At 43.2% G+C, this 440,254-nt stretch overlaps 2 protein-coding genes across 6 annotated transcripts; one reads left to right on the top strand and one right to left on the bottom strand.

Annotated features, from left to right (window-relative positions):
• Nucleotides 1-23,681: 23,681 nt before the first annotated feature.
• CCKAR (cholecystokinin A receptor) lies at nucleotides 23,682-95,611 on the bottom strand. Of its 2 annotated transcripts, none has more exons than XM_033948031.1 (5): nucleotides 95,534-95,611; nucleotides 48,728-49,017; nucleotides 31,965-32,226; nucleotides 24,943-25,070; nucleotides 23,682-24,720 (listed from the first exon to the last, which is right to left on the bottom strand). In XM_033948031.1, exons 1-5 carry the CDS (start codon nucleotides 95,545-95,547, stop codon nucleotides 24,173-24,175), a joined length of 1,242 nt encoding a protein of 413 aa, XP_033803922.1. In that variant the 5' UTR covers nucleotides 95,548-95,611; the 3' UTR covers nucleotides 23,682-24,172. The 2 variants fall into 2 exon arrangements, with proteins under 2 accessions (XP_033803922.1, XP_033803912.1); XM_033948021.1 differs by lacking the exon at nucleotides 95,534-95,611 and adding an exon at nucleotides 49,917-50,305 and having other exon boundaries at nucleotides 48,728-48,979.
• On the top strand, nucleotides 95,608-414,557 carry TBC1D19 (TBC1 domain family member 19). Of its 4 annotated transcripts, XM_033948011.1 has the most exons (22): nucleotides 95,609-95,910; nucleotides 109,488-109,560; nucleotides 121,988-122,033; nucleotides 142,911-142,986; nucleotides 143,428-143,502; nucleotides 170,472-170,546; nucleotides 171,723-171,786; nucleotides 212,915-212,961; nucleotides 233,747-233,857; nucleotides 249,406-249,478; nucleotides 260,506-260,544; nucleotides 265,951-266,063; nucleotides 275,083-275,157; nucleotides 278,550-278,612; nucleotides 333,208-333,292; nucleotides 347,339-347,383; nucleotides 350,406-350,438; nucleotides 364,721-364,830; nucleotides 395,141-395,232; nucleotides 405,658-405,773; nucleotides 409,161-409,231; nucleotides 414,108-414,557. In XM_033948011.1, exons 5-22 carry the CDS (start codon nucleotides 143,500-143,502, stop codon nucleotides 414,183-414,185), a joined length of 1,293 nt encoding a protein of 430 aa, XP_033803902.1. In that variant the 5' UTR covers nucleotides 95,609-95,910; nucleotides 109,488-109,560; nucleotides 121,988-122,033; nucleotides 142,911-142,986; nucleotides 143,428-143,499; the 3' UTR covers nucleotides 414,186-414,557. The 4 variants fall into 4 exon arrangements, with proteins under 4 accessions (XP_033803885.1, XP_033803902.1, XP_033803876.1 ...); XM_033947985.1 differs by lacking the exon at nucleotides 143,428-143,502 and having other exon boundaries at nucleotides 95,609-95,933; XM_033948001.1 differs by lacking the exon at nucleotides 143,428-143,502 and having other exon boundaries at nucleotides 95,611-95,910.
• Nucleotides 414,558-440,254: the final 25,697 nt, after the last annotated feature.

The following is a 440,254-nucleotide window of genomic DNA, read 5'->3' as shown; positions in this document are numbered from 1 at the left end:
GGACTTTATAGAATCAGGGCCTAAATGGCCCATATGTATAAAGTAGAACACGCAGCATTTAGGGTGTGCTAGTGTTCATTAGCACATGCTAAGTTTTAGTAAATATGGCCCTTAAAGTTGGAATATACAATTACTTCCACCTACTTATTTTGATATTTTCTTTGTCCTTTTTTTAAGAGGGTGTTATAACAAAAGTAAACTTCTAATCTGGAGTAACTGAAACCCTACACACCACCATCATCATGATCATATATGATAATATAGTTATGCACTCATGGTATTCATCTGTCTGTAGAGTTTCATTTCAGCAATGGCTACAAGGTGACAAATCCTTTTATTTAATAGATTGACATCTTGTGGCTAGTGCAGGTATTGCAGCCTCTTGTGCTTTTCTGCACAAACACAAAAGTATTATCAAGCACTGTTAGAAAGTATATGGCTTTGGAAAGGTTAAGGAAATAGATATTTAGTCTTTGTGCTTTGTGGAAACTGAATTGTCCCTATTAAAGCTCTTTGTCCTTCCATTAGTGCATTATTCCATCCTATGCCTAAATGTGAAGACTCTCTTGTTCCCTCTCAAAGGAAGGAGCAATCCTGAGCTACTCCTACTCCACTGACAGTACCAATCTCATGCTAACAGCACATTATGGCAGAGCAGGGATGCATCCAGTGTGTCCCAGTGACAATATTTTTATATAAAAAGAGAGTTGGCTTGCATGTATTTGCTTGCAATACTATACAAGTATTTCTTGTACAACCCCACTCTGTTCCTGAACTCTCAGGTTATGTACCCCTTCTCACAAGATCTTTGTAGGAAACTTCATTTGCATACTTTTTCTCCTTCATCTCTGCACTACCCACCAGCTCCTCAGTTTGTCTTCCTGCAAGCGAGATAGTAGAAGCTTGTCTTTTCTGCCTGTATTTATTCTTTTCTTCAGTGTTTTTCTGATAATTTGCATTACTTTTATGTGCTGCAGAGGATCCCCTTTTGGGGACAGCTCTGGCTACAGAAGACTGCAGACTCTGTGGCAAAGAGTCTGCTTCCAAAGGGGTTGGCTGCTTTGCAGTGCACCTACTTGGTCAGCCTGCATTTCCAGATTGGGAGCTTGGAGACTGTTCCCTTGGTTACTTAACTCACCCCAGGTTCATCCACTAATGGGTTGAGCACAAGCTTCGTGTCAGTTTATCCAGGATTGGAGCCAACTCCGTTCTTCCCCCCCATTTGTGCTTGCGGTGTCCGAGGGGGTCGAGGTCTCCAGCTGGGAAGTCATAACCCAAGAGGCAGTCAGAAGAAATGGACAGTTCACTTTTCAGGCTTGTTGAGGTAGAGGATCTCCCTGTAAGCTATATCAGCTTTTATTTTGCAGCTCCCAGCACGGCACAGTGAGTGACAGGCTGACAGCCTGTAAGATAGATTTGTTTTGAGAGGGTTTATGAATAGTGCTAGGTCCCCCCACCTCGAAAATCGCTGTTTTATTTTTTTTTTGTTTTCCTTTCCTGGGCTGTTTATGGTGCTGAAATTTCTGATGCAGCGGCCATCTTGGATTTCCCAATCTGATTTAAAAAGCTTATATCTGCCTCAAAACACCTCATTTTTGACAGAAAAAGGTTTGGATGGACTCCTCAGGGCAGGATACTTTGGATTCATCCCTATTTATGGTGTATGGCAGTTGGAAGAGTATCTGTGTTCCACATACTGCATGGCACATGAGGTGGGCATGGGAGGCGCTATTTCAGCCCCTCCTGTCTCTTTGAATTCGGGGTCCCAGACCACCCAAGGGAAGCTCTAGAAAATGAAATTTGAGTCCAAAAGCAGTGCAAGCGCTACCCCGTTGAAATGCAGCCGCAATTTGGTGCCTAAATCCTACAAACGTGCCAAGCAGGGGCTGCAAGGGCATTCTGCCCCCAGGGACAGGGATTCATTCCTCCCTAAATTTGTTAATATGCTGTTTGAAAACGTTCGCAACTGGTTCCAGGGATTCCTCAGGAACAGATCCTATCAGGTATTCAAAGATGACAAACTTTCCCATAGCTGGAATAACAACTGCGGGTTACCTCAGGGTCCCCCCTATCCCCTACCCTCTTCAATATCTACCTCATCTCATTAGGAAATCTGTTACAAAGCCTAGGGCTCAACTTTTACATTTATGCAGATGACATTACGGTAGTGATTCCTCTAACCTCCCTATCGTCATTTTTTATTAATTACTTATCCAACATCCTAAATCAAATAGAGCTCTGGATGATGACCTTCAAACTGAAACTCAACATAGATAAAATCAAATTCTTCCTGGTATCCCCCAATGAAAGGATAAAAGAAAACACAATCCACTTGAACAGTCGAGAATACAAAATTGACCAAACCATAAAACTACTAGGGGGAAACCCTTGACAAGCACCTGACCCTGGAAAACCACACAAACCTATTGTTTAAAAAAAAGTATAGTGGTCCTATGGAAACTCCGCACCATTAAAAAATTCTTCGACAAAACGTCCTTCCGTTTACTAGTACAATCATCCATCTTAAGCACTCTGGATTACTGTAATATCATATACCTAGGAGCTTATAAAACGAACCTTAACAAGCTGAGATTAATCCAGAACACCGCGGTCCGTCTAATCTATGGTTAAAAAAAATGGGAACACATTACCCCTTTCTATCAGAAATTCCACTGGCTACCTGTAGAATCCAGAGTCCTTTTCAAATTCATCTGCATTTGCTTTAAAGCTCTCTTTGGGATGCTTCTAGCTTACCTTGTCTCCCAGTTCTCTCTTAACAACTCTAACAAGAGCACCCGCAGAACAAACCTATTTAACTAACCCTCCCTGAAATCTTGCGAATACAAAAAGTTTCTAGATAGAACGCTACCATTCCAGACTGCTAAACTGAACACATGGCTTGGAAAACCCATACTTGAGGCCACTACGTACGCTAACTTTAGAAAATCCCTAAAGAACCGATTGTTTGACAAATTCTAAATTCCTAACCCCTCACCCACTCTAGCGGCCCTCATCTTATTCTCGCCACCGTCCCAACTCAATATTTTTGACTAACTTATAATCGCCTTCAACCATAATTGAATTTCCAGATCAAATGTTCCTTCACCTAACATCACAAACTGTATGTTCTTCATCTTGCATCTCAAGCACGGTCTGTTTGCTCTTCACCTTGTATCTTAAACACTGACCGCATATATCTCTCACCTTGTATCTCATGTACTGACTAAATGTACCTTTACAGTAAACCGCTTTGAACTTCACAGTATAGTGGTATATAAGAAATAAATTATTATTATTATTATTATATGATATATACTAGTCTTATAGCCCGTTACATTAACGGGTGCTAGAATATATGTGTGTGTGTCTCTCTTTATTTCTTTATCTCTCTCTCTCTCCTTAGTCGCTTTCTTTCTTTCTTTCTGTCTTTCTTTTTCCTTGGCTGTCCATCACCACCCCTTGCCTGCTCCCCCTGTCCATTCTCCCTTCCTTTTACCTCCCCTGTGTCCACCACCACCCCTTTACAGCTCTCCTTATGCAGCAGCAGCCCTTCTCCCTTTGTTTTACCTCCCCCCTGTCCAGCAGCACCTTCCTTCTCCCCCTGTCCAACATTAGGCCTCCGTTCCTTTTTCTTCACCCCCCCCTGTCCATCAGCACCTCTTTCCTTCTCCCCCTGTCCAGCAGTAGGTGTCCCTTCCTTTTTCTCCCCCCCCTCCTCCTTCTTATCCCTATGATACACTTACCTTGCTCTGCCCCTGATCAGAGGCTCCTAGTTGCACCCATTGGAAAAGTTCCCTCTGCGGCATCCCGCACCCCTCCTGACGCGATTCCCTCTGTCTTTCTTTCTGTCTGTCTCTGTCCCTGGCCCCCTTTGTCTGTTTGTCTTTCTGTATATCTCCCTGCCCCTGTGTCTTTATTCTTTTCTTTCTGTCTCCCTTTCTCCCTCTGTCTGTCTGTCCGAAGCAGCATTCCCTCCCCCTCCATTTCCCTCCCCCCACACCAGTTCCCTGTGCACCTGCCCCTGTGTCTTTCTTCTTGTCTTTCTGTCTCCCTTCCTCCCTCTGTCTGTCTGTGCAAAGCAGCATTCGCTCCCCCTTCCATTTCCCTCCCCACCACACCAGTTCCCTGTGCAGCAGCATTACCGTTTCCTCTACCCCCTTTCCCTTCCCACAGTCGCGACTACAAACGCGGGCCCGAGTCCTTTGCCGCCGCCCCCCTTCCCTTCCCGCGGGCCCGACTACACATGGCGATTCAAGCAGCGTGTGCAGCAGTCTTCACACGCTGCTTCGGGTCCTTCTACTGCCCTGATTTACTCTGGCACGCCCGGAGCAAATCAGGGCAGTAGAAGGGCCCGAAGCAGCGTGTGAAGACTGCTGCACACGCTGCTTAAATCGGCAGTCAGGCCCGCAGTAAGGGAAGAGGGGGGCGGCAAATAACTCGGGTCCCGGGCACTGGAAAGTTGCTGGGCTCCTCGTTGGGGGCGCTGAGTGGCCGCGATGCCTCTCCTCCCAGATCTCCCCCCCCCCCCCGGAGGAACGGAGATAGAGTTGCCGCCATTTTGATAATCGTTCTGCCCTGCTCCTTGCCTTAGTATATTTTTAAGTTGAAAGACACGGTGGCGGCGGCTCCTCTCAAGATCCCCGACTGCATTGGACTTCCGACGCAGGTGGGGATCCTGAGAGGAGCCGCTGCCTCGTCTTTCAACTTAAAAATATAGTAAGGCAAGGAGCAGGACAGACCGAAGAACAGCACGGCTGACAGCCGCCACATCCGACATCCGCCTCGGGGGAGGAGAGAGAGTGTTTCGGGCGCATGCGCACTCCTATCTGAGATGCTCTACATCTCACGGAAAACGGACGCACGTGATGGGAATGCGCATGCACGGCCTAGCATCTATATAATAAAACCGTAGGCGGCGCATGCGCAGTCTTATCAGCGTGCTTCCATGATCCGTATGTCCGTGGCCGCCAAGACTGCAGCATGCCCCGCGCTTACTACGGCCCCACGCGCAGCTCAGTTCGGCACGGCGGTTTCCCCAGATAGGGGAAGCCGAAAAACTCAATCCCGCCTCATGGTCCTGCCGCCGCTCACTAATTCCCCCCCCCCAATCCTCCTGCAACAGCCGCTACCGCTCCTGTTCAAAGCGGCTTGCTGAGGTTCGCGGCCGCTGTAACGAACCTCGCAGGCCGCTCTCCACATGGTAGCACGTTCCCTCTGACGCAATCGCGTCAGAGGGAACATGCTACCGAGTTGGAGAGCGGCCTGCGAGGTTCGTTACAGCGGCCGCGAACCTCAGCAGGCCGTTTTGAACAGGAGCGGTTGCGGGAGGAGGAGGGGGGGGGTTTAACAGGAGGAGTCGCCGAAAAAAACCTTCAGCCGCAGCAGGCCAGCACACGGGAAGGGAAGGGGGAGGGGCCGAACGGAGCAGGGCAGCTCAAGGTAAGAAGGGAATGGGGGGTGGGGGAAAATGTTTCTACTACTCAGCAGGGACCTGGAGGGGAAGGGAAAACCGCTGCTGCTTCTGCAAAGGAAAGTGGTGGTAGGGGAGAGAAGGGAATGGGGGGTGGGTGGGGGAAAATGCTGCTACTACTTCACAGGGATCTGGAGGGGAAGGGAAATATCACAGCTGCTTCTGCAAAATAAAGTGGGGGGGAGAGAAGGGAATGGGGGGTGGGGGAAAATGCTGCTACTGCTTCAGCAAGGACCTGGAGGGAAAGAGAAATACCGTTGCTGCTTCTGCAAAGGAAAGTGGGGGGGGGGAGAGAAGGTAATGGGGGGGTGGGTGGGGGGAAATGCTGCTACTACTTCACAGGGATCTGGAGGGGAAGGGAAATAGCACTGCTGCTTCTGCAAAGGAAAGTGTGGGGGGGAGAGAAGGGAATGGGGGGTGGGTGGGGGGGAAATGCTGCTACTACTTCTCAGAGATCTGGAGGGGAAGGGAAATATCACAGCTGCTTCTGCAAAGGAAAGTGGGGGGGGGGAGAGAAGGGAATGGGGGGTGGGTGGGGGGGAAATGCTGCTACTACTTCTCAGAGATCTGGAGGGGAAGGGAAATATCACAGCTGCTTCTGCAAAATAAAGTGGGGGGGGAGAGAAGGGAATGGGGGGTGGGGGAAAATGCTGCCACTGCTTCAGCAAGGACCTGGAGGGAAAGAGAAATACCGCTGCTGCTTCTGCAAAGGAAAGTGGGGGGGAGAGAGAAGGGAATGGGGGGTGGGTGGGGGGAAATGCTGCTACTACTACACAGGGATCTGGAGGGGAAGGGAAATAGCACTGCTGCTTCTGCAAAGGAAAGTGGGGGGGGGGGGAGACACAGAAAGAAATACAGACAGACAAAGGAGGCTAGGGAGAGAGACAGACAGAAATAAAGACAGACAGGGGACCAGAGAGACACAGAAATAAAGACAGACAGGCAAAGGGTGCCAGGGAGAGAGAGAAAAAAATTGCAGGAGGGAGAAAGACAGAAAGAAAGGAAGAAAGAAACAGGAGCAGGGAGAGAGACATAAAGAAAGAAAGACAGACAGCCATATATTCTAGCACCCGTTAATGTAACGGGCTTAAACACTAGTTTTATTATATTAGATAACTCAGCAGTAAGATGGCAAAAATAGAGCATCACATCAAAGCAATGGTGCCTGAAACATTGTCCCGAGTAGCCAATTGACACTGTTCACGCTATTCAAATGATACCATCAGTCAATTATCACACAAATTGCAATTATCAATAGCTCAAAGTTCACTTATCTGTAATCACCAAACTTGCTGGTAAATTCAAAAACATGTAATCCCAACGGGAGACCCCATTTCGCTAGAGCGTCTTCAAGGGAACAAACTCTTCACAGCATATTCATAGCTGCGAAGTGTTTGCTCTCCTGAAGATGCTCTAGTGGAATGGGGTCTTCTGTTTGGATTACAACTTTTTGAAGACTTGTTTAACCAGGCCCAAATTCTGTATATACTGCCATAAGAAGTGCACGCAAATCGGTGCACACAACCAATTTGCACATACAACTTAATTGTTTAACAAGAACTGATAACTGGCAATTAACACTTCATAACTGATGCTAATTGACACTAATTAGAAGCTATGTGCACAACACAGCACATTTTATAAAGACCCAGATTTACTAACCTATCCGGGCAGGTTCAACGAATTCAGGAATGAAAAATATGCAGATGGGGCTGATCAGAGGAACACCCCCATCTGCCTGCACGGATCGCTGTTTTAGATGGTCTCTGCATGCCCGTCCGAGAACTTTTTTTTTTTTTTTTTTAACTTAAAAATTTTTTTTGTTAGTTTTTAGCCCTGCGAGCCCGTGGTTTTAACCCGCTTTAAACCTACGGGTTAAAACCACACGCTCGCAGGGCAGAAGAACGGTGATGCAGCAGGAGAGATTTGGGGAAGATTGAAGCAGAGCAGGGTGAGCAGCAGGAGATAAGAAGTAGGGCGGCATTCGGGGTGAGCAGGTACGAGAGATTGCAGGGCAGAAAGCATGGCTTCCAGTCTGAAAGACATTTTTGACTGGTCCCCAGCAGTCGCTTCTTCAGGTGATCGACCAGCCCAGTTGGATCTGAAATATGGTGTTGTGAATCATGTCCCAGCCTACTTTGCATGCGTTTCACCTCATTTGAATGAACGGATTCGAAGCGGATCACAGGAGCGGTAAGTGAATCAGGCCGGAGGGAAATTTGATAGTAAAAGGGTCGCAAACCGATCGGTACACAATCGGTTTGCTTTGTGAATCTAGCCCAAAGTCATGTGTGTCAGTTCTAGTGCATTAATCTGAAAAGGCGGTATGACCAGGGAAGGAACATGGGTGGATCATGGGCCTTCCTAAAAGTTACGTGCATTGTTATAGAATACACCCGAGCTGCACACAGCTTAGGTGTGTGTATTTAGGCCTGGTTTTCCTTGGCCTAAATGGGGGCACCTAAATGTTATGCCATGTACATCTGATAAGTATGATTGTAGATATGATGTGTGCCTTTTATAGAATTGCTCTAAGCACCATAAACATGATGGACAAAGTTAAAAGCATGGATGTCTCTAGTATAGATAGTACCATGTGCATTTGAAACATCCTTGAGAGCAGATGCAGTATAAACAAATAATATACAATTAAAAATAGGGGTGATATCGGCACCAAGCCATGAAAACAGCATGAGACAGATATTACAATTGTTTGGACCAACTAACTTGCAGGTTTTTGTGAATATTGCTAAGCAACTGCTTCCAATCATTACGAGGAGCTGCTGAAAAGCTCTCAGCCCAACCAAGAAGAGAATGATGTGGAGCCATGAAAATGATATCAAATGAAAGGTGTCAAGAATAGTGTGGAATAACGTGTAAGTTTCATGGCTCCACATCATTTTCTTCTTGGTTGGGCTGAGAGTTTTTCAGAGGCCCCTTGAATGCTTATCCTACCAAAAAAACAAACAATATCTTTGTGTTCCGTTTGTCCACTTATTGCATAAAAGCAGTCTTTTGTTTAATTTGAATATCTGCCTTACGCCACAAGAAGTCTTTAAAAAAAGAATTCTATTTAATCATATTTGTCCTTGCACACTACTGTGTAAAAATATATCTACCTTTGTGCTTTTTCATGCTGTTCCAGTATGTGTGTGATTCTGTACACCTGTGTGACCTTCAAACATTTATCTTTATCTAATGCAGGTCGGCACTTTCAGTAGAACATGCCAGACTTCATTAGGTAATGCAGTTCACAAAAAAAAAAACCTGGCAAACTACCACAGGCCTGTAAATCTTGTATAAAATAGTGCAGCACTTCATTTTAAAATAAACAGTTTCTTCTCATATGGATTGTGTGATTCAGTGATAGCAATAAGGTCTGAAGCACAGAATGATGGTTTTTCATGAGCTCCACTGCTTCCTTAAGTTTTTGCCAATAAGATTTCTAACTGCAAGGAAACAAAGCAGGAGAAATAATGCCCCATGTAAGAAACAAGAAAACAAAAAGAAATGGGACACTTGAAAGTCCAGGATTCACACAAAAACTGAAAGGGGACAGATTCAAAACAAATGCTAGGAAGTTCTTCTTTACCCAGTGTGTGGTGGACACCTGGAATGCGCTTCCAGAGGACGTAATAGGGCAGAGTACGGTATTGGGGTTTAAGAAAGGATTGGACAATTTCATGCTGGAAAGGGGGATAGAAGGGTATAAATAGAGGATCACTGCACAGGTCCTGGACCTGTTGGGCCGCCGCGTGAGTGGGCTGCTGGGCACGATGGACCTCAGGTCTGACCCAGCAGAGGCATTGCTAATGTTCTTATGTTCTTATTAAGAAATGTTCACATATCGAAGTCAAATCTTTTTTTAATTTATCTCTGGAAATGAAAGTGATGTAATTGCAGGTAAACAACAAAACTTTTCCTTGATTTACTCATCAAACAAAAGATATCTACAAAAATGTGTGTTCTAACTGAGGAATAAATTAGGACACCCCCACATATCCTCCCACTTAAAGTGGCTCAGATCACACACCGGTGTATCACATCAGGTGCACATGATTAGAACATTGTTACTCAGCATTTTGAAGGAGGTTTGCCCTACTTAGTTTGGTGTGCTCATCGCTGTGGTGAGAGTGAACACCATGGTGAGATCATAAGAGCTGTCTGAGGCCTTCAGAAAGAAAATTGTAGCAGTTTATAAGTCTGGTAAGTGATTTAAAAAGATCTTGAAAGAATTTAACATTAGTCATTCTATGATCCGGAAAAGAGTGTACAAGTGGAGGACTTTCCAAACAACTACCAACATGCCCAGGTCTGGCCTTCCAAGCACGTTGACCTCCAGCTAAAATAAGTCTCCCAAAACCCTAAAATATCATCACAGGCTCTTGCTACTGTTGATGTGAAAGTGCATGCCTCTACAATCAGAAAGAGACTGCACAAATTTAACTTGCATGGGAGGTGTGCCAGGAGGAAACCTATGTAATGAAACAATGTAGATCCTTGAAGCGGTGTTTAAATGGTATGCAATGTTCAATGAGCAGTGCCTTTAAAAGTGCCCTTTTAATAATGAAGTGATGTTCACGTAGGCGCACTCTAACGGCCTCTTTTACAAAGCCGCGCTGCAACAGCCCCGAAGCCCTTTAAATCTCTATGGGCTTCGGGGCCGTTAGCGCGGCTTTGTAAAAGAGGCCGTAAATTCTCATTCAGTCTTTCCAACATACAACTTGTTACAAGGGCATGATACTATGTAGACGACAAATTTACTGTTGTAGTTACTAAAATGATTGATCTTATAAATCTTGCCATCAACTGGATTCACAAAAGAGGTCAGTTGTAAAGTGACATTGCAATTGACACAATGTCCGCATTTAAAGTGACCCAACAGTAGGTCTGAATGTGGTTTTTTCTTAAATGTATCAGATGGACTTAAGATTTCTTTAATATTCCTACCAATGCTCAATTTTGTGTCCTTAAAAACACGGGTGTGTTTGAACTATTCCCAAGTGTGCAGATGTAAGGGACTGGCATTATTATACTTCAAGACTGCAGTCTGTATGTTGTCTATCTTCTTTTGTATTTTTGTCCTCATAAGTAATGTTTCGAGGATCTACATTTTCATTATTGATTTCATAACCAATACTAAGAAGAGGTGGTGACTCTTGCTCCACAAAGAACAACGCTAGATACACAAACTTAAATCTGTGCAGCCAATGGGATTGAATAGTGATATTGATTGGCATGTGGGGTTTTTTTTTATGATCAGCTGTTTCTTGCACTGCCTTTTTTTGCTGTTTAATCTCTTGATTGGTTTGTTTATTGTTTTTGTCAATGACGTACTCTATCCATTGAGCTTCAGAGTGGATGTGTTCCAATGTGATTGGCTATTGCTGGCGGCATCCTGGTTAAAACCGAGGTGCCATTTTTAAATTTGTTAAACATGCAAGCCAGAACTTGGCTTGAAAAAGTAAGTGCTTAATGGCTTTTGAATTCCTTCAATCTCGTGTGGGTTACACTGTGTCTTTTTCCAGACAATCTGGTTTTAATGATTTTTCACCTTGTATTTTCAGAATTGTGCAAATTGGGTGGTTTTTCAAAATAAGAAATGCTATACAGTATCCATCAATATCTGTTTATCAGGTCAAAGAAACACTAACCCCTGATGAAGCAATACATGAAATGGATGACTCTCTGTCGGGAGTATTAAGTGTTTCTTTTCATCAATATTTTGCAATTTTATCAGCTATCCACACTTTTTGGGTGTAGAATTAACACTTAAATTAAAATATAAAAAAATTAATCCTTAAGTTTAGGGTGAAGTTGGAGGACCAGTGATAATATTCATGACTCCAGCAAGACGTGGGGTGTGTTTCCACGTTTGGGTGTTTGAGGTCCCCCTTCTTCTTGATATACATTAATCTAGCTACATTAGATTGTTCTATTCACATATATTTGTGGAGATCATTTGAGTTGTGTATAGAACTCTTTTGGCTTCTACTTTATTCTTTTGAAACTAAAATCTAACAACACATTCATTTTTTAGATGCCAGAAATTCTTTTGTACGTAAAATTAACCTCAGCTGTTTTAAAAATCTAAACACCATTAAAACACATTGACAGGAGCCACAAAAGGACCAAATGCCTCTGATCATTAAGAAGGCCTTCCTCAAAGAAGATGAGAACAGCCTTTCAATCCCAACAGCATGGTAAGTATACTAAATCAAAAAGGTGCTTTCATACTTTAAACATCTGTGGATGCTCCATGCAATAGGTAAAGAATAGCATACATAAAATGTGGTGCATGCTATGCACATTTATATAGGGTCATTTTCTGTGCAGTCAAAAGCCTAATGATAAATATGTACAAAAATAATGGATAAAAATGAAAGCACTGAAAAAGAGGGGCATCCACAAAGTAACCTATTTATATCTGAGTTTGTATCGGTGCTTCAAATATTAAAACTTGACTGCCAAATTTAGGGGTCCTGTTACTAAGCTATGGTAAATGGTTTCAAGTTTATTAAAATTTTGCTATCACTCAACAAGGGAAATACCATCTGGGTGGCTAAAAACATATATCAATAAAAACAAATACACAGTCACATGAAATTAAAGTAAAGTGAAGAACTTCCAAAGAAAGGGAAGAAATTCCAAAGAAAGAGTTTAAGGGTAACACATTTGGGATGTTTTGTATTCTGCATAATACCACCAGTATAAATAATGGCCTTAGCACACACCCTGATGCAGATTTTTCCTAAGCGCTAAGGCCATTTTTTACCAAAACCATAAAATGGACAATTTTTGACTTTTTGTAATAACGGCCATGTGTTAATGTTGCCGTTAGCACGAGGCCATTACAAAAGTTACCACATGAGCACTTAACACCACCCATTTTGTAGACACCCAAGATTTTCAACTGATAAACAGTAATGTGAGTAACTTAGTATTTTTTTCCTTTTAACCTGTACCATTTATCTAATCTTAACTAATAGCATTTTTTTCATAGTCTATTAGTTTGTTATTCTTCTTTTTTTAATGAACCGTAAACCGAATCGAGCTCCTTAAGGAGATGATCCGGTATATAAATTGAAGTTTAGATTAGATGATCCCTGTGTAACCAGTTTTTGTGTGCTAATGTAGAGGCACTAACCTTTTATGCAGGAGCACCCACTCTCACCCCACCCCCCAACATGTCCCCTCAAAAAATTTAAAATAGTTTTTTAGCGCATGGTGTGTACACATTTAGCAGTTGCTGCAGATGCTTGCGCATGTCCTGTGGAATGCCATTTTAAACTGCACTAGGTGCACATTAGTACCTAACATAGCTTAATAAAAGGGCCTGTTAGTGACATTATTTATGAGTACTCTCCTAATTGTAAAAAAATAATAATAATAATGGTATGAATAAAAGGTCTTATGTGGACCCAGGCTGAATATTATTCAGGACCCACGTAAGCTCTGGCAGCCAGTCCCACTCAATTCAGCCCCCCCCCTCCCTCCCTGATTTTCAGTGCTGGTGCCTAGGCATGGACCGACACTGAATATCCAGGGCTAATCTAGCTGGTAACAGTGTTTTAAAAAAAATAAAACGCTGACCGCCGCTGACTGAATATCGGCTAGGATGAGTCTATGTTGAGTTTGACTATGTTGATTATAACACCTGAAAGGTCACTATCATATTTGTTTAGCTTCTACAGTATATCATAAAGGTAGGGTCTCTCACATATGAATCTATCTTTGGTACAAACAATCTTAGGTAAGTGTCTTCAAAGAGATTCTAAAATAGAGCCATTACCCAATATGATAGATCTTCCTGGAGGGTTAATATTGATTTGTGAAAGGATTTTTAACCATGAGAATATCTTTTTCTTTCTGTAGTATAGCTAGCTTAAGAAGTGGAATCAGCAACCTCATAAATCTTTCTTAAGTGCCTCTGTAGGATTTTTACCTAAAGGTAGGCAATATTCCTTCTTACTGATTTGTATCTCTGTTTTCTTAATGACTCTCTTTTTTTAATGTGTACGTCTGCTAGCACTCTAGACATAATTAATAATAGTACTGTATTTGTAAGTCTTCATGATTACGATACCACTTCCCTTATCTATCACTATCTCTGTTTTGAGATAATGTGTAGATGGTCTTGTTCTCTTCACTTCAGTTGAAAAATCTCTGGCTGTTTTTTTGTTCTAAACTCAAATGCATTAGTTAAATGTATGTACTGTATAAGGACATCTTTCAGTCCCAGGGAACCCATTTTAAGGTTTTTTTTTCTCACTATTCATAGATCTAGTTGTAGTTTTATGGTGAAATTATGTATTCTCTAGTTTTTGATAAAAACAAAATAAATCTGCCCTTGTTTGAAATACATTATTGCAAGCTGAGGGATCAAAGGATAGACTTTTCTTAAGTAGACTCTCTGATTTCAATAATATAGTACTTGATAAATTGACTATAGGTATGTTTGTCTCCATTGAGTCCTTTGTGAATGACCTCTGTCTCTCCCTCTAAACCTAAATGTATAATGCTGTCTTTGATATCTACTACTGGTAATAATTTGTTATTATTTGTAGATATCTGACTTTTTGCTCTCATTGCCATACCAAACAGCACAGTATCATATGATAATGCTACAGGGTTATCTAATAAACAGTTAATTTGGTCCCAAATTGATTTCCAAAAATTCATAATGAATGGACAATAGAATAATAAATGATCTAAAGTCCCTGCTTCGAGATGACAGTGCCAACATTCATTAGACTTAGAGCTATCCAATTTTTGTAAACAAACAGGGGTCCATAAAGCTCTATGTAACAGAAAAAACCAAGTTTGTCTCATGGATGCCGACACTGTACATCTCATCCTCCAAGACCAAATTCGTGGCCATTGAGACGCATTGATGCTTAATCTGAATGCTCCAAATGTCTCTCAGACCTGTATTTGGTTTTTTCTTAATAAGTCCAGTTAATAATTTATACCACTGAGCGGCCTGGTGACCCAAGAAGTCTGTCTGAAAACATAGGAACTCCAGACTATATTGATTATTAAGGTTTTTCCAGTCAGGGAACCCCGCCTGAATGGCATGCTTCAGTTGCAACCATCTAAAACTTTCATATTTCTTCAAATAATAACAAATTATTACTTATAATGACTGGGGTTGCCATTCAACAAATTACATATAATTGGGAAAATTGGAATAGATTAAATTATAATTTTTGGTGGAACTCCTTATGTCATATTTATAAAATGGAGAGACTTATTGCAATACAACAGGGTTGTTTCAGGAAATTTCAAGATATTTGGGAGCCATTAACAAAGTATTGTAATGATTAGAAAAATCTTGTTTCCCTTAAATTTACAAGTTCAATTATGGGGTGGGAGGGAGGGTATTTTTATTGTTACATGTTGTATTTTTCTTCTTCTTACCAGCTTTGATAAAGCGACCCCGCCCCCTATGTTCTATCCTAAACCCACTATCCCCTTTTTCTTCTCAAATATGTAACTCTTCCCCTCCTCTCCCCTCCACCCTCACTTTCAAGTTTGTCCTGTAATGTTATTCATGTTCACATTATACTATTGATACACCTATTTTATTTTAGTCTTCCTATCTTTTAAATTTATTGTTAACCGGCCAGATATTAATTTGATGGTCGGTATATTAAAATTAATAAAACTTGGAACTTGAAACTTATGGTTATTTGTATGGATATGTTATCACATTTATTATAAGTTTAAAAATGAATAAAGATTTAAAAAAAAAAAAGAAAAGATATCTACTACTGGAATATTTTCTCTGAATTTTTCTTCCATATCTTTTCTGAAAACATAAAATTATTAAAATTAAAAAATTATTATCCAACAATTGTAGTATTTCATTGGTATCGCCAAGTTACTGCTTCTTTAAATCAAATAAGCTTGCATAAACAACAGTGTTTTCAACTGCTTACGAAATTATAAAAGTTCTGGTAATTTCCTTAGTTCCAAAGGTAGATCATTCTATGCTCCTTCAATATATAACATTGAATCTCAGTAAAACAAAGAAGAACTGCAGACAAACGTACAAGATGCAGGCTATGTTTATTATATCAATTAATGATTGTGGTTAATGTTACCACCTTTACACAAACCTAGGGACCCGACACGGTCCGTGTTTTGGTTAACACGCCTTCATCAGGGGTCCTAGGTTGGCACACTATCTAATTACACCGCAAACAGAAAAAGAACAATAGCCTGTATAGATAGAAGGTAAACACTGATCCAAAATCTCTGTGTGAGCCGGGTACGAAGTGAAAATGTTCACTGAATCTAATCTAGAAGGAATAGAAGAAGAAGGAATCTATATATATAAAATTGGAGGTATGTATGTGTGTATGTATGTGTGTGTGTATGTGCCGCGATCACGCAAAAACGGCTTGACCGATTTGAACGAAACTTGGTATGCAGATCCCTCACTACCTGGGGCCCACCTGCACACAAGAATGTATATGTTCTTGCTCCTGGAGGTGAAACTAAAAATGTTGTTTATAATCAAGTTTTGTGTTAGTTGTATTGTATTCATTTTGTCAAATATTTCACATTATAATTTGAATATTGTACTTTTTATAAAGCTGTAAAAAAATATTTTCATTCACCACTATAAAGTATCTTTATTTGAATCCATTTACAGTGTTATTGCTATAATTAAATACCCGTGCAATGCCGGGGCATCAGCTAGTATCCAATAATAGTTTGTCCACTGACCGTAAATTACATAAAGGTTTATATAGGTGAAGTGAGGTGGCTAGAGTCACAGGATCTTCATTATTCAAAATTTTATAAACTAAACATAGGGCTCCTTTTACTAAGGTGCGCTAGAGTTTTTAGCGCACGCAGGAAATTACCGCGCGCTACACTTCTATAACTAAAGATGCACTTCTCTTTATGAGAAGCTTGGAGCGATATGGGGACCAAAACTATGCCAGGGTACACCTGGCGGGGCCTCCGCGTGTGCGGATCGCCGGACTTGATGGACCTAGGGTCTGTTCCGGAGATGGCGCTTCTTATGTTCTTATGTTAAAGACAGCTCAATGCTGGCATTAATATATTGCGTACACGGCAATGTAGCGTGCGCTATTCCACACGTTAAAGCCCTAATGCGGCTTAGTAAAAGGAGCCCATAGTATCTTAAAACTGATTCTTGACTCAGTTGGTAACTAGTGAAGACCTTGAAAAGTAGAATAATATGTTCTCTTCTAGAAACACTGGTCACTAAACAAGTTGCAGCATTTTGAACAATTTGCAAAGTTTGCAACACATATTTAGAAAGTCCCAAATATACACTGGGTTTTACTAAATGATGCTAGAAGTTTTTAGCGCAGGCTGGCGAGGTAAAAGCTCTGACACTCATAGGAATTAACCTCGCTGGCCCACACTAGAAACCTCTAGTGGAATTTAGTAAAAGGAGCCCATAATGAGTTACAATAATCCAGAATTAAAGAAATTATCACTTGTATTATAGATTGAAAGTTATCAAATGACAAAAAGCCCTTCAACTTCCCCAATAAACTCAGTTGGGAGAAGGCTTTCTGACAACACTCTTTATATGTGATTTCAAAGACAAGTAGAATCTAAAACTACTCCTAAATGTTTACATTCCTTAAGAATGGGAATACAATCATCACCAAGGTCAATCATCAATAACAGTACCTGGGTCTTGGTAATATTCAATTTCAAATATTAGCCTTCATCCAACTATCAATTATTTGAAAACACAACTTAAGAAATTTTATTGCATCTGATACTGACTTTCCTATAAGAAAATAAAAGTGGATATTGTCTGTCTGTCTCTCTCTATCAAGCTATCTAATATGAACATCCAACTGTACCAGCACACAACTATGAGGAGATAGATATTAAACCAGTATATCGAAAACTGTGTGCCACGGCACACTAGTGTGCTTTTTATTTTTATTTTTTTTCATAATCTTTATTCATTTTTACATCTTATAACAAGTGTATCAATAAATTGTGCTTTTTGAGATTTTAAGTGTGCCGCGACTCACAGGGCAGGAAGAGATGCTCCGGCGCCTATGTCAGCTGACTTCTACCGTCGCTTTGCGCGTATCTATCTCCCTCGTCTCCACACCCCCGGACCAGCAGCAGCAGCTCTGTGTGCTTTTAACTTTGGCACACAGCTGCCACTAGCAGTAGTTTAACCCGGTTTCATCAGGCAGCCTTGGGGCCTTTGCTATGCCTGCCCGCTTCAATGATGTGATGCGGGCTGGTCTAGCAAAGGCCCCGAGGCTGACTGATGAAACCAGACACAGTGAGCTGCCACTAGCAGTGACAGGAGAGGTTGGACAGGGAAGGGAGAAAGGGATACTACTGAACATGGGGAGCAAGGAAGGGGGAAGTAGTACTGAAGGACGGGGGAGGATGGAAGGGATAAGTGGTAATGTTGGATGGGGGAGGGAAGGGAGAAGGGGTGCTGCTGCACATTGGGAGCAGGGAAGGGAGAAGGGGTATTGCTGCAAATTGGGAGCAGGGAAGGGAGAATGGGTACTGCTGGACAGGGGGGAGGTAAAAGGAAGGGAGAAGAGGTGCTGCTGGACCTGGAAGAAAGGGAGGGAAAGGAAAGGTGCTATATACACTGGAGGGGAGGGTGAGATGGTGCATGGGGAGAGAACATGTTGGGTTGGGGGGGTGGGAAGGAGGGATGCCACTTGAGGAAAGAGGCAAGGACAGAAAGAGAGGCGAAAAGTGTTGGACTCATGGAGAGGGAGAGATGGATGGGGAGGACAGATAGAAGGGAAAGAGAAATGTTACAATGGGGAAGGGGAGAGGGCAGAGAGTGAAAAGTTGGACTCAAGGAGAGAGAGAGAGAGAGAGAGAGATGTTGTTTGGTTGAAGGACGGAGGACCAGAGGAGAAGCATGCAGGAGGAAGAGAGAAAAAAATGTTGGACTGATGGAAAGGAGGGAGAAATGTTGGACTGGGAGGGGGGCCAGAAAGGAGGAAGGGAAGGGAGAAAAGAAGAAGGGAAATAGAAATGTTACACTGAAGGTGGGGGGAAATGACTAAAGGAAGGGAGAGATATCAGACCAGGGAATAGAAGGGAAGGAGCGGAGTCTGGTAGCGCTATAGAAATAATAATAGTAGTACTGTAGTAAAGAGAGATGCCAGACAGGGAAGGGGGGAAAGGAAGGACAGAGATGTCAGACCATGGAAATAGGGAAGGAAGGAGAGAGAGATAGTAGATTTTGAGAAGAAAGCAGAAAAATGGAAATATTGAATGTTAAGTTAATGCCAAAGATGGATGCAAGCTGAAGAAAAGAACTGACTCTGTGTATTAACACACCTCAAGAGCAGAAACTGCTATGCAAAAATTTGCTCAGAGAAATGTAACTCTAAAGAGGGAGAGGAAACCCCCTCTTGGACGAAAGAGTTTTATCTTCCAATCATTGCTTAATAAATGCAAAAGCAATTCCCACTCAAGGGTGCGAGTAAGTAAAAAACTGAACTGAATAAAGCTCTTAATAGTAATGTATGCTTTCAAAAACTTCCAAAAACTTTCAAACAACTTCAATTCTTGCATTTAGGTTGACACTGGACACTTTACAATCATGAGGTTGAAAAATGAAGATACTTATCAGGGTAAAGTGTCCAGTGTCAACCTAAATGCAAGAATTGAAGTTGTTTGAAAGTTTTTGGAAGTTTTTGAAAGCATACATTACTATTAAGAGCTTTATTCAGTTCAGTTTTTTACTTACTCGCACCCTTGAGTGGGAATTGCTTTTGCATTTATTAAGCAATGATTGGAAGATAAAACTCTTTCGTCCAAGAGGGGGTTTCCTCTCCCTCTTTAGAGTTACATTTCTCTGAGCAAATTTTTGCATAGCAGTTTCTGCTCTTGAGGTGTGTTAATACACAGAGTCAGTTCTTTTCTTCAGCTAAAAATTTTTCTGACTCCTTGGTTACTTTGTCCCTGCCATAGTGGAAACAAAGATGGATGCAAGGCAGAAAGTGAACACGGAGAGAAAAAGAGTCAGTGGACAAGAAGGCCCTGGAAACATAGTTAAAAGCACAGAAAAATAAAGTCACCAGACAACAAAGGTAGGGAAAATGATTTTATATAATGATTGAAATGTGTCAGTTTTGAGAATTTATATCCTGCTGTGTATATTGTGTGTATATGAAAAATGAATGGAAAAAATTGCATTACAATTAGTAAAAGGGGTGGGATCTGGGGAAGAGCTTAGGTGGATCTAGGGTGGAGTTTGGGAGGTCTGTGGTTGGGGGTACTCAGTTATTTGTAGGCTTCCCTGATGGCATGCCCTACTAGCATTTCAGGGCCTGTCTGGAGGGCCTCTGCGCATGCGTGGATGTCGCCGTGATGATGTCACGCTTGCGCGTGATATCATCACGGTGACGTCTATGCACTTCTGGGTGCCTCAAGCCATAACCACTACCTTTGGTGTGCCCCGGCTCGAGAGACACTGTATTAAACAATACAGCTAACAAAGGCGATCCCTGAGGCACTCCAACAGATGTTGATTTCCATTCTGAACATTCAGATCCGCTGTAAACCTCCAAAAAATCTGATCACTTAAAAAAAAGACTTAAACCATGCCAATAACATCTCCTGAATGCCAAGAGATTTCAATTGTTCTACAAGAATCCTGTGATGAATCATATCAAAGGTGATAGATATATCAAAAATCACCATTAAAAAACTCTCCCCTATCAAAGCCTGCTCAAACAGAATCCAAAATTGACAATAACAGGGTTTCAGTTGAGTGTTTTGGTCCAAAACTTAATTGTGAACTGTCCAAAATATCAAACTCATCAAAAAATTCCTACTGTCTTTTCTAAACTTTTTACCACAAGTCAGGCTATTTAACCACAGGGTCCCATTTTATGCAATGCAATTCTGTGGTAAAATAACCCAATTTAACAGTAGCCTACGCGTTGATAACAACCCCCCACTCCCACCCCTGTCCTTCCCCTATATAAGTACTATCACAAAGATCTTATTATCCTAAGTAGCCGAACCTTGTTCACACAACACATCTGGAATTGATTTCCTATGACTCTTTGCAAAACCTGTTCAGATTGTAACATGTATTTGCTGAATGTAATCAAACCATTTTTATCTTTGTATTTTTGTTTTTAAAAATCATGGCTAGGTAACAAAAGCATAATTTCTTCTATCAAAGACTATTTATGCCTTTATTAATATGTTAGAACAAGAAAGAAAGTGGGGAAGGGACTGTACACATCAATCAGCCTTAGAAACAACAAGGTTTATTAAGTAGAATTATATATTAAAACATATCATGTGTATGAATATAAAGTCCATTCTTTTGCTGCTGGACCCAATACGGTCCATGTTTCGGCTTCAGATGAAGAACCTTACCTCAGGAGTGAAGGTATCAATCCAGTAGATGGCGTTGAGGCTTTGAACCATCTAAAAGAAATGCTCCATGCTCATATTAAAATGCACAAGAACTGGGAACAGTGTTTATAATTAAAAGATTCTCACCAAATAAATTATGTGGCTGTGCTAGTGCAAACAGCATGGAAGCACCAGCACAGCCTTGTAGCTTTTTTGGTGAGAATCTTTTAATTATAAACACTGTTCCCAGTTCTTGTGCATTTTAATATGAGCATGGAGCATTTCTTTTAGATGGTTCAAAGCCTCAACGCCATCTACTGGATTGATACCTTCACCCCTGAGGTGAGGCTCTTCATCTGAAGCCGAAACATGGACCGTATTGGGTCCAGCAGCAAAAGAATGGACTTTATATTCATACACATGATATGTTTTAATATATAATTCTACTTAATAAACCTTGTTGTTTCTAAGGCTGATTGATGTGTACAGTCCCTTCTCCACTTTCTTTCTTGGTGCAGTTAGGCGATGTTTGTAGAACCTGGCCTTAGGTACGAATAACTATCAATTTTGGCACCTCTCATGGATGAAAATGGCATGTAAATTTAGGTGATACTAATCTATTTAAAAAGGTGGAAGTGGGTAAATAAATAATAATAAATATGAGTGCTCCACTTGTTAATTTTAAGAGCACTATCTCAATGGCTAAAACATTGTATCACTTATACCTACACATAAAAAGGCAGCTAGCTATCTCAATCCTGCATTGAAGAGTAGTGGTAATGGCACCTTCTCTTTGGAAATTTTTTGTCGATGATGTGGGTGAAGGAGGTCTGAGCATTTATGCTCTACCAAAATAATACCTGAGGCTTTGTCTTCTGTTGATAGTGCTCTTAAAATTAACAAGTGGAGCACTCATATTTATTATTATGCAAATGTAGGTGCCAAATGATAATATTGCCTTTAAAGTCTTATGGAATCTTTTATCATCACTAATTCCAAACATTCTAGGAAATATCATGCGCTATTCTCTTTTCTATCTGCAAAGGGTTGTAAATTTAAAAAAATTCCAGGAGCATCTCTTGTCTTATCAAGCAGCTTTATGGGCTAAGGACCTGAATCACGTACTTACATCTTCCAACTCCTACCAACAGTTTCGACGTGCTTTAAAAACGCATCTTTTTATAGAATCTTTTGGAAGCTAGATCTCTGTTGCTGTATTCACCTGTATTCTTTATCTTTTGTGAACCGCATAGCAGTGAGTTTTATGTTCTATTTTTATCATTCCTCATGAATAAAAACTGAAAGTTATGCTTTCTAAGATTTATCGTCATATCTGTTAAGAGTCTCTGATATTCAACCAATTTAACCCCCTCCCCCCGTCGGCTGTTGTTCTGGATAGAGAATGACACGGTGGTTGTTACTCGCAGCTAGCCGTGAGTAGCTGCGGGTAACCCGCCGAAACGGGGAAAGAAAAATAGTAGTCGCTACGGGGACAAGGCCATTCACCGCCCCGTGGAGCGGTGAATGGTCTTGTCTCTGCCGTGAGGCATCAACGATCGCGCGGTCCAGCAGCCCCCACCCGCCCAATCACAGCGTTTAGCCAGCTCCCTCCCTCCACCTCACCTTATATGCCGAGTTTGCTGGCTTTCTTTTTCCCGAGCCATACGCATTCAAAAAGCCACACACGGGTGGCTGTGCGAGTTGATCAATCTTCTCCTCTGACGCAACCAGAAACAGGAAGTTGCAGGAGAGGAGAAGATTGATCAACTCGCGCAGCCACGCGTGCGGCTCGGGAAAAAGAAAGCCGGCAAATTCGGCATATAAGGTGAGGTGGAGGGAGGGAGCTGGCTAAATGCTGCGATCAGGCGGGTGGGGGCTGCTGGACCGCGCAATCGCGCGTGTTCCCGGCTCACACTAGGAAGAAGGGAGTGAAAGGGAAAAAGATTCTGGGCCAAGGGGATGAAGAGGGAAAGAAAGAAACCCACAACAGGAAAGAAAGGGGAGGACAGGCAGGTGAGCCAGATGCTGGAAGCAGGTGGGGGGGAAGAAAGAGGGAGAGAAGCTAGATGGGGTTGAAAAGAAGAGACACACTGGTATGGAAGAGGAAGATAGGGGAAATCTTGACACAGGAAGGTAACAGAAAGAGGGGAAATTATGTGCATGGGGCATAGGGACAGGGACCGAGCTCGCAGGCTCCAGCGGCTTGCACAAATTACATTGTAACGTGCCACGAAAATAAGAGGGAGGGAGACAGATAGATAAGCCATGTGAGGGCAGCTGAAGGGTGGTAGAAAGGAGTGGATGGTGAAGGAGGGAGGGAAGGGTAGTGGTAGAAAGGAATAGAACAGACATTGAAAGAGGGTAGAGAGGAACAGGCCCTGAAGGGAAATGTGGAAGACAGAGTGGGGAGAAGACGCTGGAAGGGAAGAAGACAGATGCCAGACTATGGGGGAACGGAGGGAAGAAGATGGGTGCTAGACCAATTGGGGGGGGTGAAGGGAGAGGCATAGTAACAGCAAATGGAAGACGCAGAGAGAAGACACACAGTGGATAGAAGGAATTGAATGAGAAGATGTGGAAAGCAGAAACCAGACAACAAAGGTAGAAAAAAATATATATATTTATTTATTTATTTTTTGCTTTAGGATAAAGTAGTATATTAGTTGTGTTGATAAAAATTTATAAACAAAGCCCTGCTAGCTTAACATCTCTTTCTCTAGTTCAGCAGCCAGAACTTTGATTTATAAGAAAGGAATATGCTAAATATTGCAGTACTAAGGCTTATATGGATGCTGTGGGGACGGTGACGGGGCCAGATTTTTTTCCCCGTGTCATTCTCTAGTTCTGGATGCTCTGCTCTAATGGTCATAGGAACTCTTTGACCATTGGAGCAGCGCAGAGCATTCAGCTCGTCGGCCGACGCTAAAAACCTCTTGTGCAGTTTTGTAAAAGGGGAAGTAAATTAATACAGTATTTGCAGAAAATACATATGAATCTTGACTTTGTGGGTCTAAGTTGTTCATTCAAAGGACACTGTGTCAGCCTAGAGAGCTTAGAAATTCTAGGATTCCCAGTAAGACATGAGGATTTTCTTAATAGTTGCCAAGAAATGACCAGCAAATGGGGAACAAAACAATGAGGCAAAAGTCCGAACTGAACCCAAGGCAGAGAACCCACATCTTCACTGATCCTCTGACTCTCTGTCTCCATCAATCAGACCTGCTTTGGCTCTTTGGAAAAAAAGGTAATCTTCCAAGCAAAACCAGGTTCCACTTTCATAACAGAATCTGCCTCATGTGGAACTATGAACTCGAGCCTCTTGCTTCGTGCTCTCTCTCATGTGGGAGCAGTAGCATGAGCAGCACCAGTCATACTGACATTTGTGTACAGGTACCTGGAGAACGTGGCCCCTGTGGCTCTGCTCTCTTCCTCTGCCACCCCCGCTGCCATTGCTCGAGCTTGAGTGTGGTGCTTTGAGCAACACGTAAACGTGGCCAGGAAGCCCAGGCGGAAGCGTTTGTTCATGAAACAGTAGATGATGGGGTTCACACAGGCAGAGGTATAGGACAGTAAATGAATAAAAGAGATTGGGGCCCCTGAGAGCCGCAGGTCTGCTGATGTCGTATCAAAGGCTCTCCAAGCGTTTACGCTGAATATAGGAGTCCAGCAGAGGAAAAACAAAATCACAATGACGATCAGCATCCGAATTACTCGCTTCTTAGCCAGTAAGTTTGCAGATGAGCTGTTGCTTCTCACTCGGTTGATCTTTGTGCTGCTCCTGGTGGATAGCTGTTGCATTTCCAGTCTTTTTCTCCTCTTGCTTCTCTGCAGGTAGCATCCATCACCGTCTTCGTATCTATTGCTACTGATGCTGTTTTTTCTCTCTGCAGACACAAGGAACAGATTTGTTGTGCACTTGCAACAGTTTTCAGCAGCTTGATCTCCGTAAATAGAAATATTAAAAGGTAAAATTAATCAAAAGCAAGCAATCACATCCAGAATCCTTCCTCCACCCCACCAAATCCTCTATCCTTATGACTTCCATGTGAACTGTTAAAAAAAACCAAAACTAAAACATAAACTAGAAAAAGAAAAAACATTTTTACCTGGAGAAAATGTCCTCTGACTGACTTCAAATTGTATTCCTTGGTACAGCTCCAGAGAAATTAAACCATAGGCAACCATCATTACAATCCCAGGCACCAGGAAAAGAATCAGTAACAGGAAAATGTACCTGAAAAGCGAAATATATGTGTTGAGTCCAGGAAGCAAAGGAAATGTTGGCTTCAAGGTGCACTTTTGTACATTTTTAATTAGTTTTCTATTGAAGGGCAATGTAATAATGTGGGTTGTAGAAGGCACAGCAAGAGAACATTTTAATCTAACTAAAATATTTATCATTTCAAGTTATTATGTAACACTTCAAGACACAGAATTGTTGTAATTAATTGTGTTCTCAATGATGTGTTGTCTCTTTTCACCTACTGAAACATATCATTTTCATTTTCCTTTTTACTTATGTTCCTTTTAAACAGTAAATATGCCTTAGGGGGTCAACATTTCCAATAAGGTAAGCAAAGCTCTGCTAAATCAATGGGCTTATATTGATGAAAATAATTTGTGCTAAACTAAATACTGCTCACATGGTTTAAAGATCACAGCAGTCAAGAAAGGCAAATGATTTAACAACCAATAAATAAGAATACAGAGGTGTACCTAGTACAAAGTGGCAAAGTCATAAATATATAAGGTTTCCTATACTGGGACAAACCAAGATCCACCAAGCCCAGTATTCTGCTTCTAACAGTAATCACAAGTACCTGGCAAGATCCCAAAAGAGTAAAATAGATTTCATGATGCTTATCTGGAGAATAAGCAGTGGATTTTACCAAGTCAATCTTAATAATGGCTTATGAACTATTCTTTTAGGATCTCATCGAAACCTTTTAAAACCCTGCTAAGTTAACTCCTATTATCACATTCTCTGGCAACAAATTTCAGAGCTTAATAACACATCAAATGATGAAATATTTTCTCTCATTTGTTTTAAATGTATTACATAGTAGCTTCATTGTGTGTCCCCTAGTCCTTGTATTTTTAGTAAGAGGTAATGAAAGGAAATGTTTTAAATTTTAAGTGAACATCTGTCTACAAACTGTACGATTTGTTGTTGGACTTTTGATTAATAAAAACAAAACAAGGAAAACTGCAGAAACACGTACAATGATGCAGGCTAAATTTATTATATCAAATGATTGAGTGCGGTTAATAATGCCACCTTTAAACAAACCAAGGGACCCAATACAGTCCGTGTTTCAGTTAACATGCCTTCAGCAGGGGTCCCAGGTCTATAGGGGATCAAATGAAACCACAAACAAAAAACTATAACCTGTGCAAAAGCAAACACCGAAGAGTAAAACCTGGAGTCATATGGTCACCCTAGGTGGGGGGCTCTAAAGTTCTTAAACTGGTGGAGATTAGAGATCCCCACAAGGTACAAATAAGCTTTTCCTGGTTGCTGGGCAGGCCTGAAGCAAAATGGATGGGCCCAGGACAGCCCAAGACCACCTGTGACTGTGCTCCTTACTTCTAATGACCAAAGTAGGCAGCATGGAGCACTGCAGTTCTTGCCTGCCAGCTGCCCACTTGTGTTTTCTCATTGTAGGGCCTTGGTGCAAATATATCATCTGCTGTCTTCTCTGTATTTTGGTCTATGTGAGTGGGTTGCTTCTTTTTATTTGACACCACCTGGGCTAACTCAGCTGAGGAATATTGGTGGAGAAATGACTCTCCACACACCAAAACTCCACTTATGCCTATCTTCTTTCCACATCTTCTGTCCTCCCTTCCTCCAGTCCTCCCTTAGCTGTTCTTTCTCATGCAGTCTCCTCTTTCTCTTATGCTGTCTTTGCTCTCTGGTTCTGCTAACTTTCTCATACCTCCCTCCAAGATCAGCAGCCCTGCAACAACTCTGAAAGAATGCCAGATCCTGAGAATCATACTACTAGAAAAAAAACAACAACTCTTCATAATGTTCATGTCCTAGAAACATGATAAAGGCCAAATGGCCCATCTAGTCTGTGTATGTTATTATTTTCTAGGGCTGAACAATTAACATGTTAATAACATGATTAATGCGTTAATCATTTGGTTGAGGATGGGCTGGAGTGAGCTTTGACGGAGACTTCAGTAGGAACCTAAGCACAGTACTGGGCAGAGCTTTGGATTCTTGTTCAGAAATAGCTAAGAAGAAGAAACTTAAATTGAATCAGGTTGGGCAGACTGGATGGATCATTCAGGTCTTTATCTGCCGTCATCTAGTATGTTACTATGTTAATTGTTTTACAGCGACAAAAAATTTAATGGGATTAACAGGGCTGGCTGAATATGACATTGGAGGAACATTGCCATTACTGACCATCCCTGGAGAGTTGCCTTGCCATTGCTGCCCCTCCCCCCCTGAATTACCTTGCCGCCATCCATTCCTGTTGAGCTGCCATCTCTGGGGTCAATTCCTTTTGTTTTTTTGTGAGCTGCCATCTCTGCCATATCCCACCCCTGGAGAGTTGCCTTGCTGTCACTGCCACTACTGCCTATCGTGATCCGCTATAGTCCCTCCTTCCCTCTCACTAATCTTTTATAGCCTGCCAGCAATGCTAATGATTAAAGCAGAGCACTACCAGTAAGTTTGCTGGCTCCAGTCTCTCTCAATTTCTTCAGCCCCTGCTACACTGGAACTGGAAGTTACATCAGCTGTTCAAGTGTAAGCCAGGACTGAAGAGACTGCTTGAGGCTGTGGAGCTGGCAAGCTAGCCAGCAGTGCTCTGCTTTAATCGCTAGCACTGTGGCAGGCTATAAAAGGTTAGTTAGAGGGAGGGAAGGAGAGCCTGGGGGTGAGGGAGGAGAGAGAGAGACAGAGACCCAACCACAGGGGGAAGAGGGAGAGGCAGGAGAGACATGGAGGGTGAGAGAAAAATACCCAACCACGGGAAGATGGAGTGAGGGAAGGAGAGAGAGAAAGACCCAACCACAGAGGGAGGAAGGAAAGAGAGAGAAGAGGGTAGGATCACAGGAAGATTTGCTGGGAGAAAGAGGTGCAGATGGGGGAGATAGGATGATGTTTTAGAGGACTAGATTCTGGAAATAGGGGTGGAAAAAAAATAAAAGAAATGGTAGCAGAGGAGGGAAGGAGAAAAATGTTGAGCACAGAGTGGTGGGCAGAGGGAAGAGAGAATACCCAAGGAAGGGGAGGAGAGGGAGATAATGATGCACATGAGTGGTAGAGAAGAGAAGAGACGTAAACTAGACAGATTTGAAAAGGAGGAAGAAAAAGTTGACCATGAAAGATGGATATAGGACAGAAAGTAAAGAGGAGTAAAAAAATAAATAAATAAAGAGTAAATAGACAGAGCACAGTGAGGCAGAACCAGAGATGTGGAATGAGATGATTAGAAAGATAAAATCTTCAGACAACAAAGATAAATGATTTTGGGCTCCTTTTACGAAGGTGCGTTAGCGTTTTTAGCGCACGCACCGGATTAGCTCTTTATATTTAGTTTAGTAAGGGGGTAATAGGATTTGACATATTTCCTTTCTATGGGACAAATGAATTGAAGTGTCTGCTATGTATATATTGCACTATACAGGAGGAAATGTGAGGGGGTGCTTTATGAGATTAATAGTGCGATTAACAATTTTAATCGATGTACAACCCTATTATTTTCCTATATTTGTAATAAAATAATACTTAATGTTTGCTAATATTTTGCACAAAGATTTCAGGGTTTAGTTTCAAAATGGCACCAGAAACGACAACAAAAAGAGAACAACTTCAGACAGTCATTAACACAGTAAATAAATAACAAGAGTTTTGAAAATTCTAATTAATTTTCTGATAAGTTCTAAAAATAGTTTTAGAAGCAAAATGTATTTATTCAGCATCTTTTGATTTATATAGTTTTGTTTCAGTGTTCTGTGTCTGTTTCTAGCCAATTTACTGCTTCAGAATTGGTCAAAGAAAAACCACACTATAGTGCTCAACTCCTTCCTGTGTTGGGCTTCTGACCCAGTTTCATTGTAAAAGTGTGAGCAGTCATACAGCAAACCTCCAGCAGCTACCTGGAAGTTTGCTGTATGACTGCTCATACAAATGACAAATTTAGCTATGCAGACTACTGTGCTATCACCATTCAAGACCTGGCGAGAGGAGTGACGGGAGCCTGTTGTGCTAGAATTGCAAACATTTTAAAAATTCATGGGTCACTGCTTCCTGGCAGCTGATTATAATGTCCTTAAGAGACCTATCCAAGTAGTAATTAACAAGATTTGTTTGTACTTCTATGAGTTCAGTTCTGCTTATGCTCCATCCCAGGTTTTCAGGACAGTGCCATCTACTTTCCAGGAGTCAAACATTCAAGCTCCACACACAGGCAGACTAAAAGATCTTGAGAGCAGCTACCCTGATTGCAGGCTGTACAGCATTTGTTTAAAAATGGGTTCAGTTCACTCTCAAACCTTGGTTTTGATTTCTGGGATACTGTACTTATCTTGATTACTTATCAAGATTTGAAAATACTTGCCATGCTGATACAGAGTGCCAAATCCTATAAACGGCATCCTAAATGTAGGCGATGGTAGGCATCCTACCGCTGTCGAACCAGCCAATCGGGATGCACGTTTTAATTTTTTTTAAAACACCCTGAGGCAGGCCTACACTGCCTACACTGTAGGCATCTGTCGTGGTTGAGGAAGATGTGTAGGGACGCTTAAGCTGGGCATGGTTTCACCTGGAAGTGGACTTGGGCAAGCTTAAATGGCCCTAGATTTCTCCCTAGGGCTGTGATAGGTGCCTTAAATGTAGGCCATTGAAATGCTGGCCTACATTTCAATTAGACGTGGCTGCTAAACTGATTGCAGCAAGGAAATATCACTGCCACAATCTGCTGAGTGGCTGTGGCAAGGAACCCGCCCTACCCCACAAAGTTGGCTGTCAGGAGGGATGCCCACTCCCTCCTGCCGCCAACCCTTGAAGCATTACACCCCCTGAAGCATCCCCCAGCAGGAGGAATGCCCAATTCCTCCTGTCTCAGCACCTTTCCCCCCCCACCCCCCCCGAAGCATCTTCCGGCAGGAGAAGTGCCCAATTCCTCCTGCCACCACCCACTCCTCCTCCCTGTACCTTTTAAAGTGAAGGTCCAACTAGAGGAAGGCATAAATCCTCCAGCCAGCAGGTCCCCTACTGCAAAATAACAGGCCTTTCCCTTCCCGGTGCACTGCTTTGAATGGTTCAGGCGGTCGAGGAAGTAAAATCTCTTTCAGTACTTACCCTCCTCTTTACTTATTCATATATTTTCATTGAACAGATCTCTTTACAAGTGAGGACATACAATATATCTGAAAGATCTTATACAGAGGGGGTTTGGCTCCTGAAGAAGACAGCAAAACAGAGCTCTGTCGGGTATATCACGGACTTTCCTTCATGCACAGATAAGTGTGAAACTTTCCTGTGTTGAACTTTTAACTTTGGATTTTTCTTATTGTTACATTGTGCTTGGATATTTTTGATTAGCCGTTTCTTACTGAACTTTGAGGACTTTACTCGTGAAAGAGGGAGATGGATGAGTGTGATATTTTCACTTTTTTACACATTTATGTTTGTTTTGATTTTTTATTCACTATTTTACAGGCAGAGACGTTATGATGTATCGGGCGAACTCACCTGGGCTATAATTAGTCTTCATTGGAGTTGTCAGCTCAGGGGACATTGGTGGAAGCTTTACAACTGCTTCTTAAGTCCCTGATACTGAAGTCTCTTCCCTATTCACAATTATTTATTAAGATTGAGTGAAATAGATTGTTCCCTTTGTTGTTTTGTCTCCTTCTCTCCCTCTCTCTCAAGTTTTATGGTGTGAGGTGTCCTCCTCTCTCCATATTATTAGCCATATTTTTTCTTGGTAGTAAGGAAGATTGGAAGCAGAGATGCCAAATGACACAGTTCAGGGCTGAGGATTTTGGGACAGTCCTGGATTTCTGATCACCCGATCCTGATGCAGCACTGATTTCAATGGGTAGGATCATGTACTACAAATCTCACATTGCTTTGGGATGCAAGTTCATAATCCGGGCTGTCCCAAAATCTTCAGCCTGGAACTGAGTAACTTGAATCACTGAGCAATCTGAATCTCTCTGGAAGGTGATAATAGAAAGATGGAGTAAATGAGAGTGAAAGGAATAGAGAAGACAAAGCTCAAGTTCCTGGTGGCAGCAGTGGTATAAATAAAGGAAAAACAGTAGTATTGTTCCACTGTCCTCACTGAAACATATGTACTGTACCTTTAAGAATACTATAGTATTCTTCTAAACTGGAGAAATTTACAAGCGTTTTAAGAACAGATTTAAACCATATGCATCAAATTCTCATTTTCCCCAAATTGGATATTCTTTTCAAGCTTGATTATTATATATAGTCTAACCCAGTGGTTCCCAACCTTGTCCTGGAGGACCACCAGGCCAATCGGGTTTTTGGGATAGCCCTAATGAATATGCATGAGAGATTTGCATATAATGGAGGTCACAGGCATACAAATCTGCCTCATGCATATTCATTAAGGCTATCTAACCAGCCAAAAAATCAGCACCGACTAGTATAGTACTAAGCGCAATTCTATAAAATAGAATCACACTTAGTGCTGTCTAAATGGGCTTAGGTGTTGTTAGGCATCCTAACTTTATGCAGACCCAATTTATGCTAGAGCTTTTGTTCACCTAAATACCTGCACCTAAGTTAGGCACTGAAAACATGCTCACGATCTACCCCTAACCATGACCACTTTTAATTAGGCGCCTAGTTTTTTCAGTTAGGTGCCTAACTTTCAATTAAGTCCAATTAAAACCAATTATGAGGTGTTAGGTACCAATCATCAGTACCAATTAAGCCTATTAATTAAATTAGGTGCCTACATTGGCTAGGCATGCTGATATAAGCCAGTTCCCCTCTTCATACCTCCAGGGGCTGCCAAAGTCTGTGTCCCTGCCTGCAATGACTGAGTCATAGTCATAAATTCTAGCAAATAACATTGAAATTTGTAAAATGATACTTCATAAAATAAAGTCACCTGAAATATCTTACCATGACTGCTGGGTGACATCGCTTGGCCAGAGAAGGCGGCACATGTTGCCAGTGCTGTTGTGAGATTTTGTAAAAGGTACCAAAGTGCTGTAAATTGGATAGGGTACCATGATAGTAAAGGAGCAACACCAGGTAGCAGCTATCACTTTCAGAGCATGGCTCTTTGTCTGCCACGCTCTGGACTGCAAAGGTTTGCAGATAGCACTGTATCTCTCCAAAGATATGGCAACCAGGTTGAAGGTGGATACACTTACAGAAATGCCTGTGTGCATTAAAACAGACATAGCATGGTTATATTTTTAGCTGTTAAAAAAAAAACTAGCAGCCAACATTTTTACTATGACCACTAATGAATTTATAGTCTCAGATGGTATCAAATTAACATTGCTATAATTCTGCATTTGCTCACTAAATAGATCTTGCTAAAAGCCTCAGCAGTCCAAATATATCCACAGAAGTGCTCTGGTTTGCAACATCTTCTCTTGAAGCAATCACTTAAAGTGATGAATCTCTGCTTTTTTTCATGACTCATCAGATCCCAATCTGTCTACTCCAGCAGCAAATGGGATAGGAATTCCCATGCAAAGGTGCCTGCCTAGGGGAAATTGGACTAAGACCACCAATAAACTGAAGACATAGGTCCTCTGGTTTGGAAACTACAACTCCTTGCTTTATACAGAATTGGTGCATGTAATCAGAGAAAACCTCAAAATCAAGAGAGCTTCAAAGGTGCTGGGTTTGTTATAGACTCAGATCTTACCTTTGCTGACCAGATTAATTCACTGGTTAGGAAATTTTTCTGCAAATTGAAGCAACTGAGAGCAATTAGATCAGTTCTGAGTCAGTCCAACTTCAGGACAATAGCGTAAGTGCTCTTGCTCCCTTACTTAGACTACTGCAATTCCTTGTATTGTGGTATTACTAATAAAGAATGTGGGAGATTGCAGCTATTCCAAAATACGGCTGCCAGACTAACCTACCAGTGGAGCAAATTTGAGTTACCTACTCTTAAGGAAACTACACTGGCTGCCCATAAGGAAATGAATTCAGTACAAAATCACTTGCATGACCCACAAAGCCATTTATGGGGAAATTCCTAAGGACTAATCTCAGACATCACTGTTACAAACTCTTTTCTTGAGTTTCACATGTTTTAAACTGACCTTCCCCTCACCTTTACATGTGCTCCGAAAGAAATTACATGAATTCACCATCGCATTCCAAGGGCCCAAAATTTGGAATGACCTCCCATAGCATCTAAATCAACTGGACACATATTACAACTTTAGGAAAATGCTAAAGACTCATTTCTTCTCTTAGAACCAATAACTCAAAATGCAAAGACATTCTACCTCTTCAATCTGATTAGAAGTCTTATTGTAAATTGCACTGAATCCATGTTGAAACTTGTGGTATAAAAGAAAATGTTTGGTAAGTAATTTGCTCTAGGACATTAAGGGTAATCAAGCAACTGAAGGGGTTATAGCTGAACTGCTCCAACTAATAGCCAATCTGTCGATCAAATCGGGAAAGATTACGGAAGACTGGAAAGTGGCGAATGTTATGCCGATCTTCAAGAAAGGTTCAAAGGGAGATCCGGGAAACTACAGACCAGCGAGTCTGACTTCAGTACCAGGAAAGATGGTAGAGGCGCTGATAAAGGACCGCATCATCGATCACTTGACGGACACGGTCTGATGAGGACCAGCCAGCACGGCTTCAGCAAAGGAAGATCTTGCTTACATAAGAATATAAGAATTTCCGCTGCTGGGTAAGATCGGTGGTCCATCATGCCTAGCAGTCTGCTCACGCGGTGGCCCCTAGGTCAAAGACCAGTGCTCTAAAAGAACCCAATCTCATCTGCGTACTTTCCAGTTGAGCAGGAACTTGTCCAACTTTGTCTTGAATCCCTGGAGGGTGTTTTCCCCTACGACAGACTCCGGAAGAGTATTCCAGTTTTCTACCACTCTCTGGGTGAAGAAGAACTTCCTTATGTTCATATGGAATCTATCTCCTTTCAACTTTAGAGAGTGCCCTCTCGTTCTCCCTTCCTTGGAGAGGGTGAACAACCTGTCTTTATCTACTAAGTCTATTCCCTTCAGTATCTTGAATGTTTTGATCATGTCTCCTCTCAATCTCCTCTTTTCGAGGGAGAAGAGGCCCAGTTTCCTCAAAGTTCTGGGCATCATCATTGACTACACTTTTCCTTCAACGACCACCTCAACTCCTTGGTAAAAAAAATGCATTTTTAGCCTTCACATGCTGAGGAAAGTGAGATCCTGCTTCCACCCACAACACTTTGCTGTCCTTGTACAATCCATCATCCTTTCCAGATTGGACTATTGTAACTCCATCTACTTAAGTCTAACCAAGAAAAGCCTTCAAAGACTTCAGCGGATTCAGAACACTGCGGCTAAGCTAATCTTCACAAAAAGTAAATTTGACCATGTCTCCCTGCTTCTGTCCAAACTTCACTGGCTTCCAGTAATCCCCAGGGTTCACTTTAAATGTGCCTGCTTAACTTTTAAGATCCTTTACGGCATCCTTCCTCCCCTAATTCCACTATCTTGAAATTCCTCGAATCCTGATACCACCAGATCGACCCAAAAATTCAAACTATTCTTCCCTTGTTAAAAGGCATATCCCATGCAGGAAAACTAGGGACATCCCTCTCCTTCAAGACAAATATCAGGAAGTTCTGCTTCACGCAACGAGTGGTGGACACCTGGAATGCTCTCCCAGAGGAGGTAATTGCGGAATCCACCATTCTAGGATTTAAGGGTAAGTTAGATGTTCATCTCCTTATGAGTGGAAGTGACATGGGTAGGGGTAGGCTAGATGCACTTCTCTTTACGAGAAGCTTGGAGCGATATGGGGACCAAAACTATGCCAGGGTACACCTGGCGGGGCCTCCGCATGTGCGGATCGCCGGACTTGATGGACCTAGGGTCTGTTCCGGAGATGGCGCTTCTTATGTTCTTATGTTCAGAATCACAGAGCTCTGGAATAACCTTACTATCCCACTTTGGAATCTGGGCTCCCTCCAACTATTCCAAAAACATCTGAAAACTTGGCTATTCTCAAAAATGTAATACTTCCTCCCTCTATGGTATTTCATCTTTATACTAAGTCCCTCTAAACCTTCTTTATACTAACCCTTACTTTGGAGTTCCTTCTTTATACCAGTTCCTGTAAACCGTGCCGAGCTCTACAATAGTGGAGATGATGCTATATACAAACTTAAGGTTTAGTTTAGTTTAGTTTCTCTAATCTTTCGATGTATGGCAACTCCTCCAGCCCCTTAACCATTTTAGTCGCTCTTCACCGCCGCCACACATTATGTGGATGGCTTCATCGACTTGTCGATCAGAACTCCCAAGTTTCTTTCCTGGGAGGTCTCTACAAGTACCGCCCCAGACATCCTGTATTTGTGCATGAGATTTTTTGTTACCAACATGCATCACTTTACACTTATCCATGTTGAACCATTTCTTAAGCGTGATTATGTCACGTTGCAGATCTTCACAATCCCCCTGTGTCTTCACTACTCTGAATAACTTCGTATTGTCCTCAAATTTAATCACCTCACTCATTGTACCAATGTCCAGATTGTTTATAAAGATGTTGAAGAGCACAGGTCTAAGCACCGAACCCTGCAGCACCCCACTGGTGACGCTCTTCTAGTCCGAGTATTGTCCATTTACCCCACTCTGTTTCCTAAGCTCCAGCCAGTTTTTAATCCACATGAGTATTTCACCCTCGATTCCATGGCTTGCAATTTTCCGAAGTAGTCGTTCATGTGGAACCATGTCGAATGCCTTCTGAAAATCCAGATATACAATGTCGACCAGGTCGCCCTTGTCTATCCTCCTGTTTACTCCCTTGAAAAAGTGCAGCAAGTTCGTCAAACAAGATCTGCCTTTGCTGAAACCGTACAGGCTGGTCCTCATCAGCCCATATTTGTCAAGGTGATCAACGATGCAGTCCTTTATCAGCGCCTCTGCCATCTTTCCTGGTACCGAGGTCAGACTCGGATGGATGCCATCTGGTCCTGGGGATTTATCGCTTGACAAACTTACTGCACTCCTTCAAAGGAGTAAATGGGCACATAGACAAGGGTGACCCAGTCGACATCGTATATCTAGATTTTCAGAAGGCATCTGACAAGGTTCTGCATGAATGTCTACTTTGAAAAATTGCAAGCCATGGTATCGAGGGTGATATACTCACATGGATTAAAAACTGGTTGGTAGATAGGAAACAGAGAGTGGGAGCAAATGGACAATACTCGGACTGGAAAAGCATCACGAGTGGAGTGCTGCAGGGTTCGGTGCTCAGGCCTGTGCTCTTTAACGTGTATTTATAAACGTGTATTTAACGTGTATTTAACGTGTATTTATAAACGACCTAGAAATTGTCACGACGAGTGAGGTGACTAAATTTGCGGACAATACAAAGTTATTCAGAGTAGTGAAGACACAGAAGGATTACGAAGACCTACAGAGACATAAATACGCTCTAGGAATGGGCCACGAAATGGCAAATGAGGTTCAACGTGGATAAGTGCAAGGTGATGCATGTCGGTAACAAAAATCATATGCACGAATACAGGATGTCCGGTGCTATACTCGGAGAGAGCCCCTAGGAAAGAGACTTGAGAGTACTTGTAGACAAGTCAATGAAACCGTCCACGCAATGCACGGCAGAGGCGAAAAGGGCAAAGAGAATGCTAGGAATGATTAAGAAGAAGAGGATCACAAACAGATCTGAAAGGGTTATCATGCCATTATACTTGGAATACTGCGTCCAACATTGGTTGCCATTCATGAAAAAGGACATTTTACTAGGTTTCAGATTTATTTAAAAATTTGATATACCGCTTTATCAAAAGGGTCCAGAGAAGAGCGACAAAAATGGTTAAGGGACTGGGAGAGTTGCCATACAACGAGAGGCAAGAGAAACTGGGCCTCTTCTCCCTTGAAAAGAGAAGACTGAGAGGGGACATGATCGAAACATTCAAGTTATTGAAGGGAATTGACTTAGTAGAGAAAGAGAGATTGTTCACCCTCTCCAAAGAAAGAGACAAACTACACTACATTCAGAAAAAACCTGAAGACTCTCTTTTTGATAATTATCTATCTCAGTTCCCTTACGTCTAAGATCCTCCTTTTATCTCTCCATGTCCTCTTCCCCTCCTTCTTTCCCCTTCCATTTGTGCGACTCACAAATGGAAGATTAGATTAGATTAGAATGAGAGGGCACTCGCTAAAGTTAGAATGGAAAAGATTCTGTACAAATGTAAGGAAGTTCTTCTTCACCCAGAGAGTGGTAGAAATCTGGAACGCTCTTCCGGAGGCTGTTATAGGGGAAAGCACCCTTCAGGGATTCAAGACAAGGTTGGATACTACTGGAAAAGGACATATGCAAGTAAGGCTAGGCTCAAATAGAGGTCTTTGACCTAAGGGCCACCGCATTAGCTAGTCTGACCCAGCAGCGGCAATTCTTATGTTTTTATGGTTATTAAAGCTTAGCATGTGCTAATTGCCACATGATCCCTCATAAGAACATAAGAGTTGCCATACTGGGACAAACTGAAGGTCCATTAAGCCCAGTATCCTGTTTCTTAGAGTGGCTAATCCAGGACACAGGTACCTAGCAAGATCCCAAAAGAGTATTCCTATGAGCAATGCAGCCCATTAGTGCCTGCTACACTTTAGTATACATGGCCCTAAATGACTTGGAAATACATAAGTCCTCACCTGCCCAAGATTTGAATTGGTTGGACGCTTTCTCTATACCTATCCTCTGATTCGTCACAATGTAAATAAACTGGATAGGTTTTCTCACATATGCAGTGATTAAAGTATATAGTGGAATATATCTACAGGTAATACTTATAGCATTTATTCTCTATGCATGTATTTGATGATTTTACATTGTGACTATTTCTCTGATTGTCCAGCACTTATTGTAAACCGCCTTGAACTATTATGGCTTTAGCGGTATATAAGAATAAATTATTATTATTATTATAGCGTACATACATTAATAAAAATAAATAAACTCACCATGATGATAAAAATGTTCCTATTATATCACAGAAAGTGAGAAGGTAAGATTAACAATTTGTACAATAAGAACAATTGTTTAAATTGTCATCCTCTAATGTAATGGGAAAAAAATGAGAATGGGATTGTTAGATTTGTTTTAACTCATGTCTACATTATAGTAAAATTGGAAGGCTGTCAATTAGTGGAATGAACACTGTGCTAAAAGCTAAAAATGTTTCCATACAACGGCTTGTGTGTGTGTTGCGTACTTTAAAAGCCCTCAGTGTGTTTCCTTTAAAAGCACATTTTTTCCAATTGGCTTTCTCAACTTAGAACAGAGTTTGGGACTGTGATCTGTGTTTATGTAATGATTAATTTTGTAATGGAAAAATTTTAGCTGTATGTATTAATTATGGTTCATTGAGATTTGATTGTTTTATTGTTTTACCATTAGAATTGTTATTGTTGAGATGTTTGCTATGATATTTTATGAAAAAAAAATTTTTTAACTTTTGCTCTTAATCTTTCCTTTTCTATTTTAATGGAGTTCTTTTTGTGATGAATATAAACTATGTATTGTAAACCGCTTGGATCCTGTTAGGCTGTTATCTCTATAATAAAACCCTAAGCCGCGCATGCGCACTTCCACTTGCATGTTCCGTATGTCCGTGGTCTGAAGAAGTGCGCATGTGCGACTACAACTGCTCCACACTCGCGGCCCTGTGGGGCAGTGGCAGCAATCGAGTGGTGGAGAGCAGCCCCGCTGCACCCGTTGACCCTCCACAAACCTCCCGGCTGCAGCGGCATAGGCAGCACTATAAACATGCTGCTTCGTGCCCTTCTACTGCCGATTTCCTCTGCCGCATCTCTGATGACATCAGAGACAGACGCAGGAGAGGAAATCGGCAGTAGAAGGCCGCGAAGCAGCGTGTTTAAAGTGCTGCCTATGCGGCTGGAGCCCGGAGGTTTGTCGGCGGTGGGAGGGTCAGGAGCAGGCCAGATCAGCAGAACAACGACAGTAAAAGAAGGGGGAGGGGCCGAACAGAGCAGGTAAGAGAAGAGCAGATCGCGGTAAGAGAAAGGAAAGGGGGGTGGGGGAAAATGCTGCTACTGCTATACAGGGACTTGGAGGGGAAGGGAAATACCGCTGCTGCTTCTGCACAGGAAAGGGGGGGGATAGGAGGAAAGTGGGATGGAAATGCTGCTGCACAGGGAAATGAGGAAAAATGACAGACAGACAGCGGGAGGGAGGGAGACAGAAAGAAAGAAAGACACAGGGGCAGGGAGAGGGACAGAAAGACAGACAGAGAAAGGGGGCTAGGGAGAGAGAGAGTCAGTGGGAGGGAGACAGACAGACATTAATGTAACGGGCTTAATGACTACATAATAAAACCCTAAGCGGCGCATGCGCACTCCTACCTGCGTGTTCCGTATGTTCATGGCCGGAAGTAGTGTGCTTGTGCGCCTACAACTGCCCCACACTCACGAAGGGAGAAGATACAGAAACAAAGAAAGTCTGACAGACAGCCAGGAAGAGAGACAGTAAGACAGGGGGGCCAGGGAAGAGACAGAGACACACAGGGGGACAGAGACAGAAAGAAAGGGTGGCAGGGAGAGAGATAAAAAACATAAAGTAAGAAAGAAAGAAACGCCTCAGCGACCCATTGTGCTAAAAGTCTACACATCTATTCTAGCACCCGTTAATGTAACGGGCTTAAATATTAGTGTGGTATATAAACTTCTTAATAAACATAAGCATGTGCATAACCTGGCATTTAGACATGTACATTGCATATACAGCTAAACCCCAATTTTGCAAAGTCTTAAACTCAAACATGCCAATGACAAGGGGGCGATGGAGGGGGAACAGGACTGGATTAAGGCTACATGATGCCCTAAGCACATGCTAACAATGGTGCTCCATGGCCTTTTCATTGCTTAACTGACAACGTACTATGACTCAGTAATTGCCGAGAAATATTGTAGTACGAAACAAAACATTTTTGTATCTATAATAATAAAACCCTAAGCTCACATGCGCACTCCCACTTGCGTGTTCCGTGATCAGTAGGTCCCTGGCAGGTAGGAGTGCGCATGCACACCTAGGGTTCTGCTTTCCTGTAACCCAGTTTGTCGTCATCGCCCCCCCGCGCACCCGTTGACCTCCCACCGTGAGACAACCACAAACCTCCCAGCTCTAACAGCGTGCACAGCACTCCAAACACGCTGCTTCACGGCCCTCCACCACCCCGATTTCTTCTGCCGTGTCCCTGATGACATCATCAGAGACAGAGAGTGGCAGAGGAAATCAGGGTAGCAGAAGGCTGCGAAGCAGCGCACCCAGAGCACTGCGGACGCTGCCGCAGCTGGGAGGCCCATCGGTCGTCTTGCGGTGGGAGGGTCAGTGGGGTCGGCTGCATGGCAGCGGTAGTGGCAGGGGGGAGATGGAAACATGCTGCTCAAGGGTTATAATTGCACAGGGGGATGGGAAGGAGGCAAGCAGGCAGGCTGGCTTCGGAGGGTGGGGGTGGGACAAAGTTTGGAAGGCAGTGAGGGCACTAAGGACATAGGAAGAGGCAGTGAGGGCACTAAGGACATAGGAGGCACTGAGGGCACTAAGGACACAAGACAGAGGCACTAAGGACATGGGAAGGAGGCACTGGGAGCACTAAGGACACGGGATGGAGACAATGGGGCACTAAGGACACAGGACAGAGGCACTGGGGGCACTAAGGACATGGGAAGGAGGCACTGGGGGAACTAAGGACATGGGAAAGAGGCATTGGGGGCACTATGGACACAGGACGGAGGCACTGGGGGCACTAAGGACATGGGAAGGAGGCACTAAGGACATAGTAAGGGGCACTAAGGACATAGGAAGCACTAAGGGCAATAAGGACATAGGAAGGAGGCACTGAGGGCACTAAGGACATAGGATGGGACACTATGGACATAGGAAGGGGGCCACGGAGAGACAGGCAGGCATGCCGCAACAGAGAAATACAAGCAGGTAGGGGACCAGGGAGACAGAGTCAGAAAGAAAGACAGACAGACAGGGGGCCAGAGAGAGACACAGACAGAAAGAATTACAGACAGACAGCGTCCAAGAAGAGAAAAAGACAAAGAAAAAAACAAACAGACAGACAGACATCTACTCTAGCACCTGTTAATGTAACGGGCTTAAACACTAGTATATTTATAATGATTAGAAAAACACTGAAATTCATGTTGAATAAGGGTTTGGCAGACAGCAGTGTAAGAGATAAGGTCTTGATAGCTAGGAGAAAAAATCCCTCTGGTGCCCCCTTTCCTTTGGTGTCCTAAGCACATGCTTATTTTGCTTAATGGTTAAGTTGTGGTTAAGGGGGGAGGTCAAAAAACATGCAGGGGAATGCATGCCTAAGGTTACCATTAGAGAGTTGCGCGGGGACAGAAATCCCACCCGTCCCCGCCAAAGTCCCACCCGTCCCCGTGAGGACTCCCACCCGTCCCCACCCGTCCCCGCGAGGAATCCCTCCGTCCCCACCCGTCCCCGCGAGGAATCCTCTACGTCCCCGCCTGTCCCTATAAACTACAGAAATAGTTATTTCATTTAATTATGCTACTGAATTAAAGGCTCTGGTAGAAACCCATTTAAAAATAAGCAAAAAGACTTTATTAATTTGGAAATATTAATTGGGAAGAATACATACTTTGTAAACGGGTTTCTACCAGAGCCTCTAATGTTTATAAATTTTTATCAACACAACTAATATACTACTTTATCCTTAAGCAAAAAAAAAAAATAATAATAATTTTTTTCCTACCTTTATTGCCTGGTTTCTGCTTTCTTCATGTTCTCATTCAATTCCTTCCATCCACTGCCTCTCTTCTCTCTGTGTCTTCCATTTGCTCTGTTACTGTGCCTCTCCCTTTCTCCCCCCTCCCAAATTGGTCTGGCACCCATCTTTTTCCCTCCGCTCCCCCCATAGTCTGGCACCTCTGTCTTCTTCCCTGCCAGCGTCTTCTTCCCATTCCCTCTTCCCCATTTCCTTTCAGTGTCCTTCTCCCCCACCATCTTTCCCATGTCCTGTCAGGCAGCATCCTTCTCCCCTCTCTGCCTTCCCCATGTCCTTTCAGCAGCCTTCTCCCCCCTCTGTCTTCCCCATGTCCTTTCAGTGGCATTCTCCACCCCTTTGTCTTCCCCAGTGCTTTCAGGGTCCTTCCCCCCCTTTCTCCCGTTTACCCCATGTCCTTTCAGCGTTCTTTTCCACCCCTTTGTCTTCCCCAGTACTTTTAGCGGCCTTCTCCCCCCTTAAGCGTCTTTTCTTCTCCACTCCACCTTTCCTCCCTCCCTGCCTCCACCTTTGTGGCGCTTTTGCATCCGACCGACAACAGAACAGGCCCGGTCGGACAAATCTCCCTGTCCTGTAGCCGCGAATCTAAATTACCTTCTTACAGCAGCTGGAGTAGTGAAGCTGCTGTAAGAGGTAATTTAGATTCGCGGCTACAGGGCAGGGAGATTTGTCGGCCGGGCCTGTTGTCGGTCGATCGGGGGATCTGACCGGCTGTGCACATTCTCCGGGGCGGTCCGCCCCCTCCTCCTTCTTTTGTACGCCATTGCCTTCTCCCTACCTGCCCTGCCGCACACAGCCGACCGGAAGTCTTCCTGATGTCAGCGCTGACGTCGGAGGAAGGGAGGGCTTTGCTTAAGCCCTCCCTCCGACGTCAGCGCTGACATCGGGAAGATTTCCGTTCGGATGTGTGCTGCGACAGGGCAGGTAAGGAGAAGGAGACTACCCTCGCGGCTCGACCAACCCCGCTGCGATCCAACCCCGCAGGAACCCCGCGACCCTCGGAGGCGTCCCCACGGGATCCCCGCGACCCTAGGGGGCGTCCCCACGGGATCCCCGTGACCCAAAGGGGGAACCCGCGGGATCCCCGCGGGTCCCGCGGGATTCCCGTCATCCCCGTTCCCGTGCAGCTCTCTAGTTACCATATGGCTCCAGAAAAAGGAGGATGGATTGAGGTATCCAGGTTTTACTTCCATTACTTTCAAAGGATGTAAAACCCAGATGTCTCAATCTGTCCTCTTTTTTTCTGGAGCCATATGGTAACCCTTTGCGTGTCTATGTCCGCAAAGATCAACATCAGAATTTATCCTTGCTCCCTAAGTTGTCTAGGTTTTAGAAAAAAAATTTCTTTATGTAGTTCTTCACTGGAGAGCTTAGGAGAAGTAATCTCCATAGTCTCTCCCTGTCTCGCTACCACCACCCCTCCCATAGCCAAGGTCTGGTAGCGCTACAGAAATAATTAATAGTAGTAGTAGTAGTAGTTATTGGGCTTTGTGACAGTGTCAGAAAATGTAGACATATATGTTTCTAAAATGGCTAACATACATGTGCCAGCATTTAAACAAGTATAATCTGATAGGGTAAACCAAAATCAGTAGTAAACAGGTATGGAAACGCTCTTGTACTGCGTGCTGCAATCTGTAGATCAGATAGACCAAAAGCAATCTGGTTTTCTGATACTCTGTGTACTATCATAGGGACCCCTGGGGAAGGAGTGTTTCTTCGAAGCACGGACCATGTCAGGTTCGGTCCACAGGATTATTGGGACCAGTTATTTTGGATATATTTTTGATGTAGTCTACACACTTTGGGCTCCTTTTAACTAAGGTGCGCTAGCGTTTTTAGTGCACGCAGGAAATTACCGCGCACTACGCTTCTAGAACTAACTCCAGCTCAATGCTGGCGTTAAGGTCTAGTGTGTGCGGCAATGTAGCACGAGCTATTCTGCGCGTTAAAGCCCTAACGCGGCTTAGTAAAAGGATCCCTTTGTTTTCAGTCTTTTGTTTTTGTGATTTTAATAAATTCCTGTACCCTGTACATTTTTTTGCAGTATTGTTTTTGTTTGTTTTACAGAACAGCACCATTTCTGTGTCCAAATGCCATGAGTTAGGCACCCAAATTGATCAAATGTAAGACTTTATCTCACAATTATGCCGTGCTTCATTCTCTAGATTTTACTAATCTTACTGGTCCTCAGCGGGCCACCATGCACTCAAACTGCTCTCATTGTGCTGGGCTTTATGCTCCCACTCGTCATCAGATCCAGTGCAATAAATATTTTAACTATTTTTGATAGTTATAATTTAACTCATTTAAATAAATATGCACTAAAAGTACTTAGCTGTGCAAAAGACGCTACTCAACGGGGGTAGAATCACCAAATCACCAACATGTTTCGCCCGTGTAGTTCTAAGGGCTTTCTCAAGGTTCCCAATCCCTCTTTATACCATTCACTCCGACCATTGCGTCTGAAACGAAATGCGTCTGAAACGAGTGTTCTTCATTCAAATTTATCTAACTAGTGCCTATGGTTACATTACATGAGTTAGGCACCGGCATTTATACTAAATTTCCGCTGGCGAAAATACCCAAATTTGGATGCAAGAATCAGCTCTGTTATTCTTCAGTCTAAAGAGCATTCAACTGGAGTGCCCTTTATAGAATAGCAGTTAGCGCTGATCTGTAGCTTCTTTTATCATCAAATATATTTTATTGAGCTCAATAGAAAAAAGACAAAATGGGCATACAAGACAGCAATACAAGCTCAAAGATTATATAAAATACCCTACTACAACCAACTACCTAAACCCATAACAACAGTACCCCTCCACCCCCACCCCAGGTCCTCCTTCCAAAAATAAACCCTAGAAGAAACTATAATACATCAGTACATGGGAGCCAACATATACAGAAATAAAAATAAAAGCAATAGGAAGACAGGAACAATTAAGCAGGCGGCTACGTGCCACTGGTGTCAGGGTATTCCAAAAAGGTTCCCAAGTACACTGAAATGTAGCTTCTTTTATAAAATCCACCCCTCCTATTGAGCTCTCTGTTGCTCAGTAAATCATTACCTTATAATCAAAGAGTCTCTGCATTATGAGCTAAAGGCAGTGTTTAAAACTGGTGAGCGAGAGGGTCTGCAGCGTTACCATAAGTAATAAAAATGGGTTCTCTAGGTATCTCCAGTATTTTTATTTCCTGCTAATTTCTATGGGGACATTTGTGAGGTGAGAACAACATATGTGCTTTTTTTTTTTTTTTAAATTCAATTTCATGCTAGTTTTTTCTCTTTGAATATACACATCCAAGAGGGGGTTGGGGATGATTCATTGTTTTCTTATAATTGAAGTTAATTGTTTGGGTACTAGAGGGGGGGGGTGGAATATTGGAGTTGAATTAGTTTCTGATAGAATATTAAGTGATCTTAAAATATAAACTGTTTTTATCTTATATTGCACTTATTGAAAGTTTTTCAAAATGAATAAAGAATTAAATAAATAAATTTCATGCCAGATAAAGGATACGTTTGAATCAGACAGCTCAGTGGAAGTCCAAAATGTATCTGCACAGGATGAGGCTGAGCCAAGGGTGATCTGGGGGCTGGACAAAATAAAACAACAGCATTTCTGGCACTGCTGTGGAGAGGAGGGAATGGAGACTGGAGTGATACTTGGATAGCATGCATTTTTGTAGTGTGCTGCAGGTGCTGAAATAGCTCATTGTGGCACTGGAAAGAGCTGCCGAATATCAAGCAATAAATAATCCAATTGTCTTTTACATATGGAAGCCCTGGTTATGAATTGCAGTCCCCTATAATTCTGTATTTGTGTAATGCATGGTTGTATAATACCTAAGAGTTTGCATTATTATTTTTTAAATTACCTAATAATGAACATACATAAGCACATTGAGATACATTACAAGGGGGGGTGATGACAAGTTCTCAGCCCAAGCAAGAAGGGAATGACATGAAGCCATGAAACTTACAAGTTATTCCACATATTCAGCCCTAAGTTAAACACATTTGGCACATTATGTCTGAAGTTTCTGTAACCCTTCCAAAAAAATATTCTAATGTCCAGCCACTTCTTCGCTTCTGCAATCACCTCCAAATCACTAAAAAATTGTCCTTTCAAACTCTTTTTTTTAAGGGTTTGGAAACAGAAAATAGTCTGATGGAGCAAGGTCTGGTGAGTAGGGTGGATGCCATTGTTTTGCCAGGCTCCTGATCAGGTGCATTGTCTTGCAAAAAGAGAACCCCTTTCCGCAGCTTCCCTGTCCTTTTTTCTTTCAATGCCTCCATTAATCAGCACAGCAACTTACAGTAGTATTCTGCATTAATTTTGGTCCCTTGGAAGATAGTCAGTCATTACAACACCTTCCTGATCCCAAATACTATCAGCAAGTCACCGGTACAGCCATGGGTTCAACCATGGCTCCAGATGTGGCCAATCTTTATTCATACCTTAACAAGACGCTGCTGCTGAGTCTAGATGGTGTTTTGAACAGAGCACTCATAATTATTTCACTCTAGTGTTGTATCTCATTTATTGTATTTTGTTTCATTTTTTTATGTTTTATTCTTTATTGAATCTTTATGTAGCCATTTTGAATCAACATACCTTAGAGAACATGTTTTTAAGGAAAATATCCGTTTGTACAAGCCCTATATATATTTTCATTTTGTGGCAGGGTGATTGTGTACAATTAGAAATCCGTTTTGAATGGCTCAATACTAGAGACCCCAACTTGACATTTCAAATTAATGTGGATTCCCAAGAAATTAATTTCTTTGATCTGCTCATCCGTAAAATTGGTTATCATCTCACTACTAGTTTATTTCACAAACCTACAGATCAAAACGCATATTTACACTACACCAGTTACCATAATCCATCCTTGAAGAAGAGTTTACCATTTTCACAATTTGTGAGAGTCATGAAGATTCAGACTTGGAAAATAACGCTTAACAGGTGGCTGAAAGGTTTGAGAAACGAGGCTACCCATCAGCCATCAGTACTCTCTCTGTGGGGGGGGGGGGGTTCTTTTGCCGACTTTCAATCTGTGTTCACCATTTGTAACTAGCAATTGACAAAGGAATCACTGCTCATATTTGGATTGCCTGGGCTTTCTATTCTCTTGGTTTCTCCTATTTTGAGAGGTTTCCTTGTTTTTTTTAATGCTTGCTTTTAATTTAGGTTTACTATCTGTCACTAGCAATGTATAAAGGTTTTACAGTTTCTGGTCTTTACTATTTCATACTTGACACATCCCTATTTTCAGAGCATTTTGTTTCTATCTTGGGCTTCTTTCTCCAGTTCACGCACACTATCTTCCTTATTTGCATTTCACTTTGCTCTACCCAGTTCAATCTGCCATCGGCTCCTTCATCATGCCACATGGTTAATTTTAATTTTCTTTATTTTTTTTTAACATTTGCTGTTCTATGTTTTATGGCTATCACATGCATTATTGGTCTTATGATAATATGATTGTATTGCCGTTTTAGGCTCCTGTTTTTAATGTTTCCTTTTTTTAACTTTTATTTTAATATTAGGTGCTTTATGTGTTATTGCTATTTACATGCACTATGAAACATAACTGAGTATAGGATTTAAAATGTAATATTAGCAATTATTATTACTACTACTACTCATTTCTGTATTGGTACTAGTTGTAAACTGCACACATTATATGTCTCTAGTAGGCTCACAATCTAAGGACTCCTTTTACAAAGGCATGCTAGCAGTTTAACGCGCGTAATACCGCGCGCTAAACCGCCAGCCGCGCTAGCCGCTACTGCCTCCTCTTGAGCAGATGGTAGTTTTTAGGCCAGTGTGGGGGTTAGCGCGTGATGAAACGTCAACCGCGTTAACCCCGCTAGCGTGGCTTAATAAAAGGAGCCCTAAGTTGTGTACCTGGGGCAATGGAAGGTTAAGTGACTTGCCCAAGGTCAAACAGCATACATACCAAAAGTCTAACGTAAAATTATTTTTGTACTTTGGAACACTTAGAACGATTAGGTTACCTTGGCTTAAAATAAGATCCATGCAAAATTCATTTCATTTTCCCCAAGATTTAGGGCTCCTTTTACAAAGCCGCGCTAGCGGGGTTAACACGCGTGACTTTTCATCATGCGCTAACCCCCGCACTGGCCAAAAACTACCACCTGCTCAAGAGGAGGCAGTAGTGGCTAGCGTGTCTGGCGGTTTAGCGCGCCTTTGTAAAAGCAGCCCTTAGTAATAACCAGCAGAAACCTTATTTCTTAATTCACAATCCAGCAGTACTGATCAGTCACCTAGGTCTGTTACCACATTCCCACCACAAAACGTTAAGACCTTATTTTCTTGTCTTTCTCACCCTTCTAAAGGGGCCACTGAAAAGTTTTCAGTCTAACCAAGAAAAGAATGAGGTGGAGCCATGAAACCTACACGTTATTCCACACTTTTCGTTTCAATGCTATGAAATGAAACAGAAAGTGTGGAATAACTTGTAAGTGTCATGGCTCCACATCATTCTCTTCTTGGTTGGGCTGAGACCTTTTCAGTGGCTGAACAATGTATAAGCCACCTATATAACCTTTTCTTTCTTACACATTAGCCGAACACAAATGTAAAGGATGGTAGCTGCCCTTAGGATATGTGACTTCTAGAAGCTATCTCTGCGCACACCACTTCACCTCGTGCATGAGGAGATGGAGATAACTTTATAACTAGCAAAGTCGTTGCTAGAAGCCGCAAACTGATACTAACAAAACTTCCTGGATGCTAGGTAACAACTTAGAAAGGGGTTCTTTATTTTTCTAGTACTGTTGAACAATTTACTCCAGGCGGTTTTGTCATTAGCATTTGTGGGATACGGAAATAGTAAGACTTACCCATGAAGTATGTGGCTGTTTTGCAAACGGCGCTGCCAAAAATGAAATCTTTCAGCAGGTTGGGGATGAGGGTAAAAGGCATACAGAAGAGGGAAAGCATCAAATCACTGACAGCCAGGGAGAGCAGGAATATGTTGGTGACCGTCCGCATCCTTGCATTCCGGATCAGTACTGTGATGACCAGGGTATTCCCCAGGATGCTGAGGCAGAAGATCAAGGAATAGAGCAGGATCCGGACCGTCTGGTGCAAATCTGCAAAGCAGTAGAATGAAGAACCAGGAAGCGAGGACCTCCAAGTGGACATTTATGTGCGATTGTTTTGTATCAATCTAAGGGAGCAAAACGCTCTCAGGTGTGACATTTTGGGCTCCTTTTACAAAGCCACATTAGCGGCTTTATCGCACGCACCTTTTTAGCACGCGCTAACTCCCGCGCTAGCCGAAAAACTGCCGCCTGATCAAGAGGAGGCAGTAGCAGCTAGCGCGGCTGGCAAATTAGCACATGCTATTACGTGCGTTAAACCGCTAACGCAGCTTCATACAAGGAGCCCTTAACTTACTGTACTGTCCAATGAAGGGGAAAACATGAATATATATATATTCACTACAATTCAGAGATGATTCAGTAAATATATATTTTTTTAAATAACCTTTTCTTCAAACGTTTCCTGGAATGTATAAATGAATTTTAAAAAATTCTGCTCCAGTTCATTTATTCAATTTTCTATACCGTTCTCCCAGGAGAGCTCAGAAGGATTTACATGAATTTATTCAGGTACTCAAGCATTTTTCCCTGTCTATCCAGATGGACTCACAATCTATTTAATATACCTGGGCAATGGGGGGATTAAGTGACTTGCCCAGGGTCACAAGGAACAGCGTAGGATTGAACCCACAACCCCAGGGTGCTGAGGCTGTAGCTTTAACCACTGCGCCACACTCTCCCACCTTTCTTAAGCTTGCAAATACCCCCCCCCTCCTCCACTGCCTTTCCTCTGAGCGTGTTCTAGTCTCTCCTACCCCCCAAAAAAAGTGTTTTATTAATTTTGCGAGCCTCACACCTGTCTTCCAGGTATAATCTCACAAGAGAGGATCCCGGTATGAACAATTCATCATGATAAATATGCACTAACAAGTGACCTTTCCCATAAGGCTTTGCCTTTTATTCGGCGTGCAAATCCTATTTCTACCTGCATAAGGAAGCGCCGTGTTACGGTGAGAGTTCTCCAGACAGGTGAAAGTTCCGTTTTCCGTGACGATTTCGCACAGCAGATCGGAATAGTCGGTCTCGTTCGAGGGCAGATAGTCGTAAGTGGCTTCTGTTCTCTGCATTTTGACAGCTGCTCTCTAAGCAGAAACCCGCAAGGCTCACGTTCTCCCGTCTGTTCATTCAAAGTTTTCAAACGAAGCCTGGGGTGGAAAAAGCTTGGCAGAGGTCTTTCTCTAGCAGTTCAGGAGTATATTCTGTTCCCAACGTGCAGTGCCATAAGGAGCGTGTTCAATCCGGCAGCATACAGAAGCCCGCGAAAATACACACACTCACATACAGGCGTCTTTTTTTTCTTCTTCTTGCACCTTCTAGCTCCACCCATCTCTGGAACTAGGCGAGTGATAGGGCTATAAACGGGATTTACGTATTCCTGCGTTACATACTGGCAGCGTTTATTCCTTTTCCACAGGCACGTACAACTTGAGGTGCTCTATGAGCTACCACCTAATCTAATGCTATAGTATTCCATGCTACTCAAACTAGCTAGAACATAAATAGACAAAGTGCAAAACATGTATCCTAGCCTCAGAAAGGAGATTCCTGTTTCAACTTTCCTATATGACAACTTGCCTAAGGTCTTGTGATTTTGCAGGGTAAAAAGCTGAGGTTTACAAAATTATTACTTCCCTAACCTGGGCAATTTGTGAAGGAATATACCACAAACACTCCATGGGGCTCATCAGATGTCTAAGGGGTCCTTTTATATCAGGTGTACTAAAGATTTAGCATGCACTAAAGAAATTAATGTGATTTAAGTGCCTTGCAGCCTATAAGTATGCAATAGGTCGTAAAAGGACCCCCTAAACCTGCCAATTAGTACTCTACATTTTTTTTCCAGATATAACCAGTTATAAGGGAAAATAAAAACTTAATGGGGGGGGGAATGATTGTTTTATGTATTTAAAGTGCCTTTTTTGTAGTGTTTATATCTAAATTAATTGTATGGCACTGTCAAAGTTTGAAAATCAATAAAGATTAATAATTTAAAAAACAACAAAAAAAAAACCTTCAACCCTTTGCAGAACCCCTCAAGATCCAAAGGCAGCAGCTTCTAGTAGGCACATTAATTGTTCAAAAACACACAGTATATTATCCACTTATGGGCAGTATATCAAACTCTATTAAACTTGAAAATATTAAAAAGATATGCATAGCATCCAGGCATTCTTCTTTTCAAAAATACACAAAAAATATTTTTTTTGCTATATTTTAAAGGAAACACATGGGGTCCTTTTACTAAAGCTGTAGCAAAAGTGGCCTGGAAAAGACCTGGAAAAATTACTTAGGCATACAAACAACTATGGTGAATTTAGGAAACACCTAAAAACATATCTGTTCTTGAATTACCTAGGTAGCTGATCCACACAATCTCTCCCACAACAACTGCTCACATATATTGTTAGTCACTAATCTCCAACTATGTGAGTTCTACTCAATTGTAGCATTCTTTTTAATCATTGTAAACCACATAGAACTTCAAGGTCCTGCGGTATATAAACTGCTATTATTATCATTATTAACGTGGCACTTACGCATGGCTTTCCTGCACTAAGACCACTTATGCTGTGGTTGGAAAATGGCCAATTTCCCATTTTCCTAATTAATGGCCACGCGCTAATCTCACCATTGATGCACAGTCATTAAACATGAGCCCTGACCGACACTTATTTTATAGGCAGTAAGGCCCTGTTTCTGGAAGTGGTGCATGCCAAGTATCGATCACCACTTGCAGAATCACGGCTCCCAAGGACCATAGGCATGGGAAATGTAGGCCGGTTTACAGGCCTACATTTCTGGCGCCCAGGGTCCTTCCTGAATCACAGCCAGTGGTGCATAGTGACACTGAAGTCCAGCACTGCAACTAAACATGCCCACTTCCAGGCTTTGGCATTACTATGTGCCACTAGCTGCTATTGACCTAGGATGAGTTTAATTGGGTTAATTATTTAAACCAATTAAGTTAGGCAGCTTAGGATGGCTAAAGCTACCAAATTTTCAGTGACTTTTGTAAAATCTGGCCCTAAAGGCCCATGCGCTAATGCCTGACATGTTGATTAATGCTGTAATGCTGACTATCCACCCCCAAATGCACCCCGTTAGAGAAAATTCAGAAACATTATGTTAGTGTGTGGTGTACATTTTTTTATTTTTTAAATTTATTCAATTTTCTATACCATTCTCCCAAGGGAGCTCAGAACGGTTTACATGAATTTATTCAGATACTCAAGCATTTTTCCCTGTCTGTCCCGGTGAGCTCACAATCTATCTAATGTACCTGGGGCAATGGGGGGATTAAGTGCCTTACCCAGGGTCATAAGGAGCAGCGTGGGAAAGTTACTGTGGAATGGAAGCACACATCGCTCTGAAAAGAGAAGATGGAACTTCTATCTACATGGGTGTAGTCTACAGACCTCCGACTCAATTGCATCAAACTGATAAGGATCTGATTGTGGATATCCAAAAGTTTGGAAGGAAAGAGGAGGTGCTGCTGTTGGGAGATTTCAACCTGCCGGATGCGTATTGGAATGTTCCGTCCGTGGAATCGGAAAGAAGTAGGAAGATTGTGGATGCCTTTCAAGAGGCTCTGTTCAGACAAATGGTAATGGAACCCACGAGGGAAAAAGCGATATTGGATCTGGCCCTCACAAATGGAGAGAGTATCTCTAATGTCCGAGTGGGTGCTCACCTGGGAAGTAGCGATCATCAAATGGTTTGGTTTGATATAACGGCTAAAGTGGAGAGTGGCTGCACGATACTTAAAGTCCTAGATTTCAAACGTAAGGACTTTAATGCAATGGGAGAGTACCTGAAGAAAGAGTTGTTAGGATGGGAGGACATAAGAGAAGTGGAAAGACAGTGGTCTAAGCTGAAAGGAGTGATAAAAATGGCTACGGACCTTTATGTGAAGAAAATAAATAAAAACAAGCCGATATGGTTCTCCAAACTAGTGGTGGAGAAAATAAAGGCGAAAGAGTTGGCGTTCGTGAAATATAAAAACCCCCAAGAAGAGGAGTGCAGAAAGGACTACAGGGTGAAACTGAAAGAAGCCAAGAAAGAGATACATCTGGCGAAAGCACAGGCGGAAGAACAAATGGCTAAAAATGTAAAAAAGGGAGACAAAAATTTTTTCTGATATATTAGTGAAAGGAGGAAGATGAAAAATGGAATTGCTAAACTAAAAGATGCAGGGAACCGATATGTTGAGAGTGATGAGGAAAAGCAAATGTGCTAAACAAATACTTCTGTTCTGTGTTCACAGAAGAAAATCCTGGAGAAGGACCGAGATTGTCTGGCAAAGTTACACGAGAAAATGGAATAGATTCTGCGCCGTTCACATAGGAGAGTGTTTATGAGCAACTTGAAAAACTGAATGTGGACAAAGCGATGGGACCAGACGGGATCCATCCCAGGATACTAACGGAGCTCAGAGAGGTTCTGGCGAGTCCTATTAAAGACTTGTTCAACAAATCTCTGGAGACGGGAGTGGTTCTTGGGGATTGGAGGAGAGCGGATGTGGTCCCTATTCACAAAAGTGGTCACAAGGATGAAGCAGGAAACTACAGGCCGGTGAGCCTCACTTCGGTTGTTGGAAAAATATTGGAAGTATTGCTGAAAGAAAGGATAGTGTACTCCTTGAATCTAATGGGTTACAGGATCCGAGGCAACATGGCTTTACAAAAGGTAAATCGTGCCAAACGAACCTGATTGAATTTTTTGATTGGGTGACCAGAGAGCTGGATCGAGGACATATGCTAAATGTAATTTACTTAGATTTCAGCAAAGCCTTTGATATGGTTCCTCATAGGAGACTGTTGAACAAACTTGAAGGGCTGAAGTTAGGACCCAAAGTGGTGAACTGGGTTAGAAACTGACTGTCGGACAGATGCCAGAGGGTGGTGGTTAATGGAAGTTGAGTCCCTCAGGGTTCGGTGCTGGGGCCGATCCTGTTCAATACGTTTGTGAGTGATATCGCTGAAGGGTTAGAAGGAAAAGTGTGCCTTTTTGCAGATGATACCAAGATTTGTAACAGAGTAGACACCGAAGAGGGAGTGGAAAATATTAAAAAGGATCTGCAAAAGTTAGAGGAATGGTCTAATGCCTGGCAACTAAAATTCAATGCAAAGAAATGTAGAGTAATGCATTTGAGGATTAATAATTGGAAGGAACCATATATGCTGGGAGGTGAGAAGCTGATATGCATGGACGTGGAGAGGGACCTTGAGGTGATAGTGTCCGAAGATCTAAAGGTGAAAAAACAGTGTGACAAGGCAGTGGCTGCTGTCAGAAGGATGCTGGGCTGTATAAAGATAGGCGTAGCCAGTAAAAGGAAAAAGGTGTTGATGCCCCTATACAGGTCATTGGTAAGGCCCCACTTGGAGTATTGTGTTTAGTTTTGGAGACCGTATCTGGCGAAGGACTTAAGAAGACTTGAAGCGGTCCAGAGGAGGGCGACGAAAATGATAGGAGGCTTGCACCAGAAGACGTATGAGGAGAGACTGGAAGCCCTGAATATGTATACTAGTCTAGAGGAAAGGAGGGACAGGGGAGATATGATTCAGACGTTCAAATACTTGAAGGGTATTAACGTAGAACAAAATCTTTTTCAAAGAAAGGAAAATGGTAAAACCAGAGGACATAATTTGAGGTTGAGGGGTGGTAGATTCAAAGGCAATGTTAGGAAATTCTACTTTATGGAGAGGGTGGTGGATGCCTGGAATGCGCTCCCGAGAGAGGTAGTGGAGAGTAAAACTGTGACTGAGTTCAAAGAAGCGTGGGATGAACACAGAGGATCTAGAATCAGAAAATAATATTAAATATTGAACTAATAGACTTGCACGATCTGTGTCTGTATATGGCCGTTTGGGGGAGGATGAGCTGGAAAGGGCTTCAATGGCTGTGAGGGTGTAGATGGGATGGAGTAGGTTTTAACAGAGATTTTGGCAGTTGGAACCCAAGCACAGTACCGGGTAGAGCTTTGGATTCTTGCCCAGAAATAGCTAAGAAGAAAAATTTAAAAAATTTAAATTGAATCAAGTTGGGCAGACTGGATGGACCATTCGGGTCTTTATCTGCCGTCATCTACTATGTTTTACTATGTTTTTAGTATCCCACAGCAAGCCCTTTTAATGTGCAGTAAGCATGCACAAGTACTTACTACAGTACAGTAAAAGGACCCCATAGATTTCTATACCCTTTTTTACTACCTCATAATGCTTAATAGAAAAAAAATATATTCTATATATGGTATCTAAAAAACCTGCACTAATGAGTATGGTGCGAAACTCAATTCTATAAAAGTTAGAGAATGAATGTCCCTATCCCATCCCTGCGAGTTTTGTCACTGTTCCTGTTCCATTCCTGTAAGCTCTGCCTTAACCGCGCAAGCCTCGAACACTTATGATTTGAAAGCGTTTGAAGCATGTGCATATGAGGTCAGAGCTTGCAGGAATGGGGCAGGGACAGAAAGAGAATGCACTGGAATGTGACGGGAAAATGAGTTCCTGTGAGGACAGGGAACAATTTGTTCCCGTGTCATTCTCTATTGTGCACACCTTACAGAATCATGCTTTTAGTTGCACCCATTTAGGCCAGCTAAAATCAGGCCTTCTTTTCAAATTCACACACTGCATCTGGTGCGTACTTTTTATAGAATCACGTTTTCCGAGTTGTGTGCCTAACTTTTAATTAGTCCCAATTAGTGTAAATTATTTATTTATTAAAAAATGTATATACCGCATACAACTATGCGGTTTCCAAATGACATACATAGAATCTTGTTTCCCTCCGATTGTCACGTATAACAGACATATCAAAACAATATCGTTATTCATCCTGTTATAATAGGGATAGAGCACAAATTCGATCAGTTCAGAAGTACAAACAAGCTTTAAATCATGCTTCGATGTCAGAAAAATTCTAGAAGGCGATTATCAACTGAAATACATTTTAGCATAAGAAGGCATTAGCAAACAATTGAGTTTTCAGCATTTTCTTAAAATTCATCCTTCCCATACAAAACCGCAGGATGCCAAGCAAGGCATTCCACAGATATCATTGATGCTCCGATCCTAGCATAGTCGACATTCTCCCCTCCAAACTTAATTTCATCCCATTTACATCTCTATGCTCTCTTCTCGGTTTATAGATCTGAAAAAATTCTTGTAAGGTCTTTGGTGAAGCATGATACAATGTCTGATGTATAATCGTAACAATCTTAAATTATGAGCTGTTAATTGCCAATTAATCAATTATATGCACACACTTCTATTTAAGTAGAATTGGATTACTACATATATTTTAACTCCTGAGGCAGGTGGACTTCCAGTGAAACACTGCTACATGTCGAGTCAAAGAGATTTTTGTCTCCTTTGAATAAAAGTTTATTGGCTGGATAAGCTATTTGGTTGACCCCCCTACTTTTGTTTGATTTAGCATAGAAGTTAAAAAGCTGTCAACATCTGACACCTATAAATAAAAGAAAATAAGAAACACTTTTCACTATTATATCATGGCAGCAGAATAGTAAGGCAAAATGTGAACAAAAAGCTGTGCTGATCTAATGAGTTGTCCAAAATTAATCTTGAGCCAGCAGCTGAATGGGTCACTGGGCATGGTGTCATGGTTTTATCCATTCATGTCTAGTTAATATTCAATGCTGCATATAGAAATAACATAGTCACTGCTGTCCTCCAGAGGATGCAATATCCCAACAGAACATGGAAATACAATACTGTAGACCAGGGGTGCCCAATACGTCGATCGCGATCGACCAGTAGCTCAGGAAGGCAACGTGAGTCGATCGCGGAGCCCATCCCGGGCTCCGTGATAGACTCGTGTTGTCGTCCTGATCTACGGGCCGATCAGCCTTCCTCTCCAGTGTTCTCCCTAGGACCTTTTAGCTGGGCGGTCCGCCCAGCTGTCATCTGCCGCTGCTGAACATTAAAAAACCCCCACAAAAAACCGGCTTGGAGATTTCAGTCCGTAGCGAACTTATGCTCCGGGCTCTAACGTGTGCGTGCCGGCTTCTCTTCTCTTCCCTCCGAAACCGTAAGTTATGTCCAGGAGGGGAGGGGGGGAGAAGGGAAGCCGGCACGCACATGTTGAGAGCCCTGAAGCAAGCGTTCGCTACGGGCTAATGCGGGAGACAGGTTAGTGAAGCATTTGTTCTTCTTCCTGCTGGGTCCTGCCTACTTTCTGTTTCCGCGAAGGCAGGACCCGGCAGCATTTCCCCCAATAGGTTGATCACGATCTTGGGCTGATCAGCCTTCCTCTTCTCGACGGCAGAATTGACGTCGGGGAGAGGAATTCTGGTTGGCCGAAGCAGGGAGAGCTTGGGGCCTGTTATTGGTGGCGTTTGGGTCCTGGTCCCCGATGGCAATGGCAGTGGCAGTGTCTTTGGGGAGGGCAGGGAGAAAGAAAGAAAAAGGGCAGGCAGGGAGACAGAAGGAAAGAAGAGAAACAGAAAAAAAAAGAAAGGGAGGCAGAGAGAAAGAAAGGGCAGGGAAGAGGAAGGAAAAGTTGGGGGAAGGAATGAGGTCTGGAGGAGAGGAAGCATACAGGCTAAAAGAAGGGAAGAAAGATTGTATGCACAGTCAGAAGAAGAAAGTGCAACCAGAGACTCATGAAATCACCAGACAAGGTAGGAAAAATGATTTTATTTTAAATTTAGTGATCAAAATGTGTCTGAATTTATATCTGCTGTCTATATTTTACACTAAGGTCCCCTTTTACTAAACTGCAATAGAAGTTTTTAGTGCAGGGAGCCTCTGAGTGTCTAGAGCAGCGCTGGGCATTCAGCGCAGCTCCCTGCGCTAAAAACTGCTATCGTGGTTTAGTAAAAAGGGAGGGGGGTATATTTGTCAATTTTTTATGGTTGTTACTGAGGTGATAGTGCATAGAGTCATCTGCTTTGACCTCTTTGAAAAACCCTGGAATAGGAATGATAATTAACATTTTCTATGCGTACAGTGTGCTTTGTGTTTTTTTTTTATTTTATTGTTGGTAGATCATTTTGACTTGGTCATTTAAAAAGTAGCTTGCAAGCCCAAAAAGTGTGGGCACCCCTGCTGTAGACTATCTGTTAACTGGATCTCATAGCAACCAGCAAAAAAAATCAAAGAAATACTGTAATACTTTAAATAAAAATGAAAACAAAATCAATTTCTGGTGCACCACACCTGAGTATGCGCAAGCTATGCCTACCACACATCTGGTAGCTTGTCTGGAACAGTTTATTGTATGGTATAGTATGGGGTATATTATTAGTTAGGCCTATTTTTAATAGTAACTCTCAAGCAACCTGAAACTACATATATCCGGCATCTACCAATCCCCATGGGTGCCGGCTAACTGAGAGTCTACTGTAATATACCCTTTCCATGAGAACAGTCTGTGTCTGCTCAGGATATACAAAATAAATCCAGAAGAGGGAGTAAATGTTCCAGAGACTGATCTGATTTACAGTCTACTAGTGTGAGAGTAGAGACTAGCAAAATAGTGGATTAGCCTCCTAATCTAAACCTTTGTCTTCACAAATGTTATCAAAATCACTTTGCTACGTGGCACAGGAATTTCAGTATATCACTTGAGAATGAACGTGTAAATATTATATGAAGAGACATTATAATTGTAAACCTTTCACATACAATGACATGCTTACCCACTGCTATTTGGCCAACACTTCCTGCTTCCAGCTGTTCAAATTGCTCAGCTTTTATTATTGCAGAAATATCTCTGTCTTTTCTCTTGTGTCCTTTGCATACAAATTCTGCATAATTAAGGAAAACTGTTCCTGTATTGCGGAAGCTGAGGCAAGCCTTTCCTATATTTTGGAAGCTCTATATAAGAGGTCGCCTCTGTCATTGTTAATGTTCACAATGTGTTACACCTGATGCTTTCTAAGTTTAAATACTAAAGAGGTCAATATTCAAAATGATTTAACAGGCCAGGAGAGGATCCTATTGGGTTAAATTGCTCTGATGAGCCAGAACCGGATATTCAGCAGCACTTAAGCAGACAGTGCTGCTGAATATCTGCTCTGACTACAACGGCACTCTCTTGTTAGTGCCAGTCTGGGGGTGGAGTCTGATGGAGCTGGGAGTTATGCAATCACTAGCAATATTCAGTGCTGGTGCACGAATAGCTAACTAGGCATGTTGGACCATATAAATAGTACTGCACTGAATATTGGCTGTACCTGCATAGCTTCTGGGCATCGCCCCAAACTTGGCGGTGCTGGTGCTTGGATAGATCCCAGTACTCAGCGATGTAGTAAGGGGGGGAGGGGTAGTCCGCCCCAGGCGCCATCTTGGTGAGGGTGCATCTGACTGGGCTGGCCAATCAACTGAAGAAGCGACTGCTGGGGACCAGTCAAAAACGTCTTTCCAACTCTGGAAGCCCTGCTCTCTGCCCTGCTCGCTGTCCTCTCCTGCTTGTTCGCCCTGAATCACCACATCGCTGCCCCAGTTTTCTCCTGCCCTTCTTCCCCGAATCACTCCTGCCCTTCCCCGCCCTGCGAGCCCGTGGTTTTAACTGTGGGTTAAAACCACAGGCTCGCAGGGCTAAAAATTAATAAGAAAAGTTAAAGTTAAAAAAAAAAAAGATTGCAGCTCCAACGGGCATGCACAGACCATCTACAGATGCACATGCGTGGGGATCACAGAAAAATGATCCATGCTGGCAGATGTTCCTCTGATTGGACTTGCCCGGATCGGGCAGGTTGGTGAATTTGGCCCTTATTTTGTACCTGAGGTAGGTAATTAATTGTTAAGTAATTTGCCCAGTCACAAGGAGCTACAGTGGGAATTGAACTCAAAACCCCCTCTCCACTGCCGCGGCGTGTGCATGCTGCTTCCCTTCTCCGTACCTCTGTAGCGTTCCTGGCGCAGGCAGCAACCTCCAACCTGCTGTCCTACGCCAGTGTTGGCTCTTCCTGAGGTCATTTCTTGGACCCGTACCTAGGAAGTGACATCAGAGGAAGAGCAGACGCTGGTGTGACAGCAGTTTGGGGGTTGCTGCTTGCGCCAGGAATGTTACAGAGGTATGGGGAAGGGAAACAGCGTGGCAGAAGGGGGCATGAAAGGAGTGTGTGGAGGTAGGAGTGGGCGCCACTGCCCTGGGTGCTTCTCAACCTTGCTACTTAATATCTGGATTTAATTTAGCTGACCATTACTGGCTGAATATTGACCCTTATCAGCTTTTTATTACCTCTTTCATGGTATCTTTGTTACGTTTGTACTCCAGATCTTGGGTTACTAGTCAATCTAATGTTGTCCAAAGGAAATTTAACTCCTCCAACATTCTTTTGGATCTTCATGTTTGCTGTTATCTCTGATATTTCTTCTCTGAGTGACTCTGTTTCTTTATTTTTTTTTTCCTACCTACTAATGAATCCAGAGAGGCCCAGAGGCCCAGTAGAAAGGTATAGAGAAGGTAGAAAGGGACAGATTCTTCAGCCTATTGGGAACCACAAGAACAAGGGGGCACTCAGAGGGTGGTAGACACCTGGAATGCGCTTCCAGAGGATATAATAGGACAAAGTACCCTACCGGGCTTCAAGGAAGGATTGGATAATTTCCTGAAGGACACGGGGGTTGAGGGATTCAGATAGAGGTAGAGATAAGGCTAAGGAGATTAAAAGGACTTAGACGCCAGTCACCTTACAGGTCATGGACCTGATGGGCCGCCGTGGGAGTGGACTGCTGGGCGCGATGAACCTCTGGTCTGAACCAGCGGAGGCAACTTCTTATGTTCACGTCCCCCCTCCCCACTTCTATCTTCCCTGTAGTGAATACTGTTATTGCACTTTTAACACATCAATCAAAACATCTTTCTTGTTCTGCATCGAGTATACATAAATTTCCTAAGGTATAATTTACTACTCTTATTTGTATACTAGTCTTATAGCCCGTTACATTAACGGGTGCTAGAATATATGTGTGTGTGTCTGTCTTTAATTCTTTCTCTCTCTCTGTCTCTCCTTTGCGCTTTCTGTCTTTCTTTTTCCTTGGCTGTCCACCACCACCCCTTGCCTGCTCCCCCTGTCCATTCTCCCTTCCTTTTACCTACCCTGTCATGCAGTAGGCCTCCCTTCCTTTTCCCCCCTGCTCTGGAGCACTGGGACACTGAATGGTACATCTTTATGTAAATACTTGAAACTTGATTTCTCATTCCCTGCAGCCCTCCCCTGTCTGTCCAGTCTAGTCTCTCTATTTTCTTCCCTTCACCTATTCCCTTCCTTCTACCTTGCAGATCCGGCATCTTTCTCTACCTCCTTCTTCCTCTCCCTAGCCCACAGTCAGTTTGGTACTTCTCTGAAATATCCTGCTCGGATGCCGGTGGTACCGCTCCCCACCCGCCACACCCGCGCTCGGTCCTCCTTGTGGGGGGTGCAGCGGAGAATGCGGAAGTCATAAGGGCAGAGTGGGGGGGAAGAGAAGGCTCTGAACGGGAGAGCCGGCGTCGGTTTGCGTTTGTTCCTTTAGGCAGCCTCGGTCAGCATTAGGGTTTCGCCGGCCGCCAGCGCTCAGGCGCACCGTGAGAGCCGGGTGAGGAAGGCCGCTGCAGCTTTGCGGCTGCCCCCCAGCTGTGTAACTTCATTTTTTAGTTCAAAGCCGCTGCCGCAGCTCCTCTCTCAATCCCCGCCTGGTGCGGTTCGAGAGAGGAGCCGTGGCGGCGGCTTGAGAATAAGCCCGATGCGCGCAGAACCCTGCACAGTATTTCATAGACCTTGGCTGGCTGCAGCGGTGTTAAGCCCAATGCGTGGTAAGCGTGCATGCGCACTCTCATGGCTGCGACGGATTAGGGAACACGGCTTTAGAGTGCGCATGCGCGGCTAGCATTTTATTATTATAGATTTGCAAATATCCGCCTTGTTTTTTAGGTAGCATTGCAGTGAGGCATTGGAAAAAATATACAACAGGATAGATACCTAAAAAGTACTTATGTATAGCTATTCAGATAGTAAGATGAAGAAGCAGTCTAAGGCAGGAATTGCCTGTGGTTATTCTGATGATTTTCTGTAAGAACAGGGAAAATGTTGGGAATGGAAAAGAGGAAAGAAGTTTATCTATCTGGTAGAACTTTGGATATATTTGTATTTAGGTATTTCTAGAATGACTTTTCAATTTTATGTTAATGTAATTTACAATATTTTTAATGTATTGCAAGTCCTTTTTCCAAAGAGCCTATGATCTGAAACCTGAGGCAATGAGAGATAAAATAAACTTGTCTAAGATCAGAAAGAATGAAGTGGAATTCAAACCCCAATCTCCCTGTTTCATAGTCTAATGGTTTGATCAGCAGGCCTGTGAATATTTCTTCTGTAAGACTTTATTTTTTGAATTATGATTTAAAACAAGATAAAAACTCAGAAAATACTGCCAAAATGAAAATTCAAGGAACAAAAATATGTGTAATGTCAGGACCCTATATTAAGCAGCAAAAATGTGGGGTGAAATAACTATTTAAACTTTTTACAAAAAAAGAATTATTATTTTTCAAACAATGCTTTAATTTAAATATTGATTAAAAACATTACAGTCAATATATCATACAAACTCATAAACACAGGATGCCTAGAATTTTCCAGCAGTACTCCTAAGCTGAAATAAGCAATCATGTGAAAGTTCTAACAGTCCATCACAATGAAAGAGTACTTATCTCTTAAAAGTTCTTATCCGGAATTCTTATTTTCTGAAGTCATCAGATCATCCTGGGCTCAGCTGCATCTTCCAACGTGCTCAGTGCTCTCCCACAAAATCACAAATGAAAAAAAACACAAGTGAAAAAAAGTTCATTCAAAAAAGCTCAATTTTAAAACAGTCATAATCCAAAATAATCAATCTAACGCATCTTATTCATAAATCCAGGAAGTCAATATAATTAAAAAAACCTCAAAACTTCCTCAACACAGTATGCAGTCTCTGGTAGTTCTTTGACATCATACGTGTTTCCCTTCCAGCTTTTTCAAGAGGAAGATATATGTAACACTCTGAAAAAAACAGCCATATATCAATATACATTCAAACTTTAAAACAGCAATATCAAATATTATAAAACACATACTTAGAAAACAGCAGACAGCCTCACATTGGGACAGAGTCCCCTGCAGAACTCCACGGCGGCACAGCCATCTCTAAACACTCTCAAAGCAGTCAACTACACTCCCATACTGCAGTACTTATACCACATGATCACCATGTGTTATAAGCTGATTGGCTACCTACTAGCAACCCAGAGGCCATTCAACCGCTTTATTTAGCCCCCTTGGGGCCACAGTATCCCAAGTAAAAATAAATCTCTGTTCACAATTCACTAAATGTCTGGAAATATTCCCCCCATGAGCAGCATGAAATTGCCTTAATACTACAAATTTCAAATCAGACTCTTGATGTTTAGCCATCCAGTGCTCTACCAGAGCAACATCAATATTTAAATTATGTTTAAATGATTTTTATTATTCCAGCAGTAAGAAGCAAATACAAAGAGTAGTACCATTCAGGAAATAACATTTTCAACAATATAATCAGTTCCCCTCCCATCCCCAAGAATCCATGGCCAGTCCAACAGCTGAGAGTAGGAATAAAATCTTAAAGATTCAAAAGTCTACTGCGAGCACGCGGTGTGAGGTCCTGTCAGAAGTGCTCCCACACCTGACAAAATTTGCGACCCGGGCCAAGAGTCAAGTCTCCCACCATGCGTCTCTCCAGTGTTGCGTGCACTATCATTAGGGATCTCCATTGTGCATATGACGGGGAATCACGGGAGAACCAGTTGGTGAGGATGGATTTTTTTCCCATCAAAAGGGCTCTGGAGATAAATGCTGACATTTCCCTGGGTTTGGGCGAGGCTATATTATAAAATCCAAATAACGTCCTCGGTTGTGGAAGCCATCGCCTTCCCCAAAGCGATGTGGTATATAGGCCAAGATGTCTCCGAAACTGTTGGATTGCGGGGCAGGCCCAAAACATGTGACTCAAAGATGCGTGAGCCTGATTGCATTTCGGGCAAGAATGCGACGCAGTAATCCCCATCCGGGCTGCACGTTCCGGTGGAATGTAAAGTCTAAGAACAATTTTGAATTGCATTTCCCAGTGAGTAATATTGGGTGACACCTTCTGAATGTTATTCAGGACCCGTTGTAACTGTTGAGCAGTCAACTGGCAATGCAAGTCCTCAGCCCACGCTGTCGCTAATATACCCAGATTCGTACTTGGTTGGCAATCCCAGATCCCCACAATATGAAATCGTAGAGGAATCCTCTGTTGGGCTGAAAGGCTGAAGAGTTCCGAAAGCGCCTCCCTGCAGACTTCAGTAAGGGCAGCCACTGGGAGGGACTGAACATAGTGACGGATCTGGTAATAGGCGAAGAGATCATTACTCTGTAGGTCAAAAGTTCGTTGCAGCTCAGCAAATGTGACCAGGCTCCCCTCCTCCGAAAACAGGTGAAAAAGATATTGTAGACCTTGTGCTTGCCACCTAAGAAAGGTGGCATTTTGCATGCCCGGCTGGAAAGCTCCATTGCCCAGTATAGGCAAATATAAAGACACCCTAGAAGACAATTTGGCTGTTTTACAGACCCATCTCCATGTCCTTCTGGCCGGCGTAAAAATGGGGTAATGAGACACCAAAGGACGCATCCTCGGATCCGCCACATGTAGAAAATAGCTCACATGGAACGGAGCCAGCAAAGATAACTCCAGTGGTGTAGCAGAAAAATCAGATGTTCCTCTAAACCAATCATTAATATGTCTCATCTGACAAGCCATAGCATACTAACGTACATTTAATAAACCATAGCCCTCCCTATCCCTGGGCAGACACATCCGTAGCAAGGGCATACGTGGTCGCTTACCACCCCATAGAAAACGCTGTAGCTCTTTCGTTAAACGAATGTTATGGGCATGGGACAGCAGCAGAGGTAAAACCTGAAAGCGATATAACCATTTGGGAAAGAGCACCATATTAAAAAGGGCTACCCGGCCCGCCACCGATAAGGGAAAAGTGGACCAATTCTGTAGATGTTGTGAGGTGTCTTGAAGCAATGGGGTGATATTGCTGGAGTACAGGGTCGTAAGGTTTCGGGGGATTTGTACCCCCAAATAGCGAATTGAAGTCTGAGCCCACGTAAATGGAAAGTGATCACTCCATGTCTGTTGTAGTGTCAGGGGGCTAGCTAGGGCCATAGATTTCTGGTAGTTCAACGTAAATCCCGAATAAAATTTGAATTCATCAAGCGCTTGCAATAAATATCGAACAGAGTGAGCGGGGTCAGTTAGAAAAATAATAGGTCATCTGCAAAGGCCAACACTTTGAGTGAATGAGTCCCGAAGTCCACACCCACTATGTCGGGATCCTGAGACACTGTGCGAAGAAAGGGTTCGAGGTACAATAGAAATAAGAGGGGTGACAGAGGACAGCCCTGTCGAGGTCCCCTCTCAATAGGTATTGGGTCAGTAATAATATCATTGGCAAGTCATCTTGCTGTTGGAGTGGAATATAAATAATAATTTTTTTTTATTTTTTTATTCTTATATACCACCATACCCAACGAGTTCTAGGCAGTTTACATCAATTAGGTTAGGATCCGCATTGACATACAGATTTACAACAATATATCAGGTTTAAAACATAATTAGCCGAGTTTGGCAGATGAAGAAGGAGGAGGGTAGAAGAGAGGGGGGAAAGAAGTGATCAAGAAGGAGGAGCTGAGCCGGGCAAAGGTCAGGCGATTACCGGAAGGGGGCGGTTAGGGGTCTTATTTGCTGAATAGGTGGGTTTTGAGTAGTTTTCTAAAGCCGAGGTAGGTGGAGGCCTCCAGTATCATTTGGGCTAGCCATGGGTTCAGCTTGGCTGCTTGGAATGTGAAAGTTTTGTCTAGGAATCTTTTGAGGTGACACAGCTTTAGCGAAGGGAAGGCGAACAGCTGAATTCTGCGGGATTTCTTGTAGGAGCAGTAGAGGTTAAAGTGGGGATTGATGTATCTTGGTGAATAGCCATTTACCGATTTGTAACAGAAGCATGCGAACTTGAAGGGCACTCTGGATTCGAAAGGCAGCCAGTGGAGTTGGTGGTAGAACGGGGTGATATGTTCCCATTTCTTTAGGCCATAGATGAGGCGAACGGCGGTGTTCTGGATCATTTTTAGTCTCCTGGTAATTAAGTACGTAATAAAGTGCGTAATTCCGAAGCGAACCAGCCAGATATCCCCATACAATTTAGCACTTCAAAGAGGTATGTCCAATTGACCTGGTTGAACGCCTGTGCTGCATCCAAACTGAGTAGAAGCATAGGAGTGTGATGGAATTGCGTGTACGCTAAGGCTTTACGTATGTTGTGTATTGCTTGTCTACCCTGTACAAAGCCGACTTGTGTGGATGCAATCACATCGGGGAGAAGGGTCAATATTTAAATTAAAGCATTGTTTGAAAAATAATAATTCTTTTTTTTGTAAAAAGTTTAGAAAGTTTTTGAAAGAATTAAGTATTATGAAGTAATACTCCTGTTATAGTGTGTGTGAAATAACTATTGCCAAAGATCATAAATAATTCATTAATCAATACTCAAAGGGTGTTCACCAGCAAAAAAGATCAGAAATAGTCAATAGATAAATAAATATGAGATGCTTCAGTATGGGCCTAAATCTGCAATATCGATAACCTTTCCCGGCCCCGGACAAAAGCTCATAGGTGACCAGCACCAGGTTTTAGAAAAAAACTAAATAAGCTTTGCCGCATGATCACCCTAAGCTACTGTGAATTATTTGAGTTCCTATTAGTGGAGCTTTGAAAACCAACAAAAATACAAGACTACAGAATTATAGAGACACACTCAAGAAAATCATCCAAGTTCTGATGCCTGATGACTCAAAATTTGATACCTTATGGTATATGTTCCATAAAATATAGAAAGAAAGAAACCTAGAGTGACTCATTATCCCTGGAATTTAAACACCAAGAGTATCTCTGGCTGGGTAGGGAAACATTCTTAAACTACTGTTAAAGTTGACTATGGAAGCAAAGCTTGGACAGACCAGCTAAAACAAAACAAAGCATGTATTAGCCTAATAAGGATTTTATCCATAGAACAATTTTTGTTCATTCCTTGTGTTTGAGGATGGTGACAGAGGAATTAGGTCGCTTCTATGTCAAACAGACACTTTCCAGACATTCCCCTAATTGCATACAGTTTGAAAGAGCTTGAGAAAGAATTGCAGGCACTTATAATGTGGTGTTCCTGTGAACTTTGTTGACTGTAGCAAAGAATATTAGGAGGAAATATGTACAGTATATCTTTTTGTTTCTTGCCAGATTTCTAAATCATGCATTAAATTTTGACAGAAGATCCCTTTTGTACTGTCCGGTTCCTCATAAACTCCTAATATTTTATTCAAATGTCAGACAATATCATTATTTTTCATATCATAAAAACACATAATTCTTGCCCACAATTTATTTGTCTGATTTTTGAGTCAGTAGAGGCAATCATTGCTTTTATTTGTTTTGACCATTTAAAGCAGCATTATTAACAACTCTCTTAGATAATTCAGTCTGCAATTAAATCAACAAGATCATTCAAGATCCTGATTTTTGTAATGATTATTATATTTCCTTTAAGAAAAGACACTAATATTTAAAATTGCTGGACATTATTCCTATTTAGTAACATTCACCACTATGATTTATATTAAACTGAAGTGCTATTGTGCTGGTTTTTGTCAAGACACTGGTGCAGGTAAAACAGTAACATACCACCAACAGCTGAAAAATGACCTTGGAAAAAGAGATTTTTAAACGTAAACCAATATGAAAAGGTTACATCGGTGATTACTAAGGATAGAAGATCAAGAACAAGATTACAGAAGGCAGAAAAAGCAAAAGGGATTTTTATATTTTGAAGAATCATCTGGAGACAAATATGCTTCCACCAAGGTCAGCCAATCTCTAGTCAACTTGTCTGTCAGTGTTTTTAGACATTATAAATATCAGTAATGATAGCAGTACATTGATTTACTTAAATTCATAATAGTAGGTGGGGGGTCAAAACACAATAAGTTTTCAAAAACTTTAAACCTTTATTTATAAATCATGGTTTGAAAACAAGAAAGAAACAAAAAAGATGCAATTCTTTATCTATTCAATAGAACTGAGAATGTTGAATTTTATGGACACAAAATAGCTGTTTTTCCTGATGTTTTAAAGTGGACGCAATCGCGGTGAAAATTTTTTTTTTGATTTACTGTCAATCTGTATATTAAAATTAGGTGCTATCTTTCTGCTTCGCTTTCCCTGTAAATATTGTATTACATACCAATCAAATAGATATGTTTTCTATGATCTAGATCAATTACAATTTTTTCTGGAGGCAAAGTGGTCTCAGTAGTCCCGGAGATGCCTACTGATCTCACTAACCAGACCATTTAAATGATTCAACTGAGCTCTGTACTTGTGATATTTATGATAAGTTTTCCTTAAATTTAACTACCCTGGAAGTGATTCTCCTCTCTATCAGATGTGGAGTACAATCATAGTAGATTATTGCTGAATATTATGTTTATTATTTCCTTATTATAATATTTTCTTTCTTTATCAAAGTTGTATTCTTTGATGTAAATAAAATATAAAAAAATAATAAAAATAAAAAAAATTCATAATATCTGAGGCCATTGAAGAGCCCATGGCTGCACCTTTGACTTGGAAAAAATTGTCCTGAAAACAGAAATATAATTGTATCAAAGCTATAGTTGCAATTATTAATAATAATAATAATAATAATAACAACTTTATTTTATATACCGCAATACCACAAACAGTTCAGAGCGGTATACAGACAGCAATATTACAAAAAACTTTCAAAATTACATTAGCATATAAAATGGTTAGGAACCCTGTAGTGTGAAGTCCTGTTTTTTAATGCATTCTCATTTATGGCACTTGTATTAGTTTTGAAATTAATAAAGATTTAAAAAATAAAAAAAAGAGTGCCTCTACCTGCAGAATGTTAGTAAAAAAAAGATCCATCTCACATAAAGATTATTTTCTAAATTACCATCAAACTCTTCTAACAGGTTTATAAACTGTAGAATCTCTCATGTAAGATTCAATCTGTGACACATAAGTTCTAAGAAAGAAATCTACAAATTTAGACAATGGTTCAAGAATAAAGCCATTCCCTGAAAGAAATCAGTCTACCAGGAGGATCTGTCAGACTTACTTTATGTATGTGGGCTAAGACATAAATTGTAGGGCTAGAAAGGGATTTAAGAATTTAGAATTCTCTCTCTATGTAATGTAACTAGCACTATGTGCTGCATTAATTACCTGGTTGAAGGGAACGTATAGGGTTATCATCAAGACAAAGATAGTATTCTGGATCATTAATGTATCTCTCTATTTCTCTAACATATTTATCCCTATCCTTAATGATGATACCTCCACCCTTGCTTGCAAGTTTATAACTATTTCAGAGTTCTGTGACAGAGTATCGCATGAAAGACTTTTGAAGAAATAACTAGTGAGATAATTAAATTTGCTGATGACAAAGGATTGTGAGAAATCGCAAGAGAACCTTGGGAGACTGGGAGACTGTGCATCAAAATGGTAGATGATGTTTAATGAGAGCAAGTGCAAAGTGATGCATGTGGGAAAGAGGAACCCAAACTATAGCTACATGATGCTGGGTTGTAAGTTAGGAGTCACTGCCCAGGAAAAGGATCTAAGTGTCATTGTTGAGGATACGTTGAAACTCTCAGCTCAATGTGTGGCAGTGGCTAAGAAAGCAAACAGAATCTTAGGAATTATCAGGAAAGGAATGGAAAACAAAAATGAAAATGTTATAATGGCCTTGTATCGCTCTATGGTATGGCCTCACCTCGAATACTGTGTGCAATTCTGGTTATCGAATCTCAAAAAAGATATAGCAGAATTAGAAAAGGTGCAGAGAAGGGTGACGAAAATGTTAAAAGGAATGGGCTGACTTTCCTAAGTGGAAAGAATAAAATGTTTTGGAAATATTTTTCTAATAATTGTTTTTATACATACAGCATATTTGTTTGAATCAAAAACCAAAGAAGCCATGCACAGTAACTTAACACACAAACCCCCTCTTTTACTAAGGTGTGCTAGCTGTTTTAGCACGTGGTAAACGCTAACGCGTCCATAGAATGTAATGGACACGTTACTGTTTAGCAAGCGCTAAAATGGCTAGCACGCCTTAGTAAAAGGACCCCAAAATTCTGTAAATGCATGTAATTACCGGTAAATCCATTTTAAAGATGATTTCCATGTAAGCAATCAAGTCTACATCAAGAGTGACTTTCAGGTATATTTTATTTAATATGTAAGCAGAATTAAAGGTCAACAAACAAGCTGTAGGTGATACCTTTTCACTGGACTTAATATGTTGCTGACAAGCTCTCAAGAGCTATACTCAATGGGGAACAATTTTCCAGGCCAGATCGCTGCATCAATGACCTTATGCCTATGCTACTACAAGAAACTACAGAGCTATCCATGAACATAATGTATTTGAAATTAAAATGATCAGACACTTCAAAGGTAGCATTAAAGGACTTCATAGTGATAAAGATTTCCTCAGCTTTTACCACATACAATCCTGCTACCTGTCAGTTTACTCACCGCTCTCTTAACAAATCATCCCCTATTCTAGTCTTCCCCTCTTATGCTTCTAATTTATACTACCATTGTAATCCAATAGTCAGCAACATTGAGGCCGATATTAAAAGGGTTCATGCAGCTAAGTTTGGAATCAGCCAAACAAACCCACAGATGCCATTCAAGGGGCTACCCTCATGGATGTATCCAGAGAAACTATAACAGTAGAGACAGCGAAGAACTACTAACAAAGAACACATGTAAAACAGCGCCTGACATTGTCTGTACTTTAAGATTCCCTTATTTAGCAATGTATACAAAACTTATTTGGATACATTGGCATATTTTGGAAAATCATGAATGTTTCAAAGATAAACAATAGTTGTATACACAAGAGAGAACTTCTTGAAAGACATATTGGTTCATTCACCGTTACCTAGTCTCTCAATCCAACAAGATTGTCTGTTCCCTGGGTTCAATAACCAATGTTTTTATCCATCCACAAAATAAAAAAAATATGTTCTTAGACATAGCTTTGACTAATACTAGCATGGTGCATGGGGGGAGAGAAAGAAATGTTACACATGTTAATGGAGTGGAGGAAGATAGAGATGCTGCATAGAGGGGAATAGAGATGTTTGATCCAGGGCAAAAAGAGAGAAAGAGAGATGATAGACAGTGGAAAAGAAACAGAAATATTGGATGTGGCAGTGGATGGGAAGGTACAGGGATGGAAGATGGATGGTGAGCACAGAAAAAGAAAACATCAAATAGGCAGGAGTTAATGTCAAACAGAAAACAAACAGAAACCAGAGCCGAGGACCAACATGATTTGAATGATAAAATGATGAGACAACAAAAGGTAGAAAAAAATAATTTTATTTTCTATTTTGTGATTACAACATGTCAGATATGAAATGTGTATCCTGCCAGAGCTGGTGTTAGACAACAAGCATGAGCTGGGACCTATAAGAGAAAGGAAAATTATTTTTGTGTCTACACCATAGCACCGCCATGGGATTGTAGAGGGTAAATGGGGGTAAGGTGGCTGAAGAGCGTACAAAATAAACCTGCCAGGATATTTGAAAAAAACAAAACAAAATACCCAACTGGGAGAACATAAGAACATAATTGCCACTGTTGGGTTAGACCAGTAGTCCATCATGCCCAGCAGTCCGCTCACACGGTGGCCCCCAAGTCAAAGACCAGTGCTCTAAATGAGTCCAGCCTCATCTGCGTATGTTCCAGTTTAGCAGGAACTTGTCCAACTTTGTCTTGAATCCCTGGAGGGTGTTTTCCCTTATAACAGACTCCGGAAGAGCGTTCCAGTTTTCTACCACTCTCTGGGTGAATAAGAACTTCCTTACTTTTGTACGGAATCTATCCCCTTTCAACTTTACAGAGTACCCTCTCATTCTCCCTACCTTGGAGAGGGTGAACAATCTGTCTTTATCTGCTAAGTCTATTCCCTTCAGTATTTTGAATATTTCGATCATATCCCCTCTCAGTCTTCTCTTTTCAAAGGAGAAGAGGCCCAGTTTCTCTAATCTCTTACTGTACGGCAACTCCTCCAGCCCCTTAACCATTTTAGTCGCTCTCCTCTGGACCCTTTCAAGTAGTACCGTGTCCTTCTTCATGTATGGCAACCCATGCTGGACACAGTACTCCAGCACCATGGCCCTGTACAGCGCCATGATAACCTTCTCTGATCTGTTCATGACCCCTTTCTTTATCATTCCTAGCATTCTGTTTGTCCTTTTCACCGCTGCTGCACATTGCACGGACAGTTTCATTGACTTGTTGATCAGAATTCCCAAGTCTCTTTCCTGGGAGGTCTCTCCAAGTACCGCCCCAGACATCCTGTATTCGTGCATGAGATTTTTGTTACCTACATGTATCACTTTATACTTATCCATGTTGAACCTCATTTGCCATGTCGATGCCCATTTCTCAAGCCTGATTATGTCACGTTGCAGATCTTCGCAATCCCCCTGTGTCTTCACTACTCTGAATAATTTCATATCGTCCGCAAATTTAATCACCTCACTCATCATACCAATGTCCAGATCGTTTATAAAGATATTGAAGAGCACGGGTCCAAGCACCGAGCCCTGCGACACCCCACTGGTGATGCTCTTCCAGTCCGAGTATTGTCTATTTACTCCCTCTCTCTGTTTCCTATGCTCCAGCCAGTTTTTAATCCACATGAGTATTCCACCCTTGATTCCATGGCTTGCAATTTTCCAAAGTAGTTGTTAATGGGGAATCTTGTTGAATGCCTTCTGAAAATCTAGATATACAATGTCGACCGCGTCACCCTTGTCTATCTGCCTGTTTATTCCCTCGAAGAAGTGCAGCAAGTTCATCAAACAAGATCTGCCTTTGCTGAAACCGTGCTGGCTGGTCCTCATCAGACCGTGTCCGTCAAGGTGATCAATGATGAGGTCCTTTATCAGCGCCTCTACCATCTTTCCCAGTACCGAGGTCAGACTCACCGGTCTGTAGTTTCCCGGATCTCCCCTCGAACCTTTTTTGAACATCGGTGTAACATTTGCCACCTTCCAGTCTTCCGGAATCTTTCCCGATTTGATCGACAGATTGGCTATTAGTTGAAGCAGTTCAGTTATGGTCCCTTTCAGTTCCTTGATGACCCTCGGGTGGATGCCATCCGGTCCTGGGGATTTATCGCTCTTAAGCCTATCGATCTGCCTGCATACCTCTTCTAGACTGACCGTTAACCCTGTCAGTTTCCCATTTTCGTTTCCAGCATATAGCCTGATGGGTTACGGATGCTATCTATATCCTCTTCAGTAAATACATATGCAAAAAATGTGTTCAGTTTGTCGACGATTGCTTTGTCCTCCTTTAGCACTCCTTTTATTCCATGGTCATCCAACGGTCCCACCGCTTCCTGCGCAGGTTGTTTCCCCTTAATATATCAAAAGAACGGCTTGAAGTTTTTTGCCTCCTTGGCTATTTTTTCTTCACAGTCTCTTTTGGCCCTTTTTACCACCTGAATCAAATAAATTTTTTTGCCCTGAATCAAGAAGCACTAGTGCCTACTGCCTCTTATGGGCAAGCACAAGGCATGTTCTTCTCACATTACTACTGATGCTCAACACTAACAGTGAGAATATAATTAACATAGTAACATAGTAGATGACGGCAGATAAAGACCCGAATGGTCCATCTAGTCTGTCCAACCTGATTCAATCTAAAAATTTTTGGTTTTTCTTTCCTTCTTCTTCTTAGCTATTTCTGGACAAGAATCCAAAGCTCTGTCTGTTACTGTTCTTAGGTTCTAACTACTGAATTCTCTGTCAAAGCTCACTCCAGTCCATCTACACCCTCCCAGCCATTGAAGTCCTCCCCAGCCCATCCTCCACCATACGGCCACATACAGACACAGACCATGCAAGTCTGCCCGATACTGGCCTTAGTTCTTCAATATTTACTATTATTTTCTGATTCTAGATCCTCTGTGTTCATCCCACTCTTTTTTGAACTCCGTCACAGTTTTCCTCTCCACCACCTCTCTCGGGAGCACATTCCAGGCTTCCACCACCCTCTCCATAAAGAAGCATTTCCTTACATTGCTCTTGAGTCTCCCACCCCTCAACCTCAAATTATGTCCTCTGGTTTTACCATTTTCCTTTCTCTGGAAAAGATTTTGTTCTACGTTAATTCCTTTCCTCCAAGGGATACATATTCAGGGCTTCCAGTCTCTCCTCATACATCTTTTGGCGCAAACCTCCTATCATTTTTGTCATTCTCTTCTCCGCTTCAAGCCTTTTTGTGTCCTTCGCCAGATACGGTCTCCAAAACTGAACACAATGCTCCAAGTGGGGCCTCACCAAAGACCTGTACAGGGGCATCAACACCTTCGTTCTTCTACTAGTTATGCCTCTCTTTATACAGCCCAGCATCCTTCTGGCAGCAGTCACGGCCTTGTCGCACTGTTTTTTCGCCTTTATATTTTCGGACACTATCACCCCAAGGTCCCTCTCCCCATCTGTGCATATCAGCCTCTCCTCTCCCAGCATATATGGCTCTTCCGATTATTAATCTCCAAATGCTTTACTCTGCATTTCTTTGCATTGAATTTTAGTTTCCAGATATTAGACCATTCCTCTAACTTTTGTAGATCCTTTTTCATGTTTTCCATGCCCTCCTCGGTGACTACTCTGTTACAAATCTTGGTATCTTGGGACAAAAAAGACAAACTTTTCCTTCTAACCCTTCAGCAATGTCACTCACAAACATATTGAACAGGATCGGCCCCAGCACCGAATCCTGAGGGACTCCACTACTCACCTTTCCTTCCTCCAAGTGACTTCCATTAACCACCACCCTCTGGCATCTGTCCTTCAACCAGTTTCTAATCCAGTTCTCCACTTTGGGTCCTAACTTCAGCCCTTCAAGTTGTGTGCTATTAGCATTGGGCATCAATCAATATTTTAGAATCGCTGGAAAAGCCAGTGTTTTACAACACAGGGCTGGAGTTCTATGCATCAGGACCTGAGGCTTGTGGTTTCCTGTCCCTTTCTCTCTATTTCCATCTTCCCCTCTGTGTTGCCCCTTTCTTTCTGCTTCCTACCTCAAGGAAATATTTCCTTTAAATTCCTATGAGAACTACATAACAGCTAACATAGCTATCAGGTACTGCCAGCAATCCAGAGCACTCCTAATTAATGCAGCTGCTAACTGCTGAATCAGTAGGCTTTCTCCAGGCTTCACTCAAGTCTGATCCTACTGACTTCACTGTCAATTGCCTTCTTAAAAGGAAAAGCCACCTTTTCTATCTTCCATTGCAAGAGAGAACGAGTGTCATAGGGCTTTAATCTTTTTGCCATGTAGTATCTTGTCACAGTATGTTATAGTAACATAAAACCAGGACTGTGGAGTCGGTAGATAAATTCTTCAACTCTGCATACTCAGTTTCTGGTACCCACAACTCTAACTCCAGGTACTCAAAATTGTCTCCGATTCCTCAACTCCAACTCCGACTCCGAAGCCCTGCATAAAACTCATTTGTGCCTTTTAACATGTGTTAAGGAGCAAATTATGCACATTAAGGACATAACACACCTTAATAATTACCCCCCTCAGCATCATGTGGGAGGGAAAGAACTGACTGGATTACTAAGATAAATCACAGTTACTTACCATAACAGGTGTTATCCAGGGACAGCAGGCAGATATTCTCACATATGGGTGACGTCATCCATGGAGCCACGGTACGGACAGCTGCTAAAGTGCTCTTCCACTTTAAGAATTTTAGAAAGTTCGCAACTGACCGCACCGCACATGCGCGAGTGCCTTCCCACCCGACGTAGGCACACAGCTCCTCAGTTCAGATAGCCAACTAAGGAGCCAACTAGGAGAGGTGGGTGGGTGGGTTGTGAGAATATCTGCCTGCTGTCCCTGGATAACACCTGTTACGGTAAGTAACTGTGCTTTATCCCCCTATTCTCACATATGGGTGATCTCCAAGCTAACCGAAAATGGGATGGTGGGAGAGTTGGCCATTAAGAAAATTAATTTTGTAATACTGCTTGGCCGAAGTGACCATCCCGTCTGGAATAGGATTCCAGAAAATAGTGAAAAGTGAAAGTGTGAACCGAGGACCAAATAGCAGCTTTGCATATTTCACCTATAGGAGTAGAACGTAGAAAAGCTACTGAAGCTGCCATGGATCGAACTTTCTGGGCTGTGACACGACTCTCCAGTTGCAGCCCAGCCTTAGCATAACAGAACAAGATGCATGCAGCCAACCAGTTGGAAATTGTCCACTTGGAAACAAGATGCTCCAACTTGTTTGGATTAAAGGAAACAAAAAGTTGTGGAAAAGATCTGTGAGATTTAGTTCATGGCCAATGCTCGTTTGCAGTCCAGAGTATGAAGAGCTTGAGGATGAGAATGAGGCTTGGGAAAAAATACTGAATGAACAATCGATTGATTGAGATGAAACTCAGTAACAACTTTGGGTAAGAACTTTGGATGAGTGCGGAATTCCACCTTATCATGATGAAATACTGTAAAAGGTGGCTCCGCCACTAATGCTTGAAGTTCACTAACTCTGCAAGCAGATACCACTACTACTATTAATTATTTCTATTGCGCTACCAGATGCACACAACACTGTACAGAGTTACAAAGAAGACAGTCCCTGCTCATAAGAGCTTACAATCTAAACAATATGAGAGAAATAAGGAAAACTAATTTCCAAGTAAGGTATTTAAGATGAGCCGAAGACATTGGTTCAAATGGAGGCTTCATCAGTTTAGCAAATATAGCATTAAGATGGTTTGAGAGGTGGTTTAACCTTGAATATTCCTTTCATATACTGTATTTGGAAACCACAGGATGAGCAGCAATAGCACTAAGGTGGACTCTAATGGAAGTGGATTTGAGGCCATACTGAGATAATTGGAGAAGATAATCAAGACTCGAAGATAAGGAGGTGGATTGTGGCTCCTGATGATGAAGATTGCACCAAGCAGAAAACCAAGTCCATTTTTGAGTATAACATTGTCTAGTGGCTGGTTTTCTGGAAGCATTCACGATGTCTCTGACAGGTTGAGAAAACTGAAGGTCAGGTGAAGTCAGCCCGAGAGATACCATGCTGTCAGGTGTACAGTCTGCAGGTTGGGATGAAGAAGAGAACCTTGACTCTGTATAAGAAGAAATAGAAAAACTGGCAGAAGAAGAGGTTCCCTGATGCTGAGTTGAAGTAGAAGGGAGAACCATGGTTATCTGAGCCACCAAGGAGCTATCAGAATCATGGTGGCTCATTGAGTTTGAGAAGCGTCCTGAGAATAAGTGGAAATGGAAGAAACGCATAGAGGAACTTGTTTGTCCAGTCCAGGAGAAAAGCATCTGCTTCCAGGTGATAAGGAGAGTACAGTCTGGAACAGAACTGGGGCAGCTTGCTGTTGTGGGGAGATGCAAAAAGGTCTACCTGAGGGGTTCCCTACTGAGAAAAAATTTGACAGCGAGTTGCTGAGTTCAGCATCCATTCGTGAGGCTTAATTTGTCTACCAATGAATATTTCGCTCCTTGAATGTAAACAATCTTCAGAAAAATATGGAGAATTGCTCAATCCCAAATCTTTTGAGCTTCCTGGCAAAGGAGAAGAGACCCTGTTCCTCCCTGCTTGTTTAAATAGTACATTGCTACTTGATTGTCTGTACGAATGAGAATGACCTGATCTTGAAGAAGATGCTGAAAAGCCTTGAGAGCATTGAAAATCGCTCTAAGATCCAACAGATATATGTGATGGCGATGATCTGTGGCGGACTAATGTCTTTGAGTATGGAGGCCAACCAGGCGAGCTCCCCAAGTGTAGGTTGATGAATCTGTCGTGCTAACCTTCTGGTGAAGGGGTGTTTGAAATAGCAAACCTCTGGAAAGATTGGAATAGAACATTCACCACTGAAGAGATTGTTGTAGAGAAGATGTTACTGTAAAAATGCTGGGACAGCAGATCTAGAGCCAGTGACCACTGAGAAGCCAGTGACTACTGAGGGATCTGTAGGTGAAGTCTGGCAAAAAGAGTCTTGTGAACTGTAGAGGCCATGTGATTTAGGAGAACCATCAAATGCCTCACTGAGAGTGAAGAAAGGAGGGACACATGATGGCAAAGTTGTATCAAAGCATTTTGATGTTATTGAGGAATGAACGCCTTGAGCTGAATAGTATCTAGGAGAGCTCCGATAAACTGAAGAGTCTGAGAAGGCTGCAATTGAGATTTGGGGAAGTTGATTTTGAATCCCAAATTTTGCAGGAACAATATATAGTCTGTTGTGTCACTACAAGAAAACCTTGAGACAAATGATCTTTTATGAGCTTTTCATCCAGATAGGGAAAGACTTGGAAACCATGAGTTCGCAAGGCTGCTGCCGCCACCACCACCACCAGACACTTAGTAAAAACTCTGGGAGATGAAGGGAGACTGAAAGGCAGAACGTTGTATTGGTAAAGATGATTTTCCACCCGAAATCTGAGGAACTTGAGAGAGGCTAGGTGAATGGAGATGTAAGTGTAAGCCTCCTTGAGATCCAGAGAGCATAACCAATCATTGTGATCCAGCAGGAGATTCAGTGATGCTAGAGACAGCATCCAAAATTTTTTCTTGACAAGAAATTTGTTGAGATCTCCGAGGTCCAACATCGGTCGAAGACCTCCCGTCTTCTTCAGGATGAGGAAATATCAGGAATGAAACCCTGTATTCTGCTGGTCCATAGAACCTTTGATGGCACTGAGAAGGAGCAGAGATTCAACTTCCTGGAGAAGAAGAGAGGACTGCAGAGTGTTGGAAGGAAACTCTCTTAGAGGATGATATGAAGGAATGTTGAGAAAATGAAGAGAATAACTTTCTTGAATAATATTGAGAACCCAGAGATCGGAGGTGATTAGCTGCCAATGATGATGGTAATGTTAAAGATGACCTCCAATGGGGAGAGGAAGAGGCAAAGTTACATTGATTGAAATGATGCTGTCGAGTAATCAGTCAAAAAGGCTGATTTGACTTAGGAGTAGCAGAGATCTGAGGATTTTGAGGACATTGTTGACGCTGTTTTTTCTGCTGTGGCCTGGAAACAGGAGTAGACTTTGGTGTACAGCATAGTGCCTCTGATATGAAGAAGATGGCTTGAAAGAAACCAACCAAGAGGCAGATGAATCACACAGTTCAAAGAGTGGCAACTTAATGACCAAACCAGCTGTGCACACACGCTAAAGAGCGTGAATAATTTAAGATATAATAGAATTATATATATAGCACCACTGTGGAGTTTAAGGTGCAAGCTAAATTATTATCCCAACGCTTCAAAGCCCGCGGTTATCCCGACTGGACTATCAAACGTGCCTACCTGAGGGCCCGGTATGCCAATCCTGATTCTCTACTCACTCCAGTGCCAAGGTCTCCTTCTCAGCAATCAGTATGTGTGATTTCTTTTTCTAATCAGGCCCATCAGGTGGCTGATGTCATCAGGAGACATTGGCATGTTTTGGACTGCCATTCTATTTTCAAGGACTCTCCACGGATTGCATTCTCGAGACCCAAGAATTTGAGGAACCTTTTAACTTCTGCAATTTTTCCGTCTGATTCCTCAGGCAGTCATACTGCATGCGGTCACTGCAGCATGTGCAGTAATACCCTGTCCATTTCCTGCTGGTGCCACCCCAAGACCCACCGTAATTACCAATTGAGACAACATACTACCTGTGAGTCTTGCTGGGTCGTATATGTCATCATTTGCCCCTGTGAACTCATTTATGTGGGCCGCACCAGCAGGAAAATTAGGACAAGATTAACTGAACATAAGAGCAGGATCCATACTGCAACAAGATCTGCTCCTCTTGTTCCTCACTGCCTTGAAAAGGGCCATGATTTTTTCGATCTATTATGGTTTGTGCTGGAGCAGTTACCGCATGATTTTAGAGGGGATAAGATGTCTTATCTCACCCTCCGAGAACAGTCCTGGATTTTCCATCTACAGACAGTGCAACCATACGGATTAAATGACAGTATGGAGTGGCATACTATAGTATGACAGTTCCCACCCCTCTCTTGCTGATTGGTGGGTTGTGCATGACGTTTCTGTTCTCGTCTTTTTAGCGTGCCAGTGTGCTCCCCTCTGTTAGCTCCGCCCTCCCCCATCTGTAGCGATTGATGCTTCAACTATGGGTTCCTGAAGAAGGGGATTTTGGGTTACCGAAACCAGGCTTGGTTGGACCTGGTATCCAGTGGTCCCTCATTGTGGGCAGCCGATTCTGTGACAACTGTTTAAGAACATCTTCAGTTAAGTCGGCGCTTTGATTTTGGGAGTTGTTTGGGGGAGGTTCTCTGAGTGGCTCCTTTATTGACCTCATCTGTGTTCACTGGTCTGGTGATTTATTTTTTCACTTTTAATTTTGATTTATTGCACACAAGGAGGTACCCTATGATGGTGTGGGGGCAGGGACTTGTTGGTCTCTGTCTCATGTTGTAAAGCGCTGGAGAATTTCTCCCCTCGCTGCTCTGTCACACTGAGGGTACCCCAACACTAAATTCTATTATATCTTAAATTATTCACGCTCTTTAGCGTGTATGCACAGCTGGTTTGGTCATTAAGTTGCCACTCTTTGACCCGTGTGATCCATCTGCTTCTTGGTTGGTTTCTTTCTAAGGTTCTCGGGAAGACCTTTGGCATATCTATAACTGGTTGAAAGATTTTGAGGCAGAGGATTTAGGTTTAGGTCTAAGTAGTGAGTTGAAAGACTTTTCATGCTCCAAAAGCTTTTTAGTTGCATTTTCAATAGTGTCCTCAAAAAGCTCATCTCCAAGGCAGGGAATATTAGCTAAGCAATCCTGGAGGTTAGCATCCATATCTGCTATCCTTAATCATGCAAGCCTCTTCATGGCCACAGACATTAGAGAAACTCAAGAAGACAGCTCAAAGGTAACATTCTGCTCTCTTGCTCCCTAAAGCGCAAAGCGGCGGCGCTGACGACTCCGCCCACAAACCTCCTCCGGTAGTCTTCCCTTTAAATTCACCTCCTTTGCAGCGCACGCGTCCTGCTCCTTTATGCGCTCCTTCATGCAGCTACTTCAAGCCTCAGTTGTTCACTCTTCCAACATCATTTTTAACAAATTTACAGGTAAATTTTCATTACTGCTCTTAATTATATCCTCTATCTATGCCCTTTTAATTCCTTTTCCCTCATATATTATTACTTTTACATCCTCTTCTCTTCCACATTACAACATTACATTTTTGGCTTCCATCCCGGTTATATGGGGCCACCAACCCCTCTCTCGAACCCACCCTCTCATCTCCACAGAAATTCGACCTAGATGTTATCTTATTATTCCTACCACCTTAGTCCTTACTCCTCCTCTTTTACCATCACAAGTTTCATCCAGTTTCAATATAGGACTTGTAAATGTGCGTTCCATTAAAAACAAACACCATTTAATCCATGATTTAATTCTTCAACACAACCTTCACATTTTATGCCTTACTGAGATCTGGCTAACTCAGGGGGAAGAGGCCTATTTGACCCAAGCCTGCCCCAACAATTACAAAGTGAAATTTCAACTACGCTCAAACAAAAAGGGAGGAGGTCTTGCAGTGATATATCATACTACTATCCCCCTTCATTCTGATTCTTTCACTTCTTACTCCAACTTTCCGGTTGAAACTCTTCAATTCTCTATAAAAAAAACCCTCACCTTTTAACTACCTGTTGACTTATCTTCCCCCCCCCCAGTTACAAAAGCCTCTCTAACTGCCCTCATTTCTACTATTTCGGACTTCAATATCTCCTACCCCAATTCCATTATTCTTGGAGATTTCAATACACACTTTAACCTTCCTAATCTAATCTAATCTAATCCTTAGGTTTGTATACCGCATCATCTCCACGTTCGTAGAGCTCGACGCGGTTTACAGTAGGAGAAATAGGAAGGAACTACAACAGAGGGTTAGAGGTAGAAGTGTGAAGAAAATTTAGAGGATTTGGGATGCCAAGATATAAGAGTTTCCTTGATTCCTAAATTGGAGGGAGACTTACATTTTTTGAGAAAAGCCAGGTTTTCAGATGTTTGCGGAAAACTTGGAGAGAGCTCAAATTCCGAAGAGGGGAGGTAAGGTTGTTCCAGAGCTCAGTGATTTTGAAGTGGAGGGAGGTCCCTATCTTTCCTGTGTGGGAAATGCCTTTTAGCGAGGCATAATACAGCAGAATTCTTGACTCTAATTTCTGATCTATTTCTAACCCCGCTTTTTTCTATGCCCACCCATTCTGCAGGACATACCATTGACATGATTTTTAGCTCAACTACTATTAGCCATCTCTTCCAAAACTTTCAAACCCATTCTCTTCCTTGGTCTGATCATGTTCTCATTAATTGTCAGTTAAATTCTCTCTCCCAATCACTCTCTCCTCGGCAGAACTCCTATATCACCAGAAATATTAATAAAATTACACATTCAGCTATTCAGAATTCCTTCCAACTGAAATTACAAGATTTCACAACCCTCCCAATAGAAGAACAATCTTCCCTCTGGGACACTTCGACAAAATCCTTAATGGACCTTCTTGCCCCCCCTCAGAATAGATCATCAAAACTAGACTCCAAAAAGAAACCTTGGTACAACGACAAACTTACCCTCCTTCGTCGACAACTACGCTCCATCGAACATAAATAGTGCAATACTCAATCAAATAATTCTCTTCTCCTATTCAAGGAAAAGGCCACTCATTACAAAACTGCTATTCAACAAGCCAAAAAAGAGTATTATTCTAAATACATTACTACAACCCATAACAACTCAGCTCTTTTTAGCATAGTTCAATCTTTATCTCCTTATTCCAATAAGAAATCTCCACCACTACTTACACAGCCTCCTGCTTCTTTTTTGACAAGAAAATTAAGGACATCAGATTTCACCTAGGACCTCCCATTCCTGCTTCACTCCCTGACGTCCCTGACGATACTACCCACTTACCATTTAGTACTTGTTCTAACTTTAAGCCCCCCTCTCTAGTCAATCTTATAATCTATTAACACGTCCAACAATCCTACAGAGAGTATTCCCCCTCTGCTTCTTAAGAAATTCTTCTCTTTTTTCGGACCATTTCTTTTGGAAATGGTATCTAAAAGTCTTTCCGACAGTCTCGTCCTTATAGCTTGGAAATCGGCTCTTGTCTTTCCTAAATTAAAAAACAAGAACTTAGATTCCACCCTGCCAGTCAATTTCCTTCCCATCGCCAATCTTCCTCTTATCTCAAAATTGACAGAGAAAATCATTTATAATCAACTTGCCGAATTTATTGACAAAACTCATGCCCTTCACCCACATCAAACTGGTTTTCGTTCTTCTTACTCCACTGAACTATCATTATTAGGTCTCATCTCAACTATTGACCACCAGAAATCTGTACTTCTTATCTCCCTAGATCTGTCTGCAGCATTTGATACTGTTGACCACTCTCTCCTCATCAACCGACTCAAAGACTGTGGCCTTACAGGTTCTGCTCTTTTATGGTTTGCCTCATATTTCAATGAATGCAGTTTCAAAGTTCATTCGAAAGAGGAAACCTCATCTCCCGTAGCACAACCTTACGGTGTCCCACAGGGTTCGATTCTTTCTCCCTTGCTATTCAACATCTTTATGTCACCTCTCCTTACTCTAGCCCAGTCAATTGGCTTCATAATCTTCGCTTACGCGGATGATATTAAATTACTTCACCCCCTTGATACTTCAAATATCTCAGAAATCCAAGAAATTAACAATAAACTAGACAAAATTAGTGACTGGCTTTATGCAAATAAACTCTCTCTTCACCTCGATAAATCATGTGGTCTACTTTTTCCAATCAAAAATAACGAAACAATAACAGGAAAGATTTCCATCAAATCCCACCCCATAAAAATGAAAACTAAAATAAAATTACTTGGAGTAATCATCAATAAAGATTTAATGTTTCAGGACCAAATCAGCTCAGTGGTAAAAACCTGTTTTTATAAGCTTCGTCTCATACGTTCCCTTACTTCTATTCTTGACACGAAAGCAATCACAACCCTAGTCCACTCTTTAGTTATCTCTCACCTTGACTATTGCAATTCTCTCTATAATGGACTCCCTCAAAAAGAATCGCGACGTTTACAGCTAATTCAAAACACGGCAATAAAACTAATATACAAGCTAGGGAAATACGATCATGTGACTCCTCTCTTGAAAGAAGCTCACTGGCTTCCCATCACACATCGCATCACTTACAAAACCATCATGTTGGCCTTCAAAATTAAACTCTCCCACCAACCTTCCTTCCTCGATAACCTTCTCATCCCTTTGCACCCTACACGGACTCTTAGGTCAGCTGACCAAAACTTACTCTCCATCCCTTCAATAAAGGAATTTTTCTATACTAGGAAATCAAATTTTTAAGTAGTAGCCCCAACCCTATGGAATGCTTTACCATTTCAATTCCGTCAGGAAAAATTAATCGATAAATTTAAGACTAACTTAAAAACTTTCTTATTTCAAGACACATTCAACTACTCTTGAATCTTCCCATCTTCAATCAACCAACTGCTTTAATGAAGTGATCCTATCCATATTGTATTTTCCCTTTCCCTCCCTTTCCTTTCAACCCTTCTTTTTTTTTTTTCCTTCATCTCTAATAATGTAACTTTACCCCTTCCCTCCTTTTTAACTCTCACTTTCAAGTTCGTCTCATCAATGTTCTTAATGTACACCTCCCCTCCTCTCTAAAAACATCACTTTTACAAGCGTTACTTTTATCTCTATTTTTAGCATTTTATTGTAAACCGGCTAGATACTCGTTGATGGTCGGTATATCAAAAATTAATAAACTTGAAACTTGCTAGAACTCTGACTTCCTATGAGATGGAAAATTATTGTAATAGTTTGGCATTTGTTTTACACAATGTTTAAGATAACAGGTAAAATAAAAATTGTAATTGATGACTCTATTAGCCAGCATAGAATTCTGGTAGAGATGTCTCCCAAATCTGTCCATCGTCCGACCTTCTCGCCCTAGAGGAACAGTAGCATAGACTTTAGAAGGCAAAGATCTTTTGAGAGTAGACTCCTCAACTAGAGATTGATGCGAGAGTTGTGGTTTATCAAAACAGGAATGGAAATGATTATGTACTGAGAATCAAGGATTTTGAGAAGCAGCTGGAACAGAGAAAGGAGATACCCAATGGTAATAGAAGCTTGAGAAGCTCCTTAGAAGGATGTTTGTAGTCCATAGTTTCTATAAACTCCTTTGAATACTAGGAGTCTGCTTCCAATTATACAGCCATGTCTTTACTCATCTGCCTGATAAATCAAGTAAATGAGACTGGCTCAGAAGGAGAAGGTTCTCTATGAGAAATGATGTGAGGAGAATACTCTGCCTGAGAATCATAAGTTTCTGTAGAAGATGGAGATGTGCCCTGGGTAGAATCAAGGCGAAGGTCTGAATCTATGGGAATTGAAGGAGAACGGTACTGGTGTTTGGCTCAGTACTGGTCCGATGGAGTAGGCAAGACAGAATTCTTATGCTTGTCTGAGCGCATGGGAGAAATATGCCTGGACTTTGAAGAATGCTTGCCAGACTCAGTAGAAGGAAGACGTGGAGCTGAATGCCTGGAATGATGAATGATTTTCAGAAGAATGAAGCTTCTTGTGTTGACACCTTGGCGAAGGAGATTGATGTCTTGAAGATCGATGCTTTGTAAGAGACCAGTACCTTGAAGAACGGTGTCTGGAAGCATGACTCGATGATGATGATGATGATGATGATCAGTGCCGATAATGATGCGGTACTGATGAAGCAGTGGTGGTACCTGCATCTTGCATGGTGCGATACTCAGGCTGGGCTGGTACCAGAGGAGCCGACATGGGGGTGACAAGTTGGAACATATCCCCAAACTTCAACTGAAAGAGAGCTTCTCTTTAAAAGCCTGCACCGACACCTGTGGCTTGGATGCTGGTATTAATGGTGCCATGGCTCGCTCTGGAGAGGATGACATGGATGAAAATGAACCCCTCAAATTTGAAACAAGTCGCATTAATGGTCTCTGCTTGGCTGGTACGAGTAGACTTGATACTTTAGTGGCCTGAGACACTGTCTGGGAAGCTGGTGACTTCTTAGCTGGCTTACCTGATGGAGCTATAGCCTGCGACACCGACATGGAAGCTGGTAACTCAGACGATGGCAATGCTTTCAACATCAATGGCTTGGACAGTGTCGAAGGTACCTTTGATATATCCATGGTACCGAAGAGAAGTCTTTGTTGTAAAAAGCGTTTTTTAATGGAACACTTCTGAAGCGTCAAACAGCGTGTATTCTATGCGATGGTCTGGGCCAAGGCACTGGATATACCACTTATGTGGGTCAGTTAGGGAAATAGTGTGCTGGCACTTGCTACACTTTTTTAAGCCAGTTAATGGGTGGTACATGGGAGGAAATACTGCCTCAGCCAAATCAAAACCCAAAGGCTGAGGCGGAGACAAAGGTCCCGCCATCAAAAATGGCTATGGCAAAAAATAAAGAAAAAAAGTAAATCTTTTTTTTTTTTTAAATTTATGTTAAACAAGAAGAAAAGAAGAATAAGAGAAAAAAGCAAAATCAGTGAACAAGTAAGCAGGAAGGCAAAATAAAATGGAGACTGTTTCATATACGACTTCGTAGCTCCGTAGAAAACTGAGAACTGAGGAGCTGCGCACCTACATCGGGCGGGAAGGCACTCGTGTATGTGCAGTATAGTCAGTCGCAAACTTTCTAAAGTTCTTAAAGTGCAAGAGCGCTTTAGCAGTTGTCCTTATTGGGGCTCCGTGGATGACATCACGCAAATGTGAGAATATGCTGCCTGCTTGTCCTGGGATAAAAGGATAGATCTCTCTATGTAAGTCCCACTCAAAATAGAGCAAAACTGAACAAAGACTTTTGATACATGAATGTAGCCTTGTCCTTTATGAAATCACTGTCAATATTTGAACTGAGAGGTTTCCTGTAACCTGCCCAGTTCAATAGCATAATTCAACTGCCAGATAAAGTAATTCAGGGCAAGCAACTTGCAATTACTAAATGGGGAAGTAGAAATGGAAAAAAATTAAAAGGGTCTTTTCTTTTTGTACATTTACTACTGCTATTGCTGATAATTCACAAAAATCATTTAGCAACTAAAATATTTATCATAGCAACAATGATACACAGTATTTAGAAAAGGCCATGTTTTTCTTTATACTCTATTTTCTGATGTCCTTGAAGTTGTCAGAAAGATATGGTGATTTTCTGGCTTGCCAACTCTATTGTCCTTATTTTAAAATGGCCTTTTCTCAATCTGTAAATGTTTATTCAATAAAGCTCTGTATCTGTTTTCCGTGATATATCCCTACCAGGACATAGCTTTCATGCTAATCGGTTACCTTGAAAACACAGAACCATCTCTAAAACTCTGAGATGATGAGAGATTTAGAAAGTAAATAGTCAAATTCTACTCTATACATAGTATAATGCACCAAAAAAAGGAAAACTGAATATAATTCATTAAAGAATTTACTTTCCCCCCTTCTTTTATGAAGCTACATTAGGCATTTTTATCACCGTCCATAGCGGTATTAGCTCCAATGCTCATAGAATTCCTTTCAGTGTCGGAGCTAATACTGCTGCGGCCGGCAATAAAAATGCCTAATGTGGCTTCGTAAAAGGGGGGTGGGTGGGTTAGATAGTTCAAGTTCAAATTCAATTTATTTGATATACCGCAAAATATAAACAGAAGTTTAGTCTAAGTGGTTTACAATAATATCAAAAGGGTGGGGGGGAAATAATTTCTAAAATAATAAAAATAATAGAACTACAAGACAAAAGACAAACACAAGAGGGTAGAGGATCAGGTATGATTACAATTTTTTTATTCAAGGAAAAGAATGGGAAGGAAAAAACACAAAAGGGAAATGGGACTTAGAAAAATTCTAAACCAGTAAAATAAACTATAATATTTATGATGATGTGGATCCAAATACTAAGATACTGTGAAAGAAAAGAGGAATGCATCCTTTAAAATTAAATCTATTTATATTGACATTTATTAAGAGATATATTAATATATTTGTTGTTAACCAAAGATATAGGCAGTTGTATTAAAATAAATGCAACTTTTAGGAATAGGTTTGATAACTAGAAGAGATCACAGAAATAGGAAGAGTGGCAAGAATAGCTAGGAAAGCTAAGAGCAGTTGGTAAGGTAGTTAGGAAAGCACAGATGCAAATGAAAGGAAAACATAGCTGATTTAGTAAAATGGAGGGACAGTATTTTTTTAAAAAATATGTTAGAGATAGGAGGAAGTGCAAAAGTGGTATTGTGCGAGTCGAGGAATATGTAGAAGCATATAAGGTAGAATTACTTAAATATTTGCATGGATGGCAGACCATATAGGAGACAACAAACACAGTGTAGATCAGTGGTCTCAAACTCATGGCCCGGGGGCCACATGCGGCCCGCCAGGTACTATTTTGAGGCCCCCGATATGTTTATCATAATCACAAAAGTAAAATAAAACAGTTGCTTGATCATATGTCTCTTTAGCTATAAATGACAATATTATTATTAAGACTTAGCCAAAGGAAAGATTTATAAACTCATGCACAATTGTCATTTCTTTAATAAGACATTATTTTTTTCTGAGACTCTCCAAGTACCTACAAATCCAAAATGTGGCCCTGCAAAGGGTTTGAGTTTGAGACCACTGGTGTAGATAACCATAAGGTGGTGGGGAAATCTTTTATTTGAATACTTTAAGCAAGATTTAAGGTCACGTTTCAACCTCGTGGCCTGCAAATGGAGTCTTAATAGTACTCATACATATACATAAATCAAGTTATCTGGATGTTACACAGCTTACAATAAAATCTGAGTAGCTGTCTTTTCCAGTTTCTCTTTCCTCTGATACAAGCTCATGCTTGATATTAAGTCCCTTCCCTCCCCTTGTTCAATGAAGGACATGGTACAGCAACACCTCACATACTGTGTGCAATTCTAGTCACCATATCTCAAAAAAGATATAGCAGAATTAGAAAAGGTACAGAGAAGGGCAACAAAAATGATAAAGGGATGGGATGAATTCCCTATAAGGAAAGGCTAAAGCCACTAGGGTTCTTCAGCTTGGAGAAGAGACACCTCAGGGGTGATATGATAGAGGTCTATAAAATACTGAGTTAAGTGGAAAGGGTAGATGTGAATCGCATGTTTACTCTTTGCAAAAATACTAGGACTAGGGGTGCATGTGATGGAGCTATTAAGTAGTAGATTTAAAACAAACCAGATAAAATATTTCTTCACACAATGTGTAATTAAACTCTGGAATTTGTTGCCAGAGAATGTGGTGAAATCAGCTTAGCAGGGTTTTAAATAGGTTTGGATAATAAAGAGAAGTCCATAGGCCATTATTGGGATGGCTTGGGGAAATCCACTGCATACTTGTACTACTGTCCTTGGAAAACACCTGCTGCAGGTAAGTAACTTTGCTCTTTCCGAGAATAAGCAGGACACTGTTTTGTCATGTGGGAATCCTTAGCTACTAGGCTCACTGAAAACAACAAATAATGGTAAATAGGGACTTGTAAAGGCACTGCTAACCAGAACCAATATACTATCAATAAAATATTCCTGCTGTGAAAATGTAGCCTGGAAAGAAAATAAATGGGCCTTAGGAGGGTGGAGTTGGATTCTAAACTCCAAACAAATTCTGCAGAACTGTCTGACCAAATCAGCCGCTGCATCAGGTATTCTGCTCAAGGTAGTGATGTTATGTGCAATCTATATCCCGCCAAATCCTCATTAATTAGAGTTCTAGGTGGGTTACAAGCAGCATATTGCTACATAGAATTCTGTATAGTTAAACAGGTCACAAAGATTTATACATGCTATAAATAATTATATATGCTACATAAAGGTATCAAATTGTGCATACAGAATGAGGTAATATAATAAAAGATACCATCTGACCATTAACATAGACCAGTGTTTCTCAACTTCTTCAAGCCACGTACCCCCTAAGTCTAACAAATATCAACCGAGTACCCTGCCCAAGCTTCACCCCTGACCCCATCCCCATAATATTAGTATTAATTGTAATGCAATTTATTCCATTCATTTTTCATATACACCATAAAATAAAATAAAAACACAAAGCACACTGTACTCAGAGAAAATGTTAATTATCATTTATATTCAGGTTTTTCCCCAAAGAGGTCAAGGCAGATGACCTTAAAATATGCAATATCACCTCAGCAACAACTATTGAAAAATAGACAAATATAGTGCAAAATATAGACAGCAGATATAAATTTGGACACATTTTGATCTCTAAATTTTAAATAAAATCTTTTTTCCTATCTTTGTTGGCTGATGATTTCATGAGTCTCTGGTTGCAATTCCTTCTGACTGTGCATCCAATATTTCTTTCTTTCTGCCTCCTGCACACTTCCTCTCCTCCAGACCTCATTCCCTTCCCCAACCAACATCTCTCTCTGTCCCTCCATGAGTCCAACTTTTCTTCCTCTCCCCTACTGGCAACATGTCTCTTTCTCTCTCTCACTGTCCATCTGTCTTTCTCTCATTCTCTTCCTTGCTGCAAAGGGAGGAGAGAGAGAGAGAGAGAAAGGGAGGAGAGAGAGAGAAAGGGAGGAGAGAGAGAGAGGAGAGAGAGAGAGAGGGAGGAGAGAGAGAGGGAGGAGAGAGAGAGGAGAGAGAGAGAGAGATTCAGAGTGCATTTCTCCAACTCCTTCTATTGCCATATCCAACATTTCTCTCTCTCATCCCCTGGATCATGTGCAGCATCTTTCACCACTGCTCCTTCTATCACCCCTCTCCAGCACCATGACACATCTCTCCCGCCATCACTATGTCCAACATTCCTCCCCCTTGAATCCCCTTCAATCTGTCCCTCTGTTCCCTCCCCATCACCATATCCAACATTTTCCCCTCTCATCCCTCTATTCCCCATGCATCTCTATCTCTCTCCTCTCTCTCTCTATGCCCAATTTTCCTTTCCCCGTGTGCACCATCTCTTTCCCTCTCTCTCACATACTCATGCTCAACAATTCTCCCTTTCTATTCTCTCCCTCCCTCCTATGACCCAAGTTAGTACCCCTTCCTTCCTCCCTTCTGTGTCCCATGTTCATGCCCCTCCCTTCCTTCTGTGTCCTGAGTTTGTGCCCCCCTCCCTGCCTTTGTCCCTGCCTTGTGCCCCTCACATATCCCAATGCCCTCCTTTCTCCCATGATCATGTCCCCTCTCTCTCTTACTTTCTCACTCCAGGGCTGCACTCGCTCCCTTCAGGGCCATCCAGCTGGGATGCTCCTTCCTGCCTTCAGTTGCACAGGGACTTGGGCAGCAGTTCTTACACGCTTCACGTGGCTGACTCACAAGCCTTCCCTCTGATGTCAGCTCTGACATCAGAGAGAAGACTTCCGGGTCAGCCATGTGTAGCATGCAAGAGCTGCTGCCCATGTCTCTGTTTGGCTGAAGGTAGGAAAGAGCAACCGAGCTGGACGGCCCTGAAAGAGGTAACTGGGATCGCTCACTGACCTGAAAGGCTTCCTTCTGATGTCAATTCTGACATCGGAGGGAAGCCTTTCGGGTCGGCTTCGGCAGAGGGGGGACTGCAGTTAGAGGGCAGGAAGGAGGACATGGGATCTCTAGCAGCAGTGGTATCCATTAAGGAGACCTGCACAGTGCCACATACCCCCAACAAGTGGCTCGTGTACCCCTAAGGGTACACATACCACGTGTTGTAAAATTCTGACAGACTAATAATACAATTCACCTGAAATAAAGACAGAGTCACTTTGGACCCCTGGTAGGAATTTCTTAAATAAACATATTTTTAGATTTTTGTGAAACAGTGTATATACTATGGTTGTGTGAATTACAATGGGAAGTGAGTTCCACACTTTTGCTATTTGGTAGATTAATGATTTGCTGTGAGATGTCTTGTATCTTTCAGAGTTGGGAATGATAGGATCAGGCTTTTAGAGTTACGCCGATCAGTGAATCTACCCAATAGTTCAGTAAATCTGGGGAAGCTATTAGGGACATCACCATATAGCATTTTAAATGCTAAGCAGCATAGTTTGAATTCAGTTATTTTTTGTATCGGTACCTAGTGTAATTCTATAAGCAGTGATGAATGTGTGGACTGAAAAACACATAGCAGGTCAGCAAATCTCCTCAATGGAGGCAGACCTTAAGTGGGCTACCGATGCAACCATGGCTCTGACATTCTGAGCTGTGACATGGCCCTCAGCCTGGGAACAAGTGAAAGAGATGCATATTGCATTTACTGATGGCTGCCCCCTTCCTCTTTGGATCATAAGAAACAAAAAGCTGGATGGACTGTGTTTCTCATACATGTATTTACATAGAGTAGTCCAAATAATATCTATGGGAGTTCTGTATACAGTTTAATAATAAATTAGTTGAAAATTCACATGAATAATGTACTTGATAGCAGTATCTGTCATTCAGCAGGATGTGAGCCCTGTCTGTGAACAAAATTGGTATAGAGAGAAGAGAATTGGAGGAAATATCTTGAAAATAATTAGATCTCAGCAGTAAACTGAAAACATCTTGATATGTGGTGAAGAATATTGGTGTATGATGCAGATCTGGGAGCACATGTGTTAGTTATTGCTATTTAAATACTCTCCCAAGATGAGCAAGAAGGAAGATTGGATGCATATTAATATATACATCAGGCAGCCAAGTGGTATAAATTAATATCTGAATAAAAAACCTAAAACTAGTCTAAGAGACATTTGGAGCATTGAGATAAAGCAACAAATTTCTGCTACATAATGGCCACGGATTTGGACTTGGAGGATGAGATGTACGGCATCAGCATCTATGAGACAAACATGTTTTTTTTTGTTGCACATAAATTTTTGTACCCGTTAGATTACAAAAGTTAGATAGTTCAAAATCTAATAGATGCTGGCACTGTCAACTAGACATAGGGACACTGGATCATCTGTTGTTCTATTGTCCTTTGATACTCAACTTTTGGAAGTCTATATGGGGACATATTAATTTAATTCTGGAGATTGCGGCTCCGCTGTCGTATGAAGCGGTAATCTGTGGGACATTGTTATCTCCTACACCTCCACTAGATAAGACATAAAAGCAGATTACTTGGTATAATGACTGGGGTAGCCATGCAAATAAATGGTCACCAAAAATTGGAAGAATTTTGACAGATTAAATTTCACTTTTTGGTAGAATTCATTATGGTTGTGTTATAAATACGAGAAAATGAATTTTGAACAAATGGGTAATAATAAGTTGTTTAAACTGACGTGGGGTCCATTGACCAATTTTATTAATTTTAATTAAATGGTTTATTCCCCGGTTACCAGTTTGATTTGCACATCCAGGGAAGGGGTGGGTGGGTGGGAGGGAGAGGGATATTATATTTGGATTTGTTTATTAATTACATGTATGTACTGTATGATTTATAGAATACATTGGAATTAGGGTGGTTTCTCATATATTTATTGATTGATGTAAGTGCTGTTTTTCAAATTACTGGTATGTATTCCTTTATGCACTGTTTTTAGACTGAAAAATTAATAAAGATATACTATATATATATATATATACATATTATAGTAGATCTAAATTATATGTTATCTTTTAGCTAATAATTAAAAAAAGAGCCTTAGCTACTGAGATTTCAGAATTAGATGCATTCCTTCAATGAATGCAAACTTTTTCGTTAGATAAATGTGGAAAGATAAGTCAGAAGAAGAAAAGGTGTATGTTAAATTTCAAACTTTTCTTGTTAAACCTCTTCTTTGAAAACCTGCTAAGAGATTTAACTGCTGAAATGATTTTCAAAATCTCTAAAGTTTCCTTATCACTGTTGTATCCTACATCTATTAACTAGAAAGGAGGCCAATATAACAGCAAGGCAAACAGCAAATTTATCTGAATTTAATTAATGGAATAAAAATATCTGGTTAATTTTAGGACTGACTTGGCTGGTACCAGTATTATTCAGTGAAGTTTATTCAGACATTGATATTCAGAGCTGCCTGACTAAACTTGAACCATGCCCCAGAACACCTCCAATTCTGCCTCTTTAGTGGCAACTACATTTTGTTAGCTGGAAAAATTTTAATTTGTCAGCAGGGTGGAAAATTGGTGATGAATTTTCAAAAGCAAAGATGTGTCAGATCAATCTTTTGAATATTAACCTCAGGGTTACAGTATTAAGAGACTGACGCAGAAAGCTGCACAGTAGAGCTGCAATGGCCAATTCTGAGTGGGCCTAAGCTCCAAATGGGTGAGCACTAAATTTTCTCTCTGCCCCCCACCCTCCCCTCCCTCCTCCTCCCCTCCCTGTAGTCTGGCATTTCTCCCTCTCTGTTCTAGTCCTCACTGCGCTAGTGATTAATATCTCTCCCTGTACTCCTCTGCTGGCAATCTAGCATCTCATCCCATCTCTCAATATTCTATCCTGGTATATCTTTTAAAGCTTAGTGATGTGTAGACAGTAACTCCAGCACTTGGGAGGTAAGGCCAGTACCAGGCAGACTTTACAGTCTGTGCCCTGATTATGGCTAGACATAATAGGCTGAAGTGAGCTTCAATGGCACAGGCATTTACTTGAAAAACTTGGTGAGCAGCATACTCTAGTTTGTGGACACTCTCCCTTCAGAGCAGGCTATAGAACTTCACCAGACAGTTACTATGCAGGAGTATAAAAAGCACTCAGCTCAGGCCACTTTTGATACTTCTGCTGTGGCGTCCAGACTTTCTGCTATAGGTATTGATATGCACAGACTCTAATAGTTGCATATCTCAGACATGGAAAACCAGCGTTTAAACAGCTGAACGTAGATGCAGGCCATTATAAAAAAACAAACAAACAAACAACCTCCTTTTGGATGTTTTTTTTGGACATTTTCCCTGATTCTACTTTCAACGTTTAAGGTCTTAGGCCAAAAGGGGACTTAGACGTGTTTTTTTTTATTATTATGGCCCTCCACGAGTCTAGAAAAATGTAAGTGTTCCATTGGTTTGCAAATAAAAATCAAATAGTATGAAATGGTATTGGCTGTTCTGGGGTATTTCTGAAAGGATGGAGACTATATGAATTTGTTCAGTAAACTAACTAGTTACCTAGGTAAATTGGCCACAAAATGCTCTCTCATTCACCCCACAATTTTATGCTTAACATGTGAAGTTAGGGCATGCAAGCTATAGTAACAGTTTTTGGGTAACTTAATATCTTAATCAGGGCCAGCTGAGCTGATATTGGTTCCCTGAGTTTACTTGCTTTGGTGGTGGTGCTGCGCTCCCCCCCCTCCCATCGCATCACCTTTGGAGCCCCCCTGCAGATTCAGCATCTTCCATTACCAAGGGTCTAGCATTGCTCTCTTACTCCCCTGTAAAGTTTGTTGGGCACTGGCCACTATCCTCGGTACCTTGATAGCCTCTCCCTCCTCTCCTCTCCGTTTTGGCGCCTGACAGCAATAATGCAGTTGACTAGAGACTAGTTAGGTGTTCGAGGCTTGCCCCGCCCCTCTGTCCGCGCGCGTGCGCTCTCACTCTTTGCTCTTCCTTGCTTTGGTGAAGCGGGAGAGGCCGATTGAACCGCCCTTCGGTTGCTCAGCAACAGGAAGCTGCCGATTCTGGGAGGTGAAAGCAGCGTTCCGGCATGCTACACAGCGAAGGGGAGCTGCCGTTTGTTATCGCGCACATGGTGCAGAAGCTAAGGGGCTCCGCTTTGCACAGTCAGTTGGAGCGGCAGGCCCGGGTGAGTGCGGCCTGGCCCGATTCGTTGTGCTTCAGTTGCTGGGTGGCGGTGGGGGAGGAGATGCTACAAGCGGTGCTAAGAGCTGAGGAGAATGTTTTTGTATTTGAAAGAAGAAGAGCTGGGGCTGCATTGTTATAATCCTTATGCCAGGCAGCTCTTTTCTTTCCCAAAGGTGACTTCTTGCTGAAGTCTGACTTTGCCTGGCACGATTGCAATTGTTAAATAATGTGTCTAAGAAGGTGTATTAGAAAATGTTTTTTAAAAGGGTTGGCATTGGTCTAAGTATGTCCTAGGCAACCCTTCAGCCTTGTGTCCTCCACGTTAATATGCTTTGGAGCTTCTAGCCCCTCAGATATAGGTAATGATTTCAACAATTATGATGACCCAATGCCACCCTTTCCAGAACATTCCTCTACAAGTTTAATTCATACTTTTAAATATTAAGCTTTGTGTGTATGTGTTGTGTATATTTTATGCAGCATTCCCCAATCTTTTTTGCACTAGGGACCGTTTTCATGCAAGACGATTTATCCACGGATTTGGGGGTGGTGAGGATGGTGGAATTCAAGTGCATAATCAATATAGTGCATAATATATAATCTAATTATTACATTTTATATTATGCACTTTGTTTCTATTATCATGTGCAGCTTAATAACATAAGAATTGCCATACTTGAACAGACTTAAGGTCCATCAAGCCCAGTATCCTGTTTACAACAGTGGCCAAACCAGGTTCCAAGTAGTAAAACTGATTTTATACTGCTTATCCTAGGAATAAGCAGTAGATTTCCCCAAGCCATCTCAATAATGGCCTATGGATTTCTCTTTTAGGAAATTATCCAAGCCTTTTTTAACTACATCCACTAAGCTAACTAATTTCGCCACATTCTCCGGCAGTGAATTCCAGAGTTTAATTACACGTGTTAAGAAATATTTTATCCGGTTTGTTTTAAATCTACTATTTGATAGCTTCTTGCATGCCCCCTAGTCCTAGTATTTTTGAAAAGAGTGAACAAGCAATTCACTTCTACCTTTCCACTCCATTCAGTATTTTATAGACCTCTTCATATCACCCCTGAACCATCTCTTCTCCAAGCTGAAGACCCCTAGCCAATTTAGCCTCTCCTCATAAGGAAGTCATCCCAAACCTTTTATTATTTTCGTTGCCTTTCTCTGTACCTTTTCTAATTTCGATATATCTTTTTGAGATACAGCAACTAGAATTGCACACAGTATTCAAGTTGTGGCCGTACCATAGAGCAATACAAGGGCATTATAATATTTTCATCTTTGTTTTCCATTCCTCTTCTGATAATTCCTAACATTCTATTTGCTTTCTTAGCCATCACCACACATTGAGCTGAGGGTTTCAATGTATCCTCAACAATGACACCTAGATCCTTTTCCTGAGCAGTGACTCTTAACATAGAACCCAGCATCATGTAGCTATAGTTCAGATTTTTATTTCCTACATGCATCACTTTGCACTTGCTCACATTAAACGTCATCTGCCATTTTGATGCCCAGTCTTCAAAGTCACACAGACAGCTTTGTAGCATTTAGGCAGGAGACAGCAAATTCTGGTTCTCAAAGATGAACTCAGTCCAAAACTGAGATGGTATTTAACAGAGAAAGCATAGCAGTTTTACACTCAGAGATTTTCAATACGTTTCTGAGAAGCATGCAGGCTAACTGCAACTAACAGGTTGCTATAGTAACCACTAACAGCTAGTGTTCTCACATGGAGATCTGTGCACAGTGAATCAGAGTAGAGAATGACACGGGGAAAATATCTGTGTCCGTCACTGCCCCGTCCCCGTACCACCGTCCCCTTCACTGCCCTGTCCCCGCCATCCCCTTCACCGCCCCGTCTCCGCCCCGCCATCCCCTTCACCGCCCCGTCCCCGCAACATCCATACAAGCCTCAGTACTGCAATATTTAGCTTATTCCTTCCTTATAAATCAAAGTCCTGGCTGCTGAACTAGAGAAAGAGATGTTCAGCTGGCAGGGCTTTGTTTATAAATTTTTATCAACACAACTAATATACTACTTTATCCTAAAGCAAAAATAAATAAATAAATAAATAGAATTTTTTTTCTACCTTTGTTGTCTGGTTTCTGCTTTCCTCATCTTCTCATTCAGTTCCTTCCATCCACTGTCTCTCTTCTCTCTGCGTCTTCTATTTACTCTGTTACTGTGCCTTTCCCTTTCCTCCCCCCCCAAATTGGTCTGGCACCCATCTTCTTCCCTCTCCTCCCCCCATAGTCTGGTATCTCTGTCTTCTTCCCTGCCAGCATCTTCTCCCCACTCTCTCTTCCCCATTTCCCTTCAGCGTCTTTTCCCCACTCTCTGTTCCCCATTTCCCTTCAGCGTCTTCTCCCCACTGTCTTCCCCATGTCCTTTCAGCATCTTCTCCCCACTGTCTTCCCCATGTCCTTTCAGCGTCTTTTCCCCACTCTCTGTTCCCCATGTCCCTTCAGCGTCTTTTCCCCACTCTCTGTTCCCCATGTCCCTTCAGCGTCTTCTCCCCACTCTGTCTTCCCCATGTCCCTTCAGCGTCTTCTCCCCACTCTCCGTTCCCCATTTCCCTTCAGCGTCTTCTCCCCACTCTGTCTTCCCCATGTCCTTTCAGCGTTTTCTCCCCACTCTGTCTTCCCCATGTCCTTTCAGCGTCTTCTCCCCACTCTGTCTTCCCCATGTCCCTTCAGCGTCTTCTCCCCACTCTCCGTTCCCCATTTCCCTTTATCTTATCCCCACTCTCCGTTCCCCATTTCCCTTTATCTTCTCTCCACTCTCTGTTCCCCATTTCCCTTCAGCGTCTTCTCCCCACTCTCCGTTCCTCATTTCCCTTCAGTGTCTTCTCCCCACTCTCCGTTCCCCATTTCCCTTCAGCGTCTTCTCCCCACTCTATCTTCCCCATTTCCCTTCAGTGTCTTCTCCCCACTGTCTTCCCCATGTCCTTTCAGCGTATTCTCCCCACTCTGTCTTCCCCATGTCCTTTCAGCGTATTCTCCCCACTCTGTCTTCCCCATGTCCCTTCAGCGTATTCTCCCCACTCTGTCTTCCCCATGTCCCTTCAGCGTATTCTCCCCACTCTGTCTTCCCCATGTCCCTTCAGCGTCTTCTCTCCATTCTGTCTTCCCCATTTCCCTTCAGCGTCTTCACCCCACTGTCTTCCCGATGTCCTTTCAGCGTCTTCTCCCCACTCTGTCTTCCCCATTTCCCTTCAGCGTCTGTTCCTTTCCACCCCACCTTTTCTCCCTTTCTCCTCCCTACCCCTTACCTTTGTGGCGCTTTCACCCCCCCGAAGCGAGAACACCTCTTAGCACCCCTCCCCGGACAACAGGTCCCGATCCGACAGGCAGAAGGAGTGTTTCCTGCTTGCAGCGCAGTGAGCACACAACTGTGCCGACAAACCTCCCTGCCCTTTACCTTCGGCTGGCGATTTCTAAATTGCTCTCCTACAGAGCAACCGGAGCATTGAAGTTGCATATGGCTGCCAGAAAGGTCGTCTCTGATGCAACTTCCGGTTGAGTCAGAGATGACCTTACGGCAGCCACAAGCAGCTTCAACGCTCCGGCTGCTCTGTAGGAAAGCAATTTAGAAATTGCCGGCCGAAGGTAAGGGGCAAGGAGGGAATAAGGAGATATTTGGATTGGGGGGCTGCAGTGGCAGCAGTGATCAGTAAGGAGGGAGGGAGCGTGATAGGTGACTGTGTGCGTTTCCTCCCTTAACTGCGGGGATAAGGCCATTCACCGCTCCGCAGGACGGTGGCCTTGTCCCCGTAGCCACGGTGAACACAGTTTTCCTCCCACTGTTTTGGCGTGTTAGCCGCAGCTAGCCGTGGGTAACAGCCACCGTGTCATTTTCTAAATCGAGCTCCACACAGGCTGATTTTCCTGCCCAGTGTTTGGCTCAATTTAATCACTGTTTTATACAGTGAAGGATACTGTCCCTTTGCTTAAAGCACAGGAAAAAATGTAGAAAAAACTTTACAATCCAAAAATTACCCTCTTTGGTAGCCCACACAGTCTGCTTACCAGAGGAAAAAAAAAAAACAGCCATGGAAAACATCCAAAAGACACAAGTTTGTTTCAAGCCACTTCCATTTGTTCTGGCCAAACTTCAGCTGCAGCACTGTTGTCTTCCAATATCATAGCCTCACCCGGCTCTGAAGACAGGTTTTCTTCAGCCTGCTCCTCTTTCATCTCCCAGTCAGGGCTGCCTGCCTGGTCTGTGGTAAGCTCAGTTCCGTTCTGAGCTTCCTGTCTCTCCTCCTGTCCTTATCTGCTGAGCCTCGCTTTAAGCTGAGGGAAAAAACCACATCTCCTTGGCATTAGTGGGGGGAAGGGCTTTCCTTCCTCAGCCTGGGATGTTTCTCTGAGGGAAAATTGTCTGTTTTCTGCCTTACAGGAACTGGATAATAGTAGGGCAGAGATTTCCTGTTTTGCTTTGGCACTGCCTTAGGTAAGGAAGACCTCATCTGTTAGATGCAGACCACAGTCTGCTTCTTCTCTATGCAGGCAGAGCTCCCAGTGAAGTAGGAGGGACACAGACAAAATCCAGAGTGGATCCATCTGCATATGACTTGTTGCTACATGGAAGATAACCCACTTGTCTAGAATGACACACCTATTGCACTGGAAATAGTATTTACTGTATAATAATTTCTTTATATTTTATATCAGTATTTTTTTTTTATGTTTAGACTCCTGAAGCAGGCTCCATATCAGTGTGTCGCAAACTTTTTAAGCTGCTGGCATACTAATCTCGGGGCTGCAGGAGGGCATACGGAAATACACCGACATACATATGTGACATCATCACGTCGACATCCACACATGCATGGATGTCCTCCAGCCGCGGCCCTGAGCCTATTACCACCGGTGGGGGGTGCTGCAGAAGAGGTGAGGAGAAGGAGCAGAGGTACCGGCGAGGAGAGGCGCAGACACTTACTGACTACAGGACATGCCTCTCGCCGCAAGAGGCACGTACTGTAAGCAGTCAGAAGGCTTCAGTACCTCTCCTCCTTGTCAGCATCTTGGGGTACACCTGGAATCCTCCAGGGTACACTAGTGTGCCGCAGCACACAGTTTGCAATACACCGTTCTATACCCAAAACACTCATCCGGATGTGGTTCATTTTTTAAAGAGCACATTACGTCTCTGTCCTCTGCTGCATCAGCCATTTCCAACTTGGAATCTTTCCTGGCTTTCAGAGCGCTTGCGAATGAGCCCTACAAGCTAATGAACCAAACTTCTCTGATGGATCTCTCTGTCAAGACGGTTTTCCTGGTGGCCCTTACCTCCGCCCAGAGAGTGTCCAACCTTTAGGCTTTGTCCTGCAGAGATCCCTTTCTTTTTATCATGGATTCCAGCATGACCCCCTATGCACATTTCCTTGTTAATGCTGAAAGTAGTTTCGGCTTTCCACATCAATCTGGAGGTGCATTTGCCAACCTATGCTCCATCAGGTTCGAGCATGCACGACAGAGTGTTGAAATCTTTAGATATGTCTAGGCTTTTGCTGAGTTTCTCGGAGGTCACAAACAAATTTCGTTTGTCAGATCATCTGTTTGTGCTAGTTGGTGTTGGCCGAAGGGCAGGCCAGCGTCAGAGACCACTATTTCCAGATGGATTCAGTTGGCTATTTCATCCGCCTACATTGTAGCTGGCAAGGCCTTCTATTTTGGTGATGGCCCATTCCACGTGAGGCATTTCTTCCTCATGGGTTAAATCCTCAGCAGTTTCCCCAGAAGAGATTGGTAGAGCCTCCACTTGGTCCTTTCTGCATACATTCTCCAAGTTTTACAGGATATATGTGGCAGCCAAGCGGAATTACATATTTGGAAATTCGATCCTGTCAGCCGACTCACCAGTCCTACCCTAAGTTTGAAGGACTGCAGTGTTGCATCTCGGTTGTTCAGGAATAGAGTGGGATTGTACAAGAAGGAAAGATTAGGTCTTACCTTGCTAATCTTCTTTCTTGTAAATCCACCCTCTATTCCTGAAGCCTGCCTTGAAAGATGCTGATTCGCTGATTGTCTGCCTCCATAAGTACCAGTAAATTGGACTTCTTATCTATTTGACCAGCCTTATTAAGAATACCATCTGAGTCTCCTTGTTTCATTATTTATTTTGTTTCCATAAAACTGATTGATTGTTTATTATGTTGGTATCGATATGAGCAGATTTGTCTTGTTTCTTGGGGAATTTCCTCACTCTTAGATGTCCTCTACAGGGATTACTGTCTGATTTACCACACATTGGAACTTGGAGGGCAGTCTAGAGGTAAGAGAGGAGGAGCAAAACTAATCAAATGAAACTTTACAAGAGATCTCATGAGATGGGATTGACTACCCAGTTGTTCAGGAATAGAGTGTGGATTTACAAAAAAGAAGATTAGCAAAGTAAGAACTTAATCTTTCCTAGCATACCATTTAATTTCTGCAATTCACTCTTCAAAGCAATTAGTACACATTTTGGTAGTATCATATTTATGTATTCTTTTACTTAGTATCATGGGAGACATCGCCATTTTTTAGCAGTTTTTGCAACTCCTCCAGAATGGGCTTCAGATTACCTCATATAGTTGTCCTGTTTTAGAGAGGATAAAAACTTCCAAATATTTTAAGAGAATTGTGGGCCCTTTGTAAAAGAAACTCTCCCTGCAAACTCACTTGCATCTTGTTGAGCAATGCTAACACTGCTGATTTATCTTTATTGACATGCAAACCTGTGATTTTCTGAAAATTTTAAAGATATTCCAGCACCTTCCTCAAAATGTTTCATGGCTTATTCAGTAAAGGCAAAGAAAAGGACTTCAGACAGGTGTACAAGATGCAAGCAAAATTTATTATAAACTAATACTGCTCGCACACTACACTGTACACAGATCAGGCATTTTTTTGCGCTTATGTGTTACCACCTTTATATGGGACCTCTGAGGAAAACAGTGTTGATCGAAACACAGACTGTGTCGGGTCCCATGTTACTATGAGTGGTTTATTTGTACGCAACAATTTGTTTATTAGTTTATAATAAATTTTGCCTGCATCTTGTAGACCTGTCTGCAGTCCTTTTCTATGTCCTTGGTGTATCATTTTAGACTGCAGTTCTGTTGGATCTTCTTTTTTGTCATGGCTTATTCAGTGCCATCAAGAGATCATCTGCAAAAGAGATCATCTGCAAAATTGGGGGGCATGAACATATGCCCCCCAATTTAATCTCTTGCATTGTGAGGATCTAGATTCAATTTTTGCACCAAGGGCTCCATGCAAAGAACAAACAAGGCTGGCAACAAAGGGCAGCCCTGGAACTTCATGTATTTTAATGGAACACTTTTAATTTGCTGTATTCTTTATAAAGTTACTGTTGAGATACACAGTATAAGTCTGTTTTTATTCTAGTAGTCAAGGTGATAAGATTTTTCAAAAAACTTTGGAATTTTTGAAGAATTTATTATTTTATCTGTATATAAATTCAAATAATTGGCAGTTTATGTAAGTTTAAAAACCCTGTTTAAAAAAAGATATTTAAAGCCTTTTGCTTATGATTTCTTATCTTGTCATAAATGCCAGTTGGTTAAACACTGCCTAAGGAAAGAGGGGATTGTGAAAAACTTTCAGAAGTGGCTTAATTTTTCAAGCTAGCAAAGATACTTAATATTTCAAGCTAAATATTTCAAGCTAGCAAAGACACTATTTTATGCATGTGGAGTTTAGTCAAACTGTTAGTATAAAGAGGTTTTATTTAAGAGGATTATTTTGTAAGCCCCCACTTCAGTAAATTAAGTAGAAAGATAATTCAGGCATCTTGGGGCTGTACTTCTATGAAAGATAAAAGACCATGTGTGTTACTTGTACTTCAGTATTTACATTTCATGACTATCTTTTGGGGAAAATATTTAGACTGTTTGATATATATTTACAGTATTTGCATATAGACATGTTTACTTTATTATCCTTAGCCAATGGGCATGTTTACTGTCCAGTATGCTATATCATTTGGCACTATGAAAAACATTATTTCTTTCAACTCATCCAGGCAGCAAATAGGTTGTAATATTTGGCTATCTTTTGTACTGTTGCCATTACAGTGATTGAAGTAATATCTTATTAGGAATTCGCCATTGATTTCAGTAGTTGTTTTTAGCATGTTAAAATACATCAGTAGCTAGCCTGATGTACAGTAGTTGTAAAATCTTTATGGTATTAAACATGTCTAGTGCGCCATTCCTGAACCTATGGTTAGTCAACTCCTTCTCATGAGAATTCCTGTAGAGAGCTTCAATTGCATTCTTTTGCTCTGCTTCCCATGCTCCTGGGCAGTCCTTCAAATCTTCAGTTGTCTTCCTACAAGCCCCTTTTCTCTTATCTGCTCGTGTTTCTTTTCATTTATATTCAGTCTTGTTCGCGTTCCATATGTGAGGCTTTTTGGTGCTGCAGAGGATCCCTCTTGAAGGATAGCTCTGGCTGTGGCAGAGCACAGACACTGAGGTTGAGAGTCTGCTTCCAAGGAGCAGACTGCTTTGCAGTGCCCCCATTTGGACAGCCTGAACTAATAGTTCGGGGACTTAGTAACCATTTCCTTGGGAGCAAGGCTCACCCCAGGTTTGTCTGCAGTGGGCTTGAGCGCAGGCTTAGTGGCTCCATGACAGCCTTTTCAGGATTGGGGTTGACTGCTTTCCTCCCCCGTTTGCGGGTGTGTGATCTGGTGGGGGTTGAGGTCTCCGGCTGGTACATTGGGCCTGAGAGGCAGTCAGAAGACATAAACATTTCAAATTCCAGGCTTGTTGAGGCAGAGGTTCTCACTGTAAGCTGTTTGCAGCTTCCATACTTACAGCTCCCAGCACACAGCATGGCACAGTGATTAACAGGCTGACAACTCGACAAACAAAATTAGGGAGAAGGAGGGAGGGTATCTGTAAAATCAGTTGTTTTTTTTTTGGGGGGGGGTTCTGAGGAGAGTATGGTGCAGTGATTAAAACACCAGATAAACAGAGAAAAGTCCACTCTACACAAATCCAAAGGAGTCTTAAAGAGGAAGCAGAGAGTTTTCAAACCAGGCCCTCTCTGCTTCTTCTTTTGGACTGCAGTGGTTAAAGCTACAGCCTCAGCACCCTGAGGTTGTGGGTTTAAACCCATGCAGCTCCCTGTCAAGTCACTTTATCCCCCATTGCCCCAGGTAGACCAGGGGTTCTTAATCTAGGGTTCATAGATGGGTTTCAGGGGGTCCGTGGGGGTCAGATAAAAATTAACATTTATATTCACTATACAGCCTGGTACTGTTGATTTTTCTCGCAGATAACAAGAGAGAAGATATTGTAGTAGTAGATCTGTTGTAATTTGCACAAGAGGATTGTATTTCATAATTATAATAAGTGACCATTACTTTTTGCATAAAAGGAGTGTTTTTTAATAGATTGTTTACTTTAAAATTTGATAATACTTTGTATATGTCATGTATGAGACAATAAAATCACGATAAGTAAAGTATATTATATTCATTGCATGCAAAGTTGGGTTTATGTGAATATTTCTGGGGAAGGGGGTCCGTAGCTTAAAGGGGTCCGTGACTCTGAAAATGTTAAGAATCACTGAGATAGACTGGTAGCCTGCCGGGGCAGACAGGGAAAAATGTTTCAGTACCTGAATAAATTCATGTTCAAGTTTCAAGTTTATTAGGATTTTATATACCGCCTATCAAGGTTATCTAAGCGGTTTTTACAATCAGGTACTCAAGCATTTTTCCCTCTCTGTCCCGGTGGGCTCACAATCTATCTAACATACCTGGGGCTATGGAGGACTGAGTGACTTGCCTAGGGTCACAAGGAGCAGCGCGGGGTTTGAACCCACAACTCCAGGGTGCTGAGGCTGTAGCTCCAACCACTGCGCCACACACTCCAAACCATTCTGAGCTCCCCTGGGAGAGCAGTATAGAAAATTGAATAAATAAATCTAGTTTCCCCCACCTCTGAAATCCTAAAGTTGCTATTTTTTATTCCCTAGGCTGTTGCTATTTTTTATTCCCTAACTCCCTAGGCCGTTTTGATGCTAAAATCACTGCTGTGGTGGCCATCTTGGATATCCTGATTTTAAAATAAAAGTCTCTATCCGCCTCAAAACACATCAAATTTGCTTTAAAACAGGTGTGATAGACTCTTCAGACCAGGATACCTTGGATTCATACTAAATTTGTGATGGATGGCTAACTGATGATTGTCCGTATTCTAAGTGCCATGCGGTACTTGAGGGAAGGGCGAGAGCCAGTGGCTTACTCTTCCCTAGTCTTTCGGGAGAGGGGGGGAAGGGGTGTGTCTTGGAACCCAGATAGTACGAGGGCCAAGAAAAAGTGCATCTTCGGCGAAGCATAGCAATGATTCGGCTGCAAAATTCTCAGAAAGGAGTTTGTGAGCGTCACTGTAGCGGTGAAGGAAGCGATCAGAGACAAGAAGACTTCATTTAAGGAATGGAAAAGGTCAAAAATGGACGAAAACTGGAAAAAGCACAAACAGCATCAAAGCAGGTGCCATAAGGCGGTAAGAGGAGCCAAAAGAGACTATGAGGAAAAAATAGCCAAGGAAGCGAAAAACTTCAAGCCGTTCTTTCGATATATCAAGGGGAAACGACTCGCGAAGGAAGTGGTGGGGCCACTAGATGACCATGGAATAAAGGAAGTGCTAAAGGAAGACACATTTTTTGCGTCTGTATTTACCGAAGAGGCTATACACAACATACTGGAAGCTGACAGGCTATATGCAGGAAACGAAGATGAGAAACTGACTGGGTTGACAGTCAGTCTAGAAGAGGTATGCAGGCAGATTGATAGGCTTAAAAACGATAAATCCCCGGGACCAGATGGCATCCATCCAAGGGTAATCAAGGAACTGAAAGGGGCTATAGCTGAACTGCTTCAACTAATAGCCAATCTGTCGATCAAATCGGGAAGGATTCCGGAAGACTGGAACTTGGCGAATGTTACGCCGACCTCGGTACCGGGACAGATGGTAGAAGCGCTAATAAAGGACCGCATCAATGATCACCTTGACAGACATGGTCTGATGGGGACCAGCCAGTACGGCTTCAGCAAAGGAAGATCTTGCTTGACGAACTTGCTGCAGTTCTTCGAGGGAGTAAAGAGGCAGATAGATAAGGGTGGCCCGGTCAACATTGTATATTTGGCTTTTCAGAAGGCGTTCGACAAGGTTCCGCATGAATGACTACTTCGGAAAATTGCAAGCCATGGAATCGAGGCTGAAATACTCACGTGGATTAAAAACTGGCTGGCAGGTAGGAAACAGAGAGTGAGGGTGAATGGACAATACTCAGACTGGAAAAACATCACGAGTGGAGTGCCGCAGGGTTCGGTGCTTGGACCTATGCTCTTCAACATATTTATAAATGATCTGGAAATTGGTATGACGAGTGAGGTGATTAAATTTGCAGATGATACAAAGTTATTCAGAGTAGTGAAGACGCAGGGGGATTGCAAAGACCTGCAACGTGGTATAAACATGGCTAGTGAGGTTTAACATGGATAAGTGTAAAGTGATGCATGTCGGTAAGAAAAATCTTATACATGCCTATAGGATGTCCGGTGCGGTACTTGGAGAGATCTCCCAGGAAAGAGACTTGGGAGTAAAGGTCGACAAGTCGATGAAGCTGTCCACGCAATGTGCGGTGGTGGTGAAAAGGGCGAACAGAATGCTAGGAATGATTAAGAAGGGGATCACGAATAGATTGGAGAAGATTATCATGCTGTTGTACCGGGCCATGGTACGCCCTCACCTGGAATACTGCGTCCAGCACTGGTCGCCTTACATGAAGAAGGACATGGTACTACTTGAAAGGGTCCAGAGAAGAGCGACTAAAATGGTTAAGGGGCTTAAGGAGTTGCCATACAGTGAGAGATTAGAGAAACTGGGCCTCTTCTCCCTTGAAAAGAGGAGATTGAGAGGGGACATGATCAAAACATTCAAGATAATGAAGGGAATAGACTTAGTAGATAAAGACAGGTTGTTCACTCTCTCCAATGTAGAGAGAACGAGAGGACACTCTCTAAAGTTAAAAGGGGATAGATTCCATACAAACGTAAGAAAGATCTTCACCCAGAGAGTGGTGGAAAGCTGGAGTGCTCTACCTGAGGCTGTTATAGGGGAAAACACCCTCCAGGGATTCAAGACAAAGTTAGACAAGTTCCTGCTAAACCGGAATGTACGCAGGTAAGGCTAGTCTCAGTTAGGGCACTGGTCTTTGACCTAGGGGCTGACGTGTGAGCGGACCGCTGGGCACGATGGACTGCTGGTCTGACCCAGCAGCGGCAATTATTATGTTCTTGTTATCCTAATTAGGTGTTTCCCCCTGAATTCATCAATATGATGTTTGAAGTTTACATGATTAACTAGGGCTGCATGGAACCCTCGGGGATCATGGCACTTTGGCTCCAGTGGTTCCCCCACCAGCAACAGTGCCATGTGCAAGTTGGGGACGTTCAGTCTGAGGAAGATTGGGATGAAATGGGCTCTGTTTCAATGCTTTTACTCTTCCAGTCAGGGTCCTCTGTAGCAGGAAATGCTGCTTCATCTCTGTGGGGGCTAGATCTGATGGAAGCCCCTGATCTCGGGGAGGACCTGTGTGCAGGCTATCTAAGCCTTCAACGTTTTGTAGATGATCACGGAATCCCTCCAAGAATTAAATATAGATACTCCGCAGTTCTCTGCTACACAGTGCTTGCTGATGAGCAGCAAAAAGGCACAAACCACTTGTTTTCCCTCTCATTAAGACATTACCAAAGTGCTCACAGACCATCAGGAGGTCCCAGAGGGGCCCCTTTGGATGGCCACAGCCATGGCAAATCTCTATCCGATGGATGTGGAATTTAACCAACTTGTTCTCCAAAAAGTGGATGCACTGGTGGCACAGGTTACAAAGAATACCTCCCTTCCCAGGAAAGGCAGTATGGTATTAAAGATGTCTGGAATTGCAGACTGGATTTTGTTCATAAGAAGCTCTTTGAGGCCATGGCATCAGGTTTGAAAGCAGCATCTTTTGCCATCCAAGTTTGCTATTTCAAGTGTGCGCCATGATTTGGAGACTATTGGGAGGAATATCCAGTTTTTCCTATCTGGCATGGTTAAGCTGACTAGATAGGTCTGGTCTTTATCTGGTCTTTATCTGCCTTCATTTTTCTCTGTTTCTATTCTTATTTTTGCAGAAAACAAAGTTACTTACCTTTTAGCAGATGTTTTTCTTAGGAGGATACATATTCTCCCCTTGAGTTCTGTTAGCTAGAGACTTGACAGGTAAGGTCCTGTGTGACAACGGCAGGTGGTAAGGCACACAAATGTGCGGTAGAATGCTCTCAAAAGTTTAAGTAGAGCTGGAGAACTTTTCTTGCGCAGGGCCCTATTGCATGACATCACCCATATATGAGGATATGTATCCTACTATTCTTGGAGAATATATGCTTCCTGGTAAGTAGCTTCGTTTTCAGAGTAATGTGTATAAAAACAATGGACTGAATAGTTTTTTTTCTTTATTTTTGCTTCAGATTAGTCTGCACAGATCAGAAATTAAACTTGAATCGTTAAAAGAAGACATTAAGGAGTTCTTGAAAATATCTGGTGAGTATGGATTTCTTTAATAGTTTTACGTTACATTGTTGCATGATGTTAGTTGTAATTTTAAGGCTCCCTTCCAAGCAATTCAGAAATCTATAGGATTGTAGAGGGATTATGGCTAAGTTTGACAAAGGATATTTTATCCAGATTTAAAAGGAAGCTTTAAAACAGGGGTGCCTTTTGGCTTCCCTGGGCTGCATTGGCCCAAAAAAATGTTCCTGGGGCTGCGCAAACGCTGCAGCAAGACAGAGGAGGGAGCCGGTAAGACGGTAAACACCCGGGGGCAGCAGAGGAAAACACTGCATCGCCCTCAACCGTGGCCGCACAAAATACTTCACGGGGCCGCATGCGGCCCTCGGGCCACAGGTTGGACACCCCTGCTTTAAAAGGAGGTCCTGGTGCTGCTGCTTGTCCGCCACTGTTGGGAGGAGGCTGCCAGTCTACTGTTAAGAGTAGCCACTCTGGACTGAAATTGATTTAAGTAGATTTGTGCAAAATAAAAATCTAGCAAAAGGAAAAAAAATAAAAGGAAGCAAATTAATAAGCTAAATGAAATAAATATGCTTGTATAAGGTTCCCTAGAAGTCCATTGTCTGCAATAGTTAGAACATAAGAATTGCCATACTGGGACAGACGAAAGGTCCATCAAGTTCAGTATCCTGTTTCCAACAGTGGCCAACCCAAGTCTCAAGTACCTAGCTATATCCCAAGTAGTAAAGCAGATTTTATGCTGCTTATCTTAGGAATAAGCAGTGGATTTCCTCAAGCCCATCTCAATAAAGGCCTGTGGACTTCTTTTTTAAGAAATCATCCAAGCCTTTTTTAAACCCGCTAAACTAATTGATTTCACTGCATTCTACTGCAACAAATTCCAGAATTTAATTACACGTTATGTGAAGAAATATTTTCTATGGTTTGTCTTAAATCTACTACTTAGTAGCTTCATCGCATGCCCCCTAGTCCTAGTATTTTTGGAAAGAGTGAACAAGCGACTCACATCAATCCTTTCCACTTCATTCATTATTTTAAAGACTTCTATCATATCCCCTCTAAGCCATCTCTTCTCCAAGCTGAAGAGACCCTAGTGGCTTTAGCCTTTTCTCATAGGGAAGTCATCCCATCCCTTTTATCATTTTCATTGCCCTCTGTACCTTTTCTAATTACGCTGTATCTTTTTTGAGATACGGTGGCCAGAATCGAACACAGTGTTCAAGGTGCATCTATCTGTACCATAGGGCGGTACACGGGCTTTATAACATTTTCATCTTTGTTTTCCATTCCTTTCCTGTTAATTCCTAACGTTCTATTTGCTTTCTTAGCCACCACCGCCGCACATTGAAGTGAGAATTTCAATGTATCCTCAACAATGACACCTAGATTCTTTTCCTGGGCAGAGACTTCTAAAATAGAACCCAGCATCATGTAGCTATAGTTTGGGTTCCGCTTTCCCACATGTATCACTTTGCACTTGCTCATATTAAACGTCATCTGCAATTTTAATGCCCAGTCTTCCAGCCTCACAAGGTCCTTTTGCAATCTTTCACAATCCAGTCATGATTAGTTGAACAAGCACTTTCAGAAGCCCAGCATTCTGTTTCCAAAATTGGGCAGTTTTGGTCACATAGAAATATCTAATCCTAGGAACAGAAGAAGGGGTTGAATAAAAACTTGCCCACTAAAAACACTCAATCAGTATAGAAATAAGGGCAAAATACATCATACTCAAAAAATGAACTTGACTCATGCATCAATATGATATCAAAATCTTATCATTTTAAGGAATTTCAATCCAGTTCAAAAATATTTTGTTTATGAGCAATTATTTCCACAGATAACCATCAAATAACATGGTGGGTATATCACAATGTATAGTATACTCAGATCATAGGATCTCTTATAACATGTTATTTCAGATCCCCGTCTTGGGATCTTAGCTCTAATCATATATATTCCACCCTGAGTCTCAATTTTCAACCTGAATCCTATAACTCACAATGGCAAGAATTTGACACAGTGAAAAATATCATAGCAGAGCACAAAGTATCAAGAATATCTATCTCAAAAATTAGCAACATTTATCTTTGAAGGTAGACACCAGCTTCAGCGCTGAAAGAGTTTACACCACTTCCCAACACACACTTGCACTTCAGTGTTTCAATCACATAGATCTTCATCAGGGGAGACCTTTGCTGTTCATTGCCAAACTGAAAATACAACAGCACAAATTCAATATATCAATGTGTCGCCACTCAGCGTCTCCTTTATTCTAAACACCTCTGCTTGACTGCCCAATATTGCATATACAAATACCAAGGACCCAAGCATTCAAAAGTGTAAAACCATAGAAGAGGGGAGAGAGAAAAAGAAGAATTGAAGAATGAAAAAGGAGTGAACACACCCACCCCTTAATCACCATTTAACACTACTACTGCAACCCTGCAATGGCTGAGAAGCCTAACAGAAAAACACATGCTGATGCCATACAGATTTTTAAACAATAAGAATTACGGGAATTACATATTATCCCATCTCACACCAACAACTTCCTTTGTACCCCATTTGCAAGAAATTATAAAAAGTTATAATGTCTCGCATAACCACTCAAACACAATCAAAATCACTCACACTCTCACATTTCACTCACACACATACTCACACCCTCATGCCGAGCGCGGTTCATCAAACTCCCAATCAAGAGGTCGTCAGAAGATACTGGCAGTCCAGGTTCCTGGCTTCTTGAGGCAGAGGATCTCCCTGTAAGTTTTTGCAGCTTCCATCTTGCATATCCGAGCACAGCATGGCACAGTGAGTAACAGGCTAACAGCCTGTGAGATTGAATCAGATGGGAGGGGGCTCTCAAAAATCATGTTTTTAGAGGTTTGGTGGTTAGTCCTGGGTTCTCGCAAACGAAAAATCCTAAAAATGCCGGTGTTTGTTTGCTGTTCCTGGGCTGTTTTTGGTGCTAAAATCACTTCCATGGCAGCCATCTTGAATTTTCCAATTTGAATTAAAATAGTTTATCTGCCTCAAAACACAGTGTTTTTGTTAAAAAATGGTTGGGATGGATGCCTCAGGGTACAATACTGTTTGTGGCGGGTTGCTATAGGAGGAGTATTCATGTTCCACGTGATGCATGGTACGTGAGGAGGAAGATAGCAAATGCTTTGCAGAGAGAAGGCCCGCTTAGGCTGGCCATAAGCAGCCTGTTTATGGTGCTGCTTCTGTTCACCAGCTGCTGCTGCTGCTTTGGGGGCCGGAGGGAGGGAGGGGGTTGTAAGGACTGCCTCTGCTTCTTTGGGTAAGTGAGGGAGGGAGGGGGGGTTGTCAGGACTGGCTGCTTTTTGCTTCGGGGACTGGAGGGAGGGAGATTTGTGGCTGCCGCAGATGCATAGGAAGCTGGAGGAAGGGAGGGGGGTTGTTGGGTCAGGAGCATAACTTTGGAGGTTGTCTGAGGAGCATGGGAGACTTTTTTTTTTTGCTGATTGAGAGTGCCGGTTTTTGCCGGTTGAGAGTGCTAGTTAGTTGAATACTGGTTAACTGGGATTCTACTGTATCTTTGTTAAATTCTAAACATTTATGTACGTAACTGGGGTATAAATGCCCCTGTGTTATAGAATTAACCCCTTAACAACCATCTAGACCAGGGGCGTCAAAGTCCCTCCTCGAGGGCTGCAGTCCAGTCAGGTTTTCAGCATTTCCCCAATGAATATGCATGAGATCTATTTGCATGTACTGCTTTCATTGTATGCTAATAGATCTCATACATATTCATTGGGGAAATCCTGAAAACCCGACTGGATTGCGGTCCTCGAGGAAGGACTTTGACACCCCTGGTCTAGACTTTCCCAGATATTCAAAAGAAGGTGTTTTTTCTGGTTTTCTCTTGGTTTACATACCAACTTTTCTTTTTTAGGTTGTTATATTTTCCTTTCACATGTACTTTGGATCTTATTCAAATCTTCTTGTAAGCCATGCTTTTCCCAAATTTAAGGGCTCCTTTTATCAAGCCCCGCTTGCGGGGTTAACGCGTGCAACTTTTCATAACACATTAACCCCTGCGCTGGTCAAAAACTATCGCCTGCTCAGGAGGAGGCGGTAGTGGCTAGCGCGGCCAGCGGTTTAGCGCGCGCTATTGCGCACATTAAACCGCTAGCGCGGCTTAATAGAAGGAGCCCTAAGTGTTAGTGTGATGGCAAACATGGGTGCTGTTTTCTATGTAAGTTAACATTGTGAGAGAAAGCAAGCTAATGCAAGTGAAACTGAAAAAGAAGTGTAAAGTAACATAAGCTAGCTTACTACTGTAAAATGATTTCACTCCATTTTGGTTTTTCTTTAAAAAAAAAAATTTATTTATGCAATTTTTATTTTACAATGACAGATCAGTCAACAGAAAGTAGCTCCCGACTGCACTACCTGAGACCCTAATAACAAAAATTGCTTTCTTCTCTTTTGAGTTAACCTAGTTACGTCTGGATATACAGTATTCTTATTTTATGTTTCATAAGCAATATCTCTATGCTTAAAAACAATTTAAGCAACCATTTGCTCTGTCAGAATCAATAGCAAATTGCACCAAAAGGGTAGCTGGAACTAGTGCCTCAGTATCTGATCTTTCTAGGAAATTTAAGTCCTATCTGCAGACAAAATCTGTTGGTTAGGATTCTGTTTCTTTTTCTTCTCAGGCAAATAGTAAATTTTTGAGAGAGGTGGATATGAGACCTCTGGAATCTTCAAAATTTCTGATACATATCCTGAGCATTAACTGAAAATGCTTCAGGGAAATTTATAATCCTGAGATTACACCTGACAGCATTCTCCAACATCTCCTGTTTTAAATGTAAACTCCCACTTTCACCTATGTCAAAGCTTGAGTCTTCCAACGAATTCAGCCTGGTCTCCTAATCAGAAGATCTATTTTCCAAAGTTGAAAGTCTGTTTTTAATATCTACGTTTTCTGAGAGGAGGGAGGAGAATGTTTATATCTGATTGCCCAAGGAAAGTTACATAGTAGAAATAGCTTCCCAAATAGACTCAAAATTAAAGACCTTTGGTCTTTGTAGTGGAGTAACATCCATTCTGGCACCTTCTGTGGAAATCTTGAGTACCGACAATTCAGCTGATTCAACTCTGTTCCAACACAGCTGCAGGCTTCTCTCTGGCCCTGCAGCATTGGTGCATGGGTGGAACTCTTTGGTTCGGCTTTTCTTCCAAAATAGCCCCTATCCATCAAGGTTGTGTCGGCGGGCTCTGCTCCTCCGGGGATAAGGTGACTCCTTCAAGGAAGATGTGCATGCCTTTGCCAATGTGCTTCCTTCTACTGAAGCTCCTCTGGTTTCTGCACACCAAAACTGCGCTCAACCAAGGCAACCATTGGACCTGTACATGAGGAAACATTTGCAGAATTGTTCAGGAAAACCCTGATCTTTGATTTCCTCTTCACCATCGGTAAAAAGGAAAGGAAATCTTGACAGCATCTCTGTGAGCATTTCAGGGACCATCTTAGGTAAGCTCCTGTATTACTATTTAAAAAAAGGCAATAAAAGGCCTTCGGTCACTGTCCTCACTGGGAAGAATACCAGGAGATCAAAATAGTATACAAATTAAGTTTTATTACATAAATACAATATTTCTAGCCATAATCATTGATTAAGTACAGAGTTTGAATCAATACGTTACCGGTTATTGCATCATCACTCTGTCGGGGGACCACGAACAAGAGGCTTAATCAATATATCATCACACAGCTCGTCAGCAGTGGAAACGTCCCTGCCTTATTCTAGGGGAAGCACTATTTATATCCATCCTCTCCTTGTGGATTGAGCTTCATGAGCTGACTACCCATCCCCTCCTTGTGGATTGAGTTAACTGAATGCCGGGGGGGGGGATGTTTACCAATCCGTATGTGTTAGAAACTCCTAACCTGTCTGACTACACATCCCCTCCTTGTGGATTGAGCTAACTGAATGCCGGGGGGGATGTTTACCAATCCTGACTACACATCCCCTCCTTGTGGATTGAGCTAACTGAATGCCGGGGGTGGGGGGGGGAATGTTTACCAATCAGTATGTGCTAGAAACTCTTAGCCTGCCTCGTGATTACGACTTGTTTTCATAGTACCTGTTCTTTTAACGTCTGCCCCGGATCCAAGGCAGTGTCATTCAATATTAATAATTCTCTCATACCATCCGTTTCACATTTGTATCACATTCGGTCCTTATTGAATGATACTGCCATAGGATACCATCGTGGGCCGTGTTGATTTACAGTATAGTCCATAAACCACATAACAATTCCACAAGGACAGAACAAGTACTATTATGGTTAGTATAATTAAAGGGTGAATTAACCAATTCAAAGTGATCCTAGTATTAGCTTTTAACTTTCCCAACTTTAAATCCCAATTTGGAACGGAAAAGTTGTTCCCCCAGAATACATTTGTTCTAAATCCTATATCAGGTGTTAAAACATAAGTTTGATTCTGCCAAAGAAGTGTTGACATATTGTGTAAGCATCCTGCAAAGGGTACTATCATTTTTGGTATTATTGGCTCATTAGTCACCTCACATATTACGCGTGGTGCTATTTCAATAATATAGTCCATTCACACACATTCACAGTATTTTGTAATAAACATGGTTCATATATTATTGATTGTAATTTACAAATTCGCCCTTGCAATGTGGAGTCACAAAATGTTGCTTGAAATTGTATCCAAAAGGTTTTTGGTATAGTTTTATTAAACACGGTCCTCCATATCTGCTCATTAATATTACTTCCCGCCTTATGTAATCTATTGGCCAATGTTTCAATATCAAATGTGATTAAAGTACCTGTGATGGTACCATATCCCCCCATTAACGTATCATACCATGCTCTCCTTCCTCGGTATGAACACTGAGAAGAGGGAGGAAATTATATTTCAAGCATCACATTAAATTTTTGTGCATGTTGACCTACCATTTCACATGTGGATGGTAATCTCTTTATTTGTCCCGGATCTACCTTTGCCGTATCATTTTTTATGAATACCACATATTCTACCCACATTGATCTATTATAAATTTCCGTGGCATTAGTACATACTACATAAGTCCTATTCACAGTAATATTCATTTGTGTTCCATTATATGTAGTACAATTGTTTGTAACAGAATACCTCTGGGTCGAACTGTTCCATGTCATAAATTCTTCTGTTTGACAACACATGACTAGCACTTCTGCAGTTATATTCAAGGTAGTGTTTAGTCCCTCATATAATACGTATTGGGCGATTGGTCTAGTGTGTTCATTGCTTTTAATTTCTGTAATCCATGTACGGTCTTTTATTGTCACATTTGCAATGATACATCTGGAGTTAGCACTGCAAGTGAAGTTATCTTGCTTCCGATTCATTGAAGAATGCTTCCATCTCCATGACGTAACGACCCCTTCTTTAATTGTAATACGTCGCCCGGGGGCAGCACCTCTTACCCCATACCATATTCCAAGGATTCCAAGGCACACGTATATCTGCAAGTTTCAGAAAACATTATTACTCTCTCAAATAACATTTCTCCTGAGGGACATATTCCCATTTTTACACTCCCGGTTTCATTACAAGGAGAGCCTTATCTTTCCCGATTGCAATCACCTCCGCTGGTTCCGAAGGTCCTTTAGGATTGCTAATCCAGATTTTGGCTCCTACGTTTACGGTATTTGTAGCTCCAAACCCCCCTTCCCCTCTTACAGTCAACTGAGAAGGAGGGGGTTATTTCCCTAATTGGCACGATATAGATTGGTATCAATAACAATTGAGCTACTCGTTCCCCCTAGCAAAACTGGAACGGGTAGCTAATTGCCCATAATGCCCTGTGGGAATTTTTTACTCCTACTCCGGTAGGAATAACTTTTACCGATTGGGGATTTATAACCAATGTATCCAGACTGTACATATCTAATCCCGCAGCCAATGGCGTGGCCTGGTAAGGAATATTGGCTTCAAGGTGTATTTTCCAATATTCCATGGCAGCTATGGACAGTTTCCCAATCGTCAAATTGGGGGTTACATTATCCCTCCACTGCCCATATTTGCCATCTGTAGTTAGTTTTTTAAGGGCCTCCTTCAAAAGTCCATTCATCCGTTCAATTAATCCCGCTGCCTGGGGATAATAGGGCATGTGATATACCCATTCAATATTATTTTCCTTAGCATATTCTTTTATCTGCCCTCCCGCAAAATGTGATCCATTATCAGTTTGTATTTGTAAGGGCATACCATAATACTGAATAATCATGTCTAAAGTCTTTAGAGTGCTCCATTGTGACGCAGAAACACAAGGGAATGCTAGTAATAATCTACAGCAGTACACATATATTTACATTTACGACTTTCGGGTAACGGTCCTATGAAATCCATTTGCCAAATCTGGGCTGGCAAATCGCCCCCTGCCTATGTGCCCCATTACCTTATGTGGTACTTCCCGTTCTTGATATGTTGACACACCAGACATTTTCCGATCACATGTTTGATCACCTCTATCGTCAAAGGAATCCCTTGTTCCTGAGCCCACCTGTAAGTAGCTTTTTCTCCAAGATGTCCACTTTTCTGATGTGCCCAAATGGCTGTACCTTCCAACCATTCTTCCACCTTAGGAATTTCATTAGTAGTTGTTACAGAAATGGTAGCTGCAGCATCTGCTTGGGAATTAAACAATCGTTCCATTGAATCAACAGGCATATGTGCATCTACATGAAATACTGACACTATTGTCTCCTGTACAATTTTTTCTATGTCTTGCCACAATTCTTTACCCCACAGTTCCTTACCATGAATTAACCAATTATGGGACTTCCACCCCATTAACCATGTAGCAAGACCATTAGCGACCAACCAGGAGTCAGTAAAAAGATGACATTCCCCTCCTCTTTCTTTCCTTAAAGCAGTGACTACCGCCATCAATTCAGCGTATTGACTGCTCATTCCTTTTCCCTCCATCACCAGGGTAGTATCAGTTTTAGGGTTATAGGCCACACTTTTCCATTTCCGCTCTCCCCCCACATATTTGGCAGACCCATCTGTGAACCAAGCACGTTTTTTGTTGTTCTGACGTGAGATTATCAAATCCCACTCCCCATTTTACTGGGGATTCATGAGCATATACTGGCTTTATGATTTCCAGCTCTCCGTTAGGAATAGCTACCCCATGCTCACCTATTTTAGCTCTTTGGGAAATGTACCATTTCCATTTAATAATACTTTGTTCTGTCTCAGCCAGCGCCCAATAACATGCTAAAAGTTGTTTTTTCGAAGGGAATATATTTTTCACCTGCTTCCGGGAATTTCCTGTTCCAGAATCCTAATGGTACCCGTTTCCCACTTTGTTTTTGCCATAATGACCAGTTAGCATGCATTTGATTAATAGATACATGTAATTCATCTAAATGTTCTGCTACTATTTGAGGACAAATGGTAGGACTATGTAAACATCCCTGTGGTAGCCTAGTAAAAGTAAATTGCCTCCCTTGCCATGTGAATGCAAATTGAGATTGGGCACATTCAAACAAACCCGAAACCTTACTTACAGGAATATACATTAACATTTTATAACATTTCCAATATTCTTTTATCGTTCTTAAAAAACTTATTTCAGACAATTTATCTATGTATCAATCAAACTGCTGAAAAGTTCGCAGCCGGCCTACAAACAGTGCTGAAAATTAGTCAGCCTGTTTGTCACTACAACAAAGGGCAAGGAGGGGCTCTCCTCCTCCTCTGCTGCCCAATTCCCACTTAAAATATCCCTTATAATCAGGTCATAATTCATAGCACATCCTTTCTTAACACGTCTCACAAAGCTTTCCTCCACATTCTTATACGTTCGTTCTACAGATTATCTCCCTACTTTGAACCATCTCTTTTAAATATCACTTTCCAATCCCTTCTAATCCTATATTTCTTTTCTTTCACCACTCTTAAACAAGGAGAAAGAAAAAAAATTCAGGCTACATCAGGCAAACAGCTCCTAAATTACCTCCATTGTTCTTAACAGCATAGATCTACCCTGCAAAAACTCTTTCAAACTTAAATCAACATACGCAAACTTTCTTTGTTTCCTGAACAGCAAAACAATTTTCAATTAACTTCAAGTACCTTATATTAGCTGATCGGAACTCCAAATAGCATAAGGCTGGTAAAGTTTTATCCATAAACCCTTTGGTTCCTTGCTTACATTATTAATTTCATTACAAGTTCCTACATTTAAATCCATAATTTGTTAATATTTAAGCATATTTTAAATATCGATACCTGTTTTTGCAACATTCGTAGAATTGCAGACAGACTCCATGCTGTCTCTTTCCTCCCCCTTCCCCCTCCCCTCTGCCTGGTAGTGAACAAAGGAGAAACTCAAAAAGCCCGCCGTCAAGCTCACATGATAGCATCGAAGGAGGAAAAAGGTGGGGGTGAAAACCCCCCCTTTGTAGTTCGCTCTTTCAAACAAAAGGAACTTTTACTCCAACGAGACGCCATTAACTTTTCTTTCGCAGAGACCAAAAAAGTCAATTCAGAGAGACAGAGAGACAGAAACTGGAGTTTAGAAAGACAAAACTACCAGTTAGCTTTACTTCAGACAGGCATGGAAAATGCACTGAGGGAGAAGGTGGAGGAGGGGATCTATTTCTGGGTCAGGACACTGAGGTCCTCCTGGACAATCGTCCCAATCCCACCCATCATCTGAATCAATACTATCCTAAACATCCCCATTCCACTTACTAGGGTCCCATTTTACTGTAGCGGCCGCCATATGTTTCTGCACCTTTATCCTATTTACTCGACCGCGCCTTTTCTTATATTTTGTGGCAGCAATATGAACTGCAGATTCCTCAGCTATCTTTTGATAGTGATCTAACTTATCTCTTCAAAGTTTACCACTACATTCCAGCATAAGACATCGCCTCTCTACTTCCTCCTGCCCCTGTTCTGTTTTAATTTGTTCCTGAACTGCTGTTTGCAACCGCATGTGCACTATACGGTATGCTGAAGTTAATACCCAGCTCCTTCGAGCCAAAGCAACTACATCACCCGATTTATCGGGGCATTTTTCTAAACTACATCACCCGATTTATCGGGGCATTTTTCTAAACTTGTACAAGATCAAGTGGTTCTGCCCTTCCCAGAACCCAGAGCAACTACATCACCCGATTTATCGGGGCATTTTTCTAAAGCTTGTACAAGATCAAGTGGTTCTGCCCTTCCCAGAACCCACAGCAACTACATCACCCGATTTATCGGGGCATTTTTCTAAAGCTTGTACAAGATCAAGTGGTTCTGCCCTTCCCAGAACCTTTTCCCATGACTCTGCTAATCCATGATTATTGGCTAGTTCTTGTGCTATCAAATTATACGGTGCCTCAGTCCAGCTGGGCACCTCTATAGGTTCTTTTGAGGATTTCTCTTTTTTTTTCTTGAACATTCCTGTATCACAAGAGCGTTCAAGTTTTCTTTAGAGAAATCCTGCCGACTACGCCAATTAATGTATTACTATTTAAAAAAAGGCAATAAAAGGCCTTCGGTCACTGTCCTCACTGGGAAAAATACCAGGAGATCAAAATAGTATACAAATTAAGTTTTATTACATAAATACAATATTTCTAGCCATAATCATTGATTAAGTACAGAGTTTGAATCAATACGTTACCGGTTATTGCATCATCACTCTGTCGGGGGACCACGAACAAGAGGCTTAATCAATATATCATCACACAGCTCGTCAGCAGTGGAAACGTCCCTGCCTTATTCTAGGGGAAGCACTATTTATATCCATCCTCTCCTTGTGGATTGAGCTTCGTGAGCTGACTTCCCATCCCCTCCTTGTGGATTGAGTTAACTGAATGCCGGGGGGGATGTTTACCAATCCGTATGTGTTAGAAACTCCTAACCTGTCTGACTACACATCCCCTCCTTGTGGATTGAGCTAACTGAATGCCGGGGGGGATGTTTACCAATCTGACTACACATCCCCTCCTTGTGGATTGAGCTAACTGAATGCCGGGGGGGGGGGGGAATGTTTACCAATCAGTATGTGCTAGAAACTCTTAGCCTGCCTCGTGATTACGACTTGTTTTCATAGTACCTGTTCTTTTAACGTCTGCCCCGGATCCAAGGCAGTGTCATTCAATATTAATAATTCTCTCATACCATCCGTTTCACATTTGTATCACAGCTCCTCCCCTCAAAACGCCATCCTAGTTTTTCTTATTTGCATACATAATTCTATAGATGAGAGACAAGGTGGTTACTGGGTGAAGGCAGTTCTTATTGATCTATTGCTTTGATTAAACTTAAATCCTGGTTAATTCAATGAAAAAAAAGGTTAATAAAAGGGCATATTTCAGAAGCTCTGAATTGAGTCTTTGCTTTTGCTGTTTATTCTAATAATTTTTTTTTAAATAGGGTGGGAGAAGAAACTACAGAATGCAGTTTATCGTGAACTGAATGTGTGAGTTATATTTTTTTATGTACTAATAGCTTTAGTAAATTTTGTGATTTGTCTTTTACACTAATGTGCAATTTTGAGTTAGTAGTATTGTGCTTTGTTACACAAGATTTCTTAACAATGCGCATAAGAGACTAACAGAATGGGCTATGATTAAGAAGAATATGGGCCAGATCAAAAGTCCATCAAGCACAGCATCCTGTCTCTAATAGGATCCAATCCAGGTCACAAGTTACCTGACAGGATCTGAAGGTGTAGATCCATTCATTATCCCAGGACAAGCAGGCAAGTATTCTCACTAGTGGGTGATGTCATCCGACAGAGCTCCGATGCGGACGTCTCACAAGCATACTTGCTTGAAGAAACTTCAGAAGTTTCGAGATGCCCGCACCGCACATGCGCGAGTGCCTTCCCGCCCGATGCACCAGGCGTGTCTCCTCAGTTCTTTTCTTTCCACGGAGCTGAGAAGTTTTGCTTCAACTCTCTGCGCTGAGTGAACCCTTGTTCTTGCCTTCTAGTGCTCACGGTTTTGAGTTTTTTTCTCTTATCGTGTGTTCTATTCTGTCGTTTTATTGTTTAAAAAAAAAAAAAAAATTCCGTAGATTTGACAGGGTCGGCCGCGTGGCTGGGGCCCCGCAGCTTTGATCTAGCAGCGGAGATTTTTCGGCCTATGTCCTGGCCTATTACCGGTTTTAAAAAGTGTATCAAGCGCGCAATTTCGTTGACGGACCCGCATCGACGCTGTTTATAGTGTCTCGGGCCTCAACATCTTCCAAAATCGTGCCGGCCTTGTTCCACTGTAACAGCACGTGCTTTCAAGCGTCGCTGTTTCCTGTGGGAGTCGATGTTCGCTATGGAGGCTTCCAAGGAACCTTTGGCTTCGACCAGCGCTTCGCCTTCGATGTCGGCGTCTGCTCCTGCTACATCGAGTCTTTTGAAACCGGCTTCCTTCGTTCCGGTTTCAACTCCGCCTCCTGCCCCAGTGCCTGCTTTGATCTCCTCAGGTCAGGTAACTCCACAGACCGTTCCCCCGGTGGTTCTTAAGGTGCCTAAGGCTTCTAAGGCCAAGCACTCGGCTACCCGGGACCGCGAAGACCATGCAGGGGGTCCCACTTCGGATGCGGCTCCACCCTTGTCGGCTTCGATGCGGTCGCTCATGGAAGCCCACTTCCTTGAGCTCATGACTACCATGGGGCCCAAGTGGCTTGCCACAATCCAGCATGGGCATGCGGAACCTCCTCGTGGGGTCGAGCCGCCTCCTCCTCCTCGCTGCTCGCTCTCACTGTTGGGCGAGGAAGCTTGGCGTTTGGCTGCAAGTTCATCAAGGAGTGCTTCGATTAGTGAGATGCCGCCTCTGGAACCCATCCCCGCCTCAGACAGAGACAATTGGGATTTGCCTCCGAGGAGCCGAAGCCCTGGGCGTCGTCAGGAGGATTTCTTCAGGAGCCCCTTGCCTGCCAAGCCGTCTCCCGACCCGTGGCATGCTGCTCGAGAGGCGTCGACCTACCCTCCTCTTCGCTCTACGGCCTCCAGCCCCATCTACTTGTTGGAGGCCTCTGGGGAGCCATCTTCGCATCGTCATTCCAGGTCTCCTTTGAGGAGGAGTGGGGGGCACCGCTCCAGACATTCTTCGAGGCATTCATCCAGACATTCTACCGTCTTGCCTCAGAAGAAGCTTCCTCGTATGGTGTATTCATCTTCGGATGTCTCGCCTCCTCCGGGCCCGGAGTTCGAGGATACCATCAGATCGTTCTCTCCTTGTAGATCCCATGTCTCCTTGGATCAGGAGACCTCGACTTCGTCGAGTCCGTCTCAGCGTCCTGTGTTGGCGGACCAGCTGTCTTTTTCATCTTTTCTGTGGCAGATGGCAGATGATCTCGACATCACCTTGGACTCGGGTTCCCGCTACTCCAAGGAGTACCTGGATACCATGCATCTGCCTCATCCTCCTGCTGAGTCTCTTTGCCTGCCTCTACACAAGCTCCTCGACCAGACGTTCATGCACTGTTTTGAAACACCGTACTTCATTCCTGCCATTCCTGGCAAACTGGATGCCAGGTATCGCACAGTGCACCATAAGGGGTTTGAGGGCTCCCAACTCTCCCATCAATCCCTGCTGGTCGAGTCCTCCCTCAAGTGATCTCATCCTTTCCAGGTATATGCCTCGGTGCCCCCGGGTCGAGAGGGGAGGACCATGGATAAGTTCGGGAGGCGCATCTACCACAACTCGATGATGGCTTCCCGAGTTCTCAATTACACCTTCCATTTTGCCACCTATTTGGAGTTCTTCCTTCCAGTGCTTCGGAAGTTTATGCCTTACATCGACTCTCAAGCTCATTTTGAATACGAGGAGGTTGTCGCCTCGCAGTCCCAGCTGCGTATTCAATTGATGCAATCCTCATATGATGCGTTTGAACTCTCTGCACGGGCCGCCGCCTGTTCCGTGGCCATGCGTCGCTTGGCATGGCTTCGGATCATTGATATGGACCCGAACCTCCAGGACAGGCTTGCCAACGTCCCGTGTGCAGGTGTGGATTTGTTTGATGAGTCCATCGAGACGGTGACGAAGAAGCTGTCGGACCATGAGAAGTCATTCCAGTCCATCCTTCGTCCGAAGCCTAAACCTACTCAGTCTCGACCTTCTCGAATGCCCTTGATATACCAACGGCGTTACACTCCCAGGCAGGCTCCTGCTGCGAGGCAACCGGCGAAGAGACAGCCTCCGCAGAAGTCTCAACAAAAACCTCAGCTTTCTGCTGTTCCCAAGGCTCCTCAGCCTTTTTGACTCTCTTGTCGGGAGCATAACCAACACCGTTCTGCTATCCCCTGTCTTTCCAATTGGGGGTCGCCTCCATCATTTTTACCATCGATGGATGGCTATAACCACTGACCTTTGGGTCCTTTCCATCATCAGGGAAGGATATTCTCTTCAGTTCCATCGGGTCCAAGAGAGTATCCTTCCAACTTGACCCAGACCGCCCTTCTTCTTCAGGAAGCTCAGGCTTTGCTCCTGCTTCAGGCCGTCGAGCCAGTCCCTGTGGACCAACACAACCGGGAGTTCTACTCCCGGTACTTCCTTGTTTCGAAGAAGACGGGCAACCTGCGTCCTATTCTGGACCTCAGGGTGCTCAACAAGTTCCTGGTCAAGGAGAGATTTCGCATGCTGACCTTAGCTTCTCTCTACCCCCTCCTCGAGCAGAACGACTGGTTATGCTCTCTGGATCTAAAAGAGGCCTACACTCACATTCCCATTCATCCGGCCTCTCGCAAATCCCTTCTACTTCAACTCAGCAGCAGGGAGCCATTCCTTCTTCCAGTGTTTCCTTCACTGCTTACTCAGCATCAAAGATCTCTGCTCCATCCCAACCTGCAGTCTCTCCACCTGACAGCTTGGTTCCTCTCAACGTAACTCCTCTCCAGTTTTCCAAAGCGGTGAGGGATGTGTTGGAGGCTTCCCGGAAGCCTGCTACTAGACAATGCTACTCCCAAAAATGGACTAGATTTTCTACCTGGTGTGTTTCTAATCGTAAGGAGCCTCAATGAGCCTCCCTATCTTCTGTGTTGGACTATCTTCTGCACCTATCTCATTCTGGCCTCAGGTCTGCATCGATACGAGTCCATCTGAGTGCAATTGCGGCTTTCCATCAGCCTCTGCAAGGGAAACCTCTCTCTGCTCATCCTGTGGTTTCCAGATTTATGAAAGGACTTTTCCATGTCAATCCTCCTCTCAAACCTCCTCCAGTGGTTTGGGACCTCAATGTTGTCCTTTCTCACCTTATGAAGCCTCCTTTTGAGCCTCTCAACAAGGCCTCACTGAAGTTTCTCACTTGGAAAGTGGTTTTTCTTGTTGCCCTCACTTCTGCTCGACGAATCAGTGAGCTTCAGGCCTTAGTGGCGGATCCACCTTTCACAGTATTCCATCATGACAAGGTTGTCCTCCGCACTCATCCGAAATTCCTGCCTAAAGTGGTCTCTGAATTTTATCTCAACCAATCCATAGTTCTTCCTGTGTTTTTTCCAAAGCCTCATTCTCATCCTGGAGAATCTGCTCTTCACACTCTGGACTGTAAACGTGTTTTGGCTTTCTACCTGGATCGCACCAAACCACACAGAACTGCTCCTCAACTTTTCGTCTCCTTTGATCCGAACAAGTTGGGATGCCCTGTTTCGAAGCGTACCATCTCCAACTGGATGGTGGCTTGCATCTCTTTCTGCTATGCCCAGGCTGGATTACCCCTTCCCTGTAAAGTCACAGCCCATAAGGTCAGAGCAATGGCGGCCTCTGTAGCCTTCCTCAGATCGACACCGATTGAGGAGATTTGTAAGGTTGCCACTTGGTCCTCGGTTCATACCTTCACTTCTCATTATTGTCTGGATACTTTCTCCAGACGGGATGGACAGTTTGGCCAAACAGTATTGCAAAATTTATTCTCCTAAGTTGCCAACTCTCCCACCATCCCATTGGGGTTAGCTTGGAGGTCACCCACTAGTGAGAATACCTGCCTGCTTGTCCTGGGATAAAGCAATGTTACTTACCGTAACAGTTGTTATCCAGGGACAGCAGGCAGCTATTCTCACGTCCCACCCACCTCCCCATGGTTGGCTTCTCTGCTAGCTATCTGAACTGAGGAGACACGCCCGGTGCATCGGGCGGGAAGGCATTCGCGCATGCGTGGTGCGGGCATCTCGAAACTTCTGAAGTTTCTTCAAGCAAGTATGCTTGTGAGACGTCCGCATCGGAGCTCTGTCGGATGACATCACCCACTAGTGAGAATAGCTGCCTGCTGTCCCTAGATAACAACTGTTATGGTAAGTAACATTGCTTTCTTGCTCATAACCAAGAGATAAGCAACTAATAATGGTTTCTGTACAAATGTGATCATGGTTAATAATGGAGGTATAAGCAATGGATATAGCAGGTTACCATGAAACAATTTAATTTCTAGTGCAATAGGTGTATTCTGGACAATATCTCTCCTCACTTATCTCCCCCTAAGCTCCCCCCACCCGTTGATCTCTGCTCATCGGGCAAGCCCCTCTTATCTGAACCCTTCTCTTCCACTGCCAACTCCAGACTCCATCCCTTCTTTCTTGCCGCACCGTATGCCTGGAACAGGCTGTCTGAATCAATACGTTATGCTCCATCCCTGGCAGTGTTCAAATCCAAGCTAAAGGCCCACTTTTTTGAAACTGCTTTCAACTCTTAACTCCCACTCACTACTGTCAGATACCTATACCCACTGTATCATTTCCTCTACCATAATCTCCCCAACCCTGAAATGTCCTGTCTAAATTAGATTGTAAGCTCTTCAGAGAAGGGACTGTCTATTGTATGTTAAAATGTACAGTGCTGCATACGCCTTTCAGCGCTATAGAAATAATAAATAGTAGTAGTATACTCCCCATGCTCTCAAGCCGTGCAGATGAAATCCATTCTAGGTTTTCAAATCCTCCTCCTCCAGAGAGCTTTGCTGAGTCCTTCATTTTTTCCTTCTGCAAGCAAGCCAGAAGGTGTCTTTCTGATCTGCTCTGTATATCTTTTTTATTTTCGGTATTTTTCATGATTTTTTTGCAGCTATCAGTGCACCAGAGCTCTCCAGTGCGGGGTGAAAACTCTGTTTGTGTGGAGAAGCTGTGGCCAGCCTGCAGAAAACTTTGTGAAACTCGTGGTCCATAACCCTATTAGCTTAACTCACCTAATGAATTGCAGGGGCTTGATCGCATGCTGTTAAGCAGCTGCAGGGGGCTGAGCGAGGCTCTTTAGGGTGCTGGCTGCGATTTTACCTCCCCATCTTTGCGTATAAATTTCATGGAGGTTGAGGATCAGTCTGACTTTGGTCTGACCGGCAGCTCGAAGATCTCAGCATTTGGAGGACTGGATGATTGAGGCAAGGATTCTTCTCCCAGATCCAGCTACTGCTTAGAGCTGAGGCAGGCTACAGCACCTTCAGAATACATCACAGTGAGTAAGGCTATTACAACCTATGGGCAAAATTGGGGGTGGGGTGGTCTAAAAAATCAATTTTGGAAGGTTTCTGCCATATCTTGTAGGGTCCACCCCCTCTAAAATCCAGTTTTCTGAGGGTTTGTTTTTTTTAAACTTTCAATAAAGTTATTTTTGAGCTGTTTTTAGCCATCTTGAATTTCCCAATTTTTTTCCAGAGTTTCCAGTTCCTTCAAATCACCTTGTTTTGCCTCAAAACTGGCAGGGATGGAGTCCTCAGGCTTTTTTTTTTTTTACCCCTAATTCATGCCAGATTTGTGCCGTTTGGATGCCAGAAGAATTCCCTTACGTTGTGTGCTGTGGAGAACACGAAGGGGGGAGGGACGGAAGTGTCAGACATAGCCTCCCCTTTGGTCTCTAGGGCTGAGGAACTTTGGGGGGCTTTTCTACTGGGAAAACATTCCTCCCGCAGCCCTGGAATAGTGGCATACCTAAGCGTAAGAGCATGGAAGCTGTGGAGCCCAAGAGATGGAAGGTGGATTTACCTAAAGGGATTCAGTGTTGCCTAGTAAAGTCTTTCTCCTAAATTTGTTAATTTGATGTGGAAACCTTATGTGGATTGCCAGGATCCTCATATGAGGTCTGGCAGCAAGTCAGGGGTCGCACAAGTGGGGTTTGTCTCCCAGGACGCATCAGTGTCATTGTCAGAGGCTGACCACTGGTCCTGTGGAACTTTCTGTCAGGGACTCAGAAGGTGAAGGATTAGTATGTATGCCTTTGAAGTCGCAGAGCGAGTTTTCCCTGATGGGTGATAGAGGGTCACAAACAGGAGCAAGTATGCAGAAAACAGTGGTGGCCCTTGACCAAAAGGAAGATCCCATAATATGCCAGCTGTTCAAGTGTTCGGCACTATTAGAATTCATTACTGAGTCTCTGTGGGACTTAGACTCCAAGCAGGCCCCTTCCATTCAGTGTTCTATCCTGAGCAGAATGAGAACGCATCCCTTGTTTTTTCCCTGACATCCTGATATGAGTGTTTTAGTCACGGAGCACTGGATGCTCCTGAGGGCTCTTTAAAGGTAGCCAAAACAATGACTAGGCTGTATCCTGTGGCACAGAAGTGGCAAAAGGTGTTTGCTCAGCCTAAGGTGGATTCCTTGGTAGTTTACATAACCAAGCGCACGTCCCTGCCGAGTGAGGGAAGCGTAGTATTAAAGAATCACAGAGTGGATGTAGTCCTAAAAGGCAGTTTGAAGCTTTTGCCTTAGGGTTCAAAGCAGCTGCAGCAGCCTCTTTTGTGGCACGTGCTTGTCATACCAAGATGCCTGAGCTCATCCTGGCAGAGGGCGAGCCTTTACCCCAGCTGATGCTAGCAGGGGTGGATTATGAGACCTATGCTCTCTACAATATCATCAGAGACATGAACAAAGACTTAGCTTGTTTGATTTCAGTCCGCAGAATGCTCTGGATCAGGCAATGGTTGAGAGATTGCACCTCCAAGGCTACTCTCAGCAGACTCCCTTTCAAAGGACAGATGTTATTCGGAAAGGGTCTAGACCAGGGGTATCAAACTCAAATTACATAAGGGGCTGAAATCTGAAACACAGGCTAAGTTGCAGGCCGTACTTTTTATTAAGAACATAAGAATATAAGAAATGCCTCTACTGGGTCAGATCGTGCCCAGCAGTCCGCTCATGCGGTGGCCCAACTGGTCTAGGACCTGTGCAGTAATCCTCTATCTATATCCCTCTATCCCCTTTTCCAGCAGGAAATTGTCCAATTCCTTCTTGAACCCCAGTACCGTACTCTGCCCTATTACGCCCTCTGGAAGCGCATTCCAGGTGTCCACCACACGCTGGGTAAAGAAGAACTTCCTACCATTCGTTTTGAATCTGTCCCCTTTCAACTTTTCCGAATGTCCTCTTCTTTTATTATTTGAAAGTTTGAAGAATCTGTCCCTCTCTACTCTCTCTATGCCCTTCATGATCTTGTAAGTTTCTATCATATCCCCTCTAAGTCTTCTCTTCTCCAGGGAAAAGAGTCCCAGTTTTTCCAATCTCTCAGCATATGAAAGGTTTTCCATCCCTTTTATCAGACGTGTAGCTCTCCTCTGAACCCTCTCGAGTATCGCCATATCCTTCTTAAGGTACGGCGACCAATATTGGACGCAGTACTCCAGATGCGGACGCACCATCGCGCGATACAATGGCAAGATAACTTCTTTCGTTCTGGTTGTAATACCCTTTTTATGATGCCTAGCATTCTATTTGCCTTCTTAGCAGCCGCTGCGCACTGTGCCGTCAGCTTCATTGTCAAGTCCACTATTACCCCCAGGTCCCTTTCTTGGGTACTTTCATTTAAAAACATCTCTCCCATTGTATAGTTGTACCTCGGGTTTCTGTTTCCCACATGTAATACTTTACATTTCTCAACATTGAACTTCATCTGCCATCTCGTCGCCCATTCCCCTAGTTTGTTCAAGTCCCTCTGCAGTTCTTCACAGTCTTCTTTAGTCCGAGCTCTACTAAATAGTTTGGTGTCATCCGCAAATTTTATTATCTCACACTTCGTCCCTGTTTCTAGATCATTTATGAATATATTAAATATCAGCGGCCCTAGTACCACACTCGTGACCCTCCTCTAGTCCGAGTAGTGGCCCTTCACTCCTACCCTCTGTTTCCTACCCGCCAACCAGCTTCTTATCCATCTATGTACATCTCCTTCCACCCCATGGTTCTTCAGTTTCCGGAGTAGGCGTTCATGGGGCACTTTGTCAAAGGCTTTTTGGAAATCTAGATATATGATGTCTATGGGGTCTCCTTTGTCCATCCGTTTGTTAATTCCTTCGAAGAAGTGCAATAAGTTTGTTAGGCAAGATCTTCCCTTGCAGAAACCGTGTTGGCTGGTTATCAGAAGTTCGTTTCTTTCAAAATGTTCATCGATTTTTTTCTTTTATCAGTGTTTCTGCCATTTTCCCCAGAACTGAGGTCAGACTCACCGGTCTGTAATTTCCTGGGTCACCTCTTGATCCTTTTTTAAAGATGGGCGTAACGTTGGCTATCTTCCAGTCCTCCGGGATCACGCCTGTTTTCAGGGATAGATTGCAAATTTGCTGCAGTAGTTCCGCTATCTCCTCCTTTAATTCCTTCAGAACCCTTGGATGGATTCCGTCCGGACCCGGGGATTTGTCTGTTTTTAATTTATCTATCTGCCTGTGTACATCTTCAAGGTTCACTTCCATGGTTGTTAATTTTTCTGCCTGATTTCCATTGAAGAATTGCTCAGGTTATGGAATGTTGGATGTGTCTTCGTTTGTAAATACAGATGAAAAGAACACGTTAAATCTTTCTGCCACTTCTTTCTCCTCGTTCACCACTCCCTTCTTGTCACCGTCGTCCAGCGGTCCCACATCCTCCCTAGCCGGTTGCTTCCCTTTAACATATCTAAAGAACGGTTTGAAATTTTATGCTTCCCTGACTAGCCTCTCTTCATACTCTTTTTTGGCTTTTCGAACCACTCGGTGACATTCTTTTTGATATTTCCTGTTCTCTTTCCAGTTCCCCTCAGTTTTGTCCTTTTTCCATTTCCTGAATGAATTTTTCTTATTGCCTATCGCTTCCTTCACTGTTTTGGTTATCCACGCCGCGTCCTTTATTCGACTCTTTTTGCACCCCTTTCTGAATCTGGGGATATATAGATTTTACTCCCTCCTTTACTAACGCACAGCGTGGGCCACAGCGGCGGCAACTGCTCTGACACTCACAGGACTTCTATGAGCTTCGGATCAATCACCGCCGCCGGTGGCGCCAAAACCCATGCTACAAGCCAGCAAAGGAGGGGGTTAGTCTTAGTAGAAGTATAGGGATACAACCTCTCCAACCCCATGCCAGCTATGTGTTACATACAAAATAAATAAAAGAGACTTTTCCTCTCTCTTTTAGGTCCTAGTTCACGCTTGCTGTCTAACACCAGCTCTGACATATTGTAATCACAAAATAGAAAATAAAATTATTTTTTCTACCTTTTGTTGTCTGGTCATTTTGCTTTTGGTCCCAGTTTCTCTTTTTGATTTTGTCTGTCTTCTAATTCTTTTTCCAGTGTGTGCTGTCCATATTTTTTCCTCCTCTTGTTGTTGTTCTTCCCTCCCCCCATGATGCTGAACAATGAGATGGAAGGGGAAAAAAAAAGATGCTGCATCTCTCTCTCCCTTCCACCTCCAGGCCTAACATTTTTCTATCTCTAGATCCAACTTCTCTCCCTCTGTCTGCCTGCCTCCCTCCCCCCAGGTCCATTATTTCTCACTTTCTCTTCCCAACGGTTCTCCCTTCAAATATCTTCTTGCCTCTTCCTCCACACCACCCCAGGTCCAGCCTCTCTCCCTTCATCTCTCTCTCTCCTCATAGCCCAGCATGTCTTTCCCTCCATCGCCGATCGCTCTCTCCTCACAGCCCTGTATGTCTTTCCCTCCAGTCCTGGTCCAATGTCACCACCAAGCCGAAAAATCTGCCGGCCTCGGCAATTCAGCAATGTTGTACATGACTCCCCCTCCTTCTTTTCGCCTGCCATGGTCTGTCTTCAATGATGCACAACTTCCTGTTTCCGCCCGGGTGAACCATGGTAGACGGAAAGCAGGAAGGGGAGCCATGGACAACACTGCCGAGGCCGGCAGACTTTCCAGTGTGACGGCGACATATAGACCAGTGTGGGAGGGAAGACACGCTGGGCTCTGAGAAGGGGAAGTTCGGGAGCATTGCCGTGGGCCACATTAAAAGGCCAGGCAGGCCAAATTCAGCATGTGGGCCTTGTGTTTGACACATGTGATCTAGACAATCAGATGGCTAGCGTGACAGATCGTTGGCTAAAATCTCTGCCTGTCAGTAGACTGTGAACCTTTAGAGGTTCTGGGCAGTCTATTTTACATAATTCCAGGCACTTTTGACAGTACTCAGGAGGAGCCTCATCTGAGAGATCCTATCATGGATAAAGACAGAGATTTACAGGACCTAGGTGAAGCCAAACCTTTGGTTCTCATCCCACATCAACCTCAAAGAAAGCGCAATGATGCCAGGCCGAAGTCTTCCCCCTGAGGATAGAAGGAATGCTCTTGGTGCATTTGAAGGTCTAGGTACAGATCTCTTCAGACTCCTGGGTGCTTGAGATCATTTTGGGAGGGTTCAAGCTAGAGTTTGCCCATCCCTTAACACTGGTTTGTGGACTCCCCAGTGGGGTGCTTAGAAAAGTCATGCTTAGTACAGAGACTTATAGAAATTCAGGCCATAGAACTAGTTTTGCCTGAGGAATCAAAACATGGGCAGATACTCCATATACTTCATAGTGCTCAAAAAAGGCTCAGAAGATTGGAGACCCATTCAGTGGCGTAGCGAGGGTAGGAGGTGACCGGGACGCGGGGCGCACTTCCACGCCCCACCTTCCGATCACCCCTCCCAGAAAATCCTGGTGGGCTGGGGGGATTACATCAGACACCCCCAGTTCAAGAACCCTCCACCACTGACACCGTCCCCCCCAGTTCCTTTTTGTCAAAAATTAGGCAGGAGGGATGCCCACTCCCTCCTGCCTTGAAGGGCAGTCTCTTTAAAATGGTGGCCCTTCCCCCTCCTGATGCATCCTGGATGCACTGGAAGGGGCCTAAGATAATGATTGGCTCAAGCGCCTTAGGCCCTTCGCAGTGCATGCTGGCGATGCACTAGGAGGAGCCTAAGGCCCCGATTGGCTTAGGCACCTTTTGGTGTTTCATGTGAATCAAGAGGTAAGATTATAAGTGTTCCAGACCACAGGGTCAAAGAAAAAGGACCGGATGCTGAGGAAGCTGGAGGCGAGGAGAGTCCTTCAATGTTATCTAGAAGCCTCCAATGAGTTCTGACTGTCAGATCTTCTATTTGTGCTCACTAGTAAAGCTAGACACGGTAGACCAGTGTTCTAGACTACCATTTCAAGATGGATACAGATGGCCATCTTGTCAGCATATATTGTCTGTGGCAAGCAATTGCCAGTCTACTTGAAAGCATATTTCACAAGAAGTGTGGCTTCTTCGTGGGTGAAAACACAGGCTATTTCATCCGAGGAAATTTGTAGGGCAGAGGTCCCACCCTAGATTTCTGGGACTGTTTTTGTATATCTCTACTGTCCAAAATGATTCACCTATTGTACTAGAAAGTACATCCAGTGTTAGATTCCAGATTTTCACCTGACAATCATTAGGTTGCTTATCCCAGGACAAGCAGGCAGGCTATTCTCACATATGGGTGACGTCATCAGCGGAGCCCGGATACGGAAGCTCGCAAGCAGACTTGCTTGAAGAAACTCAAAGTTTTGAGTCGATCGCACCATGCATGCACGAGTGCCTTCCCGACATCTGCCTCTCCTCAGTTCTCAGCTTTCTGTGGAGCCGAGAAGTCTGTCTTTGACTCTCTTCATTTAACTTCATTACTTCTTGCCTTCTCTGAACCGCGGTTTGTATTTTTTTCTTCACGAATCGCTGTTCTTACTTTATTTCTAGTTAAAAAAAAAAATTTCAATCTTCCGTCCGACTACCGGGGCAGGCCGCTCGGCCGCAGCCCAAGGGCTTCGATTTTGCGGCGGCTGTTTTTCCTTCTATGTCCCGGCCTGTAACGGGCTTCAAGAAGTGTGCGATTTCCCTTACGGACCCACACCGTCGGTGCCTCAAGTGTCTTGGGCCGGATCATCAACCGAAGTCGTGCGAGCGCTGTGCTACTCTTCAACCTCGAGCCCTTAAACGTCATCGTCTTTTGGTGGAAAAGCTTTTCGGGATGGATTCTTCCTTCAATCCCTCGACTTCGAAGGCGACCTTGACCTCAACTTCGATCGAGACTCCTCCTGCTTCTACTGCTTCCGCCGCGAGCCTCATCAGACCTTTGTCATTTGCAGCGGCTCTCTCTTCGACGACATCTGCTTTATTTTCCCCTGTTATCTCAGGTCAGATAGCTCATCAGAAAGTTCCAGCGGTGGTGCTCAAAGTGCCTAAGACTTCCAAGTCGAAGCACATTTACACTGTCTCGATGGAACCTCCAGCCAAAGCAGGTGGCCATTTTAGACGCGGATCCATCCTTGCCGGCTTCTTTCCAGACCATGCTTGAGAAGCAATTCATTCAGTTCCTTACTAATATGAGACCGAAGCTTCTTCCTCTCATCCAGCCTGGGCATTCTGCAGACTCCCGCGAGGTCGAGTCGCTTCCTTTGTCTCAGTCTGAATTTGCACACGCTCTGCAGGGAGCAGAGTCTCTGCAAGTGTCTGGTTTGGCATCTAAACACGTGAAGCAAGGAGCAGAATCTTTGCAAGTGCCTCAGCAGGAATCCTCACACTCTATACAAGGAGCAGAGTCTTTGGGAGTGCATCGAGGTTCCTCCATCAAGCCTCTGGAGCTTCGATCTACAGCCTCCAGTCCTATCCATTCTTTGGTAGCATCGGCTGCTTCTGTCTCCGAGGCGAAGTCTCCTCAATCTTCGAGATCTGCTTCCAAGCACCGTTCTCATCAACGATCGAGGCCTTCATCGAGGCATACTTCCAGGCATAGTTCTTCTTGGAACCAACAAGGGATCAGGCAATACTGGACCTGATACTTACCAATGGAGAAAGTGTCACAGAGGTCTCGATGGGTGACACATTGGCCTCCAGTGACCACAACATGGTATGGTTCAATCTCAGGAAAGGTTTCACTAAATCTACTACACTGACCAAGGTCCTCAAATTCAAGGACACAAACTTCAAAGAAATGGGAGACTTCGTTCACCAGGCGCTACAAAGCCAAGCAGAAACCGATAATGTGGAAGAAATGTGGTCGACTTTGAAAGCCACCATATAAGAAGCAACAAACCGCTATGTTAAATCAGTAAGTAAACGGCGAAGAAACAATAAGCCACAGTGGTTCTCTGCGGAGATTTCGGACCTCATCAAGGAGAAGAAAAAAGCATTCATCTCTTACAAACAATCAGGGAAACAGGACTCTAGGGAAGTCTATCTGACCAAGTCAAAAGCCGTCAAAAAGCAGTTAGGGAGGCCAAATTCCGCATGGAGGAGTCTCTAGCCAAGAACATCTAGAAAGGAGATAAATCCTTCTTCAGGTATATCAGTGACAGAAATAAGAACTCAGTTGGGATAGTACGTCTTAGGAAACCAGATGGAGACTATGTAGAAGCGGACTCGGAAAAAGCCCAACTGTTAAATGAATACTTCTGCTCAGTCTTCACCCGCGAGGCGCCAGGACTCGGCCCTCAACTACAGACAAGGGTTGACGCAGATGACCCGTTTAGTAATTTCGAGTTTACACCCAGCGGAGTCTACTGCGAGCTGTCAAAGCTTAAGGTTAACAAGGCAATGGGGCCTGATAACCTACACCCCAGGGTGCTCAGGGAGTTGTGTGATGTCTTGGCGGAACCGCTATCCGCGCTCTTCAATCTCTCCCTTAGTACGGGTAACGTCCCGTTGGACTGGAAGACGGCTAACATCATTTCACTCCACAAGAAAGGCTCCAAGATGGAGACAGCAAACTACAGACCGGTGAGTCTCACATCAATAGTGTGCAAACTAATGGAAACTCTAATCAAACGCCAATTGGATATGATCCTGAACGAGGAGAATCTATGGGATCCCCGTCAACATGGATTTACTAAGGGGAGATCCTGCCAATCCAACCTGATCAGCTTCTTTGACTGGGTGACGAGGAAGCTGGATGTTGGGGAGTCCCTGGACATCGTATACCTGGACTTCAGTAAAGCATTCGATAGCGTACCACACTGCAGGTTGCTGAGCAAGATGAGTTCTATAGGATTGGGTGACACATTGACGAAATGGGTTGGGAACTGGCTTGGAGGTAGGCTTCAGAGGGTAGTGGTGAACGGCACCCCCTCTGAAATGACTGAGGTAATCAGTGGAGTGCTGCAGGGCTCGGTCCTGGGCCCGATCCTATTCAACATCTTTATAAGAGACTTGGCAGAAGGGCTGCGAGGTAAAATAACATTATTCGCCGATGACACCAAACTAAGCAATGTAGTGGGCAAAAGCACAACAGACATAAATTCAATGTCCGACAACATGATGCACGACCTACTCCTACTGGAGCGCTGGTCTAGGTCCTGGCAACTTAGCTTCAATGCCAAAAAATGCAAAGTCATGCACCTGGGCAGCCAAAATCCATGCAAGACTTACACCCTTAATGGCGAGATCCTTACAAGAACTGAAGCAGAACGAGACTTAGGGGTGATCGTCAGTGTGAACATGAAGACTGCCAATCAAGTGGAGCAAGCTTCATCCAAGGCAAGGCAAATCATAGGTTGCATACGCAGGAGTTTCGTCAGCCTTAAGCCTGAAGTCATTATGCCATTGTATAGATCCATGGTAAGGCCCCACCTGGAATACTGTGTGCAATTCTGGAGGCCGCATTACCATAAGGATGTGCTGAGACTGGAGTCGGTCCAGAGAATGGCCACCCGGATGGTCTCGGGACTCAAGGATCTCCCGTACGAGGAACGGCTGGATAAGTTGCAGCTGTACTCACTTGAGGAACGCAGAGAGAGGGGTGACATGATCGAGACATTCAAGTATCTCATGGGCCGCATCGAGGTGGAAGAAGATATCTTCTTTTTCAAGGGTCCCGCGACAAAAAGGGGGCATCCGTGGAAAATCAGAGGCGGGAAACTGCACGGGGACACCAGGAAATTCTTTTTCACTGAAAGAGTGGTTGATCGCTGGAATAGTCTTCCACTTCAGGTTATTGAGGCCAGCAGCGTGCCTGATTTTAAGGCCAAATGGGATAGACACGTGGGATCTATTCACAGAGAAAGGTAGGGAAGGGTCATTGGGGTGGGCAGACTAGATGGGCCGTGGCCCTTATCTGCTGTCTATTTCTATGTTTCTATGTTTCTTCTAAAGAACGTCCCTCTTCCACTAAGCCTCGATCTACTCCTACTTCGACTAGACCACCGATTCTTCGATCAAGGTCTCCACTTCCACACCTCGAGGATGCAGCAGTTTCAAATGCTTTGTCCAAGTCTCCATATTCTTTTGAAGCCTTTTTTTCCTGCCGAAGCTTCATCTTCGACCCAGAGGCTGTTTCGACGTCCTCGAGTCCTGCTCGAGGCAAAGCATTGATAAACACCAAAAAGGAACTGGCCTGTATAGATGGCTAACCTATGAAGGGTGATCAAACAAGTTTATAAAAAAGCTCAGATTCGAAACTCTGAAGGGAAGGTTGTGAGACCTCCCTTGGAGAGAGAGTTTACCTTCCAGTCATAGTCCTTTTATGAAAAATCTTTGATCACTTCCTTCAAAGGTATATACGAAAAACCATTTCTAAAAACTTCAAAAAATTGTCCAAACAAGGTACTGCCTTTAAAATTGCAAATGTCACTGCACCTGTGGCAAATTTTAAAAGGTTTACTTAGCTTATAGGCAGGATTGAGGGGGTCCCAACGCGGCCCTGTTTCGATCCTTGCTTCAGGGGACCCGATTGTAGCGACCCAACGGACTACCTGGTTCCTACAAAGTTTGGGATTCGAAATCAACTTTCCCAAATCCCAACTTCAGCCCTCACAGAATCTACAATTCATCGGAGCTGTTCTGGATACTATACAACTCAGAGCATTCCTTCCACAACAACGTCTGGAAGCTCTTCTTCAACTCTGTCATACAGTGTCTTCCCGCTCTTCCATCTCAGCGAGACACATGATGGTACTCCTGGGTCACATGGCCTCCTCAGTACACGTGACTCCTTTTGCCAGACTTCACCTCAGAATTCCTCAGTGGACCCTGGCATCTCAATGGATGCAGGTTTGCGACCCACTTTCTAGACACATAACAGTCAATCCTTCATTGAAGCAATGTCTCCGTTGGTGGATGTTCTCTTCCAATCTCTCCAGAGGCTTGCTTTTTCAATCGCCCTCCCCCCATCAGAAGGTCCTCACAACAGATTGTTCGACCTACGCTTGGGGCGCTCATCTTGATGGTCTCCTTACACAAGGACACTGGACCAGTATGGATCGTCAGTGTCATATCAATCTGTTGGAACTCAAAGCGATCCTCAAGGCTCTCAACGCTTTTCAACATCTTCTTCACGACCAAGTAGTCCTCATTCGGATGGACAACCAAGTCGCCATGTACTATGTCAACAAATAGGGAGGGATGGGATCTGCCTCCCTTTGTCAAGAAGCTCTGAAGGTTTGGGACTGGGGAATCCGCCACAACACCTTCCTCAAAGCTGTCTACATCCAAGGGGCGATAAATTGCTTGGCAGACAACTTGAGTTGTCTTCTGCAACCTCACAAATGGACACTCCATTCCTCGCATCTTCATCACATTTTTTCACAGTGGGTACACCTCAGATAGACCTCTTTGCAGCTCCCCACAACTACAAACTGCCTCAGTTCTGCTCCAGGATATACTCTCCTCATCGCCTTGAGGCAGATGCTTTTCTTCTGGAATGGACGAATCTCTTCCTGTACGCATTCCCTCTCATTCTCAAGACTCTTGTCAAGTTGAAGAACGATCCTGCCACCATGATTCTGATTGCTGAGACAACCTTGATACTCCCTTCTACTTCAACTCAGCAACAGGGAGCCATTTCATCTAACAGTTTTTCCATCTCTGCTTACACAGAGTCAGGGTTCTCTGCTTCATCCCAACCTGCAGTCTCTACACCTGACTGCTTGGTACCTATCAACATAACTCCTCTTCAGATTTCTCAATCTGTACGAGACGTTTTAGAGGCTTCTAGGAAACCTACCACTAGACAATGCTATCACCAAAAATGGGCTAGATTTTCTACGTGGTGTTTTTCTCATGATAAGGAGCCTCAACATTCCTCCATATCTTCTGTTTTGGATTACCTTTTGCACTTATCGACATCTGGCCTCAAGTCTACATCGATCCGAGTCCATCTCAGTGCAATTGCGGCTTTCAATCAGCCTATTGAGGGGAAACCCTTCTCTGCTCATCCGGTGGTTTCCAGATTAATGAAAGGACTTTTCAGTGTCAAACCTCCTCTCAAACCGCCTCCTGTGGTTTGGGACCTCAATGTTGTCCTTGCTCAACTGATGAAGCCTCCATTTGAACCAATTGACAAGACTCATCTAAAGTATCTCACTTGGAAAGTGGTGTTTCTCATTGCCCTCACTTCTGCTCGAAGAGTCAGTGAGCTGCGAGCTTTAGTTGCTGATCCACCTTTCACGGTATTTCACCATGACAAAGTGGTCCTTCGCACTCATCCTAAATTCCTCCCTAAAGTGGTATCGGAATTTCATCTCATCCAATCTATTGTTCTTCCAGTGTTCTTTCCAAAGCCTCATTCTCATCCTGGAGAAATAGCTCTTCATACTCTGGACTGTAAACGTGCTTTGGCCTTCTATTTGGAATGCACCAAACCACACAGAACTGCTCCTCAACTTTTTATATCCTTTGATCCAAATAAGTTGGGACATCCTATCTCTAAGCGTACCATCTACAACTGGATGGCTGCTTGTATTTCTTTCTGCTATGCCTAGGCTAGATTACCCCTACACAGTTGAGTCACAGCCCATTAGGTCAGAGCAATGGCAGCTTCAGTAGCTTTCCTCAGATCTACACCTATTGAGGAAATTTGCAAGGCTGCTACTTGGTCCTCGTTTCATACTTTCACTTCTCACTATTGTCTGGATACTTTCTCCAGATGGGATAGACAGTTTGGCCAAACAGTATTACAAAATCTATTCTCCTAAATTGCCAACATTCCCACCATCCCTTTTTAGTTAGCTTGGAGGTCACCCATATGTGAGAATAGCCTGCCTGCTTGATAAAGCACAGTTACTTTCCGTAACAGGTATTATCCAGGGACAGCAGGCAGCTATTCTCACAACCCATCCACCTCCCCTGGTTGGCTTCTCTGCTAGCTATCTGAACTGAGGAGATGCGCCCTATGTTGGGCGGGAAAGCACTCGCGCATGCGCGGTGCGGTCGACTCAAAACTTCGAGTTTCTTCAAGCAAGTCTGCTTGCGAGCTTCCGCATCCGGACTCCGCTGATGACATCACCCATATGTGAGAATAGCTGCCTGCTGTCCCTGGATAACACCTGTCACTGTAAGTAACTGCTTTCTCTGTATGGCTACTGTAACTAAATCCAATAATTACCTGCATTTTAATCAAACTTATAATATATAAATAAGACATAAGATTATTAAAACCATGTAATAAAAGCTACATATTCTAGAGCAGTGTTTCTCAACACGCGGTACGCGTACCCTTGTTAGGGGTACACAGCATGGGCACTGCGGAAAATTCCCTGCCTGCCCATCCATTGAAGCCAGCTTGGGTTCTCTCTTTACTGCTCGCCCCACCTGCTGAAGCCATTTCCGGAGATCCCTGTCCGCCCTCCTCTCCCTCCCTCCCGAAGCTGACCCACAGGGCTTCCCTCTGAACATTGGGGGGGGGAGGGGAGGTTCCCAGTTACCTACTTGCCGCACTCGCTCCTTGTGCCTCAGTGGCTTGTTAGGGGGTCACGTAGTCGGCAGCGGTTTACACACTGCATGTAGCTGACCCGGAAACCTTCTCTCCGATGTCAGAGCTGACGACAGAGGGAAGGATTGTGGATCAGCCACGTACAGCATGTGAATCACCACCTACGCATCCCCCCCCACAAGTCGCTGAAGGCAGATGGAGTGAGTGGCTTGAATAAGTAAGGGGACATGATCTTTCTGAGACAAAGGGAGAAAGGAGGGGGGAGGAGCGCATTGGGGCATTGGAGGGGCATGATTCTGGGACAACGGGTAGAAGGCAGGGAGGGGATACGAACTTGACTCAGAAGGAAGGGAGGTGGTATGAACATGGGACACAGAAGGGAGGAAGGGGGCACTAATTCGGGACATAGGAGGAAATAGAAAGGGAAAATTGTTGGGCATGAGTGTGTGAGTGAGAGGGAATGAGATGGTGGCACATAGGGAAAGGAAGGAAGATGAACATTTGGAATAGAGGCAAGAGGTAGAGATGCATAGGGAAGAGAAGGATGATAGGGAGAAATGGATATGGTGGTGGAGAGGAAACAGAGAGACAGACTGAAGGGACCTGGACCTGTTGGGCCGCCGCGTGAGTGGACTGCTGGGCACGATGGACCTCAGGTCTGACCCAGCAGAGGCATTGCTTATGTTCTTATGATGCAAGGGGGAGGAATATTGGACATAGTGATGGAGGGAGAGATGTGGCATGGTGCTGGAAAGGGGTGATAGCAGGAGAAATGGGCATGGGTCTGGTGGGCAGTGGTAAAAAATGCTGTACATGATCAGGGGGATGAGCGAGGGAAAAATGTTGGACTCATGGAGGGACAGAGAGAAAGATGTTGGTTGGGGAAGGGAATGAGGTCCAGAGGAGTGGAAGCGTGCAGGAGACAGAAAGAAAGAAATATTGGATGCACAGTCAGAAGAAAGTGCAACCAGAGACTCATGAAATCACCAGCACTATATTTTTGTTTTTCTATAGTTGTTAATGAGATGACATTGCATATTTTAAAATCATCTGCCTTGACTTCTTTGAAAAAAAACCCGCAAATATAAATGATAATTAACATTTTCTCTGCATACAGTGTACTTTGTTTTTTTAAAAAAAATTTAATTATGTATTATAATAATAATACATAATTTAATTATGTATTAAGATTATATTGTGTGTATATAAAAAATGGATGGAAGAAATTGCACTACAGTTAGTTCTATTATTATGGAGGTGTGGTCAGGGGTGGAGCGGAGTTTGGGCAGGGTGCTCAGTTGACATTTGTTAGACTTAGGGGGTACTTGGCTTGAAGAAGTTGAGAAATGCTGTTCTAAAGACAGCAAAGTAAGTTAAAGAACTAACTATAGAAATAAAATAATTTTAACAGCTATGTTTTAGAACAAATATTTAATGAAGAAAATTAATTCTGCAATTCTTTGTTTACTAAAGGCATCAATTGCCCAGTCATCCATTAGCAACAGCTGAGCACATAAAAGAACCATTGGCATATATGAGAAGAGCACAGGTTGGTTTTATACATTTTATGTAATATACTGTATCAGAATTTACAACTTGTAATAATTTAGGCCCGCTTTTACTAAGCTGTCAGAGTGAGTGCTGCACAGCAGTTGTTCCAGTGCCCATTGGCCCACACTATCAGGCTTAGTAAAAGAGGGGAATAATATTAATATGTAATTATCCTGGTAACTGCCTTGGGAAATACTGTGCATGCATACACTTTGTGGTAAATGTCTACTCTGTGTGGTGTGGTTACTCGCAGGCTAGAGTTGGGGTTCAGGTCTTTGAAATTCAAGCAGTTTGAAAGTTGGAAATCCTTTTATTTAGTGTGATATTTGTCTGCTGTGTAATGGAGCAGAGGTTGGCTGGAATGAGCTCTATGGCCAAGTTTACCATATTTTGAATAATCTTTAGCTGTTCCCTTTCTCTTTCTTCTCCTATATCCTAGCTGCTTAAAGCCTCTCTGTTTATAATGGTTGCTCCAAAAGAAAAAACCCCAAACTGACCAATATTCAGAAACATGGTGAGCACTGTGATAACTGGTTAAAAATAACCGCCTGCATTTTAAATGTCGGAACCTAATTGATTATTTCTCTCAATATTCCCAGTTAAATTTATTTATGCAGCTATGTTTTCAGACAACTAACTGTAATAAGCAGTGATTCATTTGAAACTTTTTGTCCTGTGGTATTTGAAACTTCCTTAGCAACAGCAGCAGATGAATCCAGAGACCAATGGGATAGCACATATCTACCAGCAGGCGGAGATAGAGAAACTATCGTCCACCCGGGCAAACCGGAGATATCGATGAAGAAATGGAAGCCGAGATGAAGCGGGAATGCAAAAGTGGCAACATGGTTATTAAGGGAGATTTCAACTACCCCGGGATAGACTGGAGTCTTGGAAGCTCAAGATGCACTAGGGAGACAGAATTCCTGGAGGCTACACAAGATTGCTTCATGGAGCAGCTTGTTAGAGAACCGACGAGAGGAAATGCCACTCTGGATCTAATCCTAAATGGGCTAAGAGGACCTGCAAAGGAAGTGGAAGTAGTGGGACCGTTGGAAAATAGCGATCATAACATGATCAAGTTCAAGGTGGAGGTTGGAATACCGAAAAGAAAGAGAACCATAGCGACAACTTTTAACTTCAGGAAAGGAAACTACGAAACAATGAGGGAAATGGTAAGGAAAAAACTTAGGAACACTTCCAGAAAATGGCAAACGGTAGAACATGCCTGATCTTTTTTCAGGGACACGGTGAGCGATGCGCAAAATCTGTATCTCCCCAGATTCAGAAAGGGATGCAAAAAGAGTCGAACAAAGGACCCGGCGTGGATAATTAAAATAGTGAAAGAAGCGATAGGCAATAAGAAAAATTCTTTCAGGAAATGGAAAAAGGACAAAACTGAGGGGAACTGGAAAGAGCACAGGAAGTATCAAAAAGAATGTCATCATGTGGTTCGAAAAGCTAAAAGAGATTATGAAGAGAGGCTAGCCAGGGAAGCACGAAATTTCAAACCGTTCTTTAGATATGTTAAAGGGAAGCAGCCAGCTAGGGAGGATGTGGGACTGCTGGATGACGGAGACAGGAAGGGAATGGTGAAGGAGGAGAAAGAAGTGGCAGAAAGGCTTAACATATTCTTTTCATCTGTATTTACAAATGAAGACACAACCAACATACCGGAACCTGAGCAAATCTTCAAGGGAGATCAAGCAGAAGAATTAACAACCATGGAAGTGAACCTTGAAGATGTACACAGGCAGATAGATAAATTAAAAACAGACAAATCCCCGAGTCCGAACGGAATCCATCCAAGGGTTCTGAAGGAATTAAAGGAGGAGATAGCGGAACTACTGCAGCAAATTTGCAATCTATCCCTGAAAACAGGCGTGATCCCGGAGGACTGGAAGATAGCCAACGTTACGCCCATCTTTAAAAAAGGATCAAGAGGTGACCCAGGAAATTACAGACCGGTGAGTCTGACCTCAGTTCCAGGGAAAATGGCGGAAGCACTGATAAAAGAAAACATCGATGAACATTTTGAAAGAAACGAACTTCTGATAACCAGCCAACATGGTTTCTGCAAGAGGAGATCGTGCCTAACTAACTTATAGCACTTCTTTGAAGGAATTAACAAACGGATGGATAAAGGAGACCCCATAGACATCATATATCTAGATTTCCAAAAAGCCTTTGACAATGTGCCTCATGAACGTCTACTCCGGAAACTGAAGAACCATGGGGTGGAAGGGGACGTACATAGATGGATCAGAAACTGGTTGGCGGGCAGGAAACAGAGGTTAGGAGTAAAGGGCCACTAGTGGTGTCCCACAGGGCTCGGTGCTTGGGCTGCTGCTATTTAATATAGTCATAAATGATCTAGAAACAGGTACGAAGTGTGAGATAATAAAATTTGCGGATGACACCAAACTATTTAGTGGAGCTCGGACTAAAGGACTGCGAACAATTGCAAAGGGACTTGAACAAACTAGGGGAATGGGCGACGAGATGGCAGATGAAGTTCAACGTTGAGAAATGTAAAGTATTACATGTGGGAAGCAGAAACCCGAGGTACAACTACACGATGGGAGGGATGTTATTAAATGAGAGTACCCAAGAAAGGGACTTGGGGGTAATGGTGGACATGACAATGAAGCTGACGGCACAGTGTGCAGCGGCCGCAAAGAGAGCGAATAGAATGCTAGGTATAATCAAGAAGGGTATTACTACCAGTATGAAAGAAGTTATCCGGCCGTTGTATTGGGCGATGGTGCGTCTGCATCTGGAGTACTGCGTCCAATATTGGTCGCCATACCTTAAGAAGGATAGGGCGTTACTTGAGAGGATTCAGAGGAGAGCGACACGTCTAATAAAAGGGATGGAAAACCTTTCATATGCTGAGAGATTGGAGAAACTGGGACTCTTTTCCCTGGAAAAGAGGAGACTTAGAGGGGATATGATAGAGACTTACAAGATCATGAAGGGCATAGAGAGAGTAGAGAGGGACAGATTCTTCAAACTTTCAAAAAATAAAAGAACAAGAGGGCATTCAGAAAAGTTGAAAGGGGACAGATTCAAAACGAATGCTAGGAAGTTATTCTTTACCCAACGTGTGGTGGACACCTGAAATGCGCTTCCAGAGGGCGTAATAGGGCAGAATATGGTACTGGGGTTCAAGAAAGGATTGGACAATTTCCTGCTGGAAAAGGGGATAGAGGGGTATAGATAGAGGATTACTGCACAGGTCCTGGACCTGTTGGGCCGCCGCATGATGGACCTCAGGTCTGACCCAGCGGAGGCGTGGTCCGATTGGCTGGCACTCCTCCTGTATCTTTAGTATGCTCTATCTCCCAGCAGACGATGGTCGCTATTTAACTAGCTCCTGAATTCTGGCTGTGACTGGAAAATTATTTTCTCCTGTTGAGGTTTCTCTTCAGTGAGACTGCCATTCTATTTCTCCTGTTGAGGTTTTTTTTCAGTGAGATGGCAATTTTATTTCTCCTGTTCAGGTTTCTCTTCAGTGAGACAGGGGTCTCCGGCTGAACGGTGCCGGCTTTAGGGGTTACACCTGGGCCCCCCCAGGTCCCTGCCTCACCCTCCCTCCATTGCTAGAGGGTCTGACTGGGTCTCAATTTTTTCTTCTTTCCCTTCTCTGTTTAAAAAAAAAAAAAGGGTGACCACAGTTGCTACATTCTTCCCTGTTAGTGCTGCACAACCAGCTCTTACTGGCTTCAACCGGCCCTAACAAGCTTGTGAGTATATATGTGTTTTTTTACTGTTGTTTGAACTTCAGGTTCTGTTTGGGAATCTTAGTACTGTGGGTTCGGTCAACGTACGTTTAAGGAATGGATATATTATTGAGTCTAAGTTTTATGACTAGAAATCCGTTGAGGGAGCCGGGACTTTCCCGCCCTTTGCATGCACGTGCTTGGTTTCCTTGTTGGTTACAACGCGGCATAGCGGTGCGATTTTATGCTCGCACTTGTTCTCCTCGTTGGGTTTCAGTGCAGCAGTAGTAGTCTTGTTTATTCCGAGGCTCTCTTTCGTCAGTGTTTGTCGCGGCCATGTGCAACTGATTGTAAAGGTGCCGGTTTATAGCAGCGCGCATGAGATGGGCCATGTTTTTTCCGGCGCTGTGGGAAGCACCGCACCGTTCTTCTAGTTATTCCCCGAGATTGATTTTCTTTCTATGCAGGCCGCAGCAGGGTAAATTTTGCGGGGCTTGAATCTGACTATGTTTCTAGGAGCATTGATGCAGTGGCCACATGTCGGCGAGAATCAGGTGCGCGCTTGGGTCTCCGGCGATGGCGGGAGAGCTGCAGCGTTCTGGTAGTTTATTTCCAGGTGACTTTGGTCAGGGTATGCTGCGGCTTCTTTCCTTTCCGGTTCAGACAAGTTGTTCGTGTTTCACCAGCTTTGGGACAAGCTTGGGCAGATTTATATATCTATGTCTGTGTTCCTGCTGTATTCACTTGAAGGAAGCTGCTAGTTTAATCGGATTCTGGGGTTAGCCCTCAAAGGGATTACCAGAGAGACTCTGACCTGTGCTAGGTCACCCAGTCTCAGTTTGTCACAAGACTGGGTCGACATAGGCAAATCACGGCACAGTGAGATCAGCTGTAAGATAATGCCCTGTATTTCACACGGGTATCTCATTGTCTCTCTTGGGGTCCCTGCAGATCGAGCCTTTGTCTGTTGATAACTGTCCTTATTTGGGCTTCTGTGCTGCGCTGCATGTGTCTAGTAGTGGCTTAGGATATATATACCTAAAGGTAGTACAAACAGTTTCCAAGTTCGGGCTGTCTCTATGGGCATAATGACATTTCGCATCTTCCTGCGGCATGGACTCTCTTTCTCTATTTCTGAGGGGGCCTGGACTTCAGATTTCCATACTTCTCATGCTGGTTTCTCCTGTTGCCATTTTCTCATGGCACATGCTAGACGGACCCCCCGACCAGACAGGAAGGGCTGTGCAGTTCCTTCTAACCAGGAGCCAGTTACCTATTCTATCAAACCCGCGGAGGAGCGCGTGCTATGTGGCTGTTAGCCTCATCCCCGAAGCTCTCATTAGCGATGTGAGCTTCGTCTGATGCCTGTTGTTTTCCATGGGGCGGTAGATGCAGCATCTTGATTGTGTCTAGTACATATTCACTTTAAAGGACATACGTATTTTGCTCACATTGCATGGAGTTAATACTGTTTTCATGGTTCCAGTATACTCCTCTTTACATTGCGAAACTTGATTTTTCCTAGGAGAGTTTCTTTCTTCTTACAGATCCTACAATTCTCATCCTGCCATTCCCTGACCTTCTGCACTTCATTCTGAGGGGATCTTGACTTCTTCCAATGACTCTTCAGGCTTTCTCATGAGGGGGAAGATGCTATAATGTCAGGTCAGGGGGCTGTGAACATTTTTCAGGATGCTTGCAACTTTGCATCCTCCTCAGGTTTCTGGTTCGTTCTTGGAGTCTCTATGTTTTGTGTTTCCCTAAGTGTTACTGGTCCTCAGGGCAGTTCTTGTAGTTCTTCAGGAACTAAGGAATGTTGGTTCTAGTTACTGCATGATGCCCAAGACGGGGGCATTGGGCAGGCTGGATCCCATTCTGCTGAATTAGTTTCTCAGGGTTACACATTTCTGCAGTAAAACTCGGAGAATATTTACATTTTCACTATGGATTCCGAATTGGCACTAGGTTTGCTTGCCTCTCTTGGAGCAGCGCTTTCGGTTTTGGCACATGCCATTTTGCCTACCCAAGGCTTCACGAACATTTTAGAAATTGTGGGCAGTGGTACCGTTTTGGCGCTACCAGGCGATTCACTTACTTTCTTCTTGACTGACTGCTTGATTTGGACGTCTTCCAGTCGGGCCATTTGACTGACATGAAAAGGGTGGTTTCTTTTCCTCAGTTCTTTGGATGTGAATCTTCAAATTTGCACAGCACTCTTTTCTCCTGGTACTATTTATAGGTATATCGGGGAGATGTTTTATTCATATAGGAGAGAAATATGTTTTTTCCCAGAGACTAGGGCGATGGGTCACAGTCTCAAGTTTATATTCTTCTTCAATCACCATGACCAAGAGTATGGGATTCTGTACAGGTTCTAGGATCCATGTTGCTGACTCCAGTGGGAACTTCAGCTTGCTTTCCCATTATAACGCTACAGCAGTCGCTTTTGTTCGGTGGTTCCCGGTATCTCAGGGCTCCAATTATTTGGTAGGCTCCTCAAGCATCGCTCTGTATGATTTGGTGGCTCAGCAAGATTTCTCTTTTCAAAGGCATGCCTCGGTCTTTGCTGGACTAGCTCATGGTCACCAAACATCCCGGGCTGTCGGATTGGGGGGCTCAGTGCCTTCCATCCTCAGCTCCAGGAGTCTGGTCTTAAGAGGCGACTCAGTACTTGTTCATTCTTCTACTCTGGAACATGGTCAGGCTACCGTTTCTGGAGCTTCAGACCATTCTTCTGGAATGACGCTGAAGGTCTTTTCAGTCAGTATTATGATGGGGGTATTTCTCTATAGCCTGGGCAGTAGGCGATGTACTCAATTGGCAGGTAAAGTTGTGGTTCTACTTCAATGGGTGGACCCTCATATTCCTCTTCTGTTGGCAGATCATTTTATGGGTCAGGAAAAGGGTTTGGATAGACTTTTTCTCCGAAATCTGAGCATGGTCCATTTATTGTATGTTAGTGTACAGCGCTATGTACACTCTAGAAAGTGTAAATGTTAGTAATAGTGAAATCTTCTACATCCTGGATATTGAGAATTATGGCTCAGGCGTTCCAGCTCTTTTTATGGAAGTGAGATCTCCTGGAATTAGACCTCATGGCCTTGTATCGAAATTCGAAGCTTCCTAGCTTCTTCGGCGGGCACAGGGAGTGGGAGTCAGAAGAGGTAGCAGCGTGGCTTCTTTCGCGCCTCTGGTTTCTCTTTTTTCAGTGTTTTCCCCTGGCTGATGATGGCTTGGATTTGCCATCTCAAGCTCGCTTTCAGGGCACAGTATTTGTAGAATCTCTGGATTGGGTGCGCCATCCTTGCTATGCGGATCTGATGAGTCTTTCGACAGCCGGACTGTTGAGTTTCCTGGTATCTCCGGATTTGCTCACTTAGGGTTCGATCAACATGGATATTCGTACTACTTTGGTATTACGACCTAGCTTTTGAAAAGTCATGGCTGACGTGTAAGGGTTATGCCAAGAAGGTTGTTTCGTCTCTTATCCAGGCGATACAGACATCGTCACCTGTGGCTTCTGCTTCCTTTTGGAGGTTTTTCCTTTCTTGGATACTTCTCAACATTTGCACCCTTCCAGAGTTCTTTTTTGGCACAAGTGTATTGCCAAGGGCTTAGCGTTCAATTCCCTTCAGCTTCAAGTGCCATTCTTAGCTTGTTACAAGGGCTAGGTATATTGCTCTTCGCTTACTTCTCAGCTTTATGTAGTTCAGCTCCTAAATGGAGTACGGTATATTCGTACACCTCTTAGAAAGCCCTTAACGGAGTACAATCTTAAGGTACTTCTTCGCAGTTTACCGAAGGCTTCATTTCATCCTTGTCTTTTGAGACTCTAAAGGGCTGTGCCGTTGAACATGGGGTTTCTTGTGGCCATGGCTTCAGCTCGGCGGTTTTCAGAGTTGCAGGCCTTGTTTGGCAGGGATTCCTATTTCTGATTTACAAAATCTGGGGTGTCAGTTCGGATGGTGCCACAATTTCTTTCTAAGGAGGTGTCATCCTTTCTTTTATGACACTCACTTTTCCTTCCTTCTTCCTGGGAGGAGAAATGGGGAGACGTGCTTCTATTCCCTGCATTTTTTTGAAAATGCGTAGCATTCTCCGCGAGCTAGGTTTCTAACGACTTTTAGTTGTTTAGATCACCTTTTTGTATTCTTCAAGGGATGCCTCAAACGTATGGCGGTGTCCAAAGCCTCCATTGCTCGATGGGTCCAGGAGGACATTCTTTAAGCTTGCTTGATGGCAAGGAAGCGGTTGACGAAAGAACTTCATGACCATTCCACCAGAGCGATGGCTACTTCTTGGACTCAGTCCAGAGGTTTTTTCCTTGGAGGAGTTTTGTCTTGCGGCTACTTGGTGTTCCGAGAGTGCTTTATCTCAGCATTACTGGTTGGACCTGGGAGCGCATGCGGTGGATGCGTTTAGTGCTTCAGTTGTTGTGGAGGCGGCGTTTGCTTCCCACCCAGATTGAGGATTGCTTTGCTACATCCCATAGGTGTCTGGATTCATCTGCTGCTGTTGCTAAGGAAGGAAAAATTATGTTCTTACCTGTTAATTTTCTTTCCTTTAGATGCAGCAGATGAATCCAGAGCCCCACCCTTTCTGGATATTGTCTGTCATTTTTTTCTTTTGCAACTTTCGAAGTTTGTTATTATTGATGGTAATATTCTGTATTATTGCCTTTTGAGATTTGTTATGGGAAATACATTTTTTACATGCTATGCCTATTGATGGTTATGGATGCTTGGGCAAGGAACTATACTGAAGATACAGGAGGAGTGCCAGCAAATAGGAGCACCTGTTAATCAGTTTCTCTATCTCTGCCTGCTGGTAGATGTATGCTATCCCATTGGTCTCTGAATTCATCTGCTGCGTCTAAAGGAAAGAAAATTAACAGATAAGAACATAATTTTTCCTTTTACCATTCTGTAATTTGAAATTTATTTACTCTACTTGCAGTTTTATTGCTGAGTTTAATAGTGGCAAAAATGCATAAGTCTTTAGTTTACTTGCTGATATTGCTGCTCTTTTTTAATGAATAGGAATAATTTCTTTGTAGTTTATTTGACCCAAATCAACTTATTCCGACTAGGGTTATTGTAAACCAAATAGTATTGTATTAGATTGTTCAGAGCATATGCATTATGCTATTTCAACAGTATAAGGTAATGACAATTATAAACACTCTAACACAGTGGTTCCCAACCCTGTCCTGGAGGACCACCAGGCCAGTCAGGTTTTCAGGATAGCCCTAATGAATATGCATGAGAGAGATCTGCATATAATGGAGGTGCCAGGCATTCAGATCTGCTCCATGCATATTCATTAGGGCTATCCTGAAAACCCGATTGGCCTGGTGGTCCTCCAGGACAGGGTTGGGAACCCCTACTCTAACAGATCGAGGTTCCAGAAAAGAATTCAATTGCAATCTCATAATGTGATTAGAATTCCAATTAGTAGAAACATAGAACATAGAAACATAGAAAATGACGGCAGAAAAGGGCCATAGCCCATCAAGTCTGCCCACCTAACAGACCCACCCACCTAGGCTTATTTTCCTAGAGATCCCACTCCTAACGACCCTACTCCTTAACTCGACCCTCTTAGGGATCCCACATGGGCATCCAATTTACTCTTAAAATCCGGCACACTGTTGGCCTTTATCACCTGCAACGGAAGCCCGTTCCAATGGTCAACCACTCATTCGGTGAAGAAATACTTCCTGGTGTCACCATGAAATTTACTGCCTCTGATTTTGAGCGGATGCCCTCTAGTGGTCGTGGGTCCTTTAAGACAGAAAATATCCTCTTCCACTTCTATACGTCCAGTGATATATTTAAACGTCTCAATCATGTCTCCCCTCTCCCTACGCTCCTCGAGGGAGTATAGCCGCAATTCGTTCAGCCTCTCTTGGTACGAGAGATCCTTGAGTCCCGAGACCATCTTGGTGGCCATCCGTTGAACCGATTCGACTCTCAGTACAGCTTTACGGTAATGTGGCCTCCAGAATTGCACACAATATTCTAGATGAGGTCTCACCATGGCTCTGTACAATGGCATTATGACTTCAGGCTTCCTGCTGATAAAACTTCTACGGATACAACCCAACATCTGTTTTGCCTTAGATGACACCTTTTCCACTTGATTGGCAGTTTTCATGTCTGCATTAATGATCACTCCTAAATCTCGTTCTGTTGATGACCTAGCCAAGGTTTTACCCTGCAAGGTGTATGTTCTGCATGGATTTCTGTCGCCGAGGTGCATGACCTTACATTTCTTAACGTTGAAGCCCAGCTGCCAGGTCGAGGACCAATTTTCCAACAAAAGCAGGTCCTGCGTCATACTATCGGGCAAATTGCAATTGCTTACTATATTGCATAGTTTGGCATCGTCGTCGAATAATGTTATTTTACCTTGAAGTCCCTGAGTCAGGTCCCCTATGAATATGTTGAAAAGGAGCGGGCCCAAGACCGACCCCTGCGGTATTCCACTGGTCACCTTCGATGTTTTAGAGATGGTACCGTTAACCACCACCCATTAACCACCACCCGTTAGACCATCAATCTTATAATTTTATGCATTGCTATTAAGCAAATTGTATATCATTAAACAATAAAACTATTATTAGGGAGTTTTTAGAGGAAGAACAACCAGATGTGGACATTTTAAGGGCTCGTGTGCCATTCTGTGATCGAACCCTAACCTGTGAGGTTGTTATTCGTTGTAGGAGTTTCCAAGTTGCCTCACTCATTCATCTTCAATATTCCTTTAGTGTTTACTAAATTTGAACCCACAACCCCAGGGTGCTGAGGCTGTAGCTTTAACCACTGTGCTACACTCAACCCCCCTTCATCTAATTGAGATTCTACATTGATGCTTCGAAGATTGTCCTCGAGTCATCATGACAATTTATCAAAGCCCCTTCTCCATCCCAATCTATGTTCTCTAGCTCTCACAGCCTGGTTTCTCTCTCTCGATGAACAGATGAATTTGATCTCTCTGCTCCAGTATTGGCCATATTAGATGTTTCCAAGAAACTGTCCATGCAAGATTTCAAGTGGACTCGTTTTACTCTCTGAACACATGTCCTCTGTCATTAGTTCTGGATTATCTTTTACATCTCTCCAACTCTAGTCTGAAGGCCACTTCAGTAAGGCTTCTTCTTAGTGCTATCAGTCATTTTCACATACCTTTAAACAATAAACCTCTGGTTTCAAGGTTCATGAAAGGCTTACGTCATTCCAAACCTTCAGTCAAACCTCCTCCCATAGCTTGAACACAAATCCATAAAATCATCCAAAAAGCATTCTTCACAATGCGTAATCTGAGAAAAATAAGAAAATTCTTTAATAAAGACCAATTCAGGATAATTGTCCAATCCCTCGTGCTAAGTATGGTAGACTACTGCAACAGCCTTTATCTACCTTGCCCAATCAACACAATAAAAAAACTACAGACCGTCCAGAACACAGCCCTCAGACTCATATACTCACTCAGCAAATACGACCATATTACCAAAGCATACTTAGAATCTCACTGGCTACCAATAAAAGCAAGAACACAATTCAAATTCTACTGTCTCCTATTCAAAGTAACCCACGGCGCGGCACCCAGCTACCTAAACAACCGTTTTCACTACTATCTCTTATCCAGAAGAAGGAGAACACAGAACATTTTCACCTACCCTCCTCTCAATGGTACTCGACGTAAGAAACTTTATGACAACCTACTAGGGACACAGGCAGCTAATATTGACTCCGACATCTCAAAATTACTGATCGAAATTACAGACATAAAAGAGTTCCGAAAAGAAATAAAAACACTACTGTTCAAAAAATATATCCCATCAATCTAAACCGCCATCTAATGAGTTCCCAATCAATTCCTTGGGAATAGAATCTCTTTATCCAACCCAAACTAAACACCCCTACTGTCCATACCATCAACATTAATTAACCATCATCATGCAATCATCAAAACAATAAATACACCTCCGCTTATAGGCACATGATGCTACTCTCCATCCGAAGAAACTTGACTCAGCTCATGTAACATCTTTTGTAATCTAGAACAAATTGTAATTCCTTATTCTCCACCAGTAGTAAATTGACTCAGTTGCTATGTAACATCTCCTGTGATATTGAATGTACTATAATTCTTCAATATAATCTGTAATTATCTCTTCTCCTGTAATGTAATTCTACTGGAAACGCCCAGATATCATCTTTATTGTAATCCGTGGCTATGTTACATCTGCTGCGATATTGAATGTATTGTAACTCTTCACTGTTACTTGTAATCTACTCTTCTCCTGTAATGTAACTCTACTGGAAATGCCCAGATATCATCTTTATTGTAATCCGCCTAGAACCGCAAGGCACAGGCGGAATAGAAATCCCTAATGTAATGTAATGTAATGTAATGTAATGATGGAGCCTCCATTTCAACCACTCATGACTTCATTGCTCAAGCATCTCACTTGGAAAGTAGTTTTCTTAATTGGCATCTCATCTGCACGCCAAGTTAGTGAATTGCAGGCAATTGTCTCAGGTCCACCTTATATAACGTTCTATCATTGTAGAGTTGTTCTTTGCACTCATCCAAAATTCCTTCCAAAAGTAGTCTTGGAATTTCAGCCCAACCAAGAACATAAGAACAGCCTTACTGGGTCAGACAATGGTCCATCAAGCCCTATAGCCTGTTCTCATGGTGGCCAAAACCCAAGGAGTAGCAATATTCCATGCTACCGATTCAGGGCAAGCAGTGGCTTCCCCCATGTCTTTCTCAATAACAGACTATGGACTTTTCCTCCAGGAACTTGTCCAAACCTTTCTTAAAACCAGCTATGCTATCCACTCTTACGACAACCTCTGGCAATGCATTCCAGAACTTAACTATTCTCTAAGTGGAAAATTTTTTCCTCCTGTTGGTTTTAAAAGTATTTCCCTGTAACTTCGAATGTCCCCTAGTGTTTGTAATTTTTGAAGGAGTGAAAAATCGGTCCACTTGTACCTGTTCTTCTCCACTCAGGATTTTGTAGACTTCAATCATATCTCCCCTCAGCCGTCTCGTTTCCAAGCTGAAGAGCCCTAACTGTTTTAGTGTTTCCTCATATGAGAGGAGTTCCATTCCCTTTATCATCTTGGCCGTTCTTCTTTGAACCTTTTCTAGTGCCGCAATACTCCAGGTCGCACAATGGAGCGATACACGGGCATTATAGTCTTGTTAACCATCCCTTTTTAAATAATTCCTAGCATCCTGTTTGCTTTTTTGGCTGCCTTTGCACATTGGGCAGAAGGTTTCATCGTATTGTCTATGATGATACCCAGATCCTTTTCTTGGGCGCTAACCCCCAAGGTGGACACTAGTATCTGGTTATTCTTCCCAATATGCATCACTTTGCATTTGTCCACATTAAATTTCATCTGCCATTTGGATACCCAGTCTTCCAATTTCCTAAGGTCCACCTGCAATTTTTCACAATCCGCATGCATTTTAACAACTTTGAACAGTTTAGTGTCATTTGCAAATTTAATCACCTCACTTGTCGTTCCAAGCTCCACACCACTGTTTAATCTCCTCCATTGAGAAGAATGAAAATTTAACCCTATCCTCTGTTTTCTATCTGATAACCAATTCCTAATCCACAACTGAACTTTGCCACCTAACCCATGACACTTTACTTTTCTCAGGAGCCTCTCAAGAGGAACTTTATCAAAAGCTTTCTGAAAATTTAGAAACACTATATCAACCGGCTCACCTTTATCCACATGTTTATTCACGCCTTCAAAAAAGTCAAGCAGATTGGTGAGGCAAGATCTCCCTCGGCTGGACCCATGCTGACTCTGTCTCATTAAATCATATTTGTTTACATGTTCCACAATTTTATTTTTTATAATTGTTTCTCCATTTTGCCCGGCACTGAAGTGAGGTTTACTGGTCTGTAATTTCCCGGATCTCTCTGGAGCCCTTTTTAAAAATTGATGTAACATTGGCCACCCTCCAATCTTCAGGTACTACAGACGATTTTAGTGACAGGTTACTGATCACTTAAAGTAGGTCAGCAATTTCATGTTTTTTAATACCCTGGGATGTATACCATCTGGTCCAGGCAATTTATCACTTTTTAACTTGTTGATTTGGCTTAGTACATCTTCCAGATTCACTGAGATTTCTTTCAGTTCCTCCGCATCATCACCCTTGAAAATCCATTTCCGGTTCAGGTAGATCTTTTACATCTTCTTCTGTAAAGACTGAAGCAAAGAATTCATTCAGTCTTTCCGTTATGGCCTTATCCTCCCTGAGCACTCCTTTTGCTCCTTGATAATCCAACGGTCCCACAGATTCCCTCACAGGTTTTCTGCTTCTGATGTACCTTAAAAAATTATGAGTTTTTGCCTCTTTTGCAAGTTTCTCTTCATATTCTTTCTTAGCTGTCTTTACCAATGCTTTGCATCTAACTTGCCAGTGTTTGTGTTTCTTCTTATTTTCTTCATTGGGATCCTTTTCCCGTTCTTTAAAGGATGTTTTTTTGGCTCTAATAGCCTCTTTCACTTCACCTTTTAACCACACCGGCTCTCGTTTCCTCTTCTTTCCACCTTTGCTGATACATGGAATACATCTGGTCTGGGCTTCCACGATGGTATTTTTAAATAACAAGAATCCAATATATAGCACAATTTCCAAAATATGATTAACAAAAAAAAAAAAAAAATTTTTATTATGTATAATATCATAATCAATTTTATTATTTTCTAATACAATAATCAGTATAATAGACAGACAGACATATAAAACTATATATATATATATATATATATATACTAGTGTTTAAGCCCGTTAGATTAACGGGTGCTAGATGACCGCCTCTCCTGCTTTTGAACCTGGGCAGGGGCAGAGGCAGAGCCGGGGCGGGAGGGAGTGACGGTGGGAGAGCAATTTCAAAACCTCGGAAGCGGCGGCTCCTTGACCAATCCGTGCTTACAACGTCCCCACACTCGCGGTCTGGCTGGCTCCCCCACCAAAGCCCTTTGCAGTGGCAGCCCCTCCCGCATCCGTCCCCGCGTCCCAAGCCTCTCTGAAGGCCGGCTCCCACGAAAATGGTACCCCTCTGTCCAAAGCCGCCGCGGCAGCCTCCCTCAAAACACATTTCAAATCTGACATATTGTAATCACAAAACAGAAAATAAAATTATTTTTCTTACCTTTTGTTGTCTGGTCATTATTCATATCATGTAGGGGTCCCAGGCTATGGTTGGCTTTTGATAACTCGCTTGCCAGGGCCCCTTCTTTCTTCTTCCCTTCCTCCATCCCTGCAGCTGAAGACAGGCACCTCTCCCCAATGGTCTGAGACAGAAGGGAGCAGTTAGGAGAGGGTCTGAGGGCAAAGAGGGGCTCAACAGCGCCCAACCACCTTTCCTTCCCTCCCTCCATGAGGTGCAGTGAATCCACCAATGTTAAAAGGAGCCGCATCGAAATCGGAGGCCTGCCACTGCCGTAGCACGTTCCCCTCTGCTGGTCCCGCCCCTTCTCTGACATATGGGACCGTGACAGAGGGAACGTGTTACGGTGGCGGCAGGGCTCCAATTTCAAAGCAGCTGCTTTTAACATAGACGGAGCTGAACTGACCTGATGGAGGAAGGGAAGGAACGGTGGGGCAAATTTCAGCAGGAATTGTTTGGCAGGAATTGTTTGGCGGGCCAAGCACCGGTTTCTTTAGGCAGCTCCGGTTGTTTACTTGGATTAAATGTGAGCCGGGTGAGGAAGGCCGCCAACAATGGCGCTTATGCTCAAGCCCCCGCCGCAGCTCCTTTCTCGATCCTGGTGCGGTTCGAGAGAGGAGTCGTGGCGGCGGCTTGAGCATAAGCGCGATTGTTGTCCCCTACATGGTAATCATATTCTGTTCTGAAAGCCCCCGCCGCAGCTCCTAGGCGGTTGAGGGGGGAAGGTTGTGGTCGGAGTTGCTAGGCTGCAGCGGATGTGTAAGTTGCGAGTGTGGGGCCTGTAGCGGCGCGAGGTGGAGAGCAGGCTGTGGTGACGTAGGCGCGCATGCACACTCGTGTTTCCGCGACGGGACCAGGGAACACGATTTTTTTTGTGCGCATGCGCGTCCTACCATTTTATTATATTAGATATATATATAAAATTCATCAGACTAACATTAATAAATAAACCACAGTTGAGGCCTCAAACTCCTAAAATCCACACTACCAGGAAAAAATATATATACTTGAGAGTAAACTGAAATGCTGATTAACCAATTTAGTGCACTTATCTGAGCCAGCTGCTAGAGTCAGAAGTTGGTAACCAGTCCCATCTCTGTAGAAACTTGTTGAAATCCAAGCAGTGGACAAGGAGTGAAGTCTATCAAAGGGATATAACTGTAAAGTCCATCTGAAGAACTAAATGTCCATCTGAGGCATTAAGGCCTAGATTCTGTAAGGTGCGCCTAACTTTAGGCGTGGTTTAGATGTCCTCGAAGCGCAAGTGCCAATCAGCGTCACTTAGGAGCTACTTAGGCATCGTATAGATGTCTGTTCTGCGTCCAGTGTGTATTAGACGCGGGTTCTAAAACCTCATATAGACGTCCCCATATAGATGTCCTCATATAGACGTCCCTATGATGTTATATATAAAAGGGTGTTTTTTTACTGATTTTACTGATCATTATTTCAGGACTGTAAGCTTTAACACAATTAACCCAAAGTATACCATCCTTAAAAGGATAATAAAAGCACAGTATACCATGTTTAAAAGGATATTTATATTATATTAGTTTCAGTGGGAGTTGATCTGGGATCATCAGCATGGAAGGGGGGGAAGCTTCACTCCTGTGCTACACAGAAACTTGTATAGCAAAATAAGCTCCTATAAGAAGTGTAAAAGATAGGACTTTGAGCTCCGTATAGGCTTCAGATAGACGTGGTTTAAGCTTCAGAAAGGCTTTAGCAGGATACATGCTATTCAGGTCATCCAATGAGCTTTCTCTTGGCATCCCACAGACGTTATTTGAGAGAGGTTTTTAGAAGCGATTCCTTGCTCTAAATAACACTTTCTTTGTCATGAAACATTGCTACAATCAGCTCATTCTTCAAAGCAAACAGAAAGCCCATAACTTCAATTGGCCAAGGTTAAAAACAAAATAAAACACAGAACAGACCTGAATGTGGCTTCTAGTTCATTGGAAATGAACCTCATTGTGACCTCATTAATGTGCACCAGTAAAGTAGAATGCTACAAATAAAAGACACGCCGGGATTTGAACTCACAACCTCTAGAAGATCAGTACAGCACTTTTACTCATTGAGCTATAGCACCTTCCACTCCAGTTTCTCTGACTCCCCTGTCATATTTCGCTTAGTGATCTGCTAAGGTAAAATCTGCTTAGCTATCATCTCACAGTTAGCTTAGACAAAAGACTGGTAGCTCAGTGGCTTAAAGCACTGGTTTCATTGTCCCAAAAGCCAGAATCTCAAGTTGGGTTCAATAAATATGACATGGATTCAAAACTGCTGTTTTTATCAAATGCAAACTGAACTTTTGGAATAGATTGTTTCTAGTATTGCTAATGTTGTGCTGTTTGAGATGAAAATTTAATGTGATTGGTGTGTAGCTTGTCATTTTTATTAAAATGAGTATTTTGTCAGCTGAAAGACATGAGGGAGTCGAACCCAGACCAGGCTCACACCCCAACCTTCATTCTAACTGCTGTGCTACATAATCAACCATAAAATCATAGTAATTCTAATTGGATTATACTGTGCTGTTTAGGTGTCCTTTGGGCTGTAGCATCGGCGTGCTTGCAGCTCCGTAACGGAGCGCCTGAAGCATGCCAAATCGGCTGCAGTTCAGCATATCTCAAGCTGTCAGGGTAGGAAACTGACTGAAAGTTAAGTCACCTAGTTCATCCTCTCCACCTACCATCTAATCTCATGTTCTCAAATATTATGCTGGTTGCAGGCTGTGAGGCAGGAGACATACCAGCTACCCTGTTTACCCTCCCCCCCCCACCCCTTTGCAGCCTAGGCCTCATGGAACACTAGATAAGACAAAGGTCAATGTGACCAAGTAGCTGAAGTGGTATTTATTAAGGAAACACTAATGCTTGGCTGCTACTCAATATAAATAAGCACAAGGTGAAAAATGGTATAAGATTTTTATTGTACAGTCCAGGAAAGCAGCATGCAAGTGTAATATCAGGCAACTGAAGCTCGATGAGATGGATGACAGGTATGCAGAGTAAGGCACTCGTAGGTCCAAGTTGTTACTGTGGTAGAATTGGTAAGGTCCCAGAATCTGCTCCTGGTAGGAGAAGGCAGGCTGAAGAAAAAGGAAGATGGACTGAGACTAATTAAGAGTTGATTGGTGAGTTTTAGGGTATCTTTTACAAAGATGCACTAAATCCACGCATGCGCTAACTATTAACGTGTGCGTACGATAACATGCACGTGTTAACCTTTAGCACACGGTAACGGCACCTAAACGGTGCAGCTCCAGTGCGCGGTAAAACGTAACGCATGCATGTTATCCTATGCACGCGTTAGTAGTTAGCGCATGCGTGGATTTAGCGCACCTTTGTAAAAAACTCACCAATTGACTTTTCTCTGAAAATCTTCTATAAGTACACCCTTCTGAAGGAAAAAAAAGTGTGAAACATGTTAATATTCTGAAAATGTAGATAATTCATCACAAGGGCAAAGAAAGGTTGCAGTACATCATTCTCACCTATTCTTTCTGTTTTGAGATTTGAGCTTCGTCCAGGTACAAGCTGTGCTGAACCCAGTTTGAACAGACCTTCTCTGGCCTGAAATCAGGAGATAAAGGGGGAAAAAATTAAGACAAAAATAAACAGAAGCCTTGGGAGAATATGTCACATTACAGTCTCAGAATAACAGCTAGAATGAACAGAAGCAAAAAAAACCCCACACTGTTCCTTTTTTATAATAAGGATGCCTAACAATTAGGACTCTCAAAAGATTTACCTTGACATGGCAATATAGAGTATTCCAACAGCGGGGTCCACATTTTGTTAAATTGGTCAAGTGCATGAGCGCGTTCTGCAGCTACATGTTCAAATTTAGCTATTAAGCATACTGAATTCCACCATATGCCACGTTCCGCTTTGGCTAAATTTTTCCAATTAGATAGAATAATTTTAATAGCTATCAGGAGCAACAAATGGAGTAAGTTATTTGCATCATCAGAAAGCCCTAAATGGCCAAGTTCATCCCCGAGTATTAGTATGGAAAAAGTGAGGGGCGACGATATTTGTAATATCGTGCAGATGTCCAACCAAATTGCCCTCCAAAAGTCATGCAATAACGGGCATTCTAGTAGCATATGACGTAGAGAACCAGTGTCTTGACTACAGGACCACTATATTGCCATGTCAAACTACTGGTTAATCAACCTCGGATTATGATCAACCATTCGAGTTACTGCTACCTTACTTCTTTTTCAGCTGCCTTTCCTACTGCTACTTGTTGTCTGTTCCTTTCTATTGACAACCAGTTTGGACTACCAAGGTTATTGTTACTCTCATGGCTCTTTGCTATATATTGCTAGTGTTTATAGATGATTGATGAGCCATGTTTCTTTTCTTCTTTTTTCTGTACGATTTTTCCCTTTCCCTTATATTTTGTCTTGTTCCTTGATCTTTGGATGTAATCGAGTTCCATGTATCTATCAACTACATTTGTATTATGCATCCTTTGATCTTGTTGTATGCTTTTTGCTTTATTATAAACTCAATAAAACGTTTGAACTGAAAAAAAAGATTTACCTTTAACTCTAACGAAAAGCACTGCTATGGGTTCCACATATTCATGTAACTTGCATATCCTTTTTGCTGTCACCAAAGTTTCAAACAGCATGGGGGGGAGGTTTCAGCCAAGACTCCTGGAATCAAATTTTATTATCACATTCTCAGACCTGCTAATGACCCTGTGGAATGGAGAGAATTGTCCATTTCAGGGGAAGAAAAAGTTTTCAGGGGAAGAAAAAGTTAATGGAGAATCATCATAAGCAGAATGGGAATCCAAAAGAACAAACCAGTTCTGCCTGAGCTTTTATCTAATAAAGACAGCTAAGTAGGTAGCAATATATCATTCTCACCTAGATTTGTTCCTCAAAATATGAAAAAGGTTAGACAAATATCAAAATTGCAAATTACTGTAGCTGCTAATGGTCCTATGAAATGGAGAGTTGTGGCAGATATAGGAAAGAAAAGGTTAAAAGATAATTAAGAAAGGTAAGGTCTCAGAAATCAGCATAAGTAATAACACAGAATAGGAGTTGTAAAAGAGAAAACACTGCTCTGATGGACCTAAGTAGCATCTGATGTCATAGGCACCGTTTGGACTTCCCGCCAGAAAACTTTCAAATGTGATTGGGTGTGCTTTAGGTGTGGTTTGGGCAAACACACCTGTTTTGACTTTTAATCAATTCCTTCACTTCTCAAAGCTTTTATTAGAAGCCATTTGTCAAAGTTCCCTCTATAGCTCTATGCCTTAAGGTGCTGCTTTTATCTTTCATACGTCAGGGGTTCAAGTCTTGAGTGCAGTTAACAAATATTTGATATTCATTTTTCTACCAGAAAACCTTCAAACTCTTTGGTCATTCCTTTGCTTAAACATATTTGAGTTGATCTTTAAAATGATCTGCAGCAATTCTCAGATGTCTAAAGCAGCCTGTTCTCTCTCATCTTAAACCCCCTCCCCCACCCCAACACACACTGCTGCAGCTTGAAACCACAATCAGCCAAGCTGAATATACCAACAGGAATGTCTCTAGGGTACATCTCAAAAACATGTACTTTCCTTCAACACCTGTCCAAGCCCTCTGAAGTTTTAGTAAACTCTTCTATCTGTTGCCCTGTGTGGATATTGCATAGAAGGAAATCCATCCCTACCACAATGGCTTGTAGCAGAGAGAAGATGAACTGTGCCTGCAAACTGCAGAATGCTGATGAAAAACAGCAAAGTCCACCACTTATGAGAGCTGTTAGGATGCTGTTAAAATGAATGAAGGGGAGGGTGGGATTTGAACCAGGGAGCTTGAACAGATGGACAAGTCACATTAACCTGGTACGCTACTAATGGCATCTTCCTGTCAGAGGAGAAGTTTCGTCCCATGACAGCTTAGGATGTCCTAGCCATGGGAAGGAGAAAATAAGTTTGCCTGAAAAGGGAAATGTGCTGATAAAAAACGGCAGAGTCCACCATTCTAGACCCTCTTATGACAGCTAATAGGAAGCTGTTAAAATGAGTGAAGATGGGATTTGAACCGGGATACTTGAGAAGATGGCGCACTAACCTGGTGAGCCACAAATGCTTTCTTTGTGGGGATTGTGATATGATAGCTAATCAGATGATACATAGGCAGGTCATTCAACTATGATATGAAAGGGCAGTAAAATCCACCTGAGTAGAAGCTGATGTAGCTCTATGGGTTAAAGTCCTGTGCTGTCATACAGAGGTTGTGAGTTCAACACCCAGCACATCTTTTAATTGTGGCGTACTACCTTGAAGGTGCACCTTGATCTCACAATGAGGTCAGGTTTGTGAAGCTGAAGAGCTTCATTTTGGAATGAGGGAAAATGCATGTTAAGGTCTGTATCTGATTTTTCTCTTTTTAAGTACTGAGAAATGAAGTAATGTGTGCAATAATGATATGTTTTTCATGTTCTTTCTTTGCTCTCAAGAAAGAGCTGATTGCAGCACTGTTTGTTGAGAGAAAAAAGGGGGTTCTTTTTAAGCAGGAAAGCCAAAGGTAGTGTAATGAGTAAATCATATTACTGTTTGGGCAGAAAAGTACTATGTTTTGCTTGCAATATGTTTATATTGATGTGCTCTATTGATATGGTGGCTTATTAAATCTACTAGGAGGGAGAAAGAAGAAAAAAAAACCCCATATTCAAACTCACTGTAAGAAATATCATTGCCGAAGCAGAAAGCACACCTAACTTGCGTCTATAGGAAGTCTGCGGCTATCAAAGCTGAAACTGCATTGAAATGAAGCAAAAACTACACTTAGACCAGCTTTTCCTACGCCTACATTTTTCACACTATTTAGACGTGGTCTGCTGCCTAACTAGCGTCTAACTTAGTGGTCTCAAACTCAAACCCTTTGCAGGGCCACATTTTGGATTTGTCGGTACTTGGAGGGCCGCAGAAAAAAATAGTTAATGTCTTATTAAAGAAATGACAATTTTGCATGAGGTAAAACTCTTTATAGTTTATAAATCTTTCCTTTTGGCTAAGTCTTAATAATAATATTGTCATTTATAGCTAAAGAGATATGATCAAGAAACTGTTTTATTTTACTTTTGTGATTATGATAAACATACTGAGGGCCTCAAAATAGTACCTGGCGGGCCACATGTTTGAGACCACTGGTCTAACTGGTGCCTATACTTAACCACGCCCATGTCTACACAGTTAGATGCAAGTTTTCCCTCAACTCGCGTCTATCTCGCGTCTATGTTCTAAGAACGCATATCTGATGCCTACCTCCGTCTAAGTCCCAATTAACGCTTGTTAAGACACTTAAATGGCTCATTATCCACATAAATTGGACGTCTAAAGCACGCCAGTTTACAGAATCTAGACCTAAATGTCCATATGATCCCAACTCTCAAGCGGACTCAAACAGTCCAAGATAAAATATAAAGTGCATGTGCCAGTGCAAATCCATTAGAAAGTGATCAGTGCAGATCCAACATGACAAAAATGGGTGAATTATTATCATTTCATACTACATTCAACTCCCTCAACACGAATCATGTTTCGAACATCTCTTTATCAAGAGGAAGATAAGCACAGTCAGGGAAAAGAAACGGGTTTGATTGTATCGGCTGTTGCTGCTTACTCTCTAGGCGCCTGGGCCAATCAGGCCTTAGACTTAGTGGGGATGGGTCGGGAAGGGGCGGGCTCACCTCATTTTGAGGAGGCGGGCCTGCCGGCTGGATGGTACCAAGACCTGTCCGGCCGGCCAGCAATTAAAGGTTAGTTTGGGGGAGAGGTTAGTTGTGGGGGAAGTTAGGGGTGATCATTGGTGGCTGTTAGCGCGGGGGGCATCCAGAGGGGGGGGGCGTCTTCCGGCAGTAGGGATTGGGCACCCTCCTGCCGGTGATCGGTAGTGTCGGGGGGGGGGGGGCATCATTCGGCAGGAGGGATTGGGCACCTTCCTGCCGGTGATCGGTAGTGTCGGGGGGGTGGTATCTTCCGGCAGGAGGGATTGGGCACCCTCCTTCCGGTGATCAGTAGTGTCTGGTGGGGGGCATCTTCCGGCAGGAGGGATTGGGCACCCTCCTGCTGGTAATCGATAGTGTTGGGGGTGGGGGGATAGCGGTGTTCCGTCAGGAGGGGTTGGGCACCCTCCTGCCTGCAATCGGACAGGCGGCCACTATACTTATAGCGTCAGGGAGATCCCTTGCCGCATTAAGTGTAGTGGCTGCGTCTACTCTAACCCGATTCTGTAACCGGTGTCTGTAACATGGACGCCGGTTACAGAATCAGGGTTAGTGTAGGCCTGATCCTGTATTGGTCGCCCCTCCTGGGCCATCCTTAGAGTCCACTTGAGAGTTGGGATCAGATGGACATTTAGTTCTTCAGATGGACTTTACAGTTATATCCCTTTGATAGACTTCACTCCTTGTCCACTGCTTGGATTTCAAGAAGTTTCTATAGAGATGGGACTGGTTACCAACTTCTGACTCTAGCAGCTGGCTCAGATAAGTGCACTAAATTGGTTAATCAGCATTTCAGTTTACTCTCAAGTATATATATTTTTTCCTGGTATTGTGGATTTTAGGAGTTTGAGGCCTCAACTGTGGTTCATTTATTAATGTTAGTCTGATGAATTTATATATATATATAGTTTTATATGTCTGTCTGTCTATTATATTGATTATTGTATTAGAAAATAATAAAATTGATTACAATATTATATATAATAAAAAATATTCTTTTGTTAATCATATTTTGGAAATTGTGCTATATATTGGATTCTCTTTAATTATTTATCCTGTTGAGCATCCTTTGTTTAATTAATTATCTCCTTTTCTTAGTTTTATTGATATAATTTTAAAATAACATCCACACCTGGTTTACAGTCCTAACCTTTGGAACTGATCCTTTTAGTTTCTTTTTAACCATTTTCCTCATTTTATCATAGTCGCCCTATCGAAAATTAAACGCCTCTACAGTGGATTTCTTTTCTGATGTTACTTCCGGTATCAGCTCAAATTTGATCACGTTATGATCACTGTTTCCCAGCGGACCCAACACAGTTAACTCCTATACTATGTCTTGCATTCCGCTAAGGACCAAATCTAAAATACCACCCCCTCTTTTTGGATCCCGTACCAGTTGCTCCAAGAACCAGTCATTTATAACATCTAGGAATTTTAGCTCCCTAGCACCCCCGATATAATGTTTAACCCAGAGGTATCAAAGTCCCTCCTTAAGGGCCGCAATCCAGTTGGGTTTTCAGGATTAACCCAATGAATAAGCATGAGATCTATTTGCATGCACTGCTTTCATTACATATTCATTGGGGAAATCCTCAAAACCTGACTGGATTGTGGCCCTAGAGGACCGACTTTGACACCTTTGGTTTAATCAATCAATGTTGGGGTAATTGAAATCACATATAGAAAAAAGCATATGCTAAGACACTGTATTCAGGCAAATTTGATTATTAAGAACCCTTATCAAAACAAGTAGTAATTACTACATCAATGAGGAGCACCAATAAAAAATATTGGAGGAAAGAAGACCTCAGTTGAAGGGTTTCATGGGTCTTAAAAAAAACCTCCAATTTAGGTGCTGCAACTCAAATAAACAATAGCTCTAAACGTTCATAGTCCAGTAGACTGTATTTGAATAAGGATCAAATAATAGCAGATGTGCTGTCAGTCCTGAAAAGTCCTAGCACCAGCACTACTTATTTCAATATACAAAGAGGTACTTAGCTTCGCACTCGGACTCCAGTGGTGTGTCTATCTTGCTGTTATTCTCCTCTAATTCTGTGTGGCAAGTTCTCTTAAAAATCCCAACAGGAATCCTGTTTCACTAATAGAAGCTGTATCAGGGATAAGAAAATATTTAACCATTGCTGCTGTGAGCAAACAATCCCGCACAAACTTCCAAAGTTTCAAAATGGCCATTTAGTAGTATTACATTACATTATATTACTGACTTCTATTCCGCCTGTACCTTGCAGTTCAAGGCGGATTACATCAGAAGATGACTGGACATTTCCAGGAAAAATTACAATTTGAGGAGCTGGTTACGTAATAGAGTCGTGAGGAGGGATTAAAAGATAGGTAGAAGAATAAGGGTTACGTTTCAGAGAAGTTACGTAGTGGATGCTTTGAGTTTTAGGGGAATATTACAGAAGGAGAGGAGAGGTTGAGGAGAAAGATATCGGGGGGGGGTGAAGGAAGAGGGAGTTAAGATATCTGGATAAATTTTTTGAATAACAGGGTTTGATTTCTTTTCGGAAAGATTTATAGTCACTTGTTGCTGTCAGCAGGTTGGAGATTAGGGGGTCCAGTTTTGCTGCTTGAGTTGCTAGTACGTAGTCATATATCCTTTTGCGCTGAGTTCCTTTGAAAGGGGGGTAGGAAAATGGGGACTGGGTTCTCCTATGTCTGGATGAGAGGTTCCGATTTAGGCAGTTGATTAGATGGATGGGTGCAGTTCCGTTTAATGCTTTGAATAATAGGCAGTAAAATTTGAATTGAATACAAGCTTGTATAGGTAGCCAGTGAGAATCTAGGTAGGCATTGGTGATGTGATCGAATTTTCCAAGTGAATAGATCAGTCTGAGGGCTGTGTTTTGTACAGTCTGTAATTGTTTTATTAAGTTTGTGGGGCATAGTAGGTAGAGGATATTGCAGTAGACTTAGGATTAGGGATTGGACTACTTGTTTTGATAGGGGCTCTTAACAATCAAGTTTGCCTGATTACAGTGTCTAACATATGCTTTTTTTCTATATGTGATTGATGACATATGCTTCTCACATTTGATATAGTAATTGAAATCACCCATTATTATAGTGTTGCCCATTTCTCCAGCTTTCCTAATCTCTGAAAACATTTCTTCATTTGTCTGCTCATTTTGTCCCGGGGACTGGATTCCAGAAACGTCACTATTTCTGTTTCAAAATCATTTTCATTAATTTTTTTTACCACAGATGCTAGACTTACCGGCCTGTAGTTCCCTACTTCTTACTTCTACTTTTGTGGAGAGGGACCGCATCTGCCCTTCTCCAGTCCTCTGATACCACTCCTAACTCTAGAGAAGGATTGAAAAAGTTAGCCGGCAGTGCTGCCAAAACTTTTCTAAGTTCCTTCAATACTCTCGGATGTGCACCATCTGGTCCTATCACTTTGTCTACCTTTAGTTTAGCCAGCTCCTTATTAACACAATCCTTTGAAAATTGATCAGAGTCTATCACACCTCCAACCCTATTTGGGTTTGTCTTCTGCAGTCCCACTCCCAGCACTTCAGCTGTGACCACAGAACATAAATATTTGTTAAGCAATTCAGGTTTCTCTTTATAAGCTTCTACATATTTCTCCCCTTCAGCTTTGAGTCTCACAATGCCACTTTTGTACTTTTTCCTATCACTAATATATCTAAAAATGTTTTGTTCCCCCATATTACTGTGTCGGCTACTTTTTCTTCTATTTACATCTGTGGTTTCCTGACTACTTGACCAGCCTCTGTTAACTTTTCCAGATATTTTGGCTGTCTTCCTTTTTCTGCAATCTTTTGTAGTTTTAAAAACATAGAAACATGATGTCAGATAAAGACCAAATGTCCCATTCACTATCCCCTCCTCTACCTAAGAAATCCCATGTGCCTGTCCCATGCTTTCTTGAAATCAGATATAATCTTTATCGCCACCATCTTTACTGGGAGACTGTTCCACATCTACTGAGTTTCAGTGACTGTAAGCCCTGATGTTTTGCTTTGGCGGTAACTACTCTTTGCTGATCTAAGCAACTACCTAGTTGCCTAATGCTTAAGTTGATCTTGCAGATGGGGCCAAAGCTCGTACAAAGCTAGGTTAGCTGATAACAGAGTGGAGTGATTCTCATATTTAACACAACCATTTTGGTACTTGGAATGGATGGGGAAGGTTTTGCATATGATAACTGCATGACAGAAAACATATAATGCAGTTAACATCATCACAAGAGGTATAGCTAAGTGTGCAACAGCTCTCCCCCCCAAATGCTAAGAAGACCCCCAACAGTTATCGCAGAGGTTTTGGAGTTTCTATTCAATTACTACTTGATAACTGCAAAGCCTTACTGCATTTTAGTATATGGGATAGGGGCCATAACATTTTAAAGTTTAATAGGAAAATTTCTATATATTTTTAGTATTTTATTATTTTACTTTCTTTCTGTGTACTTGCGTTGAGTAAGATTGTGATTTTTTGAGAATATTTAATTTTAAGAGGATTTCTTATGCCTTTGTGAAAACTCTGTTGAAAACATAGATTGTTATTTTTTGATTGCTATTCTTCATCAGGTTAAGTTTAATATGTTTGGAAATCTAAAACACAAACCCCCTCTTTTACAAAGGAATACTAACCGATTAGCACGTGCTAATCGAATTAACGTGTGCTAAATGCTAACGCGTCCATAGACTAACATGCATGTATTAGTGGTTAGCGCAGCTTAGTAAAAAAGAGGGCCAAAGTAAGTATTATATTGAGTTAATTTTGCATATATGTTTAACTGCAGGCAAGTTGGGAGAAGCGCATTCTGAAGAGCTTGAATAGTATGTGTACAGAACAGAGTATCCCCTTAGCCCGCAAGGTACAGTATTAAAAGGCTTGTATGGATATTATTGTGGACTAAGAATTTACAGTAATATTGGCGTATGTTATACTACTATAGTGACATTTATTAATAGAAGTTATTGTGAGCCAACAATTGTTTAATATACATGTGACCCACTGAGTGAAAAGGTAATAAAAGAGGGGTTATATAAATAACAAAGATAAAGGCTATAAATGTAAGGATCAGTAGAATAGGACTATGCAATTTTTTTCATGATTTTAATGCTATTCATATTCTATTGCCTAAAAATTTCAGATACCTTAAGCGGAGTTTGATTTCTGGGGTTAATTACATTTTTATTGGTAAACATTACTAATTTTATAAAGATATAATTTGTCAATACTTAAAGGTTAAAATTTGCAGGATTATGCAGTTGATATCTGTCTATCTTGTGGTATAAATAAGTTACATGCCCCACTTTTGGTATCTTTTCACTCAGAGGGTCCCATAGTGAACATTTTCAGGTGCCTATCACAAATGTGAGACGACTTTAACGCTGGCTTTTACAAACCTGTGGTAGAGGTTTCTACCACAGGCTGTCGAGGTAAATGCTCCAGTGCTCATAGAATTCCTATGAGCTTCGGAGCATTTACCTCACCGGCCTGCAGTAGAAACTTCTACTACGGCTTTGTAAAAGGATCCCTAAATACTGTATTAGAAAATCACTAAACCAGCAGTTTAGAGGTAAAACCCCAAATATGAATGCTGCCCACTAAAAGAAAAATTTAGAATTTGACTCTGTTTTAAAATTAACTTCAAGGCAGTATATCGCAAACTGTGTGCCTCCTGAGATTTCAGGTGTGCTGTGACACACTAGTGAGGAGGAGAGTAATCCATGCCAGTTGACTGCCAACAGGATGTGCCTCGCGCAGCGGAAGGCACGTCTTGTAGGAAGTCAGCCGGCACAGATGACTCTTCTCCTGGCTGGTATCTTTCCTCCTCTCCCTGCACCTCCTGGATCCCTCCACCGAAGCGGGTTGCGGTCAGATGGGCCTCTATGCACTTCTGGGTGCCTTCCAGCCAGGGCACTGGATTTAATGTGCTGCAGGTCGGAAAGTTTGCAAGACACTGCTTTAAGGTATCCTTTTGTATATACAGTACTAGAGGCTTTTTATTTATATTTGGTTAATGAATAAATTTTTTTGTTGTTAGCGGCCTATTGCTGAGCAAAAAGAGCTTCTCATTAAATGGAATGAAATGGGAACTGATGAACCAGGTACATCTTAACTAATATTTTCATGTGAAGTTAGTGCATGTAAATGTTCAATAGGATATAAAAAAAGGAATCAACTACTGTATAAGGGGGCGATTTTCTGAATGTTCATTTATCCCAGGACAAGCAGGCAGCATATTCTCACTGATGGGTGACGTCACCGACGGAGCCCCGGTACGGACACTTGAAAAATGAATTGCAACTTTAAGCTTAGAAAGTTTGCGATTAGCCCGCACCGTGCATGCATGAGTACCTTCCTGCCTGACATAGGCGCGCAGTCCCTTAGTTTTCTAGTTTCCACGGAGCTGGAAAGACACATTTTTCAACACCTTTTGAATTTTTTTCTCTCGCATGCCTTCCCGCTCTCACAGATTGTTACTTTTTTCTCACAGTTCTTTTGTTTTTTTATTTTCTTATCTGTAACAAGTAAAAAAAAAAAAATCTATTTTTTTCTTTTTCCTTTGCCATCACGGGCTTTGGTCCAGCAAGGCCTTATGGACTCTTTTCGCCATAGAGTTCGATTTGTCAACGGCTATCTTCCCGTCCATGTCCCGCCCGCCGACGAGTTTCAAAAAGTGTGGTTGCTGTGCTCGGGCCATCTCTGTCACCGACCCTCACCGCTGGTGCTTGCAGTATCTGGGACCTGAGCACCGTCCCGACCAATGTTCCCTCTAAGGATTGATGAGGTGTGTGCAAAAAAAAATATGCATGAGCGACAAGTTACATACTCCACAAATTTGTGAGCAGGCGCGGAGGATGAGTGCCCGTGAGATTGTGGGAGGGTTAAATACTCAAAACTTAGAAGAATAACAATTTACTTAAAGTTTTGCTTCGCCAGCTTTCTGGTATCTTTACATACAGTGGCGTACCTAGCATATGTAACACCCGGGACCCATCATTTTTTGGCACCTTCCCCATCTGTATGAAAACCATGATTTTTAGTAACAAGCCACACGTCACACATGAGCACCTAGGAAAAGGCAGCATCTTACATATTGCAGTGAGCAGTATATCAATACACCCATTGTAAAACAAAACAAGCCAGACCAGCACAGATCAATCCTACACCGTCAATCCTAACAGAAAACCATGTCTTTCGAACACACAGAACACAGAAAACACCTTTGCCTAGTATGGAATATGTCATCACAAACTAACCTCTCCCCCTTTTACAAAACTGTAGTGTGGATTTTAGCCATGGTGGTAACAGCTCTGACGCTCATAGAATTCTGGGCATCAGAGCTGCTACCACCACGGCTGGCGCTAAAAAACGCTCCACAGTTTTGTAAAAGGGGGATAAAATAGAAATACATAGACAAAGGTTAAATTGAACCAGCAAGAAGCTGGACTCTGCATAAAATGCAACACCACAGAATCAGTGACATATGTCTCCTAAAGCAATAAATAAATAGAAACTTTTTGGGCTTGCGAGCTACTTTAAAATGACCAAGTCAAAATGATCTACCAACAATAAAATTAAAAAACACAAAGCACACTATACGCTGAGAAAATGTTAATTATCATTCCTATTCTGGGTTTTTTTCAAAGAGGTCAAGGCAGATGACTCTATGCATTGTCACCTCAGAAAGAACCATACAAAAATAGACAAATATACCCCCCTTCCTTTTTATTAAACCACAATAGCAGTTTTTAGCGCAGGGAACTGCGCTAAATGCCCAGCGCTGCTCTCGATGCTCATAGGCTCCCTGAGCTAAAAACCACTATTGCGGTTTAGTAAAAGGGGTCATAGTGCAAAATATAGACAGCATATATAAATTCAGACACATTTTGATCACTAAATTTAAAATAAAATCATTTTTCCTACCTTGTCTGGTGATTTCATGAGTCTCTGGTTGCACTTTCATCTTCTGACTGTGCATCCAATCTTTCTTCCCTTCTTTCAGCCTGTATGCTTCCTCTCCTCCAAACTTCATTCCCTCACCTAACTTTTTCTTCCTCTCTCCCTGCCCTTTCTTTCTTTTTTCTCTCTTGATGCCCCCTTTCTTTTTTTCTGTTTCCCTACTGTCTCCCTGCCTGCCCCCTTTCTTTCTTTCTTTCTTTCTCCGTACCCTCCACAAAGCCACTGCTGCCACCATTGGGGGAAACAGGCCCCAAAGCCACCGCCGAGGCTGCCCCAAGCTCTTTCTGCTTCCCACCGTCGGACCGCCCCCCTTTGGTACGCCACATTTCAGGCGGCGGTGCGGAGCGGCAGATGAAAAAAACAAGGCTCCGAGGAGGACACGCAGGCATGGCGTCGCCCGAGGAGAGCGACAAGTGCCGGAGTCGCACTGCTTCCGTCCCCTTTTGCGGTGCCGCGCCGCTGCTTGGCCTGAGCCACCACCGCCGCTTCCTCTCACCTCTGCCCGTGCTCGATTCCAGTCGCGCCCACTGCGTATTTTAGTGAGCAACACGAGAAAAATTATGAGCGACGCCAATGAAAATAGTGAGCGATCGCTCATGCGCTATGCTTAGAGGGAACATTGGTCCCGACTCCTGCTCCCGCTGCTCGTCCCTTCAGAAGCGCACTCTCAAAAATTGGTTACTTCAACAAAAACAACTGTTTAGTTCCGCAATGGAAGCGGAGCCCAATTCATCTCTGACTTTCCGCGCAGACCAAGACAGCATCGAGGGTGGATCCACCAACTTTGACTCCGGTGTCACAATTCACCATGTTTCTGGGTAAGCCGGCTAAGAAGCCTTCTACTACCCCTTCTGGGATACAGGTCGAAGCTGCAGTGAGTCAAGTCCTGCTGACCTCGCGTAAGTCCTGTAAATGCACGACTCTGAAATCGGTGAGTGCCCCCTCTTCAGCCTCACCATCTATCAAATCCTCCCGACCTCATGTAAGTCCTGTAAACTTACGACTCCGATATCGGTAAGTGTTTCCTCTTCAGCCTCATCTTCCCCGGACCGTGTTGACCAGCCATCCATACTGGCCAGTAAGAAGCAAACGGTACCGGCACTTTCCCTTTGAGAGGAGTTAGGAGAGCATTTTACCCTCTTGTTGCCGGCTCACTTTTTAGCAAGCATGGCACAGACTCTCCAGGAGCTGGTCCGGTCTAAGTTGCTCATGACACCGACCACTCCTCTTACTGCTACTCCACTGGTGCAGACATCCTCAACCCAGGACTTGAGCGTTCCACTTCGGCACCGATCCTCCTTGCCCACATCTCGAGAAGCTACTCCGGCATGGTCAGGCAAAGTCTCTAGTAAATCTAAACATTTGGAGACTTCGACACCGAGTCGTTGACACCGATCCCATCATTTCAGAGATTCAGATTTATTGGGGGATACTGAGCCTGAAATGCCATCTACTACCGATGTGGACTCTTCTGCTTTTGGATCACCTAGACATTCACCTACCAGAGCTTCTTCAAAAAAAACCTTTCTTTTTCCAAATTTTTGCGACAGATGGCACATGATCTGGATGTTTCTTTGGAGGCTGATTCCAAATACAGCAAAGAGTACTTGGACACACTTCTACCTAAGCCTGGGGAGTGCACATGAGCGGCCTTCAAACACAGGGTTATTGGACTTTCAAAGAACGCAAATTTTACATCAATTTACTGGAGCTCAGAGCGATGTATTACGTGCTAAAAGCTTTCCAACATCTCCAGACCGACCAAGTTCTCCTCCTTTGCACGGACAATCAAATAGTGATATACTACATCAACAAGCAAAGAGGCACGGGCTCTCTTCCTCTTTGTCAAGAGGCTCAAAAGATTTGGCTTTGGGCGACCACCCACAATCTTTTTCTGTGAGCAGTCTACATACAGGGCGAACAGAATTCCTTGGCAGACAACCTCAGCAGAATTCTCCAGCCTCACGAATGGACACTCAGCTCGACAACTCTTCAGTCCATCTTTGCACAATGGGGCACTCCACAAGTGGACTTATTTACAGCTCCCCACAACCACAAACTGTCCCGCTTCTGCTCCAGGCTTTACTCTCCTCACCGCCTGGAAGCAGATGTTTCTTCTGAATTGGATGCAATTGTTCTTCTATGCATTCCCTCCCACTCCTCTCATCCTGAAAACTCTTTTCACACTCAAGCAGGAGTCAGCTACCATGATATTCATAGTTCCTTGGTGGCCCAGACAACATTGGTTCTCCCTTCTCCTCCAACTCAGCACCAGGGAACCCATATTTCTTCCAATATTTTCTATTCTGCTTACACAGAATCCAGGAGCTCTTCTTCATCCCAACCTGCAATCGTTAAACCTGACAGCTTGGTATCTCTCGGGCTGACATTATTGCATCTCTCTCAGCCTGTCTGCACTATTATTGACGCTTCCAGGAATCCGGCCACTCAACAGTGTTATCAACAAAAGTGGACTCGCTTTTCTTCCTGGTGTCTCCGTCATCATTATCATGATCCAGCTTCTTTGTCATTGGATCTGGTGCTGGATTATCTCCTTCATCTCTCCGATTCTGGTCTTAAATCTACATCTCAGCGCTATTACAGCTTTTCACATGCCAGCTGAGAGAAAGCCTCTCACTGCTCATCCATTGGTCTCCAGATTCATGAAAGGGCTTTTCAATGTTAAACCACCTCTCAAGCCTCCACCTGTCATCTGGGACCTTAATGTAGTTCTTTCCAGGTTAATGAAACCACCATTTGAACCAATGGCAACAGCTCATCTCAAATTTCTCATCTGGTAAGTAATTTTTCTCATCTCCCTCATTTCTGCCAGAAGGGTCAGTGAGCTACAAGCGTTGGTCGCAGGTCCACCTTTCACAGTTTTTCACCATGATAAAGTGGTTCTATGCATGCAACCTAAGTTTCCACTGAAAATAGTTATGGACTTTCATCTCAATCAGTCCATTGTTCTTCCAGTTTTTTTCCCTAAGCCTCATTCTCATTCATGAGAAACGGCGCTACACCCTTTGCACTGTAAACATGCTTTGGCCTACTACATCGATCGGACAAAGCCTCATAGAACATCTCCCCAACTCTTCATCTCATCTGATCCTAACAAGTTGGGTCACCCTGTCACCAAACGGACAATATCCAACTGGTTGGCTGTCTGTATCTCATTCTGCTATTCTCAGACTGGACTGCCTCTGGAGAGTTGTGTCACTGCTCACAAAGTCCGTGCTATGGCAGCTTCTGTAGCTTTCCTCAGATCTACTCCTATTGAGGAAATCTGCAAAGCTGCCACCTGGTCCTCAGTTCATACCTTCACTTCACATTACTGTCTGGAAATTTTTTCCAGACGGGATAGGCACTTTGGCCAGTCAGTTTTGCAAAATTTGTTTTCTTCAAGGCCAACTCTTCCTCCAACTTTAGTTAGCTTGGCCAACTCTAATTAGCTTGGAAGTCACCCATCAGTGAGAATATGCTGCCTACTTGTCCTGGGATAAAGCACAGGTGTTATCCAGGGACAGCAGGCAGATATTCTCACAACCTTCCCCCTGGTTGGCTTCTTAGCTGGCTTATCTTAACTGAGGGACCACACGCCTACGTTGGGCAGGAAGGCACTCGCGCATGCGCAGTGTGGGCTAATCACGAACTTTCTAAGCTTAAAGTTGCGATTCATTTTTTAAGTGTCCTTACCGGGGCTCCGTTGGTGACGTCAACCATCAGTGAGAATATATGCCTGCTGTCCCTGGATAACACCTGTTACGGTAAGTAACTGTGCTTTTGGGGGACATACTAATAGTTTTTGTGGTGAATTGCTATTTGCTTATGTAAATGGCTTTGAAAATTGTTCTCTTAATAGATTTCTGTTTTTAAATTACTTATACTTGCTGTGACAAGGTCAAGAAATTAGAATGTCAATCAGTATATAAGCATATTCTCAATAATGTGAAAAAAGTTAATTGGTCAATATTCAGTTGGGAGCTCACCACATAACTTTATACATATAATACTATGTGTTATAGTTGGATTGCTGAAAACATAGAGAGAACTTCATACCTGCCCCAAATCTTGCCCAAATTTAGAAAGCTTAATGTTATAACAGGATGCTTATGTGAGAAGTCCAAAAAAGGTGCCTATTTTGCAACAAAGGCACGTATGTGTCTTTTATAAAATAGTCTCCCAATAGTATGCAAATTAACAGTGCTGGAATGTATATTGCAACTTCTGTCATCGTTTTGGCCAAACTCCTTCCCCCCATAATGTATGCGTGTGTGTGTATATGTATGTATATATATATACACACACACACGCATACATTATACAGTAACATAGTAAATGATGGCAGATTAATACCCAAATATTGCATAAAAGTAGGTGCACATATTCTGTCTGCATGTGTATGTGCACTTGCATTTTCATAAAAGCTATTCTCCGAGGACAGGCAGGCATTATATTCTCACAGATGGGTGACATTATCTGACGGACCCCAGTGCAGATACTGCCAAGTACTGTATATACTCGAATATAAGCCAAGATTTTGGGGCCAAAAAATGGGGGACTCTGCTTATATTCGGGCCATCATCTACCCGCCCCCTTCCCGTCCTGGCCAAATCCAACCCTCCGCCTCCCTCGCGTACTCTTCGGCGGCCTCACGGTGGGCGGGACAGGAGGAATCCCTTCTGCCTGCTGAAATTGGATATCTACACTCCCGCCACCTCCCCCAGGTACCTTTTGGGTCCCACGTAGTATTCCACATAGTCAGCCAGTGCACGAAGCAGGAGCAATCTTCCCACCCTCCTTCTCCGTTCAAGATCACTGGCTGATTCCACCTCTCCTGCATTCCTTTCGGGTCCCATGTAGCCAGCCTGTACACGGAGCAGGAGTGATTTTTCATTTCTCCCGCTCCGTTTGAGGCTGCTTGCTGATTGGCTGCTGTGAGTTCTCACGAATCTCATTTCTCAGCTCCCTTGGGGAGGGATACTTAAACCCTGGATACTTTTGGGAGGAAAGTTTTGCAGAATGCTTTGATAGCCCCCACAAACATTCTTACCAACTTTTCATGATCATGTAGTTGAAGTCCTTGGTGAACAGTGTGGCAATGTTTGCTTTGTAGAGAAGCAACAGGAGTGTCAAAAGCACAAAGCCTGGTCAACCTGTGATGTTTTCAGTGTGGCATCCAGGGCCTCCACCTTGGATATAGGAATACACAGACTCACCTGTGCTTCTGACTTAGAACTAGAAGTTTAGGAGCAGCTGGTGGATGTCCCTTGCTGGGATGATACTCTTTTTGGTGACAAAGTGGAGGAGGTTGCTAACCTCATCAAGAAACATGCTAATACTATCAAGTTGCAGTTCTGGCCATGCCCACTGTGTCTTCCTTATCCAGAAGATACTTGGGTACAGGTCTTCATCTCTCATTCCTGCCACCTGCTTGCACTAACTGAAACTTGACTGTACCCTGAAGATTCTTAAAGTTGCTGCCCTATGTTGTGGAAGTTACCACTTCTCCTATATGCCTCGTACAGTAGGTTGTGGAGGAGGGATTGGCCTGCTACTTTTATCCTTCTGTAGATTTCAACCTCTTCATCTACCTCAGTCTTACTGCTTTTCCTCATTCGAAGTCCACTATATCCATCTTCGAATAGCGGTCATTTATCGACTTCCTGAAAATTCCTTATCTTACTTTCTCACTGACCTTGACTCCTGGCTCTCTATCTTTCACGAACCTTTATCTCCTTCTCTTATCCTTGGTGATGTCAACGTTCATGCTGAGGACATCTCTGATTCTGACTCAAAGTTTCTTGTTCTAATATTCTCATTCAGTTTTCATCTGTGCTCCACTAGCCCCACACATGAGAATGGTCACTGCCTTGATCTTGTCCTTTTTTCTAATTCCTTAATTGCCAACTTCTCCACCTCAACTCTTCTGTTCTCTGACCACCATCTGTTGACCACCATCTGTTAACCTTCACAACTCAACACCCAGACACGACCATTCCTCACCAATACATTGAGGAATGAATTTTCAGGGTATTGATCCGTGCACTCTCTCTGCCAGTTTCTCCCCTCCTCTCCAAAACTACGCAATGTAAATCTGTCAATGAAGCAGTCTCTTCTTATTATAATATTCTCTCTTGACACCCTTGCTCCGCCCATGTCACATTCTGTAAAGCAGTGGTTCCCAAACCTGTCCTGGAGGACCACTAGCTAGTCAGGTTTTCAAGATAGCCCTAATGAATATGCATGGAGCAGATTTGCATCTCCATTATATGCAAATGTCTCTCATGCATATTCATTAGGGTTATCCCAAAAACCTGTCCTCCAGAACAGGGTTGGAAAACACTGCTGTAGACCATGCCAGATCCCAGTCCTGACTGACCTCTAAGATCCACTACTTACGTTCCTGTGCACAAACTACAAAATGTTACTGGCTAAAATCCTGCGCTCATGCTGACTTTGTTCACTTCAAATTCCTGCTGACCTCCTTCCAATCCACCCTTTTGTTTTTCAAAACAAGACTGCTACACCCGCTTGACTGATTCTCTTGGATCCAACCCTCGCTGTCTCTTTACCATGCTCAACACTCTATTCAACATGTTTACTCTGAATGACTAAACAAACAGGTTTCATACCCCCTCAGCCCTTTCTTCCATCTCTGAAGGAGGCCAAGGAAACAAATTACTAGACACAAAAGTGTAGTTTAAACATTTAAGGCCTGAGGGAGGAAGTGACGTCAAAGCCCGGGATGGTCGCATAGTTCCTGAGCTCCGTCTGGGCTGTGTAAAGTTGGGATAAAAATGCTCTTTTTTAGTGAGTTTAATTTCATCTTGTTGTTGTTTGCTGGTGTCTCATAATGACTAACGCAAGAAACTTGAAAAATTTCACTTTGGGACTGAACAATCTAAAGGCTCAGTTGGAACTGTGGCCTCAGATCAAGGAAAAATTATGGCACTGGTGTCTTCAGGCTCCGAGAAAGAAGAACGGGTGAGCACTGGTGAAGAAGCCGAGGGTCTACGGTCAAAATGGCAAGTGTTTGGCTCCAGAAACTCAAACAGGATTTGGCTGGGGTCCGACAATATATTAAAACCAATTTCAAATTGTTATTATATCCCACAAAAGAAAAAAATAGGCTTAGAGAAGGGAGTGGATCAATTGGTATCAACGGATTTAAATCTTACTGAATTCCTAGAAGATTCACTTGATACCATACAGAATTGGTCCACCCTATTAATTACCTGCTTTAATGAGAAGGATAAGAGTCTAATTATGAAAACATATTTCCAGAATAAGCAAGTAAAATTTTGTGGTGATGTAGTACAAATATTTCCTGATGTGGCCAGATCCACTCAGATGAAAAGAAAATTATTTCTTTCTTTAAAACCCAGAGTGTTGGCTATTGGTGCAACATTTTATTTAAAATTTCCTTGCAAATGCATAGTGCAATTGCAAGGAAAAGAATATATTTTCTGGGATTCAATTCAATTGGAAAGTTTCTTAAATATGAAAGTACAACATAAGATTTAAATATCTGATTTATTTTGAGGAGAAATAAGGAAACACTTAATGTTTAGAAGAGTTATTTTTCTTCCTCTTTAGATTTATTTTGGTTAATTATAAAGTTTTTATTTTTTGCTAGGATAGGGGAATTACTGTTCTTGTTTACCTGTATAAAAATGTTGTTTTTAAAGTAGTTAGCCCTCCCTTAATGTGGGCTAGATGAAAGTAGTTTTTGATGTAAAGATTTTTTCGTTATTGATCTTATTGGATTGTAAAATTCCATTCCTAACTGTTCTGGATGTAGAACTGCTGTAAAAAAAATTATAAATAAATAAAAAAATATATATATATTAAAACCGCATTGGCTGATACCATAGCCGAAGTTAGAGTTGGGGACTCGAGTTGCGGCTTTGGAGGAACACATTGAGCTGTTGGCTGGGGATGTAAAGGCCGTGCAAGGCTTGATGCAGGCCCATACCAGCTCAATTTCGGAGCTACAGTGCAAATCAAAGATCTGGAGAACAGATCTCGCAGATGCAATTTAAGATTTAAAGGGGTACCGGAGACTCAGGAGTTTCGCGATTGTGTGACAGTTGTGCGTTTGATCTTTGGGGAATTGTTGGAGCTCACTGATGAAGGAGCCCGAATACACATACATACCAAGAGAGTGCACCACAGCCTTGGTTCTTCACATGGTAATACCTCTTGAGATATAATTGTCTGCTTTGGGGACTTTGGTTTCAAAGAAAAGTTTCTAGCAGAAGCGCATCAATCTCCGGACTTTCATTGGAAGGATATTACAGTTAGGATTTTTCAAGATTTGGCGCTGGCCACACTTTAGAAGCAGCAAGCTTTTCAGCATATCACTAGACTGTTACATGCGGAAAGTCATAAGTATCACTGTCTTTTTCATTTGGATTATGGATTACAATTAATGGATAATCAAGAAAGATTCAAACTGTTAAGGAAGCTTGGACTGTTTTGTGTGAATTGGGTTGTAACAACATTCCTGTAGCTGAGGTTAAAGATAATGCTGCAGAGATGCCATGCAAGACAACAAGCAGCAGATGGTGGCAAGATCTGGGAAACGGGCTTTGCCTCTGGAGATTGTTGACTTTTAGGAACAAACTTCTTTGCTTATTTTTGTATTGTGGGTCAGAGATGAGTGGAATGTGTGAATGTGAGGGAATGGATGAGATGGATAGAATGGGGACAGATTGTGTGGAGCGTCTGAGTGCAAGGGATTTTGTGACAGGCTGGGGGGGGGAATCTCATTTCCTTGACCTATGTCTGGTCGACCTGTTCTGAGATCAGACTTGAAGATGGGGAAGGGGGAAGGGGGTGATATGGGAAAGGGAAGGGCATAAGTTGAAGAAGGAATTGGGATTGGTATCTTCACCTGCTTTTTGGATGGGTTCTTGGAATGTGAATGGTATGGGAAACATAGCATTGTATTTAAGGAACTGGGGAGACTGCAATGGGATATGATTGTTTTGCAGGAAATGCATTTGCGGGCATGGGATTCCCATTTGTTAAATCATAGGGATTATGAAGTATTGATTACTAATCATTCTGGGGGAGGGGTCATAAACAGAAGGGAGTGGCCATTTTGATAATAAAAAGGGTTGGGATTGGTAATTAATGCCAAGTATAGAGATAGAGAGGGGCATTGTTTGGCGGTTAGGGGGACCCATCAGGGTACTGTTTTCACCATAGTCAATATCTATGGTCACAATACACAGCAGGCACAGTTCTAGAATTCTCTTTCTAAGTCCTTATTGGATTTTGTGCAGGGGGCACTTTTAGTGGCAGGGGTACTTTAATATTACCCCTAGTGCAGGGCTGGATCACTCTAAGGGGGTGCACAATTATGATAGGAGTACACGAAAGGCCTTTCTCATGAAAACGTTCCAATTGATTGATTGTTGGTGGATAACTCATGGATTGCAGAGAAACTACACTTTTTCTCACATACTTCTGGTACTTATACTAGGCTGGATGGGATTTAGGTCTATAGGAATGCATGGGGGGGAGTCGAATAGGGCTGAGATGGAGGCAATCCAGATTACTGATCATGCGCCAGTTTAGGTGTCTCTTCGGGGTCTGGGGACACCATGGGGACATATGCTCTACTATTGACATCTAACTCTCAGTTAATGATAATGGAGAGGTGGGAGATGGAGTGTTGTGGGATGCCTTGAAGGCAGTTATATAGGGGGTATTGATCAAGTGGGGAGCTAGGAAGAAGCGGGCTAGAGAAACACATTCATTATGCCTAAGAATCACTTATCTGGCTGGAATTACAACATAAAAGAACGGCGGACAAATGATTGGAGGTACAGCTTAGCCAGCTACAGGAGGATTTGCAGAAGATCCAGTTGGAGGAAGTTGCCTTTATGTATTCAAAGTTGAAACAATGCACGTTTGAATATGGTAATAAATCAGGAACGCTATTGACTAGATATCTAAAGGGTCGGAGGAATTATCAGTCAATCCGTGAGATTTGGGGGCAGGGAACTGAAGTTTATCATACTGATTCGGATATTCAGAAGGCTTTCCTGTCTTATTTTGCTACTTTGTATAGAGGAGGGTCAGAAGTTCCTAGTGCAACTATTGAAAATTTTTTGAATAAACTATTTATGCAGATTGACTCCTTTGGACGCTGACAGATTGGAGGAACCTATCACCCTGCCGGAAATTCAGCGAGTTATTAAGGATTTGAAAATAGGCAAATCGCCTGGGCTGGATGGATATACCGGCTGGTTTTATAAAATATTTGTGGAGGAAAGGAGCAACCTGATGGTGTCTAATGGGGTGCGTGATGGGGAAGTTTTCCTAGGTCCATGGGAGAGGCTGGCATAACCTTGTTGCCCAAGCTGGGTAAGGACCGCACTAGATGCGATGCTTACTGACCCATTTCGCTTCTTAACATCGATGCCAAGATAGTGGCCAATGTGTTGGTGGTGCGGTTAGCTAGAGTCTTGCCTAGTCTCATTCATATTGATCAGGCTGGTTTCATTACACGTCGTCAGGTTTGGGATAATGTGCAGCAGGCTCTGCATTTGATGTGGGATGCCAAACGCAAATGGGACAAAACAGCGATTTAGCAATCGATGTGGTGATGGCCTTCGATAGGGTTCAGTGGGCCTTTTTGTGGGCCGTAATGAGGCGCATGGGATTGGGGAAGAATTATTGTGCTTGGATATGGGCACTTTACAGTGCTCCTCGGGTATGCCTGAGAATAAATGAATACAGATTTTTTTTGCTATAGGTAAGGGTACTAGGCAAGGTTGCCTCTTGTCACCCAGTGGAGCCCTTGGCGGAGCTTATTAGGTGTCACCCAGATTTGAAAGGCATAGAGGTAGGCAGGGTTGAACATCGGATAGCACTTTTTGCCGATGATATCTTGTTGTTTATTCGGGATCCGGCTCATACTCTTCCTGTTCTTTTGGATATTTTGGGGTCCTATGGAGATTTGGCAGGATTCAAAGTTAATCTGGATAAATCTGAATTGCTGAGGAGGCAGTTAAGCAAGATCTTTTCGTTTTGTATAGCGGAGTCTTTTCTTAGGTATTTGGGAATCTACTTAAATGTTCAAGGCCTTGGAAGTTCTTGATATTCTACTAAATGATAGAATACCAACCAAGAATCTCCCCGAATTACAAGTGACTGGCCAATTTTATTGGGTTCATTACATCACTTAAGGAAATAATTAAACATACGTAATTGGTACATCTTCCAATTGAATTACAATTGCTTCATTAAGGTCCAGTGATAAATTGCACACTCCAGCAATGTTGTTTTGGTTAGTTTCAAGTCACATGGTTTCTTTTTAGCCTTATTTCATTAGTAATTTTCCCTAGCAACAATAATGACATAGTTATCACATGCTAGTGGAGTGTTCTATTTCAGTGCATTGCACATCTTGTAACAATGTATTCATTTAGGGCACGCTGATCTTGTTCACATGCCTCTATTTTGGAGCAAACATCTGTTTAAAAATTTTAACAGTTGCCAGTAATGCTAACCAAGTGATGTTCTTTTACTGTAACTCTGAAGCATTTCTATATCCTTAAGCTTCATCTTTTATTATCTAAATATTAGTGTCTATTCAAGTTTCCCAGGAAAGGGGTGTCTCATACTTATTGGATTATGGCCCTTTCCCTCCGTTTATCCTGCTTAATACATTTATTGCCATCAGCCTCACTTCGTCTCCTCTTTTGCTTTCTTCCCAGACCATGGCTGAATACTTCCATGACAAGGTTCACCGTATTAACCTTGAATTCTTGACCAAATTCCACCTCCTCTCCCGCTGATCCCTGCTACCTTTTCTTCCTTCTCAGAATCACGTAGGAGGAATCTGCACATCTACTTAACTCCTCTAAACACACTACCTTTTCCCATGATCCCATCCCCCACCTGCCTACAGATCAACATATCTCCTACTTTCATCCCTGCAATCTGCCATATCCTCAATCTATTGCTCTCTACTGCAACTGTATCTGATGCCTTCAAACATGCCGTAGTTACACTGCTCCTCAAAAAACCATCACTGGACCCTACCTATCCCTCCATTAATCTCCTTGTCTCCATCCATCCTCCCCTACAGTTCAGGGCTATTTTCTTGATTTTCTTTTGTCTTCAGCTATTCTCAACCCCCTTCAATCAGGCTTTTGCACTCTTCATTCTATGGAAGCCACCCATGCTAAAGTCTCCAATGACCTGCTGCTGGCCAAATCCAAAGGCCTCTATTCCGTTCTCATCCTCCTTGATCTGTCTGCGGCGTTTGACAGTGTAGATCACTGCTTACTCATCGATACACTGTTCTTTCTTGGATTCCAGAGCTCTGCTATCTCATGTTTCTGTTCCTGTCTTTCCCGTTGCACTTTTAGCCTATGCTCTGGAGGATCCTCCTCCACTGCCATTCCACTATTGGCGGCATACCTCAGGGCTCAGTCCTGGGACCTCTTCTTTTCTCCATCTATATTTCCTCCATTGGCACTCTAATGTCCTGCCATGGCTTCCAGTTCCATCTCTATGCTGATGACTCACAGATCTACCTCTCTACGCCAAAAATTTCTATGGGAATCCAGACCTTATCTTTCCTCCTAAATTTGCCTCTCCCCTTCCTCCATTCTCTATTTCAGTAAATGCACTCATCCTCCCAGTCTTGTCAGCTCGCAACCTCGGGGTCATCTTTGACTAATCTCTCTTTCTCTTTGCATATCCAATGGACTGCTAAAACCTGTTGCTTCTTTTTATACATCATCGCTAAAATCCGGACTTTCCTTTCTGAACATGCTGCCAAAACCCTCATCCACGCTCTCATTACCTCTCGCCTAGATATACTGCAATGTGCTTCTCGCAGGTCTTCCACTAAGCCATCTCTCTCCCCTTTGATATGTTCAGAATTCTGCTGCACACCTCGTATTTTGCCAGGGTCATTATACTCAAGTTATCCCCCTCGTCACTTCATTGGCTCCCTGTCTTTCTTCCGCATACAGTTCAAACTTCTCTCACTAACCTACAAGTGTTTTCATTCTGCGTCTCCTCAATATCTCTCCTCTCTTATCTGTCCCTAAACTCCACCCCAAGATCTCTATTCATTGTATAAGTCTTCACCCCCCCATTGGCCGAAACAGATATGGTTCTTTCTACTTCTGGACTTAGCCTCCAGGGATCCATGGCGATTGAAAAATTTTCCAACTCTCTTCATCTAGAAAGGGATTGCTCAGGGGAGAGTGTGGTGCAGTGGTTAAAGCTACAACCTCAGCAGCCTGAGGTTATGGATTCAAACCCACGCTGCTCCTTGTGACCCTGGGCAAGTCACTTAATCCTGCTATTGCCCCAAGTACATTAGGTAGATTGTGAGCCTACTGGCTCAGGCAGGGAAAAATCCTTGAGTACCTGAATAAATTCATGTAAACTGTTCTGAGGTCCCCTGGGAGAACAGTATAGAAAATTGAATAAATAAATTCATTCCAACCTCCAGGCCCTGGCCCTCATGGCTTGGATGTTGAGAAGGTAGTGGTTGATTCTCTGCAACTGCATAAGACCGGTAAGCCTCACTTCGGTTATTGGAAAAATAATGGAAACGTTGCTGAAGGAAAGGATAGTGAAATTCTTAGAACCTAATGGATTACAAGATCCGAGGCAACATGGATTTACTAAAGGTAATTTATGCCAAACGAATCTGATTGAATTCTTTGACTGGGTGACCAGAGAATTGGATCAAGGACGTGCGCTACATGTTATTTACTTAGATTTCAGCAAAGCCTTTGACATGGTTCCTCATAGGAGGCTCTTAAACTCCATGGGCTGAAGTTAGGACCCAAAGTGGTGAACTGGATTAGAAGTTGGTTGATGGATAGATGCCAGAGGGTGGTGGTTAATGGAATTCGCTCGGAGGAGGGAAAGGTGACTAGTGGAGTGCCTCAGGAATTGTTGCTGGGACCGACTATGTTTAATATGTTTATGAGCAACATTGCTAAAGGGTTAGAAGGTAAGGTTAGCCTTTTTGTGGATAATACCAAGATTTGTAACAGAGTGGACACCCCGGAGGGAGTGGAAAACATGAAAAAGGATCTGCAAGAGTTAGAAGAATGGTCTAACGTCTGGCAACTAAAGTTCAGTACGAAGAAGTGCAGTGATGCATTTGGGGGTAGAAATCTGAGAGAACAACTGTATTTTTTGCTCTATAATATGCACTTTTTCCCCAAAAACTATGGGTTGAATTAAGGGTGTGCCTTATGGAGCGAATACCCCCCTGCCCCCCCGGTTCCTTCTTACGTGGCATCCTTAATCTTCAGCCGTCCCTCCCCCTCAGACCAACACAAAAACATCAAGAGACCCACCACTGATGCACGTCACCTCAGCAGCAACAACCGTCGCTGGTGCTAAGAGAATGGTGCGTGACTCTTGTGGGGAGAGGGAGGGGGGATGGTTTCTAGATCTTCCGGCTACCAGCCCAGCAGAAAAGCAAGGGCCAACAGGTTGCACAGTACCAGCTACAGGCCGTACGCTAATAGCAATCCATTTCCGAAGCGCGCCCCTAGCATGAGACCATGAATGCGAATCATCAGAGGAAGTGTCTGCGAGTGAGACAGTGTCCGTTTTAAAGTGTCTGTGAATAAAGTTATTGCGGGCGGAAGCTGGAAGCTTTGAATGTTGAAGAGAATGAGGGCGAGTTAGCAGCTAAAACTAGGTAATGGAGAAGGAAAAGTATGATATATACTTAGAGATGCGAATTGAAGGAATTTTGATTCTATACTTCGTTGCCGCTTTCTTTTAGTTTTCCTCATTCGCAACCTTTTTACATTTATTTTTTTCTTCCTTTAGTTGGTTTATCCTAGCCATTACGCCACGTGGTTTTTTTCTCTCATATGCTGCAAGCTTTATTTGGTTGCTGGTAGGTGATAATAATATCAGTAGTACATCCCTTTTGTTGTGGCTCCCTTTTCTATTAGTGTCCCTTTCCCACCTTTCTAGCTCCTCGATTTTCCCCCATCCACCTACCTCTTCCCTGAAGTGGTAAAGCAACAGCCTGGTTGAAGACAAGCCACACACTGAATTCTACTATTGTTGCCTTAAAGGGCCAGGACCGAGGATTGGCTCCAGTGGCCCCTTCAACTCAGAAGTGAGTGCTGATATGACTCGACTGATATTTACCAAGTCTTAGGTTTCTAATCCACCTAGTGGCTGGATTCAGGGCCCATGATTGCTACTGTGCCCTGTCCCTGCCTGCCCTGTGCCAGCCTACCACTAGACCACCAGAGGGGGGACAGGGTACAGAGCAGGGCAGTGGGACAGGGTACACCATTTGGTTCAGAATTTTACTTCTTGTGTTTTCCTCCTTTAAATGTAGGTGCGTCTTATGGTCAGGTACGTCTTATAGAGCGAAAAATACAATATATGTGCTGGGAGGTGAGAGGCTGATAAGCACTGATGGAGAGAGGGACCTTGGGGTGATTGTATCTGAGGATCTAAAGGCATCTAAACAGTGTAATAAGATGGTGGATGTAGCTAGAAGGATGCTAGGCTGTATAGAAAGAGGAATAACCAGCAGAAGAAGTGAGGTGTTGATGCCCCTGTATAGGTCATTGGTGAGGCTGCATTTGGATTATTGTGTTCAGTTTTTTGGAGGCCGTATCTGATGAAGGATATAAAAAGACTTAAAGTGGTGCAGAGAAAGGTGACAAAAATGGTAAGGGGTTTGAACCAAAAGAAATATGCGAAGAGACTGGAAGACCTAAATATGTATACTCTGGAGGAGAGGAGGGACAGGGGAGATATGATACAGATGTTTAAATACTTGAAAGATATTAATATAGAACCAAATCTTTTCCAGAGAAGATAAAATGGTAAAACTAGAGGGCATATTTTGAGATTCCATGGAGGAAGACTCAGGAGCAATGTTAGGAAATTCTTTTTCACGGAGAGGATGGTAGATGCCTGGTATGCCCTGCCGAGGGAAATAATGGAGAGGAAAACAGTGCTGGAATTCAAAAAAGCGTGGAATAAACATAGAGGATCCTCTAATTAAAAAACGAAGGATGTAAATTAAAGAGCTAAGGCTGGTATTAGACAGACTTGCACGGTCTGTGTCCCATATATGGTGATTTGGTTTAGGATGGGCTGGTTAGGGCATCAATGGGAACTCCACTAACTTGGAACATGAGGATGTTACTGGCCAGAGTTATGGTAGATATCCTGCAAACAGGATGGTTGGATAGGCTGGAGAGAGCTTGGATGGCAACTTCAGCATTTGGAACCTAGGACAATACCAGGTGAACTTTACAGGCTATGATCCAGAAATATCAAAGAAGAGCTAAGTTAATTTAATCATGAATTTTTAATGGGTATAACTAATGGGCAGACTGGATGGGACCGTTCAGGTCTTTATCTGCCATCATTTATTACTATGTTACTGTGTCTCCAGAGACCTGCTTGCTTCCAGGAAGGATTCCACTAAGAGGTCATATAGTTTCAAATGGAAGAGGTTTGCCTTCTGGTATGAGGATAAGGCCCTGGATCCTTTTTCTTCACTTACACAATATTTTCTTCAATTGTCAATCAGGTACTCTATGATTGGTACTTATAATGTAGAGAGTGAGCCCATCTCTATAAAGTTTGCTTTTGCTCAAGTTCCCTGTCAGACCTCCTGTAATGTCATGGGATCTTAATGTCATTTTCGTCCAGTTGATGAAAGCTCCTTTTGTGTTGCTTGATTCTTGCCACCTGAAGTTTTTGACATCAAAGATTTTATTTTTGGTGGCGATCACTACAGCTCACAGAGTTAGTGAGCTTCAAGCCCTAGTAGTTGATCCATTTTGTACTCTGTTGTGATGAAACGTTGTATATCTTCATGCACATCCTAAATTCTTGCCAAGGTTAACAGATAAATAGGACCACATAACAACCAGTTCTATCTATATGCAGTTCACTACAGCCAGTCAAGTGCTGAATTAAGCACTTAGCCAACAATGTTTTCGTTGTAGTCATTGAATTTCTGGGATAACGCTGGTAGCAGTAGGTAAAACATTGATGGGCACCGGCGGAATATTGAGCTCACCTTGTCCAGTTGGCTAGTAGACTGCATTTCCTTTACTTATGCCCAGGCTGGGCTAATTCTAGCAGGTCAGGTCTCAGTTCATAGTATTTGAGCCATGGCTTGTCAGTAACCCTCTTAGAGTCGTCCTCCATATAAGAGTTTTGCAGAGCTTCAATTTAATTTTTAATCCACACATTCACATCTCACTACTGTTTAGAATAAACTTCCCATTACAACAGTGGTTTTAGTCAGTAAGTCCTACAGAATCAATTCAGGGTCTAGAATCCAACTCCACCCTCATAGGTCTGTTTATTTCTGTTCTAAGCTGTTCCAAAATAATAAAATAATAATAATAATAAAAAATTTCCTCTAGGCCATAGCCTATCATAGACCTTGTTTTTCCCCTGGTAATTAGGGATTCCCATATTTGTAAATTAGTTGCCCTTCTTATCCTTGGAGAAAATAAAATTACTCACTTTGTACGAAGTGTTCTCTGAGGACAGCAGGATACATATTCATACATCTGCCCTCCTCCCCTAGGAGTTGTATCTTACCATTTTTATGGAATTGAGCAGACACTTCGAATAGAAGAGAGCAGAATGAGCGTGGTCCTCAAACCCACTTTAATTGCAACCAATATTTCAGCACAAGCGCAAAAAAGTCAAACAATCATAAAAACATCTGGCAAGTTATGGACTCGACACATTATGTGTTTTGGCTAAAATGCCTGCATCAGGAATCCCTGATAATAACAAACTAAATATGAAAGCCAATTTCATGGATAAGTGTGTAGAAGGAATTTATCCTCACGAAATTGGCTTTCATATTTGGTTTGTTATTATTAGGGACTCCTGTCCCTGGGGAGGATGATATAAATTAAAATAAATAAATAAATGATTTAGGCGTTTTAGCCGAAACACGTTATGTGTTGAGCCCATGACTTGCCAAATGTTTTTATGATTGTTTGACTTTCTTGCGCTTGTGCTGAAATATTGGTTGCAATTAAAGTAGGTTTGAAGACCAGGCTCATTCTGCTTTCTTCTATTGGACATTTCCTGTGCAGAATTTACTGTTTCTTTTGGTGTTTTTGGTTTTTTTATTGAGCAGACACTTGAAAGAGCCTCTCCTTGTGGCCTTTATTTTGTAAGTGGTGGGGCATTTTCAGGAGATATTTTTGGAGTATGAGGGCAGTTGCAGTGGATACTTTTTGGGTAGAGGGCATTTGCAACCGACAGTTGCAGGTGACAATTTTTGGAAAAGGGGCAGTATGCAGAGTAGTATGACAGATGTGGGAGTGTAGATTTTGAGCTTTTGGGGTAGGTTAAGGGGGGTGGGATAATTTTGTAGAGGGTGATACAGTTTAGAGCCAGTGTATTACAAACTGTGTTCTGCAGCACACCAGTGTGCCGTCCAAGATTCCAGGTGTGCCGCGAGATGTCAAGGAGGAGGAGAGGTGCCAGTGCCAACTGACTGCCTACAGGATGAGCCTCTTGCAGTGAGAGGCACATCCTGTAGGCAGTCAGCCAGCGACTTTCCTCTCCACACCTCTTCCCTTCCAGCACCCTGCCACTGGTGGCTCAGGGCCCCATCTGGAGGGCCTTTGTGCATGCACATGACGTCATCGCGTCAACGTCTTTGCACTTCCGGATGCCTCAAGCTGTGGGCACCACGTTTAGTGTGCTGCAGCTTCACAATGTTTGCGAGACACTGGTTTAGAGGTTTGGAAGAATAGAAAATTTCATCTTTTAAATTGCTTTGCCCTGTTCTCTAATTGCTACATTTTGCTCTGTTTCTATGCTACATATACTGGAACTTTTATGGATTATGAACTGCTTAGATATTTCTTGAGTAGCGGTATATCAGATAAACATACTTAATATTTGAAATCCTTTTCCTATAGAAGTAGATTAGACCATGTTTTGGAAAGCTAATTTCTCTGGAACCCTGGGACTGATTTGGCCTATTTTTAAAATTTCTTATACCCCCCAAGCATGCCAGTTTTCATTCTGTTCCTTTCATTCTCTGCTGCAGAAGCTGGAACTCTTTCTTACATAGAAATACATTGAGTCTTTTTGGGGGGAGGGGGATTATATTATATTGGAGCTCCCAATCCAATTTAGCCCTTTTTTTAACTTGTCTTTTCACTAGTTTTTCCCTCATGTTATAGATCCCATTCTCTTAAATTTTCAGAATTATATTGCCTGCAGACAGATATTCTTGACAATTTACAGTATGTTGTGTTGGAAAGAATAAAAAGCCAGACAGTTGGCAGTCCTAACTTCCTGATTCCTGAGCACATATCACAGGACTTTCATAAATACATGGATGCAAAGTGTGTGCAGAGTTAATCTGCACAACTGATGTTTCTTGGCAATACCCATAACAAGTAAGAAAGATGAATGATTCTTATAATTTTCAGAGAAGAATTAATATTGTGATAGAAAGGAAAATTAAATAAATAATTACTGTGGCTGTGGGGTCTGGGAGCAAGCTGAACCCTTTCAATCTGAAACTCAAACATAGGTCTCTATTTCAGAACTGCCAAAAAGAAATTATTTTAAAGATATTTTTCAACTATGGCATCAAATACTGGCACAATCCATTCCTCTTCCCCCATGTCTTTCCAGTAAAGTAACATATTAATTCTGGTGACTACAGCACTGGAGGAGAAAGGCAAAATATAGCTATTGCCTACCCTTGATCCAGGCCAGCTGACACAGAAATTTTTACTAAAATCTTAAACAATTTTCCAATCTTTGTGTCTGTAGTTTAGCGGCAGCACATGAGGATCTCAGAATTCCACGCTTTCACAGGGAAACAGTGCGATCTGTCATAGCAGCAGTGGCCAAGGTAGAGTTCATCACCTCTCTGGATTCATGGGGGCATACTTACACATTCTGATCTTTGCAGCCCGCTGCAGATACTTACAGTTTCACGTTTTGCACAACTATTACCAGTTACTGGCTCTGTCCTTTGGACTAGCAAATGCTCCCTCTTACCTTCTTCAAGGTGATGGTGGTCATAGATGGGTCTGCATATACATCCTGTTGGATGACTGGCTAATCAGAGCTCCCTCATTGGCCGAGGGTCAACACATGGTAGATCAGGTGATCCAGGTGCTAGAGGACCTTGGTTGGATTGTGAATTACAGGATGGACAGTCTCTCACCCATGCAGTCTTTGGAGTACCTGGGTGTTCTCTTTAACATGCCTGCGGGCCACATCTTTCTTCGAGGGGCACGCAGACATACTGAGTTTCTGGATTTCTTCACTGTTCCAGCTCTTTTGGGACTATCTTCAGGTCCTGGGATCCTTGGTTGCTACGATGGATGTGGTTCCTTGGGCGAGAGCACACATGCATCCTTTCTGACATGTCTTACTCTCTCGCTGGGCTCCACGCAGGGATACATTACAGACCAGTCTTCCCTGGACTCTGGAGACTTGGGCCAGCATGATTAGTGTCTTCTCCCACAATCACTATGCAAGGGTGTACCACTGCAGATTGCTTCCAGGGTCGTAATGCTAACAGATGCCAGCTTTCGGGGTTGGGGATCCCACTGCCCTCAATGCCCCATTCAGGGGTATTGGACACCTGGTTGGCGATCAGAGCCATTTGGCTGGTTCTAGTGCACTTGCAGAAGACTATGGAGGGCCAAGCGCTCAGAGTCTTCTCTGCATTTCAATGGTAGTAGCCTATGTCAATTGCCAGGAAGGTGCCAGGAGCAACTATCTGGCTTGGCAGGCCTGCCTTCTCTTTCTGTGGGCGGTATGCTACCTCCAGGCATTCTCAGCAGCGCATGTGTGGGAGTCGACATTGTTCAGGCCGACTTTCTCAGCAGACAGCCCTTGGATCAGGGTGACTGGGTGCTGGCCCTGGCAGTGTTCTGAGCCATTGTGTGGCACTAAGGTCTGCCCTGCTTCACCTCATGGCCACATGAAAGCAGATCGATTCTTCAGTTGAAGGTCTGAGCTCGGAAGCGAGGGTTTCGTTGCTCTTGTGCATCCATGGCCTCAGGAATCCTCCTGTATGTCTTTCCTCCATGGCCTATGATACACCGAAAGAATCAGCCTATCATGGATTATCCAGGCTGTGTCATTCTGGTGGCTTCAGGCTGGCCTTGCAGGCCATGGTACGTGGATCTGATGCATCTCTGCTAAGATCGAGGCCTTTTGTTGTGCGTCCATCCTGACCTACTTATGCAGGGTCCAGTCTGCTTGGAGAACCCGGGTTGCTTTGCTCTTTCGGCATGGCTCTTGAGCATGCAGCTTTAGACCAAAAGGGCTCTTCTGATATGGTTCTTGGTGCTCTTCTCATGTCTAAGAAGTCAATTTCTTTATCTGCTTGCGGTACAGTGTGAAAGACTTTCCAGCATTGGTGCACTCAGGACCAAGCAGAGCTGTATTTCGCTCCACTTTTGATGGTGCTGGCCTTTCTCTCAGCTGGTCTTGATCAAGGCCTCACTGTGGTGTCCCTTCAGGTCCAAGTGGCTGGGCTTTCTCTTTTTCGAGCCTGGGATCGTCCTTTGTCTTTGGCATTTTGCCCAGATTTCTGAAAGAGGCTTTTTGTTTTAGACCACCAATTACTCTGCCGTTTCCTTCCTGGGACCTCAATCTGGTGCTGTCTAGTCTATCCTTCCCTCTTGGACTTGACGCTCCAGACGATCAGCGGGGCAGGTCTCCAGACTAGTGCTGCCCGTTTAGAGAAAAATATTTCGATTCGATTTGATTCACGCTGTTGAATCGATTTTTCGATTCGATTTAATTCACTGTTAATGACACAGCTTTTTAAGTTTAAACATTTTATTTAACCAAGGCAATATCATATCAAAAATTTCCAGCTTCCATCCCCAGCCCCCAATACTCACCAGTCCCCTGCCGATTCCCAGCTTCCATCCCCAGCCAAGACTCACCAGCCCCCCTGCCGATTTCAGCTTCCTTCCCCAGGCCCCAAGACTCACCAGCCCCCCTGCCGATTTCAGCTTCCATCCCCAGCCCTGAAGACTCACCAGCCCCCCTGCCGATTTCAGCTTCCATCCCCACCCTCCCTGCCGATTTCAGCTTCCATCCCCAGCCCCCAAGACTCACCAGCCCCCCTGCTGATTCTCAGCTTCCATCCCCAGCCACCCTGCCGATTTCAGCTTCCATCCCCAGCCCCCAGGACTCACCAGCCCCCCTGCTGATTCTCAGCTTCCATCCCCAGCCCCCCTGCCAATTCTCAGCTTCCATCCCCAGCCCCCCTGCCGATTTCAGCTTCCATCCCCAGCCCCCCTGCCGATTCTTAGCCCCCCCTGCTGATTCTCAGCCCCCCTGCCGGTTCAGATACTTACTCAACTGGATGTGGAATCGCGGGGAAGAGAGGAGAAATGCGGAGACAGACAGAGCCAAAAAAATACCCTTTGCTTCCAAGGTCTGCTGCACGAGGTCTGCTCGCTCCCCCCTCGACGCTCCCACGTCCTTTGTTTCTTCTGATGTAACTTTCGGTTTTCCGGAAGTTACATTAGAAGGGAACGAGTCCGGCGGCCGGCGGTGAAAAAAGAATGAACTTTTTATCGGGCTGAATTGGTGAGTCCGATTTTTTACAAAAACGAACCGATTCGAATCGTGAATCGAGCAGCACTACTCCAGACTCCAGGCTCCAGGCAGTTCCTTGCAGTGAACAGTTTGTCTGAATCCCAGAGACATGGATTTCCTTGCTTACGGTTCTTTCCTTCCTGCAGAAGGTGATTTGGGCTTTCTATGTACATCTGGAAGTCTGTTTGCCTGCTTTTCAGCCTACTGGTTAAAAGACATGCGATTGTGTTTTGAGAAACCTAGATCCAATCCAATCCTTAGTCTTTTATAATGGATCATATCCCTAAGGGATTCGAACCGGTTAACAAATGTTAACTCAATGAAACATTAAAAAACAGTAATAGAGCAGGAAAAATTCAACTAATGCCAACATTCAGTTATCAACTAAAAATTTCTTAAACAGAAAATCATCTTTCAGTTATCAGCTAAGAGTTTCTTAAACAGATACCGAAGAGGCCTGGGTTGGCGCATACTACGCAGAAGCATTAGCAGGGCGTGGCAGAGACTTGTCTAGTTTTGATCAGAGGGTCTTATATACATGCAAAACACATTTAAAACTTTGAAAAAGTCAGGATAATTAACAAAAGACCAGGAAATCGATGTGTAGCATATGAAAATGGGAATTTCATATGTATGTAAATTGTTCGGTGAAGCAAGACCATAAGGGAAATCAGGACACATTTCTAGAGGGATGAAACTGCCTCCATGTTTCTGTTTCTTTCTTTCTCTCTCTCTCTGTTCTTTGTTCAGCTTCCCGCCTTAAGCCTCGTGGGTCTAATTGAAACCAGATGTGCTTGGGCTGGATAGCTTGATTTTACATTCCAATACTGGGCATAGAAGAAAAGCTTTCTTGCATTAAATATGAATGGTGTGGATCTGTGGTTGAAAGGGGCCCTGAACGAATGAATGAAGGAATGATATATGAATGATGTGTGAAGGTATACTAAACATGAGAGTGGGTTTGGAAAAAACATATTTTATATATTTGCAACCTAAAGAAACTTATAGGGAGCCTGGGAGGCAATATTTGGAAATAGTTAAGTAAAATCTGAGACGCTGCACTAGTCTCCAGTATAGGAAGGCTTCTGTGTGAAATTTGAACCTGTCAGTTTTTCAGAGCAAGGGGGAACAGCCCCTCCTTTCTCAGATGCTGACAGGGAGAGACAAGAACTTCTCAGTAGAGAATGACACGGGGAAAAAATCTGTCCCCATCACTGCACCGTCTCCGGCCCACCATCCTCTGCACCGCCCCGTCACCACCATCCCCTTCACCGCCCCGTCACCGTCACCGCCATCCCTTTCACCGCCCCGTCACTGCCACTGCTATCCCATTCACCACCCCGTCACCGTCCCCGCAGCATCCATATAAGCCTTAGTACTGCAATATTTAGCTTATTCTTTTCTTATAAATCAAAGTTCTGGCTGCTGAACTAGAGAAAGAGATGTTCTGCTGGCTGGGCTTTGTTTATAAATTTTTATCAACACAACTAATATACTACTTTATCCTAAAGCAAAAAATAAATAAATAAATATAATTTTTTTCTACCTTTGTTGTCTGGTTTCTGCTTTCCACATCTTCTCATTCAATTCCTTCCATCCACTGTGTGTCTTCTCTCTGCGTCTTCCATTTGCTGTTACTGTGCCTCTCCCTTCACCCCCTCCCACAATTGGTCTAGCACCCATCTTCTTCCCTCCGTTCCCCCATAGTCTGGCATCTGTCTTCTTCCCTTCCAGCGTCTTCTCCCCATTCTGCCTTCTACATTTCCCTTCAGGGTCTGTTCCTCTCTACCCTCTTTCAATGTCTGTTCTATTCCTTTCCACCACCACCCTTCCCTCCCTCCTTTACCATCTGTTCCTTTCTACCACCCTTCTTTCATATCTTCTATCAGTCCCCCCACCATCACTAGCAGTCTCTCTTCTCCCTTACCATGAGCAAATAGAACTTCTGAAAATTATATTGCTGAAGCATTATTTCTAATGCCTCAGCATTAGACATCAATTTTATAATTCTTACTGTCTGCTCTGATTTCATTCACAATTTGGTTTGTGTTGTGGCTGAGGATTCCATGAGGCATTTAACCTTTTCCTGTCTCTTGAACTGTGATTTAAAGTTGATTCCTTCAATATTGGAGTCTCACGGCAGTAGCAGTTTTCTCTTTTGGGCTCTTTTGACATTGTTTAAGGGATTTCTTGTACATTTGGTGCTGGTCTTCTTTGATGAGGTCACTTCAGAATCTATTTCCAAGGAAGAGAAACTTTTTCCCTTTCACTCCCTCCTTCCTTGTGTGAGCCGGGAACATGTGGTCCCCGCAGCCCCCACCCGCACGCCGGCTCGATCGTTTAACCAGCTTCCTCTCTCCACCTCACCTTAGTTTGCCGGCTTTCTTTATCGGCGACCGGCACGATTTCAAAGAGCCGTGCATGCGCGGCTGCTCAAAGTTCAATCTTCTGCTCTGCTGCAATTTCCTGTTTACGGTTGGGTCAGAGCAGAAGATTGAATACTGAGCAGCCGCGCATGCGCGGCTCTTTGAAAGCGTACCGGTCGCCGAAAAAGAAAGCCGGCAAACTAAGGTGAGGTGGAGAGAGGAAGCTGGTTAAACGATCGAGCCGGTGGGCGGGTGGGTGCTGCGGGGACCGCGCGATCCTTGATGCCTCACTGCGGTGACAAGACCATTCACCGCTCCACGGGGCGGTGAATGGCCTTGTTCCCGTCCCCGCAGAGGCTGCTATTTTTCATTCCCCATTTTGGCGGGTTACCCGCGGCTAAACCACCACCGTGTCATTCTCTACTTCTCAGCACTTTTTAACAAATGCAGGTTCTCTTGAAATACCTTTTTGAGAAGGACAAAAAGAATATTGGATATGTAATAATGGGTTTATGTATATTCAGAAATGAATGTAAACAGAAATATGACTTTAAAAACTTTGTTTTGAGTGTGAAAAATATGTAAAGGATTTCCTTTGTCCAAATCTAAGGACAGCCTCTGTTAATGGATTGGCTGACAAGTAATGATGTCCTGCAGGACAAAAGGTATATATTGGGAAGCAACGAATTATCGAGTTGAGATCTTTATCAGAAGGCCAGTGTTTGCAACTATAAAGACCTCCTGATGACGCAAAAAAAATAACCTTTTGAGGTCCATTATAACAATTAATAGACGGAAATAATTATTTAATAAAATTTGCGTCATGTGTCATTTTTCATGTACTTTTTACACACATAGAGCGAAAGCTAGCCGCTTACGGCTGCTTAGTACGCGTGTACCGCCATGCTCAATACATTTTCAGAGTTTTTCTAAAGCATGTCAACGAAGAAAGACTTCTAATATCTGAAGGGAGATCATTCCAGATTTTCACTATAGTAAAAGCCATAGAATGTGAGAACCAACTAAAATTTGAATCCCTCTAATAGAAGGGAATATTAATTTGAATTTATGTATACCACCAGTGGAAAGGGGTTGAAGAGAGTTGAAAGAAAGTGAAAATAATGGGGAAAAAAATCCCATATAAACTCTTAAATATAACATTGGCACATTTAAACTGAGCCCTCAAATACATCGGGAGCAAATGCAGTCTCCGCAACAATGGAATAACATGATCGTATTTATTTTTACCAAAAATCAATTTGGCAAAAATCAATTTGTTCTGAACAAGCTGTAATCTCTTCAAGTTACACTTACTTAAGCTGATGCAAAGAGAATTAGCATAGTCCAGATAAGCTAATATAATAGAATGGACCAATATAGCAAAGTGGTGTTGATGAAAAAAACGATGAACCCTCCTTAACATCCGTAAACTAAAAAAATATTTTTTAGATGTGTTATTAATTTGGTTAGTCAAAGAGAGGGTGGAATCCAAAACAAATCCAAGGATTCTAGATGAGAATTGAATCTTCAAGGTATCACCTGAATTTAATTTTATAAAAGGGGGCAGGTTATGTGTAGTAGAACCAAACCGTGAAAGTTTGGTTTTGGTGGAATTTATAATATCAATAATTCTTTATTAAGCTTCATATATTTCTATAATAACAGAAATCATCATGAAATCAACAGTTTCCATAAGAATATAAGTAGGAAAAAAAAGATATGGTGTGAAAATTTAAACATATGTTAACTGCTTGTTAGTCCACAATAATTGAAGGAGGAGATTTAGAAATAAATCGGAGAAACAATAAGATAATTCCCTAGGCAATCTGGTGGACATCCTGAAGTGGGCCTAAAATTATTACGAGCTTATTCCTGTCTATTTGTAGGGGTACTTGCTGTTACCACACCTTTCTCAGCAATAAATCTAGATAATTGTGATGAATCAAAAAAGATATACCTAGCTCCATTGTAGTTAACCAAACATTTACAAGGGTACCTTAATACAAAAGTAGCTCCCAGTCTTAAGACCTGGGGTCTCAAAAGCAAAAACCGTTTTCGCTTTTTTTGTGTTGTTCTAGATACGTCTGGATACATTCTAATTTTTTTATTCAAAAAGAGTACATCTTTATGTTTAAAAAACATTTTTAGAAGCCAGTCTCTATCTGAGTCAAGTGCTAACTGGACAAAAAGTGTAGTTACAGTAAATTGTTCTATTCCTGATGACTCTAATAAATTTGTTAAGTCCATTGCTGGTTCCTGTTGTTCTTCCGAAGTTTTCTTCTTTCCCAAGGGAATATAATAAATCTTTGTAATAGGCGGAAAAGAATTTTGTGGGACCTTCAGAATCTCCAGAAGATACCTTTTAAACATATCCAAAGCTGAGATAGTAGATGATTTAGGAAAATTAATCAATCTTAAGTTCTGTTTTCTTGTTATATCTTCTAATATTTCCAATTTAAAGTTAATATTGTCATTTTCTCTCATCAGGAGCTGGTTTTGTGCTCCCAATGATTCCAATTTTTTTCCCTGTTCTATAGTCATATTCTCTAATTTATCCACTCTATTTTGCAGTGCTGCTGTCTCCGATAGCATTCCAGAGCAATTTGTGGCTAGCACTTGCAGTTGAGATCCCAGAGATAATTGTAATGTTGAAATAGCTTCCCAAATAGAATTTAATTCTATCACTGGGAGCTTCTGTAAAGGAGCTATTACAATTTTAAAGTCCAATCCTTAACTTTCACAGTACCTGATGGCAAAGTATCCAACGTGGGTCCCTGAGTACCTTCTGTCAATTCCAAGGGAACACTTGGTGGCAGTTGTGCTATTGAAGCAGCTGAAATCCTCCGCACTGCTAGCTCTTCGATCTCCTCTTCACAGCCCTCAGAGGCTGCTGCTGAACTCCCCTCGCTCCCCATGCTCCGCAGCACTAGTCGGGGGAGTGGCCACACCGGCGTTCTCCACTCTTCCGGAGAGAGGCTGGCCGCCTCGAAAGAAGTTAGAGAGCTCTCCGACATGCTCTCCCTCACTGCCGAGGTCTTCTCTTCCGGATCTTCTTTAGGCCCTCGCTCAACAAAAGCGTCCATCAGGCCTGTTTGATGCAGTTGTAACCCGGGATCGGACGGAAAGACCCGGGTCTTCGATTTCCGTTTAACCATTGGTAAGGCAAAAAAAAAGACTCGATAGCGTTCTGACAAGCTCCTTGAGGACGCCATCTTAGAAACATAGAAACATAGAAAGATGACGGCAGAAAAGGGCTACAGCCCATCAAGTCTGCCCACTCTACTGACCCACCCCATTAAGTCTGAGTGCATATGACTTAGTTCCTTAGCTCGACCTTCGTAGGGATCCCACGTGGTAGTCCCATTTATTCTTAAAGTCGAGCACGCTGGTGGCCTTGATCACCTGCACCGGAAGTTTGTTCCAATGATCCACCACCCTTTCTGTGAAGAAGTACTTCCTGGTGTCACTACTAAATTTCCCTCCTCTAAGTTTAAGCGGGTGCCCCCTTGTGACCGAGGGTCCCTTGGGAACGAATATGTCGTTTTCCAGCTCTACACGACCTGTGACGTATTTAAATGTCTCAATCATGTCACCCCTTTCCCTGCGTTCCTCTAGAGTATAGAGCTGCAATTTGCCCAGTCTTTCTTCGTATGAGAGACCCTTGAGTCCGGAGACCATTCTAGTGGCCATCCGCTGGACCGACTCGGCTCGAAGCACATCTTAGTTAAGCTCCTCCCTCTGACTAGTTTTGGTGGAATTTAATTTCAAATGCACAAAGGAAGCCCAATCTTGAAGTCTTGAAATACAAGAATTGATATCTGATGTTAAATTCAACAATGATGGATTAATATCAAGTAGGATGAAAATATCATCAGTGTACGTAAAAATCGATTCTGAGGTAGATAAATTCAAATATTTCAATGTCATCATATATATATTAAATAATATGGGAGATAGTGGGGCTCCCTGAGGTACTCTGCAAACAGGAGACCAAGATGGAGAGAATTTACCCTCAGCGTGTACTTGATACGATCGTAGTTTCAAGAAGCCGCTGAACCAATTCAAAACTCTGATCTAAGCCAATATTAATCAAGAGTTGTATGAGAATATCGTGATCCACGACATCAAAAGATCAAATTGCAACAAAATAGCACAACAGCCATAGACCTGGAAGTGTTGAACTTTTGCAACCAATGAGATAAGAAGAGTTTCAGTACTATGGTTTGGACAAAATCTGTGTTGGAATGGAAGAAGTATGGAAAATTCATCCAAATATACTGAAAGTTGCCTTGAAACAATACATTCCAAAATCTTTGTTAACAGCGGTATGTTTGCAACAGGACGATAATGGGAAGCTAAAGTTGGATCTAATTCAAAATTTTTTAACAATGGGTTAAGTATAATTAATCCCATATCTGATGCAAAAAACCCCACTGGTAAGAATATAATTAATCAACATTGTAAACTAGGAAATAACATATAGGAATGTTACAAAAAAATATATGAAGGAACAGGATCAAGTAAACATTTTTTGTGACCAAATTTATCACAAAGCTTCAGAAGTTGGCATTCTGTTATTGTACTGAAATTGTGCCAATATCTATCAACTGGAATCTCGTTAGATATGCATGGAATGCTTCTTCTGTATCTGGAGGTAACATGAGTTTCATCTTTCTGACCACTTGTTTTTGCTGCCTCATTCTGTCAAGTGGTGCACTCCCACTTCTAAGGCCACAATTTCTAGATGGATCTATGAGGTCCTTTTATCAGTCTACAGCAAAAACCTCAAGGGAGCTCAGACTATCATCACCTGGTTGCCTGGCATAGGAAAGCCTAGTCGTCCAGCACAGAGGCAGCTTAAGTCATCTTGGGGGTGGGTTAGGGACTCATGGAGAGGAGGACCCATACCCATATGCCCCTGTAATCACTGCATTGATACTGAAACATGTGCACTCTCCTATATACCCCCAAAACCCTTTTGTACTGGCATATAAGTGGCTCCTGCAACCCTGACTGAGACTATCCCTATCAGGGTATGTCCTTGTTCAGCAGGAACTTGTCTAACTTTGTCTTGAATCCCTGGAGGGTGTTTTTCCCTATGACAGACTACGGAAGAGCGTTCCAGTTTTCCACCGCTTTAGTGACTTGGACGATTAGAACGGCAGGACGTATAATTAGACGATTTTCGAAAGTAAAAAAAATTTTGGAGGTATTTTTCGAAAATGTGTCCTAAGCTGTTTTTTTTTTTTACTTTGGACGACTTGAGAGTTGGACAACAATGGACTTAGACATCCCTTTCGATTATGCCCCTCCACCTCACATGGATGTGGCTGCTGAATAGCAGAACAAGTTCATAGTAGACAACATTAAACTATGAAATACTGAAGAACAATGAGAGTCAGAAGGATTCCAACAGCACAAAAGAGTGTGTGTTGTAAAACTAAGGTGATAGCTACTATAACAAAACAGAGTGGCAAAAGCAGTCTCTTCAGTAAAACAGAAGCTGTATTTTTTTCTTTCTTTATGGCAAGAGTTCTTAGAGTCCTGTCTTTTTGAACAGTCCAAAAATTTTATTGTTCTAAATGAAGTTTCTTTCAGTTAACTGTAGATTGGCAGTAAAACAGGAAATGGAATTTACAACAAAGTAAAAAAAAAAAAAAATTTAGGAGTGAAGGAGTAGCCTAATGGTTAGTGCAGTGGACCTTGATCCTGGTAAACTGGGTTCAAATCTCACTGCAGCTCCATGTGACTTCGGGCAAGTCACCTAACTTCCATTGCCCCAGGTATAAAACTTAAGGTTGTGAGCCCACTGGGGACAGGTACTTGCATATAATGTGTACAGCACTGCATATGTCTAGTGGCACTGCAGAAATAATTAGAGTAGTATATCTCGTTTCACTTCATAGTGATTAAAGGCATACTCACTCATTGAGTTATCCTTCTCCAGGTTATTTTCTGTCTCCATTTTTTTTTTCTAGTGTCACACCTAGTCAGGCTGATTCCACATCTTCTTCAAAAGCACTGAGTGATAGATTTACCAGGAGACAATGCAGGTCATCGGAGATGCAGTATAACAATACTCTGATCTCCCCGTAGCCAGACTGAAAGTTTCAGCAATAAACTGGGCTGTTTTTTTTTCCTGTGGTGTGCCATTTATGGCTGTGAGTCTGTGCTCATTTTCTTTCTTTGGCTCCAGTTTTACCTCAAAAGCATCTCAAAAGGTAAGTTTAGCATTTGTGCACATTCTAAAGTCATTTGATCTTTGCTGTAGGTTGATGGGATATAATTATATTTATTATTTTCTTTCTCTAACACAGTTGCAGATTGCAGTAGTAATCTTTGTCTAATGTCTGTTATCTCAATTACACATTCAGTTTTAGTAAGTACAGTATTTGAAGTCAACTTACAGTCCATCTACAAACACTGTCACAAACTGATTCATTTGTCCTAACTGCATTCTTTGAAAAGGGCTGCAAAAGAATGGGATATGCTTTTCTCTGGTTTTTCTATTTACTTAGTGTATGCTCTGAAAGTGTTTTATGAAGCTGCTGCAACAGATTTTTCCTTAAGCTCTTTGGTAACATAAAAATTAGTATACCAATTGTGAGGGAGTCTATAGGACTTTACCCCCCCCCTGCTGGATAGTCCCTCACAGGGTCAGACCCACTTAAGAGATGTGGCTTCTCAATGGAATGGGGAAGGACAGGAAGGGAGGTGTCAAGGAAGCAGCTGCCAAGATAGATAAGAGACAGGGCCAGAGGGGAGAGACCTGGGGAGAAAAGAAGAAAGATTCTAACCACAGGCTTTGACTCCAATTACTGGACATGTTTGTCTGAGATCATCCAACTACCTATTTGCTTAAAGACTGGCTGGGGTTAGACCTAGATAATTAACTAAAAGACTGTTGAACCTTGTATTTGGGGCATGGCAACCTCAGGCCAGAGCTAGCACTGGGGAATCTGCAATATTTAAAACCAAGAGACTTTGCTTCTTTATCTGAGCCTGTGTAGTAACACTATTCGCCGATGATGCCAAACTATGTAATATAGTAAGTGAAAGCAATCTGCAGGATAGTATGACGCAGGATCTGCTTACGTTGGAAAACTGGTCCTCGACATGGCAGCTGGGCTTCAACGCTAAGAAATGTAAGGTCATGCATCTCGGCAGCCGGTAATCCATGCAAAACTTACACCTTAAATGGAGAAACACTAGCTACGACTTCAGAAGAACGAGACTTGGGAGTAATCATCAGTGCAGACATGAAGGCTGCCAAATAAGTAGAGAAGGCCTCATCCAAGGCAAGGCAAATGATGGGATGTATCAATAGAAGCTTCGTCAGTCGCAAACCTGAAGTCATAATGCCACTGTACAGAACCATGGTGAGACCTCATCTGGAATACTGTGTGCAATTCTGGAGGCCACATTACCGTAAAGATGTGCTTAGAGTTGAGTCGGTTCAGCGGATGGCCACTAGGATGATCTCTGGGCTCAAGGGTCTCTCGTATGAAGAAAGACTAAACAAATTGCAGCTCTACACTCTAGAGGAATGCAGGGAAAGGGGGGACATGATTGAGACATTTAAATACATCACAGTATGTGTCGAAGGGGAAGACGACATCTGCTTTCTCAAAGGACCCTCGGTCACAAGGGGACACCCGCTCAAACTCAGAGGAGGGAAATTTAATGGTGACACCAGGAAGTATTTTTTCACAGAAAGAGTAGTAGATCACTGGAACAAGCTTCCAGTGCAGGTGATCAAGGCCACCAGCGTGCTTGACTTTAAGAATAAATGGGACATCCACGTGGGATCCTTACGAGGATCGAGATAAGGAACTAGGACATTAGCACTCAGACTTAATGGGGTGGGTCGGTAGAGTGGGTAGACTTGATGGGCTATAGCCCTTTTCTGCCATCATCTTTCTATGTTTCTATGTTTCTATGATTACTATATCTGAAACTAAAAAATCCTGTCTGCGTGGCCTTGCCCTGTTCCAACCCCGCCCCCACCGCCATACAGCCTTGTCTCTTCTTTCCTGCCAGGTCTGTAGGGCCTCTGAGCATATGTGGATGTGTGTAATGTCATCCGCGCATTATCAGAGGCCCTCCAGATGCAGCGGGGCTGTCCAAAACCCGGATAAACTGCGGGTTTTGGAAAGTTCGTCTGGGCGCCAGGCACTATTCCCTTTAAGCTGTGCACTCGTGCGCGCGCACACAACTTGCCGAACCCGCGCACATAAATTAAAATAGTGCATACAAAAAAATTAATTTTTGCCTAAAATGATTTTGAAATGAGACTTTATGTTACATAAAGTGTAACTAATATAAAGTATAACTAAAATTACATTGTGTTTTCGTTAATTCAGACTAAACTCCAAGACCTGCCCATAAATGCCCATAACTGAACTCCGGGCCCTCTGGCAATCATTTTTATAGCGCACACAAATTTAGTTTTTCTTTAAAATGCGCACAGATGAAATTTTTTGCGCACACAGCCTATGAAAAATTAGAGGGAACATTGGCGCCAGGACATGTCCTCTAAAAGAGGACATGTCCGGGTTTTCCTGGACATCTGGTAACCCTAGGCTCAAGACATGTCACCAATAAAACTTTTTGTTACACTTTCAAAGTGTGTCCAGGCTGGGGTGTATGTGTGTGTGTGTGTGCGCACACACACAGGGTTTTACCTTAGAGAACCGCTCAAACTCCTCACTAATTTCTTTCTTCTATTATTAATAGCTATTTGGCGAGCTCTTTTACCAAAGTTGTTCTCAATATTGATCACATATACCTTAATTTTCCATACACTTAGGCAAACATTAAGGGCCTTATTCTATAAGAGGTGCTTAGGTTAGGTGCTGCTAGACTCCTACATTGAGGATGCCTAGCTATGCCTAATTTAACTCCACCCCTAAGTTAATTGTTGTTTTTTTTAAATATTTATTCTTTACTGAATTTACATTTTTTATAATAATACAATCATATTAGAAATAAACAGTTTCCACCACAAATCAATTTATATTGGAAATAATTCTAGGAAAAATAAAATAACATTATTTCGACTGTTAATTAGTCCATAATCACTGAAGAAGGGGTTTCAACAAAATCAAAGATAATTTACCCAAACATTTATTAGGAAAAAAGATGGAAACCTGAATTGAACCCAACCTACTAACTTAGAAATTTATTCCTGAATATTTACAAGGGTACTTGCAGATCTCACCTCTTTTTCTAATATAAATCTCATCAATTGTGCAGACTTAAAGAAAATATATCTAGCTCCCTTAAAATTAACAAAGCATTTACATGGGAATCTTAATACAAAAGTTGCAACCATTTTTAAAACCTGGGGTCTCAAAAGCAAAAATTGTTTCCTGGATACATTCTTATTTTTTGATTCAGAAACATCTTTATATTTATAAAACAACTTCCAACAACCACTCTCTATCTGAATCTAGAGCAAACTGAACAAACAATGTGGCAAAAGTAATTTGTTCTGAATCTGACTTCTCTAAAAAATTCGTTAAGTCCAAAACATCTATAGTTGGTTCCTGGAGTTCTTCTGTAGATTATTTCTTTCCCAAGGAAATGTAATAAATTTTTGAAATAGGGGGAAATGAGCTCTGTAGGATTTTAAAAATCTCCAAGAGATATCATTTAAACATATCTCTTGCTGAAATAGTAATTATTTTAGGAAAATTAATCAATCTTAAATTCTGTCTTCGTTTTATATTTTCCAGAACTTCCAGCTTAAAGTTGATATTACCATTTTCTTTTACAAGGATCTTATTTTGTGCTCCTAAAATATCCAACTTCTTTTCTTTTTCAACAGATTTTTTTTCTAATTTGCCCACCTTTTTTTTGCAATGTAAGTGTCTCAGATAGAATCCATGAGCAATGAGAAGAAAGTGTTTGCATTTGAGTTCACAGGGACAACTGCAAAATGAAAATAGCTTCCTATATAGAATTTAAATCTACCACAGGCTTCTGAAGGGGGGCTACCATATAGTTAAATCTCAATTCCTTGAGGTTCACAGTACCTTCTTGTAATTTATTCTGTGGTGATTTTTGCAAGTTCCCTCCCATTTCCAGGTCTCAGTGAAGCAGCTGACACTCTCCGGACTACTTGTTCTTCCTCCTCATCCTTGCAGCTCTCGGAGGCAGTTGCTAGACGCCCCTTGCTCCCTGTGTCCTGCAACACGAGCCAAGGGAATGGCTGCGCCGACGTGGCCTGCTCTTCCGGCAAAAGACTGGTTAACTCGAAAGAGGTGTCAGGGCTCTCCGATATGCCCCCACCCTGTGCCGAGTATTTTTCATCCGGCTCTCTGTGGGGACCGCATTCGATGAACGCATCCATCGGGCCAAACAATTGTTGCACCCTGGGTTCCGTTGGATAAACCTGGGTCTTAGATTTCCGTTTCACCATAGGTAAGTGACTCGAGCGCATTCAGCTGAACGCCTTCAGGCTGCCATCTTGGTTAAGCTCCTCCTCCTCTATCCTTGAGGAGTTAATTGTTTTTGTAATGGATTAAATGGTATGGTACCATGCCATTACAAATCCATTCCAGTGTAATAGGAATGGTATGCTGAACCATAGGGTTATCCATGCGTACTTGCATGCACTTTTGCAGAAGATGTCAATCACAGCTTTTCAACTCCTCCTCCTCCTTGGGCTGTGCTGCACCTCTCAGTTCTTCCTTTTGCAAGCGAGCATGAAGGTGTCTTTATGATCTGCTCAGTTTTTTTATTTTGTTTTTTGCGGATTTTTGCAGTGCCACAGAAATCCTGGTTAGAAGGGACTTCTCTGTCAGTTCAGAGAAGAACAGACTTTTAGATCTGAAGCTGACAGGTGTATATCCCTTAGGTACCTGTTCAGCCAGCCTGCTGAAGATTTATAAAACTCAGGGTTCCATGCCCTCACCACTTGCTCGCTTCCTTGACTTGGTCAGGAGCTTGAACGCAGGCTGTTAGGTATCAGTAGCATTCCTTTGTGGCACTCAGGGTGCCAGATGAGGTTTTACCTCCCCCTCCCCCCCCCACCCCCCTCCCGCCTTCATCGTGCAGTATGGTCTGTGGGAGTAGAGAATCAGTCAGACTAAAGTCCAACTGGCAGCTCGAAGAACTCAGTGCAGGAGCTGACCAGCGATTTGATGCAATGATCCTTTCCAGTTCAAGCTACATAGGCTGTAACACTATTTCCTCGGCACGTTGTCTGTGAGTACAGGCTGTGATAGCCTATGAAGAAAGTTGCAGAGAGGGGAGGTCTAACAAAGTAGTTTGTTAGGTCCTTAGTTCCCCCTTCCCTAAAATCCTATTTTTTTAATTTTTTTGGTGAGCCTTGAGACATTTGTGAGCTATTTTTTGACACCAGAACACTGCTGCAGTGGCAATCTTGAATTTCCTCACAGCCCAAGAGAAGGCAGCTTCACTGTCTTAAGGGAGAAGAGGAGATGCTATCTTGGTCTTTTACCATGGAGCTTATTAATCTCATCTGACAGGCATATGCTCAGAGCAGAGCTCAACCTGTGAGGTCTACTGGGTCAGTGTGCAGGCAGGTTATTCTAGAGTCTGGGCCATCAGACAGGGACTCTGAGGACAAGGGGTCAGATTTAATGTCCTTATTGTCCCAAAGTGAGACTTCCTTGGGGGGAGATACAGAGTCTCAGACAGAGGGCCAAGAGGTGGTGTCACTGAGTCACTTCGACAATTGAATATAATGCCACAAGCCCCGCCCTCACAGTGTTCCCTTCTGAGCGGGGATCGGACTTAGCCCATGGATTTCCTGTGGTACCCCGGACATGAGAATCCTACTTACGGAACCCTATTATGGGGGTTTCCCGGTGCTGTCTTCATTGGGAGTTTGGGGGAGGGGGTTGGGGTTAGTGTGTGCTGAGGGGAAGGGGATCTGGGGAGCAGAAGGAGAAGTGGATTTGTGTTGGGGGGAGGGCAGGGGTACGGGAGGGGGTGGTGATTGGGGGGGGATGTAAAAGATGTTAGCACCAATAAATAATGTACATACCTTCACTGGAAACTGGTCAGGATGAATCTTTGTCTGACATGGGCCCCCAGCTAGTCCCTGGTCAGCTCTGGGAGAGGGGGAGTTCTTCTCTGGGTCTACCTAATGCTGTAGTTACTGCGTATCCTCTAGCAGGGGCTGTCTTCTTTGAAAAAAAGAAAGAAAACTCGGCTGGTGTAGTTTGAAAATAGAACCTGTAACAAGAAAAGTTGTTAGTTTTATTTATTTCGTTAAATAACACTATTAGTTTGAAAGATTATTGGTGCAAATATTAATATTAAAGCTTACCTGTAACAGGTTGATGGTAATAGGAGTATTGCTTTATTAATGAGAATTGGGGTACAGAATACATTCTATCTTAATTGATGTTTAATAAACCATCTTGGGACTTTATAAATTGTGCAATAACAACTAAACCTTTTATTTCATGACACACTATAATCTGGTGTTTTATTTGCTAATATTTTGAAATCACTACTTTTAAATTACTTAATATTATAAGCATCTTATTTTAAATGCTATTTGTAGGGGCGGGGGAAGTTTTCAAGATGCAATGAAAAGCAAACTTTTACTCTCCTTTCATTTACCATGGGAGTCACCAACCTGTTGTATCTTGGTACTGCAGGTTGCGACTCCCTTAGCAAATGAATAATGCTGCCTGTGAGCCACCTTGAAAGCAGCATTAGTCCATTGTCCCAGGAACATTGAGCTGCCAAGCCGACTGGCCCTCTAGAAAACCCCTCCCAAAAGGGCACAACCCCCTCAAATTGACCTTACAAACAGTCTTACTCAATCCTCTCCTCTTTGTGGTGACGCCAATTCAGAAGTGTCCCTGTCCCATCAGGAAACCCCCTTCAAAGGCATGTAACCCCCACAACTCCTCTTGTACCATCTTGAAGGCTCCCCACCAGCTTCTCTGGGCTTAAGGTATTGTAGTTCCTGGTGTCCTGGACCATAATCTAAAATAGTGCCGGTGAAGCCTAGTAGTGGAAGTTTCTGCAGTCACATCACTTCAGCGGTTTCTGGAGTCATGCGGAGGTTTCTGCAGTCATGGTGTTCTGGGCAGGAGTGATACCTAGTCACTCCTACCTTTGCCAGAACCATAATCCAAAATAGTTCCGGTGAAGCCTAGTAGTGGAGGTCTTTGCAGTCAGATCACTTCTGCAGTCAAAAATGCCAAATGGACAGCTACTATATGAAGGCTACCATGATTGAGAGTGGAGTCCAATTTCAGTCAAACAAGTCTCAAATTAAGTGTTAAATTGTAAAATAGTCTGATGTTACAAAATGCGCACTTTTAAAACCGGGCTGTTTGGGATCACGTGACACTATGCTTGGGGGAAACAGAAAAATGAAGGCAGATAAAGACTATATGGTCTATCTAGTCTGCCTATTAACACCATCTACTATCTCCTCCTCTCCCTTAAAGATCCTTCTCATAGAAACATGTACAGTCAAACCTCGATTTACGAGTGCACCGGTTTGCAAGTGTTTTGCAAGACGAGCAAAACATTAGCAAAATCGGTGCCTCGGAAACCGAGTTTGACTCGGTTTACGAGCGCCATCCCCCCCAGCAATCTGGCATCCCCCCTCCCGCTCGCGTCATCCCCCCCCCCCGCGATCCTTCATTCCCCCCCGAGCACTGCAACGACATTGCTTACCCCGATTGGGCACCGACACCAGCACCAGTGCACAGGAGGTGCCCGCAGATCCTTCCTCTTCTGGGCTGGGCGGTGCGACGGAGATCCTTCCTCTTCCCTGTGCTGGGCTGGACTGGGCTTTGAGCATTTGCGCATGCTCAAAGCCTTCTGGTCTCGCTCTTTCCGAGATTCTGAATCTGTGCATTGGTGCTGGTGCCAGTGCCCAATCAGGGTAAGCGATGTCGTTGCGGTGCTCGGGGGGTTGGGATGTAGGATCGCGGGGGAGGGGGCGGCGATGCGAGCGGGGGGGGGAGGATGCCGGTTCGCAGGGGGGATGCCGGATCGTGGGGGGGGGGGTTATGGAGCAGCGTCGGTGGCCTCAAGGAGGAGGGGATGGAGCAGCGCCGGTAGCCTTGGGGTGGGGGAGGAGGAGGTGGAACGAATCAAAGTAAGTTTCCCTTACTTCCTATGGGGAAACTTGCTTTGATATACGAGCATACTTCTGGAACAAATTATGCTCGTAAACCAAGGTTCCAATGTATAAGAAAATTGTGTTAACTGTTTAAATCCTGTATGTTTAATTTTGTAAGCAAAATACATTTTCTATTGACATCAACATTTTCTTTTTCAGATCTCAGCCACTTTAGACCTGTTTATGCACCTAAGGACTTCCTTGAGGTATTATGGTTATTATTGATCTTTATCTATTTTTATAGAGTTTGATTTATCACTTCACCAAATTAGATTGAGGCAAGTTAAAATGATATAAATTAAATTATATTTCCCATTCATTGTGTATTTAGGTCACTATATTATTAGTCCATTAGACTCATGTTCCTATTATTTCACAATTAAGTAGCTGAAAATCTTTTTATAAAATCAAATTTTTAGGATTTTTTTTTTTTAAAGCTGAATATCATTTTAATGTGCTTAATAGCATTCCACAGTTTGAAATCTAACATTTTACAAATTCTTGATGCATCACTTGGAGTTTAATATCCTCAAATATCTGTTTGTAGCATGTTTGTGGAGCTACGGCTCTTTATTGATACCTGTGAAGTGTTGAACCTTGGACGCAAGATTAGTTGACTCCTGAGACAGGCCTTCAAGCCAAAAATGATTCATGCCAAAGCAAGAGAATCAAGTGTACCATTTCTTTGTTAATAAAATCTACAGTAGCACATTGCTGATTTGCCTTGGGTTTCCATCAGCCTTCTGTTTTGTCTTCTTGATAGATTTATCTGCAGTGGACTTTGTTTCTTTTGTGTTTTTTATTAATACAGTATTATAGTCCAGGAGGAAAGGGTTAGGACAACTGTTTTACTTGGAGATTCAATCGGACTTATAGAGAGCAGGGTAACCAGTGGATGTAAGGATTGCTTGGTCATTTGTCAGTTTGGTGTTAAGGTGGCAGACTTCATGAGTCAGCTTGATAAGATTTGAGACAGTGCTGGGTTTGACATCGGAGCTACCTCTTTTAAGTTATCAGCCTTTGCGGATGATATTTTAGTCCTTTGCCTTCTTTGACAGCCTTACTGGATTTGAAAAAGAATATGATGAATATGCAGGGTTTCGCTTAAGTGTGGATAAATCGGAGACATTAGCATCCTCTGCGGCAGTTCAGGCCCTATGGGGGAATGGATTTCCGTTGACATGGGCGCTTGGGCAGTTTGTGTATTTGGGGGCTTTGATGACTATGCAGGTTCCCCGTTTGTATTGTCTTAATATGGATAAGCTTCAGCAACAGACGGAGCTCTTGCTGGAGACATGGAGGGCATTGCCCTTTTCTCTGATGGGGCGCATTTGTTTGGTTAAGATGTTCATTTTTCCCAAATGGCTGTATGTTTTGCAGACTCTGCCGTTGTGCTTGCTAAAGAAAGATTTACGCATTCTTTATAAAGGGGTTACTCGTTTTTGTTGGGCGGCTAAGAATCCTAAATTGAAGGTGTCTCAGTTGTTGGGGAATTGGCATAGGGGAGGATTAGGATTACCGGATGTGCAGATTTATAATTATGCGTGTCTGCTTCGTCATTTGGGAGATTGGGTGAATATGACTAGCAATTATACCCTCTTCTGATGGAACGTGAGTTTTTTGCTCCCTATGATGTGTTTGCATTACTGCATAGTTCTCGGAGGGCGCTGTCCCATTATTCAGCGCTTTTGGAGGCTTATAATCTCTTATATGTCAGGATTAATTGGGAGATTCTTACGCAGTACCCCGGACCACTTTGTCTTGGATTTGCCAGAGGCTTTTGGCCATTTACCTAGGAGGCATCGAGCTTTGTGTAGGAAGGTGAGTTTACTGGCCAGGAAATGTATTCTTCGGTGCTGGACGGTTCTGGACCCTCCGGCATATTGGCATTGGCGGAACCAATTGCATCAGTTGGTTATTTGGGAGGCGCGAAATGCCGGAGGGTCTAGGAAACGAAAGATGTTGTTTTTGAATATATGGGAGCCTTATCTGCAAGTCTTACATCCTAAGGGTCGCAGTGGGGTTTTAAGATGGGTGTCCTAATTTGTTAGTTAGTTGGGTTGGGAGAGTAATGGTGAGTACTGGTGGGGTGGAGAGTATCATTGGGGGGGGAGAGGGGGAGGTTTGAGGAGGGGAAATGGGGCGTATTGAAGTTTCTGGCAATTAGTCAAAGATAGGATAAGTGGCTCAGGTGGGAGAAGGGGTGATGTGCCATTTTTGGGGTTCATAAGAGTACAGGGCTTTGGAGTACTTTTCCACCTTCATTAATCTCACTTGCCCTATGTAGAGAAGGAAGGGAAGGGAGTTTGGTTGATGTTACTCTTTTATTGTATATGCTTGTTCTAATATTGTATATGATGCATTATTATTTGTACTGTGCACCTTTGGGATGCGCTGATGTTGTATTTACTGTGTTTGCATCAATAAAAATTGTTTGAACCTAGACAGTGCTGGGGAGGAGCTGGCTGTCTTGGTACATGTGGATACCAATGACACAGAAAAATATAGGAGGCAGGTTAAGGAAACCAACTTAGGCTCTTACTTAGAGAGTTGAAATCTAGAACCTTTAAGGTAGCATTTTCAGAACTTCACATTCCATGCGCAGGACCCAAGAGACAGGCAGAGCTCCAGAGTCTCAATGAGTAGATGAGATGATGGTCCAGGGAAGAGGGTTTTAGATTTGTTAACAACTGGGCAACATCTGAGGTAGGAGAAGCCTATTCTGGAAGGATGGTCTCTACCTTAACCAGAGTGGACCTAGGCTGCTGATATCAAGATTTAAAAATGAGAGAGAGAGAGAGAGAGAGCAGCTTTTAAACTAGAAACTGGAGAAGGGCTGACAGTCACTTAAAACGCATGGTTCAGAACATAGTATCTTTGAAGGATAAGGCATCCCTATAGTGAGGTTGAAGTAAAGGCCATAGTAGACCAGGGTCTTTTTGAGACCAAGAATTTATATCATAATGATAAAACAAGAATCATTATGGAGGGGGGGGGAAGAAAATAAAAACTCTTTACAAGCCCTCATTAGTGGGAATACTTGGGGCTGGATTCTGTAATTGGTGCTTTAAAAAGGTAGGCACCTGTAATATACAGTTGGCTAGGGTTTTAAAGGCCTACATTTTAGGTGCCTAAGCTTTCTCCACCCCTAAACATGCCTACTTTGGTGTTAGGCACCTATCTTTTGTAGAATTGTTTCTGAGGATAGGTGCCTATCTCCTAATTAATTTTTATTTTTTTCAATTATGAGCTTGTTAAAGCTTATAATTAAAGCCAATTTACTAATTGTCGCCTCTTATAGAATTTCCTCTTATAGAATTTGTTATATATTTTGATTATATAACCAAAATATGTAACAAAGTATACTATACTTATTTAAGTATATAAATTAACGAAGCCCTCAAAACTATTATGCTTATAATAAAAAAACATAGACGTTCACGTGCCGATAATCAAAACTACCTTTCTGGACATCTAACAAGGTGTCCCAGGCTCTGTGCATCCAGAGCACAAGATGGGTGTGGTGGAGGCCTGTTATGGGAGGGCTTTGGGCATGCCTAAGTGTTGGTTAGACATGGATGTCTTTCAGCAATAATCAAACGTTAAGACATCCTGGCCGGAACTTAGATGTTTGGAACTAGATCTGTTTCAGAAGTGTCTTAAGTGCCACAAAGGTGCCCAAACTGATCAGATGACCACTTTATGCATCAAGGTAAGACACCCCCACGCTCCTCCAGTGCTCACTGACCCCCTTACACCACACAAAAATGAGAACAAAAAGGTACATGCCTGGCTCTAAAACAGCAGCATCTGGTATGGGAAAGTCTAGTAGAGTAGTACACAGGTGTTTTAAGTAGCCTTGTGGGTGGACTAGTGATTCATCGAGAGGAGGACCCAGGCTCATATGGTATTAAGTGTGAGACTATCAAAACCCACCCAAACTCTACTATACTGTCCTATAGGTGCCACCTGCAGCCATAAGGGCTATTGGGGTTGTACACAGGTGGGTATAGTAGGTTTTAGGGAGGGCTTTGGGGGGTTCACCATAAATTATAAGGGGTTATGGTGAGATATACATCTTGCACCCTTTATGTGAAGTTCATAGCAGTGCTCCACTGCTCTGTTGGGATGTCTGTGTGATCAGTTCAATACTACGCTGGCCCCATCCACATCCAAATGGTCTGCATTTGGATGTTTTCAACACTGATGTTTTTCTGATTGAAAATGGGTTATAAAGTTAGACATTCTGGCAACCTAGATGTTCCAGTAGTCAAGACATCTAAGTAGATGATTTTCAAAAAATATATATATTTGGATGTCCAGCAATTTGCCATTTGAAAATAGCCATTTATTTTCCTCCAATTTGGACATCCAGCTCAAAACGTCCAAGTTGGACTTAGACATTTTTTTTTTAAATGCCCCTCTAGGTATACTAAATTTTTCAGTTGACAAGGATGAAGAAAAAAGACTAGTTGTGTCAATTTAAATTAAAACTCAGCAGGGAAAACCAACCAACTAATTAGTAAGGAATTTACTATTAAGGGTTTTTCCTATTAGAAAGTGAACTTAAAATCCTAGGAGTCATAGTTGATAACATATTGTCTTTTGAACATCATTCTTCAAGCTTTGCCAGGTCTTTCTTCATGTTATTCACAACATCTCGCGTGTCTTCTCGATACCAAAATCTTCAATAGAGTAGACACGCCAGATGGCGTGAATAACATAAAGAAAGACCTGGCGAAACTTGAAGAATGGTCTGAAATTTGGCAGCTAAAATTTAATGCTAAGAAATGCAAGGTCGTGCATTTGGGCTGCCGATGGGTGGACGGAGCAGGAGAGAAGGTGATTGCCTTGATGCAGCCGTTGTTCGGCGAGGTGACATCCAGTTCCTTGTCTTTTGTCAGCGTGAGAAGTGCTATAGCAGGAAGATCTACTCGCTGCTGCTGTTGCCATCAGCAGAAGATAAGTGAACTGTTTTGTTCTTTTTCTGGCTCCCTGTGCACAGTGGTGGCTTTGGTCCCGTTTTGAAAAGTTACATTTTGAAACGTGTGGAGTTTTTTTGCCTATGATACAGAGCAGGACTGGCTTAAGAACTCATTGGGTTGCCGTCCGTATTTTGTTGATAAGTTGAGGCTTTTTCTCCACCTATTATAAATGTACTTTCATGGGGTATCTCAACCACTAGGCTAATAACAATTTTTTTGCTGATTGTATTTATATTTTGTTATTGTGATTTGGATTCTTGAGAGATATTTAAATACCTACATAATGTAAATGCGCATGAGTTGAGTCTCTTTCATTTGAAAGGAAACTCTGCAATGAGAGAGCATAGGATGAAGTTAAGAGGTGATAGGCTCCGGAGTAATCTAAGAAAATACTTTTTTTACAGAAAGGGTGGTAGATGCATGGAACAGTCTCCCAGAAGAGGTGATGGAGACAGAGACTGTGTCTGAATTCAAAAGGGCCTGGGATAGGCATGTGGGATCTCTTAGAGAGAGAAAGAGATAATGGTTACTGCAGATGGGCAGACTAGATGGGCCATTTGGCCTTTATCTGCCATCATGTTTCTATCATGTAAAACAGGTATCAAATAGGGTGTTTAAAGTGCTTTGGAATTTGAGAAGAATTAAATCCTATTTTGCCCCATCACTTTTTCAACTAATAGTACAATCGCTTACATTAACACATCTAGATTCAAGTTTCAAGTTTATTTAATTTTTGATGAATCGCCTATTACAATTTCTAGGCGATGTACATATTATAATTAAGATAGAAGAAACTTACAAAATAAATTCAAATATCAAATATAAAACAATTCAGACATGAGTTTGAGGAATGGGGTTAAGAGTTACAATATTTGGGATTGGTTAGAAAAAGAGGAAAAAACAAAAGGAAGGGATTTATAAAACCAAAGCACAATGTAATAACATGATCAAGTTTTTTAAATTAGTTAAAATAAACTAATGTTAAGAATCATAGGCATCTTTAAATAAGTAGGTTTTTAACAGTATTTTAAATTTTACAATATCTTGTTCAGATCGAATATACTGAGGCAGAGTATTCCACCATTGTGGGCCCATAACTGTAAACATATCTGATCTTCTGGTCCCAATAATCTTCAATGACGGTACCGAGAGTAGATTTTGATCAGATGATCGCAAGGAACGTTTAGGTTTATATGGAATCAGTGATCTGAAAATGAACTGTGGCTCGTTAAATGCCAATGTCTTAGAAACATGAGGCAGATAAAGACCAAATGGCTCATCCAGTCTGTCCATCCGCAGCATCCCCTATCTCCTCCTTTCTCTAGGAGATCCCAGCATTTTATATATGCTGGTTGTAATAAGAAACTCCTTAAGATACTACCACTTTTACAAAATACAGCAAGCAGCAAGATTGATCTACCAAACAAATAAATTTGAAAGTACAACATTTTGCTTTGTTAACTTACATTGGCTACTGATGGAAGCCAGAGTAAGTTTTAAAATATGTGTGATGATTTTTCTGATCATTAATGGTCAAGCATCAAATTATATGATGGATTTAATCAATATTCTGAATAAGAATGTTGTGCCTTCTGCTAAACCATTTTTGTTGCTTAATTACCCAAGTGTCTTTAAAGTCAAATATAAACATATTCATATGTCAGCCTTTCCTTATTAGGCAGCCACAATATGGAATATGGAATATTCATCTCTTGTTATGGTCAATTTTATAAATTGTTATAAAAGTTTTTGTTTAGAAAATATTTAATATTGACTGTTGGAAAGTCTGGGTGTAAATGTCTTAAATCTATTTAATCTGGGTCATTATGAGAGAATATTTTCTTTTGTGAAGCTCATAAGATACCTTCCATCTTAACTGTTTTACATCACATTAGGATTCTTTGGCTGAACTGTAATTTAATTGTGAATATTATTCTAGTCTTTTGATGTTACAGTTTCTGCTGATTGCAAGTTAGTTGTATTGATCTTTGTGAATTATAAATCACATTGAACTACTTTTATGTGAGATGTAATGTAATAAAGAACAGATAGATTTTAAAGACTGCTAATTGTTATTGTCAATTGCGGAGCAAGTTGTAAATAGGAATGAAAATCATTGTCTGAAGTTTTTCTAGAAGCCTAAAATTAAGATGGGAGAGTTAGAATATATTGCACTAAATGGCAAATAGATATAATAGGCATCTCTGAGACCTGGTAGAAACAAGATAACTATTGGGACACTGTCATACCAAGGTATAAATTATATCACAGTGACTGTTTACAATATTGATGATGTGTGGAGTTTTTTTTCTGACCTATGATTAGTGTGCACCCTATTGACTATATTGGCTTGTCCTTTTTAGGAGGTGTGCTGTGAACACTGAGGTCTTTTTTTCTCCACATTATTGAGGTTGTGTTGGCAGGATCATTCCCACATCTCCTGATGAAAGTAGAGTGTGTTTCTTTGCTATTTCAATTACCCCAATATTGACTGGATAAATATAACATCGGGGCATGCTAGAGAAGTAAAGTTCCTAGATGAAATCAAGGACTGCTTTATGGAGCAGCTAGTTCAGGAACCAACAAAAAGTGGGGAGCAATCTAGACCTAGTCCTTAGTGGAGTGCAGGAGGTAAAGTTTAACCTTGAGTACTCTACCAAGTCACCTCCATCTCTCCTTCCCCCACTTCATTCTCTCAACCTTCACTTAATCCCTGCCAGCTTTTTGTACTTTTTCTAACATCACTGAAGAAGAAATTGCATATCTTTTTTCTTCTCCAACTTACTACCTGTTTCACTGGTCCTATTCTCATCCATCTACTCAACACTCTCTTTTACTGTCATCCCTTCTATCTGTCATATTTTCAATCTTCCACTTTCCACTGCAACTGTTCCTGATGACTTCAGACATACAGTTGGTTACTCCACTCTTCAAAAAACCTTCACTGAATTCTACTAGCCCTTCTATTGCTCCATTTCCCTCACCCCTTTCTTATTCATTGTCTTGACTTTCATCTCAAACTATTCTTGATCCTATTCTGAGAGGAGAGAAAGAGGGATGAGGACATTCTCTTTATGAGAAGAGAAAAGTAGAAGATATCTCTCTGGGTAAGTATACATTTTTTTGCTCTAAGCTTTGATGGGTTTGGGGAAAAAAGCTAAATTGTAGTTTCCCTTCTATAGACAGTTTAGATCTTAAAAGAGCAAACTTTACTTAGCTATAGTCTCCATTGAATAATAGCCTTTTATAGTTCTACAGCTTTGTAAACTCAAACCTTCTGCTAGAGATAAGAACATAAGAATAGCTTACTGGATCAGACCAATGATGCATCAAGCCCAGTAGCCCATTCTCACGGTGGTCAATCCAGGTCACTAGTACCTGGCCAAAACCCAAGGTGTAGCAATATTCCATGCTACGAATACAGGGCAAGCAGTGGCTTAAGAATATAAGAATTGCCACTGCTGGGTCAGACCAGTGGTCCATCGTGCCCAGTAGTCCGCTCCCCTATCTTCCCCCATGTCTTTCTCAATAACCTATCTGCTCTTACCTGTATTAGTCTCCATTCCCTCCTGCCCACCCCTAGCTCATTTCTTTACTTATAGTCTTAGTTATTCTAATTTGGACAACAACAGAACTGTTTATTACATACTAGTCTTTAAGCCCGTTACATTAACGGGTGCTAGAATAGATGTGTGTGTGTGTCTTTCTTTCTTTCTCTCTCCTTGGCCGCTTTCTGTCTGTCTTTTTCTCTTTCCTCGGCAGTCCACCACCACCCCTTGCCTGCTCCCCCTGTCCAGCAGTAGCCCTTCTCCCTTCCTTTTACCTCCCCCCTGCCCAGCAGCACCCCTTCCCTGCTCCCCCTGTCCAGCAACAGTCCTTCTCCCTTCCCCTATCCAGCAGCACCTCTTACCTGATCCACCTGTCCAGCAGTAGGCCTTCTCCTTTCCCTGCTCCCCCTGTCCAGCATCCGCTAGCCTGGGCAGCCTCGGGGCTTTTGCTAGGCCAGCCCACCTTGCATTATCGAAGTGGGCCGGCCTAGCAAATGTCCTGTGGCTGCTGCGTTTGCTGATCGGGGGGTGAGAAGAGGCATCCCGGCAGCGCAGGAGTCAAACCGCCTCTGAAATCGCCGTCGCAAGCCACTCCACACGCCAGAAATGGAATTCGGCACGGAGGGGCACAGCACGGTGGCAGGGATCACAAAACCCTAAGTATGCATGCGCGCTTAGGGTTTTATTATAGAAGATTCTTATTATTTTTCATTACCTGCTAAGAATCAAACACTAAATAAGCATACAATATAATCCTAAGGCTCTCTGAGAAACAAACATTAAATAAAGCATATAATATAATCCTAAGGCTTTCTATAGTAATGTAATATATTCCTAGTAGCTTAAGGTTTAATTAATTAATCAGCTCAATAATAAGATGTAGACAGTAGTCTAGCAGCAAGAGGGATGCTATCCAGTCTTTTGCATTGAGTGTCACATGCATGATTTTCTTCCAGTTAGCGAGAAGTTATATGTGTATGCTCACTGCAAAGAGCTCCTAGCTCTCAGAGAGCAAGTATGTTCCCTTGAGGCTAGAGTAGCACACTTGGAGGAGCAGAGGGAGACAGAGAAGTACATAGATGAGACCTACAGGGATGTTGTAGAGAAGTCCCACTTCCAGTCTGGTAGCCCCTATGCTGCCTTGGAGGAGAGAGGTCTACTAGATGGAGATACCCACTGTATCATTTCCTTTACCATTATCTCCCCAACCCTGAAATGTCCTGTCTAAATTAGATTGTAAGCTCTTCTGAGCAGGACTGTTTATTGTATGTTAAAATGTACAGTGCGGCGTACGCCTTTCAGCGCTAGAGAAATAATAAATAGTAGTAGTATCACCCTGGTGAAGTAGGAAATAATCCTGTAGCCATGACTTGCCCAACAGGGGATGCAATATCCTTTCGCACTGCGGATGTATCTACAGGGGCTTCTGCTCAGGAGGGAAGGGTTAGGACAGCTGTTATAGTTGGTGATTATAGCTGGTTGGCTGGTGGGTGTGAGAATTACCTGGTCACTTGCCTACTTGGTACGAAGGTGGTGGACCTCACATGTCACTTAAATAGGATTTTAGATAGTGCTGGGATGGAGCCAGCTATCATGGTACATGTAGGTACCAATGACATAGGAAAATTTGGGAGGGAGGTTCTGAAAGCCAAATTTAGGCTCTTAGGGAAGAAAGCTGAAATTCAGATCCTCCAGAGTAGCATTTTCAGAAATGCTTCCAGTTCCACGCGCAGGACCTAAGAGGTAGGCAGAACTCTGAAGTCTCAATGCATGGTTAAAATGATGATACAGGGATGAGGGATTTAGATTTGTTAGGAATTGGGCTACCTTCTGGGAAAGGGGGAGCCTATTCTGAAAGGATGGATTCCACCTTAATTGAGATGAAACCAGGCTGCTGGCGTTAAAATTTAAAAAGGAGATAGAACAGCTTTTAAACTAAGATGGGGGATAAACTGATAGTCGCCCAGGAGCAGATAGTTCAGTGTGGAGTATCCTTGAAGGATACTGTTGAATCAGAACATTTAGGGAGTCCGTATAGAGAGGTTTCAAAAATGGTGAAAGAAAGCCAAGAATGCTTAAGAGGAAAGCAGAGCAAAGATGTCAAGTTATTCCTGTCATCTTCTCAGCAGTCTGTAGATGCAAGGAAAAGACACATTAGTAGAATAATGGGTACACCTCATGTCAAACTGATTGACAGGTGAGATAAGATAAGGATCGACCAATCAGCGTTCACTTCCGGGTTAAGTCCCGCCCATTGTCCCGCCTTAGTCTCCGCCCATGGCCCTGCCCCCCACCCATGGCCCCGCCTTAGTCTCCGCCCATGCCCCACCCCTCCCATAGGAATGGATGGTGGTAGCCCCGCCCATGGCCACACCCCCGCCCATGGCCCCACCCCACTCTTCACCTAAGCCCCGCCCCTCCCATAGGAATGAATGGTGGTAGCCCCGCCCATGGCCACACCCCCACCCATGGCCCCACCCCTCAAGACCCGCCCCTGCCCCTGCCCCCCACCCCTCAAGCCCCGCCCCCTGCTCATGTCCCGCCCCGGAAATGCACTTTTTGATGACATCGCCGGAAATGGGGGCTTGACCCCGGAAATACGCTTTCTGATGACATCACCGGAAATGGGAGTGCCTGCCCCTACCGGAAATGCACTTTTCTGATGACATAGGCGGAAATAGGGTTAATGACGCGGCGGAAATGCGCTTTTCTGATGACATAGGCGGAAATAGGGTAAATGACGCGGCGGAAATGCGCTTTTCTGACCACGTAGGCGGATATAGGGAAACAGACTTAGTCAAAACCCCCACTCGGAAAAGCACAGTTACTTACCGTAACAGGTGTTATCCAGGGACAGCAGGCATATATTCTCACATGTGGGTGACGTCATCTACGGAGCCCCAGCGCGGACAGCTTTTCAAGCAAACTTGCTAGAAGTTTCAAGTTTGCACACTGCACCACGCATGTGCTAGCCTTCTTGCCCACTAGAGGGCGCATCCCCACCTCGTGGTCCTCAGTTCCATATCATAGCAAAGAAGCCATCCCCGGGGAGGTGGGCGGGTTGTGAGAATATATGCCTGCTGTCCCTGGATAACACCTGTTACGGTAAGTAACTGTGCTTTATCCCAGGACAAGCAGGCATGATATTCTCACATGTGGGTGACCTCCAAGCCAACCAAAGAAGGGCAGGTGGGAGGATGGCAAATTATGAAAACAGGTTACGTAACACCGACTGGCCAAACCGGCCGTCGCTTCTGGACAAAGTGTCCAGACAGTAGTGTGAGGTGAACGTATGAACCGAAGACCAAGTGGCAGCTTTACAAATGTCCTCCATAGGTGTAGATCGGAGGAAAGCCACAGAAGCTGCCATCGCTCGGACTTTATGACCCGTAACACGACCCGCAAGCGGGAGACCAGCCTGAGCGTAGCAAAAAGAAATACAAGCAGCTAACCAGTTTGACAAGGTGCGCTTTGAAACCGGGTGTCCCAAACGATTAGGATCAAAGGACAAAAATAATTGAGGAACCTTCCGATAAGACTTGGAGCGTTGGAGATAAAAGGCCAACGCCCTCTTACAGTCAAGGGTATGAAGCGCCGCCTCACCAGGATGAGAATGGGGCTTCGGAAAAAACACCGGAAGGACAATAGACTGATTGAGGTGGAAATCAGACACAACTTTAGGTAAAAATTTTGGATGGGTGCGAAGAACCACCTTATCATGATGAAACACCGTGAAAGGAGGATCCGCCACCAAGGACTGTAGTTCACTGATCCGACGAGCAGACGTGAGTGCAATCAAAAAGACTACTTTCCAAGTAAGAAACTTAAGATGCGACTTGTCGATGGGCTCAAAGGGAGGCTTCATCAGCTGAGCCAAGACCACATTAAGATCCCACACCACCGGAGGAGGTTTCAGAGGAGGATGGATATTCACTAGCCCCTTCATGAAACGAGTCACCAGAGGATGAAGAGAGAGAGAACGACCCTCAAGATGTCGATGGAATGCTGCAATGGCACTGAGATGTACTCGAATGGAAGTCGTTTTCAGGCCAGACTCAGACAAATGCAAAAGATACTCCAGAACCGAAGCCACAGGCACCGAATCCGGTTCCAGACGATTCAAAGAACACCAGGATGTAAACCTGGTCCATTTCTGAGCATAGCAAAGCCGAGTCGAGACCTTACGCGAGGCCTCTAAAATGTCCCTCACGGCCCGAGACACCGGAATCGAAGTCAGGGGGAGAGAAACCAAGCAGTCAGATGTAAAGACTGAAGATTGGGATGCAACAGCGAACCCCGACTCTGAGACAGCAGAGAGGGAAACACCGGCAGAAGCAGAGGTTCCCTGGTACTGAGTTGAAGAAGTAGGGAGAACCAGGGCTGCCTGGCCCAACGAGGCGCAATGAGGATCATGGAGGCTCCGGTCGATCTGAGATGAACCAACGTTCTCAAAATCAGCGGAAACGGCGGAAACGCATAAAGGAACTTCCCCTCCCAATCGAGAAGGAAGGCATCCGCCTCGAGACGATCCGGAGAGTAAATCCGAGAACAATAGAGGGGCAGTTTGTGGGTCTCCGGTGAGGCAAACAGATCCACCTGAGGAGTTCCCCAGCGGTCGAAGACCATGCGAAGGACCCGGGAATTCAGAGACCACTCGTGCGGCTGGAGAAGACGACTGAGCTTGTCCGCCAGCCGGTTTTGCTCTCCCTGAATGTAAACTGCCCGCAGGAATATGTTCTGCGAGATCGCCCAGTCCCAAAGGCGGAGAGCCTCGTGACACAGAGGCCAAGAGCCCGTACCCCCCTGTTTGTTGACATAGTACATCGCTACCTGGTTGTCCGTCCGCACGAGTACCACCTGGTCGTGCAGTAGGTGGACAAAAGCTCGCGCAGCTAGAAAAATGGCGCGAAGCTCCAGCACATTGATGTGACAACGACGGTCCTCGGCCGACCACAGAGCCTGTGTCCGCAGACCGTCCAGGTGAGCTCCCCACGCGTACTCGGAGGAGTCCGTCGTCAAGACCTTGGTGTGAGGAGGAACGAGAAACAGCAAACCCCCTGACAAATTGGAAGAGTCGGTCCACCAACGGAGCGATCGACGTAAGCAAGGGGTCACCGATATCCGGGAAGACACCGGGTCGCGATCCTGTCGCCATTGCGACGCCAGAGTCCACTGCGCGAGCCTCAGGTGCAAACGAGCGAAAGGCGTGACGTGAACCGTCGACGCCATGTGACCCAGCAAAACCATCATGTGCTGGGCCGACACCTCCCGCTGCCCCTGACAGTGGCGGCCCCACCGAAGCAGGGTATCCCGCCGAAGAGGGGGGAGAAAAGCGCGGAGGCGAACCGTGTCCAGCACGGCTCCGATAAACTGGAGAGACTGTGCCGGGCACAATCGAGACTTGGGAAAGTTCACTTCGAACCCCAGGTCTTGTAGAAGATTGATAGTCTGTCGGGTCGCTAAGATAACCCCCTCCCTGGACGGGGCCTTGATTAGCCAATCGTCCAGGTAGGGAAAGACCTGTAGACCCCGCGTGCGCAGGGCCGCCGCCACCACTACCATACACTTGGTGAACACCCGAGGGGACGATGCCCGACCGAAAGGAAGAACCCGATACTGCAGGTGCAAATCCCCCACTTGAAAGCGCAAGAACCTGCGGTAAGCGGGATGCACCGGAACATGGGTGTATGCTTCCTTCAAGTCCAGGGAGCACATCCAATCCCCCTCCTCCAACAGCGGATAGAGAACCGGAAGCGATAACATACGGAACTTCTCCCGGACCAGGAACTTGTTGAGCTTCCGTAGGTCCAAAATGGGGCGCAAGTCCCCGGTCTTTTTTGGGACCAAAAAGTAGCGGGAGTAAAACCCCCGTCCCCTCTGATCGGGAGGAACCACTTCGACCGCCCGGAGGGTCAACAAGGCCCTGGCTTCTTCCTGGAGAAGGGCCAACTGGTTCCGATTGGGAGGGCAAGCCCCGGGTGGCAAGTCTGGAGGCTGACTGGAGAAGTTGAGCGAATAGCCCTCTGAGATTGTCCGGAGCACCCATGCGTCCGACGTGACGGCCGACCAGGCCCCGGCAAAGGTCGTCAGCCGACCCCCGATGGGGAGGGGATGGTGTGATATTGCGGTGAGGGCCCGCCCCCAACCGCCTATCCCGTCAAAAGGACGGCGCGGCCTTGGCGGCCCCCTGCGCGGCAGGTTTAGAGGGGCCACCCCTACTCTGTTGGGGCTGTCGCCGTGGCGGCGGTCTGGAGAAGGCCGGCGTCGACTTCTGAGGGTACCTCCTCGGGGGCTGCCGGAAAGGACGCTGGGCAGGAGCCTTAGGCTTCGGCCGTACCAGAGAGGCCAGGGAGCGTTCCTGTTTGGACAGTCGCTCCGTCGCCGCATCCAAAGAGTCATCAAATAATTCCACCCCAACGCAAGGCAAGTTTGCCAGGCGTTCCTGCAAATTTGACTCCATCTCGAGGGTACGAAGCCACGCCAGCCGGCGCATGGCCACCGCACAGGCTGACACCCTCGAGGCGAGTTCAAACGCATCATAAACAGCGTGGAATAAATATAGGCGCAGCTGGGCCAGATTCGAACTAAAGGTGGCGAACCGGTCCCTATGCGACTCAGGCATCACCTCACGAAAAGAGGGGAGGTCCTTCACCATCGTACGGAGGAAGGAAGAGTACGAAAATGCGTAGTTCAGGACCCTTGTAGCCATCAGAGAGTTCGCATAGAGACGACGCCCAAATTTGTCTAGGGTCCGGCCCTCCCTACTCGGCGGGACCGTCGCCGAGACCCTGGAGGGCTGCGATTTCTTGACCGCCGATTCCACTAGGAGCGAAGTATGGGAAAGTTGGCCCTTCTCGAACCCCTTGATGGGGAGGGTACGATACTTAGATTCCATTTTGGAGGGGACCACAGCGACCGTCAAGGGAGCCTCAAGATTCCTCAGGAAGGTCTGACAGAGGACCTTGTTAATCGGAAGGCGCGGGGACTCCCTAGGGGGGGCAGGAAGATCCTGCTCCTCCAAGAACTCCTTGGTGTAAGTGGACCCTTCAGACAAGTCAACACCCAAAGCCGCCGCCATATCCTGCACAAACCTCGTAAAGGATGAGGGTTTAGCAGGAGGAGAGGGAGACCGAGACTTCCCGGCGGAGCCGAAGGGAGAGGCCTCGTGGGAGTATCTGGGCTCCCTACCTGACCCCGACCCCAACGAGGCACATTCCTGCGACCTCGACGGAGTCGGAGACCGTGTGCGTCTGAAGGAACCTTTCGGGGATCCCCCCGGGGTCCGAGGCACCGAGGCCCGACCCTTCGGCCCCGGCGAGGAAGCCCGGGAGCTCTCCCTGGCCGGAGACCGGAACAAAATGGGGTTATCGACCCGCAGGTCCCGCACCTGCAAGGCATCGGCCCCGGCCGGCGACGAGCGACCACGCCGCCGAGGCGAGGTCCGAGACCGCTTGGCCTTCCTCGGGCGGCGCCTCGCCCGAGACCTGCCCGAGGGCGATGAACCCCGCGAGGACCTCGAGGACGAAGACGAGATTCTTCGCACCCGGCGCACCTTGTCCTTTGGGCGCACGCTACGCTCCGGCGGATCCCGCGAAGCCGGGTCCGAGGGTACCGCCGAGGTCGAGGCCGTGGGCGCCTCGGGAGCCGAAGCCCCGGTACCCGAGGCCGAGGTCGCCAACTGCGGGGCCACCGAGGCCGAAGCAGCCGAGGCCGAAGTAGCCGAGGCCGAAGCCTGCTGCAGCTGGTCAATGGCCCCGGTGAGCTCCGAGGCGATTAACGCCCGGAGCAATTCTTGAAACACGGGGATTGTCATTCCCTGTGGCAAGACCTGCCGCTGCTCCTCAGAGGGCGACCTCGGTATCGAGTATTCCCTCGGGGCGGCGGACGCAGGCATCTTGGGCTTAACCGAGGCGGACCCACCCGCCGACGAGCCCGAGGATGGCTTTTTGGACGATCCCGGAGCTGAGGAGGGAAGCGGAGACTTACCCGAGGCCTTGGAAGAGGCCAGTTGCTTCGAAGGCATCGAGGCCCGAGGCGAAGCCGATGGTCCCGAAGCTGAGGTCGAGGCCGATGTCGAGGCCGAGGTCAAGGCCGGGGCCGAAGCCGAGGCCGAACTCGAGGCCTTCCCCGGAGGGGACTCGACCGAGAAAAGTTCTGCCATGCGGGCTTTGCGGCGTTTAAGTGCCCGCTTCTGGAAAGTGGCACACTTCTCGCAGGATGCCGTCGGGTGTTGGGGCCCCAAACACCGCAAACAGCACCCGTGCGGATCAGTAATTGATAAAAGCCGATCACAGCGCCCGCACTTTTTAAAGCCCGTGACGGGCCGGGACATGGGCCCAAAAGAGAGCCGGGAACAAGCGAGGTTCCCCGGCCACGGCTACCGGGAGCCCCCGGTAGCTACGAAACGAAACGAAATTTAATTAAATTTTTTTTTTTTTTTTTTTTGGAAAAGAAAGAAAATAAAGAAAGAAGAAGACAAAAAAACGCAGCGACTGTGCGAAAATCCCTACACAGCCGCGGCGACAGAAGGCACAATTTAGCACAAATTCTCCACAGGGCTTCTGGCTCCGCGGATGAAAATGAACTGAGGACCACGAGGTGGGGATGCGCCCTCTAGTGGGCAAGAAGGCTAGCACATGCGTGGTGCAGTGTGCAAACTTGAAACTTCTAGCAAGTTTGCTTGAAAAGCTGTCCGCGCTGGGGCTCCGTAGATGACGTCACCCACATGTGAGAATATCATGCCTGCTTGTCCTGGGATAATGATGTGGCCAGAAAAGAAGCGTCTTTATTTTAACAGTTTTTAGTTAAAAGACAGGGTTTAAGAGCTCACAGATAGAGCAGATCACAAAACAAAAGGCATTCACAAAATCTTTCCTGCTTTTAAAACAGAGTAGGGGCAGAAACAAACGAGAAAAAGTTGCATTTGCTTTTAACACACTTTTCAGTAGGAATTCTGAGCTAATGGTTAATGGGCCAGCTCCCCTATTGTCATGGTAACAGCTGATAAGACCCTTGCAGCACCACTCCCCTGATAAAACCAAGGGGGGAGAGAGAGGTGGAGGTGTGTTTAAACATGTGGGGGGACCGGGACAGGTTCAGACATGTTTAAACACACCTCCACATCTCTCCCCCTTGGCTTTATCAAGAAGGATGAACCGATGAGCTGTAAGTCCTGTTAAATCTTTCCACTACAGCTGCTTTAACATCATTATGGGTCACAAAATGGCTAACACCTTTTTGTTTTAATAAATTCTTCAGAGACTTATTTAAAAATTCTTTACCCTTGTCTGTTTGAATTTTTCAGGTGTACGCCCTAAATTAAATATTGTTTCAAAGGCTTCGGTAACTTCATGACCGGTTTTTGTTTTTAAAGAAACGACCCATGCATATTTTGACAGGATATCTATTACCGTTAAGATGTATTTGTAACCGTTGTTATAAGGGGCAAAGGCTGACATGTCGACTAAGTCACTTTGCCACTGTCTGTCAACTTCCGACACAATTGTTTTATTTCTTTTAAAATGGATTCTAGCCGGTCTGTGTAAATTGTATGCGTTTTGACCGGTGACCCAATCCACCACATCTTTTCTCCGGACTGTTATATCACTCTTTTTAGCCGCTTGAAGTAGAGGGTTAATGCCTCCATAGCTTCCTGCCGCGTATGGATCATAATAAATTTGCTTCAATAAAGATTCTTTCATAGCTTTGCCTTTTTAACAGAGCCCTGTTAGGTGACAGCTGCTTTTGTTTTTTTTTTCAGATTGTTAAGACAACAGTAGGGGGCCGGGACAAGTTCAGACATGTTTAAACACACCTCCACCTCTCTCTCCCCCCTTGGTTTTATCAGGGGAGTGGTGCTGCAAGGGTCTTATCAGCTGTTACCATGACAATAGGGGAGCTGGCCCATTAACCATTAGCTCAGAATTCCTACTGAAAAGTGTGTTAAAAGCAAATGCAACTTTTTCTCGTTTGTTTCTGCCCCTACTCTGTTTTAAAAGCAGGAAAGATTTTGTGAATGCCTTTTGTTTTGTGATCTGCTCTATCTGTGAGCTCTTAAACCCTGTCTTTTAACTAAAAACTGTTAAAATAAAGACGCTTCTTTTCTGGCCACATCATTTCCGGGTGGGGGTTTTGACTAAGTCTGTTTCCCTATATCCGCCTACGTGGTCAGAAAAGCGCATTTCCGCCGCGTCATTTACCCTATTTCCGCCTATGTCATCAGAAAAGCGCATTTCCGCCGCGTCATTAACCCTATTTCTGCCTATGTCATCAGAAAAGTGCATTTCCGGTAGGGGCAGGCACTCCCATTTCCGGTGATGTCATCAGAAAGCGTATTTCCGGGGTCAAGCCCCCATTTCCGGTGATGTCATCAAAAAGTGCATTTCCGGGGCGGGACATGAGCAGGGGGCGGGGCTTGAGGGGTGGGGGTCAGGGGCAGGGGGCGGGGCTTGAGGGGTGGGGGGTCAGGGGTGGGGGCGGGGCTTGAGGGGTGGGGCCATGGGTGGGGTGTGGCCATGGGTGGGGCCACCACCATTCATTCCTATGGGAGGGGCGGGGCTTAGGTGAAGAGTGGGGTGGGGCCATGGGTGGGGGTGTGGCCATGGGCGGGGCTACCACCATTCATTCCTATGGGAGGGGCGGGGCATGGGCGGAGACTAAGGCGGGGCCATGGGTGGGGGGCGGGGCCATGGGCAGAGACTAAGGCGGGACAATGGGCGGGGCTTTACCCGGAAGTGAACGCTGATTGGTCGATCCTTATCTTATCTCACCTGTCAATCAGTTTGACATGAGGTGTACCCATTATACTACTCACTTCCATCGAGGACATTTGCAAAGCAGCCACCTAGTCTTCAGTTCATACCTTCATAACATAACATAGCATCATACTTCTTGACCGTGTAACCTCTACGTGGTTTACAAAAGATTATAAACTAAAGACAATCAGATAATAGCAGAAGAATTATTTGACCAAGTATTTTGAGAAAAGATGAGTTTTCAATTGGGTTCTGAAAAATGTATAAGAACAAGCTCCAAGCAATAACAATCGAAGTTCTCTATCGTGGGAAGCCGCTTGGAATGCTAGAGTATGGTCAAGAAATTTCTTATTTTTACAGCCCTGTACTGGTGGAAAAGTAAACAGGGCATGAGATCTTCTACTATATTTGTACAATGCTAATAAAAATCTATTAGCCTAGTAAAACGGAGCTGTACCATACATAACCTTATAACAGAAACAACCCAACTTAAACAAAACACGAGCCTCCATTGGAAGCTAATGCAACTCAAGATAAAATGGAGTTACATGATCATACTATTGTTTAGCGAATCATTCCGGATGGGATAGTCGGTTCAGCCAAGCAGTTCTTCAAAATTTATTCTCCACTTAGATGCCATTTTCCCTCCAGCTCTTTTGATTTTGCCAGGGTCATGGTAGTTGTCAATAACCTTTTTCTCAGAAGCATGATCCTAGCAGCTAGGGTGTCCCACATGTGAGAATATACTGCCTGCTTGTTCTCAGATAAAGCAAAGTTAATCACCTGTAGCAAATGTTATCTGAGGACAGCAGGCAGATATTCTCACAACTCTTCCGCTTACTCTAGTTGGCTTCTTAGCTTTCTTACTGAACTGATGGTCCCATGAGCTGATGTCGGGCGGGAAGGCACCAGCACACGAGCAATATATGTGGTCTTAAATATTTGTAGTGACAGTACTCTGACTATCCATGCTGGATTCCATGGATAACATAATCTACAAGTGAGAATATCTGTCTGCTGTCCTTAGATAACATATGCTACAGGTGAGTAACTAGTGTGTGTGTGTGTGTGTGTATATATATTGATCCTAGGGGCTCCTCTCAAGTCGGTCCCTTCCTCATATCAAAGAATGATCCTGAGGGAGTGTTACACATGTGGCACCTTAAAGAGTTTTGCAGTAGTTTGCCTGTTCTGATTTTTAAACTGCACAGTAGGATTTTTTTTCACGGGGTGCGGCAAGGCAGGAAACGAGCATGGATGCGTTATCCATATAATGCACTGCACTTAGTGCGTGCTAACTGAATAACACACTTTTAATGCAAGACAAATACTGCCTCCTAAATAGGAGGTGGTAAGTGGTCCTACACTGACTGTTTGCAGATGCCATGCACTAATGATTACATTTACATTCAACCATTAAAAAAAAAAATAGTAGGAATACCACTACAAGATTTTATGTTAAATTTGCAGCTACCATGTAGTAAAATCCTGCAAACTCTGAAGTAACTGGAACTTTTAACTTTGGTTTAGAAAGAGGGCCTTGAATCATTTAAATTAAGCAAACAGTTCAGGAATAGCCTATAAATTATATTTAGATATGTATATGAGAGAACCCCAGAAGACTGCTTCTACTATATTGCTAACTTTTATAATAATTTAATATAAAGCTCTCTCTATATTAGATGGTATTTTATATTTCTGTAGGTTTTGATTAACCTTCGAAACCCTAATTATGAAAATAGTGATCAACCAAGCTTCAGAAGTCACCTTGGTTTAATTCAGGTGCCATTGCAAGTTAAAAGTATCCCTGAATTGGTAAGTGCAATTACTCAAAAAAGTGCTTGTTGTAAAGACTAATTGCATTAATATGTTTTCAGGCTAATTCATATTTATGTTGATTAATAATGCTAATTGAAAATTCTTTATTGACTGATTTATAAGTGTTTAGGATAAATTAGAACAGAGATACACAGGTAAGAATTCCTCATGATATAATCAGCTTTGCAAACAGGATCCAACTTTTAAATGAGGAATAACCTAGTCTCGGTCATAGCTATAAAGTTAAAACAAAATAAACCAAACAATAATTTTACAAATATAAATGTTTATGATGCTCAGGAATTAAAAGCATACCCTATGCGAGTGAACACAGTAATTAAAAGCACACATACATAACATAGTAACATAGTAGATGACAGCAGATAAAGACCCGAATGGTCCATCCAGTCTGCCCAACCTGATTCAATTTTAATTTTTAATTTTTTTCTTAGCTATTTCTGGGCAAGAATCCAAAGCTCTACCCGGTACTGTGCTTGGGTTCCAACTGCCGAAATCTCTGTTAAAACCTACTCCAGCCCATCTACACCCTTCCAGCCACTGAAGCCCTCCCCAGCCCATATCCACCAAACGGCCAGACACAGACCGTGCAAGTCTGCCCAGTACTGGCCTTAGTTCAATATTTAATATTTTTTTCTGATTCTAGATCCTCTGTGTTCATCCCACGCTTCCTTGAACTCAGTCACAGTTTTACTCTCCACCACCTCTCTCGGGAGCGCATTCCAGGCATCCACCACCCTCTCCGTAAAGTAGAATTTCCTAACATTGCCTTTGAATCTACCACCCCTCAACCTCAAATTATGTCCTCTGGTTTTACCATTTTCCTTTCTCTGGAAAAGATTTTGTTCTACGTTAATACCCTTCAAGTATTTGAACGTTTGAATCATATCTCCCTGTCCCTCCTTTCCTCTAGGGCAGGGGTGTCCAACCTTTTGGCTTCCCTGGGCCGCATTGGCTGAAAAAAATATTTCTGGGGCCGCACAAACGCTGCAGCAAGACAGAGGAGGGAGCCAGCAAGACGGTAAACACCCGGGGACAGCAGAGGAAAACACTGCATCGCCTTCGACAGGGGCCGCACAAAGTACTTCACGGGTCCGCATACGGCCCTTGGGCCGCAGGTTGGACACTCCTGCTCTAGGGTATACATATTCAGGGCTTCCAGTCTCTCCTCGTACGTCTTCTGGCAAAAGCCTCCTATCATTTTCGTCGCCCTCCTCTAGACCGCTTCAAGTCTTCTTATGTCCTTCGCCAGATGCGGTCTCCAAAACTGAACACAATACTCCAAGTGGGGCCTTACCAATGACCTGTACAGGGGCATCAACACCTTCTTCCTTTTACTGGCTACGCCTCTCTTCATACAGCCCAGCATCCTTCTGGCAGCAGCCACTGCCTTGTCACACTGTTTTTTCGCCTTTAGATCTTCGGACACTATCGCCCCAAGGTCCCTCTCCCCGTCCGTGCATATCAGCTTCTCCCCTCCCAGCATATACGGTTCCTTCCGATTATTAATCCCCAAATGCATTACTCTGCATCTCTTTGCATTGAATTTTAGTTGCCAGGCATTAGACCATTCCTCTAACTTTTGCAGATCCTTTTTCATATTTTCCACTCCCTCTTCAGTGTCTACTGTTACAAATCTTGATATCATCTGCAAAAAGGCACACTTTTCCTTCTAACCCTTCAGTAATGTCACTCACAAACATATTGAACAGGATCGGCCCCAGCACCGAACCCTGAGGCACTCCTTCCTCCAAGCGATTTCCATTAACCACCACCCTCTGGCGTCTGTCCGACAGCCAGTTTCTAACCCAGTTCACCACTTTGGGTCCCAACTTCAGCCCTTCAAGTTTGTTCAACAGTCTCCTATGAGAGTGAGCATAGCAATTATACATTTCTGATTCTTCATTTCATATCACCTTAGTTTTATTTTTAAACTGTGGTTATGTTGTATTAATTGCTTTGTTATTTGTTGTCGGTAAGGTGGTAAGTGAGACAGAATGTATTAAGATACTAGATTTTATATGCTATTCTTAGTGCCCTCAGACCAGTCCAGAACCTAAGGATTGGTGTGTCACTGACTAGTAGATGGAGATAGAAAACACAGAATTGTGCTATGGTCTTAAGGACTGTGCATCTTCAGAAAATCAGCTTTCCTATCCCCAGAAGGTGGTAGATGGTGTGCTCTGCAGCTCCTGTTCTGGCTCAATGCCTATAGAACAGGGGAATAGCAGCATTTCAGGTCACAAGTGCTGTCTGGAGTGATGACTATAAGTTCTATATCTCTTCCCCTCTTTTTAACTCCTGCACTATACAGAGCCACAAATGATCTATACAGGGGACACACTCACAGTTCTTTACATGACATTTTTGGATGGATCAAACAAACCCATATCAAATACCCCAGAAAAGGTATAATAAATATACTTAGCTCTTCATTATCTGCCAATGATAAATCAGGAGTCACAATTCTGGCGCAATTGCTATTGTTGAGAAGCAATCAAATAAATGTTGGAGAATGAATCTAATTTTTAAGTTTCCACCTGAGTCCCTAGAAACTGTTGAGATATGAAACCTGCAATGTCAAGCATTTCATTTCAGGGAGAACTTGTTTGGCCATGTTGAAATTCCACAGTTGGCTGTATGTTATTTCTAGATAGGATTTTAGATAGTACTGGGGAGGAACCAGCTATCCTGGTACATATAGGTACCAGTGACATAGGAAAATGTGGGAGGGAGGTTCTGGAAGCCAAATTTAAGCTCTTAGGTAGAAAGCTGAAATCCAGATTCTCCAGGGTTGCATTTTCAGAAATGCTTCCAGTTCCACGTGCAGGACCCAAGAGACAGGTAGAACTCCAAAGTCTCCAGGTGTACTGTCTCTTTTTCTCATTCTCTCCCATCCCCTTTTCTTTTCATAATCTTCTTATTCTTTGCTTTTTCACTTTCCCTCCCCCCCTTATATATTGTTTATAGTAATTTGAATACCTTCTATAACAGTCTGAAATGTAATACAGTTATATTTACTTGATTTTATCCTATTATAATGAATCTTTTACCCTTCTCTGTTTTTCCTTGTATCCTGGATATGATACTTGATATTGTTATGACTTGTTATTCCCCTTGTATTTTGTAAAATTTTCAATAAAATTTCATGGAAAAAAAAAAAATGCGTGGTTGAGACAATGGTGCAGGGATGAGGGATTTAGATTTGTTAGGAACTGGGCAACCTTCTGGGAAAGGGGGAGCTTGTTCCGAAAGGATGGACTCTATCTTAACCGGGATGGAACCAGGCTGCCAGCACTAACATTTAAAAAGGAGATAGAGCAGCTTTTAAACTGAGATGTGGGGGAAAGCCGACAGTCGCCCAGGAGCGGATGGTTCGGTGTGAGGTATCCTTGGAGGATACTATTGAAACAGGTTATTTAGGGAGTCCCGGTAGAGAGGTTCCAATAATGGTGAAAGAAAGCCAGGAGAGTTTGAGAGGAAGGCAGAGTAAAAGACTCTAATTTTCCGTCTTCTCAGCAGACTGTAGTTGCAAGGGAAAAACAAGGCACAATTTGAAGTGTCTGTATACAAATGCTAGAAGCCTAAAAAATAAAATAGGAGAGTTAGAGTATATAGCACTGAATGATGAGATAGATATAATAGGCATCTCGGAGGCATCTTAGAAACCTGGTGGAAGGAGGACAATCAATGGGACACTGTGTTACCTGGGCACAAATTATATTGCAAGAATAGAGTGGATCAAATTGGAGGGGGGATTGCGCTATATGTTAGAGGGAATTGAATCAAATAAAATAAACATTCTTCATGACATAGATAGCAGTATGGAATCCTTATGGATAGAAATTCCATGTGTGAAGGGAAAGAATATAAAGATAGGGTTATACTACCGTACCCTGGGACACACCAAGGCACACCAAAAACAAAAAGCAGTTTGTGTGAAAAATTCTGCACCTAAGCACAAAGTCACCAACAACTTCCGCAAATCATCAAAAGCAGAAAATAGACAAAAAACTTAGCTGTAGACAAGGTCCAAGCTGTTCCCAATGAACACCCAGACACCGCAGCCAATCGAACCCGGCGGGGACATCTCTGTTTCGCTCTGCTGCGTTAGGAGTTATAGTCTTCCTGCATTATAGATGAGAAGTCATGACCCTTCATATAGAGCACACACCAAGTCCACTCACACAGATCTGGCGCACAAAGGAACGCTGAAACCCAAAGCTGATAAGCTCAACCAAACTCCGCCCCTTCTGAACAAACAGACCCTTCAACCATCCCTGTCACCCAAAGAACGCCGCCCATTCAATCCGGGCATTCAATTCAGCTGGGTGAACAGAGCCCAATGTAAAAATGCACCGCTGCTCCCTCTGTCTAGGCTGACGCCTCCAATCTCCGCATCTCACTGTATACGGGAGATGATCAATGACAGTGCAGCGTAAGGAACCAAAATGATGCTTCTCCTCCAAGCAATGAGTTACCAAAGGCTCCTCCATGCACCTTGTATTTAAACACGATTTATGCTCCAATAATCTTGTCTTCAATAGCTGTGAAGTCTGCCCCTCTTGCTAAAATCGTCTGTAGTACTTGAAGATTGGAGGGTGACCAATGTTAAATTGATTTTTAAAAAGGGGAGATCCGGGAAATTACAGACTGGTAAGCCTGATTTCAGTGCCGGGCAAAATGGTGGAAACGATTATAAAAAATAAAATTGTGGCACACGTAGACAAACATGATTTAATGAGATGGAGTCAGCATGGGTTCTGCCAAGGAAGATCTTGCTTCATCAATTGGCTTGACTTCTTTGAAGGTGTGAATAAATATGTGGATAAAGGTGAACTGGTTGATATAGTGCAGTGATGGCTAACCTTTTTGAGCCCGAGTGCCCAAACTGCCGCACAAAACCAAAGAATTTCCTCAAAGTGCCAGCACGTCAATTAAACCTTAATAACAAGATTTTAGTATCTAAAAACTCTTTATAAAGTTGCCTGAACTATGTAACATCATTTTTAAAGGTTGGAATCTTTGTATTGTCAGAGAATCAATTTGATTCACAATCCTTTGGTTTTCATTTCATTTTATTGGCAATTTATAATGTTTTAATGATTTCATTCAATTTAATGAATTTAGGAAGAATTTGATTCAGTTACACAATATATTTTAAATGTATTATTCACATAACATGTCAAATGTATCCTGAGTAAAAAAAAAAGATAAACTTCTTAAAACTGTTAACTGTGTCAAGACTCGGTGTGTATTCCCAAAGAGTCTATACATGTTTTTTTGTAAAATTTACAATCAAATTAGAAATAGTTAAATCATTACATTTCTAATAATATGATGTAAAGAAAACAAAAGAGCTTTCAATTAAACCAACCGTTTTTATTGGAAATTCCAGATTGGAATACAACAGGGCCATGTAAAGTCCCTTTTTTAAATAACATCTTTAAATAATATTTAAATAACTTAGAAAGTGTCTTAACTGCAAACTGAAAACACTGCTTCATGTAAACATATGCATTGGGCATGCTCTGAAAAAAATTAATGTGATTTTTGTTGTTGCATGCATGCTGATAACTTGTCAATCCTTGGCTCATAGTGCGTTAATTTCAGAGCAACACATGCAGCACTCATGTCATCCGTTAATCTGTTTCTAGCATCAGATTTTATATGATTCAAAGCCGAAAACAGCTGCTCACAAGCATAGGATGACCCAAACAAAGTAAGAAGAGCAATCCCAAGTGCTTTCATGGACTTAAAATTGTCTGGCAGAGAATTCCACGCTTTTAGGATTTCATTTTCAGAACTGCTAGCAGTGATTTCATTTGTCACCCTTTCACACTCAATACGTTCAAGAGCCGCACGCAGGTCATTGAATTTACTTTTCCAGATAGAGCTTTCTTGAAATTCCAATAGCTCCATTTCCAAATTTTGAATATCCAACCACTGTAAGCAGGAAAGATCAAGATCTTCAAATGTGGACTTTTCTGGGGAAGTTATAAATGAAAGGGTTGTCTCCATCTTACGGAACTGAGAAAATCTTTTACTAAAATTCTCCTTTGCTTCGGCTACAATGGTGGAATATGCTTTGTGGATTTCCTGGTGTTTTTTATGACTGTCCACAAATGTTGTAGAATTATCCAAATGTATTTTTAGGTTGGGAAAATATTTTAGCTGTCCACTCTCAAGGACTTTTTCAAAAACATGCAATTTTCTCTCAAAAGCTTTGATGTCACTAAACATGCTTTCTGCTGTTTTTCCCATGCCTTGTAATTTTTTGTTTAGTACATTAAAGTGGTTAGTAAAATCTGTAAAGAACATGAGGTTGGTAAGCCAGGCCATGTTGGTGAGTTGAGGATAGTCTTCCCCCCTTTTCGTTCATAAATAGCCTAACTTCTTCCAAGCAGGCCACAAATCTCTCTAACACTCGTCCTCTGCTCAGCCACCGGACATTATTGTACATCAGTAAAGTGTTATATTGTGCCTGAACCTCATCAAGAAGGGCTTGAAATTGTCGAAAATTAAGAGCACGCGCCATGATGAAGTTCACCATTTTTGTTACATCTTTGAGGACATCGTCAAGTTTTTTGCTGCTTTCTTTGGCGCAGAGAGCCTCTTGATGTATTATGCAGTGAAATTGAATCAGTGGATGTTTTGCTTCCTTGGCAAAGAAATGAATGAATCCTGATGTTGTCCCCACCATGCTAGGTGCTCCATCGCTAGTAACTGAAACCACTTTTTCTGGACTTATGTCTAGTGATGAAAAAGCCTCCATCACAGCATTGTGGATATCTATCCCTTGTGTTCTTCCAGGCAAAGACAGCAGTTTTACCAGCTCTTCTCTCATGATGTCACCAGTAGCATAACGCAAAATGGTTAGTAATATCTGTACTTTCATCCAGGCACATGGAGTAGAAGGGTGCTTTTTGTAAGTTGCAAGTAAGCTGTTGACTAACATCAGCAGCCATTCGCAGAACCCTATCTTTTGCAGTATTTCTACTTAGCGGCATCTCAGAGATTTTATCCTTGTTTTGGAAATCATGGAAGAATGAATTACTCCCAGCCAAAATTGCCTTTTTGATAAAATCTCCATCAGAGAGGGGCTTACCATGTTTTGCCATGCACAGTGAAATTTGAAAGCTGGCAACTGTAAGATGATTAGTTTTTGAAAGATAGTTGCTAAAACTAAGAGACTGGGAGTGATATTTCTTTAATTTTCCTACAAGGAACTCTTTTCTTTGAGCTAAGCCAAGTTCAGTAACACTGTTATGGTTGGTCTCAAAGTGACGTTTGACACTTGATGTGTAAGACACAACACTTTCATTACACATAATACACAATGCTTTCCCACTGCGTTCAATCACTCCATATGTCTCTGTCCAGGCCTCTTGGAATGGTCTTCTACTATCTGTTTTTGCTTTTTTTGCTGTACTCATTTTCTTTGTTCAAGACTTCAAGTCTACAAAAAGATAAAATTTGTATAATAAAAAAAATCTAATGAAGTGCTGTATACAAATCCGTCCCCATAAAAAAATATGTGATTGGGGAATTTTACTAATTGTAGACATCCGTTTTGGTCAAAAAATATACTGTCCGGGTGAAAACCGGACTTGTGCAACCTGAGTGTATGGGAAAAGGACGTTTATTTTTCATTATTGGAGCCTTTGTTATTTTATTATGATGTTTACAAAAGCACTGTGAAGGGCCACATATACACTTTACTGTTTCTTGCTATATTGAGTTTTCCATAAGGTACAGTGCAGAGGATTAGTGTGTTGGTTGTTCACAGAGAGCCCAGCCCTCCTCTCAGCTTACTGAACTTCTCTATGCAATCATCATAAGCAGCTTTTTTATTTCCTCGAATTTAGCATGTCCCCCATGGAAGATACAGAGGTTTTTACAGAGGAGCACATTATTAGACACATTAACATCCCCCCATATCCTCACCTCTCTAGCATGGGAGCACTAGGAACTGTTCCTGATTACAGATGTCACATGTGGAGTCACACTACAGCCTCACTGAGTTCCTGTGACAGACTCAGTGTGAAGCTTCTCTTCCTCCCCCCACTTCCCCCTCACACACTGCCTGGCTCATAGGATACTAAGGGGAAGACAGGCAGGCTAAACATCCACTCACAGGACTGCAGCCAGCACAGAAGGATGGGCCGCGGCCCACCGGGACAATGCCCGGTCCTCCCAATGGCCAGTCCGGCCCTGTTGCCAGGTGAGCTGCAAAGCAGACACCGGCACACTCGCCTTCCGCCGCGCCGCATATCTTAATTGCGGACTAGAGAGTTGCGCGGGGACAGAAATCCCACCCGTCCCCACTCGTCCCCGCCAAAGTCTCACCCGTCCCCACCTGTCCCCGTGAGGAATCCCACCCGTCCCCACCCATCCACGTGAGGAATCCCTCCGTCCCCACCCGTGCCCGCGAGGAATGTCCTCCGTCCCCGCCCGTCCCCGTGAGGAATCCCCTCCATCCCCGCCCGTCCCTATAAACTTCAGAAATAGTTATTTCATTTAATTATGCTACTGAATTAAAGGCTCTGGTAGAAACCCATTTACAAATAAGCAAAAAGACTTTATTAATTTGGAAATATTAATTGGGAAGAATACACACATTGTAAACGGGTTTCTACCAGAGCCTCTTTTGTTTATAAATTTTTATCAACACAACTAATATACTACTTTATCCTGAAGCAAAAAAAAAAGAAAAAAAGAAATAGAATTCTTTTCCTACCTTTGTTGCTTGGTTTCTGCTTTCCTCATGTTCTCATTCAGTTCCTTCCATACACTGTCTCTCTTCCTTCTGCGTCTTCCATTTCCTCTGTTACTGTGCCTCTCCCTTTCTCCCCCCTTCCAAATTGGTCTGGCACCCATCTTCTTCCCTCCGCTCCCCCCATAGTCTGGCATCTCTGTCTTCTTCCCTGCCAGTGTCTTCTCCTCACTCTCTCTTCCCCATTTCCTTTCAGCGTCCTTTTCCCCCCCATCTTCCCCATGTCCTGTCAGCGTCCTTCTCCCCCCTCTGTCTTCCCCATGGCCTTTCAGCGTCCTTCTCCACCCCCCGTCTTCCCCATGGCCTTTCAGCGTCCTTCTCTACCCCTTTGTCTTCCCCATGTGCTTTCAGCGTCCTTCTCCACCCCCCATCTTCCCCATGTCCTTTCAGCGTCCTTCTCCACCCCTTTGTCTTCCCCATGGCCTTTCAGCATCCTCCACCCCTTTGTCTTCCCCATGTGCTTTCAGCGTCCTTCTCCACCCCCCATCTTCCCCATGTCCTTTCAGCGTCCTTCTCCACCCCTCTGTCTTCCCCATGGCCTTTCAGCGTCCTTCTCCACCCCCCCCATCTTCCCCATGTCCTTTCAGCGTCCTTCTCCACCCCTTTGTCTTCCCCATGTGCTTTCAGCGTCCTTCTCCCCCCCCGTCTTCCCCATGTCCTGTCAGCGTCCTTCTCCCCCTTCTGTCTTCCACAAATGCTTTCAGTGTCCTTCCCCCCCCACCCCGTCTTCCCCATGGCCTTTCAGCGTCCTTCTCCACCCCTTTGTCTTCCCCAGTGCTTTCAGCGTCCTTCTCCCCTCTCCTTCTCTCCCGCCCCGGGTGCAGCACAGCCGGCCAGGTCCCCTTACTTTTGTGGCGCTTCCCGACCGACAGACCGACAACAGCCCCGGTCTGACAAACCTCCCTGCCCTTAACCGCGAATCTAAATTTCCTTCTTACAGCTGCTGTAAGAAGGTAATTTAGATTCACGGTTAAGGGCAGGGAGGTTTGTCGGACCAGAGCTGTTGTCGGTCGGTCGGGTAAGGGGACCTGGCCGGCTGTGCTGCACGCGGGGCGGACCGCCCCCCCTCCCTTGGTAGCCACTCGAGCCGTGAGGCTACTCCTCCTTACCTACCCTGCCTGCAGTACAGAGCCGAACGGAAGTCTTCCCGACGTCAGCCCTCCCTCCCTCCGACGTCAGCGCTGACGTCGGGAAGACTTCCGTTCGGCTCTGTGCTGCAAGCAGAGCAGGTAGGGAGCAAAGCCGCGCGACTTAGTACATCCAGCCCCGCAGGAACCCCGTGACCCTCGGAGGCGTCCCCACGGGATCCCCGCGACCCTAGGGGGCGTCCCCATGGGATTCCCGCAACCCTAGGGGGCGTCCCCACGGGATCCCCGTGACCCGAAGGGGGAACCCGCGGGATGCCCGCCGTCCCCGTTCCCGTGCAGCTCTCTATTGCGGACCTTCCCACGTGCCAGCTGCAAGGCCTTCGCGTGCCACAGCTGGCACGCGTGCCATAGGTTCGCCATCGCTGATATAGTGTATCTAGATTTTCAGAAAGCTTTTGATAAATTCCTCAGAGTCTCCTGTCATGGGATAGGTGGCAAAGTTCAGTTGTGGATTAGGAATTGGTTATCGGATAGCAAACAGAGTGTAGGGTTAAATGGTCATTTTTCTCAATGGAGGAGAGTAAACAGTGGAGTGCGTAGGGGTCTGTACTGGGATCGATGCTATTTAGCTTATTTATAAATGATCTGGAAATTGGAACGACGAGTGAGGTGATTAAATTTGCAGATGACACTAAACTGTTGTAAGTTGTTAAAACCTATGCTGATTCCGGAAGACTGGAAAGTGGCAAATGTTACGCCGATCTTCAAGTAAGGTTTGAAGGGAGATCCGGGAAACTACAGACTGATGAGTCTGATCTTCATACTGGGAAAGATGGTAGAGGCGCTGATAAAGGACCGCATCATTGACCACCTTGACGGACACAATATGATGAGGACCAGCCAGCACGGCTTCAGCAAAGGAAGATCTTGCTTGACGATCTCACTACACTTCTTCAAGGGAGTAAACATGCAGATAGACAAGGGTGACCCGGTCGACACTGTATATCTGGATTTTCAGAAGGCGTTCGACAAGGTCCCGCATGAACAACTACTTAAAAAAATTGCGAGCCATGGAATCGAGGGTGAAATACTCACGTGGATTAAAAACTGGTTGGCGAATAGGAAACAGAGAATGGGGGTAAATGGACAATATTTGGACTGGAAAAGCATCACGAGTGGAGTATCACAGGGTTCGGTGCTTGGACCCATGCTCTTCAACATATTTATAAATGATCTGGAAATTGGTACGACGAGCAAGGTGATTAAATTTGCAGATGATACAAAGTTATTCAGAATAGTGAAGACACAGAAGGATTGCGAAGACCTGCAACGTGACATAACCATGTTCGAGAAATGGGCCGCGAGATGACAAATGAGGTTTAACGTAGATAAATGTAAAGTGATGCATGTCGGTAACAAAAATCTTATACACAAATACAGGATGTTCAATACAGTACTCGGAGAGACCCCCCCCCCCCAGGAAAGATACTTGGGAGTACTGGTCAACAAGTTGATGAAGTCGTCCGCGCAATGTGCGGCGGCGGCGAAAAGGATGAACAGAATGCTAGGAATGATTAAGAAGGGTATCGTGAACAGATCGGAGAAGGTTATCATGCCGCTGTACCGGGCCATGGTATGCCTCCACCTGGAATACTACATCCAGCACTAGTTGCCGTACATGAAGAAGGACACGGTACTACTCAAAAGGGTCCAGAGAAGAGCGACTAAAATGGTTAAGGAGCTGGAGGAGTTGTCGTACAGAGAGAGATTAGAGAAACTGGGCCTCTTCTCCCTTGAAAAGAGGAGACTGAGAGGGGACATGATCGAAGCATTCAAGATAATGAAGAGAATAGACTTAGTAGATAAAGACAGGTTGTTCACCCTCTCTACGGTAAGGAGAACGTGAGGGCACTCTAAAATTAAAAGGGGATAGATTCCTTATATAAACGTAAGAAAGTTCTTCTTCACCCAGAGAGTGGTGGAAAACTGGAACGCTCTTCCGGAGGCTGTTATAGGGGAAAACACACTCCAGGGATTCAAGACAAAGTTAGACAAGTTCCTGCTAAACCAGAATGTAAACAGGTAAGGCTAGACTCAGTTAGGGCACTGGTCTTTGACCTAAGGGCCGCCACAGGAGCGGACTGTTGGGCACAATGGACCACTGGTCTGACCCAGCAGTGGCAATTCTTATGTTCTTATGTACTCTATCATCATGATGCTAAATCCACCTCTGTATCTTCAGTATTGGATTACCTTCTAGATTTACCCAATTCAGGCCTCAAGACCACTTCGATTAGAGTTCATCTCAGTGCTATCAACGCTTTTCATAGACCAGTTAATGGAAAACCTCTTACTGCACATCCTCTCGTGTCCAGATTCATGAAAGTACTTTTCAATGTCAAACTACCTTCAGAGGTTTGGGATCGTAATGTGGTTCTTGTTTGATTAATGAAGCTTCCTTTCGAACCAATGTTTTCAGCTCATCGCACCGCTTCGAACTTCACGATATAGCGGTATATAAGAAATAAATTATTATTAAATTATTATTATTATCTAAAATACCTATCTTGGAAAGTAGTTTTTCTCATCTCCCTTACTTCTACTCAAAGAGTAAGTGAACTTCAAGCACTTTTGGCGGACCCAACCTTCAGTGTTCCACCATGACAAAATTGTGCTACGTACCCATCCAAAGTTCCTTCCTAAAGTTGTCACTCAATCAATCTATTGTCATCTAAATCAATCTGTTGTACTTCCAATGTTTTTCCCTAAGCCTCATTCTCATCCTGGAGAGACGGCTTTTCACACTCTATACTGCAAATGAACGTTGGCTTACTACTTGCAGAGAACTCAGCCACATTGATCTTCTCCTCAACTTTTCATCTCCTTTCATCCTAAAAGATTGGGATGTCCTGTATCCAAGAGAACAATTTCTACATGGTTGGCGGCTTGAATTGCTTTCTGTTATGCTCAGGCTGGGCTCCAACTGGAGAGTCAAGTCACAGCCAACAAAGTCCGAGCTTATGGCAGATTCAGTTGCTTTCTTACGCTCTACTCCTATTGATGAAATCTGTAAAACTTTTACTTGGTCGTCGATTCATACATTCACATCTCACTATGTCTGGAATCTTATTCCAGACGGGATGGTCACTTTGGCAAAGCAGTATTGCAAAATTTATTTTCCTAATGGCCAACACTCCCTCCTTCCCATTCTAGTAAGCTAAGGAGTTCCTACATGCTTGTCCTGGGATAAAGCACAGTAACTTACCGTAACAGGTGTTATCCAGGGACAGCAGGCAGATATTCTCACAACCCGCCCACCTCCCCTGGTTGGCTTCTTAGTTTGCTTATGGAACTGAGGAGCAGCGTCAAGTGGGAAGGCACTCGTACATGCGCAGTGCGGGCAATTTGTGAACTTTCTTGAGTTCTTAAAGTGACAATTCACTTTTAAAGCTGTCCGTACCAGGGCTCCGAGGATAACGATACCCACATTTGAGAATATCTGCCTGCTGTCCCTGGATAACGCCTTACCTGTGAGAATTTTATTTTTTAGTATTCTCTTTTCTTACTTATTGTTATTAATTTTCTGAAAGGTATCACTAATTTTTCTTTTCAAAGTTGTTGGGTTTTTTTTTTTGCTTTGAGGTATCATATAAAAATTAATCATTAATAATAAAAAAGTGACTATTGATTAATACAATTTGTATTCTCATCCTGAAATTTTATATACAGACAGCATGCTGAGTTTCTTTATAATAATATATATCTAATATAATAAAATGATAGGCCGCGCATGCGCACTAAAAAAAACGTGTTCCCTGGTCCGTCGGGAAAATACGAGTGCGCATGCGCGCCTACAACGTCACCACAGCCTGCTCTCCGTCTCCACCTCGCGCCGCTGCAGGCCCCACACTCGCAACTCACACATCCGCTGCAGCCTAGCAACTCCGACCACAACCTTCCACCCTCAACCGCCTATGCCGGCTCAGGCTGGCGCGTTGAGGTGTCGGAATGCAGACCCGGAAGAGCGAAGGAAGCCTCACACTGAGCAACTGTATTTACACTGTGCAACGAGCCTCTGCCACGGTCCCGGGTTCCTCTCAGCCTACCCTTCTCGCGGTCTGGTCGGCTACCTTAGTCCTTTGCCGCCGCCGCCACCCCCTTCCCTTCCCTACCCGCGGTCGACAAAACTCTTGCCTCCAGCAGCCGCAGCAGCACTGTAAACACGCTGTTTCGCGGCCTCTACTGCCTTCATTTGCTCTTCCGTTTCTCTGATGACGTCATCAGGGACATGGAAGAGCAAATCGGGGCAGTAGAGGCCGCGAAGCAACGTGTTTACAGTGCTGCAGCAGCTGCTGGAGGCAAGAGGTTTGTTGACCGCGGGAAAGGAAGGGGGTGGCGGCGGTGGCAAGGGACTAGGGGAGCTGGCCAGACCGCGAGAAGAGAAAATCGCGTGGGCCACGAAGAGACAGGGAGGAACTGGGAAGAGGGAAAGGGGCCTGCTTTGGGGTAAGGGTGTGCTTGGAGGCACACAGCTTTGCTTGGGGGGGAGACAGAAGGGGGGCCACGGAGAGACAGGGAGGAACTGGAGCTGGAGAGGGAAAGGGGCCTGCTTTGGGGAAGGGCTGTGCTTGGAGGCAGACAGCTTTGCTTGGGGGGGAGACAGAAGGGGGACCACAGAGAGACAGGGAGGAACTGGAGCGGGAGAGGGAAAGGGGCCTGCTTTGGGGGAGGGGTGTGCTTGGAGGCAGACAGCTTTGCTTGGGGGGGAGACAGAAGGGGGGGGGCCACGGAGACACAGTCAGGGAGGAACTGGAGGGCCAGAGGGAAAGGGGTCTGCTTTGGGGGAGGGGTGTGCTGGGAGGTAGATAGCTTTGCTTGGGGGGATAAAAAATGGGGGGCCACGGAGAGACAGGAAGGAATTGGAGGGATAGAGGGAAAGGGGTCTGCTTTGGGGGGGAGGGGTGTGCTGGGAGGCAGACAGCTTTGCTTGGGAGGGGAGACAGAAGGGGGACCACGGAGACACTGTCAGGGAGGAATTGGCAGGGTAGAGGGAAAGGGAGCTGCTTCGGGGGGGAGGGGTGTGCTGGGAGGCAGATCATTTTGCTTAGGGGGGGAAGACAGAAGGGGGGCTACGGAGAGACAGGGAGGAACTGGAGGGGGAGAGGGAAAGGGGGCTGCTTTCTAGCACCCGTTAATGTAACGGGCTTAAAGACTAGTATAACATAATATTTTATTCTGTTTTGATAATATGTAGAAATAAAACAAAAACATAAAGGAAAACAAATAATACCTTTTTGATGAAATAGAGATCTTTTGGTAAATAGTTTCAAAATGATATAGAAGGGGGTAAAGGGGTTAAGGATAATGGATTTGCTATACCATTTTTCTTTGATACAACCAAAGCAGTTTACATATTAGAAACATGACGGCAGATAAAGGCCAAATGGTCCATCTAGTTTGTACACAAAGGGCCTGTTTTACAAAGTCGCGCTTGCGGCTGCAGCACGGTAATGGCCCCGAGGCCCATAGAGATTTAAAGGGCTTCGGGGCTGTTGCTGTACGGCAGACGCTAGCGAGGCTTTGTAAAACAGGCCCAAAGTTGTCATTGGTATAAACTATAAATGAAAATTATTGAGTTGATGCTTTTTCTATTATATTTTCAGACAGAGCATTTTAAGGAACTAGGCCTGAATATAGGACAGTTGGGTATTGATGATTCTACACAGGTGCCTGCAGGTGAGTCTTTTCTGACTTTGTGAATTAAAAAGATGTTATGTAATAATGCAGTTTCTATTAGCAAAGTTTTATAATTTATAAAATAACAGTGGTAGACAGTGCTTGAGTAACTGAATGTAAACCACTTAGGCCATGGGTGTCCAATGTCGGTCCTCGAGGGCCGCAATCCAGTCGGGTTTTCAGGATTTCCCCAATGACTATGCATTGAAAGCAGTGCATGCACATAGATCTCATGCATATTCATTGGGGAAATCCTGAAAACCCGACTGGATTGCGGCCCTCGAGTACCGACATTGGACACCCCTGACTTAGGCTCTAAGTGGTATATAAATACTATAAATAAATCTGAATTTAATGACCTAGGTTCTGTTTCTGCTGTAAGATTCAGGTTTCAAATCTAAAAACTCTTGGCAACGGATTACATATATAATGTATACAGTGTTCTCCCCAGAAATTTTTTCTAGCCGGGTGGCATGAAAAAATAGCCGGGTGGGGCGGGACGGGGAAATATGTTGGTGCAAATTTGATGCTATGCAAATTAACCCTCCCTGCTTACAGTGAAGGAGTAGGAGTGGGGAAGAGGGTTGGCCCACGACCTGGAACGCTATGAAAGTTACCCCTCCCTGCTCACGGTGAAGGAGTAGGGTAGGGGTGTCCAACCTTTTGGCTTCCCTGGGCCACATTGGACAAAAAAATTTTCTGGGGCCGCACAAACACCAACACTAATACTAGCTGATGAGCAAAAAAAAAAGGCTGAGCAGGTCCCAAATTTGCAATCACTAATATAGAAGATGTACGTATCTAATAATAAACCTTCATTAAAGGGACACTGTGGAGAAGAACCCAAAAAAGCAGTAATTCTTACCCTGACTGAGTGATCCTCCACGTACACCACTGACAGTGGGAGCAGCCACAGGCTACCACATCCCCACTCTGATGAGCAGGGATGCACGTTCCTGGTTCTCCCATTCACTTCTATTACAGCTATGGTGAGCCTCTTCAGAGGTGAGCCTCATCAGAGCGGGGATGCTGAATCAGCTGTCAGCAGCGCACATGGAGGATCGTTTAATCAGGGTAAATATTACTGCTTTTTTGGGCCTCCTCCCTGCCCCCCCCCCTTGGTTTTTCTGTATGCATGAAAGCAGGGACAGCTTGAGGATATTGCCTTTGGCTGGAAGCTTGGAGATTTTGAGTTGCCAGACTGGAGGAAGATGTCTTCAGTTGGCAGGGCTCGGTACCGGGAAAGATGGTAAAGGCGCTGATAAAGGACCGCATCAATGATCACCTTGACAGACACAATCTGATGAGGACCAGCCAGCACAGCTTCAGCAAAGGAAGATCTTGTTTGATGAACTTGTGCCACTTCTTCGAGGCAGTAAACTGGCAGATAGACAAGGGTGACCTGGTCGACATCGTATATCTGGATTTTCAGAAGGCATTTGACAAGGTCCTGCATAAACAACTACTTTAAAAAATTGCGAGCCATAGAATCGAGGGTGAAATACTCACATGGATTAAAAACTGGCTGGCAGATAGGAAACAGAGAGTGGGGATAAATGGACAATACTCAGACTGGGTCATCCTTGTCTATCTTCCAGTTTACCGCCTCGAAGAAGTGATCATTGATGCGGTCCTTTATCAGCGCCTTTACCATCTTTCCCGGTACCGAGGTCAGACTCACCGGTCTGTAGTTTCCAGGATTTCCCCTCAAACCTTTCTTGAAGATTGGCATAACATTCGCCATTTTCCAGTCTTTTGGAATCGACAGATTGGCTATTAGTTGAACCAGTTCAGCTATAGCCCCTTTCAGTTCCTTGATTTACCCTCGGATGGATGCCATCCGGTTCGGGGATTTATCGTTTTTAAGCCTATCAATCTGCCTGCATACCTCTTCTAGAGTGATTGTCAACCCTGTCAGTTTGCTGTCTTCGTTTTCTGCGTATAGCCTGTCGGCTTCCGGTATGTTGTGTATATCCTCTTCGGTAAATACAGACGCAAAAAATGTGTTCAGTTTGTTGGCGATGGCTTTGTCCTTCTTTAGCACTCTCTTTATTCCATGGTCATCCAACGGCCCCACCGCTTCCTTCGCAGGTCATTTCCCCTTAATATATCGAAAGAACGGCTTGAAATTTTTTGCCTCCTTGGTTATTTTTTCCTCTTAGACTCTTTTTGCCCCTCTTACCGCCTTATGGCACCTGCTGTGATGCTGTTTGTACTTTTTCCAGTTTTCGTCTGTTTTTTACCTTTTCCATTCCTTAAACGAAATCGTCTTGTCTCTAATCGCTTCCTTCACTGCTACAGTGAGCCACGCCGGTTCCTTGTTCTTTTTCCTCTTATTGATACATAGTATATATAGATTTTCACTTAGGTGACAGTGTCCTTAAAAAGGGACCATGCTTGTTCTAGCATTTTTACAGTGCTTATCCTCTTCTTAATCTTCTTCCCCACCATGAGTCTCATCCCTTTTCGGAAGTTCGGTGCCGTGGCCGTCATTCTTGATCGATGTTTTTCCCCATGTCCAGGTTGAAGTGGATCATATTGTGATCACTGCTCCCAGCATCCCTTCTACTTCTACACCTTACACCGGTCCTCGTAGTCTATTTAGAATTAAGTCCAGTATTGCATTTCCTCTCGTATTTTCCTTTACAAGTTGTTCCAGTAAGTAATCGCCTACAGCATCCAGGAACTTGGTCTCCCTACTGCAGTCGGAGGTGCCTAAGTTCCAGTGTATCCCCGGATAATTGGAGTCACCCATGATAACTGCGTTGCCTCCCTTGCAGTTGCGTTTAATCTCATCCATCATTTCTCCATCAATTTCTTTGGACTGTCCTGGGGATTGGTAGTAGATGCCCATCTTCGTTTCCATTCCATTTGTTCCCAGAATTTTGACTCATAGAGACTCTATCCTATTTTTCGTTTCTGGCGTGTTCTCTCCAGTAGACTCAATTCCCTCTTTGACGTATAGGGCAATACCCCCAATTTTTTGACCTACTCTGTCTCTGTGGTATAGCTTGTATCCCGGTAGCACAGTTTTCCTCGTTCCATTTGTCCGTGATGCCAATGATATCAAGGTTATCTTTTTGTGCCATAGCTTCCAATTCCCCCATCTTATTCCTTAGTCTCTTTGTGTTTGTGTACATACACTTGAATTTGCCGCCTGTTACTTTCTTGCATTTCCTTCCCTCTTGTGTCCCTTTCGATCCGTCAGGATTTCTTTCTTGCCTATGATCCGGTGAGTCTTCCCCGCTATCTTCCTACATGGTATCCTCTGGGTAAACCGGTTCCCGAACCATCGACTCTTGGTAGACTGTCGGCTTTCCCCTTCTTCCTAGTTTAAAAACGTCTCAATTTGTCTCTTGATGTTGCTTGCAAGTAGCCTCATTCTGCTCCGCTGAGGTGGAGTACATCCTTCCTAAATAGCTTGCTATTCCCGCAGAACGTCGTCCAGTTGTGCATGAAGTGGAATCTTTCTTCCTCACACCAGCGCCTCATCCATGCGTTGACTGCTTGCAGCTCCGTTTGCCTCTTCTCGTCGGCCCTGGGTACCGTCAGGATCTCTGTGAACGCTACCCTCGGCGTTCTGGTCTTCAGCTTTCCTCCTAGCATCCGGAACTGGTCCTTCCGTGCTATAGTTCCTGTTGCTCACGTTGTTTGTCCCCACATGAATCACCACCGCCGTATCTTCCACTTCCACTTCCACGATGTTGATGCAGCTAACTATATCTTCTACCTTGGCTCCCAGTAGGTAGGTCACCAGCCGATCCTGTCTTCCTCCCGCTATGTGGCTGTCAACTTATCTGATGATGGATTCCCCCACGACGATTGCTGTCCTCTTTATCTTCTCTTGCCTCTCCAGCCATAGGCCCGTGTCCTCTGTGCAGTTCCATCTTCCCTCATCCTGGCGTTGGCTTACACCGGACTCATCTTCCTTGTGGCTGTCTTCCAGGTGGTCCTCACTCACTGTAGGTGTATCTTGGTTCTCGCTCACTGTAAGTGTATCTTGGCAGCTCCACTATTGTTGATGATTTTCCATGGCCTCCCTGTATGCCTGTTCGATGAACTTCTCTAACCCCCTGACTTCTTCCTCAGCGATTTCATCTGTCATGAAGTTTTCTGCCTCTCTGTGCTCCTCTTCCACTGCTCGAAGTGCTTCTAGTTCCAGTATTTTGTCCTCCAGGAGTCTGACTTGCTTCTTCAGGCCCTCCAGTTCCTCGCATCGAGTGCATACTAGAGAGCTGCATGGGAAAGGGGACGACGGGAATCCTGTGGAACCCGCGGGGATCCCACGGGTTCCCCCTTCGGGTCACTGGAATCCCGTGGGGACGCTCCCTAGGATCGCGGGGATCCCGTGGGGACGCCTCTGAGGGTCGCGGGGTTCCTGCGGAGTTGGATGCGAGGCTCGTCTTCTCCCTACCTGCCCTGCTGCAGCACACAGCCGATCGGAACGGAAGTCTTCCACAATGTCAGCACTGACGTCGGATGGAGGGCTTAAGCAAAGCCCTCCCTCCGACATCAGCGCTGACATCGGGAAGACTTCCGTTCCGATCAGCTATGTGCTGCGATCGGCAGTGGCGTACCAAGGGGGGGGCGGGGAGGGTGGTCCACCCCGAGTGCAGCCATAGCGGTGGGGGGGGGGTGCACAGCCGGCCAGGTCCCCTTACCTTTGTGGCGCTTCCTCCGATCGACTGACAACAGGCCCGGTTCGACAAACTTCCCTGCCCTGTAGCCGCGAATCTAAATTACTTTCTTACAGCAGCTTCAATACTCCAGTTGCTGTAAGAAGATAATTTAGATTTGCGGCTACAGGGCAGGGAGGTTTGTCGGACCAGGCCTGTTCTGTTGTCAGTCGGGCGGGGAAGCGCCACAAAGATAAGGGGCAGGGAGGGAGAAAGGGAGGAAAGGTGGAGTGGAGAGGAAAAGACGCTTAAGGTAAAACTGAAGGGGGAGAAGGACGCTGAAAGCACTGGGGAAGACAAAGGGGTGGAGAAGGACACTGAAAGGACATGGGGAAGACGGGCGGGGGAGAAGGAAGCTGAAAGGACATGGGGAAAACAAAGGGGTGGAGAAGGACATTGAAAGGACATGGGGAAGATAGAGGGGGGGAGAAGGACGCTGAAAGCACATGGGGGAAGACAAAGGGGTGGAGAAGGACTCTGAAAGGACATAGGGAAGACGGAGGGGGAGAAGGACGGTGAAAGGACATGGGGAAGACGGGGGAGAGAAAGACGCTGAAAGGACATGGGGAAGACAGAGGGGGGAGAAGGACACTGAAGCACATGGGGGAGAAGGACACTGAAAGCACATGGGAAGACAGAGGGGGGAGAAGGACGCTGAAAGGAAATGGGGAAGAGAGAGTGGGGAGAAGATGCTGGCAGGGAAGAAGACAGAGATGCCAGACTATGGGGGTAGCGGAGGGAAGAAGATGGGTGCCAGACCAATGCGGGAGAAAGGGAGAGGCACAGTAACAGAGCAAATGGAAGACGCAGAGAGAAGAGAGATAGTGGACGGAAGGAATTGAATGAGAACATGAGGAAAGCAGAAACCAGGCAACAAAGGTAGGAAAAAAATTCTATTTCTTTTTTTTTTTTGCTTTAGGATAAAGTAGTATATTAGTTGTGTTGATAAAAATTTATATAATCACAGTTAAACTTACAATTAAATATAATTAATTGAATATTGTGAAAATCTCAGACCCTAAACCCGTGACTGGTGATATCACCAAACTGGGGTTCATTAGGGGACCATCATTGTTTTTCACTGTCCCCACAACCATCCACCAAAGGATTCTTTAAATACCAGATAGACAAAACTTATCTGTAAATAGGATGGTATGATGTCAGTAATGCCCCTCAGCGGTGAGTGAATAATCTGGTGCTTGTAGTGTGCTAAAAACAATCACTGTTATTCCTCCATAGAATATCCTTGTCCCCCCGACTCGAGTTTCGAAAAACTTCCTTCTTCAGGGAAGGACTCTATGAGAACAAGCGTACAGGAAGGAAATCAGTGAGCTTATTATGTATATTAAAGATTAAAACCACTAAGTACGGGAACCTATATTATATTTCATGTATATTATAGATACATCTATATCATAATCAATCCATATCTACTCACAAATCTCATACTATTACCGGCTCCACAACTCGGCTGGTACTATAAGCTGGGCTGAAGTGTATTAAGAACGCAAAAGCGCTGACCTTAAATAGGACTAGTACGTGCCTAACGTCACCGGCAGATACGGAAGTGATATCACCAAGGGGAAGGTGAAATTAAAATGAACTCAAAAAAATTTCAATGCTGGTTAAAGAGACAGCCATTCGATCTCATGATTCAATCCATTTGGTATTAAGGTATGCCATTCAAAAATGAACCTTTGTTCTTTTCTAATCAAAATTTTTGAGAGGTCACCATCTAAGTTCCTAATTTGTATCAACACAGTATATCTCAAATCATGGATCGAGTGTGATTGCTCCAACCAGTGGCCAGTGAGGGGGGCAGAAAGACGTTGATTACGAATACTGCTAATGTGTTCCGTTATCCTGACTTTGATTCTGCGGGAAGTTTGTCCTATATATAATTTATGACAAGGGCAAATGATGCAATAAACTACACCCGCAGAATCGCAGTCAGTCCCGGAATTAAGCTTAAAAATATTGCGCTTCGCCCCAGGAGTGTTAATATGAGTAATGTCCCATACATACTTACAAAGTTTGCATTTACCACAAGCTTTGTGGGGAAGACCTGAATGAAATTCTAACGTTGCTGGTCTGTATTTCAATTTTTCTCCTAGGTTGGAAGCCCTGGAGAATGCAAATTTAGGTTTGTCCTGCAAGGCTTTATGGAATTGGACTATGGGCCAGTACTTGAGAATAATACGTTTAATATGATTACTGTTATTGGAATACGGCATTACACATACCGCCTGTTGTGGATGTTGGTGTTTTGAAATATTGTTCTTACTGTTAGTTGTCATGACCCATGGGCGATGGCAGTTTTTAGCCCTCTTCCATGCCCTCTTAATGATTTTATGAGGGTAGCCTCTCTCCAGAAAATTGTTATACATAATGGAAGCCTGAATGTCGAAATCTTCCTCAGAGGAACATATCCTTTTTATCCGAAGGAATTGTCCAACCGGAATACTATTTCGTAAAGGACGAGGATGAAAACTCTGATATTGTAAGAGAGCATTACGGTCAGACGATTTTCTGTGGAGAGTGGTGGATGGAAAACCGTGATGGATTTTGATTGTGATATCTAAGAATGAAATTTGATCTTTATCACATTGATAAGTAAACTTGATATTTGAATCAAGAGAATTGATGTCATTCATGAATTGTTGCAATAATTCCAACCCACCACTCCACACAAAAAATACGTCGTCTATATATCTTTTCCAGCTTTTGTCATAAAGTCATCTTTCTTTAGGCTTCGTCAAATCCGATCTGTTGCACAATTCCTTAACAATAATTCTCTTAATATTCTTATCCACTCTCTCATTATTTCAAAGATTGACTACTGTAATGCACTTTTTAAAGGCATAGCTAGCTCAAAAGGAAATTAAACGTTTACAGATCATACAAAACACTTCTATTAAGCTCATTTTCAAAGCCAAAAAATTCGATCACGTTACTCCACTTCTTAAGGAAGCTCATTGGCTACCTGTTGCTCATAGAATCATATATAAACTTAGTCTGCTCACTTTCAAATCTCTTTCTTTTAAAACTCCGGCCTTTATTTATAAATTACTAATCCCTTACACAACGAATAGAACACTAAGATCTACAGAACAACATTTGTTAACAATTCCATCTCTTAAAATCATAAATACACGACGCCAATATATCTTTTCTGTTACTGCACCCCAAACCTGGAATTCCTTACCCTACCATTTGAGACAAGAAACTAACTTAGAAAAATTTAAAAGTAATCTGAAATCTTTTTTATTCAATGATGCCTTTATAAGTCAACAATAATTTCATTATAAAATAATTCCAAGACTTTGTTCTTTTCCCTGCCTCATGTACTTTCCCTAAATGTTTTCCCCATCTTTATATTATAATGTAACTTCTAGCCCCTCTCTTTCCTAAGTGTTTCCAGTATTGTCAAATGTGTCATTAGTATAGTCAACATTCTTTAATGTATTACTTTTTAAATTGTAATTTTATTATGTACATCGCTTTGAATTAAGATAAAGCGATTAATCAAATCTGAATAAACTTGAAACTTGAAACTTTTCACATGTCTGAAGAGGGAAGATTTATTGATTCCTCAAATTTATTGATTCCTCAAATTTATTGATTCCTCAAATTGTGTCATATAAAGGCATGCCAGTGTGGGGGCAATTGTGGCCCCCATTGCCACTCCTTTAGTTTGTAAGTAGAAAATATCTTCAAAATGAAAATAGTTGTTATAAATGACCATTTCAGCGAGTCTGTTCAACACATTTTGTTTAGATTTGGATATACTCATTTTAGCCAAAAATTGTTTTACCACAGTGGCAGCTGCGTTCTGAGGAATATTGGTATATAAAGCTACCACATCAGCGGTGACCAAAAAACATTGGTCCCACTGGACTTCTTCAGAAACTTCATCTATGTATTGTAAAAAATGAGTGGAATCTTTGATATATGATTTCGCCAAAGAAACATATTGTTTGAGGAACCCGTCAAGGTATTGAGAAACCGGCTCCAAAATAGAACCGGTCCCAACTACTATGGGGCGACCTGGTGGGTGGGTATGAGATTTGTGAATCTTAGGGATGAAATGTATGAAAGGAATCCTAGGGTGATCAACAGTAAGGAATTTCAATTCTCTGGCCGTGATGACTTTATCTGTGTGAGCTAAGCCCACAATATTATCAATCTGTTGTTTAACTTGGTACGTAGGATCGTTTGTAAGGGTGGAATAATATGCTGTATCGTTAAGCTGATTAATTGCCTCATTGTGATAATCACTATAATTTTGAATTACAATTCCTCCCCCCTTATCGGCCCTTTGAATTATGATGGACTTGTCCTGACGCAGGGCCTGTGTAATGTTCCATTGCTCTGGAGAAAGATTAGAATGAAACTTAGTCTGTTTATCCTCAAGTTCCTGTATGTCCTTCAACACTAAACGTTCACCAGTCACGGGTTTAGGGTCTGAGATTTTCACAATATTTAATTAATTATATTTAATTGTAAGTTTAACTGTGATTATAGAAGGTATTGTCTAAACACAGTATCACAGGATATTCAATATATATCTCTCCATATTAAAGTGTCGATAAAAATTTATAAACATTAGAGGCTCTGGTAGAAACCCGTTTACAAAGTATGTATTCTTCCCAATTAATATTTCCAAATTAATAAAGTCTTTTTGCTTATTTGTAAATGGATTTCTACCAGAGCCTATAATTCAGTAGCATAATTAAATGAAATAACTATTTCTGTAGTTTATAGGGATGGGTGGGGACGGAGGGGATTCCTCGCGGGGATGGAGGGATTCCTTGCGGGGACGGGTGGAATTCCTCACAGGGACGGGTGGGGATGGGTGGGACTTTGGCGGGGACGGGTGGGATTTCTGTCCCCGCGCAACTCTCTAGTGCATACATAAAACCGCCTCCCAGAGGGGAGGTAGTCATACATATGGCTAACGGTGCAGAAAACTGGGTAGCTTAACATCCTGCTTCTGTCTGCTGCATCCATTACTGTCTGCTTGCCGGACTGTCGTTTGAATTAGCTTCTCCTTATGTAGGAATCTGTGTGGCGTCTTCGGTGTTACTGTGAAGTCCTTTTCTTGATTTTAAACCTGCTACCCCTGTTGCTTGTGTGTGTCCTCTATGTCTGCTGTGATTGCCCTCTGCTACTACTGTGTTTGTTTTTCTACTGCTTGTCTGTCCTGTTGCCCTTGTGGTACTTGCCTGTGTAGGTGTCCTTCCTTAGTGTTTCTTCTTTGCTTGTCCCTTCTTAAGGCCCTTCGCAAAGGTGCTTTCGCTAAGGTGAGTGCCTTTAACGCTCGCCTTCACGCGCTGAATGTCTGAGCTCCGTTGGCCCCTCCCCTTTTAAGGGGGAGCTCCGGTGGATGACATCGGGGGTTGGGGGGGCAGAGCTACCTCTCGCCAATACCCCTTGCTCTCTCCTGCCTTCTCTGCTCCTTCTTCCCCTCTCCTGTTCTCTTCTCTGCTTATCTCTCCTCCTTTCCTCTCCTTCTCCTTTCCTGCCTCCTGCTTTCCTGCCCAAGCCTCTTTAACTGAGCTCTGTTGGCCCCTCACCTTTAAGGAGGAGCTCCGGTGGATGACATCAGGGGTGGGCAGAGCTACCTCTTGCCGATGCCCCTTGCACTCTCCTGCCTTTTCTTGCTCCTTTTTCCCCTCTCATGTTCTCTTCTCTGCTTATCTCTCCTTCTGCTTTCCTGCCTCCTGCTTGCCTGCCCAAGCCTGTTTAACTGAGCTCTGTTGGCCCCTCCCCTTTAAGGAGGAGCTTTGGTGGATAATATCAGGGGGGTGGGCGGAGCTACCTGTCACCGATGCCACTTGCTCTCTCCTGCCTTCTCTTGCTCCTTCTTCCCCTCTCCTGTTCTCTTCTCTGCTTTTCTCTACTTTCCTGCCTCCTGCGGATGGGCAGACTAGATGGGCCTTTAGCCTTTATCTGCCATCATTTCTATGTTTTATTCATATGGACAATCAAATTGCTATGTTCTATTTGAACAAACAAGGAGGAACAGGATCACATCTCCTTTGTATGGAGGCTATTGAGATTTGGAATTGGGCCACTACTTGTGGGATATCTCTAAAGATTTAACGTGATAGTACACTTGGCAGTGTCCATACTGGGTTCCGTGGATGATGTCACCCACATGAGAATATATGCCTGCTGTCATTGGAGAACATCTGTTACAAAGTATCTTTGCTTTATTTGCTCAGAACTGTTGATGGGTAGAGTATATGTTTTAAATAAATAAAATAAGTTATTATTTCTTAAGAAAACTTAAAAAACCAAAAACTTCATACTTTTCTCTTTGCTTTTTTATTCCATTTTCATTTTCAGAACTCTTTGAAGGTGAACATATACATATTGGGAATAAAGGTAAGATACAAATCCAAATAAATAAATCTCTCTCGCTCGCTATACATATAAGGTCTGATTCTGAAAATGGCACGTTACAGCTGCCTAACTGAAATGGTTTAAATTGGTTTAATCAGTGCAATAATTAAAAAGCGTCATTCACGCCTTTAGTACAGCTTTATGACACCTAATGCCACTGTAGACATGGTTAACATCAGAAGTGGTGTTAGGCGTCATAAGGTGCCTCTATGGATGTGATTTTTGTGAAAGATAGGCACGGGAAATACAGGCCTTGAAAATCCTGGCCTACATTTCCGGCACCTACCTTTTATGTAGCCAAAACAAATAATTTGTAAAAGACAATAGGGTCATTCCATGTCAAGTGGACCAGGAACCCATGCTCGACCCCCTTGAAATCCAACCATATTTTATAGGGGTGTTGTTTAGGGTCTCAAATGAAACTCTGTAAAATTTTTTGGCTGTATCTCAATTTGGTCAGGAGCTAAGGGTGGTTGAACAATAGCAATCGATTCACTTCCATGCCTCGTGTGACCTAAGACATCAACTTTGCTTAAGCACTGTGGCAGAAAGAAACTACCTAGGAGTCTGAAATTTTGCAGTTTGGTACAACACCTTGAGGCAAGTTTCTGTGCCAAGTTTGAAATCTTTTGCGAACGTGCTTCCATTTCTACAGGTCAGCAAAGTAGTAAAAAAAATTCACGAATGAAAATTTTTGGCACAGTTTGGCTCCATACTGCTACTGGTAGGTAAGTCAGCTGAAGGTACAACTTTACTAGCAGTCATCTTCCATGAGGTACTTCCAAGATTTGTAATATGAGCTTTTACAGTCAAGTTATGCCATGCCCCTCCTTCTGTTTTCTTCTATTATAGTAACATAGTAAATGGTGGCAGATAAAGACCTTAATGGTCCATCCAGTCTGCCCTGTCATCACATGCATTACAATTTCATGATTAATCCCCCCTCTTTTACTAAACTGTGATAGTGGTTATTAGCACAGGGAGCCACTCTGAATGCTTCATGCTGCTCCTGATGCTCATAGGAACGCTATGAGTGTCAGAAGCAGCGTGGAGCATTCATTGCAGCTCCCTGTACTAATAACCTCTCTGAGCTCCCTCAATATCCTGGGATGGATCCTATCTGATCCCATGGCTTTGTCTACCTTCAATTTTTCAAGTTGTTCATAAACACTTTCTTCCGTGAATGGCACAGTATCCACACCATTCTCACTTGTAATTTTCCCTGCCAATTGTGGTCCTTCTGCAGGATTTTCCTCCTTAAACACAGGGTATAAGTATCTGTTTAGCTTGTTTGCTTTTTCCTGATCACTTTCCACATAGTGGTTCATAGCATCATGGATATTGATTGCTTTGGTACAAACTGAAGAGGGCACTGTATTCCACTGATGAAGGAGGAAGATCTGAAAAATATGACTGATATCCTTCTGCAACAGTTCACAACCAGAGGATGCTCATCTCAAGTACAGACTCCTATGTGTATTAACAGAAAGAAGATTATCCAAGTAAGAATCTAATCTTCCATTGCCTCCTTTCATCGTCTATTTTGTATGTACATGTGTATGTGTATACTTTCTGCACATACTGAAAGGAGTTTTGGATAAAGACTTATTGCATTATGTAGGTTATATAAAAAATGCACCATGGTTTTTACCCTTTCATAGAGTCCTAAAGCAAAACTAGGAAGCTAGAAAGAAAATGGAAAAAAAATCTCATTCGGACACAGATAAATTAAATTGGAGGTAAGCGATTAGAAAATACAACTTAGAACTAAGGAAAATAAGAAAAATTTACTATGGATGTAAACTAGCCAAGTCTGATAATCAGAGTAACATCCTATTCAAACTTTGGCGCTCTCTGATCAGTTCAAATTCTAAATCTGATCAATCTCCTTCTTCCTCAGCTGATGTCCTAGCTTGCTTCTTCAAAGATAAAAGTTCTCTTTATCGGGCAATCCTTTCCTTCAGTAGATATTGGATATTTTTCTATATATCCCATAATGGAGATCCCAGCAGATCGTTTCTGGTGCTCTTTCAATCCAGTGTCCGAACTTCAAGTTTCTAAATTGTGTGAAAAGATGAGAAAGTGTAAAGGCTCTCTTGACCCTTTTCTGTCATCTATTTGCTAGTATTCCCTCACAAGCAATAACTTGGTTGACCACCCTTTTGAACTACTCACTGAAAAACTGATACTTTTTGCATTCTATGAGGCAAATAACTCTCACCCCTCTTCTAAAAAAAAAAAAGTAGATCTAGATCCTACCCTCATTATCGACCAATTGCAACATACCTTTGTTGATAAAAATGATAGAATCAATCGTCCCTAGTCAACTTACTAATTATCTTGAGAAATTTTCAATACTTCAACCATTTAAACATGGATTTTGTTCAAATTTCAGCACCGAAACCTTGCTGATCTCCCTACTTTCAAAAATTCAACAATTACGATTACAAAACAAATATGCTATTTTGCTTCAGTTTGATCTATCTGCCTCATTTGACGTAGTGCATCACGACATTCTGCTTTATTTACTTTCTAACATCAGTCTTAATCAGGCTGTTCTTGACTGGTTCTCCAAATTTTTATTGTCTCGTTCCTATTCAGTTAACATTAAATGTGACATCTCAAAATCCTGGTGGGTCCCTCAGAGTTCTCTGCTCTGTTCATTGAACCTTTACAAGTTGTCAGCTTAGGAAACACTGTTCACCTATGTGGATGACATCTTTATATTGATTTATATTGATTGAGATTGATTCAGATCTCACCAACCCAGCCTTTAAAATAAATCATTGTATCTTCAAACTCCAAGCCTGGGCTATGTCTGTCCAGATGAAGCTAAATGCTGCAAAAACAAAACTTTTATGGCTAGTCCCAAAATTGGACTGTCTTCCTCCAACTGTAACTTTGGATTCCGAGGTTTCCCTGCATATCGAGTTCTCTTCCAAGATATTGGGAGTTCTCATAGATTCTTCTCTTACCTCTAAGGATCAAATAAACTCTCTTGTCAAGAAGTGTTTTTTTAGCCTTCAAATGTTGAAGAAGGTCAGAAACCTTTTCCACCAACAACACTTCTCTCTTCTGGTCCAATCTATCATATTATCCTGGCTAGATTACTGTAACACTGTCTATCTCAGCATAACAAAGACCTGCCTTCAAAGACTCCAACTGATACAAAATACCACTGCAAAATTAATTTTTTGAAAAAGTAAATTTGACCATCTGTCTCCTTTTGCTTTTAAACCTTCATTGGCTTCCGGTCTATCTCAGGATTCACTTTAAATGTGCATGTATTACTTATAAAATTTTATATGGTATCTTCATCCCTCTTGTCCCTTTATTATGGAACTAGTGTTTAAGCCCGTTACATTAACGGGTGCTAGAATATATGCCTGTCTGTCTTTCTTTCTTTATGTCTCTCTCCCTGCTCCTGTCTCTTTCTTCCTTTCTTTCTGTTTCTCTCCCTCCTGCTATTTTTCTCTCTCTCTCCCTGGCCTCCTTTGTCTGTCTGTATTTCTTTCTGTCTCTCTCTCCCCCCCCACACACACTTTCCTTTGCAGAAGCAGCAACGGTATTTCCCTTCCCCTCCAGGTCCCTGCTGAAGCAATTCCCTTCTCTTACCTGAGCTGTCCTGCTCTGTTTCGGCCCCTCCCTGCGATCTGGCCTGCTCCGTTTGGCCCCTCCCCCTTCCCTTCCCGCAGGCTGGCCTGCTGCGGCCGAAGATTTTTGTTTTAAGTTTTAAAAGTGCCGGCGGCGGCTCCTCTCAGCTGCTGATCCTCCTGTAAAGAGCAGCCTGCGATGGTGGCCGGCTTTAGCGAAACTCGCAGGCCGCTCTCCAGCCTCGGTAGCACGTTCCCTCTGACACACAGGATCGCATCAGAGGGAACGTGCTACCAAGTTGGAGAGCGGCCTGCGAGGTTCGCTAAAGCCGGCCACTATCGCAAGCTGCTCTTTACAGGAGGATCAGCAGCAGTGGTGGCGGCAGCGAGTGAGGGCCGAGGTGTGTTCACTGCCGAGGACGCGGGCAGGGAGAGAGCTTGCCTGGCTTCCACGGTGAGTGAGGGCGGGAGGAGGGGAGTGGCCAGAATGTTCCCTGCCGCTGGGTTGGCTGCCACGGAACACACACCACAGCGGCAGGCAACACAAAATCCTAAGTGCGCATGTGTGCTTAGTCTTTTATTATATAGGATGCTTATAGATTCTCCTATGCAAGAGGCACCCAACAATTCTAACTCTCCCTTCCTTCATTGAAAGGAATCTAAGGAGTCAAGAATTTCAGTCAATCTTTGGTTTTCAAATTTTCTCAATTATGGAATGAACTTCCTCTTATTTTAAGAAGTCCTGGTCCTTTTCAACTTTTTCATAAATCTTTAAGAACTGTTTTATTTGCCAAACACTTTGATTGTTATTTTTTTAGTTATTGTTAACCGAGTCGAGCTTCTTTCTGGCTGAAGATCCGGTATACAAAGCTAACTTTTAGTTTAGTTTAGTGAAATGTTTAAGTTCTGAGCACCTAAAAACAGAAACCCTACTTGTATTTTATCAGTATATTGATCAGTCACTTTCTTAAGTACCATGTTTCCCCGAAAATAAAACCTACCCCGTAAATAAGCCCTAGCATGATTTTCGGGATAGATCTTACTATAAGCTCTACCCCGAAAAATAAGCCATTAGTCACTGGCAGCAGCGCTTCCCTGCACACACCCCTCTCCCCTCCCCCCCGCTGACCCCACTGCCCCTGGCCGACCGCGAGACAGAAATACTGTACCTTGTAACAAACGGCAGCATCGCAGCAATGTAGACAGGCTGCTTTGCGGCCTTTTCCTGCCCGGGCGTTCCTCTGCCGCATCACCGATGATGTCATCAGCAACGTGGCACACGTGTCCAGGTAAGAGAGGGCTGTGAAGCAGCCTGTCTACATTACTGCGATGCTGCCATTTGTTACAAGGTACATTATTTCGGTCTCGCGGTCAGCGAGAGAGATGGAAGGGTCGGCGAGTGAGTGCGCGGCAGCAGGGGGAGGGAGGGATACAAGCTGCAAGGGTTCTGCTGCACAAGGGATGGGAGTGAGTGATACAAGCTGCAAAGGTTCTGCTGCACAGGGGGATTAGAGGGAGGGATAGAAAAACACTGCACAAGGGGATGGGTGAGAGGGGAGGAAAGATGATACACATGTGGAGGAGAGAAAGGAAATAGGAAAAATTGGGGTGGAGGAGAGGAAGGGAGAGATTATCATTGTATATGGAAAAAAGAAGACCTACCCCGAAAATAAGACCTTGTGCTTTTTTTGGTCCCAAAATTAATATAAGACCATGTCTTATTTTCGGGGAAACATGGTATTGTAGAAAGTCAAACTGTACCTGGAACAAATGATTGAGTTTATGTTTTTTTTAGTTTTTAGACAACAAGATAGTGCTGCAGCTCAACAGTATGTGAGACAGGGGTGTCCAACTGCACTTCGAGCTGAACTGTGGGCTCTCATTCTAAATATTTCTAACCAACCTGAGGTAAGAAGCAAAAATGGACAACAGAGGTATAAGTGATACATGTTTATTAGTGATCATTTAACAAATAAATGTGATTTTAGCCATTGCTCTATTAATTTTATTTAAATTGGTATTTAGTGTGTATTAGTCAAATTAAAATGAAAATGTTAATTACAGGGGAAGGATACCAGAGAGTGTAAAGAAAGTGACTGCCTAAATCCTATGTTTTGCTTCTTCCCTCCATTTGGAAACAATGATACAGCTAAGCAGTGGAAGCTGGCACCTAGGGCAGAGGCACCCAGCATCACCACACTGTGTGCCCCAAATATGCTCTTCCCTGCCACTTCGACATTGCAATGCCCCCCTGCTTTTCCCTGCTGCCCCATCGCTGCATACCCCCTCCCCTCGTACCATTGCACATCTTCACTGAAAGCAAGTAGGTGAAATACCTGCTGCTTGCACCAGTTGAGCCTTCCTTGTTTCATCAGTTCTGGCTTCACGAACAGGACGTGACACCAGAGTGAGTGACTAGGCTGGTGTGAGCAGTTCTTAGGACAGCTTGCTCTCTGCCGGTGAAGATTTAAATAGGTAGCAGTGGAGGGGTGCCCTTCAGAGAGTTGTCCCATTCCCAGTGAGAGGAAGAGGAGAGGTACCTGCGCCCCCACCAAGTCTGCACCCAGGGCAGTCTGGACCTCCCCCTCCGCCCCTCTTGTTGTGCTACTGCTGCTAAATGATCTTAAAGGTTACCAGATGGTGAGGATGCAATATGGGCTGAGCTGAGTAACAGTACTTGTGCTAATTAAACATGCTAAGCTGAGTCCCGATGGAACCACTTAGAAGGGACCTTTATACCAGATGACCGAATTGTGAGTTAGTCACTTATTTGCCTCTGCAATACATTTTGCTATATGCAGTCCTAGCTGCAGTCCTGTTAATTACCTGGAGAGAGAGGGTGGATAGCAGTTTGATATAAATAAACAGCCCACTTCCCAGGAAGAGCATTGTGGCCTGATGTTTGGCATAAGCATAGCAGAGTCTCCTGATATCTGTTATCAACTTCATTAGGCCCCATAAATTTTATGTTTTTCTGTCTCAAGTAAGGCTATGTAAAGACTGAGCCTTCTTGAAAAAACAAACAACACTATGGGGTGGTCAACGCCACAAGGACGGTTCGAACTCCCACAGCAATGGATCAAGGTACCACAAATGAACAGATGTCCACAAGCAAACTATGTGCAACCAATTCCTGGACATCCAAGAGTTAAAATGGTGTGGTTTATTAATATAAAATACCAATACAATAAACACAAATGATTAAAAGCCAATACATTAGTCACAAATAAATAAAAACCAAGCAATCTGCTATGAATAGAAGTCCTTGCTGTGATCAGATGACCTGACCCAACACAGGCCATGTTTTGGCAAGATTTGCCTTCTTCAGGGGTCCTTAAATACAGCTATAAAAACTTCTGCTTCTCAGTAAGTGATTATCAGAAGAATTTCAGTGCTGCTACGGTGCTGGCTCCAAGCTGAAAAAGTAGCCCGCGCCTGGACAGGGAGCTTATAAAATCTGTAAGTACCTCCATGTGTGCATATGCACCCACGTGACACGGCTCGTGTTGGGTCCACAGCAAGGACTTCAGTTCATAGCAGAGTGTTTGGTTTTTATTTATTTGTGACTAGTGTATTGGCTTTTATTCATTTGTGTTTATTGTATTGGTATATTAATAAACCACACCTTCTGTAGCAACTCTCCAGACCAGCATAGGTTAATCTTACAAGTGGGTTATATCTCATCATGATAAGCAGGTGGAGACTGAGACAAAACTTTGGAATAGTACATATCATGTGACTCCTCCCTAATTACCTCAGTCTTCTCTCAGTCTCCAGCAAGTGTGGTGAGCTGTACCCATTCTCCTTTGGTAGGGCTGTTGGAATTTGTTTAGTAATTTTTGTCCCCTTTTTGGTGCTGGATTAAGCTTGGGTGGACACTGTTTGGTGGTCCGTCTGACCTTGGGGGTGTCAAACCCAGCGGGGGGAGCGGGTCTTGAGTGGGGTCCCTCCCCCCTTTCCTCCACCTCCCCTACATTTTTTTAAAGGTGCCTCAAAGGTAAGCCTTACCCCCTGGTGGTAAGGCATACTGTTTAGAGAGCCAAGGCACTCGCAGCCAGCCTGAAAAAAGCTGTTCAGGCTGGGGTGGTGGAGGAGCTTCGTCAGTAGCAGGTGCCGGCATCCAGGTCTCCCTGCCACTAGTGCCTCGCGAGCCGGCAGAGCTTTGCAGGGAAGCCCGATCTTTTCCTGCTGCACATGGAGGAATTTCCTCAGCCACTGTAGGTGCGGCTGGGGATTCCCTGTCATCTGTTTCTCTCAGCTGATGCTGGCTTTTGCCTGGGACAGTTCAGTCTTCTCAGACATTACAGGCCCTGGAGGGGCTATTTTTGGCACGTTTTTTGCCGTTTTTTTCTCAGTTAGCCCCTCTGTGTTGTATTTAGTCTCAGGTGCCTTCTCCCTGTTTTGACATAACAGGGACAGGTTACAGCTGGGTCCTCTGCTGGGGCAGGGAGTCCCATGTGGCCGCTGGGGTTTTTTCCCCCCCTCATTTTCTTTTTGCTTTGTGTAAAGCATATTTTCTGGCGGTCGGGAGTCCTACTTGTGTCCAGGGGGTCTTGGGGGTTTGTTCCCTCCGCATTCCCTGATGTTTTGATCCCTTAATTCTTTTCACGTCTCCCCTCCTCCTCCCTTGTCCAGGAGCCTGCTTATGGCCTCGGACGAGAACTTGTTGTCTGAGGAGAGTTTTAACTAATGCATGAGGACCTGGACTCTTGGGACACCTCCAGGAACCTCTCGAGGGGACAGCCGCTGGTACTGGGGACTTGTTTTTTTCTATCTACCAGCGAGGAAGCGTTTCAGGTGCGCCTTTTTCAGAGGGATAAGCTCTCAGATCTGATTCAGCAGATCTCCTTGGTGTTGCGCTTTGAGGAGGCGCCACCTGTGACCCCGAGTTTCGAGGACCCTCTTCTTTGGGGGATTTTCTCTGCTTCCCACTCTTGTCCAATACATCTGTTTTTTTCTGGATATTATCCTGGCGCAGTGGGCTTCGCCGGAGGCGTCTTTTCGGTTTGTGTGCTCCTTGGCTTGTTTGTATCCTGTCCCGATGGGGGATAGGACTACTTAAAGTCACCAGTGATGGACGCGGTGGTCTCAGCTTTTGCTATGTGGCATACTGTGCCCGTCGAGGGTAGTTCATCTTAACAAACTCTGAGGAGCATAAGTTGGAGACCATTCTTAAACAAAATTTTGATGTGTCTGCCTTGGGGGTCCAGGCAGCTATTTGTGCGGGACTGGTGACTCGGGTCATGTTTCACTGGGCCGAGCAGGTCCTTAACAGTGAGTCTGATCATAGTCAGGAGGTGGCGAAGATTCAGATGGCTGCCTCTTTCCTCTGATGCCCTCGATGACTTCTTGTGGACGTCTGCCAAATCCATGGCGGCGCGTCGGACGTTTTGGCTTCGGGCTTTGTCGACGGATGCGGTGTCCATCACTAAACTCTCTAAATTTTATTTTTTGGGGGTCCTGGTTGTTTGCCAGAGGTTTTGGACTAGTTAGCTCAAACTCTGATGGACTCTAAAGTGCCCTGCCTGCCTGAAGACGGTGCTTGCCAGGTTGTTCGAGATGGCACTGCTCGGGGTAGTCTGCGAGATTTTCCCCTGAGCGTGGGACTGCTCCCTACCTGACCACTGATTTTGCCCAGGGTCGTTTCTTTCAGCGAATGCAGTCCTGTCAGATCCATTGGGAGACTGAGAATCTCTCCAATGGTTCCCCTGCTGTCCGTCCTGCCCAATGACTCTGTGCCTGCACCCCCTCTGGTTCCAGGGGATGCTCGGCTGGAGGTGATTCAGGATGGTTCTGCTCTGCAGTTTGCCCATTCCCTGCCAGATCATTTTCTAGCTTCTCCTTGTCACGCAGCGTGGAAGAAGCAGGTTTTTAGCCAGATCCTTAAGATTGCTAGATCTCTAAGCTGTTGTTCCGGTTCCCCCTCAGGTACTGGCAGGTACTCGATTTACTTTGTGGTGCCCAAGAAAGTGGGGTCGTTTAGGCCCATTTTAGATTTGAAGGGGGTCTACAGGGCTCTCTAGAGTTCTATCTTCTTGCTTGGAGACACTGCAATATGTGATTCTGGCAGTTCAACCAGGGGAGTATTTAGCCTCTCTCGACCTGACGTAGACCTCCTTCCATGTTCCAATCTGGGCCTCCCATCAGCGCTTCCTTTGTTTTGCGATTTTTAGTCAGCCCTATCAGTTCTGTGCGCTTCCTTTTCATTTTGCCATGGCTCCACAGATGTTCACCAAGGTTATGGTTGTCGTCGCGGCGGTCTTGCAGACAGAGGGCATTCTGGTGCTTTCCTACTTGGAAGACTGGTTGATTCGCATAAAGTTGTAGGAGAGCACCCAGGTCATGGCTCGGGCGGTGGAGTTCCTACAGTCGCTGAGATGGGTTGTCAACCTTGCCAAGAGCCGGTTGGCCCCCTCACAGTGCTTGGATTATCTTTTAGGAAGGTCTTTTGGGAAGGTCTTTTGGGAAGGTCTTTTGGGAAGGTCTTTCCTCCCAGAGGCCTGGGTAAGCAATTTGTAATCTCAGTTTCGCCTGCTTATGGCATCCTGGTGTCCTCGGGCGCAGGATTTCCTCCAAGTCTTGGGGTCAATAGCGGCTTCCCTCAACATGGTGAGGTGGGCTCGGGCCCACATGTGTCCTCTTTAGTTCGCTCTGCTTCGGAGGTGGTCACCAGAGGCATTGTCTAGTTCACCCTGTTCTTCTGCGGGGCTTGGCTCGCTGCAGTCTTTGTTAGTGGCTCTAGACCTCCCATATTGTTCAAGGGATGAGTGTGGATCAGGTATAGTGGACGGTGCTTCTCATGGATGTCAGTCTCCTTGGTTGGGGAGCTCTGTGTCTAGGTCACTCAGCTCAGGGCACCTGGTCCATGGAGGAGGCTTCTTGGTCGATCAATGTTCTGGAGCCCAGTCTGGCGCTGTTAGCTTCTACTCCTTGGCGGGCAAGTCGGTCCGGATTATGTCGGACAATGTCACGGTGGTGGCTGATGTCAATCGTCAGGGAGGCACCAAGAGCACTCAGGTGGCACAGGAGGTGGCTCTGCTCATGGTCTGAGCAGAGTCTCATCTTCAGGTTATCTCGGCCTCCCATATAGCTGGAGTGGAGAATGTTCAAGCAGACTTCCTCAGTCGTCACGTGCTAGCTCCTGGAGAGTAGTGTCTAAGCCACGTGGCCTTTCAGTTAATAGTGCAGTCTTGGGGTCAGCCCCTCATGGACCTGATGGCCACGAGTGTCAATGCCAAAATACCCCGCTTCTTCAGTCGTCGCAGAAACAGTCAGGCCGAGGGCCTGGATGCTCTGGTTCAACCATGGCCAATGGAGGGGTTGTTGTATGTATTCCTTCCGTGGCCATTAGTGGGCAGAGTTCTTCTCTGCATTGTTTGTCACCTGGACCTGGTGGTTCTGATGGCTCCGGATTGGCCCCAACGTCCGTGGTATGCATATCTGGGGTCGGATCCTTTTCCTCTGCCTCTTTCGCCCGATCTGAGACGGGGCCCCATTCCCTGGTTCGATCTGGCTCCCTTTTTTGTCTTACCGCTTGGCTCTTGAAAGGGAACGCCTAGGTAGAAAGGGGTATTCAGATAAAGTGATCTTCTCTCTCTTGGGGTCCCTCAGTCTTTCCACTTCTTGGGCTTATTTGCGGTTTTGGCGTATATTTGAGGAGTGGTATATGGTGCAGGGAGTGGTCTCTTCTCGCACTTCCCTACCTAACATCTTAGAGTTCTTGCAGGATGACCTGGGCAGGGGCCTGGCTTGGTCTTCTCTCCGGGTTCAGCTTGCAGCCCTGTCAGCCTTTCGTAGGTTATTATGGGGTTAGCTTCTGACTGCCATTCCTGATGTCATTTGCTTTTTGCGGATGGCCAAGCTGCTTAATCCTCCCGTGTGACCGTCTGTTCCCTCTTGGGAGTTGAATCTGGTTCTGTCCGGGATGGTGAGCCCCCCCGTTTGAGCCTTTGGGTGCCTGTTCGTTGAAGGACCTTACTCTTAAAGCAGTCTTCTTGGTAGCTATTACTTCTGCTAGACGTGTTTCAGAGCTGCAGGCTCTCTCTTGTAGGTCTCCCTTCCTGGAGTTTTCTAGGGCACGGGTCGTGTTATGGCCTGTTTCTTCCTTTCTGCTAAAGGTAGTTTCTCCTTTTCATGTCACTCAGTCGGTGGTCCTCCCGGGGCTAGATAGTCGGGAGGGTTCTTCTGAGCAGAAACAGTTGCGCAAATTCGATGTTGATCGGTTCCTTCGGGCCTGTATGTGGAGGACCCAGGAGATCAGGAAATCAGATCATCTTTTTGTCCTTCTAGCGGGTCCTTGTAAGGGGGATGGTGCTTCCAAGGCTTCCATTGCGCATTGGATTAAAGAGACTATTGCTTCCGCTTACCTTCTTCAGATTAAAAAAAGCCTGTTCTGGAATTTCTCAAGGCTCATTCCACTCGGGGTTGGGCTGCTTCTTGGGCTGAATCTTCGCTGGTGCCTCCAGTGGATATTTGTAACGCTGCTGTTTGGTCTTCCTTGCATTCCTTTGTAAGACACTACCATGTGGACTTTCAGGCGCGTCGGGACGCGGTATTCGGTGAGCATGTTCTGGTATCGCTGGTCCAACCCATGATGGGGACTGCTTTGGTACATCCCACTTGTATGATTAACCTATGCTGGTCTGGAGAGTTGCTAAAGAAGGAGAAATTAGGTTCTTACCTGCTAATTTACTTTCTTTTAGCCTCTCCAAACCAGCATAGGACTCCACCCTATCTATTGTCGTGTTCTTGTGTGCAGATTTTAATTTTTCATTCGGTCTATAGTATTTTTCTAGGGACGGGGAGATTAAGAACAGCGGCTGTGACTTGGCTGGCGTAGCTGGCGAGCTGTGGGGACCTTTGCTATTTGCATTTGTTCCTTTGCATTTTCCAACAGCATTCCTATTTTTATTAGTTGTTACTCCTGTTCGGAGTCCTGTTTGTTTTTCTGTTTATAGTTCTTCGTTCTGCTTGGCTATTTGGCAGACTGAGGTAATTAGGTAGGAGTCACAAGATATGTACTATTCCAAAGTTTTGTCTCAGTCTCCACCTGCTGGTCATGATGAGATATAACCTGCTTGTAAGAATAACCTATGCTGGTCTGGAGAGGCTAAAAGAAAGTAAATTAGCAGGTAAGAACCTAATTTCTCCATTTTAACTCTTGGAAGTCCAGGAATTGGTTCCACATAGTTTGGTTGTGTAAAGCCTGAAACATATGATAGAGACTCTGCGGGTATTGCACAATGAGTATGATGAGGAGCCTAGTTGCAAGTGGAGTAAGGGCTAGATATATACGTATGTTGTATTTGGCATTCTTCCCTTTGTTGCATTTACTGCTTTTTGGGAGTGTAAATTGATCTGTGCTTTAGACCAGGGGTGTCAAAGTCTCTCCTCGAGGGAAGGAATCCAGTCGGGTTTTCAGGATTTCCCCAATGAATATGCATGAGATCTATTTGCATGCACTGCTTTCAATACATATTCATTGGGGAAATCCTGAAAACCCGACTGGATTGTGGCTCTCGAGGACTGACTTTGACACCTGTGCTTTAGACAATGGATTTTGCCTCCCTTTATCAGTTATTTTGTGGGTACCTGAACTTTTCCTGCACATAGTGAGTGGAGTTTTGGATAAGACTTATTGCATTGTGTTGAGACTTGATAGACACTCTATAGAGCCTTTTGGGAGTCCTTTAACAGTTTCTACTCTGCTGAGGCAGTGGGTTGGGGGGGGGAGTGGGGGTTCAGTTGAGGTAGTGGATCTCTGACTGGCAGGGCTTGGGCACTCCCACTATCCCCCCCCCAAAAAAAATTGATTTTTGGCTGCATCTGTAACAATTCTATGCATTCAATGAATTACTTCATTGCAAAACACAGGTAATTTTCAGAATCTTAGATGATTTCTCATCTTTTTATAATTAAAGTTTTCATAATTTTTTGGTTGTGTTGAAGGGTTGAGTAAGCAGAATTCTTGCTAAGGTTTTAGAACTGAATAAGTGCCTTCCATTGACAAGATGTCATTTTCACTTCCCTAACCCTTGCTCTAGATAAAAGTAATAAAAAAATTAGTTTTCCACATATTTTGGGAAAAGAATCAGAGCTGCATCATTATTAAAATGCCTACAGAAAAGATGACAAAATCCACAAATTAATACTTTGATTCAGTTTTCATTCAAAAGACATATGAGGTCTTTCTAATAAAAATGATTACAAAAAAAAAAGACATGAGGTATCTGAGGGTTTAAAGGGAGAAACTACATTGATCTCTTTGCTGAAAATAATACAAACTATGAAGATATATAAAAAAATAAAATTTACATTTTGTTATGTCACATTTTACAGAGAAGTTTGAAAAAATAAGGAGCATAAAGCAGTAAAAACAACCTTTTCCTTTTTTTTTTTTTTTATGTTCAAAATATTTTATTGGTTTTCATGAAGAGTACAACAATTAAAGAGCAAAACAGTACCCACATCAGGGAAATCCTGACTTTCAAATAAAGGAACCTCATAGTTCCTCAGACACTGCTAAAAAAACCCTAGTAGTTCTTTTATTAAGGCGCGCTAACCGATTTAGCGTGCACTAAATGCTAAGGTATCCATTATATTCTATGGGCGCCTAAATCGGTTAGCATACCTTAATAAAAAGACCCCCTAGTCTTGGTGATAATTCTAAAACAAAATTCACAATTCATGTTGCAAGAAAAACCTGAACTTCATTATACAGTAGAGAAAGTAGAGAAGCCTTTGCTTAGGTTTGTTCCAGAAAACTTTTGCTTCAGTGTAGGGATTAGTAGCCTCATAAAAATTAGCTGCATGCACAGAACTCTGATTGTAATAACCATATATTCTGGTGTGCTTGAAATCTCACACTGCACCTAGAAATATCATTATTTAAACTAGGGAATTATGTATTATTTCTTTTAATTTCTAGGTTATGTTGTATTATGAACAGCTTAAAGCGAATGTGATTCTGTATGACCTCTTAGCCGACAGCCTGATCTACAAAGTGAGTGATTCATTTAATAGTAATATTTTAACTTTTTCTTTATTAAAGAAGAAAATGCAAAATAACATTTACTTGTAAACAGCCCTTTATTTGTTTTTAGTATCCTTTCATATATGTTATTTTGTTTTTTATATCCTTCACATAATGCTGCTTATATTATTTTTGGTCTGACCACATAGTTAATTTGACTATTTCAATTTCTTATCAAATGATCCAGAAGCCAAAGAAGTCTTCGTTCTTTGTGAGGGAAGACGTTGATTTGGGGAAATTGAAACAATTATGGCTTCCTCAGCTGGACACTTTAGCCCAGCACGAGGTATCTGAGGCAGTAAATTCTTGTACAGTCCCCCCCAGACATGATTTTCACAGAAATTGGGGCAGAAGGCTCAAGCAGGGTCTCTCTGGAGGTAGAAGGTACTGCATCCATGCAAACTTTGCCCCCTTGCGGGCCGCAGCACACATGGAACACTGCTGTGCATCCAGAAGCCATCCACAGCAAACAAGGCATGAATCCATTCCATCCTGACTTGGGGAGGCCATCTGTGAACTTTGGAGTAAAATTGAAGTTCCTAACTATAAAAAATATAGTTTTATTCAAATCAAGAAAAATCCAAGATAGCCGCCATGGGTGCTGATTTTGCACTAAAATAGACCGGGAAAGGGACAGGAATCCCTTAAAAAAACATCGATTTAGGAATTTTAGAGGTGGGGAGGGGTAGGGCATGCAGGGAAACCACCCAAAACCCCCCTTTTTAAGACCCCCCCAAATGGCTAAAACAGGCTGTCAATCTGTTACTCACTGTTCCATTGTGTTGTATGAGAGAAGCTGCAGGCAATGTTTTAACAGCATGTAGGAAGATCTAAAGCCTCAGGCAGCTGGAAAGCTACACCACTGGCCCAACCACCACGGCCGGTGACCTCCGCCTCCCTCGGTTATGTCATGCAACTACCAGGCGGAGGCACGCAATCCAGCTCCACAGAACCGCTCAGCCTGCAGTACAATCACTAGAGGATGAACCTGGAGTAAGCTAGCTCTCGATCCCGGAGCCCCAATCTGACTTGCAGGCTGTTCAGGGAGCTTACTGCAGTGCAAGGAACCCCCCCCCCCCCGAAGCAGACGTTCTCCAACAGTCTGCGATCTCCTGCTGCAAGGATATCCCCGCAGGGAACTTCCACAGCACGAGGGCAAACATGGGAAGGAAATACTGAAAAATACTGAAAACTATAAAAAGAAACATGAGCAGAAGAGATAAGCTCCTACAGGCTGGCTTGTAGGAAAGCAAGACTGATGTCCAAGGGGCATGCTCCAGGTTATGCTATCAGAGGGAGGAGTTAAGATTTAAATCATCTGAGGCTTTTTACAGTGCCTGGTGGCAAGGGATGCATAACCCACTGGATCCAGAATAAAGGGAGGATTTACAAGAAAGATTAGCAAAGGTAAGAGCCTAATCTTTCATTACTGGTATGATACTCCTACAGCATGTCTAAACACAATAGCTCCATTGAAGGAGATTTTTTTCTCAACAGTTTAATGTTGCACCATGGTTTTTAGTTGAAATAAAAAGATTAAAGCAATTACTGAGACAAAAGGATCAGAAATGGCGAAAACATTCTGATCAGGATTCTATGTTGGCATATCAGAATTCCTTAGATGGATATAAGAGCACCATTTTGGAAGCTAAGAAGGCATATTTTGATCAGAAAATTTATCATTTAGCAAGTTCATTGAAAGAACTATTTAGGGTGGTCATGAAGTTGACAAAAGTCATGATTTTCTAGTGTTTTTTGTGGCTAAAGTTCAGAATATTTCTTTTGCTAGTGGTCATGCATTTGCAGAATGTGTTATGGTCAGATTTTGAGAATGTCTGTGAGACACAATTAAAAATGATTATTCAGAGTTTGATCACTTGATCCATTTCCAGTTGGAGTATTGTCTGGTATGAGTGAGGCCCTGACACTTTCTGTTTTGACTGTTGTATCTCGATCTCTGTCTGAGGGCTGTGTCCATATAGGATTGAAAAGAGCTATAGTTTGTCCAATGTTAAAAAAATAAGCAGGATGGAAATGAGGTAGAGCATTATCAACCTATTTCATCTTTAAATTTTTTGGCAAAGGTATTAGAAGAAGCGTTGCAAGTTCCAGTTTGGATTTCGACCCAGACATTCTACGGAGTTATTGCTTGCTTCTCTGTTAGGCTTTTTATATCAAGGCATTGATCATGGTGATTGTTTCTTTATCCAAGTTTCCAAGTTTATCTAGGTTTTCATATACCGTGTTTCCCTGAAAATAAGCCGTAGCATGATTTTCAGGGTAGGTCTTAATATAAGCCCCTACCCTTGAAACTAAGCCCTAGTCACCGGCAGCAGCACTTCACCCCGCCCCCCTGCTGACCCATCCATCTCTCCCTCCCATCTGAACCCTGACTGTGAGACCGAATAACTTGTTTGTTTGTTACGGAGGCAGAGGGATTATCTCACTTTTGATAATTTTTGTACTGTTATTAGTTATTATTTTTAAAGTACTAACTTATAAGGCCCCTGTTGTGTTTAGTTCTTTATTTCATCTTTATCAGCCAATGCGATCATTGCGTTCCGAGAGTCAGATATTGTTTCAAGTTTCATAAGTGAGTTCTGTGAGACTAGCAAGACTCACTTTTTGGTGACAGTGCAGGGTGTGTTATTGTGGAATGAACTGTCTATTGAGATTAAACAGGCATCTAGTGTGTTGCAATTTAAGAGATTGGTAAAGACCTAGTTATTTGAAAGAGCATTTTCTTGAATGGTTTTATATTTCTTGTATGATTTGATTATATTTGTCTGTTTGTTATGATTTCATTGTGTATGTTTTATTGTACGTCATGCTGCGGGCAATTAATTTTTAAATAAAATTTAAAAAATGTAGTGTTCTTTAGCAGGAATGCTGGACACCAAGGGGAGAAAGAAGGAGTGGATGGAGAATTAAATATAAACCCTCTGTTTATATTCAAGTTAACATTGTTTTTCTACAAGTATGTATCTTGGATTCCAGTTAGCCCTTTGGGCCCTGAAGAATATTGTGTAATAGGTTGCTAGAGTCTACAGGGGTACTCCCTGTTCCTCTCTCGTTCTTATCCTTTACAGATGTTCCTGGCTGTTTTAAGACTAACTGATGCTTGCAGGACAGTGATGAGGTAAGGGGGAGGGGTTTAAGTCTCTGAAGTTTGAGGCTTCCTACAAAGTCCTGGCGGATAGACAGAAATAACCCACTGGTCCTGGAATAAAGTGTGGATTTACAAGAAAGATTAGCAAAGGTAAGAACCTAATCTTTCTTTAATAGTCAATAAAAATGGCTATAAGCTTTTACATAAAAATGTTAGTATATGGTGAAAATATATATTCTCTTTTCTTTTGTAGGATGTGAAGCTAACAGCAAGCAATGATGATTTCTATTTTGTATTTGAAGACTACTTATACCAGGTAGATATGTTTGATCAATAGCAAAATAAACCTTTGAAAGTATTCTATTTTTCTGAGTATAGTTGATATTAAAATAGTTGTGTGGGTTGCAGAATGACTGCCAAGTATATATTGTTTTGTATAGCAAAGATGTTAGCTTTGTTGGTTTTTTTTAATAAAGTCTTAGTTTTGCTTTTAAAAGGGCATCCTTGGGGGCTTAGGGACCAATAGGGAAGGTGAAATTTTTGTTTACTGTTAATAATATTTACTAACAAAAACAATAGTAGAATAATATTACAGTATTGATCTACAGTGATGAGATAGTAATTGGCAGAACGAGAGTCATGGCCTCCTGATCTCCATCAACAGTGCCAGAAAGTACATCCTGATCTCACTGCATAGGAGAGCACCCTCTCATTCTACTACTGAACTCATTTCTCTTCAACAGTAGGCATAAGCTACTGCTCTAGCATTGTTAAACAGAATCCTGACAACCTTGCCCTGCACTGTCAACTTGAAAGTTTTCAGCACTCATCAAACTACTATCATCTGCAGACAGTACATCGACCAATCAGCCTTGGAGACTGATTACTGCCTCAGCATCATAAAGCCAGGTAGACCTGTGACTTCTTGTTATTGGAGAGGCTCCAGATGAATTCCCTTAGCTAGATTCCTGGGATCCAACCACCAAGACAGGATGTCATCCACGGAGCCCAGTACGGACAGTGATAAAAGTGTATTGCTGCTTTAAGTTTTTAGAAACTTACCGCGCATAAGCAAGTGCCTTCCCGCCGGGTGCCTTATCACTGTACCTCAGTTCTTTGTTTTCCAGGGAGCGAAGAAGTGCTTTTTTCTGAACTCTGTCCAGTGCGATTGTTGCCTTCCCGTCAATGTCTCTTTTCTTGGTTTTGCCAAGTTTTTTTCATTTTATCTTATTTTATATTTGGTTTGGAAAAAACAAAAAAGTAGATTCTAATAATAATTTTGGTGTTCTTTTTCCTCGTTTCCTACAGATGGGCCTTTGGCCCTCTATTTTTCTCCCTCGGCAGGCTTTTCTTTTTCTGTCACCAAAATTGAGTTTAACCTTGCCACCAAGATTTTCCCATCCATGTCGAAACCATCAAGTGGGTTTAAGAAGTGCTGTTGGTGTCAGTGGCCTATTTCCATCACTGATCGGCATAGTTGATGTTTGCAGTGTTTGGACCCTGAACATCGAAGTTATTCCAGCATCAGGGAAGCCTGCTCAGAAGCCATCCTCTTTCCAGCAAGCGTTGCAGGCCTCTACAGCAGTGGTTCCCAACCCTGTCCTGGAGGAACACCAGGCCAATTGGGTTTTCAGGCTAGCCCTAATGAATATGCATGAAGCAAATTTGCATGCCTATCACTTCCATCATATGCAAATCTCTCTCATGCATATTCATTAGGGCTAGCCTGAAAACCCGATTGGCCTGGTGTTCCTCCAGGACAGGGTTGGGAATCACTGCTCTACAGCATTTGAGTTCCTCGATGCAGGCCAAGCATCGACGCCAACACTCTTCTTCAGTGCAGGCTGTGTCTCCTTCAGCGTGTGCATCCTCTTTGAGGTCACCTACCCCTAAACACCCTGCCGCACCAATGGTACTGGCTATTGACCAAAGGGTACAGATTTTCAGTGAGTTTTTACGGAGAGAGATTGGTGATATATTAAAATTGCATGCAACACCGGTTCTTGCATCGACTCCCTTGGTACTGGCCCAGCCTAAGCAGAGCATTTTGATGCCTCAGGGTACCAATTCCAGGTGTACACTGCATGCCGCTTTGCTTCCTATTGACACTTTAAATCCACGGGTTAAAACCATGGGCTTGCACTTCGGGGAAGGGCAGGCAAGTCGGGGCTGAGCAGGAAAGTCAGGGGCTGAGAGCAGGAGATCGGGGCTGAGAAGGGCGGCAAGACAACTGAAAAGTCGGGGGCTAAGAGCAGGAGATCGGGGCAGAGAACAGAGAAGCAGAGCAGAGAGCAGGAGAGCCGGGGGAGGCAGAGAGCAGATCGCAGCAGAGGCAGAGAACGGGTTTATTTCAGGGCTGGCAGGGCAGTCGGAAAGTAGGTGAGCGACTGGTCCCAAGCAGTCGCTTCTTGTTGATTGGCTAGCCCAGTTGGTGTTCAAGATTTTTGTTTAGTGAATCGCATCCCTGCCTACTCTGCATGCTGTTTCCCTCATTTGCATGCATGGATCGGAATCGGATTGGTACACAGATTAGTGAATCGGGTCGGAGGGAAATCGGGTCACAAAGAGCTCGTACACCGATTGGTACACGATGGGTTTGCTTAGTGAATCTAGCCCTATATCCCTTATCTATATCTTTAGTAAAATGTGACTGCACCCTTAGTACTATGCCAATATAATGTGAATGTACCATTATTCGTATGCCTTAGTTCTATGCCAATATAGTGTGAATGTACCCTTATTCATATGCCTCAAAAACATTGTGAATGTATCGTTGTAACCTGTTCTGGGCTCCTGTGGAAGATGGGCTAAAAAAAACTACATAAATAAATATATATACAGTAAATATTAGACAATTGGGAAAGGCTCTCTCTGTCAAGTTGGAGGCTGACATTGAACCCAAAGCTGAACTACTGGATACTTTAGACTTTGATGAACCTCCTAAGGAGCTACTTAAGTTGCCCTTACATGGTTTCCTCAAGGACGCCCTCTTTAAAAATTGGGAGACTCCTTTTTCTGTCACTATAGCTCCATGAAAAATTGATTCTCTCTCTAGAATAATATCCTGTTTGGGGTTTGACAAGCCACAACTCCAACATCAGTCCTTGCTTGTAGAATCAACCCTTAAAAATTTCAACAGCTCCAGGGTTTATGCCTCAGCGCGACTAGGATGAGACGGAAGGACTATGGATAAATCTGGTCATCATCTTTATCAAAATTCTGTGTTGGCCAATAGGATTCTAAATTATAACTTCTACCTGTCCTTTTACCTTAAGCATTTGGCAAGGCACTTGTCTGAGTTTGAGCAACATCTTCCCTCAGATCGTCTTGAGGATTTTCAAAACATAGTTCACAATATCCTACAGACCAGAAAGTATATGGCAAGAACTGGAATAGAAGGAGATATACTAAGATGGATAGGCAAATGGTTAGAAAACAGATTGCAGAGGGTGGGCATAAATGGAAAGTTCTCAGACTGGGAAGAGGTAACGAGCGATGTACCCCAGGGATCGGTTCTTGGGCCCATCTTGTTCAATATCTTCATAAACGACCTAGAAGATGAAACAACAAGTAATTTAATCAAGTTTGCGGACGACACAAAACTATGTCGGGTAGTTGGGACACAAAAGGACAGAGAAGAACTTCAGAGAGATTTGAACCAGCTAGAGAAATGGGCAGAAAAGTGGCAGATGAAGTTTAACATAGAAAAATGCAAAGTGATGCACCTGGGTAAGAAAAACAAGGAACATGAATATAAAATGTTAGGTGTGACACTGGGCAAGACCGAACAAGAAAGGGACCTGGGGGTACTGATAGACAGGACCCTGAAGCCGTCGGCTCAATGCGCAGCGGCAGCTAAGAAAGCAAATAGGATGTTGGGCATGATTAAGAAGGGAATCACAAGTAGATCGGCGGACATCATAATGCCGCTTTACAGAGCAATGGTCAGACCACACTTGGAGTACTGTGTTCAACACTGGTCTCCCTACCTAAAGAAGGATATAACCCTACTGGAGAGGGTGCAAAGGCGAGCCACGAAGCTAGTTAAAGGTATCGAGAATTTGAGTTATAAAGAACGCCTCGGAAAACTGGGATTGTTCACCTTCGAGAAGAGAAGACTGCGAGGAGACATGATAGAGACTTTTAAAATACTAAAAGGATTTGACAAAATAGAGCAAGAAACATCGTTATTCACATTGTCAAATGTGACTCGGACAAGAGGTCATGGACTGAAACTAAGGGGCACCAGGCCCAGGACAAATATTAGGAAGTTCTGTTTCGCACAACGAGTGGTGGACGCTTGGAATGCTCTCCCTGAGGAGGTCGTGATGGAGACCAGCATTCTGGGATTCAAGAGCAAGTTGGATGCACACCTTCTTGCAAATCACATTGGGGGATACGAGTAAACAAGGTTTCTCAGCAGGGAACACCTAGCTTGGCCTCCGCGGGTGCGGGTCGCCGGACTGGATGGACCTAGAGTCTGATCCGGCGAAGCCATTTCTTATGTTCTTATTAACTGCATTTGAGCTAACATCCAGAGCTTCAGCCATGTCTGTGGCTATGAGACGTCTTGCTTGGCTGCGAGTTTCCAACATGAATATTAATCTCCAAGATCACTTAGCCAACATCCCATGTCTGGGTGAAGAACTCTTTGGTGATCAATACCAATTATTTCAACTACTAACAGAATTCACCACCCAGCCAGACAAATCACAGTGGACAGAAACATAAACTGCCAGAACTGCATACACCACATCATCACACCAACAGAGGGAAGAAGACTGACAAACCCCTCCAAGACCAAACCACACCCTCACCCAAGATCACTCATCTACCCAAAAACGACTTACAGGGCTCACCTCTCTCCCCAATCCTCTTTAACATTTACATGTCCTCCCTGAAACTACTCCAACTATCCCCCCTTGAAACTCTTTACACTTACGCTGATGACATCCTCGTCCTCCTTGAGACCGACTCGAACCTCACTTACCTCTCCACAAACATATCCTCATGCATAAAGAACCTCCAATCCTGGGCATTCACAATGCATATGAAACTAAACGAGTCCAAAACAAAACTCCTTTGGCTCGGCCAAAAATTAGACCATCTACCTTCCTCCATCCCATTGTCCACCGGCCCCCCATTACAGCTCGAGTTCTCAAGCAAAGTTCTGGGTGTCACCTTAGACTCTTCTCTATCCTTCAACGAACATCTCCAATCCCTGGTGAAGAAATGCTTCTTCAGCCTTCACATGCTAAGGAAAGTCAGACCCTATTTTCACCAAAAACACTTCGCAGTCCTAGTGCAATCCATCATCCTCTCCAGATTGGATTATTGCAATTCTATCTACCTCAGCCTAACCAAGAAAAGCCTCCACAGACTTCAGCGGATTCAGAACGCCACAGCTAAGCTTGTTTTCGCGAAAAGCAAATTTGATCACGTCTCACCACTCCTGTCTAAGCTCCATTGGCTCCTAGTAATCCCCAGGATCCACTTCAAATGTGCGTGTCTGGCCTACAAGATCCTACATGGCATCCTTCCTGCCGTTATCCCTCTATCCTGGAACTCCCCAACCCCTACTTCCTCCAGATCCTCCCAAATTTTTAAACTATCCTTCCCTTCCATAAAAGGTATTTCCCATGTGGGCAAACTTGGGTCATCCCTCCCCTTTAGAATCACTGAGATCTGGAATAACCTCACCTCCCCTCTCCGAACCTCAAGCTCCCTCCAACTCTTCCGCAAACACCTAAAAACCTGGCTATTCTCAAAACTGTAACACTTCCCCCCTCTTAGGCCTCTCACCTTCCCCCTTTACACCTAACTCTTTAATCTCTCCACTGTAGTTCCTCTCTCATCTTTCTTCCTGTAAACCGTGCCGAGCTCCGCATTCGTGGAGATGGTGCGGTATATAAACCCAAGGTTTAGTTTAGTTTAGTAGTTAATAATTAAGACCCTGTTTTTAATTGTAAATTGCTTTGAATTAATGATATTGCGATACATCAAAATTTTAATAAAATTTGAAAACTTGAAACTTGATTACACCACACTAACATGTGCCTACTTAAACATCAGAGCTATAGGCCCTAAGACAGAACACATAAAAGACTGGATAGAAAACAAGAATCTAGACTGCCTCTTCCTCACAGAAACCTGGCTAACATCAAAATCAGATCCCAGGATAACGGAAGTCTGCCCAAAGGGATACAAGATAACAGTGGTCTGCAGAGAAAATAAAAGAGGAGAAAGTCTAGCCATCTTAGTCAGAAATGCCCTAAACCTAAATATACTAGACAAAACATCCACCCCATACATGGATCTACAACCCTGCCAACTCTCAGACACCACACTCAAAGGATCCATAACTTGCATGCTCTGCTACATAACACCAGGGAACTGGAAGACAGCAAGACCAGAATTTGAAGATTTTATATACTAAAACTCACTAACGGCAACATACAACTTAATCCTAGGAAACCTAAACCTCCATCTAGAGTACCGATCCTCCAAACAAGTAGAAAACTTACTATCATACCTCAAAGCCTTAACATACAAGATCTTAGACTCACAATCCACACATGAAAAAGGTCACCAACTTGACATCGCAGCCTTCATGAACCAACAGCCCATTCAACCAGAGATTCAAACCTCAAATGGAAATTGGTCCCGATCCCTATGGTCAGACCACTACACATACTCCTTCAATATCAACTGGGTCAAAAGCAAAATCAAACCAAAATCTCAAAGAATAACCTACAACTCACGTAAATACATCGACCCCTCCAAATTCTGGAATAAAACAGAAGCAACAATCCAAGATTGTAACCCCAAGGACTTCATCTCACAATGGTGCAGTCTAAGTACAGCTACCATAGATGAGCTAGCCCCAATACAAACAAAAACCAGAATCAGAAGACAATCAGACAAGTGGTTTGACAATGAACTGCTCCTACTCAAAAAGACAATGCATATGACTAGAAAGAAAATGGAGAGGGGGTCACGTGATGACAGCGCTCTGATTGGATGCCTTTTGCTCGAGCTCTGACTTTCCTCCAAGAAAACCCCCCCCCAATGTAGCGCTTGTCAGCTATACTATAGCATTTTTACAGTGTTCTTGCCACCGAATCGCCCTCGCTTCTTTGAGGGGCCTCCCGGAGTTTCATCTGCCACAGCCAGGCAGTTATGCCTATTAAAGAAACGCGGCCTGAAAAAGAAAAAAAATCACCAAGCCATCCATCATGGCGGCTGCTGCCCCAGAGTCTAGCAGCACACCCCTGCATGAGGCTGACATGCAGGTCTCTGTTCGTCATCTGTCTACCCCAGTGTTCTTCAACCTTTTCACACCTATGGACCGGCGGAAATAAAAGAATTATTTTGTGGACCGGCAAACTACTAAGACTGAAATTTAAAAAAACATTTTCACCCCGTCTCCGTGAGTTCGGTCCCCGCAAACCATCTGATCCCATCCGCACAAGCCTCAGTTATGATTTTATATTGAACATATTTTATTAAAGTATAAAAAGAAACAATATTCTGTACAATTGTCATTTTATAAATACAAATATACAGAGCAAGGACCAACAAAACCCTTGTTTCCCTTCCCCTCCCCTTCACATATATCCCCTCCACTATCAAGAAAACTGAACAAGCCAAATTATTACAGAATGCTACACAGAAATATCATGCTAACAGAATACTGCAGTCACACATGACAGGAATAGTGTTAGGGGAGTGCTGGAAGCTAAAGAAGCACTGCCTGGGCTTTGCAGTCCCCAGTTATGTCTCTAGCAGGATATATAGTTCAAATCTGATATATTCTAATGACAAAATAGAAATAAAATTATTTTTTTCTACCTTTATTATCTGCCCATTTTGTTCTGCTTTCTTCTGTCTTTTCTTAAATTTATTTCCAAGGTCTTCAATCTATCTGCCACTTCTGTCCCTTCCTGTCTTCTACCTATTATTCCAATATCCAGAACCTCCTTTTTCTTCTTACTGCATCCACCCTGTGTCCAGCATGTCCCACCTATTCCGTCAAGTTCTACTCTGTCAAGTCTGCTTTTTTCCTTCACCCTACAACCTCCATGTCCAGCATCTTCCTGTGTTCTTTTTTTCTTCCCATTGCTGAGCCATCCAGCCAACCCACCATCTTTCCCCATCCCAGTGTCTCCCCTCTTTTCCCTATCTTAATCCAGCAGATACCTTCCATCACCCTACTCCCTCCATTCCTTATTCAGCATCTTCTCCTTGTCTCCCTATTCCCCCTTCACCATGTCCAGCATATCCCCTCTGTCTCCCTACTCCCTCTACCCATGTCCAATATCTGACTTCTGTCTTCATACTCCATCCTCATGTACAGCATTTTCCATGTCTCTCTGCCCTCTGCAAGGTCCAGCATCTATCTTTGTGTCCCTATTCTTCCAACTCCCACCTAGTTCCAATAACTATCCTCCCCCAAGGGGATCCACCATCTTCCTTCTGTCACACCAATCCCCCCTCCTGGGTCTACCATCCCCTTCCAACAACACCTATATCACATTTTTCCCTCTCCTCATAATCCAGAATCTCTTATTTCCTCCCTTGGCTGCTGGCCCCGATCCACTCTTCCAGCACTCAATTGCTATTAGCCCTGCCTTCGACCCCGATCCTGCTAAACTTGGCAGCAAAATCAAAGACAAACCCTACCCTACCTTCAATTATGGTCCCGCTAAATCAGACGGCTAGAATGAAGACAGAAGCCGCGGGACCTTTCCTCTTGCCTGAATTGCTATTCGCTACAAGCTCTGCCGGTCTCAATCCTGCCCCTCAAAAACAGGAAGTCACTTCAGAAGGGGGCGGGATCAAGATCGGCAGAGCCTATAGCGATGCAGGCAAGAGAAAAAGTCCCGCGGCTTCTGTCTTTCTTTTTGCCGGCCGTTTGTAGCAGTACCGCAGCTGATCTTAACGCCGGCCCTGGAAGGGAAAGGGGAACAGATGCCCGACAGGAAATTTAATTTGTAGATCTCGCCGGCCCTGCGCGGACTGGCAGAAATTTTCTGCGGACTGGCAATTGAAGAACTGTGGTCTACCCTGCTAGACGAAAAATTATCCAAACTCCACGCCGTGCTAGAGGAGGTAAAGGATAGCATAGCTACACGTGGCTTGCATCCATCAGGTGGAGGAGCGAATCTCAGCACAAGAGGACCGCGCGGAGACAGCGGCACAGCGTATCGCTGCATTGGAGACCCAGGTGAAAACTCTGGCGGAAAGGGCGGAGGATGCCGAAAATCGAGGCCGCCGAAGCAACCTCAGATTCATCAGCCTGCCGGAGACGGTAAAAGATGCAGAGCTACGTGCTTTGATGGAGAACTGGCTGCCGAAAACCCTGGGGCTGGCGTCTTCTTTGGGCCAAGTACACGTGGAGCGGGCTCACCGCTTGGAGCCCCACGGGCCGCGGATGACAGACCGAGACCGGTGATAGCCTGTTTCCTTAACTATGCTACTAAGGCAAGAATCATGGAGGCCTATCGGCAGACCCGGACCCTGGATTATCAGGGCACCAAGCTATTGCTCTTCTAGGACTTCTCTGCTCAGCTCTCTGAACGACGCATGGCCCTGACCCCATACTGCACCTAGTTGCATTCCAGGGGGATCAAATTTGCTCTACAATATCCCGCTAAAGTCCGCATCCATCACAATAACAGGATTGTTACTTTGGACACACTGCCTGTGCCTTGAGGGGTGCTCTGCGATCCGTGTGCATAGGGATCCCTGGTTGATGCCTGTTTTAGCATATTGGGGCCCTGGCAAATCTATGCGCAGGAACCTCGCTCTTTTGCTTTCTGCATCGGATTTGTTTATACTGGAAACTGCTGACAGCCATGCCAGGATGAGGCTCCTCTACTGATCTCAGCCTTCGAGATGCTAGGCAAAGTGGTTCCTGTGCATTCTTTTTGGAGAGACTTACTGGGACCACTTTGGGCGGCAATGCTCCTTCTATGTTTCTCCTGCTTTTCTTTGGGTGACAGACTACTTGTTTGCTGACAAGATCGGATACCTTGCTTGTATTTCCTTTTGATAGGGGGAAGGGGGGCTTGGGGATTTCTAGTTGTATTTCAGTTTGAAGGGTGGATTGGGGGTTGCATTGTGGATGGGATTTTGGGAGGGTGTATTGGTTGGGAGCGGGTGGGGGGAGTGAGTCGGGTGGAGTGTGTCTGGCGTTGTTTGACTGGGGGAGTGTGTGTTTGGTGTGTGCGTGACGGCTTGAGGGAGCAGAGCATGACATCCATTGCAGTATTGCTTGGGAGTCCGAGATCTTTGGATTGCATGTTCTCATCTCCACCTGGAGTGGGGGGGGGCTGGATGGGGGGGTCCCTTTCCCTACACTTCTGGGACTGCGCTTTTTTTCTCTTCTCTATTGATGGGCCAGTAGAGTACGGTTAAATTAAAACTTTCTACATTTAATGTGGATATGCTAGATTCACCTATTAAACGAAAGAAGGTGTTGACATGGTTTTGCAAGGAGCATGTTGATATTGCCTTCCTACAAGAAACACACCTCACTATTGTAGAACATGAGAAATTGAAACGGGACTGGGTGGGAGAGGTGTATTTCTCTTCGTATAATAGCCGTCACCGTGGAGTAGCCATTTTGGTCTATAGGCAGCTGCCTTTCCACATGCACAAGGTTATTCAGGATGGGTAGGGCAGATATGTACTGGTCCTTGGGGAGCTCTGGGGACACAAGCTGTTGCTCTGTAATGTGTACACCCCAAATGTTTATACCCACCGCTTTTCGGGAATGCTGGTGTGGCTGACACAGTACCCGGGTACCAGCTGATTTGGGTGGGGACTTCAATATCACTGCGGATCCTACTTTGGACTGTGCCCCCCCAAAATGCTTTCCGTGGGATCACGACGGTAAGGGCATTAATTTTCTGACTCGGGCTGTTGGATATATGGTGGTTGTTGCATCCTACAGAACATACTTATACTTTTTTTCTCTCATCCTCATAATCTTTATACTCGATTGGATTACTTTCTCTTGTCTCCCTCCTTGTTACCTATAGTGGCTGATGTGGACATTATTGAGGTTTCCGTCGGATCACTCTCCCATGTTGCTCTTTCTCCAGATAATGGCAGACCCTACTGAACGAATCTGACGTTTCCCATGTTACTTGTACAAAGATCTCGCCTTCCACTGGTATTTGTGCGATCAATAGTTGGAGTATTACAGTAATAATTATACCCCTGACCTTGATCCTGGCCTCTTTTGGGAGGCATCAAAAACGGTACTAATCATTATTGCATATGTGGCGGGTAAGAAACGGCGACAGGATCTGGAACTGCAAACATTGTCTGGGGAGCTGCAGCAACTCTGCCGGCGACACCAGAGCAGCCTTACGATAGCGGATAAATCCAAGCTGCGGGAGCTACGACAGCATGTGGATGCCATCCTTACAGCTCGGGCAGAATGGGATACCTATTTCCGTCATTATCGCCTTCATAGATGGGGGGGAAGGTGGGTAGTTTGATGGCTCGACTGATCCACCCTTCTCGTAAACGCCAGGTGATTACAGCTATTACGGATCAGCAAGGCTGCCTGCATACGACAGAAGCTACTGTTCACCAACAATTTGTGCAATATTACTCAGAGTTATACGCTCATAGACCCTTTGCTGAGACTGATCGGGATACGTTTTTTCAGAACGTTGTCCTACCTAAACTTTTGCTGGATCAGATTCAGATATTGAATGCTCCCATCATGCATTTGGAGGTGGACGCCGGTATCAAAGGACTCAAACTTACTAAATCTCCCGGACCTGATGGCTATGGACCTGAATATTACAAGATCCTCTCGGACGTTATTTCACCTTCCTTGAGTGCAGCATACAATGCTCTGCATTCTCAGCCGGGTCTGGATCGTTATAATATGGCCCACGTTATTTTGCTGCCTAAGCCGGGTAAAGATCCTGCCCAAGTGGGCTCTTACAGGCCCATCTCGCTCCTTAACCAGGATGCTAAGTTGCTGGCGGCAATACTTGTGAAACGTTTGAATGCCTTTCTACACCTCCTTATCCATGAAGACCAGGCGGGCTTTGTCCTGGGTAGATATGCCTCTATGAACCTGACTCGAGCATTGATGGCTATCTACTTTAGACGGGGGGGGGGAAGGGGGGCAGTCGGACAGCTATTGTGGGCCTAGACATGGAAAAAGCCTTCGAAAGCATCTCCTGGTCCTATCTCTTTTGGGCTCTGGGGCAATATGGCCTGGGGGGTACCTTTTCAGACTGGATGTGGAGCCTATATTTTTCCCCTCTGGCTCGGATCTTGGTTAATGGCCATCTTACTTCCACCTTTCCTCTGGAGAGAGGTACATGTCAGGGTTCCATTGTCTCCGCTCCTTTTCCTTCTTGCTATAGAACCCTTGGCGGTCAAGATCAGATCGGATCCTGTTCTTTTGGGCATCCGAATAGGGGACCGGGAGAGTCGTATTAACTTATTTGCAGACGATATCCTTTTGTATTTAGACAATGCTCATCTCCACTTGCCATTGGCCCTTACGATGGTACAGGCCTTTGGGACCATCTCAGGTCTTCGTGTAAACTGTGCCAAATCAGAGCTGTTACTCTTGGCTTCTGCGACGCATGAACCTTGGCACAATAATCTCCCTATCCCCCCTGTCCAGAAACAAATGCGCTATTTGGGTGTTTACTTGAGTGTCCAACCTAAACTTATGTACCCCTACAATGTTCTTAACCATATAGAGACCATCTGAACCCTCTGTATAAAATGGAAGGACTTGCCGCTTTCTCTTTGGGGTCGGGAGGCTTTGTTTAAGATGGTCCTGCTGCCTAAACTCTTGTACCCCTTGCAAACTGTTCCTTTGTGGATTACTGTTAAAGATGAAAGAGCTTTTAACTCCATCCTGCTATCCTTTATCTGGTGTCATAGGGCGGCTCGGATTAGTTGTCAAACCTTGACTCTAGACGTACTGCTGGGTGGCTTGAATCTCCCAGATATTCGATTATATAATGTGGCATCTCTGATGTGATTTGTACATGAGGGCATTACTGGAGACTACAAGTTCTCCCCTGTAGGGTGGATGACTGTGTGGTGTGCTCCCCATGCCTTTATGTCCTTGCTGCATGTGCTGCTGCGGAATGTTTTCGGGGCAGGCCCAAAGTTTCAATTTCTGCGCCCGCTGCGGCTGGCATGGAGGTGGTGGAGGAGGAGACAGCAACGATCCCCTAGGGCCTCTCCTTTCCTCCCTTTGGTAGGGAATGCTGACTTCATACCGGGGATGGGTGTCTCAGAGTTTGGTTGTGGCAGTCCCAGGGCTGTGTCAGCTTGCGGCATCTCTCCGAGGGGGGCCTGGAGTCTTTCCCCACCTTTGCCCAATTACAGTCTCGTAAAAGTAAAAGTACAGTGAAAAAAAACATTAAACAATTTATTTATGTAAAAATATTGTTGCCTAATATAATATTTTTTAGTAAAAAGTAAAACTACAATGAAAGCAACTATTGTTAATGTTTTTTATCCCAAGAATTTTATTGCTCTATGATTCAATCCACTTTGCTTTTAGTAAAACTAAATTTTGAAAATGACTGTGACTCATGTAAGTGTGCTTGTGAGTCATTATATTAAACCAGTACCGTTAAAAATGTATTCAATAACTGCACTGGCAGAAAATGGATTGCTCAGTCTTAGTAAAAGGTTCTTTCAAATCAAGCCAGGCTGCAATATTACAGATGTCTTTTGACTTGGTCTGCAGATATTGATCAAAGGAATCTCTATCTGAAACACTTGACTTCATCATCATCATTATAACTGTCATTATCATCTACATTAGAAGAAGTATAGTCTAATTCATCACTTGCATTATCATCATCATGCTGGCCAATTACAGAGAAGACTTTCATAAAGTTGGAATCCATTGTCTGTTCTATTTTTCATTTGATGGCATACTCTGAATATGTTCAAGAACTGATACAAGAACTCCAAATGTGTGGGAACCCTTCAGTCTTGAGGCCAGACAAGCAATCTTTCTCTCTCAAGACAATGAATCCAGTGTACAGTCACTCTAATGTAAAATTTTCCTTGGGATGACCAACAGTCTGCTGTGGTAGAGAGAGACATTTGTCAGATCACCAAGAATTGCAACAGCTTCAGCTTCATCTCCACCGCCACTTCAGGCATATCTTACAATCCTTGGAGGTCTAGGGTAGGAGAGATCCCTAGTTGCTCCTGTCCATTCTGGCTTTGCTCTCAAAACTGCTGCCATTATCTCTAGTGGCAATCTTGGGAGATTCTTACAAGAGGTCACTACAGTTATTTTGAGAGTAGAACTGATATGAGCAAGAGCGACTAGGATTTACACTTGCCCTGAACATACCAATAAGGATTGTAAGGTGATGTGGGGAGGGGCTACTTTTTGCATTCTTATTTTTTTGTGTGTGTAATATGATTGCAAGTAATACAGGTATGATCTTGCATAGTAATTTATATGGTATAAAGAATGCTCCAAATAAATGCTACTGATAAAAAAGTTTAGCGGGAATTTAAGTCTGTAAATTGGGGATGATAAGTTCCTTAGCGTGAGCTTCTCTATAGAGATCTCACATCAGCTGTCATTCCAAATGTGGTGCAAAGTCAGCCATTGTAAAAAAAACTGTGACTTTTAGCTTCAGTTTTTATTTGCTGAGGTCTGTGTTTGCTTGGAGGTAAGATATGGTCTTTCATTGGTTTGGATACTATTTGGGTGATTTCTAAAGAATTTCCAGGTTTTGTTGGGTATGATGATGATGATGCAGTGTTCTAATCAAACTTGTGATGTGCAGAAGCTGTGAGAATGGAACCTGCATGTTTTCAAGTACAAGTACTAGTCAGCTTATAGTTTTAGTAGGAAAATGATATTACAATGAAATGAAATTTATTTATTAGAAAATAATTGGAGAAATGTATTAGCCTTGATTGTAATATTTCAGAGCATATAGTCTTCACATTTAGGGCCTCTTCTATCAAACTGCGCTAGCAGTTTGTAGCACGGTGAGCTGCACTGAATGGCCTGCGCTGCTCCTGACACTCATAGAGTTCCTATGGAGCGTCGGGAGCAGCATGGGCCATTCAGCGCGGCTCTCTGCACTAAAAACTGCTAACAGGCTAGAATAATGTCCATGGTGTAGATCAGTGTATTGACTCCTTTAACCTACATTAACGCAAGTCTGTCTCCCTCCATGGTCTGGTATCTATCTCCTCCTTTCCCCTGCGGTCCAGTATCTCTCTCCTCCTCCTTTCCCCTGCGGTCCATTATCTCCCACTACAGTCTGGTATTCTTCCCTCCTTTCTACCTTCCATACACTGATGGCAGAGCACTACTGGCCAGTTAGCCAGTTTCAGAGTCTTTCTCTCTCAGTCCCAGCTACACAAGGGGAGGGTGTGGTGCAGTGGTTAAAGCTACTGCCTCAGCACCCTGGGGTTGTGGGTTCAAACCCACGCTGCTCCTTGTGACCCTGGGCAAGTCACTTAATCCCCCCATTGCCCCAGGTAGATTAGATAGATTGTGAGCCCACCAGGACAGACAGGGAACATGCTTGAATGCCTGAATAAATTAATGTAAATTGTTCTGAGCTCCCTTGGGAGAATGGTATAGAAAAATAAATGAATAACATGAAGTTACTTCAACTTCTTGTTTTTTGTGTAGCTGGGAGGGAAAGAAAGACTCTGGGTCTAACCGACTGGCAATACTGTGCTGTCAGTGTATGGAAGATGGAAGGGAACAATACTGCCACACCCAGACAGGAGATCCTACCTCCTCAAGTTAGAGCAAAGAAAAACAAAGAGGGAGACCTGTGGTGCACAATCTTTTTATTCACTCAAGACCCGACACGTACGTGTTTTGGCCGTGAGGCAAGCCTCAGGGGTGTAAAATAAAATGATTCAAAACATAAAAACCATATATATGAGTATAAAATTAAAAAGAATATATAATAAAGTATATGATAAAACATATAATAAACCATGAGACATCATTTGTATAAAACCAAAAACATGATACAAAGTTAAAATAATATATAATAAAGCATAAGAATCATGGGAGGGGGAGGAGAGAGATACCGAACCATGGGGGAAGGAAGGAAGTAGGAGTGCACAGAGGAGAGGTAAGAAGAGGCACTGAGAGAAAAAAAGAGAAAGAGAGAGCATGATGTGTACCCAGAAAGGAAGTAAGAAGAGGATGAGAAGAGAGAGTGTTCTCCAGAGATTTATCCTGAGGTGGACAAGAGAGGCAGAAAACGGGTTCACAGGGGGTGGGGAGGAAAAGGGGAGCGAGATAGGAAGTGATGGTACCCAGGAAGGGGAGGGAAGAGATGGGAAGAAATGGTGCCCATGGAATGGAGAAGAGAGAAGGGGAGATGATTATAAAAATTAAATCACCAAATTTTATTTTTCAGTAGGGGGTGTCCATGCTAAATTTATTTCAATTCTCTTTCATTTGGATCATGTGATTAATCAATGTACACATCTCCCTCCGTATTCGCTGGAGTTAGGTGTAGAGCCGGCCCTCGAATAGGGAAAAATCACAAATAATTTTTGGGGCCAGCTCTGACCCACTCCCGCCTCCCTCCTGCGACCCGGACCTCCCCCAAACCATACCTCTGCTCTCCCTGTGGTGGGCTGTCTGGCCATTGGCAATTACAGCGTCTGCTTCCCCTTCCTGCTGGCAGTACTGCTGCTCCTTGCTCTGAGCTGTGCGCCACTCCTTGCTATGTGCTAGCTACATGGAGGTCTTCAGGTTGGCTCTTCGGCTGCTGCTCCCTGGTGGTCTAGTGGTGACGTGGGGCAGGAGCGATCTTCCTATACTCCTGCCCCGTGCAAAGCTCTTATCAAAATGGCTGCAGTGAGTTCCCGTTGTAGTCTCTATAACGGCAACTCACTGCAGCCATTTTGATGATGGCTTTGCATGAGGCAGGAGCATAGGAAGATTACTCTTGCCCCGCGTCACCACTAGACCACCAGGTAAGGTCCGATGAGGTTCGGGCAGCCTGCAAAAAAGAAGAAAAAAAATTGCGAATAAGTGAAACCGTGAGAAGGGAAACCGCAAATCCGGAGGGAGAGCTGTATATCCCTAGTAAGAATCAATATCATGCTTTTCCTTAATTGGTTTAATAACTTGAAGAAAATCATAGACCTTTGTTTTCTGCTGTTATGAATTATATAGTTGCAGTCAGTGTTACAGAAAAGGAATGGGCGGGGGGGAAGTATAACAACAATAAAAACATTTGGTCAAGTCAATAAATACATTTGGCACAGTGGTTTAAGCAACGGCCTCAGAACCCTGAGGTAGTGGGTTCAAACCCACGCTGCTCCTTGTGACCCTGGGCAAGTCACTTAATCCCTCCTATTGCTCCAGGTACATTAGATAGATTGTGAGCCCACCGGAATAGACAGGAAAAAATGCTTGAGTACCTGAATAAATTCATGTAAACCCTTGGGAGAATGGTATAGAAAATTTAAATTAATTAATTGCGATTTTTATTGCTTTATATATCCACAGTGGTTGTGTGTTGTTCCACCTTCACTTTTTTTTGGACTCTTTTTCATGGGGTCTTGTTTCCTTGTTTTTTGGGGGAAGTACATTCAGCGTTTCTTACTGAAAGTCATTACTTGCATACAGAAAGTTTGTGTGTGGGGGGGTCTGTACAGAAATAGAAAGTACTGAACATAAGATTTCTATGGATTCCAATCATTTACTATGACAAATTCTGCTGGTGCAAGGAGGTGCTAAGAACATTTATGCAAGTGCTAGATAAAATAATGATGGCAGAGCTGTGCAAACCAGGAGCTGTGTCTTATAAAATACCTCATATACCACAGCAATTCGCTATTATTTGTTACAGATTTTCTTCTGGACCCTCAGTAATGCTACCCAATTGCAACTCAAAGTTTCATTGTCACGAGGGTTTTATACGTCAAATCTTCACCAGTCCCCCATAATACTTTCCAATTTTCTTAATCTTCTTTCTTTTAAAGTTTCAAGTTTAAGTTTCAAGTTTATTAAAAAATTTGTTATACCGCTTATACAAATTTCTAGGCGGTGTACAGCAATAATAAAAAGAGGGAAATCTTAAATAACAAAACAAATTAGTATTGTTATATCAAAAACAAGACAGTATTAAAAAGTAACAAAAAACAAACCATAGACTGAGACTAAGGAGATAAATTACACACAAATAGGGAAAAGGGAAGAACTACAGCATTTAAAATAAAGCACATTTAAGGGCTAAAACAATGGGTAGGGAGAGAGACTGCAATTGGTTTAGTCCTGAAAAGGACTGTTTTAACCGAAAGCATCCTCAAATAAGAAAGTTTTGAGTTTTGCTTTAAATTGTTTTAGAGAGGATTCCATCCGCAAGTGGAGAGGCAATGAGTTCCATAGAGTAGGAGCAGTCACAGCAAAGTTATTAGATCTCAAAGTTTTGATCAATTTGAGGGATGGTACAATTAAAAGATTGTGTGATGTGGAACGAAGAGATTTAGCGGGGTGATAGGGAATAAGAAGTTGGTCAATAAATACTGGTTGATTGAATGAACGAGTAGTAAAAGTTAATAATAGAATTTTATAGCTGATTCGGTGTTCAACCGGTAACCAGTGAGCATCGATTAAAAGGGGAGAAACATGATCATATTTTTTAGCACCATAAATGATTTTAACTACAGAATTTTGTATAATCTGGAGACGTCTTATTTCCTTTTTGTCTACACCCTTATAGAGGGAGTTACAGTAATCTATACAAGAGATGACTAGGGAATGAATAAGTGTATTCAAGGACGATAGATCTAACAGTTTGGAAAGAGAGCAAATCATTCTGAGACGGTGGAAACATTTCTGGACCACCATACTGATGTGATTATGGTAAGAGAATTTTGAGTCCAAGGTAACTCCTAAAAGTTTCAAGGTGGATACCACTTTAATTGGAAGAGATTCAAGTTTCAAGGGGGCCTGGAGAGTTAGCCCCTCTTTAAAAGGGAAAATCATAAGTTTGGATTTATTAATGTTGAGTGATAACATATTAGCATCCAGCCATAATTTGATTTTTTCGAGTTTTAGATTGATGGAGACAACTTCCCCAATATTGTTCAAGTCAATAGGGTGTATTAATTGTAAGTCATCGACGTATGCGAAGGTGGTGAAGCCAATGGCCCACCGTCAAAAGAGGAGACAAAAATATATTAAAAAGAAGAGGAGACAGAATAGAGCCTTGAGGAATTCCATATTTGGAGAAGGAAGGTTCAGAAGAAGAGTTATTAAAGATAACCTTAGAAGATCTGTTAGAGAAGTAAGAAGTAAACCATTCCATGACTAGGTCTGTTATTCCTATTTCATGGAGGTGAGAAAGCAATAAGCTGTGATGATAGTGTCAAAAGCAGATGAGAGATCTAGGGAGATAAGCAAGACAGATTGGTGGTGATCCAAGTGGTAAAGTATTTTTGTAGTTAAACCCAACAAAGAAAGTTCTGTAGAATGTTGAGGACGAAAACCACATTCTATCATAAGTTTAAATAAATATCTTCTTTGTTACTCTCAAATTAATAAATGGCAACTTAGCCTTTTAAAGTTGAGTAGGGGACAGTTCTACCAACATGATTCATGTTTTGCAACTCTGCTGTATCAAGGTTTGCCCCCTACACTAAAACACAGTCCCATTGAGGTATACATGCCAAAAGTTCTCTTCATTCAAAAAAAACTTTAGAAGAATATTAGAATATAAGTACCTCTCTAAGTACCCCTACCATCCTTCAATAATCTTCATTCATTCAAACACGTGCCTAGACTTGTTCTGTGACCTCACTGATTGAGCTAAGTGAAATATTGCATTCTTTCATTTTTGTAGCTGGCTAATCTTTTACTGCTGTTTTCAGATTTTTGATTATCTGTTCTGTTGCTATGAATTTCTGTATTTTCTCAAAAAATAAACATGTCAAATTTTGTCTTAATCTGAACCTGTGCACATAGTTTAGACCAGGGGTGCCCAATACGTCTGACCCAGCAGTGGCAATTGTTATGTTCTTAATCAGAGCCGGGGACCAACAAGATTTGAATAATGACCAGACAACAAAGGTAGGAAAAATGATTTTATTTTCAATTTAGTGATCAAAATGTGGCAGTTTTGAGAATTTATATCTGCTGTCTATATTTTGCACTATGGGCCCCTTTTACTAAACCGCAATAGCGTTTTTTAGCGCAGGGAGCCTATGAGCATTGGGAGCAGCGCAGGGCATTCAGCGCAGCTCCATGCGCTAAAAACTGCTACGCGGTTTAGTAATAAGGGAGGGGGTATATTTGTCTATTTTTGTATAGTTGCTACTGAAGTGACATTGCATAAAGTCATCTGCCTTGATCTCCTTGAAAAAAACCCAGAATATAAATGATAATTAACATTTTCTCTGCATACAGTGTGCTCTTGTGTTTTTAAAATTTTTTATTGTTGGTAGATCATTTTGACTTGGTCATTTTAAAAGTAGCTCGCAAGACCAAAAAGTGTGGGCTGTCATACCCATACCCCTGAAGTTCACAGCGAGCTCACGGGGACATGACAAAACCTTTGACCCAGCGTGTCCCTTGCTACTAAGGGACTCTTCAGGACTTGATTCAGGCAAGGTTTATTCCTTATTGGGCTGTGAGGTAATGAGGTTCAGTCAGATACGGCAAAACAAAACACTTTATTTTGGCCACTGGCCCAATAAATCAAAATACCGGTTTCAGCCTGGTAGTTGCAAGAAAACATACAGTTCATAAAAAGAAAATCCAAAACATCACAATCCGGATGTCCCAGTTTGTTAACACTAGACTAAATGCAGTTCCCTGCTTCTGGGCTTTATCAAGGTAATTTAACAGTCCTCTTCACCAGAGCAGTTATATTTCAGTCGTCAGCATTTACTACACAGTTTATACAAAAGAGCACTGCCAGAACTTGGTCTGTTAATCACTCCTGAAACATTACTGTAGCAACCACACACAGCTGAGAAGTAGAAATGTAATTTTACTGCTTGGTAAGTAGCTGAGAAAACATTCACACGATTGTTGGCAGCAAACCTCAAGGCTTTAAGGTAAAATGCAAAGTTCATGCTAAAGAGAGACCCTAAACTCTTTCACAACAAAAATACAGATTCACTGAGATTCAAAACTGCATGCAAAAACAAAATTCTTCTGTTTCACTGCACTTCCATTGCTATGGGGTAAGCCTCAATTCCTAACAGGCTTTCTTGAGTGTCCATGGCTTCCTCAAGGTCTTGCTTCCAAAGCTCAGAAGGAGGACTCTGTATCCTCAGCCACTGCTGGTAGGGTAGAGAGGAACTTATCTTCCCCTGCTGTTTGTCTCTCTCTTGGCTGCTTCTCTTCAGTGTGCCCCTTAGATAATCTTGATAGGCGGTATATAAAAACCTAATAAACTTGAAACTTCTGAGAAGGCATGTTTTATCCTATGGAGAGCCACACCCCCTCAGACTGGGTGGGGGAAGGGCTTTCCCCATACTAGCCTATTCCCTAGGATTACAGGTAGGATTCTTTCTAGCCCTAGTTCTCATAGGCACAGGCTGCTGAAAAGGTAGCAAACCTCTAACAGGAGCAGGTTTGAATTGGGTACAGCTTTCTGGCCTATCCCTTTCCTGCCATGTCTCCTCTTGACTCCATCTCACTATCTGAGCAGTAGTCAGCTAGCTCTGTTAATTGGCATTCCACCTGATCAGCTCTCTTCAATCTGGGCTCAGTGTGTTTTCTTTCCCTTTCTGGGACAAAACTCAGGACGGATTTGGGTTTGTTAAAGACAAGACCTGAAACGGATTTGGGTTTGTCACAGGGCACCCCTGGTTTAGACTAACTTTTTAAAACTATTACATAAGAACATAAGAATTGCCGCTGCTGGGTCAGACAAGTGGTCCATCATGTCCAGCAGTCTGCTCACGCAGCGGCCCTCCAGTCAAAGACTAGCACCCTAACCGAGACTAGCCCTATCAGCATACATCCTTGCTCAGCAGGAACTTGTCTAATTTTATCTTGAATCCCTGGAGGGTGCTTTCCCCCTATGACAGACTCCGGAAGAGCGTTCCAGTTTTCTACCACTCTGGGTGAAGAAGAACTTCCTTATGTTTGTATGGAATCTATCCCCTTTCAACTTTAGAGAGTGCTCTCTCGTTCTCCCTACCTTGGAGATGGTGAACAACCTGTTTTTATCTACTAAGTCTATCCCCTTCAGTACCTTGAATGTTTCGATCATGTCCCCTCTCAATCTCCTCTGCTCGAGGGAGAAGAGACCCAGTTTCTCTAATCTTTCACTGTACGGCAGCTACTCCAACCCCTTAACCATCTTAGTCGCTCTTCTCTGGACCCTTTCGAGTAGTATCGTGTCCTTTTTCATATACGGTGACCAAAGCTGGACGCAGTACTCCAGGTGAGGGTGCACCTTGGAATACTCCGTCCAGCACTGGCTGTCGTACATGAAAAAGGACACAGTACTACTCAAACTAGTGTTTGCTACCAGCCTTGATGGAAACTAGATATTTATCAGTGGCCCTTCTAATAATTTTATTTCTTTAAAATATTTGTGCTAACCTCCTCCCCCGACCTTTTGTCTGTTAGACAGGCTCTGTTGCAAACAGTTATAGTAAGTTGTTTTAATAGAAAATAACATTGAAGATAGGTTTCATAGCTAACACAGCTCACAGATCTCTGATTGTCTAGGCTGTCCCACCCCCCCCCTCCCCCTGTGCTTACATTACCTATATATCTAATTTTCATCTGCTTGGTTCTTTAATGAATTAAGGACTTATTGTCCCACCGACTCCTGGGTTTGCTACTGCTAATATGAAAAAGGAGAGGAAAGAGTACTAAATTCTTGACCATTGGGTTGTCCAAATATCAGTCAATTTCCATACCAAGCAATGAGGATGAATTTTATCCAAGGCAATCATTGTGGTACTTTAGTTCCAAGGCACACCATCTAAAGACTTAGGGCTTGCCCCATCTGGCTTCAGGTTTCTACTATTAAGGAGGAACTCTGTAATTTTTTTAAAAATGTATTTAATTGATTGAAATTTCAGACATAGTACATTCAAAAATAATATGAAACAAAACTAATGAACATTATACCTAGACAAATTAGAGAATTAATATATTATAACTAAACTAAAGCTTAACTTTATATACTGGGTCATTAACCTAAGGAAGCTCGACTCAGTTTACAATTAGATAAAAACTAAAGAAAGTTTACATTGATTGAATAAAAACTAAAGAAAGTAATAGCAAAAGTTTCAAAGAGATTAGTTTTCAAAATGTTTGGACAAAAAGAAAAGTTTTTACATAAGAACATAAGCAATGCCTCCGCTGGGTCAGACCTGAGGTCCATCGTGCCCAGCAGTCCGCTCACGCAGCTGCCCAACAGGTCCAGGACCTGTGCAGTAATCCTCTATCTATACCCCTCTATCCCCTTTTCCAGCAGGAAATTGTCCAATCCTTTCTTGAACCCCAGTACCGTACTCTGCCCTATTACGCTCTCTGGAGCGCATTCCAGGTGTCCACCACACGTTGAGTAAAGAAGAACTTCCTAGCATTCATTTTGAATCTGTCCCCTTTCAACTTTTCTGAATGCCCTCTTGTTCTTTTATTATTCAAAAGTTTGAAGACTATGACCCTCTCTACTCTCTCTATGCCCTTCATGATCTTATAAGTCTCTATCATATCCTCTCAAAGTCTCCTCTTCTCCAGGGAAAAGAGTCCCAGTTTCTCCAATCTCTCAGCGTATGAAAGGTTTTCCATCTCCTTTATCAGATGCGTCGCTCTCCTCTGAACCCTCTCGAGTAACGCCATGTCCTTCTTAAGGTATGGCGACCAATATTGGATGCAATACTCCAGATGCGGATGCACCATCGCCCGATACAACGGCAGGATAACTTCTTTCGTTCTAGTTGTAATACCCTTCTTGATTATGCCTAGCATTCTGTTTGCCTTCTTAGTGGCCGCTGCGCACTGTGCTGTCGGCTTCATTGTCATGTCCACCATTACCCCCAAGTCCCTTTCTTGGGTACTCTCATTTAATAACATCCCTCCTCAGAATTAAGGGGAATTCATTCCATAGTTGAGAAAGTTTGAAAGCCAGAGATTGACTGAAGATCTTAACTCTAATTCCTTTTCTAGAAGGAAGGGAGAGTTTGAATTGTTGGATGCCTCTTGCAAAGGAAAATCTGTAAGCATTCCATAATAAGGGAACGAGGGGAATAAAAATTTCATATAAAATTTTGAAAGAGATGCAAGCACATTTGAATTGAATTCTAAGATAAACCGGGAGCCAATGAAGACTCAGGAGCAAAGGGTCAAATTTACTTTTTCCAAAGATCAGCTTCGCAGCAGTATTCTGGATTAATTGTAATCTTTGGAGACAGATCTTTGTGATGCCATGATAGATACCGTTGCAGTAATCTAGTTGAGATAATGTGCTTGATTGGACCAAGACAGAGAAATGTCGATGATGAAAAAGGTGTCTAACCTTCCTCAACATTCGTACACTAAAAAAGCATTTCTTTGACCAGGGAATTTATTTGGTCCTTAAAGGTAAGAGAGGAATCAAAAAGGACTCCCAATATCTTAGAAGAGAACTCGATCTGCAAAGAAGCCCCAGATTCCAAAGCTACAGTAGAAGGAAGACAGTCCAATTTTGGACCTAACCACAGAAGTTTAGTTTTAGTTGTATTAAGCTTCATCCAGACAGAAAGAGCCCAGGCTTGAAGTTTGGAAATGCAGTGATTTACTTTGGAAACTATATTGGTAATATCCAAATCGATCTCAATCAGTATAAAAATATCATCCGCATAGGTGAACAGCGTTTCCCATGCTGAAAGCTTAAAAGTATTCAGTGTGGTCATATAAAGATTAAATAAAATTGGAGAAAGCGGAGAGCCCTGGGGAACCCCACAAGGAGGCCACCAGGAATTGGAGATATCACCTTCAATATTCACTGAATAAGAATGAGACAAAAGAAATTTAGAGAACCAATTCAGAACAACCTGATGGAGACCTATATCTGAAAGTAAATGAAGTAAAATGTCATGCGGACATATTACAAGTTTAACAAAAGAAAAAGAAAAAACATAAAACAGAGCACACATGAGTTTCCATTACCACCTAAGTGGGAAAGAATAAGAAGGAGTTACGAGAGAATTCCAACTGCATTCCTACAATATTGATCCAGCGGGGACAATTTCCTGGTAAAATTAGTAATATTGTTTTGTTTGCAGGCTATAATTTTTTTTCATATTTCCTGATAATATACAGGTGATTCCACCATTCATGGAAGTTAAGTTTGGAGTTATCTTTCCAATTACAGGTGATATGATGAATAGCTAGAGCAATCATAGTGTCAAATATTTTGATGAGTTTTAATGGAATTGAAATATCTGGGTTTGAGGAGCGCAGGATAACGGGTATCAAATTTCTCAATTGAGTTACAGAAAGTATTCTAGACCAAAAGCTTGACCAGTATATTTGTACATTCGGACATTCAAAGATAAGATGTAAAAGAGTGACAGGACCAACACGCTCCCGAAGAAACTGAAAGCGAAAACTTGGAAATTTTGATAGGGGTCCAATAGGCCCTGTGTAAAGTAAATAATGTGGATTGACAAATTGAAGCTGACATAGTGGGTCTTGCTGAAGAAGTCCCAGAAAGAGTACCTGTTTGTTTCCTCTGGAATTAGTTTCAGATCTTCCAACCAGAGGTCATCAAATGAAATTGAATCAACTCCTACTTCCCGCAAAACCTTATAAAGCTCTGTAATCTTAAGCAGGAATTGGATTCAATCAGAACAGTGCTGTGAACAAGGCTGCCCTGTGAACTTCAATAAGATAAGTTGCTCTGTATTTCATATTCTGCTCTTTTCACTGGTTTTCAGCATTATATCTGCTTAATTTCTCTTCTCATCCTTGTTTCTTACTATAAAAAAAAAAGCACAAAAAATAAACCCTTCTCTTTCCTCTGTTAAATCTTATTTCCTCTTTCCCTTTCCCTTCATAGGAATAAGGGTAAGACTTATAGTCCCACCAACCCCAGGGACCACTATTCATATATAGAGACCCATATAATCAGGACTACTCAAATCAAGTCACTTCACAACCAATCAAGATGACCTTTATCACTGTGGTGCTTTAATTCCAAGACATACTATTTGGAGGCTTAAGGCTTGCCCCCATCTGTCTTCAACTTGCTAGTATTAAGGAGGAGCTCTGCAAACTTAAACAGGAATTGAATACAATTAAAGTAGATTCCATCACTCCACAAAATCATACCAACTTACCACTTCTACCTCAAAGAATAAAACAGCCCAGGAATAAATGGGTCACAGTAGGCTCAGGAAGACTGCGACATGTAACACAGAAACATCCACCTTCACTAATATTACCTCTACAGAATTAGTGCACTGCGATACTCAAGAAAACAGAAGGGAGGTGGGACTGGAACCAATGAAGGTAACTCAAGAAAACAATCGCACCCTAAGCACAAATAAAAAAGCCAAAAACAGAAAACTATTACTGTTGGGGGATTCCATCATCAGAGGCATTAACCTTGGAACACAGGGCGAGGAGACCAAAATAGTGAAATGTCTTCCAGGATCCTCAGCTACCAGGAGTTCCAGGCAAATACAGACTATAATTAAGGAAGAAACTAAGGATTTTTACACTGATGTTGTTATCCATCTGGGAACAAATGACCTGGCCAACAACTCCACACTTGCAGCACAGAAAGCTTTTCGGGAGCTTGGTGAGGGCGTGAAACCTTTTGTAAAGACTTTAGCTTTTTCTGAAATACTTCCTGCATATGGAAAAGGAGAGCAAAGAGTGAAAAACACAGAGGACTTTAATAGATGGCTCAAAGCCTGGTGTCATCAAGAAGGCTTCAGGTACATAGGAGGATGGGGAAATACATGGAAGGACAAGAAGCTATATTGCACTGATGGGCTACATATTACTACAGCAGGAAAAAGAAACCTTGCAGAGAAATTTAGACAATATTTTTCTAGGCATTTAAACTAGAAGGTGGGGATGGTGTATGTACGAAGGACAATTATAGAGACCACCCCCGGCAAAAGAAAAGATGTGATAGTAGTAAAGACTGCAACATAAGCAATATCAGCAACTCATTTCTTAGTATTGCAACGGAAAGTGAAACGACACAAAAATCCATACGAAAAAGGAGATTATCGCTGAAAAATAGCTGGAAAGCGATGACCACAAATGCTCGCAGTCTAAGCAACAAAGTTCATGATCTGCAAGCCCTGATGTTAGAGGCAGATCTAGATATTGTTGCTATCACAGAGACATGGTTCAGTGAATCACATGGATGGGATGCAAACATACCGGGATATAATCTTTTTAGGAAGGACAGAGATGGTCATAAAGGTGGAGGAGTAGCTCTCTATGTAAAGATCAATATCCAAGCGACCGAAATACAAGGGACCTGGGGAGAGGAAGAAGCGATATGGATTGCTCTGAAAAGAGAAGATGGAACTTCTATCTACGTGGGTGTAGTCTACAGACCTCCGACTCAATCGCAGCAAATTGATAAGGATCTGATTGTGGATATCCAAAAGTTTGGAAGGAAAGAAGAGGTTCTGCTGTTGGGAGATTTCAACCTGCTGGATGCGGACTGGAATGTTCCGTCTGCGGAATCGGAAAGAAGTAGGGAGATAGTGGATGCCTTTCAAGAGGCTCTGCTCAGACAAATGGTGACGGAACCCACAAGGGAAAAAGCGATATTGGATCTGGTCCTCACAAATGGAGAAGAGTATCTCTAATGTTCGAGTGGGTGCTCACCTAGGAAGTAGCGATCATCAAACGGTTTGGTTTGATATAACGGCTAAAGTGGAGAGCGGCCGCACGATACTTAAAGTCCTAGATTTCAAACGTACGGACTTTAATGCAATGGGAAAGTACCTGAAGAAAGAGCTGTTAGGATGGGAGGACATAAGAGAAGTGGAAAGACAGTGGTCTAAGCTGAAAGGAGCGATAAAAATGGCTACGGACCTTTATGTGAAGAAAATCAATAAAAACAAGAGAAAAAGGAAGCCAATATAGTTCTCCAACCTAGTGGCTGAGAAAATAAAGGCGAAAGAGTTGGCGTTCATGAAATATAAAAAAATCCAAGAAGAGGAGAGCAGAAAGGACTACAGGGTGAAACTGAAAGAAGCCAAGAGAGAGAGATACATTTGGCGAAGGCACAAGCGGAAGAACAAATGGCTAAAAATGTAAAAAAGGGAGATAAAAATTTTTTCAGATATATTAGTGAAAGGAGGAAGTTAAAAAATGGAATTGCTAGGCTAAAAGATACTGGGAACCAATATGTGGAGAGTGATGAGGAGAAAGCAAATGTGCTAAACAAATACTTCTGTTATATGTTCACAGAAGAAAATCCTGGAGAAGGACCGAGATTGTCTGGCAAAGTTACACGAGAAAATGGAGTAGATTCTGTGCCGTTCACGGAGGAGGGTGTTTATGAGCAACTTGAAAAACTGAAGGTGGACAAAGCGATGGGACCAGACGGGATCCATCCCAGGATACTAAGGGAGCTCAGAGAGGTTCTGGCGAGTCCTATTAAAGACTTGTTCAAAAAATCTCTGGAGACGGGAGTGATTCCTGGGGATTGAAGGAGAGCGGATGTGGTCCCTATTCATAAAAGTGGTCACAGGGATGAAGCAGGAAACTACAGGCCGGTGAGCCTCACTTCAGTTGTTGGAAAAATAATGGAAGTGTTGCTGAAAGAAAGGATAGTGTACTTCCTTGAATCTAATGGGTTACAGGATCCGAGAAAACATGGCTTTACAAAAGGTAAATCGTGCCAAACGAACCTGATTGAATTTTTCGATTGGGTGACCAGAGAGCTGGATCGAGGACATATGCTAGATGTAATTTACTTGGATTTCAGCAAAGCCTTTGATACAGTTCCTCATAGGAGGCTGTTGAACAAACTTGAAGGGCTGAAGTTAGGACCCAAAGTGGTGAACTGGGTCAGAAACTGGCTGTCGGACAGACGCCAGAGGGTGGTGGTTAATGGAAGTCGCTCGAAGGAAGGAAAGGTGACTAGTAGAGTCCCTCAGGGTTCGGTGCTGGGGCCAATCCTGTTCAATATGTTTGAGAGTGACATTGCTGAAGGGTTAGAAGGAAAAGTGTGCCTTTTTGCAGATGATATCAAGATTTGTAACAGAGTAGACACCGAAGAGGGAGTGGAAAATATGAAAAAGGTTCTGCAAAAGTTAGAGGAATGGTCTAATGCCTGGCAATTAAAATTCAATGCAAAGAAATGCAGAGTAATGCATTTAGGGATAATAATAGGAAGGAACCGTATATGCTGGGAGGAGAGAAGCTGATATGCACGGACGGGGAGATGGACCTTGGGGTTATAGTGTCCGAAGATCTAAAGGCGAAAAAACAGTGTGACAAGGCAGTGGCTGCTGCCAGAAGGATGCTGGGCTGTATAAAGAGAGGCGTAGTCAGTAGAAGGAAGAAGGCGTTGATGCCCCTGTACAGGTCATTTGTAAGGCCCCACTTGGAGTATTGTGTTCAGTTTTGGAGACCGTATCTGGCGAAAGACATAAGAAGACTTGAGGCGGTCCAGAGGAGGGCGCCGAAAATGATAGGAGGCTTGCGCCAGAAGACGTATGAGGAGAGACTGTAATGCCCTGAATATGTATACCCTAGAGGAAAAGAGAGACAGGGGAGATATGATTCAGACGTTCAAATACTTGAAGGGTATTAACATAGAACAAAATCTTTTCCAGAGAAAGAAAACCAGAGGACATAATTTGAGGTTGAGGGGTGGTAGATTCAGGGGCAATGTTAGGAAATTCTACTTTACGGAGAGGGTAGTGGAGGCCTGGAGGTACTTAGAAAGGTATTATCTGAAAAAAGATCACTTAGAAATTAGGCACTTTGAAGTTTATTATATGCCGTTGTGGATTGATGGTGCATTTAATTGGATATGCACTGGTCTACTGCTCCTACCGATATAAACAAGATTGCATGTGCATTACATTTTTGCTTTTACATTTTGTTGATGTTCTAACTTTAATTATCTTTTGTGTGTTTGGCACCCTCCATTCATGTCCTTCAATGGTAAACTGACATCATTGGCAGGATCCACAGCTTACATGCAAATGTCTTGTATCTTTTGCTTCCCTGCCATATCTATTTTTTGCTATTTCCCCTATATTCCTATTCCTTTCATATGCTATAATTGGCGGTGTAGTAAAGTCTTATAAAGTTAATTGTACTATATTCCAATAATCCAGGATTACCGATTTTAATTGTTGAGCTATTCTGTTATAAGGTAGCACACATATTAATTTGTCTTGTACCTCACAATTTCTTTCTTGCAGTAATAATTGTCTTTGAGCATATTGTGCTCGCAAGTGTGCTTTTTGACATTTCCAGTGGCCATCCCCAGCAAAAGACAGGAGGTCATGGTAGTAAAGATAGCAATACAAATAACAATATTAACAATATACTTCTTAGCAAGGCAACAGAAAGTGAGACTAAATAAAACAACTAGACAAAAAATAACATTGCCGCTGAAAAGTAACTGAAAAACATTGACCACAAATGCTTGCAGTCTAGACAAAATCATGATCTACAAGCCCTGATGTTAGAGGCAGACTTGGATATTGTAGCGATCACAGACATGGTTCAGTGATTCCCAAACATACCAGTCTATAATCTTCAATGTCTATATGTCCTCACTGGGCACGCAGCTAACCCAGCTGGGGATAAAACTATTTAGTTATGCAGATGACTTTACGATTATCATCCCATTCGCTAATTCTGACTCTGAAACTATTCCCAGAGCTTCAGAAGCCATAAACGTGATGGACCACTGGATGACAAACTTTAGGCTCAAACTTACTTCAGAAAAGACAACTTTCTTCGTTGCTTCATCACATCCGCTTGACACCAAATCACCACTATGTATCAATAAACTTAGTTACCCTATCCAGCCCACCATAAAGATACTAGGTGTAACTTTGGATCAATGCCTAACCATGAAAGACCAGGTAGACTCCTTAATCAGAAAGGGATTTTTTACTCTCTGGAAGCTCAGATCCATTAAAGCTTATTTCGATACATCGGCATTCAGAACCCTAGTCCAATCCCTCGTACTAAGTCTACTTGACTACTGTAACATCGCTTATTTAGCAATTTCCCAAAAGAATATGCAACGTTTACAATTGATGCAAAATGCAGTAATTAGACTGATCTTTGGGCTAAAGAAATTTGACCACGTGACACCCTACTACCGGCAGCTACATTGGCTGCCAATGGAGGCACGCGTAAAGTTTAAATTTGCCTGCTTCTGCTTTAAAGCACTACACAGGGAGATCACGTGATGCTATGAGCTGAGGCAGACACTGGCTGCCTGAGCTCCTGGGCCCCAACTGCCTCGTTGCCAGCTGCCGGTGGTGTGAAGGACGGTCGGACACTTGCATGTTTGGCGCTGAAAGCGCATGGAAAAATATTTGTCTGCTTCCGTGTTGCCGATGGCTACAAGAACGCTGAAAAAAGACCGCGAGCGCTCGCAGCACGGCGCAGATAAAATGGCACCAACCTCCTCGACCGCGGTTCACCAACTAGCGCCGGAGGCGCTGAATGCGCTCACGCAGGCAGTGGCAACGGCAATGCAGCATAGTATAGACAGGCTGTCCGAGCAGCTTCTGAAGCTGGAAAACCTGCTCACTGAAACAACGAGCCGCACGACAGCTTTAGAGGCTCGGGTATCTGGCCTGGATGATGTGCAGAAAGCCCATGATACTACACTGAAGGAATTGCAGGCCCTAACTCACAAGCAGGCAGAGCGGCTGGAAGACCTGGAAAACCGATCCCGCCGATCTAATTTACGTTTTTTAGGCATCCCACAAACGGTGTCGGGGACTAAGCTGCTACAAGCCCTGGAGGTATGGCTGACCAACACTTTCTCTTTGCGGGAGAGCTTGGGTCCAATCTGTTTGGAAAGGGCACATCGGCTGGGCAGGGAACAAGCCCGGGAAGCGCGACCTCGGATGGTCATTGCCAAACTTCTGAATTATAACCACAAAGTGGAAATTTTGCGCAAATACAAGCAACTCCGAGAGGACTTAAAATTTGAGGACTCTGAGGTACGCATCTTTCAGGATTACTCAGCAGCCCTGACAGAGCGCAGGAAGCACTTTTATCCGATTTGTGCCTCTTTGGCGGAAAAAAAAGTACGCTTCCTTTTTTTGTACCCGGCCGTCTTGCGAATACACCATCAAGGGCAATGGCATGTTTTTGAGGCAGCAGCTGAGGCGGCTCTTTATGTAAATACCCAGGTGCTACCCCAGTCGGACCCAATCTGACCGAGCGCGTAGTGGGAGCCGACCTCTGCTTTTTGCCTGTTATGTGACTTTGGATCTGCAGCTGATGGACTCCAGGCTCATCTGATTCTTGGGAAGCGCTGCATTTCAATGTATCGGCTGAACTGTTGCACTAAGATTCAAGTTTGTTGAAGACCCGCCGAGGCTGATCCAAGATGGCCGACGGTCCCGGACGCTGAGTAGCACGCCGGAGGAACTTTTGAAACTTTTTTCTTTTTTGAAAAGATTTACCTACCTAGAATGCCGAAGAGGAGAGGCCGCAGCGCCGCTGGAGCCTCGCGGCGTTCGGCGGTCCCCTCATTCGGCAATATAGAAGAACTCCTGCGTCGGATGCAGGATACTCCGGCAGCGTCGGCACCCCCGCTGGAGACGCCTCAGAGGGGCGGAAATGAAGTGATCTCCTTGGGGCTAGAGACTACGCTGAGCCCCGACGCTAGGGCACCTCCCCCACCTCCTCAGGTTACCAGCTCCCCACGAGTGGAGGAGCTGCCGGGAGAAGGCAGGCACCTATCCTCGGAGGCCAGGGAGAACAGAGAGGGGAGCGTGGAGATGGACTCCCTGAGTTTTCAGGTGAGTCCAAGAATCACCGAGGACTTGGAAACATCAGGGACTATTTCAAACCAGCAAAAGGATTGCCAGAAACAGCTGATAACTGGTGAGACTATTCAAATTTCTAATCTTTCATATGTTGTTGAAAAGCCTAGAGAAGTGACACTGGACTCAATCTGGGATTTAGTGGCTGACCTAGCCAAGTCAGTCAAGCCCCAGCTTTTGCAGCTGGAAAATAAAATTACTCTTCAGGAAACTGAGATAAAAAACATAAAAGCTGAAATTGGTGAATCTAAGAATTCTATTGAGAATATACAACAGGAGTTAAAAGTATCAAAACAAATTAATGAAGCAATAATAAAAGATAATACAAATTTGCGTAGAAAACTGGAAACTTTGGAGAATTTTTCTCGTAATAATAATCTTCGACTGATTAACTTTCCTAGGATATGATGAAACGCTATATGTTGGAGATTTTGGGTATTCCAGAGGACACATTACCACCACTTACTCAAGTATATTACCTACCAATGAAAGCTATTAAATCACCAACTAAACAACAGGAGAACAATCAACCACTTAATGTCTCAGCAATCTTGGAACTTTCAGATGGAGAGCTTGTATCTCCGGCAACATTGCTTCTTACTGTGGCTCTTGCTCCAGATAAAAACTGGTTGCTTAGATTGTTCTTTAGGAATAAAATGAAAGAATTTCTTGGACAAAAAATATTAATGTTTCCAGATTTGGCACGGGAAACCCAGAGGAGAAGGCGAGAGTTTCTTTTGATGAAGCCAGGTGTTATATCTCTTGGTGGGACTTTTTTTCTACGACACCCTTGTAAATGTGTAATACAATATCATATGAAGAAATATGTATTCTTTGAACCATTCCAGTTGACAGCCTTTTTAGCAGGAACTCGGCTGGATGAAGGGAAGTTAAAATCAAAGTGAAGTGCATTTTAATAATGGTATCCTTCCTTAGCCAAGGGATCTTGTTTTCCTAATATTTGAATTGACAGTTGTTAGTATTTGTTAATGTGTCCGCCTTATCCTTCTTGGATCTAATTTTGAGGACTTGAGCTGAATTTAAGCTAAACATTTATTTTAATTTTATATGATTACTATGTATTTTTACCTTTGACTATTATTTTCTTGCTTTTCTTCAACTTTCTGTACAAGTGGATACTTGATTTATAATATGTAAAAATTTGATAAATAAATAATAAAAAAAAAAAATTCAAGTTTGTTTGCATTTAAATGTTCTCTTGTTCTAGTTCAGGGACTGGTATCTAATGTATTTGGGGATTTCCCACTGTTTCTCTTTCTTCAGGCTTATATTCTGTATAATGTCTTCTTATTGTATGGGGGACTCGGGGCCCGGAGTGGCATAGTATTGTGATCCATCACACCTTTGGGACCGCCTTCGGACGGCCCTCTGGCTGTGACCACAACCATACGAACAGGGGTGGGGGTAGGTGGGGAAGGGAGGGGAGGGCGGGTGGGGGTTCAAGGGGGGGGAGTCCTTTGCTGATATGGATGTTGTTGGCATTTGTTGGGTTACAGGAGAGTGTGGGTTCTGCAACGGCAGTGAGGCTTAAGTTAATTGCATTTTCTATTGTACCAATGATGCTCGGGCAGGTCCTGAGCGCCACGTGGCTACCCTGGGTGTGGCTGGGAGCCCGGGGTGGATCCTATTTACACATTCTATCTTCTCTATTTGCACATGCCTTTTTGATACCCGCTGGCTAGCATTTGAGAATGGTATCCTGGAATGTCTCGGGCATTACCTCCCCTATTAAAAGAACAAAAATTTTAACACAGCTCAAATGTCATAAGGTTGACATAGCCTGTCTCCAGGAAACCCGATTGACGGAGTTAGAGCATCAGAAGTTGAGGAGGTCCTGGGTGGACACGGTGTATGCGGCCTCCTCTACACATAAGTGTGCAGGGGTAGCGATATTAATTAGGAAGACCTTACCATACACAGCAAAAGTGGTAGCCTCTGATCCGCAGGGCAGATACATATTGTTGCAAATGACAGTAGGCACATATTCTTTTTCTCTAAAGAATGTGTACGCACCCAATACATATGACCATTCTTTCTTTGAGGGCCTTACAGCACTGCTTCTTGGGCAAGTTACTGACCCGGTCTATGTAGCAGGAGATTTCAATCAGGTTCTTGACCCGACCTGTGATCGTTCCCAGCCGGGATCAAGCACTACTTTATCCCAAACCAGAGGCATTCCCTATCTTTGCACCACTCTGGATTTAGTTGACCCATGGAGAATTCTCCACACCTCTGAACGGGATTACACTCATCGCTCCAGGGCCCATAACACGCAATCTAGAATAGATTATATTCTTACCATGCGTAGGGCCTTCCTAAATGTGGATGCAGTGGTAATAGGCCCGGCTGTGATCTCCGACCATGCGATGATTTGGCTTGATGTGAATGTGGGCTTTGGCTTACGGGGACCTACACGCTGGCCCTTTCCTAGTTATTTATTCTCTGATGAACATTTCAAAACATACTTAACATCTAAGTGGGATGAATTCCTAGACTTTAATGGTCAGCATTGCAATGATCCGAAGCTGTTTTGGAACACTGCCAAGGCAGTGCTCAGAGGAGATTGCATAGCCTATGTAATAGCGCGCAATCGCCGTTTATCACGGGGAATACTTAGGTTAGAAAAGGAACTTGCAATACCCAACCCAAACCGCTAAAGAACACTTGATCTCGGTGGAAACGACCCTTAATTCTTACATACATGAGCGAACGGTGAAAATGCTCTTGTACCAAAAATATCGCTATCATCGCTATGGTAATCGCGCTGGGAAGTTATTGGCTCGATTGACCGCCCAAGCTAGGGGTCATCGCTATGTGTTGGGGTTGCGGGATAGCCTGGGTCGTCTCCAATATACTACTGACCAAATTGCACAGGTTTTTATGTCCCACTTTCGGGGGATATATGGATGCCAGGACTCGGGGGCAGAACCCCTTATTAGGGATTATTTAGGGGATTCTGGTTTACAGCCGCTCTCTGAATCAGATGCCGCGTTTCTTAACGCGCCCATCACCCCTAAAGAATCGCATAAAGCTATCCAGAACCAACAAAACTTTTCTGCTCCAGGGCCGGATGGTTTCACGGCAGAATTTTATAAATTACAGTGGTGCCTCGCACAGCGAACGCCTCGCACAGCGAACGCTGCGCACAACGAACTTTATGTCTTGATTCGTACAACGGACTTCGTTTCACACAACGAAGTCCGGGGTTCCTGCGGGGTTGGATGAGCCGCGAGGGTAGTCTCCTTCTCCTTACCTGCCCTGTCGCAGCACACAGCCGAACGGAAATCTTCCCGATGTCAGCGCTGACGTCGGAGGGAGGGCTTAAGCAAAGCCCTCCCTTCCTCCGACGTCAGCGCTGACATCAGGAAGACTTCCGTTCGGCTGTGTGCGGCTGCGGCAGGGCAGGTAGGAAGAAGGCAATGGCGAACGAAAGAGGGGGGAGGGGGCGGTCCGCCCCGAAGAATGTGCACAGCTGGTCAGGTCCCCCGATCGACCGACAACAGGCCCGGCCGACAAACCTCCCTGCCCTGTAGCCGCGAATCTAAATTACCTCTTACAGCAGCTTCAATAATCCAGCTGCTGTAAGAAGGTAATTTAGATTCGCGGCTACAGGACAGGGAGATTTGTCCGACCGGGCCTGTTCTGTTGTCGGTCGGGTGCAAAAGCGCCACAAAGGTGGAGGCAGGGAGGGAGGAAAGGTGGAGTGGAGAAGAAAAGACGCTTAAGGGGGGAGAAGGCCGCTGAAAGCACATGTTGGAGCAGGGGATGAGAGGGAGGGAGAGAAGGGGAAATATTGGACAAGGGCAGAAGGGATGCTAAATCATAGGGTGACAGGCAGAGAGAACAACAGGAAAAAGAGTGGAAGCAATCTTGAACCCTGAGGGTGAGGGCAGAGAGAGGTGGTGAGATGATTGATCATGGGGAGAGGGACAAAAGGGAATAGAGATGGGATAGGAAGATAGTGGAAGTAAAAGGACAGGGAGATGTATGTTTTTAGATGTATCTAAATAAAAATAATAACAAAAAATTTATCTTTTTTATGTCATCTTAGCATATTTTATGCTGCAGAACGAATTATTTTTTTTTACATGTATTCCTATGGGAAAACGCGTTTCACATAACGAACGTTTCACATAACAAACTTGCTCCTGGAACCAATTAAGTTCGTTGTGTGAGGCACCACTGTACTATCAGGGCAGCTGGGTCCCTATTTAAGGACCTGTAGATTCCAATGAAGCATTAATTACTTTGATTTTGAAACCTGGCAAAGACAATGCTGCTCTTGAGTCCTATCGCCAATTTCTCTGCTAAATGTGCATCTTAAAATACTTTCCAAAATATTAGCTGATTGACTAGCGACCCTCCTCCCTAATATTATAGCCTCAACACAGGTGGGCTTTGTAAAGGGTCGACAAGTGGTACACAATGTGCGTAAAGCACTGTTATCCTTAGCTCACACCCAAGTTAATAACATTCCGATGCTTTTGCTCAGTTTGGATGCTGCACAGGCATTTGACCAGGTCAATTGGAAGTATCTCTTTGAGGTGCTGAATTATATGGGTATATCTGGTTGGTTTGCCGCGGCGATACGCACATTATATTCAACACCTACAGCAAGACTACTTGTCAATGACATTATTACTGACCCAATTTCTATTGAACGAGGCACCCGACAGGGATGCCCACTGTCGCCCCTACTATTTTTGTTGTACTTGGAACCATTTCTTCGTACAGTGTCTCTGGACCCTGATATTGTGGGTGTGGACTTTGGGAACCACTTGCTCAAAGTGTTGGCCTTTGCGGATGATCTCCTCTTTTTGCTCACAGAACCCCATCATTCTGTCACGCATCTATTGCAAGCGCTTGATGAATTTAAATTCTATTCGGGTTTTACGTTGAATTACCAGAAATCTCTGGCTTTGGCCAGCCCCATGACACTGCAGCAGACATGGAGAGGCCACTTCCCATTTACGTGGGCTGTGGCCTCGATTCGCTATCTGGGGGTTTGGATTCCTAGAGATCTTAGGTCCCTATACGACTGCAACATCACCCCACTGCTTCATGACACCTCACGACATTTGCAGAACTGGTCCACTTTCCCCTTATTGGTGGCAGGCCGGGTAGCCCTCTTTAATATGGTGCTCTTTCCCAAATGGCTGTACCGATTTCAGGTCCTGCCTCTGCTCTTATCCTATGCCCATAACACACGATTAACGAAAGCTTTACAACATTTCCTTTGGGGTGGTAAACGACCCCGTATGACATTTCTTCGGATGTGTCTGCCTAGGGATAGGGGGGGCTATGGTTTATTAAACATACGTTGGTATGCTATGGCTTGTCAGATGAGACATATTAATGATTGGTTTAGAGAGACCTCTGATTTTTCTGCTACACCACTGGAGCTATCTTTGTTGGCACTGTTTCATGTGAGCTATTACTTGCATGTGGCAGATCCAGGGATGCGTCCTTTGGTGTCACACTATCCGATCTTTGCGCCAGCTCGGCGAACTTGGAAGTGGGTTTGTACAACTGCTAAACTGTCTGCTGGGGTGTCATTATATTTACCTATATAGGGCAATGGAGCTTTTCAGCCGGGGTTGCAGAATGCCGCCTTTCCTAGGTGGAGTGAAAGGGGACTTCAATACCTGTTTCACCTGTTTTCGGAGGAGGGGAGCCTGGCAACATTTGCGGAGCTACAACAAACATTTGACTTACAGCCTACTGATCTATTTGCCTATTACCAGATTCGACATTATATTCAGTCTCTACCAGTGACCTTTCTTACTGAAGACAGCAGGGAAGCACTTTCAGAACTTTTTAGTCTCTCAGCCCAACAGCGGATTCCACTACGGTTTCACATGGTGGGGATCTGAGACTGTCAATCGGGCACCAATCTGGACATCTTAGCGACAGCGTGAGCCAAGGACCTGCAGTGTACCTTAACAGCCCAGCAGCTACAGCGGGTATTGAAGAACATTCAAAAGGTGTCTCCTAACATAACCCACTGGGAAATGCAATTGAAAATTGTTCTGAGACTTTATATTCCACTGGAACGTGCTGCCTGGATGGGAATTACAATATCTCATTCCTGCCCGAAGTGTAACCATGCTCACGCTTCTTTGAGTCATATGTTTTGGGCATGTCCCAAAATTCAACAGTTTTGGAGACACCTTGGACGCTATATACTACGTTGCTTTTGGGGAGGCGTTGGCTTCCACAACTGAGGGCGCTATTTGGATTCTACAACATAGCCACTCCCAAACCCAGAGGAATGTCAACTTTTGTAACCAGAGTGCTTTTGCTGGGGAAGAAAGCTATCCTTACCAACTGGCTTTCGCCTGATCCTCCGACCTATGCACAATGGAGATCCCTGATGATAATTCATGCAACGCTGGAGCGGAGACTGGTGGGAGACTTGAACCATGGCCCGGGTCGTAGATTTTGTCAGACTTGGGAATGCTTCTGGCAGGACCTTACACCAAGTGCTCGCAGTAGGCTTTTGAACCTTTAAGTTTAACTCAGACTCTCAGCTTTTGGCATGGCTCTGGACCCCCGGGGTGGGGAGGGATGGGAGGGAGGGGAAGGGGTTATGTTTGTACTGTTACTTATGACTGATGCTATTTTTGGTACTTGCCTGTTATACTTGAAATAATAAAAATCATTTGAATATAAAGCACTACACGGACTTGCCCCTAAATACATAACTGACTTTTTCTTCTTCTCAGCCAACAGACACAAGAGAAGCTCACATTCCAATTTTGTTTCCCCCCCAGTGAGAGGTTGTAAACTGAAAAAACACCATGAACACCTTCTCTCACACCAAGCAGCATCATGGGGTAAAGACCTAGAGCAATTGCTTTCACCCACTACTTATGAGGAATTTAGGAAACGTCTGAAAACACACTTGTTCCTAAAGTATCTAGACAACTGATCCTCTCTTTTCTCTCCCCTCTATAGCGATTAACTTATTCTATGAATCACTCTCTCCTCAACAATGAATTTCCTGTCCTATTAATTCTCTTTTTTCCTGCCCTCTTAAAGTCAATCAATTTGTTACCTTTGCTTAATCTTCTGTAAACCACATAGAACTTCACGGTATTGCGGTATATAAGCTGTTATTATTATTATTATTATTAAAAAGGTGGAGGAGTAGGTCTCTATGTAAAGACTGATATCCAGGCGACTTAAATGCAGGGAGTCTGGGGAAAAGAAGAAGCAATATGGATAGCTTTGAAAAGAGAAGATAGATCTTCTATCTACGTGGGTGTTCTCTACAGACCTCCGATTCAAGCACAGCAAATAGATAAAGATCTTGTTGCAGATATCTATAAGCTGGGGAAGAAAGGAGAGGTGCTGTAGTTGGGTGAATTCAACCTGCCAGATGCAGATTGGAAACCACCGTCTGCGGAATTGGAAAGAAGTAGAGAGATAGTGGTGCTTAGACAAATGATGATGGAACCAACAAGGGAAAAAGTGATACTGGATCTGGTTAAATGGTTAAAGTGTCTCTAATGTCTGAGTGTGTGCCCACCTGTGTGGAAGGCAGTCACATAAAACTCAAAGTCCTGGATGTCAAACGTGCGGACTTTAGTAGCATGGGGGAGTATCTGAAGAAAGAACTAAAAAAATGGGAGGACATAAAGGAAGTGGAAAAACAGTGGTCCAAGCTGAAAGGAACAATAAAAATGGCTACAGACCTTTATGTGAGGAAACTAAAGAAAAACAAGAGAAAAAGGAAACTGATATGGTTTTTCAAACTAGTGGCGGAGAAAATAAAGGCCAAAATATTTAATAGATGACTTCTTATGTGCCTCGCCATGCACTATACTCTATAGGACATCATGATTTGGTGGTGCCAACACGAAAAGAACCGTATCTGGAAGTAGTAAGATCAGGTGTGTTTTCATGTACAGGTCCTGTTGAGTAGAATAAATTTCCAGTTTACATCAGCAGAGAGATTTGTGTATCTAATATAATAAAATGATAGGCCGCGCATGCGCACTAAAAAAACGTGTTCCCTGATCCGTCGTGAAAACACGAGTGCGCATGCGCGGGTTTTATGTCACCACCTGCTCTCCAATCGATCTCTGCTCCTCCTGCACCATGGCACGCCAGGCATGTCCGCCGCCGGCCTCGAGCTCCTGGGGGCCGGCAGCGCGCCAGCCGCCTGGCCAGTGCTGAGGCCCCGCCTCCCGCTTCCGCCCTACACGGCGGCGCCAGACCCGGCCTTACAAATCGCTGAGGCCCCGTCTTCCGAAGAAGCCACGGTCCGGCCCAGCCCGTTGAGAGGGAGAGCGGCGCTGGCACCAGGGGGGGGGGGGGGACACACGAGGGCTCTGCCGCCTGCTCACCTCGGCCGCTCCGTCTCTGCCGGGGCTAACAGCAGCAGCCCCCGAAGCTCCTCACCAGCGTGTCCCGCCCCCTCGAGAAGGGTTGAAAAGCTGGCCTCGCGCGCTCTGCAATCAACTTCCGCTCGCAGTGTCCAGAAGCGGCGATGGCGGTGCTGCTGCTGGTGACGCTGCTCCCGCTGCTGTGCGCGAGCAACGCACCAGAGCTGGACCCAGCCTGTCGGCAGCGGCTCGACGAGATGGCGAACGGCAGCGGCTGACAGGAGGAGACAGAGGGGAGATGCTTGATTGATGGGAGATAGAGAGAAGGGATATGTTGGACTGTTGGGGAGGACAGAGAAAGGGGAGATTATGGTCTGGTGGGGGGGGGAGGAAGGGAGGCCTACTGCTGGACAGGGGGCGCAAAAAGAGGTGCTGATGAACTGGGGGGGAAAAGGAAGGGAGGCCTACTGCTGGACAGGGGGAGCAGGAAGAGGTGCTGATGGACAGGGGGGGAGGTAAAACAAAAGGATAAGGGCTGCTGCTGGATAAGGGGAGCAGTGAAGGAGTGACTGGGGAGCAGGGAAGAAGTGCTGCTGGACAGGGGGAGCAGGGAAGAGGGACAGGGGGAGCAGGTAAGGAGTGCTGCTGGACAGGGGGAGGTAAAAGGAAGGGAGAAGGCCTACGGCTGGACAGGTGGAACAGGCAAGGGGTGATGGTTGACAGCCGAGGAAAGAGAGAGACAGAAAGCGGCCAAGGGGAGAGAGAGAGAAAGAAAGAATGAAAGACAGACATACATATATTCTAGCACCCGTTAATGTAACGGGCTTAAAGACTAGTTTCTAAGAAATTGCTGAAGCATCATTTATTCTGTAGGATGAAATATGGACAAAAATATGTAATGAGAGATGACAATATTTACATGTTTTGTAATATTTATTGTGTATGTGAAGATGTAATTTGCCTTGTTAAAAGCAGACTATAAATAATAAACTATAAAGGCAAAAGAGTTGGCATTTATGAAATACAAAAATACTCAAGAGGAGCACAAAAAAGAATATCAGATGAAAATGAACGAAACCAAGAGAGAGATATGTCTGGTGAAGATGCAGGCCGAAGAGCAATGATTAGAAATATAAAACACGGAGACAGAATTTTTTGCAGATATACTAGTGAAAGAAGGAAGATGAAAAATGGAATTGGAAGACTCAAGAAAGCTATGAAATGCTATGTGGAGAGTAATGAAGAAAAGCTAAAGTCTTCTGTTCTGTGTTTATAGAAGAAAATCCTGGAGAAGGACCACGATTTACTGGCAAAATCACACATGAAAATGGTGTGGATACCACACTGTTCACAGAAGAATGTGTCTATGAACAACTTTTCTTCACAGAAAGGGTTGTAGATCACTGGAACAAACTTCCGGTGCAGGTGGTCAAGGCCACCAGCGTGCTCGACTTTAAGAATAAATGGAACATCCACGTGGGATCCCTATGGGGGTCGAGCTAAGGATCTGGGTCATTGGCACTCAGACTTGATGGGGTGGGTCAGAAGAATGGGCAGACTTGATGGGCTGTAGCCCTTTCCTGCCGTCATCTTTCTATGTTCTATGTTTCTAACTTGAAAAATTGAAGGTGAACAAAGCCATGAGATTGGACAGCATCCATCCCAGGATATTGAGGGAGCTGAGAGAGGTTCTGGCGGCTCCACTTAAAGATTTGTTCAATAAATCCCTGGAGATGGGAGTGATTCCGTGGGATTGGAGAAGAACCGATGTGGTTCCTCTTCACAAAAGTGGTCGCAGGAATGAAGCAACAAACTACAGGCTTGAAAGCCTCACTTCAGTTATTGGAAAAACAGTGAAAGTGTTGCTGAAGGAGAGGATAGTGAAATTTCTAGACTCAAATGAGTTACAAGATCTGAGACAACATGGCTTTACTAAAGGTAAATCATGCCAAATGAATCTAATTGAATTCTTTGACTGGGTAACCAGAGAATTAGATCAAGGAAGTGCTCTAGTTATAGTTTACTTAGATTTCAGCAAAGCCTTTGACATGGTTCCTCATGGGAGGCTCTTGAATAAACCTGACTGGCTGAAGTCAGGACCCAAAGTGGTGAACTGGATTAGAAACTGCTGTCGGACAGACGACAGAGGGTGGTGGTTAACAGAATTTACTTGGAGGAAGGAAAGGTGAGTAATGAAGTGCCTCAAGGATAGGTGCTAGGGCCTATTCTGTTAAATATGTTTATGAGCGATATTGCCGAAGGGTTAGAAGGAAAGGTTTGCCATTTTGTGGATGATACCAAGATTTGTAACAGAATGGACACCCCGGAGGGAGTGGAAAACAATGGATTTGCAAAAGTTGGAAGAATGATCTAATGTCTGGGAACTAAAATTCAATGCAAAGAGGAGCAGAGTGATGTATTTGGGGAGTAGAAATCCGGGGGGATTTATGTGCTGGGAGGCGAGAGGCTGATATGCATAGACAGGGAGAGGGACCTTGGGATGATAGTGTCTGAGGATCTGAAGGTAATAAAGCAGTGTGACAAGGTGGTGGCTGCAGCCAAAAGGATGCTAGGCTGTTTAGAGGGAGGCGTAACCAGAAGGAGAAAGGAGGTATTGTTGCCCCTCTACAAGTCATTGGTGAGGCCCCACTTGGAGTATTGTGTTCAGTTTTGGAAGCCATGTATAGCGAAGGGTATAAGAAGACTTAAAGCAGTCCAGAGAAAGGTGACAAAAATGGTAAGGAATTTGAGCCAAAAGATATACAAGGAGAGACTGGAAGAGCTGAATATGTATACTCTAGAGGAGAGGAGGGACAGGGGAGATATGATACAGACGTTTAAATATTTGAAAGATATTAATATAAGACCAAATCTTTTCCAGAGAAAGGACATTGGTAAAACTAGAGGACATAATTTCAGGTTGAGGGGGTGGTAGGCTTAGGAGTAATGTTAGGAAGTTTTCTTTCATGGAGAAGGTGGGTGGTGGATACCTGGAAAACGGTGACAGAATTCAAAAAAGTGTGGGATGAACGCAGAGGATCTCTAACTAGAATCTGAATGGGCAAATTTTCATGGACTGAATCCTGCCAAGGAGATGGTTTGGATAGGCTGGAGTAAGCTTCAATAGCAACTCCAGTAGTTGGAACCTAAGAACAGCACCGGGTAGACTTCTAAGATTTGTGGCACAGAAGAAACAAAGAAAAAAAAGAATTAAATCATGAAATTTTAATGCATGTAGTTACAGGGCAGACTGGATGGACAGTTCAGGTCTTTATCTGCTGCCATTTACTATGTTACTATGTATTTCAAGATGGCAGTGGTGTTTCTTAGAAGTTCATTTATTTGAAAGCTTTTACATCAGCTGACTTCCTCCTAACCAGTCAAAAAGCTCTCACCTCTCAAATCAGTATTGTCCGTTGAATTTCGGCATTGAGTCCCAACGGGGTTATAAAATTTATTCTAAAAATTCAGTTTTAGTCTAAAAATCTAGAAGTAGCCACTGTCCAAAAACAGCTTACTCCAACACTAAAACAAGTCCTGGGTCATTGTCCATTGTAACTGATACAATGGACCTAAGACTCTTGTTTTAGTGTTGAAATAAGCGGGGTTTTTTTTTGGGGGGGATGGGACTTGATATACCTCTTTTTCTGTGTTGCGGTTTACATATTTTAGACAGGTACCCTATTTTTTACCTGTGGCAATGAAATGTTAAGTGACTTGCCCAGAGTCACAAGGAGCTGCAGTGGGAATCAAACTCACAACCTCAGGGTGCTGAGGTAGCTGCTCTAGCCCCTAGACCACTCCTCCAATCCATTTTTTTGGACACCAACTAGTTTTTTCGTTAGTGGCAACTGTTTTTTAATTCTAGCTTGTTACATGTCCCCTAGAAATGCATCAGGCATGGTTCCTGAGAGCACCTTGATTAAATCTTACTTTTATCTCTATGTGGTCTGCTGATTGTCTTTTGTTCCATGTTGGATTCTATAGTGAACTGATTGTCTTGTTGTTTTTTTACAAATATGAATATACTTTGAATTATTATACTTAAATCTGTCGTTTTTGCAGCCAAACTACCACATTAATAATGTCTAATAAATGGCAAAACTAATTTGTGAAATTGTATTACTTTCCCCAGATCTTTTTTAAATGAACTAGATTGCATATATAACATTCTAAATATTCATAATGATGAATTTAATGACAGTGTCAACTTAAATGTCATGGAAGAAAATGACAATCTGCATACTATCTTCTGTTTAATTAATGGTAAATTGGTTATAGTTGTTACTGTGGAGTTGTCTGTTCTGCAATCAAAGGCTGAAGCTAATTGAGAAAGAGAATTATGCTCAAGAAGTTATTATTTCAGTGACAAAGTGACCTTGTCTATTTACATAGCTAATATTAGTTTAGGAAATTTATTCTCTGCAGGCCTTTCAGTTACATTGCTTACAGTTCACATTTTTGTTTTGAACTTAGTTTGGTGACTTATGCTGTTTCCATCCTAATCATAGTAACATAGTAAATGATGGCAGATAAAGAGTTGAATATGACTGAACATTATCTTACTGCTAAATATCCTTATATAATCTTTCTCCAGAAGACCTATCTTCCATCTCCTTCTTCACTTAAACTATCCATCAAGGGATATTCGTCCCGTCTTCTCCTGCTACGCCCAAAAAGAAAAATGGTGTTTCTATCTTGTTTCATAAAGATTTGCCTGTCACCATTTTGACTCATAAAACGGATTCAGAGGGAAGGTGGTGTCTAGCCCATGTGTTGCATTCTGTGGAATATATACTCCTTAATATTTATGCTCCTGTACTAGACCAGCCTAACTTTTTCAGAGAATTGCAGACTGCTCTTCTAGAGTTTAATTCACAACCAATTATTATTGGAGGTGATTTCAATCAAGTTCAGGACTACTATCTTGACAGACTCTCCTCAGTTCTTATTTGGCTTCAGTACGAATAACACAATTAAAGTAGATTTCACAGACATTACAGATTGAGAGCTTTCCAAAAATCCTGTTACCGTATATACTCAAATATAAACGAAAGTATCCTTTTATCCCTCCCAAAAGTGGGAAAATAGTTGACTCGAATATAAACCGAGGTTAGGAATTTGGGTAGTCAGGGTGAGCCAGTCTATAAAGACTTTTCCAGTGCAATAGGTGAAACATTCTAGACAGCTGGGTTATTTCCCCATACCTGCATGTTGCAGAAGGAATTCACTCTGGATTTTTTCCTCTGCCTCTGGTGTATTTCACTGTGCAGTTTAGTGCCCTCTACAGTTTTTTTCCTTCTGTACGCATGACTGCAGTTGTGTGTGTTCTGGTCTCCCCATTTTATTATTTTAAATTTGGGTTTTTGGTTCTAAGGGCCGGTGCAGCAAGCCCAACCTAGCCATTTGGGGACCTGCTTTTGTACGTCCCAGCTGTCTAGATTGTCTCACCTATTGCACTGGAAAAAGAGATTAGGTACCTACCCTGGAAAGCTCTTTTTCAGTAGATAGGGGAGACATTCTAGAATCCCCGCCCTGACCTTCCTGCACCTGCTTACAGTTATCAGTCTGTTTATGCTTCTCCAAGCTGATTCTTGGATTCCTGTCAGCCCTTGAGGTCTTGAAAGACTTTGTCTATATGTTCCATATTTTGGGAAGTAGTTTCTGAGCTCCTTTGAAGCTTTTTTTGGTAGTTAATGGTACTATTTAGTTACCTTTGAGCAGAACAATTTGATTAGTCTGTTACTACAGGCGGATGATATTCAACTTTTGTATCCTATAAACTCAGAAGATCCAAAGGAAATAATAACCATAAATAATAAATTAAACCAAATCAGCAAATGGCTAAAGGACAACATGTTGGCCTTAAACACAGCAAAATCTTCTGTAATGTTTTTTCCATGAAAAAAGATCTTAAATTCTCACCACATATACTCCTAAGTAGGACCCCTCTTCAAATAGTAACTACAACAAAAATATTGGAAATAACACTAGATCAGGAACTCTCATACCATAACCAAATTAGCTCAGTAGTCAAAAATTGTTTTTATAAGCTACGGCTCATCAGATCACTATCAAAAGTCCTAAAACCTGAAGCTCTTAACACTTTAATCCACTCATTAATCATTTCTAGGCTAGACTATTGCAATACTTTATACCACGGCATAACCAATAAAGAAATTAGGAGACTACAGATAATACAAAATACAGCAATAAAAATTATAACAAATTCAAAAAAATATGACCACGTTACACGTTTACAAACTGCTCATTGGCTACCAATCACATACAGAATAACTTTTAAAATCATACTGTTAACATTTAAAATTCAACAATCACATGCGCCGTTATGTTTGGACCATTTTTTGATACCATATTCTTCATCCAGGACACTCAGATCAACACAACAACATCTACTAACTATTCTGTCTTTAAAAATAATACGGACAAGGAGATCCACTATCTTTTCGGTCATAGCACCCCAGCTCTGGAACAATTTACCACTATTTTTATGTAATGAACCTTCTTTAGAAAAATTTAAGCGCTCCCTTAAAAGCTTTTTGTACAAGGACGCTTTCAATGCATAGAAAACATTACCTACAAGTACTAAATCCTAGTTTTTAATGAGTGTTATGTGTAGGTCGCCAAAATATTCTTTATTTTACTTTATATTCTGGATTTGAGATCCCACCAAATGTGTTTTATATGACCCCAAAAAACAGCAAGGGAATATATTTATCCAAGGTGATACTTATAAATCACTGTTGTACTAATCACCTTTGTTTTACTTCAAGCACTAATTTCAACACAAAGCTGATGTGGTTAAGTGAACATTCAGACCCTCAACTGAGGTCCAGTGAAACAAGTTCACGAGGCAGCTGTTAAGGAGACCATCATAGTTGTTCACAGTCTTCTCCACCAAACAAAGACTAAATAACAAAAAATAAAATTTAAATGGAAATAAAATCATAAATTTCACAACAACTTAACTTTGAATGGTGTAGATGGTACACATAACTACTCCGGGCTCCTCCGTTTATTTACAATACCGACCCCCCAACCTAGGTTTCACCCGCTGGCTTCTTCAGGAGGGGTACTACAATTACAAGATGACTCAAATCAACACTGCACCACACAGCTTACTAACTAAATAAACACTACATTTTGAAATACTCAATGTACACACTCTCTCTGCAACTTACGAGCACAAACACTCCATACTGCTCACACACGCACTACTGACAAGAGGAACTTCCCAGCAGGCCACGCTTTAAATACACTCCCCTTTTGCTACCTATTATATCATCACTCCTGACATCATGAATGATTATAATTGAAACCATTCAATATCATTGTTTAATCCTGCAGGGGCCAGGGTATGCCATTGGAATATAAACTTCTGCTCCAAATAAAGAAGATGTTGAGTAATGTTTCCAGATTCTTTATAAGCACACATAAGAACAGTGTATTGTAATTCCTCAATAGAGTGCTGTTGCTCAATCCAATGGCTCACCAGGGGGGCAGTTACACGTTTGCATCTTATATTGCTCAAATGTTCGGCAATGCGGATTTTAATAGCACGCCGGGTATGTCCTATATAATATAGCCTACAAGGGCAAATAATGCAATATATTACTGCAGATGACAAACAATTGGTGCCTGTTCTTAAATAGAATTTCTTGCCCCCTATTTGAGGAATTGCCACTTGGTCAGTGTTGAGGACATGAGGACAATACACACACTGATGACAACGTACGTGAGGACCTTCTCTATTCTGTTGGACAGGGTCACAATGTTTCAAAATCTGACCTAAATTCCGGCCCCTGGTATGGGCAAATAAAGGGCTGTCGTTCAAGCTCTCATGTACCTGCAGCACTGGCCAGTGTTTCAAAATGATTTTTCTAATTTGTTGACTTCGATTGGAATAAGGCAATACACATACCACGGCCCCACTATTCTCCCTTTGTTGGGGATGAAATAGCCACTCCCGCTGACAGTTACGGGCTCTCTTCCATGCCCGTTTAACTACCCGGGGAGGATAACCTCTCTCCATAAACTTTGTGTATAAAAGCGTGGCCTGCTGCTGAAAATCCCACTCGTCAGAGCAGATCCTCCGCAACCTTAAAAATTGTCCCACCGGGATACTATCCCTAAGGGGTTTTGGATGATAACTATGATAGTGTAGGAGAGTGTTCCGATCGGACGGTTTCCTATAAAGGGTAGTATCATAACACACTTGAGAGTTGATCTGAGATTTTACTACTTGGATATCCAAAAAGGATACCTTATCACTACTTACTTCATGAGTAAGAGTTATATTGCCATGCCATGCCATGGAAGAGAGCCCGTAACTGTCAGCGGGAGTGGCTATTTCATCCCCAACAAAGGGAGAATAGTGGGGCCGTGGTATGTGTATTGCCTTATTCCAATCGAAGTCAACAAATTAGAAAAATCATTTTGAAACACTGGCCAGTGCTGCAGGTACATGAGAGCTTGAACGACAGCCCTTTATTTGCCCATACCAGGGGCCGGAATTTAGGTCAGATTTTGAAACATCGTGACCCTGTCCAACAGAATAGATAGGGTCCTCACGTACGTTGTCATCAGTGTGTGTATTGCCCTCATGTCCTCAACACTGACCAAGTGGTAATTCCTCAAACAGGGGGCAAGAAATTATATTTAAGAACAGGCACCAATTGTTTGTCATCTGCAGTAATATATTGCATTATTTGCCCTTGTAGGCTATATTATATAGGACATACCCGGCGTGCTATTAAAATCCGCATTGCCGAACATTTGAACAATATAAGATGCAAACGTGTAACTGCCCCCCTGGTGAGCCATTGGATTGAGCAACAGCACTCTATTGAGGAATTACAATACACTGTTCTTATGTGTGCTTATAAAGAATCTGGAAACATTACTCAATATCTTCTTTATTTGGAGCAGAAGTTTATATTCCAATGGCATACCCTGGCCCCTGCAGGATTAAACAATGATATTGAATGGTTTCAATTATAATCATTCATGATGTCAGGAGTGATGATGTAATAGGTAGCAAAAGGGGAGTGTATTTAAAGCATGGCCTGCTGGGAAGTTCCTCTTGTCAGTAGTGCGTGTGTGAGCAGTATGGAGTGTTTGTGCCGGTAAGTTGCAGAGAGAGTGTGTACATTGAGTATTTCAAAATGTAGTGTTTATTTAGTTAGTAAGCTGTGTGGTGCAGTGTTGATTTGAGTCATCTTGTAATTGTAGTACCCCTCCTGAAGAAGCCAGCGGGTGAAACCTAGGTTGGGGGGTCGGTATTGTGAATAAACGGAGGAGCCCGGAGCAGTTATGTGTACCATCTACACCATTCAAAGTTAAGTTGTTGTGAAATTTATGATTTTATTTCCATTTAAGTTTTATTTTTTGTTATTTAGTCTTTGTTTGGTGGAGGAGACTGAACAACTATGATGGTCTCCTTAACAGCTGCCCCGTGAACTTGTTTCACCGGACCTCAGTTGTGGGTCTGAATGTTCACTTAACCACATCAGCTTTATGTTGAAATTAGTGCTTGAAGTAAAACAAAGGTGATTAGTACAACAGTGTTTTATATGACCCCACCATATGTGTTTTTCCTTAAATGTTTCTTTTTCTTTTCTTAAAAATTGTAGTTCACCCCTTTGCCTTTTGTACCAGTATGTAATAGAATGCCAAAATTTGTCTATATTATCTTGTTTTGTCCTCCCCAATTTGTTAATTGTTATTTTAAAAACAATTGTTATACGTATTGAAATATATGATATTTCGTAGATAACAAATCCCAATAAACTTGAAACTTGTCTCTTCTTCATGCATATTAGGTGCTCCTTGGTGCTTGGGTACTAGCCATAGAGGGTGCTAAACTGCACAGTGAAGTACACCAGAAGCAAGAGTGAAAAATCCAAAATTTCTCTCCCCATCACCTTTTATCATTTGCTTCTTCCAGCACTACCTACCTGAGGCTCCAGGGAATGGAGTTGTGGGTCAGGGGCAGGTCCGACATTCAGGCAGGCAGCTGATTCCTCCCGGCGGTTGTGGCTGTGGTCTTCCATGCTGTTTGATGGCCACTGGGAGGAGGGGAAGTGAGGAATCAGTGGCGCATCCGGATTGCGAGCAGCCCTGTCTTTGGTCCCGGTCACGCTAAACCATATGGCAATAATGAAGCCAGACGCTGCAGGGGCCTTTCCTTTTGATAAATCACTATAGGCTCTGTCGGTCTTGAGCCCACCACCCTCTTAAGTTACTTTCCAATTTTGAAGGACAGACCAGCTTCTAAAGCTTCCATTGTCAGGTAGATCCACATGGCAATTTCTTCATCTTACAATGCCTGACAGAAACAGCCCCTATTTCTCTTGTAGCACATTCAACAAGAAGTGTTGTGACTTCCTGATTGGAGTTTCAGGCTGTTTCGCTTGATGAAATATGTAGAGCAGCTACTTGGGCTACTCTTCACACCTTTACAAAGTTTTACAGAATGGATATTGCGGCTCATGAGGATACTGCTTTTGGGTCCTCAGTTCTGCGGGCAGGCTCATCTATCCCTCCCTAGAAATTTAACACTGCTTTAGTATGTCAGCTAAAGTACAGACTCCTGTATATATGTAACAGAATGACAAATTAGGTTATTACCTCAATAATCTGGGTTCTGTTATATACACAAGAGTCTGTACAGCCTACCCTGTGCTGACTTTTCGATTTGCCTGATTTCTGCTTTGGACATTTCCAGTGTCCGTCTTGGGACCTCTTATATGGTTCCTAAGAGTAAGAAATGATGTTACAGGATGGGAGGTTTCCTATTCTCTTTTCCTTTGGAGGGTTCTCTAGCCCCTAATAGTTGCACTTAGCAGGTTGGCTCTTAGTTACTCATGTGTGTGATTTATTGTTAACTGTTTGCTTGTTGAATGTTTATTGATCATTGTTTTATTTCCTAAGTTTCAGAGCTGAGCAGAATAGGCTTGTTGCCGGGGAAGCTTCCCTTGCCTCTCCTTCTCTTTGTTTATGTTTCAATTGAGTTCAATTGCTTTGGTACCAACTGAAGAGGGAGTTGTTCTCCACTGCAGAAGTGGAGGAGTTGAAGATCTTAAAGTGATAACCTGCATTTTCGCGGAAGTTGGAATCAATAGCTAACGTACAAACTCCTATGTATTTTAACAGAACTCAGATTATCAAGGTAAGAACCTAATCTGCCGTTCCCTTTTCTTTTCTAATTTTTTTTAAATTTTTCATTATTTAGTTCTTCTTTTATAAAACCACAATAGAGCTTTTTTATCGTGGGCCGGCAAAGTAAATACTCTAACACTTATTTAATTCCTATGAGCGTCGGAGATCTTACCTCGCTGGCCCACGGTAAAAAGTTCTACCACAGTTTAGTAAAAGCCAGCATTAATTTGTTCTTCTCATAGTGCTTCTCACCAGATGACAGCAAAGTACAGAACTTTAACACACATTCTAAGTGTCTGAACTGAGCACTGACAATAATCAAGTTGAATGCAGACATTGTTCTTGCATGTCACCAGAAGCTCAGAAAGACCACCTTAGCTGCCTTAACAACCACTATGAAGCTGTTTCTATTATAGGAGGAAGAGAAGAGGATCTACACTGTGGAGAGATCATTTAGTTTCGTATATTCAAAAGAGAATCTCTAATGGAACTACTGTCTACCTCCTGGTGTAGTGACTTTGAGTCCAGTCAGTAACAACTAGATATTAAACAAACTGGCATGTGGCTCCTCAGAGGCTTCTAAGTCCAAAGTGCAGCCTCTTTCTGATTGCTCGCATAGGCCTGAAGAACGGCATCATCCTTGATGTTTCCAGGATATATGAGAAACAAAATGTCAGTGTAGAAGATCCTCAATGAGTTCTCCCAAATGCCGAACTGTACATTTTTCTCAAGCATAACCCACTACCTTAAAAAGTAAAAGATCTTGTTTCAAAGCAGCCTTTCCAGCACAAAACCAGTGCAAATCAGCTGGAGCTCACAAACACAGGATAAGATATTTCTGTACTATTGGTGCTGTTCCTATACAGGATTCTTTGACCTTGTCTACTTTTTAGGATTTCTCTACACAAAAGTTGGTAACACAGCCTCCAATGTCATCTACTCCATACCTGATAATTGTGGCGGAATAATTATCACCTTCTGTTTGAGTACACCTGCTGGAATCATATTCATTCCTTCAAAATATATTTAATGAGTTTAAAAGGATATTGCAAGGACTTACCACATGTTCAGGATCAACAGTGCAGTTCAAGACCATCCAGGTCATTGCATCAAGACCAACAGTGTCACATGTGGCAAACTCCACTTACTATATACAGCTTGTTTTCAAGAAAATAGGTGTGAAATATAAGGTCCACCAAGTACTTGGTTTCAACAAATTTCAGCTACTGCACTCCCAGAATGCACTGAGAAGGAGGCCTAAGACTCTGGTTGGCCCAGGTGCCCAAGGCCCCTCCAGTTGGAGGGACCTTGGGCACCTGGGCCTAACAGATCCTTAGGCCCCCTCACTTGTGCATTCTAGGATGCACCGGGAAGGGGAAGGCCCGCCATTGTGAAGAAGCGGGCCTGGTGGCCAGAGGGCATAGGCATCTCTCCAGACCACCGTACTACAAAAGGTATGGCGGAGGGGGGATTGGAGTGCTGAGATGGAGGGTTTGGATCTGTGGGACTGCTGGGGTGGGGTGAGGGTTTCAAGTTGTATACTGGGGGGGGGATCATGGGTTCGGGGGACCTGCTGGCAGGAGGGATTGGGCATCCCTCTTGCCGTGGACAGTGTTGGGGGGGGGGGGGAGTCCACATCTTGGGCGAGCCACACCTTGGGTGAGCTTAGGTGTTCCTTCGCATCTCCCTAGACCTGCAAAAATGCCTACAATGTAGGCTGCCTGCATTGGGTAGTTTTTTTTTTTTTTAAATGTGCATCCCAATTGGATGGCTAGACAGCAGTAGGATGCCTACCACTGCCTAAAATCGGGATACCATTTATAGAATTTGCCCCTTAGTGTCCAAATATAATGATGCAGCCAGAGCCATATTGTGAGATACTATAACTTAATTCTGCAGCTTATTTGATGGGCAGGGTAGCAAACAGTTTGTGATCATTTTGATCCTCAATAATTAGATGCCTCCTGTGGGGCCAACTACAGTTTTATGCAATATGGTGATCATTTAAATGGTTTGCTTAGTGAGACTCTATAAAAGTCAATAATCCATTTCACTATTTTGGTAACCTTCTTTCAGCTTTATCCATCATTTTGTTACCAGAGTTTGGATTTCTGTTGGGTTTATTCTTTCTAATATTATTATAAACGTTATGTTTGAATTGTATTGCTACACAAATGTTTTCACTTTTTGTTCTTCTGCTCTGTGAGTCTAACATATTTACTATGCTGTTCTTCATAAATTATTCTTCATGAACTGAATGCTACCCCAGGGGAAAATATGCCTTTTACTTTCCACAGCTTCTTTTTAAGAAAGCTAAACTGTGTAGTTTTGACTTTAAAATATTCAGTAGCTTTTCATTTGCTATTTTCAAATAATTTTCTACAGGTATTGCTCTGCTTTTCCCGGGACACATCAGTACTGGAACATTTTGCTTACAATAGTGCCTCTCCACCAAAATCATACATTCGAGGTAAAGTTATTAAAATATAATTGTGGATATTACATAAATATGTATATTTTTTAAAATTTCTTTATTTCAAATGGCTCAATATTCAGCCACTGTAGTCAGCATTTGTTTTAAACTCCAACCACTGTAGTTAAATTGTACAGTAGAATCCTAGTTAACCGGTATTCAACTAACCGGCATTCTTTAACCAACCGGCAAAAAAAATTTTGTATCCCGCAATTCTCAGACAACTTCCAATGTCTTGCACTCCTGACCCAACAATCCCCCTCCCCCTCTCCAGCTCCCGAAACATCAGTGGCAGCCACAGATCTCCCTCCCTCCAGCTCCCAAAGCATCAGTGGCAGCCACAGATCTCCCTCCCTCCAGTTCCTGAAGCGGCAGCGGCAGCCATAAATCTCTCTCCCTCCCAGCCCCCCCCCAAAGCAGCAGCGGCAGCCGGTCCTGATAGCCCCTCTCCCTCCCTCACCCGAAGAAGTAGCAGCAGCCAGTGGACAGAGGAAGTGCCATAAACAGGCTGCTTCCTGCCATCCCTGACAGGGCCTTTCCTCTGCTGCCTAGAAGTTTTCAAACTATCAGCATTAGCATATTCAAAGCATGCTTGGTTTGCTAAGCATGATAGAGCATACTCTTTGGGGAAATCTTAAAAACTGTAAGGGGCAGGTACAAAGTCCACAGCTAATTTTGGATTTGGATTTAGCTCATACCTTTTCAGTAGTAGTTCAGGGTGAGTAATATTAGATATTTGCCTGTCCTTAGAGGGTTTGGGCATGCAATCTAAGTTTGTAATTGAGAAAACAAAGTTAAGTGAACTGCCCAAGTTCACATGGAACCACAGTTAGATTCAAACCCTGGCTTTCCTGGTCCTTAGCTCTATACTGCATTAAGCTACCTGTGACTTTTGCATATGTTCTGAAAGAGAAAGTATGAATGTACATTTTACTGTGAAAACTGACTAAAGAAAAGATATGTTTAGAGATTCCGTTTGATGATATTTTCCTGGTTGGTGGCTTCTTTTCCTCACGACTTCTGTTTGGATTTTCATTTTTGGTGTGGAGGTGTTTGTCTGGTCCTACTTTGGTGATTCTAGAGATTTGTACTGGCATTCTCCACACATTTTTTTTAGGTCAAGCAGTGGCATAGCGAGGCTGAGAGGTGCCTGGGGTGGTGGTGCCCCTCCCTTGCCCTCGTTTCCACACACACATCCCTCCTTCCCCGATCCCGCCTGCTGCGCGTGCCCCCTTCCCTTCCCTCTAGTTGAAGTTGTTGCTCGTTACAGTCAACAATGTGCTCCTTGCGACCCCATTGGCTCTTCCTCTGACATCACTTCCTAAGTGCATCACCCAGAAGTGACATCAGAGGGAGAGCTGATGGGGTCACGAAGAGCACGTTGTTGACCGCCATGAACAACAACTTCAACTAGAGGTATGGGGGAAGGGGGGCATGTGTGTGGAGGGAGGAATGGGAAGAGGCGGGGGGGGGGTTGAAGAGGAGGAAGGATGTCGGTGCCCAGGGCGGATCGCCTCCCTCCCTCCGAGGTCAAAACAGCACATTGCTTCCCCCAAACCAACTCTATCTTGCAAACAATTTCATGAAATACAGGTAAAGCTCATGCATTTTGAAACAATGCATGAATGTTTACCTGCATATAGAGCGGGTCTTTTTCTGAAAGCCCTTGTTTCCAACTGAATAGCTTTTAAAAGTTATCCTCAATTTTTTAAAAAATCTTGGAAGGAATAAAAGAAGAATGTGGTACTTGCTACATGATGTCTACTAGTATGAAAGCAGAAGGCATATATATGGTGTTGATGCAAATTACTTCCTGTTGACTGGTTGAAGAATAAGGAACATGGAGTGGAAGAGACTCTATCAGGCCATCAGCAAAAAAACAAACAACTACTGAAGGAAAAACAGAAGGGTGTGTGATAAATGCTTCATTTAAAGTAAGTTCAGGCTTAGGTGAAGGAGAGATGAATACCATAGAATGGTTCTTTCCTTGTGAATATGGTTAGAGTCGAAGGAGGCTCAATTGACAAAGACAGGCAAATGTAGCACAGGGTTTTATACTTGGGGGCATCTAATCTACAACAACTCCTTCCCTGTGCTTGTCATATTGAAAATCTAGACCTTTTGCGAGAAGCTAGAAGGTTTAAGTATTTTGTAGAGCTTTGCTTGGCAAATACAGGTGTCAAGAAAAGGCAAACCTAGACTACTTGAAGCAGGGGCTCTGGAAATGTATGCAAGCACCCATACAGCAAGATTTCAGCTATCCTACATCTGGTTTAAAGCCAATCTTGAGGTTATAGCCTGACAAGCCACCTGGAAGTCAAATATTTTTCTACCAAAACTGATAAGAATGAAATGTATCCCCCATTCTCTTTAACCCTTTTTTGCACCATTCTTTGCACATAGTCAAAGATTTGGGTGGCTACCTTTACCTTTGCAGATGGCATTCCAATTTTATTTGGTTTTCATGTAGCATTATGACTCCCACTTTAGCCACTACCATTTGCAACTTTTTCTGTTCCACTACAGATGTCGTGACAGTTCTGTGAATTAAATTGGGTTCACATTTTAATATGTGATAAGTAGGCTTCTACCTTGGTATATTCCTCATTTTTTGCTTTATTGAAAATTTGTGCAATTAAATCTTTATTAGACAAAAAGATCTACAGATTATTGCATATATATTCAGTGCAATTCTATAAGCTCATACCTAGAACAGTGTGTCACTTAAACATGTCAAAGGCAACTTTAATTGACATTTTCATGCATAAGTGCAATTCTGTAAAGTAGCTCCTAAGTGATATGGTATGTAACTGCTAGGGCATAAATATGGAAGGAACATGGACAGACCATGGCCATAGGGCCAAATAATGCATGTAACTTTCAAAATTCTATCAGTTAACTGTGTCACGATCGCTGCTAACTGACCCGATTCACTAAATGGCCCACTGCATGTTTTTTCCCTCGATCACCCATTTTCCAATCCGGCCATGCAAATTAGTAAAACCCCATGCAAAATAGCCAACTGATTGATTCACTTACATTGCTTGGCTATTTAGCATCAGGTTTTGCCGATCCCAAAACCATATTGCTGTAGACCTGGGAGGGGCCTGAGCCCATCAGAGACTTAGGCCCCTCCCCATGCCTCACATGATACACTGGGGAGGGGGCCTAAGGCCCAGTGTCGTTGCGGAGGAGCTGGAGCAGAAGGTGTTTTCAGTACTTCATGCTCCCAACATCACAGGTACTGGGGCCGGGAGAGTGGGCATCCCTCCTGTCATTTTTTTAGGGTTTGGGTGGGGGACGGTGGCTTGTGCTAGCGGGGGGGGGGGGGGGGGTCTTTTTTTAATGGGACAGATGGCGTGCAGAACATCTGTCCCATTAAAAAACAAAGCAGAAGCCCTGACAGCAGTGACAGAAGGCTGCTTTCCCTGTCACTACTGTTAGGGCTCTGCATTGTGTCAATCGCTCACTGAGCAATTAAGTTGGTAGATTTCCATGCAAATGATTTGCACCTCCATGCAAATCATTTTTCATGCAAACTTAATAATGAATCAATCGCTGTTGGAAAATCGGCCAATAGTGATTGATTCGCTATTATTAGTGAATCTAGGCCCAAATCTCTTTTTATTTAGCACCTTTGCTAACACCCTGAACTACTTGGGTCCAATTAGATTTACTCAGGTTACAATGCTACAACTTCACAACTATGATCACATATTCACTGGTCATCTTTAATGGCATTTCTGCTTGAATGAGGGCAAAAAAATTATTAATGAATATTTCTAAGACTGAATTGTTGATGGTGCAAGGTTCCATTCCAGATATGCATTTAGAAATTTTTTTTTTTTTTAATTTAATATTTTTATTGAAAAGTGAAACAAATAAACAACAATCAGCTTCCACTATGATGCAATTCTCCCTTACATGTAAGACCCCCCACCCTCTCCTCTTCCTTGGACCACTTTAAAAGTCTTAATCATCACATTTATCAAAATAAGCCTTTAACCTTGTCCATAAGGTAGAAATGTCTTGTACTCTGTTGCTTAAGAGCTGCCAAATGTTCAATAAGCATTACATTTTTAAGTCTTTGGTGCCATCTAATGGTCGACAGCAGAGATGAGGTTTTCCAAGCTGCAGCATAACCGGTCGAGCTGGATAGACATAGCATTTTAAGAGTATGCAAAGCTCTACATAAAAATCCCTCCTGTACTAAGTTCAGAAGACTTATAACACTTAAGGAAATTCATTGTCTCTCCCTGAAATACCAGAGTTTGAACTTAACATAAGATCAAAATGTTGCAGGAACTGGGCATTCCCCCATATATGTACAAGGATACCAATATGCTCACATTATCACCAGCATAATGAATCAGTCTTGAGACCTCTCTTAAACAAAAGCTAAGGGGTGATGTACCAATACATAGCAGTTTCAGTCCATTTTCTTTGAGAAGAGCTGAAATTTAAAAGGAATTAGTACATTTGATGATATCAGTCCATATACAGTATTGTCAGAAACACTCAAACCTAAGTTGTTTTCCCATAGGATCCATATATGGTAACTTAAGAAACCTTTATTGCTTAATAATTTTATATATACATGAGATCAACCCTCTAGAGAAGCCTAGCTGTGCCATAAAGTCTCTAAGGAATTTTTCTCTTCTTTACCACCCCTTTAAATACTCCTGTGGCAAAGCAGGGCCCCCAAATTCAAGCAAACTTTAAGAGCTGCTTCTGTTGTTTGCACCAACTATATGCAGCCTCTCTCCTTACATTGGGAAGGCAAATCTTGTCTCAGTTGTGCGTGCCATGATAACATCAAGATTGAATTATTGTAATGCACTTTATGCTGGTCTGACTATAAAAGGTTTGTACCAACTCCAATTGATTCTGAATGCTACTACAAGTCTAATAGAATTCTATAAGCGATGTGACCACATCATACCATTTTTGCAAAACCTTCACTGGCTACTAGTACAATATAGAGCTAAATTTAAAACTATGTCTGATCTTCAAGGCCCACAAAGGAAATGGTGTGGAGTACTTCAACAGGATCTCCCTCTACATACCTTCAAGGTTAGTAAGGTCATCTGAAGGAATATCCCTAACCACACTCTCTCTGAAGGCCGTCACACAATGGGATACACACCAGCGAGTCTTCTGCGGAGTAGCCCCCACACTCTAGAATGCATTTCCTGAAAAGCTTCTCTTAACACATGACTATCTCTATTTCAGGAAATAGGTGAAAACTTAACTCTTCACCCAGGCCTTTAATGGAAGAAGTAACTTACTAGTCACACACACAAGGAGTGACACTTGGCTGCACATACTATAATTTTCAAGCACCATCCTGGCCTCATGTGCAACTGTTTTTAAAATTAGTCCCTTATTTTCTTACCTCTGTTACTCTTATCTCTTCTATACAGACATTTAAATACTTGAAAGGTATTAATATAGAGACAAATATTTTCCAGAGTAAGGAAAATGGTAAAACTTGAGAGCATGAATTGAGGTTGCGGTGTGGCAGACTTAGGAAATTCTTTTTCACGGAGAGGATGGTGGATGCCTGGAATGCCCTCCCGAGGGAGGTGATGTTGCTGAAAATGGTGATGGAATTCAAAAAAGCGTGGGATGAGCATAGAGGATCTCCAGTTAGAAAATGAATAGTATAAAACTAAAGCCGGTACTGGGCAGTCTTGCATGGTCTGTGTCCTATATAGTGGCGTACCTAGCATATGTGACACCAGGGGCCCATCATTTTTTTACCCCCCCATCTATATGAAAAATATGATTTTTAGTAACAATCCACATATCGCACAACAAGAATGTACCTAGGAAAAGGCAGCATCTTAAACACTGCAGTGAGCACTAGAATACCAACACATACATTGTAAAACTAAACAAGCCAGATCCTGCACAGTCAATTGATCCTGTACAGTCGATGTTATCAGAAAGCCATGTCCCTTTCATACACACAGACAGATACACCCTCGCCTAATATGGAATAATCACAAACTAAAAATAGAAATATGTAGACAAAAGTTAAACTGAACCGCCAAGAAACCAGACTCTGCATACAATGCAACACTACAACACCACAAAAACAGTAATACATGTCCTCTAATACTGTGCAAAATATAAAGACAGATGTAAATTTTAAAAAACTGATAGCTAACAATCACCACTTTATAAATTAACAAATAAAAATAAAACAAATAATGAGAAATAAGAAAATACAATTTTATTGGACTAATCCCCATAAGCTCGGTCCCCATCCCCGCAAACCACCTGATTCCATCCACACCTATGGTCTGCCTCAGCGGATGCAACTCTTATGTTCTTATGTTCACACAAGCCTTGAATTGTTTTATATTGAACTTATTATATTAAAGTATAAAAAGAAACAATATTCTGTACAATTGTCAATTTATAAATAAGAATCTTCTCCCCACTCTCTCTTCCCCATTTCCCTTCAGCGTCCTTAGCCCACTCTCTCCACTTTCCTTCAGCGCACGCACATAAAAACAAGCAATTTTATATCATTTTCATTCTATTCATTCATAGAAATTAAAGTCTAAATAATGCCAGTCACATAACAAAACATGATTTTACAAAAATAATTCCCTACACAGTCAAGCCTGCAAGGATTACTAGATGTCTTTCAGCAGCTCCCCTCCCTCCCCCTTACCTTCGTGGCCAAGTCAAAATGATCTACCAACAATAAAATTTTAAAAACACAAAGCACACTATACGCAGAGAGAATGTTAATTATCATTTATATTCCGCGGGTTTTCAAAGAGGTCAAGGCAGATGACTTTATGCAATGTCACCTCAGTAACAACTATACAAAAATAGACAAATATACCCCCTGCCTTTTTACTAAACCGCGATAGCAGATTTTAGCACAGGGAGCTGCGCTGAATGCCCCACGCTGTTCTCGACGCTCATAGGCTCCCTGCGCTAAAAACTGCTATTGCGGTTTAGTAAAAGGGGGCCATAGTGCAAAATATAGACAGCATATATAAATTCTTAAAACGGACACATTTTGATCACTAAACTGAAAATAAAATCATTTTTCCTACCTTTGGTAATTTCATCAATCTCTGGTTGCACTTTATTCTTCTGATTGTGCATCCAATATTTCTTCCCTTCTTTCAGCTTCCTGTATGCTTCCTCTCCTCCAGACCTCATTCCCTCCCCCAACTTTTTCTTTGTTTCATCCTGCCCCCTTCTTTCTCTCTCCATGCCCCCTTTCTTTCTGTATGTCTGTCTGTCTTTCTTTTACCCTGCCCATTCTTTCTTTCTCTCTCCATGCCCCCTTTCTTTCTGTATGTCTGTCTTTCTCTCTCTCTCCGTGCCCCATTTCATTCTTTGTTTCACCCTGCCCCATTCTTTCTTTCTCTCTCCATGCCCCCTTTCTTTCTCTGTCTGTCTCTCTCTCTCTCTCCGTGCCCCATTTCTTTTTTTCACCCTGCCCCTTTTTTCTTTCTCTCTCCATGCCCCCTTTCTTTCTGTATGTCTGTCTTTCTCTCTCTCTCTCTCTCTCTCTGTGCCCCATTTCTTTCTTTGTTTCACCCTGCCCCTTCTTTCTTTCTCTCTCCATGCCCCCTTTCTCTCTCTCTCTCCGTGCCCCCTTTCTTTCTATCTGGCTCCCTACCCTCCCCCATGCCACCGCCATTAGGAAACATGCTGCTGCCACTGCCGCCCGGGAAAGGCTACCACTGCCGCCATTGGGAACAGGCCGACACCGAGTTCTCCCTCCCTGCTTTTCTTCCCCGCGGGACTGACCAACTCTTGCCGCCTGACGTCAATTCTGACGTTGGAGAGGACTTTCCGGGCCAGCCAGGCAGCAATTGGCGAGAGTTGGTTGGACCCGCAAGGAAGAAAAGCAGGGAGGGAGAACTCGGCACCGGCCTGTTCCCGATGGTGGCAGTGGCAGCCTTTCCCCGGCAGCAGCCTATTCCTCAGTGGGTGGTCAGCTGTGCATCTCCTTGGGGCGTGCACCCAGGGCTGACCTCCCCCCCTGCCTCCCCTTGGTACGCCACTGGTCCTGTATTTAGTGATTTGGTTTAGGATAGACTGGATAGGGCTTTGATGGAAGCTCCAATGATAGGATGGTTAGGATAGTCTGGAGTGAGCTTCAATGGTAACTCCGGTAGTCGAAACCTAATGATACCGGGCAGAGTTCTATGATCTATTGCCCAGAAATATTAAAGAAAAGACCATCTAAACATGAATGTATAAGGACCATTCAGGTCTTTATCTGTTGTCATCATTTACTTTCTATATTCTCCTCCTTTACTTACACCCAATGCTGTCTGTTAAGATGTTTTATCACACATTGTGTTATTATAATGTAACATACTATGCCATACTTTGTAATCTGAATAATTTTTTTTGTGCTGTAATTGTCTATTGCTTATGTTTGACTTATTCTTGCTGTCCACCGCCTTGAGTGAATTGCTTCAAAAAGGCGGTAAAAAAATCCTAATAAATAAATAAATAGAGGTAGTACAATCCCGGGAGTGATACCTGCAAATATCTGGTCGCCTGTCTCTCAGCTCAGTGGTGGGATGATTGCTTAGCTTATATGGAAGTCTCTCAAATTCTCTCAGCTGCTCATAGAGGTCCCATACGCATACACTAGTAGTCAAGTGACCTCCAATGCTGCTGGCCTATGCATGTGTAGGACAGCTCACATGCTTGCACTTTTGTCCATTTGACATCCCACTTCCTCTGCAGGATCATTGCAATCTTTATAAAGGCAGGAGAACTCATGGAAGCAAATCCTCCTGCTGAGGGTAATCAAGTGTTAAAATGCTGTACAGAATAAGATTCCTCTCCATAGGAATCTTCTAAAAATAGTATCACCTTAAGGTGTTGTTTTTAACCGCAATTATTTTAATAAACTTTGCCTGTATCATTGTACAAGTTACTGCAGTTCTCCTTGCTTTGTTTTGTCTTCGACCCTTTTACTGCACATTTTGTTGGTTCTTCCTTTTTTTGTTTGTATCACCTTATGGGCTGCAATAAAACAAGGGATGCGCCTCTGTGGGTGGAGGAGGGTAGGAGATAAAAGTCTAAGCAGCATATCATTTCTTCTCTTGCTTCTCTAGGAAGCCTTTCCTTCCTCCTTCTATCACCCTACTCTGGGTCATCCCCTCCCAGCAACAACAAATCTTATGCTACTAGCTCACTTCAAGACATCTAAAAGATGTCCTATGCCTTTCAGTAAACTCCGGTTCATCATTTGGGACACAGTTGGGGTTTTTTGTTTTTTTAAAATATATTTTCTTCCACACATCCCCCAGCAGGCTTCTACCTGCCCATCCCTCTTTGTCTGACATAAGAAGAGCAGCAGGAGGAAAGGGCATTCCTCCAAAATTCCAGCCACCTTAAATATCTCAACCCCCTTAAATACACTAAGAATAGATTACAGGGTGGTGGCTGTTTAGAAAGACCACATTGAAGCTGGAGATTAATAGTACACTTCTCCCTCCGTATTCGAAGTTTCTGCACTCGCGATTTTGATTATTTGCGTTTTTTCCATGAGTGCAGAAACGGGAACTAAACCGAAAAACCTGGAAGCAAAGTCCTCACTCCCGCCCCATTAACTACACCTCCCAGGGCTGCCCTGCGAGAGGACGTGCCTTCCCACTCAGAGCGCTGTAACGTACATGCCGCGACTCTCTGCCTGAGCAACTGGACTTGCAGCGGCTTTGGAGGCATGAGCACGAGGCTGTGGCTGCTCTGTCGGGATTCCCGGGAATGGGAGAGGAAATCCGTGGTGGGCTGCCTCCCCTCTCATGCCCCCTCCACGCTCCCGTCCGGTTCCAGAGGCCGCGTAGGGACCAGCCAAGGCCAGTACGTCCCCGTTGTGGGGAAGCTGCCAACATGCTGAATTTGTGGAAAATGCGGGAACTGGTGGATAAAGCATGAGAATGGCTTCCTCTGGCCAGGGAAGAGGTACCCCCTGACTCCCCCTGCCCACCATCCCCCCTCTCTCTCAGCTGCTGAGGAGGACCCGTCATGGCGGCGCCGGGCTCAATTTGAAGGAGGCCGCAGGCAAGGCTGAAACACCATATGATAAGTTATTCGCGGTTTTTACATATTCGCGGTTCAGTCCAGCCCCAATCACCGCGAATACGGAGGGAGAAGTATAGTAATTTATATACCACCTATCAATGGAGGTTCTATGCCAGTGGTCTCAAACTCACGGCCCAGGGGCCACATGCTATTTTAAGGCCCTTGGTATGTTTATCATAATCACAAAAGTAAAATAAAACAGTTTCTTGATCATATGTCTCTTTAGCTATAAATGACAATATTATTATTAAGGCTTAGCCAAAAGGAAAGATTTATAAACTGTAAAGAGTTTTACCTCATGCAGAATTGTCATTTCTTTAATAAGACATTAAATATTTTTTTGAGGCCCTCCAAGTACCTATAAATCCAAAATGTGAACTTGCAAAGGGTTTGAGTTTGAGACCACTGTTCTAAGCGGTTTACATGCAGGTTTTCCAGCTTTTTTCTCTAACTGTGCCAGCAGGCTCACAATCTATTTGACATATCTGGTACAATGGTTGACTAAGAAGGAGCAGCATGGGGCTTGAGCCCTTAACCTCAGGTTGCTGAGGCTGTAGCTCTAACCACTAGTACTAATGGGCTATGGGCAACTTGGTCAGGCTGAAGGAGCAGGACTTTGCTGAACACAATGGTCCTGATTCTATAAATGGCTCCTACTGGTAGGCACCTAGATTGGGGCACCTAACAAGTAGGAACCTGACTTAATTTTTTTAAATTGGTTAATTAAAAAAATTAATTTTGGGGTAGATGCCTAACTTTATAGGTGCCATGTAGGCATTTACACTAAGGCGCCTACCCAAAAAGTGGACATGGTTGGGGCGGAGTTTGGATGTGGAATGAACATAAGAATAGCTTTACTGAGTTAGACCAATGGTCCATCAAGCCCAATAGCTCGTTCTCACGGTGGCCAATCAAGGTCACTACCTGGAAAAAACCCAAGGAGTAGCAATATTCCATTCTACTGATCCAGGGCAAGCAGTGATCCCAGTACAGACCCCTGTGTCACTCCACTGTTTACTCTCCTCCATTGAGAAAAATGACCATTTAACCCTACCCTCTGTTTTCTATTCGATAACCAATTCCTAATCCACAACTCATGCATGCTTCCTCCAGACCTCATTCTGTTCCCCAACCAACATCTCTCTGTCCCTCCATGAGTCCAACTTTTTCTTCCTCTAAGCCTGCCTCCCTACTGAATCCACCGCCGCCAATTTCTCCCTGCCTCCCGCCCCACCCCCAAAGCTGACCCTGCCAGTCGGCATACTTCATTCCCACCTCCCCCAACTTTTTCTTCCTCTCTCCCTGCCTGCCCCCCCCCCCCCCCGCTGAAGCAATCTGATGAGGACCAGCCAGCATGGCTTCAGCAAAGGAAAATCTTGCTTGACGAACTTGCTGCACTTCTTCGAGGAAGTTAACAGGCAGATAGTCGATGTATATCTGGATTTTCAGAAGGCGCTCGACAAGGTCCCGCATGAATGACTACTTCAAAAAGTTGCGAGCCATGGAATCGAGGGTGAAATACTCACGTGGATTAAAAACTGGTTGTATGATAGGAAACAGAGAGTGGGAGTAAATGGACAATACTCAGACTGGAAAAGTGTTACGAGTGGAGTGCCGCAGGGTTCGATGCTTGGACCCGTGCTCTTCAACATATTTATAAACGACCTGGAAATTGGTATGACGAGCAAGGTGATTAAATTTGCAGACGATACGAAGTTATTCAGAGTAGTGGAGACACAGAAGGATTGCGAAGACCTGCAACTTGACATAAACACGCTCGAGAAATGGGCTGTGACATGGAAAATGAGATTTAACAAGGATAAGTGTAAGGTGATGCATGTCGGTAACAAAATCTTACACACGAAAACGGTGCAGTACACAGAAACCCCCTCCCCCCCCCAGAAAAGTACTGGTTGACAAGTCGATGAAGCCGTCCACGCAATGCGCGGCAGCAGCAAAAAGAGCGAACAGAATGCTGGGAATGATTAAGAAGGATCGGAGAAGGTTATCATGCTGCTGTACTGGGCCATGGTACGCCCCCACCTGGAATACTTCGTCCAGCACTGGTCGCTGTACTTGAAGAAGGACAAGGTACTACTCGAAAGGGTCCAAGAGAATAGCGACTAAAATAGTTAAGGGGCTGGAGGAGTTGTACAGTGAGAGAAACTGGGCCTCTTCTCCCTTGAAAAGAGGAGACTGAGAGGGGACATGATCGAAGCGTTCAAGATAATGAAAGGAATAGACTTAGTAGATAAAGACATGTTGTTCACCCTCTCCAAGGTAGGGAGAACAAGAGGGCACTTTCTAAAGTTAAAAGGGGATAGATTCTGTACAAACGTAAGGAAGTTTTTCTTCACCCAGAGAATGGTGGAAAACTGGAACGCTCTTCTGGAGGCTGTTATAGGGAAAAACACCCTCCAGGGATTCAAGACAAAGTTAGGCAAGTTCCTGCTAAACCAGAACGTAAGTAGGTAAGTCTAGACTCAGTTAGGGCACTGGTCTTTGACCTACCGCTGGAGCAGACTGCTGGGCACGATGGACCACTGATCTGATCCATCATCGGCAATTCTTATGTTCTTAAACACTTTTCTCCGTGAATAGCGGAGAATCTACTCCATTTTCTTGTGTTACTTTGCCAGACAATCTCAGTCTTTGTCCAGGATTTTCTTCCATGAACACAGAACAGAAGTATTTGTTTAACACGTTTGCTCCTCATCATTCTCCACATATTGGTTCCCAGCATATTTTAGTTTAATAATTCCATTTTTCATCTTCCTCCTTTTACTTAATATATCTGAAAAAATTTTTGTCTCCCTTTTTTATATTTTTAGCCATTTGTTCTGCCTGTGCTTTTGCCAGACGTATCTCTCTCTTGGCTTCTTTCAGTTTCACCCGGTAGTCCTTTTTGCATTCCTCTTCTTGATTTTTTTTATATTTCATGAATGCCGACTTTTTTGCCTTTAATTTCTCTGTCACTAGTTTGGAGAACCATATCTGTTTCCTTTTTCTCTTGTTTTAATTTTTTTTTCTTCACATAAAGTTCCGTAGCCATTTTTATTGCTCTTTACAGCTTAGACCACTGGTTTTCCACTTCTGTTATGTCCTCCAATCCTAACAGCTCCCATCCTAACAGCACAAGTTTTTGGATTCATCTGCTGTGGTTAAAGGAAACTATTAGGTGTGTCTTTATGAAATAGCACCTAAGTAGATACCTACCTGCTTCATTAAGCTAGGTTTCTGCATAAAGTGAGATACATATGTAAATGCTTGTACCTAAATGTCAGATACATATGTAACTTAGTGTGAGTCCTACCCATACTACACTCACACACTCTGTCTATATGTACTTCTGCTTGTAAAATATGTGCTATGTAAGATGCATGTTTTAACAGAATAGTGCATATATAAAATTTTGGTATTTATGTGTGTACATGGCTGTGCACACACGTGTATATATTACTATTCTTATAGCTTACTTGCATAATTGACATAAAAATGACAGTGTCACTTATAAACTCCTTATGCCTATAAGTAGTAGTTCTGATAATAGATTTTAACTGAGGAACACTGATAAAATATAGCCCATGTAAATAAAATAAGTGGTGTACTCTCAGATCTGTCCTGACGAGGCTTGGATCTTCCAATGTGTATTTGTGCTTTTTTATGCTAGTGATTCCTCAACTACAGCAATATGTTTGACTTAACTATAAAATATACCACATATGGACAAAAACTCTGATAAAAATTGAGTTTTGCATTCAGTGAACCCTAATTAGCTGAAAAATGAACACTCAATGTATAAACAATTCAAAAAGAAGCCTTGTCTGTAAGAATATTTTTAGTATATCTGGGCCTAAAATAGTTCTCTCTGTCAAACGTGATATATACTAGACCCTAAAAATAATAAAATGAAATTCTTGACACCGAATTATATTAAATATCTGTTATCTTCAATTACAGGAAAGCTTGGATTAGAAGAATATGCAGTTGTTTATCCACCTAATGGTAAGAATTATGCAATGGTTTCCTCTAGTGGTAGTTAGGAAAATAACATTTTTTCATAATATTCTTCTTTGATAATTTTGGGACATAGACCGTAGAAGTCCGCCCAGTACTGTCTTTAGGTTCCAACTACTGGAGTTGTCGTCAAAGCTCACTCCAGCCTATCTAAACCATCTTGTCATTTGCGAGATACAGACCGTAAAAATCTGCCCAGCACTATCCTCTTGTTCCTAATTACTGGAGTTTACATCGGAGCCCTCCTCAGCTCATCCTGAACCGAATCACCATATACAGGACAGAAACCATAGAAATCTGCCCAATAATGGCCTTAGTTCATTTTATACACTGGTCAACAAAAAAAGTTTTCCTTTGCTACTGAGAACTTAAGAAGTGTTCTTAGTTAATTTAATAATGCTGATTTTAGATCTGTAATTGATATTCAGCTAGCCCGTCTGATTTCTGAGATATATGTTACTGATTTTTTAGACAGTTTGCCATATCGGCACAGTATTGCGAATATGAACTGTGTCCCACCAAACTTGTGTTAAGGAGTTTACTCTGAAAACACGAAGACAATAAGGAGACATGTTACAGCATATATTTATGCCTCTCTTATCTCACACAATTCTGCTTTCTCCTTTGACAGTGACAAGTCTCTAACCAGATCATTAAGATCTTCTTGAGTTAGCAGGTGAGGTTGTTTTTCATCCACTTCAGATTCATACAACTCCTCCACAGCAGCAGAGGCATATTCTATTGTGCTGCAGATGTGGAAGGAGGAATTGGAACTGGATTCTCCGAGTCATGCGGAATGGGTTTAATTGCTGATGGACAATCAGGATACACAATTTTTGATGTATTCATCTTTTTGAATAACAGTCTGAGTGATGATTTGTTGGTTCACGCCACACCATGGGTACAGTGAAAGGTATCTTCTTTGTTTCCCATTCAGCCACTGTTAATCCAGAATAGCAGACAGTGCAGCACGCATGAGGTGCCCACGCTTTATCTTGGTTGCTAACTTTACAGCCAAAATAATGCTTGTATGCACTTTGAAGTCTGCTGGACAGATTCTTTTGCTGATCTTGTGCAGTAAATTGTCCACAGATATAACAAATTATCAGGATAGTTAGCACATCCTCGTTTGTTCATAATAATTATATTAGACCAAAACAAACAAAATATAAAAATTCACATGTAGAAAAAGCAGCACAATCACTTTTTAGTATAAACTTTCAAATTACTGATATATGTGATCGATGAGCTGTCCTAAAATGCAATATTGTGTTACAGAAACTGTAAAATACCGACGCTTCACAGTAGTGTTATTGACGAAAATGATATTAACATAAACTGACACATAACAGGATGTGATAGACGAAAACTATTTTCAGATTTAGAGTCATCATGTGGCCCTTGTTAAGGTACAGGTGACAGAACTCCAGTAGCAAAATGCTTGTTGACCAGTGTAATTCCCTTCTGGACTTCATTGTATTGTGAGGTGAAATTAAAATGAAAGAAATAGGTGCAAGTGACATTGAAGAAAGATGAAACAATTGCTTAAGCTAATAAATTAACAATTATACGGTGGTCATATAATATTCAATTTATAGCTTGTGACAAAAATCCCTAAAGAATAGATGTATATAAGAGGGTATCTATTTTTAGGCTGGAAGACTTCAAGTGTTTACAGCTATCCAGGTTTGGAAGTATACCTGCCCAGACAGCCCAACGTGAACTATCAATGGTCTTAATTGCCTTTATTTTGTTTTATACACTCTATTTATATTTTTTAAACTTTTGTTTTATCAAATTTCACCTAATACCTACCGTGATAAAAATCAGTCAGCTAACCCTCAAAGCAGTGCTGCTAGTTATTTGTCAAGTTTACTTATCTAATAAAACTCGTGGTACTTAGCTTGTATAGCAGTGCTGAGACAATAGTGCTGGTGATTTTTTTGTTAAATAGAAAAGCTGGTAATGGTCTTACGGTCAACAGAACATCTCCGTTTCACTTTGTTAAGAGCTTCATCAGGAGATATATTGTAATGAAGATCTTAAGTTCTTTCCTTTCTTTCCTTTTAGTGATCAATGCGGCGCGTAATTGAATACTTTGAAGGAGAGTTCTCTTAAAAGAGACGCGGCTTTCTTCCTAATGCTGAAGGAACAAGAAGAAGAAAAATTGTTCCTTCAGCGTTAGGAAGAAAGCCGCGTCTCTTTTAAGAGAACTCTCCTTCAAAGTATTCAATTACACGCCGCTTTGATCGCTAAAAGGAAAGAACTTAAGATCTTCATTACAATATATCTCCTGATGAAGCTCTTAACAAAGTGAAACGGAGATGTTCTGTTGACCGTAAGACCATTACCAGCTTTTCTATTTAACAAAAAAATCACCAGCACTATTGTCTCAGCACTGCTATACAAGCTAAGTACCACGAGTTTTTTTAGATAAGTAAACTTGACAAATAACTAGCAGCACTGCTTTGAGAGTTAGCTGACTGATTTTTATCACGGTAAGTATTAGGTGAAATTTGATAAAACAAAAGTTAAAAAAAATACAAAAATCTAAAAAGAGTGTTTAAAACAAAATAAAGGCAAATAAGACCAGTGATAGTTCACGTTGGGCTGTCTGGGCAGGTATACTTCCAAACCTGGATAGCTGTAAACACTTGAGGTCTTCCAGCCTAAAAATAGATACCCTCTTATATACATCTATTCTTTAGGGATTTTTCTCATAGACTTGGTATACGGAGGATCAGTCAATTTATAGTTTGACCGTTATGCTACACATCTTAGAAGCACTATTCATATTTTAAACATATATGTCCTAGTATATCGATGTCTAAAACTCTTAAGCCTAATGCACAATCCCCAAACAGATTGGAGCTAAACAGGGATGATGCAAAAATAGTAAAATAATAACTAGAGTTGTGTCATGGGCAGTGCCTTGTTTTTGATGTCTACCACCAATTTCAGGTGGCATGTTACTATGTTTACTGATAGTGAATATCTTTATAATTTATAGGTGTGATTCCTTTTCATGGATTTTCAATGTATGGTAGGTTAAAATACTGATGTTTTATATAAATCATACTGAGTTATATTTACTTAAGTACGCTACTGCATTACCTATATACAAATGCTGTTATTACGTATTTTTAATTAATAGGTCCCATTGCACAGAAAACAGAGAGTAGAGTTAAATGGTCAGTATTCTCAATAGAGAAAAGTAAATAGTAGGATTCCCCAGGGGGTCTTTGCTGGGGCTGCTGCTTTTTAATATATTTATTAATGACTAGCTGATGCCCCGGCGTTGCACGGGTATTTAATTATAGCAATAACACTGTAAATGGATTCAAATAAAGATACTTTATAGTGGTGAATGAAATTATTTTTTTACAGCTTAATAAAAAGTACAATATTCAAATTATAATGTGAAATATTTGACAAAATGAATACAATACAACTAACGCAAAACGTGATTATAAACAACATTTTTAGTTTCACCTCCTGGAGCAAGAACATATAAATTCTTGGGTGAACCCACCCTTGAGCAAGCAACATAGAGTTGTGGGCCACGAGACCCCCAGAACATATCATCCCAGGTAGTGAGGGATCTGCATACCAAGTTTCGTTCAAATCGGTCAAGCCGTTTTTGAATTACTGTGAGAATGGCAGCTTTTTACATTTTTTCCATTGACATGAATGGGTGAAATCTGATTTTATGTTTGTAGCTCCGCCCACGTGTGCAGGTGGGCCGCGAGACCCCCAGAACATATCATCCCAGGTAGTGAGGGATCTGCATACCAAGTTTCGTTCAAATCGGTCAAGCCGTTTTTGCGTGATCGCGGCACATACACACATACACACCTCTGATTTTATATATATAGATTTAGAGATGGGAATAATTAGTAAGATAATTAGATTTGCTGATGACAAAAAGTTGCTTAAAGTTGTAAAATCGCACGAGGATTGTAAACTGCAAGATGATCTTGCAAGACTGGGTATCAAAATGGCAGATTATATTTAATGTGAGCAAGTGCAAAGTAATGCATGTGGGTAAGAGGAACTTGAACTATAGCTGCTCGATGCAGGGTTCCATGTTAGGAGTCATCACCCAGGAAAAAGATTTAGATGTCATCGTTGAGGATACTTTGAAATCATCAGCTCAGTGTGCAGTGGGGGCTAAGAAAGCAAATACAGCATATTTACGGATTACGAGCATAATCCATTCCAGGAGCATGCTCATAATCCAAAATGCTCGTTTATCAAAGCGAGTTTCCCCATAGGAAATAATGGAAACTCGCTTTGATGCGTTTTCCCCCCCCCCCCCCCCCCGAGAACCGGCATTGCTCCCCCCGAAGGCCCCCCCTGCGATCCGGCACCCCTCCCTGCGATTCGGCACCCTCCCCGTGATTGGGCACCCTCCGCCACGATCTGGCACCCCCCGACGCGATTGGGCACCCCCCCCACCACGATCCGGCACCTCCCCCAATGCAATTGGGCACCCCCCTCCGCTTCTTACCCTCATCTGGGCACCAGCAAGTCCTATGCTTGGTGCCGGTGCCCGAAGATCGGCCTCCTGCTCAGATGCTCAAGGCCCAGCAGAAGAGGAGGCCGATCTTCGGGCACCGGCACCAAGCACAGGACATGCCGGTGCCAGTGCCCAGATGAGGGTAAGAAGCGGCCGGGGGGGGGAGTGCCCAATCGCAGCGGGGGGGGGGGTGCCCGATCGCAGCTTGGGGATACCCAATTGCATCGGGGGGGTGCCGGATCGCATCGGGGAGGGTGCTGGATTGCGGGGGGAGGGTGCCGGATCGCGACGGGGAGGGTGCCGGATTGCGGGCCATGCTTGGTTTCTGACGCACCGATTTTGCAAATGTTTTGCTCGTCTTGCAAAACACTCGTAAACCGAGGTACCACTGTAGAATGTAAGAATTATCAGGAAAGGTATGAAAAACAGATGAAAATGTTATAATGCCCTTGTATCGCTCTATAATGCAGCTGCATCTCGAATACTGTGTGCAGACATGAATCCTATTGAGAACATCTGAAAGATCTTAAAGGACAAGATGCATGACTGCACAGTCATAAACAAGTGGCAACTAATGGAGAGACTGATACAAGAATGGTTCCACAACAAGAACCTCAAAAAGTATGCAAAGAATATGATTGAAGGCATGCCAGATCGCATAAAGGCAGTGATAATGGCACACAGTGGATGGACATTACACCGACTAATATCCAAATTTTACATAAAATTTAAGAAATGTTATAACAATTGTTATGAGTTTCATTTTAATGTACTAAACATGTTTTGTTGTTAGATTTTACTCTTTTCTTTATTTTGCAATGAAATATCCAAGTCATTTTCAATAACTTATGTTATAAAATTCATAATAATTTGGCCATAAATGTAGCTGCCCATTGCTCAATGAGTTAAATTTAAAGTATATTGGTTGATATTACATTATGGAAGTTCATGGATAGCAACATCATTAGAGAAGCTCATGTAAACCGCTCTGAATTGACTTCCCGGTCATTAATAGCAGTATAGAAGCTTTCGATAAACTGTTGCATATTCATGATGTAGATGTACATAAGAACATAAGAAGTTGCCTCTACTGAGGCAGACCAGAGGTCCATCTCGCCCAGCGGTCCGCTCCCGCGGCGGCCCATCAGGCCCATTGCCTGAGCAGTGGTCCCAGACTATCCCTATGACCTACCTCTACTCCTATCTGTACCCCTCAATTCCTTTATCCTCTAGGAACCTATCCAAACCTTCTTTGAAGCCTTGTAACGTGCTCCGGCCTATCACAGCCTCCGGAAGCGCGTTCCATGTATCCACCACCCTCTGGGTGAAAAAGAACTTTCTGGCATTTGTTCTAAACTTGTCCCCTTTTAATTTCTCCGAGTGCCCCCTTGTACTTGTGGTTCCCCATAATCTGAAAAATCTGTCCCTGTCTACCTTTTCTATACCCTTCAGGATCTTGAAGGTTTCTATCATGTCTCCTCTAAGTCTCCGCTTTTCCAGGGAGAACAGCCCCAGCTTTTTCAGTCTGTCAGTATATGAGAGGTTTTCCATACCCTTTATCAGTTTAGTTGCTCTTCTCTGGACTCCCTCAAGTATCGCCATGTCCTTCTTGAGGTACGGCGACCAGTACTGGACACAGTATTCCAGAGGCGGGTGCACCATTGCACGATACAGTGGCAGGATGACCTCCTTCGTCCTGGTCGTGATACCCTTCTTAATGATACCCAACATTTGTTTGCTTTTCTTGAGGCTGTGGCGCACTGTGCCGACGCCTTCAAAGTTGTGTCTACCATCACTCTCAGGTCTCTTTCAAGGTTGCTTACTCCTAGCAGTGATCCCCCCATTTTGTAGCTGAACATTGGGTTCTTTTTCCCTACATGCATGACCTTGCATTTCCCTACGTTAAAGCTCATTTGCCACTTTTTGGCCCATTCTTCTAGTGTCGTTAGGTCCCTTTGCAGATCTTCGCAGTCTTCCATGGTTTCAACCCTGCTGTAGAGTTTGGTGTCATCCGCAAATTTAATAACCTCACATTTTGTTCCCGCCTCCAGGTCATTAATAAATATATTGAACAGGAGCGGTCCCAGCACCGACCCCTGCGGAACTCCGCTCGTGACCCATTGCCAGTCTGAGTAATGGCCCTTTACTCCAACCCTCTGTTTCCTACCTGCCAGCCAGTTTTTGATCCATCGGTGGACCTCTCCTTGCACCCCATGTTTCCACAGCTTTTTAAGCAGTCGTTCGTGCGGTACCTTGTCGAAGGCTTTTTGGAAGTCAAGGTAAATGATGTCAATGGATTCCCCTTTATCCACCTGGCTGTTTACCCCCTCAAAGAAGTACAATAAGTTTGTGAGGCATGACCTACCCTTGCAGAAGCCGTGCTGACTCGATTTTAGCTGTCCATTGTTTTCTATGTGTTCACAGATGTTGTCCTTAATCAGTGCTTCCATCATCTTTCCCGGGACCGAGGTCAAGCTCACCGGCCTGTAGTTTCCAGGGTCCCCCCTTGAACCCTTCTTGAAGATGGGTGTGACATTTGCTATTTTCCAGTCCTCCGGGATCTCTCCAGTTTTTAAGGATAGGTTACATATTTGGCGAAGTGGCTCTGCTATTTCGTTCCTTAGTTCCTTGAGTACCCTTGGGTGAATGCCATCCGGACCTGGCGATTTGTCGCTCTTTAGTCTGTCTATCTGCCTGAGGACATCCTCTTGGCTTACCTCTAGTTGGAAATTCTTTGTTCAGAATTAACCAGTGCATACATTATGTTCTTAACTGCTAATTCCCTCACTGGATGTAACTCTATCAGAGACCCAAGATTATGGAACTCACTTACTGAGACCTTATTGTTGAGAGTTCTTTGAATCAATTTCAAAAAAAATCTGAAGTCATTTTTTCTAAAGAACTTTGATTGATTTTAATCTTACATTTTAGTATCATATTATTTAAATTTTATTGTAAAATGTGGTTATGTAGATTTTTGTTTATACACTAGCATTGGTATGTTTATCATATGTTTGATTATTAGGCATGTATACAGTACATGTTCACTGCATAGGATGGTCATTAGAAACAAGAAAGCAGATAAAGGCCAAATGGCCCATCTAGTCTGCCCATCCGCAGTAACCATTATCTCTTCCTTTCTCTAAGAGATCCCACGTGCAGTGGCATAGCGTGGCTGAGAGGCGCCCGGGGTGGTGGTGCCCTTCCTCCCCTTGTCACTGCCCCCCTTTGCTCTTTCCCCAATCCCGCTTGCTGCGCACGTTTCCACCACTTCTTCCAGGAGACTGTTCCACGCATCTACCACCCTTTCTGTAAAAAAGTATTTCCTTAGATTATTCCTGAGCCTATCACCTCTTAACTTCATCCTATGCGCTCTCATTCCAGAGCTTCCTTTCAATTGAAAGAGACTCGACTCATTCGCATTTATGCCACGTAGGTATTTAAATGTTTCTATCATATCTCCCCTCTCCCGCCTTTCCTCCAAAGCATTGATATCTTTAAGTCTGTCCCCATACACCTTTGACGAAGACCACATACATTTTAGTAGCCTTCCTCTGGACTGACTCCATCCTTTTTTTTTTTTTTTATAGCAGCGGTTATCAATCAAAAATGTATGTGTAAGTATTTTTATTAAAGGTTTCAATAAAGTGCTAGAACAGACATACAAATGGCCAAATCAGAGTCTCTTACATGAGCACAAAGCAGTCCCCAGCCCCCCTCCCCCCATGGCTATTAAGTCAAAGTCCAGTAACACATCTGATGGCAAGAAGTCCTCGTCACAAATTCAATAATCTACCACGAGCATGGAACGTAAGGTCCATCCAAAATGCTCCCAAATCTGACAAAAGCGACGACCCAGGCCCCTCTCAAGATCACCCACTTGTCTCCACTCCAAAGTTGCATGTACAATCATCAAAGATCTCCATTGACTGTAAGAGGGCGGGTCCTGGGACAACCAGTTAGTCAAAATAGCTTTCTTGCCCATCAGCAACACCCTTGGCACAAAGGCCGTCATCCATTTCGGTTTTGGCGTTGTTTATTGTATAATATCCAAATAACACTCTTGGTGTTGGAGACCACCTCCGGCCCCAGAGGGAAGTTGTATAGAGGCCAAGGCAATGCCAAAACTGTTGAATGCGGGGGCAAGTCCATAGCATATGTCCCAAAGAAGCATGAGCCCGAGCACACTTAGGACAATTATGATGTAGAGTGATTCCCATCCGTGATGCGCGCTCAGGTGAGATGTAGAGCCTCATAACAATCTTCAATTATAATTCCCAATGCAGAACATTTGAGGACACCTTCTTGATGTTTTTCAGCACTCGTTGCACCTGGTTTGCTGTCAGTGAGTATTGCAAGTCCTCCGCCCAGGTTGCTGCTAAAACATCCAGATTCGGCCCCGGTTGACAATTCCCGGAGGCTTATAAGGTGAAAATGACTCCATCCTTTTTATATCTTTTTGAAGGTATGGTCTCCAGAATTGTACACAATATTCTAAATGAATTCTCACCAGAGTCTTATACAGTGACATCAACACCTCTTTTTTCCTGCTGGCCATACCTCTTCCTATGCACCCTAATAATAACTTTAATTTTAAATACCGCTATACCACAAACAGTTCAAAGTGGTTTAGAGGAAGAGACTATCAGGAAGCTTTTTAAGGTTACATTAGTGTATTAAGATACATTAGTATGTTAAGATTGTTCAAATTTATCTAGAAGTGGTCTAAAAGTACATCAAGACGGGAGTGGGGTCAGAGAAATTTGTCAAAGAGAAGTTTTGATTGACTTCCTGAAAGTTTGATAAGAAAGTGCATTTGAGATAAAGTTGGTTAAACATTTGTTCCATTTGCCTGCTTGGAATGATTTTTGGCCATCTTAAGATCATCACATACCATCACACTCAAGTCTTGCTCTTCTGTCGTGCACATAAATTCTTCACCCCCTAAATCAGGGGTGCCCAAAAGGTCGATCGCGATCAACCAGTAGATTGCAAAGGCAACGTAAGTCGATCGTGGAGTCCATCCCAGGCTCCGCGATAGACTCATGTTGCCTTTGCATTCTGTTCTCCCTGCTTCCCCTGTGTTCAAGCGCCGGGCCCACAACCTTCCCCCCCTGATGTCAATTCTGACGTCAGCGAGGAAGTTTAGGGCCAGCCAGTCACTGCCTGGCTGGCCCAAAACTTCCTCTCCAACATCAGAATTCACATTGGGGGAGGGGGGGAAGGCCTGTGGGCCTGATGCTTGTATGCGCCTGGCCTGGCATCAGGGAAGCAGGGAGAAATTGGTGGTGGTGGCTTGGGGGCAGGGAGAGAGAAAGACAGAAAGAAAGGGGGGCAGGGAGAGAGAAAGAAAGGGGGGCAGGGAGAGAAAAAGAAAAAGTTAGACTCATGGAGGGATAGAGAGAGCTGTTGGAATGAGGTCTGGAGGAGAGGAAGCATTCAGGAGGCAGAAAGAAAGAAATATTGGATTTACAGTTAGAAGAAGGAAGTGCAACCAGAAACTCATGAAATCACCTGAGAGCAAAGGTAGGAAAAGTGCTTTTATTTTAAATTTAGGGATCAAAATGTGTCCGAATTTATATCTGCTGTCTATATTTTGCACTATGGCCCGCTTTTACTAAACCACGATAGCGTTTTTTAGCGCAGGGAGCCTTAGCGTCGGGAGCAGCATGGGGCATTCAGCACAGCTCACTATGCTAGAAACCGCTATTGTGGTTTAGTAAAAGGAAAGGGGGTATATTTGTCTATTTTTGGATAGTTGTTACTGCGGTGACATTGCATATTTTAAAGTCATCTGCCTTGACCTCTTTGAAAAAAATCCCAGAATATAAATGATAATTAACATTTTCTCTACATATTGTGTGCTTTGTGTTTTTTAAAATTTTATTGTTGGTAGATCATTTTGACTTGGTCATTTTAAAAGTAGCTCGCAAGCCAAAAAAGTGTGTGCACTCCTGCCCTAAACTGTACTGTTCCTTTGGATTTTTGCAGCCCAAATGCATGATGTTGCATTTCTTAGCATTATCCCAGGACAAGCAGGCAGCATATTCTTAACGTATGGGTGACGTCACCGACGGAGCCCCGGTACGGACACTTTTAACTAGAAAGTTCTAGTTGGCCGCACCGCGCATGCGTGGGTGCCTTCCCGCTCGACGGAGGAGAGCGTGGTCCCCAGTTTCTTCGTTTCCGCGGAGCGAAGAAGACGCATGTGCTTTCAACGGCTGTGAAATCTCTGTTTTTGCCTTCCCGCTCGCGCTATTTTCTTCCTTTTTTTTGTTCTTTTTCCTTCGGATTTCGTTTTTCGTTCTAACTTGCAAAAAAAAAAAAAAACAACTTTGTTTTTTATTTATTTTTCGGGCCGGCCCTGGCGGTGCCTGTTGCCACCATACAGGCCTCCGGTTTTGATTTTGCAGAGGCCGTGTTCCCCTTCATGCCCCCTCAGCCAGGCTTTAAGAAGTGCCAGCGGTGTGCACGCCCGATATCTCTCACTGACCCGCACAATTGGTGCCTACAGTGCCTGGGTCCAGAGCATCGGGCTGACACCTGCACCCGCTGTGCTACTCTTAAAAAACGTACTTTGAAAAATAGACAGATCCAACAGAATATCCTTTTCGGTACCGGATCTGCCATGGAATTGGCCGCGCCTTCAACGGCGCCGCAAAAGTCGGCACCGACTACTTCGACGACGCCTGATCCTTCCTCGGGGTCGCTGGCACCAGGTAAGCCGGCTAAGAAGCCTTCCACTTCCCTTGAGCGCCCTCCTGCCACACCAGCGACGCCGGTCCTCCCGGCATCACGCCGACCCCGCAAATGCTCCGCCCCGATTTCGGTGAGTGCCTCGTCATCGGCATCCTCATCGCCGGGGCATGGAGCGGCACCTATGGTACCGACAAAGAAAAAAGCGGTACCGGTGCCCCCTCTGGACGACCGCATTGCGGCCATACTCCAAAGCCAATTGCAAGAGCAACTGCAACAGCAACTCCAACACTTGTTGCCCGCAATTTTGGCCCCACTCCTTCCGGTACCAGACCGGCCCGAGCCTCGCACCATACCGCCGGTATCGACACCATCGGTACCGTTGAACACCTCCATGCCGGTACTCGCGGCTGAACCACTTAATCCTCCAGTACAAACACGCTCTGATGCCGACCCTCCCCGACATCGAGACCGACACCAGTCCCCCCGAGTCCAGGACCGGCATCGATCTTCCTCCCCCGGTACCGTCTCGATGCGCTCTGGCAAATCTCTCTCTAAGACTCGCCACACTGAGCCGCCCGCACCACCATCCCGTCCTGCGCACACCGACGTCAGGGACCCGGACTTATGGGAAGAATCCCCACCTGGTACCGATGATGAGGCTTCTTCAACGGACGAGGAACCATCGATGGTCGATACCAGTTCCAAACCTGAACAGTCCTCATTCACAAAATTTCTCAGGGAAATGTCGGCGGCTCTGTCGATCCCTTTGGAATCCGACTCTAAGAAGTCCCAGGCTTTCCTGGAAGCCCTGGACTTCGAACAACCTCCCAAAGAATTTTTAAAGTTACCCGTCCATGACATCTTATGGGAAACTTTTTACAAAAACTGGGAAAATCCTCTCACGGTACCGGGTGCCCCTCGAAAACTGGATAGTTTATACAGGGTCATTCCTATCCCGGGGTTCGACAAACCTCAACTACCCCATGAATCCCTTCTAGTGGAGTCCACCTTGAAGAAAACCCAGGGCTCCAGTGTTTATGCCTCCACCCCTCCTGGCAGAGAGGGCAGAACAATGGATAAATTTGGCAAGCGCCTTTATCAGAATTCCATGCTTGCCAACAGGGCTAATAATTACACCTTCCACTTCTCCTTCTATATGAAGCATTTGGTGCAACAACTCTCCTCCTTACAAAAGTACATCCCTGAGCGTAAGATCCCGGTTTTCCAACAACAAATCTCCAGTTTGCTCCAACTCCGGAAATTTATGGTGCGATCCATTTATGACTCTGTTGAGCTGACCTCTCGAGCATCTGCCATGGCTGTTGCCATGAGGTGCTTGGCCTGGCTGAGAGTTTCTGACCTCAACATTAATCACCAAGACCGCCTGGCTAACGCACCTTGTCTTGGTGATGAACTATTCGGGGAGACCCTGGACTCAACTACCCAGAAACTATCAGCACACGAGACCAGGTGGGATACCCTAATCAAACCTAAAAAGAAGACTCCACCTGCTCGCCCCTACAAACAGCAGTCTTCCTACCAACGCAGGTTCTAGGCCAGACCTCTCAACCCGCCTCAGCAACAACAGCCTCGCCGGCCTCGTCAGCAGCACCAAACTCAGGCACGTTTACAGTCTCACCAACCTGCCAAGCCTCTCCCACAGTCGAAACCATCTCAGCCCTTTTGACTCTTTTCTCCAGGGCATAGCCAGTCTCCCGCCATCATTGCCTCTTCCTCAGCCGATAGGAGGCCGCCTTCAACTCTTCCTCAACCGTTGGGAGGTCATTACATCAGACCTGTGGGTCCTCAACATCATTCGCCACGGCTGCTCTCTCAACTTCCAGACTCTTCCACCAGACAATCCTCCCATAGAGTCTGTTTCTCACTCCTCTCAATCCCCCCTCCTCCTGAGGGAGGTCCAATCTCTTCTTCTTCTCAATGCCATCGAAAGAGGTACCCCCAGACCAAAGGGGTCAGGGATTCTACTCCCGCTACTTCCTGGTTCCCAAGAAGACAGGAGACCTCCGTCCCATCCTCGATCTTCGGAACCTCAACAAGTGTCTGGTCAAGGAAAAATTCAGGATGCTCTCCCTTGCCACGCTTTACCCTCTTCTCTCTCATCACGACTGGCTATGTTCCCTAGACCTCAAAGAGGCCTACACTCACATTCCAATCCATCTGACTTCACGTCGCTACCTCCGATTTCAGGTACAGCACCACCACTATCAGTACAAAGTGCTACCCTTTGGCCTCGCATCATCGCCCAGGGTGTTCACCAAGTGCCTTATTGTGGTGGCAGCCTTCCTCAGGTCTCACAACCTCCAGGTGTTCCCATACTTGGACGATTGGTTGGTGAAAGCTCCTACGTCTCCGCTTGTGCTACAAGCCACTCAACACACCATCTCTTTCCTCCATCTCCTGGGGTTCGAGATCAACTACCCCAAGTCACATCTCCTCCCCACACAGCGACTTCAGTTCATTGGTGCCGTCCTCGACACCACTCTGATGAGGGCGTTTCTCCCCTCAGACCGCCAACGAACCCTGCTCCATCTCTGCCGTCAGGTGCTCCTTTGTCGCTCTATTCCGGCTCGGCAAATGATGGTCCTCCTGGGCCACATGGCCTCGACAGTCCATGTGCTTCCTCTGGCACGACTCCACCTCAGGACACCTCAATGGACTCTAGCCAACCAATGGTCACAAACCACGGATCCTCTTTCTCATCCCATCTCTGTGACATCGTCTCTTCAGCAATCTCTTCAATGGTGGTTGAACTCCTCAAATCTTTCCAGGGGTCTACTCTTTCATCTACCCCCTCACTCCATGATCATAACCACAGATGCCTCCCCCTATGCATGGGGAGCTCACATGGGAGATCTTTGCACCCAGGGACTCTGGACCCCTCAGGAGCATCAACATCACATCAATTTCCTGGAACTCAGGGCCATGTTCTATGCTCTCAAGGCCTTCCAGCACCTTCTCTATCCTCAGGTTCTTCTCCTGTGCACAGACAACCAAGTCGCCATGTACTACATAAACAAGCAAGGCGGCACCGGATCTCCCCTCCTTTGTCAGGAGGCCATCCGCATCTGGACCTGGGCCACGGCCCGCAGTCTCTTCCTCAAGGCCGTCTATATCCAGGGCGAACAGAACTCCCTGGCCGACAACCTCAGCCGCATCCTTCAACCTCACGAGTGGACCTTGGATCCTCCCACACTCCACTCCATCTTTGCTCTCTGGGGCACTCTTCAGGTGGACCTCTTTGCAGCTCCTCACAACCATCAGCTGCCCCAGTTCTGCTCCAGACTCTACTCTCCTCATCGTCTGACCCCGGATGCATTCCTGCTCGACTGGACAGATCGGTTCCTCTGTGCCTTTCCTCCACTGCCTCTAATGTTGCGGACACTATTCAAACTCCGCAGGGACAGAGCCACCATGATTCTCATCGCTCCTCGGTGGCCTCGCCAACACTGGTTCTCCCTCCTGCTCCAGCTCAGCTCCAGGGAGCCCATTCCTCTTCCTGTATTTCCTACTCTACTTACACAGCAGCATCAGTCTCTACTACATCCCAATCTGTCCTCGTTCCACCTGACAGCTTGGTTTCTCTCGGGCTGACCTCTCCAGAGAATCTGTCTCAGCCTGTCCATCGTATTTTGGATGCCTCCAGGAAATCGGCCACCCTCCAATGTTACCATCAGAAGTGGACCCGGTTCTCCTCTTGGTGTCTACTTCATCATCACAATCCCACCTCATTGGCGGTGGAAACTGTACTGGACTATTTGCTTTCTCTCTCCGACGCTGGCCTCAAGTCTACCTCAATCAGAGTCCACCTCAGTGCCATCACTGCGTTTCATGAGCCTGTCCTCGGAAAACCTCTCACGGCTCATCCCCTGGTTTCCCGGTTCATGAGAGGCCTCTTCAATGTCAAACCACCGCTGAAGCCTCCTCCAGTCGTCTGGGACCTGAATGTGGTCCTCTCAGCCCTCATGAAACCTCCATTTGAGCCTCTTGCCCCAACTTCACTCAAATTTCTGACATGGAAGGTGCTTTTCCTCATTGCCATCACCTCTGCCAGGAGGGTTAGTGAGCTGCATGCACTGGTTGCTGACCCACCTTTCAGGGTTTTTCACCATGACAAGGTGGTTCTGCGTACCCATCCTAAATTTCTTCCCAAGGTGGTCTCGGACTTCCACCTCAACCAGTCCATTGTATTGCCTGTCTTTTTCCCTAAACCCCACTCTCATCCTGGGGAACAGACGTTACACACGCTGGACTGTAAACGTGCCCTGGCATACTACCTTGACCGTACCAGAGCTCACTGCACGTCACCTCAGCTTTTTCTGTCCTTCGACCCTAACCGTTTAGGTCGTCCTGTCTCTAAACGAACGCTTTCCACCTGGCTTGCTGCCTGCATTGCGTTCTGTTATGCTCGGGCCGGTCTCTCACTGGAAGGTGCTGTCATGGCCCACAGGGTCAGAGCTATGGCTGCTTCTGTGGCTTTCCTCCGCTCCACGCCCATCGAGGAGATCTGCAAAGCTGCCACTTGGTCCTCAGTTCACACATTCACTACTCACTACTGTCTGGATGCCTTCTCCAGACGGGATGGGCACTTCGGCCAATCTGTGTTACAAAATCTATTTTCCTAATGGCCAACCATCCCTCCTCCCTCTCTGTTAGCTTGGAGGTCACCCATACATTAAGAATATGCTGCCTGCTTGTCCTGGGATAAAGCACAGTTACTTACCGTAACAGGTGTTATCCAGGGACAGCAGGCAGATATTCTTATGACCCACCCACCTCCCCGGGTTGGCTTCTTAGCTGGCTTATCTTAACTGGGGACCACGCTCTCCTCTGTCGAGCGGGAAGGCACCCGCGCATGCGCGGTGTGGCCAACTAGAACTTTCTAGTTAAAAGTGTCCGTAACGTCACCCATATGTTAAGAATATCTGCCTGCTGTCCCTGGATAACACCTGTTACGGTAAGTAACTGTGCTTTACAGCGTAGCTGCCATTTTCAGACCATTCCTCAAGCTTCGCTAGGTCTTTATTCATGTTATTCACACCATCCGGGGTGTCTACTTTATTGCAGATTTTGGTATCATCCGCAAAGAAGCAAATCTTACCTGAGAGCCCTTCAGCAATATCGCTTTTAAAAATGTTAAAAAGAACAGAACATTGAGTCATACCACTGGTTAACATCCCTTTCCTCAGAGAGATCTCCATTGACCAGTACCCTATGTCAATGTTCCAGTAGCATCTATCATCTGCGCAACTCTCGACGCTCATAGGAACTCTATGAACGTCGGGAGCAGTGCGGCTCCCTAGGTGCTAATAACCGCTATCGTGGTTTAGTAAAAAGGGGGGGGGGGTGTAAGTTTGTTATGTTTGTGGGTTTATATCTCGCCAAATCCTCCTAAGCAAAGTTCAGGGCAGGTTACAAATAGATAGTCAAGGTTACATGATAACAGCAAATAGTACAATTCCAGTCATCTTGTGTCGTGATATGGTACATCAGTCAATGTTATATCAGTAGCAATACAGTTATAGCGGTTGTTCAGCATATGAGATAGGTGCCTATGTCGGCTAGGTGTACTGATGTAGGTGCCTAACTTTAGGCGGACTGTATAGAATTTCCCCGAGAGTTTCTTCTGCATACAGGACTCAACTTCAGATTTGGCAGATATGGCCTGCCTGGTTGCGGCGAGCAGCAAACCTGGTCCCAGCTGCTCAAGGAAAATACTTATATCTAATTTTTATGGGAAAGGGTAGTGATGGAACAGAATCAAAGAACTTGCAGACTATCTGAAAAGTTCTTTGGGTGAGTTTTTGACATTGTTGATCACTTTTATGAAGAAGGCTTTCTTGCAGCAATGATAGTATGTTGGTTGATTGCTTAGTGTTGTCAGCATTTATTTCTGACTGCTACACTGATTAGTGCCATTTTTTTCTAGCCTTCTGAACTCAGAAATTTGTATTCATTTATTTAAAGATTTAATAATTTTTTTAAAAATTTTAAATCGATCTTACATTGTTGAATGCAATTTTTACTGAACTCTATTGGCAGTTTATATAAGCACTGAATCATTTTCCTTTTTTTTTTTGCTCTTTCAGTTGCTCCACTTTGTTATCTATACCATGAACCTTCGAAACTCTATCAAGTGTTCCGTGAGATGTATGTACGCTTTTTCTTCAGACTACATTCCATTTCTTCTCATCCCTCTGTAAGTTTATGAGGCTATTACATTTTTTAGTTGCATGAAGTGATACAATGATTGTTCTCTACCTGTATATATGTAAACTTCTTTGAACATATAACCACAAAAAGGCAGTATACAAGTTCCATTCCCTTTCCCTATTTCTTTTGCTCTGTGGTTAAAGAAAGACTATCAACACAACCCTCTTTTTATATTAAAACTGTTTTTTATTGAAGGAAGAAAGTATACATCCAAAGAATATCAAAGTATACAATATTAACAAAAACAATCATATTAAGTAAAGCCATACTATACATCCTTCAAAGTTTTTAAGTTTAATATATCCTATCCCCCCCTATTGTCTGAAATGAACCACCTGCATAAGTAGCAACCCCCTGGTCTTAATAGGGGAATTTTAACTGAGATGCGAAGGGAGAAAAAGATGCACACTAGGTACTAGTGCTGCCCGATTCAGGGGAAAAAATTTTGATTCGATTCGATTCAGCCTATTGAATCGATTTTTCAATTCGATTTTCCTGCCCAATTGGGAGTTTTTTTTAAAACATCCTGGCGGGTTTATTTTATAGCCTCTTCACCCCTTTTATAGCCTCTTCACACTCTTTGCCTTCTCCTAACCACACTGGCGCCATGGTGTAAACAAAATAAACAAACAAAAAAGACTTTTCTTCTCTCTGTTCAATCCTAGCTCATGTTTGCGGTCTAACACCAGATCTGACAGGATACACGTTTCAAATCTGACATATTGTAATCACAAAACAGAAAATAAAATTATTTTTTCTAACTTATGTTGTCTGGTCATTATTCAAATCTTGTCGGTCCCAGGCTCTGGTTGTCTTCTGATAACTTGCTTGCCAGGGTCTCCTTCTTTCTCCGTGCTAACTATCAATCTTCTATCTCTGTCCTCCCATTCCATTTCCCTTCCCTCCCCTGGAGGTCTGGCATCTTTCCTTTTTTTCATCTCCATCCATAGATCCACCTTTACTCAACTACCCTTTCATCCAGCATCTCTCCCTTCTTCCCCACCACTCCAGGGTCCACCATCTCTCCCTTTCTGTTCCTTTCATCCCTAAACCCCATTGTCCACCATCTTTCTCCCTCTGTTTTTAGACCTATTATTTCTTCCCCCCCCCCCCAAAGTTCGGCATATGCATGTCTCTTTGAACTCCCCTCCCTCCATGTACTTCTACACCAGGGCCCCTTCCCCTGAAGGCCTACACCCCACCCCTGAAGGTCTGCCTGTCCCTGGTGAAGACCTACACCCCTGAAGGCCAGCCTGTTCCCCCTGAAGGCCTACACTCCACCCCTGAAGGCCTGCCTGTCCCCCCTGAAGGCCTGCACCCCCCCTGAAGGCCTACACCCCACCCCTGAAGGCCTGCATATCCCTCCCTGAAGTCCTACACTCCACCCCTGAAGGCCTTCCCCCCCCCCGAAGGACTGCACCCCCCCCCCAGAAGGCCTGCGTGTTCCCCCTGGCCTCCCAGCATCAATTTACCTAATTTCAGCAGCCTGCATAATATCGCTGGTGCTAGTGATCTTTGCAAGCTGCCATATGTCTTCGGCGTTGTCTTCTCTTTGCCGTGGTCCTGCCCCTCCTCTGACATCACAAAATATGAAGATCTTCACACTGATTAAAAAAAACAAGAAGCTTGTCACAAACTCCAGAGGAAAGACCCAACCTCCGTAAATGACTCACATAATGTGCCAATTGCATATAACCATATAAAGCCCCTGGTCCACCTCCCACTGTGAGAGATAAGTCAGGAAAACTCTCAATTTTCCTTTCCCTATTCAAGATTTGAGCAATACAATGTACACCCGTCATCGCCCAACTACGAAAGATCTTGGAAGTCATACCAGGGACAAAATCTCCATTACCCTGAATAGATAAAAAGTCAGTTACACGAGGATTGAATGACCAAAGTTTCAGTAACCTATCCCAAACCACCCTCAAAGGACTTAAAATGGAATTACCTCGCAAATGAACTGGTAGTCGTGATCTATGAGCATGAAGCAAGTATAATAACTGAAAGGGTTGAAAAAAAAACCTATTGATAAGATAGTGGAGTAAATAAATCATCCTCAATCCCTAATATGTCATAATAAACATGCCCATCCATAAATACGAAGATGAGGAAGTCCCAATCCACCTAGCTTCCCTGATCCCAATAAAGTATCAAAAGATAATTTTAGTTTCTTCCCTGCCCAACAAAATTTCATAAGAATTGTCCTTAATTTCCACCAGTCTTCATTCATGAACACCAAAGGGAAGCATCTGAAAAGTATATAACCATTTAGGAAAGATGATCATTTTAAATAAAGCCATATGACCACCAAAAGATAAAGGTAACGTCTGCTACTTAAATAATTGTTGTTTTGTGTAGGCTAGTAAAGCAGGTATATTAGCTTTGTATAATAATCGAGGATCAACCAGTAATCGTATACCCAGGTATTTGAATTGACCCTCTACCTATCGTAATAGAAATTCTGAACCCCACTGTCCACGTAAGGTTTCATTCGTTGCTAAAGCTTCCAACTTATCCATGTTTAGTTTAAACCCAGAGAAATCTCCATTTTCAGTGAAACTCTCTAATAATGGGATTAACGATAACCAGGGGTTAGTTAAATGAACAAGTATATCATCCGCAAATGCAGCTATTTTAAAGGAAGAGGTCCCGATATCCACCCCATTGATTTCTGGATTAGAGAGTACATCATGAATCAACGGATCTAGAGTTAAGATAAAAAGCAATGGAGACAAGGGACATCTTTGTCACGTCCCTTGACCAACAGAAAAAAATTCCAACTGACCCCCATTAACACATACCTTAGCCCAGTAGTAGGCAAACTCATTAGTCAAAAGAGCCAAAGATCAGCAGTACAACAATTAAGATTTCTTTTGAGAGCCAAATTTTTTTCAAGAACCATGTTTTTAGGAATCATTTTAAACTAGCTACTAACATTCAATAAAACTAGATATCATAATAATAATAATCTTATTTATTGACAAAAAAATATTTTTTACATTAAAATATAAATATGAGAAAACACGTATTTAATGACACCCCACTCACCCGCACGTAGTTGAAATCGATTCATGGCAGAACCTAGAGAAGGCCTTGAATGAACTTTTGCTCTTTTTCAACTTTCAGCAGGTGAGCATTTTCATTTCCCTTTTGGGTTTGTGTTTTGTGTTATAGGATAGCCTGGATTTGGCACTAAGGCCCTGAAGCAGTGGTTACCGGCCACAAAACCATCGTTGGCCTGGCCTGTTTGTGTTCAGTGGCTTTTACCATTAATCACTCTCGGCTATTTTTTGCTTTCACCTGCTAACTAAACTTGTGCGAAAGTTTTTTGCCTATGATGCTTTGGTGGAAGAGTGTGGGTACATCTCTCCGTTTGTCTGAGGCTTTTCTTTCGCTTAAGTAATAAGTTAGCTTTTTTGGCTTGTATGGTGCTTTTGTTTTGGAGTGATATTTTTGAATTTTTGTACTATACCTCACTCCATTCCTCCCTGTTTTTTGTGGTTGTATACAGATTTTTTGAGGTTATGGCCAGCCAGTCTTGGCAATCAGGGCTCAGTTTTTCAGCAGATGTTGTGTCTGATTCACTCAAGAGCATTTCATTAACACAATACCAAGAGGTTAATACACCTAAGGACACCCTGCTGTCCATACACAAACATTTAATTAAGGCTGATTTGCACGGGGCAACTCTCAGAGAATATTGCAAACAAGAGTATATTCCACGGGGGCTGCGTGTTATGCTTGAACCCCGGTTGTTTAGTGATGACAGTGACTTTACCACAAAGTGGTTTCAGATATTGAACAAATGTTCATTGGACCTGATGGTCCTTATCATTCAACGTACCAATCAGGAAATATTGACTATTAACTCAGAAATTGAGTCTAGTGAAAAAACATTACAGGAAGAGTTAGGTATTGAGGCTTTATATGCACAACTTCAGGATATAAAAAAAAATTACAGCAATTCCAAGTGGATATCCAGAGGAGTAAACTTAAGAAGTTCTCACGAGATGAGGAGGACTATAAGGCCCAGCAGGTCTATACTTGGAGATAGGAATCTACTATTAACAACACGACAAACAGTACTGGGAGTGCACAGCAACAAAAAAGAGTGGCCTTTTCAGATACTTCTGTCTCCTCAGGAAGTTCACATACATCTGGAGACGAGACACAGGGGGCTTTTTTAGCCCAGCGTGGAAGGGGCAGAGGTCAAAGGCGAGGGGGACAAAGAGGGAGAGGCACAAGCACTGCGCGACCCTAGACCATCTTCAGACTCAACCTCACACTCCGGTTGATTCCGGTCAATTTATCCTCCCACACATTGACTATGAGTGAAATCTCTGTTTTGGCAAAAGGATTATCGTTTGTTAAAATGGCAAGTTTATTGTTCGCACTGAGATTGAACGATTTATGCGAACTTTATATTTAAACTGAAAACCTGGCTTTTCTCTAGCATATAATAATCTCTTCTCCTGATTACATCCCCTCTTTTTATGCTTTGTAAACTCTTTCTCTTCTCTCTTCCCATATTTTTTAAACTCTATAAACCGTGTCGAGCTCCACTTCAGTGGAGAAGATGCGGTATATAAACCTAAGGCTTAGTTTAGTTTAAAGAATTTCTTTTTTGATAAAAAAGAGCCCACCGGGGATCTTTCTGTCGAGGTCCCCATTGTTAGGGCTAAATCCACATGGATACCTCCAGTGCCCATGGATCCCCTTCTTGTGGCATTTAAGGAATTGATTTTGAGTGATCTGGACAAGATTGAGCATGGCAAGAATCGCCAGGTTTTCAATATGACCACAGACGAAATGACAGCTTTACAGGATTTACAAAGGAACACAGATGTGGTGATCCGGTCCGCAGATAGAGGGGCCATTGTGGTCCAGGCGATATCTGATTACAATGAGGAGATTTTGAATCAATTAAATGCTCCGGGGGACTATGTGCATTTGGACAGTGACCCGACTGCTGGTCTTCAAACCAGAATCTCAGAGTTGATTCAACAGGGCCTGGAGAAAAAATATCTTACACCTTCTGAATGCATGTTACAAGTCCCAAGTGCCCAATACTATATACTCTCCCCAAAATACACAAAAGATTGGACCATCCCCTGGGAAGACCGATTGTGTCGGGGATGGAGTCTTTACTCAAACCCTTGTCAGATTTTGTGGACTGTTTTTTACAGCCTTTTGTGAAGCAAACATTTTCTTATGTTAAGGATACCACAGATTTTCTATGCAAGATTACTAACATTTCGTTCACTGACCCTTCTGAAGTTTGGATGTTTATACTAGATCAGGGTTAGGGAACTCCGGTCCTCGAGAGCCATATTCCAGTCGGGTTTTCAGGATTTCCCCAATGAATATGCATGAGATCTATTTGCATGCACTGCTTTCAATGCATATTCATTGGGGAAATCCTGAAAACCCGACTGGAATACAGCTCTCGAGGTCTGGAGTTCCCTACCCCTGCGCTAGACGTTCACTCTCTATATACTGTCATTTCTCAGGAGGAGGCTCTGACGGTGATTTCTAAATTTTTGAACCAACGTCCCTCTCCTACACGAATACCCACTGATTTTCTGGTTGACTTAGCCAAACTTCTGGTGTTGCCATGGGGCCACTATGGCTCCGTCCGTGGCGAATCTTTTTATGTCAGACTTTGAAGATCATTGGCTTCATCAGTTCCCTCAGTTTCATTTAATTTTGAAATGGATGCGGTACATTGATGATATCTTTTTCTTTTGGATGGGCGACCATGTTTCTTTGCTTTCTTTTGTTGACTGACTTAACAACTGCCACCCCAAGATAAAATTCTCTGTACAATGCAGTACCACACACATCACATTTTTAGATGTGGAAATTATGAGGGATCAAAATATTCTTTTTACATCTGTTCATCGCAAGCCAACTGACAGAAACACCACATTACATTATGAAAGTTTTCACCCCCCTCACCTTAAACAGAGTTTGCCTTTTTCTCAGTTCCTCCGGTACAAGAGAATCTGTTCCTCATGGGATGAATTCATTGTACAGTCTAAGATACTGTCTAAACGCTTTTTGGACAGGGGATATCCCAAATCAGTCATACGTAAAGCATATAAACGAGCATTGTATGCCAATCGGGATTATCTGCTTTTGGATTCCATCCACAAGGTTGAGCACAATACCATCACGCGTGTACTCAATTATACTACCAAGGTGCATCAAATAAGAAACATTCAGAAGCATTGGTCTTTGGTGAGAATGTTACCTGCCTTCTTTCAGTACGCACTTAGGTTTGCTTACAAGAGAACTCAGAACTTGAAACAAATTCTCAGTCCAACATAAGAAACTCAGGAGCGGTGGGGTCACATGGTCCCTGTGGGAGATGCAGCAATTGTGATATCATGCTTAGCTGCAGTGAGTTCGTTAATCCTGGTGATGGGAAATGCTACCAACTTAAGGTTCATACCTCTTGTGAATCTAATCATTTGATCTACTGTATTGTTTGCCCCTGCAGACTTATTTATGTGGGACAAACTTCATGTCCTCTGAGACTACGCTTAAATGAACACAGAAGTGCTCTAAAGAGAGGACTAGCCTCAGCTCCGATGGTTCAACATTGTGATATTCACAAGCATGATTTTTTTCAACTACTCTGTTTGGTACTTGATCAGATTCCTATTCATGCTAGGGACGGCAATGGAAGACTTCAACTCCAGCACAGGGAGCAATTTTGGATTTTTCAGCTCCAGGCTGTGCAGCCCCATGGATTAAATACAAGCATCGATTGGTTCTATTTTTACTGAATCTTGTCAGCATTTCTACAGTTAATCATGCCATCATTTTAGTTTTATCTTGTCTGCAGTATTTCTCTAGTATGCTCATTTTTGTGTATCAGCTGTCTCTAGCTCAAGTGACTTCAATCATTCTGTTTTGTGAATGAACTGACATGGTCTGCCCGGATTGGCTGGTTCGTGTTCAGCTGACCTGCCACGTGATTTTTCTCCTGACAGGGCTGAACATGGTTATAAGCTCCACAACAATGCTTTGAAAGTTGTGGTTGAAAGCAGCAGTTAGGACCTGTGTATTGTAAGTAGTTGAATGAGCTTTTGCTCTTTTTCAACTTTCAGCAGGTGAGCATTTTCATTTCCCTTTTGGGTTTGTGTTTTGTGTTATAGGATAGCCTGGATTTGGCGCTAAGGCCCTGAAGCAGTGGTTACCGGCCACGAAATGATCGTCGGGCTGGCCTGTTTGTGTTCAATGGTTTTTACCATTAATCATTCTCAGCTATTTTTTGCTCCCACCTGCTCATTTTAAACTTGTGCGAAAGTTTTTTGCCTATGATACTTTGGTGGAAGAGTGTGGGTACACCTCTCCGTTTGTCTGAGGCTTTTCTTTCGCTTAAGTAATAAGCTAGCTTTCTTGGCTTGTGTGGTGCTTTTGTTTTGGAGTGATATTTTTGAATTTTTGTACTATACCTCACTCCATTCCTCCCTGTTTTTTGTGGTTGTATACAGAACCTAGAGAATGACACAAGGAAAAAATTTGTCTTCGTCCCCGTGAGCTCGGTCCCTGTCCCTGCAAACCATCTGCTCCCATCCACACAAGCCTCAAATAGTTTTATACTGAACATATTAAAGTATAAAAAGAAACAATATTCTGTACAATTGTCATTTTATAAATCAGTGTCTTCTCCCCACTCTCTTCCCCATTTCCCTTCAGTGTCCTCAGTCCACTCTCTCTCCACTTCCCTTTAACTCACGCGCATAAAATCAATCAAGCAATTTTATATCATTTTCATTCTATTCATTCATAGAAATTAAAGTCTAAATAATGCCAGTCACATAACAAAACATGATTTTACAAAAATAATTCCCGGCACAGTCAAGCCTGCAAGGATTACTAGATGTCTTTCAGCAGCTCCCCTTCCTCCCCCTTACCTTCGTGGCAATTTTCTTTATTTTTTTTGTCTTACAGCTGCCGAGCCGGCTTTCATCAAGTTATGTGTGGCTGCCAAAACTTCTCCTCTGATGCAACTTCCTGTTTCCGGTTGCGTCAGAGGAGAAGTTTCTGCAGCCACACGCAACTTGATGAAAGCCGGCTCGAGCAGCTGGAAGTCAAAAGAAAAAGAAAATTGCCATGAAGGTAAGGGGGAGGGAGGGAGATGCCCGATCGGTGACGTGTCATTTTCTAGCTCAGGGGTACCTACACTTTTTGGGTTTGCGAGCTACTTTTAAAATGACCAAGTCAAAATGATCTACCAACAATAAAATTTTAAAAAACACAAAGCACACTGTACACAGAGAAAATGTTAATTATCATTTATATTCCGTGGGTTTTCAAAGAGGTCAAGGCAGAAGACTTTAGGCAGTGTCACCTCAGTAACAACTATACAAAAATAGACAAATATACCCCCTCCCTTTTTACTAAACCGCGATAGCGGTTTTTAGCGCAGGGAGCTGCGCTGAATGCCGTGCGCTGCTCTCGACGCTCATAGGCTCCTTGCGCTAAAAACCACTATTGCGGTTTAGTAAAAGGGGGCCATGGTGCAAAATATAGACAGCAGATATAAATTCTCAAAACGGACACATTTTGATCACTAAATTGAAAATAAAATAATTTTTCCTACCTTTGTTGTCTGGTGATTTCATGAGTCTCTGGTTGCACTTTCTTCTGACTGTGCATCCTTTCTTTCTTTCTTTCATTTCTTTCTTTCTCTCTCCCTGCCCCCCAAGCCGCTGATGCTGATTTCTCCAAGCCACCGCTGCCGATGCAGCAACAGGCCAGGTGTGTGCAATGAGAACAGACGTTGTGCACTTCTACCCCATATCAATGTTCCACACTGGGTCTGTCAGATGTATTCGTTGTTTCCTAGAGAGAAGCACACTATTTATCCTCTTAACCACTGTTCAGTGTAACAAAGCTAACAGTGCAACTTCTTTCCAGGGCTTCCTCTATTTCCCGATTTACTAAGTTTTTTCAAATCTGAAGTGGGCCACAGCTACTCAGGGAGCACTTGGGTGTAAGGGGCACAGCCTGCACTTTTCCACGAGGGAGGTGGAGGGGCCAGTGCCCCAGAGCCAACCCAGGACTGAAATAAGCACTCAAAATGGTACCGTAACATTTGCGTGCGATTGTTGGCACACGAATGACAGGTCACCCTCAACAACAGCAGCTCTTGACCCTCCTCACAGGAGATTCCCAAGGCAGAGCCGCTGATTTCGTAAGGGCGAAAGAAATTTCATTACACTGTTTGGTAGGAAGAAACGAAGAGGAACGGAAAAGAAGGGGAGATGGAAAAATGATATAAAGAAAGACTAGGACAACAAGCCCTGAGCCGCAGCACATTTGGTGTGTGATGGATGGGGGCAAAGCAAGAGCCGCGCCAGCCCATGTATTTCTGTGTCCCCATGCTTCTCCCCTCTCCCTTTCCACACACACCTTCCAAGTTGAGCTGGCAGAAAGGCCTCATCAGCTCGCCAAAGCTGAGATGGTTCTTGTGAGCAAGCTTCTCTGCCTCGTCACTGCACAACACAGCCCCCAAGGGCACGAAGGCGTGCTGCTGAAACTCCTGCACCAACTGCAGGCACTGCACCATGCCACCGGGTCTTCCCATGTGTGTGCCTCAGTCCTCCTTCCGGACACCTTCCATATAGCACCCCCACTCACCTGGCATAATGCCGCTGCTCAGCGACCTCGCAAAAGCGCTATCGTTGCTTAATCAACACCAGCCGCCATAGCCACAGACTTTCCCATCCTGCATTGCTCCCTATCATGTGACGATCGGCATCCCTGCACTAAAAAAACAGGACATTTCAGCGTCTCGAAGCTGTGCTTCAGGACAATGGGACAGGCTGCCTAAGAACAGGATGGTCCCATTCAAAACGAGACGTATGGTCACATTATCTTTACGGAAAAGGGAAGCAGGTTGGGAACCCCTGCTCTAGCTAGCAGAGCCACAAGCCGCACTCAAGTGGTTAAAGAGCCACGGTTTGCTGACCACTGCCCTAGCCCATGGATCCGAATGCAAAGTCCAAATAGCAACTTGAAAATATCCTGTAATACCATAGGTGGACAAAACAGCAAAGAGAAAATCCCAACGAACTCTATCAAACGCCTTCTCTGCATCTAAACTGATCAGCAAAGAAGGTGTTTTTTGATGATGAACCCACTCCAAAGACAAGATTGAACGAATATTTTTAACCACTGTTCTACCCCTTATAAACCCCACCTGAGGCTCAATAATCAAATCAGGTTATAATTTGGCCAATCTATTAGCCAATATTTTGGCCAGCAATTAATAAGAGATATAGGTCTATAGGATTCTACCAGTGTAGGATCTCGCCCCGGTTTTGGGAAAACCACAATTTGAGCTTGTCGAAGTGATATTGGCAAGGTCTGTTCCATAATCTGATGATTAAACATAGATACCAGAGGGATCACAATATTTTGTCCCAAAGTTTATAAAACTCAACCCTAAAACCATCCAAGCCAGGGGCTTTGCTGTATGGCCAATAATAACTCCTCCTCCCCAATAGGATGATTTAAGTTCATCTGGACTAATATAGGGTAAGTCCACACTTGATAAGTAAGCTTCACTAGATAATCCCTTATCCGAGCCAGGATTAAATAAGGAAGAGTAATAGTCTTTAAATAATCTACCAATATCTCCATCTTGTGTATAAATCTGACCCTCTTTTTAAGTGATACTATTAATGCAACATGGTATGATTAAAATTATGAAAGACATTCTTTTTTAAGCATACAGTTCCTGCAAGCATTAATCATGGAATGATAATTATGAAACTAGCATAAGGTATAATCACAGTATGGGCTGTAACTATTTTAAAAGTTAATTATTTAGGCTATTTGAAATGTTTAAAAGGTTAAGGGGCTGGAGGAGTTGCAGTACAGTGAGAGAGTAGAGAAACTGGGCCTCTTCTCCCTTGAAAAGAAGAGACTGAGAGGGGACATGATCAAAACATTCAAGATAATGAAGGGAATAGACTTAGTAGATAAAGACAGGTTGTTTATCCTCTCCAAGGTAGAAAGAACGAGAGGGCAATCTCTAAAGTTAAAAGGAGATAGATTCCGTACAAACGTAAGGAATTTCTTCTTCACCCAGAGAGTAGTAGAAAACTAGAACGCTCTTCTGGAGGCTTTTATAGGGGAAAACACCTTCCAGGGATTCAAGACAAAGTTAGACAAGTTCCTGCTGAACCAGAACGTAGGCAGGTAAGGCTAGTCTCAGTTAGGGCACTGGTCTTTAACTGAAGGGCCGCTGTGTGAGTGGACTGCTGGGCACGATGGACCACTGGTCTGACCCAGCAGCGGCAATTCTTATGTTTTTATGACAGGTAACTAATGGTATTATTCTTAGTAAATACAAAATGTTTATGTGCAAATGCTGAATGATAGTCCTACATTCAGTCAATATTCATCAGTGTGGCTTTGGAGCAAGTTGGATAGGTCATTCTATGCTGAGCAACAAGTAGAAGGAGGAGCTGCTTCTGCTCCTCATTCTTTGTGAGACTTGAATTATAATGCTACATTAAGGCAAGTGCTCTTTCAGTGGATTCGTTGACTACTGTTATTGGTGATGCTGACTGCTTCAAATACTGGTAGTTTGCTCATCTTTGCAGTTTGCAGAATCTTTAACCAGTAATTGTTGAGTCTCTTTTTAGCCGTATGTGTCAAGAACACCAAAGAAGACATATGTTCTCTTTGTTATACATGATGCCAGGCTGATGGGACCAAATGGCTCGGGAGGGCAGTCGAGACGTTTCACCAAACTTGTGGATTGTAGAAGCTGAAGATTTGCCACCATTTTGGACTTTACTTCACTGCTTAGTTTGTTCATCGCTTAGAAATTTGAGTAAGCGATTATTCAAATATACAATAAACTTGAAACTTGATGCAGCCTTGGAACAGCCTTGTTTATATATTTCTGGAGTTCTGAAAGCAGAAGCAAGTTATTGAGTGGTGTTTTTACAGGAAGAGGTTCTTCATGCCAGTAGCAGATGTAGATGAGGCTAACAAAGAGAACCAGTTCTTTGATGCCCTGCCTTTATTTGGCAGTAAGAGAAAACTGCTGCTGGTACAGAAATATCTTAATTTAGATGGCCTTCATCATCCACCATGCATGGTAGAAGGCCCCAGAGTGCTCAAAATGATGGCTTTGCTTTATCTGCATCCGGGCAGGCACCAAGAAAAATTAAACAGAGCTCAAGATGCTCCTTATAGTCTTCCCTTGGATGTGATGCATTGAATGCTGTTTTACAGAAAGTTGCAATTTATTTATGAAGGACTGATATATCTGCATCAAACAAATCATCCGCAACAACCTCTTGATCTATGCATCTTGGTCTATGCATGGCCAATTTTGCTGAAATCTTTTGAACAATGCATCATCTCCCACAGTTGGTTGAAGACACACCAGTTCCATCATATGATGTTGACAGGCGAGCTATGTTAACTCTTCTCCTACTGATGATTCAATGAAGGTGTATGCACCACTCTTTAGGCCTGTATTACTCGCAGTGGTATCAAACACCAGTCCCTTGACTGGTCTTTGAAGACTCCACTCATCCAGTACTATGAGGCAGACTTCAGCTTGCTGTTTGCCATTTCCATGACAAATTTTTGGAACTCCAAGTAACCTCTCTTCTCCGTTGCCAGTAACAAATACTGCAATTCTGTCGACCATTTATTTACTTCCAGTAATGTGCAGGAAATGCTTTCCATCCCAATGCAGCAGTAAAGGAGTTTCTGTTTTGTCAAGGATCTACAATGCTCTCAAAGCTTTTCAGCACATTGTGACCAACCACACCCTCTAAATCCACACAATGTATTACATAAACAAGCAAGGAGGCACAGGTTCTCTCTTTCTTTGTCAAGAGGCCCAGAAGATTTGTAACTGGGAAATTGCTCACAATATATATTTGAAAGCAGTATACATGCAAGGGGAAAGAATTCTCTCACAGACAGACTCAGTAGGTTTCTTCAGCCACATGAGTGGACCCTCAACTCTGCAGTTCTGCATTGCATATTTTCTCTTTGGGGGACTCCTAAGATAGACCTATTTGCATTCCCCCCCCCCCCCCAAATCACAAGCTGCCCCAATTTTGCTCCAGGCAGTACTCTCCCCAACATCTGGAACTGGATGTGTTTCTTCTGGATTGTACACACAAGTTTTTTTTAATGTGTTTCCTCCCATCCCGCTCATCCTCAAGACACTTGTCAAGCTCAAACAAGAATCAGCCACCATGATTCTTATAGCTCCTCGGTGGCCCAGGCAACCCTGGTTCCCCCTTCTACTTCAACTCAGTATCAAGAAACCAATCCCTCTTCAGGTTTTTTCCATGTCTTGTCACGCAGACTCATAGATCTCTTCTGCATCCCAATCTTCAGTGGTTACACATAACAGATTGGTACTTATCGGGCTGACATTGGCTGGGGCCAGCTTTCTCATCCTGTCAAACTTATCTTGGAAGTGTCAAAAAAACCGTCTATGCAGCAGTGTTACCAGAAGAAATGGACACGGGTTTCCACTTATTGTACTCTTCATCATCATGATGCTATATCCACCTCTATACCTGCGTATTGGATTATCTTCTACATTTATCCAATTCAGGCCTCAAGACCACTTCGATTCAAGTTCAACTCAGTGATATCAATGCTTTTCACAGCCCAGTTGATGGTAAACCTCTAATTGCTCATCCTCTTGTGTCCAGATTCATGAAAGAACTTTTCAATGTCAAACCACCTCCAGTAGTTTGGGATCTCAATGTTGTTCTCTCAAGACTTATGAAGCCTCCTTTTGAACCATTGTCTTTGACTCAACTAAAAAACCTCACTTGGAAAGTGTTTTTTCTCATCTCCCTTACCTCTTACCCTTACCTCTGCTCGAAGAGTAAGTGAACTTCAAGCACTGGTGGCGGATCTACCATTCAAAGTGTTTCATCATGACAAAATTGTGCTTCACACCCATCCGAAGTTCCTTCCAAAAGTAGTCACTGAATTTCATCTGAATCTATCTATCGTACTTCCAGTGTTCTTTCCTAAGCCTCATTCTCATCCTGGAGAAATGGCTCTTCATACTCTCGACTGCAAACAAGCCTTGGCTTACTACTTACAGAGAACTCATCCACATAGAACATCTCTTCTACTTTTTGTCTCCTTTGATCCTACAAGTTGGGATGTCCTGTATCCAAGAGAACTATTTCTATATCGTTGGTGGCATGTATCGCCTTCTGTTATGCTCAGACTGGGCTGCAACTGGAGAGTCAAGTCAAAGCCCACAAGGTCCGAACTCGAGCAGCTTCAGTTGCTTTTCTATGCTCCACTCCTATTGATGAAATATGTAAAGCTGCTACTTGGTCCTCAGTTCATACATTCACATCTCATTACTGTCTGGAATCTTATTCCAGACAGGGTGGTCACTTCGGTCAAGCAGTACTGCAAAATTTATTTTCTTAATGGCCAACGCTCCCTCCATCCCATTCTAGTAAGTTAGGAGTCCCATATGTGAGAATATGCTGCCTGCTTGTCCTGGGATAAAGCACAGTTACTTACCGTAAAAGGTGTTATCCAGGGACATCAGGTAGATATTCTCACAATTCATTCACCTCTCCTAGTTGGCTTCTTAGCTTGCTTATGGAACTGAGGAGCTGCTAGTCTGTGTCGGGCGGGAAGGCACTCATGCATGCTCGGTGTGGATAGTTTGCAAATTTTCTTAAGTTTTTAAAGTGGCAATGCATTTTTAAAACTGTCTGTACTGGGGTTCCGTGAATGACGTCACCCACATGTGCGAATATATGCCTGTTGTCCCTGGATAACACCTGTTACGGTAAGTAACTGTGCTTTACCTTCCGTCCATATAAGCCAGTAGAAGGATGCTACTATTACCTCAATAGAGCCTTAAGAGTGGCTTAGCAGTGAGTGCAGTGGACATTGAATCAAGGGACACAGGCTCAAGTCCCACTTTAAACATGGCATCTACAATCAATGTTTTTCTCCTCACAAGCCTTCCTTGTAGAATATCTCAGTGGTTCCTGGCGACTCACTAGTCTCCAGCTCATCAATTTTTAAATGGAAGCTATACTCTTTGTACTTTTCCACAGGGAAGCTGTTGCAAATGCCTTCACGTTTGAATGTTCTGACCACAAACTCACCAAATATACTTATGAAGCTCACCTGGCCAATCTTCACACAAAAGGTCACGGCTCTACCCTCCACGTTCCACTTGCACCCCTTGGAACTCAAAGTAATGTTTAATACTCTGCATATTTCTCACCACAGTATCTTTCCTTCAAATCCCCCTGGTGTACACCAAGGAGAAAGTACGGGGTTTCTGATTCCTTTGCGAGAGGTCGAAGGGCTTGGAACTGAACAGTTACTCCAAACATATTTTAAAAAGCTCTCTATGTTCAAGGAGCGCAGAATACTCTGGCGACACGCTCAGCAGATTTCTTCACCCACATCAGTGAATGCTTTATTTTCAAAACCTGATGTCAGGTGTTCTCTCTTCTGGGGAATTTCTCAGATAAACTTATTTCTCTTCCCCACAATTACACACTGCCTCACTTTGGTTCCAGACGATTGTCTCTTCATCATCTAGACCAGTGGTCTCAAACTCAAACCCTTTGCGGGGCCACATTTTGGATTTGTAGGTACTTGGAGGGCTGCAGAAAAAATAGTTAATGTCTTATTAAAGAAATGACAATTTTGCATGAGGTAAAACTCTTTATAGTTTATAAAATTTTCTTTTAACAGTTAAAAGGAAAGATATATAAACTATAAAGAGTTTTACCTTATTCAAAATTGTCATTTCTTTAATAAGACATTAACTATTTTTTTCTGCGGCCCTCCAAATACCGTATTTTCACCCATATACCGCGCACTCATGTAAAACGCACACATGGGTATAGCGCGCAGGGAACAGAAATTTATGTTAAAAAATTTTAATATAGCGCGCACACGCGTATACCGCGCATGCCACCCTGACTCTCCTCTCGCCGCCCCGACTCTCCTTTCGCCCGCCCCGACTCTCCTATCGCTGCCCCGACTCTCCTCTCGCCCGCCCTGCCCTGCTCCCAGCTCTGTAAGCATGCGCGAAGATGATCTGAGCATGCTTGCCGCTCAGTTTTCTGCGTCGGGTTGTGGGGGTGCGCTTTTGACCTGTCACCAAGGCCGCGGCGTGCTTTATACTACATGGCTGTGTCCCCCCTCTATCTGGCCTTGTAATTTGCCCAGTGAATACTATTTTGCCTATACAACAGCATCTCAGCCTTTGGGTAAGCCTATAAAAGATTAATGCTGCATGTAGAGCCCACATTTTAATTTGATCTCTTCAGATTGGTATTCTGCATTTAACTACCCGGTAGTAGAGTTTATCAATTAAATTTAAATTTACCGCCATAATGCCAGGAATAAGACGAAAGTCATATACAGCGGACTTTAAGCTTAAAGTCGTTGCAAAAGCTGAGGAAATAGGCAACCGGGCCGCAGCGAGAGAGTTCGATGTTGGAGAAACATCGGTGCGTGAATGGAGAAAAGATAAGAAGGAACTGGAGAAATGCAATCCGCGAAAACGGGCCAAACCAAAATGGCCTCAGCTGGAGGATGACTTGAAGCAGTGGATTCTGGCGAGAAGGGAGCAAAATCAATCAGTCTCTACCGTTGCGATTCAGATGAAGGCAAAACTACTTGCCAATGGAAGAGGAATACCCGACTTCAAAGCTGGCTTCACATGGATCTCAAAATTTATGAAAAGGAACGGACTATCGGTTCGAATGAGAACAACTGTTGGCCAGCGACTTCCGGATGACTGGCAGCAAAAATTGATCGATTTCCGTGACTTTGTCGCCAAAGAAATATCTGAACTTGCCATCACTGCAAAGGACGTCATCAACATGGATGAAATTCCAATGGCATTCGACATTCCAGTGACAAGAACCGTAGCCCCCACAGGTACTAAATCTGTTGCCATCACCACAACTGGGCATGAAAGAACATGTTTTACAGTAGTTCTTGGTTGCTCAGCTAGCGGGGTTAAGTTAAAGCCCATGGTCATTTTCAAAAGGGTCACTATGCCCCGTGAAAAACTGCCCACCAGTGTGGTTGTGCACTGCAACAAGAAGGGATGGATGGACTGCGATGTAATGAGATTGTGGGTAGATAAATGCTTTAGGGCAAGATAGGGTGGATTCTTTGCAAAAAAATCCTTGTTAATTTTTGATGCCATGGCTGCCCACAAAGAAAAAAATGTTCAGGCCTACATTAATTCTACTGGTGCCCACATCGCTGTGATACCTGGAGGCCTGACGTGTAAGCTGCAGCCACTTGACATCGCAGTGAATCATCCATTCAAGACTTTTGTTAGAAAGGAGTGGGAGGAGTGGATGCAGAGCGGCACGCACGAGTACACACCCGCGGGGTGGCTGAAGCGGGCAACTTTCACAGAAGTCTGCAAGTGGGTGGTTTCAGCATGGGATAAAATAACACCAGATACTATTCGAAACGGATTTAGAAAAGCGGGCATTGTTTATGAAACCAATGACACTACTACCGGTAATCATGCAGCGGAAGGAGGCAACAACACGGATATCAGCGATGATGATGATAACGATATCACTTCGGAAATAAACGAGGATCGTCTGCAGGCCGTGCTCACTTTATTTAATGACGATGATGACAATTCGGATTTTGATGGATTCAAGGATTCAGATGACTGTGATGATGATGACTGAATAAACCTGTAAACTTTGTTTATTTACAACTTTACCGTAATTACGGTAACTGTATTTAGATTATTTTGTCCTCGATACTTCGTTTGATCTAGATTACCGGTAAATGTTATAGTTTATAAGAATGAACATGTGATTTCTGTTCTTGTTGCTGAATTCATACTCACTAACTCTAGATTAAAAGTTTAACGGTAGTTTATAAGACTGAACAGTTTTTTTCTTTTGACGTTTTTGATTGGAGGGTGTGTGAATGGTGCGTGAGTTCTCCTATGTCTGGTTGAGGTGGATTGAATTACCGGTATTTAGCTGAAGAAATTATGGTAGTTAACCCCCCTCCCCCATTCCACACACATTACGGTAATTCTCTTCCATTTTTGTTCCCATTATAAAAAAACACTGATAAGTTCCCAGAAAAAAATACATTAAAATAAGAAGTGAAAACAAAGGCCCCTACAGATGAGAACATAAGAATAGCCTAACTGGGTCAGACCAATGATCCATCATGCCCAGTAGGCCATTCTCATGGTATCCAATCCAGGTCACTAATACCTGGTCAAAACCCAAAGAATAGCAACATTCCATGCTACCGATCCAGGGCAAGCAGACGCTTCCCCCATGTCTTAATAACAGACTAAGGACTTTTCCTCCAGGAATTTGTCCAAACCTTTTTAAAACCAGCAACGCTATCTGCTTTTACCATAACTTAGATCTTTCCTTCCAAACAGAAAGAACAAGGTAACTTCACAAGTACTTAGCTATGCAGGAAATGTGAATCTCCTCATACACCCACCATATACCTAGTGCAAAAATGTGCAAAGGTCTGTTTTTTTCTTTCGATCACTACATAGCCTAATGCCACACAAGCAGCGCTGTTACAAATATATTCTGAAGGTCAATGCTAAGGTTAACAAAGTTTCCTTCCTTGGACTACAAGGAGATACTAACAAACCACTAGAAGAGATCCCAAAACAACTACCCAGGCACAACACCCAAAGACCCACTCAGTGTGTGAACCAGTTGAGTGGAGTGGACTATGATAACTGGGGGGTGGAAATGGACCCGGAGTTTTCTCAGCAGAATTTCCCAGACCACCTCTTCCTCTCAACACATTGACACGCTGGTGGGTTTATTTTATAGCTTTTTCACCCCCTTCGGTCTGCCTGGCCCCCTTGAAGGTCTGCCTGTCCCCCTTGAAGTCCTGTCCCCCCTTGAAGGTCTGCCTGTCCCCCTTGAAGTCCTGTCCCCCTTGAAGTTCTGTCCCCCCTTGAAGTCCTGTCCCCCCTTGATGTCCTGTCCCCCCTTGAAGGTCTGCCTGTCCCCTTTGAAGTCCTGTCCCCACTTGAAGGTCTGCCTGTCCCCCTTGAAGTCCTGTCCCCACCCTGAAAGCCTGATGCCCCCCCGACGTCCGATTCATCACCCCGAAGGACCGCTCGCACCCCCACCCCGAAGGACCGCTCGCACCCCCACCCGAAGGACCGCTCGCACCCCCACAGCCTCCCCCCCTCCCCCTCCCGCATGGAGAAGCTGCCTACCATTGTTTCCGGATGCCAGTGAGCCCAGCTGCTTCCTCTGCCGGCGGTCCCACCCCTTCTCTGAGCCCTGCGCTACGCTGCTTCCTCTTCCGGCGGTCCCGCCCTTTCTCTGACTAAACTAAACTAAGCTAAACTAGCCTTAGGTTTATATACCGCATCTTCTCCTCGGAAGTGGAGCTCGACACGGTTTACAAAGTTTAAAAATATGGGAAGAGAGAAGAGAGAGAGTTTACAGAGCATAAAAAGAGGGGATGTAATCAGGAGAAGAGATGTTATATGCTACAGAAAAGCCAGGTTTTCAGTTGTTTCCGGAATAGTTGGAGGGAGCCCAGGTTCCGCAGCGGGACAGTGAGATCGTTCCAGAGGCCCGTGATTTTGGAGAGGAGGGATCTACCCAGTTTACCTGCGTGGAGGATGCCGTGTAGAGAGGGGAAGGATAGTTTATGTCTGTGGGCTGATCTGGTGGTAGTTGGTGTCGGGGCGAGGAAGGATAGAGGGATTAGGGACGGAAGGATGCCATGAATGATCTTGAAAGCCAGACAGGAGCATTGGAAATGAATTCTGGAAAGTACTGGGAGCCAGTGAAGATTGGTAAGTAGAGGGGAGACGTGGTCATATTTGCGTTTAGCAAAAATCAGCTTGGCCACAGTGTTCTGGATAAGCTGGAGTCTGTGAAGACTTTTTTTCGTTAGGCCTAAGTAGATGGCATTACAATAATCGAGTTTGGATAGGATGATGGATTGTACAAGGACGGTGAAATGCTTTTGGTGGAAATAGGATCTAACTTTCCTCAGCATGTGGAGGCTGAAAAAACAAGATTTTGCCAAGGAATTCAGGTGATCGTTGAGGGAAAGGGAGGAGTCGATAGTGATGCCGAGGACCTTGCTTGAGAACTCAAGGTGTAGAGCAGGGCCTGTGGGTAGGGTGAAGAGGGTGGGCAGGTGAGCTAATTTTGGGCCGAGCCAGAGTAATTTTGTTTTTGATTCATTTAATTTCATCTGTACTGAGAGGGACCAGGCGTGAAGTCTCATTATGCATGATGTGATGTTCTCTTGGAGGTTTGTAAGGTTTGGATCTGTTTCGAGGAGGATGAGGATATCGTCTGCATATGTGTAGATTGTTTCAAGGGGGGATAGTTTAAGGAGCTTCAGGGAGGTCATATACGTGTTGAAGAGAATAGGGGATAGGGGAGAGCCCTGTGGAACACCACAGGATGGTGTCCACGAAGCGGATTTGGAGCCGTTTGTGTTGACAATGTAGGAACGATCGCGAAGGAAGTTTGAGAACCACTTTAGGACAGAGGAGTCTATTCCAATCTCGGAAAGTTGGTAGATTAGTATGTCGTGATGCACGACGTCGAAAGCCGCGGAGAGATCAAACTGTAGGAGAACAGCAAATTTGTTTCGGGCATGTAGTTGTTGCACCTTTGAGATTAGGGAAACTAGGAGGGACTCGGTGCTGAAATTGGGCCTAAATCCGTATTGGTAGTGTTGGAGAATGGAGAATCTCTCTAGGTAAGAGGAGAGTTGAGTGGCGACTATGGTCTCTAGAAGTTTTGTTAAAAGAGGGATGTTTGCTATGGGGCGATAGTTCGATGGTGAGGAAGGGTCAAGATCGTTTTTTTTCAGAAGGGGGGATAAGGCAATGTGTCCCATTTCGGTGGAGAACAGGCCCGATAGTAAGACTTTGTTTATGAGGTTAGTGAGGGAAGAGATGGCCTGTGCTGGGATTTTTTCGTAAAGGTAGGATGGGAAGGGATCTAGGATGCACTTGCAGGATTTAAGTTTGAGGCAAAGTTTAGAGATCTGGGTCTCGGATACAAGTTCGAATGTAGTCCATGATCTGTCGGCAGGGATAGCGTCGGAGTCTTTCGGGGGGAGAGAGTTGTAGGAGATAGCTGAGGGAAACGAGCTCTTTATGGTAGTGATCTTCTTGAAAATTTGGCTAGGTCATTTGGAGATGGGAGGGGGGGAGGGGCGGAGTTGTTTTTAGAAGTTAGGTTCCGCCAGATGTGGAACAGTGTACTGTTTTGGTTTTTTGACCTGGAGATTTTGTCTCCATAGTAATTTTTCCTAGCTTTTTTTAGTACAGAGTTGTAGGATTTGATGTTTTCTCTCCAGGATTGCTTATCTAGGGGGGATTTTGATTTTTTCCATCTCTGTTCCAGGGCCCGACATTTCTGTTTTAATTCTCTGTGGTATGGGAGATACCAGGGAGCCTTGTGAGGGTAGGAGATGGGTTTAGTGGTTAGAGGGGCAAGGGCACGGTACGTGGATTCGGAAAGAGTCACCCAGTTGTGCCAGATTGAGTCAGGGTCCGTGTGAGTGGGAAGAGGAGGGAGTTTGTTGAGAAACTGGGACCAGAATAGTTCACTTGAGATCTTTTTGCGGTAGGTGATGGAGTTTGTGGCACGGGTTGGGGTATCAAGGGCTGACATGAAGACAGGGAGGCAGAAAGAGCCTAGGAGGTGATCAGACCAGGGGACATGTTCCCAGCGGGTCATATCTGTGGAAGTTTTATGCTCAGTCAGGTCAAGAAAGCTAATGATGTCAAAGGGAGTGCCCCTTTTCGTGGGTAGGGGTGGGCGAGGGAGCAGTGAAGCCTAAGGAAGTGAGGAAGTCTTTGAACTCAGTTGAGTAATTGTTTGTGATGTCAGAGAAAGGGCGGAACCGCCGGAAGAGGAAGTAGCGCAGCGCAGGGCTCAGAGAAGGGGCAGGACCGCCGGCAGAGGAAGCAGCTGGGCTCACTGGCATCCGGAAACAACGGTAGGCAGCTTCTCCATGCGGGAGGGGGAGGGGGGAGTCTGTGGGGGTGCGAGCGGTCCTTCGGGTGGGGGTGCGAGCGGTCCTTCGGGGTGGGGGTGCGAGCGGTCCTTCGGGGTGATGAATCGGACGTCGGGGGGGAAATTATGTAAAAAAAAATTTGTACAACGCGCTCACGCGTTTAACGCGCATGGTTATGCACGGTTTGCAAAATCGTGTATAACGCGTGCGTTATATGCGTGAAAATACGGTACTCTATTTTTTCTGCAGCCCTCACATTTAAAGTTTAATATCTTTTCTTTCTCAAAACTGACACATTTCAATCACTATATTGAAAATAAAATCATTTTCCCTACCTTTGTTGGCTGGTGACTTTATTTTTCTGTGCTTTCAACTATGTTTCCAGGGCCTTCTTGTCCTTTGACTGTTTTTCTCTCTGTCTTCACTTTCTGCCTTGCATCCATATTTGTGTCTAACAAAAAACAGGGATAATATGCTTTTATAGAACGTCAGTAAAGTCTAATTATGATAGAAACAAACTGACTATAATGAACACCAATTCCAAGAGAGTGAAATTACTTTGAAGTACGCTCAGAGAAATGAAACTGAAGAGAGAGACAACCTCCTCTTGGGACAAGAGTTTACCATCCAGTCATTGCATATTTGATAAATCACTCTCTGAGAATTGGTAAACGCTGGTTTATATCTAATCTTCAAAATTTTAAGTTCAAAAAACGTTTCTTTTCTTGTTTTGCACCTTTGTTTGAAACATGTATCACTGGAGCATTGTTACAATCTCACTTATCTTATGAGGAAAAAGTCCTGTAGGGTCCCAACGCGGCCCTGTTTCGTTATCTACTTCAGGAGACCCAGCTGTAAAGTTGAAAAGTTTCTCACTCAAAAGATAGAACTGAAAAGTTGTTTAAGATGTCCGTGAAACTGATTCGCTTGAAAAATCTCTCAATAGCTCCCAATGGTTGTTTCCATGTCTTACCTTCCCTTCCTATCTCTCTCTTCTTCCGTCCTATTTCCATGGTCTGGCATCTCTTTCCTTCCTTTCTCTCCCTCCCTCCTTCCTTCCTTTCCCCTGGTCTGGCATCTGTCTCCTTCCCTCCCTCCCATGAACTTGGCTTCTTCTCTTGTTCCTCTCCTCTCCCTTCTCCTTCCTTCCCTCTCTTTCCCCAATTGGGTGCAGCAGCAACAGAAGCAGCATTTCCCTTCCCCCTTTCCTGTGCAGCAGAAGCATTTCTCTTCCCCTTTCCCTCCCCCTCCCTTTCCCTGTGCAGCAGCAGCAGCAGCATTTCCCTTCCCCCTTTCCTGTGCAGCAGCAGCATTTCCCTTCCCCCTTTCCTGTGCAGCAGAGGCATTTCTCTTCCCCCTTCCCTCCCTCTCCCTTTCCCTGTACAGCAGCATTTCCCTAGGGTCCCCCTTTCCTATGCAGCAGAAGCATTTCTCTTTCCCCTCCCCTTCCATTCCCTTCCTTGTGGAGCAGCAGCATGTCTGGCCGGCTCTCTTGCTCAGTTGATTGTTCTGTTCAAAGCCGCGGGTGGCGGCTCCTCGCGAGATCCGCGCCTGCATCAGAAGCCTCTCTGATGTTATAACGTCAGAGAGGCTTCCAATGCAGGAGTGGATAGCGCGAGGAGCCACCACCCGCGGCTTTGAACGGAACGATCGACTGAACAAGGGAGTCGGCCAGACACGCTGCTGCTCCACAAGGAAGGGAAGGAGGAAGAGAAATGCTGGTGTGGATGGTGCGAGGAGCCGCCGCCTGCTTCAGCTTTGACCGGAACAATCAACTGCAGCAAAGGAGCAGTTGATCATCATGTCCAGACCACGGGCCGCAAAATAGCACCTGGAGGACCGCATGCGGCCCGTGAGCCGCGAGTTTGAGACCGCTGATCTAGACGTAGATGCCTTTCTGCTGGTTTTCCCAATCTGCATTCTTTGTACTTGGCAGCTTGGTACCTCCTGGGATAGCCTCAGCATTTTCTGATCGTTAGATCCTGTCAGAATTAATATATCCAGAAAACCGTCTACATAGCAGTGTTACTCTCAGAAGTGGACACAGTTTTCATCATGGTGTACTCTTCATCATTAGGATGCTTCATCCTTCTCCATAAATTCAATGTTGGATTTCTAAACTAAACTAAACTAAAACTTGGCTTTATATACTGGGTCATCAACCAGAGAAAGCTCGACATGGTAAACAGTAATTAAAAAAATAAGATATACTAAAAGAGAGCAACAAGAATGAAAAGAGGATTCATTTCCGAAATGTTTAGCGAATAAAACAGCTTTTTAAAGATTTAGGGAAGAATAGGAAAGGGCTAGGGCTTCTCAAAGCTAAAGGGGGTTCGTTCCATAATTGAGAAAATTTAAAAACCAAAGAAAGGCTGAAGTTCTTGATTCCTTTAATTCCTTTTCTAGATGGAAGAGAAAGTTTGAATTGTGGAGCACCTCTAGCATAGGAAAATCTATAAATGTTCCATAGCAGAGGGACAAGAGGACATTGTTGCTTACAGCTTACTCTTATAAACATTTCCGAACATAGTTGAAAACTTATCTTTTTTCTAAATACTTGGTCAATTAATTTATTCCTGTCTTCTAGACTATGGGCTCCTTTTACTAAGCTGCGCTAGCGTTTTTAGCGCGTGCTGCAGATTAGTGTACGCTAGCCCCTGTGCTACGTGTAAAAACTAATGCCAGCTCAATGGAGGCATTAGCGTCTAGCACACGCGTTAAAACCGTTAGCACAGCTTAGTAAAAGGAGTCCTATGTTTACAGTTTATAATATTTTGTAAACCATGTTGAACTCACGGTTACACGGTTAATAAGCACCATGTTATATTATGTATGTAAAATACCATGTAAAATTTTGAAGGTAATGCATGCACTTTTAAATTGAATCCTGAGATAAACTGGGAGCCAATGAAGGCTCAACAGCAATGGAGTCACATGGTCAAACTTGTTTTTTCCAAACATCGGCTTCACAGTGGTACTCTGAATCAACTGTAATCTTCGGAGACAAGTCTTTAACACCAAAATAAATAGGATTACAATAATCTAGCCGAGATAGTATAATAGATTGAACCAAAACAGAGAAATGGCGTTGATGGAAAATAGATCTAACCTTCCTCAACATTCGTAAACTGAAAAAGCATTTCTTGACCAAAGAATTTTTTGATCCTTAAAGGTGAAAGAGGAATCGAAAAGGATTCCCAAAATCTTAGAAGAGAAATCAATTTGCAGGGAATTCACAGAATCCATAAGTATAGTGGGAGGAAGGCAGTCCAGTTTTGGGCCTGTGTTGCCTTTTACTTTGCTCAGGCTGGGCTGCAGCTCGGGGGTCATGTAACAGCATAAGGTCCCAGCTATGGCAGCTTTAGTTGCTTTCTTGCATTCCACTCCCATAAATGAAATCTGTAAAGCAGCTACTTGGTCCTCAGTTCACACATTCACATCTCACTACTGTCTGGAATCCTTTGCAGATGGGATGGTCACTTTGGTCAAGCAGTATTCCAAAATTTATTCTCTTAATGGCCAACACTCCCTCTATCCGATTGTAGTAAGCTAGGGAGTCCCACATGTAAAAATATGCTGCCTGCTTGTCCTGGGATAAAGCACAGTTACTAATGTAACAGGTGTTATCCAGGGACAGCAGGCAGATATTCTCACCACCCACCCACCTCCCCTCGGCTTCTTAGTTTGCTTACGGAACTGCTTGCTTACGGAACTTTGCTTGCTTGCTTGCTTACGGAACTTTGCTTGCTTGCTTGCTTACGGAACTTTGCTTGCTTGCTTGCTTACGGAACTTTGCTTGCTTGCTTGCTTACGGAACTTTGCTTGCTTGCTTGCTTACGGAACTTAGCTGCTTGCTTGCTTATGGAACTGAGGTATCGCGAGCCTACATCGGGTGGGAAGGCATTCGCGCATGCGCGGTGATGGCAGTCGCAGAGTTTCTTGAAATGATGGTGCACTTATGATACCGTCTGTGCCGGGGCTCCGTAGATGACATCACCCACATGTAAGAATATCTGCCTGTTGTCCCTGGATAACACCTGATACGGTAAGTAACTATGCTTTTCAGAGAGTCAGAACAACAAAGAGAGTTGTGTAGACTAAAAGAAGACTAAAGAGTCTAAAATGAAATCTGAATATCAGTTTTATTTTTTTAGCAGTGCTGGAGGGATACAAGAATAACTCCTAACTTAGTTAAGTTTTACCCTACTGGGCTACATCAGGGGCTAAAGAACCAAATGGTAGGATCACAAAAACTTGCACTTGAAAAAATCAAAGCTGCTGGTTGAGGGAAAGAAATATTTATAGCAATTTTTTTTTGTATTTGTTTTTTTAAAATTTTGAAATTTCAAATAATGTTTACAAAGAAACATAACAGGATATGGAAACATAACAAATCATTTTACATAATTATTATCATTACAGAATCAGAAATTCCATCTAGCCCTCATTAAAAGAAGAGGTGCACTATTTAATAACAGAAATCTATTTCAAAGGAAGATATTTTCTTCATTTATAGCAGTTTTGATGTAAGTTTTTGTGGTCTACCATCTGTTTTCTAGGCCCATTGCAGCCCAGTATGGCAGAGCTTAGCTAAGTCAGGCCCTGTTCTTGTACTCCTACAGTACTGTTGAAAAATAAAATTGATATTTGGATTTACCGTATATACTCGAATATAAGTCAATCCAAATACAAGTCAAGACCCCCAATTTTTCCCCCAAAAAGGAGGAAAAATGATTGGCTTGAATATAAGATGGGGCTTAATATTCAAGTGCCATGCCCTGCCAGGATCTGCACCCAATGTTCCCTCCCTCACGCCCTCCCCTGCCAGGTTCTGCACTCAGCCCCCCTCCCTGCCAAGTTCTGCACCCAGCCCCCTTCCCTCCCTGCTCTGCAAGGCTATGCACTCAGCCCCCTTCCCTGCCAAGCTCTGAACCCAGCCCCCCTCACTCCCTGCCAGGCTCTGCACCCTGTCCCCCCTCCCTGCCAGGCTTCCTTCCCTTGTACCCTCTTCCCCCTCTAGTTGTCTAGTGTTAGGCCGGGATAGGAGGGATCCCTCCTGTCCCCAGCCGATACTAACAATTTTTTACACCCCCCTCCCCTGCATACCTTTTCCCTGGTGGTCCCATGCTCATGCAGGAGTATCCCATGCTGAGCCCTCCTGCCAATCTCAGGGTCAGCAGCCAGTGGTGCACCTGGGCCAGCACGCAGGAGCGAGCTTTTTGAGCTCTTACCCAGCCCTGCGCCGCTCCGTGGCTGCTGCGAGTCCCGTGAGAACTGGTGGCAGTGGCGCAGGGCCAGGCGGGAGCTCGAAAAGCTTGCTCGTGCGTGCCAGCCCAGGTGCGCTGCTGGCTGCTTGCCACAAGATTGGCAGGAGGGGCTCAGTGAGGGATACACCACAGGACCATCAGGGAAAAGGTACACGGGGGAGGGTGGGTAAAAAATTGTTAGTATCAGACGGGAGATGGGAGGGATCCCTCCCATCTTTATATAGGTAAGCAGGATACAGGATACAATTTAGGTAGGAAGCAGGATACAGGTACAGGGTATAGAGGCCATATGTATAGGTGAGTAGGAAACAGGGGGGAGGGTTTAGAGGACTTGGGAAACAGGGTCGGGCATGTAGGTCTTAGGTTACAAATCGGTTAAATAGGTTAGTTTTTAATAATTTTCTGAAGTTTAGGTAGGATGAGGAGCGCGAGATAATAATGCCCAGCCAATCATTTAGCTGCCCTGCTTGGAAGGCAAGTGTTCTATTCAGGTATCTTTTGTAGCGGCAGGCCTTTAGAGTTGGATGGCTAAACAGGTGAGTTCTGCATGTGGGTCTAGATGGACAATCTAAGATAAAATGGGGAGCCAAAAATGGATTTGAAATAGAGACAGGCAAACTTGAACTGCACACTTGCTTCCACAGGCAGCCAGTGGAGTTTTTGGTAGTAGGGGGTTAAGTGTTCCCATTTTTTTAGTCCAAAGATCAGTCAGATTGCCGAATTTTGGATGATTCGGAGTGGTAATTTTGGACTCTTTAGTATTCTTTTGGCCCACTTACTCTCTTTGCCAGTCTGGCTTTTGTGGACTAAGTTGCCTACCTGTTTTCTCTTATATTCAGAGAATACCTGATTTTTGCGTATGCCCAAATGGGCCCAAGTCATGAATAAACTTGTAGATAACAGTGAGCCAGTTGATGTAATGTACCTAGATTTTTAGAAAGTTTTTGGAAAAGTCACTTATGAGACACTGCTGAGAAAATGAAAAAGCCATGAGCCGAAGAATTTTCTCTAGTGAATTGGGAACTAGTTAGAAAACATAGTTGGGTTAAATGGCTAGTTTTCTAATGTAGGTAGGTGAATAGTGGAGAGCTACAAGGATCTGTAGTGGAACTGGTGCTTTTTACCACATTTATAAATGATCTGGGAATAGGAACATTGAATGAGGTGATGAAATTGTAGATTATACATAACTATTTAAAATTGGACTGTGAAAAATTACAGGAAGACCTTGGGAGTTTTAAGAGACTAACTTCTATCTACCATTTGGATGCTTAATTTGGACAAGGTCAGAGAGGCCCCAAGTGAAAAAGTTTCCAAGAGGGAGACCTGAGTCAAGAAGCTTCCAAGAGATCAGACATGAATAAGAACCTCCCAACATATGCTGAGAAGGCTATAATATGTGAATGAAGTGCCAGGGAATCAGAATTGTCTGAGCCTGTTTCCCTGGAGTGTGAAATTGTGTGTGTGTTCAATCCAGCCTCCGGGAGTTAATTATAGATGTAAGGAAGACTGTCAAAGGATAGCCTTGCCATACATTCAGAGAGTACCTGATTGTGGTGTATGCCTTGATGAGGGCCTAAGAGGCATTAGGAGTCACTGTGTTAAGGTCTGTCTCTAGCATTCTGAGGCTGTGGGTTCAAACCCACCCTATTCCTTGTGATCCTGGGCAAATAACTTAATCCTCCACTGCCCCAGGTACATCAGATAGATTGTGAGCCCACTGAGACAGGTACCTGTATGTAAACCACTGCTGTTTCTTTATACTGTTTTTTTATTATAAATAAACAATTTTAAAAAAGGCAGACTTATATACTGCCTTTTTAAAAATTGTTCCCCTTTTTAAAATTCTTTCCCCTTTTAAGTGTATTTTCTGTGATGCACAGTAGGAAAAATAATCCAAATTGTAGTTACCAGATAGTAGGTTTCACCTTAGGAGTTGGCACACAAGGAAAAGATCTAGTTGTTATCGTGGACAAATTGCTGAAATCTTCCTCCCAGTGTGTGGCAGCAACCAAAAAACCAAACAGGCTGCAAGAAATTTATCAGGAAAGGGAAAGAAAATAAGACAATGAATACTACTATATAATGCCTCTCTATCGCTCTATGATGCAACCTCTCCTTGACTATTGTGTGAAATTCTGGTTGCTTTATCTCAAAAAAGATATAGTAGAATTAGAAAAAATTCAGAGAAGGGCAATCAAATTGATTAAGGGGATGAAATGCCTCTCATATGAGGTAAAGCTAAAGAAGTTAGGACTCTAGCTTGGAGAAGAGACAATTGAGGGGCGATACGAATAATAAGAAGTCTACAAAATCCTGAGTAGTGCAGAACAGATAAATGTCTTCAAAAAATACTAAGACTAGGGGAAGCTCAGTGAAGTTGCATAGTAATACAGTATTTTTAAAACAAGAGAGAGTATTTTTTCACTTAACAAAATAGTTAAGCTTTGGAACTCATTCAGAGGATGTGGTAACAGCAGTTAGCATATATTTTAAATTACATAAATATTTATGAATCACTAATATACCACAATAGGAGTTCAATGTGATTTCTAAGTTAATAAGAAGCTGGCCATCACCAGGAATTAAACAATATTACTTTAAAAATCAAAACTTTTACAAAATAATCTGTTAATGTGAATGATATATTGGTTTAAAAAAGGTTTGGACAACTTTCCAGAAGAAAAGTCCATAGGATTGAGATAGAAATGGGGAAAGCCACTGCTATTTTTAGGAATGGTGTAGAATCTTTCTACCATTCAGGTTTCTGCCAGGTATTTATGCCCTGGATTGGTCACTGCTGGAAGGAAGATACTGAGCTAGCTGGACCATTGGTCTGCCCTGTATGGCTATTCTTATGTTCAACTTTCATTTTTGTAATTGTGACTAATTTTATTTTGAAGTAAGCTAATGTTTGTACTCTTAGTTAATCTGAAATAATGTGAAAATGTATTTTTTCAATTATGTATTCTTCTCTAGGGCATTATATCACTGTGTTTGCTTTTTGAGACATTGCTTCAGAGTCATCTTCCTCAACTCTTTTATCATCTTCGAGAAATTGGGGCTCAACCGTAAGTACTTTATCTCCATTTTAATATTTTGTTTCTGCCAGTCATTTATGCATTCCTTTTAAAATATTTGCAATGCTAGTACTGTGGAAGTTACCTGTCTATGTGATTATATCCCCCCATGACATAGTTTTTTTCCAGTTTATAAAAAATTTGTTTATCGTTGTTAGTCCAACATTTAGAAATGTTTAAAACTAGTTGTGGTTCAAGGTCACTTTTTGAGTTCTGATTACACAATATGGCCCAAATTCTTTATATGGTGCCTAAAGTAATGTTCTTACATTGGCGCGTGTAGCAGTTGTATGCACATATCTTAAGTAAAAAGCCTAATTGGTGCTGATAAATGGCAATTCACACCTCATAATTGATGCTAATTTGAGTTAATTGTGCAGTTATGGGAGGAATTATTGGGCAGCATTTTACATTGTAGTTCTTATTTGGCTTTTAGACGGCAGGTGAATACCTACTTGATTGAAAAATTTATTGTATATGTGGCACATTGAGTATTGTGATGATTTTATGTGTATATTCCCGGTGTTGACCGGTTTACCTTATTGTAAAGTGCTCTGAATTATATGGTTGTTGCGGTATATAAATATTATCATTATTATTTTGCTTCCTGTCCAGTGCATGTATCTAAAAGTAGGCATAGTTGGGGGAAGATCATGGGTGGTTTTTTTGTTCTGTGCATGTTTTGCCTTATGCACTTATGTGCACACAACTTAGGTATAGGCATTTAGGCCAAGAAAAACCTTGCATAAATGTGTGCATAAAAGTTAATACGCATAGCGGTGCTTAGATGGCACTAAGCATGATTCTATACAGTGCACATAACTTTTATAGAATCGGTGTCAATTTTTTAGGCACCATGTATAAAATTTGGGCCTATTTGTCTTTCTGCTTTGCAAGCAATGTAACATAGAATAAAAGAGTTATCAGCAAAGAAGCATTTTTTAGCTGCCCAGTCATCCCTACCTATAGTAACTCATAGTAGAACCTACTTGATCTCCCTATCATCTCTTCTCTCTCTCTCTCTCTCTAAAAGACAGAATGGAAAATATCACAGGACATGCAAGTGCACGCTAATACTGGCATTAAAATTAAATGCCATTCATAGAGTTGAAAAAAGTTCAGGAACATGTAGATCAGTTTTTGACCACTGGAAGAAGAGATTGGAATGCAAAGTTGATAAATTGAACATGTCACAAAAAATAGTGATAGATAATATCACAGAACAAAGAACAAAATCTTCAGGAATAGAAACATAGAAATAGACGGCAGATAAGGGCCACGGACCATCAAGTCTGCCCACCCTACTGTCCCTCCCCTACCTTTGCCCTGGAATAGATCCCATGTGTCGATCCCATTTGGCCTTAAAATCAAGCACGCTACTGGCCTCAATCACCTGCAGTGGAAAACTATTCCAGCGATCAACCACCTTTTCAGTGAAAAAGAATTTCCTGGTGTCACCTCGTAGTTTCCCGCCTCTGATTTTCCACGGATGCCCTCTTGTTGTCGCGTGACCCCTGAAAAAGAAGATATGTTCCTCAGCCTCGATGCGGCCCGTGAGATACTTGAAAGTCTCGATCATGTCCCCCCTCTCTCTGCGCTCCTCGAGCAAGTACAGCCGCAATTTGTCTAGCCATTCCTCGTACGGGAGATCCTTGAGTCCCGAGACCATCCGGGTGGCCATTCTCTGTACCGACTCCAGTCTCAGCACATCCTTGCGATAATGCGGCCTCCAGAATTGCGCACAGTATTCCAGGTGGGGGTCTCACCATGGATCTATACAATGGCATAATGACTTCCGGCTGACGAAACCCCTGCGTATGCAACCTATGATTTGTCTTGCCTTGGATGAAGCTTGCTCCACTTGATTGGCAGCCTTCATGTCCTCACCGACGATCACCCCCAAGTCTCGTTCTGCTACCGTTCTTGCTAGGATCTCGCCATTAAGGATATAGATCTTGCATGGATTTTGGCTGCCCAGGTGCATAACGTTGCATTTTTTGGCATTGAAGCTGAGTTGCCAGGTCCTAGACCAGCGCTCCAGTAGGAGTAGGTCATGTATCATGTTGTCGGGCATTGAATCTTCGTCTGTTGTGCATTTGCCCACTACATTATTTAGTTTGGCGTCATTGGCGAATAAAGCTATTTTCCCTCGAAGCCCTTCTGCCAAGTCCCTTATAAAGATGTTGAATAGGATCGGGCCCAAGACTGAGCCCTGTGGTACTCCTCTGATCACCTCCGTCATTTCGGAGGGGGTGCCGTTCACCACTACCCTTTGAAGCCTACCTCCAAGCCAATTCCCAACCCATTTCGTCAATGTGTCTCCTAATCCTATAGAACTCATCTTGCTCAGCAACCTGCGGTGTGGTACGCTATCGAATGCTTTGCTAAAGTCCAGGTACACTATGTCCAGGGACTCCCCAATATCCAGCTTCCCCTTCACCCAGTCAAAGAAGCTGATAAGGTTGGATTGGCATGATCTTCCTCTAGTAAATCCATGTTGACGGGGATCCGGTAGATTCTCCTCATCCAGGATCTTATCCAACTGGTGTTTGATTAGAGTTTCCATTAGTTTACTCACTATCGATGTTAGACTCACTGGTCTGTAGTTTGCTGTCTCCATCTTTGAGCCTTTTTTGTGGAGTGGAATGACGTTGGCCGTCCTCCAGTCCAACGGGACGCTGCCTGTACTAAGGGAGAGGTTGAAGAGCGCTGACAGTGGCTCTGCCAAGATATCACTCAACTCCCTAAGCACCCTGGGATGTAGGTTGTCAGGCCCCATTGCCTTGTTAACCTTGAGCTTTGACAGCTCACCATAGACACTGCTGGGCGTAAACTCGAAGTTACTAAACGGGTCACCTGAGTCAGCCCTTGTCTGTAGCTGAGGGCCAAGCCCCGGCGCTTCTCGGGTGAAGACTAGAGATCTGCACGGGAACGGGGATGACGGGAATCCCACGGGACCCGCGGGTATCCCGCGGGTTCCCCCTTTGAGTCACGGGGATCCCGTGGGGATGCCCCCTAGGGTCGCAGGGATCCCGTGGGGACGCCCCCTAGGGTCGCGGGGATCCCGTGAGGACGCCTCCGAGGGTCGCGGGGTTCCTGCGGGGTTGGATTGCAGTGCACTCGAGCCGCGAGGGTAGTCTCCTTCTCCTTACCTGCCCTGTCGCAGCACACAGCCGAACGGAAATCTTCCCGATGTCAGCGCTGACGTCGGAGGGAGGGCTTAAGCAAAGCCCTCCCTTCCTCCGACGTCAGCGCTGACATCAGGAAGACTTCCGGTCGGCTGTGTGCGGCAGGGCAGGTAGGGAGAAGGCAATGGCGTACGAAAGAGGGGGGAGGGGGCGGTCCGCCCCGGAGAATGTGCACAGCCGGTCAGGTCCCCCGATCGACCGACAACAGGCCCGGCCGACAAATCTCCCTGCCCTGTAGCCGCGAATCTAAATTACCTCTTACAGCAGCTTCACTACTCCAGCTGCTGTAAGAAGGTAATTTAGATTCGCGGCTACAGGATAGGGAGATTTGTCCGACCGGGCCTGTTCTGTTGTTGGTCGGGTGCAAAAGCGCCACAAAGGTGGAGGCAGGGAGGGAGGAAAGGTGGAGTGGAGAAGAAAAGACGCTTAAGGGGGGAGAAGGCCGCTGAAAGCACTGGGGAAGACAAAGGGGTGGAAAAGAACGTTGAAAGGACATGGGGTAAACGGGAGGAAGGGGGGGGAAGGACCCTGAAAGCACTGGGGAAGACAAAGGGGTGGAGAATGCCACTGAAAGGACATGGGGAAAACAGGGGTGGAGAAGGCCGCTGAAAGGACATGGGGAAGACAGAGGGGGGAGAAGGCCGCTGAAAGGACATGGGGAAGACAGAGGGGGGAGAAGGACGCTGAAAGGACATGGGGAAGGCAGAGGGGGGAGAAGGATGCTGCCTGACAGGACATGGGGAAGATGGTGGGGGAGAAGGACACTGAAAGGAAATGGGGAAGAGGGAATGGGAAGAAGACGCTGGCAGGGAAGAAGACAGAGGTGCCAGACTATGGGGGGAGCGGAGGGAAAAAGATGGGTGCCAGACCAATTTGGGAGGGGGGAGAAAGGGAGAGGCACAGTAACAGAGCAAATGGAAGACACAGAGAGAAGAGAGGCAGTGGATGGAAGGAATTGAATGAGAACATGAAGAAAGCAGAAACCAGGCAATAAAGGAAGGAAAAAAATTCTTTTTTTTTTTTTTTTTTTTTTTGCTTAAGGATAAAGTAGTATATTAGTTGTGTTGATAAAAATTTATAAACATTAGAGGCTCTGGTAGAAACCCGTTTACAAAGTATGTATTCTTCCCAATTAATATTTCCAAATTAATAAAGTCTTTTTGCTTATTTTTAAATGGGTTTCTACCAGAGCCTTTAATTCAGTAGCATAATTAAATGAAATAACTATTTCTGTAGTTTATAGGGACGGGCGGGGACGGAGGGGATTCCTCACGGGGACGGGTGGGGACGGAGGGATTCCTCGCGGGGACGGGTGTGGACGGGTGGGAGTCCTCACGGGGATGGGTGGGGACGGGTGGGACTTTGGCGGGGACGGGTAGAGACGGGTGGGATTTTTGTCCCCGCGCAACTCTCTAGTGAAGACTGAGCAGAAGTATTCATTTAATAGTTGGGCTTTTTCCGAATCCTTTTCTACATAGTCTCCTTCTGGTTTCCTAAGACGTACAATCCCGCCTGAGTTCCTACTTCTGTCACTGATATACCTGAAGAAGGATTTATCTCCCTTCCGGATGTTCTTTGCCAGAGACTCCTCCATGTGGAATTTAGCCTCCCTAACTGCTGTTTTGACGGCTTTTGATTTGGTCAAGTAGTTTGCTCTAGAGTCCTGTTTTCCCAATTGTTTGTAGGAGATGAATGCTTTTTTCTTCTCCTTGATGAGGTTTGAGATCTCCGCAGTAAACCACTGCGGCTTGTTGTTCCTTCGCCGTTTGCTTACTAATTTAACATAGCGGTTTGTCTCTTCCTGTATGGTGGCTTTCAAAGTCGACCACATTTCTTCCACGCTATCGGTTTCTGTTTGCCTTTGTAGCGCCTGGTGAACAAAGGAACCCATGTCTAGGAAGTTTGTGTCTTTGAATTTGAGGACCTTGGTTAGTGTGGTAGATTTAGTGAAACCTTTCCTAAGATCGAACCATACCATGTTGTGGTCACTGGAGGCCAATGTGTCCCCCACCGAGACCTCTGTTACACTTTCCCCATTGGTAAGTAATAGGTCCAGTATTGCCTGATCCCTCTTAGGGTCCAACACCAGTTGCTTGAGACCAGCTCCCTTCATAGAGTTTAATAGCCTCCTGCTGCTGCCGGAAGCAGAGGTAAGTGTATCCCAATCCACATCAGGCATGTTGAAGTCACCTAACAATACCGTGTCCCCACGCAAGGTGATATTTTCTATATCTCCGATTATTTCCATATCCAGGTCATCCTGTTGTCTTGGGGGTCTGTAAATCACGCCAAGATACAAGCATTTGTCCTTCCCTCTGGCCAAATTAACCCAAAGGGATTCCCCAGTGTACTGGATATCTGAGATTCTTGTGACCATAATGTCTTCTTTAGTATATAATGCTACACCTCCTCCCATTCTGCCCTCCCTGTCCCGACGAAGCAAGTTGTAACCTGGTATGGCCATGTCCCACCCATGGAAGTCTGTGAGCCAGGTCTCAGATATCGCCACCACATCCAGGTCGGCATTCCTTATTTCTGTTTCCAATTCCAGGATCTTCTTTCCCAAACTGTGTGCGTTGACGTACATAGCCCTCCATGTTGTATTTTTGTTACGTCTCAGTGGGGATATTCCTGTTTGAGCTACTTGAACATCTTTAGCGTTATTTGTGTTATTTATGCTCCCCCTAGACTCAGAACTACAGTGTGTACTCCCCATATACCCAGAATTACAATGTGTACTCCCCCTAGACCCGGAATTGCAATGTGACCCATAATTATGATGTGAACCTACCCCCGACTCAAAAGTGTGTGTACTCGCCCCTGACTCAGAATTTCGGTGACTACTTAACTCAGCCTCAAAAAAGTATCGGCAGTTTAGTTCGCCAGGTATGTTGTTTGTGCCTGTACCCTCCCCCGACTTACCTAGTTTAAAGCCCTGTGGAGTAGGCGGGCTAGACGGTGTCCAAGGACATTCTTCCCTCTTCTGGTTAGGTGTAGCCCATCGTGTCCCTGTAGTCCTTGCAAAGCTTCACCATGGTGCAGGAACCCGCAGTTCATCTCCTTGCACCATCCTCGCAGCCAGTCGTTCGCCCTCTGTATTTGATCCTCTCTGTACAAGACATCAAGGGCTCCTTTTACTAAGGTGCGCTAGCTTTTTTAGCGCATGCAGAAAATTACCGCGCACTACGCTTCTAGAACTAATGCCAGCTCAATGGTGGCGTTAAGGTCTAGCGTGTGCGGCAATGTAGCGTGTGCCATTCTGCGCGTTAAAGCCCTAGCGTACCTTAGTAAAAGGATCCGCAAGTCTTTAATAAACAAACATTAAAATAAACATGAAACAGTTTGTATCCAAAAAGGTTGGAGAACCTGGACCCAACACGGTCCATGTTTCAAAGAAACACTCAATCCTCAGGGGTCCAATAAAGTATCAAATACTGGGGAACCTTATGGATAACAACTGGAAACAGCAATGTCGTGAACAACTGAGTAACCTGAGTGGGCTCCTTCCTAGTGCGACTTTCATTTTCGCACCCGTACTTCGAAAGAGCTCACTCAGAGCAGGAGTTCACTACAGGCAGCGACAGATGGAAGCTAAGGGAGATACGGAGGGAAGCATACAACTTGCTTTGGGCCTTGCTCGCTGCCGGATCCGACTCCTGCCTACTTTCTTTTTCCACGAAGGCAGGACCAGCAACGAGGAAGGCCCGAAGCAAGGAAGGGCAGCAAGTTATAAGCTTCCCTCTGTTGCTGACCTATGGAAGATAGGTCAGTGATGGAGGGAAAGCTTGCGATGAGATGGGAAGAGAAATGCTGCTGCTGCACCCAAGGGGGGGGAGAAGAGAAAAACTGCTGCTGCTGCACCCAAGGGGGAGGGGGGAAGAGAAAAGCTGTTGCTGCTGCACCCAAGGGGGGGAAGAGGGGAAGAGAAAAGCTGCTACTGGACCCAATTGGGGAGGGGATAGGGGAAGAGAAGTGCTGCTGCTGCTGCACCCAATATTTTGCACTATATTTGTCTATTTTTCTATAGTTACTGAGGTAACATTGCATATTTTAAAGGCATCTGCCTTGACATCTTTGAAAACCCCCCAAATATAAATGATAATTAACATTTTCTCTGCATATAGTTTGCTTTGTGGTTTTTTAAAAATTTTATGGTTACCATTATGAATTAATAAGATATTATGTGTACATGAAAAATGAATGGAAGAAATTGGGGGCAGAGCTGGGGCAGGGCTAGGGCAGGATTGGGGGTGTGGCTAGGGTGGGGTTGGGGCGGGACTGACAATTAATAGATGTCCCTTTTTGATGAAAAAAATTAATGGTCACGTTAGGTATCCCCCTAATTGTTTTTAGGATATCCCAGTTATCTAAACCAGTGTTTTTCAACCTTTTTACACCCGTGGACCAGCAGAAATAAAAGAATTATTTTGTGGACCGGCAAACTACTAAGACCGAAATAAAAAAACACATTTCTGCCCCGTCTCCGCAAGCTCGGTCCCCACAAACCATCTGATCCCATCTGCACAAGCCTCAGTTATGATTTTATATTGAACGTATTTTATTAAAGTATAAAAAGAAACAATATTCTGTACAATTGTCATTTTATAAATATAAATATTCAGAGCAAGGACCAACAAAACCCTGTCTCCCCTCCCCTTCACATATATCCCCTCTACTATCAAGAAAACTGAACAAGCCAAATTATTACAGAATGCTACACAGAAATATCATGCTAACAGAATACTGCAGTCACACATGACAGGAATAGTGTTAGGCTTTGCAGTCCCCAGTTATGTCTCTAGCAGGATATATATTTCAAATCTGATATATTGTAATGACAAAATAGAAATAAAATGATTTTTTTCTACCTTTTGTGGTTTCTGCTTTCATCTTCTTTTCACTCTTTTCCTTCCAGCATCTGCCCGTTCCATCCACTGTCTGCCCTCTCCCCCTTCCATATGTATCTGACTTCTTTCTATGCCCCTCTCCCCTTTCCATCCAGCCTGTGCCTCCTCTCTCCTTTTTACATCATTCATTCCAGCTTCACTGCTTTCTTCATTTTTATCTCTCCTACACCAGATCTAACATCTTTATCTCTCTCATTTCTCTGTTTACCCCCTTTCCAGCATCAATCTCTCTCTACTTTATCATTCCTGTCTCTCCCCTTTCCCTCATCTGATCTCTCCATTCCACCCTGATCCCTTTCCCTCCTCTAATCTCCCTGCCGGCTGTTTCCTTCCTTTTTTCCTTCTCCCTTTCCTCTTCTCCTCCCAGCAGCATCTCTCTTTCTACCTCCCTCCAGGTGCAGTAGCAGCTCTCCCTTTATCCAGCAGCTTCTCAGCCTCCAACAGTGGCTTCCTCTCCTTCCAGCAGCTCTCAGTACTTGCCTGCAGCAGTGATTTCCTTAGGCAGCCTTGGGTCCGTTGCCGCCTCTGAGGAAAGGGGAAGTTGCCAAAGTGAATCACTGCCCTGGTAAGTACAGAGCTGCTAGGAGAGGAGACAGCCACTGTTGAAGGCTCCCCATGATCTTACTCCTGCTGTGCCCTGCACATTCGCAACCCCCCCTCAAGCCGGCAAAAACAGCTTTGCACCGCAGGCCATGCCGCCCAAGACGAGCCAGAGGCCCCTACCCGCCGCATCCTGCATGTGGGCAGACGCTCAGCACAGACGCTGCTGATGGCCCCAATCCACACACTGACCCCCCCCCCCGTGCATGCTGACCATCTCCTTTCTACTTGTAGCTTCCCCGCGGCCCTCTTCGGCGACTTGGCAGGGGCAGCGATCAAGACAGGCTGCCGATGTCGGGACCTTCCCTCTCTGAGTCCTGCCTATTTTGTTCCAACTTCCTGTTTCCGCATAGGCGAGACTCACAGAGGGAATGCCCGACGTTGGCAGCCTCTCTTGATCGCCCGAGGCTTGGAGGAACACAAGATTTCCGGGGCAGGAAATTTAACGGCATCGATCTCGCCGGCCCTGCGCGGACCGGCAGGAATTTTCTGCGGACCGGCACCGATCTGCGGACCGGCGGTTGAAGAACTATGATCTAAACAACTCCCCAAGTCAGCTTCCCATTGAATTTTAGTCTCTGCAAAGGTCCTATCCACCTCCATTCCTCTCAAAACTTTATGTAATTCAACGATAGAGACTGCCTGGTCAGATATAGTATCAAAAAAATTCCTCAATTTTTGACCCATCCCCGTACAAAGAGAAGCACTGTCTAAGGAAGGTAGTGTTGAATTTGACAGAAGGCAAAGCTGTGTCCTCCCACTTGCACCCACCCAATGCTGTAATTCCTAAAAGGGCACCAATTTTCATCCTCAGTTAAAAGATCTTCCAGCACAACCAATCCCGCTGACTCCCAATGTAGAAAAACTGGATTTTCCAACCCAAGTTGGAACATCACATTCCCTCTGACTGATAACTGAGCAGTAGTTAAAAGGACTGCCTCCACATATCTCTTAAAGGGTAAAAAAATTACACTACTACTCAACCCATAAGGAAGCAGCTTCTTAGGGAAGTGCAGTAAAGAAAGGAAGGAGTAGAGAAAGTGCTTTTTCCAGCTCAAGTTGGGTCAGCAAATTTGGGAGACCCATGCTCCCTACTTTCCAGCTTCTAAGTAACAGAGATAATTTTATTTTTGCTTTTCTGTTGGCCCTGCAAAACCTGGAGAACAAACGATGAAGTCGCCTTACATATAAGCAGTTAAAGAAGTAGGATCAAGTGTGGATTCAGGGATGCAAGAAATCAACTTAGCAGGATTGTAGCCAGACACTTTCACAATTGTGTCAGCAGTATGTCAGTGCAACTAGTAAGTGGTGGCACTTGCTGATACAGTAGTCTGTCTGTTAGCCAAAGTGAATCCTGATGAGCCTTCTGGAAGATGTTTTATCTCCACATCCTTACCATAAGTACCATCACCATCTTACCTGAAGTTGTGGCTGAGCAAGCAGATTATCCAACAACAGAAGTGACAGTCTCTGATTTAAGACAAGCCAAGCCTGATATAGGCTACATAATGAAAATATCTAATTAATGTCTTTATTATGTGGAATCCTATTAACCTTTAAATAAGCAATATTTTAAGTTACACTATTAATTCTCAGCTTCTGTATGCAGCTGTGTTATTCATAGTAGCTTTATGAATATCTCTGCTCAAAACAGTAATGTGAGATGTTTACAATTCACCAGTTTTTTTCTGTTTACATAGCTTATTTGCCCTTGTTTTCAGATTGCGTATATCATTTAAATGGATGGTGCGAGCTTTCTCAGGTTACCTAGCTACAGACCAGCTTCTGCTTTTGTGGGATAGAATCCTAGGATATAACTCATTGGAAATTCTTGCTGGTAATAAAAATTTTATATGCACAGTATACCATCTTGAAAATAGTGAATGCCAACTGAAATCAATAAGGTGCTAAGGAAACATACTAATATAAAAGTAGGCATACCGCAGAGTTCCAGAGGCATAGTTTGGGTAGCACTGAAGTAGAGCTGCAATGTACATGCATCTTTATAAAATATATCAAGTGAACACCAATAAAAAACCCCAAAAGCAAGGACACTTGTCATACAAATTGTTCGGTGATATGGGACCATCAGATACACAGGCTATCACAAGCTACATGTCATTAAAACTTTCAAGACCTTTATTACTATGACAATCATCTTTCTGTGAAAAGCAATCTACTGATTTGATTTTATGATTTCTCTAATATTACAAATAAATGCTTGTCCATTGAAAGAATGATTTATGCTGCAAAAGGCAATACATCTATATGGAAATCTTATTCTCGGAGGACAAATGGATATTATATTGACACTTATGGGTGATATCATTTGATAGAACTTGATGTGGGAACATCCCCGTTTCTTTTTCAGAAGCTTTTAGTTCTTCCATGCATGCATAGGAACCTTCCCATCGTTCATGACTACGCAGTACTAGCCAGTCTTGTTTTTACAACGGAGACTTGTTCAGCAGCTTCTCCTTGCACAGTTGTACCTTTGGCTAATTTCTTTGCTGTGGTGAATAGTTTTTTTTCCTGTGTAAGTGCTGCAAGGAATGAGTTTTTCCTTGCCTGTTTGTCTCTGAGCGCCGAGCAGGAACTCCAAAGCGCACTCCCGCTCAGTGGCAGAAGAAATCAGCTGTGAAGACCGGGATAGCAGCAGAGCAGGAGCGAGGACAACTCGCTCCTGCCCGCTGCACCACTGGACCACCAGGGATAAAAGTAAGTGTCATTTTGGGGGGAGGCCGCGGCCCCTGTGCGCCCTCCCCCGTTCCGGCACCTATGCTCACATCCCTCCCATCTTCACTGGCTTCTTAGCTCTTAGCTGGTTTACGTAACTGAGGAACCGCGAGCCAATGTTGGGCAGGAAGGCACTCGTGTAGGCACAGTGTGGGCATTCGTAAAGTTTCTCAAAAGCTTAAATTGACAGTACACTTTTTACTGTTCGTACCGGGCTCCATGGATGACATCACCTCACATATGAGAATATCTGCCTGCTATGCCCGGATAACACCTGTTACGGTAAGTAACTATGCTATTCCCATATGTGTCAAAGTAATGCCCTGCTTGTCCTTGGATAAAGCAAAATTACTCACTTGCAGCAGGTGTTCTCTGAGGACAGTAGGACATATATTCATTTGCCCCACCCTCCTTCCCTAGGAGTTGTATTCTATTAGCTTTCAAATATACTGACTGGGCCCGCTTGGTCATGGCAGGTGGGAAGGCATGTACATATGCACAATGGAACTCCCACAAGCTTCTGGAAAAGAAGCTGAGGGTATTCCTGCACTGGACTTCATCGGATGATGTCTCTCATGCATGTGAATATATATCCTGTTGGCCTCAAATAATATCTGCTGCGAATGAGTAACTGCTTTATTGCTTATTAGTACAGTTTCTTCAATATATGAGAGAAATGATGTGGTAGCCATGTTAGTCTACTCTTAAAGATATGTAGAAATAAAACAAAAATAAATCAGGTGATACCTTTTTTTTTATTGGACTAACTAGAGTATGATTAGATGAAAAGTGATCCTCCTTCAGATCAGAGATGCACATTTCTGATCTGAAGGATTACCTTCGAAAGCTAATCTAACCATACTCTAGTTAGGACCCCCCAAAAAGTATCACCTGATTTTTTTGTTGTTGTCTTATTTCCATATATGAGAAAAACAGATTCCAAAGCAAAAAAGTAGTACAGTACTTAACTCAGTGTTAACTCGTATATCAGTATGGATCTGCATACATGCCAATAAAGCCTTGTTTTACTAAACACTGCATCAAGGAACAGTAGTGGTATAAACTCTGCTGATGAAAAACTTTATAGAACAACACAATCAAAATATAAAGGAAGAAAGGACACATTGGCTTTTATACTGGGTTTTCTTCCCTTATTTATTGATCACCGTGTTCTGCCAGGGACAATAAAAGCTCCTGAAAGTTTTGAGAAGATATGGCTTCTGAGAACCTTTAACTGTGATGGTCCCATATCACCCAATATTTTCTGGGATGCAGGGTTTTACTTGTTGTGAAGTATTGTATAAAATGCATAAGAATGGAGTATATGCACACATTTATGCATGTCTTCAAACAGATGTAAATTTTGGTGAGAACATTTTTGCACTACCTGACGTTATTGTATAGGCCTATTTAAAAAAGGTACATGAACACTTCAATTGCCTTTATAAAATAGGCATGCTTTGGACTTTTTACGTTTGCATACTGTTAATAAAACTTTATCCCTAATGCAGTGGTTCTTAACCTGGGTTCAACCGAACCCCAGGGGTTCGGTGAGTCAGTCTCGCGGGTTCGGCGGAGGTCAAAACACACCTCTGACTCATATAGCGCTTCGGTCACGTTCAATCATCTATCAGTTATTCAGTGATTTTGATCAAGACTGATTGTGTACTCGGTTTCTTGATCTATCAATCTGTAACTAACGCCTTATATACATCAATCAATTCCTGATCAAAATTTGTGATTTAACTGATAGATGATTGAACGTGACCGAAGCGCTTATGATTCGTGATGATACACCCCGCTTGTCCATAATTGGCTGCAGGTGATCACGCAACATCGCTTGGCCTATCTGTGCTGCAGGGGATTTGATGCGCACAGTAGTCGAATTGTAACTGTTGTGATGGTACGTCGTGTGATACCTATCTTAATATTTTAATCCCTTACTAACTATGTCGAGCAAAATACGAAAGTGGTCCGACGAATATGTACAATATGGATTCACATGTATAACGGAACGTGATGGGAGTCAGCGTCCTAATTGCATGATTTGCAATGCCAAGTTGAGTAATTCTAGTCTAGCTCCGGCAAAACTAAGGGAATAAAGAAGGGTTCGGTGAACACACATATGAAACTGGTGGGGTTCAGTATCTCCAACAAGGTTAAGAACCACTGCCCTAATGGTATGTCATAGCTAAGTAACTTGACAGAAAACTGAGTCAGTCTTGGTTTTACCCTATTGCATGTATATATGTACTATAGATGACTCAGCTTATTACCTTGGATGTGAATTTATATGGCCACCTAAACTTTAGCTTCATAAAACCTGACTTTGGAAAATCTCATAGAAGACCTTAACTTTTAGTTTGGGGCTTGTAAAGTTTTCTTTTTAATTTAGCCATGACTGTTTATTATACTATTAGTGTATTTTTGTAGCTAATTCACAGCTAATTAGCAATGAGCAGTTTAACTCATTTGCATTATTTTTCAGTTCTTGCAACTGCTGTGTTTGCTTTCCGAGCAGTGAACCTCATGGAAGTGACATCACTAGCTGCAGCTGAAGTAAGATAAGTTATAGTTAGATGAGATTTGAAATAGTTTCTGATGTATTTTCAGGCAAGGAAACTTAAGCTTCAGATATTCTTCAAGTAATGCAGATTAGAGAATGACGGTGACTTGTTTCCTGCGGCTAGCCGCGGGTAACCCTCAGGAATGGGGAGAAAAATTGACTGGTTGCTGCGGGTATGGGGACAAGGCTTTTCACTGCCCCGTGGAGCAGTAAATGGCCTTGTCCCTGCAGTAAAGGATCTGCTGCCAGTTGCCTCCCTTCCCACCCCTCCTGGTCAGCAGCCCCCCTTCCTCTCATGGGCCCAACTTCTCCCTCCCTCCCTCCCTCTCACGGGTCCAACTTCCCCACTCCCTCGCATCCTCCCTTGCTCATGATTGTAGCTACTGGCAAACACCCCCCTCTCCCCCCCGTAAAAACCAAACCTGTGACTCTCCCGTCAGCCCCTTTGCACCTCCTGGGACAGGCTTACCATCTTCTTAGAAGCGTTCTTAGGACAAAGAGGTAACGTCATCGCACACAGTGCTAAAGTTCACTGAAATTTCTTCCCGCCGAGCCCCTCCTTCCAATGTAACTTCTGGTTTCGCTGGAAGTTACATCGGAAGGGGACTATGCAGGAAGAAGGTTCATTGAACTTCAGCACTGTGTACGATGACATTGCCTCTTCGTCCTTCAAACACTAAGGAGGGAGAGGGCTGATGCTGCACCCATGAAAGGGGGAGGGGGCTGCTTAGGCTGCTGGACTGGCTGGAGCTGAAGGGAAGGGAGACAGTTGCTGGATCTAGTCTGGGGAAGGGAAATAGGTACTGGGCCCATTTGGTGGATGGAGTGGAACTGGAGAGAAGGGAGAGGTGCTAGACCCACACCTGGACACTGAAGGGAGGGGATAGAGGTGTTGGACCCCTGAGAAGGGGGTTAGAGGGAAGGGAGAGAGGTACAGGACCTGCAGGGAGGAAGAGAAGGAAATGGAAAGAGAAAAGCTGAACCAAGGGAAAGAAAGAATAGTGAGTGAAATATTGAAAATAGCGGAGGGAGGGGGGAAAGAGTAAGAGAGGGGAGAAAAGAGAAGATATTGTGGGCATGGATGGGAGCATAGGAACAGGGACAAAAAGAAGAATGCTGCATGGGGGTAGTATATGGACACATAGGGGTAATGCTAGACTTGGGAGGTTATATGGACATGGAGAGAAGATGGCTAGACGTGGGAAAATAAGAATGCAGAAGGAAGATGCTAGACGGGGGGGCATAGGGATTTAGAAAAGTGATACTATACACAAGGGGAGGGAATCATAGAATGGTAAGATAATGAAGGCAGGGAGATGGGCACAGGGGAAATACTAGAAACGGATGTATAGGAGACATAGAGAAGGTAGATGCTGAACATGGGGAACAATGCATACACAGAGATAGAAGATGGATGGTGAGCATGGAGAAAGAAGAAATGTCAAATGGTCAGGAGACCCTGTCAAGTGAGTTAAGAGAAGACAAAAGAAAATAAAGACCACCGCCTGAGACCAACATGATTTGAATAATTTATTTATTTATTATTTATTTCTAAAAATTTCTTAACTGCCTATAACTAAGCGGTTTACAGCATAAAACATTCACAATGGTTCTGAAGGCAACATATAACAACACTTTCAGTACACACATTTAACCCACTAGAAAATAGCAGGGAACTACAGTAGGATTACATATCATCAATCGTTAATGAATCAAGAGCATAATTCATAGTTCAGATTCCTACTTAAACATCTCCCTTCCACATTGCATCAGAGGAAGGCATCTACGTACAATTGAGTTTTTAGCATTCGATTCGAACAAGTCCTTGAGATGCCAGGGAGGAGATTCCATTGTTTTACTCCTACTATGGACAAAAGGTATAAAAAATAATTTTTTCTACTTTGTGTTTAGAATATATCAGATTTGAAATATGTATCCTGCTAGGGGACCGCATAGCCCAGGCCATGCTTCTTTAACTTCCAGCTGGCTTAGGGCTCTCTCTGACCAGGGGGCAGTTGCCCTAGTTGCACACCCCTAACACTATTCCTGTCATGTGCAACTGCAGTATTCTGTTAGCGTGATTTTTCTGTGTAGCATTCTGTAATAATTTGGCTTATTCAGTTTTTTCGATAGTGGAGGGGATATTTGTGAAGGAGAGATAGGGGTTTTGTTGATCCTTGCTCTGTATTATTTGTGTTTATAAAATGACATTTGTACAGAATATTGTTTCTTTTTATACTTTTATAAAATAAGTTCATTATAAAATCATAACTATTTGAGGCTTGTGCGGATGGTTTCAGATGGGGCAGGGACGGGGACTGAGCTGGCAAGGCGAGGATGGGGCTGAGCTCATGGGGACATGGGTCAAATTTTTTCCCTGTGTCATTCTCTAATGCAGAGCTCTTTGCTTAAATTTTTACATTATGTGAAATTTGAGAGAAAATCAAATCCTGAGAGTTTAAGTAGTATGCTTTTAGTACTCTTCTGTCACATGCAGAATACTATTCATGTATAATTGTAAAATTTATAAAATATAAAAGCAGCAGGATTTTCATGGTTTCTAAGTTATTCATTATCAAAAAATGTCCACATTTTTGTACATACACTTCTCCCTCCATATTCACGGTTTTAGCACTCGCAATTTCGATTATTTGTGATTTTTAGCTTGGTGGCTCCTCCTCCCCAAATTACATCATCCGTGAGTGCCTGTTTCATTTTGAAATGGGCTGGTTCCTACAATATTACTGTATAAAAAAAGAAAAACATACCCAGACCCAAACAATGTAAAAAAACTCAGCCGGCCACGGCATAAATTGAATAAAATCATCCTCGGGGAGAAAAGGAAATCATGCTGCGGTGTTCCCTACAGCACCGCAGAACTATCGTGCATAAAAGAGTTCCGAAAAGAAATAAAAACACTACTGTTCAAAAAATATCTCCCATCAATATAAACCGCCATCTAATGAGTTCCCAACCAATTCCTTGTGAATAGAATCTCTTTATCCAACCCAAACTAAATACCCCCACTGTCCATATCATCAACATTAATTACCCAACATCATGCAATCATCAGAACAATAAATACACTTCCACTTATAGGCATATGATGCTACTCTCCATCCGAAGAAACTTGACTCATCTCATGTAACATCTTTTGTAATCTAGAATATATTGTAATTCTTATTCTCCACCAGTTATAAATTGACTCAGTTGCTATGTAACATCTCCTGTGATATTGAATGTACTGTAATTCTTCACTATTACCTGTAATTAACACTTCTCCTGTAATGTAATTCTACTGGAAATGCCCAGATATCTTCCTTATTGTAATCCGAGGCTATGTTATCTCTGCTGCGATGTTGAATGTATTATAACTCTTCACAGTTACTTGTAATCTACTCTTCTCCTGTAATGTAAATCTACTGGAAATGTCCAGATTCATCTTTATTGTAATCCGCCTAGAACCGCAAGGCACAGGCGGAATAGAAATCCCTAATGTAATGTAATGTAATGTTGCGCGCTGTAATGAACCGGCTCCTGAACAGTAAGTAAAGAACCCCCCTGGAGCCATCCTGTCAATTCCCTTAACATGGCCACAGAAAACGCCACCTAAAGTCAGCTTCACATTAACACTGGTGAGCTGCTGCCATGAAATGAGAGCAAGCGGGAATACACCGGCTCCCACAACTGAGCAGTAGCCATTCCCCTGAATCCCTTCACAAACTAACATCACACAAATAAAAAAATGTACTCCACCAAGCTTAGCCCGACGCCAAACTCGCAGTTATAACGACCACCAAACAAAACCCTGATGCAGGTAAGTGGCAGCAGATGCTAGAAAATGTTATTTGCGGTTTCTCCATATTTGCGGGTCTGTGCATCTCCCAGTCACTGCGAATACCGAGGGAGAAGTGTATACATTAATACTGTATAAAGATATGTACATATATATATATATTTCTAGTGCAATGTGTCTAATGGTCCTGAACTGTAGGATTTTGCATCTGAACCCACAAATTGCTTGCAGAAAACTGTCAATCATCTTTTCAACTCCACCTCCTTCCTAGGGATCTGTTCCCACCCACTCAGTTTGTATTCTGCAAGCAAGTTGTTCAGAGGTGTTCCTGCTTTGTTCTACAGTTTTATTATTTTGGGGTATTTTTCTAAGTGTTCGTTTGGAGGCTTAGTGCCCAAAGGTTCCCACTTGTTGAGACCTCTTCTTGGGAGAAGATGCAGAGTTTTTTGTACCTGAGGCAATGGAGGAGTTAAATGACTTGCCCAGGGTCACAAGGAGCTGCAATGGGAATTGAACTCAGTTCCCCAGGATCTCAGTCTGCTCCTCCACTCGCCTAAATGCATGTGCGTAAGTTAACTTCTAGGAATACCCATGATCTGCCCCTAGCCATGACCCATTTTAGATTCACGCACTGGACGTGGTAACACTTTGTAACATAGTAAATGACGGCAGATAAAGACCTAAACGGTCCATCCAGTCTGCCCATTAGTTATACCCATTAAAAATACATGTGAATAACTTCTAATTGATGCCAGTTAGCGCCAATTAACAGGTGTTAATTGCCAAGTTGTGCACGTACAACCTTATACAGAATTTTGGGGTAACTGTTTAATGCACATTTGTAAAAGAGCATCCATGTGTGTAGCATGTATTTGTGTACATTAATAAACATAAATGGGAGCCTAAGAATGGCAGAATATTTGTAGTCAACAGAAAGTAGATGAAGATCACTTGACATTTCCACTTAGTGTTACTGCTCTTGTAACTTCCACCAGTGTTGGAGTTCTTTGATTTAGTGGGGAAGGAGTTCATTGAGAGACATTATAATGCATTTTTTGTGTTCTTTATTCTAGGCAGTACTTGCTGATCTTTCAACTCTGAAGGTTATGCCTCTTCTTCAAATCTTTCTGTTTGCTGCTGTCATCAATTGATCTACTTCTAGGTCACTATATCTAGTCTGTCATAAGAAATTAATCATGAATTATGTAGCAACTGCATAAAATCAGAACTCAACTATATGTATTTAAGTCAGCAAAGATTATGTTCCCATTACAGTTTGAAGTATGATTTACAAACAACTGTAGGATTTTGCACCAAATTTTCCACTGCATCCTGCTTAATCACAGCATAAGGGTCACAACTATATCTGTGCTGCATAGTATTGCATACATTTTCCTTTAATTCTCATTATGTATTAATAGAATGATGCTTAAATGCAAATCATTGTGCAAAAAGCATATAACATACTATTAAAATGAATTAAAAATTGACTATTCTTCAATAAACCGCTACATGCTTTGAAATCCTAAAAGAATCTCAGTCTTGTCATTTAAACTTCACTTTCATTCCAGATCTTGGAAGTCTAGCTCAGTGTTTCTCAACACGTGGTACACGTACCCTTGGGGGTACAAGGGCCGCCTGTTGGGATGCGCAGTCTGGCCACTGCCAGGAATACTTCCCACTGGGGATCCCTGCCTGCCCTCTGCTGAAGCTGCCAGGAATCCTTCCCTACCTCCCTGTCTGCCCGCCACTTCACCACCCCCCACTCCTGAAGCCGACCCTACCACCAAGCCAGAGCCGACATGCTCCATCCCCCCCCAGCAGCAACTCCATGCAGGGATGGGCCACGTCGGCTCACAAGCCTTTCCCCCCCCCACACCAATCGCTGCCTGGCTGGACTGGAACTTTCTCTCCGACGTCAGGAGGAAGGCTTGTGGGCCGGCCGGCCACGCGCAGTGTGTGAGTCGCTGCATTTGCCATCGTGCCCTGTCCCTGTGTGGAGTTGCTGCTGGGGGGGGGTGAGAAATGGAGCGTATCTGCTCCGGCTTGGTGGTAGGGTAGGCTTTGGAGGTGGGGGTGGTGTGGGCAGACAGGGAGGCATCCTCGGCTGCTTCGGCTTAGGGATCCCTGGTAGCGCCTGCAGCTTCTTCGGGGGGAGGGGGGCACGAACTCAACACATGGGGGCACTAACTTGGGACATAGGAGGGAGGGAATAGAAAGGGAGAATTGATGGGCATGAGTGTGTGAATGAGAGATGGTGCACATGAGGAAAGGAAAATTGGGCATAGAGAGAAAGGAGTGAAGTAGAGATGCATGGGGAAAGGATGAGAGGGAGAAATGGATATGGTGCTGGAAAGGGTAGATTGAAGGGGATGCAAGGGGGAGGAATGTTGTACATAGTGATGGAAGGAGAAAAGTGGTATTGTGCTGGAGAGGGGTGAAAGAAGGAGAAATGGGCATGGGGCTGGTGGGCAGTGGTGAAAAATGCTGTACATGATCCAAGGGATGAGAGAGGGAGAAATGTTGCAAGTGGCGGAAGAGGGGGTGAGAGAGATGCCTGGATCTCTCAAGACAGATGGAAAACGAGAAACATATTGTGGAGGAGAGAGGAAGAAAAATTGGACTTATGGAGGGACAGAGAAAGAGAAAGTGGTTGGTTGAGAAAGTGTGCAGGTGGCAGAAAGAAAGAAATATTGGAAATGCAACCAGAGACTCATGAAATCACCAGATGACAAAGGTAGGAAAAATAATTTTATTTTCAATTTAGTGATCAAAATGTGTCCGTTTTATGAATTTTTTATCGGCTGTCTATATTTTGCTCTATATTTGTCTATTTTTCTATAGTTGCTACTGATTGCATATTTTAAAGTCATCTGCCTTGACATCTTTGAAAACTCCCCCAAATATAAATGATAATTAACATTTTCTGTGCGTACAGTGTGCGCTGTGTTTTTTTAAATTTTGTGGTTACCATTATGTATTAATAAGATTATATTGTTTGTATATGAAAAATGGATGGAAGAAATTGCATTACAATTAGTACTATTATTATAGGGGTGGGTTTGGGGCGGAGCATGGGTGGGGGTACTCGGTTGGTATTTGTTAGGCTTAGGGGGTGTACTTGGCTTGAAGAAGTTGATAAACACTGGTCTAGCTGAATAAACAGAACATTTTGCAATGTAATATGAGAAACAGAAACATGATGGCAGATAAAAGCTAAATGGGCCATCTAGTCTGCCCATCCGCAATAACCATGATCTCTTTCTCTCTCCAAGAGATCCCAGATGCCTATCCCAGGCCCTTTTGAATTCAGACACAGTCTATGTCTTCACCACCTCTTTTGGGTGACTGTTCCATACATCTACCACCCTTTCTGTAAAAATGTATTTCCTTACTCTGGAGCCTATCACCTCTTCTTCATCCTATGCCCTCTCAGTTTCCTTTCAAATGAAAGAGACTCGACTCATGCGCATTTACATTATGTAGGTATTTAAACTAAACTAAACTAAACCTTAGGTTTGTATACCGCGCCATCTCCACAAGCGTAGATCTCGGCACGGTTTACAGGGTTAGATTGAAAAGGAGCTACAATGAAGGGTTATAGGAAAGGAGCTAGGAAGATAAAGAGGGACAGGGTACCAAAGAGCGGGAGGTGTTAGATTTTTGAAAAGAGCCAAGTTTTCAGGTGTTTGCGGAAGGATTGAAGGGAGCTTGAAATTCTGAGCGGGGATGGTGGTTGTTCCAGAGTTCTGTGGTTCTATTATATTTCCCCTCTCCAGCCTTTCCACCAAAGTATACAGATTGAGATCTTTAAGTCTGTCCCCATACGCCTTATGATGAAGACCATATACTATTTTTAGTAGCCTTCCTCTGGACTGATTCCATCCTTTTTATATCTTTTTGAAGGTGCGGCCTGCAGAATTGTACACAATATTCTGAATGAAGTTTCACCAAAGTCTTATACAGGTGCATCAATACTTTTTCCTACTGGCCATACCTGTCCCTGTGCAACCTAGCATCCTTCTAGCTTTCACTGTCACTTTTTCAACCTGTTTGGCTACCTTAAGATCATCACATACAATCACACCTAAGTCCTGCTCTTCTGTCATGCACATAAGTTCTTCACCCCCTAAACTGTACCATTCCCTCGGGTTTTTGCAGCTCAAATGCATGACCTTGCATTTTATAGCATTAAATTTTAGCTGCCAAATTTCAGACCATTCTTTAAGCTTCGCCAGGTCTTTCTTCATTTTATTCACACCATCCGGCGTGTCTACTCTATTGCAGATTTTGCTATCATCCGCAAAGAGGCAAATCTTACCCGAAAACCCTTCAGCAATATCATTTATGCTTAAATCTGTTTATTAATTTTCAAAAACAGCAAGTAAACAAACACTCATGAACAGTGAACAAGAACTATCACCTCCCATGCCCACCCCCCCCTTCCCCCCTCCCACCCACCCATGGGAACAGTCAATACCACATCTAACATTCAGATAGTTAATTGAGCAACCTGCTACGTACAGAGGGTTGTAACGTAGAACAAAAAGGCAACCAGCATGTGAGGTAAAAGGAGCCTGCTTTAGAGTCCATATTAGAAATAGCCAAGCGTTCAAATCCCGCCAGCTGAATCAATTGAGTCCTCCAATGAGACACGGTTGGAGTGTTAGAGGACAGCCAACATTGTAGAATAGTCTTGATGCCCATAACTACAGCTTTCCGAGCAAACACTGCCATACCCGGACGGACCGGGTGCAAGGACAGCTTCAATGTAAAGAGGAAAGTGTCCGTAGGAGTCCAATGCAATTCCAAAAAGATGCAAGGTGGTGACATACACGTGTCCAAAAAGCCCGTATACCCGGACAAAGCCAGAACATATGACCCAGGGATGCTCTAGGCGTTCTACACTTAGGACAATGATCAGTGGTGCAAAGACGAGCATGAAAGGCTCTAACTGGACAAAATATGTCCGGACCAGGAATTTGTAGTAATGTTCTTTCTCCGCTACAGACACCAAGTATTTCGTTCCCAAGGAAACACTCCGCTTTAGCATATCAGCAGAGATAGGGATATGTAAGTCCTGAGTCCATTTAACAGCTAACGCAGCATAGTCCAAGTCACCAGCCAAGTCCTGCAAATAACGATGATGAAATCGTAAGGGGATAGGCAATTGTGCAGTAAGACACAGAGCTTCTGACAGTTGCTCTTGTATAGTCTCAGTCAACGCAGAACCAGGAAGGGAATGGACATAGTGTTGTAGTTGAATGTAAGGGAACCAGTCACCAGCACCAAAGGCGGAAGAGTCACATAACTGCTGAAAGGGCTGGATAGGACCATCATTTTGAAGTACATGGTATAAATAAAAGAGACCCTTTCCATCCCATCGAGGATGTGACTCCAGTCCCATACCAGGAAGAAAATCCCCATTACCAGCAATAGGGAGACAAGGAGTCACATCGGGTCTGATAGCTAACTGAGTACAAAGATATTTCCATGCTTTTCGGATGGGAAAGAGTAGAAAATCCCCATAATGAAGTTCCCTAGAAGGTAAACATTTTACATGAATCAGATAGCTAAAATGATATGGAACAAAAGCTAAACATTATACAGGATCTGTTGGAATTTATATCCTGGTTTGGAGAAAAAAGGATATAATGGATTTGGAACAAGATAACATTAAAATACAATAATTAGGACGACCTTAACTCTCAAACAAGGAAGTCTAAATTGCCTTAGTTCATACCACTTTGCTCTCTTTCGTCACCACCACTAAAGTTCAGTCATGGAAGTTACCACTCATGTTTATAAATGCAAAAAAAGTCATTGTGAAGGTGGTTTCAGAGTAAAAATCTTTGGTAACAAGCAGCTTCTCTAGAGTGACAGAACACTTCTACTCATAATGCTATGTCTTGGAATGCCATCAGAGAGTTCAAAAACAACCAAGCAGTCATGAATGCTTGTGGAAACAATGTTTTTAAAAAAATGATTATTTCATATTTATAAAATATAAACATAAGCATTAACACTGAAGAGAAACATCACGGGAAATCTCACCACAAATATACTAATCAAAGACTATAATATAAGAGGAAAACTTGTTATTAGACGTCTTGTATCACTGATCCACTAAACAACAAATGCAGGGTTCACTTGAAAGAGATATTTAAGGAAATAAAGGAAATTCTAGTTTCCTGAACATTGTACAGCTTTTACGTAATTCATTTGAATCTATGACATATCAACAGCAGGTTATCCAGGGTGCTGAGCCAGCAGACCAGGCCCAACTACTTTGCTGGCCAATATGGTGACTAGAAGAAGAGGGTCAAAGATATAACAGAGCCCTGAAATTTAACAATGTATTTCCACTGAAAGCTTACAAAGAAAGATGCAGAGGGGTGCATCACATTAGGCCTCATTTATAAAAATTGCTTCCCCTTTTTCTTTTTTTGGGGGGGCATGATCTGAGCCACATCCAGAAAGATGAAAATTTTATAAGTCAGAACAAATATATATTTAAAGAAGGTTTTAGCAGCCATTCTCTGGCTTATGTACTAATTAAACAATTGAGGATGTCATAGTGTCAATATCTGAATTCTCAAGCAAAACTGTTAAGTCCAGACTATCAAAAGAGAGCTGAAATTGCGGGAAAAGTCCAAATCAGACTTAGATGTTCTTTTCAAAAACAGTCCTCTGTGTCTGAATTCAAGAAAGCATGGGACAGGCACGTGGGATCTCTTTAGCAGAGGAGGAGATAGTGGACGCTGCAGATGGGCAGACTGAATGAGCCTTTTGGCCTTTATCTGTCATGTTTCTATGTATCATTTTTAAATTACTTCTAACTTTCAAAGCTTTTCAGTGTGGTAATCCCTGTTGTCTCTCGGCCCTCATGATCCCTTACTCTCCTGCATGTGTTCTCTGGTATCTTTAACAATCATTGCCTGGTCTGACCAACTCCACACTTTGTGAGATTGGAGCTAGAGAATGACACGGTGACAAAATTCATCACCGTTCCCGTCCCCGCGGATAACCGAGGGAAACCATCTTCATGTCATTCTTTAAGGAAAGAGGGAAGAATCAGAGTATGAATGGCCACAACCACTGACCCGCAAGCTTTGCTTTGAATAATGCTGGTGTAGAAGGACAGAGGATGAAATAGATACTAGACAATGACATGGGTTTATTTCCCATGGTTATCCGTGGGGACAGGAATGGTGATGAATTTTGTCACCGTGTCATTCTCTAATTGGAGCACACTAGACACAGTACTTTTTTCTTTATGGCACCTGCATCCTGGAACTCATTACCACTACTTATTTATTCATTTATTAGGGAAGAACCATAACTGAAACCTTTTAAGAAAAAGTTGAAGGCTTGGCTTTTCCAGACACAGTTCAATGAAATTTAATTGTTCTATCGGGATGTAGGGTGGATGGCACTGCCTGACTGTATTGTTTTGTTATTCTGCAATGTTTGTTTCTTTTGGTTTTTATTTTGTCGATGTGCAGTTGATTGTTATTTTCCTATGTGATATTATGGAGTTCCTTTCTTACTTGTATTTTAGACTGTGAACTGCTTTGATCTGCATTCATTGCAGTTAAAGGTAGTATAGTAAGTTTTGAAAAATAAATAAATAAAATACCCCGATACAGTTTGCGGAGGGCTTACAAACATTGGGATAGTTAATTGATGATGGACAACTAGTATCCTATGAAGAATTGGTAGAGGAATTTGGAGTGGAAGGGGAAGAGTATTAGCGTAGATAACTTAAAATATTTATACAGCAAAAACCTTTGAAGGAGTTGGACATAGAGAAGATACCATTGGAATTAGCGCTCGGGAGTGGGGGCAGGAGGAGAGTGATATCATGGTTGTACAAAGCTCTTTACTGCAAAATGCCCTCTAAATTAAATATCCACTTGGATCAAGAGCTGAGATTCAGCTGGAGAGCAGACTGAAGTGTATTTTTATATCTTTACTTAAAGCTTCAATTGCTAGCTTTCTAACTGAAAATGGTTATAAAATATTACATAGATGGAATTATATTCCTGAATGCTTGAAACCAATGTATGGGAATAGAAATGAGCATTGATTGTTATTGTGGGGGACAGAGGACTTTTCTGCATATATGATGGTCCTGTCCCAAGGCCCAGACTTATTGGGATTTGGTGCTTATAATACTTACAGAGGTCAAGGGAACAACTATACCCAAAACTATAGACTGTTTTTTGTTTAATATATGACCTCCAGGGGTCTAGACTTGTTGTGATCATAAACTCTACAATCTGGCTTTTGCCCCTAATGCTCCACAGAGACTGCCCTCACCAAAGTCTGCAGTGACTTCTTCATGGCCAGATCTAAGGGCCTTTACTCAATTCTCATCCTTATTGACCTGTCTGCTGCCTTTGATAGTTAATCACAGCGTACTCCTTGATACGCTGTTCTCGCTTGGATTCTGCAAATCTGTCCTCTCCTGGTTTGCCTCCTACCTCTCCCATAGCACCTTTTGTGTATGTATTGTGTATGTATGCAACCTCTTCTTTTGCTACCCCACTAGTGGTTGGCGAATCCCAGGGTTCTGTCTTAGGACCTCTCCTCTTCTCTCTCTACACCTCTGCCCTGACCTCCTCCCATGGCTTCAAGTATCACCTATATGCTGATGACTCCCACATCTACCTCCCTACACCTGAAATTTCACCTAAATTCCAAGAAAATGTTTTGCATGTTTGGCTGATATGTTACCTGGGTGTCCTGCCATCATCTGAAACTAAACATGTCCAAGACTGAGCTGCTCCTCTTTCCTCCTAAACCCTCTGCTCCTCCTCCATTCTCCATCTCGGTAAATAATATTGTCATCGTTTCAGTCTCCTCTGCTTACAAACTTGGAGTCGTCTTCGATTCCATCCTCTCATTTTTTATGCACAGCCAACAAACTGCTAAGACCTGTCACTTCTATCGTTACATCACCAAAATTTGCCCCTTACTCTCTGAGCACACTGTCTGGACCCTTGTCCACACTCTCATAACCTCATGCTTAGATTACTGCAATCTACTTCTAACTGGTCTCCCGCAGTGCCGCCTCATCCCCTTCAACTCTGCTGCATGACTCATCTTCTACCAACCTCACTACATTCATGTCACCCCTCTCCTTAAATCACTTCACTGGATCCCTATCTACCTTCACATACAGTTCAAGCTCCTATTGCTGACCTACAAGTGTGTTCATTCTGCTGCCCCTCAAAATCTCTCCTCTCTCCTTATATACTTCCTCAGAAAAGCCCTTAGCTGTACCCTTCTCCTCCACTGCCAATTCCAGACTTCGGTCTTTTCATCTAGTTGCCCTCTATGTCTGGAATAAATTACCTGAGTTTGTCCGCCAAACCCCTTCTCTTGTTTAAAAGCAGACTGAAAACCCACCTTTTTGATATAGCCTTCAATCCATAACCCTACTCCCCACTGCCCACCAACCCAGCCAGCAGATTAACTGTTCCCCTTAACTGTATCCATGACATCCTGTTTGTTTGTCTTGTCTGTTTAGATTGTAAGCTCTTTTGAGCAGGGTCTGTCTTCTTTGTGACTCTGTACAGCATTGCATACGTTTGATAGCACTATAGAAATAATTAATAGTAGTTGCAAGTGTATTTATAGCTAGTAAGTTGCTATTGACAGTAGCCTTGAAACAACCAGAGATTTCCATGCACTGCATTATGTAGAAAAAGGATTATTACTTTTCAAAAGTCCTGGGCATGTTATGGTCACTAGAGAGGCCTTCTATTCCATTAGCATTACCTCTATTACAGAAGGAGTGATGCCTTCTGGTCAGACTTGGGTAACCCAAGCCCATGGATCCCTATATTGCTTGAGGCTATTGAGGGAAGGGGGTGAGGGGAAGGAGGAACTTGTAAATGCTTTGATAGAATTGATGGCCTTATGTAATATCAGTGGGTATACTTTTTGATGTTATGAGTTATAATTGCTGTTGCTATTGTTGAATAATCTTCTAAAATAAAAAATACATGCTTTAGGCATATTTATTTTTCAATGTACAACAGGCATAAATAAATATGCCCAAGGTGTATATCACACTCACTTAAAAAAAAAAAAAGGCCTTGGATACTAAATCACACTTTCATAAATTGTTAATTTAAATGTTTTTAGGATTCACACACTTCCACGGAGCCACTTAGTGCTCAAGTGATCTCATTGCACTAAGCTTTATACCCCCAATTCGTCATTAGCTTCTCTTAGTTAAATGTATTTCTACAAGTATTATTTCTTTTTAAGAATGCTATCTTAATTTAATCACTTATCTTAAACAATTTTGTCCATCGGCCAGGGATAGTTAATCCAACATGTTTCAACTCACCATGGCTATATCAAGGATCACCCCTATAAAATAAGGACAAACACTAATATTAATACCTCAATATCTACTATTGAAATCAACATCTAACCAAATCTATTACCTTATCCTGCCAAGAAATCATTCGCCCCTATTTGCTTTGGATAAAATGGCCATGGCATGCCAATGCAAAATCTGTCAAACATGCCGCTCTTATGATGCCTCTTTAAAAGCATTGGAAGGATAAACATTATAGGATTTAGGATATCTGTTGGAGAGTGATTGACTTAGTGAAGAAAGGGAGGGAGGGTGTGTATTACTATTTTAAAAAGGCAATAAAAGGCCTTCAGTCACTTTCCTCACTGGACAGAATGCCAGGAAATCAAAATAGTATACAAATTAAGTTTTATTACATATATACAATATTTCTAGCCATTTTATTACATATATACAATATTTCTAGCCATAATCATTGATTAAGTACAGAGTTTGAATTAATACGTTACCGGTTATTATATCATCATTCTGTCGAAGGACCACGTTCAGGAGGCTTACTCACAAAATGTCATCACACAGCTTAAATGTCCCTCCTTGTCAGTAGTGGAAATGTTCCTCTCTCTCAGTAGTAGAAATGTCCCCTCTGCTTTTCTTTCTAGGGGAAACAGTATTTATCCCCCTATCCTTGTGGATTGAGTTAAGTGAATGCCGGGGTGATGTTTACCAATCAGTATGTGTTCCTAGCCTGCTTCGTGAGCTAATTTCCCATCCCCTTCCTTGTGGAGGATGTTTTCTAATTAGTATGTGTTTGCCTCATGAGCTAATTTCCCATCCCCTTCCTTGTGGATTGAGTTAACTGAATGCTTGTGGAATGTTATGTGTTAGCCTGCCTGAGGACCTGCTCAATAGGTGCTGAAAAGTCCTTGCTCGTTCTCATAATACTTGTGTTTCCCTGTAACAGCTATCATGGATCCTAGGCAGTGTCACTCAATATTAATAATTCTTTCATACCATACGTTTCACATACGTGTCACAGGGTGGCAACTGGAAAAAGTTGTAAAATTTTTATGAAGTTTTGGATATACACATTAAATACTGTGACCCCCGCTAGGGTTAAATTTGGAGATTGAGTGGGCATCATTGTTTTGAGCCAGGTAGTTTGTGTGATTGGTGGATGATTGAGTACGTCATAGAGTAGCACGTTTGAAAATTTTGCATTGGCATGCCATGGCCATTTTGTCCGAAGCAAATAGAAACAAATGGTTTCTCAGCATCTGGTAACTATGATTTGGATTATTCTTCCCAATGTGATTCACTTTGCATTTTTCCATATTAATCTGCCATTTGGATGTTGTGACATTTCCATCCCCAGGGATGAACCTGTCAGGAGTAAGACATGCACTAAACCAGTTCCCCGAGGCAGGAAACCAGTTAAAGGTAGTCCCTCGGAGGCTGCTGAGGACAGGGCTGCCTATCCTGAGGAGCATGAACCTGACCCCGAGCTGGAACCCATGCTAGAGCCAGAGCCTGTTAGGAGAGTAAGCTCCCTTAGGAAGTTTAATCATTTCCCTAACAGTAATATTCCCAGTAACCTGAGAGGGAGCCAGAGAGCACTTAAACCTGTGCCCCAGCCACATAAGCTAGGGAGTGGCTTTAACACCTTAAAACAGCTCTCAAAGACTGTAAAGGAGGCAGTACAGGAAGACCTGGCAGATAGGGCTCTTCTGACCAGGCAAAGGCAAGGCACATGCCAGGAGCCTATGGAATGGGAAGGCTCTGCACCTCAGGAGATTACAGAGCTGGAGGCTCCAGAAGAATGTATAGACATAGCTGAGTTTGGAGTGCCTGAAGCTGAATCGGTGGAACCAATGGATATGAGTTTGGCAGTTTCTTGCCAGTAACTTATTTTGCTCTTTTTGGATTTTTGTTGGGACAATTTACTGAAGAAACTATTTTGAGAAAGGGTTTTTTTTTTTTGTTGCACAGCAGTGGGGGCTGGGCTGAAAGCAGTGCTGGAGTTGTGCACAGCACTAATTGAACTGCTCTACACCAGCTGGGACTGAGCTTGTAGGAAGCTGGTGTGGTTTATTTTTGGTTTACTGCATTAAGAGCAGAATTGGGGAGGGTTCCCCGAAGACCTAGGGTTGGGATTTTTGCGGGTGCTTGAAAAAGCCAATAGTAAAAGGTGGACCCAGCAATTCTGTTCCCAGTCTCCAGAGACTGGAGAGTTGCTGCAGCTTAGAGAGCTGAAGTTTACAAGCTGTATTGTTCTGAACTTTTATTTTGTGATTTATTATATAGGAGCCTGGTGAAGAACAAGACTGTATTACTGAAAGCCCAGGTCTCTAGGAAGAGCTGTAAAAAAGTGTTTCTTTTGTTTTTTTTGTTTCTGGTTTGAAGCTATGTGAAGCTGCCCGGATGTTGCCTTGAACTTATGATTACTTACCTGAAGCCAAGCTTAAGTTTGTTCGCTGGACTACAAACTGGCTGCTATGAACTTTTTGCTCCTGGAGTGAAAGCCAGTACAATAGTTGTGTTTCCTTTCATTTTGTGGATTAAAACTTACTGCAATAGTCTGAGAACTTTTGATTTATTATTATTACATCCATGAACTGTATTACTGTGTAAGGTCTCCCCCTTTGGGAGCCACACCAGGGTCGTGCTGCCACCAGTCGGCGGTCCCCTGCCGTTACCTCAAGGGCCTGGCTGGTGACAATGTCCAGTCTTCCAATTTCCTAAGGTCTTCCTGCAATTTTTCACAATTCACATGCATGATAACAACTTTGAACAGTTTAGTGTCTTCTGCAAATTTAATAATTTCGCTTGTCATTCCAATTTCCAGATAATTTATAAATATGTTAAATAGCACTGGTCCCAGTAGAGATCCCTGCAGTGCTCCACTATTTACCCTCCTCCATTAAGAAAAATTATAATTACTGGATGGTAGGGTCCAACTTGGGCGTTAGCGCTCAAGAAAAATATCTGGGTGTCATCACATGCAGTGGCAGCCAAAAAAGCAAACAAGATGCTAGGAATTATTAAGAAAGGGATGGTAAACAAGACTAAGAATATTATAATGCTTCTGCATTGCTCAATGGTGCAACCTCACCTTGAGTATCGTGTTCAGTTCTGGTCTCCTTATAGCAAAAAAGATATAGCAGCACTAGGAAAGGTTCAAAGAAGAACAACCAAGATGATAAAGGGGATGGAACTCCTCTTGTATGAGAGACAGATTAGGGCTCTTCAGCCTGGAAAAGAGATGGCTGAGTGGAGATATGATTGAAGTCTACAAAATCCTGAGTAGTGTAGAACGGGTATAAGTGGATTGATTTTTTTATTGCATCAAGGTTTACAAAGTCTAGGGGACATTCAATGAAGTTACAGACTAATACTTTTAAAACTAATAGGAGGAAATATTTCTTCACTCAGAGAATAGTTAAGCTCTGGAATACGTTGCCAGAGGTTGTGGTAAGAGTGGTTAATGTAGCTAGTTTAACAAAAGGTTTGGACAAGTTCCTAGAGGAAAAGTCCTTAGTCTGCTATTGAGACAGACATGGGGGAAGCCACTGCTTGCCCTGGATCAATAGCATTGGATTCTGCTGCTATTTGGATTTTTGCCAGGTACTTGTGACTTGGATTGGCTTCCGTGAGGACGGGATACTGGGCTAGATGGACATTTGGTCTGACCCAATAAGGCTATTCTTATGTTTTTATGCTATTTATTTATATTTAAATTTAATTTACCTTGTTCAAACAACATCTGATAACAATTGTTGGACGTACAGTCAAACCGCAGTTTGCGAGTGTTTTGCAAGACGAGCAAAACACTCGAGTAAACTGTAACTCGCAAACCGAGTGTTGACTCGATTTGCAAACCGGCTTTGCTGCTCCCTCTCTTCATGACCGAGAATCTCAGAGAGGGTGAGAGCCAGAAGGCCTTGAGCATGCACAGATGCTCAAGGCCCCGCAGCAGCCCAGCAGAGAACCGGCGGCAGGCACTTTCAGCACCAGCGCACGGGTAAGGACAGGGTCAGTCAGTGGGGGGGAGGAAGCGATCTCGGTCACGAAGGGAGGGAGTAGCACTGGTGGCCTTGGGAGAGCAGCAAAGCCGGTTCCCGGGGTGGGGTGTCAAAGTGGAGGACAGCAGTGGGAGAAGACAGAAGAAGCGATTTGGGTCGGGGGTCGGAGAGATGTACCTAAGTCATTGGAACGAATCATCTGAGTTGCCATTATGGCCTATGGGGTACTTTGCTTTGATATATGAGCATGCTTCTGGAACAAATTATGCTCAGAAACCAAGGTACCACTGTACTTATTTAGTTTTCTCTCACCCCCAATAATTGGTTTTTTTTAGTTGCAGCAAATAAATACAAATGTTTAGCCTCTGTGTTGGTGTGAATAACCGGTCTGAGTTCTTTGGGGACAATGGGATAGAAAATAAATTGAATAAATAAATAAATTGAAGGGGAAACCTTTTGAAACAGCTGACCGTGATTATAACATCTCATACATTTAATTGTAATAATTAAATTGTAATGTAACTGCATCACATCACCACTAGGGAGTTTTACAGATAGAGCTATGTGACAATGGCTTAGCACTTGGCTTCTACTGCAAAATTAACTCCAAAAGATAACGGCAGCAATGCAATAAAAAATGAGCATGTAAATTACTGCCTATGTTAAAAACACACTCTAATCTACTGCTCTTTGCCAAAATGTTTCCTGGCTTGTCAGTTTGTGAGCAGTGATTAGCCTGGTCTGCATCAGCCCCTTTGAAAATCCTGGTGGTCTAGTGACCAATTAACCCCCTCCCCCAAAGATATAGCACCTCTCTGCCCCTCCCCACCAACAATCTTTAGGCCCCCTTTTATGAAGCCATGTTAGGGTTTTTTTATCACTGGCTGTGGTGGTATTAGCTCTGACGCTCACAAGAATTCTATGAGCATCAGAGCTTTTACTGCCGTGGCCGGCAATAAAAAAAAGTCTAACACAGCTTCATAAAAGGGGGGGGGGTTAGTGTTTAGCATAACATACCTCACCCCTGCAGTCACTCCTGCCCTCCAATCTCCTCACCCAATGTAGGCTCCATCATTTTTTAAGATGGCAGCGTTGAGACAGGAGCAAACATGCATCATTCCTGTCTCTTGAAGATATATAAGAAAGGGGTTTGGTAGCTGCTGCTAGATAGAAGGAATATTTTTGTAAGGCCAGGGAGTGGGGTGGATGCTGTTATATATGTATGTACCATTGACTACTGGCAGTTAAAAGGATAGTGGTAATATTCAGCTACTACCCATAGAGCTGGGTATTTCATTTAGGACTACCTTTCTGCTGGCCTAAAATCGAACCACTTAGCTATATGGGTGGCAAATGACTATTACTGCTATCCATATAGCGTGGTAAAATGTCCTAACTTTTTATGGTTTCTTTCTATAAACATTTGGAGTTTCCACAGCAAGGTTATTTCTTGTATTTAACTTCAAATCCATTATAAAGAGTTAAAATATAATTACTCTCTCTTGTTGGCTGCATTTGTGAGAATGGACTTACGACACAGTGTTCTTGTGAAATTTGAACAAAGAGTGAATTGTGAAGAATCCATAGTAAAGGAAAAGGAAGTTGTATCTGTTAAAAATGAAATTGCTATTCTTCAGGAAACGTGTGATACACTCTCACATAATTAGGAATGGAAAGATGTTTCCACTCGGGACCTCAAATTCTCAAAGTAGTATTATTCTTGTACAGTGTACACATATGGCAGCCTATGGGCTGGCTGTCCTGAGTAAGCCCGCTCTTGCTATCAGAAGCTATGCAGGGTCAGGCCTGGCTAGTACCTGGAATGGTGGTCCACTAGGGAATACCAGGTGCTATAGGCTGTAAGGCCCTATGTTGGGCAGCAGCAACATAGTGGAGCCACACACCGTGGGAGAAGGCAATGGCAAACCACTCCTGTACTCTACCTTGAAACATCACAGGGAGGATTCCATACTGTGCATGCAGCCATGGGTCAGTGGTCGACTCAAAGGCATACACACACACACACACACACACACACACATGTGGCAAACATACAAACTCAGATTTGGGCGCAGATACAGGCAGAAATCTGCCAGTTGGGGGGGGGGAGGGAGGTTGGCAGCATTGAAGGGGGAAGAATATAAACAGAGACCCCCATTTTGGGGCCATTTTTTGACCCCAAAATCTCAGTTTATATTTGAGTATATTTATTCATCCAATTTTCTATACTGTTTTCCCAAGGGAGCTCAGAACAGTTTACATGAATTTATTCAAGTACTCAACCATTTTTCCCTGTCTGTCCTAGTGGGCTCACAGTCTAATGTGTTTAGGGCAATGGGGGAATTAAGTGACTTGCCCAGGGTCACAAGGAACAGCGTGAACCCACAACCCCAAAGTGCGCCACACACTATCATAGTCAGTGATGAGACAATGTCCTCATCCAATTGTTTAATTATAGAGTGAACAAGGGTTGATTATTGATCTGGTAGGTCTTAAAGAACACAAATCTGTACTTCAGCTTCTGAAACTCTCACAGACTCACTCCATTTTACCTGCTTCATTTGACATGCTTTTTTATCCAAAGATTTACATTCAAAATATTTTTTTATAATCCATTAACTTTTGGGACCCAAAACTATGCAAATTCTTCTGCATTTGGATTCAAATTATCATTCTTAGCTATGGGACCTTCAGTAAAATATCTTACTCTAGCAAATAACTCTTGTGGTCTATTAACAACCCATTTCACCTTCTCACTATAAATTCTATCTCTCTCATTCTTGTAAAACATTTGATATTCATTTAACCAAAACGTATAATTATCATAATCATCCACATCCAAAATTTTTCTCCAGATCCGCTCATACTTTCTTTATTCTCTTCTTAAATTCTGTATATAGTACATTCATTCATCCAAGGACGATGTTCCACATTCTCACATGATTTTACCAGTTTCAATGATAAACTTCTTAAATACCATTTAAAAGCTAAAGAGGTCACATCATAAGAACATAAGAATAGCCTTACTGGGTCAGACCAGTGGTCCATCAAGCCCAGTAGCCCGTTCTCACACTGGTCAATCCAGGTCACTAGTACCTGGCCAAAACCCAAAGAGTAGCAATATTCCATGCTACTGATCCAGGGCAAGCAGTGGCTTCCCCCATATCATCATCCTCATTCAAATGTTGTATTCGAGGAAACCATTTTTCTCCTAATGTCCACGCATCAAACTTTGGGTGAATAGCTCTACCTTATTACTGCATCTTACAAGTTTCACAACTCTTACATCTAATGTCAAAAAAACTTTATCAATGAATAGTGAGACCAAACCATCGACTGTACTACTGGTGATTGACATATCGTATCTTTCATTACAGAAGAAAAAAAAAATTAAATCCAGTACATGTCCTACCGGTGTCTCCTCTCTTACTATCTGACTTAGTGAGCAGGCCTCAAACAATTGAAACAATTAATGGTTCCATTTTCCTAATATATCTTCTGGTTCCAATGGGACATTAAAATCTCTCAACATGCATAAAGTTCTCATATCCACTTGAAATCCCAGTAATATTTCTAAGAAAATAGAACAAGCTGCTTCCAATTTCCTTGGTGGGCAATATATAACACAAAAAGATATCACCCCATTTGAAATCACTAAATACTCTTAAAAAAAATAATTCTCTTCACAATTTTTTTTTTAACCCAATGCCTTCTAAATCCCCCCCCCCCAATTATACCCTGCCCTATTTTCCATGTCTTTATACCCACTCCCAATTATATTCCCCAGGACAACATTGATGCACAAGTACCAAATCAGATTCCAAAAGTTCAGGACTCTGTGATACATAGAAGGCGATGGGTATAGGTGGCACTGTATACAATTGGTGTATGTCTTATTTCCAAGAACGTACTATTCGTGTACAGAGTAATGGTAAAGTCTCTGAGGCTGTGGAAATAGGGGTTCCACAGGGTTCGGCATTGTCAGCTTTATTGTTCAACCTTTACCTAGCCTCGCTAAGAAATGTGTTTCAAGATGTGAATATGAGATTGCTTTTATACAGATGACATCCAATTTTATTTTTCAGTGGTAGAATGGGAAACAGAGCTAAGAGGAAAACTAGAAACATGCTTACAAGCTATTGATATTTGGATGATGTATCACAAATTAGTGTTGAATCTTAATAAAATTGAAGTGATGCTAATTGGGAGAGAGGTAAATCCAAAATGGCCACAATGCACTGAAATTAATAACACAGATATTAGTATATAAACAATTTAAAATTTTTGTGTTTGTTTGGATTGTACTTTGAGCATGAAACAACAGATACTTGCAGTAATTAAGTCTGTGCTTTTTAAAATGCGGATAATCAGCAGATTAAAACCAGTGCTGTGCTGCTATGATTTTCGAATAGTGACTCAAACAGTCATTTTACAGAAATTGGATTACTGTAATTCGTTATATTTGTGAATAGCATCAATAGATGACCTAATTGATCTTACTGCTCCCGAAGGAGAAGCAATACCAGATGAAGAGGAGGATGGAGTAGAAGAAGAAAAAGAAGTGCTAGAAGACAAGTTTACATTGGACAATATTGCAGAGGGCCTAAGCAGGTTCAATGCTGTGATGGACTTTTTCTATAACATCGACCCATCCACGGTACATACACTAATATATATAAAGAAATGAAGAAGCAGAAGAGCCAGACGGAAGTCACAATGTATTTCCAAAAGATACCAAAAGTCACTGCCTCTCCATTCACCCATTAGGAGGCATCCCTTTTGTCTCTTCATCTTCCTCCTACTCCTGTCCGCATACTGAAGATCCACTTCCACTGCCTGAAGAGGCACCTGGTGCTCACTTATCCTCTGTCTCCTCCTCCCGCACTACATGCAGTACATGTACAGGACGATGAGGATGAAGACACCACCTGAGTAAGAGATAGGTACTGTATATCAGCCATGCTTATACAGTAATGCAAAAACTGCAATAACTTGATTTTCCAAAACAATCGCGAATGTGAACATTGATTTTTATTTGCGATTTCATCATATTCACGAGGATTTTAACAAACACCCCCCTCCACGAATAACATATAAAAAATTATTTGCAATTTTTCCATATTTGCGGGTCAGCTCTGCCCCTAACCCTCACGAACACAGAGGGAGAAGTGTACCTTAAAACTCCTAGTCTTATGCAAGGGGGATGTGACACAGGGAGAGGTGCAGCCAGGCGGACTTGGTCCAAGAATTATAACAGCCCAGGGCATAGCTAGGTGAAGGAGGACCAGAGGGAAGCAGTGATGGTTCATAGCATATGCCTCTACCATCTGTGTATGGATTGCAACTACTACAGTCAGGTAAGCATTGCAGATAGGTAATTCTGACCCAGCCGGTTGCATGCCAGCCTTAAATGATTTCTAGAGACTACAACGATAACTCTGGGGAACCACACCAGAGACAAGTAAAGCTTACTGCCAGGCTGGGAGACAATAAGGTACGCTGTGGTCTTGCAGGAGCAGGCCATCTTAGACATTGCTGTGATTACAGACTAGTATTTGTGTTTGACTTTTCCCCCACCTGTGAATGGAACAGAACACCTTGACAATTACCATTGCCTGTACTTGTTGTGTGGCTTTGGGTTATTCTTTTTTTTTTTTTTTTTTTTTAATAAAACAGATTTAATATGCAGTTGAAATTAACAATATCTTACAGTTACCACAATTGTAGCTCAGGAGTTTTCTCTAATTGTCTAATTAAAGTTCCCAGTCTTTTTGAGAGGACTCTTCCAACACAGATGACTGCAGGCAAACAAGAGTTTATTTTTATTTTCTTCTTTCTTGTGTGGGATAGCGTTTGATTGGAGTTCTTGTTGATCCCTACTACTCTATCTATTAACAAATCAATAAAGGAAAACCCTAACTATTCCCCAAGATTCCACTTCAAACTAGCTATATAAAAAAATCAAATAATTGAGATAGCCCTAAATTATACCCATCCTCACTGTTTAACTAAGGTTTAATTAAAAATCAATAAATATCCAAATATCAATAAACATCTAATATCCAATCAATCTCCAATTTCCAATAGCTAATAAATATGCAATTTATCCTTTGGGTTATTCTGGCCCTTGTTCACGTTAACACACTGCCAAATGTGTGTGTGCTAACCGCGCACTAAAAACTTGGAATTTTTTTTTTTTTTTTTTTTAAGGAGCGTATGGGGTCAGAGCGTGAGCATTCCTGCGCTAAACAGATCATGCATCTATATTGGCTTGTGCTAAACTGGTTAGTGCAGAAATACAGCGTGGTGGTAAGTGCTCATATGATAATTTTTCTTAATAGCTGCATAATAAAGAAAGCTTTAGCACATGGCCATTAATAAAAAAAAATAAAAATTTGGCCATTTTACAGCTGTGATAAAAATGGCCTTATTGTGTGGGAAAAAACTACATAAGGGTGCACTAAAACTACTTTTTACCAAAGCTTAGTAAAATGACTCCTTAGACTGTTAGCCCACTACAGGCAGAGAAAAGTACATGTATATGATAAATGTAAACCTCTTTGGTTGTAAGACAGAAAAGTGGTAGTGTATAACAAATCTGTGATCCCTTACCCTTTGACACCCAGCTCCTGATTGGTAAGGCCTGACTTAGTGCAGGAAGAGGCGGTCGGAGTATACAGCGAGTGATTTCCTGCTCTCGCCGGCGCTCCGGCTGCTCTCTCCTGCCTCTCCCACTGCCCTCTCCAGTCTCCCCCATTGAAAAACCGTTTTCGCGGTTTTTCAAGATTCGCGGGGGTTCCTGGAATGGAACACCCGTGAATATTGGGGGAGTACTATAAGTGAAAAAACATAGAAATTACTATTTTACTATATTGAGGAGGTCATTTTAAAATGGTTGTATGGCCATCTACATGTGTGAATAGTAGCATTTATATGTATAAATGGCAAATGTGAAAATACTACAGTCGACTCCACCTAAGTGCACATCGGTTAAGTGCACGCTTCGGGTATCCGCAGCTGACCACCATGGTCATGTTTTTTGGAGGTTTTTTTACATTAAAGTCAATGGACGTAAACTCCAGATATTTGCAATTCTGATAAGTACACAATCCGCTTATGTGCACATATGTCATAGGTCCCATCTCTATTCTTTTATGTTACGTTCATTCCGGTTAAAAGCAATCATGTTCTGACGTGGATGAGCCACGTGTTTCAGAACAGCAGTCTAGGCCTGGCCAGGTGTTCGAACTTTCGGAACTGCACCATGGCGTCGCATGGACAAAACTCATTGTCTTTGGCTGAGCATGTCCACTATGCTGGACAAAAATCATTGTCTTTGGCTGAACGAGTCAATGTCTTAAAGAGACTTGACTAAAGGGAGAGTCATGTCTCTACTGCAAAACATTACAGTGTTCATCCTAGCCAGATTTCTCAGATTTACAAAAAAAAGCAAGCCATATTAAAAGACTGTCAAAACAACAGCAATTCTACCAGAAAACAGAAAAGAATTAGGAAGGCTGGAGACGTTGAACACGTATTGCTGCGATGGTTTGCTGAAGCTAGAAGTTGACAACTGCCTATCAGTGGACCTCTGCTGATGGAGAAAGCGGCAGTTATCTGAAGAACTGAACGTAGAAGACTTCAAAGCAACAAACAGATGGTTAGAGAGGTGGAAAGTTCGTAACAGCATAGAATTTAAGAAGCAGCATGGTGAAAAACAAGACACAGATGATGGATCATGGAAGTATTGCCATCAGTCATTGGTGGATATGAACCATGTGACGTTTTCAACGCCAATGAGACGGGCCTGTACTGGCGTGCCATCCCTGACAGAACATTGGCTTTCAAACACAGCAAAACTGTTGGCTTCAAGGTACCAAAGAAACGATTGACATTGCTGCTCAGTTGCAATATGGGTGGTAGTAAAAAGCTCGAGCCACTGGTGATTGGGAAGAATCAAAATCCTCGGTGCTTCAAAAACATTAAAACACATGCCTGTTGAATATGAAAGCAACAAAAACACATATATGACAGCGACATTGTGGATTGAATGGTTGCAGAAGCTTGATAATCTGATGAGAAGGCGTAGGAGGCACATTGCAATGCTGTGTAATAACTGCACAGCACACAGCAATGACGTAAGACTAACCAACATCAAATTTATGTTTCTGCCACCAAACATGACCTCTTTGATCCAGCCGATGGACCCAAGGGATAATCGCAAACTTCAAACATCATTAAAGGTCACTCATCCTAAGATATGTGATGGCAGTGATTGATGCAAGCATGGAATCCAGCCCCCGAGCTACTGAGCTCACAAGAAAAATGATGGTGCTCGACTCTCTTCATATGGTACGGAAGGCAAGGAGTCGAGTCTCATCAATGATTTCAAATTGCTATCGACGGGTGAGCTTCGTTCACGCATCTGATGAGACAACTAAAGAAGACACTTCGTCCATTGAACTCCCAGTTGGACTCTCGTCACAAAAGTTTGAGCAGTATGTCACTGTAGACAATGATGTGCCCACATCATCTGACAGCACTAATTCCGATATCTATACAGTCATAAAGGACACTGCAGACAACCAAGAATCTGATGAGGACAGAGATACTGCTGCTGTCATCAAGACTAATGAACCACCTACAGAGATTGTTTCCTTCTTGGACGTGCTGAAGTCCCTACACACGCTGCATTGTTATCTGGAGATAAATGGATGTCATGACTATGGACAGTTTTACAGCATCAGTTGTCAGATACACAGCCTAAATCGTGCAAGCTGCGTGCAGAAAAGAATAACTGATTATTTCAGTAGAATGTTGGTTTAAAAAAAGGTTTACAGTGTACAGTATTGCATTAGATGGAACAGTGCTGTTTCTATAACTGAACCGTATTACATTGTATTCGGTGTGTTTTTGTTGAATAAAAGTTTTATTGCATATGACTACAGCGTACTGTGGTTTTTCCTGACTAAAAAGTGGTACTCTGATTAAGCGCACACTCCGTTTAAGCGCATGTGGCGATCCGGTCCGTAGGGCTTGCACTTAAGCGGCGTCAACTGTACCAATAAAACAATATTAATTTTAGTACACTAATTATATCACCCAACAGGGAAGAAGGAAAAGACTTCAAGTGCTCACAGGAGTAAGGTCCTAGAGCAGGGGTGCCCAAAAGGTCGATCGCGATCGACCAGTACATCACAAGGGCAACGCGAGTCTTTTTAGTAGGGGTGCCAGTGCTTTGATTTTGCAACTGGACTTAAGCAGTGCATTCGATCTTGTGGACCATGATAAATTATTAGAATGTCTAGATGCTATAGGTATACATGGTCAAGTTTTGAAATGGTTTGAGGGTTTTCTTAAACTTAGAACTTATCAAGTAAAACTTAACAATGAGCTCTCAAACAGTTGGAGTAACCCATGTGGAGTACCCCAAGGGTCCAGGGCAGGATTAACCAATAGGCCAAGTAGGCACATGCCTAGGGCCCAAAATGGTCAGGGGGGCCTGATGAAGGAAGACATCAACATTGTTTTTTCCAAACGATGATGGGCCCCCCCTGATCAGCAACGTGGCCCCCCCCCATCGACGGAAAGTAAGACAAGCAAGCAACGCGGGTAAGAAAGGCAACAGGAACTGTAATTTTGCAAGCGGTGCTGCTTGCCCAAAGCTTCCCTCTGACGCAGCTTCCTGTTTCCGCCTGGGCGCATGGTAGGGTGGGGCGGGGCAGAGGGCCCAGTGTACTTGTGTGCCTAGGGGCCCTCAACAAATTAATCCTGCCCTGCAAGGGTCTCCTCTGTCTCCGTTGCTTTTTAATATTTATTTGGCTTCTTTGGGTAACAGATTATCTCAGTTTAAAATTAAACTATTTAGTTATGCTGATGACATCACTATTCTAATTCCTGTGCATACTTCCCTTTCTCAAGTAAATCAAACTGTGGTAGAGATTCTACAGATAGTCGAATTTTGGATGTCAGAATTTAAATTGAAAATTAATACGGAAAAAACTAAATTTTTCTATGCATCACCACATTCAAACAAAGATGTTACATCTATTGTTTTAAATAATATAATTTATAGCATTCAGTCAACTTTAAAGATACTTGGCGTAGTTCTAGATCGTACCCTTACAATGAAAAATCAGGTCAATTCATTGGTTCGAAAGGGTTTTTATACTTTATGGAAATTAAGAACTATTAAAGCATATTTTGATATTAATTCCTTTCGTTTGTTGGTTCAATCACTTTTCCTTAGCCATCTGTACTATTGTATTATTCATCTTGTAGATACTCAGAAAAACCTTCATAGACCACGCATAATTCAGAATGCAGCAATTAGATTGATTTTCAATTTAAAGAAGTATGACCATGTTACTGATTTTTATCTTCGACTGCATTGGCTTCCAGTTGAGACACGGGTTAAATTTAAGCTGGGCTGAATTTGTTTTAAGGCACTAACAGGCTCAATTCCTGAGTATCTTATGGAATCTTTTATTATCACAAATTCTAAACATCCTAGGAAAATTCACTCATTGTTTTATTTCCCTTCTGTGAAAGGATGTAAATACAAGAAATTTCAGGAACGACTAGACTACTACCTTTTCAGGCAACCTCATGGACTAGGGATTTAACTTGTATATTTACATTCCCAACTTCATATCAACAATTTTGACATGCCTTAAAAATGTATCTTTTTAGGGAACACTTAGGAAGTTAGAAATCGGATGTCTATCCATTTGTATTACTAGTCTTTGTGAACTGCATAGAACTTAATGGTATTTGCGGTATACAAGTGAATTTTATGTTATGTTATGTTATCCCAGGCTCCGTGATAGACTCGCGTTGCCTTTGAGTGCTCCCTGCTTCCCCAACGCGCAAACGCCAGGCCCGTGCAGCCACTTCACAAGTGTTTCCCCCCCCACCTCCCCCTGACATCAATTCTGACATCGGAGAGGAAGTTCCGGGCCAGCCAATTGCTACCTGGCTGGCTCGTAACTTCCTCTCCAACGTCAGAATTGACGTCGGAGGGGAACTTTTGTGTAACGGCTGCACGAGCCTGGCTTTTGTGCGTCAGGGAATCGGGGAGAAATCGGTGGTGGTGGCGGCGGCGGCTTGGGGTGAGGGGGGTGGGCAGGGAGAGAGAAAAAAAGACACAGAGCTTCATGCTTCCTGGAACTAAACAGGCTGCTTGTTCCTTAATTGACCAACTAACAGTGCTGCCTTCTCTGGAGAGAGACAAGAGAGAAAGAAAGGGGGGGGGGGAGAAAGAAAGGGGAGAGGGCAGGGAGAGAGGAAGAAAAAGTTGGGGGAGGGTATGGAGTGTGTTGGGTGGCAGGGGGCAGGCAGGGGAAAGGAAGAAAAAGTTGGACTCATGGAGGGACAGAGAGAGATGTTGGTTGGAATGAGGTCTGGAGGAGAGGAAACATGCAGGAGGAAGAAAGAAAGAAAGATTGGATGTACAGTCAGAAGGAAATGCAACCAGAAACTCATGAAATCACCAGACAACAAAGGTAGGAAAAATGATTTTATTTTCAATTTAGTGATCAAAATGTGTCCATTTTGAGAATTTATATCTGCTGTCTATATTTTGCACTATGGCCCCCTTTTACTAAACCGCAATAGTGGTTTTTAGCGCAGGGAGCCTATGAGCGTTGGGAGCAGCGCAGGGCATTCAGCACTAAAAACCACTATCGCAGTTTAATAAAAGGGGAGGGAGTATATTTGTCTATTTTTGTAGTTGTTACTGAGGTGACATTGCATATTTTAAAGTCATCTGCCTTGACCTCTTTGAAAAACCCCCAAAATTTAAATTATAATTAACATTTTCTCCGCGCACAGTGTGCTTTGTGTTTTTAAAAATTTTATTGTTGGTAGATCATTTTGACTTGGTCATTTTTTAAAAGTAGCTCGCAAGCCAAAATAGTGTGGGCATCCATGTCCTAGAGAATGTATTTTGCCCAAACTCCTTTACGCTGAGCCATGATTAATCAGAAAAACCTTCCTTTTCAATCAATTGCCTTATATTGTGGTAGAGTCTTCAAACATTGGCAGTGGCAAAGGAAGTTGCAATAATCCAGCACAGTGAGTAAAATAACTTTGTTTGAAAAGTGGACACTCGGAACTCTTTTATATACTTTCACACTCTAATCTTTATATATAAAATCGGATGCATCTGTGTGTGTGTATGTATGTATGTTCTAGCATAACTCTGAAATGCATGGAGAGATTTAAACCAAACTTGGTATACATATTACTTACAATCTGGGAAAAAATACTGTAGGGGTGGGAAGGGACATACACACACACACACACACACACACACACATATATATAGATAGATAGATAGAGAGAGAGAGAAATTTGTGTGATGTTAATCCTCAAGTGAATGTAAACCAAAACCCAAGGGAATTTGAAAGTAAATGTAGTAAACAAGTCTATCGATACCGGAAGATTGAGATAAATAAATATCCAGGCAAGCCAGGTGATCAGCTGGTGTTGTATAATGTTTGCAGTGATAATCACTGGCAACAGAAGAAATAATATTGGGCCGGTAAAGTCAGCAGGAGGAGACTGGACCCAAGGAGGAACCCTGAGCTGAGGAGGATCCGGCTCCCAAAGGCCCCGATTGAAAGACCCGAGGAGGAGACGAAACCCGAAGCCTTTAGAGACCCAAGGACTATCACCTGAGCCGATCCCCCCTCAAAGGCCCCGATTAAGAGAGGAGGAGGAGACTGGAGTAAACTTTACACCGCGTTGTAATAGTTCAGGTATGAGAAATAAAAGTCCTGGCACATCAAAACACACAAGGTTAGAGTTTAGGCGACTCCTCCGCTTTCCATTAAATTTTATTGAGGGCACCCGAACCTGTTGT

Source organism: Geotrypetes seraphini, chromosome 1, assembly GCF_902459505.1.
Source record: "Geotrypetes seraphini chromosome 1, aGeoSer1.1, whole genome shotgun sequence".
In the NCBI taxonomy this organism is placed as follows: Eukaryota; Metazoa; Chordata; class Amphibia; order Gymnophiona; family Dermophiidae; genus Geotrypetes; species Geotrypetes seraphini.
Note: the sequence above shows the minus strand (reverse complement) of the source record. Positions and strands in the feature narration are given on the sequence as shown.

What these genes read in the sequence shown, in the direction of transcription:
- CCKAR (XM_033948021.1), bottom strand. Translation starts at nt 50,058, where the DNA reads ATGCAGAGAACAGAAGCCACTTACGACTATCTGCCCTCGAACGAGACC. An exon ending in GATGTCACCCAGCAGTCATG is followed by an intron (nt 25,071 to 31,964) that starts GTAAGATATTTC and finishes TTCGCTTTTCAG; the next exon opens with GTACATTTTCCTGTTACTGA. An exon ending in TCAGAGGACATTTTCTCCAG is followed by an intron (nt 24,721 to 24,942) that starts GTAAAAATGTTT and finishes TTGTGTCTGCAG; the next exon opens with AGAGAAAAAACAGCATCAGT.
- TBC1D19 (XM_033947985.1), top strand. Translation starts at nt 95,835, where the DNA reads ATGCTACACAGCGAAGGGGAGCTGCCGTTTGTTATCGCGCACATGGTG. An exon ending in CATATATGAGAAGAGCACAG is followed by an intron (nt 142,987 to 170,471) that starts GTTGGTTTTATA and finishes GTTTAACTGCAG; the next exon opens with GCAAGTTGGGAGAAGCGCAT. An exon ending in TTCTACACAGGTGCCTGCAG is followed by an intron (nt 249,479 to 260,505) that starts GTGAGTCTTTTC and finishes TTTCATTTTCAG; the next exon opens with AACTCTTTGAAGGTGAACAT.